Source organism: Bombyx mandarina, chromosome 20 (assembly GCF_030267445.1).
Source record: "Bombyx mandarina strain Sakado chromosome 20, ASM3026744v2".
Taxonomy (NCBI): domain Eukaryota; kingdom Metazoa; phylum Arthropoda; class Insecta; order Lepidoptera; family Bombycidae; genus Bombyx; species Bombyx mandarina.
The window spans coordinates 11,314,845-11,784,488 of record NC_143226.1 but is presented as its reverse complement, the minus strand read 5'-3'; the positions used below and the strand labels follow the sequence as shown (position 1 = coordinate 11,784,488).

At 38.4% G+C, this 469,644-nt stretch overlaps 13 protein-coding genes, 4 long non-coding RNA genes and 2 other non-coding genes across 28 annotated transcripts in view; 8 read left to right on the top strand and 11 right to left on the bottom strand.

Moving 5' to 3' along the window:
- Positions 1-4,770: 4,770 nt before the first annotated feature.
- LOC114242513 (uncharacterized) lies at positions 4,771-8,124 on the bottom strand. Its single transcript, XR_016324741.1, has 2 exons — positions 5,804-8,124; positions 4,771-4,872 (listed from the first exon to the last, which is right to left on the bottom strand). It is a non-coding gene; the product is annotated as an uncharacterized LOC114242513 (long non-coding RNA).
- A 5,494-nt stretch (positions 8,125-13,618) lies between these two features.
- Positions 13,619-18,277, top strand: LOC114242448 (low molecular mass lipoprotein 4). Its single transcript, XM_089736057.1, has 2 exons — positions 13,619-14,074; positions 17,039-18,277. The coding sequence occupies exon 2, from the start codon at positions 17,243-17,245 to the stop codon at positions 17,813-17,815; it is 573 nt and encodes a 190-aa protein (XP_089592183.1). The 5' UTR covers positions 13,619-14,074; positions 17,039-17,242; the 3' UTR covers positions 17,816-18,277.
- Positions 18,278-19,419: 1,142 nt separating this feature from the next.
- Positions 19,420-102,628, bottom strand: eya (eya transcriptional coactivator and phosphatase 2). Its single transcript, XM_089736056.1, has 15 exons — positions 102,306-102,628; positions 71,449-71,703; positions 59,136-59,179; positions 37,315-37,643; positions 35,440-35,551; positions 31,908-32,012; positions 31,264-31,417; positions 30,243-30,396; positions 28,384-28,486; positions 27,949-28,120; positions 27,122-27,211; positions 26,304-26,512; positions 24,861-24,983; positions 24,202-24,323; positions 19,420-23,599 (listed from the first exon to the last, which is right to left on the bottom strand). Exons 2-15 carry the CDS (start codon positions 71,521-71,523, stop codon positions 23,418-23,420), a joined length of 1,974 nt encoding a protein of 657 aa, XP_089592182.1. The 5' UTR covers positions 71,524-71,703; positions 102,306-102,628; the 3' UTR covers positions 19,420-23,417.
- A 329-nt stretch (positions 102,629-102,957) lies between these two features.
- LOC149500758 (uncharacterized) lies at positions 102,958-106,910 on the top strand. The gene is made up of 2 exons (XR_016324772.1): positions 102,958-103,365; positions 106,683-106,910. It is a non-coding gene; the product is annotated as an uncharacterized LOC149500758 (long non-coding RNA).
- LOC114242510 (ethanolaminephosphotransferase 1) lies at positions 104,963-116,790 on the bottom strand. Of its 4 annotated transcripts, XM_089735720.1 has the most exons (12): positions 116,595-116,790; positions 115,838-115,916; positions 113,723-113,802; positions 112,950-113,040; positions 111,710-111,778; positions 111,041-111,239; positions 110,457-110,613; positions 109,034-109,142; positions 108,193-108,350; positions 106,708-106,888; positions 105,898-106,074; positions 104,963-105,263 (listed from the first exon to the last, which is right to left on the bottom strand). In XM_089735720.1, exons 4-12 carry the CDS (start codon positions 113,013-113,015, stop codon positions 105,198-105,200), a joined length of 1,182 nt encoding a protein of 393 aa, XP_089591846.1. In that variant the 5' UTR covers positions 113,016-113,040; positions 113,723-113,802; positions 115,838-115,916; positions 116,595-116,790; the 3' UTR covers positions 104,963-105,197. The 4 variants fall into 4 exon arrangements, with proteins under 4 accessions (XP_089591846.1, XP_089591848.1, XP_089591847.1 ...); XM_089735722.1 differs by lacking the exon at positions 113,723-113,802; XM_089735721.1 differs by lacking the exon at positions 115,838-115,916.
- A 61,262-nt stretch (positions 116,791-178,052) lies between these two features.
- On the bottom strand, positions 178,053-180,590 carry LOC114242447 (microvitellogenin). 2 transcript variants are annotated; one of them, XM_089735776.1, is made up of 3 exons: positions 180,331-180,589; positions 179,698-179,866; positions 178,054-179,025 (listed from the first exon to the last, which is right to left on the bottom strand). In XM_089735776.1, the coding sequence occupies exon 3, from the start codon at positions 179,007-179,009 to the stop codon at positions 178,251-178,253; it is 759 nt and encodes a 252-aa protein (XP_089591902.1). In that variant the 5' UTR covers positions 179,010-179,025; positions 179,698-179,866; positions 180,331-180,589; the 3' UTR covers positions 178,054-178,250. The 2 variants fall into 2 exon arrangements, with proteins under 2 accessions (XP_028029387.2, XP_089591902.1); XM_028173586.2 differs by lacking the exon at positions 179,698-179,866 and having other exon boundaries at positions 178,053-179,025; positions 180,331-180,590.
- A 13,084-nt stretch (positions 180,591-193,674) lies between these two features.
- Positions 193,675-197,500, top strand: LOC114242506 (stress-associated endoplasmic reticulum protein 2). The gene is made up of 3 exons (XM_028173690.2): positions 193,675-193,935; positions 195,654-195,767; positions 196,674-197,500. The coding sequence occupies exons 2-3, from the start codon at positions 195,681-195,683 to the stop codon at positions 196,779-196,781; spliced, it is 195 nt and encodes a 64-aa protein (XP_028029491.1). The 5' UTR covers positions 193,675-193,935; positions 195,654-195,680; the 3' UTR covers positions 196,782-197,500.
- Positions 197,501-199,639: 2,139 nt separating this feature from the next.
- Positions 199,640-334,708, bottom strand: B4 (imaginal disc development protein B4). Of its 2 annotated transcripts, none has more exons than XM_028173691.2 (6): positions 334,429-334,708; positions 280,883-281,481; positions 224,053-224,190; positions 223,302-223,438; positions 202,823-203,048; positions 199,640-202,707 (listed from the first exon to the last, which is right to left on the bottom strand). In XM_028173691.2, exons 2-6 carry the CDS (start codon positions 281,451-281,453, stop codon positions 200,564-200,566), a joined length of 3,216 nt encoding a protein of 1,071 aa, XP_028029492.2. In that variant the 5' UTR covers positions 281,454-281,481; positions 334,429-334,708; the 3' UTR covers positions 199,640-200,563. The 2 variants fall into 2 exon arrangements, with proteins under 2 accessions (XP_028029492.2, XP_028029494.2); XM_028173693.2 differs by having other exon boundaries at positions 280,883-281,478.
- On the top strand, positions 208,584-208,673 carry LOC114242547 (U6atac minor spliceosomal RNA). Its single transcript, XR_003624652.1, has one exon. It is a non-coding gene; the product is annotated as a U6atac minor spliceosomal RNA (small nuclear RNA).
- On the bottom strand, positions 209,959-210,867 carry LOC114242508 (nucleoredoxin-like protein 2). The gene has a single exon (XM_028173694.2). The coding sequence runs from the start codon at positions 210,626-210,628 to the stop codon at positions 210,026-210,028; it is 603 nt and encodes a 200-aa protein (XP_028029495.2). The 5' UTR covers positions 210,629-210,867; the 3' UTR covers positions 209,959-210,025.
- Positions 334,709-340,202: 5,494 nt separating the features above from the next.
- LOC149500757 (uncharacterized) lies at positions 340,203-341,594 on the top strand. Its single transcript, XR_016324828.1, has 2 exons — positions 340,203-341,079; positions 341,184-341,594. It is a non-coding gene; the product is annotated as an uncharacterized LOC149500757 (long non-coding RNA).
- Positions 341,595-343,187, bottom strand: LOC149500756 (uncharacterized). Of its 2 annotated transcripts, none has more exons than XR_016324830.1 (2): positions 342,227-343,187; positions 341,595-341,869 (listed from the first exon to the last, which is right to left on the bottom strand). It is a non-coding gene; the product is annotated as an uncharacterized LOC149500756 (long non-coding RNA). The 2 variants fall into 2 exon arrangements; XR_016324829.1 differs by lacking the exon at positions 342,227-343,187 and adding an exon at positions 341,946-342,193.
- A 44-nt stretch (positions 343,188-343,231) lies between these two features.
- Positions 343,232-350,709, top strand: LOC114242532 (serine/threonine-protein phosphatase 2A regulatory subunit B'' subunit gamma). Its single transcript, XM_028173722.2, has 7 exons — positions 343,232-343,544; positions 343,925-344,273; positions 344,862-345,033; positions 345,830-346,018; positions 346,768-346,904; positions 347,565-347,778; positions 349,412-350,709. The coding sequence occupies exons 1-7, from the start codon at positions 343,397-343,399 to the stop codon at positions 349,637-349,639; spliced, it is 1,437 nt and encodes a 478-aa protein (XP_028029523.1). The 5' UTR covers positions 343,232-343,396; the 3' UTR covers positions 349,640-350,709.
- A 95-nt stretch (positions 350,710-350,804) lies between these two features.
- On the bottom strand, positions 350,805-384,379 carry LOC114242531 (5-oxoprolinase). 3 transcript variants are annotated; one of them, XM_089735956.1, is made up of 29 exons: positions 384,323-384,379; positions 382,654-382,823; positions 382,375-382,566; positions 381,391-381,682; positions 380,745-380,946; positions 379,690-379,787; positions 378,563-378,670; positions 377,916-378,068; positions 374,858-374,997; positions 373,741-373,808; positions 372,852-372,985; positions 372,254-372,405; positions 371,060-371,205; positions 369,797-369,938; positions 368,625-368,757; positions 368,024-368,168; positions 366,179-366,326; positions 365,340-365,452; positions 364,227-364,402; positions 363,224-363,321; positions 362,022-362,132; positions 361,805-361,938; positions 360,689-360,800; positions 359,471-359,602; positions 357,718-357,810; positions 357,143-357,278; positions 355,771-355,878; positions 354,853-354,950; positions 350,805-352,213 (listed from the first exon to the last, which is right to left on the bottom strand). In XM_089735956.1, the coding sequence occupies exons 2-29, from the start codon at positions 382,813-382,815 to the stop codon at positions 352,067-352,069; spliced, it is 3,873 nt and encodes a 1,290-aa protein (XP_089592082.1). In that variant the 5' UTR covers positions 382,816-382,823; positions 384,323-384,379; the 3' UTR covers positions 350,805-352,066. The 3 variants fall into 3 exon arrangements, with proteins under 3 accessions (XP_089592082.1, XP_089592081.1, XP_089592080.1); XM_089735955.1 differs by lacking the exon at positions 384,323-384,379 and adding an exon at positions 383,925-384,135; XM_089735954.1 differs by lacking the exon at positions 384,323-384,379 and adding an exon at positions 383,373-383,563.
- Positions 384,380-388,643: 4,264 nt separating this feature from the next.
- On the top strand, positions 388,644-399,733 carry Nsun2 (tRNA (cytosine(34)-C(5))-methyltransferase Nsun2). The gene is made up of 13 exons (XM_028173659.2): positions 388,644-388,867; positions 388,935-389,027; positions 389,454-389,668; positions 390,207-390,384; positions 390,469-390,553; positions 391,321-391,460; positions 391,905-392,038; positions 392,976-393,163; positions 394,039-394,183; positions 394,947-395,369; positions 396,059-396,225; positions 398,074-398,229; positions 399,529-399,733. The coding sequence occupies exons 1-13, from the start codon at positions 388,805-388,807 to the stop codon at positions 399,684-399,686; spliced, it is 2,145 nt and encodes a 714-aa protein (XP_028029460.2). The 5' UTR covers positions 388,644-388,804; the 3' UTR covers positions 399,687-399,733.
- Positions 399,734-400,348: 615 nt separating this feature from the next.
- Positions 400,349-436,439, bottom strand: LOC114242535 (centrosomal protein of 104 kDa). The gene is made up of 20 exons (XM_089736114.1): positions 436,161-436,439; positions 432,294-432,452; positions 430,774-430,909; positions 429,950-430,037; positions 428,567-428,750; positions 427,625-427,836; positions 426,939-427,124; positions 425,380-425,569; positions 424,639-424,726; positions 423,413-423,560; positions 421,813-422,039; positions 420,464-420,601; positions 419,152-419,283; positions 416,758-416,971; positions 415,373-415,768; positions 414,275-414,710; positions 413,373-413,460; positions 411,467-411,606; positions 410,392-410,487; positions 400,349-404,579 (listed from the first exon to the last, which is right to left on the bottom strand). The coding sequence occupies exons 1-20, from the start codon at positions 436,198-436,200 to the stop codon at positions 404,458-404,460; spliced, it is 3,420 nt and encodes a 1,139-aa protein (XP_089592240.1). The 5' UTR covers positions 436,201-436,439; the 3' UTR covers positions 400,349-404,457.
- Positions 418,953-419,024, top strand: TRNAC-GCA (transfer RNA cysteine (anticodon GCA)). The gene has a single exon. It is a non-coding gene; the product is annotated as a tRNA-Cys (tRNA).
- A 2,771-nt stretch (positions 436,440-439,210) lies between the features above and the next one.
- On the bottom strand, positions 439,211-461,665 carry LOC114242473 (venom serine protease). Of its 2 annotated transcripts, none has more exons than XM_089736113.1 (10): positions 461,553-461,665; positions 457,837-457,919; positions 455,380-455,520; positions 445,771-445,894; positions 444,609-444,715; positions 443,002-443,200; positions 442,515-442,578; positions 441,558-441,691; positions 440,234-440,385; positions 439,211-439,430 (listed from the first exon to the last, which is right to left on the bottom strand). In XM_089736113.1, exons 2-10 carry the CDS (start codon positions 457,915-457,917, stop codon positions 439,254-439,256), a joined length of 1,179 nt encoding a protein of 392 aa, XP_089592239.1. In that variant the 5' UTR covers positions 457,918-457,919; positions 461,553-461,665; the 3' UTR covers positions 439,211-439,253. The 2 variants fall into 2 exon arrangements, with proteins under 2 accessions (XP_089592239.1, XP_089592238.1); XM_089736112.1 differs by lacking the exon at positions 461,553-461,665 and adding an exon at positions 459,680-459,731.
- Positions 461,666-467,919: 6,254 nt separating this feature from the next.
- Positions 467,920-469,644, bottom strand: part of Cep89 (Centrosomal protein 89kDa) — a 13,204-nt gene continuing 11,479 nt past the window's right edge. Inside the window, exons 12-13 of the mRNA XM_089736120.1 lie at positions 469,559-469,644; positions 467,920-469,088 (exon numbers count right to left, since the gene is read on the bottom strand). The exon at positions 469,559-469,644 is cut by the window's right edge and continues 102 nt beyond it. Coding sequence (XP_089592246.1) covers positions 469,010-469,088; positions 469,559-469,644 — 165 coding nt within the window. The 3' untranslated portion in view covers positions 467,920-469,009. The remainder of the gene's footprint in view (positions 469,089-469,558) is intronic.

Below are 469,644 nucleotides of genomic sequence, written 5' to 3'. Positions count from 1 at the left end.
CTAAGATTTGATTATATTTCATTCATTGCTTAAGATTAATTTATATTTAATTGGGAGATGATCCGCGACAGATTTTTCCTGTAAGCTGTGAGACAATTAGAAAAAACATCTATTTCAATTAAAATTAGTTCAGCGCAATCGGCAACTCCGAAGGAGCATTGACGGAGACCGCGCTACCGTGGACATTATTGTTGTATATGAGTCGTCTATTATCAAAGGTGGCAATCTGTGCATTTGGACAAAAAAATGTTATTGATACAAAAATGTTATTGATAAATGTCAATACAGATTGATTTGAATATAATCGTCTCCTTCAAAGAATACGGTTCAAAACCTGCATTAAATAAAGGTTAATACTTAACCTGTTATTTATCTAAGATGTCGTTCAGAAGAGTTTTGTGACTGTCAATGGAATACAAAGTAAATAATTCGTTTTTCTGATTTACCAATAATTGTCCAAAAGTCACATTGCCGGCTTTGATAATAGTCGACTCCATATATAGTATTGTATTGTATAATATATAGATATAGATTTCATTATAACACTTCTTATTATGATTGTGAATCGTATGCAAACAGTCTACCTTTATGTATTTATTCTCCTCTATGACCTCTAGAATTGCACTCGGAAAACAGGAATAAAATGTTATCTCTTATTTTACGATTCAGATACCTAAATAACGCTATATTAATACGTGAAGCAAAAACTTTGTATCCCTTTTTACGAAAATTGCGCGGACGGAGGAGTATGAAATTTTCCACACTTATAGAGAATATAGAGAAGAAGTGCACAATGCTAATATTTTATTAAAATAATGCATAAAAGATACATTAAATCAATAAAGAAAACATTACACACACTACATACTATGTATTTGACGCACACACGCATGCATACTATTTATTGTCAATCTTTTGTTCTTGACGTCTGTTGTCAAATTGAGAATAGATTAAATATTGTTTGTCTTTGTTAATATTTTTTATAGTGTAGTCTTGGCGAAATTTGTGATTATAGAAGTATAAAATACAATCATAATAGTGTACAAACTTACAATTCCAATTAATTATAGTCGAATTTCAACTACTGCGGGACCTTTAGTAATATTAACAACACTTACACCGAATATCCGGCTCGTCATATTTTATCACACTAACCGTGAAATGCATTAAAATATATATTTTTTTAGATTGAGGATTTACTGGTGGCTCGGAGGCCTTTCCAGTGTTACCAGGACAGGTGGGAGAGCAAAGGCTCAGCCAGGAGTGGGATTTGCTAACTGCTACCCGAGCGCCTCCACTAACAAGGATACGACCCGCCGAACGAAAAGATGTTTCTAGAAACTAGTGGTCCCGCAGTAGTCGAAATTCGACTATAATTAATTGAAATTATAAGTTTCAACATTATTATGATCCTATTGTTACAGATTTCGTCAAGACTACACTATAGACAAATACTCGTAATATTAAAGATAAACAATACTCACCTATTCTCAATTTGACTACAGACTTTAAGCAATAACAAAAGTTTGACAATAAACAAAGAGTATATGTGTGTGTGTCATACGTGTGTGTGGTAGTGTGTGTAATGTTTTCTTTATTGATTTAATGTATCTTTTATGCATTATTTTAATAAAAATATTAGCATTGTGCACTTCTTATCTATATTCTCTATAAGTGTGGAAAATTTCATACCCCTCCGTCGGCACAATTTTCGTAAAAAGGGATACAAAGTTTTTGCTTCACGTATTAATATATAGATACACTTAATAGGTTTAATAAAAGTGCATTTTTAATATTATGTTGCATGTATGTAATGTGTGACTTTTAATAGGTTTTATTAAAAGTATATTTCCTGAAATTTCTGCGTGAACATAGAACACCGTGGGTTTGAGGTATATGGGTGATCGTTCAAAGGCACTCTATGTACCTACATATGTAGGCAAGTAAATAAGTACCTAATATGGAATAATACATAGGGAATACATACGAACTATCAACGTACAAAATACACAATCGAAGTCCAATCGTAGACTCACAATACTTATGTTTCAAAACGAGTCGTGATAACGAAATTGTCAACTAGACCAGGGGTGAGCAACATTTTTAATCAATGGGCCAATTTTAAATTTAATTTTTTTGGCCGGCCGGGCCGCACATATATTAACTACTAGCTGACCCGGCAGACTTCGTAGTGCCTCAATCGATAAATAAAAGACCTAAACTTTTGTCTAGAATAAACTTAAAATAAACAAAAGGAATCCGTCAGACGGGGGACACATCAAAGGGAAAACAAAATTGTTATTTTTATTTAATTCCGAGCATTTTCATTCATTTATCTACCTTTTAAACCTTCTCTGGACTTTCACAAATAATACAAGATCAAAATTAGCCAAATCGGTCCAGCCGTTCTCGAGTTTTAGCGAGACTAACGAACACCGATTTATTTTTATATATAGAGATTACGAAACTTTATTTCTTTATTAAAAAAAAAACAAGAAAAGAACAAAAAAACGAATTAATGGGAGAAAGTCGATAAAACAAATTCAATTTTATGAATGCTTGGCGGGCCGCGTGTTGCTTATCCTTGATCTAAGCTGTTGCCCTCTTCTAATTAGAGTAAAATAGAAGGAATTACTTTTTTTTTACGCTTTTTTCCTCAATCCATTCGCCGGCAGCCTAAGAAGCTATTCCAGCTACGTACAGATAGGTGAGTTCACGGGCTCAACCTGAGATAATTTGCTAATAATTAGCTATACAATTACCGCATGAAACATGACCAATTTTTTAAGTTATGATGGGATAGTAAGTTATTCTTCAAAGATGGATATATATCACCGCTGACTTATTTGTAACGGCTGCCCCACCCTTCAAACCGAAACGCATTACTGCTTCACGGCAGAAGCAGGTGAGGTACTGGTACCTACCCGTGCGGACTCACAAGAGGTCCTACCACCAATTTGATTCTATTTGCTTTAAACATTCGATTTCGAGTTGGTATGCACTAAGAAATGCAAAAGATTACGAAATGTACATTTAAAATTAGGTCAGTTAGCCGACTATACACAATATACGTGAGAATGTAGGCCCGAAATGGGCAGTGATGGCTTTGATGGCAGTGATGGCTTCATGGTCCGCAATGGGCCGTGAAGCAGTTATGCGTTTCGGTTTGAAGGATGGGGCAGCCGTTGTAACTATACTTGAGACCTTAGAACTTATATCTCAAGGTGGGTGGCGCATTTACGTTGTAGATGTCTATGGCCTCTTAACCACCTAAGCTCCTAACCACTTAGCACCAGGTGGGCTGTGAGCTCGTCCACCCATGTAAGCAATAAAAAAATGTAATATTGTAGTGAATAAATCAGAAACACTGGTAAACGGTATTAGTAGGCAGCGGCTTGGCTCTGCCCCTGGCATTGCTGAAGTCCATGGGCGACGGTAACCACTCACCATCACGTGGGCCGTATGCTCGTTTGCCTAGAGGGGCAAAAAAAAAGTGTAGGGAGCCCGATGTATTGTAATATTTATTTGGATTTTGTCGTTCCAACTCACAGATAACCCCTATCTGTTATTTGTGTTCCAACAGCATACATCGATCCAAGTTTTCAAATAATACAGTGTAGTGAAAAACAAAGTTACTATAAATTTTTTTTTTTTACCCCTTGTAGGCAGACGAGCATACGGCCCACCTGATGGTGAGTGGTTACCGTCGCCCATGGACTTCAGCAATGCCAGGGGCAGAGCCGAGCCGCTGCCTACAAAGACTTCAAATAAATGTGTATATAAAAAAACGAATCATGAATAAACTTCATTAAGGGGAAAATGTTTTGAATTTTTTTAAATAATCAACTGAAACTCCAGAGACATTGGCATGACACATTCGAGTGCATAATATAATACTTTGAGATCTGAAAAAAGCTTCCCCCCATATTTTAATTTATTAGAAAAGGTCACTTAAAGCTTACCAAGTAAAATTATATACTTGCTGAATGGTTTGAGATCGGTGAGTTTAGGACATCGCTGAAGCACTGCACTAATGCGTGAAATTGAATGATTTCAAGATATATTGTCATGCATAAGCACGGTTAAACATGAGCACGGTTCAAACTACTTTTGTGGTTTAATCTAGAGTTTATTGTTACTTTCACCATCATGACTACGGTTTTGTGATCATTAAAACTGAAGTATTCTAAACGTTGAAAATAAAACAATTGAAATATAAATTAATGATTAGATGGGTGGACGAGCTCACAGCCCAACTGGTGTTAAGTGGCTACTGGAGCCCATAGACATCTACGATGCAAATGCGCCACCCACCTTGAGATATAAGTTCTAAGATCTCAAGTATACTTACAGCGGCTGCCCCGCCCTTCAAACTGAAACGCATTACTGCTTCACGGCAGAAATAGGTAGGGCAGTGGTACCTACCCGTGCAGACTCACAAGAAGTCCTACCACCAGTAATATTAATTAATAAAAGATTAAGCCATAAAAGTAGTTTTAATTGTGTCTGTTGCTCTCAAAAACTAAGTAAAATACTATAAAGGTCAATACCAAATATTTAACTTTAATCTTGAACAATGTCTTATCATTGATATCTGTTAAACACCTAACCTAGAATATCCACTTTGTAAAAATGAGCATTCCGAGCAGTCTTTAAATCAAATTCAGGAACAGGAAATCCACGAAATTCTGCTAATTTTGGAATAAATATAATTACAAAACTGTATGCATGTACTTTGTGTGCATTTGTATATGTTTAATATTATTGTTATTTTTCTTTTTCTTATAAAGGAATGCACCTACCTTAGGACTCTCTAAACTACCCTCAGTAGACTGATACAGAATTCCTTAGGCATTAAGTCCGCCACTGTACCTTTGGGCACAAAGTTGAACAAATAAACAAGTGAGTCGACTATTATCAAAGCCGGCAATCTGACTTTTGGACAATGATTGGTAAATCAGAAAAACGAATTATTGACTTTATATTCCATTGGCAGTCACAAAACTCTTCGGAACGACATCTTAGATAAATAACAGGTTAACTATTAACCTTTATTTAATGCAGGTTTTGAACCGTATTCTTTGAAGGAGACGATTATATTCAAATAAATCTGTATTGACATATCAATAAAATTTTTTTGTCCAAATGCACAGATTGCCACCTTTGATAATAGACGACTCAAGTATACAAAAAAATAAAACCCATCGGGTAGATAGTACAAGATCAGTAAACATTATATCACAAATGCTGCCAATTAACTCATAATTGTTAACATCCACAATTACCATGATTTTAAACCTGAATGCTCAGTCCTGTGCTATGTGTATGCCTATTGTTGACAAGTTAAACTAAACTTAATGTTAATAGCATTTTAAAATTTTACTTCGGTCATGCAGTTTCTAACATACCCCGAGCATCTTCTCGAAAGTTGAAACATTCAAAAAATAACAAAATTTAACAAATAATATTATTTAATTACAAGAAAAAATATTGTAAATTATCTCTCCATGACCAATAATGTACCTACCCTAGACTTATTGGGTATTGTAGTTTACAATTACCTACAAATTTAAATTGTTATTATGAAAGAGAAGTGGAAAAAAATTGCATATTTATTTTATTTCATAATTTTTTTAGCTTCTTGTATCTTTGTAGGTATTTATTTTACTTTTAATAAAAAATACTTTGTTAAATTGTTTTTATTCACTAGAACTATTGATGCGTAATTTCTAAAATGCCGAGCTACTTTTACGAGCTTTTAAATTCCTTTTACACAATTTATTTACAAAAAGTGCGCACTCACCGTTTTGAGCTCTTGCATCCACGTCGTCCACAACACGAGGGATAAGTAATTCTGTCTGTTCTGTCTGTAAAGTCTGTATCATTATAATTATATATTTTTATAAGAGATTTTATGACCTGGTTACTGAGACCTTTAAGTCATGTCTTATTTTAATGTATATTCTTAATTTTATGAAAAATGATATTATGGAGTGAAATGAAATGAAAATGATTAATTTGAGACATTAATCAACTGGGATGAAATCAAATGAGATGATATGAGATGAAATCTAATCTCAGTAAAATGGTGGTCATTTACTAAGATTTTTTCAGTGGACTTTTTGGAGGATCCCGAGAAGTTACGTCCAGCGGCTTTATTTAATTTTGCCACATTTGTGCACTTTCACAGATATCAAACTGTTAATAAACCACCATTATTACACATTTAAACCCGAAGAAACACTAAATAGACAAAATAAAACAAATCACACAACTTCACTCCTCGCGTTCCCACCAAAAAGTCCATTATAATTATATGTCTGTAGAAGTACATAGGTACCTATGTACCTACTTAGAAATTAACTGTACTGTGTATTATTAAAATTGATGGTAGCAATGAACTGTTGCTTTTTTTAAAGAGTATTTTATGACCTGGTAGCTAAGACTTTTAAGTCGTATCTTATTTTAATTTATATTCTGATTTTGATGAAAAATGATAATATGGAGTGAAATGAAATGAAATGAAGATGATTATTTTGAAACATCAATCAACTGGGATGAAATGAAATGAAATGAAATGAGATGAGATGAAATGAGATGAAATGAGATGAGATGAGATGAAATGAAATGAAATGAGATGAGATGATATGGGATGAAATATAATCTCAGTAAAATGGTGGTCATTTACTGTTTCTTCAGTGGACTTTTTGGAGGATCCCGAGAAGTTACGTCCAGCGACTTTGTTTCATTTTCCCACATTTGTGCACTTTCACAGATATTAAATAGTTAATAAACCACCGTTATTACACATTTAAACTCGAAGAAACACTAAATAGACAAAATAAAACAAATAACACAACTTCACTCCTCGCGTTCCCGCCAAAAAGTCAAATGAACTGTTGTATTTTCCAACCTAGAGTTATCAGGTGTAAAAGGCTATTAGTTGTAAATTTCGAATTTTCTCACATTGTTTTTCTGCCAGGTTTTTATTTAATCAAAAACTCGATTTCTATTAACGTCAAAATCATTAACATGATCTACTGGTTTTGAACTTGACTCTCACACTATGTTCCAGCTAAAAAGTTTATTTCTATTCAAAATTCACTAAGTTTTGGATACAGTTTGTCTGAAATTTTAATATCTATTCAGCTATTTCAATTATGCATTCATCGCATTACAGTAACGACACATAATATACAGACCTGGGTTGCAATAAAAATAAATATCATTTTTTAATATTAGGTGATTGGTAGTCTTGAATATATAAAGTATGTTTCCACTCCCTGTCACATTAATTACACATTAATTGATTTTAAACACATTAGACACACACACAAATTAATATAAGTACGTTATTATATTTATATACATTAATAGACACATTAATTAATTAAAATGAAAAGTCTTTTTGGCGGACACGCGTGAAATGAAGTTGTTAAATTATTTTATTTTGTTACTTTAGTGTTTCTTCATTTTAAAACGTGTAATAACGTGTCATATGCTAAACGGATATGAAACCACCGTTAGGTTTCATATCCGTTTAGCATATTTGAAAATGCACTAATGTGGGAAAATGAAATAAAGCCGCTGGTTCTGTCTTCTTAGGTTCGAAAAAGTCCACTGAAGTCTCATTGAATAACTAACATTTTCATTTCATTTCATAAAATATTTTTTTATATATAAATATATATATAAAGGATAAGGCTGTGTGATATGACACCTTTGCCTTTTCAATTAAAAAAAAAAACAAAACTACTACTACTATTGAAAATAGCGGGAAAAACCGAAAGATTACGACAAAAAATCTCATCGTATTTACTATGTTAAAACGTATGTGTATTTAAGCGTATATGTACGTAGATGATAAACTGTCCTTGTACGAAATTACACTCAAATGCGTTCAGCCATTGTTGGGTGATATAGGAAATACTCAAACATATACTATTGAATTATTATTTTTTTTTTTTTTTTTTTTTTCGGTTTTGGCGCGTCGTAGTTAAAATTCAAAGTAGGTACCTACTTTTACGGCCTAATTTCGGTTTTTTTTTTTTTTTTTTTTTTTTTTTTTTTTTTTTTTTTTTTTTTTTTTTTTTTTTTTTTTTTTTTTTTTTTAAATGTCATTAAATTGTTTCCTACGCGTAGGAAACAATTTAATGACATTTAAAAAAATGGGCGGCTAGACCATGCCTTGAGCACATGAATCGCCCTTGAACTTCCTCTCCGCGCCGGGATCCGGCTCCCCTCTGGAGCGGAGGTCTCATTGCCACGGGTAATCCGCGGTCGTTCACCCGTATCTGTAACTAGTGACCCGTTCCGGCTCCGCTCGGGTCTTTAACAAAAATTTCAACGATATTTGACGTTGTTTTATTTTTTTAAATAAATTAACACTTCTTGCGGCATAACTACAACAATAGTTAGACATATGCTGTCGCGAAACTTTTTGTAAATAATAATGTGTTCTACAAAGTCTTAGTACATTATTTTATTGTATCATCAATAGTTTTCGCAGGGCACCCGGTGTAAAGAATGTTAGGTATTTTTTTTACACCTTAGGTTACATTATTGGAGCTTTAGTAAGTATCCCTAATTTTTTTCAAAAAAGATTATAGCCTATGTGACTCGGGAATAGTGTAGCTTCCAAACAGTGAAAGAATTTTTTTTTTTTTTTTTCAAACCGCTTCAGTAGTTTCGGAGCCTATTCAATAAACAAACAAATCTTTCCTCTTTATAATATTAGTATTTCATCGGGACATTGTGCTTGTCTCAGTTTTAAAAGAGTAAAACAAGTAGGTACCTATTCTTACCTACGTTTTTATGAGAAGGTGCGTCACTACTTGCTGTTTATATTGTTTTGAAACATCGGCTGTTTCGCAAGGTGATTTTAAATACAGTGTTCTCTCTCGGCTATCTGGTTTGAGTTTGTTATCTGTGACCTTGGTACATTGACATAATTGAAGATGAGTCAATAATATGATAAAGAGAAAGTTGTTGTGGTAGTCTTATCTTAATGATAAACATTACTGGGTTTACACTAGGGGGTAGTGCTCGATACGATAACGCGTAATAAGACGACATTAAACAAAAATAGAATATAAAATGGTATAGTATATGTCGGCGCAAATATGACTATTTACCTACTGATCATCAACTAATTACTCTGTGATAAGAAATTGATGTTAAACAGTCCCTTTTATTGTAATTTCAATACTTTAAAATCTTGTAAACACGCTCACGTGTTTAATACTTGTCAACACGCTGACGTGTAAAGTCCTATAAATACGGCCGTGCTGTCTAGCGTTTATTCCATTCCGACAGGAGCCCTCTTCTTCGATATAGCGAAGGCGTTCGACAAAGTCTGGCACAACGGTTTGATATTCAAACTGTATAACATGGGAGTGCCAGACAGACTCGTGCTCATCATACGAGACTACTTGTCGAACCGTTCGTTCCGATATCGAGTCGAGGGAACGCGTTCCCGGCCCCGTCACGTCTCAGCCGGAGTCCCGCAAGGCTCCGCCCTCTCCCCGTTACTATTCAGTTTGTATATCAACGATATACCCCGGTCTCCGGAGACCCATCTGGCGCTCTTCGCCGATGACACCGCCATCTACTACTCGTGTAGGAAGAAGGCGTTGCTTCATCGACGACTTCAGACCGCAGCTACCACCATGGGACAGTGGTTCCGGAAGTGGCGCATCGACATTAACCCCACGAAAAGCACAGCGGTGCTCTTCAAAAGGGGTCGCCCTCCGAACACCACGCTGAGCATCCCCCTCCCGACTAGGCGCGTCAATACCCCCGCCCCCGCCGTTCGCCCGATCACGATGTTCGACCAGCCCATACCGTGGGCCCCGAAGGTCAAATATTTAGGCGTCACCCTCGACAGTAGGATGACATTCCGCCCCCACATCAAGACGGTACGCGATCGTGCCGCCTTCATTCTAGGACGTCTCTACCCGATGATATGTAGGCGAAGTAAAATGTCCCTTAGAAATAAGGTGACACTCTACAAAACTTGCATACGCCCCGTCATGACCTATGCAAGTGTAGTGTTCGCTCACGCGGCCCGCATACACTTGAAATAATTCCAAATTATTCAATCCCGTTTTTGCAGGATAGCCGTCGGAGCCCCGTGGTTCGTCAGGAACGTCGACCTCCATGACGACCTGGACTTAGAGTCCATCAGTAAGTATCTGCAGTCGGCGTCCATGCGCCACTTCGATAAAGCGGCACGACACGAGAACCCTCTCATCGTGGCCGCCGGTAACTACATTCCCGATCCTGCGGACAGAATGGAAAGCAGTCGACGTCGCCCAAAACACGTCATCTCGGATCCACCCGATCCACTAACGGTGCTTTTAGGTAATTCAAGCACCGGTCACCGTTCTCGTCGAACCCGTCGCTTGCGACGAAGGGCTCGACGAGTAAATTAACTCTCAGACACAGCCCACTGAGTTTCTCGCCGGATCTTCTCAGTGGGTCGCGTTTCCGATCCGGTGGTAGATTCTGCGAAGCACGACTCTTGCTAGGGTTCGTGTTAGCAACATCGTCAGGTTTGAGCCCCGTGAGCTCACCTACTAAAGTTAGGGTTACGCTGATATAGCCTCTCAAGGCTCTCAGCTTAGGTAGGAAAAAAAAAAAAAAAAAAAAAGCGTTTATTCATTCGTGTCCGAGCCGTAGTACAGTACGGATCTCTCTGTAACGTTGTTATGCTTCTCGTGCAATATACGCAGTTCTCGTGAAGTTTTGTTTTGGAAGCCCAAACATGAGTCATCATCGAGAACTTGATGACCGTGACGTCAACAATGCTGACGTCACACTTTTTAAAAACATTCCTTCAGCGTTCCTCCTCCGTCATATATTATAGTACTATTACTATGATTACTGCCCTGGCGCTTATGAACCCGCAATGTCTCTTGATCTCCGACAATAACCGTCGACATTAATCCCGGCGCACCTATAGACACAGCTCACTGAGTTTCTCGCCGAATCTTCTCAGTGGGTCGCGTTTCTGATCCGGTGGTAGATTCTGCGAAGCACTGCTCTAGCTAGGGCCAGTGTTAGCAACACTTCCGGCTTGAGCCCCGTGAGCTCACCTACATGTTAGGGCGAAGCTGAAATAGCCTCTCAAGACTATCAGCATAGGTAGAAAAAAAAAACCCGGCGCTGCGCAACATCCTTAATACAATATAACATAAAATACAACTCCAATATAAATTGTGCAAACATTTTAGCGTAAATTTATAAAATTGTCGTATCATCATCGGTCCTTGAGGCGTGTGCAAATTTTCAAGTTAATTAGACGTCTTGAAGTCTATGAAATTAACGTTCAAATTTTTCAACGCATGCTTCCAGCATCCCTCAGTTAGTAGGCAACGGCGAGAGTAAATCAAAAAATTTTCATTACGTTTTTTATGTAAATTTTGTCATATGTTACAATAGATGTTACTATCAAATTTTTGAGTTCAAATGGCACCCCATTTAGTTACTATCATGTACGTACTGTATGTTTTCAAGCCTTACGCGACTTGAAGTTCGCCAAAAATTATATTGAGCATGGCGGCCATTTTACTTTGTATTGACTACTTCGGGCAATTGGGAATGGCATCAGGGGGGTAATTGGGAACATTTCTAATTACCCCTTGCGTTCTTAATTACCCGCAATGCCTCGAAATTATGTACATAAGACTGAAACAAAATACAAAATTGAAGATCTTGCATTTGAAGAAGGTTTTAGAAAATGAAAACGAAGAGGAGTTGTACTGCATAATGTGTAACGAAAAATTAGAGTCACCACCGACAGAGGATTGGATCATGTGCACCATGTACATTAACTCTTGAACACATGAAAAATGCACTGCCGGCGAGACTAGTCAAGGTTAATATGTGATATGTGCTGATCAAACAATTTGTAGCTATTATCGAGATTTAATTGTGTCCATCCTGTTTGTCCCGTACCGTTCCCATTTCCCCCGCGGGACGATCTCAATTACCCCATATTCTTCCTATTCGTACACTCTTGACAGAGTGGTCGTGGTCATGCATCAGTCGGATCCTGCGATACCGATGCTCTCGCGATGCTCTCGCGATGCAACGCCATGTGGCACGATGTTTCGCAGAGTGAGAGCAAACATTTATGTTGGAGTGAGTCACAGATTTTATGAGGTCGGTCCATCGTGTTGGAGATCGTCCGCGAGATCTTTTGATGTTGAGCTCTTTCAGGATCGAAATGTTGGTACGGTGCGCGGTCCACGGAATTCTGAGGAGACGTCTCCAACACCACATTTCCAGTGCGTCAATCTTACCACGGTCTTGCGTCCTCAGCGTCCACGTCTCAGCCCCATACAGAAAGATTGAAAAGACCAGGCATCTCATTAACCGAACTTTTGTGTTTTTGGTTATTCTGCGGTCTCTCCAAATCTTTGTTAGCCTCTCAACTGAGGATCTTGTCACGACGCAACGTCTTCGGATCTCATCTTCGCAGCCTCCAGCGTTGGTGATAGTGGAGCCTAGATATACATAGCTATTAACTACCTCGCATCCCGCTATATGTTGTACTTCCGGTTGGTTGATGTTAGCACGATCTACGATCATCATTTTGGTCTTATCACGATTGATCGCAAGTCCAAAATCCAACGCTGTAGTCTCCAGCCAGCGAAGAAGCACCTCGATTTCGTCTCTGGTTGATGCCAAGAGGGTAGTATCATCGGCGTATCTCAAGTTTGATATTTTCCGACCACCAAAGGATATTCCTTTATCCCAATCTTCAAGAACTATCCGCATTATATACTCTGTGTATATATTAAATAAAAAAGGAGATAGTATGCAGCCCTGCCTAACGCCTGCCTGTGTGCTGAAGCGTTCGGAGTCAATACTGTCAACACGAACAGCGGCCGTGCCATCTTCGTACAGACGTCTGATGGTGTGTACAAGATGTTGCGGTACACCCATTTCTGTCAGTACCAACCACAGCTTCCACCACTTGACGGTATCAAAAGCCTTTCGGAAATCCACGAAGCACACATACCTATGAGCTAATATTAAATTATCTGGCCTTTTCTACAATTTGCCGCATTACGAGTAGTTGCTCTCTTGTGCCTCGACCTTTTACAAAACCTGCTTGCTCGGGAGCGATCTCTCGGTACAAGTAACCTTGGAGCCTCGTGTTAATTATGTGCAGCATGACTTTACTGGCGTGGGATACGAGAGAAATTAGTCTGTAGTTATTGCACTTCTTCGTTGATCCCTTTTTGTGAAGTGGAATGAATATCGAATGTGACCAATCGCTCGGCCAAACTCCAGTGACCCAAATTCGACAACAAATGATGTGCAGTATATCCACTCCGATTTCCCCCATGGCTTTTATTGTATACCCCATATAGTATCGGGTAAAAAGGAACGCTATTGTTTTTTTTTATTTATTTAAAGTTTTAATAAAACGTTGATTTTGGAGATTTTTTTTGTTATCAATAAGTAGACAGATAAGCAAAGTTTACGTTTCAATAAAAGTTGATTGTGTTTATGACTTTTTTCTATTAGTTTTGAACATTTGAAGTTAAGTGTTCCCAATTCCCCCACTTTCCCCTATCACATTAATTAATCGGTAATTTTTATAATTATTTTTTATTTCTTATCAGAACATAACGTTCTTACGTGTTTTGACATTGAAAGGGAGGGCCGCGCGAAATAAATTGCGTGACACTTCCAATTAACCGATTAAAAATTGTTAATTGAAACAAAAATATACGATATTATTTGTACAAATTAATTTTCATATGGGTATAGAGAAGAGTATTACGACCACACAGCCAAATGATATAAATATAATATCTTACGTTAATAAACCTACACGTCTTATTACACACACCCTCTACAGGAAGCAAGCTAGCTTTAAAGATAATATGATCAATGTTACACAAATTTAGTTAACTTGACATCTGACTTATGATGATAATGAAAACGCGTGAGATGTTTTAAAATATATAATATTATTATATAAATAAATAATAATATATTCAACGATTTATTTTGATATTGGAAGACGTGCGGTCAACAGTCCGCAAGTCAAGTCGAGGTGAATATAATACTAATATAATACTTTGTAATTAATTTTTTCTATATCGCTCGTATGGAGCGACTATGACACAAACAACTGTAAATTTGCAAATTTTACACTACGCCAGTTTTCGTAATACTAATGAAGATTCTAAATATTTCTGACAGGTAATAATAATAATAATAATAATGTTTTTATTTCAAGTATCCATGACTCATATAAATTGTTAATAAAACTTGACCTATGTTAGTAGTTATATTTAGATCACAATGAATTACTGTGGTAACATCCCATGGGAGATGGCACCACAGCGACCCATGTATATACAGTCCAGCCTGCTTGCGATCATGCTCAGGATACTGTTGGAGCTGGCCCTCACTCTGTTTACCAGAGATGCACACCTCTTACGCATGGTAGCGTAAAAACAATCTATGTGCGCGTCTGCAAACATCCCTGATGCGCTACAAAAGCGGGGCAGCACCACCAGTAATGACTATCTCTATTATTTTACTTTTGTAGTTTGAAGTCTAGGCTTGAAATGAGACTAATTTAAAAAAAATATTATCAAACCATAATATCTAAGTGGAAAAAAAAATCATTGTGGTATAATTAAATCAATTTCACATTTTTTTAGCAATTGATTGATTCATAGAGGATAAGCATAATTATGTCACTGTCGCTCCGAATGAGCGATATGTAAAATAAAGTCGACTAGCGCCTATCCTGTCCTGGTGAAGCTGGAAGGACGCCACAGACGACAGTTTTCACACAAAAAAAAAAATGCTAACGTCACAATATATTTACTGGTGGTAGGACCTCTTGTGAGTCCGCACGGGTAGGTACCACCGCCCCGCCTATTTCTGCCGTGAAGCAGTAATGCGTTTCGGTTTGAAGGGTGGGGCAGCCGTTGTGACTATACTGAGACCTTAGAACTATATCTCAAGGTGTGTGGCGCATTTACGTTGTAGATGTCTATGGGCTCCAGTAACCACTTAACATCAGGTGGGCTGTGAGCTCGTCCACACAGCTAAGCAATAAATAAAAAAAATATATGATTTCGGCCATATTTTATTGTTTCATTATGAATAATGTGAAAAACCATAGATATGCACTAACCACTTATTAATATATCTGAGATGAAAAACTGTGACAAATATTTACGTACATACGTAGTCGGATTCGGTTTATGGATTGGGATTATTGCGGTTAAATCTTACTGTCTTCAATTATTTTCTGCTACAAACTGAATACCAATATGAAGTTTATGACAGGGAACGCTTGGAGCGCTACAATCTATAGGTCATCGATAAAATAAAAATATGATATGCAGGAATGTTCATTAAACAATGACGTAAAGGTAATAATAATTTATTAAATGGGAACAAATCACGCACGATCATGCGGCCTCAAATTAGGATTCACACTTATGTACACATATAAATACGTACGTCTTTCGATAAGCACCCAGATAAAGAGCAAAAAAACCGGTTTATCCCACGAATGTTTGCACGATGCGGGAATCGAACCCACGACCCTCGGCGTAACAGTCAGTGACGTTAACTTCTGCGTTTTTTTTTTTTTTTTTTTCAAAATTTTCCTCAAAATGATCTCTAGCATACGTACTCTACGTGCGTGGTTCTGACCACAGGAATGAATGTACTGTTACGTAGAAGACATGAACATTCTTAGAAAAATGCTCTACAGTCATGTTTTAGCTGCAGACTGCGTTAGTGCTGTAATCTTATACCTTTAAACGAGCAATTCTTGTAATTATATATATATAATCTGAATCTCGGAAACGGCTCCAACGATTTTTATAAAATTTAGTATACAGGGGATTTCGGGGGCGATAAATCAATCTAGTTACGACATTTTCAGAAAATGTTGTTTTATTCGTGTTTGCAATAATCAACTTTATCGATAATCAACTTTATGACTCTTCTCGACATCTGTTGGCGAATAATAATACTATTTTTCATAATTGAGAGCAACTAACTGCTTTAAAGACACAATAACACTAAAGCTATTTCAGCAGATGGCGTTGTTAAGCCACCCGAAGCCAATGAGTGTTTGGTTTAAGATTAGACCAAGAAAATGAATTGTTTATTTATATTATTTGTGTCTTTTTAACTCACGTGTTCACTTAAAAATGCCTATACGATCTTGAAATATTTCATCATTTTATCAATATGTAATTCGTATTTAAATATAATTTCTATAAAACAAAATTTATCAAAAAAAAATATCGTCTAGTAAGTACTAAAACTAAGACATCAGACTAGATATAATCGAAGGTGTGGTTATGGTGTGGTTTACTTGTTGTAGGATTTCTTGTGAGTCCACACTGGTAGGTACCGCCGCCCTATCTATTTCTGCGTGAACCAGTAATGAGTTTCGGTTTGAAGGGTGAGGTAGCCGTTGTATCTATACTGAGACCTTAGAACTTATATCTCAAGATGAGTGGCGGCGATTTACGTTGTAGATGTCTATGGGCTTCGGTAACCGCTTAACATCAGGTGGGCTGTGAGTTCGTCCACCTATCTAAGCAATAAAAAATAAATAAATAAAAATGTATTAGATACCGCTGCCAATGAATATCCTGGTCACGCAGGAGCCGGTCACTGTCGTCGCCATAGACACGTCCTTACGGATCCATCAGATCCAATAACCCTTGCATTAGACGCATTTGGCTCTAATACTAGGAGCAGGCTTAGGGACCCCGGTAACCGTAGTCGTCAAACTCGGGAAAGAGTTTGACGTGCAACCTAAGCTAGCATCAGCTCGTTGAGTTTCTGGCCGAACCTTCTCAGCGGGTCGCGATTCCGATCCGGTAGTAGATTCATTCGCGAAGCAGCTACTCTTGAGTTGTGATATATATACTAGAATGCAATTTTTTATTGATGATTACGTCACTTTTTGAAATATTACCTTCGATCTCGTTGAAAAGAGTTAAATCATTCGTAAAGGATACATTTATTTCAGGTGCGCAGGTATAATGCTTTCGACGGAGTGTCTAATTTTCTTGTTGTGCGCTGCGTCAGCATCGATTTCTCAAACTGACTGGGATCTCGAAGATAAAATTTACGTGGAAGTTTCCTCAGCAAGCTATGAGGAAGCCATGCCACAGCACAAGAGCTGGTCTCGAATAACAAAAGCACCGTAGTACGCGATGCAGTGAAATTATTAATGCACAACAAAGTTCGAAATTCAATGGAATTCGCTTACAAACTGTGGCAGTCCGGCAATACGGAGATTGTAAGAAAACAATTCCCGGTTGCGTTTGAGACAATTTTAGGCGGAGATTATGTGAACTTCATAGACTATGAATACGGGAAAGCTTTAAAGCTCGGCTACAAAACAGATCGGAATGACGAGAGAACAGCTTACGGCGATAAGTACGAGAGGATCAGTAACACAGTTGCGTGGAAACTATTGCCTTATTGGGAAGACGGTAGACTATTTTTCAAGATTCTTAATAAGGAATACAACCAATATTTGAAGCTGGATACAATTATAAATCACGCAGGGGACCACAAGGCGTCTGCTGGCAGTTCGCCTTCGGATGCCGCATACCACTGGTACCTTCACCCAGTTGATTTTTTGGACCAGACCTTGTTTTTTGTCTATAACAGGCAATACAGACAGGCCCTGAAGCTGAGTCGTCAGACCGGTCTGAGCAGAGATTACAATGTTTTCGGACACAATGGCGACGCCATTAACGACCTCGATATCCACGCTTGGTCTGTTTCGTCGTTGTGAATAAAATTTCGGTTAAAAAATCATCGGTTTTATTCGTTAAACCAAATCATCGAATGATCAAATCCGTTTCTTATTTCCCAATTTTTCAATTTGTTTAGGCAGCATTAGAAACTAGAAGGAAGTTATTATTGGAGTCGTACGGTAGTAGTTGAACGCCTTTTAATCCTTTCAGTGCTGAGATTATTTTCACATACTTTGCATAAGTTGCGCATGTTTTTGAAAAATCAAAGTACCTTATAAAGACTTTAATTTAAAAAAAAAATACAAACAATAATGCTTTTAATACTGTATAAACTATTATATGTATGTATGTATGTATTTGTAAATTAATATAAATTTCATTGCACCTACCATTATTCACTCTGCACTACCTTTGGTTGACTGGTAGAGAATGCCTTAGGCATTAAGTCCGCCAATGTAATTTTTACATGAAGTGTAATAAATAAATAAATGAAATAAAAATAATTTTATATAGTTATGTATTTATAAAGGTTATTATTAACTTGTTAAAAACGTTATAATAATATGTACATGCACGCGCGTCTGTACAGATCGTTACCTAATACCTATAATCACACTGTAAATAGTCGATATTCTGACGCTTCGCATTTTGTATGCGTTAATTGAGTCGATTTACCGACGGTCTGCGCTCAAGGGATTAAGCTTTCGTTCACTATCCGTGGGTACATAGGCTGATGCACACTGTCATGAGACTTTAACGATTCATGAGATAGTAACAACCACTTAACATATATATTATAAACGGCCGTCTGGTGTAGTGGTAAGTGACATGATCACTACACAAGGGGGTCGCGGGTTCGAATCCCGCCAAGGAAAGATATTTATATGATAATATAAATGTCTTTCCAGGGTTATGGATGTATATAAAAATATATGTATGTGTATAATAAAAATCTTACATTTATTTCCGTTATCTGGTACCTGTAACACAAGTTCTTTACGAACTTATCACGGGACCAGTTAACGTGGCGTGATTGTTAGTAAATATTTATATTTATTTATATTTATATTATACTTGTTTATTTTAACATATATTTGATAAACAAACGTTCAATCCTTCGTGAATTGTGGATTTTAATCCAAAACCTTTATGTAAGAAGTATTTTATAGAGAAATTTAGTTTTTTAAGAACAGGCACAGATGAGTCGTCTATTATCAAAGGTGGCAATCTGTGCATTTGGACAAAAAAATGTTATTGATATGTCAATACAGATTGATTTGAATATAATTGTCTCCTTCAAAGAATACGGTTCAAAACCTGCATTAAATAAAGGTTAATACTTAACCTGTTATTTATCTAAGATGTCGTTCAGAAGAGTTTTGTGACTGCCAATGGAATACAAAGTCAATAATTCGTTTTTCTGATTTACCAGTAATTGTCCAAAAGTCACATTGCCGGCTTTGATACTAGTCGACTCAGATCTTCGCCTGTCTTTTCATGTCAACAGCAAGAGTATTTCTGATGTCGATTTTTTAAAGTATTGTAAATCCAAAATTTAATACAATTAGTAGAGCATGTGAATCATTGTTCCTACTAAATACGCACTGGTACATATTCGTTCTTATAAAATGAAATAACAAAATCATTTTCAAATAATATATTTTATTTACATTATGAATTGTATCATAGTTTTTGAACTAGGAATATTTATAATAATATTATAAGCTACAATAATACTAAAAATTATATATATATATATATATTTATGTTCGTATTTACAATATTTTTCTAAGTTTAATTTATTTATTAATAATACCTATATTGCTAGTTTCATACAAAATTTGGATGATATTTCGATTGTAATTAAATAGCTTTTTTCTGTTGAAGGATTGAGTTCTCTTACAAATAAATTCAACTTATATCTGATTATGTTCAATATACTATGTATACATTTAAATGTTGTACAATGTTCTTATAAAATCAATGATAAAACAATTTAATTCATAATCATACGTAACATGTAGGCATGTAACAATGGCTTTGGAATTTTGATAATATCCACGTTACAATTTGCCGATCTGAGTGACCTTCAATTTATAAAGAATAATTCCTTAACGCGATCATCATACACATTTGACACAAAAGAGAATCGTACTAAATAAAATTTGAATAGTATACACATAAAGTAAATAAAATAAAAAAAAACACTTGTGCTAATTTAAAACTAGAATGAGATTTTTTTTATGTTTCTCTAAAATGTAACGTTGAAAATAATTGTAATAAAATAATTTGTTGTTTTTTAAAACAAAAATAGACTGCACGTACTAATGTAAAACTTACCAAGAGTATTTGAAAACGTTCTCGAAAAGGAAGATAAGAAAACACGTCCTATAGATCACGAGGTGAAAAAACCCTGAGTTTTTTTTTTAAATTAATTACATTACCCAATTGCATCACGACTACAGTTGATAGTAGCAAAATAATAATATATTCGATAAAAAGTGACGAATTCTGATGGCGCCTCTAAAATTATTTATTTATTTCATTTTTGCTTTGAATATGAGTGGTAGAAGAAAGGAGTACCATCTTGTATAAGGGACAAGTTGAAAAAGTGTCCTCCTTTAAATAGTGCAACTCATTGTTCGGAGACTCACCGAAATAGCGCTATTAGCGTAAGGAAGTGGAAATGATATGAATATACCAGTTTTAAACAGAGGGATATGTGCTGGATTCAAAAAAAAATGATATATTTTTCGTGACTTGTGTAGTTCAAAAATATGCAGTATTAAAATCTCAATTATGTATCTATTTTTACTAGAGGTCCCGCAGTAGTCGAAATTCGACTATAATTAATTGGAATTGTAAGTTTGTACACTATTATGATTTTATTTTCAACGCCAAGACTACAACACTTTAGAAAAATATTAATAAAGACAAACAATATTTAATCTATTCTCAATTTGACCACAGACGTCAAGAACAAAAGTTTGACAGTAAATAGTATGCATGCGTGTGTGCGTCAAATACATGGTATGTAGTGTGTGTAATGTTTTCTTTATTGATTTAATGTATATTTTATGCATTATTTAAAAAAAAAAATTAGCATTGTGCACTTCTTCTCTATATTCTCTATAAGTGTGGAAAATTTCATACTTCTCCGTCCGCGCAATTTTCGTAAAAAGGGATACAAAGTTTTTGCTTCACGTATTAATATATAGATTACTATTCACGTAGGAAATATTTCTTTCCTTCTTAGTTAAAACCCGCCTCAACAAGCTTATGGCGCTGTTTTTAAAATCCTTCCACATGCTACCGTGGCGCTACCTTCATTTTCTCTCTTTCTGCGAATACTTCGTAATACCCTAAAATGGTGCTCCTTATTTCCATCCTCCATAGTTTTCGAGAACGTTTTCCAAACACCCTGTATAGAGTTGTACCGTCCCTAGACTTTGTTACAAGCGGCTCATCAAACGCCCCAGTCTCACTTCTAAATCGCCCCTAGTCTTAAGACCTGACTTGATTCGTTTCCATTAAAATAACAGTAAATTGCATATTAAAAGATAATAAATTCTTAAATATTAGGAATGAATTTTCCTTATAAAATGTATCTACAGTTTTGTTCATGTAAAATATTTACAAAAAAAAATATGTTTTTTTTTTGTTTTTAGTTTTTTGAGCTGACTTTGAGCTTTAAAACTAAACATAAATATATGTATGTATCGAAAATTCGTTAAATGTTTAAATAATTATATTAAAATGTAGGTGCGAGTACGTCGTATAATATGTACTTATTTATCAAACTTTTAAATAAAAAAATAAAGGGTTAAACGAGATTTATATGTATTTAGGTTCGGTTGGTTCATAGTTGAGTTTCTACCAAGCAGTTGAGGTTTGAACCTCGTGTCTCAAAGCTAAATTCACATTGCGGTGTGTCGGGCGGGCTCGAGTGGGTCAATATGGAAGTCACAAAAAAGATTTGAGCATTTATAGTTAAATTTTCACGAAATATAACAGTTTTGTTGCTAATGATCTACCAGGACCGCATAAATAGCTTGGAGTTTGAATTGTTTCGTTGTTTCGTTTTAACCGTACTCAAAAAAGGTTAGTTAGTATTTAAACTTCGAATAAAATCGTTTGGGTACCAGGACTTCATAGCCACAAAGAGTTTTCATCTACAGGTAACCCTCTTATGTATAACACGGTATTTTACAACACGATTTCACTCTAACACGAAAAAAAATATCCCAAAACCCTTTTATAACACAATAAAAAGATTTTTGTTAAATTTATTTTGAAAATTACATTATGCACTATGAACTCACAATGCATGGGAATAACCTAAAATTTACAGCTTTTTTATGTATAGAGGTAAAAAAATACATTCATGCTTTCGGTATATGAACCATTGTACCATGGTTCACTTGCGGACTAAATAAAAATAAAAATGGTTGGTTCGAAGTAAGTATCAGTTGAATGGAATATTTTAAATGTATTCAACTGATAATTATTTTTAATAATGTATTTTTTATTTGATTTGTTTTGCTAATTTTAAGTATGTTTCAATGATGCTATGTACACATATTGACTTGTTGTTGTTCTCTGAAATAAAATAAATCATTCATTCATTTATAGTTGAGGTGTTTCATTCAAAGAAAAAATATTTTTTTTGTATTGGCTTCTAGTTTCATATCTAGTCTCATTTTTAAGAACGTATTTACCGTTTCATATGAGGGTTACCTGTATTTTAATGTTTCCTAGCAGATTTTATAGGATTTGGCGGGAACGCGATTAGCGAAGTTGTGTAAATTATTTTTATTTGTTAATTTAGAGTTTATTCAGATTTCAATGTGTAATAACGGTGGTTTATTAACTGTTTAGGATCTGTGGAAGTGCACGAATATAGGAAAATGAAACAAAGCCGTTGAACGGAGCTTCTCGATTTCTTCCAAAAACTCAAGTGAAAAAGTATCAGTAAATAACCACTACTATATCATTATCTAGTTTCATTTGATTTTCATTTGATTGATTAAAATCCCGAATTAAATCAATTTCATCACACTACGTTTCACTTAACAGAATATTAGATTTGGCTTAAAGGTCTCGGTTACCGGGTCATAAATTCTTCAAGAGAAAAAAAAAGGAGATTCAAAGTTTGCTACTTCTATAAATATGCTCAAAAACTGTTGCGAATACCAGGATAGCAATAGAATCGACACGTTGATACAATGTAATATAAAATGCGAACATTTGTGTACCGGGACTACATAAATCTTAAGAGTTGATAAATCTCTTAAGTTTTTTTTTTAAATCTTATTTTTAGACGCCAAATTTCGGACAACTATAATTGATTTGTTTCGAATTAAAAAAATGGTGCGCGTGCAACTTGATGCACGTGAAAGAAGTGGAACTTCTTTTGCGATGTGTATGTGGTTAATGTGGTTTTCTTCATTTTTCATCTTTAAATCAAATCCGTATCCTGTGCTTCCTAAATCGGGTATAACAACGCAAAACAAAGGACATTTCAATCGACAACACATAAAACACAATCATCTATGTACCAGGATTACATGAGCCGTAAGAGCTGACACGTTCCGTTGTTTTTCGTTGCGTGAAGGTGTCGGGTACCAGGGCAGCAGCAGATCATAAGAAGCCCATGTCGAGCGCGTTGTACAGCGCCGCGATGTCAGAGTGGCTGGACACCCTCCAGAAAGGGTAGTTCTTGGCCTTGGCGGCGGCCTCTTCGTCCTGGCCGTCCCCTATGACGACGTACGTGCAGCGCTCGCCGAAGCGCTGCTTAATTTTCTCGAAGCAAGTCTCCTTACCTGAGGCAGCAATGTACATCGTTAATTAAAATACAACCGCAATGTAAATCGCTAAATAAAAAGCAACAACCGACTACCCCCCACTTTTTTTTATTGCTTACATGGGTGGACGAGCTCATACCCCACTTGGTGTTAAGTGGTTACTGGAGCCCATAGACATCTACGACGTAAATGCGCCACCCACCTTGAGATATAAGTTCTAAGGTCTCAAGTACAGTTACAACGGCTGCTCCGCCCTTCAAACCGAAACGCATTACTTCATACTGAATCACGGCAGAAATAGGCAGGGTGGTGGTACCTACCCGTGCGGACTCGCATGAGATCCTACCACCAGTAATTACGCAAATTATAATTTCGCGGGTTTAATTTTCATTACACGACGTTATTCCTTCACCGTGCAAGTCAATTGTGAAAATTTGTTAAGTACATATTTCATTAGAAAAATTGGTACCCGCCTGCGGGATTTGAACACCGTTGCATCGCTCAACACGAATGCACTGGACGTCTTATCCTTTAGGCGACCACGACTTGTACCATTTACTACCAGATGGGTCCCGAGCCTGCCCATCTAGAGCAAACTAAAGAAAAAATACTAAACTAACCCGTTTTCGTGGCGGAGTATATATTTTCGATAGGAAACACGCCCCCTAAGCCGAAGAGCAGGACTTTCGCCAAAGCCGGGACGAGCTGAGTCGTCGTGACTAAAACATTCACGCAGTTCTCTCTGTAAAACAAAATTAAAATTATTAAAATAAAATTACATACATTAATACTCAACCGAAACCCATTTACTCAAATTACCCCAAGTTTTCTTTTTACTGGGTTTAAACTGTAATAAGCTCAGGGCTTAGTGGTGGTTATCATACCCGCTTATCATATCTATGGCTATGGCCCTACTATGGCCCTTTTAATAACTTTTTAGTAGGGCTAAAACTATTAGGCTTCGTGGCCAAAGTAAGCTAGATAGATCACAAGTTCGACCACTAGCAATCAATTTGAAAAAGACTTAAGAAATTCATTGATTAAAAAACTATAATTTAACCGCATTCATACAATGAATTAAATATACATATGTATATTCTTTTACATTCTCTTACTCTCTTATTCATACTTTGTATTATACTGTCAACAGATTCTGAGATATTTCTAAGTCTAACTTAGCAGGCAGCTGATTTCAAATCATACATTTAATCTTACTATCGGAACAGAATTTGCCCAAACTGGACCAATATGAATAGCGTAGAACAAGGTGAGGACGTACCGAGAATTAATCATGTTTAGACACTTGCAGGCTAATGTTAACCAGTTATCCGTGGCCTGTTCTAGTTCTGCTCTCAGTTGTAACCACTGTTCTCTCTTTGCTGGCCCTAGGAGCCCTCCAACACTGAAATATTAAATGTTTTAATCATAGACTGGTAAAAACTTTTAATGGTGGTAGGACATTTTGTGAGTCCGCGCGGGTAGGTACCACCACCCTGCCTATTTCTGCCGTGAAGCAGTAATGCGTTTCAGTTTGAAGGGTGGGGCAGCCGTTGTACTGTTAAAAGTGAGACCTTACAACTCATGTCTCGATGTGGATGGCGGTATTACGTTGTAGATGTCTATGGGCTCCAGTAATCACAGGTGGGCCATGAGTTCGTCCCCCCATCTAAGCAATAAAAAAAAATCTATAACTAAACATGGACACTTTCTGAGCACCGCAATGTGTGGATAACACGAATTTGTTGAAAGTACTCAGGTGCCAGCTGGCGATTCCGAGTGGGATTAGAACAAATCTTGAAAAGTCCTTACAAGTTTAGACTCAATACGGATAAAAGACACGCGAGTGCATACATGATGAACAAACGTACCAACTTTAATTTATATTGTATATGTTACTAGTGAAATCCAATCATGCTCCGCTGTGACAGTCACTTAACAAGATATTTATATTATTGATTAACAGATTTTGGCTGTTTTGTCTAAAACAGCTCCATCCCACCTCTTCTTGTGGGTGTTGTTATGGTGATTAACAGATTCTGGCTGTTTTATCTAAAACAGCTTCATCCCACCTATTTCTGTGGGTGTTATTATGGTGACTATAGGGTCACCTATGAAGCGACAGCAACATTCTCTGAGTATTACAAAATTATACCTGGTTCACCAACCTACATTACTGATGGTAGTGCATATTATAAACCCACACAGGTATTTACCACGCTCCTACCAATTTCCGTTTCGAAGCAGTTGTACTGGTTAAAACGATGGGTCAGCCGTTTATAACATTTTTTTTAAGGGATTTTATGACCTGGTTACTAATACCTTTAAGTCATGTCTTATTTTAATTTATATTCTTATTTTAATGAAAATGGATACGGTAATATGGGGTGAAATGAAATAAAATGAAGATGATTATTAATCAACTGAAATATAATCTCAGTAAAATGGTGGTAAGTTACTGAGATTTTTTCTGTGGACTTTTTGGAGGTTCCCGAGAAGTTACGTCCAGCGGCTTTGTTTCATTTTCCCGCATTTGTGCACTTTCACAGATATTAAACACTTAATAGACCACCGTTATTACACATTTAAACCTGAAGAAACACTAAATAGACAAAATAAAAGAAATCACACAACTTCACTCCTCGCGTTCCCGCCAAAAAGTCCATTCAGTAAAGCAGTGAAAGGGTCTAATTAGTTATTTTGATATCGTTCAACGAATACTGACCTATTCCTGTAATTATTGTAGGTGTCTTTGATCTTCCTGTACCGGAAGGCTAGTTTCCTCATCCAGTCGACTCCGCCTCGGACCCCAGGCGCACACAAAGCGCCTCCCGCCGCGCCCGCATGAAACCCATCCGTTGTGAAGTTGTACGCAGAGAGATCCTGGCCATTATCATCGGCTGATACTGCGTCTATGTGCTCCTGGTCGCAATCCTAAAGTTACAATGTTTATTATACATTGTTGTATATTATAGATTGTTGATAGGGTGTATTATAAGCCTGCATGAATTGGTACCGTGCTTTCGGCGCAAAGTCTTGGCCATCATGAGTACAAAGTGTAATATAATACATCTGAGACTCTGAGACTTTATGCCTAAAGATTTTTGCAACAATCACATTGTATGCCCTCATGTGGGTTATTGACCCTTTGCTAATTCCATTAAAAAATTGGTTTTCCCTTGCTCAGAGAGTATACTTTAATTCAGGGGCTCCCAAACATATTTTGTCTACTGCCCACTTTGAGAATAAATTATTTTTTAGCGCCCCCATTTTTCACCTACTATAAACCATTACAGCGAGAGCTCAGTCGGTGTCTAAGAGTCCTCTTAGATGAAATTACAAATCGCCTCCCAAGCCTCTACACAACGCCCCCATTTTTTTTGTGGGTCTCTTACCGCCCCTCTTTAGGCCTGCAGCACCCACAAGGGGGCGTCATCACCCACTTTGGGAAAGGCTGTTTTAATTGCTTGTTTTATTTTTGGTATTTCATTTTAATGAAATGAGTATATTTTATGTTGATATGTTATATTGACACAAACTTACCTCGACATCATTGAAAAAGAAATGTGTATCAGCCAAGCTGAATATCATTTCTTCCATCCTAAATCCTAATTGCACTATCTGTTGAGTATCCTGTAATTAGAGTTATCACACAATTTACAATCGAAAACTACTTCAGTACTTCAAGGTGAAATTGGATTTTACAATATCAATGGCTCGGACATGTAGTACGTATGGAGCAGGATCGGGCTGTGAAACGGGTGTACCGGAGGGACGCCGCCCCGTAGGGAGGCCCAAATACCGCTGGTGTGACGCTGTGGAAGGAAATTTACGGGAGCTCCAAGTGTCGGACTGGCAAGGTGTTGCGCAGCGCCAGGCTGAATGGCAAAGTTTATTGTCGGAGGCCAAGACCCACTTTGGGGTCATAGAGCCAGCTCGGTGGTAAATATGGGTCTCACGCAAATGTGTTGGTTTAATTTTAAATGAATTACATTTAAAAGATTAGCACCTGTGTTATAGCAATTCAGGCCTCTTTGTTAACTACTTTGTTTAACTACTTGTTAACTACTTTGAAATAATTTTTCTTATAGCAAATGTCAATGAAAACAAAAGCATGATGTTATAATTTAAAATCAATTTAATATACATAGACAATAGTAGAATAGACTTGAAATGGCAATACTCTATCACGTTTCACTAAATAACACATTCTTTGTCTTTTTTCTTTTAGACAGGTAATTCACCCCTAACATTCACGAATTATTTGTGTCAAGAAAATAGAGAAGAAAGACATATTTTCTATTATCAAGTAATTGCTTTAGCGCATATTTTACATATCTTCCAGAGAATAAATGATTTGTATAATGTACCTTATTGTACTTAGTAGCATAAGTTCCAGTGAGCAACGAATGGAATATAATTATAGTCTCGTCCAAATCCCATATGAAGACTCTGTCTGTGGCTGGCTCTGGGACGTGCTGGGCTGGCGATGATGAGGTGTTCCTGCGTCCTCGCCCACGAGACCTACTAGCTGTGCTTTCCCTGTTGCAAAAAGAACTGGATTTATACTTTTGATAACAACATTTTATGATGTAGATTTTTTTTAATTAGTACATGTGCTCTTTACTGAAATCCTGCTTCAAAGCTATCAAATATTCTACTTTTTAAACTGTTATAGATGGGTATGCGAAGCTCATTTTCCAATTTAGAATTGAACTCATTTCCACTTATGATCACTTTGTCAGTATTCTTGATAATTAAACACAGCTCTAAATAGAAATGAGAAATGGCTATAAAAAATTTACCCAGAATTCTCTCTACATCTTCTGCTGGCCGCGTGCACTTCAGCTTTAATCGGAGATAATGGACTCGTATCATTAATCGATGGCAACATTGATGATGGTGAATCTGTGAAAAATTTACTAAGATTTAAACAAAATTATTTTATAGCAGGAAATGTTCCAATTTATCAAAAATTAATATTGAACTAGTGGTCACCCGGTAGTCGGAATTCGACTATAATTAATTGAAATTATAAATAAGTTCGTACACTATTATGATTGTATTTTATATTTCTATAATCAAAAATTTTGCCAAGACTACACTATAGAAAAATATTAATAAAGACAAATAATATTTAATCTATTCTCAATTTGACCACAGACGTCAAGAACAAAAGTTTGACAATAAATAAATAGTATGTATGCGTGTGTGTGTGTCAAATACATGGTAGGTGTGTAATGTTTTCTTTATTGATTTAATGTATCTGTTATGCAATATTTTAAATAAATATTAACATTATGCACTTTTTCTCTATATTCTCTATAAGTGTGGAAAATTTCATACTTCTCCGTCCGCGCAATTTTCGTAAAAAGGGATACAAAGTTCTTGCTTCACGTATTAATATAAAGATAAAAATACAAAATGAACCCGCTGTCTTTACTGATATAAAGAAATATTAGCAAACTTCTGTTGAAAACAATTTGGAGTGGTCATTTAAGAACTCAAATGAACTATTTTACTCGTTGTCATAATGTTTACAATGGACTAAATGCATTATCAAGGTTATGTTTTCGTTGTGTATTTCATTACCATCTCCGCTCTCCGACTCGGGCCAGTAATCCGAATTATCATCTATGTTCTCGTAGTGATCACTCGAATCATCTTCAGTAAGTTTCCTACGCTTATTTGAGTTCATATTCATATTTTCCTTGTCCATTTCCGTAATTAAAGGAGTCAAGGAACTCCAATGTTGGAATGTTACGTAAACTTTGTAAATAAACTTAAAACACCGTAATATGGATGCAGCTACATATATGTATTATTTTTTTATAATATTAAATAAAAGTATCTGCTTATTTTGTTTTCTAAAAGTTTGATCAGATGTTTGAAATTTTTAGTTGACACTTGACAGTCGACATTTTAATAGAACTTGTGTAGGAACAAAAAGGAAAGCAAATGTTTGAATGCGTTTGTAATGAGTGTGAACGAGAGAAATGTAAAGCATTTTATTGCATTTGATTTTGTGCAGCATTGAGCTTCGGCTGTATCTCTGGAGTATAAGAGGCAAAGGAAACGTAACCACAAATATAAAATTTAAAATTCAATGTGATCATTTTCTGTTAATATCAATGTATTTCTTTTTTTCAGTTTTAGGCATTACATACTATTTTTTACGCTATAAATAACACCACGACATAATATTATTCCATCTTTATTCATCAATACACGTAATATTTTATTTGATGGATTGGTAGGATATCATGTGAGCTCGCACGGGTAGGCACCATCACCCTCTTTATTTCTGCCGCGATGCAATAATGCGCTCCCTTTTGAAGGGTGGGGAGCCGTTGTAGTGTAAAACTACAACTGAGAACTCGTGTCATAAATTATATTTACGTTTTCGATGTTTATAGACTCTGGTAAGCATTTAAGACCGAACACCCGTCAAAACAACAAAATAAAACCTAATATTAATAAAAACAGTTTTTTGATTTACAACACTCGAATTCCATGATAACATTATTTTTACATCCAATAATATTATATTTTAATATTACAATATTATATTTTACCCTTGGTTATGTACTTTTGAGTAGTACAGTTATGTACTTTTGAGTTAATTTTTTTTTTTTAATTTTTTATAAACCTTTTTTGTAATTACCTGACAATGCTCCTCCGAGATGGTATGAAGTGTGACCAGCGCTCCCACTACTGCTTGGCGAACTGACATAAGGCGAATAGCTGGGTGCTGCGTAATAGCCACTGTACTGAGCAACATTGTGTTCCGCGTAGCCGGCTGCATAATTACTATAATCCTGAAACAACAGTTAAATAAATATTAAATTATGGAAAATTAAATATATAAATAGCAAGCAGTACAATTAAGTACAGTAGTTAAGTTTATTTATCAGTTAATTTTCGTTTTTTAGCAGCTTTATTCGAACTTTAGTGTTGTCAAGAAAATGTTTTTGGAATTATTTATTTCTTATCTTTCGTCTTTACATGGATAAATTTCAAAAAATGAAACATAAAACGTATCACATCCAATGAATCTAAATGTAAAGGTTATAGTGATTGTGGTCGAATCTTTAAGCGAACATTAGTTAAACATAATATTCTCTTCCTTTTTTTAGTATGGCACACAATGTCATTGTCATTGTTACAATGTCAATGTCAAAATGTTATTGTTGCCAGTGTCGAGTTTATCAGTGAGTTTATCATCTTCGTTTAAAATCTTCAGAAATGTAATAAACATTCTGTCGTCATGGCCTAAAGGATAAGACGTCCGGTGGATTCGCATCTAGCGATGCAACGGTGTTCGAATCCCGCAGGCGGGTACCAATTTTTCTAATGAAATACATACTTAACAAATGTACACGATTGACTTCAAAGTTAAAGGAATAGCATCGGTACACCGGTAACCACTTACTTCAATTGGGCTGTGAGCTCGTTCACCCAACCAAGCAAAAAAATAATCTGTTACATACGACAACATCCAAGATGAATAAATTACATTTACCCAAATTTTGTATTCGATTTTCCAATTACGTTGTATCAATGAAAATACGTTAGATTATACCTCTTGTTATGTAGGTATTAAGTGGTTACCGGATAACTACTTAACATCAGGTGGGCCGTGAGCTCGGCCACCTTTATAAACAATAAAAAAAAACAATAGTTACTTGTTGTGTAGGAGTGAAGGTTTGCGATAGTCCTCCATTGTATGAAGAGTATGCGTACGGCGAGGGTTGAGTGCCGAATCCTGTGGCGGGCACACTTCCCACTCCACTCATCCCGTACGCACTGAGGTATGTAGGCGTCGCTTTGCATGACGATCTGCTCCAAGAAAATCTTATATTAGAGTGGAAACATATTCTGTAGAACGATATCTGCGGCCGACGGGTTTTTGGATGGAGACCGGGTACTGGCAAAGATAACAGACACCCGGTCAGGTATAGCGATTATTTACGAGGCACTGCTCTTGATAGGGCCAGTGTTAGCAACACCTCCGGTTTGAACCCCGAGAGCTCACCTACTCGCAAGGGTAACGCTGATATAACTTCTCAAGGCAATCAGCATAGGTAGGAGCAAAAAAAAGCGATTATACGCCAAGGATCACCGGCAAGAAATAAAGAAATTCGAATCCTGGGGTTCAATGGCGGATATTGAAAGGGAAAGTAGAAATTGGTAGAAGTAGTTGGTAGAAAATTTATGCGTAAATTGTATGAACATTGTAAATTACATCGCGCAATTTACGTTGCGTTTAAGACTTATTCTGGTGCAATTTCAGCTAACAGAATGATGTAAATTTTAGTATTATTCAAACCTGTTGTTCGTGTTGTGCGGTGGAGGATATGCAGCGTAAGGCTGGTTGTAAAGACCAGAGCTGACGTACGACGAAGCCGCGCTGCCGCTACCATACTGCTGCATACTACAAAAAAACAAGAAACCTTAGTTGTGTCCTTATGATACGTATTCCTTTGCCGTTTTAAAATTTTATGTCTAATATTTGAGTTTTAGTGGGAAATATTGACCTGAGGTAGGTGAGGAGTACCGCTGAGTTTTGTATACTTATTCGTTTGTCAATAATAATTATCTAAGACACGAAAATAATAATAAGTAAATATAATCCAGCTATAGTATTTTCTTCGGTTTTCATGAGTGGAGAATATAATTAAAACTAATTTTGCGGCTTACTCCCGCCTTTTTTATTGTCATTGTAGGTAGCTAGGTATTTCGAATACTATAGACGACTTTTGTATGGAAATATTTTAGGCTTCTAGGAACAACTTTCATCCCATAGCTCTAAGTCTCCGCCAACGCGATTTAAAGCTTAGTCCACGCAGACGAAGCTGCGAACGGAAAGCTAGACTATCTAAAGTTAATTTAATTTCGATAATCGGTAACAAAGAGTACAATGAAGAATTATTAAGATATGAAAAGATAATTGTTTTGTTTTTTTACTACGCATTCTAATGAAGACTGATAATTTTATCGTAAAACATTCGATTCGCTACGAAAATGATAAACCCGCACCTAATGGCTAATCTCTAGTGACGATAATACGAATGCTCGCAATGTTATATTGTGCAATGTTACATTCAATTCGAATGCTTCAAGCAGACGGTTTACTTTTTTTTTTCCTACCTAAGCTGGTAGCCTTGAGAGGCTATTCCAGCGTAACCTTAACTAGTAGGTGAGCTCACGGGGCTCAAACCTGACGACGTTGCTAACACGAACCCTAGCAAGAGCCGTGCTTCGCAGAATCTACCACCGGATCGGAAACGCGACCCACTGAGAAGATCCGGCGAGAAACTCAGTGGACTGTGTCTGTGGGTTAATTTACTCGTCGAGCCCTTCGTCGCAAGCGATGGGTTCGACGAGAACGGTGACCGGTGCTTGAAGTACCTAGAAGCACCGTTAGTGGATCGGGAGCATGCGAAATGACGTGTTTTGGGCGACGTCGACTGCTTTCTATTCTGTCCGCAGGATCGGGAATGTAGTTACCGGCGGCCACGATGAGAGGGTTCTCGTGTCGTGCCGCTTTATCGAAGTGGGACGATTGACTATGGCATTGTCGACGTCTATGAGCGACAGCAGTCACTCACCCCACTCGTCGGCTTAAAAAGTAAATAAAAAACCAAACAACGAAACTATTAAACAAAGTGAATTGTCAGAAAATTACGTTACGCAAACATTATATCCAATTAATTAATGATTACGCTCAACAGTCGACGTTGTAGAAACAGGGATGTAAGAAGGCAGCGAACTGTTCTTAGTATATTTAATACTCAAGACATTGATTCAGTTGAAAGAATAATCTACTGAAATATGTGTAGTTTAAAAAAACACACACACGCTTAAATAGCAAGCCTAACAATAATTATTTTCATCTTTTTTTACCCTGTTTGATACTGGCCAAGATATTAGAGAGAAGTTATAATATTATTGTGTCATCTTCGGTCCTTGATGCGTGTGAAATTTTTCAATTTAATCGGATTGCTTGAGGCCGGCGAAAATGGCGTTCAAAGATCTCGTACATACAAACAAACATGTATGCTTGTCGAATAAATAAAAGCTTTAAAAAGACAACAAATAGCATTACAGTTGCGTCATCTATGAAATCCGGCTGTTACATACTTCATCATCATCATCATCATCATCATCAGCCTTTATCTGCCCACTGCTGGACATAGGCCTTCCCCAATGCCTTCCACATAATGCGGTCCTCCGCCTTCCGCATCCAACGACTTCCCGCCGTGCGCACTAAGTCGTCAGTCCACCTGGTTGGAGGACGCCCCACGCTCCTTGTACCCATCCGTGGCCTCCATTCGAGGACTTTCCTCCCCCATATAAGTTACATACTTACTTACTCATAATAATATATTGTTTTAATTTCACTTGACATTAGAGATATGAAGTTATCATTACTTAAGTTAATTTGGAATTGTTAATGCTAGTATATAAAACCTACAAGTGGCAGGTACCTTACATGAGTTAAACAGAATGACCTCGAGGAGGAAGATAACAAATCAAATCTGCCTACTTCAATACTAAAAGTCGATCACGTCATCTCTGTCAGGATTGGAACGATTAAGAAGGAGAATATTAAAAACCTACACTCCACAATGGAGGATAAAGCGTAAACAAATGAACAAATTTAAGAAGAGCCATTTAAATTTGATTTTGAAGTTTTGAACGCCAGAAGCACGTGCAATACAAGGCATTGATATGGTATGCCTCTAGTATCTCAACATTTCATCAACATCAGAATGATAGGTGCGTAACTATAATGGCGGCGGTTACCATTTTTCTTTCGACGGGTCGTACGGGAGTACGAAAGCTATTTCTAATTTTTTACTGGTGGTTGGACCTCTTGTGAGTGCACGGGTAGGTACCACCGCCCTGCCTATTTCTGCCGTGAAGCAGTAAGGTTTGAAGGGGCAGCCGCTGTGACTATACTGAGACCTTAGAACTTATATCTCAAGGTGGGTAGCGCATTTACGTTGTAGATCTCTATGGGCTCCAGTAACCACTGAACGACAGGTGGGCTGTGAGCTCGTCTACTCATCTAAGCAATAAAAAAAGTGAGATTTCGCAGTTAATCAAAATTGAGTTTTCAGACAGAGGCCGTAAATTGAATAGCTAAGTTTTGAACTGTTTAATCTATTTCATTACGTCCACATACCGCACTGTAATACGGCCCTGGACACTACAGTAGTACGGCCTGTCTTATTTAAGACATTGTCCTTTTGAGGCTTCCGCCAAATCCACGGTTCGTTGACCCCGGTTAATGCGGCAGAAACAAACATCTGGCCTCAATCAAGATTAATTACTCATTTACTGAGATGATTGTACTATTAGAATTTACTATTGGAGCAATGAGCGATGTCTTCCGGTGTTGCAAAGAATAGGTAAAATGTAAATGTATGTAATCTTTGTATAATATATAGTTTTTATTTATTTATTTGTGCAAGTAAGTTAATGTAATGGATTTACAATTATTGAATGTAACTCACACCGTGGTTACAGGAGCCCATAGATATCACAGCACTATGCCACTACCAACCTAGGGACTTGATTTACGTCTTAATTGTAAAGTGAATATGCTTTTTGCGAGTTTGATTCTTGTTACTGGTTGTTGATTTTCAAATTATTACACACATAACGGATTGTTACGATAAAATAAATCAGCAACAAGCTATATTAGTAGAAATGTTGAGATTTGTCGTATTTTAGGAGGCAGCATGGGTTAAGTTAGTAATGCATCATATCCCACGTGTCTCCTAGACGCGGATAACTCGTAGGAGGTTCGGTCCAATGGCAGAAAATAAAATAAAAAAAGCAATGCATCATACCTATTGTAGTATTGGTACGGCAGCGCGGTCTGGTCGTATGGAAGCGTTTCCCCGTACAGCGCCACGTCTGCCTCGCAAAGCCCCGGACTCCGCACCTCGGTTTTTACGCCACCTGGCAAAAAGACCACAAGCTAGGTAAGAAAACAAAACAAATGAACGTAGACGGATAGAATATAGCTAAGTAAAATAAAGAACATTGATAGATTGTAGAACTTAGATATTAATGAAAAAAAACTTTTTTATTTTATCAGTCATTTCTTGTCTATAAGTTCTCTTTGTTTTTTTTTGTTTTTATTATTGATTAGGTGGGGTAATGAGCTCATGGCCCACCTGGAGTTAAGTGGTTACCAGAACCCATAGACACTTACGACGTAAATGCCACCACCTACCTCGAGACATAAGTTCTAAGTCTCAATTTTAACAGTACAACGGCTGCCCCATCCTTCAAACTGAAATGCGTTACCGCTTCATGGTAGAAATAGGCAGGCTGGTGGTACCTATCCGTGCGGACTCAAGATCCTATCACCTATCCTATCACCCTATCACCAGTAAAATGGTAATAATTGTCATTGTTTTTGATAACCGCACACATTGAGGCAAATCTCACTCCCTAAAACTGCTGCATTAATTCTAATTCCAGTCCTGATGTTCTTTTGAGCAAGGATTTTTTATTGCCTTTATAGGCAAACGGGCATACGGCCCACATGTTGGTGAGTGGCTATTGTCGCCCATGATCGTCATCAATGCAAGGAGCAGAGCCAAGCCGCTACCTACCGTACTTCAACTGACTTTGAGATTACCAGGCGACTTGTTTGGTGCGTTCTGTCGAGAGGTAGCAGTCTGGTTATTTGCTGGATTACTAGCCAGATTTGAGTGTGGTTTCAGAGCAATTGTTGGTAGATGTCAAGATTACGCTTTCAAAAGTATTTCATACGCTGTATACAGAGTACTATTTATTATAGATCATTCTTTATGATACAATTAGTACATGCTCATGAGGAATCTACTGTTTTATAAGGTTTAAGAGTACTTAATCTACTTCTGTGTAAAATTAAAGAAAATTTTATACACCTCTTAGAATATAAAAAGACAATACACTAGATAATGCTAAATGAACCTACAATTCAAGGCCCAAGATATGGATTTTCATCCTCCTAAGCGGCAGTGAGAAAACAAAATGAGTTTGTTGATTTCTACTTTGTAGAATGTTTAAGCTTAATCGACATGCGCAGTAGTCCAAGAAACTTCTAAAGAATCTTGCTGAACAAATGGAGGCCACCATCTCGTTTGATTTAAATCGCAGTCCGCCATCAGCTTCTCCATGAAATATATATTTAAGATATAGTATAACGTCTAGGCAATCCCTTTATTCCAGACTGCTCCACTGCGATGCAACGGTGTTCGAATCCTAGGCGGGTACCAATTTTTCTAATGAAATACGTACTCCACGATTGTTCACGATTGACTTCCACGGTGAAGGAATAACATCGTGTCATAAAAATCAAGCTCGCAAAATTATAATTTGCGTAATTACTGGTGGTAGGACCACTTGTGAGTCTACAAGGTAGGTACCACCGTCCTGCCTATTTCTGCCGTGAAGCAGTACCTCATGCGTTTCGGTTTGAAGGGCAGCCGTTGTAACTATACTGAGACCTTAGAAATTGTATCTCAAGGTGGGTGGCGCGCTTATGTTGTTGATGTATATGGGATCCAGTAAGCACTTAGCACCAGGTGGGCTGTGAGATCGTCCACCTATTTAAGCAATAAAAAAATAAAAAATTAACTTCATTAATTAATTAATTAATTAAAAAAATATTACATTTTTTTCTCAAATACTACCAGGCAAACAGAAATCGAAAGAGTAGCTTTACTCACCGGTGCTGTCGTCATTCATTAACCAGGCGACCGCGGAGGACGAGGAGGTGGCACACAGACCGCCCGATGACGTCAAAGGCAGCGCGAGACCGCCTAAAGTTGTAGTTGTTGCGCATCCGTTGACTATTCCGCAGCTATCGACTTCCGAAGTACCAGGCAAGCATAAGCTGTCGACGGTATTGGACGTGTTTGGTGTCGCCGTGGTTTGGAACAAAGTCGACGTTCCAGAGACTAAAAGCGCGGGTAGCGTAGCATCTTGCAGTAGAGATGGCGGGGAATTTGAAGTCGACTCAGACTCGCAAGGACTTGGATTGACTTCGCTTGATAATCTGAAAAGCAAAAGGTGGCATTTTGAGATCGTTTTTTTAAATCATAGTTATAATAAATTACTGGGTACATAATTATATACGTTAGCGTTGTCGCTCTAATAAAAATAATGGAAAGCAGTCGACGTCGCCCCAAGCATGTCATTTCGGATCCTCCCGATCCACTAACGGTGCTTTTATTTAGGTACCTCAAGCACCGGTCATCGTTCTAGTCGAACCCGTCGCTTGCGACGAAGGGCTCGACGAGTAAATTAACCCACAGACACAGTCCACTGAGTTTCTCGCCGGATCTTCTCAGTGGGTCGCGTTTCCGATCCGGTGGTAGATTCTGCAAAGCACGGGGTTCGTGCTAGGGTTCGTGTTAGCAACGTCATCATGTTTGAGCCCCGTGAGCTCACCTACTAGTTAAGGCGACGCTGATATAGCCTCTCAAGGCTATCAGCTTAGGTAGGAAAAAAAAAGTCTAATAAAAATCTATTTTTTATTTTGTAATATAGCCTGTAATACTAAAATAGCTTGTTCAATAATAACCCATTTCTTTAATTCATGTCGTTTTCGCTTTTCCCTCGTTCACAGCCAATTCAAACAATCAATAAGAAATCATTTAAATATTTACGGAGTTTAGCGCCCCCGCATCGCCTCCGAGCAAACACAACTTAAAATCGGATGTTAAAAATCCATTAAAGGGTTCGGCGTGTGTTTTATCAGCCGCCTCCTTTAAGGACAACCCGGAATGTCTTCATTTGTGAAACGGGAAACAATTAAATCGAATGTTCGAGAGGCAATCGCCTTTGAAATGTTTTGTTTTAAGTGCGTTACGGTTTTAAAATTTGTTTCAGAAGATTTTTATTCGAGTAGACCGCCTTTGTGATTGGTCAATCGCTATCTGATATCAGAAGCTCTCCGTGTGTGATTGAAATACGATTGCGTAAGGGGCGATCTTGATTTATTTATTTATTTCATGATCGACGTGTTTGGTACTTCGACGATTACCTATCTGGAAATTTAATTAATTTAATAATTAGTGCGGTTTTATTCTTCATAAAAACAAATACCTTCTCTGCTCGATAATGATGGTAGATAAAATATTTTTTAATATAGTATTTTATTTTATATTAAATATTTTATATTATATCTATTGTTCTAATGTTCCTATTGGATAAAACGGAACTCATATAAAATCATTTTATTGTCTTTCTATCTGACACAGACCATTTTTATCGTAGCAATAGGTATAGTCGGATTTTTAATTAGACGAAGCCAGCTGACAGTAGCTAATGTCACTTTGTAAAATAATGTTGCTATATTTAAAGTAATAGTGATGCGTTCAGTTCTCGTTCAATCACATAAATGAACAATGAGTGTGAAGAGTTAATCATTAATTTCAAACTATAAAAGAATATTATTTATATTTTACAATAAAATTGTATTAAAGTGATCCAATATAATAATATGTTACTAGTAGTATGTAACTACAAACAGTTTTTTTATTTTCATTACCTATGTACCTATAATTGTTATATTTTATACATCTATAGTTTCAACTATATGATGCATTGGAAATAGGACAGTCTTACAAGCTTCCTCGCAATGTTTTTCTTAATGTTTAAAACACTCGGTATTCAGTACAGGTAGATACCATAGGAACATAATGTTTCGTCGAAAACTCGTTGGTATGTACAAAGCACGGCTAAAATTCGAACCCCGTGCCCGATATCGGCAGTTCGGCACACTAACTATTCACTAGACAATCGAGGCAATTTCATTAATTCAGGAGTTTTTTCAATCGTTCACTTTGTCACAACACTATTTTTATTTCATCAAAAACTGACAACACAGTAAACGTCAGTTTACTTCGTCTAATAAAAAATCCGACTATAGATGTCAAAACTTGAAATTAGTACATAACATCTTAATTAAAAACTGTATTACCTGTATTATCTATATAATATATAGTAAACTGTATTATCTATATACTAATATTTGCGGCGAAATGGTTATAAGAGAAAGTCATGAAAGAAAAGAGAACTCCTTTGATCTATGACCATGAAATTTAACAAAAGCCAACGTGTTATTAAAAAAGTAAAAAAAATTAAGGAGAAATCCATAAATATAATATCTTTGTATATTTGATACGTAGAAAAAAGAGGTTTTTATGATTTGCAAACCTACACCTGGAAATAGCGCATCGAATATTAACATATAAAAACAAAATCGTGAAGAGAAATAATTATTATTGAAATCGATCGACTAAGTCAATCTGTTTGAATAGACGTAAAAACCATATATGTAAACAGATTGCGCCAATTAACTCGTAATGTTCAAACACAGTGACATCGTGTTTATTATAAATTAGTACCATTAAAATGAATCGACAAAACTGATTAACATGTGTCACTTTTAGGGCTGTTCATTAGGCTGAATGATTTTAATAACTGTGTTGCAAAACTTTTTAAAAATTTCATAAAATTAGTCTGTGCTATATTTTGTATTAGCTGTGTTGCGGACTTTTTGGCGGGAACGCGAGCAGTGAAGTTGTGTGATTTGTTTTATTTTGTCTATTTAGTGTTTCTTCGGGCTTAAATGTGTAATAATGGTGGTTTATTAACTGTTTAATATCTGTGAAAGTGCACAAATGTGGGAAAATGAAACAAAGCCGCTGGACGTAACTTCTCGGGATCCTCCAAAAAGTCCACTGAAAAAATCTTAGTAAATGACTACCATTTTACTAAGATTATATTTCATCCCATATCATCTCAATTCATTTCATTTAATTTCGTCCCAGTTGATTAGTGTCTCAAATTAATCATCATCATTTCATTTCACTCCATAATATCATTTTTCATAAAAATATGAATAATATTAATTAAAATAAGACATGACTTTTTTTTTTTTTATTGCTTAGATGGGTGGACGAGCTCACAGCCCACCTGATGTTAAGTGGTTACTGGAGCCCATAAACATCCACAACGTAAATGCGCCATCCACCTTGAGATACAAGTTCTAAGGTCTCAAGTATAGTAACGACGGCTGCCCCACCCTTCAAACCGAAACGCATTACTGCTTCACGGCAGAAATAGGCAGGGTGGTGGTACCCACCCGCGCGGACTCACAAGAGGTCCTACCACCAGTAAAGAAAAAAAAAGGTCTCAGTTACCAGGTTATAAAATCTCTTAAAAAAAAAGCTATTGCATAGCTTTTATCGCGGGCCTTGAGCGCGGTGACCGAATCATGAAATTCCGTAACGAAAAAAACCTAACGCTCCTCACTCCGCCTACCATGTAGCTCGCGTTCAACACATTCACACATTGCGCTTGTGTAGTGTTTGTGAATAAGCGCGTGGCGCGACGTCACACTGCACGCGCATCATGAAAAGTCTGCCCATCTCTCTCTCGCGCGGTCTAGCTTATGAGTTAGGGGACAGTTAATGTTTTGCTTTTATTAATGTTTAATATAGCGTGGTCTTGTTTTATTATTGTTTTAATATTAAATTATCATTGTCTAATTATAATTGCATAAGTTGATAAAAAATGCTATACAATAGCTTTACCGCGGCAGTTCCTGAGTGCCACACGTTTTTTTACTTTTTGCAAATAGTTTCGTAGCATTCATGAATGAAAACAAGATCTTGAAAATACGTGTATGTTTTATAAATTATTTCAGCAAATTAATACTTTCTTTAAACGAAATAAGTGTTCCCTAATAGACGAAATAAGTATTCCCTTTAATATTCTGTAATAGTCTAAAAATCCAGACCACAGATTATTTAATTAGTACAACTATGTTTTTTTTTAATGGTTAGCAACAAGTCAATTGGCCATAATAAGTAGGCCAGTGTCATAATTTAATTACTTTCATCGCACCAGCCCTGAACATCCACAAACACCCCACATTCCCGATTTATCAAACACATTACACATTGCACGTGTTACGATTAATATTATAAGTTCGTTATCACCGAGCATGCTTTCACGCCTCCCATTTTGTTTTATGTATGTACCTATTAAGCTGTGTGACAGAGCCGTTGACGAGTCAACTGTCACAGTTTTATCAAATACTAGCTGTACTCGTCCGCTTCGCTGGGCATTTAAAATTAACAATATTATTTATTGTTATTATTATTAAGGAGTCTAACACTCATATAAATATTAGTCTATCTATTAAGTACATGTATTTTCTACATGTACTTAATAGATAGACCAGATAGATAGATAATAGATGTACTTAATTAATAGATAGGATACCAAGTTTCAAGTCAATCGGATGGTTCAGTAGTTATAACGGAAAATCCGTAATAACCACTATTGATTTATTTAATAGTATAGATGTTATAGCTTTTTTTTTATTTATTACTACATACACATCGGGCTTATAATTAACATTTTAGTTTGGAAATAAATTCAAGATTTACTAATGATTTATACATAAATAATAACTTGGAAATCTCTTAACCTAAATATAAGCTTCTCAAACACGTTAAATTACGAACTCATGTCTCACAAAGGGAGGTATTCATGTGCTGTGAGCTTTTCCGAATAAATATTTCATTAATAAAATTCATAAAGATTACTTATCCTTTCTTCTTCTTTTTTTCCTACCTAAGCTGATAGCCTTGAGAGGATATTTCAGCGGCCCCTTAACTAGTAGGTGAGCTCACGGGGCTCAAACGTGACGACGTTGCTAACACGAACCCTAGCAAGAGCCGTGCTTCGCAGCATCTACCACCGGATCGGAAACGCGACCCACTGAGAAGATCCGGCGAGAAACTCAGTGGGCTGTGTCTGAGGGTTAATTTACTCGTCGAGCCCTTCGTCGCAAGCGACGGGTTCGACGAGGACGGTGACCGGTGCTTGAGGTACCTAAAAGCACCGTTAGTGGATCGGGAGGATCCGAAATGACGTGTTTGGGGTGACGTCGATTGCTTTCCATTCTTTCCGCAGGATCGGGAAATTACTTATCCATTATTGCGAGTTCAATATTGATATACATACAGGGTGTCCCAGAACTCAACGTCAAGCCGAAACGGGGAAACAGGATTGATTGTATCATGAGAAAAATCAGAAAAAAAAAAATATTCTATGCAGTTTGGAAATTATAGGCATTTAAGAAAAACCTAAAAATTTGGTCAAACTGTAACCATTTTTCGGTTAATTTTTATAACTTTTGCTCATTTAAACTTTGGAACCGTAACATTAAATAACAAGCGGTAGGCAGCGGCTTGGCTCTGCCCCTGGCATTGCTGAAGTCCATGGGCGACGGTAACCACTCACCTTCAGGTGGGCCATATGCTCGTCTGCCCACAAGGGCAATAAAAAAAAAACATTTCTAGATTCACAGTCAAAAATAATGACACAGCTGAAAACTTGTTTTCTAGAATTAAGACTATTTGTTAAACTATGAATCAAAAATTTTCGAAATTTGTCAACTTCGAAAGGCCATAAAAAAATGGGCTAAAGTGCCTTGGCAAGTGCCATTAAAAGTTCGCGCATTTAATCAGGGTTGTTCGTTTCGGTTTGACGTTGACTTTTAGGACACCCTGTATATACAAAAACATGATTGACCACGGAGTGTATTCACTCAGGAAAAAAGCTTAGTAACCTTAATTAAAGTAAGTTCTGGCTGTCGATGTGACAAAGCTATCATTGTTTTTTTTTGTCTCTTTCTTTAATCCACACGCATACTTCATTTTATTATAGTTTGATAAAACTAAGCAGTTCCATAACCAATACCATACAACACAAATAATTAAATTCACACATCGCACATTTCACTAGCGAATCTTTTATTTTACCACACATCCATTAAGATAAGTGCTTCCCAACCTTTTTTGTGCTATGCCCCACTGTAACATTTCTAAAATTTTGACGCCCCCTATACATAATTTTTAAAATAAATAAATTGATTTGTTCACATAAGAAACTTATATGATAAGTTTTAGGAAGAATTTGTGAATTTATGAATAAGAAGAAATTATGAAATTGTTATCAGAACACAGTAATTAATATTTCAAAACATATTATTATAATAAAAAACTGAAATTCAAATTCAAAACAATTTTAATAGAGATTTTATATATTAATTTAGTGCGATTGTCCTCCATAATTATCAAATTGCTCCCTTGTGGGGCGTATGCCCTTTGGGAAACACCGATCTAGATGAATCATAGAAACTTTGAAAAGATGTTAATTTAACACGCATTATGTACGAATGGCTTGGAGTTTTGAAGTTTGGTGTTATCCCCTGTAGTGTTATTACGGCTTAACCGTTCGTAACACAAAATATATTCGGTATGCTTTAACTAAACTACGCCATTAAAATTAATACTCGTAATGATTTAAATATTGGATCCATCCAAAAGCGAATGTCCATATTAAAATATTATTTATTGTTAATGTAAATTAATGTTAATTATTTTATATTATGACAACGCTAGAACATAGCACCTGTTTAATTGTTTTTTTTTTAAATATTTAACATATTAATAGATCAGATGTAAGTGTCAGTATGATGTCATAAGTTTTAAAATAGTTTTTTTTATGTGGATCGTAGTTCTGAGAATTAGTGGATGTTTAAATTTATTTAATTACAACTTGATCTCACTTAAACATATTCATATGCCAGTTTTCATATGCATTTTAAACTACATATTTATTTTCCTTTAAAACAATGTATACGAATGGAGCATACGACGTTAGTCTGAGCCAGTGGTCGTCAAATTTTTCAACAAAAAGAGCTAAATATAGTTTTTTTTTTGCTTAGATGAGTGGACGTGCTCACAGCCCACCTGGTGTTAAGTGGTTACTGGAGCCCATAAACATCTACGACGTAAATGCGCCACCCACCTTGAGTTATAAGTTCTAAGGTCTCAGTATAGTTACAACGGCTGCCCCACCCTTAAAACCGAAACGTATTACTGCTTCACGGCAGAAATAGGCGGGGTGGTGGTACCTACCCGCGCGGTTAATATCTTGTGGTTTATTGTTATTTGAATACAGCACAAGACAGATCTGAACGTGTCTGAACCCGGAATTCCTATGACACATTCCGACCATTCTGTCGACACGTGTTCAATACACAACTAAAATATTTCATTGTGAATGTGCTTTTTAACTGTATTTTTTTTTGTGTCACTCCTTAAATTTGCTCCTTAACTACGCTCGACCAGAATCTACTTGAGTTCATTTACCGTTTTAGGTTCATCCTATTCGTCGTAAACGTCTTGTGAGTCCGCATGGGTAGATACCACCACCGTTTTCCACCGTTTTCCACCATCGTTTTTAATTATCACTATATTGTTGCCGGCGTTACTAATAGTTTACAGTTTTCGTGGTCGCGAACGACTGAAGTGCGATAATAAAGAAACCCAAAATTAAACCGTAAATATCTTTTTAATTATGTCTACAACTCGTGAAAGCCAAAATAATCTCTCGCAAGCTGGATGCGTAATGCTAATGTATAATGATTAAATTATTTATTATTATGATGATATTAGCTGACTCGGCAGACTTCGTAGTGCCTCAATCGATAGTTAAAAGATCTAAGCTTTTGTATAAAATAAACTTAAAACAAACAAAAGGAATCCGTCCGACGGGGAACACATGAAAGGAAAAACAAAATTGTTATTTTTATTTAATTCCGAGGATTTTCGTATTTATCTACCGTTTAAACCTTCTCTGGACTTCCTGGACTGGAAATAATTCAAGATCAAAATTAGCCAAATCGGTCCAGCCGTTCTCGAGTTTTAGCGAGACAATTTTTTTTTATTTTTTTATTGCTTAGATGGATGGACGAGCTCACAGCCCACCTGATGTTAAGTGGTTACTGGAGCCCATAGACATCTACAACGTAAATGCGCCGCCCACCTCGAGATATAAGTTCTCAGGTCTCAGTATAGTTACGACGGCTACCCCACCCTTCGAACCGAAACGCATTACTGCTTCACGGCGGAAATAGGCGGGGTGGTGGTACCTACCCGTGCGAACTCCCAAGAGGTCCTACCACCAGTGATTACGCAAATTATAATTTTGCGGGTTTCATTTTTATTACACGATGTTATTCCTTCACCGTGGAAGTCAATCGTGAACATTTGTTGAGTACGTATTTCATTAGAAAAATTGGTACCCGCCTGCGGGATTCGAACACCGGTGCATCGCTTCATATATATGCACGACGTCTTATCCTTTAGGCCACGACGACTTCATAACTAACGAACAGCAATTCATTTTTATATAGGTATACCTGTGGGGCGTTATAGGTATGTGTTTGTATACCTACTGTGTGTCTGTTTTGTCTATACATTATTTTATAAATATGAATTTTATAAATAATAATTCTGTATTTCAAAGAGAACTGAACTGTATTTCACAGAACTCTCTACGTCAACATTGACAGACTAATTGATAATGCTTTAAGCATTAAGTCCGCCACTGTACTCCTGTGCCTAAAGTTGCATTAACAAAAAAAATTATAAAATAGTGCCATTTTTACGCATCAAAACATTGCTGAGATAGAACAATTTTGATTACTCCAAAACAATTTATATCTCATTTGTTTTTTAAGCGACCGTTGATCCAAATTTACACAAAATCTATACTACAAATCAACTTATCCACTAAACTGTATTGTGTAAGCGATAAATCGCCCTGTTTTGTATACATAGCTCTTGAGGTCTCGACAAAGGGCTTTTTGTACGGAGCGTGTCGTCGCACACGTTCTTGTCGAGAACTCTATGGCCCTATTGTTCGTATCTAGTGTCAATTTAGTATAAACGCGCCCTCTTAATCGCGGATGGAGTACCAATGGCGTATTATCGATACTGGGTAACTTTAACGCGTTGAACGTCAAACCAGAAAGCATGCTTAACTCAATAGTCCTTCGATCGCGTATTTTATACGTTTATAATTCTTATGTATTCTCTATTTATTATTCAGTATATTACATAATCGCTATTTACTTACCTACATATGATTATGTACATTAAGTGCCCATGAGAGTTCATCCATAAAGAAAGAAAGAAATCATTTATTCGCTAAGCATAGTGAAAATGAGTTGTTACATAAGTTAAAAGCAGCGTGTATGCTTTGTCATTATTTGACATGCGAATTTTAGTGCAGTGCAAGATATTATGATATTATATAATTTACCATTCATTCATCCATAATTTAACTAATAATTAAAAAATCCATTTATTTTATGAAGCCCACTGAGTATCTCGCCGGATCTTCTCAGTGGGCCGCGTTTCCGATCCGGTGGTAGATTCTACGAGGCACTGCTCTTGCTAGGGTTAGTGTTAGCAACGTTGTCTGGTTTGAGCCCAGTGAGCTCACCTACTTGTTAGGTTACGTTGACATAGCCTCTCAAGGCTATCAGATTAGGTAGGGGAAAAAAAGGTCAATAAGAGCGCGGAGATCAGCTGGTGTCCGGAAGCAAGGCGGTCGGACATTCTGACCGCGAAGAACCCTAGTGTCTGCTGTTTTGACATCACAGAAAAATAATGACCTATAGCTAATAGCTATTCCTGTAAATTACTATTTAGTATGGTCTTGACAATTTTTTTATATTAAAAAAAATAGATATCTATTTTGGACTATCCATACTTATTACTACTCACTTAAACTATTATGAAATATAAATAAATATTTTATATATATATGTATAATCGTAAAGTGAAAGTGCGTTGATTTGTCCTTCTTTCACGTCGAATCGTAGCGATAGATTGAAATGTTTTTTTTAACGTAGGTAATGGGTAATTAGGTCAGAATAATATAATATGTTACAGATTATCTTTTGTTCCGAAAAACATATTTTTTCACTTGAAACTACACCGACATCTTTCCTTGATCACGCAGATGAAGCCGCGGGTAAAAGCTAGTACTTGATATATTTGTTTTGCCCTGGGGCGTAGGCTGTCGGACAAGTGGTGTCCATAATAGCGATCAACGTGCTTAATAAATTTAACTTGTAGCCATGAAATTGATTAATCTTTACGGCAAATGATCTAAAGTAAAAGTGATCAGTCTTATCGGTAAAAAATATATACGCTAACAATGGTTAGTTGGGCATGAATATACGCAAAATCTATATATATATATGAATTGCTGTTCGTTAGTCTCGATACAACTCGAGAACGGCTGGACTGATTAGGCTAATTTTGGTCTTGAATTATTTATGGTTAAGTCTAGAGAAGGTTTAAAAGGTAGATAGATAAGAAAATGCTCAGAGTTAAATAAAAATAATAATTTTATTTTCCTTTTGATGTGTCCCCCGTCGGACGGATTCTTTTTGTTTGTTTTAAGTTTATTTTATACAAAAGTTTAGGTCTTTTATTTATCGATTAAGGCACTACGAAGTCTGCCGGGTCAGCTAGCTGTAGATAAATTAATATTTTATATCTTATAATTTTATCTTATATAATATCTTATAATTTAATGAAATTTGAATCATGGATTAGCAAGCGCGTTGATGTATACTTAAGAAACGAAAATGTTTTTTTTTTGTTTGAATGCTTATATATATTTCTAGTATTATATTAATAGCAATTTGGAAAAAAAAGTCGCAACGGATTTTATGCGCAAGATCTAATTCACGAACATTTCAAAAATTCAATCCGCCAACCGGAACATAAAACTAAAAATGTGAACAATCAACACCATATGGAATGTCATTAGGCGACTATAAAAAAAAACGTTTGATCTCTTTTGTCTTAGTTTTACGACATGCTACCGAGGCCAAAAGGCACCGGCCGTATAAAAACGAAAAAAAAAACGCATTCAATTAAAAAGTGACAATGCTGCCAACATAAAAACATTTTACAGTTGAAATTCCATTTCCAAATCGTTTGATATACGATAGTGTTGAGTCTCCAATGGCGGAAAAAAGTGACACTCGAAAAAGGCGCGAACGCTTATATAAATTATAAACATTTCTATTTTTCTGTACGGTTCATTTAAAATGTTGTTATTTTATTTATTTATTCTGAGTAGTAATTAATGTTTAGAGTATTTCAATAATTAACAGAAAAACTCTAAGTAGGATGTATCATAAAATTGATCAAGATGTCTTTTAGACGAGAACATCAGTTTGGCTTGATTGATCATTAAATTCTTCTGTTCGTTTTTCAGAAGCGTGTCCTGATAGTAAATCGACCGGTTGACCGTCAATGTCAATGTCAACACTCCATACATTACTTCAGGCCTCCAATGGGAATCACTCGTTACTACTTAAGCTATGTTTGGTGATTACTATACTCTATTCCAATTACGAAGTCTTTTTTTTTATTGCTTACATGTGTGGACGAGCTCACAGCCTACCTGGTGTTAAGTGGTTACTGGAGCCCATAGACATCTACAACGTAGACGCGCCACCCACCTTGAGATACAAGTTCTAAAGTCTCAGTATAGTTACAACGGGCGCCCCACCCTTGAAACCGAAACGCATTACTGCTTCACGGCAGAAATAGGCAGGGCGGTGGTACCTACCCGTGCGGACTCACAAGTGGTCCTACCACCAGTAATTACGCAAATTATAATTTTGCGGGTTTGATTTTTATTACGCGATGTTCTTCCTTCACGTGATGAAAATATCGTGAACATTTGTTAAGTACGTATTTCATTAGAAAAATTGGTACCCGCCTGCGGGATTCGAACACCGGTGTATTGCTTCAACACGAATGCACCGGACGTCTTATCCTTTAGGCCACGACAACTTCAAAAGTGTCTTTTGACACTTCTTAGAATGTAACTCTTCACGTTTCGCATAATTTCAAATATTAATCATTTTTTGTTGATGGTCGTAAATCATTATTTAAAAATACACAATCAATCTAAATCATTTCACAATTTATTCACACCCACGATAACTTAATAATAACATCTGTCAAATGGGACTTCGTATTTGGAATAGAGTATAATATAGTCTTTGAAGATTGCGGGTCTGCTTGAACTCAGCCTACTTAAGGCCCGCTACTACTTATAAATCACCCTTCCGTGCTTTCCACGACTAAGTTGTGCTTTTGTTTGGTTTCGATAGCGGGTAATAGGTAATAAGTGGTACCTTAAAATACGTAGCCAAAGCCTTGTTTGTACTTACAGATTGTTACAATATGTTTATTAATATCAAAATAATAATGCCCCGTGAGCGTCACGTCAAAGAGAAGCTGAAATAGCTTCTCAGGGCTATCAGCATAGGTAGGAAAAACAAACAAACAATAAAGTAGTTCTTTCTCAATCGTCATCTCATTCGTTTTATCACAGATTAACCCACCATCGATTTCATACGAAATTAATAACGCTACTCTTATCTGTGTAGTGGGAAAGTCACCTATACACGCAAAAACTCATTTAAATAACAATTACCGTTACATTACATATCTTAAAAAATGACATAAAGAAAATCGTGCACTTTTTTCGATAGACATTTATTTTAACAGCAGGATACTATTAAAAAAAAAACAAAGAGAATAACATAGTAACGGTGCTAATAAAAAACAACTAGTGGCACGCTATTCGACACTTGAAATCCGGCGTCTGTCAAATCAAAAAACTTAAAGCGTGTAACGAAACGGAATCACGTCAAAAAATGATTTATATTTCAAAATGGTGATGCCATTTGTGAAATTGTCAGATTTGACACAGATTATCTTTGGAAAATTACTTGGATTAAAACTAAGTAAGCAGTTTATTTTTCTTTTTTTTTGGTTTTTTAATAAATAGATCGTAATTATGATTATTTTTTCTAATAAATATTTTAATGAAAATACCGCCTTTTTGTGCACAGAGCAAATATAACGCGCAAATTTTTCGGCAAATCCATTCCGTATTGTTCTTTAGTAAATAAATCCTCACGATTAATATTTTAAATTGTAAGAGACGCAATTAAAAAGTATACAAAAAAATGTTTTTGACGCCACTACTTTTTATCTCATCCACAGAGCAACGTGAAAAACGCAAAAGAATGTCATGTTAAACATTAATTAACCTAACTAATTCCAGAGCATAGCGACGTCGCACAGTGGGTCGATACTATGATTTGAGTGACTTAGGGACCAACTTTGTTTTTTAACAAATTTTTTTACGTAGATAGATAGAGCTCGTTAATCTCAATAATAATTGTTTTGGGCAAAAATTACAAAAACTTTATAGTTTGGTCAGAAAAATGTGTTTTGTGATTTTTTTGTATGGAGCGGGTCACATTAAATTAAATTCCTGCTAAGTACCGTGAGGTCCCGCTTTGAAACTTTATTTTTCTCACACCTTGTCTAGTCTACTATCATTTGATGCTATGAACATGTGCATAAAGTTGCAACTCTGCCAAATAAATGGATCGAAAAAAATGAATAAATACATAGAATAAAAACCTTTATTTTTATTTTCGTAAGTGCTTTTAAGTTAAATTTGATATGGATTAGTAAGTAAAAGCACGCAACAATACCCATAATTACATAATACCTAACAAAAATACATTTAGTAGGTCTCTAATTAATCAATATCTCTAAGTATTATATATTTTGTTTCACCATTCGATCTTTAGATCAGAAGACAAAAGAAGATTGTGTAAAATATCCTCATTAGTCGACATTCTAGTTATCTTTCTAAAATAATAACTCTCTGTATATTTCCGAAAATCTTTATTGCGAGCTTCCGCTGCCTTTTCCGACAGTTTACCTATAGGAATGGCACGAAAGGCAAAGCTTTTTATTATTGTATATCACTGCCATGTGCCAACAATTTATGGATACTGGAAGGCATATAATACCAGGGATATAAATTAATATACAATTCTGCAGTATATCTACAAAACTCGGAAAAATTGGAAAGGTCCACGCGCTCTCCAGATGCAACTGTCTGAAGAATCACGTGAAACCTCTCTATTAAATCTTTACGTATTCCTGTTATGTGGGCTGTTCCTTCTGCATTCCTGAAAAATCTTCTGGCAGTATTGCCATCATTGGTTATCTATCCTACTTCTTGCTTGACAACATCTATAAGTAAACCGTATTCCTTTTTAAACGCTTAAGGTATATATCTTTCTGATTGATATTTTTTCTTAGTCATCGCCCCTTGCAACTCCATTTCTTGAAGTCCAAACGATTAGACGCAAACAAAAAAATGTCATTTAAAAAATAATCTCACAGGAAACTACATAGGATGAAAAAAATGTGAAGTAATAAAATTATATTTACCGATATGAAATAAGCACTCCATGCGTCTTATCCAGGCATGTAAAGATGGCATTCCATACTGGAATATTTCTTCATTATTTTTTCTTTGATAAGCAAGTCACTCCAAAAAAGTCTGACGGTTTTGCTTTGCAAATATCACAGACAGCAGAAAATGTTTCTGACAAAATGAGGTTATTTTGCCGTCTATCATCATCATGTGCAATTGATGCTTAACTTCAACTTGTTTGATTTTTAATGGCCGAAGTCTTTCTATTTCTTCTGTTATGCTAGCTTTTATAATTGCCACTGTTGACTGCGTTTCTTTTATAAATTTAAACATTATTGGACGGCAACAAAAAGTTGATGAGGGTAGGTCGTTTTCCTAAACAATTGTTCCATCAAATTTCTGAAGCCTTATAGGAACTAGACTGGCCAAGAAAAAAGATGAATCATCAAACTCTGTTTCAGTCTTTTGTTTATATTTACTTTGACCTGGGGTTCTATCAAAGCCTATTTGCTTATAAGCAGTAGCTCTCTTGCCGAGTCCAAATCCGAAGTAATCACATTTAAAAGCCTATATACCGCCAAGTTTAGTAATGCTTGCATTATATTAGCAGCTCCTTCTTCATTAATAATTACCTCGTCTTTCCCTGGATAACATTTGGTCTTTTCTTGCTTAATTTTATATTAAGAAGGGTATAAATCGGACCCATTTTCACTTGCTGCTTCTCTTGGATTTATATACTGCCACTTAATTTAAGTGAAACTAATAGTGCCTTATCGGGAGAATATGTACTACTTTTCACTTTACTTGTACTTAAACACTCCTTAACTTTTTCTAGATCTTCGGGGTGATTTGACAAATGGTTCATTATTTCTCCTACATCTTCATTTCCAGTGTTTCTCAAACTAGCAACTGTAGTAGCTTTCATTTCATCCGGGGATAACGGAAGCGATTGGTAAATTTGTTCAATGTGCCTGGATCCCAATTCTTCAAAAGGTTTTCGAGGTGTAAAAGTAGATGTTGAGGCTTCTGTAGTACATTAGAGCGTGGTACATTTTCAACATCTTCAGTATTAGAAATCTCGAGCCTTTCCTGTAGTGTTGATATCTTTAGGTATCATGCCTTCGGGCCAGTTTATTGCACATTCGAACCAATCACTTTTTTTTTCTTATAAACTGTACTAACATGCGACTACTTCGTTTCCAAATTGCACTTATATTTGAACAAAAGTGCGTACAGAAGTTTTGGGGCTCAACACTTTTCTCTTCGGTCACGTTCATTTGATTTTGTAGGAATTGAAAGTTTTTTATTATCAGACAGCGACTGTAGTTGCTCTCTTAAAATTATAAATAATCCTAAATTGTTAATAAAATTATCCATTATAACGGAAAAAAGAAGATCACGACGACAATCACAAGATGTTAGTAGTAGTACGAATAAACGAACACTAGTTAGTATATAATAAACATGGTCACTTTATACTTCCAGAGAGACACAAATGTTTACTATATTTTCTACTACCCAGTAATGGCTGCTTAACTAATTATCCTCAGTAACTAATGTTAACTATCCTGATAATTACAGAGATTGATTAATTAGAGACCTACTAAATGTATTTTTGTTAGGTATTATGTAATTATGGGTATTGTTGCGTGCTTTTACTTACTAATCCATATCAAATTTAACTTAAAAGCACTTACGAAAATAAAAATAAAGGTTTTTATTCTATGTATTTATTCATTTTTTTCGATCCATTTATTTGGCAGAGTTGCAACTTTATGCACATGCTCATAGCATCAAATGATAGTAGACTAGACAAGGTGTAAGAAAAATAAAGTTTCAAAGCGGGACCTCACGGTACTTAGCAGGAATTTCAGTTAATGTGACCCGCTCCATACAAAAAAATCACAAAACACATTTTTCTGACCAAACTATAAAGTTTTTGTAATTTTTGCCCAAAACAATTATTATTGAGATTAACGAGCTCTATCTATCTACGTAAAAAAAATTGTTGAAAAACGAAGTTGGTCCCTAAGTCACTCAAATCATAGTATCGACCCACTGTGCGTCGTGCCCGTAACAATTAATTTTACATTTTTTGTCTTCCCGAACGCGTTTAGGGAATGTGTGAAAAATGAAAACTTGCTTCATTTTTTTTTCTACCTATTTTTTTTTTAAAGCTGGTAATATTTTATGCGCCACATGTAGCAATATTAATATTATTAAATTGGCGCTAATAAAACAGTAAAATTTAGGTTTAGGGTTTATTAATAAATTGCAATAATGTATCCATACATTCAATATTATTAATAAATTCATAATTTTTTTAAAAGACCTTTAATGACATCTGCAAATACTCAACGTTTGCTTTTTTGTATTGCTATGTACCTAATACATTATTAATAAATGTGCCAAATTTTTCACAGTGCTAATTGCAATTCTTGCAGTAGGTAAATGACGCTGCCTACTACGAGTAATGGTTTCTGGCACATGTACCACCTGGCACATATTCCTACATTTATTCACCGGACTCATGTTTCTTAAATGTTGCCAACATTAATTAAAAAATTACTACTCTATTAAACACAGCACTTATATTAGACAAATTGATGCACAAAGATTCAACAGTTACCTACTTCGTATTCAAGAGTTACTTTATGACAAAATTAGAAAGAGACCCTATGGTTTCCCCGTGAGCTCACCTACTAGTTCGGTGAATCCAGTAGGTATGACCTCTCGAGGGCACTAGAATAGGCAGGACAATAAAAAGGAGTGAAGTGTGCTGAATTGAATTGTGGTCTATGATGCTGTTTTTAACACTAAACATACCGTAACGGGTCAAAGGACCCATTTTGAAATTTTGCATCGAAAATGCACGCATCATCTTATTGCTTTTGCACATTTGCCTTCATGACTTTTGTTTATGTTACCGGAAATGTATGAAATCAAGGAATTGTATACAAATCCTAGGAAATGTGTACAATTCCGATACTATTTAGGAAATGTATAAAATATTGTTTGAAAAACTATTTAATGCATAGATATCCTAGGAAATGTATAAATTTCCTCGGAATTGTATATAATTCCAATATCGTATTAGGAAATGTATAAAGTAAATGCTTTCTGTAATAAAACACGTTGTTAATAATATTTTTTTATTATAACACTTATTGAGACAATCGGGTAACAGTCATACCGTAAAATAATAATAATATATTCATATTATCTTACTAATTAAAACTTCTAAAATCAACTATCTATTAACTTTTAACGTATCACAAAATCAACTTATATTTATTCTTATTATATCAAATTTTCATTTGGCAAGTAATCAGTCTGATAATTAAGTAATTATAAATGTCAAAGTATAAAAGTAAATCTTTATATTATAATACTTTATCAGTCCATATAGCTATTTATTTTTGCAGGGTAAGCTCGAATGGCATTTGGAAGTACATAATACTTTATGATGTAGCACAGTTTTTTTTGCAAAAGCACTTCTTAAATCCCTGGCCGGTTCCAGTGGATTGCAAGTTGGCAACTGACCGTAGTGCAAGACTCGTCCCGCTGTCCCCGCGTACCCACCAATTTCTTAAATGTTTTACATTTCCGATTGCTATTTAGGAAATGTATAGATTTCCTAGGAAATGTGTAATGTGTAAGTATAATATAATTTATTTCACACATTTCCGTGCGATTTTAGGTATTACATACATTTCCTAGGAATTGTATACAATGACGGATTACATACATTTCCGTTAACATTTACATAAAACTAGAGGTAATATCCTTTTTTTTGTTTTTTTTTATTTTTTATTTTGAATAATACTTGTCGCATACCGTTATCTACCCGCTATGGTACAAATAGGTACCAGTAAGCGTTGGTATGATTAGCGTTAAAATCCTTCCATTTGCTACTGTGGCGCCACCTTAATTGATCCCCTGCCAGCGGACACTTTCTAATACACTAATGCCCGTATCTTTAGACGTTTCGTAAAATAGTCCTCCACTCTTAACTCATCCGATGATGCTCGAGAATTCCCTCCAAACTTACTCAAATTTGGTATTTTTAGTCGACCATTACAATATTCCTCAACTGTCCTCGAGTGAGGTAATAATGATGAAAATTTGATCAAGCTAGCATCAAACCCATAGAGTTCTGTAGTCTATGGTCATTGTTTAATGTCAAAGTCAAGCTGCCGCTGTCTGTTTGACACTAGATGAACTTGTTTGATGTTTTGGTTGCTGAGTTATTCGTAAATATGTGTGCGTGCGGTAAATCTGAAAGTGTATTATTTATTTTCTAACCTATCATTATTTTAGATTTCGGATCCGGCTTTGTATTTTTATTCGCCGCTTTTATGTGATTTTGGTTGCATCGTGTTGTTGAAGTGCTTTTCCACAACCACCAGTTTATTATTAAATAAATAAAACTTATAATCGCATTGACTTTATTTATCAGGTAGTAAGCAAAATATGACTCGTATGTAGGTAAATAAAATAAAGAGTTTCAAATGTCTAACTTCGAACTATTTACTTTATTAATAAATATTATTAAACTTAAATTATCAAAATATGCGCGAATCATGCACAGATCCAGGCCATTGCACAACAATATCATATATTTCCATTTGCGGTCCACATACTATTTGGACATCGATAGAAAACCAGCCTTGAGGAACGTTCAAGGTAGGTCGCGACGTACCTTAACTTGACAGTTCGGTCACTTCACTCCGGTTAGGAAATTTTTCCAAGGACGTTTAAGTGGAGTTTATTTTTACGACTAATCATACCAAAACGCGCGTTGGAGGTTGAGTCGAGTCGAGTTACGCTCGTGTGAACGACTAAAGATACGGGTGTCAGATTGTGCTCCTCACTTATACCCTCCATATTCCCGCAAAAGACTCGCGCTGCAAGATTTTGAATTCGCACGCATTTATATAACAACGAAAACATCTTGAACGAAATGTACACAAAAAAACACCTACAGAATGTTCAGTGAATGACATCGGATTAGGAGTCGGGACAGTGTAACACAACACCTATTGTGATGCACTTCCTTTGATCACAACCTGATGATTTGTTAAGCCGAAATAGGCGTGACGCCGTTTTAGGGATGTATCCGAGCTAAGTCTTCGCTTTGTTACAAGTAAAAACTTTGTGCCATTTCCGCCATATTATTTTTTTGTATCAAAATAGAGATTTAAGACAATTTAACGATTTTAAAAAAAATGTTTTTTTTTGTCACTCCAATACTAAGTTTTTTTTTATTGCCCTTGTTGACAGACGAGCATACGGCCCACCTGATGGTGAGTGCTTACTGTCGCCTATGGACTTTAGCAATGGCAGGGGCAGAGCCAAGCCGCTGCTAAGCTACGGTTTTACTGGACCGAAAAAAAATTTTCAGTCAATATTCCATCGAATTAAGGCATCGTCGTACAGTAAAGAATCCAGCCCCAGCCAATGCGGCAGATTAGGGATCTATATAACAGAAGTGTCAAGCTATACTGTCGCTTAGATATGCAATCTTCTGATCATCTATCCACCTATGACTTTTTTTTTTACCTATTGCCGTATAGGCAGACAAGCATACAGCCAACATGATGGTGAAAGGTTAACGTCGCTCAGGGGCATCAGCAATATCAGGGACAGAGCCAAACCGCTGCCTACCGTTTAATACTCTCCACAAGCCACGTTTGAAGAAGAACATGTCATAGCGCTCGGGAAACACCGTGGAGGGGAAGCTCATTGCAAAGCCGGATGGTACGTGGCAAAAAAGACCTCTGGAAACGCACTGTGGATGAACGCAGTGGCTCCGGGTAGTATGGATGGACTCTACTCCAGTGGCGGGCGGTGCAATGGTAAAAACGAAAAACGTCTCTCAAAACACACACTTAGCATTCCCCCTTCTTCCACGGGTGCTTCAAAGCTAACGTCAAAATAAACTCTCCGAGTACTAAAAACTTATACACACGTGGCAGCCCTTATTGTGATACTTTTATTAAGTAGCCCTTTGCACGGCAATTGTGTACCGACAATGCAGGGATTACACGGAAATTAAGGGCCAAGAGCATTGTGGATGGTGTCGAGAGCTCCGCGTTAACTCATATCGAGGATCAACAGTGGGTAACAGAACATCGGGAGATGTAATGCATGACCTGAAGTACATAAGCTATATTTTAATAAAAAGATGTGTGGTGTCGTGGGACACCGGATACTAACGAAGTTCCTTATTATAAAAATATTAATTTAAAGTTCTATTCGAGGTATAAAGAAAATAAAACTGGAGGTTTCGCAACAACCCACGGTCATTCGGTAACGTGCGAACTTATTGTGGTACACTTCATTCACGGTTGCTTGCATAAGAGTTAGTGTATTGCGCAAACGAACGCTCTGAGATCGTGGTCAATGAATGATAAAAAAATATGTTCGTTTTTGTACGTTATTACAAAGTTAAGTCGTACACTGTGTGCATTACTAATAAAAATCTTACGTTATGGACGTTTTTTCCCGGTTAGGGTACCCCTCCGTATCGTCTCATAAGGAACTTCGTTCCAAAGAACTTTTTTGTTTCAAACACAGTTTTTTTTAATGCAAAAGGATGTATTCCGTCTAACTGTGTGTAATAAAAAATATTGTAACTATTTGTCTACCAATCATAATAATGAACGATAAAAATGAATGTTTATTGCTTAAAAAAGTTAGCGGCGATTGTGAAATAGATTAAGAATGTGCCATCTAGAACAAACTAGACATTATATCGTGTTGAATTTCGCTTAAAAGTATTTTGTTCGCGGATTGACTACAACGATTCAACAAATCGGCTTGCATTAAAGAATTACGAATTACGATTTTTCATCGACTGCTTTGCTGATAAAAACAATTGTTTTTATTTTTATTGATTGATCTACGGCGTATAGGCGCCATCCACCTTGAGATAAAAGTTCTAAGGTCTCAGTATAGTTACAACGGCTGCCCCACCCTTCAAACCGAAACGCATTAGTGCTTCACGGCAGAAATAGACGGGGTGGTGGTACCTACCCGTGCGGACTCGCAAGAGGTCCTACCACCAGTAATACTAAATATTCTTTACATCGCGTGCCCTGCGAAAATTATTGATGATAGAACAAAAGAATGTGCTACGACTTTGTAGAACACGTTATTATTTACAAAAAGTGTCGCGACATGTTTAACTATTATAGTTATGCCGCATTAAGTGTTCTTTTATTTTAAAAAATAAAACAACGTCAAATATCGTTGAAATTTTTGTTAAAGACCCGAGCGGAGCCGGAGCGGGCCGCTTGTCCTCAATAATTTTATCAGAGAGACTTACCGATCTGAAACATCAGTGCCTGGATCGGGTCTTGGTCTTTTCGCCTGCAACAAAACGAATGTAACATTAAATATCGTAAACAATTTAAGGTCCTGTTTTTTATTTATAGATATAAATATTTCGATCAAAATCAATAGCTTCGCTCGAAATGTCAATTATGAAATAAAAATATTAATAAATGAAATATACTAACTGATACCTACCTACATATAGCGTTACATCAAAAATATAATCTTAGTGTTTCGAATGTGAGTAGCAACTTTTCTAATTTTTGGTGGATTAATAGGATTTAGGCTTTTGGCTAATTACTACCAAAATATAGTGCTGACGACGGTAAGCGTTTACTGGATCAGATATCTCTTTAATTTATATTTCGTCTATCAATGCCGCCACCCACTTTGAGATATAAGTTCTAAGGTCTCAAGTTTAGTTACAACGGCTGCCCACCCTTCAAACCGAAACACATTACTGCTTCACGGCAGAAATAGGCAGGGTGGTGGTACCTACCCGCGCGGACTCACAAGAAGTCCTACCACCAGATGCATGTTTAATTGCATGCTTAAAGAAGAGAATAACCATTGCATGTTTAAAGAAAGTAATGTACAGCTTAACATTATAAGAAACAAGCGTAAACATAACGCTTATAACGAAGTCAAATTAACGACACATTTCCCATAGAACTCTATTCACGTTTTATGCCTTGTTACGCGTAGTCACCATCAATCTCCGTTTAAAACAAAACGTCGACTTAAGCGGACCGGCGCGCAGAGGTCGAGTGACCGTCTTCCACTGCCATCAGACATTTTCATGATAAATCTCAAAATTACTTTAAATTATTTTAATTTCTTTACTTTCTCTTTTTCTTTGCTATCGTCTTCTAGGTTATTTAGTTAATATTTAAAGAGGTTTCATTTTAAAAAAAAAACGTGTTTAAAATAAAACAGTGTTAAAGTACACTCATATGAAAACATCTATTTCATTATAAAACACTTATGATACAGAGCTGTTTAAAATATGAAATGTAAAATTAAATAGTTTAGCAAACAGGCATCCGACTTTATGCCAATAATGTTATAAATTCATTAATGAATTTTCAGAATTCAAAATATCGTGTGACAAAAGATTCCTCTAATCTACTGAAGGGTAAAAGTTTGGAGCAACTAAGATGCACATGGAATATAATAATATGTTTGAAGAATATTTATTTCTCTAAAAATTTAAATGAGAAACAACATCTCAACAAACCAAGGTACTACTCAAACTACTCAAATCGTAAAAAACTTAAACATTCAACAACATACACAATGAATAGATTAGGATTCATACTTTTTTTATTGCCTTTGTAGGCAGACGAGCATACGGCCCACCTGATGGTGAGTAGTTACCGTCGTCCATGGACTTCAGGGGCAGAGCCAAGCCGCTGTCTACCGCTTTTATACATTGATGTTATACAGATATCAGTATAAGCATTTCTTAGAATCCCTCTATTAAATCGGTGCGATATTCTCAGCTCTGATAGCCTAAATCGACCTTTTTCTATAAGCACAATAATTCTTTATAAAAAGCGGGAGGAAGTCGAAGAACACTCCATTAAAAAAAATCGCGCAAATTATACTATAACTATTTTGTTTGGTATGTTGGTGTCTGCTTGCCTATTATGTAAGTTTTTTTTTCTACCTATGCTGATAGCCTTAAGAGGCTATTTCAGCTTCTCCTTGACGTGTAGCGTGACTTGAGCTCACGGGGCTCAAACCGGAGTGTTGCTAACACTGGCCCTAGCAAGAGCAGTGCTTCGCAGAATCTACCACCGGATCGGAAACGCGATCCACTGAGAAGATCCGGCGAGAAATTCAGTGGGCTGTCTGTAGGTTAATTCGCTCGTCGAGCCCTTCGTCGCAAGCGACGGGTTCGACGAGGACGGTGACCGGTGCTTGTGGTACCTAAAAGCACCGTTAATCGATCGGGAGGATCCGTAATGAAAAGTAGGTACCTACTATGTTTATAGAATCTAAAATATATTTATACATTAAGCTAAATATTGTAATTGTGCCTAGAATTGTGTTGTCGTATTAATGTTTAGATTTCCAGTGCGACCGGTCCATTGCCACCTGCATCCAACGAGACCCAGCGCTTTTTACTAGGTCGTCGGTCCATCTAGTAGGTGGCCGTCCCACACTGCGCTTGCCAGTACGTGGTCGCCACTCCAGGATATACCGGTCGCACTGGAAATCTATTGGAGAGGCCTATGTTCAGCAGTGGACGGCGATAGGCTGAAATGATGATGATGATGATGATTAATGTTTAACGTCTTCAAGCCATATTTAATCTAAATTAATTTTCAATAGCTTTGTTAGGGTTGTTTACCGAACTAATAATGTAAACAATTTATAAAACGGCTAATAATTATTTTGTGTTGTGTGAGGCATCCCAGGTCGCTCGGTAAACAACGACGTTAAACTTAACAACAAAAAAAAAACTCGAAAAATTCAAAATTTTTTTTTTAAGATTCAAGATATAATCCGTGTTATAAATAATAAAAGTTTTAAACGTCGCCTCGCCACGATCAAGATTGTGGTAACAACATTAATAAAATCGAATTTATTTAACAACTCTTTGGGGGCGCCACTGTGTCTGCGTTTGATATACGAATGTCTCAGATTGATTGGAAACGGTCATACGATTCTATACTTAAACAAACAGATATAAAGATCAATTTGGGTGTTGCCTGTTGAGTTTTTAATGCGTGCTGTCACATGAGATCTGTCAAATTGTTAAGCGTTTACGTGCTTGGCATTTTTATTTTTAACTAAGCGGGAATCGAAAATATTGTAGCAGTAATGATTCTGAGATACCATATTCTTATTATTATTTTTTAAGCTTGATTGGTTATGTATTATTTTAATAAGAACGTTGACCTTTGTTATGAAAAAAGAATCAGAAATGAATTTCGACTTTGACTGAAAACTATTTATGAGAAATTAAAATTTTTTACACAAAAAAAAATTAATATATCTCGCTTGAGTTGTGATCAAACCGACTTTTAAATTCAATAAAATTCAGTGAAGATTTTGAAAGATTCGGTAATTCGCATTACGATAGATTAGATTGTACTACCTTGGTATGACAAAAATAACGAATAGCAATAGATTGGTTTGGCTCTCAGAAGAATTATGCATAAATGTCCATAGACAGCGGCGGTAATTTTCGGCAGGCAGCGGCTTGGCTCTGCCCCTGGCATTGCTGAAGTCCATGGGCGACGGTAACCAGTCACCATCAGGTGGCCGTATGCTCGTCTGCCTATAAGGGCAATAAAAAAAAAGACAGCCTATTGAGATTCTCTCCGGATCTTCTCAGTGGGTCGCGATCCCGATCCGGTGGTAGATTCAGCTAAGCACTGCTCTTGCTAGGGCTAGTGTTAGCAAATTCTCTCAGGTTGAGCCGTTGAGCTCACCTACCCGACCGGACGTAGCTGAAATAGCCTCTTAGGCTACCAGCGAATAGGAAGGGAAATAAAACTAAATAAGTATAGAATCACAAAATTATTTCCAATGATTGAGATTTAATGACGGTTTTGTTACTATTTACAAATTTTTATACATATAACTTATTGAAGACTGTAATTAAGATATTCCGGCTGATATTTCCAGAGGTTTAATAGCTTGTCGATAATGAAAACAAAAACTGTATTTTTGTCTTTTTCGTAAAAATTAATCTAATAAATATCCACTACATGTATAGACAGAAGTTAAAATTAAAATTAGTTTTATAAGGAGTTTATCAATAACGAATGTAAAATTTAAGTTTTAAATTTAGTCATTTATAAATATCATAAAATATTTTTACCGACCAAAATTGAGACCCGGAAAATACTGCGTAAATCCAGAGCAAGACATCACAAGAACCTATGAAAAAGATAAAATCCGTCCATTTTTCAACTTTTTTTATGTATTGCTTAGATGGTTAGACGAAACTCACAGCCCACCTGGTGTTAAGTGGTTACCGGAGCTCATAGACATCTACAATGTAAATGCCGCTATCCACCTATGCGATATGAGTTCTAAGGTCTCAGTAAATCATTCACTGGTGGTAGGGATTCTTCTGAGCTTGTACATATAGGTACCACCGCCACGTCTATTTCTGCAGCAAAGTAGTATAATGCTTTTTTTTTTAAGGGATTTTATGACCTGGTACCTAAGACCTTTAAGTCGTGTCTTATTTTAATTTATATTCTTATTTTTATGAAAAATGATAATATGGATTGAAACTAAGATGATTAATTTGAGACATTAATCAACTGGGATGAAATTAAATGAAAATGATATGGGATGAAATATAATCTGAGTAATATGGTGGTCATTTACTGAAAATTTTTCAGTGGACTTTTTGAAGGATCCCGAGAAGTTACGCCCAGCGGCTTTGTTTCATTTTCCCACATTTGTGCACTTTGATACATATTAAACAGTTAATAAACCACCGTTATTACACATTTAAACCTGAAGAAACACTATAAGATAGACAAAATAAAACAAATCACACAACTTCACTCCTCGCGCTCCCGCCAAAAAGTCCTCATTAGTAATGCGTTCCGATTAGAAGGGCGGTACAGCTGTATAGAACGGAGCTTCGAACTTAATGTTTGCAATGCTGATGTCCATGGGCTCTTGTAATTTTTGAAACCAGACGGGCCGTGAGCTCGTTAAATTAGCAACAAAAAATTAATATGAAAATTATATTTCATAAGTAACCTAAGCTTAAAGTACCAGGCCGTCATAGGTCCAAGGAACGTCCCGTTTCGAGAAAGAATAAATCAGAGGGCGCATTCCATTCGAGGTGTGAGGCCGGTCGATCTCGAGATAGCGCGGGCTAATTTATACGTTTTACGCGGCGACAACGCGCCTGCACGTTTACTTTATCGTACAGGCTGTTTGTTTGTTCGCCTTTAGAGAGCTTTAATCGGAGTGGCGTGTTTAAATTAATTTTATTAGTAGCTCGGTGGACGGACGCATTCGGTCTGTTACTTTTTGTTTAGATTCGTTTACTGGTGGTAGGACCTCTTGTGAGTCCGCGCGGGTAGGTACCACCGCCCTGCCTATTTCTGTCGTGAAGCAATAATGCGTTTCGGTTTGAAGGGTGGGGCAGCCGTTGTAACTTTTTTTTTTTTTTTATTGACCTTGTAGGCAGACGAGCATACGGCCCACCTGATGGTGAGTGGTTACCGTCACCCATGGACTTCAGCAATGCCAGGGGCAGAGCCAAGCCGCTGCCTACAACTATTTTTTATTTTTTATTTTTTATTGCCCTTGTAGGCAGACGAGCATACGGCCCACCTGATGGTGAGTGGTTACCGTCGCCCATGGACTTCAGCAATGCCAGGGGCAGAGCCAAGCCGCTGCCTACAAAACTATACTGAGATCTTAAAACTTATATCTCAAGGTGGGTGGCGCATTTACGTTGTAGATGTCTATGGGCTCAAGTAACCACTTAACACCAGTTGGGCCGTGAGCTCGTCCAACCAGCTAAGCAATAAAAAAAAAAATTGTAATGGCGGACGTACGGAATTCAGTTTTTATGAAGCGATACAAACTAGATCAGGGGCTCCCAAACTTAATTTGTCTACTGCCCACTTTGAGAATAAATTATTTTTTAGCGCCCCCATTTTTCACCTACTATAAACCATTATAGCGAAAGCTCAGTTGGTGTCTAAGAGTCCCCCTAGATGAAATTACAAATCGCTTCCCAAGCCTCTACACAACGCCCCTATTTCTGAGTCTCTTATCGCCCCCCTTTAGGCCTGCAGCGCCCAAAATGAGGCGTTCTCGCCCACTTTGGGAAAGGCTGAACTTGATGAAAGAGTTAGCGGTCCACCTGGATGCCGTTGATATGAACAACGTAAATGCCGTCCCTCTTGAGAGATGATTTCTAAGCCTCAGTTCGACGGCTTCACCGGAGTGCCTCGCGAGAGAAGGCTGGATGGTAGTAGCTATCCGTGCTGGCTCACAGGACGTCTTGTCCTATAGTAATCACAACTGTATTGCCGCTTTGACATATGGGATATCACGGCTCTCCCCAGCTTTCAAACAAGGAGGAATAGCAGCTTCGCGCCATAAAAAAAGATGATACCTACCCGTGCGAGAAATATGTCGTTTTCGGTATACTCTTGCGTACCTACGCACATAATTTGTCAATACACATGTCGTGTATTAAATTTGAGACTTCTATAGTTGTACGGTATTTTTGGAGAAATAAATAATTGCTTCTGTAACTGAAATCAGTACGTACGCATTAAATTTGAGACTTATGTACATAATTATGTACTTGTAGGGCCTTTTTATTACTTGATTCCAGAAATCAAATTCATTCAATTTCGAATGAAGAACACGAAAGAAATCATTTTGACGCAACAAATATTTGACAGCCTAAAAGACAACAAAATGCGATTCGAAAAAAAAAAGGTTTTTTGAAGCTATACTTCTTTAGGCGCGTTATGAAAAATTGATGAGAATGAAATTTTACGATGCGCGCCCACCGTGACACAAAATTAACAGAATGAAGTTGCCCACTAAATCGCTCATTACAATACGACCGACGTAACTTGGCGAGTCTGAATATAGCCGCAGGTGAACTTTCCGAACCGTACCGAGAATTACCGAATTTATACGATGTCAAGAAAAGGGATGTCCAATATGCGTGTTTGAGGATGTTGTTTAATAATTTTTTTTTCAAATTGATTAAAATTTAAATAAAAAAAAAAAGAAATAAATTTAATAAAAATAAAGTATAACTTCTTACGCGCGTACATCAGTACACGCACCCTTTTTTTTCGTGTCACATAATTTGAAACACCCTGTTCTCTAAACAAGCATGGAGACAAAACGCTTCTTTATTTAAACGTAATCCGTTTATTGTTTTATCTCACTTTATATTTACGATCCGACCCGCAGCGTCCCGGTGACGGCGTCTCGCTCGCACACCGAGCGCAAAGAGACATTCAAAATGGTTCCGTCCCTTTTTCACGGCAAGGAAATAAATTATTAAATTTATTACCGGCAAGTTTTATCGTTGATAATACCGAGATATTGGTACAGTATTAATAAGGCACGAGAAGTATTTGAGTCATCGTGTGAAAACATGATTTTTTTAATTCACTTTTTTTTTAAGTGTGTATGGTCCTTTTGACTCTGCCTCAAAACAGCAGTGGTTTTCCATTTCTTAATACAAATGAGATTTTGACCCTTTGTATATAGATATACCCAGGTAAGTATTTGCTTTTCCCTGTACAACAATAAGAAATGCATCAATTTATTTTATAATCAACAAAGCAGTTTTAAAACGAAATTATTTTTCTCTTTTTTAAATCAAATGGATTTGCTTCTCTGCAACAATAAGCTTGCGTAATACAATTGCACCTGAAAGATTCACTTTATATAATTATAAAAGTTCATCTTGCCACACGCTAACCGAATCACGCAGTTCCAAAACTAATCTAGCTACCGCTCCCTAATTCCTAACTCTTGTTAATGCTAGTAAGATAAAAATCACTTTTAGTTGCAAAAGGCGTTGAGTCAGCAAGTTTTTAAACTATATATTTAACTTTAATTAGTCGTGGCCTCCTTCGTCCTTCAGCTTCGGTCAAAAAATAATCATAAGAAAAGAAGAATAAAAAAAAAATACAATAATTACAGCCTTTAAATAGTTTTAAAAACACTAGTGGTCCCACAGAAGTCGAAATTCAACTTTAATTAATTGAAATTTTATGTTTAAACATTATTATGGTTCTATTGCCAAATGCTATTGTACTTATATAATATAATCACAGATTTCGCCAAAACTACACTATACATAAATAATAATAAAGACAAACAATATTCATCTATTCTTTCTTAAATTTACCACAGATTTGAAACACTAACAAAAGTTTGAAAATTGACAATAAACAAAGAGTATGTTTTTAATGTTTTCTTTATTGATTTACCTTTTATGCATTCTTTTAAAAAATATTAGTATTGTGCACTTCTTCTCTATATTCTCTATAAGTGTGGAAAATTTCATACTCCTCCGTCCGCGCAATTTTCGCAAAAAGGGATACAAAGTTTTTGCTTCACGTATTAATATATAGATATTTAACTTTAATTAGCCGTGGCCTCCTTCGTCCTTCAGCTTCAGTCAAAAAATAATCATAAGTAAAAAGAAAAAAAAAACAATAATTACAGCCTCTAAATATATAGTTTCAAAAACATTACAATTCAGAGTTACAATGTGTGTCGATCCAATTCGTATTCAATCTTGTATCAGAGTGAGACATCTCGACCGATAAATCGCATCGCGTCGCCGTATCAAGCGGGACAAATTTGTTTTTATTGCTGGTATCACTGGGTGGCTTTATGTTCACGATGCTTTTGTTTCTTTTTTTTTTTTTTTGAAACGATTTGTTCGTGTTGCGCACTGGATGAATCGCCGGCCTATTAATGTTAAGGAATGTCATTTTCATTAGGCATTATGGTTTCGCGTTTCGTATTTTTATTTGAATTTTCAACGAAGAAAATATTATGTTTCTTATATTCCTGGAGTCCTGGAACAAATCACACATCATCGGCCAGCCCCAATCCCTTGTGTTACGGGTACCAAAGACTGATTTACATACTTATATACGTTTAAATATATACATATCGACGCTTGAAAGGCAAACGTGACTAAGCGACAATGCGTGAACTTTACAGTAGACTAATTTAAAGTTGAAATACTTGATAAAAATTCTATTTTAACGAATCTAGCTGTAGGATTGAAATGATTTTAATAGACCTGGAAATATATTTTTTTTGCGCATCGAATATGGTTCCTGCCTATCATTTATGTATAAAGCAGTTATTGTCGCTTAGTCACGTTTGCCTTTCAAGCGTCGATATATAGATAATAAATACCCGGACAAAAAGCAAATAAACCTGTTCATCACACAATGTTTGCCCGATGTGGGAATCGAACCTACGACCCTCGGCGTAACAGTCAGGGTCGCTAACTACTGCACTACCGAGTCAGTCAGTTAGAGACTAACTCATCGATTCTATGTTCGCCTGGTACTAAAATACCAAAAATCTTCATTGCCTACGTACTTGCCTTGGATAAAAATGAAACCCATGAAACCCGCAATAATTACTGGGGGTAGGACCTCTTGTGAGTCCGCACGGGTAGGTACCACCACCCTGCCTGTTTCTGCCGTGAAGCAGTAACGCGTTTCGGTTTGAAGGGCGGGGCAGCCGTTGTAGCTATACTTGAGATCTTAGATCTTATATCTACAGATGGGTGGCGCATATACGTTGTAAATGTCTAGCTCCAGTAATCACTTAACACCAGGTGGGTTGTGAGCTCGTCCACCCATCTAAGCAATAAAATAATAAAAAAATCGATGGTTGTTGTTATATCAAGTTCTCCGTTATAGTCATAACAATAATTATTATTAGTCTTTTAAACGCACCAGTGCCGCGTATCAAAACTATGCAATAGAACTCCTCAACGGTTATGTCCGCCTGGTATCGTGTAGCTAACGATCCACTGTCCTGCGATACTGGTATACCGCGCCACAATACATTACGAGACTTTAATGGCTGCTTTAACATTAGCTTATGAATGGGTAACGCGAGATTAAGGCATAGGGTTGGTATGCAAATGAAAAAAAATATAATTATTTTTCTTCTAAAAATTAAATATGGTCTTCGATAGTCTAAGCGCTACGAAAGAACACAAAACTGAAACCTGGCGTACCGTCAAATTCGTGATTAGAAATGAGATTGCGAAGATTGAAAAGTGAAATCTTTGAGTGTAAGAAAGAGATTTGCACCACGTTCAGTTCATTCTCTTGACGCTGGTGAGGATAATGACTACAATATACCTTATTTTTGGAGAGAGTCATTGTCTTTTATTAATGCCAATAACAATTACATATCACTGTTTGAGGGCATGTACATATATTTAGGTTTTAAATCCAAAAGACAAAGCATCGAACTAATGAACACATGCTTATGTCTCTTTCTTTTTTAAATTTTCAGTTTAGATTATGTACGTTTGAAGCGTGGAAGGATGCACGCTTATGAAACTTTGTGGGATCTATTAAAACCTCCACGAAGGCATAATTGAACTTCTTCACATACGACTTATTTTATGAAAAGAGGCAAATTTGAAAATGACAATTTAAACCAATCTTTTATTATTCATACTTATGCTGGTAGCCTTAAAGGGTTACGCCAGCGTTGCCTAACGAGTAGATGAGCTCACGGGGTTCTAACCTGGTGACGTTACTAACACTAGCCCTAGCAAGAGCAGTGCTTCGCAGAATCTACCACCGTATGAGAAACGCGACCTACTGAGAAGATCCGGCGAGAAACACAGTGGGCCCAATTTAAACCAATAAGCACCGCTTTGAAACAAGAGTGGGCGGAATCTTTAAACGTACCTTGCATTAACTCAGTAGTATTAAGGTGACAGCCCTACAACAACCACTGGGCTATTCACGTTTGTTGCACAAACAATAAAATTTAAACCAAAGATAAAGAATGTACTAATACATGATGATGATGATGATCGTCTGCGGTTGGTAACCGAGTTATCACTTATACGAATTAGGAGTCTTGTTACTGGCTTACATTCTAGGAAGACATGTTTTATAAGACGCAAAGTTATGTGATGAAGGGACGGTGAGCGAAAATAGCTTCGGATAGAAAGGGTAGCTGCTGGTGGATTATGTTTGTATTTTACTTTTAAAAAAAAAGGTGCAGAAAAAAACCTAGTAAGCGACTATAATTATGTTTGTGATGGTAACAAGCCCTGATGGTGAGTGGTGACCGCCGCTTATATACGTGAGTAATGTCAGAGGCCAGGCGAAGGTCTCCTTATCTGTTGCTTAAAAAGGAATTATCCATAGTGTTGATGAAAAACCGTGGAAGTTCCTTCCAAACTCAGGTTGGTACGTGAAAAAACACATCTCTTGAAATGAACTGCGCATTTCACATCTCATAAGTCTGGATCGGACGTATGCAAATGTAGTGAAGTGATTATAATAATACGCAATTCATTAATACGAAGGAACCACTTAGTCCCTTTGCATATGGTCTACTCAGGGAGCTATTTCAAACAAGTCTATAGTATTTGACCTTCCTAACGTAGAATATTAGCTAGCCCAAGTGAGTCATCGGGAGTTTCCAGCGTCTGTAAATGTAAGTGGAAATTCGTCTTTAACTCCCCCTTTGAATAAGAACAGCAATGAATTTCGTAGCGTTAATTAATGCGCCACTTGCAAAACCATTGTTCCAAGGTAGAGGCTACGGTTGGTAATCTTTGGGATAATGGTCTAGTTCCTGCTGTTGTAGCAGACACTTGCCGTCTTATAAATGAAAAGAGATAGCTAGGCCTGCAGTACCGGGAACTATCATTAATCTACAGAATAAACAGGAGCGGAGCGAGGATGGAGCTTTGTGGGTGCCCTAAGAGAGGTTGGGCGGGAGATGGAAAAGGTTACCTCGATCCGATACTGAAATTAACGATTCTACAAGACCTCTCCTGTGCATACTCATATCGTAATGTTGAAAATCAAATATTTATTCTTCGACTTAATAAACTGAAAAGATAAGATGGTGTTTTAAACAGCTTCAAAAAGGTTCATAGATATGCCGCCACGTTTTCAAAGATTCCTCTTTCTTCAATAGTAATAAACACGGTAACACAAAATCAAATAATCAATGCACACAATAATAAAACAATACATTACCTCAGCACTCATTAATTCTAAGAGCAAATAAGGATACATGCAATATGTAAGTGCAGTGGGTAGTGAGTTATTAAGCAAAAGCGGACGTGCGGGCCACAATAGTCGTGCTCCTACAAATTTGTGGGTAGATAGTTATATGTCACGATCCAGTCACACGTATAACCTCATGAACGCATTGAATCTGATCTCAAATATATCTGTAACTTGATTTCATTAACTACTTATAATACCATTAAATCGCGAATATCTCTCGATAAAGTCTTCTTAAATCTGATTGTTTTAATTTAATCTGTGAGTTACGACTGAAAATTTCATTCGTATATATGAAGGTTTATCAATATTTACAATTGCTTAGTGATTATATTAAACATAGTCTTGAATCGAATATAAAAATGAGATCCGATCGTGGTTGTGACCAGATTAAAGTCCTTTAAAAGGTCATTTATAAAAATAACTTTAAATCTCGCTGTTATATATTAGGTTTTATAACGTTTGTTTTATTTGTAAATTTGGTAATATCGTGTGACTGAATTGGCGACTATTACTAGTACATCTGACCTTCGGCTCGGCGTGGTCCAAGCTGCATCGCGGCGACGTGCCGCCGAGGTACCCACACGGCATCAGTGTCACCATGCTTTCGACAACATACCGCGAACTCACGCACAACACACGTCAATGTCACTGTGACAGTTCTATTGGCGGGAAACAGTTTGTATGCGTCATTGTTTTGCGTTTAGGGTTTCGTTTTCGATCGGCACTTATTGTTTGATATTTTTGTTTTTTTGTTGTTGACGTTATCCATGATTTTGTTACCTATAATAAACAGGTGTTTTAATAGAGTATATATATATTTTAACTAGCTGTGCCCACGATTTCATACGTATGAACTTGTATCATCTCAGAATGTATCGTTATATGTGGATTGTATTTTATTAATATTTACATTGATTGCTAGTTTATTTTGTCGACATATTTGAATAATACAAAAGAAAACAAGCCATATTGAGCTTTTCTTCATAAAGAAATCACACACTATGTATCACTCATTCACTCTATATTTAATTTTACATTCATTAAATATATATTAATTAATATTTAAATAATTTCAAAAATTGAACATAACTGAAAAAGATTTAGGGTAGTGTATCTTTGACGGAATCATTTCAAATTACGTTGTCATAATTTTCCAAAAAGCTTTTATTGATAAAATATAAAAAATAATACTCTATTATTGTTGACTTCTCCAAAAGTCATTTTTTTCGAAAAACTATACATTTCGATAACAATAGAACTTAATTAGTGAAACTATTTGTTCGTTCTATCTAATTACCAATAGGGTAGGTGCGATTTAAATGTCCACTAGTTGATAGGGACCGTCAGTGGCTTGGTTTGGTACAGCGACTTCAGAACAAATATAGGTGGTCAGTATTTTACGGGTAGTATCCCTTAACCCCGGTTAGGCTATTGTCTTGGTCTGTCGTGAACTTATAATAAAAAAAACTTAAATAAAATTTCCACTCCGTTAAAACTTTTAATCAAAGACAATGGGAGTTCAAGTTAAAAGCCAGTAAAAAAAAACGAAGGACGTACGGTCACATTACCGTGGCCTATTTCATACGTCATTCACACGTTCCGAAACGCCGAAACACATCGGAACCAATCATATCGCTTCGTCGGTGGCTAGTTATCGAAAGCTTGTTAGTCATCGCCCTACAGCGTACGAATAAAAAAAAACAAAAAAAAAAAACACACACACGGTCGGACCACACAAGTTGTCCCGTCAGATCACTGTTCGTCAACTGCCAAATTTGATTTGACATAATTGTACGAAGGTCCCAACGTTTTGATTGCGGCTTCTGTGTTTATTACGATTTGATGTTTAATTATTTTTCAATTATTCGTTTAGATTGTTAACGCCTTAAAGATATCTGGTGCCGTGTACTATAGTGCCCAATGATACTCTGGTTTAAAAAAAAAAAATAGTAGAGACGCCTTTTGTTTCCCTACCTATTTGCTGGCTTTACTGGTAGTAGGACCTTTTGTGAGTCCGCGCGGGTGGGTACCACCACCCTGCCTATTTCTGCCGTGAAGCAGTAATGCGTTTTGGTTTGAAGGGTGGAGCAGCCGTGGTAACTATACTTGAGACCTTAGAACTGATATCTCAAGGTGGGTGGCGCATTTACGTTGTGGATGTCTATGAGCTCCAGTAATCACTTAACACCAGGTGGGCTGTGAGCTCGTCCACCCATCTAAGCAATAAAAAAATAAAAAAAAGCCTAAGAGGCTATTCCAGTAACGTGCGGTCGGGTAGGTGAGCTCACGGGTTCAACCTGAGAGAATTTGCTAATACTAACCCTAGCAAGAGCAGTGCTTCGCTGAATCTACCATCGGATCGGAATCGTGACCCACTGAGAAGATCCGGCGAGAAATCTAGTAGGCTGTGTCCATGGATTAGTTCGCTCGTCAAACTCTTATCGAATATTTCAATATTCAAATTCTATTCGTATTATTAGAATATTGTGACAATAACAACTATAATTAATTTTCAAACACTGTTAATGTTTAGAAAAATAAACAAATGAATTGCTTCATAAGTCTGTGTCCTTTGCTTAATAAGCCAATATTTGGCATCGCATCCACGGGCATCTTAAAATAACTTTCTTATTAATTATTCATAAGTACCAGCATTTCAATTTCACAATCCCTGTTTTCAATATGGCGTATCTCTATGCTATGCTATATCGAGAAACAATCTATTTTGAATCTTCATTTCTTATTATTATTAGGTATTTTTTTAAAGAATCAATAGCAATATTTACATAGAAATTATTAAATAAATAAATAAAACACTAATGGCTGTTTATGGAGTTGTTGTTGCATAAATTAAAATTCCCGAGACGGTTGCGCGTTTATCATACACGCATTACTTAACTGATTTTATCGTATTATCGTACGAGAGGGAAATTAAAAAAATTCGGAACGCAGTGAAAACAATGATATCGATTTTTTTGAACACATCTGACAGTGACAGTTGATTATTTCTTGACATAAATGACAGCGCCCGGACCGTACTAATTTTTGGCGTACTTTTTGGCGGGAACGCGAGGAGCGAAATTGTGTGATTTGTTTCATTTCTTCAGGTTTAAATGCGTAATAACGGTGGCTTATTAACTGTTTAGTATCTGTGAAAGTGCACAAATGTGGGAAATAATGCAAAGCCGCTGGACGTAACTTCTCGGGATCCTCCAAAAAGTCCACTGAAAAAGTCCCAGTAAATGACCACCACCATTTTACCTCGAGATGTGGGTTCTAAAGTCTCCCTTTTTACAGTACAACGGCTGCCACACCCTTCAAACCGAAACGCATTGCTGCTCCACGGCAGAAATAGGCAGGGCGGTGGTACCTATCCGTGCGGACTCACAAGACGTGCTACCACCGGTAATTACGCAAATTATAATTTTGCGGGTTTTTATTTTTATTACACGATGTTATTCCTTCACTGTGGAAGTCAATCGTGAACATTTGATAAGTACGTATTTCATTAGATTCTCTCATTCTCATGGTATCAGTTTGGTTTAACATCGCTCGGTGTCTTAGCCATTAGGTAAGATGGCTGCTGAGTTCATCGAACCTAAAATGCGTATTAAATACATACATCTCTGGAACAGTGTGCTTAGTGCCAGTTTTTTAACGTGCTCGATAGCGAAAACGTTAACCGAATGCAATTGAAACAGCGCCCCTAGCGGCAAACGTTCCAACTCCATACAAATTAGATTTAACTTTTACGCTATCGAGAACGTTAAAAAACTCGCACTAAGCACACAGGCATACTTGTACAGCGAACCCATCATTCCTTCGAGCCTGAAGGATTGTATAACTGATGCGTGCAAAGGAAACTACGAATCGAAGATGTGTTTTCAACAGTAATTCCTACTAGTCATAATAGTTATTCCAAAATATCAGATCACACAGCAGATATTGGATTAAGGATACAACAGCGTAATAGTTACGAATAGCTTATCCTATGCAATTGACTTTGTGTTAGTTTTGTGCATAATCAATTTGAGTGGATTTGCAAAGTAATGCCCCTTATAACACGGTACTTTTATAACGCATTTTTATATTACTCGATTTCAGTCCCTCGTATAACACGGGTATTCCTCCGTATAACGCGGCGATTTCACACGTCGTACGTATTTCTGTACTATGAAATTTATAATGATTTGCACAGTTCATAATTAATTTCGCGTACCTACCTTTGCACATTGTGACAATTGTGTTGTTATAAAATTAAATTATCTAAATTAATTTATTAAATTTGTGTTCCTAGTCTTTGAATCGTAAAAAGATTAGTTAAAATGTATATATTATATTTATATTTAAATAACATTTGTACATAACCCGTTTTAAGAGGTCATACAAGCGCGTTATGCGAGAATACCCGTACAACGCGTTACCTTAAGGCGAAACTAATCTACCGTGTTATGGAGGAGATTACTGTACATAATAATCAATCTAAACAGCGCTACCTACATACCTATTCTATTTTTAATATTAAAAAATAGTAAAGAACACATTTGTTTTTTAAAATCACAGACGTCACAATGACGTGGACAGACAAAACGTCAAAACTACGTTCCATTCCACGCTACCGCATTAAAATACGTCGAGATTTAAATAAAACAAAAAAAGCACAATACGTCCAAGTGTTCCGTAACTAGCGGGGGGTTGAACAGTAGCGTGCGTCGCGCTGCGTGATACGAAACGCGAAGGGTGGCCATCATTTCATTTCATGTAATTACACAAATTCTGATTTGAATGTAATTAAAAGACGAATTTATTTTCTTATGATGTCTTTTGTTGAATTAAATCAAAGACATAAATTTAAAACAACGTTTTTTAGTGTATGTTATAAGTAGTGACTGACACGTCTTTCGTGATCCAATAAATGTTTTCTATCAACTACTTTACAGGAAATGTACTGGAAGAACCAAAAATTACTTTTTCTTATTTAATCTACTAACTAGAGCTCGGTACGCTTCGCTTCACCCAAAAAAACAAATTGTCGACATGAATATACGAAATTTCATATTGATTCGACCTACGGTTCAAAAGATAAAAAATCACTGCCCCCAGCGCCACCTATCCGGCACTAACGTAATTAAGTTCATCGGATTGTTCATGTAGGTTTTTATATTTGGCTAAAAGTTATTGAGTTTTAGGTGAGCATACGCATTAATTCTCTTTTATATACATACATATGTATATGGATTACGTAAATAATTGATAGATCTCATCACGACTGTTGTTATTGAGCCCATATCTATCACAACATGAATATCACTATCTACTTTCCGATATAAGGTTAAAATTTCAATGGTACACAGGCACAAGCGCGAGATTGCTTCGACAGAAGTCAGCAGGATGCTGGTATCCCCCACGTGGACTTACAATACCTATTTACCAGTAACATTTAATTCAACCTTAATATATAATTAACAAATAAACAGATACATTTCATGTAAATACGGAGAGAAAATGTAGCGCGCAAGATTTTAAGTTTTGTGTAAAACAAAATTATTTTCATTTACTCAAAAAATATAATAAAAGCGTGGTCAACACATCAGAGTCGTAGTGCGGCCTACCGCGACGTCAAATCGTTCCCGTAACCCGAAATTTTATTAATTCAATAAACAGTACACGTTCTAAGAAAACAGTTAGGTAAAGCAAACTAGACAACTATAGTTAATGACTATCCCGCCATCCTATTTCAAAGCATTCCGATCTGAAGGGTGGCGTAATCGTCGTACTTAAGACCCGGAATTTGAATATCGAGCTCATTGTCGATAACTAAAATTGCTGGCTTTCCCTTAAACGCAAAAATCTCCGCGTGTCTCTGTTCATCAAACAAAAAGTTTAATTGTCAAACAGCGCAGAATTTAATTTACTACTCACTTATTTTATCTGTGCCTAATTTATTTACAGACGTGTCGAGACTTTTTGGCGGGAACGCGAGGAGTGAAGTTGTATGATTTGTTTTATTTTGTCTATTTAGGTTTTCTTCAGATTTAAATGTGTAATAACGCTGGTTTATTAAACTGTTTAGTATTTGTGAAAGTGCACAAATGTGGGAAAATGAAACAAAGCCGCTGCACGAAGCTTCTCGGGATCCTTCAAAAAGTCCACTGAAAAAATCTCAGTAAATGACAACCATTTTACTGAGATTATATTTCATCCCATATCGTATCATCTCATTTAATTTCATCTCAGTTGACGCAACTTAATCATCTTAATTTCATTTTACTCCACATTATTATTGCTCGTAAAAATAAGAATATAAACTAAAATAAGACATGACCTAAAGGTCTTAGTTTCCAGGTCATAAAATCCCCTAAAAAAAAAATTATAGACGTGTCAAATTATTTTCCCGCTCTCGCTGTCGTTCCGTTCTACGTACAATAACGCAAATTAATATCAAATTAAAGAAGGCTTTATTGGATAGTTAAAGTTGAAATCGGTGACTGTTATTACATTAATTTAATGATTAGAACCTTCACGCTGCGATCCGCGTGGGGCTGAATCGGTAGCCGGACCGTAAATTTGGTTTGCGAGAAGAGATCGTAAAAATTCAAACGATAAAACAACTTTAATTGGGTTTCATTAATGTAAATTCGTCTTTTGGGTTATAAAAAAAGAGCTATGTTTTAGCATTTTTTATTGCTTAGATGCGTGGACGAGCTCACGGCCCACCTGGTGTTAAGTGGCAACCGAAGTCCGTGGACGTCATAGCGAGCGTGCCACCCACCTTGGACTACGAGTTCAAGTCAGAAGCGTTTTGTTTATCAGACCGGTATGAGATCAAGCTATGTAAATCAGAGGTCACCAATTAGTTTTGCTCGGGGTCCTATTTAAGAAATGACCATCGCAGTCCGTACAACATATTATAGAAAATTTACGAAATAAATGTAATTACGTAAATAAAAAGGGTATTTTTTTAAAAATCAGTGAGATAAATGACATTTTTTGTTGCAGACTATCTGTCCGAAGCTTGGACGAAAATTGGTGTAAGCTATTGATATTAAATCTTGGAGTTTTCAGTTCATCAGCAAAGTCGATATCGAAATTTATTCTGAAGTTCATCTTGGAAAGTCATCTTCACAAATATATTATTATGTTGACCGTCATTTGGTGACCTCTGACGTAAATTTTTCGTGGCAGAAATCGGAGTAATAAGAGAGCACACTGTAGGAACCCGTGAGAGCGAGTAGCAAACTCCAAATAAATTATAGTAATTTCTTCGGTTTTTCTGAGTCATAGACACAATTAAAACCACTTCACGGCTTAATCTTATTATGCGAATTAACCCATAGACATAGCCCACTGAGTTTCTCGCCGGATCTTCTCGGTGGGTCGCGTTTCCGATCCGGTGGTAGATTCTGCGAAGCACTGCTCTTGCTAGGGTCAGTGTTAGCAATACTCCGGTTGGAGCCCCTTGAGCTCACCTACACACGTTAGGGTGAAGCTGAAATAGCCTCTCAAGGCTATCAGCATAGGTAGGAAAAAAAACAAATATTATTTTAAATACAAAATTGTGACAATTAGGCTGTGCGTATGCATCTCACAAACTAACAAACATCAGTACACGGCAACGAATAGGCACCGAATTTAGAGACAATATATTGCGTATTTTTGCCAAAACATTACGAGCTTTACTGCTTTAGAATTACGATTTATTTTAATACGAATGCAAACTCCACGAACGACTAGATCATTTCGGAAACAAGTCTCGTAGATTGATTTATTGATATGCGAAATTCAACTTTAAATGTATGCAAAACGTTTTCGATAAATCATTAATAAAAATCGTTAATTGCCCATTAACATAGTTTATTTAATGCAATTTATAAACTAAAAGGCTTATTTTTATTATATTGTTAGCATTAAATAAAAACGAAGAAAACATTTTAAAAGAAGATATATCTTTTTTTTTATTTCGCCGAAACTACATACATTATAGATAAATAATATTAATCTATTCTCAATTTGACCACAGACTAAACAAAAACAAAAGTTTGACAATTGACAATAAACAAAGAGTATATTTATTTTATAATAATACGTATTAGTAATTAGTAATTAATATACGTAATATACGTAATAAAATAATATACGTATTAGTAATTAATATAATTTAACTGACACATTTAATTAACATTTTTTAGATTTTCTATTTATAAGTAGCTTTACCTAAATAATAATTATTTTTATTCATTTATTAGATATAATTAGATTAACATTTAACTTATATGTGTTGTGTCAATACAATTTAAAAAATATTAGCATTCACTGCACTCCTTCTCTATATTCTATATAAGCGTGGGAAATTTCATACTCCTCCGTCCGCGCAATTTAAGTAAAAATGGTACAAAATTTTTGCTTCACGCATTAATTTAGAGATGTATTATTGTTTATATTTACGACGTTTTCAACACTTTAAGCTTTTCCGTGATAAAGCATGACTAACGTACCTACTTTTCGTCGACATTTGAATATTGTGCTGATTTTAATACACGAATACAACAATCCTAGCCAACTACCGCGCCGTAAATTGAGTCTCAGAAACTTAGGAGCTGGTAGCAACGTTTATGACATGTACCCTTGTATGTTGCAAGGCGTATTGTGAGCCCACACACGTCATTACGGGTCCTCCTGATCCATTAACAGTGCTTTTAGGCACTACAAGCACCGGTCACCGTCCTCGTCGAACTCCTCACTTGCGACGAAGGGTTCGACGAGCGAATTAACCCATAGACACAGCCCACTGAATTTCTCGCCGGATCTTCTCAGTGGGTCGTGTTTCCGACGCAAGCTCACCTACACACGTCAGGGTGAAGCTGAAATAGCCTCTCAAGGCTATCAGCATAGGTAGGAAAAAAAAATGAAAAAAGTGAGCCCACACAATTAGTACACTCGACCTTCAATGACCTCACGCTCGATAATTTGCATTTATCAATAGTTTGAAATTTTTTCTCGATCCCTTGAGAAATACTCTAGATATCAAACAAAATCAATCTTAGTTGTTGGGTAATTTGAAGTTGAAAGAATAGTTTCTCGTGAACATACAACAGTTTGAAGTCCGGGCTTCGCTCCCGTCTGTAATTTGAAGTGTTTATCATGCTCCTGTATTTTGTTTGCATACGCGTTCAAAGCTCTCGAAATATACTAGACAGTGTTTTTTTTATGAACGTGGGATTACATGTGTCCCAGAGGCGTTTCCAGTTTCACCAGGATAGGTGGGCGAGCAAAGGATCAGCCAGGAGGGTTGGAATTTGCTAAGCTGCCCGAGCACCTCAAAAGGAGACCTAACAACTCAAGAGCAGCTGCTTCGCAAATTAATCTACTACCTCAGAGAAACTCAGCGGGCTGATGCATAGGTTAGGGGTGGACAGTGTACGGACATAGTCACAAAAGAGGTAACGCAAGAGCAAATTAATGAACCTCTTTTCAAAATGTTATTTATTTGTACATTTATTTCTGTGGAAATGTTTTAAAGAATAAATCACGATCATAATTATTTCGATCAAAAATTTCTCGCCTCCCTCTTTTCTATTAAAAACTCCAGTCATTTTGAGCTCTGGGTAATATTTTTTTGTTTATGGTGCGTTAAATTTCCGATTATCGATATTCTATCGTATCACATTCCCGCCTAATTTTGCCTCGACGAGAGGATCGCCGTTATCCAATCAAGACATCAGCCTAGGATCCGAAGCGATGGGCGGAGTGTAAGTGACGTTATGATTTCTATCTCCGCTAAAAAAACATTCGTATTAACCTAAAAAAAAAACAAATAAACAGAATTCAACAATTAGCTTATGCATGTACGATAAAATATTTAGCCGTAATAGTGGTGTCACAGTCGTCTCTTATATCGATAATTCCGTGATGTTTATGATCGAATTAAAACCAATACTCGGATGCGAGCGGAGATTACTATCGTTTTGTGTTAAATAAATGCTGCCGGAGTTGATCTTTGCATTCGTTCGATAGATAATGCTAATAGGGCTGTTTGAGTTAAAAATCTCCGTGATTATACATAATATTTTCTACAAAAAAATTAAATTATGTATTTCATTAAGCACAAGAGGTCCTACCACCATTATTACTGGTGGTAGGACCTCTTGTGAGTGCGCACGGGTAGGTACCAACACCCTGCCTATTTCTGCCGTGAAGCAGTAATGCGTTTCGGTTTGAAGGGTGGGGCAGCCGTTGTAACCATACTGAGACCTTAGAACCTATATCTCAAGGTGGGTGGCGCATTTACGTTGTAGATGTTTATGGGCTCCAGTAACCACTTAACACCATTGGGCTGTGAGCTCGTCCACCCATCTTAGCAATAAAAAAAGCATTGTTTTATAGTCTGATTTTATGGTCTCTTAATTTTTTTTTTATTGATTGTGTAATCAACAATTAATCACAAATAATTTACAGTCAGTTAATCAATGTCTTCTTAATCGACTATTAATTAATTATTTTACTTTTATCGTATAGCGCAGCCTTTCTCAAAGTGGGCGATAATGCCTCCTTGTGGGCGCTGCAGGCCTAAAGGAGGGTGGTAAGAGACCCCAGAAAAAAATGGGGCATCGTGTAGAGACTTCGGTGGCGATTTGTAATTTCATCTAGGAGGACTCTTAGACACTGACTGAGCTCTCGCTATAGCGATTTTTAAGTAGGTGAAAGAATGGGGGCAGTACAAAATAATTTATTCTCAAAGTGGGCAGTAGATGAAATAAGTTTGGTAGCCTCTGCTATAGCGGTATATGAACTCGAAGCACCTGATGTTGAAGTTATTAGTTAAAGTCGAGACTGTCCACCCTTCGAACAGAAATGCAAGACTTCTTCCCGGTAGAAATAGGCAGAGTCATAGAGCATACTCGTGCCTATTATAGCTATTTACTGCCAGCAGTGAAATCAAATAAATAGTTCAACAACATTCAATTTGCGGGCTTTTCATTCTATCACACGTTGTTTTTCCATAAAAGTTGATAATTAGGTTAAGTTTAGATTTCTATTTAAAAAAAAAGTACTTTTTCGATAGATAGGAATCGAACTACACCATCGCCATGGATAGATGCTTGTAACAAAGTAAAATAATAATTGACTAATCACTGAGAACGAATACAGAAATGTTTCGCAAAAATAATTCAAATATCTTTTTGAATATTCAAGTGACCCGTCGGACCGGTCGCGACAAAACGTTTTTTTTTTTTTTTCTTCAACAATATCAAAATATCTCGATTTTAGGCATAAATTAATTGATTAAAATCGTGAACTGGTCGTTCGCTATCCCTCGGCCGACGGAGAAGATGTTAATTAGAGAATTTCGAAAGCACTTATTGGTAAAATTGAGGACGTCGATGGTTATCTATTGTGTACGCAATCTAAATATCGATTAGAATCTCTCTTATAATTCGTTATTTGCGATGGTTAGGTGATATTTTGATAAGGCTGTCAGGCTTTTTTGTTTTTGAAGTTATACTTCTTTAGGCGCGTTATGAAAAATTGATGAGAGTGAAATTTTACGATGCGCGCCGCCTCTGTTCACTGTGTATTTATATTTATAATATTTATCGACATGCTTTGAGTTTCTACATTTAAAACACGTGTTTTCATTTTGTTTTCATTATACAAGTGCGAATTTTATATGTGCGTCTGAATTATAATCAGAAGTTTCTAATTAATATTAGAGAATATTTGTGAAAAAACTGTGCTCATCAACCTTCCTAAGTGCTCCAATACAATTGAGGTTAACTATCCGAATGTATTATTTAGTAATATAAATGACAAAATTATTATTTAATATAATTCATACTAAATATTATTAAATTATTAACGTTAAATATTTATTATTAGTTATTTAATATTAAAAAAAACAAGAAATAAATTTAATAAAAATAAAGTATAACTTCTTACGCGCGTACATAAGTACACGCACCCTTTTTTTTAAAGGACCTCATTAACTTTTTTCAATTTCGTTTTAGCAAACGAATTCATAGCTCGGCTGGGTTTTTCTTTATTGCCTTGACGGGTGAAATAATTCATGGACTATCGGAAGTGACCATCGGAGTGCATAGATATCACAACGAGTGCCACCACCCGATTTGAAATATGCTCGAAGTCTCACTTGGATTGTATGACAGCTGAACTTCAAACAAGAACGCAGATTGCCAGCAGCAAAAAAATGTTTGAATGAAGGTATCTATCTACTCTGTCATTAACAATTACCGAAAAACTACGTCTGCGAACACTCTGTAAATATGAGATATGATTTGAGCATTAAAAAAAAGTCGTGAGAAAATTTTTACAGTTCAAAATCAAAACCATGAGTCACTAACTACCGATTCAGTACAAAAACTAATCAGACACTGTCTGTCAAGCTGATCATGGTTGCGGTCAAATTATTTCCATTCAAATAGGCGTATTTTTTTAAACATGCCAGTTTAATTTCGGTTACCAAGGTCGCATAGCTGCCTAGGAAGTGTTTCGGAAACGTTTGACTATTCCTGGATGAGATAAAAATATGGCGCAACTTGATTTGAGCGCTTTATAAAACTTTGCAATTTATTCTTAATACGTATGTATAGCTAATGTTTATGGTAAATTAGCTGACTGGATAAATTTTAAAAGCGGATTTTACAAGGAAGCCATTTTTTTTTATTATAAACAAAATAATATTCTCTATGTAAGTACCAAGGCTGCATGACCACAATGGAGGTAAATAAGATGTCAAAGATATTTGAAATTGGAACATATTTTGTTTGTGGATTGTTGTGTTTGTGTTTGTACATCAGTAGTGTAGCGAATTCTGCAATTTTTTTTTTAATTCAAACCACCAGACAAAAGAATAAATAAATTAATTAATGCGGCATTACATCAACAACAAAAAAAACCTGTCGGAAACATATGTGCACCTGTGACATATTGTGACTCCGAGGTCACGAAATACGATTTTATTCGAAGAATATTTATGAATTGTGATTTAAATGTTCAGTGAACAGAACTAATGCGAATATTTTTAATGAATGAATTAAATAGACGAAGAAACGTTGCGTGTTTATTCAAGGAGTGATTGTTTTTTTTTTTCATTATTCTGCCCTCGGATAGGGTATATCATATGCTTCTTGGCTTTATATGCGGTCGGTCTTTTAGTCATGCTGTATAGAGATCTGGTACGAATCTTACGATCGGCCGCCAGCCAATGTCAACCAACTCTTTGGGTTAAATCTCTAGTATACATATATCCATTGCAACGTGCCATATAGTGGAGGACTTTTCTTTTTTAATTTTTCTTTATTTTCCCTCGTCCGTTTCTTTTGTCCATAAATTGCTTTTTATTGAAAACATTAACACTAAAATTTAGTTTTTTAAATTTCAAAATCTATCAATAGGCACCAATCACATTAGATTGGTTTTTCAGTAATTATTAAAAGTAAGTATATTTGAGGTTGTCAGTGCAAAAGTGGCCTAATGTTACCATAGTATGGAGATAATGAGATTCCAATTAACTTTTGCGCTGCGTCTTAGGCAAAATCAAATACGCGCAAAATAATGCTTACAAAGACATCTGTTATCTAGGGGTCAAAATAGGAATAAGCCGGTTTTGCTTTGAAATGTTTTAAATAAATTGCAATATAGATTATGTAAGCACGAATATGAAAAATTGTGGGTTAGATCACTTTTGCGCAGACCGCCACATTTATGAGAGCAAGTATTGAATTTTATTAGAACTATAGTTTTAAGCGCTTGCTTGTAGCTATGTGCATTACAGAGCCTGTTAAAAACTGGTTCCTATGACTATAATCACATTCGATAAATTCCTGATGTTTTGGTGCGGTTCCAATCGCCGTGCTGACGATTCTGAACGTGGTTAAATAATAAATAATAATAGCAAGAATTCAATGTGAATATTTATAATATAATTTATATTATTAGACTATATGTCCGCGGTGAATGTCTGAAGCATCTAAAACGTCACACTTTGGGAAGGAACATCGTAAAAGAGGACTAGGTATTAATAACATCGTGTAGTAAAAATTTAAGCAACAAAAATCCTAATTTGCGCAGTTATTCGTGGTAGGGCGTCTTAAGAGCTCGCTCGGGTAGGTACTGCCGCGTGGGACAGCGGTACAATTAAAGCTTTTGTAGTCCAGAGTCTCTTATAACTACTCTGCCTATTTAGCAAGACCGCAGAAACCTCATGACTTAATTTGTTAGCAGCCCAGTTAGAGTAGTCATTTGGTCACACCAGCGGCTAAGCGATCGATCGCGTGGTCTCTTTCCTTACACCAAAACCGCCTTACGAGAAGCTGAGGACTGGACGAGGTGGAATCAGCTTACGAGACAGGCCACGGTCAAGTTTCAACGACACGACCGTATAAAGAAAGCAACGAATAAAAAGAATTTATTAGCGTAATGGAAGTTTTATTTATTTATGTTATTGCTTAAATGGATGGACGAGCTCACAGCCCACCTGGTTAGGTGATTACTGGAGCCCATAGACATCTACAAAGTAAACGCCGACACCCACCTTGAGATATAAGTTCTAAGGTCTCAGTATAGTTACAACGTCTGCCCCACCGAAACGCATTAGTGCTTCGCGGGTTTGATTTTTATTACACGATGTTATTCCTTCACCGTGGAAGTCAATCGTGAACATTTGTTAAGTACGTATTTCATTAGAAAAATTGGTACCCGCCTGCGGGATTCGAACACCGTTGCATCGCTACATACGAATGCACCGGACGTCTTATCCTTTAGGCCACGACGAATTGAAAACGATTCGTGGCTTCTGTCGGCTCTTTCTAAATAAAACAGGATGGTAGCTGCGGAGATAGGCGGTGAAAACAATAGTACTGTGCCGGCCTATTCCGATAAGCTCCGCCCAAGTTCAGGCACGCCCCTACCAATTCATTCGAATTTAAATTCGGCTATCATCACTGCTATTTTTATCAACTTGTAGAGCGCATTCGTACATTTTTTTTATTGCTTAGATGGTTGGACGAGCTCACAGCCCACCTGCTGTTAATTGGTTACTAGAGCCCATAGACATCTACAAGGTAAATGCCGCCACCCACCTTTAGACATGAGTTGAAAGGTCTCACTTTTTTAACAGTACAACGGCTGCTCCGCCATTCAAATCGAAACGCATTACTGGTTCACGGCAGAAATAAGCAGGGTAATAAGTGTAGTTATTTAATGTATATTGTGAGTATAGAAGTCGTCGTGGCCTAAAAGATAATACGTTCGGTGCATTCGTGTTGAGTGATGCACCGGTGTTCGAATCTCGCAGGCGGGTACCAATTTTTCTAATGAAATACGTACTCAAAAAATGTTCACGATTGACTTCCACGGTGAAGGAATAACATCGTGTAATAAAAGTGAAACCCGCAAAATTATAATTTGCGTAATTACTGCTGGTAGGACCTGTTGTGAGTCTACGCGGGTAGGTACCACCGCCCTGCCTATTTCTGCCGTGAAGCAGTAATGCGTTTCGGTTTTAAGGGTGGGGCAGCCGTTGTAACTGTACTGAGACCTTACAACATATATCTCAACGTGGGTGGCGCATTTACGTTGTAGATGTCTATGGGCTCCAGTAACCACTTAACACCAGGTGGGCTGTGAGCTCGTCCACCCATTTAAGAAAAAAAAAGAGTTAAATTATTTCCTTAGATCAGTTTTCATTATCGTGTTGTTTTGTTCTATAGTTGTAAGGAGCATTGTGTACAAACTCAGCACATTTGTCCTCTTTAGTTGTGCGCACATGGCTTATGTTACAGTTTTTTTTTACTTATTGTTATTTATTGTGTATCTTTTAAGCTTGTAATGTGTATTGTGTGCCTAATAAATATAATCACTGAATAACATCGTGTTATTAAATTGGCAAAAAATCACGTACGGCAATCGTACGGGTAGTTACCACAATCCACCTACCTATTACTGTCGCGATACACTAAAGCTTTCCGCTTTCAAAGCTAAATACAACTTTTACATAATTGAAAATTCGACCTCATGTCTTAGGATGGGCACTCACATTCTCTTAAAATACAGCTTAACCTCAAGCACCGGTCACAGTCCTCGTCGAGCCCATCGCTTACGACGAAGGGCTCGACGAGTAAATTAACCCATAGACACAGCCTACTGAGTTTCTCGCCGGATCTTCTCAGCGGGTCGCGTTTCCGTGTTTCATCTTTCTGCGAAGCATTGCTCTTGCTGGGGTCAGTGTTAGAAAAACTCCGGTTTGAGCGCCGTGAGCTCACCTACACGTTAAGGAGAAGCTGAAATAGCCTTGAAAGGCTATCAGCATAGGTAGGAAAAAAAAAGACAGTTTAATAAAAAACATATAAGAAAATTGGGGAGAATGCTCCTTCTAACAAAATCCAATTAGAATATCTCATTTCTATTGGTTTGGGATAACGGTGTATCGTTGAAGTTGTACAGTGTGGTCACCTTAATATTTAATAATATCCCAACTTTAGAATTTAAGTGGCATAACTAAAAATTTTAAGAAAATGCGTTTTCTACCGGTTTATAAAATATATTTGTAAATAAAAAATTAAATTTATTTTTGATTAGAAAAGGACAAAATACACTTTCCGTCACTTTTTATCAATCGCTAACTTTAAAGTATGCGCTTTAAAGCTTAAGTCTAGACAAAGAAAACAGGCACTATTCTTAAATTACATTTTTGGCGTTTACTAAAAAAACAAATATTTTGGGTTAAGTCACTTCAGTTCTAAAGGTGCAGTATATCTTACCGCACTGTTGTTCGTTATTTTTAATAAACAAAGTGACGAAAAACCATTGGATTGTTTTTTTTTTTATTTTAAGATTTCAACATACAATACAGACTGTAAAGTGACTATAAAGAAACATCAGACTATAAAGTCAGTCATACCTGATCTAAAATTTCCTTTAGCTTAGAGAATCGTACGTGTAATGATGATATATATCTTTACATTATTGGAATTGTCTAATTAACTATTATATTTATATCAGTACCTAGCTGACCGCTGGGCTGGGTCGTGACTTCGATCCCCACATCGGGCAAACATTCGTGTGATAAACAGGCTTCTTGTCTGTGTGTTTAGTAACATGTATATATTTAGACGTAAATAAATATATATATCAATCAATCTCTGGTACTTATAGTATCAATAATCTTAGTTTAGGGCAAGATGAACGTGTTTCCACAGAGGGTACACGCCCCTATTTTCACCCGGCCAAAATAGACTAAGTTTATTCACTTACATGCTAATAAAACTTATCAATAATGTCAAAACATTTCCATTACTGTACGTAGTAACTTTTGAATTCCTCTGTTATTGGATTTACAAAGTTGCAGTCCTAGTGCTGAGTTGAAAATATTATGTAAATTGAATTTAAATATTTATTGCGAGAACATTTAAGTGATTTTTATTGGATGTCTAAAATCTTAAAATGGGTTCGGTAACATCTGTTTGTCTAAAATCTAGCAGGATTACTGTGTTGGCCATGAATGGTATTGTGATATCGGAAAATAACATTTGTGCACATTGACTTAAAATATATTATAGCTGTTTTTCTCAACATAATAGCTTCTTCAGTTTCTACAAAATTCGTAAAATAACAAAATGATATTATAAAATTGGTTCTTAAATATTATCTAGAATCATCGAGCGTAGTACGTTATATCTCGATGTCTAGAATTATGTTTTTTTATTTTTTTATTGCTTAGTTGCGTGGACGAGCTCACAGCCCACCTGGTGTTCAGTGGTTACTGGAGCCCATAGACATCTACAACGTAAATGCGCCACACACCTTGAGATGTAGTTTTAAGGTCTCAGTATAGTCACAACGGCTGCCCCACCCTTCAAACCGAAACTCATTACTGCTTCACGGCAGAAATAGGCGGGGCGGTGGTACCTACCCGTGCGGACTCACAAGAGGTCCTACCACCAGTAATTACGCAAATTATAATTTTGCGGGTTTGATATTTATTACACGATGTTATTCCTTCACCGTGAAAGTCAATCGTGAACATTTATTAGGTACGTATTTCATTATTTCATTAGAAAAATTGGTACCCGCCTGCGGGATTCGAACACCGATACATTTGAAACGTTTTTAATTATTTCTGCAAATTATAGAAATATATTCAGCCTATATTCCAATCTGCCTTATTCTCTACTAAAATAATAAAAAAGAACAAATCAATAGTTTTTTTAGATACAGAAATTACCTGTAGCCTAGTAATATTGGCGAGATCATACCAGGCGTCCATAACTTGTGAAGAATTATTATGTATACGAATGTTTACATACTTCAGTCCGTATCTAGCTTACGCTTGTGATTTATGCGCGCCTGGTGGTCCGAGAACGCCGTATATGATGATGTCACCATTTTGCAACGATAGTTTATTTGAAAAACAATTTTATTAAGTAGTTTTCAGTTACACAAAGCTCCGCCGACAGATTCAAGGTGTCATGTTTTGTTTATTTGGCTAAATTAATTTGTATTATAGAATAGATCGCATGACGTTAGGTAATTGAAATCTTTTCATTGTTTTCAATCACTGTGTTAAATGATTAGGTGTACGATTTATTACGATAAAATTTGCCTACCTATTTGCTGTAAGCCTAAGGGGCTATTCCGGCTATTCCAGGACTGGTAGGTGAGGTCGCGGGCTTAAACCTTAACCTGGGAGCAGTGCTTCGTAGAATCTACCACATGATTAGAATCGCGAAATGTGGTTGGACCTCTTGTGAGTCCCCACGGGTAGGTACCACCACCCTGCCTATTTCTGCCGTGAAGCAGTAAAGCGTTTCGGTTTGAAAGGCGGAGCAGCCGTTGTAACTATACTGAGACCTTAGAACTCATATCTCAAGGTGGGTGGCGCATTCACGTTGTTGATGTCTATGGGCTCCAGTAATCACTTAACACTAGGCGGGCTGTGAGCTTGTCTACCAATCTAAGCAATAAAATAAAAAAAATATGTAATTTTTTGTACGTTATTACAAAGTTAAGTCGTACACTGTGTGCATTACTAATAAAAATCTTACGTTACGGACGTTTTTTCCCGGTTAGGGTACCCCTCCGCATCGTCCCATAAGGAACTTCGTTCCAAAAATAAAAATGCTGAGAAGATCCATTGAGAAACTCAGTGAGCTGTGTCTATGGGATTAATTTGTGATACATAATAATATAACACAGTAACTCGACAGAACTTTTGTTTATTTTGACATGAAAATACGTAGATTCCATGTTCATTGTTGTTTGATAATGATATAAGTATGAATTCATCATCTGCCCAATTTCATTTTAATCCGAATTTAATCCGTGCTTCACAATAAATAATAGTTATAGATAATCTTAGGTATGCGTACAAAAAATTCTAGGGCCATATGATTCAGATGTGTTGATAAATGCGCGTTGAAAGGGACCCTGATTGTTATCGGGCAAGCGACCTCTTACACGTTTTTGGGTGCCTGGTACATTGTATGAATTTGTAATATTATTTTTCTTTTTCTAATAATGCTTACAAGCACTTTCAACTAATTTTTTAGGTGAATAAATAGGTAACAACATGAAAGGTCGCTGTGGTAATTGGATTAATAATACTTTTTTTTCCTACCTAAGCTTTGAGAGGCTATTTCAGCGTAACCTTAACTAGTAGGTGAGCTCACGGGGCTCAAGCCGGAGTGATGCTAACACTGACCCTAGCAAGAGCAGTGCTTCGCAGAATCTACTACCGGATCGGAAACGCGACCCACTGGGAAGATCCGGCGAGAAACTTAGTGGGCATTTAACCATTGAAAACTTTTAATTGTGAACAGTAGGTAAATTGCATGGTGAGTTTCTAAATGATACTATATGCACTTATGTACGGCGTGAAAAACGAAATTCTGAATTCCACAAACAAGCAACGGACAACGTATTAATTAAAATAACACCCCGGAATCCTTGGTTGAAAGAAACAAAACGAAATTGAAGGAATGACCATAGGGTCCAGAAACAGTCGCCACATGTGGCCACATATTAACCTAAAAGAAAACAAAACGGCCACCGTCCGTCCTTCTCTAATTACAGTAAATTGTATATTTACATCTCTGTTTCATAACGAAATCATTCTCGGAAACGGCAGGGACCGCGCACAATGCGGTTCTTGTGCGCACGGATCGTGAATAAAAAATAAATGAGTTTTGTATGAAGTGTATGCGCTAAACCGACGTTCCTTTAATTTCTAATGTGCCTGAATGACTTATTGACTGTAATAATGAATTAATGGTTCATGAAATTTGGAAGTCTATTGACCTTTTCAAGTAGGTTCGTATGGCGGCAAACAATTCAGGACGCCATTCAATAAATTTTAATATTGTATTTTTGTTCGTTAATTTATTTATTTAATTTGATCTTGATAGAAATATTCAATAAAACTTATTAAAATAATTGCCCAAATATAAAAAAAAAACTGCATTCAAGTCTTAAGACTTAGTTATATTTATTTAAAGTCAAAAAAGTATTTAAACGACTCGAGACGCCATTTCGAAAAAACTACATCAAGATGTCAATCTAAATTGTATTTAATTCAGCACGCTAGTTAAATTTTATTTTCTATACATAAAATCTTATTCTTCTTTTTCCGAGTCGTAGTCTTTATTTTTGAAGGTCTTGCCTAGCTTGAAGACATTTTTGAAGCTATGAACACTCATTCCAGAACTGTTCTCCACGTGTCTCTCTCTTCGAAAGTCTTGCTTCCCGTACAGCTATACTGACGAGTGGTGCTATGCAGCTCCAACCGACGAGGAGGAGTTCAACCACCACCAAAACTTTCATAAAATAAATGGATATACTTAATTCGATCTAAATCATTTTTTATTAACATGGTAATACGACTTCAAGGCACCCTGATAAGCTATTCCCGGAGTCCATAGAAACCGCAGTGAACTTAACCGCCCCCTCTGTGACGTCGGGATGACGCCATGACGCCATCAGCATATAACGAAGAGTTTGAAGGAAGCTACGTCACTGTTACTGGTGGCAGGACCTCTTATGAGTCCGCATGGGTAGGTACCACCGCCCTGCCTATTTCTGCCGTGAAGCAGTAATGCGTTTCGGTTTGAAGGGCGGGGCAGCCGTTGTTACTATACTGAGATCTTAGAACTCATATCTCAAAGTGGGTGGCGGCATTTACGTTGTAGATGTCTATAGGTTCCGGTAACCACTTAACACCAGGTGGGCTATGAGCTCGTACACCCATCTATACAATAAATAAATAAATAAATAAATAAACGTAACGGATATTCAGTGGCACTAGCCTGTCTAGGTTCGCAACATGTCTTACCAGTCCTTAGTTTACGAATTACAGGTCCTTATGCTTTAGCTAAGCAACTTTGAAATGAAAATTACGTGTGTCCAATTAAACTTAATAAAAAAATCTTAGATACCTGTTTTTTATTGCTTAGATTGGTGGATGAACTCACGGCCCACCCGATGTTAAGTGGTTATCGGCGTCCAGAAGTTTTTACAGTACAACGGCTGCCCCACCTTTCAAACCGAAACGCATTACTGCTTCACGGCATAAATAGTCGGGGTGGTGTTACCTAATTGTGCCAACTCACAAGACGTCCTACCACCAGTAATATCTTATTTATTATTCAATGTTAAAAATTAATTGTAATATATTGTAAGTTACATTTTACGTACCTACTCTGAAGATGTCAATAAGATAAGTTTAATAAGTCAGTATGTTTATAACTTTATGAGCATATCCGAATAATGTTCATAAACTTCAAAAATTTCATAATTAACTATAATACTTTTACGGCTTAATTTCGTTTTTTTTTTTAAAATCATCATATTATTTCTGACGTTTCGGATACTTTCCAGTTCTCTTATGGTCACACGGACGACTCTGTTGTTCAATCGTAAAAAAATATAATGACAATAAATGGAACTCAAGATTAAAAATCCTTTAAAGTAATTTTAATGAAGTCACTCACGCTCACGGAAATCAAAGAAAATATTTTTTATATTTCGATAACAAATAAATTTTAGACAAACAGATTTAATAGAACATCTCAGATTTTTTTTTGTGCAAGGAGTTGATATGCTTAGATTTACTTAAATATTATTAATATCTCGTTAGGCAGTGGTTTGGTTCTGCCCCTGGCATTGCTGAAGTCCATGGGCGACGGTAACCACTTACCATCAGGTGGGCCGTATGCTCATCTGCCTACACGGGCAATAAAAAAAAAAATATCAATATAGCACTTGAGTTATTTCTAATACAAACACACTATAAGTCTGTGATATTTCGAAATAAAATATATTTTTTATTACTGGTGTCCCGGAGGCCTATCCAGTTACATTAGAAGAGGTGGCTTGCTGATGTATGAGTTAAAGTGCACATCGAACCCTTTGCCGAGTTCGACCAGTACGGTTACCAGAGTCCCTAAGCCTGCTCCTAGTGTCAGACCTAAAGGGGACTTTTGGGCGGGAACGCGAGGAGTGAAGTTATGTGATTTGTTTTATTTTGTCTATGTAGTGTTTCTTCAGGTTTACATTTGTGATAATGGTGGTTTATTAACTGTTTAATATCTGTGAAAGTGCACAAATGTGGGAAAATGAAACAAAGCCGCTGGACGTAGCTTCTTGGGATCCTCCAAAAAGCCCACTGAAAAAATTTCAGTAAATGCCCACCATTTTATTGAGATTATATTTCATCCCATATCATCTCATCTAATTTCATTTAATTTCATCCCAGTTGATTTAATATCTCAAATTCATCATCTTCATTTTATTTCATTTCACTCCATATTATCATTATTCATAAAAATATGAATATAAATTAAAATAAGACATGACTTAAAGGTCTTAATTACCAGGTCACAAAATCCCCCAAAATGAGACACAGTCTGCAGCAAAAGTTGTTGGATCTAATGGATCTGTAAGGACGTGTCTTCGGCGCCGACGGTGACTGAATCTAAATGTTACTGACAAAGGCACCCTAAAACTTAATTGTTTTCATTCGCATATACATTATTTTGTGTTTAAACAAAAATAGACACGTTAAAATGAAACGGAAGAGCGACGTAAATCAAATACATTTTTAAACTTTTCTTTTAAACCGAGACAGTTAAAAGTGTATTCAAATATAAGTTTTTATTAAAAGTATTATTGTCGAATAAAAAAAGAATTTTTTTTTATAATAGCAACACTATAACGTTTCCGAAACGTCAATTCGTACAGGAATATAACTAAAATGTCAGCTGTAAAGAAGATATATTTCTGAACAGATTTCAGGATATATAAAATGTCTGGTGCTTTATGTTTTATTAAAATTTGATTTATTGTTTCGTTCAGTGTGCCATTTTATGATATTCTGTTGTTTTCTTTTTATTAGTCGTGCTGTTAGACGATCTATGCTATTGTAAGCTGCTACTTATCGCGTTTCATAATATATATTTTTTTCCATACCTATTCGCCGGTAGCCTAAGCCTAGATGAGCTCACGGGCTCAACTTGAGAGAATTTGCTATCGGAATCGCGACCCACTGAGAAGAATTGAGAAACTAGTAGGTTATAATATATCATTATCCATATAGCTGAGTTACATATAGCGTGCAAATGACGCTCAAAAGTCTGAATATATATCGTAAATAAGCTTTTCAGAGAATATTGTAATGAGCGCTCACATCGAACACTTGGTAATTAATATAAATGTAACCTCCATATGATTTATGACATAAGGAGGTTAATATGTTATACAGGTGACATAGAATTTGCTAACACTAGCCCTAGTAAGAATAGTGCTTAGTAGAATCTACCCCAGGATAGGAATCGCGACCCACTAAGAAGATCCGGCGAGAAAGTCAAGGCGAACCTCTCAAAAGAACCCTCTATCTCTCTTCGCTAACCTTGGCCGTTATCTGGGTTTCAACACAACTACAGTAATGAAAACTCAGTTATAAATTGAATTAAGTGTCACGATATAAAATATAAAACTGTTTTTTTTTTTTAAATAAAATATCTAGCAATAAAACGATCCACCTTCAGAAATATAACCAACGTTGTTTCCGTGGAAATAAAGTTATAAAGTGGATTGATATTTTCAGTTTTTTTTTAATGTCTTTTTAACGATTAGAAACTTAATAAAGCGTCGTCGAGCAAAAAATTAAATAAACTAATGTATTTTATATAAATTGCGGGTACAATCGTTTGTCGGTTTCCCGTTCGTTTAATTTTTAATAGTATATTTTTTAATTGAGCCAACTTAAAATACGTGATATATACGTATGCTAGCAAAGTTTTATTAATTTGTTTTAATTAAAGGCATTTAAATGGCTAAAATAGACCAGTTCGAAATCTATGTCTATGATGCATCACTCAGGAAATTACAAGAAATACGCCAACTTTTTTTTTGGTGTGGGACTTTTTTGTTTCTCTGGGACAAGCGGACGAGCTCAAGGGCTTAGCCAGGAGGAGAAGGTTTGCTACCCGAGCAACTTGGAGGAAGCCTATAAGCGCGGCTGCTTCGAGTATATCTGCCATTGGATCGGAATATCGACCCACAGAGAACACCGACAGTGACAGTCGGGATGCCGAATATTCCGCCGGGCCGAAACTAATTTTCCACTGCTTATAAAAATATACTCTAAAATAAAAATATATAAAATAAATATACTAATATTATAAAGAGGAAATCTTTGTTTGTTTGTATTGAATAGGCTCCGAAACTATTGAACCGATTTGAAAAATTCTTTCACTGTTTAGAAGCTACACTATTCCCGAGTAACATAGGTTATATATAATCTTTTTTGAAAAAAATTAGAAATCTATACTAATATATAAATCTACAGTGTTTTTTACGGATGTTCCGTTAGAGCTACTGAACCATGCATCCGATTTACTTGAAATTTGGTATCCATGTAGAAAATACATGTACTTAATGGATAGGCTAATATTTATATGAGTGTTGGACTCCCTACACCAGTTCCGGGGGCGTAGTATACTCATAAAATCAGTGAAACCACCAGAGCAACATTAAAATCTATAAGCTTGCAAAGAACCACAAAATTTTGAACTGATATTTAAGCAACTTCGATATTTTATAAACTATGATAGCATTTACTGCATCAGGTACTATATGAGAAGGGATTGCGCGTCACATTTTCTGTACACATTGATATTGTAAGCCCGTCTCGTCAATGCTCGGCGACTTGGCAAAACTCCGGACTACAAGGAACAAGAATAGCCGAATCCTGTACTCATATTATATAATACAAACAATACGACCAAATTGAATGTGCTAAACTATCGGAACGACGTTGTCAGTATTACTGGTGGTAGGACCTCTTGTGAGTCGGCACGGGTGATACCACCACCCTGCCTATTTCTGCCGTGAAGCAGTAATGCGTTTCGATTTGAAGGGATTTTTTTCCTACCTAACTGAGAGCCTTGAGAGGCCATTTCAGCGTAGCCTTAACTAGTAGGTGGGCTCACGGGGCTCAAACCTGACGACGTTGCTAACACGAACCCTAGCAAGAGCCGTGCTTCGCAGAATCTACCACCGGATCGGAAACGCGACCCACTGAGAAGATCCGGCGAGAAACTCAGTGGGCTGTGTCTGAGGGTTAATTTGAAGGGTGGGGCAGCCGTGTAACTATACTGAGAACTTAGAACTTATCTCAAGGCGGGTGGCGCATTTAGCAACACCAGATAGGCTGTGGGCTCGTCCACCCACTTAAGCAATAAAAAAAAAAAGGTATTTATTGACTAATGCAGCAAATGAAAACGCAATGCCTCGAGGAACTAAAAAAAATATTCACTTAAGACCGCTTTTAGCTTCTATCGAACGGTGCGCCTTGTTTCATTTTAAATACTTTTAAATCTGCATCGTTCTAATTCAAAAACGGCACGGTTGATTTAACTAAGCATTTCAGACGCAAAACCCTAAGCGTTTAAGCGATGCGATATTCCGTGGAGCAACTAACCGGACACGCGTCACCGAACAATTATTTAGGACGATTTTATTTTCCGAATTTTATTTTTTAGTGGCACGATCAAAATCTCTTGGACTGTAGTGAATATGCTTTTATTTTTCAACGAAGTCTGAGCTGAAAGTTCTAGAATGTTTTATAATTTCTTGTAATACCAAAAGGATGTTATCAAAACTAAATTATCCTGGTCATTGCCGATCACACTCCGATCAGGCTCGCGCAGCATCCCGCCACCGGCGACTCTTTTTTAATTTTTATTTATTGCAAATGGATTGAAGAGTTCACAGCCTACCTGGTGTAAAGTTACTGGAGTTACTGTTACTGGAGCCCATAGACATCAACAACGTAAATGAGCCACCCACCTTGAGATATAAGTTCTAAGGTCTCAATTATAGTTACAACGGCTGCCCCACCCTTCAAACCGAAACGCATTACTGCGTCACGGCAGAAATAGGCAGGGCGATGGTACCTATCCGTGCGGACTCACACGAGCTCCCTACCACCTGGTGACGTTGCTAACGCTAACCCTAGCAAGAGCAGTGCTTCGCAGAATCTACCACCGGATCGGAAACGCGACCCACTGAGAAGATTCGGCGAGAAACTCAGTGGGCTGTGTCTGTGGGTTAATTTATTCGCCGAGCCCTTTGTCGCAAGCGACGGTTTCGACAAGAACGATGACCGGTGCTTGAGGTACCTAAAAGCACCTTAGGCAATAGCTCCTTAGGCTACTAGCGAATTTGTAGGGAAAAAAGAATAAAAGTCTCGTTAACACTAAACCATAAATTCGCCTAACAAAACCAACAATAATCCACATTCCGTGAAGACAACTACATTATTAAGTAATAAACACAGATACTACAATAAAACCGAAACGGCAGCTGTTTATAAAATACGAAGTATTAAACCTAAAACTTTGGTACGTGTTTATTTTAAAACTAGTGTTGACATTTGTCGATTGACCGACGGCAGTTTTTAGTATAAATTCGAGTGCCATCGCATTTTTAGCAAACTTTGTAACTAGGATCGATTGGCGATTGCATGCAGCAGAGATGCGAATGGATAGAATACGGAATGAATATGTTAGAGGAAGTCTGAATGTGGCACCTGTGACAGAGAAGCTGAGAAGTGCGCGTTTGAGATGGTATGGACATGTGATGAGACGAAATGAAAATGAGGTTGGTAAGAGAATGTTAACTATGAATATGGAAGGATATAGAGGGAGAGGTAGACCTAAGGAGAAATTGATGGATTGAGTAAAAGACGATATGGGTAAGAAGGGAGTGAGCGAAGAAATGGTATATGATAGAAGAATATGGAAGGAGAAAACATGTTGCGCCGACCCCAGGTGACTGGGAGAATTAATACAATAATTAAAACAATTCATGTTTGAGCAGCATGTTTGTTTACCTAATCTATTTTTTTGTTACCTAACCTTATGTTTACCTAACCTAATCTATCTTAAGAAGGAGGGAGCCTGGAGATCAGTAATTCAGGTCTTTGAACCTAGTACAGACTTTAGCTCTTTCAAAGGGTTACAAAATAAATTATAAAGTTATATTCTATTTGTAATTGTACAGTATTATATTGTATAATAATACCTTTAACAGAGAAATAAATGTAATAAATTATTATTATTATTATTTACGTTAAGTTTTTATTCTCGAATTTCTATGAATTTCGGTAAATACTGAAAAGCCACGGGCCTACGCCAAGTGGAGTTCATTTTCAGTTTTAGTTTCATCTGATGTTTCGTCCTGCAAAAACATCCTAACAATCCAGCACGTATTTAAAATTGTGGCTTTTTGGAAAAAAATATATTTTTGAGTAAATCTAATAACTTGCTAAATCCAATAGCTTGTATTATTATTATTATTACAAAATCTGAGCTCGTTGAAGATCGCTGTTAAGAAATCGTTTAAGCAGGTTGCATCCGTGCTAGATGGAGCCACCGCGCTTATCGATAGGGCGTTTCTAGAAATCATTAACGCCACGTAGCATCCGGGTCATGAGCTCTATCTCATCTCGTCTAAAAACCAGATTCGTAGAATTCTGAGCAGGGAATGGTTTGACGATACTAGAATGATTACTGATAGATAAGATATTGTTTCTTCAAGTAATCCTTATTGTAATTACCGATTTATTCAAATTTACTGGTTTAAAGGACATATACTAGGACTAGGATATTTGACGTCTTCGGCCACATTGCCGAGTAGTGACAATCTCGAAGAATTGATAGTAACTGGCAAGATTGCAGGCAAAAGATCTCGTGGCCGCAATACAATGCGCTGGTCCGACCAAAACCGAATCACTCTGGATACCACAATCTGTGATGCCATACACGCTTTTTTACTGGTAGTAGGAGCCCTTGTGAGTCTGAATGGGTAGGTACCACCACCCTGCCTATTTCTGCCTCAGACCTCAGAACTCGTGTCTTGAGGTCGATGGCGGCATTTACATTGTAGATGTGTACGGACTCCGGTAACCACTTCGCATCAGGTGGGCAGTAAGCTCGTCCACGGGTCTATGCAATAAAAATATATACGCTGTACATTTTTCCGGAAATAAACAAATCTTCAGTTAACATGATTCTTCTCACGAGTGAAACTTCCGCATATTCGGTAAAAGCGGTGATCATTTAAAAGCCCCCGTGGAGGTTTGTTTGAGTAAAAAATAAATAAGTATATATTTTTGATTAAAATCTACGGATTACTGTTAAGATGGGCCCTCTGCCTCTGAGGCAAAAAATCCTGTAGATCATATCATGTGATAGATCACATCATAATATGGTAGATTTAATATGTAACTGATAATTTATGCCAGAATAAAAGAAAATAGAGAGATATCGTATTAGAGTGCGAATATGTTATGTTTTAGTTTTATTTTCAACCTAATTAGGTATTCTATTAGGAGCTCTCAGTTAATCTGTCTTCACCAAAAGCTCTATGGGTACTCTACATGGTATTGAGTGCTTATTGTTGCGCGTTTCCGATCCGGTGGTAGATTCTGCGAAGCACGGCTCTTGCTAGGGTTCATGTTAGCAACGTCGTCAGGTTTGAGCCCCGTGAGTTCACCTACTAGTTAAGGTTACGCTGAAATAGCCTCTCAAGACTATCATAAGCATAGATAGGAAACAAAAAAAAAAGTTGCCCATAGATATCTCACTGAGAAGTGTTTTTATTTTATTGCTTAGATGAGTGGACGAGCTCACAGCCCACCTAGTGTTAAGTGGTTACTGGAGCCCATAGACATCTACAACGTAAATGCGCCACCCACCTTGAGCTATGAGTTCTAAGGTCTCAATTATAGTTACAACGGCTGCCCCACCCTTTAAACCGAAACGCATTACTGCTTCACGGCAGAAATAGGCAGGGTGGTGGTACCTACCTGTGCGGACTCACAAGAGGTCCTACCACCAGTAATTACGCAAATTATAATTTTGCGGGTTTCACTTTTATTACACGATGTTATTCCTTCACCGTGGAAATCAATCGTGAACATTTGTTAAATACGTATTTCATTAGAAAAATTGGTACTCGCCTGCGGGATTCGAACACCGGTGCATCGCTCAACACGAATGCACCGGACGTCTTATCCGTTGGGCCACGACGACTTCATGTATGTTATTTACATACTCCGAAACGACCGGAACGATTTTTATGAAATTTTTAGGAAATCCTCAAAACGGCCTGCATTAAAATTTGCTCCTGTGAAACTATGTAGCGATCTGACTAAAGATCGGCTAGCAAAGCGGACCGAGTTTGACTAGTAACTTAACAATATTTATTCGTCAACAATATTATAAGTGCGTAGTCTCAATGCTTGGTCCTTGATTGCTTTATACAAAGGATATTAGGTGAGTGACAAACGCTACTTAGCCGACTTCAACGACTAAAGTTCTTGATTCACAAACACAAGTTCCGTACGTTTGTTAATCCCTAAAGATGACACAAGTTTTATCGTTATTATTTTTCGAATTACAATTGAGGACGTCAGCGCGGCCTAAGTGTACCATAGTTATCAAGGGCGGATCCAGCTTTGGCGCCAGGAGGGGGTCATATAGTCAAATTTAGATGCGTTCGTTCCCAGATGTTTGCAATTATACAAAGTTATTATATTATATTAAATTAATTAAATATTGAAGGTATGTAGTTACATAAAATCTGTATGGTGACAAAATACCTATATATAAATAAAATCATTATATACAATTAATGGTCCACCTAAATCCTGGAACCAGCTCAGGGGGTGGTCATGACCCCCATGACCCCCCCCCTGGATCCGCCATTGATAGTTATTATGGAGATAACGAGGTTTGAATTTACTTTTTTACATTGCTTCGTTGGCAAAAACAATACGCGCAAAAATAAGTTTTACAAAGCCATCTGTTATCTATAGGTGAAACTAGGAATAGGCCAATCTTACGTTTTTTTAATGCTTAGATGGGTGTACGATCTCACAGCCCACCTGGTGTTAAGTGATTACTGGAGCCCATAGACATCTACAACGTAAATGCGCCACCCACCTTGAGATATAAGTTCTAAGGTCTGAGTATAGTTACAACGGCTGCCCCGCCCTTCAAACCGAAACGCATTATTGCTTCACGGCAGAAATAGGCAGGGCGGTGGTACCTACCCGTGCGGACTCACAAGAGGTCCCACCACCAGTAACGTCAACGCTTATTATGTTTAAGATTAATTGCAATATACTCGTATAAGTAGGAATATGAAAAATTATGGGTTAGGTCACTTTTCCGTTGACGGCCTCAAATGTAAGTCGAATGAAATCGTCGGGCACACCTAGTATAATTTTTAGGATTAGCTTCATATCCGATATACGGGTGAATCTATTACTTATCTAGTACATTCTTCTATTATAATTATTAATTTGCAATAATTACTAAGCACTCGTTTTTTTGATAAATGAACTTATGTATAAAGTTCGAAACAATAATTTGATCCCGAGTTTTTTTTTTGCTTAACTTTGAATAAAACGACTACTTCAACTTATAAAATTTTACTTATATTGAATATAAGTTTCATTCTAAACATTTCCGCAATTACTAATAAAATAGTGACAGGTGTTTTGTTAAATTCTCTTTAGTGCCTACTTTGTATTAAAAAATCATCAGAGAAAATAAAAATTTATCGCCAAAAGTTTCTGTTTCCGCCTTAAGTTAAAAAAAATCCTCGCTTATTCGCCATTTAATAACTGAGCTGTATTTTCGAAATAAACGAATAATATTGGGACGTTTAATATTTTTTAACTGTAAAAAATCATTCAACGCATGCTTTTGTTTTATTCAATCATGCCATTTTTTAATTCCACACCACCACAGTTGATTAAGAAAGTAAAACTGTTATTTTTAACCAAACACGCAACTTACCGAAGTTTCATATATATTAAAAAAAAAACTCGATAAACACTAAAATAAAAATAAGAACGCACACACTAAAGATTTTGCACTGTTTTCCAAAAAAAAAAAGTCCACTTTTGACTTATTAATCACAATATTTATGCGGTAACTCGATATAGTTAGATGGCTTAATTACATATCTTCGTTACATTAAGAATTGAATTACAATAACGTCCAAGAAATTTTGTATTGTAATACACGCGGAGGAAATAAAAGAAAAAAATCGTGTTCTTAAACAATTGATGAGCTAACAAAGCGCTTCGCGGCCATCCGAAGCTGGACTGAAATTCTAAACCCCAGCTTGGGTGTCTGTGTCGAGCACCCCCCATTACTAAATTACGTTCCGGACATAAAACGTCACAACGATAAACAGTACAACAGCGAAAATAAACCTTAAACCAGCGGCACACATGCTACAATTGCTTATATCATGATTTCAAATGTGACGTTCCATCGAATTCTCCGTCGGCTACAAGGCTATGAGAACGTGTAATTTAAAGGCGTAGCTCCTATAACGGAGGCGAAATTATATTCGTCCTTTTCTATCTCATACAATCGCTGAAGGCGGTGTTCGCATGCGTTCGCCGCCGATGCTCACTTGCCTCGCTATAAAAGTATAATATTACGTATTATTTCGTGAATTAGATTGTGCCCGGTGTCATATTATATCCTTGCGATGTTCTTTTAACGTGACGGATTATGGAGCAAGTTGGTTTTTGCGAGTTTTATCTCATAATTTTATCTGAGGTGGCGTTAGGGATGCGATTCGCGAGGTTTTTGAATGTAACGTTGATAATTCGCGGGTGCATCGTAAGTTTTGTTATTCGTGATAGTAAGCAGTTAGTAAATGTTGCAAGTGTATATTTAGTAAGTAGAAATTTATTCAAGTGAATTAGAAATCGCCTTTGACTGGAGAGACGAAATAGTCCGGCTAAGTTTCCTCTGAAGCTGTTATAAAATAGAAAATATACGATAAAGGCCAGCCCACTGAGTTTCTCGCCGGATCTTCTCAGTGGGTCCCGATCCGGAGGTAGGTTTTGAGAAGCACTGATCTTGCTAGAGCTAGTGCTAACAGACTCTCTCAGGTTGAGCCCGTAAGCCAACCTACAAGTACGCGCGTAGCCGGCATAGCCCTCTAGGCTCCCAGCGAATAGACAAGGAAAAAAGGATAAAGGCCTAAATCGCGCTAGCAAGATTTTCAAAATACGCTTACACTGATAAAGACGAACAATGATATGAGAACACAATCTTTTGGTAGAAGTTCCGGAGAGGGGTGATGTAGAACCTAATAGCAATCATAGAACAAGATTTATGACGGATACCTGAAAATATATTTAGTGCGCTGCAACCATAATATGTCAAATATATTCTGTTCTCAAGTAGGTATGTCTACAAGACCATCTACTTAAAGACATTATCGTGCGACCAGTGGAAGTTCTTCGTGTATTATTTTTTCATAAACTTCCTAGAGAAGCAGTGATGGATTTAGTGATGAATCAAATGCAATTGGAAGTCGTCGTGGCCTAACGGATAAGACGTCCGGTGCATTCGTGTTGAGCAATGCACCGGTGTTCGAATATCAGGCGGGTACCAGTTTGTCTAATGAAATACGTACTCAACAAATGTTCACGATTGACTTCCACAATGAAGGAATAACATCGTGTAATAAAAATCAAAAACCCGCAAAATTATTATTTGCGTAATTACTGGCGATATGACCTCTTGTGAGTCCGCTATACTTGAGACCTTAGAACTTACATCTTAAGGTGGGTGGCGCATTTACGTTGTAGATGTCTATGGGCCAGTAGCCAATTAACATCAGGTGGGCTGTGAGCTCGTCCACCCATCTAAGCAATAAAAAAAAATCGTCAGATACGTTAGTTCAAGGTGAAATGCTGGTCTAACAACTTAAGTGCGGACTCTTTTGGGGTGGGCTGAGCCTTCTATCGCGCAGAAGCCGTAACTTTGATTAGATTTAGTGTTAGAGTGAGATGAGTACAAATCCAAGATGACCTATAAATCGGAATGCCCGCTGTGACCGTGGCAAGATTATCTTTTACTGATCGTAACTAGAGTTGTATTCTCTTTCCTTTAACGTTATTTCTTGAGTCGAAGACACAATTAAAATGTTCGTACAATATCTGAATATTGACGAGCAATTCACTTTGAGAAGGCAGCACGACATGAGAACCCTCTTGTCGTGGCCGCTGGAAATTACATACTCGATCCTGTAGACCGAATGGTAAACGATTTGTCGTCGCCCAAAACACGTCATTACGGATCCTCCCAATCCATTAACGGTGTTTTTAGGTACCTCAAGCACCGGTCATCGTCCTCGTCAAACCCGTCGCTTGCGACGAAGGGCTCGACGAGCGAACTAGCCCACAGACACAGCCCACTGAGTTTCTCGCCGGATCTTCTCAGTGGGTCGCGTTTCCGATCCGGTGGAATTTTTCTTTTTTTTTATTGCCTTTGTAGGCAGACGTTTATACGGCCCACCTGATGGTAAGTGGTCACCGTCGTTCATGGGCGTCAGCAATGCCAGGGGCAGAGCCAAGCCGCTGCATTCTGCGAGGTACTGCTCTTGCTAGGGTCAGTATTAGCAACACTCCGGTTTGAGCCCCGCGATCTCACCTACACGTTAAGGCGAAGATGACATAGCCTCTCAAGGTTATCAGCATAGGCGGGAAAAAAATAATCGGAAATTGTCAAACTGTAAGAAAAGACCGTTAAAATAATTGTAATTATTATATTTAAATTCTCCCCCTTTTTTTAACGCTAAATTGAAAAACTTCTTCACTTAGAAAAGTATTATACATAATATTATAATAACATAACAAAGTTGTGGTGAAGAAATTCCCGTTATTTCTGTTTCTCTTTAGGCACTAAAAAACAATCAATTTTGTAATATCCGCATATTTGTTTCACCTGTAATGACAAAAAAAATATTAATCAATGAAAAATAGTATAGATCAAAACATTCGTCGTAAGCACGAAGCAAGCTTCGAAGTTACATTGTGATGGAATAAATTCTGACGGATACAAAACGGCTCTACGTAGAGTGTGGTAGAATCGCCTAATGTTACCCTCACCAAAGAAGGACCTACGCTAGTAAAAGAACCGGGAATTGAAACCTGGAATTTGGGCATGTTACTAAAAAAAGAGGGACTGCTAATTAATAGCTTTTGGTAGCAGGCACTTGGGAAACAAAAATAATTTGATAAATAGTTTCATATTTGTGTTAGGTTTACTAACATAGATTATAAATAAGTTATGTACTGAAATAAAATATTAATAAATAAATAAATAAATAAATAACAAAACGTAAAAATATTGATCACCGCTCTCCCTACTTTTTCCGAGAAGCAGTAATGCGTTTTGGTTTGAAGAGTGGGGCTGCCGTTATACTGAGAAAAATGAGGCTAATAATAAAAGTAATGTCTCAAGGACGGTGACTGTAGTTAAGTTACGATACGCTGTCTATGTCTCTAACCACTTAACATCAGGTGGACCGTGAACTCATCCACCTATCTAAACAATAAACAGTTTGAAATATACTTACCACACATATCCCGTAATGCACATGTGCCAACACGCTAAATACGACAAGTGCGTACAGGATCGACAGTTCGTACTCTGGTTTGTACAATGACGTCACAACTCCGGTAAGCAAAGGCCAGAACATCCAATTGACAAGCTCGCAGCGTTGACTCGCCATTCCCGCTATCATTAGACGACTCTACAATAAAAAAAAATGTTTTTATTATACAATTAAATATTATAGATATTAATGAACGTCTTTTCAACGGGCTTTAAGATATTTTAGGAGGTGACGAAAAAGGGAAGAAATAAAAATAATTGCAAAACATAAAATACAGAAATACATTATCTAGGAAAATAAATTAACAGTGACGTACTTATCGATTGAAAAAAGGATATATAAGTATCATAAATAAATCTTACTGGTGGTAGGACCTCTGAGTCCGCGCGGGTAGGTACCAACACTCTGCCTATTTCTGCCGTGAAGCAGTAATGCGTTTCGGTTTGAAGGGTGGGGCAGCCTTGTAACTATACTTGAGACCTTAGAACTTATATCTCAAGGTGGGTGGCGCATTTACGTTGTAGATGTCTATGGACTCCAGTAACCACTTTTTTTTCTTTTTTTTTATTGCTTAGATGAGTGGACGAGCTCACAGCCCACCTGGTGTTAAGTGGTTATTGGAGCCCATAGACATCATTAACACCAGGTGGGCTGTGAGCTCGTCCACACATCTAAACAATAAATAAATAAATTGTTTTCGTGTACAAGATTTAGTAGTTTCTCTGTCGTTCTCTCTGATATTCCAGGAACATATTCTAAGAAGAAACTCACTGCAGTATTACTGAAGAGTGTCCCGAAGAGAAAAATGAAGGCTCTGGGGTCGCGTTCAATGATGTCGTTCTTGGATTTGACAGCCCAGAATACAAGGGCGGCTAAGATGAGGGTCATTGACCACACCGGGCGTAGGGCTTCCGTTAATGTCTCGACTTTCGCTCGGCGATTCTTTCTTGCTCTTAAATAAAATGTTCTTATTATTTACGTCATTCTCCGATGAGAACATGATCCTCCTTTTCTCCTTCAGTCGATGGCTCATTGCTGAGCATCGTGGTGTGCCCGCCTGTGACCTTTTTTTTCATGATTTATAACTTTTTCCATCATCCATCATCTCGTTTTTACCATCGCACCGCCCGCCACTGGAGTAGAGTTCATCCATACTACCTGGAGCCACTGCGGTCATCCACAGTGCGTTTTCAGAGGTCTTTTTTGCCACGTATCATCCGGCTATGGAATGAGCTCCCCTCCAGGGTGTTTCCCGAGCGCTATGACATGTCCTTCTTCAAACAAGGCTTGTGGAGAGTATTAAGCGGTAAGCAGCGGCTTGGCTCTGTCCCTGGCATTGCTGAAATCCACGGGCGACGGTAACCACTCACCGTAAGGTGGGCCGTATGTTCGTATGCCTAAAAGGGCAAAAAAAAATGTCGGTCTGGTAGTGTGGCACAGTGAGGAACTTGATATGTACTTAAAAATAGATAATACTAGCCTACTACTACTAACCCTCGCTTCGCTTCGGTAACTGTAATTTATTATTGATTTCTCCACTATTTAATGAATGTTATTATACATATTATAAACCTTCCTCTTCAATCACTCTATTTAAAAAAACCGCATCAAAATCCGTTGCGTAGTTTTAAAGATTTAAGCATACATAGGGATATAGGGACAGAGAAAGCGACTTTGTTTTATACTAGTGATATATAGGTACATTGCTTAATATACAACATGTTTTTATTTGTCCCATATTCGTTCCTGAACCATTCGCTTGTGATGAAACTTGGCACTAGTTGGCATTCCAGACAGCCTTCTATCATTATACCAGCATATTAAGGCAGGTGGCGCGGAAGTTTCATGAAATCGACATTTTTCATTCAAGTATACATATTATTATCGGTAGTATTCAGAACGAAAATAGTTAAATATATGATAGGTATTTACGTCGACTAATCTGAAGCTAGTGGCTTGGCTGTGCTCGTGGTATTGCTGACGTCCATAAGCGACGTTAACGACTCACCAACAAGCCGTATGCTCATCTGCCTCCAAAGGGAATCAAAGAGCCGCTATTTCTTAAAGTCTGTGGGTACATCACGCTTACAACTCGCCGGATCATCTCAGTGGGTCGCGTATCTGATCCGGTGGTGACCGGTGGGCCAGTGTTAGCAACACTCCGGCTTAAGCCCCGTGAGCTCACCTACACGTCAAGGAGAAGCTGAAATAGCCTCTCAAGGCTATCAGCATAGGTAGGAAAAAAAAAACACTTACAAGTAAACATTATATACAGCAACAGGAGCCGTTCCCAATAAGCCGACGACATGAATTAACACTTCGAAAAACAAAGCGAACGATACGTCTCCATACACGTGGAACTTAACTAGTCCAGGAGTGTACAGCCCTGCCACGATGAAGATCATTGAAGAAGTCTGAAATTGCAGCGTATTTTAGTGTGTAGTGAGTCTATTAATACGCTTTTATTAGCTTCAGACGTATGTATGTTTGTAACGGAATCTTTGAACATGATTTTCGCCCCCTTCATATGTCGGATTAACTCGAAATTTGGTATACTTATTAAGGACCGATGACATATCAATATTAAAAAAAAATATTGAAAAAAAAATTCAACTAAAAAATGAAAAATAAATAATAATAATAGTTTAAAAAAACTAACAAAATACGCTTTTATAGAAAATTCAACTAAAAAATAGAAAATAAATTTGATTTAAATATAGTGTAAGAAAAAATTATTTTATTGTAAAAAAGCGTGGGGTGCATGGTATCAGTAGTTATAAATATTTTATCATCAGAAACTACTTATCATGACGTGTAGACGCTGATAATGATTTAACTCTGGTTGGTCCGTCTACCAAATCTCCCGTAAAAACAAAAAGTCACTTGAAACATAAGAAAGAGTACGTTGGCTGGCTGTGACGTCATGAACCGGTAAATAAATAATTTCTTGGTACCATGAATTTCTCTGAGATTACAACTATTTTACTCTACAAGCCAAAACGCAAGATTTATAATAGGACTAGGAACCACTAACGTCCACCACAACCATTCGAAGTAGGGGGATAATTAAACGCGTTTCAATACAGGAAAGACTTACCCACATGCTGACGTCATAGCCCCAGGGTAAATACAATGTACCTGTGTTGTATTTCTCGCAGTGGCTCACGTAGAAGTTCAAAACTACGCTAATCACGACAAGGAAGCCCCTGGAATTGAAAGGGACGTTAATATGTGATGCTCTTCTGCTGATATTCTTTTGCTTCTTTTCCTTATCCGACATTACGAGGGGTCGTCGCTCGATTTTGCTGCGTAGGGATTTGGCGTGAGTTTTGCGACAGACCGTCTGTCTGACATCAACCTTCCTTGGGTGTTTTCTCCATATCAACGTTACAATACTGTATATCTGTATGTAACAGAATCTTTGAACATCATGTTCATAGACTTCAAGATGAAAAGACAATTGAAAATTTGCACCCGCAGCAAAGACCGAGCAATGGCTTCATAGCTTTGCTCTAATATCTTAACCAGTGTCAACAGGATAAAAAAAGAATTTAATTAATTGTTCGGTTTTCTATTTAATTTCGTGTTCTTTAATTTTTAAATTCATATATTATTTTTATTATTATCCATTTACATTACGGCTCGAATGAAGCATAGATGAAGACAAAAATATTCTTTGGGTGTCTTCACCATATCAACGTAACATTACTAGTTGACCCTTGAGACCCTAGAACTTATATCTCAAGGTGGGTGGCGCATTTACGTTGTAGATGTCTATGGGCTCCAGTAACCACTTAACACCAGGTGGGCTATGAGCTCGCCCACCCATATAAGCAATAAATAAATAAAAAATGTACAATGGTTTCAAGAATGACATCGAATCTACAAAATTTCCTCTCATACTGATGGCAGAGTGAACTGTGAGCTTGCACGGGTCATAGGTTCTGCTTGAGTTGTTAGGTCTCCTTTGGAGTCGCTTGGTTAGCTGTTAACAAATTCCACCCCTCTTGGCTGGGCCCTTGCTCGTCACCTACCCTGTTGAAACTAAAAAGGCCTCCAAGCCACTAGTAATCTTTCAATCATAAAAAACGTTCTGCTTTAAAGGGTGAACTTTGCTAAGCACAAGCATATGTCATTAGTTCATCATATTTAGCTAGATGATTTTATGTGGGCGGTACAGCGTGAAGATAGGTGCTAGCGGCGGCATTTCCAAGATCCAGAGCCGCGTGTCAGTTAAAAAACATCATCTATCATTTATTTATCTATAATACGTTACTAACAAGCTCTTTACGCTTAGATGCCATTAACGGCCGTCTGGTGTAGTGGTAAGTGACATGATCACTACACAAGGGGGTCGCGGTTCGAATCCCGCCAAGGGAAGATATCTGTATGATAAATATAAAATGTCTTTTCCAGGGTTATCGATGTATATTATATATATGTATGTCTATAATAAAAATCTTATATTTATTTCCGTTATCTGGTACCTGTAACACAAGTTCTTTATTTAAAATGTTTACCTGAAAATCGGGAGAGAGTAAATCGGGTCTCTACCGAAAATTGATATTATTGAGAACGGTATGAGGAACACGATGTAGGAATCTAAGCCGTGATCGAAGAGTTCTCCCAGCGGGCCTGACACGCCAAGCTTCCGAGCCTGCTTTCCGTCGATACCATCTAAAAACAATACGAAACCAAACAATGCTCTGGTAATAAATAGCCTAATTGTGGCATAGACTTCAAGGCTCAAGCGGGTGACAGAGTTGTGATTTATTTTATTTTATTACATAGATGGGTGGACGAGCTCACAGCCTACCTGATGTTTAGCGGTTACCGGTGCCCATAGACATCTATAACGTTAATGCCGCCACCCACCTTGAGACATGCGTTCTAAGGTCCCAGTATAGTTACAACGGCTACCCTACTCTTCAAATCGAAACGTATTAGTGTTTCGCGGCAGTAATAGGCAGGTCGGTGATACCTACCCGTGCGGACTCGCAACACGTCCTACTAATACATCCTACCATTAGTTAATTGATTGTCCATAAACTCCTGTAACCACTTACAGATGACCATGAGCTCTCCCTCCAACAATGAAACTCACCTAGATTGTAAGCCAAAAACAGCAAAACGCCGCATGCCATTAACGCCCAGTTCGGTATCCTGTATTCGTCTACGCCTTGCCTAAGTCTTTCCGCGCCATGGAAATCGTAGTCAAATATAGTCAACAGCAAAATCGCTATCACCATACAGACGAAACCAGCGAACGTTATTAAGTTCGGTGCTATCCATTTTGGGATAAACTAAAATAAAATAGTTAATATAATGTTATGTAATAATAATCGGATCCCACGTCCCAGCAATCAGTGTGCTTAGTGAGAGTTTTTTAACGTTCACGATAGCGTAAAAGTTAACTCAAACTTGTATGGAGTTGGAACGTTTGCCTACGTTTGCCGCTAAGGGCGCTGTTCCAACTCCATACAAATCAGAGTTAACTTTTACGCTATTGTGAACGTTAAAAAACTCGCACTAAGCGTGTGCGTGTCAAATAAATGGTAGTGTGTTTAATGTTTTTTTAATTGATTTAATGCATTATTCATGCATAATTTAAAAAAAAAAAAAAAAAAATTAGCATTCTGCACTCCTTCTCTATATTCTCCATACCTAAGTGTGAGAAATTTCATACTCCTCCGTGCGCGCAATTTTTGTAAAGAGGGGTACAAAGTTTTTGCTTCACGTATTAATATATAGATATCTTACATACTCTACGTACTCTAGTGATAAAGTTCCAACTCGGATGCATAACATAGTTGCTAAGCGGACTCGTGTCGACGGCGCTGTACTGAAAAGTAAATAAATAGTCAGATAAACGTTGATTAATGTGGTAAAAATAAATACGCAAATACTCTATGTATTTATTGTTCCGCGAGTAAACAAAATGAAACCATGTCTTTAATCGATTCGCCAAGACCGAGCCAATATTTAAATAACGCAGACAGGCAACTTTTCAAATGGAATATGCACTTAGCATATACTTTTGACTGACTTTTATAAGCCAAAAATTATAATGGCGTGTTGTCTTCTTCTTTCTCTCAACCTTATCCCACTAGGTGGGGTCGGCACAGCGAATTTTTCTATTCCATTCTCTTCTATCAGCCGTCATCTCAACACTCACTCCTCTCTCTCTCGTATCGTCATTCACACAATCCATCCATTCCTTCTTCGGTCGACCTCTTCCTTGCACTACCATTTCCATACATCTCCTAACAATATGCATCTCCTGTCTATGCATCACATGTCCATACCACGCAAACCGTGTTGTATAAATTAAATTTACTAAATTCCTTAAGGAATTTGCGTTATTACTAGAGGTGCCTATTGTGAAGCAGTCCGATGCTTCGGCTTTAAGGGCGATACATCTTTTTAATGTATTCTACGTCTCAAGATAATCTCTGGTGAGCATTTAACACGATATGGGTCGCGAATCACAAAGCAAAGGGTTAAAAAAACGAGGCTTCTTAAAATCAATCCGTTGATTGTATTATTTAAAAAAAAGACTATAAAGGACTTAGATCATTTTATGCATTTCAAAATTATTGTTTTTGATAGCATTTTTCGTGATTAATAACGTCTAATTATTAGTTTTTTAAACACGAAAATTTAACTACTAATAACTAATAGTTACTGTACTGTAAATAGTTACTGGTCGTAGGACGTCTTGTAAGTCCGCACAGATAAGTACCACCACCCTGCCTATTTCTGCCGTGAAGCAGTAATGCGTTTCGGTTTGAAGGGTGGGGCAGCCGATGTAACTATATTGAAACCTTTAGAACTTATATCTCAAGGTGAGTGGCGGAAGTTGTAGACATCTATGGGCTCTGGTAACTATTTAACACCAGGTGGGCCCTGAGCTCGTCCACCCATCAATGCAATAAAAAAAAAAAAAAAAAGTACTAATAATAGTTAGTCCAATGGGCCTTGCTAACAGCCATTTGATCTCATTCGATAGTCACCTTATATTTCTTAAATCCGTCTAAATGGTTTTGAGACAAATATTTATACTCGAAGAGTTTTTCCATGGTCGTTATACGTTTCCTTCAGATCCTGTGAACAATACAAATGATTTCACTAGTATATTCACAAATTTTCAACAAATTTTAATTAAACTACAAGCTTTTCATCAGTTAACCTATCATATTATACAATTATTGCTAAGTTATTTTATGTCTTTTTTTTATCGCTAGGTTGAGTGGATGAGCTCACGACCCTCCTGGTGGTAAGTGGTCACCGGAGCCCATAGGTATCTACAACGTAATGAGTTTTAAGATGCCCCACCCTTCAAAACGAAACGCATTACTGCTTCACGGCTGAAATAGGCAGGGCGGTGGTACCTACCCGTGCGGACTCACAAGACGTCCTACCACAAGTAGGAAGAACATTGCTTATAATTTTAAAATACGACTTTTTTATAACACGATATAAGGCAATAATTGTCTTCTTTCTTTCTTCTTCACTTGCATTGTCATTAAAGATTGGGCTGTTTTAAAAATTACAAGTCTCCAGTGCTTCGGGAAGTTCTTTATAATCAGAAATTTCCCTCCAACACAAAGTTCCGATGTCCTTTTGATTCCTTTAATGTGTTGTACTATAAAAATGAATTAGTACTAATGTCTCAAGGTGGGTGGCGGCGTTTATGTTCCTAATTCCTGGAACCGCTTAACACCAGATGGGCTGTGAGCTAGTCAACCAATCTAAGCAATAAAAAAGTAATCTCTCATCGTTATACCTTCAATAGAATTCGAGTACGTTTTATGTTTGTAACAAACTTTCTTGTGCAGCTGATTGAAAATTATGAATCTCTTAACTCTGAAACATAAAGAGCGTTTTTGTAAATTTCTGTCAAAGTCGAGCGCGTTCATTACTTGGCACTGCTTCAACCAGTCCCTTAATGACTGTGGCTCTTATTTCGCGTGTATTAAGGTATATATTTGATATATTTTTGCATAATAGCTGTATTAGTGGATGTTTGTGAACATTGGTTATAGAGCGCCACGTCCCCAAGTCATTATCTGGGGAAAATCTTTTAGATTAACGTGAAAATGTTAATAATAACGTTATTGTTGAATCCGCCGACTAATTTAATTTGTAATTTGGTAGATCTTATTCTGTTCATCTATATTTTGATATTAAGTCTTGCTATGTTATATTTATTCAGTGCTCTAAGTCGAGAGGCCGTAAGTTTCTTGCCGATTCAACTAAGTGACGACACGGTATCACAAATCAATTGTTAAATAATGTCTAAATGAGAGATACGGGCAAAGCCATACCTTTGGTAAAAAAAACTTTTAATTTTTATACGAAAGCCAGACATTCCTTTTGACAATAAAACAGATAATGCTTAAGGTGCAGTGTAACGAATGTGCTTCATGATAGGCAGCGACCTGGCTTTGACACTGACATTGTTAATGTCAGCGACTCGCCATCAGATGGACGGTCTGTGACTATATTTCAGAGTAGCGATAATATGCTTTTTGTTAAACAAAACTGTGTCTTTTGCCCTAAATATCACTAGAATTAAAAAAATTACAAAATTGGAACTATAGTTAGATTTAACGTATCAATGATATCGGATTTATCAAATGATTATAACACTTATCGTATTTCTAAATGAACTAAATTGGCATTTATGGGTGTGGTCTTGCGATGCATATTTTCATTAAAACTTCGGAGGTCCGAATCTGTTTCGTATATGGCAGCATTGCACTCAGATCATTGCAATTATTGCAATAAGATCGGTATAGCTGGAATAACCCCTTATGTTACTAGCGAATAGATTGGTAAAAAAGCATTGGACCAGCATGTTATTCAAATCGAAGCACTTATATACATAGCAGCAGAAATAGGAAGGGCTCCCTCAAGCACCGGTTACGTTATGTAGTACACATAAATTAGTTATAGATAAGCAACTCAAGCACTCAACAAAAATGTATACGGGCGTCGGCCACTAGATGGCTTCGCTTCGATTAGTTTCTCATTGCTCCTGTAGATGGCAGTAACATATTACCTATTAGCCTAATATATTTTATTTTTAATGAAGCATTTTGTAAATTTTCATAAACCACAAATTGTCTATAACAAATAAAGACTTGTATGATTTATTAGTTTTTCTTTCTGTGTTTAGTTATGCAGTAATTGAATGTCTTAATTTTAACAACATATAAGTTTAGGGGCATGCGCTACAAGATGTCGCTAGTTTCCATACAAACTAAATATTTGTCTTACTACCGACGATCGCGACCACATGTGACGTTCTTCCACAGTCACTGTGCTCGATCATGGGTGGCATGGGTGGCATGGTACAGACTACCACCAAGTGCTTCTCTTGCTATATCTGACCATCTGTCTGGTATTCTGCCCACGGCGCGCTTGCCGTCTATGCGACCCGCAATTATGAGCTTCTCTAATTCATGTCTGGGAGAACCGCGGGATGTGTCCGAAGTAGCTCATAACACGTTCCCGGCAGATGGAAGAGAGCCTTTTTCGGCTGTTAAGCTGCCTTAGAATGGACAAGTTAGTTCTCATGGCATTCCACGGTATTCGTAGCATCCTCCGCCACAACCACATTTCACATTTCACATTTCGTGCTCACATGCAGAGCATTTGAAATATATGAATTTGATAAATACCTATCAAAATTTTTTCATGTAATATATTAAAAAAAAAACTTATCTAAAAGTCATTCAAATTTAAAAATGTATGTGCTGATGTTTGTATTTCATGCACTCTTATCATTTATCCGGTTTTGATGTTATTGTGAACTCTCACAATAATTTTTTAATAACAATCTTTAAATAAGATACTACAGATCATTCTGTGTCAGCCACGTTATTGCTTTGCATACCTCTTTTTTTTATTGCTTAGATGGGTGGACGAGCTCACAGCCCACCTGGTGTTAAATGGTTACTGGAGCCCATGGACATCTACAACGTAAATGCGCCACATTGAGATATAAGTTCTAAGATCTCAGTATAGTTACAACGGCTGCCCCACCCTTCAAACCGAAACACGTTACTGCTTCACGGCAGAAATAGGCAGGCCGGTGGTACCTACCCGCGCGGACTCACAAGCGGTCCTACCACCAGTAATTACGCAAATTATAATTTTGCGGGTTTCACTTTTATTACACGATGTTATTCCTTTACCGTGGAAATCAATCGTGAACATTTGTTGAGTACGTAATTCATTAGAAAAATTGGTACCCGCCTAGGATTCGAACACAGGTGCATCGCTCAACACGAATGCACCGGACGTCTTATCTCTTAGGCCACGACAACTTTTAATACCTGCAAATGCGTCGTAAAGTCGTCTAGAATTATTCATTACTTGAGTTCGGTCACCGTCCTCGCCGAACCCGTCGCTTGCGACGAAGGGCTCGACGAGTAAATAAGCCCATAGACACAGCCCACGAGTTTCTCGCCGGATCTTCTCAGTGGGTCGCGTTTCCGATCCGGTGGTAGATTCTGCGAAGCACTGCTCTTGCTGGGGCCAGTGTTAGCAACTCTCCCGGTTTGAGCCCCGTGAGCTCACTGGTCAAGGAGAAGCTGAAATAGTCTCTCAAAGGTATCAGCATAGGTAGGAAAAAGAAAAAAAAAATTTACCTGACAAGACTCCAAAGTCAAAAGATGCTGATAATATTTCGAAATAAAAACAAATTATTTTCGTTCGTCACATTCGATTTGAACACTTCACTTTACGCTAATTAAACATTTTTCTGAATTTAAACATTACTGTTTTCTATCGAAATGATAATTTTATTTACAGAACACGCGCTCTCATAAAGAGTAGCTGCAACAACTGATTAGATTAAGCAAGGTTACTCATGAATTAATGAAGATACGTTTTTATCACCGATTAATATCATAGAATAAAAAATGCTAGAACGTTTCAATATAAAAATATATCTATATACGTGAAGCAAAAACTTTGTATCCCTTTTTACGAAAATTGCGCGAACGGAGGAGTATGAAATTTTTCACACTTATAGAGGATATAGAGAAGAAGTGCACAATGCTATATTTTTTTTTTAAATAACGCATAAAAGGTACATTAAATCAATAAAGAAAACATTACACACACTATATACCATGTATTTGACGCACACACGCATGCATACTATTTATTGTCAAACTTTTGTTCTTGACGTCTGTTGTCAAATTGAGAATAGATTAAATATTGTTTGTCTTTATTAATATTTTTCTATAGTGTAGTCTTGGCGTTTAAAATACAATCATAATAGTGTACAAACTTACAATTCCCATTAATTATAGTCGAATTTCGACTACTGCGGGACCTCTAGTAAACTTTAATCTTTAATCATTTGTTGTTCTATAACTGACTTGTTGTTGCTTGACATTGTATTAACATTTCTTCTTTTTGATACGAAATGACATTTTTAGACATTTTTATTAACATTTCAACAAATAGTACTATTTTTTTTTTAATTATTATTATTGTATTCCATTTTCGAGCCGATGAATTGCCAATGCTATGTACGCCATTGTTGTTACATGCATCAGGCTATTAATTAAATAGTTTAAATTTATTTTCAATGTTAGATGCTTGTGATGTGGCAGTACTTATATTTAAATAAATAAATAAATATAAAGCGCCATTAGCGTGGTATAGACATGTGATCCGTAGAGGGGAGATTCATGTGTGTGTTTGTTGAGTGCTTGAGTTTGCTAATCTATATCCAATTTATGTGTATTATCTATGAACAAAAAGTTTTGAATTAATTTTCAATTACCTTCGTTCCCATGCAGAGTTGTAGGTAAGAGACGTTTATCGTAAATGCTCCTTCTACATAAAGAGTGTTTATGATTTACTCTTTGTCAGAAACAGGTTCATACGTCTTACTTTTAATTATTCACGAAACTAAATTAATGAAAATAAATGAGTTTTTAAATATTCACTGACCACTAAATGCAGACGGGTACATTCAGGTTTTTTTTTGTAAATTTTATTGTTTAAATAGATGAAGAAACTCACGGCCGACCTGGTGTTGAGTAGTCACTGGAGCCCATAGACATTAACCACGTTAATGCCGCTTCCCATCTTGACACATCAGTTCTCAAGTCAAGTCGAACCATCAAACCGAAATGCATTACTGCTTCATGGCAGAAATAGGCCGAAATAGGCATACTATACATTCGGGACATTAACCCCAAGACTCATAGTGGGTGAAAGCATCCACGTTGATGCACATGATATCCATGGACTCAATAGGCAATTGATAGTTGATCGTTCATACATCGACGAAATAACAAAAAAACAGTAAGTACCTTGTTAAGCATTTGGCCTTTTGTCTGCCATGTTAGGGCTGTAATTAAAACACAGAAAAATATCATATATTAACAGTATTTGCAGCAGCGGATTACACACTCATGCTTCCAGAAATACATGAAGTCAGCGTCGGAACGGTACTTCGATAAGGCTATGCGTCATGATAATCGCCTTATCGTAGCCGCCGCTGACTACTCCCCGAATCCTGATCATGCAGGAGCCAGTCACCGTCGACGCCCTAGACACGTCCTTACGGATCCCTCAGATCCAATAACGTTTGCACTAGACGCCTTCAGCTCTAGGAGCAGGTTTAGGGACCTCGGTAACCGTACTCGTCGAACTCGACAAAGAGTTCGCCGTGCAACCTAACCCATGAATCAGCTCGCTGAGTTTCTCGCCGGATCTTCTCAGCGGGTCGCGATTCCGATCCGGTAGTAGATTCATTCGCGAAGCAGCTACTCTTGAGTTGTTAGGTCTCCTTCGGAGGCGCTCGGGTAGCTGTTAGCAAATCCCACCCCTCCTGGCTGAGCCTTTGCTCGCCCACCTGTCCTGGTGAAGCTGGAAAGGCCTCCGGGCCACCAGTAATCCATCAATCATAAAAAAAAAAAACACACACTCATGCTGCCATAAGTTTCGTGTAATTAATTGATCTTGTATTATCTCTCCCATCAAAACTCACGTATGGTTCATGGTCGGAAGCTATCTATAGATACTCGTAAACTCACGTATGGTTCATGGTCGGAAACTATCTATAGGAATTTATAATAATAACGCCATGTTACCTTCCCGTAATCGCATAGAACCAAGGAATTTGTGTTTGTTATCCCATCAGCTCCGAATTATGTTTTTTATTCGTTTTTTTTTATTATTGCATTGAGGTAACGGTTAATAGATCGGAAAGTGTATTTAAATTTACTTATTCCCTACTCGTTTTCTTTATATCCATTAATTCCTCTCCAAATACATGTACATATGTTTGTTTTTATTTAACGAAATCGATTTTAAAACGTCCGATTAAATTTAAAAAAGTAAACACGCATCAAGAGCCAATAACGATACAAAAAATTTATAATTTCGCTCTAATATTCTGACCTATTTTTAGTTCAATTTGCTATTTAAACATGTTTTTTTCTAGTTTTTAAAGCATGTATATTATAATATTTTCAATTTGCTAAATATACGTTCCCGATAATGCTATTACTCATTAAAAAAAATTCAAGGTTAACATTAACTGACTTCCACTTCAATTGTGGAGTGTCAATGTTAAAATAAATTATCTCGAAAAATTATAAAAATGAAAACAATTAGAATGTGACATTGAAAAATTAAATACGTGTTTGATATACCAAAACAGCTTAATTCAGTATTAAAATATTTAATGCCAAGCGACATAATTAATTTCAATAAATTTTGGATTAAGAAAATTATTGAAGTAATTTATTTAATTTGTCTTAATCGAATAACTGATGAATACGTGGTGTTTCAAGTTCCGATAATCGAAAACTCTTTACTGTGTAATCTGAGGCGAACTTGATTGAAGATTAGTCGTGCCCAAAGATGTTTGTAATATAAATTTGTCCACACCAAATTTTCATTTTAATTTCATTTTCCATTTAACCTCTTCAAGGACGATTTAAAGATTTTAAAGTCCAAAAAAGAAGTATCTAAGTATTCCTCATTGCGATATGCTCACTTTATATTGAAAACAGTTCAATAAGTAACAAAAAAAAACAAATGTAAAGACTTTTATTTAAAAACTAGCGACCCGCCCTCGCTTCGCTTCGGAAACTGTAATTTATTATTGAATTTCTCCACTATTTAATGGATGTTATTATACATATAAACCTTCCTCTTCAGTCACTCTATCTATAAAAAAAACCGCATCAAAATCCGTTGCCTGGTTTTAAAGATTTAAGCATACATAGGGACAGACAGATAAAGGAAGGAGAAAGCGAGTTTGTTTTATACTATGTAGTGATAGTGAAGTATATATCCACATATGTAGTAGCTATTTAGCGTAGACTTATTAAAATATTTAAATAATAAAAAAAAAGAACTAAATGGACATGTGTCAACATGTCTGATGAGGTTAAAGTCCTTTATATTTATGACCCTGCCACTGACGACAATGACAACGCCAGAAGCTAATTAATTGCTTTAATGATAAATAAGATGATTAAGAAATAATTAAAAACGGTTCATCGCCTAAAATGTCGTCACTGTTTTAACTAAAAGTACCAGGCAGACATAGCCAGATAGGAGATCGATACGACACCTGTGCGTTGCCGTGGCGACCATCGGGAGGGCGCCACCCGACACCGGCGCGTAATTTGAAATCCGAGACGAACCGATAATGTCTGCCGGTTGGCGCGCGTGCTCACTATTTCCGTACAAATTACACGAAATGCAGAGAGGGAGACTTTTCTTTATAATTGTTCATAATTTAAAAATATATATAAACCTCGGTTTCGTATTTATACTTAATCATCACGATCGAAGATGATTTATCGATTTGAAACCTTTTGATGTAGTGGAATTCTTAGGTTCCCTTTTTGTGGTGAGGCTATGTCCGGTACTGGACGTTTGTTGGCTGATAATAGAATAGAATAGAATAGAATAGAATAGAATAGAATAGAATAGAATAGAATAGAATAGAATAGAATAGAATAGAATAGAATAGAATAGAATAGAATAGAATAGAATAGAATAGAATAGAATAGAATAGAATAGAATAGAATAGAATAGAATAGAATAGAATAGAAAAAAAAAAAAAAAAAAAAAAAAAAAAAAAAAAAAAAAAAAAAAAAAAAATAGAATAGAATAGAATAGAATAGAATAGAATAGAATAGAATAGAATAGAATAGAATAGAATAGAATAGAATAGAATAGAATAGAATAGAATAGAATAGAATAGAATAGAATAGAATAGAATAGAATAGAATAGAATAGAATAGAATAGAATAGAATAGAATAGAATAGAATAGAATAGAATAGAATAGAATAGAAAAAAAAAAAAAAAAAAAAATAGAATAGAATAGAATAGAATAGAATAGAATAGAATAGAATAGAATAGAATAGAATAGAATAGAATAGAATAGAATAGAATAGAATAGAATAGAATAGAATAGAATAGAATAGAATAGAATAGAATAGAATAGAATAGAATAGAATAGAATAGAATAGAATAGAATAGAATAGAATAGAATAGAATAGAATAGAATAGAATAGAATAGAATAGAATAGAATAGAATAGAATAGAATAGAATAGAATAGAATAGAATAGAATAGAATAGAATAGAATAGAAATAGAATAGAATAGAATAGAATAGAATAGAATAGAATAGAATAGAATAGAATAGAATAGAATAGAATAGAATAGAATAGAATAGAATAGAATAGAATAGAATAGAATAGAATAGAATAGAAATAGAATAGAATAGAATAGAATAGAATAGAATAGAATAGAATAGAATAGAATAGAATAGAATAGAAATAGAATAGAATAGAATAGAATAGAATAGAATAGAATAGAATAGAATAGAATAGAATAGAATAGAATAGAATAGAATAGAATAGAATAGAATAGAATAGAATAGAATAGAATAGAATAGAATAGAATAGAATAGAATAGAATAGAATAGAATAGAATAGAATAGAATAGAATAGAATAGAATAGAATAGAATAGAATAGAATAGAATAGAATAGAATAGAATAGAATAGAATAGAATAGAATAGAATAGAATAGAATAGAATAGAATAGAATAGAATTTAGTGGAATTCATTTAAATATGTCTTTTTTGTGAACGTTTTAAATGCCAATGCGATTTAGCCGGTCATCGTTCTCGTCGAATCCGTCGCTTGCGACGAAGGACTCGACGAGTAAAAACCCTCAGACACAGCCTACTGAGTTTCTCGCCGGATCTTCTCAGTGGGTCGCGTTTCCGATCCGGCGGTAGATTCTGCGAAGCACTGCTCTTGCTAGGGTTCGTGTTAGCAACGTCGTCAGGTTTGAGCCCCGTGAGCTCAGTTACTAGTTAAGGTTACGCTGAAATAGCCTCTCAAGGCTCTCAGCTTAGGTAGGGAAAAAAAGCGATTTAGCAGAATTGCGTATTGCAAAAATTGTAGGTTGAATAATAGTTTAAAACACATTCAAGTGTCTTAAGTTAGTGTTTTTTTTATTACCCGTCGCTGGTAGCCAAAACAGCTATTACAGCTACGCTCTGACTGGTAGACTAGCTAACACGGCTCACCTGAGAGAATGTCCTAATACTGACTCTATAAAGAGCAATCTAGAAAATCCAATAAGATCAATAATAAATTACATGTTCCCGAATCGAAGTGAGGGCGGGTCTCTAGTTTAATTATACTATTTAAATTATTAATTGAAAAAGGTGATTAAAAGCTTTAAATATTGTTTTTTTTTTTTTTTTAGTATACACGCACAGAAAACGCAATTAAGTCTTTTATTGTTCAATCATTCTAGAATATGATCCATATTAATATAATATTCTTACTGGTGGTAGGACCTCTTGTGAGTCCGCGCGGGTAGGTACCACAGCCCTGCATATTTCTGCCGTGAATCAGTAATGCGTTTCGGTTTGAAGGGTAGGGCGGCCGTTGTAACTATACTGAGATCTTAGAGCTTATATCTCAAGGTGGGTGGCGCATTTACGTTGCAGATGTCTATGAGCTCCAGTAACCACTTAACACCAGGTGGGCTGTGAGCTCGTCCACCCATCAAAGAAATAAAAAAAAACTAATAAAAAAAATGTGTACCAACCACATCTTTAAGTTCCGTTTTAATTGCGAACATTTCAAAATGATCCACTGAGCATCTGTCACATGTCTCATACATCAAAACTGTACAATTAATTGTTATGAACACAACCGCATTCAATTAACACTTGCCACTTGCCAACCATTAGCGTACTACATGTTTGGATGCGGAATATTCTGTTCGATTTCATAATTACTTCCCGCGGGACCGGGGATCTGGCGACGGCGTAGATTTAATGAGCTTTTTGGTGGGTGACATGAGAATTTGAGCATTATTTAGCGTGATGTTTGAATTTAGGTTAACTTTTACATACTTTTTTTTTTTTTTTTCGGGCCTGGGGCCGAACCTCCTACGAGGTCCCCGCGCATAAAGGGCGCGCGGGGTATGTGAAACTCAACGATCTGCAGGTATTGAGAGCAGATCGCGGGCCCAAGGATTTTAGGGCCCACTCACTAAACGACTCCCCTGCACTCTTACACCCGACGTCCGATCTCCGTCCGGGGTCAGAACCCGGTCAGAGTAGGGGGGTTCCCGCAGTCAACACTACAACCAGACACGTGGCGCCACCCCGAGGACGCCCCACCGACGGGTCTTCGAGGCGATAGTCGACGACCAACGACGTCGGTCTCCACGGTACGGTGGCCCTACTAGGCCGCCCAGGCTATGCCGCTGGTGTTCCGGGATACCCCGCTGGGCCAGAACCAGCCTGCCGGGTCGGAACGCGATACATCGCCGACCGGGTTAACTTTTACATACTTACGTCAACCAAAAACAATAAAAATCCATGTAATGCTAACACAGAATGAAGCTATAATCAGTCTGCGGTAACTTTGAATATGCAACTCGACCCGTATGCTTTACATAAAAAGCAGTAATACTAAATAGATGTAGCTAGCTTAGAAAACATTCTAAGAAGGTAGGCAGAATGGCTGAAATTATATTCATTACAAAGATTCTGTACGGCCGTCTGGTGTAGTGGTAAGTGACATGGTCACTACACAAGGGGATCGCGGGTTCGAATCCCGCCAAGGGAAGATATTTGTATGATAAATATAAATGTCTTTTCCAGGGTTATGGATGTATATTAAATATATGTATGTGTATAATAAAAATCTTACATTTATTTCCGTTATCTGGTACCTGTAACACAAGTTCTTTACGAACTTATCATGGGACCAGTTAACGTGTAATAATAAGCCGATACCATTCTCACGGTATATATCCTGTACATCTTGACTCATTGATTTCTCGCTATGACTTAATAAGAGATTTAATGAAATTAATGTCAGATATGACGGATATTTATAAAGCATGTGTAATGTCTAGAGTGATGACTCCTAAGATAAGTTCTCAATATTAGAAGTTATTCTAACTACTACTACTACTATCCGTCCCTGTTCCCGTTATCTGGGGTCGGATCTCCTCACTCTACGGCGCCAGGCTAATCTGTCCTGGGTTGTCGGTTAAGGCAACTGGGCTTTCTTAAGGTCTCTTTCGATGTTTGACCACCAGGTCGATGGCGGGCGGCCTCTACGTTTCTTTTGTTCTGGCAGGCCCAAAGCGACCTTCACCACATGATCTTCGTCCCGTCTCATGATATGGCCATACCATCTAAGGCGATTTTCCGTCATTTTGTCTGTGATTGATGTGACTTTAAACTATAGAGATTCTAATGCTCAATAAAATTCTTGGCTTAGGCCCACTCGCAACAGTTTGGAAATACTAGAAGCCGCTAGTTACTGGTGGTAGGGTGTCTTATTCCGATTCCTACCGTGAAGGAGTAATGCGTTTAAGTTTCAAGGGTGTGACAGGCGTTGTACTGTAACAACGGAAGTGACGGAATTGACGTTGTAGATGTCTATGGGCTTCAGTAACCATTTAACACAAGGTGGGCCGTGAGCTTGTACATCCATTTAAGTCGTCGTGGCCTAGCGGACGTCCGGTGCATTCGTGTTGAGCGATGCACCGGTGTTCGAATCCCGCAGGCGGGTACCAATTTTTCTAATGAAATACGTACTCAGCAAATGTTCACGATTTACTTCCACGGTGAAGGAATAACATCGTGTAATAAAAATGAAACCCGCAAAATTATAATTTGCGTAATTACTGGTGGTAGGACCTCTTGTGAGTCCGCGGTGGACCGCGTGGGTACCACCGCCCTGCCTATTTCTACCTTCACGGTAATGCGTTTCGGTTTGAAGGGTGGGGCAGCCATTGTAACTATACTGAGACCTTAGGACTTGTATCTCAAGGTGGGTGGCGCATTTATGTTGTGGATGTCTATGGGCTCCAGTAACCACTTAACACCAGGTTGCAAGTTAGTCAACTAAATACAAAAATATTTTTCTTGGGTTTTCGCCAATCATAGCAGTAATTCACACTACTTTTACTGACTGAGTGACTCGTCTGCGACCACGGAGAGCTGTAAAGTGTTCAAAACGTTGGAAATAATGTAATAACGAAAAATGTGAGACTAAACCGTAAAATCAGTTAGAATTTTAATAATTTACTGTAAAAACAGCAACACAAAACGAACTATTTATATTAATAGAAACGCGAGATATTCTATACTATACTATTTGTATTGTATCCCGATTTGTATCCCGATATAGGAAGGATGACATGTTGGCTAAATTGCGGAGATTGAAGGAATTGAAATCTTCTGATATTGGATTCCCACATGATTCATCTAGGCTTTATTTTAATGACCACCTCACGAAAAATAATAAACTTTTGTTAAAAAACGTAAAAAATTTAGCTAAGGAAAAATTTTATAAATACGTGTGGGTACGTAATTGTACTATACTGGTGCGAAAAAACGATGTTAGTCCGCCAGTCGTGATTGCTTCCCAAGATGATTTAAAAAAAATTATATAGGTGTTTTCCTTATTATTATATTCATTGTTTTTAAAGCACATGCTATTTTTTGTAATGTAAAATATATCATAATTTTGTTTTTTTCTTTTCAAAAGTTGATGATCGGACTATTTCAGTTTTTTGAGAAACTTTTACATGTTTTTTTAACTATTTTAATAACATTATTATGTAAGGCTTGTTATGATATAGCAAAATACTTATTGTTTAGCATTGGAGAATTTTGTATATTGTTCGTTTGGAACTTTTACTCCTGGGATGGGTGTTTGATTAATGTTGAGATCTTTAATCTCGTATGTGTAGGTACTTATGTATTGACATGTCAATTATTATGCTGTGGTTTGAGCCGTGGACTATTAATACTGTTGGTTAATTATTTATATGATCTATTTTTTCTCTCTCTCTCTAATGGCTAATTTAAAGATTTTTTACCAGAACGTTCGTGGTTTACGTAGTAAAACTAATTTGTTTTATAGAAACATTATTTTATGTGATAATGATATAATATGTCTTAGTGAGACATGGTTAATGCCGGGTATTTATGACTCGGAGTTGTTTGATGAGCGTTTTGTTGTTTACCGTTGCGATCGGAACTATAACTCTCGAAATGATTCTTTGGGTGGCGGGGTACTTATTGCTGTGCGTAGAGGAATTACCGTTTTTAATTTAACCTGTCTCCCTTCCAACAGAAACCGATCAGCTGATATTATTTCGATAAAAATAAATATTAAGCACAATAACGTTAGTAAACTACTCCATCTTTACTGTTGCTATTTTCCTCAATGTTCCTCTCAGTTTGAAGATGAAATTGGTTTTTTGAGGATATTTCTGACACAATTATTACTAATCCCGGTGACGAATTTTTGTGCGTCGGCGATTTCAATATAAGGAATGCTTCTTGGGAGCTGATCGGTGTTGATGGACCTGCTAGACTCTTGAATGGTGATCGGTGGGACTCACTTGTCTTTGGTCTTTCTAATTTTTTAGCTTTTAATAGTTTTAAACAATTTAATTCGATTTCTAATATAAATAAAAGATGCTTAGATTTAGTAATAAGTAATTGTGCTTGTAAGGTTGTTCGTTCGTCCCTTCCTCTTGTATCTGAGGATGATCATCATCCAGCCTTAGATATTCAGATTGAGGGGTTAGACGTGAGACCCCTACGTTCTCCTGGCCGGTCCATATTGCTTTTCCATAAAAGTGACTACTCTATTATTAACGAGGAACTTTCGAAAATTGATTGGAAACAATCTTTTATGAATTTAGATGTCGACATGGCCGTGGGTAAGTTTCATGAAATCTTAGACAAGATTATTTCTGATAATGTGCCTGTGAAGGTCGTAAGAGGTAACTCCAATTTCCCTTACTGGTACTCCTCTGCTTTAATCAAGTTGATTAAAGAAAAAAGAAAATTTCACAGGAAATGGAAATGTTATGGTCGATTGGCCGACTATTCAAGTTTTTCTGTTCTTCGTGAAAGACAAAAAGCCTTAAAAATTTGCTGTTACAATGCACACATAACAAAGTGTGAGAATGATATCTTGAAGTGCAGTAAGCAATTTTGGAGATTTGTTAAATCCAAGAGGAGTGCTGGGGATTTTCCTAACGAATTGTTCTTAAATGATAGGTGCTCATCTGATGGTTCTGAAATATGTAATTTATTTAATGTTCATTTTGGTTCTGCCTTTTTAACTAACAATACACAGTCAGCATCATCGTTAAGTTATACCCCTGCTTCTTACAACCTTAACTGTGTAGATATTTCTTCATTTTTTATTTCGGTGGGTAAAGTCAAGCAATATTTAAAAAATCTTGATATTTCCAAGGGTGCTGGTCCGGATGGTATTCCGCCTGTTTTTTTGCGACAATGTTACGCTCAGCTGTGTTACCCTTTGCATCTTCTTTTTAATCACTCATTATCAACTGGTGTTATGCCCCGTATTTGGAAGCGGTCGTTCGTGGTGCCAGTCTTTAAGAGCGGTGATAAACATAACATAGCTAACTACAGACCAATTTCTAAAATTTGTGCCATCCCTAAGATGTTTGAACGTATAGTTTACGATTTTTTATTTCCATTGATTAGGCCTCATATTATAGAGCAACAACATGGTTTTATAAGCCATAGATCTACTGAGACAAACCTCTGTGAGTTTTTGGATTATGTATTGAGCTCCATGGAGGATGGTCATCAGGTTGATGTGGTGTACACGGATTATTCCAAAGCGTTCGATCGAATAAATTTTGACATTTTGATTGAGAAATTGCATGGACTTGGGGTCCACGGTGATTTGCCGCGATGGCTTGAGTCTTATGTTAGAGATCGCAGTCAGGCTGTGACTTTCAATGGTTTTTGTTCATCATTTGCACCTGTTCCCTCGGGAGTTCCCCAGGGCTCTCATCTCGGTCCTATGTTATTTAATATATATGTCAATGACGTTGCGAATGTTTTCAGGAAATCCAAATTCATTATGTACGCTGATGACAAAAAAGTATATAAAGTTATAAAGTCCTTAAACGACTGTTTGGAATTACAGGATGATTTGAACAACTTATTTGTTTACTGTCAAAATAACTTACTCACAGTGAATACTAATAAGTGTACTATTATAACATTCTCACGTGGAAGATCGAATATCTTGTATGACTATTCTATTAATGGTCAAACTTTGGTACGCACCACAGTTGTTCGTGATTTGGGTATTTATTTGGATTCCAGTTTGATTTTTGATTTTCATGTTAATGAAATAGTAAATAAGGCTTTTCGAATGTTAGGCTTCATACTTAGAGTTGGTAAAGACTTTAAAAGACCATCTACTTTGATTCTGTTGTACAACAGTTTTGTACGGTCTATATTGGAATATGGCTCCGTCACATGGAATCCCCAATATAATATTTATATTCAGCGACTAGAAAGAGTCCAAAAAAAGTTTTTTAAGCATCTTTTATACCATTGTCGTCGCTTTAACTCTCCAGAACCGACAGAATTTGTCTCTCTAGTCGATCGCAGGCTACTGAGGGATCAAATGTTTTTATATAAAATAATAAATAACGAGATTGATTCTAGCTATCTTCTTTCCAAAATTTCATTTAAATGTAGTCGTATTTCCGCGCGTTCTAAACAGACCTTCCACATGTCCACGGCTCGAACGAAATATGCTTCTAACTCTTTTGTCCGTAGATCTTGTAGGTTGTATGATGCTAAGTTCTCCAATGCTGATATCTTTTGCTTGTCACTTGTAGCATATAGAAAAGCTGTTTTGGAGTGTTTATAGGGTGATTTGGCCCGATAAGTATTGTAGTTTTATAGTGTGAGTTAATGTATAAAATGATATGTGCGTTTTGTGTTGCTTTTGTTTTTTTGTAATTTAAATTTCTAAATTTCTCTTCTTGTTCACTGTCTACTTATATGTGATTTTGATTGTGGAAACATATTTGGTTATTGTTTTAGCTATTTTTTTTTTAAATATTGTATGTTTTGTATTGTACTGTTTGTTTCCCAAATAAATAAATAAATAAATAAATAAAATACTATAGGTATATATACTAGTGGTCCCGCAGTAGTCGAAATTCGACTAATTATAATTAATTGAAATTTAAGTTTGAACATTAGTATGGCTCTATTTGTCAAGGACTTATACAATCACAAATTTCGCTAAGACTACGCTATAGACAAATAATATTAAAGACAAACAATATTAACTTATTCTCAATTTGACCACAGACTTTAAGCAATAACAAAAGTTGGTTAAAATCTGTGTGTATATGTTTTTTTAATGATTTAATGTATTACTTATGCAAAATTTAAAATAAAACTAGCATTCTGCACTCCTTATCTATATTCTCTATAGGTAAGTGTGGGAAATTTCATACTCCTTCGTCCGCGCAATTTTCGTAAAATTGGGTACAAAGTTTTTGCAAATCATTGTCATCTACATTAATCCATTCATTTTAGTTTTATTCATTTTAAGCATCTAGTTTTATGTTGCTAATACTGAATTCACTGTAAATCAAGTATAAAGTTTCATTAAATACATAAATTATTTACTCAGTTTCATTAAAGTTATTATTAAATAAACGAATAGGTAAAAAAAAACTCAGACGTATATCGTTACCGAAGGACAATAAACTGAGGCGACCCGTATATAATTCGCACTACAGACAGAATCCGTTTCTTTTAACCTATTTAAAAGGCAGTTAAATGCACAAGCGTGAGCTGATGCGTTTAATTTAGTACATTAGTTGGAATTTAAAAGCGTTTTGAGGACGTTTCCATTTGCAACGCACGTGATAGTCTGTCCCGTCGTCTAGCCTGCTCATCAAATGCGAGACTGATTAATTCGTCTAATGCTGTGGTGGAAGACACGGGAGGAGGAGATTTCGTAAGCGTTTCAATTTGAAATACGCAGTAAATGGTAATTTGTAAAGTGCAAGCGTATTGGAAATGCCTACGACGGTCTCAATACGCCTTAATTTTAAATACTTTATTATATCACGGTTGCGCGGTCTCCGTCAATGTTCCTTCGGAGTTGTCCGGTTGCGCTGAACTAATTTTAATTGAAATAGATGTTTTTTCGAATTGTCTCCACAACTTACAGGAAAAATCTGTCGCGGATCATCTCCCAATTAAATATAAATTAATCTTAAGCAATGAATGAAATGTAATCAAATGTTAGCTGTATATATATTTTTTTTTATGTTAATGCACTGTCGATTGCACCTATAATTGAGGTGACATCTGCCATGAACTTTTGTCAATTGTTCAATGTTTTGTATTGATGATCACTTTGTTGGTGCAACTTAATAAATAAATAAATAAATCTCTTTGAAAAGGCATTAAATATAATCATTATATACGAGTAGGTATATAATTCTACTGTACGTGTGTATGTCCTCCTAAACGGCTGGACCGATTTGAATGAATTTATTTGTATGCTTTTGGCTGGCACTCTGGATGGTTTAGATTCACAATTCAGCCCGGCAGATGGCACAGCAGTCTGTCTATCTAGGTTATAGGTTCAACCCGCTTTTCTAGTATCAAGTATGCTTTCAGCTTACCCGCTAATATCTATGTTAGTTAAATGAAAATATAAAATATAACAGACCGCTCCAGCTTCGCTTGGATCTTTAATAAAAATTTCAAAATAAAAAAATCATAATACACGCACATCAACCATTCTATTTGCGGCAGGTTTATATGAGTCGTCTATTATCAAAGGTGGCAATCTGTGCATTTGGACAAAAAAATGTTATTGATATGTCAATACAGATTGATTTGAATATAATCGTCTCCTTCAAAGAATACGGTTCAAAACCTGCATTAAATAAAGGTTAATACATAACCTGTTATTTATCTAAGATGTCGTTCAGAAGAGTTTTGTGACTGCCAATGGAATACAAAGTCAATAATTCGTTTTTCTGATTTACCAATAATTGTCCAAAAGTCACATTGCCGGCTTTGATAATAGTCGACTCATATATAGTACATTATTTATTCCATCATCAATAGTTTTCGCAGCGCACGCGATGTAAAGAATATTTTAGGTAATTTTTGTACACCTGGGGTTACATTATTGGAAGTTTAGTAAGGATCACTAATTTTTTTTTAAAAAAAATTTAGGCTATGTAACTTGGGGATAGTGTAGCTTCCAAACAGTGAAATTTTTTTCAAATGGGTCAGTAGTTTCGGAGCCTATTCAATACAAACAAACAAACAAATCTTTCCTCTTTATAATATTAGTATAGAAGTATAGATATAAAATATATGTACTATTTTGATTAGAAATAATATCGAGAACGCTTTCGTATTAATACGGTAGTGTTTGTTTTAGGCCAAACGTCATCCATTAGACTGTCGGACCGGATGCTCTCAGTCTCACACCTATTGACGCTTCCTCCTGTTCGCGTCTGCGCTCCTGGTACACGGACAACGCCATCACCACAAATCTATTGTGCTGTTTGCTCGCACCTCTTTGAATATTTTAAGTCTTAGAAATTATATGAGCGAATTCAACTTCCTGCCTATGTATATATTCCTAGTACACGTTTTAGTCTGTATTATAAAATATACTTAGAAATAAAATTGTAGTGTCTGTTTGTAATATAGAAATAAGCCCATTTTACTACTACACCAAAATAACATTTTTTACAATTTTTGTCTGTCTGTCTATCTGTCTGTTTGTTCCGGCTAATTTCTGGAACGGCTGGACAGATTTTGACGAGACTTTCACTGATAGGTAGCTGATGATATAAGGAGTAACTTAGGTTACTTTTTTTTAGACTAGCTTCGCCCCGCGTCACCTGCGGTACGACAATATAACCGCGGGTAGCATCGTGGGACTCAGCTATCAATAATAAAATTTAATGCTTCCGAAGCGAAGCGAGGGCGGGTCGCTAGTCTGTATTATAGTATATAATATATCCTTCGAATTCTATATTATATAAATTTTTCAAACAAAGCTAGATCACCTTACTTTATCGGCTTTATCGGTGTATAAAAAAATTGTATTTATGATAAACCAGTAACCGCCTAGCTTCACGTAGACAAACAAAAAAACAAACAAATAGCACCTCTGGGCACAGATAATATAATATGTAGCATTCGCATTAAACTTAAAACGTGTCAAAATAAATTTACATGCAAATTAGCTCCATCGTCTACGGTTCGAGAGCTATAAATTAATTTTTGCGTGTGCAGCTCGAATGTTTCAATTATATGCAATTAGCTGCATTCTAGCGTATGATGTCAGGCATTTAACGAGCCATAATGAATCTTTATATTGCGACATTTCATTAAAAAAATACTACCTCGCATTGTTTATTACGTATTTCGTTAAATTATTGTTCATAGCTTCATATTTTCGTCGGCCTAAGCGATTAGACATAATTAAAACTATGTTTAGGGTGTAAATTCGCATTTTTGTTATTGTCCTTATACTATTTTGGACATCTATACTTAGTCTGGCCATAAATACTGTTACAATTAAAAATAAACAAAATATTACATTTGAATTTGGAATCTGTCATTTTTATATGATTGCTCATTGAGTTATCTCATTTTGGCGCCAATACATTGTACAATATTTTGCGATATTAAAATGGAGTGGGGTGATAAAGAGAACCGAATCGCTGTGATTGCATTACACAAAGTAGGTATGGAGCCAAATGCAATTTTTAAAACTCTCCATACGCTTGGTATTAGTAAATGTTTGTGTACCGGGCTATTAATAGGTGCAATGAGACCTCCTGTGTTTGTGCCAGAAAAAGACCTGGGCGTCCACGTAGTGTTCATACGAAAAAGGTGGTCAAAGACAGACAAGAAGAAGAAAAGAATTCGAAGAAATCCTGTCCGAAAGCAAAAGATTTTATCTCGGGAGATGAAGATAGCACCTAGAACCATGTCACGTATTTTAAAAGATGACTTAGGACTTGCAGCCTATAAGAGACGTACTGGTCATTTCTTAACTGATAGTTTAAAAGAGAATAGGGTGGTAAAATCGAAACAACTACTGAAGCGATACGCACTGTGAGGTCATAGAAAAATTTTGTTTACGGATGAGAATTTTTTTACAATCGAGCAACATTTTAACAAACAAAATGACCGTATTTATGGTCAAAGCTCTAAGGAAGCTTCCCAATTAGTCGACAGAGTGCAACGTGGGCACTATCCGACCTCAGTGATGATTTGGTGAGGTATTAGCTATGAAAGAGTGACTGAGCCATACTTTTGTGAAAAAGGTATCAAAACATCGGCACAAGTGTATCAAGATACCATTCTTGAGAAGGTAGTGAAGCCCCTTAACAACACCATGTTCAATAATTAATCAACAATGGTCCTTCCAGCAAGACTCGGCGCCAGGCATAAAGTTCGGTCTACGCAGTCTTGGTTGGAAACGAACGTTTCGGACTTCATCAGAGCCGAAGACTGGCCGTCGTCTGGTCCCGATCTTAATCCGCTGGATTATGATTTATGGTCAGTTTTAGAGAGTACGGCTTGCTCTAAACGGCATGATAATTTGGAGTCCCTAAAACAATTCGTACGATTTTCCCATGGAAAGAGTGCGTGCTTCTATTGATAACTGGCCTCAACGTTTAAAGGACTGTATTGCAGCCAATGGAGACCACTTCGAATAAGCTTTTTAAACTTTAATTTGTTTTATATTTATGTATTAAACTAACACACTGTAAAAGTAATAAATGTTATTTGCAATAGAATTGTTTTTCCTTTGTCTCAGTATTTGTGGCAAGACTAGGTATATAAAAATGAATTGCTGTTCGTTAGTCTCGCTAAAACTCGAGAACGGCTGGACCGATTTGGCTAATTTTGATCTTGAATTATTTTTGGAAGTCCAGAGAAGGTTTAAAAGGTAGATAAATATAAAAATGCTCGGAATTAAATAAAGATAACTAGATTCCTTTTGTTTGTTTTAAGTTTATTTTATACAATAGTTTAGGTCTTTTATTTCTCGATTGAGGCACTACGAAGTCTGCCGGGTCAGCTAGTTTGGAATAATTTACAGTTTTCGTGGTCCGTGGAAAGTCGTTCATGAGTGAATTAATGTAGATTATATGTTATTTAAAGCTTGCGAAGACCGCAAAAAATACTTAGGTATCGCCTGTATTCATTTAATTTGCTTGTTTTGCGCTTCGTATACTTTAAGTGTACTTTTCAGCTGGAATGTAGTTAAAACTTAAAATAAATTCCTGTACATATAATTTGTCTTGAATGTCAAAAACAACTGAGAAGGAATCTTTTCAAAATACTTTTATGTTACGTTTCATTAAATCACAATAACGATTTTATTTTTTTATTAGTGGAAGTCGCTCTTTGCTCACCTATCTTTCATTTGATTATGAAACGATCGTTGCCAACATTCATTGGACTATCTGCCGTTGGGCTAATCTAAAGGATTCCTCACAATTTGATCAAAACCGATCCAGCTGTTTCGGGGTCTATAAGGAACTGGGAGTGCTCTGAGAAATTGTTTGAGGTGATCCCATCATCTCGTTTTTATTACCGCACCGCCCACCACTGGAGTAGAGTTCATTCATATTATTTGGAGTCACTGCGTTCATCCACAGTGCGTTTCCAGAGATATTTTTTTGCCACGTACCATCCGGCTGTAGAATGAACTCGCCTCCACGGTGTTTCCCGAGCGCTATGACATATCCTTCAAACGAAGCTTGTGGAGGGTACTTCACTGGTGGTAGGACGTCTTGTGAGTCCGCACGGGTAGGTACCACCACCCCACCTGTTTTTGCCGTGAAGCAGTAATGCGTTTCGGTTTGAAGAGCGAGGCAGCCGTTGTCCTGGTAAAACTGAGATGTTACAACTCATGTCTCGAGGTGGGTGGCAGAATTTGCGTTGTAGATGTCTATGGGCTCCAGTTACCACTTAGAACCAGGTGGGCCATGAGCTCGTTCAACCACCTAAGTTATAAAAAAAAACTTGACGGTCCATGGGCGACGATAACCGCTCACCATAAGGAGGGCCGTATCCACGTTTGCCTACAAGGGCAGTAAAAAAAACACACGCACACACACACCCACTTTAAATATACATACTCTAATTGTACAATACTATAATAATAATCTAAGCATCGTCTTTTTACTTCGATTCCTGAGATACCTGTGTCTGTATAGTACGTAGAAATACACCATATTATGTAGAAATACAAAGCCACACCTGAACATTATACATAATTTTCAAATACTGGCTTTTAAACATTCGAAATTGCATTATTACGTAACGGGGCGATAAATAATATTCTCCGATTGTTAAACGAACAACTCGGTAAGCAATAAAGTACTAATTACCGTTATTGTGTCTAAACACTAAAAATAACGCTGAAGCAAGGAGCCTGTATGAAACAGGGCTTTCAAACAATTGTTTTTTTTTATTAATTTTAGCCGATTTTTAAGTCGCTTTTAAATCATCACGGTGATGTCGTGGCCTAAGAGATAAGTTTTTTCCCTACCAAAGCTGATAGCCTTGAGAGGCTATTTCAGCATAACCTTAACTAGTAGGTGAGCTCACGGGGCTCAAGCCTGACGACGTTACTAACACGAGCCCTAGCAAGAGCCGAGCTTCGCAGAATCTACCACCGGATCGGAAACGCGACCCACTGAAAAGATTCGGCGAGAAACTCAGTGGGCTGTGTCTGTGGGTTAATTTACTCGTCGAGCCCTTCGTCGCGAGCGACGGGTTCGACGAGAACGATGACCAGTGCTTGAGGTACCTAAAAGCACCGTCAGTGGATCGGGAGGATCCGAAATGACGTGTTTTGGGCGACGTCGACTGCTTTCCATTCTGTCTGCAAGATCGGGAATGAAGAGACAAGACGGCCGGTGCATTCGTATTGAGAAATGCGACTGGGCTGATGTTCGAATCCCAAAGACAGGTAAAATACGTACTTAGCACAACTTCACGAATTACTTCCACGACGAAGGAATAACATCGTATAATACAAATGAAAACCGAAAATATTGTAGTTTCCATAATTACTAGTGGTAAGACGTCTTGTGAGTCGGCACGGGTAGAAAACACCACCCTGCCTATTTCCGCAGAGAAGCAGTAATGCGTTTCAGTTTGATAGGTAGCGCAGCCGTTGTATCTTAAAGTTGAGAATTAGAACTCATGTCTCAAGGTGGGTGGTGAAATTTACTTAACACCAGGCGGGTCGTGAGCTCGTCCACAAATTTAAGCGACAAAAAAATAAAGGCCATTAGCTTTTTAATAATATAATTAAATAGAACAGTGCAAGTGACAGCCCTAAAGTACAATGTCGGTAAATTACTCGTTAAATCAACAAATAAGCTTACAGACTAACAACAGTTAAACGTTTGTCTTTTTGTTCGGATTTTACCGGGGCTCTGTTAAGGACCGGTTCGTTCCTTTTTGATAATAAAATAGATTGATTGTTGGTTAAAGATGTTGCTAGTATAAAAGTGTTTTTATCCGTAATGGGATTGCAAGATATTTAATTAACATTTAAATAAAAAATAACGTTTTGATTGGCTCGGTGGCGCAGTAGTTAGCATGACTATTGCGCCGATGGTCGTGGGTTCTATTCCCACTTTGGGCAAACATTCGTGTGATGAACAGGTATGTTTGATTTGTTCAGGGTGCTTATTATCTATATATGTATACATTTAAAAGTACATGTTTGTCAGACTCTGGTACCCATAAAACAGAGAATCCTAATTTGGGGCCGGGTGACCGTGCATGATTTGTTCCCAATTCATTATTATAGTAATTAAAATAACGCAATCTGTAAAGTATTTTACTTTGCTTTATTATACATATACATATCTCTATATATAAAATTTAATTACCGTTCTTTAGTCTTGCTAAAACTCGAGAACGGCTGGACCGATTTGGCTAATTTTGGTCTTGAATTATTCGCGGAAGTCCAGGGAAGGTTTAAAAGGTGATAAAATATAAAAAAAGCTCGGAATTATATAAAAACAAACAATTTTGATTTTTTCTTTTGATGTGTCCCCTTGAAGTGTCTTTTATTTATCGATTGAGGCACTACGAAGTCTGCCGGGTCAGCTAGTTTAAAATATATAATTTATTTAATCAACCATTGTAGCCCTTAAGGGACACGATTGCTATAACAAGCGGTGTTTGTAAACACCATTTAATTTTTAGTCGATTGCTTAGCGACGTGACTTAATCGGCACTTGGACTGCATAAGCCCAAGGTTTGTTTCAGAGAATCACACATATAAATTAATGTTTTAGGAAATCATTACGTTTAATAACTTAGGGTTGCACTTACACCACTGAGAACTTATCGCAATTAGGTTAAACAAGTCAAGGTGATTTAAGACAAGTGCTGTTATATCTGTCTTGTTAGGTCATAGGAGATATACTCGTATTGTTTTCAAATTGTCTCAATGTTTATATATTTTTATCAATACTAATATTATAAAGAGGAAAGATTTGTTTGTTTGTTTGTATTGAACAGGCTCCGAAAGTACTGAACCGATTTGAAAAATTTTTTCACTGTTTAGAAGCTACACTATTCCCGAGTGACATAGGCTGTAAGTTTTTTTAAAAAAAAATTGGGATCTTTACTAAAACTCCAATAATGTAACAGGTGTAAAAAAATTGCCTAAAATACTTTACATCGCGTGCCCTGCAAAATATCGATGATAGAATAAAATAATGTACTACGGCTTTGTAGAGCACATTATTATTTCCAAAAAATGTCGCGACAGCATATGTCTAACTATTGTAGTTATGCCGCAATAAGTGTTCTTTTATTTAAAAAACAAAACAACGTCAAATATCGTTGAAATTTTTGTTAAAGACCCGAGCGGAGCTGGAGCGGGCCGCTAGTTAGTTATAAAGTGGTGAGTGCATAGAAATTGCAGTTTAAAAGATACAGAGTTAACTCACTGAATTTCTCGCCGGATCTTCTCAGGGAATCGCGATTCCGATCTAGTAGTAGATTCAGTGAAGCACTGGCCTCTGTTAGGGCCAATGTTAGCAATTCTCTTAGTTTGAGCCCGTAAACTCATTTACGGATCAGTGCGAAGTTGGAATAGCTACTAAAGCTAAAGAGGCTACCTACTTCCTACTTAATCTACTAAAGATTTAGTAGATTAAGTAGGAAACAATTTATATAAAGATTGCAATATGAAGTCGAAATATCAGTGATATTGCGTACCGAAAACCCCGCCTTTTAAATTGGATTGCCGCAGAAATAGGCCTACCATAGCTCGCAATATATTATTATTGTGACACTATTTTAGATTTCGGATGACAGACCATTCGAAGAATCCCTAACAAACTTATGACGAATATCACTCATTTGTCTCTATCGAAATTAGTAACAACTCCACGATATATTCTAATAGCTATTTTAGCGTCGGAAATATTCAAATAGTTATTTTGCCGTGCGCAACGTTCCGGAGCGGGCTCTGTAACCGGACGCCATCTTGCGACGCGTGACAGCGTTTTGACAGCTGTCAAACGGAACGGACATTCGAATTTAGAATATTTGAATAGTGTTCGAATAAAAGTATTTTGATTTTGTAATTATCGTTGATAATATGATATTCTATTTGTAATGTGTGTATGTAGTTTATTTGAAATCGACTACTGCTATGACATCCAACCTTATCTATATATATAAAAATGAAACCCGTTTTCCGTTGTCACGACATAACATGAAAACGGCTTGACCGATTTGGCTTATTTTTTTTTTGTAGTTTTCTAATACTCTGTACAAGGTTCTTACGGAAACAAATATTAAGAAAATCTCTCACAAATATTGAAAAATATACATTTAATTTTGCATATTTATTTGTGAACTATTATTCCACGCGGACGAAGTCGTGGGCAAAAGCTAGTTGGTCATAAAAATATTTGTGCAGCAATAATTTATTTTAAAGAATATAATCTAGCCTCGCCTCGCTACTAAATTTTTTTGTTGATTTTTTTCAATTGTTTGGACTATTGTGAACATTGCAAATAGATTTTTAATAGACACAGTTTTCAATTTACCCATTATTGTAACAGATACCTAAAGATCATGCGATAACATTAAAGTAACACTAAAAGGTGAGCATTCGTGAGCACTCAAAATATACTTCAATAGCTTCGGAAAGATCCGGTTTTGATCCCGCTATGAACTAACTTTAATAATATTGGATTTACATTAATATTTCTAATCTGTCTAGAACATTCTCTATCGTGAATAATCTTAGCGATTCGAACGCATTGAATACTAATTCCTAATTCAATTTCCACTTCCTTCGAACTAATTTGGCTTAAACCAAGAACCTGTCTATTTTAATTTAACACTATTCAGAGCGGGATTTTCAATATTGAAAGTGTAATGGCACTTAAGATATTTAGAAATTGGGTTTTTTTTCTTCTTTTAATTACCCTAGTAGGAAGACGGGCATACGGCCCACCTAATGGTGAGTTGGTTACCGTCACTCGTGGAGGTCAGCAATGCCAGGAGCAGAACCAACCAGAGCCGCTGCCTGCCGTTAACAACGTCTACCTATATGCTGTCTGCGTTAAATGTGTGATGATAGGTACGCGAAATGTTGGGCTAATTATTACTGTGGTCATCAAGAATGTATCATCTTAAGAATCCTCACCACTAGTCGCCGTCAATAATTTCACTTGTCGCCAAGCAAAGCAGTTGTATAGCTGGGGTGTATATTTATTATAAAAAATTATCTTGTTTTTATATCTTGTAATTATATTATAAAAAAGTTATCCTCTTACTAATCATGGTATAGATTTAATGATGTATGAACAACCAACAATGAATTTAAAATATAAGTAATTGAGGTAAATGTGGCGGTAGTCATCATCGACGCTAGTAGATATTTGACAGATGTTCACGTCATTACGGATCCTCCCGATCCATTAACGATGCTTTTAGGTACCTCAAGCATCGGTCACCGTTTCACCGCTCTCGCCGAACCCGTCGGTTGCAACGAAGGGCTCGACGAGTAAATTAACCCTCAGACACAGCCCACTGAGTTTCTCGCCGGATCTTCTCAGTGGGTCGCGACTCCCGTCCTGTGGTAGATTCTGTGGAGCACTGCTCTAGCTTGGGCTAGTGCTAGCAAATTCACGCAGGCTGAGCCCATCAGCTCACTTACCCGTCTGCACGTACCTGGAATAGCCCCTTAGGCTACCAGCAAATAGCTAGGAAAAGCAAAAAAAAGCCACATTTTACCATTCAAAGCGTTCGCACTTAAGGACATGTATGAATCCAACGCTTCTGATCCTGGCCCGTGTCTGAAGACGGCGTTAGCACAATTAATGCGAGTTACAATTTTATTACGAACGATAAGATCTTCGTGTGGCCCCTCGTATCGCCACCAGCGTGGTCTAAAGCGGGGCTCTAATTTATTCCCGGAACGGGAGGTGTGGGGTTACCGGGATAAAATTGAAATTACCGCTGACATATCGGTGGACGCCTCGCGGGATTTGTTCGCGCTATCCGAACATTGTATGTGACAACTATTTCAAAACGATTTACAAATTATTAGACACTTTATGTTTGAACTGAAAAATATGTGGAATGTTGATGTCTGACAACACTATTAACTTACGCATCAGCCCGCTGAGCTTCTCGCGGGATCTTCTCGGAAGGTCGCGATTCCGATCTGGTAGTAGGTTCATTCGCGATATTAGTGTTCTTTTTTTTTATTGCTTAGATGGGTGGACGAGCTCACGGCCCAACTGGCGTTAAGTGGAGTCCACAAACATCTACAATGTAAATGCGCCACCCACCTTGTGATATAATTTCTAAGGTCTCAGTATAGTTACAACGGCTGCCCCACCCTTTAAACCGAAACGCATTACTGCTTCACGGTAGAAACAGGTGGGGTGGTGGTACCTACCCGTGCGGACTCACAAGAGGTCCTACCACCAGTAACCTGCTCTTGAGTTAGGTCTACTTTAGAGGCACTCGGGCAACTGTTAGCTAATCTCACCCATCCTGGCTGAGCCTTTGCTCGCCCACCTGTCCTGGTGAAACTGGAAAGGCCTCCGGGCCACCAGTAATCATTCGATCATAAAAAAACAACACTATTGTATTAGATACGGCTTGGTTATTGTTAAGTGGCTACTTGAGCCCCGTGGGTGACGGGCGCAATCTGAATATCGCCAGCCACCTTGAAACATGGTATCGAAGTCTCAATTGTACCCTACGATATATCGGTTCTCCTATCCTTCTCAGGGCTATACGATAGGTACTTAGCAATGCTGGCTACCAAAAAACCATTGTAACAATCAGACATGGATGTGATTATCCAATAAAGAGTACTCGATTTTATTTATTATACACAATAGAACAAAACTTGAAATCTTGTTTCAGTGTAAATCGGATGCCGATTTAGTGTGACGCTGGCTCTCAAATGGGACAGGGGGCGTCGACTCGAACACTCAGCGTACGAATTAAATACAAAAAAAAACTCACATTCTAGTATTTTCTAGAATCCATGCTACATACAATGTTCTATTTCTATATTACCGCAGTCGACGGACACAGGCGCGAACTTTAGATGTTATCGCACCGGGGGCGGTGCACGTTATCGCTAATTCACTATACGAATCATTACGATGACATGTGTTCGGCTAATTGAGTGGAATAAATGCGTTAAAATCGAAACTACAATGTTGCAACGATAATGCCGAAGAGATCGTTATTTGTTATAAGCCAGGGTGTCAGGCTACGATAACAGCATTACGAGTTCTGTATTACAAATACCTTTAACTTGTTCCGACCACAATTTTCATGTTTACGGAATTCTAGATATATCTGAGTGTCCTAAACTCAAGAATCACGGGTAGACAAAATTGTAGTAAAAACCACTTGAATAATAACTTTGATAGCAGTATTTGCAAGTATCGGTCACCGTTCTCGTCCAATACGACGAGAGTTTGGCGTACAACCTAACATATGGACAAAGCCCACTGAGTTTCTCAGGGGACCTTCACAGTAAGTCGCGATGCTGATCGAGTGGTAAACCTCAGCGAAGCACTGCTCTTACTACAGCTAATGTTACTAGTTCCGTGCGCTGTTCAGTTAGCCCCTTAGGCTACCAATTAGATAGAGAAAAAGTATTTGGGAGTTGTAGAAGGAAAATCTAAATACAATGTTTCTCCGAAGTTATGATATTATCGTATTTATACCATTCAAACTCGAACATTTGGTTGATCGGCGACATAAATCTGCAAGTTGGTTGTACTCACAGGACTTTTATTATTATTAGTATTAGCCAGTTTTTTTTATTTTTTATTTCTTAGATAGGTGGACGAGCTCACAGCCCACCTGGTGTTAAGTGGATACTGGAGCCCATAGACATCTACAACGTAGACGCGCCACCCACCTTGAGATACAAGTTCTAAAGTCTCAGCATAGCTACAACGGCTGCCCCACCCTTCAAACCGAAACGCATCACTGCTTCACGGCAGAAATAGGCGGGGTGGTGGTACCTATCCGCGCGGACTCACAAGTGGTCCTACCACCACTAATTACGCAAATTATAATTTTGCGGGTTTGATTTTTATTACACGATGTTGTTCCTTCACCGTGGAAGTGAATCGTGAACATTTGTCGAGTACGTATTTCATTAGAAAAATTAGTACCCGCCTGCGGGATTCGAACACCGTTGCATCGCTTCAACACGAATGCACCGGACGTGCCGACGGCTTTAGGCCACAACTACTTCAAAATTTTCAATCGCACTGATAGAATACTTAAAGAAACTCCTTGTCAGTTGCCGATAGGTGCCAGCATTGGTATCAGCGACAATATCTTCCGATTCCCGCTTAAATCGGTGGACAATCCGCTAATCTGCGCATCGTAACCTCAAAAACACCCCTATTGTTTTGAAAAAACAACACATTATCGATAAACAAGCGCAACTGTCAATGATTCCGAATAATTTGATTAGGCAAACAATGTACGGTTCGCCCCTAACAACGCCTCGCGTCCCCTCGGGAGCCCAGCTCATTACACCGCTGATTCTCAACGCGCCCACGAGGGGCCATCGATATAAAATTACCAAAACCCATATAATTTAACGGGTTCGTTAATTTTAATAACCATAATAAAATTTATGTTGATTTAAATCTTAAAAGAAAATCGATTTGATTGCTGTCATTTGAACTGAAAGCTTTTTTTTAGTGGTTAGAGGAGCCCGTTGTCATCATTACAAGAATGCAATTTTGAGACGTGAGAAGTCGCAGATGTGCCTTTTACGGCTGTGTCGTCTTGACGTATACCTGGAGTTCATAGCGGCTTCGCGGCAGGAACAGGTAGGGCGGTGGTACCTACCTGTGCAATCTTACAATACCCTACCACCAGTAACTACCTAAATTATATATTTTTGAGTATTCTATGATAAACGTCTAATTTCCCTGGATTCCCTAAATTGATCGGGAACGCGCAGTATCTATATAGCAATAATAGAAATTTTTACCAAAAAACAAAAAAAAAATCAACAAACTCAAATGCGAATTTCACGCGTTGGAAGTACATTACTAAGTGATTTAATGAGAATCGCTGGGTCACATTGGATGCAGGTGACAACGGACCGACCGCACTGGAGATCAGTTGGAGAGGTCTATGTTCAGCAATGGACAGTGGACAAGCTGAGATGATGATGATGATTATGAAGATACATTCAAAAATCATACACAAGAAGCATTGGCTTTCGAAAAATAAAAGAATCAAAATCGGGCCACCCAGAAAAAAAATTGTAAAATGAAAAAAATACAGTCGATTTGAAAACTGCTTTCCTTTTCTGTAGCCGCTTAAAAATAACTATCAATGTTTAAGTTCGATGATAATACTGATGTTAATACATGAAAATATTTATTCAAGCGAACTCATTTAGTTAAATTATCAAATAAATAGAACAATTGAGGCCTATAAAATCAAAGGCAGCTAAACGCCTTAATGTCGTAAAATGGATTAACAATGGCGCTATCTTGTTTAATTAGTTGGACACGCTTTAGTGTTTTATGCAGCAGTTATGTATGTTATTACAAATGCAGCTAAATCTCTAACAAATTCAGTTCAAAAAATTTATATTTACTCTGTACTAAGTACTAATAAACGAAGTTTTATCATTTAAAATTCAGATTATTAGTAATATTCTCATTCTTTATAAATCTGCTTTAAAAGAAAGAATATCGTAGCTATACGAGCAAGTTATTTCAGCGTGTTGCTAACACTGGCTCTAGCAAGAGCAGTACTTCGATGGATCGGGAGGATCCGTAATGACGTGTTTAGGACCGATTTTTGTAGTTTACCTGAATATTTGATAGACTTGGATTTAGCTGCCTTTGATTTTATAGGCCTCAATTGTTCACCGGCGTCTGAATATATCTGCAATCGGACACTGCCCAGAGCGTTTGATAATATTATTTTGTGTCATCAAAACGTGATGTTTCGTGACGGTGCCATATACGTAAAAGTATCATTAGCGGGAGCGACTCTTTCATCTATATAATGTATAGAATTTATTCACTAGAAATCTTTAGAACTAATATCTGTTCGGTTTTTGTAAAGGAAAAAGCCGAGCTTCGCTTGATTGAAATAATAACATAATGATCACTGTTACAATGTTAGGTGTAGATAACCACTTTTTAGTTCAGATTTGTGGCTACCATTGGAACTCGATGCACTTACAATTTCGACAGTGCTCTCAGGTTGCTTCGAGAAAGCATTATTATTTAAACTTGTGGACACCAGATAGTCAAAGTTCAACAATAATTTATTTAAATTTCCACCACCACCCTGCCTAGTTCTGCCGTGAAGCAGTAATGCGTTTCTGTTTGAAGGGTAGGGCAGCCTTTATAACTATACTGAGACCTTAGAACTTATATCTCAAGGAGGGTGGCGCATTTACGTGGTAGATGTCTATGGGCTCCAGTAACAACTTAACACCAGGTGGGCTGTGAGCTCGTCCCACCCATCTAGGCAATAATTTTTTTTAAGAAAAGACAAAAAAAATATAAGCTTAAATATTATTAAGAGTCTATCGTCAATCACTATCATAGACCTTTATACTATCTAATTGCGCCAAGGTTACACTATAGATAAATAATATTGAAGACAAACAATATTAATCTATTCTCAATTTGACAATAGACTTTAAATAGGCAGGGTGTTGATATCTACCCGTGTGGACTCACAAGACGTCCTGTCACCAGTAATTACGCAAATTATATTACGGGCACTCCTGTCCTGGTGAAACTGGAAAGGCCTCCGGGCCACCAGTAATCCTTCAATCATAAAAAAAAAAAAAATTACGGGTTTGATTTGTATACCTACCTGTTTGCTGATTATTATCAATGTTAACAACAATTGTGTTTTAATGCTATAAAGTATATATACTCTCTGTCCCATATGTCTCGCAAAAGGTCAAAGAACCTTCCGTCCAATATACGAGAATATGGCGGACGTCGGTGTATATGACGGATGAGTTACCCCACTGTCGGAGTACATCAGACCGCAATGCGTCAAGGCAGGCGGGTGGAAGCAGAACCCTTACAAGGGCCACTCGACTGGGCAAACAAACATGCAGGATGTGGCGAGGGGTGACCGCTTTCCAAAGCACTACCTCAATATCTTCCAATATTAGATTCACTCATGTTGACAGTACGAAAAATAAATAAAAATCACACATTTTCCTAATTTGAATTTGGAATTATCTTCTTTAAAATTTAAACTTTTAATCATACCAAAACCAGCCGGATACAAATAGTTTAGCCAAAGAGATTTTATTTTATTACAAGTTCATACATGCGAAGGGACTTTTTCCCCAACTTATTATTTTTCCGCTGTTTGTAAAATTGCTGTAACATGTCATAGTGTGTTATAAGAGAATGCTGTACATTCCTGTAACTGATTTACGTACCAGTACTTAATTTTATATATGTTAATGTTAAGCTTGAATATTTTGTGTGTATTGCTGTTGGTGTGTCTAAATAAATAAATAAATATTAGATTATCGACCTTTAAAGCGTATTGACATTCATAGGATATCTTTAGCAATTACTGCGTATTATATTAACTAGCGACCCGCCCTCGCTTCGCTTCGGAAACATTAAAACACCCATGAAACCAAAAAAATAAAAAAAATAAAAAAAAAGTAGCCTATGTTCATCAGGGACAATGTCGGCTTCTAATGGAAAAATAATTTTTCAAATCGGTCCAGTAGTTTCGGAGCCTATTCGAAACAAACAAACAAACAAATCTTTCCTCTTTATAATATTAGTATAGAAGTATAGATAAGGAGATATTATGAAGCGTCGTGGCCTAAAAGATAAGACGCCCGGTGCATTCGTATTGAGCAATGCAAATGCACCGGTGTTCAAATCCCGCAGACAGGCACGATCTTTAATACGCTTTTATTAGCTTCAGATGTATGTATGTTAGTATGTAACGGAATCTTTTAACATGATTTTGACCCCCTTCAAAACGTCGGACTAACTCGAAATTTGGTATACTTATTAAGGACCGATGACAACTCAATATTAAAAAAAAAATTGTAAAAAAAATTGTTGAAAAAATTGAAATTCAACTAAAAAATGAAAAATAAATAATAGTTTAAAAAAACTAACAAAATAGGCTTTTATAGAAAGTCCAACTAAAAAATAGAAAATAAATTTTAATAAATTTGAATTAAAATAGTGTAAAAAAAAATGATTTTATTGTAAAAAGCGTGGGGTGCTTTTCAGGATATTAATTCTATTGATTCTATGCTTTAATTGGATTTTCTATAAAAGCGTATTTTGTTGTTTTTTTAAACTATTATTTTTTCTATAGGAATGCGTACTTAACTCATGCTTAGGAATTTCAAGATGAAGGGATAATCAATCGGGTATCCAAAAAATGGATACCACAAAAACATAATTTGCGTAATTACTGACAGTGGCGCGTCGTGTCAGCCCACCCGGGTAGGTACTTTATTCTGTCTTATTTCTGCTGCTAATCTATGCATGAATATTACGCATGGATTTTATAAAAAAAAAACTTTTATTCGCATGCAACAAGGAAATCGGTAATCTGGTCGTGGTGGGTTTAAATTAGTAACCGGCATAAAGTAAGCTATGACGCACTCGCCTACTTCGAAAAAAGATCAATGAATTTTGATTTCTGTCTTCAGCGCCCATGGAGAAAATCAAAGGTATGTATGGTCTTATTATTAACACTTATTATCCCTCAAACACAGTCCCACTAAGTTTCTAGTCGGATCTTCTCAGTGGATTGCGTTTCTAATCCGGCGGTAGATTCTGCAAAGCACTGCTTTTGCAAGGGTGGTAGCAACGTCACCAGGCTAGAGCCCCGTGAGTTCACATACTTGTTCGGTAAATCTAGTACTTTAAGTAAAACTTTTAAGACACCAGCTAAAAGGACAAGCTTTCAGCTTTCATCAAATACTTGGAAAGCAGCACAATTGATAACGAATTCATTCCCACGGTTGCGCTGACAGAGCATCTTGTAATATTGTATAATCATTACTATACCGTTTTTTTTTTCTCAAAGAATATTCAACTTGTATAGAGTGTCAATTTGCTCAAATTTTGGTCGACTGAGCTACCTACGATCCTTTGGCTTTTAGGCGGAATACGTGATATAAAATTGTGAGGATGATCACATCTACCGAAGTGGGCTTACAATATGTCCTACCACTAGTAAGTCATTGTAAAACTTAAAAATACTTATGTTGATTTTTAGACGAGCCCCTTAATTGTGTTTTGCGACAGTTGTGATGGGATATACATATTACGTAAATGAATACACAGCAAGTTAAAAAACCGTTTTTGGTGGAATAAATTAAAAAAATTGTGTACCGATTTAAAGGATACAACACCCGTTTTTATTTAGTACTTGTATTAGTACTACTAAAGCTTTAACCCTATGTACCAAGAAAGCGGTATCTATCTGTGTTTGGATGTTTATAGGATAGTTACTAACTTAAACTATGTTTCATTATAAGTTACCAATTTAGCTACTTATTTAGAACATAACATATAACATATCGGCTGACGTCATGGCCAGGCCCTAGGGGAAACAGAAAAAGAGGAAGACCTAGAAGCAGATGGGCTGACGATATCGAAGGGACGGCTGGTAAACTGTGGATGGAAAAGGCCACAGATAGAGAATATTGGGCATCTTTGGAGAAGGCCTTTACCATCAAACAGAGGGGTTCACGCTAATCTTAACCAAAAACAAATCAAAGTTAGTTAAATAAAAAATTAAAATGGTAATAATAATAGAAAAAAAATATGTATAATGTTACTTTTATTAAAAATGTTACTTTTTTATGGGTGAAATAAAAGGCTTTTTTATTTTTTATTTTATATAACATATACATATTTATTTATTTAGAACATATTTCGTTTGGGATTTTCGTAAATAGTTCAAAAACAATTATTTCTAACAAAGATCAAACGCATCTACTTTATTTAAATGCCAAATTCGCAAATCAATAGATTTAGAAACAGAGGAAACGAAAATCGAAATGTGATTTTTATTTATTGTCCTTCTAGGCAGTCGAGCCAAGTCGCCTAACTACCGCAATATCTTAGGTAATTAAAAACTTAACCCGACGGCTTATCTCGTCTTGTCTATTCTTTGTCCTGTTTATTTCGCTGTTCCATCACTGTCAAGGTTACGTGCGCTTTTAAAATAAGCGACGTAACAGCATAAATGTAACAAAACTATTGCAAAATACGGTAACGCCGACAAAGTTACTGTCGACGCGAATTTCCGAGAACCGCACAGGTGTTCATTACAAAGGAAAGCGCTAATCATAACATTATTACATATTTACCAAGCCTCTATTTAGTGCGAAGCAAATCTAGAATAAATATGCAACCTTTTTATTTATTCATAAGTAGAGAACACATTATTTGACATTTGTAAGAAAATGTAAAACTCATCGATAATCTGTTAATAAGTTGTTTAGGGCGCTCGTGGACAACAGCAATGCTCGGGACACAGCCAACCTGGTTGAAACAAACAGAAAATTTTCGCTTAAAAAACACTCTTTTGAGAGGAAGCAAATTTTTCTTTGTCTTAAACTACGTAATTAATAGCTGAAGTTATTTGATTCATGCACAATTAATAAATCCGGTGCCTGACAGTGGATTCGAACCACAGAATAGTCACTCGACATTAATACTAAGGGCTACACTACTCTTTAAGCCACTAAAATTTAAAAAGTCAATAGTACTCTATCTAGTACTAGATCTAACTTTAAATTTGTTTTTATTGGACCCTTCCAATCCGTTATCCAACTACTTAATAGCCATATTCTATACTTTTTTTTATTGCCCTTGCAGGCAGACGAGCATACGGCCCACCTGATGGTGAGTGGTTACCGTCGCCCATGGACTTCAGCAATGCCAGGGGCAGAGCCAAGCCGCATATACCTATCCAGCATCAGTGTAACCTTACTTTTTGTTATTTATTATGTACGTATAACCAACTTATCACTAAATATATCACGCGTCATAAAATAAAAGTAATTAGTAAATTATTCCAAACAAAACATAAAAATCTAGAATTTAAACCTACCTACCATTAATTTCATTTTCCATTCAATAAATAAAAAAACTAAATAATTATTTCAAAAAATATTAAAAAAACAACAGCATAATTGAAAATAATTAATATTATTTAACATTTGAGTACCAGGCAACTATAAACAAGTGGATGTAAAACGTCGCGTCGCGTCGAGCAGGCGCCGCTCGCGTCGACAAATTCAGCGCAGACCGCTGACTCAGATTCAAAGAAACACTCACCGCCTGATAATTTGTGCTCGCCTGGTACCGATAACCTCTTTCACCTTCGATTCACGATTTTTATTATTATATTCATTTTATTTAAAAATACTCTTTCATCTCAAAACTTTTAAGCCTTTTCAGCTAGCTTATACAAATAATAATTTTCAGCACAGAAAAAAAGTTGTCTGTGATCTTTTTAACGCTACGCTTTTTTTAATTATGCAAGGTTATATTGGAAAATAAATTCACACATTCGGTTCTTTGAATTTTTCAATACGAATTTTGACTTAAAATACGAACGTCACCATGAGAAGTCGTTACATTTTTTAATGAAACAAAGTAGGTAATATATACTTTTAGGCGTTAAAACATAAAAATTTCCTCAAACGACCTCCCCGCAGGCTGTTTCAATAAAGAAAATTATAATATTTTTATTATATCTTTCGAAGCAAGAGCCATTGACAACGCGAGTAACTTAATATCTCGGAAACCGGATAGCAGACAGTATGGCGCGGAGTTTAATTTTTTTTTAATTTTTTCTTTTTTTTTTGGCGATGGTAGAAAAAAACCAAAGGACTTTTATCTTAAGCGTGTCTATCTTTGTGTTTTTTTTTTGAACGTGTGTGATCCTGTACGTTTTGTATGTTGATCAATAAGAAGCGAAGCATGTACATTTATATGGTCTGTTTATTGTGTTAATCTGATGACTATGAACGCCTGAGGGCCCTCGGGTTTGCTTTCATTGTTTTATAATACTATTCATTACCTATTTAATATACATTACTGTTTTACAATTAGAAAAGAACAAATAAATTTTTTACTATAAAAAAATATATTTTGTGAAGCGGTAGGAAGAAATAAATAACGAACCAACAAACAGGGAATATATTACAGAAAATTAACTTAAAAAGAGCGTCTATTTTCGTCCGCTCATTAGACTAAGCGCAGTCCTTATTAGTGTAAAACGGAACGTGTTCGTGCCATTACGTGTAACGAAACGACATCGGGTGTCGGATGGCAAAATATTTTTCATGTCACCAAAGGGTTGGTTTTTGTCAAGTGTCGAAACTAAAATGGACGCAGCTTAAAATAAGAAATCTAAAATAGTTAAATGGTTAGTTTTTTGTAACATATTGACACTGAGGATTTGTGGACAAAATGAACAATTTTTTATTTATTTATTGCGTTGATGGGTGGACGAGCTCACGGCCCATCTAATGTTAAGTGGTTACTGGAGCCCATAGACATATACAACGCAAATGCCGCCACCCACCTCGAAATATGAGTTCTAGGTTCTAGGGTCTCAGTATAGTTTACAACGGCTGCCCCGCCCTTCAAACCAAAACGCATTACTGCTTCACGGCAGAAATAGGCAGGGTGGTGGTATCTACCCGTGCGGACTCACAAGTCCTACCACCAGTATCTATATCTAGATACCATCTATATTATATGTATTAATTTGACGAAAATACTTTGTAGCCCTTTTTACGAAAATTTCGCGGACGGAATTGTATGAAAGTTTCCACACTTATATCACCATCTATTTATATTATGTGTATTAGTACGTGAAGAAAAAACTTTGTACCCCTTTTTACGAAAATTGCGCGGACGGAGGAGTATGAAATTTTCCACACTTATAGTTTATATAGAGAAGCACTGCAGTGCAGTATACTTATTTTTTTTTAATTATGCATAAATAAAACATTAAATACGTATAATAAAAATATGTCACACACTACCATATATTTCACACACAAACTCTTTTGTTTATTGTTTAAAATCTGTGGTCAAATTGAGAATAGATTAATATTATTTGTCTTCAATATTACTTAATACTTATATAGTCAGGTCATAAGTATTGTCACACAGTAAAAACTTTTCTTTTAGAATGCTGGCCACAAAAAAGTTTATTGAATTCGAATTTCGAATTGTTCATGAAAATAAAAATGTATACTTTTAGAATTTTACTCATTTTTAAATATGGAGTGGACGCTTAAAGAAGACCGTATTGCAGTTATTGCGTTGCAACGTTGCAGTTACGCGCCAATTCAAATTTTTAACATACTGAAAAATTTTAATATAACCAAAAGATTCGATTATCGTACCATCAAACGATACAATGAAGACTCTAGTGTAGATGACAGGTCAAGAAGTGATCGCCCTCGGTCTGTTAGGACTCCAGCAGTGATAAAAGCTGTGAAGGCGCGAATTCAAAGAAATCCCAAACGTAAGCAGAAACTGTTGGCCCTTCAGATGGGGTTAAGCAGAACCACGGTGAAAAGGATGTTAAATGAAGACTTAGGGCTTCGGGCATATCGAAGAAAAACAAGACATCGTTTGAATGCTCGTCTAATGGACCTGAGACTGAAGAAATGCCGCGCTTTGTTGAAGCGGTACGCGGGAAAAAAATATCGGGAATATCTTTTTTCGGATGAAAAAATTTTTACCCTAGAAGAGAGCTACAACAAACAAAATGATAAGGTGTACGCACACAGTAGTGAAGAAGCGAGCAACCGTATTCCACGTGTCCAACGAGGTCATTTTCCATCCTCGCTCATGGTATGGTTGGGAGTTTCTTATTGGGGCTTAACAGAGGTACATTTTTGTGAGAAAGGTATAAAAACGAATGCAGTTGTGTATCAAAATTCAGTCCTGACGAACCTTGTGGAACCTGTTTCTCATACCATGTTCAATAACAGGCACTGGGTATTCCAACAAGATTCGGCGCCAGCTCATAGAGCGAAGAGCACACAAGACTGGCTGGCGGCGCGTGAAATCGACTTCATCCGGCACGAAGACTGGCCCTCCTCCAGTCCAGATTTGAATCCGTTAGATTACAAGATATGGCAACACTTGGAGGAAAAGGCGTGCTCAAAGCCTCATCCCAATTTGGAGTCACTCAAGACATCCTTGATTAAGGCAGCTGCCGATATTGACATTTACCTCGTTCGTGCTGCGATAGAGGACTGGCCGCGCAGAATGAAGGCCTGTATTCAAAATCACGGAGGTCATTTTGAATAAGCTTTAGTGTCATAAGAATCTATGTTTTGTTAAGTTCATTTTGGTATATGAATGGTTACATAATGAATAAACTTGTTTCAATTATTTTACATTAAACATGTGACAGAATTTATGACCTGACTAGGTAGTATAGCCTTGGCGATATTAGTTATTATAGAGGTCAATGATAGTCTTTGAATAGATCCATAATAATGTTCAAACTTATAAGTTAAATAAATTACATAGAGTCGTATTTCGACTACCGACTACCGACCACTAGTTAATAAAAATTCGCCATTCTGTACGAAAAACTCAAAACTGTGTTATATTGTATCTCAGACTTCAGTTTGAATCAGACCAACGTTGATTCGTGTTCCGTTAAGTTCATCTATTTAACTTCCAGCTTTGTGACTAATATGAGGTGGATGACGTACTCCCTCGGATTCACTCTTGGTGCTTTTAATCTCTTCAAGCACCAGTCACTGTCCTCGGCGAACCCATCGACTCCGTCAAAGAGTACGGCGTAAGAACTAGCCCATAGACACAACCCATTGAGTTTCTCGCCGGATCTTCCCAGTGGATTACGATTGCGATCCAGCAGTAAATTCAGCGAAGCATTGCTAAGGCTAATGCTAGCAATTTTCCGAGATTGAGCCCATCAGCTCACCTACCGGTCTGCGCGAAGTCGAAATAGGCATTTAGGCTACCAACGATTAGAAATAATTAGAAACCAACACAGTATAAATGCAAAATTAATTAAACTTTTCTCTGCCGCCTTTACTAAATAACAATACGGTAATAATTAACCAAACAATTCAAAGCGAAACATTGTAACCGCGTAAATAATACCATCCTCATAAGGGCTCTTTCCGCTTTTAACAAAAAAAAAAAAAAAACCGCCTTTCAAATATCTGTTTCGTTTGCCGCAACGAAAATATCGAGATTGACGTTTCCTTTAACAACCATAAGACGGACCAGCCTTCATCAGAGACACATGTAGAAAATAGGAATCAGCGACCGAAAACTATAGAGAATTTCTATGTGCATATTATGTATGTAATTCAATACTTTTGCAATGAAATCAACGAATATTGTGTAGAAAAACATTAAACGTACAAAAATGGCGGTCGCGCTCGCAATCTGCAACGCGCGGTTTTGGATTTCGTATTTCGAATAAATGTTTTTTATTACCTGTCAAAGTTTTTTTTTTTTTTTGTTTGAAATATGGACAGTCAATCGTAGAAAGGGTCAGCTTTTGTTATTTTTAGTGGGAAACGTCAAAATTTTTAAGTTTTGTTAACCCTTTGCTCTTGGTGACCCTATAGCGGTTTGATTTCATTGTAATATTCGAGTATGGGATTAATTCAATCATTGACGATTGTTAAATTTGACCCAAACTTTCGTTAATGGTAAGTTTTTTGCGTCACTTGATTTTAGCGATGGGAATACTTTAACGCTTTTATTAATAAATAAAAACGTTTTCCTATTTTCATAAATTACGTACAGAAAAGTACGCCTATTGAACATTGCATTGTTTAAAAAATGTATTTATTAGGGCTCTGATAAAAATAGTTTTCATTCAAACAAAATTATTTTAATCTAATTTCTTGCGTTTTGCAAGTTATTTATTTAAAAAAATTTATCTAGTAATCAAATAAAAATGTTTTTTTTTACAATACGCAGACAAGCTTACGGCCAAACTGAACTGGCCAGACGTTTGCCAAAACTGCCAGATATAAACAATCTGAATGCTACTTGCTAACTAGTCCTATGCTGCCTAGGTCTTAAAAAGTTATTATCCGACAGAATGCAGTATAACGTCGTGATTTCCATATACTCCGGTAACCACTTAGCGTCATTCAGACAACGACCTTATATGTCCTAAATAAATATAAAATCTAATTCCCTTGCGCCCAATGCGCGCGCATCCTTTGCAAGACGTACCGAAAAATATGAACTCTTTTCTCGGGAACGCGCCCAATAGAAGTGTCAAAACTTTATAACACTGTAAAACTATAGAATTCCGTTTTGTAAACGTTACATTTTAATGCTTATTTATAACGCGTCAGAGCAGCGTGGACAGTTTTCAATTAGTGGCCATTTACAACGAACGAGCCGGACACAGCTGACTCGTCTCCAACGCAGCGCTGTTTTACTTTACGTTTTGCCTTTCTAAATGTTAGGGTGTACATCTTAAAGACAGAATATTCAAAGTTATTCTGATTGATGATTTTCGCAGGATGCTGTATCTTGTATAAAGCAATGAAGGGCTACCATCATATTATGTTAAATGGGATTACATTTGACTGTATCATAGAAAATGCCTTTGCCAAAAACTGACTTACGGAAAATTCAGAATATTAGATGGCAATACCGAAAAAATAAAAATCAAAAGTGATTGATTAGTATATTTTTTTTACTATTACGGTATGGCAAACAAATGTCCGACAGTAGACACCTTAGGATATTTAGTAGGCATTTACTATTTACTCCTTTTTAAAATATCCTGTCCGTATTTTATTCACATTCTTGAGTGCAATAATTCGGTAGAGGGAATCATAAAGCACCAATGTCATCTTATTAAATCGATAAGAGAACCAATCTTAATAAAATACAACATATTATATATTAAATAACATTACATATAGTACATAAATACACAATCATAAAGCTTTGATTTTTTTTCCTTTTTTTAAATGTTTTTGTCATAATTTTCTTTCAATTCTGATCCCAAGACTTCATAGACTATTGATAGATAGATTTGAAAACGATAAACGGCTTCTAAAAGGTTAACAAAATCACTAATGAAATCCAAGAACGAACACCATAAATTGGTCACATTAGTCATTCATTAAATTAGTGATTACCAACAAATGTACACTTGCATTTGCGTTAACCGAATTTGAACCCTATGCTGGATGCTGAAGAGTTTTGCTTTTTAAGTTCTGTTATTCAAATTAGAAATAAACATGGCGGCTGCCAAGCGAGTGAGACGTCAATCATGTGTCAACTACGTCCTCGCATAGCATGCGCTCCTGGTACTGCCAAACATAATGCACTAGGATTTGTACATGTTTTTTCAACGTGTAGAATAGATAGATGTGTTTTCCTGTCTGTCTGTGAGTTTGACATCTTCATTTAAAACGCGTTAGGAAAGAATTTAGTTTGTGTTTTGATAAAATATCATTTTGTATCTAACTGTCATTAGAATGTTAGCATGCATGCATTGCATTATAGCAAGCCACATAAATGTATGAAAATTGTTTGCAAATCAGTACTCGCATATTAATTATCAAATTAATTAGCTTTGTAATACATATTGACATGTCCACAGATTCGGCGATGTTTTAAAATGGCGCGGCGTTGCCATTTCGTTCGATTACCAATTGTTGATTATATAATTGTTATCGCATTTGATACAGTTAACTTACAAGTTGCAATACTGACGAATTCATCCACGATAAAACAGAATTGAGGCCGTCAACGCAAAAGTGGCCTAAGTTTACTATAGTTAATATGGAGATAATGATTTTACTGAAAAAACTTAAATACTTTTTACTTAAAATTAATTTACTTTTACACTGCTTCGTTGTCAAAAACAATACGCACAAAAATAAGATTTTACAAAGCATGTGTTATCTAAGGGTGAAACAAGGGATAAGCCGGTTTTGCGTCAAAATTGATTATGTTTTAAATAAATTGAAGTCGTCGTGGCCTAACGGATAAGACGTCCGGTGCATTCATGTTGAGGGATGCACCGGTGTTCGAATTTTTGTGTGTACCAATTTTTCTAATGAAATACGTACTCAACAAATGTTCACGATTGATTTCCACGGTGAAGGAATAACATCGTGTAATAAAAATGAAACCCGCAAAATTATAATTTGCGTAATTACTGGTGGTAGGACCTCTTGTGAGTCCGCACGGGTAGGTACCACCACCCTGCCTATTTCTGCCGTGAAGCAGTAATGCGTTTCGGTTCGAAGGGTGGGGCAGCCGTTGTAACTATACTTGAGACCTTAGAACTTATATCTCAAGGTGGGTGGCGCATTTACGTTGTAGATGTCTATGGGTTCCAGTAACCACTTAGCACCAGGGGGACTGTGAGCTCGTCCACCCAACTAAGAAAAAAAATATTGCATTATTTAAACACGAATATGAAAAATTGTGGGCTAGGTCACTTTTGTGTTGACGGCCTCAATTATAATATATTATTATCCTCCGAGAAGTTCCATTCTTTATCATAAAACTATCAAACATTAATACGATTTATTAAAACACAATATTAAATCAATCTCCAACAAAGACTATAGAAACCGCATGTAGCCTAGAATACTATAGATACGTATTATATCAGCCTATAAATATGTGTTGGTACCCGTTGCGGTTTACCTCACACGCGCTCTCTCACGAATATTGTTTCATAGATAGTTAGTTAGCTTTTATATGTGGTTTTACGCGCTTACAATTAATTAAAAAATGGATTTAAAAAAAAAAAGGATTTGACGAAGACTTCAATGATAATGACAAATAATGTCAGTTTTAAAATCGTATTGTGGTAATAATTAATTAATTGTGGTAGTAAGGAATTATTCCTTTATCTGTCGCCATTTATCTTAATGTCTGTTTAAAATCGATCATTGTATTAATACGCGAATTAAATAAAGCACTGTATTATTTATATATCTGAGTTACATGCAGTATACGAATTACATGGTCGGTACAAAGAGGTATGTAACTAAAACAGTATGTGCATTTCTATGGTTATGACAATTTTGTGTATTCCTTGCATCGATCTATTATGGTAATAGATCGATGATTCCTTGACTGAAAAAGCTGAGAATAGCTGATAGATTAGTCAAACCACGCTCCGTTTTGCATGTATATATACATATAAATAAAATTGGACACCTAGTGCTACATACACCAAAATAACATTTTTTACAATTTTTGTCTGTCTGTCTGTTTGTCTGTCTGTCTGTTTGTTCCGGCTAGTCTCTGCAGCAGCTAGACCGATTTTGACGAGACTTTGACTGATAGGTAGCTGATGATATAAGGAGTAATTTAGGCAATTTTTTTAGTCTGGTTTCGCCCCGCGGCGTCACCCCCAGTACGACAATAACCCGGGATAACATCAAGGGACTAAACTACAGACTTTATAATAAAAATAATAATTGTACATAGCGTTAGTATGAATGTATTATTTAGCTGGGTGTGTTGAGATCCGCAGGCATGGGTAGACCGTCTGGTATATTTCGGCAACGAAGGAGCATTTCGGCTTAAAGGTTGAGACATCGTTTATAATGTAAATGAGATTTTCGCCTCATGTCTCAAGGAGGTTTTGAGTTTCCGATGTCCATGGACTCCGGTAACCAGCTAACATCAGATGCTCCCTGAACTCGTTGACTTAAGAACGGCAAGAAAAAAATATAAACGGGGTCCTTTTTTTTCTCAATGGTTGACAAGTTCTCGGGTAAAAATCACATGTACATGTACCTCGGGGCTTAAACAACACAAAAAAAAAACTAAATTTATTGAAAGTCAATAAAAACTTAAAAAAAAAAGGTTAAAGGTTAAGAAAATAAAATGTATTCTTAAGGTCAATTGAAAATAGTTGATCAAATTATATTATAGTATTGAGGGGAAAAAAATACAACAGTTTTTTTTTTCGTGGGTTTTGATAAACTGTTTTTTTTTTCTTCTTTACACTTTCCGGTAAAGGGTAAATGTCAAGAAATATTGCAATTTACAATGCCTTTTAATGTAGTTAATTGATAATATGAATTTCAAGTTCCCATTTTTTGTCCCAAATGTACCTGCGACCAGATTTTAACGCTTGCGTGGGAACTAAAGTTTTAATCTACAACCCCTCTGATTTCTTTATTGTCACAAATATCTACGTCATAACAAAGAATTTCGCTTTTAAAACATTTCATGTCAATAAGTGTCTATAGTTGAATTTACAGTCAAACTTAGTTGGGGAAGGCGAGGAGTGAAGTTGTGTGATTTGTTTTATTTTGTCTATTTAGTGTTTCTTAAGGTTTAAATGTGTAATAACGGTGGTTTATTAACTGTTTGATATGTGTGAAAGTGCACAAATGTGGGTAAATGAAACAAAGCCGCTGGACGTAACTTCTCGGGATCCTTCAAAAAGTCCACTAAAAAAACCTCAGTAAATTACCACCATTTTACTGAGATTATATTTCATGCCATATCATCTCATTTTATTTAACTTCATCCCAGATGATTAATGTCTCAAAACAATCATCTTCATTTCATTTCACTCCATATTATCATTTTTCATAAAAATAAGAATATAAATTAAAATAAGACATGACTTAAAGGCCTTAGTTACCAGGTCATAAAATCCCTTAAAAAAATCAAACTTAAATACTAGCTCATCGGTTATTTTAATGTTAATGTGACCTGAAACTCAGACTTCGTTTATCAAGAAAATGGCAGTACTAACGCTGCTGCATCCATAACAGTACCGTATATTAGGTCAGTTATGTATTTGTTTAATCATTTAAATCAATAATAAAACTATAGGCAAAGGAATTTATTCGAATATCATCTCATTGATTATTGAATTAACACTTTAATAACAATAAAATAAATGGAATCGCTTATGTAATAAGAGGGCAGAAATTATTAGGGAGTCCTAAACTCGGTGTCGATAAAGCTTTTTTCCTAAGCTTTTTGCATCCCCCGAAATGTTTGCAGAAGTCCCCCGTGAGTACCAGGGCGGCATAATGCGGAGGCGGTCGGAGTGGTGGATAAACACGAGGCGCCGTCGCGTCGCCAGACGTAGGTAGCACCTGCGCCATTTGCGGATGGGATTTTATTTACCGAGAATCGTATTTTGGCAGCGAGCATGTATGCACGTACTTAAAGTAGGTAGTTACTTACTTCAAACGACTTCTTGCTGATAAACCTTACTTTGTTTTACTCGTTGGTTTTAAATGAAGAATTGAGATGTAATTTTTATAAATAATCTAGCTGACTCGGCAGACTTCGTAGTGCCTCAATCTAAACTAAACTTTTGTATAAAATAAACCTAAAACAAACAAATGGACGGGGGACACGTCAAAGGATAAATAAAATTTTTATTTTTATTTAATTCCGAGCAATATATATAAAATATATTTATCTACCTTTTAAACCTTCCCTGGACTTCCACAAATAATTCAAGGCGAAAATAGCCAAATCGGTCCAGCCGTTCTCGAGTTTTAGCAAGACTAACGAACAGCAATTAATTTTTATATATAAGAGAAAAAGAAAATAATTTCAAAAAAATTAAGTTTGAGATAAAAATTAATTCGTAAGCTAATTTTAAGTATAAAAAGTATAGTGTCTGTCTCCATTAGTGTTGCTAGTTACATAGTACATGCGCCATTACTCCGAAATCATTCGAAATTTACAATCGATCGAACAACAAAATAGAAACGGCCGACCGAAAAATAAAAGCCATTAAACTGTTTGTTCTGTTAAAAGGGCGCAATGGAAACAAAAACAAACGAATAGATTTCCATTTAAATGAGTACCCGCAAACGAGGTTTTACATTACATTTTACATTTTACGGTCTTATACGGTAATGACGTTTTTATTCCCTACCTATGCTGATAGCCTTAAGAGGCTATATCAGCGTGTAGGTAAGCTCTTGGGGCTTAACCGGAAGTGTTGCTAACACTGACCCTAGCAAGAGCAGTGCTTCGCAGCATCTACCACCGGATTGGAAACGCGACCCATTGAGAAGATCCGGCGAGAAACTCAGTGGGCTGTATCTGTGAGTTAATTTACTCGTCGAGCCCTTCGACGGCTAAACGAGACGGGTTCTACGAGAACGATGACCGGTGCTTGAGGAATCTAAAAGCACCGTTAGTGGGTTGGAAGGATCCGAAATGACGTGTTTTGGGTGAAGTCGACTGCTTTCCGTTCTGTCCGCAGGATCGGGAATGTAGTTACCGGCGGCCACGATGAGATAGTTCTTGTGTCTTACCGCTTTATCGAATTGATGCCGACTTTAGATACTTACTGATGGACTCTAGGTCCAGGTCATCATGCAGGTCGATGTTCCTGACGAACCATGGGGCTCCGACGGATATCTTGCAAAAACGGGAACTTGGAGTGGTTTTAAGTTAGTGCGGGCCGCGTGAACGAACACTACACTTGCATAGATCATGACGGGGCGTATGCAAGTTTTGTAGAGTGTCACCTTATTTCTAAGGGGCAATTTACTTCGCTTGCAAATCATCAGATAGATTTCTTTGCAGCGGCGGCTGGAGACGGTTCACATTAACATACTCATTATCGTCACCAAATAAGCTTGCACGTGTTTTTTTTTTTAAATTAAATCAAAACAAGGAAACACGAGCCAAGAGGAACTCAAATTATTTAATAATGGCAACAAGGGTGAAATTCGAATTACGAATAATTAATTCCATTTGGAGGCGCGTGCCGCAAAATGGCCGCCGCGTAATTACGGGTCACATTATCGGCACACTCCGTTAAATTAACGTATGGATTACCATGTGATGTTTATTATTCCTGTAATGAGAATGAGCCTGGAAAATTCTAACATTATCCAAGTCTCTATAAGAGGATTTGTTGATAAATAAATAAAAAACGATAATACAAGCAAAACCTTTGATCTAAATCTAAAGTTTTTATTTTATTTTTATTTATGTGGACAGACGAGAACCTGATGGCGAGTGGTTACCGTCGTTCATAGACGTCAGCAATCCGAGCAGCACAGCCAAGCAGCTGCCTGCCGTAAAAACTTATAAATATTTAGATACCTATTATTTTTTAACTTTTATTGTTTTTTCCCTACCTATGCTGATAGCCTTGAGAGGCTATTTCAGCTTCTGCTTGACGTGTAGGTGAGCTCATGGGGCTCAAACCGGGAGTGTAGCTAACACTGACCCTAGCAAGAGCAGTGCTTCGTAGAATCTACCACCGGATCGGAATCCCGACCCACTAAGAAGTTAAAAACCTGGGTGTTATTGTAGATCGACATCTTTCGTGGAGTTCTCACGTTGCTGAGATTAGTAGGAAGGTGCACTTTGCCTTGCACTCGTTGAGATGTCTGCAGGGCTTCTTACCTCAGCATACAAAAATATCTCTCGTCCAAGCTCTCATTCTACCCATAATTGATTACGCCGATGCCTGCTACTTGGATGCCACTGAGGAGCTCTCAAACAAGCTTGAGAGGATGCAAAATCTATGTATCCGTTTTATATACAATCCCAGAAAATTCGATCATGTTTCTCATTTTCGCAAAGAACTTAAATGGCTCCCTATAATACGCCTTCGTAGGAATACTCGAATATTATGTCTCCTATTCAATATCCTACATAAGCCCACTTCTCCCTTATATTTACGTGAGCGATTCTCTTTCATTCGTTCTCCTGATGCTCCCTGCAGGTCCAACCAACGTTCTGTTTTGTTATTCCCTTCCCACAAAACCAATTTCTATTCTCACTCCTTTACTGTGCACGCGGTCAGACTGTGGAATTCGTTGCCGGCTGACATCCGAGTTTGCAAGTCTGTTTCTGTTTTTAAATACAAGGTCAAACTATTTTATCTCTCATCAACCGAATGATCATGGTTCTATACTCTTCGCATATACGAGTGTTACTGTGCTACTTATAATATTTGGTATGTGTATGTGCATTACTATAATTCTCATGTTGTATTTGTTATTTTAGTTATGTGTTATTTGTTCTACACACACTTATCACTTTTTATTATTATTCTCATTATCCTCTCGCAGGTCTGCTGGCAGAGATTTCTCAAAGAAATAAGCAGTGCCTTTGTACATAATTTTCCTATTACTCTGTACTGTGTCTTGTTTTCTGGGTGTACATAAAAAAAAAAAAAATAAAAAAAAAATAAGAAGATCCGGCGAGAAAAATCCTTTCATCGTTATAGTTTTAACAGAACTCGAGCATACTTCATAATCGCACTCCCTGATGTCTCAGAAACAGCAAACTTTTCGTGCAACTGTCCTAAAGCCATGCGACTCTCATGGCAAAAGAATAAAGTATATTATTATAGTTGCCAGTGTTTGTGGCCCGAGATCTCAACAAGTTACCACCAATCACCTTCGATCACTTGGATGTTTCCAAACTACTAAAAGATCTCGTGCTGGTCCAAGCTGAAATGAAGGCCATTAAATCGTCGTACGTGACTCAGGATGAAATGCAAGACTTGAGGACAAAGTGCGACATGATCTCAATGTCTTCGACAAACATAAATACAAAGAGAGGTGCTTTTTGTAATAAAATTGACATGGAGTTTACGTGTCAAGAAAGTAATTCTGGTTGCGAGGAGCAAGTATTAATAAAAAACTTAAGCTCAAATTCTACAAATACCGAAAATCTAATAGAAGGTAGTGGCATAAAACTTCGACGGTATGAATTGAACGGTAGTGACAACAACCTATCGCACCACAACGTAGCGAGTAAAGGTAACGGGAACGACGAGTCATTGCTATCGTCCGTCGATCAGCTGAGTGAAAGGATTATAGTGCCGTCACTGATCGCACCGAGTCAATCGTATGCTAACATTGTAGCAGTACAAAATAACGATGGATTCACTTTGGTACAATCGAAGAAAAAACGTAACAATAAGTTTAAAGGCAGTGTAGGTAGTGTAGTAGTAGAATCAAACGAGAAGTTTAGGTCCGCTGATCGAAAAACGCCTATGTTCATAACAAACGTAAACAAGGCAACATTAGAATCAGATATAACTGACTACATCTACAAGAAAACAGGAGAGAATGTGACCTTAGAACGTATCAACATCAAACGGCAATGTGAACACAATGCGTACAAGTTTATTGTGTCCCAAAGAAAGCTGCATATGTTTATGGATGATAAGTTATGGCCTGAGGGAATTATTTTCCGACGATTTGTACATTACAGACCGAAACGTAATAACGAGACGTCAGTACCCGGCACTCACAATATTAATAATAATGAATGATATTTATAAAATGGTTTCTTTTAATTGCAAGAATGTTAAGCGCTCTGTTCAAAATATCCGTGACTTGTGTAAACAATCGGATATCATAGCGCTTCAAGAAACTTGGTTATTGCCCGATGAAACCTCATTTCTTGATACTATTAGTCAAGAGTTTAGCTGCACTGGAGTATCAGCCGTGGATACGTCATCGGGTATTCTGCGAGGTAGGCCACACGGTGGGGTCGCCCTACTGTGGAGACGCAGTCTGTTCCAGGATGTAGTGATTGTTCAGTGTGATAACCCACGTATTTGTGCTATAAAAGTTATGTTAAAGGATAAATCCTTTTTAATGTTTAGTGTATACATGCCGACGGACATTGCGGCAAATCTTACGGATTTTACGGATATACTGAGTGTGGTGAGTGCCATTATTAAGAGCTGTCATATTGACCATGTTTTTATGTTGGGTGATTTTAATGCACATCCTTCCGAACAATTTTATGATGAGTTATCTGTATATTGTGATGAACAAAAATGGATATGTATAGATACTAAATTATTAGGAATACGATCTAACACGTATACTTTCTTAAGCGAGGCTCATATGTCAAAGAGGTGGCTTGATCATTGCGTGGTTACCGAAGCTGCTGTGAGCTTGGTTGAGAATGTATACGTGTTGTATGACGTGTTATGGTCCGATCACTATCCTTTGATAGTTGAATGTAGGTTAGATAAAATAACTGCAAAAAGACTTGATGTTTGTTTAAGTAAATCCAATAACGTTATTTGGGGTGAGAGAAGTCCTGATCAAATAGAATCTTATCAGAAAGAATGTAATAAAAGATTAAGATTAATTGACTTTCCTCATGAACTCAGTAAATGCTGTGATGGTGTGTGTACTGAAGTAAATCACATAGCAGTTATAGATAAATTGTATACAGATATTGTAAATGCCCTAAGTGCAGCTGCATTGGACGGTCGGGAGGGCGCTGTAAAACGTGCTAGAAGAGTGGTAGTGGGCTGGAATAAGCATGTTGCCGAGGCTCACAGGGAAGCTAGGCAAAAGTTTTTGTTGTGGGTAGGGTACGGTAAACCTACTTCTGGGTATGCGTATAATGATATGTGTGAATCTAGAAAAGTTTTCAAGTCTAGACTAAAGTGGTGCCAAGATCATGAGGACCAAATAAAAATGGATATTCTAGCCTCACACCATTCTAAAAGTGATTTTCGTGGCTTTTGGAAACACACAAATAAATTAAAGAATAGGCCGACAATACCTGTGAGCGTCGGTGGCGTGAGTGAACCAGAACAAATTGCCAACATGTTCAAAGAACGCTTCTTTGTAAAATCTACTTTAGGACTCGCTGGGTCGGTGCTTGATATTGAACACGGCAGGGAAATTGGAGTGGCATTTACGTCTAAGGATGTTAAAAAGACAATTAGGTCAATGTCACGTGGTAAGTCTCCGGGACATGACGGGCTCAGCATTGAGCACCTGCGTTATGCGGGCGTGCACATCTCTAGGGTTCTCTCAATGCTGTATAACATTTGTGTGGGTCATAGTTATTTGCCAAGGGAAATGATACGAACAATAGTTGTACCAATAGCTAAAAATAAGACTGGAGACCTTGCAGATAGCAGTAACTATAGGCCTATCTCACTAGCTACTGTTATATCCAAAGTGTTGGACAGCATGCTTAACTTTAAACTAAATAAATATGTAAATCTTCATGATAACCAATTCGGATTCCGTTCAGGTTTGTCGACAGAGAGTGCAATCTTAAGTCTTAAGCATGCTGTCAAATACTACACGCGGCGAGGAACACCTGTTTATGCCTGCTTTCTTGATCTGTCCAAGGCGTTTGATTTGGTTTCCTATGACCTCTTGTGGAAAAAGTTGGAAAATATTAAACTACCCACGGAAATAAATAACATTCTAAAGTTTTGGTATGGGAACCAGATCAACAATGTGCGATGGGCTGGGGCTTTGTCTCTTCCGTATAGGTTGGAGTGCGGGGTGAGACAAGGCGGGTTGAGTTCGCCTACGCTCTTCAACCTGTATATGAATGAGCTGATCGGCGAGCTCAGTAGGACCAGGATTGGTTGTTTCATAGACGGGGTGTCCGTAAACAACATCAGCTACGCAGACGATATGGTGCTGCTGAGCGCGTCTATCTGTGGCCTAAGGCAACTTGTTTCTTTGTGTGAGGGATACGCCAAATCACACGGTTTGGTGTACAACTGTAAAAAGTCGGAGATCATGGTCTTTGAGACCAGGGGTGGGACGCATGATAAAATACCTCCCGTAGTACTCAACGGAACGCCATTGACAAGAGTTTATAAATTTAAATATCTCGGCCATGTGTTGACCCCTGATCTCAAAGATGATGAAGATATTGAACGAGAGCGGAGAGCGTTGTCGGTTAGAGCAAACATGATAGCTCGCAGGTTTGCACGGTGTTCACTTAAAGTCAAGGTCACCCTCTTTAGGGCCTACTGTACTAACTTTTACACGTGCAGCTTGTGGGCTGGATATACTCAAAGATCGTACAATGCTCTCCGTGTTCAATACAATAACGCGTTTAGGGTGCTGGTGGTGCTGCCCCGCTTTTGTAGCGCATCAGGGATGTTTGCAGACGCGCACATAGATTGTTTTTACGCTACCATGCGTAAGAGGTGTGCATCTCTGGTAAACAGAGTGAGGGCCAGCTCCAACAGTATCCTGAGCATGATCGCAAGCAGGCTGGACTGTATATACATGGGTCGCTGTGGTGCCATCTCCCATGGGATGTTACCACAGTAATTCATTGTGATCTAAATATAACTAATAACATAGGTCAAGTTTTATTAACAATTTATATGAGTCATGGATACTTGAAATAAAAACATTATTATTATTATTATTATTATTATTGTGAGTTTTTGTTACAGTCGAGTGCGTTCGTAACTTGGCACTTTCACATCCAGCTCCTCGATGACTGTGGCTCTTATTTCGCGTATACTAAGGTATATTTTGATATGTTCTTGCACAATAGATGTATTTGTGGTAGTTTGTGAACGTAGGTTGAAGAGCGCCACGTGCCCAAGGCATTATCTGAGGAAAATCTTTTAGATTAATGCGAAAATGTTTATAATAACGTTTTTGTTACCGACTACAGTTTATGATGAGCTTGAAAGCGATTATGTTGATGGGGTATCATTATTTTAGGTTTACCATACGCTTTCTATGGGACTTACTGGTGTGAACTAGTAAATAGATTACCAGATAATTAATTTTTCGGAGTTTCCGAGTGAGGGAAGGAGAGCATTTTTATGAACTCTAGTAAAATTAATCTAGCCAGTGAGTTTTTCACTAGAACATCTCAGTGGGTCGTGATTTCGATCCGGTGGTAGATTCAGCAAAGCACTGCTCTTGCAATCGTCGGGACGGATCTCGGGGCAAACCCTCTGCCCGGGCTTTTAAAAAAGAAGTCGTCATGGTCTAAAGGATAAGACGTCCGGTGCATTCGTATCGACCAATGTACCGGTGTTCGAATCCCGCTGGCGGGTACCAATTTTTGTAATGAAATACGTACTCAACAAATGTTCACGATTGACTTTCACGGTGAAGGAATAACATCGTGCAATAAAAATCAAACCCGCAAAATTATAATTTGCGTAATTACTGGTGGTAGGACCTCTTGTGAGTCCGCACGGGTAGGTACCACCGCCCCGCCTATTTCTGCCGTGAAGCAGTAATGCGTTTCGGTTTGAAGGGTGGGGCAGCCGTTGTGACTATACTGAGACCTTAGAACTATATCTCAAGGTGTGTGGCGCATTTACGTTGTAGATGTCTATGGGCTCCAGTAACCACTTAACACCAGGTGGGCTGTGAGCTCATCCACACATCTAAGCAATAAAAAAAATAAAAAAACTCCCAGCCTGATGGGTGATGAGCTTGCTGGTGCAAATTAGAGCCTAAATTGGTATGATGTGGTGAAGGTGAAAATGAAGACCTTTTCTTCTTCTTCTTTCTTCCTTCTTCTGTCTTCGTCGTCTGGGCGGCCGCTTCTCTCCTCCCTTTTTTTTTCTGAACTCACTCTCTATTCAAAGTGAAGCCAGAATAGCTACTCGAGGCAGATATGTAGGTAAGCAGAAAAAATTGCTATTAAGAGTCGAGGTGATATTTTCCTCTACAACAAAAAATTTATTAAAAAACGATAAATCTCTATAAAATTTAATAATGATAATATAACAAAATATAAGTTATTTTCCGTTAAAATAACTTATTTTAACTTTTACTAGCGTTAGTTTGTCTCATAATTCTATACAAATTAAACCATACAGCAGAGGTTAGTGCTGTGGCTAAGAATCAATACTGTAGAATTATGTGAAACTCAGTGTGAACTATTATATTTCACAATAAAATAAACTATCGTCTTATCAATCTTATTCAATTGTAATTACAGCCTAAGCGCTCTGTGCGTCAAAATTGTAAATTAAAAATAAAAAGTACGAAGTACTCATCTTGATTTTTGTAACTTTACTATTATTAATTATTATTCATATTGAACTAGTTTTAAAAATGTCTGCGAGAAACAAGACATCCTACCGGTGAATGCGGAATTAATCGTTATTATTTCTTCACAATAAAAAGATTTACCGACGGTCCAACTGTTGTTGTTCGGAACTTGATTTTTTTTTTTTTTGGTCTGGAATCAATCGCCGGACTCCCACCCTCCACTGGGGATGGCGGGCGGGGCATGTCGGAGTTGAACCGACTAAAACCTCCTGTCGCTCAACAACCCACGTTCGAGCCTCTCATGAGACAGAACTCATGAAAAGGCAAAGGGGGGAGGGTGAAGCGCTTAGTGCGGAGCACATCTCTCCCATCACCCTCCCCCGGAACTTGAATCTAGGGGCATGCAAGTTTTTCTTGAAAATGTCATTAGCGAGGTTCAGCCTACTGTCAAACATTTTTGAGTTTTATAGCTATAACTATCGCCACAAAAGGCTTAATTTGTTCTTTGAAAACTAATTATAAATTGACTAACGTTGTATTTTATTTTGTGAATAACTTTTTTGTCTAAGTTTTAGTTACAGCGGAGAAATAAGAAGTCATGCGTTAATGTTTATAAAAAAAAAACCACCCAAATGTGAGAGAACCTTCATTTCATGTCGATTAAAAATCAAGTTTAAATAACAGAGTATCGTGAATATAACTGCCACATCTACTTATCTTCTCATAGTTCGTTCTATGAGAAACGAAACGCAAAAGTCTAGAAATTGTTATACACAGAAATATAGCCTGATTAATCTGACATAATTAATCTACTCTTTTTTTTATCACTCAAATGTAATCAAGTCTTATTTATATATTTTTATTCTAATAAGTGTAGATATTAAAACTTTTTTTACTTGGTGAAAAAGTATTATTCTGGATTACATATTTCTTAAAATTATTCATTGTATTTTTATACTTGTCTAATTTCAAGATGTAGTCAACTATTGCACTGTCGATCGCACCTATAATTGAGATGACATCTGTCGTGCACTTCTTATCAATTTGTCAATGTTTTGTATCGATGATCACTTTGTTAATGCAACTAAATAAATAAATCAATAAATAAATCCATTAAAACACTTCCTAACCTTTTTGCATGGCCGATGCACAAACCGTGCAGGCCAAGAAATGGGAGAAAAAAAAAACTAAATAGATGCTAGATTAGGGCAGTACTTAAATTTCGACGAACAAATTCCATCCGGGGCTTGACCACGAAAACTGTGAGGTATTCTTCGAAAAGGCGTAAAGGATATAAAGACAATATGAAAGCCGTAAAAAATGCAGTAAAATATATTTAGTGAACCAACCACCGGCTCACGAACGCGACACAAAAAAGAAACCTTATTCGGTGCGCAAATATTTGAAGCCTCCCGGTCGCTGTGCAAACTTCATTAAAGCCCCGACAAAACTTAATAAGCTTGCACACTGCTAATTAACCAAGAAGTCAAATATATTTTGTTATACACCGAACATGACGTCGACGTAATTTTAGCCACGCTCAATAAAAGAGAGTGCTTGTGATTCATTGCGTGTTTGCTTTGGGACTCAAAGAAAGGATCCTTTTACTGATGGTAGGACCTCTTGTCAGTCCGCACGCGTAGGTACCACCGCCCCGCCTATTTCTGCCGTGAAGCAGTAATGCGTTTCGGTTTGAAGGGTGGGACAGCCGTTGTAACTATACTGAGACCTTAGAACTTATATCTCAAGGTGTGTGGCGCATTTACGTTGTAGGTGTGTATGGGCTCCAGTATCCATTAACACCAGGTGTACTGTGAGCTCGTCCACACATCTAAGCAATAAAAAAGATTAAAAAAATCCTTCCATTTCGTGACATTGTTCGGTAGAGCCATAGTGCACACGTCTACTACAGGTCATCCAATCTTGATTTTGTAGGATATCCGTCGGAGCACCATGGTATGTGAGGAATGTAGATATTCACGAAGTCTTTGAATTAGAATCGATCGTAAGTATCCAAAGAAAGCGTCAGAATGCTACTTTGATAAAGTGGCGCGCGACGGTAACCCTCTTATCTTGGTCTCTGCTAACTACATATCCAACCCGTCCTACGGAGCAACGCAGAACTATCGTTGCCTAAAACATGTTTTGTCTGGTCTTCCGGATCTACTCTCGAAGCTTTAAGCTCTCCAAGTACCGTTCTCGTCAAACTCGTCGATTACGAGACGTGCAAACTACCCCTTAGAGAGATTCACGCAGGATCTTCTCAGCGGGTCGCGATTTCGATCCTAGTGTTAGTAACGCCTTCCATATTGAACCCTGTGAGCTCACTTACGAAACCTGGCATAGTTGTAATAGCCCTTCAACCTACCAACGATTACTTAGGGGGAAAAATAACCAATATCATCTGTATTAGTTTCCTGCGTGGTTTAAGGTCCCAACTCTTTAGGAAAAACAAAAATACAGTAATATAAGCAATATATCTATTGTAATGCGTCACGCGAGGCAGCGAATATCGTATGACTAGTAAAATGATACCTGAATGTTTCGCATCTTAACTACGTATGAGTCTACGCTGGTATGTATGTACTTTAAACACGTTTTCTAACATTAGTTTTATTTTGTTGAAGACGTCAATTGAAGAGCCCATTCTTGTCACGGAAGGCCCCGAGTAGCCATGAGGGATTAAGAGTCTCAATACAACATACGGAATGTAATTACGTAAAGACATACTGGATGGAAGTGATTTAGATTTTTCTCAAACGATTTTATTACTTCGTCACGGAAGCCTTTCATGAATAAGTAATGAAATACATAATTAAAATTACTTTTACGGTTTGATATTGAGTTTTTTTACTGTAATTATATATTACTAGAGGATGACCGAGCTTTGCTCGGTTTTTTTTTTTGATAAATTGTGTTTTTTAGATATTATATTTTAATACGAATTACTTATTTACATTATATTATATTATTTGTTAATTTCTTTCAATATATATATCTTTTTTTATGTTTAAGTTAATTATCGATAAAGTTGATTATTGGAAACACAAATAGAACAACATTTTCTGAAAATAAATCGTAGTACCTAACCCTGTACACAAAATTTTATGAAAATCGTTGGAGCCATTTCCGAGATTCAGATTATATAGGTAGGTATATATACTAGCGACCCGCCCTCGCTTCGCTTCGGAAACATTAAATTTTATTATTGAAGTTACTGCTTATATCATCAGCTACCTATTAATTAAAGTCTCGTCAAAATCGGTCCAGCCTGTGGTGTTAAGTGGTTACTGGAGCCCATAGACATCTACAACGTAAATGCGCCACCCACCTTGAGATATAAGTTCTAAGGTCTCAGTATGGTTACAACGGCTGCCTCTCCCTTCAAGTCGAAACGTATTACTGCTTCACGACAGAAATAGGCAGGGTGGTGGTACCTACCCGTGCGGACTCACAAGAGGTCTTACCACCAGTAAATACGCAAATTATAATTTTTCGGCTTTGATTTTTACTACACGATGCTATTCCTTCACCGTGGAAGTCGATCGTGAACATTTGCTAAGTACGTATTTCATTAGAAAGATTGGTACTTGCTAGCGGGATTCGAACACCGGTGCATCGCTAGGTACGAATGCATCCGACGTCTTATCTTTTAGCCCACGACGACCAAGTTTTATGGGATTCCTAAGAACAGACCTTTCATACAGTCAATATGAAGCTGTGGTTCCGTTGACGACCACAATGAACTGCTCTAACTCTAAATACGACGCGTTAAGCCTTCAAAACCCTTTCATTATCATCATTATCCTGCCCTTCTCCCAGTCACCTGGGGTCGGCGCAACATGTTTTCTCCTTCCATACTCTTCTATCATATACCATTTCTTCGCTCACTCCCCTCTTACCCATATCGGTAGGCATTAACGGTAGGCAGCGGCTTGGCTATGCCCCTGGCATTGCTGAAGTCCATGGGCGACGGTAACCACTCACCATCAGGTGGGCCGTATGATCATCTGCCTACAAGGGCAATAAAAAAAAATAAAAAAATCGTCTTTCACGCAATCCATCCATTTCTTCTTAGGTCTACCTCTTCCACTATATCCTTCCACATTCATAGTTAACATTCTCTTACCAACCTCATTTTCATTTCGTCTCATCACATGTCCATACCATCCCAAACGCGCACTTCTCAGCTTCTCTGTCACAGGTGCCACTTTCAGACTTCCTCTAACATATTAATTCCGTATTCTATCCATTCTCGTTACTCCACACATCCATTGTAACATTCGCGTCTCTGCCGCATGCAATCGCCTTTCCGTTTCATTAATGGGACATAAAAACAATAGTCAGCTACGTGTGCCCCATCAGTGAGTCGCAGACACAAACTCCATAGTGTCCCATTGTTTAATGCGTTAATCTGTTTGCTCTCGTGTTTGCGGTCCCCGGTTCGAGTCCCCGCTCAGTAAATATTTTGAATCGATTTTTTGTGTCTTTGTTTTCGGATGGCATCTGGGAGCGACTAAAATGCTGCTTTCAACTAAATCGGAATTGTACGTTTAAAGGTATTCCTTGATATTCGTGTAGACTACGAAAAATTGTTCACGATTGCTCATAGTTGACAGTATTTATTGGCGTGGCTGATGTATTTTATGTGAGGGAAAAATTGCTAAGAGTCATTGGTGATATGGAGGTACTATCGACAGCTCGCGAAATCCAACAATTATTTTAAAGCTATAAACCTTATGAACTTCAAGGAGTGCAGCGACATATAGTGGCTAACTCATCAAACTATCGACGAGCGAACTATCTCATAGACACAGTCCACTGAGTTTCTCGCCGGATCTTCTCAATGGGTCGCTATTACGACCCGATGGTAGATTCAGCGAAGCACCGCTCTTGCTAGCGCTAGTGTTAGCCAGTCCTTAGAGCCCCGTTAGCTCACCCAGTAAGCCGCTTGTACTTCGAACAGTCTAATAAGCTACCAAAGATTGGTGAGGGAAAAAAAAAGTGAACAACATTTTAGTGGATGCCTAATCTTCAAATACTCAAGTGAACGTTGCAACGAAAACCGATGGTGTTTGAAATAGGGACAGAACGAAATGTATTATTTTAAGTGGTAGTGAAGTATGAAGTGGTCATGGCCTAAAGGATAAGACGTCTGGCGCATTCGTGTTGAGCGACGCACCGGTGTTCGAATCCCGCAGGTGGGTACCGATTTTTCCAATGCAGTAATTTTTGCGAAGCAGTAATGCGTTTCGGTTTGAAGGGTGGGGCAGCCGTTGTAACTATACTGAGACCTTAGAACCGATATCTCAAGGTGGGTGGCGCATTTACGTCGTAGATGTCTATGGGCTCCAGTAACCACTTAACACCAGGTGGGCTGTTAGCTCGTCCACCTATCTAAGCAATAAAAAAAAAATTGACCGTTCGGCTCATTGTTTTACGTAGTTTTGTTCACGAATGAGGTTTTCGAATCAACCAGCGTCGTCGTTATGAAGACGAAGGTAGTTCCTTCGGATTTTTTTCGCTTTTATCGCATTCCTTTTGATTAATACTGTAAAGTAACTATTGATAATGCGTTCTATAGTTTCATCAGTTACTCGAGTCGTAGATATAGGTAATTACCACTCGATCGACCGATAGCCGTATTGACTTTTAACTATGGACGGTTTTCGTCCTGTGAGATTGACTCCTTTAACCGAATACATTTTTTTTTATTGCTTAGATGGGTGGACGAACTCACAACCCACCTGGTGTTAAGTGGTTACTGGAATCCATAGACATCTACAACGTAAATGCGCCACCCACCTTGAGATACAAGTTCTAAGGTCTCAGTATACCTAGTTACAACGGGTGCCCCACCCTTTAAACCGAAACGCATTACCACGGCAGAAATAGGCAGGGTGGTGGTACCGACCCGTGCGGACTCACAAGAGGTCCTACCACCAAGTAAAGTTAAGTTGTTGCTCTTTCAATTTTTTTCTACATTTAACCGATTTTGATGATTTTCATTACTTGAAAGATGCCTCTCGTGTTCTCTCATTATCAATTGTCATCGAGTTCTTTGTATTTATTTTTAAGTTGAATTTGACTGACAATGAATTTTTAATATGGCTTCGACCATATTGACGGTATTCTTAAGTTCATTTCTTTAATACGATTTTCTTTTTTATTAGAATTTCTTATTATGCTAGTAGCCGTGTGTGTACTCCTCCATATTATTGCATCGTGATTAAAAGCGCGCGAGAAACCAATCCTTCCTGAGTGGCAGCCACGACCGATCGATCAAGTGTTAAGACTACTTTAAGCAGTAATTCAAATTGCTTATTCAAGTTTAATATTTGCATTTCCTAATCTCTGACGTTTCAAGCATTTAACAAGTTTTATGGTCACGGACAACTATGGTTAGATTGGTTAAATAATTCAAACAAATTGCCAAAGCTCAAGATGCCATTACCTGCAAGCTTTGAACTACAATTTCAATGAATATCCATCGCACCGCCCGCCAGCGGAGTAGAGTTCATCCATACTACCTGACGCCACTGCGTTAATCCACAGTGCGTTTCCAGAGGTATTTTTTGCCACGTACTAAGCAACTTTGGAATGAGCTCCCCTCTACCATGTTTCCCGAGCGCTATGACATGTCCTTCTTCAAACGAGGCTTGTGGAGAGTATTAAGCTGTAGGCAGCGGCTTGGCTCTGCCCCTAGCATTGCTGAAGTCCATGGGCGACGATAACCACTCACCATTAGGTGGGCCGTATGCTCGTCTGCCTACAAAGGCAAATCAAAAATTTGAGTGTTTCAATGTAATTTTTGTTTTGTTTTATCGTCTAGTTTATAACAGTTTATAAAACCCCGGGAATGATAAGACAAAATAATTCCCTAAAGCAGGGGGAGGTGCTTCCTAAATGGTTTCCGTGTCGGCTTACGTTTAAGGTTTTTTTTTTTAACTTTTCTCCCCACCGAAGTGCGAGAAGCCGCATCAAATAAGCCTTAGAATACTTTATTTTGTAAACAAACTCTTTCTGTTTGGATATGGTTGTTTTCTTCCCACAGATTCATAGATTTTACCGTTAACACCTTCGCTCCGACGTTATTTCTACCAGTGCGTGACAGGTCTTTCTTGACCCACCAGCACTAGGGTAGATTAAAATGCTATAAGCTTGCGAAAACATACTTTATACGATTTATAGTATAATAGTTGTCGGTTTCGAACTCTGAACAAACATCTGAAATAATCGGTTCACTAATGACAGGGACGTGGTTTTCTTTATCCCCAGCCCACGAGCTGAAAGTATCGCGGCGGGCCGATGTGTGCCTCTGCAGTGAATGTGTTAATTGGTAAGCGAATTTCAACTCTTGTAATTAAACCTCGTTAATCTTCAGCGACGCAAGCTGAAAGTTTTATATTCGGTAGATCCTCATATCTTAGCTGAAATGAAAAGCTGTTCCGCAGTCTTCCATGAGGCATATTCCAGTTCATTTGTTCTGGTATGTTCTATAAGGAAAGCGTGGTGGAATGTTCGAGTTGATGTTATCACTCCATTTTAACGCAATACCTCTTTCAGCACATTTTTTTTTTAATTTTTTTCATAGCCTTTGTAGGCAGACTGTCACACGGCCCACCTGGTAGTGAGTGGTTACCGTAGCCCATGGACTTCAGCAATGCCAGGGGCAGAGCCAAGCCGCTGCCTACCAAATTGCATAATTAATTAATGAGCAGAGACCAGTTCTACTGCCCATTAATTAATATAAAACTATTGAGTTTATCCGCAGTGCGTTTCCAGGTATTATTCGCCATGTAAGTACTACTAGAGGATGACCGAGCTTTGCTCGTTTTTCTTCTTTTTTTATAAATTGTGTTTTTTAGAATTTATATTTCAATACGAATTACATATTGATATTAGACTAGTGGTCCCGCAGTAGTCGAAATTCGACTGTAATTAATTGAAATTATAAGTTTGAACATTATTATGGTTGTATTGTCAAGTATTTATTATACTTATATAATCACAGATTTCGCCAAGACTACACTATAGACAAATAATATTAATTTATTCTCAATTTGACTACAGACTATAAGCAATAAGAATAGGTTGACAATAACCAAATAGTATGCATGCGTGTGTGTGTCATATATAAATAAAACCGTTGGAATATTCGATAGTTCCATATACTCCAAACTGACTAATAACTTCCTAAAGTTTCAAGTTATCTTTCGTGATCATGATTATTTTTTTCCCTGCCTACGCTGATAGCCTTGAGAGACTATTTCAGCTTCTCCTTGACGTTTAGGTGAGCTCACGAGGCTCAAGCAGGGAGTGTTGCTAACACTGGCCCTAGCAAAAACAGTGCTTCGCAGAATCTACTACCGGATCGGAAACGCGACCCACTGAGAAGTTCCGGCGAGAATTCTATGGGTTAATTTATCCATCGAGCCCTTCGTCGCAAGCGACGGATTCGACGAGGACGGTGACCGATATTTGAGTAGGTACCTAAAAGCACCGTTAATGGATCGGGAGGATCCGTAACGACGTTTAAATAGTGATTAGCTTTGCAACTGGCTAATCTTTGGACTTAAACTCTATGGCCTATTTAAAAAAAAAAAACAAAAAAACATATAGTATTCGTCAAATTCTCCCGTGCCTGGCTTACACGTTTATTTCTCTACTAGCGACCCGCCCTCGCTTTGCTTCGGAAACATTAAAACAGACATGAAAAAAAAAAAAAAAAAAAAAAAAGTAGCCTATGTTCATCAGGGACAATGTCGGCTTCTAATGGAAAAAGAATTTTTCAAATCGGTCCAGTAGTTTCGGAGCCTATTCGAAACAAACAAACAAACAAATCTTTCCTCTTTATAATATTAGTATAGATTTACTTCCCTATCACTTGTCTTATTATCATCAAGTCAAATGTCATGAGTTTACATAATATATTATCGCCCGGAGTCACGGATAAGGTGACAGTGAACTGTTATTCGCTAATTATATTTATCGATTTGTAGAGCAAGTTTAGAGCAATATTTAGTGCTGTTTGTGATTACAATGTTGCTTCAGGGTCACCTCAAGCGATTATTAGTTGTTTATCAAAATCTGTGCTGGTATTATAACTTTAATTTATATATATGCGTTTCGCTGTAAACCATGGGTCAACCCTGATACAATATAACAGAGACTTCGACAACATGCTTCAAGATGCGTGGCAGCATCCACGTTCTGATGTCCATGGACTGCAGTAATAACTCAAAAGCACGTGACCCATGGACTCCTGGTGCCTAGCTCCTGGTACTGCGTTGTCTCACACTAGTTTCGTTAGAAACGTGCATCGACCGTGCAAGTCCGATATAAGCTACCCTTCTTGATGTTTGAAAAGCACTCTTATTTTAAACTGACGTTGAAAAACATCCCTCTGCGGTAGCCATCACATAAAAACATCATACAATATTGTATTTTTAACTTCATTCTGGGATAAAAACAAAAAGAAAATCTCAATTTAGACTGTTTGCGATTCGTTTAAATTTATTAAAACATTTCGCGACAGGTTTGGCACTAAACAAAATTATTGGGCTTAGTATTCAGTCATGTACCAGCCGAACTGCTCAGGGTTCCCGTGGAAATCGCCATTGTGTCCATACGCTACACGATCGTGTGCCCAGTCAAGCGCACGGCCTAACTTCAGAGGCTGGTTGAATTCTTTGTTGACGATGTAGTATAAGTTCCTACCTTGAATTCTCGCGGGTACCAAATACCACCGGTATCTGTTATCTGTGGGGCTGTCACCCCCATATGCTGTATGATCTCCCGCGCTGTCAGGACTGTAAGCTAATTTCAGGTATTGGTTGCGTTCGACGCCGAAGATATGGAAGTATAGGCTGTTGTTTTCCCAAAGAGGCGTAAATCTCCAAGCAATATTTCTCATGATGTATCCTGAGCCGTCCCCGTAAGCCATCCTGTCACCGCCTTCGTCAACTGTGCTGGCCAGCTTTAAAGCGAGATTGTCTTGTCTATTGAGCAATTTCATAAATTTTTCGTCGAGCATCCTTTCAACTTCCACGGGGAAGGATTCCCTGACAATCATAAATCCCCCATCACGATTGAGCCTATAGGCGAAATCGAATAAGTTCCTCACGTTGTTTTCGAAGAGTCCATCGATAGCTTCTTTGATGAGGTCGTCCCTGTACTCGCTCTCCAGTTGAAATGCGGTCTGGACAGCCCCACCATAGTTACCGGCGGTGACATCATCAATTAGGCTGGCAACGCGGTGATCGCTGTAGGCACAAACCATGGAGGCGAGGCCTAAGAATGCGAACGCAGCCCCGAAATGCATCTTGATAAGTGAAAACCTAGAGGTGAAACACTATTATTTGATGTAAATATGTAGTAGGTATTGTAAATATTTTTATATTAACGGTAAGACTAGAACTCGCATTGTATTTTGGACTACGTAAGGAAGTTACTCATCAAACGTGGTGTCAACGTCATACCGCAAATTTACTGGCCACAAATCTCGCATAGTGACTTATTCTAAATGATGATATCGTCTATATTGTATTGTATTAACATTTCTTCTTTTCTTCTTTTTGATATGACATAAAATTTTTAGAAATTTCTATTACTATTTCAACAAATAGTACTGTTTTTTTTTATTATTATTATTGTATTCCATTTTCGAGCCGATGAATTAATTACCAATGCTATGTACGCCATTGTTGTCACATGCATCAGGCCATAAATTAAATAGTTTAAATTTATTTTCAATGTTAGATGTTTGTGATGTGGCAGTACTTATTTAAATAAATAAACATATTTTGCAATCGCATACAAAGCTGCCGGGGCTAAATTAATCTTTTTTCTCGGGAATAATTATGTTGTTCCAGAAATCATTTCTATCATCTTACACACCTGAGACTTTGAGATCGAAACCATAACCAAGAGTGCGACATTCAAATGGCTTAAATTTGCCTTGCCAACCGCATTTCTAATATGACAAAATAGTTTTAAAAAGTATTATTTACCTTCTGTATTAGCTGGAATTCTTCCATTCAAGACTGTAATTAGATTAGATCATACGGGCGCTTATATACTCCCATCAAAATCGTATCTAGTAGAGGTCAAGTTATCTCTAACCAAAGAAGGCAGAGGTTCACGCAAACTACAAATGTACAGGGTGTGATCAAATCGGTCCTATAAATAATCAAAGATAAATAATAGTACTTGTAAATAGATTAAATATTGATAGTTCAGCTTAATAAGGCACCTGTATGGTTAGACAATAGACTGCTTACGGACTAAATATTATGTAGAACTTGTATTCCATGAAAAGATTGCCAGAGAATAATCTAGAATAATCACTGGCAAAGTTCCCATGTGACTGTGTAATTTTGTTGTTTATTGTAAAAAAACTAGTGTATGCTTAAGTCGATTTAAGATATTTGTCTCCATGCCAGAAACGAAGAGGCTTAAAAAGGGGTTAACATATTTGGAACATACCGGAATCATCCGGATGGTTGTAATTAACCACTCACGGATAGGCAAACTAATATTTCGCCAAAATACGAAATGTCCCTTTTGCATAATTTTAATAATGTCTTTAAGGTTAAGAAAATCGATCACAACACAAAAATCACACTATATACATATGTACATACTTGTATTTAAATAGCTCGAAGGACGCAGTGCCTATCACTAGCCAATGTCTCGTAAGGATCCGATAAGCATCAAGGTTATCCGATATTGTTAAAGAGAATAATACACTCTCTTCAGATACGCAATTATTTGGCGCCCTAACAAAGATGTCCGTATTGTAGTTTGCGTTTTGTTAATGCATTGTCCGTTGTCACATCTAAACTATTCAAATGTTTGAACGCTTTTTTTTTTATTAAACAAATTTGACAATGTATTTTTTCATTTGTATTTTAGTTGTTACTTGCTTGAAGTATTCTATAAAAAAGAGTCTATATAATATGCTTCAAAGATCATTAATGGCCTCTTGACTCATGTGGTTGACAACTTGCAGTCATTGCTTACTACAAAAATGATCAAGTTTACAAAATGCCTACCTCATTAAAAACTATTACTATAAATAAAAATAATAGTATAGCGATTCGTCTAACAATACTTTCAGGTATGTTCAATAATATCACATATATTTGATAGATCATTAAAATTTCTTTCATTTTTTTTCCCATACCTATGCTGATAGCCTGGAGAGACTATTTCGGCTTCTCATTGACGTCTAGGTGAGCTCACGGGGCTCAAACCGGGAGTGTTGCTAACACTGACCCTAGCAAGAGCAGTGCTTCGCAGAATCTACTAGCGGATCGGAAACGCGACCCGCTGAGAAGATCCGGCGAGAAACTCAATGGGCTATGTCTGTGGGTTAATTTGCTCGTCGAGCCCTTCGTCGCAAGCGACGGGTTCGACTAGGACGGTGACAGTTCTTTCATAATAACGTTACAAAACATGAAAAACGAAAGTATTACATTTGAAAGTCCCCAAAAAAAGGATAAATGTGTGACGACAATATATTATACATACATATCTTAAGTCGCTTTGGCGCCAACAATGACCGACGGCCATTCTTTTTTTGCGTTACGTTACTGCAATTATCGTATCGTGTAGTTGAGTGCACATCTTAACTTGAATCTTTGAAGGGTAAGTACCTACTGTAGAGCAATTATAGCGTACTTAAGTTACACTTTCACGTGTCATTATTACGCCCGATTTCAGCTGAAGTATGTGTGTAGAGAGTGATTCGGTCAATAATCTCAGTCGGACTATTATTATTTTATATATTAAATACGTGAAGCAAAAACTTGGTATCCCTTTTTACGAAAATTGCGCGGACGGAGGAGTATGAAATTTTGCACCTTATAGAGAATATAGAGAAGAAGTGCACAATGCTAATATTTTTTCAAAATAATGCATAACAGATACATTAAATCAATAAAGAAAACATTACACACACTACATTTAATGTATTTGACGCACACACGCATGCATTCCGTTCTAATTATTGTGAAACTTTTGTTTTTGACGTCTGTTGTCAAATTGAGAATAGATTAAATATTGTTTGTCTTTGTTAATATTTTTATAGTATAGTATTGGTGAAATTTGTGATCATAGAAGTATAAAATACAATCATAATAGTGTACAAACTTACAATTCCAATTAATTATAGTCGAATTTCGACTACTGCGGGACCTCTAGTTTTATTTATTGAGTATAAAAATTTTATAGATTAGCACAAAGCATTGCAATTAGCACGTACATTAAATGCTAACACAATTACAGGTACTGACTACGTGCATTGGTGTAACAAGCGAGTCGATTTTAAATACAGATTCGACTTGTTAGTTCTTATACGTTTTTTGTATAGACTTATTGTAGATAATTAATTAAACTATGATTAATTGAGACCAAAATGCGATTTTGTTTTTTTTCCTCGGATGGCATTATGATGATGATACAGGGCTACCAGAGCCCGTAGAAATCAACAAGGTAAAAACCGTTATTCCCTTAAGAGACATGACTTTTAAGTTTCAGTTTATACAGTACACCAGCTGCCTCATTCTTCAAACCGAAACGCATTACTGCTTCTGGGTAGGAATAAGTAGAGTGGTGGTGTATATCCGCTATATGCGAGCTCACGAGACGACCTACCATCAGTAATTTAACTGGTAAACTCCTAATCTAAGAGTTACAATGGTTTTCTTAATATTCGTTTTCAAAATGAGAATACAGATTACTTTCATTTCTATAAAAAATGCTTTGATGGCAATCTTTAATTTAAATAATAACAACATTGAATTTCACAATATCAATCCTGATACGTAGATACGTCCACAGCTCAGGAAACAATTTCTTCTAAAACAACACAATAAAATGAGCAATTGTTTTTTTCTTTTCTCTGTAAAAACAATTGTTTAAATTCATCGTACAAAGTAGAGCAGACAACCAGGAGAGCATAGCGAGCAGGAGCCGTCCTGTAACCTAACACTGTGCCTCCTGTCCCCTCACCCCGCGCGCCGCCCGCGCCCGCTCAATACACGACGAAGGCTCGCATTATACCATAAGCACCCAGCTAATTTTTCACGTATTACGACGGTAGAAATGTGTTATTCGCATTATATATTGATTTATTACACGAAATTGATTGCTTAAATGAAATTTTCGTCTCTCTTTGTAAGTGACATTCCCCAGCCTATTAGTATTAATTCTTTATTAACTTTAGTCTATTCTAGACATGTAAATATTCTGTAGAAATTTTTATCTGATAATAATATTTATCTTTACAGTAGTTAGTCTAACATAATATTATATTATATTTGTTTGTGCTGCTCTTAAAATCACAGATTCGCGTATGCAAAAACTGATCAAATTTATTTGGTGCTTAGTATTTTTTTTCTCTCTAAGCACCTGTCATTTTTGTACATACTTGGACATTGGAAAAATCAATGCCAAAGACCAGGAGCCAAATCCTTATTTAATAAAAAAAAATTTCGTCTACTTTCGCGCTTCGTAACATATTAAAAAATATTTACAAATGCATTCATTTTGCTTCTCACGAAGACGTTATATTACGTTTGCTTTTTGAAAATTAAAAGCTATTAAGTCGTTTATGTTCGTAATTATTATTTGAAATGTAAAACCTGTAAACAAAGCTAATTTTTAAGTCATAAATTTTCCAATTTATATAAACTACTAGCTGTACCCGTCCGCTTCGCTGGCCACTTAAAATTAACATTATTGTTTCTCACCCCCACAAAGATTCTCCTCATTAACGCCCCCGCAACTGGTGTAGGGAATCTAACACTCATATAAATATTAGCCTATCCATTAAGTACATGTATTTTCTACATGGATACTAAGTTTCAAGTCAATCGGATGCATGGTTCAGTAGTTATAACGGAACATCCGTAAAAACCACTGTAGATTTTTAAATTAGTATAGATAAGCATGTTGTTCTTCAACGGAGAATAAACGATGTAAAAAACAAAACAAAGCGATAAGCAATTAACACTATCTTTAATATTTTTAGTTAATAAAGTTTATGATGATAAACTTAGGGCATACCTACGTAATTATCAACATTGATATCAAACATCTGGAAATCGCAAATACACTGGACTACTAAAGCTATAAAAGCTCTATCTACGTAGCCCTATAGCTTCAATCTACATTGCATATAGACTAAATTTAATTTACATATAATGTTGTATAATAGAATGATGAAAGAAAAGAGGTCGACCGAAGAAGACATGGATGGAATGCGTGAATGACGATATGACAGAGAGAAGTGTGAGTGTTGAGCTGACGCCTGAAAGAAGAGAATGGAAGAGAAAAATTATTTGTGCCGACCCCACCTAGTAGAGATAAGGTAAAGAAAAAGAAGAGAGAAGTTGTTTATATAATAATGAAATAATTTACATGTAATTACTTAACTTAAAAACGTGCTTGAAACAAAAGTAATTGCAATTGAATTCATCACGTAAATGTGGTATTTATTTCAAAGATCTACTATCTTTTAAAAGTAAACAAAGTATATTCAACCCTGACCTTAAGCAAATAGCAAAATTAATAAAATTCAGTGTTGATGACAATTATCATGTCTATATTTGGTAATAATATATTTAATATTCACTAGTATCGTACCTAAAACTTAGATTAGCTTGTTTTTTTGGATCTTTACAGATCTAGGAAGAGTCCCTGTTTTTGTCCAACTTCTTTTTGGCCTAATAGTTAGAATTACGATACACCCATCAGTATAAATGCGAATCGGGTATGTTTTCATGTTTTCTCGAATGACTTACACACCAAGTAATACACATATTTTAACTTGTAACAAGACCCGATGACTTACTAGCGTTGCTAACAAAAATTATTACTTATTACAATATATACTGTCAAATTTCTTACGTAAAACGTTGCGTTCATCGCGAATAAGATGACTTAATACAAAAGAGGAAACAAACCAGATCGATTTTTACAAAACTAAAAAAAAATTTTTTATGATTTTATTATTGCGTTATTATTGCATGGTGCATTACAGAATGGAGCCGTCCAAACAAGGTGCAGATCCCGTCGGCCCCGTACAATCACTTACGCAATTGTTTAAACAATGCTTCAGTAATAAAATATCGTATTACGGCACAATTAAATGAGCATCCTGCGTTAGAATGCCAATATGCTACCATCGCCTCGGCGTATGGGGGCTGCATAATAGGGTACTTGCATAACTGTTTCGCACTGGAGCTCAAACATTTTAATTTTGTATTTTTGAAGTGAAACTTCCAATGCGACTTCTAACAAGGTTGCTTTTTTTCTTTCTTTTTTCCTACCTATGCTGATAGCCTTGAGAGGCTATTTCAGCTTCTCCTTGACGTATAGGTGAGCTCACGGACTCAACCTGAAAGAATTTGCTAACACTAGTCCTAGCAGAAACTTAGCAGAATCTACCATCGGATCCAAATCGTGACCTACTGAGAAGATCCGGCGAGAAACTCAGTGGGCTGTGTCTATAGGATCCGTGCAACAGCAACACAAAAGTTAACAGTTTCCCGGAGACTTCTATATCTATGTAATCCTGATCGTGTTCTAAATATTAAATTCATATATCTGTTTATTGTATGTATATATTTTCTATAATAATATATTGTCTTTAGTACACCACAACATACCTGCTATAATTTTATATTTTCCAGAATTTCTGTAAATTGAACGGTTGTCTGGAAGATAACGCTTTTAGCGATAAGATGACCTATTATTGTACAAATGTATCTGCTTTTTGACTGTTTTTATTAAATGTAAATTGTGTTTTGGTGTGCAATAAAATGTATTCTCTCTCATTCTCTCTCTCTAAGTTCATCGAATTTTTAATTTTAGTTGCATAAAATTAAAATTTGTAATCTAATTGAATTAAAATTAAAAATTTATAAAGAAAAAATTATATAGATAATTTATTTTTAATTTAGACCACCTCGGCCTAGTTCAATTTTAGGCGATTCTAGTCGATAGAAGAAAGAAGATCGAAGATCGGTCAAGCGTTATGGAAGCGCCAGTGTATTGAGTCCGCATGGGGCGGGTTGCGCCCTGCCAACGCCGTAAGCCATTTTGCTTTAGGGGTGTGTAATGAATTTTGATGATGTGGCTTATAAATTCATCGCAGCGGGAGCCGGTTCAACTGTATGAGACTTTATGATAACATCCATCGTATTTTGCTACTCTCAATTGCAAGTGTCCATTTTGGTAAATTAGTGTTGAATATTTTTGTGGCCCGCAATTTGGTCTTTTAGCCACTAATCTTCATTTAATACCTATTCTCAAACTTGTTGTGTGAAAAGTGATTTGAAATTCACTAAAGGCTCATGGAATTTTCTTGTGAACCCGAGAATTCAAGTTCAGCGTTACTGCTCATTTTCCCACCTAAAGTACAAATATGAAAAAATATAAAAAATGTGAAAAATAAACTCTGCACTAGCAAATTTCAAATGATTTTACTCGAAATTTAGTTACATTTACCTTCTTTTTTTCTTTCAAAAAAGTATCGCCTATCAAACCACAGATGATCTCACACATCGATAATTCACAATAAGCCACCATAAAATTGGATTCCGATAAATATACCGTGAGTCGGGCCGGTGTGTGGTCGAGCTTCTTGCATTACGTCAAACCTCTTCAGAACTCAGATCAGGCGGAATGAAAAAGCCGAGGTCTCGAAAAAAAAAAAAACAAAAAAATGGCGTTCGATTTTAATTTTTATCGTTTACAAAACAGATGCTTCTTGAATAAAAAGTTTTATTTTAAAATAAACTCGGTAAACACCCTATCACCGGCCGATAAAAATTAAATCAAGACCATGAGCTCTCTTACAATTTCCATTATCACATTTGTTTTACAATTACCCAATACTTCATTTTTCCCTGTCACAGACGCCTTTACCGACATTAGATCCGATATTTTATTTCAATCACTCGTGGAAAAAACAAAAAAAAAATAATTACAAATCAGCCGTTATGATCGGTTGCAGAAACTATAATACTAGTTAGTTGAAATATATTTTTTTCGTACCTATGGTGATAGCCTTGAGAGGTTATTTCAGCTTCTCCTTGACGTGCAGGTGATCTCATAGGGCTCAAGCCGGGAGTGTTTCTAACACTAACCCTAGCAAGAGCCGTGCTTCGCAGAATCTAGCACCGAATCGGAAACGCGACCTACTGAGAAGACCCGGCGAGAAACTCAGTGGGCTGTGTTTATAGGTTAATTCACGGCACGGCGACCGGTATTTGTGGTACCTAAAAGCACCGTTAATGGATAAGGACTATCTGTAATGACGTTGTATTTATTAGTAGCGAGCTGACAATGCGATTTTTTTAATGTTTCTTCGCCAAGGCAGATAAGTGAACTCAAGGTCTGAGCTAGGAGGGGAAAGTTTGCTCACAGCTGTTCTCAAAGAGGCCTAAATGCTTTTTTTTTTTTTTTTATTGCTTAGCTGTGTGGACGAGCTCACAGCCCACCTGATGTTAAGTGGTTACTTACTGGAGCCCATAGACATTTACAACGTAAATGCGCCACACACCTTGAGATATAGTTCTAAGGTCTCAGTATAGTCAGTATTATTTCGTGAGTTCAACTCTCACTGGATCGTAATTGCAACCTTATAACTGGCTTAAGTGTTTGCTTAAGTACACATCTGTAATGCGACATATTCTAAAAATTACATACTTTAGTGTCTCGGATTCTTTAAATTCCTAGATAAATACTACCTCCAATATTCAAGTAAAGTTTGTAGAGTATTTAATTTTGAAACAACAATATTTAAACGCCATTTTTTTTTCTTTTGGCGCCAAACCATTTCGCTTCATTGATAGCAGAGCGTAATCCGAAATTACATTTACCAAACCAAATGTTTGTGTAAAAACATTGGCATTGTTGCTTTTGTTTACGATACACGGTTTTTGAAAGGATTTCGTGTAATTTACAGAGACGCGTACGAGATAAACAATATTTGTTGTAGGTTTGATCATTTGCCGTCGGGCGCCATATTGTTATTTGCCTCGAAGGTATATTCTTATTTAACTGACTTATTTGTGATTATTTGATTTTGCCTTTTGCTATAACGAAACTAGTAGTAAATACATTTATTTTAAAAACCATCACGCTCAGATAGCAAATTGAGCTAATATTTTTTTAGCCTCTTGATTACTGGTTAAGATATTAGAACAAAATATTGCATTGTCATCGGTCGATGCGAGAGCAATTTTAAAAGTCAATCAAGCGTCTTGAAGACAGTGAAAATGACGTTAAAACACTCCGTTCTACACAACGAAGACATACCGAGATAAAATATAAAGAAAACTAGTTGCCCCGGCGAACTTTATACCGCCTTAGAGGCAATAAATAAGCAGACTTTTGATTTTACCAAGGTCAATTTTTTATTTGGATAATTAATGTAAATTTAAAAACAAGTATTTTAATGATTCTTTATTGGCCATGTATTTTTGTTGTTATTATTATTATCTTCAGTCCCTTCACTCGCAATGTCTCGAATCCTAGTTGCATTACGGCTTCGTCGGGAAAGATTTGATCGTATTGGTCGGGGCATGACTTTCTTAATGATAAATCATCTCGGCACAATAAGCTAATAGAAACTCGAAACAAACACATCAACCGGTCAAATTCAAAATTCTATTATAATTAACCATAGACCCACACTACGTTTAGCTGTCAGTTGCGTTTTGTTATTCCATATCAGTTGCATTTTGTTATACCACGTTTTATGTCACGTCCTACGGGAACGTGATAAAAATGTCCTTCTTCTGGTTCTAAGCTACCTCCCCACCAATTTTCATCCTAATCAGTTCAGCCGTTCTTGAATTATAAATGGTGTAACTAACACGACTTTCTTTTATATATATAGATGAATCGATTTAAAAGAAAGATTTCATAAGGCTAGTGAAAACGAAATCATTTACGCATCGTTCTTCAAAATAACAACAAGATAACATACAAAGCGCCGCCGCGCCGCGTTAAAAAGCTTTTATTTTCCTAAACTAACAAAAGATGAATACGATGAAACACGAACAAAAACATAAAATCGGAGATGTACCGATAAAATAAATCCATAAACTAATGAATCGGTACACTTTAGTTAGATTTTACGCATCTCTACTTATCTCTTAATCCCTGCGACAAACGCCGGAGACTACATCATTTTTGTTTCGCTATTACAATACTACATACGATATATTCCTATGAAATTTAATGGTGCAAATATTTTAACGCGCAGAAATATTCAAGAATTACATACAGCCTTTAGATTTCTATTTAATTAAATATAATTTTGACACGGGGAAGTATTGAAGAATTGCAGCTTTTGGTTTTCTATCTAATTAGACATAAAGATGTCCTATATGTTATATCGACATACGATAGACTGGAGTCTTTACGATGAAACTTTTAGGGAATCTTCAGATAAGTCTTATGGGTGATTGGGTGAAGTTTGATAGCGCTTGGATCTAAGTCCAATCAAAGGTCGACCAGCAAAGCGCAAAGTGTAAAGTAAAGTGAGTACTTGAATAATTGTACAGGTTTACATTATGGGATATTAATTACAGTTAGGTATAATGGCTTCTTGGCTGAAGTGACGATGAGGCGGTCATATCTGTTAGCTACCTAGCTGAGAGCCTTGAGAGGCTATATCAGCGTAACCTTAACTAGGAGGTGAGCTCACGGGGCTCAAACCTGACGACGTTGCTAACACGAACCCTAGCAAGGGCCGTGCTTTGCAGAATCTACTAGCGGATCGGAAACGCGACCCACTGAGAGGATCCGGCGAGAAACTCAGTGGGCTGTGTCTGAGGGTTTTACAGAACGGATTACTGTTGGAGTAGAGAACTTCCAGAGTGGAGACCGCGGACCGATAAACGTAGTGAAGAAAAAGTAACAAGGTAGAGCGCTGATAATATACGCAGGGTAGGCTGCGAATGGAGATAAGAGGCCCAGGGTTGTGGTCGCGTGACCTGTGTGCGCTTAGTGCGAGCTTTTTAACGTTCTCGATAGCGTAAAAGTTACCTGAAGCTTGTATACAACCGGTACAGTGCCCCTAGCGGCAAACATAGACAAAAGTTCCAAGTCCATACAAATTTGACTTGACTTTTACGCTATGGAAAACGTTAAAAAACTCGCACTAAGCACGCTGCAGACGTCCATCTACTAATGCCTTCAGCCCACAGACGCATGCTGCACATAGGTCTCCCCCAAGCCTCACCATAACGACCGGTACTGTCCTGACCGATTCCCGCGACCCTCAACAGGTTGCCAGTCCTCCTTGTGGGAGGCTTATCCACGCCACATCTTTTATGTCCAACATTGGACTACAAGAGGCTGTTGATGATAATAATACCTAATTGCTTCTTGAGAAAATATCAAAGCAGTACACTTAACCCTTGCATTAGACGCCTTTAGCTCTAACACTAGGGCCAGAGACCACGGTAACCGTACTCGTCGAACTCGGCAAAGTTGGCCGTGCAACCTAACCTAAGCATCATCCCGTTGAGTTTTTCGCCGGGTCTTCTCAGCGGGTCACGATTCAGATCCGGCAGTAGATTGATTCGCGAAGCAGCCTGTCTTGAGTTGTTAAGTCTCTTTTAGAAGCGCTCGGGTGGCTGTTAGCAAATCCCACCCCTCCTGACTGAGCCCTTGATCGCCCACCTGTCCTAGTAAGGCTGGATAGGCCTCCTGGCCACCAATAATCTCTCAAAAATAACAAAAATAATCCACTGCCAACTCATTCTGTCTATTTTCAAGTAATGCAACAAATAATTCATATGTATTTAATTAATTATATCAGAGGAAGCTGTATTACAGATACAATGGTTCGCTAGTTCATTTTTCATCCATGCAAACATTAAAATGACCACAAAAAAAACCGTCCGCGCGAACTCAACAAATACTGCATAATGTCATCCTAAAATAACATGACCAGTAAGAAGTGATGAAAAATACCACGAATTTGATTCTCGTCTAGACTATTGGTAATTGAAGGGTAGAATTTGTGAAATAAAATTACTTAGGTAGATATCTGAACCGCAAAACAATTACCAAATAGTTAATTAAGAAATAAATAAATGCTTTAGTTAGTAATTTATTCGATTTACTCAAGCTGTTTCTTGGCTCGGTCTTAGTCACATTAGTCACATAGACGGTAAGTCATACTTAACTATATGAATAAATCTCGATGTGGGTGGATGTTCCCTTTAGACTTCTAAACGGCTGGAGCGATTTCCATAAAATTTTCAGGGAATCTTCAAATTGATTTTGCGTGATTGATCGTATGAAGTTTCTTGACGATCGAAATCTAAATCAAATCAAAGACAATCTTTAGATATATCGAAAGGCGAAAGGTGAAATGCTATTTCACTTAAGCGAACTTTTTGCAACTTTACAGGAGAGCCATTTGCAGTTTAAAATTTGGAAATGATATCATAACAAAAAAAATCTTTAACTTAATTGAAGCTAAATTAAAAACATCGAATTGTTGATGCTAATATCAAATAAAACGGATCTGTAAATTGCAAAGACAAATGTCGCGTAGGTATTAAGCGAAATGTCACCCCTCGATATAAACGGCGTAAACAATCTTAAGGAAAACGGTGTGTGTGTGTGTTTACATTGTCCACTTTTCTATCACACAGATGCAGCCCACTGAGTGTCTATGGTACGCTGGTAGATTCTACGAAGCACTGCTCTTGCTAGGGATTTTTTTTTATTGCTTAGATGGGTGGACGAGCTCACAGCCCACCTGGTCTTAAGTGGTTACTGGAGCCCATAGACATCTACGACGTAAATGCGCCACCCACCTTGACATATAAGTTCTAAGGTCTCAAGTATAGTTACTAGTTAGTTATAGTTACTGGGTAGTTTTATTTTCTCAGATTCAGCCCGTGAGCTCACCTACCGATCCGCCCTTACTTCGATATAGCCCCTCAGGCTACCAGCGAATAGGTAGAGCACAAAAAACTCCGCTTTTATAATAAATGAAATTTAAAGAAAGCATCCCGATTACGGACGTCCTTGCCTTTGTAATAAATAAATAATAAAAAAAAGCGAACCGTTCGAGTTCTCGGGCGTTGACTTCGTAAAGGCGGTATCTATTTCGGCCAATCACGACCGAGACGTCACCCTCGCAGGACGACGGGGTGCCGTGATTGGTCGATTTATTGATAGGATATGGATGTCCTGTGAATCCTTCTATCGCCATCCTTCACTTATCGGATGGGCTTAAGTATAAACGGGTATGTTGAGAAGCAAATTTTGCTTCTTTGTTGTTGTTGTTCTACAAAGATATTGAAATAATTTTATTAAATGTTTGGAGACTAACTGATATACTAATGAATGTAGTATTTCTGATAAGCATACATAAGTAGGTATGTGTCAACATACCAAATAACAAAATTGAACATGCCACGCAGTACCTTAATTTAGGCACATCATTTTTTTAACTAAGCACTTTCCTTTTACACATTCTCATAACTTAATACTGAAACTTAATGTAGATAAAAAGATTTCATAATCAAAATTAAAACCTACATTACCGCCCAGCCTTACCTACGATACCTACAGTAAATTTATTACAGAATCGGAATTGTGAATATAAACCTATTCTGGAATCGATTTGGACGCACACCAAAAATTAATCAAAATCGGTCAAAATGCCGTTTTGCAGGATTCAGCCACATACATACATACTTAAAAACAAATTTATATAATATTTATTTAAAAGTATTATTTTGAAAAAGAACTTCAATGCAGCAATAGAACAAGCTTAGAAATCGCAGACATGTTTTTTTTTTTTGCGGCCAACAGACATTGCAATGTTAAGTACTGTTAAGAGATACGAAGCCGTAGTCTCAAATTCTACCGGACCCTGTCACAACTCTTCGCGGCAAAAATAAGCAAAATATTGATACCTAATTACAAGTGCGCACAACAACCCATATTAACAGTAATTTCGTTCTCTTGCATATGCAATAGGTACCTACAATAAAAAGATCGTTCTAGTGAATTCATATTTAGGGGACCCGTAGCATTGCGTTATCTAAAGTAGGTAGTAGATAAGTAAACTTTATAATAAAAAAATAATAAAAAATCTGTCATCAAATTCCATTGTTTTATTTAAGTTTTCCCTTAGGTGTTCGTATATCCCCCACTTTCCCCTACAGAGAGCTAAGGTTTCTACCGAGACTGCAGTCACCTCGTGTGAGCTAGAAGGTCTGTCCCGAAAAACCTGACCGCTTGCTTGTCAGATATGCTTAGTCGTCAAGAGATTCACTAGCTAAGCATTGTACAAGCGTGTTGCAAAAGCTAATGGTAGATTGCCATACTAAAAAAAGATGGAAAATGTGGCCAGGCAATCTCTTGGAGCCTCGCTTATTACCAATGACCCATGAGCTTTTAATTTACCATTGCATTTAAATAAACAGCTGTTTTGAGCCAGGCACCACACATTCAAATGTCAATAAAATAAAATTTTAACGGCTGGCAACAGTGATGGAGTAGTGCTAACAGTAAAAGCACATCATCGTTCATCATCAATCAATCACGAATTAATATTACTATAATTCTGATAGTAGGTATTGACTTGGTTTGACAACTATTTCTCCTTCTATTATATCGATCCAAGTATTTGACCTCTTGTTGAAGTAACAGCTAAAAGCATTACCTCTAAAATAAGGAAATTTTAATTAAATTTTAAGCTAATTAATTTCAATTACAGCATTGTAAGCTTAAAAAATTTTAAATTTAATAAACACACTAGATGGGGCATTCCAGCTAATGTGGTTTTGGTCAAGTGCCATCTCTCGCCCGTTAGCAGACATAAAAAGAAGCACGAAAATTTTGTATCAAATCAACATTGTAACTCCTAAATAAACTCTTGAATTAGTTCCTTGTATATTTGCTAGATGGCGCGCTTTTTTTTAGACAGCAAAAAATTGGGGACTGTATAGAGAAATTTATGGTAATAATAAATTTAGTAGATAAAATAAATAAAAACAAAAAAACTTAACTCTATTATAAAAAAAATTTTGCTCGTTAATTTTACCATAGCAACCCTTTATTGACGCGTGTCGCTATTCTGCGCAATGAACGAATACAAATGACGCGTTTGACACAACTGTCATTTACTTTTATCTACGTGTCAAGCGAAATTGCGCGTTGTGGCTCTTCGAGTCCTTTTAATTTAATAATAAACTGTAAGTACAATTGTTTTCGTGTTATTTATATTATGTATCTAAGCAGAAAAATCATAGCATTAAAGATTCACGGCAAAATTTTGAATCAAACAATCCGCGAAAAGGTACTTGGAATAGGTCGTCGACTCTGTTTTGTTTAAAAATATGTTTAAAAACGCTTAATTTCTTAGGAATACTCTTCATTCGCTTTCCAATTTTACTAGCAGCCAGTAAAGTCCATACTGGTTACAAAAAAGTAGGATAACTTGCACATTTTCAACGAATCTCTTGTAGAACTTTCTACAAAACGAGAAACAGCTGTGTCAATTTGTATTTACCTAAAAAAATCCTCATTTTGATCCAAACGTTATATTGCGTCGCTTTTTAATCTAGATATATTTAAATCATTAAGCGACTTATCACTCTAGATATAATCGATTGTGATACCCTATTTAGTGAAACGCATTAATAAATTGATATGACGTGTACAATGTTTTGATTGTTACAGTTGTAAAATTAAGAAACGCGATAAACCTATAAAATTTCTGACTATATAGTTTATTTATTAAAACAGAAATTGAAACTTTTGCCTTTACAAAAGAAACACAAAATAATGTTTTAAGTACAGTTTTGTTTACAAAAACAGATTCATAACCACTACTATTGATTACTAAATTACATTCTGCATTTTGAGCTTAGGTATCAACTATTTAGATATTTCTAAAGTTACTGCGAAACTAAAAATTGTTTTGTCTTGTTATCAATCATGATATTGTAAATTCCTTTAAACCTAGCTAGTGATTAAGATGGTTCATCTGTCTTCATCATGTTTTACTCCAAAAAACAAATATTTATTTTAAAAAAATTTAAGACAGTTTAAATGCTATATGCTATATAAATTTACTTGTGTTAGATTTTAGTTCAAACATGGTCACTAACCACTGCTTTAAGGCACTTAGTGAGAATGATGTAGTCCAGGTATGTAGATTCAATACCATTGAGACTTCATATCTCAAGGAGGACAGCGGCACTCACATTGTGCTCACAGACTGCAGCAATTGCTATCATATTCACCATGAGCTTACTGAACTTCCCCAATTATAGAGCACATGAATTTAACTTGATTTTATTTATTTCTATTTATTTGAAATATGATATTGACATACTTGAAATTCCATAAATAATCTAAACTTAAAAACAACATAATCGTATGTAACAAATTCTTAAAAAAACAGTCAAGCGCTAAAATTGGAGCAGTTACATTCAAATAAAACATTGCTACTACTATGTTGAGGCTCAGAATACAAAAAAAAAACTATCGAACATCTGTAAGTTTTTACTTTCAGAAATTATGTTTAATAAACTATGAAAGAATAGTGTAATGTTTCTATCAATATGAAAGCATAGATAAACAGGCAAATCTTCAAATATAATATATCATGGTAGTATAGGACATACAGATCATTCCAGAGAGCATAAAAGCAAATACACCGCAAATCACAAAACACAGATAATAGAGTTAATTATGAAATTTTACTATCATATGTGTTGTAGGTATATTGTCAAGATTTTACTGTCAGCATCTTTATTGAGTTAAGATACATAATGCAAAATAAATAAAAAATACAAAGATATCGAAGTAATGGATAATTCACACCATATGTACTTTTATACCCTCACATATTATACTTACTTTGTTTCTTACAAACATACATGTTGTATTTATTTTCTCATTACAGGACAAATATACTTTATAACAAAACAAAATGGCCCCTAAGCAGAGAATGCGTATCGCCAATGAGATCGCCAGTAAAAACATCACAATGAGGGGGAATGTACCCAAAACTACTAAGGTATATAATATATTATTGAATAATGAAAAACATTGTTGCTTTAAATAAAACATTCCACTAACTTGTCTCAAAAATATAACTTTATTGAAACTGTAAAATAATTCTCAACTTCAATAACCCACAGAATTTCTCACCAGGTATTCTCAGTGGGTTGTGGTTCTGATCTGGTTGTAGACTGTGACCGTGTTCTGTGAACGATTCCCGAGCTATGGCCGTTTATCATCATTCATCATTATTATTCTCCTGCCGTTCTCCCAGTGACTTGGGGTCGGTGCAACATGTTTTCTCTTTTCATACTCCTCTATCATATACCATTTCTTCGCTCACTCCTTTCTTACACATATCGTCTTTCACACAATCCATTAATTTCTTCTTAGGTCTACATATTCGTCTTCAAGTCATGGCCGTTTATATGAAATATTAACACTATAATAATTATGTTAAGTATAGTAAGTAGTCATCTAGGAGGTATTAGTTGCACTAGAGGTCTTAGGTAATATTATTAAGCCAGTCCTGTTTCCAATTTTTCATATAGAATCAATGCATGGAGATATCTAGCTAGCTATCTACCATATCCAACAGTAATCAGCTGGCTTGTGTTAGATATGTACCATTCAATTTGAATAATTCAAATCTATAGTTAACTATGCTGTAGCAATCCTACAAAAACTATTTTTATATTAAGATTAATTTGACAGACATTGTCCAGTAAACACAAATCTTAAACACAAAATTTCAGACTTTTTTTATAATATATTTTTTTTTGTGTTGTGGACTGAATTGTGACTCTAAACCATTGTCGAATCCCCATAAGAACACAAAACATAATCCAGCCGTTTAGGATTTCACTAACATACACAGAGACAAGAATTATATAAATTAAGGTCATGACTTTTTTTTTTACAGGAAAAAGAAGACCAATATCCTGTGGCACCCTGGCTCCTTGCTCTCTTCATCTTTGTAGTGTGTGGCTCTGCTGTGTTCCAGATAATCCAATCAATAAGACTAGCTTAAATCACGAAGACAACTGGAGAACTGCTATCGAAAACACAATAAAATAACAACACTATCCATCTAAAGTTAAGGCACAATTTACACCAGCATCTCTTCATCGACATGAGAGAGTGTTTTCGGAGGCGGCCATTAGTACCTTTAACTGTGCAATCGTGGCTTGATGTCTCTTTCACACTTACAGGGTTAAAACGGGACGCCGATATATAAGGTTATTAGGGACGTTGAGGAATCGGTTGTAGAATTTTCGATGAATTTTTGTCTCTTTTTCAATATAATTTTTAAAGACAACTCAAGCCACAAATTCCATTAAAATGTAATGAATAAAGTAATCGTTTTTTTTATTTGAATATTTTTTCTATTTTCTCACAATTATGTATGCGACTGAGTGAAGTTCATAGATGACCAGGGAAATCCAGTTCATAATCCCAAAATGTCAATGTTTCCATATATTCTTGTATAATGTAAAATAATTAATATTTAAGAGCATTTAATAGATGTCAAAAAAATTCATTCCTTTAATCGATTGTAGATTTGAAAAAAAAACGCACAATGTCCATAATCTATGGTCACTGGTGTATTTTAAATGATTATAATAATTATGTATTAGTATGAAATTATTCATTTTCACGTCACTAACGAAATAGTAGATCATATTTTGTTTTGTTTAATTTTAATAATGTAATTTATTTGAATGAAATACAGTATATTTGTCAAATTATCATGTTGTGTTGTTTATTTTTCTAATATAATGTCGATGATGTTAAAGGCGAATTCCAAGTGATTTCAAATAGTTAACCCAAGCCGTGAAAAAGGAGAGAATTTACGCACTCAATATTTAATAATTCGTTTATCAACCATTGTCGTCAATAGATTGTTAACAATAGTCACGTTTAGAACGGAGAAGAATTCATTTCTTTTTATTTTCTGCGTAACGAAATCTTTCAATGATTTTTCGGTAACATCAAAACGTCCGTTTTGCGCAAAGTAACACGTGTGTATAATAGAACCGATGAAAATACAATAACTTCATTACTTATTACTGATATCCTAATCAGGGTCGGCAATATAAAGAATCATTACTTTAATATATATACTATAGGACTCACAAGAGGTCCTACCACCAGTAACCTACTCCTAGTGTTAGAGCTAAAGGTGCCTAATGCAAGGGTTATCGGATCTGATGGATCCGTGAGGACGTGACCGCAATTAAATATTGAAGTCCAACACATTAATTTAAGGTCTTAGTAAAATAAAAACAAAATATTTTTTTCATTTATTTAATTCAATACATTTTTCCGAGAGCTTCTTCAGACTTAGAGCGAATTCGTTCCTTCACATACAATGTATTAAAATATAAGTATATTCACGTAAGTATTACATATTAATTTACAAATGACTTAAAAAAACTGTCATGTTTAATGTCATAATAGATATGTGATATGTGGTACTTACAAACTAATTTATATATACTGCAATTATTTTTAACAACAAACCGATCAAGCTCGCATATTTCACACAAATAAACCTACATTCTTTGTTGTTTTTTAAAAACCTCAAGGTATGCTTAGCAATAGTACAAACAGATTTTATTCATTAGGTGGTTCGGAACATTTAAATTTGAAAATAATGTGCATTTATTTGTTGATTCATACATAAGTAATACATTTTTTAATGCGTAAATACATACATAATAGTTTTTGTTGGGGTTTGTTAGGTACGTTTAGAAAAACAATTGACTATATAGACTTAATGATGAATCGTTTAAGGAGAATTAAGTAATTGTTATTTTTTGTTGTTTAAGTAGAATTATGTAATTCTTTATTAATTTTTGAACGCCATTTTAGTGATATTAGTATTAGCTATGCATTGTGTCGGGCGCCATCTTTTTTATTAAGTATTTTATTTCATTTTGTGTGTAATCAATATTGGGTCAGTATTATGTACTTTTTTCGTAAGTAGAAAAGGTACCCTTTCAATTCGCTTCACTACAATCTTATAAAATATTATCAATCCATTAGAGTTAAAAACTGGCCGTTACAATATGCAATTGTGCTGCTCAAAAGTAATATTTAGGTTAGGCGTGTGTGTGCCACCCGTAAAAAAAAACCTAATTTTTACGTACACATTTATTTCAACACCAAATTAAATGAGCTTATACCGGTTACTTAGACGGTCTATTTTTCAGTAAAATATTATAATTTAGTGCCATCGTTCTACGATTTTAAACTAACCGGAAGAATCCAGATTTCTTTTGAATATAAATATAATCTATGAACGGTAAACGCAGATAGCAAGCGAAGCACACGGATGTATGTTTATCGCCAGACAGTGTTTCTATATTCGGATTTTAAAATATATTTAATACAATTTTTTTTGACATCAGCAAAGGAGTTTTTTAAGGTTTACCTGATCTTAAAAGCTAAGTGCAGACATTTATGTTTGATTGAAGATAGAGATTCAGGTTGCATTAATAGACTGTCTACTATTCAAACCTAAGCCTATGCTCGCTGCATGATGGTAAGAAGATGATACGGACCCGTGCTGGGATAGGAGCGGTGGGGCTATCTAGTAAATAAGTGAGGATTCTATTACTAATGTATACTTTTAACTACTGACGTGTATGAACAACAGTAACCATTGAACCGTAGTTGAGCCATAGCCTTGTCTTCTTTCGAAAATAATTAAAATAATAATAATTTCTGTGACATGGCAAAATAACTGTTCCTTGGACAGCTTGAGGTCCACGGACTTCCACAGAATATCAAATCTTGCACGCAATGTACGCAAGTTACAAGAAAAACTTGTATTATATTGTACTATAAACATTGAACCAACCCTTTCCTTACAAAAAAATTATGAAACTGGTAGGTGTACATTTATTATTAAAATAGGCATATGTATACAAAATAGGAGCACCTTGCTTAGCACCGAGTTCGTGTGCTGTTTTTACGGTATTAAAAATTACAATTCTAATGTACTTAAAATTAATAGTAATTATTGAGGACAGCGCCATCTAGCGGTGATAGTGAATACATTGCTAAATTAAGGCGCTTGAAAATATTTGATCAAACAACTCTGTTTTACTACCGATATAATTGAGCACCTTTTAAGTTATGAGGTTGTTGATTAATAAAAATTTAAATTACTAAAAGGTAGAAACTGAATTCATTTTGCCCTATAAACCTTTAGTGCTTTGAATTTTGACAAAATTCTTATATATTCATATTTAATGATGCTTAATGTGTTGTGTATACAAATACATCGAAATTACCCTTGTTGGTCAGTTCTAAAAGTTTAGTTATTCGATTAACGTATCGAATTAAGACCACAGTTGAACACAGCACTGTTTTAAATTAAATTTGAAATATTTTCAAAGACGAGAACTAGTTACAACAGATCCGTCTCAGGTGATAATTTTGATGGACGCAAAATTGAATAACAAAATCCTCACCATCCACGGAACACTTATACAGAGTCTACAAAGCGCTCTGACGATACGAAAAGCTTAAGACCTTCACACACGACTTTCACAAAACCGTGGAGATGAACTTCATTAAAATAACACTGTCAAAAAAAAATTAAACACAAAACTCTACTCTATGACTTTTCACGTGATTCTGAATTGATACGACCCACTCATCTATAACTGATCTAATGAAACGAACACAAAACAAATACACGTAATATCACATTTCACACAGCTGATTTCATACTTCGTTAATTTTCAATGCTAAAACTAAATTTTTCAATCGTTTATTTTTTCTTTATCAGGTTTCCTTTTTCTATTTTAACGTATCATAAATGGCTTCGTTGGGATAATTGCCATTCAAATGTATACTATTACTAAAACTCAACGAATCTTTACTTAGAACTACTTCGGAATCGTCAATACTCTGACTTTCGTTTGTATATTCGTGAGATGTTATTTCTAAGCGAATAGCGTGGACCTTGCTAGCATCGTTCTCCCTCTCCCACGAATCTACTATGGATACAGCCGGCCTATCTTCTATATCACTGGATGTAACACTAGAATCGTCAAGTTCGAAGTCAGTTTTCTCTATAACGACCACTTCGATGTGCCTGAATGGATTTTCCTGGTTTTCGATCATCATCTGTCTCGCTCTTTCATCGTTTCTTGTGATCACTTCCTTTTTAACGTTACGTATAACGGGATCGTTGGCCAGCACGTCTATGTTCATGTCGTAGTCATTGTCCGTTTTGTTATGATTCGGTGGACATATTTCAGCGTATATATTATCAGATATACCGTCGGCTTCGATTGGTTCTTCATCGACGTCGACCGCGTCGGCTACTTGACCGTACGGCAGATCCTCTATCACAGGTAGCTTCCGTTTCTGTATGGACGATATGGATCTTCTAACTTTTGTTTGCGTTTCTGAAATATCGACTAGCACGTCTTCCTCCTCCGATTTCGGGGTCGGAGCCCGCGGTTTGTCTATTTTCTTTCTGAAGTTAAATCTCTCAGCGTCACTGCCGCGTTCAGTTTTCGTCGGCATGCTGTTGCTGTTACTGCCTTCTTTCTTATCGTTCGTTTTCTTAGGATGCAGTAAATTAGACGTGGACTTGCTCAGAACCTTCTTTGTCTTGACGTGGAACTCGGAGCAGAGTTTGTCGGTTATGAACGAGTGCTGCTTGTAGTTTATTTCGAATTCGCTATCGTTAAACAAAGAGCCGGCTCCGTACATATTGATGTCTTCGCAGCTGTGAATTTGATTGTATGATTCCGATTTCACGATAGCCTTTTCCGGTATCAAATCTGGCTGGATCCTCTGTCGCCTTTCCAAATTCGAGGAAGACTTCGTAGCCGATGATTTCTTTAGCATGTTTTCGTCGAGAGACTTCAGCTTTCTGCCCGAACTAGTGTCGCTTTCCATGGACCCGCAATAATTTATTTGGTCCACACTCAAGTTCTTTCTTCCGTGTTTCATATTCATTTCGTTGTTGTCATCTTCTGAACTATTAGGCATTCCGGTTTGAACCGAAACTGATTTTGTGAGCACCGGTTTCTTGTGATTTGAGCTACATTGACTAGTTCCCATTTCGGAGGACGACGTTGTTAAGCTTTTATATGAATGGCTATTCTCGGCCGTACTGTCGCTTTTTCTGGACGCACCGAACCTATCCTCTATCAACTTTGCCATGTCCTGGTACCGCTCAATAGAACTATGTTTCTCTCCCAGTCGATCGAATGGATCCCGTATTTCGGATGGTTTTTGATTCGCAGATACCTTATCGTCTGCAAGTTTCTCGGCGCTTTTCAGGAGTTTTAAATTTTTAAACCACTTGTTTTTCTTCTGTCCGGAATCTTCTCGAAAGACGTGCATTTTTTCGTTGGAGAAACCCTCTTGTTCTGTTTTATCGTCGCTCTTGTTATCTTTTACCTCGTCATCGCTATACATCTCGTAGTTCATGTGCTCGAGTTCGTTTTTACTTAAAAATATAATAGATCCTTCGGTTTCATCGGGTATGTCTTTTAGAACCTTTTCACTTTTACCGAACAGTCTGGAAGGATCGATCTTCAGGCCTTGCAGTGTGAATTTTCGTTCCTTTTCAAATTTGACCGGCTCCTGGTCTTCTTTCATGATGTCCTCAGCTGTCTTCGCTTTGCCGATGACGGACGAGTTCGCGTAGGAGATCTGCCTGATCCAGTTGTCAACGTTGTGTTGACAGAAGGTTAGAGCTTTTTGTAGGCGAGCGGAGAGGAACATTCGCTTCTCGTTTTCGAAGCCGAGCTGCGTGCGGCGGACTCTGATGTCGCCATTGAGAGGTAGTAGTCGCAATGCCTCTTTGGCGTGGTAACGTGGGTCGACTTGTTTACTAGGGCTCGACAGTATCGAACCGTATTCGGGAAGACTGCACATGACCAGTACTGGTTCAGTCACTGCCGCCCGCAGCAAGAGGTCTTCTGAAATGTAAATAAAAAAAACTATTAATTTTGATTCACAAAAATAGGGTACGTAATTGTTTTTAAAGGTTTTTCTCAACAATATCGCTAATTCAAAGCCAAAATAGATAAGTACCTCCGACATCGTGTGCCATCTCGATGGGCACCGTTCCCGCCAGCAATCGTACCCTGGTCGGCAGCCGCCACAGGCTCAACAGGTGCGGCAAACGATGCGCCTTCGTGCCAGCCTCGGGAGGTGGAGGAGACACTGGTACTTCGCCGTTCTCCCACTCTGCCGGAGTGAGCTCCTCGGGACAGACCTCATACAGTTCCCCTTTAGTATTGATCGGCACGAAGAGCTCCTGAAATATATAAATACTGGTGAGTCCACTGGTCTGGTGGCACTTAGGTATATAATTAAAGACACGAGCGGATGAGGGGGTTAAGTACCATTTAAGATTTTTGAGTTTTTACATTCAATGAAAGTGTTATATGCCAATAAGCTATACTAGACCTTAAAACTCCGGGTTTCGAAATTGTATGTGATAAACGAAGAAAAAGTACAGGTAACGAAAGGGTGTTGCCAGTTTTCTCAGAATTAACAAATTGTATCATTTCCTCTTCATCCACTCATGTCTTCAAAAAAAAACAAAGTATGTAGTAATAGTAAATATACAATCGTTAGCAGTAATGAGACCATATAAAAAAATGACTGTCACGAAATTTAGGACAATTGAAACCGTCAGCGCTAAAGTGGCCTAGCCCACAATTTTTCATATTCATTTATTTAAAACATAAATAAATTTTGATGCAAAACCGGCCTATTTAGATAATAGATGGATTTGTAAATATTATTTTTGCGCGTATTGTTTTTGCCTACAAAGCAGTGTAAAAGTAAATTCTTAAAAGCTTAAGCCAATTTTGCGCTGAAGGCCTTATTGTTGTTACCCCTTGAGGGGAGGTTCTGTTATAGTACGATCAACGTACGTCAGATGGAGTGCGTGAAGTTTCCAAATTCAAACACTCAAATCTAGGATTTCCCTCAGGCTTATAACTACTATTCATTTTGACGTTATTATAAAAAAATGTTTGTAAGATGCAAACAGAGGAACAGAATGGTCCTTCCTCTATGGCACGTCTCAATGGATATACTTGTGGAGATAGCACCCAAGGAGGATTGACGTCAGGCCGGCGGCCGGTCGTAAAACTCGTACCAAATATGGATATGGTAGGTTTACTGCATTCCTACATAGTGAGGCAGCATGATTAGAGAACCTGAAGTACCGACCATACATAATGTGGGATAAGGGCAAGAAAATGAAGAAGTAACTATGGCTCCGGTAAACATGAGACAAGAACAACAAGGCCCTGGATATCAGATTTTTTTCATTAATATTGTTACGTTGTACGTTTCATTAATTTGACGAAAGATGGCGTTGCTTAAGAGCAATCTTTCGTCAAATAGCAGAAACAAATATCAAAAGAACTCGTAAACTCGAGAACGCTCGAGAAGTACAACGCCATCTATCGTGAAATGGCGGAAACGCATATCGGAAATACTCGACTTGTCAGGAATGTTCTCGATAATTCTAGGGATGTCGGTTGGACTCTTAAAGCATTACAGGGATGTCACGAAGGCAGTTAGTAATCGGATCTACTCGAAGTGAAACAGCAAAGGGATCACCTGAAGCGAAGCGGAAGAAGTAAATTACGAATTTTAAAGTGCTCTGTAAGTGTTCTAATTGTTAAATAGAGTTTTAATTTGTACTTCGGTGGAAGTTCTATTTATCCCGAACCCCAGCGCGTAACAATATATTAATTCCCACTGGAAATCAAATCTGGACCCCTTCGTCCAGTAGCCAGACCGATCAACTCCACAAACCATGTGACGATCACACCAGCAAACGGCGCAGTCACTCAATCTCGCATCCAAAGGTAATGGCCATTAAATCCAAAATAATTCTGTCCGACACTCTTTATGTCACATTTTAATTCTGTGGCTGATTTTATTACGCCATTACAGTTAATCTCTCGAATTAACGATGACACACGTTCATAAACGCCGCGTTTATGGTCGAGTTCCGTATTCGCTGTTCATGTCTCTGGTATAGAATTATTCGCGTGATAAACTTAATGTAAGTTAGACGTTGCATTAGGCACCCGAGCTTTATACCCCAATATAAGATCTGATGGCTACGTGGGACAATTGTGTTCATTCGCAGTGCGTTTCCTGAAATTTATATGATGTCCCGACCGGCTCCATAATGATTTATTTATTTATTATTATTTTTTTATTGCTTAGATGTGTGAACAAGCTCACAACCCACCAGGTGTTAAGTGCCAGTAACCACTTAACACCAGGTGGGTTAAAACAATTAACACAGTATTTAGGTGATATTGGATAATTAATAGTCCAATAAATTGTATGAACCTATAATTAACTCCATCTGCTATTAATCGGGTATTATTAGTTATTGGCAGTATTTTTTAAAAGCTATCCTGTTAGGTTATTAACGCCATCTGTTATTCATGGGGAATAAATAATCGCAGATACTATTTTTAAAATTAACTCTACTAGATTTAAACCGGGCCATTAATGTAGTGAATAAAACCACCAATGCCTTATTATGGTTTATTTTCAAGCTCTGATTTGATTGTGCACAGTATTACAGAGCTCAAAGTTTCCAAGCAATTCTGTGGCTGGCCGTGTAAGCATTCCGCCTAATATTTGATCAGATGATAAAAATAAAAAGGTAAAGACAATAATTACAATACGTAACCTAACTAGTTATGAACATCAACCTACATAAAAACAGGGTATAAGGCAACCGTGACGCAATTCAAGCGTATCTAGATTCGAACACAGGTTTTATTACCTAATCGATTCTGTAAGGTGAGTCCATTGTCTCGATCAATAGAAAAAAAAAACACAAATGAATATTTATAATCTGTGTAGTGTTGCTTATTGTATTGTGGTATTATCTATGTTAATTGTCGTCGAAACAAGTAGAATCAGATTTTTTGTTGTGAAACTACAATCGTCGATCAAAGCAATGTTTTTTTTCTTTATGGCAATTGACTCCTTGCGATGTTTTTGTCAGTATCGAGTTCATGCAGTCTTTAATCAGTATTTAATACATAGAAATATTTGTTTACATTTATAGACATTCATGCAACTTTACAGATACTTAACAGTTAATAAGACAAGCGTTAACATTTGATCCAGAAGAAACAGTATGTTATCAAAATAAAACAATTGACATAGCCGCACATGGCATTCCCGCTTCAAAGTCATTTTTTTCTACCTAATCGCTCATAGCTCACCCTGACCCCGGCTTCAACCTGAGAGAATTGCTAACACTAGCAAGCATTTAGCAAGAATAATAAAGATGCGCTGAGAAACTCAGTGGATTTGCCATGGTCCACAACGACAGCGTTGACGTTGGTAGAATGTAACATTGTCTTGAGGCACAGATATCCATAGCAGATAAATACCAATTTATCTTTCCGATACTACCGAATGGGGCTCAATTTTTTTATCTAGGATTTTTTAAAGGTATACTTGTTCAGCAGCGTAGATCTGCCGCCGTTTGACCGAACTAAAAATACTAAAATCATCCACATAGACATTGACTTCGACCACAAAACGTACACGAACCCCTTGGTACAGAAACACCAACAATTAGACCAAAAAGGCAATTAAAAGTTATATTAGTTAACTAGCTTTCCACCCGGAGTGTCGCCCACTTAAACTACAATTTCGCGTATGAGCCCGTTAAGTAAGACGCAAGGTAGCCTCTATATTATTTTCCAAACTATTCAAATTATTTACATAGGTACCAAGTTTTGTCACAATCGATTTAGTGATCATAAAAACTTAAAAGAATGAAAGCTATTCGTAAAGTAAAATTCGTAAAGCTATCGTATTAACTAAGTATAATATATTCGTATTAATGTTATACTAACACCAGTTTAGTAATTTATGAATAAGGTTATTTTCGAATTTTAATATAGGTGTTGAATAATTGAACAAAATTTTATGCTGTTTCGGAGTTACTAAGATCTGTTCCATCGCTTGCTATTTCAAAACAGATGTATTAAAATGTGGTACTACACAATGATATTTATTGTTACGAAATTTAACGAATTATTTTAATAACTAATAAATAATAAACCCACGTTTGGCAACATTAATCGAACACACGTAAATTGTAACAGTGTGAATCGAAATTATGTAGGCACTTGATCAATCACAATGTCAAACGGCCCTCTATAAATCTGTCAAGATTTATTGACTGTCAAATTTATAGATTTTTAATCTGTGGACGTTAAAGTCATAAAACCAGTTTTTTAAATTGGCGATTTGCATATTTTACGATGACAATTCGATATGTTAATCATTGCTTTTGTAAAGTACACGCTTAGAGGAAATTGGGATTTATTTTATTGGTACTTGAAGTCCGCTTAGAATTAAGTGGTTACTGGCGTTCATTGACGTCACAGCGTGAATGTCACCTCCATGAGAGCTCGAAGTTTCTATGGTATAAAGGTCTCACTTTTTTTTTCTACCTATTTACCTACCTAGTAAGCTCGAGAGGTTATTCTAGATTCGCCGAGCTAGTAGGTGAGCTCATGGGGCTCAAACCTTACGATGTTGCTAACACTAACCCTGCCAAGAGCCGTGCTTCGCAGAATCTACCACCGGATTGGAAACGCGACCCACTGAGAAGATCCGGCGGAGAAGCTCAGTGGATTGTGTCTGTGGGTTAATTTACTCGTCGAGCCCTTCGTCGCAAGCGACGGGTTCGACGAGAACGATGACCGGTGCTTGGGGTACATAAAAGCACCGTTAAGGGATCCGAATGACGTGTTTAGGGCAACGTCGACTACTTTCCATTCGGTCCGCAGGATCGAGAAAGTAAGGGCTCAACCTTCAAACCGAACCTTTTATGTTGCTGAGGCTGGCAAAGCTGATCCTACTTAAAGCGTGTTGGCCTCACAAATCACCTTACGATAAATATATAAATAAGAACCGTTAAGTAAATGTTGCTACTTACTTTTATCCAATAGGGTTAACACTATTTTGAAAGTTGGTATTAACAAACAATTAGGTACGCTGATTTTGAAATGTGTATCAAAATATACACGCCAGATTCAAAACCGCCTTATTTTTTAATTATAATCGCAAAAGTGAAGTAATGTTAAATATTTCTCTCCTTTTTCTAGCATAGTGCAATCGGCTTCTTGTGATGTAATTGTTGCCTGCGTCAAGTTTATTTAATAATGATTATTTTTATTTACATGATAAACCTAAGTTTATTCAATAAATATGAGAAATGAAATGGATCGGTAACGAAATAAGTCAATAAATTGATCATTGATTTTGTAATCAATTTGGATGAAATTAAATTAAGTATCCCAATAAACTGGTGGAAATTCACTGAGACTAATAAATTTTTTGAAAGAAAGAAAAAGCCTCATCCGACATATTTGTTGTATATTCTCCCACATTTGTGCAATTTCACGAAAACTAAAAGGTTAATAAGTCATAATTATTACAAGTGTAAACCTGAAAAATACTACTTAAAAAAAATAAAAGCCCAACTCTTCGCGATTGATTTGCAGCTTAAATTTTTTTTAGTTTGCTCTCACGTCAACAGATGGCGCTCAAAATCTTAGTTTGATTTTACAAAGAATTATTATTCTATTTCCCAATCATTTTGATAAAAACAATTTTGTTAAATCAAAATATCTTTCGATAACGGCAATACTAACAAAACAATACTAAATATTCACATAATGTATTTAATATTAAAAATAAATACAAATCACATAAATCGCGCATGTAATTTTTTTTAAAAATTCCGTATATAAGTATTTAGCTCAACAATTCTTTCGTGTCTATTGAAAGGAGAGACGGTTAGCACTCCCCTTGACAAGGATGGAACACACAATTTGGTTAAGGCACTATTAACCAAACATTTTTTTTCATGTTTCTGTTGTAATAATTTCTCAGAGAACTCTACTCAAAAATAGTCCTTGCTGATTAGTGGTAGAACGGGAGGAATGGCTGGGGATTCCAAAGACGGTTCTAGAAATATGACCAAATGGCTTCTCAAAACTAATTAGGTAGCAGTAATATAGGCAACAAAAGGAAGAATAGGAAGGTGACCGGGAAGGTCGACAAGTAAAAAAAATTTTTCTTCATTTTTTTTTATTTCCTAGATGTGTGGACGACCTCACAGCCCACCTGGTGTTAAGTGGTTACTGGAGCCCATAGACATCTACAACGTAAATGCGCCACCCATCTTGAAATATAAGTTCTAAGGTCTCAAGTATAGTTACAACGGCTGCCCCACCGTTCAAACTGAAACGCATTACTGCTTCACGGCAGAAATAATCAGGGCGGTGATACCTACCCGCGCGGACTCACAAGAGGTCCTACCACCAGTAATAAGCTAATAAGATAAGATGGAGATAAAATATTCTATAGTCAACTTATAAAATTTTCGTACAACACTAGGTACATGAAATTAGTCATCATACCACTCTAGCTCTTAGGACTAGTGTGCTTAGTACCTACGAGTTTTGTAACGTTTTCGATAGCGTAAAAGTTAACTCAAATTTGAATGGAGTTGGGACGTTCGCCTACGTGTGCCGCTAAGGGCGCTGTTCCAACTGCATACATATTTCAGTTAACTTTTACGTTATCGAAAACGTTAAAAAAAATCGGACTAAGCACACAGAAGTGTCTTGACCTTGACCAACAGATTCTGATACAACAATTCGCCTTTATGCAAACTCAACTCGGTATTTTCCTAATTCCCTTGGTCAAATCCAATTATCGGCTATCGATACGACACGTCAATATTAATGTTAAAGAACTTTCTGATTGATGATAAACTTTTCAAATTAGGGTTCAGCTAGACAAGTGTTTGTTCAACTAATGGCAAACGTGATCCAATCAATACACATTTAATAAACTACTATTTAGGAAAACGGAGAGAAGTCTGTTTTAGTCTGTTTTTATCTTTTTTGTCTTTTTTGCCACGTACCATCCGGCTATGGAATGAGCTCCCCTCCACGATGTTTCCCGAACGCTATGACATGTCCTTTTTCAAACGAGGCTTGTGGAGAGTATTAAGCAGTAGGCAGCGGCTTGGCTCTGATCCTGGCATTGCTGAAGTCCATGGGCGACGGTAACCACTTACCATCAGGTGGGCCGTACGCTCGTCTGCCTACAAAGGTAATAAAAAAAATGGAAATGGCAAATGAAGTAAGAGTAGCGTCAATAAAAATAATTTTAATAGTCAATTTCTTCTACAAAAGTACTAGGACGTCATGTTTCTTTGGAGGTTGCTTCAGCAAAGTCGCTGAATTTTTTCTTGTACTGCGCGTGTGGCTTGAACGCGTTGTGGAAGCGCCACTCCGTCCCGTACATCGCTGCATCTTTGCTTACCCTCCTGTGATTTTTGGTCGGCCCGGATGTGGAAAGCCACGAGACGACAGCGTTTTTACCATATTCGACCAAATCAATTAAACCGTGCTTCGAAATAACGCTACCGTTCACATTAATTACCAAAACGTGTGGAATACATGTTATTTCGTATATGTACATGAGTGCCGGTACCAGGCTGTCAGAAAGCTTAAGAGTAAACCAGTTCGCCTGCTCCTCATAGCACGCCTTCATATCGTCTTCGGTTTCGTCCGTGGGCACATAAATCACTTCTAAAGGGAAATTACGGTGTTTCACGTTCTCGTAAATCTTATAGAAATTTTCTATAATTCCATCTTTATCTATCCCCTTAGCGGTGAATAGGAGGACGAGAATATCGGCGTTTTCCTCGATCCAATGCCAGGGTACGATTTCGTCTTTTTTGTTGTAAATTTTTGCATCTCTCAAGTAATTATACGGAGGACAAATTAGATGAGATTCGGACATTTTGTTTTTGTATTTGACATTAAACGAACTTCAAAATTGTATGTATGGAATTGTTTAAAAAAATTATTCGAATTCATAATTTTTGTAAATCTGATACAATTTACACAATATATCTTAAAATTAGAAGTTATTGATAAGTAGTTTTAAATTTTAAGTCAATTAACGGTAATGTTAAAATTCTGCTGCTGCAGCTAATTGAAGAAATGGCTTTACGACCATCTACATCTTTGCCTGTCTCCTAAAACGAAGGAACAGTTAAATAGCCTTATTTTCGTTAAAAAAAAATTATAGGATTTTATGACCTGGTTACTAAGACCTTTAGGTCATGTTTTATTTTAATTTTTAATCTTATTTTTATGAAAAATGATATGGAGTGAAATGAAATAAATATGAATAATTTGAGACATTAATCAACTGGCATGAAATTAAATGAAATGAGATGATGAGAGTGAGTGAGATGAGATGATATGGGATGAAATATAATCTCAGTAAAATGGTGGTCATATACTGAAATATTTCGTAAAATATGTACTATGGATCATAGATAATACCTACACATCGTTGGTAAAAGTAAACAGCACGCTATCTTTTTAAGAAAAAGTGTCACAACGATTCGCTATTAATCTGGGTGGGTGTCGCTGAAGCAAGTGGCTTAATTTAATAAATGGCGCCAACAATTATTATTATTATGATTTTTTTTTATTGCTTAGATTGTTGGACGAGCTCACAGCCCACCTGGTGTTAAGTGGTTACTGGAGCCCATAGACACCTACAACGTAAATGCGCCACCCACCTTGAGATATAAGTTCTAGGGTCTCAGTATAGTTACAACGGCTACCCCACTCTTCAAAACACAAGAGGTCCTACCACCAGTAAAAAGATCTACGATCTTTCAAAAGCTACTGTTCGACTTTCCGAGGGATGATTATGAAAATAAACTTGGATTAGAAAAACTTGTATATTCAATAAAAAATCAATAATCTACGAAAAACTGTCACTTATGACAAGGGTATCATGACAACGGATTTGCGTATTACAGCGCCCTTTAGTGACGGTTTTAGGAGTTAGCAAAAACAGGGCGAACATTTTGCAACAACTCCGGCCATCAAAGGGGATGGCCCATTTTAGGCCCAAAGCGGACAATAGATTATAGAAAAAATACTTATTGCATTAATTTTGTCATAAATAAATATGCATTTACTTTCTTGCAAATAAGCGCCACTACAGTTTACAATAAGTAGTTTAAAAAAAGTAACTCTATTGAAAAAACAAGGATTTTTATTTTTGCGGGAAAAATATTGCCAGCTTCAAATCCTTTTACGTATAAAGTAAATATTTTGAGTATATAAATAAAACATATAAATAAATCATTTTAAGTATTATCATTAATCAAACGATTTTAATGAATTTTATGCATATAAAATAACATCGAAGACATACCCATTGGACTTTAACTTGTAACTATACTTGAGACCTTAGAACTTATATCTCAAGGTGGGTGGCGCATTTACGTTGTAGATGTATGTGGGCTCCAGTAACCACTTAGCAACACCAGGGTGGCTGTGAGCTCGCCCACCCATCTAAGCAATAAAAAAAACTTTACTAGTATTGTTATTTAAATATGTACAACTAAAACAAAAACATAAAAAATAATGTGTACTCGTAAAAAAAAGATTAAGATATAAATCAATCGATTAAGATATAAAAAAAATTTAGATATAAATAAAATCGGTTATTTAAAAAAATAATCGATATATGAATTTCATGTAATTATTTTTCTTTATACTGACAACACTGAATTCAATCTGACTGACTGATACTTCGCTTGCTGCTTGTGGTGTTGTGCTTGCGTACAAAATGGATGTGTTTTGATTTTTCTTCGATTTATTTTACTTTTATCAATAACGTTTCATACTACGACTAAAAAACATTGTGTGAATTGTGGTTTTACCCTGACCGAGATTTAAAACCGTGTATATGCTCTCCTTTGCTATTTTTAGATGATACTAATTGTGTATGAAGATGAAGAAAATATAGATATTTAAAGAATTAAGTGTGTTTTTATACCCTATTGGATAAAAATACATTAGGAACATCTTAAACATTAAGAAAAGAAAAGTTCTTGAAGTATCTCACAATCCGACACTTATTTATATAGAAAATTAACCTCAAAACGAGTTTTTATTTTTATTATATTTTTTATAATAGTGGCGTCAATTTCAATATATTTTTTAGATATCCAATACATTTAAGAATTTGAATCAGTACATTTTTATAGTAATATTTGATGTCCATCTTGGGCCTAGCACACTATGGAGAGTGGGCAATCCCCTTTTACATGTACAATTAAGATCTCCATGAAACTGTAACATCTTAACCTAATAACAATCAATAAAGAACTGCTCAACATGAACTAAATATAAACTAACGCATTAAAGAAACCATAATAACGACTTTTTTTTTTTTTTTTTTTTTTCCCTACCTATGCTGATAGCCTTGAGAGGCTATTTCAGCGTACCCTAGCTTGTGTAGGTGAGCTCGCGGGGCTCGAACCGGAGAATTGCTAACACCGCTCTAGCAAGAGCAGTGCTTCGCAGAATCTACCACCGGATCGGAAGCGCGACCCACTGAGAAGATCCGGCGAGAAACTCAGTGGGCTGTGTCTGTGGGTTAAATAACGACAAAGTTTGAAGAAAATCACCAGAATGTTATATTGGGATGCGAAAGTAACGATTATAGCTATTAAACAAAAGGTACAATAACAAACGTTACATCGCGAACTGCATTCTGGCCAGGCTGGTTGGGCAAAAGGGCTTTATCTTCAGAGTCATCCAACGGTGTCAAACAAATATTCGATACGACAAATGATTGCTTGCACGCTTTATCTAACCTTGGTATACCTGTATCGACATGGGACATCTTGATTATATATCTCATCACAATAAAATTGGATAATGAATCCCAGAAACAATGGGAACAAAAACTAAGCGAACAGGCTGATCGATTGCCTACACTAAGCGAGTTCCAATCATTCCTGGAATCAAGATATCGAGCACTCGAGTTTTTAGAACCAAACCAAAAGAGAGAGTCTAGAGGCAAAGATGCAGTGGATAAACCGAAGGTGTTCAGCGTGACGACGTCTGTATCCTGCCCATTCTGTTCGGAAGATCACTTGCTTTATCAATGCAAGAAATTTGTACAAGAAGCAATCGAGAATCGCCGGGAGTTCATCCAGAAGAGAAAACTGTGTTTCAATTGCTTCGGAGCTAACCATTCGGTAACACAGTGCAAACGACGCACGGCTTGTCGGCGCTGTGGCCGACGTCATCACTCGCTGCTGCACCAGGAAGGCGGCACACACAATCCGGCTCGAAGGACCATGTTCGACTTTCCGAGGGATGATTATGAAAATAAACTTGGATTAGAAAAACTTGTATATTCAATAAAAATCAATAATCTACGGAAAACTGTCACTTATGACAAGGGTATCATGACAACGGATTTGCGTATTACAGCGCCCTTTAGTGACGGTTTTAGGAGTTAGCAAAAACAGGGCGAACAGCTACCATGTAAATAAGATCAAAATTAGTGCGTGCTTTTCTACTGCTTACTCATTGATGGCTTATCATTTAGACTCCAAACCTCAAAAATAGTACAGTGCATTTCTATACTAATACTAATAATATTATAAAGAGGAAAGATTTGTTTGTTTGTTTCGAATATGCTCCGAAACTACTGGACCGATTTGAAAAATTCTTTATCCATTAGAAGCCGACATTGTCCCTGATGAACATAGGCTACTTTTTTTATTTATTTTTTTATTTATTTTTTTTGGTTTCATGTGTGTTTTAATGTTTCCGAAGCGAAGCGAGGACGGGTCGCTAGTTCTTTTATAAATTCAAACAGTTTTTTCTTTGTTTAGCTGCTTTTCACTATTTTATTAATAACAATTTCTGGAAACGGACTTTCGGTCAAAAAAAATACACTACGAAAGGTGAGTTTGAAATTTGAAGTGTCTGTGATTCTTCTTCTTCTTCTTCTTAATATTGGCTCGGCACCATTCGTGCATTTGGCCAGTGTCATTGTGTCTGTGATTAGGTACGGTCGACTTTTGATTAGCGAGCGAGCGAGCGAATTTATGGACTTGAATTTATGGATTGATTAGTACCTACTATTTGTCTATACGTGAGTTTATTATTTTTGACAAAGACAAAATGCCAGACTTACGTTTTGCTACAACCGAAGCCACACGAAAATCGCGTTTAACTTTTTGTATTTTGTCCTAAGGTCTGACCACAGCACACTATAATTTAGGATCAAAATTGTTGATCGATACAGCGCACAGATAACATATTATTTTCGGATAACGAAAAAAAAAAAAACCAAATTGTGTTTCAAAATGAATAAGTACATTAGAACCGATTTCAATTGGTAAAGTCGGAAACACGGATATCCTGATTGTGCCCGGGAAGTCCAGGAAGTCCAATTTCATATCCCAATAAGGGAGGTTAACACATGTCTATATACGCCTACGTAATATTTCAATAACCATTTAACTTAATTGGGCCCGAATGTTGAGTTACACAAATAAATATCGATGACTAAATAAAACCAGATCAAAGAACTTCCTAAGACAGTTAATCCCACACATTCATTACGGATTTTTTTTAATATTTTTTTTTTCTCATTTCAAAGACAATAATGGTTTGTTTTATTGCGTCTTGAATATAAAATGAGTTTAGGCTGTACAGTGCTTGACATTGTTTGAACATTTGGAATACAAATTATGAAAACAATGCGTCTCTGTGTTATATTTGGTTGGATATCGTCACGTCTGCACTGTTTATTGATGGACGTGATGGAACTGCTTAATCTACAATGTCCTACATTTAAAACGACAATGAAACGACTTTTAGACGAGAATAATGAGAACATAAAACCTTATGTCATCAATTTATCGTGATTAAATAATTCGAAGTCAAACATACAGCCAGATCTCAAGTAATTAACAGCCAATGCTGTGTGCAATGAAACGCAAATGACAGCCGCTGTCAATAATGGTTTGGAACTAAAATGGCGGTAGATGCACAATATTTAAAATCAAATAATAACTGATTCGTTTGTGACCACAAATAAGTACTGATCAATTCGTGACGTCAGAATAATTAGCGAGATTAAACTGTGAAAAGTTTACACATAAAATGAAGGTGGATGCATTTATGTGTGTGCATATTGTGTTTCCTTTTTTGTAAACTATAATATATTTTTTCTTTGCTCTCTCTCTGCTCACGTGCGATGTTGATAGTGGAAACTTGTTTGGTTTTTGTTTAGATAGTTTAAATACATATAATAAATGTTTCTTTTGTACAGTTTGTTTCCTAAATAAATAAATGATTAAAAAGTATGGTTACGAAATGCGAAAAAAATAAATTAAAAATATAAATTGACATTTCGATTCGCCGGCCGGCTAAGATATTTTTTTTATTGCTTAGATGGGTGGCCGAGCTCACAGCCCACCTGGTGTTAGGTGGTTACTGGAGCCCATAGACATCTACAACGTAAATGCGCCACCCACCTTGAGATATAAGTTCTAAGGTCTCAAATATAGTTACAACGGCTGCCCCACCTTTCAAACCGAAAGGCAGGCAGGAGCTGCTTCACGGCAGAAATAGGCAGGATAGTGGTACCCACCCGCGCGGACTCACAAGAGGTCCTACCACCAGTAATTACGCAAATTATAATTTTGCGGGTTTCATTTTTATTACACGATGTTATTCCTTCACCGTGGAAGTCAATCGTGAACATTTGTTGAGTACGTATTTCAGTAGAAAAATTGGTACCCGCCTGCGGGATTCGAACACCGGTGCATCCCTCAACAACTCAACACGAATGCACCGGACGTCTTATCCATTAGGCCACACGATGTTGTTGTTCATCGTCACTTGAATATTGTCTGTACATTTTTTTATCTGGTTAAATTGTTACACACGCGCATAGATGTCACAACTGAACTGCCACGTTCAGACATAAGGTCTCAACTGTACTGTATAGAGGCTGTATGTTCAAAGTCCTCTGCTTCGCAGTAGAGATTGGTTAGTTTTTTTTTTATCTATATAGATGCCTAGGTAGCTGAGAATATAATGCGCCTCATAGTGAATGGTTACTTCAGCCTAAGCTAAGATCTAAAACTAGACTAAATTAAACTCAAGAGTGCTGGTAATCACAAGTGCGAGCTCACAGTCAACAAGTAAATTCGCAAAGCAAATTTTCAATTGATAATTGTGCATTACGTTGATTTACGTCAGAGTTCCCCAAACTTTTTTGTGTCGTAGACCCCTTGCCATGTTTTTCCGTGTTGGGTAGACCCCCTACTTACCTGGTATTGATTTCCTGTAAATTTCTAACTGTAGTAAAGTTTAGTGTTAAAAACTTAAAGTAAAAACACATGTTAATTTATACATTTATTAATTGAATTTAAATTAAAACTACTCAAAATAAAATTTTGTATCTGTTATGTAAAATATACGTAACATAAAATAAACTATAAATAAAATAACAAAAGCAATAAGTCTATATTTTTAGTGAGAAGGATGAACCTGATTCTTTAATAATAAATTATCAACATTTGGCGTCAATTTCGTAAGGGTTAATCTTAAATCTCCTCGGCTAATGATGTCTTGATATTATAAGATAGTATGATGTAAGTGAATAGGTACTATCAGTGTAATAATAATAATAATAATAATAAGTGTATGTGTTGAGATCCACTATCGTGGACCCCCAAATTTTTTTTCGCTGACGTACACCCCTTGAAGGTTGTCATAGACCTTTATGGATCGATATAGACCACTTTGGGAATCACTGATTTACGTGTTCGTTTGGATGCGTGTTTCCATAGAAAAATCGATACCAGCTAGAGGGATTTAAGCATCGCAAATATGACAGTACTTTCTTACGACAACCCGACAAGGCAACATTAGCCTCAAATTATTAAATTTATAACCTCAATGACAACCGGAAGCGCTTCAGGTAAACAGATATAATAATAGTTAATATTGTGAATTTATGTCTGAGAGCGTGAACTTTTCGCAATCACATCAATTTTATAATTCACGGATGTATTTTTTTTTTGACATATACTTGGTAATTGTATTATAGATATCAATGATATTATATGATATTACAGATATCAGATACTACAGTCATATCAGTTTTGTAATTCACGCATTTTTTTTTGGACAGCTACTTGGTATTTCGTAGCTAATTTCGTCACTGATAAGTAAGGCGTGAGCCTAAATATTGGCAACCTGCTTATTTCAGCCGGGAAGGAGTCACGTGTGCCCGTTTTAAGAAACCGCCTATTTAGGTACCCTGTATTTAGGGACAGTCGTTATATAGTATATTTGAGACTCAACCTCATGTCTTATGGTGGGTCATTTGAAACCAATATTTATTATTAAACAAGTCTGGCAACATTTTTTTTATTGCCCTTGTGGGCAGACGAGCTTACGGTCCACCGGATGGTGAGTGGTTACCGTCGCCCATGGACTTCAGCAATGCCAGGGGCAGAGCCATGCCGCTGCCTACCGTTGAGTACTCTCCACAAGCCTCGTTTGAAGAAGGACGAGTCATATCGCTCGTGAAACATCGTGGAGGGGAGCTCATTTCAAAGTTGGATAGTACGTGGCAAAAAAGATCTCTGGAAACGCACTGTGGATCAGCGCAGTGGCTCCAGGTAGTATGGATGAACTCTACTCCGTTGGTGGGCGGTGCGATGGTAAAAACAATATCAAAAATAAAGCTTAAGTAGCATTTCGTATGAAAATAAGGAGATGTTTCGAGTTTTATCAGGTAATTATGTCCCTAGACCATCGATATTGAAAATTTTTGTATATTGAATCTTCTCTTCTCTATATATATAAATAAATTGCTAATCGTTAGTCTCGCTAAAACTCGAGAACGGCTGGACCGATTTGGCTAATTTTGGTCTTGAATTATTCGTAGAAGGTGAGAAAATATAAAAAAGCTCGCAATTATATAAAAACAAACAATTTTGTTTTTCCTTTGATGTGTCCCCTTGAAGTGTCTTTTATCTATCGCTTGAGGCACTACGAAGTCTGCCGGGTCAGCTAGTTTAGAATATAAATGAAACTCAGTACCTAGGTAATTCATTTTAGACTTCTTTTACGACCAGTCTTTATTACCTTAGCGAGTCTATAATTTTAGTGTAGAAATGAATCCAAGCTAATTAATCTATATAATTTCCCAAAAATTTTCAAAAGCTTTCATTTCTTCAAACGATAGTGTTGGATTCAAAATTGAAAAAAAAAATGTCAACGTTTCAAAATCGTGACATCCCTATACTGGACCCATAGCAACAAGGTTCAACGGACGGCCCTTGCAATGCAGAATATTCTTATTTATATTACATGTGAAAAGAATCTTAATATCACTGAAATTAAGTTCCATTTTCGCTTGTATCAACTACAACATAAACGTGAATCTCATTATTTTTATAGCGAAATAATATCAGCTCTAACGCACAGTCTTAAAGACTGTAATCGGATAATAAAGTTTAAGGTTTTGCTATTCTTCACTACAGGACTTGGCAACTTTAAAATTACCTTCAGATTTTTCAACAACAATTTGAAAATGTTTTAGTTCTTGGCGCATGTAACTGCAAATGTAAGCTTGTCTAACTTTTGCATTCCATTCTGATACATTTCATCGAATTTCACCTGTAAAATAAAGGGATAAGGTCGATTTTAGCGCGTTTTAAATGTTAGCGTTTATCTTGGTGAAACTTTTAAAACTATGGGACGGCGAACAAAAATAGACAAAGAGAAAAAACGCGTAATGTTCTGTCGAGTGTTAAAGTTTTTTTACGTTTTTCGTTAACATTCTTTTAACTTACAGGGAGTAGGGAACAGGAAAGGAATATCCCCGAAACAAAAAAAAATATTTCAACATTACAAAATTAACAAAACTAGAGGTCCCGCAGTAGTCGAAATTCGACTATAATTAATTGGAATTGTATAATATCACAAATTTCGGGCTACACTATAAAAAATATTAATAAAGACAAACAATATTTAATCTATTCTCCATTTGACCACAGACGTCAAGAACAAAAGTTTGACAATAAATAGTATGCATGCGTGTGTGCGTCAAATACATGGTATGTAGTGTGTGTAATGTTTTCTTTATTGATTTAATGTATCTTTTATGCATTATTTTAAAAAAATATTAGCATTATGCACTTCTTCTCATATTCTCTAAAAGTATGTCCGCGCAATTTTCGTAAAAAGGGATACAAAGTTTTTGCTTCACGTATTAATATATAGATTTACTTCCAGTGCATGACAATCAACAAACGTTGGAAGCGAATTAACAGCTTCTGCAATTTACGGGGTCAAAAACAAAACATAGTTCTTATACATAGCAGTTTTTCTACTAAACTCGCAATTACAGTACAAAATTCGTCCAAGCATAACGTAGGTTAAAAAAAGCGCGCGAATTATTTTTTTTAATTCGCGATCCGCTCTGACCTTTCCTAGTTCGCCCTCACAGCTTACATAGGCATTGGAGTGATTTTGCGTTTTGTTAACTGCTAATTTAAAATAAAAAATAAATAAAAAATCCTTGTGGTCACTGTAATTTGCTGGTGGCTGATTACTTTTGCGCATCGCTGCAAATTACTCGCTTATTACGGTAATACAGTAAAATTTGCGATGTAATTAATGTAATTACGCTTCAGAGACGTGTGAAATTGGCTGATACCGAAACGACAACTTCATTCTGGAAGTTTTAAAAATAGCTTTAAATGTTTTAGGGGTGTATTTTATTTTTAAACGTACCGTCTGGTCGGCGCGTACAATGGACATCGGCAAAACGTCACGTGGCTCCGTTAAAACTTGTTCTTATCTCGAGAATGACTTTGATTCAAATCGATTTAGGTGTTTTCAAAATATAAAGTGAAAAGATAAGTGGAAAACAAATTAAATTGAAATAATGACATACTCTAATGTTTGATGATATAAACATGTAACAGAGAAAGCCGTATACTTCGAAATATTAACATTCGATCCAAAGTATAGCTTCAATCGAAAGGCAATACATAAAAGTGTCATTTAACAAGGCAATGGTTGTAACTTAGCACGTAATTCTCACCATTAGAGACTCAAGGAATATTTTATCGACATAGAAAACAGAAATTGAACAAAATGACAATTGAAGTTGTCGTGGCGTAACAGATAAGACGTCCGGTGCATTCGTGTTGAGCGATGCACCGGTGTTCGAATCTCAGGCGGGTACCAATTTTTCTAATGAAATACGTACTCAACAAATGTTCACGATTGACTTCCACGGTGAAGGAATAACATCGTGTAATAAAAATCAAACCCGCAAAATTATAATTTGCGTAATTACTGGTGGTAGGACCTCTTGTGAGTCCGCCCGGGTGGGTACCACCACCCTGCCTATTTCTGCCGTGAAGCAATAAAGCGTTTCGGTTTGAAGGGTGGGGCAGCCGTTGTAACTATACTTGAGACCTTAGAACTTTCTCAAGGTGGGTGGCGCATTTACGCTGTGGATGTCTATGGGCTCCAGTAACCATTTAACTACCAGGTGGGCTGTGAGCTCGTCCACCCATCTAGGCAATAAAAAATAATAATAATAATAAATAAGCACTCATTTTTGTGCAACCCTGTTTCCCTATGACGACATAGAGTATATAAATCAAACTGTGTACGCGTGTGTGTGTGTGTGCAAGCATAATCGCTCATCTATGATTAATAAGACTGTAAACTTTTATTACTGCAGACTCGGACTTTTTGTTTTGCAGCATTTTGTACGATACAAGCAGTGCACGTAGGCGATTCCGGTGATGATAAATCGATATTAGACCGGCAATAAAGCACTACGCGACCGCAGAATACGGCTCATCCCTAGTTCTAGGGCGTGGTCTCGAATATAGGAGGTGGCGATTCGTTTTGTTGATTACAAAATATAAATGAATCTTGTTAATTGTGTTGTGAGAGTCGGGTATTGAACTTTTAATTTGATTCACAATTAAAAGTATTGTTCTGACAAGCTTTGCTTTTTTATTTATTGTTTATATGTAGATAGACCAACGAATGCGCGCGCACACGATCCATTTTGTTTTTGAAGTGAATCTAAAGCTCTTGTTTTTTGGTAAACGACAAAAATGTAATTGAAGAATTGTAATCTTTCAGTTGTTTAATTAATCTATACTAATATTATAAAGCTGAAGAGTTTGTTTGAACGCGCTAATCTCAGGAACTACTGGTCCGATTTGAAAAATTATTTCAGTGTTAGATAGCCCATTTCTTGAGGAAGGCTGGCTATAGGCTATATAACATCACGCTAAGACCAATAGAAACGGAGCACCAATAATAATGTTTCAAAATAGGGGCTTAAATAGCTCCTTAACATTCTAAAATTCAAAAATATTTTCACTTTCTACGTAAATGAAGTGGGGAGTAAAATTTAACGTTATGCCAAAGTAACTATTCCACGCGGACGGAGTCGCAGGCAAAAGCTAGTTAATTAATAATTAATTAGCGCGCTTAATTTAAAAGAGATGGAGAGTGTACTTTGTCCTTTTCTAGACTAAAAGAGACTAAACTAATTTTATAAAATTACATGTTTATTAATCGCTCGAAGTATTACTTTCATTTTCTTAAAATTTTAAATTAAGTCACCTCAATTCTAAAGGTGACGTTTATATATATGTAGAATAGGGATCGTAGGGCATAAAATAAAACTTTCACTGTTCCAAAATCTTCTGTTATAATAATAATTTAAAAATTAAGTAACACTTTTATTACGCTTTGCTCATCTTTTAAGCGTCTTCGCCATCTTGCTATTTCTCTGTAATTCTGTCTGTCATTATCTTTTCCCTTTCTTTCCGTTTTCACTCGCTCACATCTTAACGTTCCATTCCACGCCCTTTTCATACGTTCCGTTCTTACCAATCCTGCATATATACGTATATTACAGGTCTGGTAGCATTGGCACCGCAACCCAGCGAGTAATAACCACGACGCAATACTTCCGCTTTGAGGGTAGACCAGTCTCTGTACCAAGGCACACACAGTCTATGGGCTGCGATAACGATTTGACATTGACACTTCGCTTGTTCATTATTAAAATGTGGGTAGTTTAAAAACTTAAAAAAAACACACTCACACACACGCTTAAACACCAAAAATGTGGGAAAATGAAACAAAGTCGTTGAGCGTAACTTCTCGGGATCCTCCAAAAAGTCCACTGAAAAAGTCTCAGTAAATGACCACCATTTGACTGAGATTATATTTCATCCCATATCATCTCATCTCATTTCATTTAATTTCATTCCATGTTTCATATTAATCAACCTTATGTCATTTCATATCATTTTTCATATAGGTATAAAAATATTACATAAAAGATTAGGCTGTACGGTATGATGCCTTTGTCTTTCCAGTTGGAAAAATAAAATTACTACTACTTAATCACCAAACACCAAATTATGTAATAAAATTTGGTGTCTCATCATTGGTCCTTGATGCGTGTGCATCTTGACGTCGGCGAGCTGTAGCTATACCAAGCTAATAAAAGCGTATTAAAAATCTAAGAATATGATAAATAAATGAAGGTAAGTAACACTCACATTGCCTTGTGGGTCGATGAGCTGTGCGTACTTGGGAGCTTTAGCCTTGCTTCCGTCAGCGAACACTCCGGCCAGCCGCAGAGGAGTGCCAGGTCTCGCGGCTGAGCGCTCGTATTGCGCCCCGATCCGGCCATTATCTGTCGACAATACGAAATGAATATTTATATAGAGAGCCACCATGGATTACCAGATGAACCGACGATATGGTGAAAATCGCTGGGTCACGTTTTTTTATTTTTTTATTGAGTAGATGGGTGGACGAGTTCACAGCCCACTTGGTGTTCAGTGGTTACTGAAGCCCATAGACAAATGCACCGCCCAGTTCTGAAGTCTCAAGTATAGTTACAACGGCTGCCTCACCCTTCAAACCGAAACGCGTTGCTGCTTCACGGCAGAAATAGGCAGGGGTGGTGGAATAATTATGCAATTTACAATTTAAAGCTTAGATGGTGATACTCTCCTATGTCTATATCGCATGGATCCCTACGCGTCAGTGCACTTGTAGATTTGTGGACGCGTTGTAAATGTCTATGGGCTCCAGTAACCACTTAACACCAGGTGGGCTGTGAGCTCGTCCACACATCTAAGCAATAAAAACGAATTAAAAAAACAAAGATTATTCAAAATATTTGAACTTACTAAAACTGCAAGTATATTTTAATCTAAGCTCCACTTAGCTGTACTCAAATAAATGGATTTGTTGGATAAATGCGATTTTATGGCTCTCACGTTGGTCGTTATTTGCACTGACCTGAGGCTGGCCGCGCTCTGTAGGCCGAAATGGCCCGCGGCGAGACCATGGCGAAGGCTCGCGCTCGCAGTAATGCAGCTATGGAGCCCCGAGGCGACGCTAGGGCACCGCCGCGACATCCACACGCTGAAAACCAACCTGCAATGAAAAAAATAGGTTTTTGTTTAGCTTTAGCCAGATGAAAATACCGTCCAGTTTGATGGTGAATGGCTCTCACGTCATTACGGATCCTCCCGATCCATTAACGGTGCTTTTAGGTACCATAAGCACACTGAGTTTCTCGCCGGATCTTCTCAGTGGGTCGCGTTTCCGATCCGGTGGTAGATTCTGCTAAGCACTACTCTTGCTAGGGTCGGTGTTAGCATCACTCCGGTTTGAGCCCCGTGAGCTCACCTACTAAGAACATGACTGGACTTATCTAGGAATTCATAAACATTCCCCCTCGTAAATAGGATAAACTTTGGAGATAAAATAAAGTAGATATATTGAAACTCAGTCATACTTTTCGTTGTTCATATTTATCACAAAATGAAAGCCATTTTATAAAGTTTGGTATTATTAATCTAGTATACTGATAAAGAGTAAATAATATCAGATTATCTAATGCTGATACTTTAACTATTTAAATACCAAACAACTTATTAAATAGTATGATGAAATAAAGAATAGATCATCTCGGGGAGCGGTGATTTGTTTTGGACCGAACTGGAATATCGTGAAAGTATCTTTTGACCACCATAATACCATTATTACGATAGTTTATTAAACTATAAAATCTATCATACTATATTTTATAATACAAACAGCAAAACTATAAAATCTTTCATACTATATTTTTACTATGTTTTAGACATTTAGTGGCAAAAGTACATAAACCTTGTACAGACTACAAAAAAGAAGGTAATCAATGTGAAACTTTTTTTTTTTTTTTTAAATAAGTCCCATCACCATCAAGGTACATTCGCGCATTTAATCCCATCAGTAATGGCTGAAGCACTTTAGTTAAATCGCTTTAATTCACGCAATGGCCGCCAACAAATCATGAGGTAACAGGACAATTGCCTTTGTTATTTTTATAGACGTTAAAATGAGACTATGTGTTACGCACTGGAGTTCTAAAACGCTGCAGTTCCCATTCAACTATCTGTACAAGTTAAAGTAAACGGTCCTCAAAATTACGGGTAATATCGGTAATTTGAACTAATGACATTAAAAAAATTACATTTGTAAAATCTATACTGATATACATATAAATCTACAGTGTTTTTTACGGATGTTCCGTTATAACTACTGAATCATGCATCCGACTAACTTGAAACTTGGTATCCATGTAGAAAATACATGTACCTAATGGATAGGCTAATATTTATATGAGTATTGGACTCCTTAATAATAATCAAACCCGCAAAATTATAATTTGCGTAATCACTGGTGGTAGGACCTCTTGGGAGTCCGCACGGCTAGGTCCCATCACCTCACCTATTTCCGCCGTGAAGCAGTAATGCGTTTCGATTCGAAGGGTGGGGTAGCCGTTGTAACTATAGTGAGACCTTAGAACTTATATCTCAAGGTGGGTGGCGCATTTACGTTGTAGATGTCTATGGGCTCCAGTAACCACTTAACACCAGGTGGGCTGTGAGCTCGTCCACCCATCAAGGCAATAAAAAAAAAATTATAAAAAAAAGACAAGAAATAATAATGTTAATTTTAAATGCCCAGCGAAGCGGGCGAGTACGGCTAGTTATCTTCTATATTGAATAATAAATATTTTTTGTATAATTCTCCTTTATACCCAATCTAACCTAAGTCGATTTGTCAAATTGTATTGTAAGTATTGGTTTGGTATTTATATAAGTTTGTTTGTTTGCAATGAAACAATGTTTGTATGTAACCTCGCTCTAATATCCTGATCAGGTTCAACAGGATAAATAAAAAGACGATATTAGTTCGGTTCGCGATTACATTGTGTTTTTTTTACATATATATTATTATATTTTATTTTAAGACCATTGACGGGATTAGCTAGTAGTTTTTAAATGGTTTTGCGCTGCACGATTCTAAAATGAATTGAAGCGGGCTTTAGTAGATCGTAGATGGTAGACGTCGTAGATGTCTCTGGGCTCTGTTAACCACTTAACACCAGGTGGACCGTGAGCTCGTCCATCCATCTAAGCAATAAATAAATAAAACACAGTTCTAAAATGAATAGAAACGGGCTTTGGTACGGGTATAAAAAATTTACAACAGCCAACATCCACTTCTAGGTGTGACGTCAATGTCCCAATTACATCGTATAACAGTTGTCTCATCATTCAAGCCGAAACCAATGTCTACTTCGTGGCCAAAATAAGCAGAATTACCTATTACCTGTAGCTTCAAGACGCCCTACCAAAAGCAAGCTTTGAAACTATTATTCAACTTCTTAAAGGCGCGTCGCTAAGCGCTCGTGCGAAGCAACTTAAGGGCTAACTTATGCTCTCTATGTAACCTTTAAAGGCAGGTTTTTAAGTTTTTTTCTTTTTATCATCCGATGGCCTGTCGTTCATAATAAAACGGAGAGCGAATAATTCAATTTCGTAATAGAATAAAAAAAACGCGGATAACTTGAAGACGGGTAGCGTTTCATGAATAAATCTATTCTCACTTTTTACGACTGAATGACAGCTTTTTTTTATTGCCTAGATGGGTGGACTAGCTCCCAGCCCACCTGGTGTTAAATGGTTACTGCGGCCCATAGACATCTACAACGTAAAAGCGCCACCCACCTTGAGATATAAGGTCTTAGCATAGTTACTACGGCTGCCCCACCCTTCAAACCGAAACGCATTACTGCTTCACGGCAGAAATAAGCAAGGTGGTGGTACCTACCCGGGCGGACTCACATGAGGTCCTACCACTTACCACCAATAAAAATTACAAATGATGACCAGTAAATTGATGATAATTGTTTTTATTGATTTCAATAGTTTCTAACTAGGTTAAGTTCAGATGTATACAGTAATTAAACATATGCGACTGCCTTATTTACTTATTGCCTTAGCTAGAACGAGTCCATGGACAACGTGAATGCCGCCGTCTATGTTTAGATCGGATATCGAAGTCTCAATTGTCACAGAGGGGAATGCATGTCTGCTACGCGGTAGAAATGGACCAGTGGAAACTATCCTTGTAAGCTCAGATTACGGCTTAATTTCAGCGAATGTAAGTTAAAGACTAGACGACGTAAAATTGTAAAATATTCATATTAAAAAAAATCTAATATTAAAAAAAAAAACAAAAATCATATTTAAAAAAAAAAAACATTCCCGCTGAGTTTCTTGCCAATTCTTCTTAGGACGGAGGCTAGTTCTTGTGAATTGGCGGTAGTTCTTTTGACGTTCAACAAGTACGTACTTTCATTTATGTTGAATAAAAATTTTTTGATTTGATTTGATTTGATGCTCGGTTTTTTTTTTTGATAACGCCATCTGGTTAATCGCCCTCAATTAAGAAAATAGTATTATTATTCGCCAATAGATGTCGGGAAAGTTGATTATTGAAAACACGAATAAAACAACATTTTCTGAAAATAAATCGTAGCTAGATCGATTTATCTCCCCCGAAATCCCCTGTATACTAAAATTTATAAAATCGTTGGAGCCGTTTCCGAGATTCAGATTATAACTAGTCAGGTCATAAGTATTGTCACACAGTAAAAACTTTTCTTTTAGAATGCTGGCCACAGAAAAGTTTATTGAATTCAAATTTCGAATTGTTCATGAAAATAAAAATGTATACTTTTAGAATTTTACTCATTTTTAAATATGGAGTGGAGGCTTAAAGAAGACCGTGTTGCAGTTATTGCGTTGCATCGTTGCGGTTACGCGCCAATTAAAATTTTTAACATACTGAAAAATTTGAATATAACCAAAAGATTCGTTTATCGTACCATCAAACGATACAATGAAGACTCTAGTGTAGATGACAGGTCAAGAAGTGATCGCCCTCGTCTGTTAGGACTCCAGCAGTGATAAAAGCTGTGAAGGCGCGAATTCAAAGAAATCCCAAACGTAAGCAGAAACTGTTGGCCCTTCAGATGGGGTTAAGCAGAACCACGGTGAAAAGGGTGTTAAATGAAGACTTAGGGCTTCGGGCATATCGAAGAAAAACAGAACATCGTTTGAATGCTCGTCTAATGGACCTGAGACTGAAGAGATGCCGCGCTTTGTTGAAGCGGTACGCGGGAAAAAAATATCGGGAAATTCTTTTTTCGGATGAAAAAATTTTTACCGTAGAAGAGAGCTACAACAAACAAAATGATAAGATGTACGCACACAGTAGTGACGAAGCGAGCAACCGTATTCCGCGTGTCCAACGAGGTCATTTTCCATCCTCGCTCGTGGTATGGTTGGGAGTTTCTTATTGGGGCTTAACAGAGGTACATTTTTTGAGAAAGGTGTAAAAACGAATGCAGTTGTGTATCAAAATACAGTCCTGACGAACCTTGTGGAACCTGTTTCTCATACCATGTTCAATAACAGGCACTGGGTATTCCAACAAGATTCAGCGCCAGCTCATAGAGCGAAGAGCACACAAGACTGGCTGGCGGCGCGTGAAATCGACTTCATCCGGCACGAAGACTGGCCCTCCTCCAGTCCAGATTTGAATCCGTTAGATTACAAGATATGGCAACACTTGGAGGAAAAGTCGTGCTCAAAGCCTCATCCCAATTTGGAGTCACTCAAGACATCCTTGATTAAGGCAGCCGCCGATATTGACATGGACCTCGTTCGTGCTGCGATAGACGACTGGCCGCGCAGATTGAAGGCCTGTATTCAAAATCACGGAGGTCATTTTGAATAAACTTTAGTGTCATAAGAATCTATGTTTTGTTAAGTTCATTTTGGTATATGAATGGTTACATAATGAATAAACTTGTTTGAATTATTTTACATTAAACATGTGACAGAATTTATGACCTGACTAGGTATATATATTAATATACAAGAATTGCTCGTTTAAAGGTATAAGATTTGATAGAACTGTCTGTGCTTTATTATTAATATGTACCTAAAATTTATTTCATAGCATCTGCCCACAGCAATGACACTGAATGACGACCACGACCGCTCTGATGAGAGCGATGCGACAACGATAAAGAAACAGATTTTTTTACGCTTTTAATTAAGTCGTTGTGTCGTGATGATTTCGTTCTATAAGGGAACGAGTACTCTCTACACCGAAAACGTGAACGAAATATCTCTCGTCATCTAATTTATAAAATAAATCAACTTTAATTTACTTTAATTTTATTACTGGTGGTAGGACCTCTTGGGAGTCCGCACGGGTACGTACCACCACCCCGCCTATTTCCGCCGTGAAGCAGTAATGCGTTTCGGTTCGAAGTGTGGGGCAGCCGTTGTAACTATACTGAGACCTTAGAACTTATATCTCGAGGTGGGTGGCGCATTTACGTTGTAGATGTCTATGGGCTCCAGTATCCACTTAACACCAGGTGGGCTGTAAGCTCGTCCAACCATCTAAGCAATAAAAAAAAATTAATATCACGTGGATGTACTAAAAATACAAAGATATTTAATAATAATGATAAACCATTTACGTAATCAAAACAAATTCTACGGTTTGTTCTCGCTATGAACTAATATGAACCGTCTGGATATTTTTTACGCTATGACATTTAATAAAATAAAAAAAAAATTAAGAATGAACTGTGACAGGTTTCGGTGGAACGTCGATGGGTTTGTGCACAAAAAATACAGGCCGCGGCCTTCGGACTACAAGGCCGGAGACGCGACGTGTCTGCTGAACTCCGAAGCTTATTGTGTGTGGGTAATAGTCTTTTTTTAACCGACTTCAAAAAAGGAGGAGGTTCTCGATTCGACTGTATGTTTTTTTTTTACGTTTGTTACCTCATAACTTTTGACTGGATGAATCGATTTTGATGATTCTTCTTTATTCTTGTTTTATTAGAAAGCTGACGCTTCTCGTGTGGTCCCATTTCAATTTAGTCCAGTTCTGATAATGGTATACATGAGAAAACCATATAAGTCTTAAATTTGCATCAAGTACGTGCGCGACAGGGTAATAAAAACAAAATTCAATATCTGTAACCTTCGTTTATCCTCTGTATCAAATTATAGTTTTGATACTTGTAAATAATTTGTATTGGCAACATTGTATTCACGTTCATAAGCACAACATTTTAAGTAATTTAAGTCCGTTAAAATAGCCAGCGCTAGATTAATAATATTGTAGCTTAATTGAAACTGTCTAAGTATCATAAATTTTAGTATAGTTACTAGCTGACCCGGCAGCCTTCATAGTGCCTCTATCAATAAATAATTGACCTAAAGTTTTGTATAAAATAAACTTACAACAATCAAAAGGAATCCCTCCGACGGAGGACACATCAAAGGAAAAACAAAATTGTTATTTTTATTAATTTCAAGCATTTTCATAGTTATCGACCTTTTAAGCCTTCTCTGGGCTTTCACAAATAATTCAAGACCAAAATTAGCCAAATCGGTCCAGCCGTTCTCGAGTTTTAGCGAGACTAACGAACAGCAATTCATTTTTATATATATAAAATATATATATGTATATATAGATAAGGCCAACTGAAATACAAATAATAATAATTCTTTACTGGTGGTAGGACCTCTTGTGAGTCCGCGCGGGTAGGTACCACCACCCCGCCTGTTTCTGACGTGAAGCAGTAATGCGTTTCGGTTTAAAGGCTGGGGAAGCCGTTGTAACTATACTTGAGACCTTAGAACTTACTCGTATATCTAAAGACGGGGGGCGCCTAAGCAATAAAAACAAAATTACAGTATCCGATGTTTTGAGTACCACACCTGGTCACCGATGGTCATTGGGTGTGTCTCAAAAATATCCGAACCCAAGTTAGGATTTTCCGTCCATTATTTCTGCTAGAATCAAGCTAGCGAGGCAACAAAAATACACCCAAACCTTGCTAACTAAATATCATTAGCGTTGATACTGGATACGTCAGGGAATAGAAAACGAAGTTCTGGTGCAGTAGTAAGGACGTGGCTCACGGGTGGTGGCCGCTTTATGCCTTTAGACGGCATGTTCTTCTAGTTACCAAGGCCATCAAAATGGTCAAGCTCTCTTTTTTTTTCCTATCTAAGCTGATAGCCTTGAGAGGCTATTTCAGAGTAGCCGTAACTAGTAGGTGAGCTCACGGGGCTCAAACCGGAGTGATGCTAACACTGGCCCTAGTAAGAGCAGTGCTTCGCAGAATCTACCACCGGATCGAAAACGCAACCCACGCGAGAAACTCAGTGGGCTGTGTCTATGGGTTAATTTGCTCGTCGAGCCCTTCGTCGCAAGCGACGGGTTCGACGAGGACGGTGACCGGTGCTTGTGGTACCTAAAAGCACCGCTAATGGATTGGGAGGATCCGTAATGACGTGTTTTGGGTGACGCCGACTGTTTACCATTCGGTCTACAGGATCGGGTATGATGCTCTCTAACGACTGGACAGATCAATGAGGCGATGATACCACTAGACAAAATATGTTTTTAATTAATTAAAATACATTTAGATTTTAATCGGGTGAGTTGTGTATAGTAGCGATGTATTAGCAGTCAGCGCGAGCTATCTAAACAACCTTGACAACGAAGCCACAGCAGAACATAGAGTGCTGTGAGTTGAATAGCAAATTGTCGCCGGTGCGCAGTACGGCACGCGAAACATCCGGCCGATTCCGGCTGGGGCGGACGTTGACCTGCTTTCCAACCGAATCAGCTGACAGGGTTGCAAGAAATAAACCAATGATTTGGTATTTTTTTGCTACCAATAAAAATATGGGAAAGGCGAAGGGTATTTTTCAAGCTTTTAATATATTAATAGTTAAAATTATTTTTACAGTTTACGGTTTTATCTCGTTTTTTTTTTACAGTCGTTATATAATTTCCGATGTTTCGAATACTTTATATACAACGCGAGATAACAACATTAAAATATTTTTTAACATGCATTCAAAGTACCTTTACTATTTTTTGGGTGCCGTATTTATTTTGTACATTTAAGAAAAACTCACGATTTAGTTTTATTACTGGTGTATGTACATTATTATAGACAATAGAGCACGAGACAGATATAAGCGTTAATATTATTATATTTAAAAAATATTGGTGTTCTTAATGCGAAAAGAGTATGAATTATTCTAAATTTTTTTAATGAGAAGCTACCAGCAGTAATGATCAATAAAACACACATTATTCAGAAAAAATGCTATTGAATATCTAGCAACCCTGTGTATTGCCAAAGCGATCATGCGATACTGAGCACGCGCTAACATCAACCCTTGTACAGATCTAGACTGTTTTCAGACATTGAACCCAGTTATACTATCTACAAAATTTATCTGTGGCTTGTCTGTGCGTACATTATGGCCTATGCCCTGTATTCACTCACACTCGCTTCTGAATTTATCAGTTTTCGACTTCAAACCCAAAAATATATCTAAAAAAATATGTCTTCAAAATTCTCCTTTAAGAGTATGTTTTTAATAGATAGATACTTAATGACAGGCAGCGGCTTACTTAGCTCTGCTCATGGCATTGCTGACGACCATGGGCGCTTCTAGCCCACTCCATCGGGTGGACCGTACAAGAGTAATAAAAAAAATAGTATTAGTAGCCGCTAATGGTTTCATGGAGAGTCTTTAGTTGTCGCAAGGCGTACAGTAGTAATATTCAGATACCGCTTCATTCCTTCCTATCGTGCTTAGTATTAAGACGATCGAAGAAGGTATGAGTTTTATTTCAATAATCATGAGTTGATAGGGCGACAAAATTTTTGATATGCCAAAATTTCAGTGACATTAAAAAAGTAAAGTCTCCTTTGAAAATGGGTTCAGATTAATATTTAAAATAAAAATATTGGATCACGATTAATAAAGTTTATTCTAACATTAAGGGCGGCGCGATAAACAGGCTTAGGGCGGCATCAAGCCTAAATCTGTCACTGAGTTGCCTTACCACTGGCACAAAGGACGATTAATTATATTTGATAGACTGTGTGCCTCTTTAAAGACATGCCGCCCACTGAATTTCTCGCCGGACCTTCTCAGTGAGTCGCGTTTCCGATCCGGTGGTAGATCCTGCGAAGCACGGCTCTTGCTAGGGTTAGTGCTAGTTAGCTAGTTAACGGCCGTCTGGTGTAGTGGTAAGTGACATGGTCACTACACAAGGGGGTCGCGGGTTCGAATCCCGCCAAGGGAAGATATTTGTATGATAAATATAAATGTCTTTTCCAGGGTTATGGATGTATATTAAATATATGTATGTGTATAATAAAAATCTTACATTTATTTCCGTTATCTGGTACCTGTAACACAAGTTCTTTACGAACTTATCACGGGACCAGTTAACGTGGCGTGATTGTTAGTGTTAGCAATGTCGTCAGGTCCGAGCCCCGTGAGCTCACCTACACGTCAAGGAGAAGCTGACATAGCCTCTCAAGGCTATCAGAATATGTAGGGGAAAAAGGACATGTCTGTGCACCCTCCATCCTGTCCTGGGGTACCTTTTCTGCGAAAATCTCTCCGTAAATTCAAAGGCTCCAAATAAAACTCTCGCAGCGTAACAATTCTAAATGATTACCGAAACATTTACACACATTCATCTGTATCGCAATACGTCGAGTGTTCTCATAAATTATAGCTCAGTACAGATACTTGTATTGTAGGGTTGTCAAGTCAATATTGAATATTAATTAAAAGTTCTCTTTTAATTTTTTAGGTCAGCGTTAATAATGTATGACCTATGTTAGTTACAAATTTTACTTAATTAAATACAGAAGAAAACGAATAAAATATGAGGGTTTTTATTTTTATTTTTTTTATTTTTTATTGCTTAAATTTGTGGACAAGCTCATGGTTCACCTGGCGTTAACTGGTTACCGGAGCCCATAGACATCTACAACGTAATTGCCGCCACCCACCTTGAGATATGAGTTCTAAGGTCTTAGTTACAGTACAACGGCTGCCCCGCTCTTCAAACCGAAACGCATTACTGCTTCACGGCAGAAATAGGCAGGGTGGTGGTACCTACCCGTTCAGACTCACAATATGTCCTGCCATCAGTAAAATTATCACATGGAATTATAGATATAAGTGGTATCTATAATGAGGGATTAGTATGATTCCACAAAAATATTGCATATATGTAGATTAGTAGACACACCTCCAGTTTGCTTATTTCAGTCGCGAGGTTTTTTTTCATTGCCTTTGTAGGCAGACGAGCATACGGCCCACCTGATGGTAAGTGGTTACCGTCGCCCATGGACTTCAGTAATGCCAGGAGCAGAGCCAAGCCGCTGCCTACAACAGGTAGCCCTGCATTTCGATACCAACTAAAAGTCAACCTCAGAACTCAATCGGTGACGTCACACACATGTGGTTTGTTATTTGTATTCTCGGGATATTATGCTCCGAACACATAAAAGTCAAACACACCAATTCCACAATATAGATATATAATGTGTACAATGTTATAGTATACAATATATAATATTATAAAGAGGAAAGATTTGTTTGTTTGTTTGTTTCGAATAGGCTCCGAAACTACTGGACCGATTTGAAAAATTATTTTTCCATTAGAAGCCGACATTGTCCCTGATGAACATAGGCTACTTTTTTTTTTTTTGGTTTCATGTGTGTTTTTATGTTTCCGAAGCGAAGCGAGGGCGGGTCGCTATATACAATAAAAAGAGTAAATAAAACTAGACACTACAAGATACCAATTGAAACTAAAATTACGTTTTTACAATCTATATATTAATACGTGAAGCAAAAACTTTGTATCCCTTTTTACGAAAATTGCGCGGACGGAGGAGTATGAAATTTTCCACACCTATAGAGAATATAGAGAAGAAGTGCACTATCATAATATTTTTTTAAAATAATGCATGAAAGATACATTAAATCTATAAAGAAAACATTACACACACTACCACGTATTTGACACACACACGCATATACTCTTTGTTTATTGCACTGAAGTATTGTCAAACTTTTGTTATTGCTTAAAGTCTGTAGTCAAATTGAAAATAGGTTAGTATTATTTATCTTTAATATTACGAATATTTGTCTATAGTATAGTCTTGGCGAAATTTGTAACAATAGGACCATAATAATGTTGAAACTTATAATTTTAATTAATTATATCGACTACTGCGGGACCACTAGTAAACTTAAATCGACGCGCGCGAATATCGTCGCATGACGTCACGGGACACCTGCGCGTTCGGGAACTCCGATCGCATCCGATGACGCCCGAGTGCGACCGAATGTTGCACGCTACCCACATTCACCAAGAGCTCTTCTAATCATTGACGGATTTTTATTTCAACACGCCCGCCAGCCCTACTCTCGGAGAACTACAATCACAACATGTGATCACCGATTATGTTCAATGATTTGTTAATCGTTCTGTTGCGGCTTGCGCCGTTCAATTATTAATTAGACATAATATTTCGTTTGTTAATAAATTGTTTCTGGTCTCCGTTGGCCTAGTGGCCGGCCGCTTTGACTATAACAGCGGTCCTCAATCTTTTTTAATCAGAGACGCGACGGATTCGCGACATAAAAACTGTTTGATCCTTGAATGTGGGCCTATTTATTATGTTATATACCGTTTATATATTAAAATTAGTTCTACAGTTGGCATATAGATAGATAGATACTCACCGCACATGTACACCAGAGATGTAATCCCCCGGGTTATCTTAAATATTAATCTTGCGACACACTTAACATGTCTGATACAGAAGTATGGTTGAGAATAGCTGGACTATTGTTTCGGCACAAGTCCGTAGATTTGTTAAACGTAGTAAGTGTAGGTGTAATTGTTCTTGACTCTGTTTAATGGTTCTGCCGTCATGACATAGAAGAAATCCATGCAGATACGATCCGGCAATTTCGCGCGGACTGAAAAAAGTAGATCGCAATTCTGATCTCTAAATGTATACGATTAAAATTGCTTTTAAGATTTAATTTGGCATTTTTTACTGTTACATGTAACTTTTCATTCATTGTTACATTTCAATGTCAACAGTGAAAATAGTTTTAATTATATGTACTAGAGGACCCGCGGTAGTCGAAATTCGACTATAATTAATTGGAATTGTACATTATTATGATTGTATTTTATACTTCTATAATCACAAATTTCGCCAAGACTACATTATAAAAAATATTAACAAAGACAAACAATATTTAATCTATTCTCAATTTGACAACAGACGTCAAGAACAAAAGTTTGACAATAAATAGTATGCATGCGTGTGTGCGTCAAATACATGGTATGTAGTGTGTGTAACGTTTTCTTTATTGATTTAATGTATTTTTTATGCATTATTTAAAAAAAATATTAGCATTGTCCACTTCTACTCTATATTCTCTATGAATGTGAAAATTTCATACTCCTCCGTCCGCGCAATTTTCGTAAAAAGGGATACAAAGTTTTTGCTTCACGTATTAATATTATTATATAGATTAAGTATACGACTCATTAGAACCGAAGAAAATATGCTGAAAAAAAAGTTAAATTGAAAATATGCAGTGTAAAAAAATATATATGTCGCATCCGGGTCAATAGTTCGGAATATTAACGATACACAAACGTCAAAGTGACAGAATGGCCGTGTCGTGGTTGACGACTTTTAGTAATATTAAGACAGTGGTTTTGATTATTATTTTAAATGATGAAATGTTGTTTTGATAAATATCACAAAATGAAGGGTAGACTCCGTAACGCCACAGTTATAAAATGGCGGTACGTGGACAGAGTCGTGGCATTCGTGTCAGACAGTCAGTCAGTCGGTCTGTCGGTATGTGCAACGAAACTGTCGGTTTATCCTGTCATTGTGAAAGTTGTGTGTGTTGAGTTTCACTAATTATTATTGAAAAGTTTTATTGACTAAACTGAGTTCAATCGAATACGAGTGATGACGAAACTACCGCTTAGCCATCCCTGGCGCTGCCGCCGACATCAGAAGTGAGATCAGGACTCTACTCTCACTGGCGTGACGTGTTTGAACATGTTCGAAGTACAGCAAAAAAAAACATGATGCAGATCAGAATACTAGTAGTGGTACGCCACAAGAGCGTGAATGCAGCATACGTAAGTCGTGTAATAACGTCTCTATTACCTCGAAGGAAGATCTGAGCCACGAAGAAATCGTCACATCTTACGTTCTGGCTCATGTTGCCCAGTTGACTCTCGATTTATCACATGGCATATACTAGCGGAAATACGACACGTAACAAGCTATTACAAGAAATTAAGGCAAGTGCAAGTCTCAAGTGAAACTTCGATCGCAATAATGGATCTGTCATGACGAGTGGGTAGTTCCGACTCGAATCGTTTTTTAAGCCAATGACTACTGCTAGAGTTACATGGCACTAGTGCAGTAAACCAGGACATGAGACTGTGAATTGTCGCTGAAATTTTAGAATCTACTAGATTCAATACCAATAACATTACACGTTCGATGACTTCGGGCTCCAGCAAGCAAGCAAACAAGAAAGCAAGCAAGTTTCCGTGGGGAAGAAAATGGACACATTTGAAGTCGTCGTGACCTGTAAGATAAGACGTCCGGTGCGTTCGTGTCTGGCGATGCGGCAGTGATCGGGTCCCGCTGGCGGATGTCAGTTTTTCCGGTGAAGTGCGTGCTTGTGCGTGCTTGACATGTGTTCGCGGTTGGCTTCCGCAGTATGGGAGTAACATCGTGTAGGAGAGGTGGAACCCGCAAAATTGTAGTTTGCGTGGTGGCTGGTAAGATTTGCTGTGGTAAAAAGTTTGCGTGGTGGTAAAATGTCTTGTGAGTCTGCACAGGTAACCGGAGGTGAGTCTTCCGCGGTCGCGGCCTACCCAGTCCGCGAGAACCAGGCAGATCGCCTCAACGGCACGGAGGCCGGCCGACGGGTCCGCCAAACGACGAGACCACGCCTCTAGCACGGACTGCCGAGATTGGAGCCCCCGCGCTCCGGCTACACTTGCGCTGCGGCGCGCTACCGGCGCCGCAGCGCGGCGACGTTCTCGTGGGTAAGGACGTGGCACCAGACGGGTGCTCCGTATAGTGCCATCGACCGCACGGGTACCATCACCCTGCCTATATCTGCCGTGGAGCAGTGGTGTATTTCGGTTTGAAGGGTGGGGCAGCGGTTGTAACTATACTGAGACCTTAGAACTTCTATCTCAAGGTGTGTGGTCCGTTTACGCTGTGGATGTCTATGGGTTCCAATAACCACTTAACACAAGGTGGGCTGTGAGCTCGTCCACACATTAAAACGAAGAGCGTAATCAAACGAAATTAGATACGAAGTTTAAAGGGCCGTTTAAAGTAGTTGAAGTATTGGATGGTGACCGTTACACATTGAAAGCTTTAAATTCAAAACGTACTTACAAATACCCACATGATAGGCTAAGAAAAATGCCAGCATGACACATACCAGTCGAGGTTGATGTAAATGATGATGATGAAGAGCAAGCTTAAATTGTGGTGTAAACTCGAGTAAGGATAGTCTATCGGCCGTATTGTGTTCGACCGTACCAGTAGCTATTACGTAGTCGTAGCCCGGTAGAAATCGGTGTCTCTTGAGGCAACTCAAGTAGTGCGCGGTGCGCGTTTGGCTCTGGCGGAGGTCGGGGTCTGTAAAGACCATCGTGTGTAGTCAGCGGGTGATGCACACGGGCGATCCACGCTGTGGATGCGCATCATGAGGGCAATTGCGATTGCTGGTCGGCTGGAGAGCCGTGGCGTTAGATATTTTTACTCGGAAGTTTTCTTTGATCTGAGTTCCTGTAAGCTATGCCTGATTTGTACAGAGTAAATTTGAAGTTTGATGAACGACTGTGGTACGTGCTCTGGCTGATGAATAGTGAACTTTGTATACCCTATTGTTTTATTTGGTTAAAATGGTATTAAAACAGTTTAAAGCTTTGATGACTTTAAATTTTCCGATAAGTCTTAAAGTGTAGTCAGGAGTGATCGAGCGGAACAAGTGTTCTCGTGGATGTTTTTGAACACTTGTAGTCACAGGGATGACTATCATTGAACACTTGTAGTCACAGGGATGACTATCATTGAACACTTGTAGTCACAGGGATGACTTAGTTACTGTGTACATGAATTGTACGGGGAGAACTTGCAGCAGTAGTAAATCACTTATTTTCGTTTGTGTAATCTTTCAATGCCGTTATAGAATTTGTGATGACACAAGACTTTTATGTTAGTAGAGTGGTCAGATATGGCCGAGCGTGAATGATACTGTGCGGTATTGGCTTTTGTTTCAGATTAACACACGAGGACGTGTGTAACACAGGATGGCCGTGTCGCATCCGGGTCAATAGTTCGGAATATTAACGATACACAAACGTCAAACGAGTGATGACGAAACTACCGCTTAGCCATCCCTGGCGCTGCCGCCGACATATATATTATTGTAAAAAAAGCGTGGGGTGCTTTTTAAGATATTATTGAAATAACAATACTTTTACTCATATCTGTCAGAAAAATATTTATAACTTATAACACCATGCACCCCACGCATTTTAAATTTAATTTTTAAAAAAAAAGAAAAGTATATACCACTGTACATTTACATATTAGTATAGATATATATATAACTTGCCATAATATTAGGCAGTCGTATTGTGTTGCAGTAATGTCGGACAGTACACGAACAAGTTAGACTATAAATAAAGATTATACAACAAGAGTCGCCCAGCGGCGGGTCAAAATTGTGATAATAATTTGCATGGACTCCTTTGCGGGGTGACCACGCTGCGCTTATACGGATTTATGTCTTTTGAAGCTATAATAAATTGTATTTAGATATTCTATTGATATTAGTTTTGTTTTGTTATTTCTATTTATTGGCTTTAATGGTTAACGAACCTCTGAAATATATTATATGTATGATGTATTATTTTATTCACGTCAATATAAAATTTAGTCTAGTAAAACTATAGCACAAATAGAGTTGCTCTTTAAAGAGAAACAACATTTAAAGCTATTGCTTCACCAGTTTTTATGTTTATTTATATTTCAATATTCAAAAATTATCACTAATGTCACCTGTATAACATATTAACCTCTTTTAAGATTTATGTCGTAAATCATATAGAGGTTACATACATTACAATTACTAGACGATGACCGAGCTTTACTCGGTTTTTTTTTTTGATATTTTATATGAAAAAGACACAAATAATATAAATAAACAATTCATTTTCTTGGTCTAACCTTAAACCAAGCACTTATTGGCTTCGGGTGGCTTAACAACGCCATCAGCTGAAATAGCTTAATAGTATTATTATTCACCAATAGATGTCGGGAAGAGTCAATCGATAAAGTTGAAAATTGAAAACACGATGAAAACAACATTTTCTGAAAATAATTCGTAGCTAGATCGATTTATCGCCCCCGAAATCCCCTGTAGGTATACAAAATTTTATGAAAATCGTTGGAGCCGTTTCAGAGATTCAGATTATATACATATATATTAATATACAAGAATTGCTCGTTTAAAGGTATAAGATATTATTGACTAAATTACAAATTTGCTTCGATTATTATCGTAACAGCTCGAAGGTACATCTTTACTAGCACTGGATCCAACTGGTGTTAACCGGTTACCGATCAACGAGCTGAGACATAACCATTCAAAACTCACTTGAAATTTACTACCTTTAACTACTACTTACTATTACTTTACTACTTACTAAGCTTTCCTATCAATATTATTCTGAATGCCTACCATTGTAGGTCAAATTCCAAAATGTGGTCACCGTAGGTATACCGATTGCCAACCGGGAAGTGAACTTATCAAAGCTTCAGAACAGTACATCAGAGCTTTCTCTGCATCTAGACCTATATGTAGGCAACTTTAAGCATTATGCCCATAGAAACAAAGGAGATATTCCATTGTATTGTGTTGGTTATTTGTGAGCGTTCTCTTGATAATGTTAGGACGTAATTCAGTTGATGCTACGCTATACTACTAGGCTGCACTAAAAGTATCGGGAATGGAATATTTCCACTGTTCCTGTCATATTAAAATATTTTTAATTGAAAACTCCTTGGTTTTAAAAATCGAATACCATTTATTTATTTAAAAAAAGATTCTCGGTCTTGTCACGAGGTTTTGTCAAACTTGTTTAGTCGTTGAGAAAATGGAATTGACTCGAAAATTCAAGAGCGATGATTTATTATGACTTTCGAAGTGGTTTAACACAAAAACAGTGTGTTGACCGGATGATTTCTGCATTTGGTGATGAAGCCCCATCCAAAACCACAATTTATCGCTGGTTTGCTGAGTTTCAACGTGAACGTGTCAAGCTCAGTGATGATCCCCGTCAAGGTCGTCCAAAAACTGCAGTCACCCGAGAAAACGTTGATGCTGTGCGTAAGCTTATTGAGGAAGATCGACATGTGACATACCGCGAAATTCAGGCAACTTTAGACATTGGCATGAGTCAAATACAAATAATCTTGCATGAACAATTAGGTGTAAAAAAGTTGTTTTCCTGATGGATACCGCATTCGCTCTGTGAAGAGCAAAAAGCGGCTCGCGTTACTTGGTGCGTCAGAACTCTCAAAATATTCCACGCAGGATCCTCAAATGCTGTATACAACATTGTATCAGGTGACGAATCCTGGATATACGCGTACGAACCCGAAACAAAAAACCAGTCACGAGTTTGGGTGTTCGAAAATGAGTTAAAGCCAACAAAAATTGTTCGTTCACGGAGTGTTGCAAAAAAAATGGTGGCCACGTTTGTCTCCAAAACCGGCCATGTTACGACTATTCCTCTTGAGGGACAAAGAACGGTTAATGCAGAATGGTATGCTAGCATTTGTTTTCCACAGATCGTTTCTGAACTCCGTAAAGAGAACTGCAACCGCCGCATCATCCTCCATCACGACAATGCGAGTTCTCACACCGCGCACAGAACAAAAGAGTTTTTAGAGTAAGAAAACATAGAATTATTAGAGCATCCGCCGTACAGCCCCGACCTAAGCCCTAATGATTTCTATACTTTCCCTAAAATAAATAATAAATTACGTGGACAGAGATTTTCATCACCTGAAGAAGCTGTGGACGCCTACAAAACGGCCATTTTGGAGACCCCAGCTTCCGAATGGAATGGTTGCTTCAATGATTGGTACCATCGTATGGAAAAGTGTGTCAAATTTCGCGGAGAATACTTCGAAAAGCATTAAATACATTTTTAAATAGTAATGTTGTGTCACTTCGTTAATTCCCGAAATTTTCAGTGCCGCCCTCGTATGTAACTAAGTCATTTGTGTGTGATTTTATCTGTCTATGTAATATTAAGGAGAAATTATCGATAAAAAGATCTAGTGTATCTATTAATTCTTTAGTTACAAGTCGAATGAGATTAACGTTGATCCCGATTTTCGTCAATTATACACTTACTATTTTCATTAAAACCAAATATAGAATATACGATCTTCATCATTTCAATTTATAACTCATAATCGCGTACGAACCGCACTGATTAATTTGTTAAGATAATCAGATCATAAGACGACTATTCACAATCTTTGAAACACTACTGAGAAACAAACGGTACAGTAGCAAATTTTATATGTTTGTAATAACTAAGGCACTAATCACTAATTCAGCTTCGACTTACAGTTAAAATAACTGGTATTTCAAGTAACAGAATGTTAAATTACCTTTTAATTTCATTAAGAGCTGTTTGGTGTTTCTAAAACACTTTAGCGTATAGTATAATTGTTTTCAAGAGCCGTATAAATAATTGAAGCTGCTTTTATGCCTTAATCTTTAGTCGTTCGTGTCCACGAGAACTATAATCATTCGAAAGGTTGGAGATAAAAAATGAATATAATGAAAGCGATATTAAATCGTAAAAGGGATTTTGATTACAAATGTACATAGTGTAACCATCCGGGCTTAGCTCGAATAGCTACTAAGGCCAACAGCGAATAGCTAGGGGAAAGACGAAATGTATCCATTTAGATTATAGCAAGGTTATATATTATTTTAACCAATACAAGGACTCGGGTGTTCGGAATGATTTAGCGGCTTAATAAAGAAAAAAACACAATGGCGCCACTAGTATCTTCACCCGTAGACATTTGTGTTCAAACGATAATTTGTCCATCAAACACAGTGAATCCATAAATTTAAAATTCCTCATCTGCATTTATAACAATTTAAGAGACTCAGTTATCGAGCATTTGGAAATTCTCTTTTATTTTCCCTACCTATTCGGTGATAGCTTAAGAGGCTATTTTAGCTACGCGCTGACGGATTAGGTGAGCTCACGAGATAAACCTGAAAGAATTTGCTAACACTAGTCCTAGCAAGAACAGTGCTTCGCAGAATCTACTGAGAAGACCCGGCGAGAATAAGAGATAAGGAAATTCTCAATCAAACTATTGTACTTTAGAAACTTGTTTTATTTATAGCTCAGCATATCTCGAAATGGATAACAAACACTAGCAGCTTCGCAACTCCAATACATTTGAAAGATAAGCAAGCTCACACACTGTCGTAATCTCGAACAGAAAAGACCGCATTTATCTGTGTTCTCGTACGTTTTCGAATATTTTTGTATATGATTTTTATTTTCTATACTCTTAGATAAGTTTTTATCTATATTATTCGCGTATATTATCCGTAGGAAAACTTTTTTTTCCTACCTATGCTGATAGCCTTGAGAGACTATTTCAGCTTCTCCTTGACGTGTATGTCACCACGTTCACTGGTGGTAGGACCTCTTGTGAGTCCGCGCGGGTAGGTACCACCGCCCTGCCTATTTTTGCCGTGAAGCAGTAATGCGTTTCGGTTTGAAAGGTGGGGCAGCCAAATATACTTGAGACCTTAGAACTTATATCTCAAGGTGGGTGGCGCATTTACGTCATAGATGTCTATGGGCCCCAGTAACCACTTAACACCAGGAGCTCGTCCACCCATCTAAAGCAATAAACAAAAAAACAGATTACTTGAATTACGTTGCAAATTTTATAACATTTCATCTAAATACAGACAGACCGGATTCTACTGTTTTATTGTGTGTGTTTTCATTTGTTTTTATTCCTTAATTCACTTTCACTTTAACTTGAGAGTTAAACTTGCAGATAAACTTTTCCTCGCCTTTTAGTATTCAGTAGCGGTATATAGGATTGTGTGTGTGAGACTGATTTTATGTTTCATTAACCCGCATGAAACTGTAATTTGAATGCGTACGTACTTTGAAGATAAATCTATACTTAAATAGGTTATTTATATAGTATACAGGCTCTCCAAATAACAACTCATAAAGGATAAGATGTCCGGTGCATTCGTATCTAGCGATGCAACGGTGTTCGAATCCCGCAGGCGAGTACCAATTTCTCTAATGAAATACATACTTAACAATTATTCGCAATTGACTTCCACGGTGAAGGAATAACATGGTGTTATAAAAATCAAACCCGCAAAATTATAATTTGTGTAATTACTGATGGTGGGACCTCTTGTGAGTCGGCACGGGTCCCACCACCCTGCCTATTTCTGCCGTGAAGCAGTAATACGTTTCGGTTTGAAAGGTGAGGCAGTCGTTGTAACTCTACTGAGACCTTAGAATGCATATCTCCTTCTTGTTGCCCTTATTCTGCATTATATGAGATCGATGTAGCATGTCCTCTTTCTCCGTTCTGGCTTGTCATACATCATCTCTGCTCTCACATTCTTCTCTCGCATATCCTCATTCACACAAGCCATCATACGCTCTTTCAAACTGCTATAGTTTCTAGATTCATAATGTCATAGCTAACATTAAAAAAATGGTACATAAAATCACTCACTCTACATTAAATAGTACAAAGCTGACTCCCTACTACCGTACCGGAAAGACGCATAAGATACCAGGACGGGTACCACTCAGACCGACCGGGTAAGCTCTTTAGCTCCAGTACTAGTAGCCACTAGGCTAACAAAACGACCAATATATTTGAAGTTTTCTCGAATATTCTCGAACCAAAATTTAAAACTAATTTTACACTTCCGCGACATCATATTCTTGACAATTACATTAATTTTTTTTAAATTTCATATCCATTACGCCACATGTACTCCGACGTACACTTGCACCAAGTAACACGAACGTTCAACTCCAATTAGCAAATACTTACACCGAGATGCATGCAATTAATTACGAGTTATGTTATTATATAAACGGTAGTGTACGCACGACTTCTCGTAATGTAACCACGTAGAATATATAAACGCAGAACGCGCCACTGTAATATTGTTCGGTAGCTCACTGAGATTTATGATAGTAAATAATAATCTATATCTATTTTTTTATTTTTTTATTGCTTACATGGGTGGATGAGCTCACAGCCCACCTGGTGTTAAGTGGTTACTGGAGCCCATAGACATCTACGACGTAAATGCGCCACCCACCTTGAGATATAAGTTGTAAGGTCTTAAGAATAGTTACCACGGCTGTCCCACCCTTCAAACCGAAACGCATTACTGCTTCACGGCTGAAATAGGCAGGGCGGTAGTACCAGCGCGGACTCACAAGAGGTCCTACCATCAGTACCATGTCTTCGAGTTCCAGTGGTAACACGAAAAACACAGCTAAAAAAGAGGGTAGACAGATTGGTCTGCTTCTAAGATCCTACCCGCATCTTCAACAACTGCTTGCAACGTACAACCTCGAAATACGAGGAACCCATGAAATGAGAAAATCCTGATAAGAATCAGTTAAGTTATTTTGCCTGTAATATATTTCATTGCTGTAGTTTTATTAATATTAACGGCTATGTGTATATTGTATGCATTCAAATATATAAAAGTATATATAAAATATGTATATACATTTATCAGGATCATGCAAATATATACTCTGATATATATCTCAGGTAATATGGAATATATTTAAGCATTTATACAAATTTAATGTGCTCTATCAATCGAAAAAATACACAGAGCGGTACGTTAATATTTGCTTTGATACCAAGAGTTTATCAAATGTTTGTTTAAAAATGTAAATATTGAAAAATTCTGTTTCCACTGATCTTCATATTTATTGATAACGCTATTGTAAATACTAGTTACCCAATAGTTGGTAATACAGATATTTTTCTGGTCGGTAAGACGGATGTCCACTCTGTTTTTTTTAATTCTCACTCTTTTTTTTTATTTTTTTATTGCTTAGATGGGTGGACGAGCTCACAGCCCACCTGGTGTTAAGTGGTTACTGGAGCCCATAGACATCCACAACGTAAATGCGCCACCCACCTTGAGATATAAGTTCTAAGGTCTCAGGTATAGTTACAACGGCTGCCCCACCTTTCAAACCGAAACGCATTACTGCTTCACGGCAGAAATAGGCAGGGTGGTGGTACCTACCCGTGCGGACTTACAAGAGGTCCTACCACCAGTAATTACGCAAATTATAATTTTGCGGGTTTAATTTTTATTACACGATGTTATTCCTTCACCGTGGAAATCAATCGTGAACATTTGTTGAGTACGTATTTATTTAGAAAAATTGGTACCCACCTGAGATTCGAACACCGGTACATCGCTCAACACGAATGCACCGGACGTCTTATCCGTTAGGCCACGACGACTTCACTCTATCTCCTTTTCATGAGAAATGTATTTTTTAACTATGGCAATTTGTTTCTTGTCATGTCATTAGTACCAGTGTCAAGATACATAATACCGTACATAATAATATTCTGCTTGCTAGATTTGTAGCGAAATGAGATGAATTTGAATTACTGAAACAATGAATTTAATCAAATATTTGAGACTAAATTAAATTAAATGATTGTGATTAAATGAGGCTGCAATAATGTCTCAGTAAAATGGTGGTTATTTACTTAGGTTTCAGTGGACGTTTTGGAAAACCCAAGAAATCACGCCCAATGGCTATATTTCATTTTCGCACACTGTATACTTCTAGAATTCCTAAACAGATGATAAACCACCCTTACTGTATACACATCTAAACAAGAAAAAACACTAAACTAACAAAATAAAACGATTGCACAACTTCGCTCTTCGCATTCCCGCCAAAACAGTAGGCAGCGGCTTGGCTCTGCCCCTGGCATTGCTGAAGTCCATGGGCGACGGTAACCACTCACCATCAGGTGGGCCGTATGCCCGTCTGCCTACAAAGGCAATAAAAAAAAAAAAAAAAAACTTTTTTTAATTTATATTCTTTTTTTTTAAAGGGATTTTATGACCTGGTAACTAAGACCTTTAGGTCAAGTCTTATTTTAATATAAATAATATGGAGTAAAATTAAATGAAATGAGATATGATGACATGAGATAAAATATAATCTCAGTAAAATGGTGGTCATTTACTGAGATTTTTTCAGTGGACTTTTTGAAGAATCCCGAGGAGTTACGTCCAGCGGCTTTGTTTCATTTTCCCACATTTGTGCACTTTCACAGATATTAAACAGTTAATAAACCCTCCTGTCGTGGTGAAACTGGAAAGGCCTCCGGGCCACCAGTAATCATTCAATCGTAAAAAAAAGTTAATAAACCACCGGTATTATACATTTAAACCTGAAGAAACACTAAATAGACCAAATAAAACAAATCACACAACTTCACTCCTCGCGTTCCTGCCAAAAAGTTTAATTTATATTCATTACAAAAGTATAGCTTATATAAAATTAATAGTTATTGGTGCGTAGCAAACTAGCCAATATGAATTACTTGAAAACTATTAAGTACTACTGCTATCGGCAGATATAACCTTAAACTTTGACATTTAACTTGAATATTGGATAACTCAATTTTAATGTAGGCAGAAATTTTAAGGAGCACGTTAGTATTTAAGCCCACGTTAATTAAAGAAACAAACATTTGCTTATTTTTTTCTCCGTTCATCCGTGTTACGAAATATGAGCATTGGATATAGCAGCACAACAGAATGTTGCAAGCCTCGCCCACGTCGTCCGCCATTGTTTATGGATATCGGATCGAAACGAAAATGAAATTTAATATTATTATTTTCTATGAAACAGGCTGCAATGAGGACTACAGAGTTAATAATGTAAATAATACATATTAACTTTTGTTTTTCATTTTATCGAGATCACAATAAATACCAGGTCATAGATTATCTTATGCAAATGGACAGCTTAACTGAATAGCTCGCTTGAAGAAGGCTGTGTTAACACTTGTTACCTAAAATCAATAATTATTATTCTATCTGTGCATGAGAACCAGCGTTGTATAAAGTTTATATAATTGTAAAAAAGTCCTTCCAAACGTGACCTGGGTATCATCTACGTAATCAAAATATGATTATTGTTGTGGACTCCGTAGGGTAAAATTAAATAATAATTACAAAGTGGCGCGGCATTCAGTATAAGTACAATTATAATTTAACATGTGATTTTCTAATGTTGAAAATGTTCACACATTCCATTTTGACAGGCTCTAGACAGCAAAACTGTAGGTCTCGTATTACTAACGCAAAAATAACTGCAATTTTCATATGTACGTAGTTATTTAATTTTAAAACCATACTTTAAATGTGTTTAAAGATAATAAATGGAATGGAATGTAAAAAGTAAACGAAAATAGACATCGGTTTTGAAAAGTAAAGTACCAGGCGCCCATAAGTGTACAGGAGCACGCAACACCATTAAGCAATTAACTGTGAGTGCATCTCTAGATACGTAGTGAAACGCTAACCTCGCTAATTACTGAGGCGACAGAGGTTAGTAGGTGCTATTGTTTGAGAATTGTTTAAAAATTAGGATCCGCTAATTTTGTCTACGCAACTTTTTATTTTGATCCCAAAAACGGTTAAATAAGTGTGTTAACATTTTGGGTACCTACTAAAAGAAAGATAATCGTCCATCTTAGCAAGGAAGGACGACGAGGCGCTTACAGTTTGAATTAGATTTTGCCGTAGCTCGATTTAGGATTCAATTATTTAATAATTACGCTACATTTAGTTATTTTTTAATGTAATTAAACCTACAAACACATAAATTGATCGACAAAGATGTCGATTAAAACAGGTTTTGAATTCGCACCAGTTTAACCACAACCATACCTTACTGCCCATTTATCTGACAATGCAGTCGCAAGATAGTCATTATTGAAAATAGGAACGTAAAAATGTATTTTGATGTCGATTTTAAATTACCCAAGCATAGGTTTCTATTGAAGGGTGAAATTCTAGCGTTTCCTAATAGAATGTCTTTTTAACAGTACATTTATAAGGCCCCATCGCACGAAAACATTAGGAATAACACAGCAAATTATCTCTGATATATATTTAAGTCGTTCACAGCGGTGCCGTGTTTGGTTCGTCGGCACAGTTAAATCCACATGTAGGCTTGTATGCGTGCATTTCCTTTGCTTTTTTTTTAAAACGTTTCGTAATGTCACTTTTACCGCCTCGTTTTGTTTGTACTCCAACGGAAATGGATATTTATATTAAAACTAGCTGACCCGGCAGACTTCGTAGTGCCTCAATCGATAAATAAAAGACCTAAGCTTTTGTATAAAATAAACTTAAAACAAACAAAAGGAATCCGTCCGATGGGGGACACATCAAAGGGAAAACAAAATTGTTATTTTTATTTAATTTCGAGCACTTTCATATTTATCTACATTTTAAACCTTCTCTGGACTTCCACAAATAATTCAAGACCAAAATTAGCCAAATCGGTCAAGCCGTTTTCATGTTATGTCGTGACAACGGAAAACGGGTTTCATTTTTATATATATAGATTAGGTTTTCAAAAGAATTTTTGACGTATTCCAAATTTATTTTTGTATTTCAAATAATTTTCCTGATTCACGAAAATCGTGTAAATAGTGGGTATATTCTGAAGTTGATGTCTGCTTCCGACATTTATTTCCTTAATTGTAATTTCAGTGTGACAATGATAATTAAAATCATAAAACAAAAAAATCTCCACTTTAGTGTCTAAATTTACCATTAACGAATAGTAATCACATAACTCGAATTTAGACATATTTTAATGAAGGATCTAAAATTATAAAAAATAACTTTTAAAAGCATTTATAAAATAGATTCCAAGATGTTCGACTGTAAAGTCGTCAAGTTCGATTTAGATGTATTGAATTGCTTTAGTAACTAGTTGTATGTCACTTTAGAAACACAAAGCAGATGTAAATAAATGAGAAAATAGGATTCTTTTTTTATTTACCAGGAAATTATGTAACTTTTATAAGTGTCGTATTAAATTAGGCCAGCAAATTAAATCAGTTATGAACTAACCGAACGCATGGAAAGTTCACATAATGGAAAGTGTTCGTACGCGTGTACCAGGAAAACATAACACGGCAGAGCGTTCACACGTTGATGTCTAATTGTGGCTTGGTTCCTAACGACGGTGAAACCACGGATGTCTCGCTTTTATCTACTCGTTTTTATGTTAGCCTGGTAGTTTTTTTTATCAGTCTAGTTGATAAACGCGACTTGAGATTTTTTTATATGCTTTTTGGAATTGCTCTTGGCATTATCGAATATATTTTTTATTCAATAAAATATTATAAAGGTCCTTGCGTTGTTCCCTCATTATTGAAAGTCGTGACTTCCATTCTCTCATGTACAACTGTTCTCCATCTGCTGCGATCCTTGGCTTCATAGAGGGAATTGTGGAGCTTAATGCCCAGACAAGAACAAATTTGGTCCGACCATCTTGTGGGACTGTGTGCTCTAGGACGATTGTGCTCTATATGGTAGTTGACATGAGATGACATATCACAGTTTTCTATTAAAATGGTGGCAATTTACGAAGACTTCAGTTGGGTTTTCGAAAGAACTCTAGAAGCAATGTCTGGTGACTTTGTTTCATTATCATTCTTTCATAAATGCTTAACGGTTAATAAGCCAACATTATTAATACGATTTGAGTCTTTAAGAATTACATTAAATTAGTAAAATAAAACAGCTCATACAACTTCGCCGGTCCCATTCCAAAGATTCCTCAAAAGAATTACCAGAATTAAAAGGGGTCTCAGAAATGTCATGAAAAGGTTTTCCTCAAAACTAGCAAGAGTCTTGGAGATTCAGCTTATAGACGGATAGTTACGGCAAGCAAACGCGCCAAATTATACGACGGCTTCATCAAAGGAGTTCACCGTCTCTCTAACACCAGCCCCCGAATGGGATTAAGCATTCGTGAATAGTCAAAGTACCAGCAGTTTATATAGGCACTATTAAAAATACATTATCAGAAGGCCCTCGGACCAGAAATGCGACTGGTATGGAAAGAATGTCTCACCCAGTGGACATAAAACACAAGGATATCTGACCACAATCCTAAGTATCGAATTTCGTCACTACACAACAATCTAATCTCGGGTTCGGTTTCAATGATAGCCAAGCCATTATTATTCTAATGCAATTGACAAAATTTCAACACCTACTCTGTAATTGTAATCTTCAGCTTTGAATCTCAATGTGAGCGTCAGCATTCAATCGTCAGGTTTGAGCCACGTGAGCTCACCTACTCGCTTAGTTACGCTGGCATAGCCTCTCAAGGATACCAGCTTAGGTAGGGTAAAAAAAACAGCATTCAACTTTGATGCAATGCGCCATTGCAGCGTGCAACTTTGCAATGCGCTAATCGTAAATACGTCCCTTGAATTCTTGAAAAAAAACTTCTTATCGATAGTGTAGTCGATGTGGCCTAAATTATAAGGTATATAATAATATAAGATGCTCTTAAGTGATGAGACAATGTCGATGTTCAAGCCCTCTAGCCAAGTATCATTATCTAATAGGCAATACGTTCACGAAATTAGTGTGTGATGTCATGATGAAAAAAAGATCAGAGCATAAAAAACAAACTCGCATACATAATTGTTTTTTAATTACCACAAAAAAAATATTGCTCTTGTACACACTTAACACTATTGTAAATAACATTATATTACTATTTTATCGATGACTAGCGACCCGACCTCGCTTCGCTTCGGAAACATTAAATTTTATTATTGATAGGCGAAGCCCGCCATGTTGCGCGCGGTACGACAATAACCGCGGGGCGAAACTAGTTTAAAAAAGTAGCCTAAGTTACTACTTTTATCATCAGCTACCTATTAGTGAAAGTCTTATCAAAGTCGGTCCAGCCGTTCCAAAGATTAGCCGGAACAACAGACAGACAAAAATTGTAAAAAATGTTATTTTGGTGTATGTACCGTATATATATATATTCATATGCATGTAGTAAAAAGCGGTTATTTCAATACTACAAACAGACACTCTAATTTTATTTATATGTATAGGTAATATGTGTTTAAGTTTATTTGTTTGATACTAGATTGTCGTAACAAGAGAACAGTGCACCTCAAAAATCACATTTAAAAAAAAAAAAAAACATTTGATTTACTAGATTATAAAATGATACGTAGTTTAGTTAAAAGTTTACGACACGATTCGGCGAGAAGCGACCATCACGCCTCGTCTCGCAACCGGTTTGTCAACATTCAAAAATAACTAGTTCATACTCAAATTAAAGGGCAGGACAGGCTTGTACCACTGATAACATTATAAATTAATGGATTCGGTCCGTCAAAGAATTCTTAGATGGAAACGGAATTGATAGATTCGAGCCTACGATTTTATTTACGAAATGAGTTATCAGAATAAGTTCGAGGGATGAAAGGGAATTGAAGCATCATTTATCTTTGTAATTAAAGGTCCGTTTTATTTGGATAAGTTATTTACTGGTGGTAGGACCTCTTGTGAGTCCGCACGGGTAGGTACCACCGCCCCGCTTATTTCTGCCGTGAGACAGTAATGCGATTCGGTTTGAAGGGTGAGGGCAGCCGTTGTAACTATACTGAGACCTTAGAACTTATATCTCAAGATGTGTGGCGCATTTACGTTGTAGATGTCTATGGGTTCTAGTAACCACTTAACATCAGGTAGGCTGTGAGCTCGTCCACACAAAAAGGAAAAAAATATATATTTGGTGTTAGCATCTCTTATTATCAGTATTTTTCATATTTTTTAATGTATAAAATGAAAAATATTCAAATTGTGTAAAATTAATTTATTTACTTTTTAAATTCAGTTGAATTATAATTTACATATTGGATAAACCTTAATTGGGTATTTAAAAATTTGAATGATACGACTTTTTTATGTTAATTATTTTTATTACTAATTATTCGGATAATGGAGCTCACGATCCACCTGATGCTGAGTGGTTTTCGGAGTCCAAAGACAATCACAACCTGAATTCCACTGACCTTGAATGGGACCCACACAGAGTTTGAGATTACGTAATAAAAAAAAAACGAATTTAATTTTTATTCGCGATATTATATCTTCGTTGTGGGCATAAGTTAAGTACGTATTTCCTTAAAAAATTGGTACCCGCCTGCCTGGATTTGTAAACTAGAATAGTCGCAACGTTCTAAAAGAGTACGAAATGAGTTTGCGAGATGAGTGGCCTAAGGACGTCTTGTGAGTCGGCACGGATAGGCACCACCACCCTGCCTATTTCTGCCGCCGAGCAGTAATGAGTTTTGGGTTTAAAGGGCGGGGCAAGCCTTTGTATTGTTAAAACTAAAACTTTAGAACTCTTGTCTCAAGATGGATGGTGGCTTTTATGTCGTAGATGTCTATGGACTTCAGTAACCACATAACACCAGATCGGCCGTAAGGCCGTCCACCCATCCATCCTTATGTAATAAAAAAGCAGCATTTCCACCCACTCGATGGAAGAACTTCCCACTATCGTATTCCTCAAATACCTTTCAATCCTTGACTTTCATTACCATTTATCAAAATCTCGTTGTAAAACAAAATCCGTGTAGTTCAGAACCATGAGGTCAATCTAATAAATATAATCGTAGAAATCACTGCGAAGGACCAAAATAAATAGATCTTTTCGGGGACCCCTACAAATCAGAAGATATGGCGATAAAGAACGAGTAGCGTTACACATAATTGCTAATAATAATTGCATATATTTACTCAAAACCATTTAAAGGCATATCAGGAATTTTCAAGATATTGTTTCAAGGAATGACACCAAGAAACTAAATGCAAACAAAGACAAATAAAAAGATTTTGTGAAAGGATAAGTTCGAGAAACTCTGCAGCTACACTTTTGGGCGAAACGATTCCTAAAATTTATCACAAGGCACATTGTTAACTACGCAACCGGATAAAACTAAATTCCGCAGATGGAAGGAGAGAGAATATACCTCCCCCCTAGATAGAAGATCACTGCTACTACCACAAGAAGGATATATTCTGCTTATTCTGGCTTTGGAGCATAATGGAGATATTTGTAACCTTGGGATGCTAACAACAGAACTAGGACTTTCGGTTTTCGATACCAATAATAATAATAGTGTACGCGTCAGTTTAAAAACTGCAATAACATTTGTTACATATAAAAACAAAACAAGTAAATCCCAAGGACTGGTCCTTTGATAATACCGGTTATGTAATTTAAGTTGCTTAAAGAGAATACCGTTAAACAAACAGTTTTAATACATGATTGCGTACAATAGAAATTCTACTATGATCGGTCGATGTTGTTCGAATGAAATGATCATTAGCCACGTAGACTGGTACTGGATGTGGCAATTATCGCGTCGAATATCTATCGTTTTTGAAGGTACTGGCCGGTTAGGTTATGATCGGTTTTTGGATCGATAATTATCAAAGCCAATGAATTTCAATCGCTTGGTTAATGGAGAAAAAATTATCATAATATATTAGTTTATTTAAGATCTCAAGGCGGGTCAAAGGGCTTCAACAGTATTTGGATGTCGCGATCTGTCTTGGGCTGCGCGGTTTTATTTCGGGCCAAGTCAGCCAGATTGTCTTCATTTCCACGTCCACAGAACGTCACCAGGTCTGCTTGGAACGGCTCTACGTTATACTCTACTCTACTCTAAGTTTACCATCGGGTGTCCACTCCAGGGCTTGCCTCGGAATAAGTGTAGACTCTCTCAGGAGTTTGTGGTATTTAAACAATAAGAAGGTGAAATTTTCTGAATGTTAATGTAAATTATACCAGTGAATAAAACTCGGCAGTTTTATCTTTTGTATGTAAAGATTGGAAGATACGTAAGGATTGCTACATTGGATAATAAAAGAAGTATGCGAGACGGTTGTACCAGCTCGTTCCGTGATTTTTTCAGAGCTGCTAGAGTAGCGCGAAGGGTCCTCGCCCACCAGAGATAAGGTTGCTTTTAGACAAGCATAATACGGCACAAGAATCATAAAATAGTGATTAAAAAGCAAAACACTACATTAACAAATTGTGTTGTTGAGAGAAAGTTAATGTCTTCGTCCAAAACAACATTATAAGTATAAACGAACTTCTTAAGACACGTAATGTTTGCCGCGGTCAAATATTTTATTCGCGATATTATACAATTCAAAATAAGTTTAATATTCGTCAAAACATGAAAACGTAAGTTTTCGGTTGAACAGGCCATATCCAGTTTCTGTAAATCTTCAAGATAAAAATCTTTGTGTAGTCATTTGATTCAATTGTCGTTGTTATCTCGATGGAGATGTAGCGGACGCGGGTTCGATGTCCGGACGGAGCACAATCTCAAATCGCGAACAGGAATTTGTGCTTTTCTTTGAATTCAGTTTTTTTGTTAGTAGCTTTATTATTGTGGTTTAGTTTTGTAAGCTTGGAAATAGTTGGCATTTTTGCTGCGGCTCTGAACTGTATTAGACATATTTTATATGTATCATTGATATATAGATAAATGTGTGATAAATATGTCACTGAAATGTAATGGAAGTCCTGTATTAAAAGACTGCTTTAAAAAACCTTAAAAATCATAGCTTTCTCGGTTTTAAAGTAATACGTAATACGGCAAAAAGATTTCAACATTCTCCCAAATGCAATTATTAAAAATATTTATTTATTTTTAGTTCAGTGCGAACATTAACATAATTATCGTATTTAACATTTATATAATATCCGTCTTTACAATGCGCTGTTTTATCTTAGTACTCAAATAACCTTCTTATTAATCTCCCGAGTGATGTTAAACGTGATACAAAGCCAACTAACTATACATTTGAATAAGAACTGGTCTAAAATTAAAATAGTAGACCGAAAAAAAAATACTCTGTGATCTGTGTAATCTGTGTGTATGTAGATCTGTGGTGTGACATTTATGTCAGATTGACAGCTGATTTACGTCAATAAAAAGGCGGCACGCAAAGAGTCACATCGAGAATTTACAATAAGATTCAGTGAAAGGAAGCTCAATTTATAATTAGATCTAAACTCATGGACGATAGAAACAGAGCCATTTTAGGCCATGGACATTTTAGTCATTTCTGAACTCTGAAATCTAAATAAGTTGCAATTATATAACAGCTGCAAAAACGCTTTGCCTTAGCAAATTATTTCTTAAAATACGCTAATTTGAAACGAAATAACCCAATTTCCTTTTTCACGATAAAAAATATTTAAATCGATATAATATTTAAATGAATTCCTTATAAATAAATTAGCATAACACATTTATGTTAATTCTGCATGCAAACTTACGAAACCGTACATTCGCTAGTTTTGTTATTGTTAAGCTACTAAGGCTATAACTATAGCCCTAATACTAAAATTGGCTAAAAGACTTGGCCGACTCATGGTGCAGTAGTTAACTTACTGTAGAGGAAGGGTCGTGGTTTCGATTCCCATATCGGACAAAGATTCTTTGTTGCTTGTTTTTTGTCATAATCTATATATATATAAATGAATTCCTGTTCGTTAGTCTCGCTAAAACTCGAGAACGGTTGGACCGATTTGGCTAATTTTGGTCTTGAATTATTTGTGGAAGTCCAGGGAAGGCTTAAAAGGTGAGAAAATATAAAAAAAAGCTCGGAACTACCTATATAAAAACAAACAATTTTGTTTTTTCTTTGATGTTTCCCCTTGATAAGTCTTTTATTTATCGATTGGGGCACTACGAAGTCTGCCGGGTCAGCTAGTTAAATATATTTATATGAATTCGATGATTTCATTTGTCGCAATTTTCACGATAAAACTCGGCGAAACTAAAAAACAAACAGATTCGTACAAAACTCACATAACAAACTAACTTGGAGGTGAATTAATCATAAGTTATTGTTGCAAACCATACACGGTTCGTTCTATCGTTTTCTTGATGTGCCTTTAAACTTTATTGTCAGAACTTAAATATCATTTTCGTGTAACAACAATCTTTGACATAATTCGTGCGTGGGTGAACTACATTATGATTACATCGTAGCTAAAACATAACGTCTTACTAAATGTTGTGGCTTATGTACAGGAATATAAGCTTTATCGTACGAATTATAAGTTCTAGATCGTTATATCAAACGTTATGCACGATGTTATACGTAACGCGCAAAGAAAAACTTTAAGGAACCAAATGCGTTTCTAATTATCGGTGCAAATTCGTGTTATTTTTTTCTTTTGTTCATCTTGCTTGTAATGCAAAAAGCTTAATGAAATATTTCGGGAACTTTGTAAAGAATAGTGGGTGATGATAAGGACGAGATCCCAAAAAAATTAATTGTTGTTATACATTGCGCTCTGGGCAAAAAACGTGATGGTGCTATCTGGCCAGTACCCACGACTTCAACCAGCTCTCTTCGTGTTTATTAAAATAAAACCTTCAAGTAATGGAAGGATTTAATCAAATCAAATCAATAAAACTGAGTGTACTTGTTCAAGTCGTATTCTTGCACACAGCACACTGCACAAGTTTCTCGCCGGATCTTCTCAGTGAGTCGTGATCCGATCCGATGGTAGATTCTGCGAAACACTCCTCTTGCTAGGGCTTGCGTTAGCAAATTCTCTCAGGTTGAGCCCGTGAGCTCACCTACGCGTCCGCACGTAGCTGAAATAATCTCTTAGGCTACCAACGAATATCTAGGAAAAAAAACTTAGGTAATATAAATTATATAAGTTACGTTTTTAAATTTTGAACCCACACTATCTCAGCTCGAAAAGTTAAGAAATTGACCTCTCCTCAGCTGCCTAACGACACGCGTCACTTATATCGTAGCACAAGAGACACAAGGTCTATTTTTGACTAATTTGGATAAGCGTAGCGGGCTTTAGCCGGGGACCGGTCGGCAATAAGATCGCGCTGAATATGGCTCCATCGTCGAATTTAGGCATATGTCTTACCTCGGTTAATATAGAGTCTAATTTTAAATTTCAATCATCATGCACCCTTCTTTAAATGTAGTTCGATTATGTAAAATCTAGGGATAAAAAATAGGTAAAAAATATAGGGATTTGTTTTATGATCCCATAGACACAACTGAGAAACTCTCTGATTTCAGTATACTTTTTAGAACAGTTTAGATGTATATTTTCAAGTCGTCATGGCCTAAAGGATAAGATGTCCGGTGCATTCGTATCTAGCGATGCAACGCTGTTCGAATCCCGCAGGCGGGTACCAATTTTGCTAATGAAAAATGTTCATGGTTGTCTTCCATGGTGCAGGAATAAATAACATCGTGTAATAAAAATCAAACCCACAAAATTATAATTTGCGTAATTACTGGTGGTAGAATCTCGCGTGAGTCCGCTCGGGTAGGTACCACTACCCTGCCTAGTTCTGCAGTGAAGCAGTAATACGTTTCGGTTTGAAGGATGAGGTAGCCGTTGCAACTATACTGATTCCTTAGAACTTATATCTCAAGGTGGGTGGCGCATTTACGTTGTAGATGTCTATAGGCTCCAATAACCACTTAACACCAGGTGGGCTATGAGCTCGTCCACCCATCCAAGCAAAAAAAGAGTCGGGAAGGACCTCCATTGCCTTTTGAGCCTGAAGAAGAACTAAATAAACAAAAAATACTTCTTCAACATCGCTACTTCGCTCCTCGCGTTCCCGCCAAAAAGTCACTTTCACTGTCACTTAATTATTGTTGTTTAGCTAAAACTATTTTGTTGATAATATTACATTCAACCCAAATAAATCTAAATACCTCCATCAAATATAGTGTCGCATTAGAGTTGCGAAAGCTGACGCTATTGTATGCTAATCGTTAGGTAATTGTTTTCTATCAGTTCGTTCGTTGCTAATTAGTTGTTGGACTATCAAAAGCTAAGAGGTTCTCTAGTTTTTAAATGGGTTATAGGCAAGGCAGAAAGGTAATCTCTGCGTAGAAGCCAAGTTCGTAAAGAAACAAATAAGATGATGGTTTGAGACAAAAGTCATGACGAGCGCTTGGAAAAAAACGAAAGGACCCAAAAGGAAAAATCGTAATAAACTACCCACACGCACACACACAAACTAAAATCAAGTAGTCTTTAATGTTGATTTTTTACTTATTGAGTTCTATTTTGACATTTTTAATATCTCCGACCCAAAATATTATAATTCTAGGTTGCTCATAGGCCGTCCTATTGTGGTGAGCATTCCCTACACTGACCGGGCTCTGACCCCAGGAGGAGATCGGGCGTCGGGTTTGTAAGTGCAAGTTGGAGTCATTCGGTCTGCTCACAACATCTGCAGAACGTCTAGTCCCATATACTCCGCGTGTCCTCTAGGCGTGGACACCTCGAAGGAGGTTCGGCCCCATGACCGAAAAAAAAAGTGTGGTGGCCATTGGAAAATCGTAATGATGCATTTTTAACCAACATAAAAAAATGGAGAAGCTGTGTACAGCTAAGGACGTTTGTCAAGTGATGATGATGCGAACCTGACGACATCTATCAGTGTATATGACACACTTCTTTGAGGGCATACATAGGGCAGACTGATAAGACACATTTCTTTTTTTTTTTTTTCTTTATTGCCTTTGTACGCAGACGAGCATACGGCCCACCTGATGGTGAGTGATTACCGTCGCCCATGGACTTCAGCAATGCCAGGGGCAGAGCCAAGCCGCTGCCTACCGCTTAATACTCTCCACAAGCCTAGTTTGAAGAAGGACATGTCATAGCGCTCGGGAAACACCGTGGAGGGGAGCCCATTCCATAGCCGGATGATACGTGGCAAGAAAGACCTCTGGAAACGCACTGTCGATGAACGCAGCGGTTCCAGATAATATGGATGAACTCTGCTCTGATGGCGGGAGGTGCGATGATAAGAAGGAGATGAGGGGATAATCTCAAACAATTCCTCAGATTAGAGTTAAGGAGCACATTGTGGATATCTCAGCATAACAGCGCCCCTAGCGGCAAACGTAGGCAAACGTTCCAACTGTATACAAATTTGAGTTAACTTTTACGCTATCGAAAACGTTAAAAAATACACTGTAATCGCTTGAAACCGCATAGGCAGTAAGCGCGTTCCACATAGCCCAAGTACAAATCAACAAATCTAATCTATTTGCTATAATTTATACGCGGATGTGTCTGTATAGTGCCTACGTTTGGAGCGGTCGAATTAATCCTTGCACGCCGTACAACAAAATCCACTCCAAGCGAGAGCTCTGCTCTGCTCGGCTAGATATGATAATGCTTGGCCCAAAAATCAGGTCGTGTTACCGAAGGCCCTGCGACGGAAGGCGTTATCGGCCCAAGTTCGTAGCTTACCGTTAGTCGCTGTCGATGGCACAACTGGGTCGCCGGGAAATAGCTAAACAACGGATGTGGCAATTTGGGTTGTTCATTAGATTATCTTGAAAAGTGTTGGTGTTTTAATTTCGAATGCTTGCGTAATCATTGATTAATTAATATAGTTAAGTGGTTTTCTATATTACAGACTGTCTGGTGTAGTGGTAAGTGAAATGTTCACTACACAAGGGGGTCGCGGGTTCGAATCCCGCCAAGGGAGGATATTTGTATGATAAATATAAAATGTCTTTTCCAGAGTTATGGATGTATATTAAATATATGTATGTGTATAATAAAAATATTGCATTTATTTCCGTTAACTGGTAATTATAACACAAGTTCTTTACGAACTTACCACGGGACCAGTTAACGTGGCGTGATTGTTAGTGAATATTTATTATTATTATTATTATTATTTGTGAATTTAGAAACTATGTAGGAATGAAATGTATGATTAAAGCCGTCGTGGCCTACTGGATAGGAGTCTCTACATTCATATCGGGCGATGCGAGTGTCTTGATATTCAAATCACGCAGGCAGGTAGCAATTTTTATAATGAAAAATGTCCTTAATAAACGTTCACGAATGACTTCCACGGTGAAGGAATAATACCGTATAATATAAAAACAAACTGGCAAAAACTATAATTTGTGTAATTACTGATGGTAAGGCGTCCTGTGAGCTCACATAGGTAAGTACCAGCACCCTGCCTATTTCTGCCGTGAAGCAGTAATCCGTAACGGTTTGAAAGCTGGGGCAATCATTGTACTGTAATAACTCAGACCTTAGAACTCATGTCTCAATCTGGGTGGTGGCATTTACGTTGTTATAGGGATATTCTGGTCGATCTTAAAGTTTATTAAATGTGGCTTGACACGCACAACATTTGCCAAAATAGTGTTGCTATGTCACTTAAGCATTAGAGGACTTTCGGATGTTGTAAAAAATTTTAAGCCACGGATCAAGTGAAGTTTGACGAACTACAGCGTAACACACAGTACGTATCTTGCTAATGCAACGCGCGATCATGTTGTTGATAATTGCATTTGTTTACTGTTTTACCTTTAGTGTTCCAGTTTACAGTTAGTCTGCTTTACCGAGCGCCAATTAAAATATTAAACACATAATCGCAGTCCGATATCTTAATAAAAGCATTAATGTTTATGCAGTGAGCGTCATTGCCACATCCGTTTATTCCTGCGTTGCCGTTCTGATTCTGAGATCGTCGCGGGATCCTAGGTCTGGTTTATCCGAAGCGATTTCGATGCTCGATCATTCGATTTTCATCCGATAAAAATATTCGTAAGAAAACGTGAATTTATCTATCAGGGAATATTGAAAAAAAACAAGGTTTTTTTTTTGCTGGGAAGTATTTATGATTGTATTTATATAATATGTATGGAATATTCGAAATGTTTCTAGAGACTGGTGGTAGGATCTCTTGTGAGTCCGCACGGGTGGGTGCCGCCGCCCTGCCTGTTTCTGCCGTGAAGCAGTGATGCGTTTCGGTTTGAAGGGCGGGGCAGCTGTTGTAGCTATACTTGAGACTTTAGAACTTATCTCAAGGTGGGTGGCGCATTTACGGTGTAGATGTCTATGGGCTCCAGTAACCACTTAACACCAGGTGGGCTGTGAGCTCGTCCACCCATCTAAGCAATAAAAAAAAAACACAAATCTAGATTCACTCTAAAATAGCCCATGTAATTAAATAAACTTCATTTAAATTGAGCTCTTATAAACATGCTTTTAAGAACTACAATTTAATACCCGAGCGCAAAGATCTGTCGTTTTAATACTAATGCATTGACTAACACAAAGGTTACGCAGAGAGTACGTTAGAATAGAAAGTGTTTTGTAATTAATTTGTAGTAATTAATCGTTACGCAGCGTAATCCCGTTTTAGTTCTAGCAAAAGAGAATTCAAAACAACGCGGTAAAAGATATTCGAATTCTCTACAAATCTAACTATCTATCTCTATATATAAAAATGAATTGTTGTTCGCTAGTCTCGCGAACGGCTGGACCGGTTTGGCTAATTTTGGTCTTGAATTATTTGTGGAAGTCCAGAGAAGGTTTAAAGGGTAGATAAATATGAAAATGCTCGGAATTAAATAAAAATAACAATTTTGTTTTTCGTTTGATGTGTCCCCCGTCGGATGGATTCCTTTTTTTTTTTGTTTTAAGTTTATTTTATACAAAAGTTTAGGTCTTTTACTTATCGATTGAGGCACTACGAAGTCTGCCGGGTCAGCTAGTACTTATATAAAAAAAATGCATGAAAACCCTTCTTATATGTACTTGCATAGCTTAAAACGAGATATTAGAATATCACGAGATTTACAACGGCGATTGATGTTTAATATATTGTATAGTTTAAAATTAGAACAAATCCTTAAATCATACTGCGGTTTGCTAATTGGCAAATATATAGCAAGCCGAAATGCGATTTGTTATTTGGTAATTTGATTCGTATATAATCTTATTCTTTTTCTTTTTTCTTTTATTCCGGTGATACTAGAGCACGGGCTCAATCTGAGAGATTTTACTAACACTAGCCTTAGTAAGAGCAGTGCTTCACAGAATCTACCATGAAATCGGAATCGCGATCCACTAAGAAGATCCGGCGAGAAACTCAGTGTGCTGTGCCTACGGGTTAGCTCGCCAATCGAACTTTTCGTCGCAATCGAAGAGTTCGACGAGAACGAGATGACGAGATTATTGTATAGTCATCGGTCGGCGAGTAAATTAACCCTCAGACACAGTCCACTGAGCTTCTCGCCGGATCTTCTCAGTGGATAGCGTTTCCGATCCGGTGGTAGATTCTGCTAAACACGGCTCTTGCTAGGGTTCGTGTTAGTAACGTCATCAGGTTTGAGCCCCGTGAGCTCACCTGCAAGCTCAGCGAATCTAGAATAACCCCACGAGGTTACTAGAGAAGGTAAGAAAAAAAAAGATACAATGGCAGTGAAAAACGCGAAATTAATATTTAAAAAGTAAATAATAAATATTTACTAACAATCACGTCACGTTAACTGGTCCCGTGATAAGTTCGTAAAGAACTTGTGTTACAGGTACCAGATAACGGAAATAAATGTAAGTTTTTATTATACACATACATATATTTAATATACATCCATAACCCTGGAAAAGACATTTATATTTATCATACAAATATCTTCCCTTGGCGGGATCCGAACCCGCGACCCCCTTGTGTAGTGACCATGTCACTTACCACTACACCAGACGGCCGTTTGTTTTAGAAAAGTTTTGTCTTGAAAACTTACTGATATTAAAAATGTCCACTTGTGGCCGCTGAATGTTTAAACATGCTGTTCTGAATTGTACCTACTGCTCCACATAAATAGACAAGCTTGCAGTCTACCTACTATTAACTATCTACTGAATTCCATGGGCGTCACAAAAACAAATTCTTCATAGATTGCATTCGACAAAGAATCACATAAAATAAACAAATAAATTGTAATTAGGCATTGAACGTTAATTGCACGATAATTATCAGCGGGAGTGAAACCGTTTCTTGAGGTCGTCACGGCCCCTGAGCATTACTATTTACATAATATGAGGTTGTTCTTGGATTAGTGAAGTAAATGAACGTAATCACTACGGGAGATATGAGAGTTTTTTAATCTTTTGTCCGTTATATGTATGAGAACCCCTCCCCTGAGGAAAATCAATGAAATCGCTATCTTCTACACTCGACATACATACGTACACCAAATATTGTTTCTATTAATACTATAGGTCTTTTAAATTATCAACAAAGGAAATGGCATCTACATCTCAGCTGATTTTTTCTTATTGCTTAGATGGGGGGACGAGCTCACAGCCCACCTGGTGTTAAGTGGTTACTGGAGCCCATAGACATCTACAACGTAAATGCGCCACCCACCTTGAGATAAGTTCTAAGGTCTCAAGTATAGTTACAACGGCTGCCCTACCCTTTAAACGCATTACTGCTTCACGGCAGAAATAGGCAGGGTGGTGGTACATACCCGTGCGGACTCACAAGAGGTCCTACCACCAGTGTAAAAATAGGATAGGAAGCAATTACAATTTTTTTTATGTAAAATGGTAGATGTGGTATATTATGGTGACGCGAAGGCCTTTCCAGTTTCAACCTATCCTATGCTAGGTTAGCGAGTACAGGCTGAGCCGGGAGGAATGGGATTCGCTAAGAGCTGCCCGTGCACCTCCGAAAGAGACTTAACAGATCAAGGGCAGCTGATTTACGAATGCATAGAATCTACTACCGGAACTACACACTATGACGTTATTTGATTATTGACTGTAAATTTTATGATCTCGCGCCACAGATAACCCCTGCGCAGATGACACCACCGTCTAGCCTTTCTACCACGACGCAATAATTCTTGGTTTTTTCCTACTACCTATCTGCCAGTAATCTCAAGGCTAGTCTGGCTTCACCTTGACTAGTGGGTGAGATCACGGGACTAAAAAAGTTTCCTCACACTAGCCCTAGCAAGAGCAGTGCTTCGCTGAATCTACCACCGGATCGTAATCGCGATCCACTGAGAAGGTCCGGCGAGAAACTCGGCACGTCGAACTCTTTAACGAGTACAAATAATACGGTTAGGCATAGTAATCGTATTATATGTGGCTCCTAGTGTAAGAGCTGCAGGCGTCTAATATTTGTGTTAATGGATAACATGGATCCGTAATGACGTACAATCCTCGCTAATTGATTTCAGCAGTAACAGAACGTAAAGTAAGAGAGATTAAACCGTAAATATAGTTCTAATTAAAGGCAAACCACTCACGCTCTGCACTGCTGAGTGTTTTTATGGAGAACACATATCACGGGTGCAGGCGACATTATGTCTAGTGATTTTGTTTTGCCACTAATATGCGAACGCTAAAAGCGTTACATAACGAAATAATGTAACCACAATTCATCGCTATTGTAGGACGATTTCATAATGTCCCGTAGAAAAACCATTGTGATGTTTACGTAATGCGTACGGAAAATTATCTTGAGTCATTAACGATTATTTTTTTGTGATTCGATGTTTTCGATTCTCTCATTTATTTGACAGAATATAGAGCTATAGAGATTGAATTATAGAGAATAATTATATTATATTAGAATTATATTATAAATAGAGTTATATTAGAGAATAATTATATAGAATTATAGATATTGTAAGATACCTAGATAATGTGCGTACGTTATATTTTTTCGCAATTAAACCTACTTAATCGATTTAATCTCGCGTTTTTTATATTACATTATTTCTGAGATTGTGAATACTTTACCGTTTTCATGATCGCGGACGACTGGAGATAAAACAGTAAAAGGAAATATTGACGTGACAACGTCTTATAATTCGATGGAGCCGGCTGCACGCACGAAAAAACATGACTCATGCGGCGTTACCTCGCTCTGAGGCGTTCCATTTAAGGCTTGAAGTGCAAGCGAGAGCGCGCAACGAGCAACAAAGAGGCACAATCGGCCTCCGCGTTCGGCAGCGTTCGACATCTGTCTCTCTCCTACTTGAGTGAGCGATGCATCCGCATGGACAGCTGTAATACATTTACATGTTTTCGTCCAATATTTATAGGTCCAATATATATTTATTAATAATTTCCATTTACCTCCTTCTCTATATCCATACAAAATATCTATCAAACAAATAAAATGAAAATTTTCTTTTAAAAAATGAAACCATTCCATCAGTAATTCCTAATGACGTTGTCACGTTCAACTATCGTCAGTAAACCTACTTTACAGACAACTGATTTTTTAATTAAGTCCGAGTCGCGCGAAAACCGTAGATAAGTAATACTATAACATGATTATGTACAAAATTAAATTGAACTAAACTTTACCTTAATATTTCGTCTTAGAGGCTGAAGCTTCAGTTCTGTACAACTGCACACCGTAACCACGTATATGACTAATAATAAACAAATGCACATCACATTAATACAAACACAATACAGTGCCCTGCCTACGTGACGCTTGTCAGTCGTTGTGTTTATGAACGACAGTGTACAGTTCCTGTGCGAAATAGTCGATGTGTGGTATTTATCGTCGTGTATTGTACTTCAAATGGATACTCAATCACGAGTTAGTTGGAGAAAAACTATTATTATGTTGATTCGAAAAATACTCCAATTATGCTAGGTAACTTTTCTAAAGCCTTCTAAAGGTTCGCCATGATTATTGGTCTTGCACAATCTGCAACCCTAACGGGTAAGTGAGCTCTCGGGGCTAAAACCTGGGAGCGTTGCTAGTGCTGGCCCCAGCAAGAGCAGTGCTTCGCAGGATCTACCACCGGATCGGAAACGCGCCCCACAGAGAAGATCCGGTGAGAAACTCTGTGGGATGTGTCTATAGGTTAGTTTACTCGTCGAACCATCGTCGTCGCTTGAGGTACCTAAAAGCACCGTAAGTGGATCGGGAGGATCCGAAATGACGTGCTTAGGGCGGCGATCGCCAATCCGCATGCCAAGCGTGGCCATTATGGACACAAACATAGCCAACAAACTACTTGTAAAAAGTAAAATTATCTAAGCTGTAACTTTTTTTATTCTAATGAGCTCTATAATTGGTCGTTATGCTGGTTATGTTTTGACATAAGGCTACCTACACATACGACATTACGCGACTAAATCGTAGACTTCGCACCGTTAACTTAATATCTCGTATTCGTAATGTGCTTACTTGTGTGTGTGATTAGTTGGACTGTTAGAATAATAGACACGTTTTAGGGACGTTGCGTCATAATAATAAACTTTAAATTTCGCGTACATAATAATTGTGTAGTATTTTGAAATGGTTTAAAAAAAATGCTAATGTAGACTTTATTTTTTTTTTATAATTTCTTATGCCTTGAACATAAATGCATATATCTTTACATTGCGAAGATTTCTTGCGAACAACCTCTTTATAACGAATTTTCAACTATCAAAAATAGTGTAAATACCTCTAATTAACGAATTTTGTCAACCCAAAACCTTTATATAACGTTCCCACCAATATTACCCTAAATCCCATAGTATGTGAATCAGTCTCGACAGGTTTGAGAATAAAATTGTTACTTAACTAATTGTTTTTAAATAGAAAATACATACTGTAATTTGATGATAGTTTACTATCATTAACTAAGCTGACCCGGCAGACTTCGAAGTGCCTCAATCGATAAATAAAAGACCTAAACATTTGTATAAAATAAACTTAAAACAAACAAAAGGAATCCCTGCCCGACTGGGGACACAACAAGGGAATAACAAAATGGTTATTTTTATTTAATTCCGAGCATTTTCATATTTATTTACCTTTTAAATCTTCTCTGGACTTCCACAAGTAATTGAAGAACAAAATTAGCCAAATCGGTCCAGCCGTTCTTGAGTTTTAGCGAGACTAACGAACAGCAATTCATTTTTATATACATATAGAGATTAGCAGAAGTTGTTCGCTATAACAAGATGACTACCTACTGTTGAAGTGAATAAAACTTTTTTTTTTACATCGTTATAACAAATGGTAGACCAACCTAACCTTAATGTAACACAGCTCAGCTTACCGAATTACTTGATATAATTATTATTTACTGGTTCCCTTCCGATTTGTTATAACGAGATTGCACTGTAATTAAGTTACCCATTAATTGCTGGGGTTTACGGATACCTGATCGAGGGTGGTAACAGACCGGGCTATCTCGAACTCAGGCGCCTCCAGAGAAGAAGAGGGAGAAGGAGAAATCCTAGGTTTTCTTCCTCCTCCTATTCCTCCGACGAGAATCGACACGTGTCTATGGAGTTTTAGTAATAAATTGTAACTATAATTGCCGTTGTAACTATACTTGAGAACTTAGAACTTATATCTCAAGGTGGGTGGTGCATTTACGTTGTAGATGTCTATGGGCTCCAGTAACCACTTAACACCAGGTGGGCTGTAAACTCGTCCACCCATCTAAGCAATTTAAAAAAAAAAAACAGCCCGAATCCTTGACTGACTTTCGCAAAGAAGGCCACAGTTCCGTAGGAGACATGGCTTTGATTCCGTCTTACGTAAGCAGCCTTGCAGTAACAACCGCGCTTCCGCTTCCTCCAAAAGTGTATTTTTGGAATATTTCTAAATTTGAATTTTATTATACGAGGTTTTTGGTTTTTTTTTAATTTTTACAGCTCCACCAGACAGTGTACACGAACGTGCTTATAGTCCGAACGTCTAGGCTCGACAAAACAATCGTTACATTCGATAATTACAACATAACTCTTAATACAATGCAAATTGAGTTGAATATGTTGTGTTACACGCGATGTTCTAAGTTTGTACGATAGGGCGGCGTGCGCATGCGTGATTGCGATCCTCCAAAGATACAAGCGAAGGAACGCCATTGTTCTGCCTACGAAAGGGAATGGCGGGAACCGAGTGATGGCCGTTTAGCATTTCTCTCACGGCCCGTGTTAATGTAAGGACGGTTCGTTCAGAACTAACAGATGCTTGTAACTAGGTATAGTCATACAAACACAAATATACATATATTGCATCTTTAGAATTGAAGTGGTTTTTGGAGACCTGCCTTTTTTTTTCTACCTATGTTGATAGCCTTGATAGGCTATTTTAGCTTCGCTCTAACATGTCAGTGAGCTCACGGGGCTAAAACTTGACGACGTTGCTAACACGAACCCTAGCAAGAGCCTTGCTTCGCAGAATCTACCACCGAGGCCTTCGTCGCAAGCGACGGGTTCGACGAGAACGATGACCGGTGCTTGAGGTACTTAAAAGCACCGTTACTGGATCGGGAGGATCCGAAAATACGCGTTTTGGGCGACGTCGACTGCTTTCCATTCGGTCCGCAGGGTCTTTTTGAAGTGAAACTTCTTAGGCGCATGAGGGTAAAATTTTTACAGAACGTCACGGTATGCAACGGAAGTGACATCAAACTACTATTGAAATTAAGTACTTGTCAAATGTCAGTAGTAGTAGTTGTTGTATTTTTCCAACTGGAAAGACAAATGTATCATACCATACAGCCTAATATTTTATATTTTTTTTGTGAAAAATGTTAATAGGAATTGAAATGAAATGAAAAGAATTTGGAACATTAATCAAATAGCATGAAATTAAATTAGTCAATTCAATTGGCAAAATATTAGTCATTTACAATTTAGAAATCTAAACATAATGTGACTGTCAACACTGAAGTTTGAGATTGACATTTAACAGACTTTTGGCGGGAACATATCTTCCTTTTTCCCTTCCTCTAAGTCTCGGAAATCTAAAGTTTTACATTTGTATAAATATAAGCAAGACTTTTAAATTAGTTCGCCAAAAAAGTTTCACTTCTGACATGTGTACTTTGTACGCACGCACTTTTTTTTATTGCCCTTGTAGGCAGACGAGCAAACCTGATGGTGTGTGGTTACCGTCGCCCATGGACTTCAGCAACGCCAGGGGCAGAGCCAAACCGCTGCCTACCGAGCCAAGCCGCTGCCTACCGCTACCTACCCACGCTACATCTTCATTATTCAAAACATTACGCAAATTTATTTCAGTGAAACGGAATGATATATTCCCGTGACGTTACCCTGTACTTCGCACTAATTGTATCATCAGTGTCGATTCCGAGTCACAAACGTACAGCGAATATTAATTACTTAATGGGAAACGTTACTGCTATCTTTTATTTATGTTGCTATGAATACGAAATCCTGTGGCTTGGCTGTATGTTGCGCGGTTAACAACGTCATGTTTGTCCATATACCCCTTTGCCTACGAATGCACAAAAAGTTAATTAACAAGCACCGATTTTTTTTAAACTAGTGGTCCCGCAGTAGTCGAAATTCGACTATAATTAATTGAAATTATAAGCTTAAACATTATTATAATTCTATTGTCAAAGTCTATTAAACTTCTATAATCACAGATTTCGCCAAGACTACACTATAGACAAATAATATTACAGATAAACAATATGAACCTATTCTCAATTTGACCATAGACTTTAATGAATAACAAAAGTTTGACAATAAACAAAGAGTATATATATATGTGCGTGTCAAATACACGGTAGTGTGTGTAATGGTTTTTTTATTGATTGATTGTATTATTAAAGCATCATTTAAAAAAATATTAACTTTCTGCACTCCTTCTCTGTATTTTATATAAGTGTGGGAAATTTCATACTCCTCTGTCCGCGCATTTTCGTAAAAAGGGGTACAAAGTTTTTGCTTCACCTATTAAATATATAAATGACAAGTAAGACCAAGCTATGAAAAACAAAAAAAAATCGATTTTATAATTCCGAAATGACATTCGCTGTCGGTCATACGTATTCTTTGATTATACGAATGATTCATCTACACGTCGCGTGCCTGTGCATAAGGTATGTGAGTTATTTAGTAATACGCACAGATTTAGGTACTTGCAACGTTGTGCCAGTAAAAATATTGAATCGATAGGCGTAATCATCGCGGTATCGGTATATCGATTACGTATTATCGATTTTTCGCCGTGCGGATCCGGCTAAGAATAGTTCCGCCCCCTTATCTTCCCAGGGGTGTCGTAAAAGGCGACAGGGGGATTTTAAGCGCAAACATCCAGCGACTTACCCGATTGGTAGCGGGCAATCTACCAACAAAAGCATTCCCAAGGAGGGTTGACGTCAGGCAGGCGGCCGGTCGTAAAACTTTGCCAAAACCTTCACAGCTATCAGAGGAAGTGTGAAAGTGGCCCCGGTAAACAACAAATTAAGGAGCAGACGGTTAGCGTGGTATGGACATGTGATGCGTAGAGAGAAGATGCATGTGACTAGGAGATGTATGGAAATGGTAGTGCAAGGTAGAGGGGGAAGAGGTCGACCGAAGAAGACATGGATGGAGTGTGTGAATGACGATATGAGAGAGAGAGGAGTGAGTGTTGAGATGACGGCTGATAGAAGAGAATCGAAGAGAAAAATTAGCTGTGCCGACCCCACATAGTGGGATAAGGTGGAGAAAAAAGAAGATTTTTTCTATTCGACAAACACGATTTGTGTTATTAGTTAATCTAATAAAAATATTAGCGGTAGAGAATTCAAAAGCTTATTTAGGGTTAGTTTAACGGCTACCCCACCGTTCAAACGGGAAACCTTCACTGCTTCGGGGCAAAGATGGGCATGATGGTTGTGCTTACCCGTGCAATACAAAAAGCCTTATAGCCATTAAGCGGTATGCTATTTTTTAACAGGCTTCTCTCTACGTTAAATTACAACACTAAAGCTTTTATGCGTGCATTTTGAAAGGTTTCTTCAAAGCCATATAGCTACGATAGTTAGCAAACGAATAATTTCCACCAATGAGTTCATATTGTTTATTCTAAAGAGAATTTACTACCATAGAGTTTGAGAAACGTGGTCTTATATAAAAAAAAATATTTTGACATTTTGGATAATAAGAAAAAGAATTTGAATTAAGAAAGAAGGAATTTTTTTAATTTTTTTTTTTAAATCTACAATTATGACGTTTAAACCTGCCCAACTAGTATTGAGTGGTTGCCACAGCCACATAGACAACGACAATATTGCCAATCACCTTCAAACAAGTATAAAAAAACGTCCTCAGAAGTTTAGTTCTATTCATGCCCGTATCTTTAGAGGTTTCGTAAAATAGTCCTCCACTCTTAACTCATCCGATGATGCTCAAACATTCCTCCCAAACTTACTCGAGTTTGGTATTTTTAGTCGACCATTACAATATTCCTCAACAGTCCTCGAGTGAGGTAGAGTCGTGTTATTGCGTCACCACGACAACATCAGTTTGGGGAAAATTTGATCAAGCTAGCATCAAACCCATAGAGTTCTGTAGTCTATGGTCATTGTTTAATGTCAAAGTCAAGCTGCCGCTGTCTGTTTGACACTAGAAGCATTGAATTTGTTTGATGTTTTTGTTGCTGAGTTATTGTGTATTATTTATTTTCTAACCCATTATTATTTTAAATTTCGGACCCGGCTTTGTATTTTTATTCGCCGCTTTTGTGTGATTTTGATTGCATCGTGTTGTTGAAGTACTTTTCCACAACCACCAGTTTATTATTATATAAATAAAACTTATAATCGCATTGACTTTATTTATCAGGTAGTAAGCAAAATATGACTCTTAGGTAGGTAAATAAAATAATGAGTTTCAAATGTCTAATCACGAGCCTAAACAAGATTCTAACCTCGAACTATTTACTTTATTAATAAATATTATCAAAATTAAATTATCAAAATATGCGCGAATCATGCACAGATCCAGGCCATTGCACAACAATATCATATATTTCCATTTGCGGTCCACATACTATTTAGACATTGATAGAAAACCAGCCTTGAGGAACGTTCAAGGTACGTCGCGACGTACCTTGACTTGACAGTTCGCCTACTTCACTCCGGTTAGGAATATTTTCCAAGGACGTTTGAGTGGAGTTTATTTTTACGACTAAGCATACCAAAACGAGCGTTGGAGGTTGAGTCGAGTCGAGTTAAGCTCGTGTAAACGACTAAAGATACGGGTGTCAGTGTCTGACAATCGAAATATCCTGTTCAAAATCACAAACAACACAACAAATGCATTTGCATACAACAAATAATATTATATTCGTTGTGTTTGCGTGAATTATTGCGTTTTAACTCAACGAATGTATGCACGAAACGATTATGCGAGCGAAGCCAACTCGCGTCAGGAATATAAAGTCGTTTATAATTATATATCATACATGACTACCGCTAAGGAAATACTCGATGATTCGGTATCAAAGAGCGACAACAAATAAAATAAAGTATGAGATTTGGTTTCACCGCCCGTAGACATAGCCCGCTGAATTACTGGTGGCAGGACCTCTTGTTAGTCCGCACGGGTAGGTGCCCATTTCAGCCGTGAAGCAGTCATGCGTTTCGGTTTGAAGGGTGGGACAGCCATTGTAACTATACTTGAGACCTTAAAACTTATATCTCAAGGTGGATGGCGCATTTACGTTGTAGATGTCTATGGGCTTAAGTAACCACTTAACACCAGGTGTGCCGTGAGCTCGTCCACCCAGCTAAGCAATAAAAACAAATAAAGATCAAACACAGCATCACACAAGCTTGAGATGAGTTAACTATACTTCTAAAAGAGCGCAACTAAGTTTCTCGCCGGATCTTCTCAGGGTCGCGATTTTGGTCCAGCGGTAGATTCTGCGAAGCACTGCCCTTGTTACGGTTAGTGTTAGCAAATTCTCTCAGGTCGAACTTGTGAGCTTATCTAAGCGTCCGCGCGAAGCTGAAATAGCTCCTTAAGCAGCAAATAGGTAGTTAGTAGGTTAGTAGTAGGTTATCACTGGTGGTAGGACCTCTTGGGAGTCCGCACGGGTAGGTACCACCACCCCGCCTATTTCCGCCGTGAAGCAGTAATGCGTTTCGGTTCGAAGGGTGGGGTAGCCGTTGTAACTATACTGAGATCTTAGAACTTATATCTCGAGGTGGGTGGCACATTTACTTTGTAGATGTCTATGGGCTCCAGTAACCACTTAACACCAGGTGGGCTGTGAGCTCGTCTATCCATCTAAGCAATTAATAAATAAAAATGTTAAAAATGTTATCTTTTAAAATCCAAAACTTTTCCGGATTCGAACTCTATCGACTGTTCGCTAATTCAAACTCGGCTAGGTCAAGACCGACCAAAAAACCAGTAAACATTTTTGTATCCTTTGTTTAATTGTGTACGTGAATAATTATTTTAACGATTATTGCGTGTGTACAAACATTATTATAACTTAATTTATTCGTAATTCTGTGTTTACTATTCGTTAGCCGACTTGGAAATAAAAGAGTACTAACATGAGACCTTCCGACGACCTTCCAAACGTAATTTTTTATACAGCATGATATCTGTGATATTGTTACGCGCTGGGGTTCGGGATAAATAAAATTCTACCGAATTACAAGTTAACACTGTATTTCAACACTTAGAACACTTAAAACACTTCACAAGCACTTCGCTTCTTCCGCTTCGCTTCAGGTGATCCGTTCGCTGTTTCGCTTCGAGTAATTCCGATTACTGAATGACTGCGTGCCGTCTATGCAAGCTTTTATAGCCGATACTAAATCCCTAGAATTATCGAGAACATTCCACACATTTCTAGTATTATGTTTCCGCTATCTTACAATAGATGGCGTTGTACTTCTCGAGCGTTCTAGGTGCTACTAGATCCTTCGATATTCGTTCGACTATTCGGCGATAGATGGCGTTACTCTTACCGGCGTAACAATATCTATGATATCTGTAGCCATATGTCCCGAGAGTATCCACCAGGCGCTGTACTTGACTTAATACAATGAAAGCCGTGAGCTCATTTGAATATCTGGACGACCAAAAAGGAAAAATATTCAATGAACGATTTTTATTTTTTCTGCACGGTCGGCTCTAATATTGCTTTGGACTTGTGTAAATCAAGAGTCCTTGTATGTACATGTATTTTATGTACAGCAGAATTAAGTTTTTCGCTAGACTTCTAGGCTGTAAGCCACGTATGTCCATAGCGCTTAAATATAAATTAGTAGTCCTTGACTGTGAATTTTGCTAAACATAAATATTTCAAAGTCTCGGAAACGTCGGAAATAATATAATGACGTTTACTGGTGGTAAGCTTTCTGTGAGCCCGCATGGGTAGGTTCTACTATTTCTGCTGTGAAGCAGTAGTGCGTTTCAATTTTAAGAGTGAGGCAGCCTTTGTATAAAGTGCTCAAACTCAGACTAGAACTACGGTAACCATTTAACATCAGGTGGGCCGGAAACTCGTCCTCCCATCTCAACTAAAAATAATAATAATAAACCCAAGATGAAACCGTAAAACCGTAACATTATAAAATTATTAGTTTAACAGAAAACGAACCAACATTACGATGGTACTGGTGGTAGGGCCTCTTGTGAGTCGGCACAGATGAGGTACCACCACCCCGCCTATTTCTGCCGTGAAGCAGTAATGCGTTTCGATTTGAAGGGCGGGGCAGCCGTTGTAACTATACTGAGACCTTACAACTTATATCTCAAGGTGGGGGGCACATTTACGTTGCAGATGTCTATGGGCTCCAGTAACCACTTAACACCAAGTGGAGTGTGAGCTCGTCCACCGATCTAAGCAATAAAAAAAATACATATTAATTTTCGACAATAACTACGGATCCCTAAAAGGCCTCTCCACGGCGACCTCGTATAGAACTATATAGTAACATCATTATTCTTGTAACAAAAGACACATGCAAAACAACTAAGGGTAAACATAATTGAATTGGCTTCCTTCTAACAATGCCTTGACGCGACCTCCCCGCGTGGGAGACCCGGCCTATTCAACTAAAGCCACATAGTACCGGAAAACGAGACCTTTGCCGTAGAGCTCATAAGCGCCCACGGCTATTTGGGTCTTAATACTAACTAGAGGTCCCGCAGTAGTTGAAATTCGACTATAATACACCCATCTAAGCTATAAAAAAAAAGTAATGAAATAATTTATTGTACGCTTTGTCAGACCGGTAATACAGACCTATTATACATGTTTTCTCACGTTGTCGCCTTGTTAACTAATCAATTTATTGTCAGGAGGCAAGAAGTGGCCATTGTCAATGGCTATGTCTGAAGTACAATGTAGGTTTTTGTAACCAGCGTGCTCCTCGTTAAGTAGAAATAGGATGCCTTTGGTAAAAAACACCTTAACCCGAATATACGAACGGCTAAGTAAGGCTTAAATAAAACAGGTATCAGACTACACATCGAAAGATGGACGACACCATTCTCTAGTAAGATTTTTATAACAAAAATGTTTTCATAATCAAATTTTACTCATATCAAATTTAGTGGTGGGCAGCGGCTTGGTTTTGCCCCTGGCATTGCCGGCGTCCATGAAAAACAATAACTCATCCCCATCAGGAGGCATCATGCAATAAAATATCATTAAAATATCATCATTACCCTGCCCTTCTCCCAGTCGCTTGGGGTCGGTGCAACATGTTTTCTCCTTCCATACTCCTATATCATATACCGTTCGCTCACTCCCTTACACATATCGTCTTTCACGCAATCCATAGGCAATACAGAAAACACAATTTGTCGTTCGACAAATTAGCTAAAAAATTGATTACTTTACTACAAGCCGTTCGGAGGCTCTGTTACGCCTCTCCCAAACTCATGATCAAACCAGCTCAATGGTCAGGTCATTCCCAAAAGCAAAGCCAGGTAGAAATTTTCGATGTTAAGTCGGTAGCACTAAAAAACATAGAATTTTTTTATTGATGCTCTTGCATGACACGTGCATTACGTACGCAAATAAAAATCAAGTGACGCGCCCTCTGTCATATAAGGTTATGGGAGCACGGGGTGCGACTGCTACCTTTGTGTTAAGTTGCCGATTCATGAGAGCCGATTAAGAAATCGTCCAGTGCTTATGCTTAGTAAACAGTATATTCCTCCGGTCACCATCCCCGCCGAACCCGTCGCTTGCGACGAAGGACTCGACGGGTAGATGAACCCATAGACACAGCCCACTGAGTTTCTCGCCGGATCTTCTCATTGGATCGTGTTTCCGATCTGGTGGTAGATTCTGCGAAGCGCTGCTCTCGCTAGGGGCAGTGTTAGCAACGCTCTCGGTTTGAGCCCCGTGAGCTCACCTACACGTCAAGGAGAAACTGAAATAGCCTCTCAAGGCTATCAGCATAGGAAGAAAAAAAAAGTATATTCCAGTTTGAAATAGGCCATCAGCTTATTCGCGTTCCTGGCTTATTTTATGAACCATTGTAAATATAAATTATAAGTTTACAGGTGAGGCTTATAAAATAGTGCTAAAGCTCTAAAGTCATAAACCAGGTATTTATGGATAAAGAGCAATCATTATTTACGGACACGAGTTAGGTAATTTAAAAATGACTGATCTCACAAGTTATAGACCTATAAAAAAATAGTTTATTGCATTAAGTATACAACACAGTACAGGATCCCTGGTACATTTTTCATCATTTATTACAAATATTTTTTCACGTTATTTAGATAATTATCTCGATAGGTTAACAAAGAAAAATTCGGTTAGTAATAAATTTTTAAAATTCGTGAAATTAACATATTTTATTCTTGCTACCCCCAGTAAGCTACCATTTACTAACGTTACTGTAAGGAAAAAAGTTGGGCGTCTAGTCAAAAGGAAGCTATTCACGAAAAATCAGCTTGTTAGTAATAAATGATGAAAAGTGTACCAGGGATCCTATACTAACATGCATGCCACTACTCATCTTGATACATGAAGTCTCTCCTTTCAATCCGGAAATAGGCTGGGTAATTACTGCATGGCTAGGTATCATCATCTGGCCTATTTTGAGAAGGCAGCCGTTGTGCAATACAATTGTGACCTCAACCACTTGCCTCAAAGTGGATGGCGATATTCACGATGTGAGGTGCATAAATTCCGATAGCCACTTTATACCAGGTGATGGCAAACTACCAAATACACGCTTGCGCCCAAATACGTTTGATCTGTCGATATCAAGAGTTCCGTACCCATCTAAAACTCGGTGGTGCAATAGCTAGGGCCACTGACTGCTGGGTGAGAGTCGTGGGGCTCATTCCCACATCGGACAAACGTTCGCGTGATGTACAGGTTGGCTTGCTCTTTACCTGGTTGTTGTAGTTTTCATAGTACAGCGAATCCTAATTCTGGATCAGATCACCAAGTGTGACTTAGTCCCGGTTTTATTTTCTTTTTTAACTATTATTCGTTGGTGGCTCACAGCCCTACTGACCAACAAGGTATCCCCGGTAGCGATAAGGTCGCGACCTCAGTCGTGAGTGTAATAGGACGTTGCACTCGTACGAATGAATATCACATGAGGCCCCAACGTATGTGACGATCTGAAGTACCGCTCGGCGATTTAGAATTCGTTTTGTGTACGACGGGACGGAGATTCGGATCTTTGTTAACGTCCGTCTGTTCCTATCGAAGCTTCCAGATTTTGTTTGGCTCTCGTTTTGGTCACAAGACGTGCATTGGATGCGCTCACCTCATGAGTAGACTTAAGGAAATTAAAGGCAGTGTACCCTAATCACTCTCTATGACCGAAGTTTTTCTCAAAGCTCATCTAGAGATACGAGACAATACTCAAGGAATATTGTCTCCTAGCTCAGACTAGCTCGCCTTTATTAAGTCCGTTGTAACAGTAATCTGCCGCGCGATCTTTTACCCTCAAACACTAATAATATAGACAATAAAAAAAAAACCGCAGATTAATCCGTAAAAGTAATTTTAATTAATTATATCATTATTATATTGATTCAAATTCATATACCTATACCATATATAGATATACCTATCGACAAGATACCTATTTTATTTTACCATAGAACCTACACATTACCATAAGTAATTACCCTCAAGCAGCAGACACCGTCCTCGTTGAACGCGTCCATTACGACGAAGAGTTCGAAGAGAAAAAAAAAATCAATCAAAATCAAATCCAATCATATCAAAAATCAAATCAATAAATATTACCTAATGAAATCGTTTTGGGAAATCGTGTGTAAAATTCACCCGCTTGGAACGACGTTCAAAAGAAGCTACGTCTCACAGATCATATCGAATCAGTTCGCTTCGATTAAAGAAAGTGTAGAATGCGAAGCGACCAGGAGAGAATTGTAATGTATTTAATTAAATATGCAATTTCGAAAAGGGCACATTTCTGAATATGTAAAATGTTCAGGAAATGAAAAAAAAAACTGATTATTTTCTAAAGCAGTATAAAATTTAAAATATTAACTTCTGAGATATATTTTAGTGTTAATTAGCAATTGAAAATTACTGGAATTATTATAAAATGGGTGTTGGTGAGCCTCAAAACTACATGCTTAAGAAAAAACGTATTTGACAAAATATGCGACATGTGCCCTTTTCGAAATTGCATATTATTATAGTTTTCGTAATACATTCAATTGTTTGCAAAAAGTTTCCCAGGTGGTCCGTAAGCATGACCACAGAGCAAAATATAAGAGCGAAATAGAACAGTAAATGTTTATCGTGTCTTATACATTTAACAAAACACTTTTCGGCTTTAGACATCATCGTCACTAGTCCAGAACACCGAGGAGTGAAGTTCATTCCAAAGCCAGTTGGTGCGTGACAGAAAAGATATCTGGAAACTATGGACGTATTGGTTCTCGGTGGAATGGTTGAAATCAGCTCCGGTAGCCGGCGATGCGATGGTAAAATTAAATGAAGACACAGGCACAACTTTTTAACGTATGCTCAACTAGTGAACTGTGTTGATAAAATCCCCCAAGCTTGGCCAAACATAGGCAGTCAAGAGACGTATTACATCATTATCAAAGAACGTTAATCGTATCCGATAGTTGAAACAAACAATTCAGTACCATATTCTCATTGTCTATTATTTATTGTTTGGCCAATGATACATGGGTAGCTACAGACACTATAATTGCCGTTTTAAACATTAATGGCGCATTGAAGTTAGCTGTTTGTTATAGTCAGTGCTCGTGACCTAATTTTAAGAATGATTTGCATTTGTGATACAAATAAAGATTCGAGCACTGAGTTTCTCGCCGGATCATCTCAGTGGGTCACGTTTTAGATCCGGTGGTAGAGTCACCGAAGCACTGCTCTTGCTAGGGTTAGTATTAGCAACGTCATCAGGTTTGATCCTCGTGAGCTCGCCTACTTGTTTGGGTTACGCTGACATAGCCTCTCAAGGCTATCCACTTAGGTAGGTGAAAAAAGGTGAGCTGATACGTGTTAGAGAATATAGTCTGTCCGAATTTTGTTTGCACGGTATAACTCGTCTTATATACTAAATTTTTTAGTGCGAACGAGAACAGTGATGATGCGTTAGTCTTGTACTATTTAGTTAATCAAGTTTTATTCAACCGCTTTATATTACTTATCCATTAAAAATATATGATCAGAAAATAGCACAATTGTGGGGAAATTGTTCGAAATCGCTGTACGTTCCTCCAATAAGTTCAAGTTTCATTAAAGTCTTAGTAACTTACCGGCATTTTACTAAAGGCTATCACTAACCATTTTAAGAACACAGAAGGTAGACTAAAAGGATGAGTAGCCGATGGCCGTGGCCAAATTAGATTACTTATATTTTTTAAAGAATACTAATATTAGATATTGGAACATTGTGAGCAGTTTACCTAAAGCTAGGGAGGGACAATTTGTGAAGTGAAATAATAAAATCGAACTCACCATCATAAGAATCCGGTATATACAACGGCTTCCCGACCAGCTTCCCTTTCTTCCCGGACAACGGTACCGCCTCCACTCTCCTGTGCGCCTCCAACACTCTATACAACAGCACTGGCCTATCCTCCCCTTCGAACTTTACAACACGAGGCAGAGAGAACTTATCAACAAAGTCTTTTAACGTCATCACTTCACTAGTATCGTCCTCCGGCTCCACGGAACCATTGCGTCTGCCGAGCAGAAAGTTATCAGACCACTCCGGGACCGGTCGCCTGTCGAGGAAGTCGGGTCTTCGCTCGCTGCTCCTCGGTTTGTACCTTGGAGGTCGATCGCGGCGAACCAGAGCTTCGTTAGCTTCAGCCAACCATCTCGTGACCAGCCGTTCTCTTTCAACGTCCAAGTATCGCGGCTTGGAAGCGTCGCAGGCGAATCGGGCTGCGTCGAAGCAGTACTGCGGGGGCGGGGGTCTAATCCTGGGCGGGAAGAAACGGGGGGGCACGTACGGGGGGTGCGGGACGTAGGCGGGCGGCGTCCTCGGCCCGGAGCCCTCGACTGACGCCGTTCTGAACATCATGTCAAGCCATTGATGGCACTCCCGCCTTCTGAAACAACAAAAAAAAAAAACTAAATAAAAATTTGATACTTTCATTCTCCGCGCTCATTTATTTTATCGATAAATAAAAATCGATACCTATTCCTTAATTTTATTACATTTTACCGATTCTCATGAAGCTTGGAACCATTACTGTTGGTACTCCAGAGAATGTTTCTCTCACTAATATCACGCAAAGGCTAGTCCACGAGTAGTTTCAAGAAATCGATTTTTTTTATTTCTTATAATATGGATGGACGAGCTCACAGCCCACCTGGTATTAAGTGGCTACCAAAGCCCATAGACATCTACAACGTAAATGCCGCCACCTACCTTGAGATATGAGTTCTGAGGTCTCATTACAACGGTAAGTTCTAAGGTCTCAGTATAGTCACAACGGCTGCCCCGCCCTTCAAACCGAAACGCATTACTGCTTCACGGCAGAAATAGGTAGGGTAGTGGTACGTACCCGTGCCGAATCACAAGGGGTCCTACTACCAGTAATTACGCAAATTATAATTTTGCGGGTTTGATCTTTATTACACGATGTTATTCCTCCACCGTGGAAGTCAATCGTGAACATTTGTTAAGTACGTGTTTCATTAGAAAAATTGGTACCCGCCTGCAGGATTCGAACCACGGAATAGATAAATAATAATTATTTATCTATTCCGTGATTCGAACACACCGGTGCATCGCTCAACACGAATGCACCGGACGTCTTATCCTTTAGGCCACGAAGACTTCATTTTTTACATATCGATTACTCATTCCCCATTATAATACATTCATTATGATAAGCAAATACCCTGTTAAAAACCTTTCTTATAATAAATACCAAATAGCTTGACTCAAAATGACACTATATTTGCTAACGTTTTTTATGACTAGCGACCCGCTCTCGCTTCGCTTCGGAAACATTAAATTTTATTATTAATAGCTCAGTCCCGCGATGTTACCCGCGGTTATTGTCGTACCGCGGGTGACGCCGCGGGGCGAAGCTACTCTAAAAAAAGTAGCCTAAGTTACTCCTTATATCATCAGCTACCTATCAGTGAAAGTCTCGTCAAAATCGGCCTAGCCGTTCCAGAGATTAGCCGGGACAAACAGACAGGCAGACAGACAGACAGACAAAAATTGTAAAAAATGTTATTTTGGTTTATGTACCGTATATAATAGTCGTATATGCCACATACTATAATGCGAAAAGACTTTTTCCCCAACCTATTATATTCATATGCATGTAGTAAAAAGCTGTTATTTCAATACTTATTACAAACAGACACTCCAATTTTATTTATATGTATAGATGATTATAATTTCGTGACAGGCTACTTACTACTTGTACTACCGCATCACGTTTCAGAGTCTTTAACAAGGAATGCGTCAATGGTTCCCTCGTCAAAGACCTCATTCACCCACAAAAGGGATAAATTATCTTTTCAATTAACCTCCATACAATAGTCGATCAGGATTTACGGGACCGTACGGAGTGTATACATACGTATGTGTGGACATTAAAACAGCGATTTTCCTTAGACGCACAGTCGATGACCTCGAAAAGCTAATTAGGTAATGTTTGAATGCAACTGCGAATAAATTCATAGATTTTGCAGTTGAACAAGCAGAGATTACTGGTGGTAGGACCTCTTGTGAGTCCGCACGGGTAGGTACCACCGCCCCGTCTATTTCTGCCGTGAAGCAGTAATGCGTTTCGGTTTGAAGGGCGGGGCAGCCGTTGTAACTATACTGAGACCTTAGAACTTATATCTCAAGGTGTGTGGCGCATTTACGTTGTATATGTCTATGGGCTCCAGTAACCACTTAACACCAGGTGGGCTGTGAGCTCGTCCACACATCTCAGAAAAAAAAAAAAATTTACAAGTGAATAACGCAGTACTATGAGTGACGTAGCTTGTATTCTATACAAAAGTATGGTTCTTCGTAACGGCGCAAAATCTTGTAAAGTTGAAATAATTATTCTATGGAAAAGCAAGTCGTGTTTTTACGCGAACTAGTGCTCCCCTAGTGGTCGAAATTCCACTATAATTAATTGAATTTTTAAATTTGAACATTATTATGGGTCTAATGTCAAAGACTTCTATAATCGAATATATTAAGTGTATAATCTATGCTTCTATAATCACAGATTTCGCCAAGACTGGACTATAGACAAATAATATTAAAGACAAACAATATTATCTTAACAATCTCAAGGTGGGTGGCGCATTTACGTTGTAGATGTCTATGGACTCCAGTAACCACTTAACACCAGGTGGGCTGTGAGCTCGTCCACTCATCTAAGCAATAAAAAAAAATAAAAAAAAATAACTATTCTCAATTTGACCACAGACTTTAAATAATAAATAAAAGAGTGTAGTAATTATAAGTGTGTTGTGTCAAATACACGGTAGTGTTTGTAATGTTTCTTTTATTGATTAAAAATGCATAATTTTAAGAAAATATTAACATTCTGCACTCCTTCTCTATATTCTTTATAAGTTTGGGAAATTTCATACTCCTCCGTCCGCGCAATTTTCGTAAAAAGGGGTACAAAGTTTTTTTTTCACGTATTAATATATAGATAGATTAACTCAAAAAGAACCCGCTCAATGGGTAACGTGAACCTATGGCTATCAAAACGTGAATGTCACAGTCGAAATCCAAACATAGATCAGAGTTTTAAATTACATTGGAATGCGGTTGTACCAGTGTTCGAACTTAAACTATACTTCAGTTCTCTTAGATGGAACCACACTGCGGTATCACGATTTTTTTTAATATTTTTTTTGCTTAAAAGCGTGGACGATCTCACAGCCCACCTGGTGTTAAGTGGTTACTGGATAGATATCTGCAACATAAATGCGCCACCCGCCTTGAGATATCAGTTCTAAGGTCTCAGTATAATTACAACGGCTGCCCCGCCCTTCAAACCGAAATGCATTACTGCTTCACGACAGAAATAGGCAGGGTGCTGGTACCTACCCGTGCGGATTCACTAGAGAATGTCTTAACCATTAAATCCTCCAATGTATTTAAACAAATGAAGCTTAATAAATAAATCAATAACTAAACATTTTATATGTATACCTATAAAAACTCAATGCCAAAACAATTAATCAGACAAAGTTCAATAATTTACACGCGAGTTCCAAACATACTAAAGCTTGTAACATCTCGAACAATTAACCAGCGCGAAACGTTTCCTACATTGTCTTCGAGTACAAAAGCATGTTAGCACGAAATGAACTATCATAACGATATTTTATCATATTCTGAACGTTCGCCGGTTTTATGGCCCCGTTCCCCTATATGAACTCCCGACCTCTCTAACGAGTACTTTACGATAAAATAAGCTCCACTCGTTATCTGTTTACAACGCAGTTTTACTGGCCCTTAATGACTGATTAGTTTTATGCACGTACATTAATGCTGTAAATCATATACAGGAAACTATTAGTTCGTCAATTTGAAAAAAAAAGAACACTTTTCCTTTAACTTTATTGAATTACAAGACATTTATTGATACTATTAGTCACGCAGTAGTCGAAATTGGACTATAATTAATTGAAATTTTATGTTTTTATTAAGCAATATTATGGTTCTATTGTCAAATTGTAATACTATTGTAATACTTCTTTAATTTAATCACAGATTACGCCAAAACTACAATATAGATAAATAATATTAACGACAAACAATATTCTATTCTCAATTTGACCACAGACTTTAAGTAATAACAAAAGTTTGACGTACCTATATTATTATGACGTGTTTTGTGTCAAATACATGGTTGTGTGTATAATGTTTGTTTTATTGATTTAATGTATTTTTATTCATAAAAAAAATTTGCAATCTGCACTCCCTATATTCTCTAAAAGTTTGAGAAATTTCATACTCCTCCGTCCCCGCGCAATGTTCGTAAAAAGGGGTACAAAGTTTTTGCTTCGCGTATTAACTAATCAAACCTGATCATCTGACCTCAAAGTAGAATTCTCTGTACTATTGGTACCAGAGAAAAACAGACATACTTTTAAATATAGACATTAAAGATCCCGACAAAAAGCAATCAAAACTGCTCAAATAGCCTCTCAAGGCTATATCAGCTTAGATAGGAAAAAAAATTATCCCCCGCCCTTCTTACTGTTCGCGGCAGAAGTAGATAAAATGGTGGTGATATGGAACCTATTCGTTACGGGCTTACAATACAGAATTATATCACAAAATTTCGCGGGTTTGATTTTTCCTACATAGTTACTATTCCTTCATCGTTTAAGTATTGTATTAACTTAGAAAAATAAGTACGTATTTAAATATGGGCGGAAGCCGACATTATTGGCAATAATTAACATGATTTATAATTAAGTTTGTTCTATTTATTTGTTATTAGTTATATATGAAGCTGTTATTCTACCATATTTAATATTTATCAGACACTGCTTTGATGTAAAAATGCTCAGGAGATATTTCACGTTAAATTTATCATTTAAAAACACAATGATTGTCAAAATACTCCAATACTAATAATTATAAATATTAATAATAAATTATGCTATAATTAACATTAATTACGTTAGTTTATATTAAATAAAATTAATTTTATGTAATAGTGTCCAGTCAGACCCATGTAAAAACATTAAAGTATTTTTTCTGAATTCTACATTTCATGAAATATTTCGCAATAATTCCATTTGTTGTATAAAAGATGTTGTAGTTGCTATAACCAACAAAAAATGGCTAATTGTGACAAATATGAAGACAATCCTTTTTGTAATATTCACGCAATTCCAACGTTTTATAGAATCGTGTTGTATTTTCGTTGTAATAGATCTCACGTGTTTAAAACCCTAGCGCAGTGATTCTCAACCACTGTTCCGCGGCACTTTTGTGTGCCGCCAAATTTCAAAAGTGTGACGCCAAATTTTGCGAATACATAATAATGTTAATATTATTAAATTATATCATTTTAACAGAAAAATATTTTAAACATAAATATATAATATATTTAAATCCACAAAAAATGTTTTATAGTATATTGTAGTTTATTTCCTATATTAATTTTTTTTGATAAACTATTTATGTGGTGTGTTGTAGTAAGTAAATAATTTTTATCTTTTTTTTTTTGTGTGCCGCCATATTTTGAAATCGTTAAATATGTGCCGCAACAAAAAAAAAGGTTGAGAATCACTGCCCTAGCGCATCGCCGATATAATATGTATGTATGTATATATATACCTGCGGGATTTCAACAAGGGTACAATATCAGTGGGCATCCATAATCCTAACGTTTAGATCAAGATGACTATAAAAATCTTGATATTGTATTTTTTTTTTTATTGAGTAAAGCTTTTTGTCTTGATATAGAAATTTTGGGGATTAACGTTACAGTCTGTGTTGAGCAATTAATGAAGTCATACTAAGTATCAGGGAATGGTTAAGACAACATTGAAGATGTTACAATATTCCAGCGGAAATCATTACAATGATATAACCTATAAAATATAAATATCGACGCACCCATTAGTTTATTATTCAAAACATATCACAATCTGATCTTTATAATCACAGAAATTAAGCCTAAGTTTCATCCCCAATACGTAATTTCGTTACAAAACAATAGATATATGTGTATCGTCGTGAGAAAATCTCTAAATAGACATTTGTCCTTTACCAGTGCTTGTTGTTTGGTGAGAAATAATATACATTTGTATTAAGACACTGAATCTAGGACAGTGATTCTCAACCACTGTTCCGCGGCACTATTGTGTGCCGCTAAATTTCAAAAGTGTGCCGCCAAATTTTGCGGATATATAATAATGTTAATATTATTAAATTATATCATTTTAAAAGAAAAATATTTTAAACACGAATATATATTTAAATCCACAAAAAAAATGTATAGTATATTTTAGTTTATTTCGTATATTAAAATTTTTTGATAAACTTGACAAACTTGCAGAGTGTGGTAGTAAGTAAATAATTTTTATCTTTTTTTTTTTGTGTGCCGCCAAATTTTGAAATCGTTAAATATGTGCCGCAACAAAAAAAAGGTTGAGAATCACTGATCTAGGATAAAGAGAGCCGGAAATTATGTGTTTGGAGCAAATTTTATTACATGTATCTTCCTTCGTCTTAGTGGATCACGATTGCGGTCCGGTGGTAAATTCACAGAGCCCTGCTCTTGCTAGAGCTAGTATTAGCAAACTCTTTGTACCTTAGCTCCTCGAAGTTCCGATTGCATCACCTTACAGTCCGGACGTGTTTTTGCGAGAAACTGTCGCTGCCGTCGCGATCTTGTGTCTTGAGTTTCGCTGCATTGTCGTTGTCGCATCGATCGCGGCATTGTTGCGAATTCTTGACGCACTATCGCTGGCGTCGCGACCTTGTGTCGTAAAAGCAACTCGAACTTGTCGATTGTGCATTCGTAACGACTTCACATTATCATCCACTCATATCATTTATTAAATTTATTTATTTATTCGGCGAGTAAAACAGTCTCTTTCGAGACTAACCCCCCCCTGAGATCACCGCTTGTTGTGGCATTCTCACAACCCAGGGGGGCCCCACCTTCACAAACTTCCACCCCAATCCTAGCCGACTGCCGTTTTCACGGCAAAGGCACTCCCCCCCCTTGGAGCTGGTAAAGCTCAGGGGGTGAACTCCTACTCAGGGGACTCGCCTTTCGGCGAGTGTGCCTTAAGTCCCGGGGACGCCCCCCCCCGGGCAAAAACGAAAAAAATGGAAGAAGAGCTCTTAGGGTTTCTCGGGTTACTTGCCGAGAAGTACCCGGTGCTATCCAACCTCACGGCCGAATTCGCGGCCTACAGGGCCGCCCGCGCGAGTCCCGCCCCGCCCGCGTCCCTCGCCGCGTCATTTCGAGCCGCGCAGTCAGGCCCCGCCCCCAAACCCAATTTGAGCGCACGTACGCACGTAGCGACTCACGAAGCGCCTAGCGCCAACGAAGCGCCTAACGCACCCGCGACGTCATTCTCGCCAATCTCATCCGTCGCGTCGTCCGTAATAATTAACTCAGGTTCAGACTCCGATACCGGATCGGAGATGGACTTCGAGTCCGCGACGAGCCCGCAGCCCGGAACCTCGGATGGGTTCCAAACGGTAAAACGCGGGAAAAAACGTACTCGCGCCGTGGAGTCCCGGAGCTCCACGACAAAACAAACAAAATCAGCGACTGCCTCCCGTCCGCAGGTAGTCGTGACACCGGAGTCGGACTCCGGCCGCCGCGCAACGCCACCGCCGCGTCCCAAGCCCGCACCCGCGCAAAAAACTGTCGCCCCGCCCCCGCTGATTCTCCAGGAGAAGTCAGCATGGAACCGCGTCTCCCAGGCCCTTCAGGCAAACAAAATAAATTATACCCATGCGCGTAACGTCGCGCACGGGATTCAAATAAAGGTCGCAACGCCGGGCGACCATAGGGCTCTATCCGCGTACCTCCGAAAGGAGAACATAGGTTTCCATACCTATGCTCTTCAGGAGGACCGCGAGCTCCGCGTAGTAATACGCGGAGTTCCGAAGGAACTCGACATAGAGTACGTAAGGGAGGATCTGACCGCTCAGTCCCTCCCGATAGTAAGTGTGCACCGGATGCACAACGGACGCGACAAAAAACCATATAACATGGTTCTAGTCGCTCTAGAACCAACCCCGGAGGCCAAGAAAAAGATCGCATGTCTCGCGACAGTATGTGGCCTATCCGGGGTTACCATTGAAGCCCCCCATAGACGTGGCACTCCCGGACAGTGCCACAGATGCCAACTATATGGCCACTCGGCTCGGAATTGCCACGCGCGCCCCCGCTGCGTGAAGTGTCTCGGCGATCACGCCACGGTAGATTGCTCGCGAGTTAGGGAAACCGCGACCGAACCTCCAAGCTGTGTCCTATGCCTTAAGCAAGGGCACCCCGCGAATTACCGTGGATGTCCTAGGGCTCCGCGAAAACGTCCGACCCACCCAGCCCCCCGTACCGTCGGCCCAAAGACTTCGGTGCCTTCAGCACCGAAACCCGCCTTCGTACCGGCTGCGGTTCCCACCGTCTCGGCGTGGAACAAACCGCTGCCGTATACGAGGTCGGGAACACAAACCGCACCCCAGCCCCCGCTCGCGACACGTCCCGCGCCGCAGCCCCTGCTCGCACCTCCCCCGCGCCCGCGTACCGTCCCCCGCAACCCTCAGCCGTCAACGACTTCACGCTCGTGCGCGACTTCGTCACGGCGGTCAACTTCGACCGTCTGCGATCGTTCGCAGACGCGATGCGAAGGGCGGTAAACCCCGAACAACGGCTCGCGGCCGCGTTCGAATACATGGACGTTTACGAGTCCGCGGCCCGTACTTTCTAAAATCACCGGTAATCAATGGCGCAAAACGCTAGAGAGAAACCATATTCCCTTACGTTAGCATTCTACAATGCTAACGGACTCGCGCGACAACGCGATCAAATTTACGAATTCCTCCGCGACAATCTTGTAGATATTCTGCTAGTGCAGGAGACCTGCCTGAAGCCCTCGCGTCGTGACCCGAAAGTCGCGAATTACGTCATGGTTAGGAATGACAGACTCACCGCCTCCAAAGGCGGGACTGCCATTTACTATAGGCGGGCCCTGCACGTTGTCCCTCTCGATACCCCCTCGCTCTCACATATCGAGGCGTCAGTGTGCCGTATCTCGCTGACGGGACACCAGCCGATCGTCATCGCATCCGTCTATCTCCCCCCGGACAAGCCCCTTCTGAGCAGTGACATCGAGTCACTGTTCGGCATGGGAGACTCCGTCATCCTGGCAGGCGATTTAAATTGCCACCACACTAGGTGGAACTGCCACAGTTCAAACATAAACGGTAGGCGTCTCGACGCGTTTATAGACGACCTTACCTTTGAAGTAGTCGGTCCCCCAACTCCAACATGTTATCCGTATAACATCGCGCTCCGTCCGAGCACTATAGACCTGGCACTGCTGAGGAACGTAACTCTGCGCTTGCGTTCCATCGAAGCAATGTCAGAGCTCGACTCAGACCACCGACCTGTCGTTATGCAGCTCGGTCGCCCCCACAACCCAGTCACAGCTACGAGGACCATGGTGGACTGGAAGAAGCTGGGCAAATGCTTAGCCGATGCCGCTCCACCAATCCTCCCCTGCGGCCCGGATTCAACTCCATCCCCCGAGGACAGTCGAATCCATAAACATCATCACGGATCACATCTCTTCCGCGATCATAAGATCCTCAAAAGAAGTCGATGTGGAGGATAGCTTCCACCGCATCAGACTGTCCCCGGAACTTAGGAACCTCCTAAGAGTTAGAAACGCGGCAATCCGGGCCTACGATCAACTTCCCACGCACTCAAACCGGATTCGGATGCGTCGTCTACAGCGGGATGTAAAATCTCGCCTAAGCGACGCCCGAAATGAGAATTGGGATAGTTACTTAGAAGGACTCGCGCCCTCTCATCAAGCATACTGGCGACTAGCAAGGACTCTCAAGTCCGAAACTACCGCTACTATGCCTCCTCTCGTACGCCCTTCAGGCCAACCACCGGCTTTCGATGACGATGACAAGGCAGAGTTGCTGGCCGATGCACTGCAAGAGCAGTGCACCACCAGCACTCAATACGCGGACCCCGAACACACCGAGGCAGTCGACAGGGAGGTCGAGCGCAGAGCTTCCCTGCCACCCTCGGACGCGTTACCCCCCATTACCTCTGACGAAGTTAGAGAAGTAATAGACAACCTTCAACCTAAGAAGGCACCCGGCTCCGACGGCATCCGCAACCGCGCGTTAAAACTCTTACCAGTCCAACTGATAACAATGTTGGCTACCATCTTAAATGCCGCTATGACGCACTGCATCTTTCCGGCGGTATGGAAAGAAGCAGACGTTATCGGTATACACAAGCCGGGCAAACCGAATAATGAAACCGCTAGTTACCGACCGATCAGTCTCCTCCCAGCGATAGGCAAAATTTACGAACGGCTCCTTCGGAAACGCCTCTGGGACTTCGTTACCGCGAATAAAATTCTAATAGACGAGCAGTTTGGATTCCGCGCCAAACACTCGTGCGTACAACAAGTGCACCGCCTCACGGAGCACATCTTAATAGGGCTAAATAGGCGTAAACAAATCCCGACCGGCGCCCTCTTCTTCGATGTAGCGAAGGCGTTCGACAAAGTCTGGCACAACGGTTTGATCTACAAACTGTACAACATGGGAGTGCCAGACAGACTCGTGCTCATCATACGAGACTTCTTGTCGAACCGTTCGTTTCGATATCGAGTAGAGGGAACTCGTTCTCGTCCCCGTCATCTGACTGCCGGAGTCCCGCAAGGCTCCGCACTCTCCCCGTTACTATTTAGTTTGTATATCAACGATATACCCCGGTCTCCGGAGACCCATCTAGCGCTCTTCGCCGATGACACGGCTATCTACTACTCGTGTAGGAAGATGTCGTTGCTTCATCGGCGACTCCAGACCGCAGTAACCACCATGGGACAGTGGTTCCGGAAGTGGCGAATAGACATTAACCCCACGAAAAGCACAGCGGTGCTATTCAAAAGGGGTCGCCCTCCGAATACCACTTCGAGCACCCCACTCCCCAATAGGCGCGTAAACACCTCCGCCGTTAGCCCCATCACTCTCTTTGACCAGCCCATACCGTGGGCCCCGAAGGTCAAATACCTAGGCGTCACCCTCGACAGAGGGATGACATTCCGTCCCCACGTAAAAACGGTACGCGATCGCGCCGCGTTTATACTAGGACGACTCTACCCAATGCTTTGTAGACGAAGCAAACTGTCCCTCCGTAACAAGGTAACCCTCTACAAAACTTGCATACGCCCCGTCATGACGTATGCAAGCGTAGTGTTCGCTCACGCGGCCCGCACCAACTTGAAACCCCTTCAGGTTATACAATCCCGATTCTGCAGGATAGCCGTCGGAGCACCATGGTTCCAGAGGAACGTGGACCTCCACGATGACCTGGAGCTCGACCCCGTCAGTAAGTATCTACAGTCGGCATCGCTGCGCCACTTTGAGAAGGCGGCACGACATGAGAACCCTCTTGTCGTGGCCGCCGGAAACTACACACCCGATCCTGTAGACCGTTTGGTAAACCGTCGACGTCGCCCAAAGCACGTCATCACGGATCCTCCTGATCCATTAACGGTGCTTTTAGGCAATACAAGCACCGGTCACCGTCCTCGCCGAACCCGTCGCTTGCGACGAAGGGCTCGACGAGCGAATTAACCCACAGACACAGCCCACTGAGTTTCTCGCCGGATCTTCTCAGTGGGTCGCGTTTCCGATCCGGTGGTAGATTCTGCGAAGCACTGCTCTTGCTAGGGCGGTGTTAGCAATTCTCCGGTTTGAGCCCCGCGAGCTCACCTACACAAGCTAGGGTACGCTGAAATAGCCTCTCAAGGCTATCAGCATAGGTAGGAAAAAAAAAAAAAAAAAAAAAAAAAGTACTGGCAAATAAGTAGGAGAAAAAAGAGAACATTTAGAATTTTGCTAGCAAATCCAGCCAAAGAGACCAGCATATTCTTAATACACATACGGTGTTGAAATATACTTTCATTTTTATATGTATAATCAAATTGATATTCTATAAATTTTGTGGTCTTTCTTAATCGCAGGAGTCATTTTTATATCCGTTTACTCTTACAACATTTAAAATTTACATTCAGAAAATTTAATTGTCTATACGGCTTTTTTTAATTTATTGCTTTTGTAGGCAGACGAGCATACGGCCTACCTGATGGTGAGTGGTTACGGTCATCCGTGGACGTTGGCAATACCAATGGCAGACCCACTCCATAAACCTCGTTTGAAGAAGGACATGTCGTAGCTTTGTTCAAAACCAATATTTCTTCAAGCCTATATTTTATTAGAATACAAATACCGTGGATTCAGCAATGCTAGCACGCCTCAAATCTTGACTATATTTCTTTAGGCTGTTAGAGCCAAAACTAATAAGTATATTTCTAACGGGAAGCAGTCTAGCTTTCCGGTTAGTAAGCTCTGATTAATGTCATCGTTGTAGCTTCCAACTGTTCCGGTAACCGCTTAAAAAGCAATAACACAACATTTCTCGTGTCTCTTACGAAACCTCACAGTATAACGTTAGTGGCAGTGCAAAGTCCGGGGACAGTTAAAGATAATGCAAAATTCCGATAAACTATACGAACGAGCATTTAGTAACTATTTTTGTGTTATTTAATTCATTTATATTTCAAAATAACTAATAGAAAGTAATGTTTACATTTTTATCCATTGTTAATACCAAGCGAAGCACGTGGTTTGTGGCTCATCGTTGTAAAATAGATGAAATATGATGATTGTATTTTTTTTTTTATTGCTTAGATTGTAGAGGAGCTCACAGTCCACCTGGTGTTAAGTGATTACCGGAACCCATAGACATCCACAACGTAAATGCGCCACCCATCTTGAGATGTAAGTTCTAAGGTCTCAATATAGTTACAACGGCTGCCCCACCCTTCAAGCCGAAACGCATTACTGCTTTACGGCAGAAATAGGCAGGGCGGTGGTACTTACCCGTGCGGACTCGCAAGAGGTCATACCACCAGTAATTACGCAAATTTTAATTTTGCGAGATTTTAGCCCCAAATGACGTCACATTATTACCTTATTATAACAGCGTTTTATATAGTCTGTAAAGGTGTTCTCTAGTAACCATTTTACACGAGGTGAACCGTATTTTGTCAAGTTTATGGGTCAAATTTTAGCATAAGAAATATCAGATTTCATATACCAGCACACAATAGCAAATTCCTGTGGCTAACGTGGCCATGTGTTCTAATACTGTATGAATACATTTGCTGTGATGTAAATCAGTGTTGCCACAGCATTAAGGTCGTGTTGCTTAAAAATAGAAAAAATGCTATGCCCAAGCGAGCATTATAATTTTAAGCACTTTTTTTGGAACGAAGTTCCTTATTGGACGATGCGGAGGGGTACCCTAACCGGGAAAAAACGTCCATAACGTAAGATTTTTATTAGTAATGCACACAGTGTACGACTTAGCTTTGTAATAAAGTACAAAAAATAACATATTTTTATTATATATTTTTTATAAATCATTGTGAATAAAATAAAGTTGATCACTTTGCAAAGTAGTTTTTTTTTATCAATAAAAAAATCATAATAAAAAATGTATACCCGAATAATTATTTTCTTTATACCTCGAATAGAACTATTTATTTTTTACTTCCATTATATCTTAAAATGCTGTATCTATCTATAATTTAATATATCTGTATCATCCTACCGAGAACAGATCGAAGGGGCGTGATATCGTCCAGCGGAAGCCTAGAGGTGACCTCAGCTTTGAGGGTTTACGACGCAAGGAGGAGGATATCTTAAAAACTCATTTTATTTTTTTATTGCTTAGATGGGTGGATGAGCTCACAGCCCACCTGGTGTTAAGTGGTTACTGGAGCTCATACTACGACGTAAATGCGCAACCACCTTGAGATATAAGTTCTAAGGTCTCAAGTATAGTTACAATGACTGCCCCACCCTTCAAACCGAAACGCATTACTGCTTCACGGCAGAAATAGGCGGGGTGGTGGTACCCACCCGCGCGGACTATCATTTCTAGATATCACTACACTATATTACCAGTAAAAGCCGTCGTACAAACCTACTCTGATAACCGGTACCAGTTCTCTCCAATCCGCAACAAAACAACTCATTATTTTCTCTAAATCTATTAACACGCACATAATTAAGAGTTTTCCATTAATACAGTACCAAAACTTTCTACTCGATCTAAATCAACACAATTCGTACAATAGTTATAATGAGTTCATTAAAATTATATAACCATACTAATACCTAAAATGATTTTATGCGATCACCGCTTCTTTGACAATCTCGATCGTGATTTGTAAATTACTAATTAGTTTTTATTGTATTCGATAAAAAAACGTACGCTACTAATAATTTGAAGGTAAAAAAACATGATGCGGTTTGATTTGGTCTGCGTAGATGAAACATAGGTCTTAAGGCTTCGTCAAACAGAACGCGTAATTAGCGCGCGTCAGAGCGCTACGCTATGACGCCGAGATGTGTTGTACTACTACGGTATCATACCATAGCGCTGGCGCTCTGTTTGACGGTATGATACCGTAGTAGTACAACATCCCTCCTGGCTGAGCCTTTGCTCGCCCACCTGTCCTGGTGAAACTGGAAAGGCCTCCGGGCCAACAGTAATCCTTCAATCAGAAAAAAAAAAAAAAAAAGTAGTACAACACGTCCCGGCGTCATAGCGCGGCGTTAGTTTTGCGCTCTGACGCGCGCTAAGTACGCGTTCTGTTTGACGAAGGCTTTAGTTTTAATTATGTGCGATATAGCCGACTAACCGCTGCACGTTCAAGTTAAGGGTTCGGCGAATGCTGTTGGAAAAGTTAACGGAATCGTCATGAACTTATTAAGATGAAGTTATTTGGGAAATTTATTAATATATTCCTTTTAATACCGTATAAACTATTATATGTATGTATGTGTGTATATATGTATGTATGTATATGTGATTTTGTATATATGTAGATATACTTTTTTTGTATGTATTCGTAGCCTAATATACCTAAATTTCATTGCACCTACCGCTATTTACACTGCACTACCTTATGTTGACTGGTAGAGAATGCATTAGGCATTAAGTCCGCCAGTGTAAATTTTACATGAAGTGTAATAAATAAATAAATAAATATATGTTCACACACACACACGCATAATGACCTTAAATGATAACACTTAATCATCTCTCAACACTAATCCGCAGCATCTGTTCACGACTTAACCTAACCTAATCTATCTTAAGAAGGAGGGAGCCTGGAGATCAGTAATACAGGTCTTTGAACCTAGTACAGACTTCAGCTCTTTCAAAGGCTTACAAAATAAATTATAAGGTTAATTTCAATTTGTATTTGTACTATACCTTTAAGGGAGAAATAAATAAATAATTATTATATTATTATTATTATATTATTATGTATGTAGGATTGGTAAGAACCGAACGTATGAAAAAAGGGTGAAACGGAGCGTTAAGATGTGAGTGAGAGAGAAAACGGAAAGAAAGGGAGAAGAGAATGACAGACAGAATGACAGAGAAAAGGAAGATGGCGAAGACGGTAAAAAAATGAGCGTAATAAATATGTTAATTAATTTTTAATTATTATTTTAACAGAAGATTTTGGAACAGTAGAAGTTTTATTTCATACGTTGTGATCCCTATTCTACATGTATTTATCGAATATACGGAGAAAATAGCCGGATAATATTTAAACGTATATCGAGGAGTAAAAAGGCTGTTTAGTTTAAGAACCATTTCACATAATACGTAAATATACATTTATCTTTGTAAATAAAGGTGCATTTTATTTGGTATTAGCTTCAACAGTTCGATGTTTTAATTGAACTTCAATTAAGTTTATTCCATTAAAATAGCTGAAGAAGTTTTTTTGTTATGATTTTTTTCCAAATTTTAAACCTTAAATGGCTCGCCTGTAAAGTTGCAAAACTGTCGCTTAAACCAAATAGTATTTCAACCCTCGTATAAAATTATACTAGCCGTACTCGCCCGCTTCGCTGGGCATTTAAAATTAATATTATTATTTATTGTCATTAATTATTAGGGAGTCCAACACTCATATAAATATTAGCCTATCCATTAAGTACATGTATTTTCTACATGGATACCAAGGTTCAAGTCAATCGGATGCATGGTGCAGTAGTTATAACGGAACATCCGTAAAAACCACTATAGATTTATATACATATTAGTATAGATTAGACTTACCGTCTACCTTACACTATGGGCCTTATCAGAAGGCTCAAGATCACCCAAAGATCAATGTAGAAAGCTCGGAGTTTCCCTGCGAGCCTAAATCCGGAATGAGGGGATTCATAGGAAAACCATAGTAACCAACTTAGTTCAAAGGGTTGCGACATTGAAGTGACAGAGAATAAGGCATATCGCTAGAAGAACAGACAGTCACTAGGGTTGACCCTGAGCTACTTACCGATTCTTCTGAAATTGCATCCGAATCAATGGTAAAGTTATAACGATTTGAAAGTGCCTTTAAATACCTATCCTATCTATTTATCTATCTAGAGGTATTTATCATGTTCTTTATGTCTACCTAGTTCTGACTATTCGAATAAAAGCATTTAGATTTTGTATCACTAGTCATAAGACGTATTCTAAGCCCACACTGGTAAACGGAGGTAAAGTTATTATATGTTCAGATTTGAAGGTCAAAATTCCCATGTCTGACTATAATCAGCTCCAAAAATCTCGATATTTAAGAACCAACGCTGGTAATCCGAGGTAATTTTTGCATATTTTTCTTTTCTCAATACAATACCATCAAGGGCCTCCTGACGCAACATTGTGGCCACATAACGCGCCTCTCATTATTTAATCGACTCAAGTTATATACTAAAAATAGCGACACATCTCCCGCAACTGGCTGATCGTCTTAAGGGACTGGTCCGGTCAGGTTTTTGCATCTACTAAAGCCGTATATCAAGTGTACACCTCATTATTTCATCCGATTAACTTCTATTATCTCTTTAGATATGATTTTGACGGTCGCATTAATAACTTGGTTTCGTAAAGTGCTTAGTAACCGTGACGTTGCAGCGGTAATTTCGAACTTAGAGCTATTGGTGTAGAGCAATTTTTTTCTTGAAGCGTGATCGATTTTTTTTTGCTTACAAACAGGTGGTCATTGGTCGTGGCTTGCTTTAAGTTTTATTAGGACAACGACACTTCGAATAAAAACTAGGATCAGTAGATGTTATTTAGATTAGAAATTTGTCTATAGATAAATAGCCTATTCATTTAGTTATAATTTTAAACGCTTCTAATGCAATGGATATTCTAGAGTTACGGAGAGTTATCTAGTGTTTTCTAAGAGTTGTAGATTTAATGTTTATAAATTGTCAAAGACAAAGCAGTGATGTTCCATTTGTACATATGTTTGTTGAAGGTTTTTTTAAGCTTTAGTTTTACCAATAAATTCGTTTTGCAATGAGTTGTGATTCCCTAATTTTAATAAAACATCAAAACAGAATATGTAATGCGTAAAATGAAAGATTAGCGAGTGAACATCGGCTAATTAACAATAAGTAATTCGTCAATATCAAATCAATGAATTGATGGTCGAATTGGCGTTGTGGTTGTAGCTCGGATTACTGTCTCATATGATCCGGATTCGAGTCGTTGTCAAAGTATTCGTTACTATTGATCTTTGATATTCTTGTCTCGTATAGTTCTCTGGTCTCATGAACGTTGAAAGCTTGTTTTTGAAGTCTACTTCTTTAGCGCCACTGCGATTTAGAAACATGATTAAACGAAATTAGTGGCTAGTTATCAATATTTGTAATTTCAATTGTGTTTTCAATAGCCAAGTTATGCACATTAATATGGTTTTGCTGAGTGCCCATATTATTTAGATTGCAATCCAGATTTTTTTTTTATTGCTTAGATGGGTGGACGAGCTCACAGCCCACCTGGTGTTAAGTGGTTCCTGGAGCCCATGGACATCTACAATGTAAATGCGCCACCCACCTTTAGATATAAGTTCTAAGGTCTCAGTATAGTTACAACAGCTACCCCACCCTTCAAACCGAAACGCATTACTGCTTCACGGCAGAAATAGGCGGGGTGGTGGTACCTACCCGTGCGGACTCACAAGAGGTCCTACCACCAGTGATTACGCAAATTATAATTTTAAGATTAGATCTAGGTACTACTTGTACGATTTAGCTAATATGTACTGTAATGATTGTAATTTGTTTTGTGCATCAATAAATTAAAGAAAAAAAAAGCTTTAAAAAGAGACAAATGTATACATCAACGGGAGTTCACTTGCGAGAGAATGAGACAGAATACTTCTAAAGACTTCGCTTCTAATGCGTGTGAACTGCGGACATGTTATTTTTTAACACGCTGTTATTAGCTTGACCTATGTATGATAACGGAATCTTTCAACGTCATTTCCCCCACCTGTCCTTGTGAAACTGGAAAGGCCTCAGAGCCACCAGTAAGCTCTCAATCATCAAAAAAACCTCATTTCTGCGAGCCTCAAGACGTCGGATTAACTGAAAAACTGGACACACTACAAGGTTTGATGACAATACAACGATTTTATTAGTTTAACCCACAACCTTAACAAGTGCCCCGAACGAAAATCAACCACTTATCTAAATTTCAGTTCCACTTTCTGGGAAAGCGTGTTTTTTTTTTTTAATGACGCTATGATGCAATGAGCTATAACTATCCGTTAGTAGGTACTTTAGCACCGCGGAGTTCTTTCTACGTATTTATTACATAAAGATGAGTACATAATGCCCCCTAAAGTCGAGTCCCAGATAAAACTATACAACAATCAAAAGATTCCGTAAAATAAAACGAGAAATTCTATTCATTGGAATCTTGCACGTGTTCGTTAATAGGAAACCGGTGAAATGACGCACAAAGAAATTCATCTAAGAATGGGTTTTAACTACGTGAGACTTGATATGATTTTTAAGGATCAGGTGCACTGGGAGTTTGAGAACAATTCACATCTATCGTTTCTCTCGTCATGAAGCGCAGCGCTTCCCAAATTTTTTTCGTTCCATCACCCGCTAATAAATCTTTTCATTTATGAGTGGAGTACACACTCCTAAAAACGAGTCTCGTTGCCCTTAAGGTCTGTGAGGTGGTCGGTTTCTAAAAAACAAATTATTAGTTGGAACGTTCATGTTAAGCTTCCTTTTTTGGACATATTATATAATGATAATGTTTATCTATGCATATTCGCCATTACCAATATAGACCTTGGGTACGCGTGCCGCAGTTTTGGAATCACTGATCTAGAGCAATAAGTTATTAAATTTTGAAAAGAATTAATATTATCACAGGTACGGATCCAAACATGGCGTAATAGATCGAAATTTTATACACACAGTATAAAGATTGTTTCATAATGATTAGTCGATGCAATAAATAAATATGGAAAATGATTTTCAGTATCGACAATTTTACTGGCGAAACTAGATTAAGAGGACGAGAATGTAGATCTCAAATCTCATAGAGTTAACTAGAAATGGTACCAAGAAACATTTAGACAGACACTTGAACGCAATCAATATTTTTGTTTCCCTACCTATTCGTTGGCAGCCTATGGAGCTATTTATTCCATTTACACACAGACGGGTAGGTGAGCTCACGGGCTCGACCTCAAGGAATTTGTTAACACTAGCCCTAGCAAGAGCAGTACGCAATCAATAAGTTGAAGTCATCGTGGCCTAAAAGATAAGACGTCCGGTGCATTCGTATCTAGCGATGCACCGGTGTTCGAATCCCGCAGGCGGGTACCATTTTTTCTAATGAAATACGTACTTAACAAATTTTCACGATTGCCTTCCACGATGAAGGAATAACATCGTGTAATAAAAAACCAAACCCGCAAAATTATAATTTGCGTAATTACGGGTGGTAGGACCTGTTGTGAGTTCGCACGGTAGGTACCACGGCTCTGCCTATTTCTGCCGTGAAGCAGTAATGCGCTTCGATTTGAAGGGCGGGGCAGCCGTTGTAACTATACTGAGACCTTAGAACTTATATCTCAAGGTGGGTGGCGCACTTACGTTGTAGATGTCTATGGGCTCCAGTAACCACTTAACACCAGGTGGGCTGTGAGCTCGTCCATCCAACTAAACGATACAAAAAAAAAAACCGGCAGTTGTAAACGAAAAAAATTATAATTTACGTTATTGTTGTTTTTGTAAAATATTTTTAAACAAGAAAAATGAAGAGGTAAATTCCATTAAAACGTTGCCACTGTATTAAATGAATATACGTAATGGTTATCCTTTGAGTACAATTAATGGTACCGACCTCATTTTCGATGTTTAAGCAGACGCACCGCCTCCACGATGTTGCCCGTTACGAAAATGTTATTCAACTCTTTATAGTGTTGCCAGTTATAACGACATTGAAATACAAATATTGCTGCATAAATAATTAACTTTATTAATGCAGCTTACTACCAGGCCTTAGTTTTAAAAGGGCCTTATAGGGATAGTTAAAATTAATTGAATAGCTATTCCCTATAGCATCAACCGTATGGATAATTTTCAGTAAAAGTAAATAACAGAATGCTTACACTGCGGTTCATTTTATTTCTAACTTCATTACCCAGATCTTTTTCTTCCATACTTTATATTTTATAATCTTAATAATAGGTATTTATTTATCTATGTAGTTGTCTTTTTCCAAAAATGACCATTTGAAACCTAATTTATGTATCATGGCTGGCAATTTAGAATTTAAATAGAAATGAATTTTATTTTAAAAATATGGAAATCTATTTTCTTATTCAGTCATTTGTTCATTGATAAAAGTTTTATTTTTATCAATATCTATGGACACGAGAAAAATACGAGTAATTATGAAATAGGAGTGTTCGCGTTAACGATGCCACAGGAACAGCTTGAAATACATTAAATTAATGACGTTTACCAAATGAGCACTGCAAACGAAGGCACGACACGTTGTGAATGCTTAAAATAAGGATATGTTTATGTCAACAACGACGAATTAAAGGCGATAGTGGAAGCTGACGATGCTAAGTCTATCGCTGAGTTAGCAACAGCTGTCAACGTTAGCATCCAAACAATGTTGGTCCATTTGCGTCAAATTGACAAGGTCAAAAACCTGATAAGTAAGGTGCCGCACGAACTGGACGATTGACAGGGCGACGAACGCGTTAAGTTATGCCTTGCATTGCTTAACCAGCACAGAAACGAAGGAACTTTGAAGCACACTGTCACTTGCGATGATAAAATGGATTATTTTTGATAATCGTAAGCGGTTTTTTTTTATTGCTTAGATGGGTGGACCAGCTCACAGCCCACCTGGTGTTAAGTAATTACTGGAGCCCATAGACATCTAATGATCTACAACGTAAATGCGACACTCACCTTGAGATATAAGTTCTAAGGTCTCAATATAGTTACAACGGCTGCCCCACCCTTCAAAGCGAAACGCATTACTGCTTCACGGCAGAAATAGGCAGGGTGGTGGTACCTACCCGCGCGGACTCACAAGAGGTCCTACCACCAGTTGGGTCCATTACCGATGAATTAACAAATATATGACGGCGTTAACGATATTTCTGTTATATAGCACGTGCAATCGGAGTGACTCACGCAAGCCAGGCGCGCCGGCCGTGTCGTTCCACTCGTAAACAACAGGTGCAACAGTAGTGACTCATAAATAAGCCAGCTGCGCCGGCCAATATAAATAGGCGGTACGTGCCTCGCAATGGACATTCGTTGGACTGCGTTTGCCTGGTGCACTTACTATATCCTTGTTACGTTGTGTGATTCAGTGACTGTTGTACGTACTGGTTAAGGTTGGACAAGTCTTAAAGTGAATTGTTAAGATAACATATTGTTGATTAAATCAGGAATCAAAAAGTGACTTCGTTTTACTTGGTGTTCAGCAAGATAATGTCTACCATCAAGCTTATATATATAAATAAAAAAACAAAATAAATAAATAAAATGCGCGTCGTAAAGAACAAGTTTATCACGCTGGGCTATTGACTCAGCAGTTTTGTGCGTTGTCCTCACGCAGCAATAGCATTTATGTTCGTTGGGCGTACAACAAACTTTTTCATTTTCCGTATCAAAGTTTTTCAATGCATTCCCGATGTTGCATATCAATACCTTGTCAACTAGCTGTTTGCCGTGGCTTCGCCCGCGTGTTTAAGGAAAGGTGTCAGTGCAGGAAAGTTAAGTTTATTCAGGATAAAAGGTAGCCTTTTCTCACTCACCTGACCTTAAAATATCACTTTAAAACATCATGCCAATCCATTGATTTGTTTCGACGTGAAAGCAAGACAAACAAACACATTTCCGCATTTTTAATATCAGTATGGATAACATGGCGGATATTTGTTATTTAGTCTGTTCGATGAATATATGAATATAAATGTATGAGTATATATGGTATGTTTAAGTGGTTATTACAAGTGGTTACAAGAAATGGTGCACAGCCTTAATACTGCATCCCAACGAGTTGGCCTCGGAATGTACTTGGATAAAACCAAGATAATGTTTAGCGGAAACGTCATTCCGAGACCAATCGATGTTGATGGTACACCTCTCGAAGTTGTTCAAGAGTATGTTTACCTGGGACAGACCCTACAACTAGGTAGAAGCAATTTTGAGAAGGAAGTGACCAGAAGGATTCAGTTGGGCTGGGCAGCGTTCGGGAAGCTTCGTCAGGTCTTTTCGTCGCCCATACCACAATGTCTGAAGACAAAGGTCTATAATCAGTGCGTCCTACCCGTGCTTACCTACGGAGCCGAAACGTGGACGCTGACTGTGCGACTAGTCCACCAACTAGAAGTTACTCGGCGAGCTATGGAGCGAGCTATGCTCGGTTTGTCATTGCGAGACCGAATACGCAATGAGGTCATTCGGGAAAAAACCAAAGTGATCGATATAGCTCGCAGAGTTAGTAAGCTGACGTGGCAGTGGGCTGGTCACATATGCCGCAGAACCGATAACCGTTGGGGTAGACGTGTTCTGGAGTGGAAACCGCAAACCGGCAAGCGTAGTGTAGGACGCCCTCCTGCTAAATGGAGCGACGACCTGCGCAAGGCAGCTAGCAGTAACTGGATGCGTGGAACCGAAGATCGGGTTCAGTGGCGAGCTTTGGGGGAGCCCTATGTCCAGCAGTTGGCGCAGGATGCTGAACAGCAAAGTACGCGAGTTCGAGGATCAGCGTAAAGCTGACCTTGATTACAAACGCGACCAGTTGAAGGCCCGCCCTCCTGCTGCCATATAATTGTAAGAACGGCGTGCTTACGTGCCCTCAATGCGCAAAGAGTTTTGCCGCGAAGATAGGCTATGTAAGCCATCTTCGAGCGCACGAGCGCCAAATCGACCGATAGGAGTCAAAGTGGTCGCCATGGCCGAAATCGGTCGGTTGAATCAATCATCATGTGCAGCAGTGGACATAGGGCAGGCAGCAGGCTGATGATGATGATGAAGTGGTTATTATTCTTTTATGATTGATATTAATTATTTATTTTTTTCATTTAAGCAATGCACCTATCAATAGACTCTCTACACCACCCTTGGTTGTCTGTTAGAGAACGCCTTAGACCCTAAGTCAGGCACTGTACTCTAATAATAATATATACGCGCTTAAAGTTGAATAAGTAAATAAATTTACCGTCACATTATGGGTTTATTAATATGTTAATACTACTGTAGATATTAAGCTATAAGCTACATATAAGTACGTCAAGTAATGTATTTTTTCCGTCATCCTACAAACTGATCGAATCGTTTTAAATAAGATCGACATGACTCACAAACTGGATAATATACTGGATAACATTGAAATCATAAGTTTTTGTGATATTGTGAGATGATATGGTTTATTATTATTATTATTTATTAATAGGTTTTATATTATACTTGAGCCTTAGAACTTATATCACAGGGTGGGTGGCGAATTTACGTTGTGGATGTCTATGGGCTCCAGTAACCACTTAACACCAGACGTGCTGTGAGCTCGTCCGCCCATCTAAGTAATAAATAAAAAAAAACATTTTTTTGTTATGTTCATCTCAGCACAACAAAGAACTTACATTAAAGATTCAGAAACGGTTTTCAACGGCAATAGTGCAGGCTCCAGTGTGAAATTACAAAGACAAATCAGAATATGAGCTCAGAAGTCGTATCGAATTTTACGTTGAAAACAGTAACCTTTTTTGGTTAAAAATAAATAAATTGATAATCATAAAATGTAACCTTGAAACCTTTACAACAATGCAATCCTTATCTCTCTCATGCTAATTAATAAGAAACTCAATCATAATTGTTTCATTAAAATTTAATAATGAATATTATCATTGTAAATTGTTATTTGGATTTCACGAATCACGTTTTTTGTTTTGTTTTGTTTTCTCGATTATTAATTTATTTTAAGATTTAGAGACTTTTGTATGGTTTTTTTACTGGTGGTGGTGGTAGTAGGAGAGACCGCGCGGGTAGATACCACCACCCTTACTATTTCTGCCGTGAAGCAGTAATGCGTTTCGGTTTGAAGGGTGGCGCAGCCGCTGTAACTACACTGAGACATTAGAACTTATATCTCAAGGTGGGTGGCGGCATTTACGTTGTACATGTCTATGGGCTCCAGTAAGCCCACAAATGCGATAAATATATATTTTTTTATGAATCAGCAGACGGATCATCCAATGGTTTCAGTAATCGTTCTAAATTAGATAGGACGTGGTTCTAAACTTGTCAAATATTAATGAAAGCCTTCCTGAAGGAATTCCCTGTTCCAACCAAGATAGCCGTGATACGTATTTAGTTTTTTATGACTTGGATTTTTGACAAGGTACCATAAAAATACGGACCGGGCGCGTATGTCGTAACAAAATGTAACTAGTCACGTCGAAATGAGGCTGGGAAACTACAATGTAAAATTAGAGAACAACCGGGTAAATTTAAAAAAGGCGCTGAATATCTTAGAATAAGATAGAGAAATAAAAAAGGACAAAAGAACTGTAAGCACGACTAAGTCACAAAAATAACTTATTTAAAGCTGATAAGAAAATGCAATCGATGTCCCCACATTTTACCACAGCAATAATTTTAGGTTATATTGACGAAATTTGTTGGACTACGTAAACATGTGAGGTCTTGTATATTACACTGTCACTAATTACTCTAGTCTTAAATATATTAGATTTCCTAACTCATCATACTTCAATCAGCTGCTTAATTCATATTATACCCTGTGCCTACGCTAGCGCCATTCTGGAGGATTTTTGAACTGTTATTTAGGGTTGAAAGTGGGACACTTTTTCAAGCTTTTCCCATATGATACGGTTCTCCTTACCTCTACCCTCCATACATCGAACAAAATTAGAGTTGAAACTACGGAGTATTGACCATACAGCCACAAAGTACATACCTCCTGTTAAGTAACTTCCAGCCAGTCTCATTTTGTTGACTGACCACATTGAGAGCTCACTTGTCGAATTAAGTGATTGCGCAAAAAAAGAAACAACTAGATTTCCCAAAACAAAACTGACCCGGAGTATTTCTTGTTTCATAATTCGATTGTTTTGTAATAATTAACAAAAACGTCATACGTGTTCTCACGGGCGTGGTATTGTAAAAAGAACCTTGGTTTTTACCAAGCAATTTTCGATATTAATCTAAAATTGTACACATAATTAGTTCTAAGGTTTTGTATGGGTCATTCTCAAATGAATTCTTTTGCTATTAAGGGACTATTGCAACGTCTTCTTATTGCTCTAGACCAGTGATTCCCAAACCTTTTTTTGGGTCCCGTGCCCCTTAAATAAGACTTTTCATTTATGACTCCAGTCCCCGGAAAACTACATATATACTCCGAAAATTATCTGGTTTCTCTCAAATCCAATCGGTTTCTCGATTTCCATTACAAAGTTGTTAGTTATAAGGTTCATTTTAAATTACATATTGTATGTCTATGTCTGCGTTTTAACATGGACAGTACATTACGAGTTTCACGAGAGCCTAGTACTTCCATTACGCAGAGCAGCACGAAATGTTTACAAGACCGATTTTAATAGCGTAAAACCAATGAATTAGAATGCGCGCAATCACAGTTCGCAAAACGACCTAATGCTAAGAGAATACGACTTAAAATCCTCCGCAAAGATATCGATCTATTACGCCTTTAGTCATACAAAAATACAAAACTAGTGGTGCTATTCTATTGTTCTTATTTTAAGGGTCTTAAGAATCAAATTTCTTTGCTTTTCACAGGTTTTTTTTTTAAGTCAATGCTTGCGTACGCGTTTTCGCTTTGAAACGACCTCACTTCAAAGACCTTGGTGTTGTACTTATGGTGTCTCGTGGTGCAGCTAACTACGTGGTTCATGGGGCCTGAAATGCAATTTAGATCAGCGAGATTCAAACGAAATATTATGGGTGCTATGAGCAATGTGTAACATCATTTAATTGAGAGAATCCACGATCAGTACTTAAAGAAATATAAGACAAAATTAAAACTTCTTTTATTTACGGTTTAATTTTGTGTGAGTATCTGTAATTTTTTTTTCTCAACCTATTTGCTGGTAGCAAATGAGGCTATTCAAGCTATACCCGGACGTGTAGATGAGCTCACGGGCTCAACCTGAGGAATTTGCTAACACTAGCCCTGGCATGAGCAATGCTTCACAGAATCTACCACCGCGTAGGATTTGCGACTCACTGAGAAGATACGGCGAGAAACTCAATGGCCTACTATCTGTAAGACACTAAAACAGTAGCCATGATTTTTGCTTAGAGTAGCAATTCCTAATCTATAGACCGCGTCCCATTAGGGTTGAAATTATTACTGATAATCGAGGAACGACATGAACAAAATAAACATAACTATAATACGTCATTTATATATATATATATATATATATATTATTGCTTATATGAGAGGACAAGCTCACAGCCCACCTGGTGTTAAGTGGTTACTGGAGCCCGTAGACATCTACAACGTAAATGCGCCACGCACCTTGAGATATAAGTTCTAAGGTCTCAGTATAGTTACAACGGCTGTGCCCCACCCTTCAAACCGAAACGCATTACTGCTTCACGGCTGAAATAGGCAGGGAGGTGGTACCTACGCGTGCGGACTCACAAGAGGTCCTACCACCAGTAATTACGTAAATTATAATTTTGCGGGTTTTATTTTTATTACACGAAGCTATTCCTTCGCCGTTGAAGTCAATCGTGAACATTTGTTGAGTACGTATTTCATTAGAAAAATTGATACCCGCCTGCGGGATTCGAACATCGTTGCATCGCTAGATACGAATGCACCGGACGTCTTATCTTTTAGGCCAAGACGACTTTAAGTAGCCAAGGATCCTCTGGTAGCAGATTGTTGATAGTCTGACTCGGATGCGAAGCTCGGAGATTGAAAATTTACAGCGATTGTGTAAAATACTAAGGGACGATAAAGTTTCTTTGTTTCGCACCTAGAGACCACCGTCTACATAATATTAGTTATTAATGATCATATGGACGCTTAGATCTCTTTAAACTGGCCAATGTTCCAATACGACAAAATTTCTAAAAACAGTGCTCTTATTAGCTACACTACAAACATCAAATTGAATTGTCGCTTAATACACGTACAGTCTGAAGGAAACTTTAACAACAATCCTGAAATTTTAACTAGTACTTTAACTGACATTTTGAAAAATGAATCAGTTACTCCAGTTTTCGATTTGTGCACTTTTTCAAATTAAAACGGTTAGTATTCTTTCAATTTTATTATTATATAATACATAAACCTGAAACAGAACTCTTGAGATTAAAATTAAAAAAAAAAACGCAAATTTACTTCATTTTCCCGCCAAAAGTCTATACAACCGAGAGCGCTTCTAGTGTTGGCAATTTACGTTCGAAAAATATAATTCCTATGTCGCATATGGATGTCACAGTTACCACGCTATTATGCAACGAGAATGCATCACAATGCTTCATTCAATAATTACGTAAGTCATACAAGATGTACACTTGAATTCCAAATGATGGCTGTGTTTTTGTAAGCGTTGGCAAAACATAACGATATTTTGAAAATGGTTTGTAGGTTCCAGGAGATATTTCAGTGTCAAGAGTTTTCATCATTTATTAGCAAGCATTTGTATAACATATTAAAGTCAAATTGAAAGAGCATTTCCCGTAGTTATTTCTTCTAAATTTTTACTACTCAGGCTCTTTTCACTATTCTACTGAAATAAATGTCTATAGATCTCCTAGTTACAAGTCATGTGAAATTAAACATTGCCTGCATTCATAATAAGTATTATAATACATATAAACGAATAAATTAAAAACACAATATACAAATTTTAATGATAACCAGACACACATTATGATCTTAATAAATTATAATAAAATATAAAAAATTATTGAGCCATGTCATGAATAAATAATTTACATTTTCCTTTGATAATTAATTACAAGGATGCATTAAGTATTGCACTCCACATTCTTCAGTAGATAAGACCTGTTCCAAAGGATCATGTTGCGATTCTAAAGTCATTTCTTGGAATTCAATATAACTACGATCATCATTTCCTCTTTTTTTATATAAATTAACCCTTCTCCGTTCGTCTGTATGTTATTAGGACAAGTCAAAATTGCTTACTCTAACGCAAATCGCCGATCTAAATCCTACTTTAGAAGGCAGAAGGTATGACTGTTTGTCTAACCAAACACTGCGGACATACCGTTGGATAATGCATTTGTCTCATAGATTATATATAGTATAAATTAGATTTTACGTTTAATTTTTTATTTTAAATACGCTCCACTCTCAATACCTCAGTCCACGTTTGGTATACATACACACAGCCGGAATGGCGCAAAATGATGCAGGAGAAAGTTATTAGAGGAGGCCACGACTCTCAGCACTGAGGATTAACGACGCAAGAAGAAGAAGAAGAATAGATTAGATTTTATACATCGAACTAACTGAAGTCTGGATAATTTCGTTGAAAACATTGATCCATAACTATTACTAACTATTATCTACGAATTTAAACTAACAGTGCTTGAATAGCTCAATGACATGAAAGATTGCTTCGTTGTACCCATCACGAATATTTCCGAAAAAAAAGCATATAGTTTATTTAGAAATTTTTAGAACTCCGTAGAAGCTCATTGAAAAAAGCTGCGATTATAGGATTGTAACGAACTTTTTGTAACAATTTTAAAAATAAGTTTAGAAAGGTTTGTTATCCGTGTAAATCTTAAGTCATTAGAAGAAGCATCTAATAGCGTTACACACCTGGTCGACACCCCTCTGCCGTGGGTGGACCCCACACAAAAGCGTCAGCATCTGTTACAACACGCGCAGATACAGACAATGCACATTCACAAATAGCACGTGCCCGATACGAGCATGTGTCCCAAACAGCTGGTTCTCACCGTGAAAGCTGATTGATGGAATTCGTAACATATTCCGTTTGAACAGCTTTTATACAGTTGAGACCACGACCACGTGTTTCAAAGTAAAATGTTGCCTATATACTTCGGCAGCCACTTATGCTTGAAAAGTTTCCTGATAATGAACACCCGTCCCTACCTAATCGTTGGTAGCCTAAGGGGATATTCGAACTTCGCGCGGACGGGTCAGTGAGCTCACGGGCTCAACCTGAGAGAATTGCTAACACTGACCCTAACAAGAGCAGTGCTTCACTGAATCTACTACTGGATCGGAATCGCGACCCACTGAGAAGATCCGGCGAGGAATTCAGTGGGCTGTGTCTACGAAGGAAATTTTAAGTTCAAAAGCCAAATGCAATGCTTCTTTTTTCACGAATTTCCTCAAATACAACTCCGCATTCGCCATTAAGCTATATTCGTTTTTTGCACGATGTAACCACACAATATTGATTTATGGAACCGTTATTTTAAAGCTACTGAAATCAGTGTCGGAATCATTAATGGCTCAATTTACTTTACTCTGGAATGAGACAACCGATAAATAACGAAAGAGTAATATTAAAATATATATTTAGAGTATTATAAACAGTCTCCTAGTTTAATTACTTAATTGAAGAACTATCTTATAATGGCCTAAAGGATAAGACGTCCGGTGCATTTGTATCGAGCGATGCAACTGTGTCTATGTTCAAATCCCGCAAGCAGGTACCAATATTTATAAAAATATAATCAATACAAATATCCACAAATTGTTACAACGAAGGGATGACGTAACACGGTGTAGAAATATAATTCCTCTTCTCAATCGTGTCACTCTTAACAGAATCGTCGTGATCGTCATGTAGTGTTGGAAGGGCAGACTTGATGCCTCTCACGATGTCCCGCCATCTCTCCATCCTTTTTTTGTCTTAAGAGGCTATTTCAGCATCGCCTTAACGTGTAAGTGAGCTCACGGGGCTCAAACCGGAGGCGTTGCTAACACTGGCCCTAGCAAGAGCAGTGCTTCGCAGAATCTACCTCCGGATCGGAAACACGAGTCACGACCCACTGAGAAGATCCGGCGAAACTCAGTGGGCTCTCCCTGACCGAAGCCATTCTACTGCATTCATTTAAGAGACCTCCCGCTGCAGTTTTAATTTGGTCGACCCACCACATTAAAGACCTCCCGCGTGGTCTTGTACCAGCAATCCTTCCCTGTACAACGAAAGAAATATAATAGCCGCCAACATTTAGAAAGCGTAATTATTTATGATGGGGTGCGTAAACCCGCAGTGGTAGATTTCCTCTTTGTTTCGGCTTCAATTCAATTTGAAAAGTGGGATACAGATAAGCCGTAAAGCTTAAATGCCTCGCGACAAAGATCGACAAACAATTTATGGTTCTCCCGGGTTCTGGTAACATCCGGGGTTAAAATAAACCATTATCTTATTACTACTATGAATACGTAAGTAGCTCTGTCGTGTTTTCACCTCCAAGCCACAGGACTGATTTTGATTTGAAATTCGGTATTCGGTAATATAGAGAAATTATATCGAGAAATTATATAAGTTACTTTTTATCCCACCTCCAAAGACCGCTCAAGCGATATAAAGTGAAAACACACAGACGGAAAGTGCACAATAAATCTTAACATTCATATTTAACAGAATATTTTAATATTAAAATGATGTACGCTAGCTAATTGTTCTCATAACAAATTAAGAATGCCGGTAAGTGACTGTAAGTATTGAATGTCGACCGGTGTCAAAGTTACAAAAAAACGTCATTTTTATGAATTTCAGATCAAGACATTGTTTTTTTTTGTGAATGAAATTTCAATCGATAGAAACCATTCAATAAATCGTCACGTGCGTTCGTAAAATGTGTCAAATTACTTAGAAATATTAACACGGTTTCTATTCAACCTATAATATATCCTATTTCACACACTTTACGCCTTAAATTCCGATAGGAGCACTTCAAAGTCAATGCAACGCGAACTTTGTAGTTTCACAACTATCGAATTTTACTTTGCTGTCATTGAAACTTAACCACAATGAAATAGAGTCTATTTTCGTTCGTGGAAATATCTTCAATCTCTGAGTTCAATGAACGAATGTTAAGCAAATAAATATTAGATGTTAGGTGTGAAAAAGTTGGTAACATAACATCAGCTAGAAGCTATACAAATTTGAACTTCATTTTTATTATAAGCCCTAGCGCATATTAGCCCAGTGCGTTAGAAGAGGATGAATAATTATTCAAATTTCGGGCAGATCGAGAGTTTAAGGGCTAATTCTCTGATATTACTCTTTTACGCTATTAGTGCACTGAGTTTCTCACCCATCTTCTCAGTGGATCGCGATTCCGATCCGGCAGTAGGTTTAGCTCTTTTTAGGCTTAGTGTTAGGAAACTTTCTCAGGCTGCTCATGTTATATCATGGCCTAAAGGTTAAGACGTCCGGTGCATTCGCACATAGCGATGCACCGATGTTCGAATCCCGCAGGCGGGTACCAATTTTTCCAATGAAAAACGTACTTAAGAAATGTTCACAATTGACTTCCACGGTGAAGGATAGCATCGTGTAATAAAAATCAAACCCGCAAAATTATAATTTGCGTAATTACTGATGGTAGGACCTCTTGTGAGTCTGCCCTGCCTATTTCTGCCGTGAAGCAGTAATGCGTTTCGGTTTGAAGGGTGTAGCAGCCGTTGTACTGTTAACAGTGAGACCTTACAATTCATGTCTCAAGGTGGGTGGCAGCATTTACGTTCTAGATGTCTATGCTCTCCGGTAACCACTTAACACCAGGTGGGCCGTAAGATAGTCCACCCAACTAAGCAAAAAAAAATTTTTTTTAAACAAATCAGTTAAGCTTAAGCTGTATCAGTTTGAAAGTGGAAAGGTAGCCTTATATTATATTGCAAAAGCTCGCTTAGGTTTACAATGTCCAACACGCGATCCCATCAAGGGACCACGCTAACGATCCGTGGTATAACACGACATGATTTTTCCAAGGGATTTTTTTACAAATTTAAGCGCGACGTTGTGTTGTGTTCACCTTACAGATAGAAGATTCGAGACGCATGAAAAACAACATTTGCTGTTAGTAATGCTTTTTTTAAGTCTTAGTTATCCTTAGTCTACTTTACTGGTGGTAGGACCTCTTGGGAGTCCGCACGGGTAGGTACCACCACCCCGCCTATTTCCGCCGTGAAGCAGTAATGCGTTTCGGTTCGAAGGGTGGGGTAGCCGTTGTATAGTAACCGGCAAACATCGTGAGCAAATGACCTTGACTGCGCAGAACCGAATTTTAGATCACTTTGGTGGTGAGGGTGAGGCGCGACGGCAGGGGAAATCGTATCGAACGCGTTATTGGTAGATCAGTCGAACCTTGCGTCCCGCACCGCGCCTTCGTTCCGCTTGCTCCCAAAAGTACGCTTGCGTACAGTGAAAAATCTATCGTTATTAATCGTTAAGTTATATTTTGTTATAATTGCTTGTTGACTTTGTTGCCATTGCTATTTGTTGAGTGTTTGTTGATTTTTTATAAAAAATACACTATGCCGCGACAAACTGGTGTAGTATTCAAAAGAAAGGGTAGAAAAATTGTGTACGACGTATATTGCTTCATTATAAAACAGAGGAAGAATGATATTATGGAAAAAGTAAAACGGACTTCGGAAGCAACAAAAACATCAGTGAGTACTGTTAGGTGCATTATTAACGAAGCTAAAGGCTCTGGCTTGCTCATCGTGCTTGGGACTCCGGGTAAGAAAAGATCAGGGAAGAAGAAAGTTACCGGAATGGATAGTTTCGTTCAATCTGTAATAAAAAGATGTAATCATAATAACTACATAACAAGCAGCGAAACTCCGTACCGTAGAAAGGCTTCGAAAATTTTAAAGAAGATATACATTTTAATGGCTCGGAATGAAGTTTAAGACGAATTATGAAAGAGCTAGGCTTCAGATGGAAAAAAAAAAACAGAAAATAATCGGAAGCTGGTAATTGAAAAAAGTAACATTCGATTACTACGAATCGAATATCTTCAAAAAATAATTAATTATAGACAAAAAAGAAGATCGAACCGACCGAGTCGTAAACTACACCGATGAGCCCTATGTCGACTTATCACGATGATGGCGACTCGGGTGATGAAAACAGTGATGATGATAATGGTCAAGATTATGATAACGAAAAAAAAATTACAAATACCAGCTTCGCTTCAACTGAACGAAGACCTGGCAACAGCTCTAGTTTTGACTTAATAGAAGGAATATCTATTTTACCCCAAGATTAAATTATTACAATTATTAACCTATATTTTTTGTTGATGTTCTAATAAATATATAAATAAATACATATGTTGATTTTAATAATTTAATTGCATTATGACGCAGAGTAAATAATGTTTTTGCACGTGAGTGTACCATGCGCAAACTTACCCCCACTACGTCAACAAATGCTCAAGAAGTTTGCCGGCTATTATAACTATACTGAGACCTTGGAACTTATATCTCGAGGTGGGTGGCGCATTTACGTTGTAGATGTCTATGGGCTCCAATAACCACTTAACACCAGGTGGGCTGTGAGCTCGTCCATCCATCTAAGCAATAAAAAAAAGACTTATAAAGTTATTGAAACCTATTTTTTTGTGTGCGTATTCGTGATGCTGCAATGTTTTTTTGAAAGGCGAATTCTGAAATTCCGCTTTATCATATGAGACGGTGTGTAGAAATTGAACTTACTTCACTTTGTGCTGATTTAGTCCTACTAATGGTCCCGCAGTAGTCGAAACTCGACTATAATTAATTGAAATTATAAGTTTGAACATTATTATGGTTCTATTGTCAAAGATTATCACATTTCTATACGAGTAACCACAGATTTCGCCAAGACAATATTATAGACAAATAATATTAAAGACAAACAATATTAATCTATTCTCAATTTGACCATAGACTTTTTTTTTTGGTACAGTTTTTCCTTGTTAGGAAAGGCAAGGGAATCTAAGCCCATACAGCCTTGTCTGCTCTATATATTCTCTGAAATAATTTTTCAAAAAAGCCGAAGCCAGGTCTTATATGATATATATTAATATATCCTGAAATAAAAATGTCATTAAGGCCGAAGCCAAGTCCTTTATTTGACCATAGAACACTTAATATTTGAACAGACTAACAAAAGTTTGACGATAAACAAAGAGTATATTATACATATACCTACTCGATATGTGTTGTGTCAAATACGTGGTAGGGTGTGTAATGTTTTTTTTTTTATTGACTTAATGTATTTTTTTGTGCATAAATAAAAAAAAAATAACATTCTGACCTCCATCTCTATATTCTCTATAAAGTGTGGGAAATATCATACTCGTCCGTCCGCGCAATTTTCGTAAAAAGGGGTACAAAGTATTCGTTTCACGTATTAATATATAGATTTCGTGGGCGAGGGTAGTGTTATAGTGGATGTAGAATCGGCATCCTATATCAGATTAATTTTTTTTTTTACAATAAATATGAGACATTAAATCGTAAAAGCAGTTTGAATTACGCTTAATGTTTCGTTGGACCTGACTACTTTGTATCTTTTATCTTTTTTCTACGGTTCTCCCTCTTCTTCTTTATTTAAAATGTTCAATACGTGCTAATCAAATTAGCTAGACACAGTCCACGGAATATCTCGCCGGATCTTCTCAGTGGGTCGCGATTCCGATCCAGTGGTAGATTTTGCGAAGCACTGCTCCTGCTAGGGCCAGTGTTAGCAAATTCTCTTAGGTTGAGCCCGTGAGCTCACCAACCCCTCCGCGAGAAACTGGAATTGCTCCTTAAACTACCATCAAATAGGTAGGGAAAAAAGGCTAGACTCAAGATGGATATTGTTCGGCGCAGTCTCGTTGCTAAGGAAACGCTTTCGAGTTTGAACAATAATGATGACGCAAAAAAATTAAATTCAAACAGTCTTATTAATGTGTTTGCGAACAAATAACAGGATGAAGGAAGGCATGACATCAGGTCACAAGAATTGAAAGCCCGAAACAACGTGATTAGCGTAACCCGTAACGATAGGTCGTGTTGTAAATACACCCAAGAGACTTCAATCCTGACCTCATGTCATGAGACCTCATGTCTCAAAGTCTCAAAGTGTCTTCACGTTGTAATGCACATAGTAGTAACCAGTTACAGGTGAGTCGTGAAATCATTGAAAACAATAAAAAAAATGTGATCAAAGAGAATCACTCGCACGATAATCAATGGGGTCAAGTTGACTTGCTAGTGCGTATGAACGGGCCCTTACTTTGGATTGTATTTGGAGTGTCATCGCGCTCAGAGAAAGTGCGTAATGTGGCTTCATCGTTATACATAACTTATTTCGTGTGAGGCCGGCCTACGCTATTACAGTGTGTGTTATTACATTGTACTTACGAACATTTTAAAAGCGCTTATGGCAGTTTTAAGTTCGTCTTTGACTATGGCGTTGTTGGATTGACAATGCGTGACTCACTAAAGAAATCTGTGCTTCAGTTATGTGGTGTTAAAACAGCATACATGACATTGAATGTTACTATTTATAGGTACATACAATTTGTTATTAAAAGTATCAAAAAGCACAAGTGATGATTATTATAAACAATTCTTTAATCTGAATTCGAAAAACGGAACGAAATTCGTAGCCTCTTTATCACCAATCACAAAAAAACTAAAAATACAGATTAAACAAATAATGTGTCAAAATGACAGTACGTCAAAGTGACACTACAATGTTTAAGAGCTTCGTATCGAATGCCTTGTGGATACCGTTGCGAGTGTTCAAACATGCCAGTCACCAGAACAGTTACAATGAACGGTGAGCCTTCAAAACTAATTGAAGCTACAACCTCATGCCTTAGGGTAGACGGCGAGAACGTTACAATATCTAGGAGTTCCAGTAGCAACGATATAGGCTATAGCAAAAAAAAAACCTTCGGCGCTGTCTCCAAACATTTTTCTCGTCTAAAGAGCTAACCAGATTCTCTGCTGACAAATACGAGTCGGTACGTCAAATAGATCTTCTTTTTTTCCACCTTTTCCCACTAGGTGGGATCGGCACAGCTAATTTTTCTCTTCCATTCTCTTCTATCAGCCGTCATCTCAACACTCACTCCTCCCTCTCTCAAATCGTCATTCACACACTCCATGTCTTCTTTGGTCGACCTCTTCCCTCTCCTTGCACTACCTCCCTCCCTCTTCCTTGCACTACCATTTCCATACATCTCCTAGTCACATGCATCTTCTCTCTACGCATCACATGTCCATACCACGCTAACCGTCCGCTCTTTAATTTGTTGATTACCGGGGCTACTTTTACACTTCCTAATACGTCAAAGAGATATTGGAAAAATCCAGCAATTTTAAAGAAGGCATGGCTTAAAAGAGGACTGGGGCACTCGTATCGAGCTATATGATTATGCCGATGTTTGAATCCCGCAAGCAACTACTAATTATACGAGCACTAATAATAAATATGTACTTATTTAGCTCTTGTTTACGAATGATAACCAGAATGTAAGACATCGTGTAATAAAAACGAAACCCCGTACAAAAATAGAATTTTCGTTATTATTATGAAATTAAGACACAGGCTTCAAAACTCAAGATAGGTGGCAGCACTTATGTGGTGATCTCAATAAATTCGGTAATCACTTCATATCAAGTGAACTTGTGACTAGCTCACAAGTTCATCTGTATAAGGTATAAAAACTAAGTCTTCAATCATAAAAATAAGTTTAAAATAAACACGCTGTATCTAAATTGTATTTGAATTCAAATAAATACCCACATAAATACCATTAAAATGCATTCAATTAAATGAGAGCTTTAAGCTCGCTCGCTTGAACTGAAATAAAAAAACGAAAGCACTAACAAGACAGGCTCATAGTATTTCTGCACACGCAAATAGAAACAGCTTTTATTTATTTATTTATTTTTCGTAGCGGCAACACTGATAGTTTTGCAGGGTTGCCATATATTTAAAATCAATTATTGTACTATGGAGAATCGTTTTGATGTATTTAATTTGTTTTATTTATTTACTTTAGTCTATATTTATGTTGGTTTCCATTTATCATGAATCCTACTAGAGCACATAATGCAGCTTGATTTCGTATTTAATGACTAATTTGTTAGTTTCTGTTTTCCAATGCCTGGACGTTTCTTTCGCCGAGAACATTTCAAGGTCAATACATTACGTGGCAGTGTAGTGGTTCTGCCTGTAGCATTGACATGTCATTAGCCTACAATGAATTTCATTTGGTTCATTGTCTCATAGGCCTTAGTATCAATCGTATAGAGATAAAGTACCATTGTAATGAGAATGAGTGTGAGCTAATTTAACCGGTACTGTCGTGTTCACTCCAGGTAAGCCATTGAAAAGTACAATTAAAAACAAAAGCGGTTTCGTAAACAAAAAAAATATATTTTGGCACTGAATTCCCAGGAACTAAATATAGTTTTGGAGCACCCGCGAAATAACTCTTTTAGTCCGTGACCACAAAGAATATGAAGTATATTAACAAAATTTAATAATAAAAAAATAATTAAATGAAAACACATTCAAATTCACCAATTACGTAAAATAATTCCGGAGTATACATAGACATCACAACACGAATCCCGTATACAACTTTGCGACAACATGTAGTCGAATTTTCATTTTTTTTTTTTTTTTTTTATTGCTTAGATGGGTGGACGAGCTCACAGCCCACCTGGTGTTAAGTGGTTACTGGAGCCCATAGACATCTACAACGTAAATGCGCCACCCACCTCGAGATATAAGTTCTAAGGTCTCAGTATAGTTACAACGGCTACCCCACCCTTCGAACCGAAACGCATTACTGCTTCACGGTGGAAATAGGCAGGGCGGTGGTACCTACCCGCGCGGACTCCCAAGAGGTCCTACCACCAGTGATTACGCAAATTATAATTTTGCGGGTTTGGTTTTTATTACACGATGTTATTCCTTCACCGTGGAAGTCAATCGTGAACATTTCTTGAGTACGTATTTCATTAGAAAAATTGGTACCCGCCAGCGGGATTCGAACACCGGTGCATCGCTACATACGAATGCACCGGACGTCTTATCCTTTAGGCCACGACGACTTCATAAAAAGTTTTCATAAAAAAGTACAGGTAGGAAGAAAATGTTTTGACTATAACACCCCTATCGCCAGTAGACATATTTAAAACTATAAGCTATTCAAATAATGTATCGAGCCAATGTACCAGACGCTTAAAATATTTCGATACCGCGATTTGAATAAAAACCGTAGCACGATCGCGTGCAGAATTTTTAATTTTCTCGCATACAATTTATTAGTTATTTCAACTGCTCGAAAATTTTTATTTACACTATCCAATTGATATTGAATTCTTAATGTCTGACACGTAAAGACTACAACACTGTAATGTTATTTGATTCTTGAGACGGCGCAGCCTGCCCTCCTTTTTCTGACGGAGACGCAGATATCTGCTCCGGATGATACTTCGTACCTTGAATACCCCGGCTACGTATTGGAGCACAACTTCCTGCGTAAAGCCGGGGTGTGTGTATTCGTCCGGGCTGATGTCTGTTGTCGCCGTCTACGAGGCCTCGAACAACGGGACCTGTCCCTCTTGTGGCTGCGCGTAGACCATGGGGGTTGTACCCGAGTCTACGCGTGCCTGTACAGGTCCCAGAGCAGTGATGCAGGTTCAGCTCTGATAGAGCATGTGCAAGAGGGGACTAACCGCGTGCTTGAGCAGTACCCATCTGCGGCGGTGGTGGTTCTTGGAGACTTTAACGCTCACCACCAAGAGTGGCTGGGGTCCAGAACCACTGACCTCCCGGGTCGGGCTGCCTACGATTTCGCCCTGGCCTACGGCCTCTCCCAGCTGGTGACACAGCCCACCCGTGTCCCAGATATTGAGGGGCACGAGCCTTCTCTGTTGGACCTTCTGCTGACCACCGATCCAGCCGGATACAGTGTGGTGGTCGACGCTCCGCTTGGATCGTCTGATCACTGCCTTATCCGTGCTGCCACACCACTCTCTCGTCCTAGTCGTCGAACGACGACCAGGTATCGAAGAGTTTGGTAGTATTTGTCAGCAGATTGGGATGGATTGCGTGAATTTTACGCATCCTACCCATGGGGGCGGTTCAGCTTTTCCTCTGCTGATCCTGACGTCTGTGCGGACCGTCTTAAAGACGTGGTGCTCCAGGGGATGGAATTGTTTATTCCCTCCTCTGAAGTGCCCGTTGGGGGTCGCAGCAGACCCTGGTATAACAATGCCAGCAGGGATGCTGCACACCTCAAGCGGTCCGCATACGTGGCATGGGATAATGCCAGGAGACGTCAGGACCCTAACATCTCAGAGGAAAGGCGGAAATATAACGCCGCTTCCAGGTCCTACAAGAAGGTCATTGCCAAGGCGAAGTCGGAGCACGTTGCTAGAGTTGGCGAGCGACTAAAGAGCTATCCCTCTGGGAGCCGTGCTTTTTGGTCGCTCGCCAAAGCCGCAGAAGGAAACTTTTGCAGGTCTAGTCTCCCACCACTGCGAAAGTCCGATGACAGTCTGGCCCATAGTGCGAAAGAGAAGGCTGACCTTCTGGTCAAACTCTTCGCCTCGAACTCGAACGTGGACGACGGGGGTGCCACACCACCGAACATCCCCCGGTGTGATAGTTCCCTGCCGGAGATCTGCTTTACACAGTGTGCAGTCAGGCGGGAACTCCGACTCCTGGACGTCCATAAGTCGAGTGGGCCAGACGGCATCCCCGCAGTGGTTCTGAAAACGTGCGCCCCTGAGCTGACGCCTGCGCTAACGCGTTTGTATCGCCTCTCTTATTGCGCTAACAGAGTTCCGTCTTCATGGAAGACCGCCCACGTCCACCCTATCCCCAAGAAGGGTGACCGGTCGGACCCATCGAGCTATAGGCCTATCGCGATAACTTCCTTGCTTTCCAAGGTGATGGAGCGAATAATAAATATACAACTCCTGAAGTATCTTGAAGATCGCCAGCTGATCAGTGACCGACAGTACGGTTTCCGTCACGGTCGCTCAGCTGGCGATCTTCTCGTATACCTTACTCACAGGTGGGCTGAAGCCTTGGAGAGCAAGGGCGAGGCTCTTGCTGTGAGCCTTGATATCGCGAAGGCCTTCGACAGGGTCTGGCATAGGGCACTTCTGTCGAAGCTACCATCTTACGGAATCCCCGAGGGTCTCTGCAAGTGGATCGCTAGCTTTTTGGATGGGCGGAGCATCACGGTCGTTGTAGACGGCGATTGCTCTGATACCATGACCATTAACGCTGGCGTTCCACAAGGTTCGGTGCTCTCCCCCACGCTTTTCATCCTGTATATCAATGACATGCTGTCTATTGATGGCATGCATTGCTATGCGGATGACAGCACGGGGGATGCGCGATATATCGGCCATCAGAGTCTCTCTCGGAGCGTGGTGCAGGAGAGACGATCAAAACTTGTGTCTGAAGTGGAGAACTCTCTGGGGCGAGTCTCCAAATGGGGTGAATTGGACTTGATTCAATTCAACCCGTTAAAGACACAAGTTTGCGCGTTCACTGCGAAGAAGGACCCCTTTGTCATGGCGCCACAATTCCAAGGAGTATCCCTGCAACCTTCCGAGAGTATTGGGATACTTGGGGTCGACATTTCGAGCGATGTCCAGTTTCGGAGTCATCTGGAAGGCAAAGCCAAGTTGGCGTCCAAAATGCTGGGAGTCCTCAACAGAGCGAAGCGGTACTTCACGCCTGGACAAAGGCTTTTGCTTTATAAAGCACAGTCCGGCCTCGCGTGGAGTACTGCTCCCATCTCTGGGCCGGGGCTCCCAAATACCAGCTTCTTCCATTTGACTCCATACAGAGGAGGGCCGTTCGGATTGTCGATAATCCCATTCTCACGGATCGTTTGGAGCCTCTGGCTCTGCGGAGGGACTTCGGTTCCCTCTGCATTTTGTACCGTATGTTCCATGGGGAGTGCTCTGAGGAATTGTTCGAGATGATACCGGCATCTCGTTTTTACCATCGCACCGCCCGCCATCGGAGTAGAGTTCATCCATACTACCTGGAGCCACTGCGGTCATCCACAGTGCGTTTCCAGAGGTCTTTTTTGCCACGTACCATCCGGCTATGGAATGAGCTCCCCTCCACGGTGTTTCCCGAGCGCTATGACATGTCCTTCTTCAAACGAGGCTTGTGGAGAGTATTAAACGGTAGGCAACGGCTTGGCTCTGCCCCTGGCATTGCTGAAGTCCATGGGCGACGGTAACCACTCACCATCAGGTGGGCCGTATGCTCGTCTGCCTACAAGGGCAATAAAATAAAAAATAAAAAATAAAAATGATTATATTGACTGAGTGTAAATTTTATGATCTCGCGCGGATGATACCACCACCGTCTTGCCTATTTCTACCGCGAAGCAATAATTCTGGGTTTTTTGCGACTACCTATCTGCCAGTAATCTCAAGGTTAGTCTGGCTTCACCTTGACTAGTGGGTGAGCTCACGGTACTAAAAGAGTTTACTAACATCAGCCCAAGCAAGAGTAGTGCTTCGCAGACTCTACCAACGAATCGGAACCACGATCCACTGAAAAGGTCCGGCGAGAAACTTAGTGGGCTGTGTCTGTGGGTGCGGTTCGAACTTCCTTCTTTGAGATTCCTGTGAGCTATACCATATCTTACTTCAAATTAGGTTTGCGAAGAGCACTCAGTGATAGGCAGATACTTGACTATGCCCCTAGCATTGCTAACGTTCCCGATCAATGATAACGACCACTACCAAATGGGCCATGTGCTTTTCTGTTTATAAAGGTAAACAAGCGGTAAGCAGCGGTATCCACGTTGTTGTGGTATCCACTTAAATGAACCGTCGAGCCGAACCATTAAGTACGATATTTTAAATTAGAATCTTGCAAGAGTAACTTCTGTTAATTAGACTAAAATCGTAATTAAATCGTTCAAAACACTACTTTCATGAAGAGTTTTTTTAAATCTAATCAAATCACCTGCTCCGAAAAATTTGCAATTTGCATTAAATACTACATCTGCTTTATTGTTAGGAAGGCTAAAAGGAAATAAATTTAAAATCGAATATAAACGATTTACGAGATAAAAGCTAATTTTAATCTCACATAGTTCTGTGTTAATGCAAATTTAGGTGAATATATCACTAATTTTTTGCAACATCTCGACATAAGATTTAAAATTAGAAATTATTTTAATACTCGAAAATAGTTTCTACAGTTTCTTAAAAAAATCTACACTTCTAAACTTTCGTGTTTTTTCTCCTACCTATTTACTGGTATTCCAGTAACACGTGGACGGGTAGGTGAGCATACGGCCTCAACCTGAGAGAATTTGCTAACAATAGCCCTAGCAATAGCAGTGCTTCACAGAATCTATCACCGGATCGGAATCGCGACCCATTGCGAATATCCAGTGAGGAGCTTAATGGATTATATCGCGCACCTTTCGAAGCCCCAAAAAAAAAAAAATGCACACGATTCGGTGCTTGACTTCATACAAACCTTCATTCGCAACGTTATTTAACTTAATATTTATAAGATTATGTCAGTAACGTCCTCCCACAAACTTCATTTACGTTCATAAAAAACTTCGCCCCCTGCCGATCCATAGAATCCTTTATACATATTCTCATAAACATTAGAAACAAAATCAGTTGAAGAAACTCATATCTCACTTAGTTTATTTAATCATCGACAAATATGTCGAAGAGGTGGTTGCCCCCGTGTCAGCGGTGACAAAAAAACCGGACTTTTACGTCTTTTTACGGTAATGACATAAATATTTATTCGAATCTGCTTAAGGTTGCCATACATCTGTCGTAGATATTCTACTAGTTTATGTGTTACCATATATTAAATATAATAATAATATTAAATACCACCGATTCGGCTCCTATGTCGATCAAAGGGAGGCACATCGAGCAGGTGGGAAGCTTCTGTTACCTGGGCAGCATTGTGGACGATAGGGGAGGCACCGAGGCAGACATTGCGGCTCGTATAAATAAAGCCAGAGCCGCGTTTAGTCAACTTAGGCCAGTGTGGAGTTCCTCAACCTTAACAAGACGAACAAAGGTGAGGATCTTCAACTCAAATGTAAAGTCTGTATTGCTGTACGGGAGCGAAACTTGGTTTGTTCGCAAGGACTTGATCAAAAAACTTCAAGTGTTTGTGAATAAGTGCCTGCGTCAGATTTTGAAAATCTTTTGGCCTGAGAAGATCACTAACAAAGAGCTGTGGAGGATCACTAAGCAGACACCAATGGAGAAGGAGATCCTTACGCGGAAGTGGCATTGGATTGGTCACACTCTGAGAAAGCCCGATACACACCTATCAAAGAGAGCACTGACCTGGAAAGTGTCTGGTAAAAGGAAGAGAGGCCGCCCCAGAACAACTTGGCGTCGCTCGGTGGAGCAGGAGCTAGGGGTCTTGGGCATGACGTGGAAGGAGCTAGAACAGACTGCCCAAGACCGATACAAATGGAAAAATTTGATTCGAGCCCTACACCCCAGCAGAGGGTAATAGGAAAGCATGATGATGATGATGATATATTAATCTAATTCGTTTTAAAACTATGAGGTATGACGTCAAAGTGACAATAGCATAGTTAAATTGTAATTAGAACGTTTTAAGCAACGCTTCCAAACTCTAGGGCTTTTAAGTACTATTTAGATACTATTGGCTTTTACCCACGGCTTTGCTCGTTTTTATGTAGAATAAAATTAATATTTCGAAATAGTACATAGTTGTGTTGGAGGAAATATTTTGTACAAAATTCATCATATTTGAATGGATGGAATAGTTAAGACTTGAACGATTACACAGAAAAAAAAATCGTATTTTTAATATAATAGTATTAAAGTAAGAGGTACAGAAAACGTAAAAAAAAATATATATTAAGCTCAGATTTCCTTTAAAACATTCACCCCGGTTGGGAATCAAATCTGGGTCTCTTGGTGCGAGAGCCACACAAAATCTAACATAACAGATTATGTTCCTTCGCTTCAAACAGATGACACATCTATAGAAATAAATTAAAAAAACACGCCATGCACAAATATACGCGACCAAAACATTCTTGTAAATATTTGCTAAATATGTCAACCCTGATTTTTTGAATCTGTTTTTTGATGGTAAACGAAATAAACGCGATTTTTCATTGCATCATAAATTCACAGATTGTTTAATATTTATTGTCTCTCTCTTTAAAATCAAAATTCTCTGTTGGATAACTCGTTCGATAATGATTTCGGCTCATAAATAAAAGAATCTGTAATTCTATTACCATTAATGCTTACTTCGGCTTTGTTTAATTTTGTGTCATATTCTTTATAGTGATTTATTATTATTTTACAATCTAATTTAATTACCTTAAGAACATAAATTTAACGTAGAAACATTATAATGATAAAAAATTATAAGTTTTAGCGAAACAATCGTAACAAATATTTGATGGGTCATCAGAAGAAATGCTAAGGTTTCATCTTGGTTATCTTCACATAGTGCAATTGAAAAGAATGCATTTCAAACTCTTAATAAAAAATGGAGACAATAAACTTCAATTTGCTCTGTAAACATGTATATCACATTATAATATAAGCCTATATATAGATCAGAATGTTAATATATGTCTATGTAACAGAAATTTGCATCGTAATTTTCATGATCTTCAAGACGCCTGATTAACTTGAAAATGTCCACATTTATCCAGAACCAATGACCGTAATCATCATATTAGTTTTTCCTAATATTCTGATGAGAATCAACAGGATTAAATAAATAAAATATCAGTTTCGCTACTTGCTTTAGAGTTCTTTTTATACTACTTAAATTTCTAAGCTGTCAATAGATTTAAATAGCAGCTAAAATAAAATTAGTTGCAAGAGTCGTACTGATTTAAACATTAAAATTTTTTTAAGAGAAAGTAAGAGAGAGAGAGAGAGAGAGAGAGAGAGAGAGAGAGAGAGAGAGAGAGAGATAATATACTTAACAACACACAAAAACAGAATTTAAAAAAAACAATCAGCAAGCAGATATATTTATCAATTCGCTTTCTTATTATTAAAAGCGATCTCTTCCAGACAACCGTTTACAGAACATTTACAGAAACTCTATATACATATCTGTTTAAAGAATGTATAAAAAATTTTTTTGACCTAGTAACACTCAGGATGTACGCCATTGCCATTAACATGAATACGTAATACAGTTATAATGATTTGCAACTTACAGGAAAATACGCAATACAATACGAATCGTAAAAGCATATGATGAAAGTTTGCTGGCGACCTCGAAGAGGCTGAAGCGATAAACACAGAAACGCCTCAATCACTAATCGCTAATGCGATTAGAAGTTAAATTCTGGGTCAAATTATACATTGTCTCACTCGTTTTGTCTAATGTATGATTCGGACGTGGATGTACCGATTTCGAAGATTTACTTCGCATTTTAATTTTATCAAGATCTGACCGGTAAGTAGCTCTTGAGTTATCATCCTTAATAATACATTTTTAACTTCTTCTACTTCAACTACATTTTTTGTTGTAAGAACTGAATTTATAAATAATATGTACAGTCTCTGGCGCCCATAGTACAGGGAATAATAATTTACTGGTGTTAGGACCTCCTGTGAGTCCGCACGGGTAGGTACCACCACCCCGCCTATTTCTGCCGTGAAGCAGTAATGCGTTTCAGTTTGAAGGGTGGGGCAGCCGTCGCAACTATACTAAGACCTTAGAACCCATATCTAAAGGTGGGTGGCAGTATTTACGTTGTAGATTTCTATGGGCTCCAGTAACCACTTAATATCAGGTGGGCTGTGAGCTCATCCACCCGTCTAAACAATAAAAAATAAAATTTGTTCATTTGGTAATTTTGCTACATCGAAATATATTCAGATCCATTGATTGAGGAAACCTTTAGAAACTTCTGGAATAAAAAACGCGGTTCGCTACTTTCGTTTCGTTCGTTACCATAATTAGACACTTGAAGAGTTTGGAATTTAATATAGTATTATTGTATATTATAATATATAGTATATATAATTTAAATATAGTATATTATAATTTATTCTTTTGTTGGCAATATTAATTGGATATGCAAAGCTATTTCAAACATACGCATTAATTTTACTTAATTAACACCCTAAACGAATTTAAATTTTGAAAAAAAAAAAAACGTTTTCATAATCTATTTAGGCTTATTTATTGCTGAGATGGATGGACGAGCTCACAGCCCACCTGATATTAAGTGGTTACTGGAGCCCATAGACATCTACAACGTAAATGCGCCACCCACCTCGAGATATAAGTTCTAAGGTCTCAGTATAGTTACAACGGCTACCCCACCCTTCGAACCGAAACGCATTACTGCTTCACGGCGGAATGTCAGAAAATTATATCTGATTCAAATATCGAAATTATTCCGGAAAGAACCTCCGCCAGTTTTTTTCTTTTTTCTTTTTTTCTCTCTCTCAAACACCAATCGCTTTATGGTTTCGTTTTTGTCGAAGAGTTGAGTAATAAAATGTACGTATCGCGAAATTCTTAAAACTAGAGGTCCCGCAGTAGTCGAAATTCGACTATACTTAATTGGAATTGTAAGTTTGTACACTATTATGATTGTATTTTATACTTCTATAATCACAACTTTCGCCAAGATTACACTATAAAAAATATTAACAAAAACAAACAATATTTAATCTATTCTCAATTTGACAACAGACGTCAAGACAAAAGTTTGACAATAAATAGTATGCATGCGTGTGTGCGTCAAATACATGGTACGTAGTGTGTGTAATGTTTCTTTATTGATTTAATGTATCTTTTATGCATTATTTAAAAAAAATATTAGCATTGTGCTCTCCTTCTCTATATTCTCTATAAGTGTGGAGAATTTCATACTCCTCCGTCCGCGCAATTTTCGTAAAAAGGGATACAAAGTTTTTGTTTCACGTATTAATATATAGATGTCGGTTGTTAAAAACGATAAAACTGTTTAGATTTCACGACTAATCGGATATAGTCTCGCTTCGCACACATTTAGGTTAGGAACGTCGTCCTTAACACGCGAGCGGTTTCCAGCAACGTGTTTTTTATTTTATAAGTCGTGATGAATAAATCGATAAGCGATGACGTCATCGCGTCTCGGATGTACGGAGACGGAAATTGGAATAAATGTAATATCAACAGAATCATAATTTTGTAATGTTGTGAGCAGAAATACGGTTAGTTAAGGGGAAGTTTTAGCTGAGGACCGAGAGACGAGAATGACTTGCATTTTTTATTTATTTTTGCCCCAGCAGGCAGAACGAGCACCGTTGCTCATGCACGTTAGCAATGCCAGGGGCAAAGCCAAGCCGCTGCCTACCGCTTAACCGGATTATGTTTGACTAGCTTTGCAAAAGTAGGATTGTACATCCGCCCAACGTTACCATCTTTATTATACCTGTCACGTAGCCGCTTTTTAAACAACAGTTTGACAGCGGCAGCGGTTTCAATCTGCTTTTAGCATCGCTGACGTCCATGGACGACAGTAACCACTTACAAGAGACAAGGACAAGAACAACAAGAATACGATTTCGGAAACCTCGGGAACTATTTGTGATACAGATACTGTTGATCCTTCAGGACGATTTGTAACCTAGACATCATTAACGTACAACAAAATGTGCACTTAAAGTTTCAAACAAGCCTATTTCATGCATAGTCGCATTATAAGAACCAGCTTGTCGTGGCCGCTGGGAATTACATATGCGATCCTGTAGACCGAATGGTAAATAGTCGACGTCGCCCAAAACACGTCATTACGGATCCTCCCGATCCCGTGCTTTTAGGTACCACAAGCACCGGTCACTGTCCTCGCCGAACCCGTCGCTTGCGACGAAGAGCTCGACAAGCGAATTAACCCATAGACACAGCCCACTGAGTTTCTCGCCGGATCTTCTCAGTGGGTCGCGTTTCTGATCCGGTGGTAGATTCTGCAAAGCACGGCTCTTGCTAGGGCCAGTGTTAGCAACACTCCGGCTTGAGCCCCGTGAGCTCACTTACACGTTAGGGTGAAGCTGATATAGCCTCTCAAGGCTATCAGCAAAGGTAGGAAAATTAGGCCATGCCCGAGTTTATTTATAATAAAACGAACATCTCGGCTTCTGTGTGCAACTTAAACAGCAATCACTGTTAAACAATATAAAGTAATTGCGCACAAGATTAAAACCTAACCGTAACACTTTAAGGCGCTTATTACAAGAAATCCATAGGATGTGACTTAAACACAAGAATAAATATCGTTATTTTATTAGTTAAGTCGAACGGAAACGTTATAAAATGCTAATTGATAACCTCGCCTCAGATTTGTTTTATTAAGTAATTATAAAACGTCCGGGAAACGTGAAAAATGCAGTGGAACTCCTTCATAAAGATATTATGCCCTTTATTGAATCCAACTCACGGAACACGGTTATGTGGTTAAAGAGGCTACTAAATATCGCAACGTATATTATATTATTATAACTTTATTTCCACTTAGCAATTGAAACATAAATCAGATTATAAATTAGGAATTTCTTGTTTTTCTTTGTTACTCGTATGTGGCCCCCTTTTTGGGTAAAAGCCTCCTCCATTCTTTTCCGCCTTTCCCTGTCCTTGGCCAAACGCATCCAGCTTGTTTCAGCGGTCCTTATTATATTGTTACGCGCTGGGGTTCGGGATAAATAAAAATTCTACCGAATTACAAATTAAAACCTTATTAGCACTTCACTTCACAAACACTTTAAAATTCTCAATTCGCTTCTTCCGCTGCGCTTCAAGTGATCCATTCGCTCTGTGACCGATAAACTTTATCCTAAATAACATTTCGTTCCATTGCTGCGCGATAGAAGTACAAACAGATTCGTGTCCGTGTGATGATGATGATGATTTAATTACTTGGAGGTAATTAATTTATTCTTAGCTCTTTTACAGCCTGCCTGGTTTCAAATACCAAACGCACCCCATCATATCGACCTTGACCATTGGCCTTGAAACTTCAGGTCATCATCTTCATCATCATCAAGTCTTGATATAACTTTTATTCCTAGCACTTCTGTTCTTATATTTAAATTATCATAATCTAGATTTAATCCCAAATTCTGCCATCCTTTTCCGCTCGTGGCCTTTAACTTCCGTTTTTAACTTGATTATAATCATGCTGGTACACGATTGTAATCCGACTGGCCATTAATCGGAATGAATCTTCTGGTGAACTAGTTTTGCCCTGGGGTCAAATGTGAAAGGATGTTGTTTTGAAATCAATATTCGATTTTTACACTTCACCGCGTGTTGTTACATGCGGTAAATAATAAAAATAGATTCGACAAAACCTGACTGTGAGCAAAAAAATGCGGTCATGGGAAGGTGGTAGGACGTCTTGTGAGTCCGCACGGGTAGGTACCACCACTCTGCCTATTTCTTCCGTGAAGCACTAATGCGTTTCGGTTTGAAGGGTAGAGCAGTCGTAACTATACTGAGACCTTCGAACTTATATCTCAAAGTGGGTGGCGCATTTACGTTGTAGATCCTATCCTGGTGAAGCTGGAAAGGCCTATGGGCCACCAGCAATCTTTCAATCATAAAAAAAAACGTTGTAGATGTCTATGGGCTCCGGTAACCACTTAACAACATGCGAGCTGTGAGATCACATCTAAGCAATGAAAAAAAAACTGTTAACGTTTACTATTTGTATTTCATGGCGAATACATCGCCTCGAGCAAAAATCGCTCAGTCATACATGTATAAATAAGGTATTCGCTTTTAAATCTGCTTATCTTCTTACATTAGGCTACTTCTTACAGAAATTATTATGAAAAATTCCATTGTGAGTTTTAAAAATTCATAATTGTATTGGACGTTCAAAATTTCATATATTTTATAATACTTACAAGGCATCGAAGTTACATTGTTTTATTTAAAACTAGCGACCCGCCCTCGCTTCGCTTCGGAAACATTAAAACACACATGAAACAAAAAAAAAAAAAAAAAAGTAGCCTATGTTCATCAGGGACAATGTCGGCTTCTAATGGAAAAAGAATTTTTCAAATCGGTCCAGTAGTTTCGGAGCCTATTCGAAACAAACAAACAAACAAATCTTTCCTCTTTATAATATTATTAGTAGAGATAAAATGTCAGATTTGTTTAATAGCGTGGTATGGACATGTGATGCGTAGAGAGAAGATGCATGTGACTAGGAGATGTATGGAAATGGTACTGCAAGGTAGAGGGGGAAGAGATCGACCGAAGATGACATGGATGGAGTGTGTGAATGACGATATGAGAGAGAGAGAGTGGAGTGAGTATTGAGATGACCGCTGATAGAAGAGAATGGAAGAGAAAAAATAGCTGTGCCGACCCCACCTAGTGGCATAAGGTGGAGAAACAGAAGATGAAGAGATTTGTTTAAAGTCAAGAACCAGGGACATAACGTTTTTTCGTTACGTGACGACTTTTATCCGCGAACTACTTGCCGAGGACTACACTCCAATACTACACCACAGTGGTTAATTCAATATTCATATTTGGCTTCGTTATAGTCATCAATAAATTCACATTCTATACGAGTGAGTACAGACTAGGATTGTCTCCGTAGATTAATAGGTACAGAGTGATCAAACGATTCTGTATTGGTTAGTTGTATTAAACTGATTACTAGTTAATGTTAGTAATCCTTTTTTTTCGAGAGTTTTTACCATACCATACCATTTTTTATAGCATAGCCAAGCCCTAATGTACCACAACCGCCCTTTTTAAAACTAAAGGAACTTATAAAAGCACCTAGGAAGCACCGTGCAGAAGAGTTTATTACCATACCAGACTTCACTCAAACACAATGCTACGACACGATTTCTAAAGCACAAAGTAACATCATCAAAACTTTACTTTGAATCCCAAAACGATTATCTTAGCTAGAAAAAACGATATCGCCAAAAAATGTCAATCATAAACGCGCCTAAATCGGTTCTTAGAAATACGAAACGCCCAGTATTCGTAGTCCAAATCGCGCTGACTCTTGAATTTTCCTAACGCGCATCCGCCTCGAACGAACCTCAGAGACGGAGAGTTGGCACGACGGAGATCGCAGATAGCCCGGACCGCGGACCGATTATATAAACCGATTTTGTCATACGAAACGAAAACAGAGGTTGTGTCATTAAACTGGTTCAATAGCAACTGGATTAGCGTTTCGTTGGCTCCGAATAACGGCGTCTTAACTTCTAAAGACCGTGCTTTCGAAGCTTTTCGGTGCAAAGTTTTTTTTTAGACGAGCAGCCTCCTTTAAGAGAACGAGCCCAGGGCAGATCTGTCCCTAGAGTCCATAGATATCACCGCTCGAATTCCACTACCCGCTTTGAGACATGCTTCAAACCAGAACGCATTATTGTTCGCGGCAGAAGTACAGGCAATATGGACAGAAGAGAAAAAAAAATAAAAAAAAAGGATGGATTGCGTGAAAGACGATATGTGTAAGAAGGAAGTGAGCGAAGAAATGGTATATGATAGAGGAGTATGGAAGAAGAAAACATTTTGCGCCAAACCCAGGTGTATGGTAGAAGGGAGAATGAATGATGATGATGAACAGAAGTGAGTTTAATAAATTGAATTTTCTTCTAGCAGACTAATTTAAACATATAAAGATTTGCACTATAGGCTGACGGTTATACGGCCCCACAGTTACAAAGTGGTCATCGTCGCGTGTAAGCTTCGATAAAGCCAGGGGCATAGCTTTCTTCTTTTTTTCCTACCTATGCTAATAGCCTTGAGAGGCTTTTTCAGCTTCCCCTTGACGTATAGGTGAGCTCACAGGGCTCAAACCGGGACTGTTACTAGCACTGGCCCTAGCAAGAGCAGTGCCTCGCAGAATCTACCACCGGATCGGAAACGCGACCCACTGAGAAGATCCGGCGAGAAACTCAGTGGGCTGTATCTGTGGATAAAGGAGCATAGGCAAACCCCTGCATACGTAACAAACTTATTAACTAAGGTACGCGCTTCTCATAATAAAATTAGTAGTAATATATAACTGCGAGTAAAACCTCTTTTAGGTAACCGTGAATAAAAACTAACGAGAAATCAATAACATCAATCAAAATTAAAAAGTCATTAAGTTAAAAACATGTTTAACATAAGAATTTCGATCGTAAAAACCCTTACACGAATAGTCAATTAGCAGAATTCTATTAAGTGTCTACACGAGATTCTATTGTCTCATTATTTATCTAAATATTGTATTTAGAAAGGGTAGTAAAATTTATTCAAATTTAAATTCGAATCAATAAAAACAATGAAACCTTGAAATAGTAACTTAGAGATTAGGAAAAGTTAAGCGTTTCTCATAAAATATCCATTCAATTTTTTTTTACGATTTTTTTTTTAACTTTATACCTACGTAGAGAGTAATAAATTAAAAATAACTTATTTGCTCTACGTTGCTCTACTTTTGCACTCAGCTGGTTGCAGCCTAGTTATTTAAGTTCAAGAACAACCTTTCTCAATGTGATTAGTTGCAGCCTTTCGAAGGTGCGTAATTGGTAGCTGGTACAACGCAGCCGCGAATAGTTCTAGTTAAGTAAACAATTTAATGCACTTCGAATGACAAATTTCCGTCGAGTCAGCGCACACGTCGCCCGACAAGGCCGATGAGATCGGCAAAACAAATTGCGAAACCATAGACAACATTACTTTACGGAACTTGCACAATTGTTGACAAACGATCGCCGGAGAATGCCAAGCGCCTTGTAAAAGCTCCCCTGACCCTCCCTCGGAGAACGACAACTCTGTAACCAGCTCATAGAAACACAGCCCTTTTCGATTCGGCCGCTTAACCTTACCTTTAGAGCATTCCGCTTTCGCGTTAATCCATGTGTAAAACAACACAGCGATGGTTTTAGGCGAACTCGCTTCGGACGCCAGATCGTATGGCACTAATGGTCAAACAAAAACACTGTTTCCAAACGCACGGCGATTGTTTTTTTTTATTATTATTATGAAATCAAACTCCGAGCACGTCACGTCCGCGCCCCGCAAAGGTTGACGCGTTACTGACGACTTGGCAATGCTGGGAGCCAGCCGTGGGACCGTCGGAACTGGCTGGGTCGGTCTGCGCCCGCGCACATTAGGCCGATAGCTGATGGCCGGTCCTGAGCTCCCGCATACTCGAATAAACAAAATTACGTAATAGCTTATACGCACGCAATGAAAATATTTACATATTATGGCATTAGAAATGGCACGGACACGAGTTATAAGCGCATCGTGACAGTTGATTGACTAATGGATCGTTCTGTGGAATTCTTGCTTCGTATTGGATACTTTTCGGTTGTAATGTCACAATTGTAGTCTGGCGATGCAGTCTTGGTCTATGGGTTAGAGGCTCTAAAATTTTTGTGCGACTATGCCGCGGCCAAAAAAATTGGCAAAAGTATTTCGAAAAAAAAAAAAAAAGTAAGACATGCGATATATTGATTTCGATGGATGAAAATAAACGATATCAGGAAGACGAATTTACATATTATGTTCGTGGTACATGCATCGTGTTACATAGATATGGAAACAGTGTAATTTTTTAATGTCGCCGTGACCTAAAAAATAAGACGTCCAGTATCCTCGCCCCACTGAGTTTCTCGCAGGATCTTCTCAGTGGGTCGCGATTCTGATCCGCTAGTAGATTCAGGGAAGCACTTGCTCTTGCTAGGACTAGTGTTAGCAATTCTCTCATGTTGAGCGCGTGAGCTAACCGGTCCGCGCGAAGTTGGGATAGTCCCTTAGGCTACCAACGATTAGGTAGGGAAACAGTCCTCACATGGAGTGCCTCCAGAGAGCTCAAAACAGTCTCCTGAGGATGCTCTCGTCGGCGCCTTGGTATACTCGAAATTCGGAAATCCACTAGTACCTGGAAATCCCAACCATATTGGATGAAGTTAAGCGATACTCAGCCAACTATAAGAACCAATTGACAGCTCACCCAAACCCAGTTTATTCTTGCAGCCAAATCCGATTAGAAGACTCAAGAGAACCGTCGTGCTACCCTACTAAGGAGAGACCGAGTATTGACTCTGCCCCTCTAAACCATAACCTCTCGCAACTCACCTGATTATAGTCTTGGCGACTGATCGCAGGTGTTAAAGTAGAAAAAAAAAAGGAACGCGACTTTGTCGCTCAGTTCAAATCTCGCAAGTATATGTATCTTCTATTGTTACCAAAGAAATACGCTCATAACACAAATTCGTGACCGACCTCCACCATGATGGGATCACATCGGACGATATTAATATAACAAAATTAAAAAAAAGATGTGTGGTGTCATGGGACACCGGACAGGAACGAATTTCCTTATTATAAAAATATTAATTTTAAGTTATATTCGAGGTATAAAGAAAATAATTATTCGGGTATACATTTTTTTATTAAAACTACATTATCAACTTCATTTTATTCACAATGATTTATCAAAAATATATATAAATAATATACAAAGAAACAGCTATTTATGTGAATAATAATAATGACCGTCAGCATGTAGACTATACATTAGACACTATAGCCATTAATTATACTAAGACTATACATAAATAATAAAAATCTTCTGCTGTTCGTTCCAACAAGGATTGCTGCCTGATTTTTTTAATTGCAAACAAAATCTTTGTACGCCGACCAAATGATTTCAATGCTGTTTTTTTGTGGCTCACCAAATTTTATAATTGCTAAACATTTCATTACTTCTCTATTATTATTGTGTGACATTCATATTATAATATAATACAGATGTTAGATGCGTTAGTAACTGTTGCACTCATTCCATAATTTCAACAGTCTAAGTTGGTCCCATAAAAATTGATAGATGGCAGTAGTATCTCTAAAAATAAAAAGTGTCGTGACAACTTTTCGTAAGAATTTTTTCCGTCTAGCCCCCTTTCACAACGCGCGATAAGGAACTTCGTTCCAATTATCGAGCACTAAATCCAGCCGGTTTGATTCTACAAATTGAGCTATTTCTTCGTTTTCGGAGCTATGTAAGCGAGGGTAGGCCACTCACCTCAGGTAGGCTATATGCTCGTCTGCCTATAAAGGTCTTAAAACATCTCTGTATGAGCAAGCTCTCTTACCCTATCACGAAATCATCGTTTGAGACCATCTTTGATTTTATTGCATACTAGCTGACCCGGCAGACTTTGTAGTGCCCCAATCGATAAATAAAAGGCCTAAACTTTTGTATAAAATAAATTTAAAACAAACAAAAGGAATCCCTGCCCGACTGGGGACATATCAAAGGATGACAAAGTTGTTATTTTTATTTAAATGCAAGCATTTTCATATTTACCTACCTTTTAAACCTTCTCTGGACTTCCACGAATAATTCAAGACCAAAATTAGCCAAATCGGTCCAGCCGTTCTCGAGTTTTAGCGACACTAACGAACAGCAATTCATTTTTATATAGATAGATAGATAGATAGATACCACTACCCGGTTGTGACGTCACGATACTTAAAAAAAAAAGTTTACGCAACGCTTTTTAATATAACGCTATCTACGCTAAGTTTTTATAACGTAACGCTCGAGCAACGTACTATAACTATGACAATGATGGATTAGGTTACAAAAGAGTTTAGAAGGTCATATGTACAGCAGTATGAAAATGGAATAGCCACCTTAATTGTTTGTGAAAACAAGACGGTTTTCGATTGGCTGTCTACTATAGCTATATCTATGTATTTTTTTAAATACAATTAGTATAGTGCTGCGATAGTTTTCTTTTTTCTAGCTATTTGCTGGTAGCTTAGGGGGCTATTCCGGTTACGCTATGGCTGCTAAGTCTGCCGCCGGATCGAAATCGCGACCCCTGGAGAAGTTCCGGCGAGCGAGAAACTCAGTGACAATCATTTGACAAACAAAAACACAGGTCGCGGCGTATTGCCTTAATCTATACCTTATAATATTATAAATGTAAAGTGTGTTTCTTTATCTTTCTTTCAAGTCGAAACGATACAACGGATCGACATTTCTTTTTAGAGACATGTTTACGTCAGTAGAGTACCTTTTCATCAACCATTGACAAAATCGTTAACATTTGGCCTAATAAGCAATATTTATCTTTGTAATTAAAGGTCCGTTTTATTTGGTATAAGCAACAGTTCGATGTTTTTAAGTTTTTTATTTTTTGATGCTTAGATGGATGGACGAGCTCACAGCCCACCTGGTGGTCACTGTGGTCACAAGTGGTCACTGGGGCCCATAGACATCTACAACGTAAACGTACCACCCACCTTGAGATATAAGTTCTAAGGTCTCAAGTATAGTTAAGTGAACTTCAATGAAGCTTACTTCATACAAATAGCTGAAGAAGTTTGTTTGTTTGTTTATTGCTTATTCCAAATTTTAAACTTTAAATTGCTCTCCTGTAAAGTTGTAGAAATATCGCTTAAACCAAAAAGCCCTTCACCACTCGATTTCTTTTTTTTTTTATTTCAACCTAAATCTTTTAAACGTACAATGCTTCTACAGAGTCGGCGCAGGAGCTTTTACGTGATAGGTAAACCAACAAACAAACGGAGCTTAACATTAAAATTAACATTATACCTACATTACATCGATGCTTCAATGGTACCAGTCAAAAAACACAAATGTTCCATTTTGTGACCTATTTTTTATTGCTATTGGACGAGCTAACAGCCCACCTGGTGGTAAATGTTTACTGGAACTGTCTCGGTATAGTTTCAACGGCCTCCCCACCCTTCAGACCGAAACGGCAGAAATGGGCAATGTGGTAGTACCTACGCGTGCGAACTCACAAGAGGTCCTACCACCAGTAATTACGCAAATTATAATTTTGCGAGCTTGATTTTTATTAGGCGATGTTATTCCTTCACCGTAGAAGTCAATCGTGAACATTTGTTAAGTACGTATGTATTTCATTAGAAAAATTGGTATCCGCCTGCGGGATTCGAACACCGGTGCATCGCTAGATACGAATGCACCGGACGTCTTATGCTTTAGGCCACGACGAACTATAACAAAATTAACTATAATGTTGAATTAAGCTGAATTATAATGATCTCTATTTATTAATCTATACTAATATTATTAAGCTGAAGAGTTTGTTTGTTTGAACGCGCTAATCTCAGGAACTACTGGTCCGATTTGAAAAATTGTTTCAGTGTTAGATAGCCCATTTATCGAGGAAGGCTATAGGCTATAACATCACGGTAAGACCAATATAAGTGGAGCACCAATAAAGAATGTTTCTAAATAGGGGTTTAAATGGCTCCTTAACATTCTATAATTCAAAAAGATTTTCACTTTCTATGTAAATGAAGGGGGGGGAGGTTAAAATTTTGCGTTATGCCAAAGTAACTATTCCACGCGGACAAAGCTAGTTTTATCAAGATATTGTTGATTGTTGTTAGAAATAAACGGATACATTTAAAAGTGTTGCTTAAAGAGAAATCCCTTCTCACATGTACGTACCCTATAGGGAAATCGTTCAGTAAATGTTCGCGGCAAAGAAAGCATTTTCATATCACTTGCACGATCTAGCAGAGATTTAACGTTACTAGAAGGAGCACTGTTTTTGTGTTAATATTTAATGAGCATAAATATATAATTTGCTCTAGACACAGCCCACTGAGTTTCTCGCCGGATCTTTTAGTGGGTCGCGATTCCGATCCGCTGGTAGACTCTGCAGAGCACTGCTCTTGCTAGGGCTAGTGTTAGCAAATTCTCTCAGGTTGAGCCCGTGAGCTCATTTACCAGTGCACGGGTAACTGCAATAGGCCCTTAACATACCAGCGAATAGATAGGGGGGAAAAGGTAATATTCTGTATTTAAATAGCAAGGTTCAGCTGATTTTATTCAAATTTTCAAGATTAAAAATATAATTCGAACAGTCAATGTCATGTCTCGTCTATTTTAAATTTTTATTCTTTGTTGTTGTAAATTAATGGTTTTCACTAGTTTTATGCGCTTTGTTGGTTACCGTCAACTACTTTGTAATTTGTGTGTTCGATTACGGGACTTGTTTATAATAATATTTAGATTTCATTTTCACTCAACGTGCATAAATTGAAAAGAGTTTCTGAAACATTCATGTGGTTTAAAAGATTTCAACGCGCGTTTTTAATTTTTGTGCTTCAGCGGACTCGATTTATTAGTTAACGCCATCTCTGGTAAAAATATGGAATTAATTGAAAGGTTTCTATTCTATTTCGTCGCGGTGCTATTCAAATTGACTGTAACGTGTAGGTCCACCTTTTTTTCCCTTTGTTTTATTTTCATTGTTCATATTTAAACAAATTTTATTATTTTATTGCTGGAAAATACGAGATCTATGAGTATGTTTTGTTTGCCTAGGTTTACTTTACCTGGTTTTTTGTTTTTACATGCTTCTGTTAATTTACTACATAAGTTTAATTATTTCTTGTATTAAAAATACGACCTCGATATCTTAAAAGTAAGTAGGTAGGCAGCGGCTTGGTTCTGCCCCTGGCATTGCTGAAGTCCATGGGCAACGGTAACCACTCACCATCAGGTGGGCCGTATGCTCGTCTGCCTACAAGGGCAATAAAAAAAAAAAATAAAAAAAAAAAAAAAAACCTACTAAAATGCTTTGTAACGGCCGTTTTCAATAACGTATCTGAGTTTTCGGATAGATAGCTATCTCCGAATATCAGCAAGAGCGTATCTATCCTTAGTTTGCGTTTCACAATCACGGATAAGTGCTATCTCTCTTTAACCAACAGTAGATAGCTTCTTCCCTCCGATTTATCCGAGCCTCTTGATACGTTTCGTTCTACTACAAATACGAAACAACATCAGGATCAAGACTTATTTTATTTTATTCTAAATTATAACTATAATTTAACCAGCATATTGTAGACTATCATAAACACATTTGTTTATAACAAAAAGTAATAAAAACATATGTAGATTTTTTTAAATTGGACGTATTGCTATTTTTATCCTAGTCGAAATTATGAAACGAAACGTTTTGACAGTCCGTTTGCCAATAAGCAGTGATCAGTTTCTTTTGTTTGTTTTTCTATTGTTTACCTACTATATTAGATGATGACTTACCTCCAAAACGCTTTAAAACTTTCGTTTATAATTCTAAGTGTGTTTATAATTAAAGAGCTACAGTGAAATAAAATGAATTCTGTAAGTATCTATGAACTACATTGATAATAATAATTTTACTTTGAAAACTTTGAGTTCAAGTTTAGAAAATATATCTTTTTCAGTCAAGAAAGGCAGCAGCCATGACAAAAGATGAGACGATGATTCTAGCAGAACATGTGGCGGCGAAAAAACATTTCAATAATAAGGCAACAAATGCCACAAACAATAATATGAAGGAGCAGGCTTGGCAAACCCTTGTAAATGATTTTAATTCGTCGATTCGTCGTTTCCCACGAACTCCATCGCAGCTTCGACTAAAATGGGAAAACTTAAAGAACGCTACGGCAACATAAGAAACAACCTTAGTAAGGTTAGTATAATTAGTTGATTGTTTGTCTCTAATAACACATTGATAAACATGATTTTTTCTTCAGGTTGCCGTAGTATTTGAAATAATTATGCTCTTTGTTACAGGCTGGAGGTGGTAAGGATTGCAGATGAAATTTTGGATAAAGCATGCACATTGTTGTAGGTCACATATAATATTTTTAACACTTTTACAGCCAAGCGGAAACAAGATGGAAGAAAAGAAATGCAAGGCTAGCATAGGGACAATGCATTAGCAGAATATCTAATAGCAAAAAAGAGACTTGACTTGGAAAATAAAGAAAAGGAGATTGTTGTAGCAAAAGTTAAGTTATATTTAGATAATTTAAAAAATTAAAAATTACTTAAAAGGAATATTAAATTTCATAAATTAAGTAGGCAATAATAATTTTATGTTAGATAGTTTTTTAAGTATATGTACAAATTCTAAATTAAATATCTTGCATGTACTAACTACCATGTAATTATCATTTTGGAAAATAAAAAATAGTCAAATTATCTTTGGAGTTTATTTTATAAATGATCTTTGGAAGCAATTATTTATAAGTACATAGTTGTATTTCAGATGTAAGTTTTGAAAAATTGTTACGAACAATTATATTATTTTCCTGTAATGTATCTGCGACTGAAATTTCTGATTCTAATTCTTCTAAATTCATACTTCTGACGATATTATGCAGCATGGCAGCTATAATAACAGCTTGCATATTTTCTAGTTTTAATCTACTTTTCAATGATATACAGGGAGTCTTCTTTTACAAACACCAATGCATCTGAAAATTATACATTATTCGCTTAAATTATTTTACAATACAGTATAACAAGCTCTTAACTAAAAAAAAAGATTACCTCTCTATAGTATTTCTTGTTTTAATATGTGATTCATTTTAAATCGTTCCGATTGAGTATGTGGGTTAATTAATCACGTTAAAAGATAGGGTTGTGGGGATAGCCTCTATCGGCAAGCAAATAGCAATTTCCAAGTCCACCTTGTTATCTGTTCTCTTGATATGTAGATAATTTATTATAATAGTGTCATATTAAATTCATATAAACACCTAAATATATAATATAAATAAATAAAAATATAATAATAATAATATAAATAAGGTAATATAAATAAGAAATACCTTTTCAATCGGAATGGTTAATCATAGTTGTATCATGAGTAGACCCAGGCCATCAAGCAACAACATTTTGAAACATCAATGATGCATTGCACACAAATTACACACTCAAAATACTCTTTTTCTATTTCTAAATTCCTCTCCTATATTTGAATCTGTAACACAAATATAAAATGTAGAGGTATCAGTGTGTAATAAGAATGAAGGTAAATAGCCTACCAGGTTATTGTATTAGTATATGAATGTCATTTAGGGCACCATGGGAATCCAGCAGTATTATAGAATTCCTGTTGAGTGTGATTTTGTAACACAACAAAAATTAGGTATAATTTTGCTATTGCTATAAACAAATATAAGTTGTAATAACGAGTACTTTTATGGTTAAAATTTATCTTACCTTTTTGACGTTACACTCAAATATGGTCTCATTAAATTAATCAATTCATTCACAACACCTTTGCTCAGAAATCTATAGTCAAACTCGTAATTATTGATCTTCGCCATGTAATTCAGACGATCTTTATTTTCCTAACCATATGATATCGGCCTCACTATCACTATCTGCATCACAATCCATTATCATTTGAAATAATTCCATATCACTATCATCACTGCTACAATATGCCAATATGAAGAGAAACAATTATTAAATTATAGCGATTTACTTTCGAAAGATAAACATGTAACCGGCCGATTTTGACAGATAAGCGAATGCCCATACTAGAGATAGCGCCGCCTACCGGAGAGTTACTTAAAACTCATATTGAAACGGAAGTAAGCACGATTTGTATGAGCGTTCTATCTTTAGCAGGCTATCCGTCCTCCCGACGATGGATAGATAAATCCGATAGGAACTGCTGCCCGTCGATAGGTTATTGGAACGTAAGTAAGGACAAAAATATAGATTTGTCTATCTTTAGTAACCGAAACTAGGGATAGATAGGTTATTGAAAACGGCCGTAAGTTTATTAGCTTACCTACGTATCCCAGAAATGTCAAATTCTTTTTAGTGTCAATGTCACCGTGACACCAGTATGTTTTGATTTAGTAGTAAACATTCAGTCAGGGATTTTAACAAAAAAAAAAAAATTGTGAGATTGTTTTTTCGCTATCACTATGAAATTATTGATTTTTTTTAAAAAGCACTAGTACACTAATTTCCAAAACTAAATCATGTCTGATAAAGAAAAAGAAGTGAAAAATAAGGGCAGTGGAACCGACATTAGTGCTCCTGGGGACGCCAAGCCTCCGAACGAACAGGACACCAAATTGAATAATATTTTGAAAAACAGACTCAAAAAATACATTAAAAAACTAGATGGTAAGACTAGTAGTCGACTTTGAAGCGAATATGTCTTATAAACATGTCTTCTTTTAATTATTTTATTTACTTAACTTTCTTTTAAACAATTGATTGATATAACTAGTAAATCATTATCATTTACAAAATAATCCAGTTAAAAAATGTCTATTCGGGATAACTTTTCAATGAAACTTAATAACATATTTGTAACTTCATAAACCACAAAAAGGTCATATGTTAAGTCACTAGAACCCATATGACACTATAATTTATTACTGTACCATATTATAATATATTTGCTGGACACAGAGTCATCATCACCTTGACAGAGACCCAGTCCAGCAATGGATGTCTGTGGGCTGATGATACATATTATATTAATTTATATTATCTAACAGACACTGGAACGAGCATAACAAAACAAGAAAGTGAAACAATTGAAGTGGAGACATTCAAGGAGCTTTATCAACCCAAATTGGACAATGATGAATCTTACAAAAGCATACCTAAATTTTACTACAAATTACCCCGTAATGATGATGTCCTAGCACAGAAGCTACGAGAAGAAACTCGAGCACAATTTCTGCAGAAGAAGAGCAAGGAGCTACTCGATAATGCTGAGTTGAAACATCTCTGGACCCTGTTAGAGAAGACCAACGGGAATTACAGCAGTTCCAACAATGATGAGTTGATCATAGACTATTTTCAATTTAAGAAGATCAGAGAAGAAGCTGGACCTAAATATAGGTAGTGTTGATTAACTTAATTACCCAATTTTGAATTGTTTGTCATGGCATAGTGACCACAGGTTAGACAGCCTGCAATGCTAGAGAATGCCAACTAGCAGTATCTAAATACTGTATCAAATGGCGGTAGTTCCACCAGGTTCTTTAAAGAATCTGCTGCAACTGAAATTCATCCAATCCATTTGAAACTGAGATGTGCCTTATTTACACATTAGTTTTCTGTTCAGACAAGAAACTAAAAGGGAATCTTCTCTGAGATTATTAATTTTTTATTTATTTATGAGAATGAAGAATTTCTTTTTAGTACTATTTATGTTAAACACTTTCGATGATAGTAAAAAAATCCAATGTCCAGATAAAGTTAGGAAAAAATATAAACAAAGGAAGCAAAAATTAAGCAAGAAAATTATTTGGCTTTAAATAATTTTAAAATTTTAATTGATTATTATGTGCCCAATATACTACAATATAAAAAGCTTGCTTTGAAAAATGAAATCTGATTTGGAATGTACTACAAATTTTTACTATTAATTCAGTTCAGTTATAAAAACTGATTAACCTGTAGCAATAGAATGTAATTTTTTTTCAGACCATATTTCACAGCAGAAGTTTTCGGACGTCTGCAAGCAGCCGAAGGAAGTGTTGGCAGGATTCGTGCTGTCTCTCTATTCAACTATGTTATGAGACGAGTGTGGCTGCAGCAGACGAGAATCGGACTATCTCTCTATGATGTTACGGGACAAGGTTATCTCACTGAGCAAGTTAGTATGATATATGAGTAGATAATATGATATATATACACCACTTTCAAAATAAACGGTCCATATATAGATTAATTCTGTTAATATGGAATTTGTTCATAAACACATTATATTAGTTTCTTTTTTTTATAATTATTTTTAGGTAGACAGACGGCCAGCTTGATCGGGAGTGGTTACAGGCACTCATACAGCAATACCACTGCTACAAGGCCACTGCCTACTGCAAATTGCTAATTCTGTTGAAATGGTGGTACTAGCATGTGGGATTTGAACACATGAACACTAGTATAGGTAAATTGTTATGTGAGTGTCACCAGGTGTTATGTGCTTCAGGCTACCACAACTAGTCTGGTTTCTGTTTAATATATGTACATTTCTGATTTCAAGGTTCTGGAGAAAATCTTACTTTTCTTTAGCTCTTTAAACTGTAATGCCATAACTTCAAATATACATTTTAAGCCGATATCTCTGTGATTGTTTGATGTTAGATCAGCACTAAACACTTCAAGACAGATGTCCTTCCTCTAATACTATAGAATTGAATAAAAAATAGCTTATTATTTTATAAAAGTATTTGTTTCAAATTCTTAGACCAAAGATCAAGTTAATAAAAACTGCTTAAAAACTTTTAAATACTTATATACAAGGGTAGTCATTGAATAACAAAAAATATGCAGTTAACGGATTATGACGTCACTGCATATCGATAGCGCGATATCTCTACTAAGCACACAGCTTATTCGTTCATATAGTTTCATCATTAACAAATACTATTACTTAATTACTTGTCGTTTAGGATTTGGAGAGTTACATAGCGGAGCTAGTGCCGTCTCTGGCAGCTCTGGACGGTCTGGACTCATCATTCACCTCGTTCTACGTATGCACAGCAGCGAGGAAGTTCCTTTTCTTCCTCGACCCACTACGGATCGGACGTGTAAGGATCAGCGACGTCCTATCCTGTTCTTTCTTAGATGATTTACTTGAGGTAAGAAAGGAATGCTTGTAGTTATTGTTTTTTTTTTTATTAGTCCTGTTCAGACGGTCGCTTGTCTTCAACAAATTAATTGGCTCGTGAGAGGTCACTGACCCCTTACGTCAGCTGATTCTTAACATAATTTTCAAATTCTAATATTTTTATTTATTATATTGGTATTCTGTGAATTCCAATAGTTTTGATTCTTCGTGACCCATCATACAGTGAGCCCTTCACTCAGACTTATTCGCCCAAACTTTTATTACGCTTCCTTCCTTTGTAAAAAATGATCAGGACCTCACGTTAACGCCGCCACTCATGTTGACACGCGATTGAAGTCTCTATTGTATTGTATGTTTGGCTAACGCACCTTTTTTTTTATTGCTTAGATGGGTGGACGAGCTCACAGCCCACCTGGTGTTAAGTGGTTACTGAAGCCCATAGACATCTACGACGTAAATGCGCCACCCACCTTGAGATATAAGTTCTAAGGTCTCAGTATAGTTACAACGGCACGAGTAATGGCACGACTCGACACGAATGCACCGGACGTCTTATCCTTTAGGCCACGACGACTATAGAAAAATTGGTACCCGCCATCGGGAAAATGTCTCAAGGTGGGTGGCGCATTTACTTTGTAGATGTCTATGGGCTCCAGTAACTACTTAACACTGGGTGGGCTGTGAGCTCGTCTACCCATCTAGGAAATAAATAAATAAAAACTGTCAGGTCCATCTCAAGAATCCTTTTTACGTTTCCAGCTCCGCGAAGAAGACCTACCGATGGAGTTGCAAGAGCAGAACTGGTTCAGTGCGGCCTCGGCACTGCGCGTCTACGGGCAGTACTTGAACTTGGACAGAGACCACAACGGGATGCTCAGTATAAACGAACTAGCCGGGTGAGTTGTGATGGGCTCGGGCACTTTTGGAGAGCTTATGAGAGGGAAGGAAAAATCCTAGGGGAAGATAATTCTGCAGAGCCATGAAGATCTTTCAAGGGCACGACTTTTAGCAATGAAGTGATGTGACTGAGAAGAAAAGAGGGATGGAAATATAATTGTGTATTTTTTGTTTTTTAATTTGTTACAATGGCTGCACCGCCCTTCAAATAGAAACGCATTACTGCTTCACGGCAGAAATAGGCAGGTTAGTGGTACCTACCCGCGCGGACTCACAAGAGGTCCTACCACCAGTAATTACGCAAATTATAATTTTGCGGGTTTGATTTTTATTACACGATGTTATTCCTTTACCGTGGAAGTCAATCGTGAACATTTGTTAAGTACGTATTTCATTAGAAAAATTGGTACCCGCCTGCGGGATTTGAATAACGTTGCATCGCTACATACGAATGCACCGGATGTCTTATCCTTTAGGCCACGATGACTTCTAAAAGTTCACGTACAGAAAACCTCAACAGAATTGAATTAATAGTTTTTTTCATGATAGGTACTCGAGCTAACAAAATATAAAGGTCTGACTACTTTTGTAGGGTAGTAGGAAAATACCAGGTGGGGGCGGTTTCGCGGCCATTACTGAATCCTGAATTTCCTTCGCAGCTACGGCTCCGGCACCCTGACCCAGGCCTTCCTTCAGCGCGTCTTCCAGCAGTGCCTCACGTACGACGGCGAGATGGACTACAAGACGTACCTGGACCTGGTCCTCGCCCTCGAGAACCGGAAGCAGCCCGCCGCGCTCGCCTATCTGTTCAGAGTGTTGGACATCAATTCCGTGGGCTACCTCGACGCTTTCACCTTGAATTATTTCTTTAAGGTAACTTATTTTAAAGTACAAATATATCGTTTTCTCGCATTAAAACTGTATAATTTCAAAACTTAGTAATTTTACAGGAGATTGTTTTAAAGGTTTAACATGTAATATCTATACATATAAATAAAATTGGAGTGTCTGTTTGTAATATTAAAATAACCCCTTTTTACTACATGCATATGAATATATATACAGTACACCAAAGTAACATTTTTTACAATTTTTGTCTGTCTGTCTGTCTGTTTGTTCCAGCTAATCTCTGGAACGGCTGGACCGATTTTGACGAGACTTTCACTGATAGGTAGCTGTTGATATAAGGAGTACCTTAGGCTACTTTTTTAAAGACTAGCTAAGTCCCGCGATGTTACCCGCGGTTATTGTCGTACCGCGGGTGACACCGCGGGGCGGAGCTATCAATATTAAAATTTAATGTTTCCGAAGCGAAGCGAGGGCGGGTCGCGAGTTTTTAATATTAATCATCTTTGCAACATTTTTATTTTTTTATTTTTTACCAGTTACATTATCCGTCTTTTAAAGTAAGATAAAATTATGTATTAATTTTGTTAATAGTAGTCAAAACATTGGTAAACAAAAAAACTAAAACTAAATTATGCTCTTTTGACAGTATTTATGAGAAAAATACTGGTGATACCAAATGGTTCCGCATATTAACTCAATTTCGAATATTTTAGGAAATTGTACACTTTTAATGCGAAAAGACGATACTATTAAGAATGAATTCAGGTATACTGGTTATGTGCAAATGTATATTGACTTGTTTTTAGTAGATTAAATTTTCTCATATCTTTCGGTATGGTGATACTTCGATACCCCTTAGCGGTGAAACCGTCTCGTGTGTAGTGACGGTGGGCAGCACGACGTATGACGTCATTGCTCTCAACTTCGTGCGTCTCCGTTCGATTTATATACAGCGTGTGATTTTTTGTACTTGTATACTTGGCATGCATTTTGTATATATTTAGGAATATATACGGTATATACAGGAATATGTATATATAAGATATACAGTGTGTGCCTTCCTATTTTATTAGTATACTTAACCCACTCACCTCTTGTATAAAAAACACTTAATATTTTTAATGGACCCTTGAGTGTTTAAGATAGGTCTATACAGTATTGGCCCAGTATGTTTTTATTGATGTCAGACAGAGGTCCACATGGCCCAGCTTGTGGTAAATGATGACCACCGCCCATAGACGTCAACAAAGCGAGAGGTACAGCCTCTGTACTGTAACGCATTAACTTAGCACCAGTTTGAAGAAAACGAGAGAACACCTTAATAGACTACTTTTTACTGGTGGGGTTTTTACTGGTGGTAGGAGCTCTTGTGAGTCCGCGCGGGTAGGTACCACCACCCTGCCTATTTCTACCGTGAAGCAGTAACGCGTTTCGGTTTGAAGGGTGAGGTAGCCGCTGTAACTTATATCTGAAGGTGGGTGGCGCATTTACGTCGTAGATGTCTATGGGCTCCAGTAACCGCTTCACACCAGGTGGGCTGTGAGCTCGTCCACCCATCTCAGAAATAAAAAAAAATCAGTTAACTCGCCTAACAAACTAAAAAAAAACATTCATACACTTGAGTTAAAAAAAATTGATATTTTACATCCATAAACAGGCGATACAAAAACAGATGATAGCCCACGGAGCCGAGCCTGTCAATTTTGATGACGTGAAAGACGAGATATTCGACATGATCCGACCTAAAGACCCGACCAAGATCACGCTCCAAGACCTGGTCAGGAGTGGTCACGGGCACACCGCAGTCTCCATACTGCTGGAGCTGCACGGCTTCTGGGCTTACGAGAACAGGGAGGCTCTGGCGGCCGCCGATCACAACACTTGACACTCGACCGAGGGCGGGAGGCTGGTCTTCGGGAATAAGGACTACAATAAGACTTAAAGTGATTGAAGAATTGTGGACGATGTCGTCGGTGACCACGAGTTACTGGTCACAATGAAACTGTCGTATAAAACTATCTATTCAATTGAATTTGCAATTTCGAAAAGGGGACATCTCTGAAAACGTTCAGGAAATGAAAAAAAAACTGATTACAGTCAAAATCTGTTATAACGACATCGAAGGGACTGCTCATATTCAGTCGTAAAAACCGGTGATGTTTAATGTGTATCACGCAAGTACAAACAAATCTATAGGGAATTATTGGAAAAATATATTTACATAATACGCGATTTTTCTTCAATATTAAATTGTTTTCTTTTTCTTTGCGACATTTTGAAAGTTTCACGAATAAATCCACAAAGTTTTGGTGCGTCTTGTGTATAGATAAGTAATAAACTAACTGAAGAGATATGAAGAAGCAGGCTTTGACTCTACCGCATGCACGTGTTGTGTTTCTAAGAATTAGAAAAAACCCTACACTAAACTAAGTGCTATTGTTTTCTTTCCTGATTTTAATAGCCATTGAAGACAAATGTGGATACCTATTCAAATTGTTTAAAATACAGCTTAGCCGGTCGTTCTAACAGATATAATTCTCCGAAATATTAGTTAAATGTGGTCGTTTTATCAGGTATGTCGTTATTAGCAATGTCGTATAAAGCAATGTTTTTAATAAGGCGGTCATATAGCATTCAGCCGGGACCTTTGTTCTAGGTTATTATAACCGGCATGTTGTTCTAAACGATGTCGCAGTAAACGGTTTTGACTGTATTTTCTAAAGCAGTGTATAATTTAAAATATTAACTTTTGAGATATATTTTAGTGTTAATTAGCAATTGAAAATTACTGGATTTATTTTATAAAATGGGTGTAGGTAAGCCTCAAAACTGCATGTACGATATGAAAAAACGTATTTGACAAAATATGCGACATGTGCCCTTTTCGAAATTGCATATTCAATTAATTTGTTAAGATATTGATTTGTTTGGATAAATTAAAGTATATGGTGCTAATAGAGCTTTCATTTAAAGGCTTAGTAAAAGTTTATTATCTGCTGTGAATCTTCACACAAAACTGCCAAGGGACGAAATCAAAATGAAACTCCAAATTCGATTAATATTTATTTATATATAAATCGTCAACAATGATTCAATAATTATAAAATACATATTAAAATGCATAATCAACATTCAACAATTAAACAAAAATAAAACATTTTCATTCGTCAAACATAGTAGATATTTGTACTTATAAATGATAAACGTTAACATATTTAAAAAATATAGTTTTGTTTTTTTTAGATTCTCCCCCGTGTCCTTATCCATCTTATGATCTTATTATAGACAGACTTTAAATATTTTCACTCGCAACAAAGAATGATGTTTAACATTTTCATTTTAAAATTTCCAAACGTTCTGAATACAAGTGATTTTATGGCGAAGATGAAATCCCAATGATGCTATTAATTATGTAAATTAATTAAAAAATATAATATATATTTCATAGGTCTTGAGGATTTTGGAAATTGTAAAAATGAAAATAATAAACGCAATAATAAATCAACAACTAACTTTGAATTGATTCTTTGTGTACAATTCTCTATCGAACTGGTCGGAAAAACTTTAACAGGAATACTAATAATTCATCGAACTTAGAATAATTTATTTTACATATATATATTCATAAGGTTCTTTTTTTATATAGATTTGATGATATAGCATAATATCGATGAGATATAAAGATGATTTTCTAATAGAAAAAGTTAAGGTGAGCCTTAACGTCATTGGCATAATGGTTATTATTGAAGAAAATATAAAACTCTAGTCTATATATATGTAAATATACTTGTAAGGCACTGTCTCCAAATACAGTAAAGTTGTATTAAATCAATATAAATTCCTCAATTAAAAATGAGAAATTAGTCCGAATGTGGATTTAGTCTGATGTACTGCGGGTCTCCACCCAGAACCAAATCGACCCTGGGGAGTTGAGTGTAGTCTCCAGATTGAGACATACAAGAATGTCCAAACATACATGAGTTAAGTCATTTGGACGAGAACAGCTTATTATGCGACTTGCAAATTTCTTGCAAATTTCTTGCAAATTTGGGCGAACCGGTAAATACACATCGGATACGATAAGAGTGGAACCTTAGGTAATTTCATGTCGAAACCAAAATACCTAGGCCCTTCAAACACGGGATACGAATACAAAACGTAGGATAGGACGAGTAGCATAAACAGAGGGATTAACCAAACAAGCTCCATGGTCGTAATGTTGGTCCAACATTTGCCAACCTCCAATAAGATAGGATATAATTTGAAGAGAATACAGAGTAATATTTCAACCAGACAGTACGCGTGGTCTACGTTAAACGGATTCCTGAGCACTCCTGTACTCATACACGCTGCCCCTCTCAATAAACGCGCTGTATTGTTTGTCTGTTTTTTCGTCACTCGAGCTTTCCGCCGGGGGACCATACCCCCCACCTCCGGGCGAATTCATTATGTATTTGTCCTGAAAAGTTTCAAAGTTCACATCCAGGTTTTGTACCAATATATGTAACGCAAGGAGACAATCTCGCAGTGCGGCTGATTTTAAGTGGTTACCGAAGCTCACTGCCCAGCTTGAGACATGAAATCTAAGTCTCTGGCATCTTAAAAAGACTGTCTTCTCCTTCAAACTAGAAAACTCGTATGCCGCAGATTTATTTATTTATTAGTCACACAATACACATTACAAGCTAAAAAAGAAAAGATACACAATAAATAACAACAAGTAAAAAAAAAATATGTGTGCAATTCACACGTGGTAGGAGTGAAACCTTCAAAAATTAAAATATAATTATCCTAAATGTCATTAGTAAATAATTGTAAATCATCTTTTGTAGTATGACGTAGCGCCCTCTGTGAATTGATATTTTAACTTCGCGTATAATGTGTTCTATCTCATTCTCTCGCCGGCCGAATCCTATACATTTATGTGTTTGTGTCTCTGTGGACTTATTTTTTCGTTTCATCGAGTTTCAAACCACGATTCTAAAGAAGTTTCACTTCAAAAATTGGCTTGTAACATAAGCCATTCGCGCACAACTAATCAGGACCAATGGGCTAAGTACACAATGTTCATTACAACTATGGGACAATGGCGACCACGATAACGAAAACCAATCTAACTTTTAATGTAAGGAAGTAACAATAAATCACAATCACAAAGGAAAGCACATTAAATATTAAACGATTACACTACCTAATCTACTATTAATGGACTATGGGCTTGATCATTTTTATAAATTGTAATTAGGCATTTATGTAATCGGTAACTTCGGATAATTGAAGTGAAACTTCTTTAGGCGCGTTGAGAGTTAAAGGAGAAACCCCATTTTGGGCCTAAGCGTTACACGAATGGGATATGTACCAAAAAATTCGTCTATTTTGCTTGATTAACCTATTAAAATCTTAGCTTCATTGACAATGGCCAAGTGTAGAAAATAAGTTGAATTCAATTTTTTGTTTTAAACAATCTTTGTAAACATCTGCAACACTTATTTCAATATACGTAACTAGCTCCACAAACGTGCGGATTAGAATTAGAACATCCATAAAATAGGATCGATTTAGTGGAAATCAAGTGTAAAAAATAATTAATACTCTTTTGCTTGAGGATAAATGACTGTTTTTATAGGTATTTTAATCAATGTAAATAGAGTATGGCCATCGAATCGTGACACAACTACTTACAATGGCGGCAATTCAAAATATCTACAACTGACAACATTAAAATATATAGCATGAAAGGGTAGTTTTGCATTTTTATATTAATGTGACTATGCCATAGAAAAACACAAATGTATCAAATCGTGTTATGTTATCTTTAATGTTGCCAACTGAAGATATTTTGGATTTTGCCGTAAAGCAGTAATGCGTTTTAGTTTGAAGGGCGGGGCAGCCGTTGTAACTATACTGAGACCTTAGAACTTATATCTCAAGGTGGGTGGCGCATTTACGTCGTACATGTCTATGAGCTCCAGTAAGCACTTAACATCAGGTGGGCTGTGAGCTCGTCGATGGGTATCTAAGCAATAAAAAATAAAAATAAAAAAGGCATGAAATAAAATGAAATGAAATGTGATGAGATAATATTATGGGAGCACGTAATGATTTATATTTTATATAAAAAAGTTATCATTTAAATATAGTTTTTCATATAAAAAAGTTTTCATTAAAATTAAAATAAGACTGACCTAAAGGTCTTAGTTACCAGGTCATAAAATCCCTTAAAAAAATCATTTCATGCGCAGCGCGTTTCGCATTACGTTGTTTTTAATTTTTGGCTCTCGTTCGTTTTCGTAAACAACCTAACGCGCGATTTCTCGTAACAGGTTCCATTTTTATTTTATAGCAACCTGTTGCTGCAACAGGTTTCGTAAAAAATTACTCATCTTTAGTAGGAAACAGCCTCAAAAATATCGTTTTTATTAAAATATCTCGAACAATAAACATAACCTAAAATGTAAACATTGTCTGATTTTACCAATTTGGCCATTGCTGGGAGGCCTGAAAATTGGGCTCATGAAACCTTCTTAGGTATTGTAACTTATGCCCAAATTCTAACACTGTAACGCCAGGCCCAAGTTTGTATGGATTTCGGGTTTGTCCTTTAACTAGCTACAAATTCGTTACGGCTAGAGAGAAAAGATACAGTTAAGGACGAGCGAGAGTGAGAAAATAGACAGAGCGTCTCGCGAACCACTCGACCGTGGAGGGAGGGAAAGGACAAAGCAAGCTAGGTCGTTTCTCTTATACACAGCATTCCCTGTTACAAGATCAATTTGATTTACTGGTGGTAAGACGTCTTGTGAGTCCAAACGTGTAGGTTCCTATTTCTGCCGTGAAGCAGTAATGCGTTTCGGTTTGAAGGGCGGGGTAGTCGTTGTAACTATCCTTGAGACCTTAGAACTCATATCTCAAGGTGGGTGGCGTATTTACGTTGTAGATGTCCATGGGCTTCGGTAACCACTTAACATCAGTTGAGCCGTGAGCTCTTTCACCCATCTAAGCAATAAAAAAAAACAGTTCGAGAGGACGCGGTGTCCTGTCGCCAGCACTTGGCGTTCGAGCTGGTCCCATCCACGTGATTTTCCTCTAAGGACTTACCCCTGGATAAGCGTCAACGGACGCCTTTCCACCGAGATTGATGATCCTGCCATCTGTCCGCTCTAGTAGGTTGAGTCCACGGGCCCCAGCCTCGCCGCCTTAAATACACCCATCAAAGTGCTTTAACAATCGTCATGCGCATTTGTAAAATAAAAAACGTTAGTTTGCCTCGTGGCAGAAAAAAAAAAATAGTTCAAACTTAAAACACGCTGATTTGCTTATTCGATTCGAGGATTTAATTCTACTAATAACATTGTCAATCAATAATGAACTTCACACACAGACAATTTATATCCTGGATTGACACCGCATACTTTTAGTATTACTAAAATTTATTATTATTATATTATTATATTATATTATACTATTATTATTATTATATATCTTTATTTCAGTCAAAAAGCTATACATTTTGTTAGTAAATGTTGCTCATAATCTATGTTAGTAACTTAAAAACTTAACATATAACTATTTATTAAAAAATATATTTACAATTTATTCTTTTCCAAATGCCTGCTGCAAAGGTTTTTAATTCAATTCAGTCGGTAACACGACGCGGTTACCGACTGATTTACAACAATATAATTATAATATATTACGTTTAGCTGTCAGTTGCGTTTTGTTATTCCGTATCAGTTGCGTTTTGTTATACCACGTTTTATGTCACGTCCCACGGGAATGTGATAAAAAGTATCCTATGTCCTTTTCCTGGTTCTAAGCTACCTACCCACCAATTTTTAACCAAATCAGTTCAGCCGTTCTTATGTTATAAATAGTGTAACTAACACGATTTTCTTTTTTAAATATAGATATTTTAGTTGGATTTTCTATAAAAGCGTATTTTGTTCGTTTTTTTTAAATATTATTTATTGTCGTATAGGATTCGTTGACACGAATGCCTTGTTGATGGCCACTCACCGCGGAGCCCGTAGGGGGGCAGAGCGCGGCGCTCGCTCAGCACAGAGAGACGCACGGCGCGCCTTAGCACCAGCTCGCGACGCACACCCTCGCCGCCCGCCCAACGCCCTGCCACACGGCATAGGCAGTAGTAGTAGTTTTATTTTTCCAAACGGAAAGGCAAGGTATTATACCATATAGCCAAATATGATACTATGAAATGAAAATTAAATGAAGTTGATTAATATGAAACGTGGCATGAAATGAAATGAGATCAGATGGGATGAAATATAATCTCAGTAAAATGGTGGTCGTTTACTGAGATTTTTTTCAGTGGACTTTTTGGAGGATCCCGAGAAGTTACGTCCAGCGGCTTTGTTTCATTTTCCCACATTTGTGCACTTTCACAGATATTAAACAGTTAATAAACCACCGTTATTACACATTTAAACCTGAAGAAACACTAAATACACACAAGAAAACAAATCACACAGCTTCACTCCTCGCGTTCCCGCCAAAAAGTCCACCGCATAACCATATTTCTTCTTCTTTATTTTTTGGCTCCGGCAGGGTTTGTGCATTAGCCAGCGTCAAGTAGTAAGACTTTCATAATTCGCCGTCACAATTATTCACTTACATGAAATTAAATGAAATGATATGAGATGAAACATAATCTCAGTAAAATAGTGGTCATATACTGAGACCTTTTGGAGGATCCCGAGAAGTAACGTTCAGCGGCTTTGTTTAATTTTCCCACATTTATGCACTTTCACAGATATTAAACAGTTAAACAAATAAACCAACGTTACTACACATTTAAACGGGAACGGAAGTTGGCAACACTATGCGAGCTGTCAATGTCAGTAAAGTGATGTACCAATATGGAAAATAGAGGTAAAGAGCACCATCTTGTTTAAGGGACAAATTGAAAAAGTGTCCGCCCGGAAAGAGTAAGTTAATGTTGAAGACTCACCGAAATAGCGCTGGTGGACATGATATGAATATAGCAGTTTTAGCACAGAGTGAAGTGGTAGTTTATGGCGTTGTTTTTAAAATCTTTCCACATGCTACAGTGGCGCCACCTTAATTTGCTGACTTTCAGTGGACACTTTTTAATACACTGAGGGGTCTTGGGCATGACGTGGGAGGAGCTAGAACAGACTGCCCAAGACCGATATAAATGGAAAAATTTGATTCGAGCCCTACACCCCAGCAGAGGGTAATAGGAAAGCATGATGATGATGAGATCACCATCTCCTTACTTCTACTCTCCTTAAGTATAAGTGTCATTTTGTAATTTAATCTCACTTTTGGACCAGACAAAATGCCACGGATGTGCTGCCAATATCATTAAAAGTCCTAAGATCGGTCGAATAGACTTTTAGTTGCATACCTCTACCGCCCGAGCCCGCTCTGAGGCTGAACCCAGTGACCAGCATGGGGTACCGACGCTCCACGATCTCGACGTCCGTGATGCGAGTGTTGGTCATGTGCGTGTGGACGCCGCCCTGCCCCGCCCACCCCGGTCCCTGGAGAGGGAGACAATGTTATCTATTTAACCTTGAGAGGCTATTTCAGCTTCAACCTAGCGTGTAGGTGAGCTCTCGGGACTCAAACCGGTGTGTTGCTAGCACTGGCCCTAGCAAGAACAGTGCTTCGCAGAATCTACCAAAGGATCGGAAACGCGACCCACTGAGAACATCAGGTGAGAAACTCAGTGGGTTCTGTCTCTGGGTATATAATTCCAAGAGACGCCTTGCCCTCAGACACAGCCCACTGAGTTTCTCAGTCAGGTTTGAGCCCCGTGAGCTCACCTATTAGTTAAGGTTACACTGAAATAGCCTCTCAAGGCTATCAGCTTAGGTATGAAAAAAAAAAATGCCTATTGCCTTCCAAAGTAATCGAGCACACGGCCCACTTGACGAGTAATAGTCGCTGTTAGTAAAACATTAAACATAAGTAACTCACAGCTCCGCTGCCACCCGCCACTGTCTCGTAGTACCCCCAGTCGGCCTCCCCCAGCGTCAGGTTGTTCATGCACCCTTGCGACGCCGCACACACCTGGTGACGTCACCACACGACTTTTAACCTACCATTACCCTACTATTTATTGCGAACTATTCAAAATAACAAATCTGTCGGCTCCCCCTCCGCCCGGGCTTGTATCTCCCTGCCTATCGAGGCAGGAGTGATGAGCTCCGGGTTTGTGAATAGCAGCAGACTTGGATTGTTCTTAGGTGGGACGTTGAAGATGATCTTCGCCTCTTTTCTTTTCTTCATCTTCTTTTTCTTTTCGGGGCGGCCGCTTCTCTCCTCCGTTCTTTTTTTTTTCAAAATAACAAATACTCGAACGAAAAAATATAAATGTATATTATGTCGCATCCGGACACGACAAACAAAGCGAAAGCGCGCCGCCTAGTGGACGCGAGCCGGAACTACTCGAAAAACATCGGCTAACTTCGGGCGGTGCCCTTCGGCAGAGTCGAGGGGTCATCGCTCTGGTTCAATCGCAGATTCGTTGCTTGAATTTCTTGCTTGCTGATTGTTTTTATTTTGCTTTGTTTCTCTAGTGTTTTAATTTATTTATATTGGTGAGTACCTTTAATTGGCTTTTCGTTTCTATTATTGTTATATTATTATACTATGTTGAGTTGGCTGTTATTTATTACAAGAAGAACCCTTGTAATAAATAAATAAATTATTTAGGAAGAATGCAGACGTCTCGGATTATCATATCGCTTCGTGCTGCACAATCTTTTTGCACGACTACCCGCCACTGTGTCAAGAAATAACGAAGATATCGACCCATTCATTTGCATACCTGTATATCGTAAAATAGTAATAAATTACGACAGTGAAAATTGGCGGTGGGAGTTGAATTTGTTCGGAACCCAAAAAAGTTTTAAGAAGAAAAAGTCGCGTGCTCACACTGCACCAGCTCCCTACCCGCGTAACGAGAAGGAAGCTGGTGCGGACGGTTCGGTAAGCAGCCATTTTGAAGGATAGGACGGTCACTCTCCAGGTTAGAGTCTGTTCCCGCAGCGCTGGCAACACCAGGTATGAGATCATATGTCTATAGCCTTCATCCAAAAAGTCCACAAAAGTCTGCGTAAATTCTAAACGTTTTACTGAGACGTTATTTCATTTCATCCCCATCGAAGTTACATTTTCAAATTAATCAACTACATTCCACTCCGATCCCATTTAAAAGATATATGTATATGTAATAATTCGATACTGGCAACAGGGGTATCGCAAGAGACTTATTGCCATACCAGCGGCGCGCTCCGGCTCCGCTCGGGTCTTTAACAAAAATTTCAACGATATTTGACGTTGTTTTATTTTTTTAAATTAAATAACGCTTATTGCGGCATAACTACAATAGTTAGACATATGCTGTCGCGACACTTTTTGTAAACAATAACGTGTTCTACAAAGTCGTAGTACGTTATTTTATTCTATCATCAATAGTTTTCGCAGAGTACGCGATGTAAATAATATTTTAGGTAAATTTTTTTCACCTTGGGTTACATTATTGGAGTTTTAGTAAGGATCCCAAATTTTTTTCAAAAAAGATTATAGCCTATGTCACACGGGAATAGTGTAGCTTTCAAACAGTGAAAGAATTTTTGAAATCGGTTCAGTAGTTTCGAATACAAACAAACAAACAAATCTTTCCTCTTTATAATATTAGTGTAGACTTAAAAAAATGTAGGTTCACCTGAAAAGCTTTAAGCACGACGTCGACGATGCGCTGCGAGGTGAGCACGTTGCCGCCCACCACGGCCGCCCCCTCCGAAGGGTCCAGGATGCAGCCCGGGGGTATCACCACGCTCACCGGAGTGAGGCAACCCTGGACAAGGGACATAACTCTTCATGATTTGGTCTAATTAATTTTTTTTATTGCACTTATTGACAGACGAGCATACGGCCCATCTGATGATAAATGGTTACTGTCACCCATGGACTGCAGCAATGCTAGGGGCCAATGCCAGAGGCAAGCCGAAATTTCGAAGTGAAAACTTGTTTAGCTCTGTTACGATTTTTTTTATTTTATTGCTTAGATCGGTGGACGAGCTCACAACCCACCTGGTGTTAAGTGGTTACTGGAGCCCATAGATATATCTACAACGTAAATGCGCCACCCACCTTGAGATATAAGTTCTAAGGTCTCAAGTATAGTTACATAACTCAATAATTTGATTTAAATAACTCAATACAGTTTAACCTATTTCTGCCGTGAAGCAGTAACGCGTTTCAGTTTGAAGGGCCGGGCAGCGGTTGTACTGTTAAAACTGAGACTTTACAACTCATGTCTCAAGATGCGTGACGGCATTTACGTTGTAGACGTCTATGGGCTCCAGTAACCACTTCACACTAAGTGGGACGTGAGCTCGTCCACCCACCTAAGCAATATAAAAAAAAAGTTTCAAAAGTACAAAAACGCGTTCCGTTCGTAGATATAATATAGTAGATAGTATGTAATATATAGTATAGTATGTAATATAGTAGTAGTAGTAATATAGTAGTAGTAGTAATATAGTAGTATGTAATATAGTAGTCTGTAGATATAATATAGCGGTTATTTACGCGACTCACACGCCATCTGTCGCACAGGAAGCAACACTGATTGTTGGCAGAACGTCTATAGCTACCGAAACCCCGGTTACCGTCCTCGTCGAACCCGTCGCTTGCGACGAAGGGCTCGACGAGTGAATTAACTCAATTAACCCTCAGGCACAGCCCACTGAGTTTCTCGCCGGATCTTCTCAGTAGGTCGTGTATCCGATCCGGTGGTAGATTCTGCGAAGCACTGCTCTTGCTAGGGCCAGTGTTAGCAACACCTCCGGTTTGAGCCCCTAGAGCTCAACTACACGGTAGGGTGAAGCTGAAATAGCTTCTCAAAACTATCAGCATACATAGGAAAAAAAAACCGAACCTGGTTGAGGGGGACGTCGTGGCCCACCATGCAGCGCAGACAATAGATGAGGGCCGACAGGGTGATCGCGCGGGGAGCGTTCAAGTTACCCCACACCTCAACCCCTGTGCCGCTGAAAACAAAACGAAGAAATTTATGAGGTTCGGTTCTCTGCCTGAAAAAAAAAGCCGTTGTACTTAAAGAACTAATATTTAAATCTCATTTGTTAAGATGGGTTGTTGAACTCCAACTAACACCACCGATTGGCCGTAAGCTCTTCCACCCAGCTACTGGTGGTAGGACCTCTTGTGAGTCTGCACGGGTAGGTACCATCGCCCTGCCTATTTCTGCCGTGAAGCAGTAATGCGTTTCGGTTTGAAGGGTGGGGCAGCTGTTGTAACTATACTGACCTTAGAACTTATATTTCAAGGTGGGCGGCGCATTTACGTCGTAGATGTCTATGGACTCCAGTAACCACTTAACACCAGGTGGGCTGTGAGCTCGTCCACCTGTCTAAGCAATAAAAAGAAGAAGCTAAGTTTAGGCTCTGCGTTGATCCCTTGTCGGTGACGGCTTCCCCCCGGTGAAGGTCAAGGGTCGACCTGAGGGGGTAGAGGCCGCGCGGCGCTCTAGTGCGCTGCCAAGGAGATTCGAAAGAGCAACCGGTTGCTGCGGTGTATCGCGTCCCGACCCGGCAAGCTGGTTCTTGTCCCCCGTCCCGTCTGGGCGGCCTGACGGGCTGCCGTACTAAGACGGCCGACGTTTCATAGCCTTCGATTCGCCTCGAAGGCTCCGTCGGCTGGGCGTCCTTGGGGTGAGCCGCGCTGTCTGGTTGTAGTGTTGACCGCGGTAACCCCCCTACCTCATCCGGGTCCTGATCTCGGAGGGGATCGGACGCATGGGTGAAGAGTGCAGGGGAGTCGTTTAGTGGGTGGGCCCTAAAATTCCTTTGGCTCTCGGTCTGCTCCCAACACCTTGCAGATCGTCGAGTCCCACATACCCCGCGCGCCCCCTAGGCGCGGGGACTTCGTAGAAGGTTCGGCGCCAGGCCAAAAAAAGAAAAAGAAAAAAAAGGCTCTGCGTTGATGGACCGCTCAGTCAGAACTGATGGTTCTATTAGGAACACAGAATACTCACGTGAAGTCACACAGGGCGCTCCCGGAGTCTTTATCGAGAGTCACGGTGAGGCTGATCGGCGTGCCGTTGTCCATGTACTCAACAGCCGACAGCATGGCCGAGCCCGTCTCCGCGATGGCGCTCCTCGCTATCTCCTGCTCGGAAGAAACGAACCAATTACTGGAGTGGCCACCTTCCTAGTCTAGTCCCCGGGACCAGGTAGACCAGGTGCACTGACCTTGAGCATGTCCCTCACGGCCAGCTCGGCGTTCTTCTGTATGTGCTCCATGTAAGCCTGTACCACTTCGAGGCCGTATTCCTCTATCAACTCCCCCACTAGCTGTATGCCCTGAAATGAATTTTCGTAATCTGAATTCAAAAGAAACGGAGGTGACTGAAAATCAGCGCTGTTCGATTTATCGATTTTGAACAGCATTAGCTGAGCCACCTCCTTTTGCTTTTTTTTTTTTGCTTTTTTGGATTTTATTTTATTTAGTGTAAAAGGCATGATAGGCAGCGGCTTGGCTCTGCCCCTGGCATTGCTGACGTCCATGAGCGACGATGACCACTTACCATCAGGTGGGCCGTATGATCGTCTGCCTACAAAGGCAAATAAAAAAAAAATGCAATACATGTTTTTTTAAACAAGAAAAAAAAATGATTGCCTAGATCGGTCGGAGATCACGGCTCACCTGTTGTTAAGAGGTTACCGGAACCTATAGACGTGTACAACGTAAATGCAGCCATCCATCTCGAGACATGAGTTCCAAGATCTCAGTTTTTACAGTACAACCTTTCGTGGATGAAGATTTCTTCTGAGGCCTTTTAAAACCTAAATGACAACGCACGCTGCGAGAGCTGACTGTGACCAAAACGATTTCGTTCATAGCACTAAAGACCATCGACACGGACACACACCAAAAAACACGCTTAATTAACAAACTATCAATAAAAAAAAATTAATGACATCCTTTAAAAATTCTCGTCAGGATATTAGAGCGAAATTATAAAATTATTAACGGTAATATTAATTAGTAACGGCCGTCTGGTGTAGTGGTAAGTGACATGGTCATCACACAACGGGGTCGCGGGTTCGAATCCCGCCAAGGGAGGATATTTGTATGATAAATATAAAATGTCTTTTCCAGGGTTATGGATGCATATTAAACATATGTGTGTGTATAATAAAAATCATATATTTATTTCCGTTATCTGGTACCTGTAACACAAGTTCTTTACGAACTTACACGGGACCAGTTAACGTGGCGGGATTGATAAAAAAAAATTGCCATCGGTACTTGATGCGTGTGCGAATTTTCAAATTAATGTAACTGCTTGAAATCGGTGAAAATTACGTTCAAAAATTTCGTTACATACAAACGTTACATACAAACATACGAAGCTAATGAATGCTTGTAACGTAATAAAAGTCTCACTCACCCTTTGATTGGCGGCGACCTGTGCCTTCAGATCGGAGAGGTTGTCAGCTAGATTCCTAGTCCCGGAACACCCGGGCTCCTTCCCGGGTTTCATCAGTTCTGCAGACGTCATTCCGAAATGAAATCGACTGCTGAATTACGAGCGCTTACCGCGGTACCAACGAAGTAATACGAGGGGTTTTGAAGGTGGCAGGGCGTTTTGACTTGATTAGTACCACCAGCCGTGCCTATTCCTGCTAATTTTTATTTTTTATTGCCCTTGTAGACAGACGAGCATACGGCCCACCTGATGGTGAGTGGTTACCGTCGCCCATGGACCTCAGCAATGCCAGGGGCAGAGCCAAACCGCTGCCTAAAAACTACCATAAATCGTCCATGCTTTCCAGTTTGAAGCGTACAGTTTAAAAAAGAAATGTGCGGTGTCATGGGACACCGGATAGGAACGAAGTTCCTTATTATAAAAATATTGATTTTAAGTTCTATTCGAAGTATAAAGAAAATAAAACTGGAGGTTTCGCAGCAACCCACGGTCATTCGGTAACGTGCGAACTTATTGTGGTACACTTCATTCACGGTTGTTTGCATCAGAGTTAGTGTATTGCGCAAACGAACGCTCTGAGATCGTGGTCAATGAATAATGAAAAATATGTTATTTTTTGTACGTTATTACAAAGTTAACTCGTACACTGTGTGCATTACTAATAAAAATCTTACGTTACGGACGTTTTTTCCCGATTAGGGTACGCCTCTGCTTCGTTCCAAAACCTAATATTTAAAAAAAAGACATGCCCGCTGAGTTTCTTGCCCGTTCTTCTCGGGACGGAGGCTAGTTTTTGTGAATTGGCGGTAGTTCTTTTTGACGTTCAACAAGTATGTACTATCATTTAATTTGATTTGATACTAGATTTCACAATACTATTAATGATCATTTGTCAACGCGGCGGAAGTCATGGGCTAAGATAATCAGCCGTCCGCTTATCTACAACTAGGGAATGATGGGTGACCTTCGACAAGCAGTTTCTCGTTGAAGGCGCCCTTGTCGACGAGCAGGAAGGACTTGAAGGCGGCGCCCTCCTGCGCGAGGCTCACAGAGTGCGGCGGCATGGAGCCCGGCGTGAGGCCGCCGATGTCGGCGTGGTGCCCGCGGGACGCCACGAAGAATATCGGATGAGGGTCGCTCCTGGGACGATTGCAGGCACACACACATATATTTTTTATTGCTCTCAGTATAGTCACCACGGCTGCCCACCCATCAAACCGAAACGCATTACTGCTTCACGGCAGAAATAGGCGGGGTAGTGGCACCTACCCGCGTGGACTCAGAAGAGGTCCTACCACCCGTAATTACGCAAATTAAAATTTTGCAGGTTTGATTTTTATTACACGACTAGCTGACCCGACAGACTTCGTAGTGCCTCAATCGATAAATAAAAGATCTAAACTTTTGTATAAAATAAACTTAAAACAAACAAAAGGAATCCGTCCGACGGGGGATACATCAAAGGAAAAACAAAATTGTTTGTTTTTATATAATTCCGAGCATTTGCATATTTATCTAACTTTTAAACCTTCTCTGGACTTCCACAAATAAGTCAAGACCAAAATTAGATAAATCGGTCAAGCCGTTCTCGAGTTTTAGCGAGACTAACGAACAGCAATTCATTTTTATATTTATAGTTATGGGTGGACGAGCTCACGGCCCATCTGGTGTGAGATGGTTACTGGAGCCCATAGACAGCACAACGACTGCTACAACTTTGTACAACGGCTGCCCACCTTTCAAACCGAAACGCATTACTGCTTCGCGGCAGAAATAGGCAAGGTTGTGATGCCTACTCGTGTTGATTCACAATACGTCCTACCATCAGTAAAGGTATCGTAATGAAAATTTGCAAAAACCATCTATTTTGGAGATAGGATGACGCAAGGAAGGCTGTGGTTCGGTTTTGGTAAACGATGGTCTTTAAAAGACTTCCTATGTAAACTATCCCACCTTCAGAAAGAATATTAAAAACGAAAACAACAAAAAAGTTACAACAGTTATTTCGACATCTTCACAGTAAAATAAGGCATCTTTAAGCACGGCGATTGAGAAGATTGCGTTTTAAGCGGCTCACCCGTGGAAGACCGGCGTTATGACTGTGAGGTCGGGCAGATGCGAACCTCCGGCTTTGGGATGGTTGGCCAGTAGCACGTCGCCGGGCCGCAGGGTATCGCCGCGTACTTTCATCTGTGAAGTATTTAGGACTAGTTCCTCTAAAGAGTCCCTTTTATTTCCCCACACGACAGAGCCGTGGAACAACCTTACCAGTTACCAGTACTGTGTTAAATCACATCACAGAATCATACCATAGAACCTTCCGTCATATCCCTCCCTTCCATTGTCAAAAGGCACAATATTCACGGATCACATTATCTAGAAAGTCTATGGAACAATTGCTGAAAGACCCAGGTCTTCCTATGAAATGACTCCGCGAACTGTATTCCTTTGTGGTGTTTTCATTGGCCAATCAATGCACACAATAAACCAGCAACGTTACACGTTCTGTAAGGCTCTAAAATCCTACTTTATATTTTGCATAGACGGCAGAGCTCACGACCCTGGATTTGTGAGTATCGGAGCTCAGATACATGACGACGTGGATAACCAGTCACGTTGAGACATGAGCTCCAAGTCTCAATTGCATAATATATCGGCTGTCACACCCTTCAAACGGAAATTGATCGCAAGCTGCTCCGCACCAGGGTCAAGGAACTAACCGTCAGAACTGACAAGATATCCTGCGCCTTGTCAAGTTTTTTTAATGTGGTAAACGAGCAGGCTTCTTGCCCACACGTAACAATTTTAAACACAGAATAAAAGTCTTAATATATTGGAATAAGGGTTATTGTACTCATGTCAAAATGCTTAGGTACGTCACGCGTCCTCCACAAGAGTTACCAAATCAGGTCCTACCTGATACTGAACCGCCTCCTGCATAGCGCCCAAATGTACGGGGATGTGAGGAGCGTTCGAGACCAGCCCACCGGTGGGACCGAACAGCGCGCACGAGAAGTCCAATCGCTCTTTGATGTTCACCGATATAGACGTCCTCTGTAGTACTCTAGAAGTAACATGGGGTTTTGGTACGACTTCTACGATAAAGAACCAACAACAGAATTTCATATGTTTAAGTACTAGTGGTAGGTCAGTCCGTGCGTTCCCCTAGACACAGCCCACTGAGTTTCTCGCCGGATCTTCTGAGCGGGTCGCGTTTCCGATCCGGTGGTAGATTCTGCGAAGTACTGCTCTTGCTAGGGCCAGTGTTAGCAACACATCCGGTTTGAGCCCAGTGAACTCAGATACACGTCAAGGAGAAGCCGAAATAGCCTCTCAAGGCTTTTCTTAAAATGTCAATTCAATGGAAGCTTCGACCTTCGATATCCTGAGACCTGCTAATCGCTTAACACCTTCTGTGCGATAGTCGGCTTATTTAACTCATTGAAAGCTTGAATTAAGAACCATCAGAATACTTCTAGAAGTTTAGTTTTTGATTGGGAAGAATAAGCAACGTGACATGAGATTAAAGTACTGATTAGACTAGTGTCGTCTGATCCCTTGGGCCCGATCCAGACAAGGATAGAATAGCGCGAAACATGGGATTTAGTAAATTTGGACTAAGACACATCCACTGCACCACCCTAGAAGGAGAATTTTGACATAAATAACGGTAAACCTCGGCAAAATAGTATCCATAGACACTATTTGAAATGTTTAAACTGCTTAACCACTGCAACATAAATACCAGTGTTGCAGGACCTAGGACACACAAGATATTTGACAAATGCTTGATTCTCGCTTACGACAATTTCAAGATAAGCTTGCATATATACAAGTTCCGAACAACAACATTCGGACCGTCGGTCTACCGAGCAAATATCACCCGCTCGGTGGAAGATCTTCCCTTTGTCGTATATATCCACAGTCCCCAGCATCAGAACCATGTAAACGGGTATACTTTTTACTTTTACCGTACAGCTTACAGTAATCTTCAACAGCTAGGTCAAACTAGAAATTAAAGTGCTATCCACGTGATCCTAATACCGGACGAACCGTTTGTAAAACAAATTTTTTTATTATTAATTAAATTATTGTATTGTCAACGGTCCTTGATACGTGTGCAATAATTTCAACTTCATTAGTCTTAAATTAATTAATTAAGTTGAAAAAGTACATTCAGGTGAGCTAATAAGAAGCGTGTTAAATATAGAAACTTTTTTCACTGTCCACAATACATTAAAACCTCTTTAAGATTTCTAATTTAAAAAAGTTAAAATCCCTCCACAATTTAGCATAGACTCCTTCCAGCGTCAATGATTCGGAACCATCATTTTGTACCTACTGGAAATTTTGGCGGCAACGCGAAGAGTGAAGTAATGTGATTTGTTTTATTTTGTTTATTTAGTGTTTGTTCAGGTTTAAATACGTAATAACGGGGTTTATTAACTGTTTAGTATCTGCGAAAGTGCACAAATGTGGGAAAATGAGACAAAGCAGCTGGACGTAGCTTCTCGAGATCCTCCAAAAAGTCCACTAAAAAAGTCTCAATAAATGACCACCATTTTACTAAGATTATATTTCATCCCATATCGTCTCATCTCATTTCATTTCATGCCATGTTTTATTTTAATCAACTTCACTTTATTTCACTTCATATTATCTTTTTTCATAATTTAAAATAAGAAGTGACCTTAGATACGTAGTCTTAGATACCAGGTCATAAAATCCCTTAAAAAAAACATATTTTCGCACTATCCTCACCTGCCCATCTGTTCAGCTATAGACATGAAACGATGCGAGAATATGCTGAGCTGTATGGAATCCAAAGCGGTTGTAACTTTCTTCGCTTGCCCAGATCCAATAGTGATTTTGACGTCTCCATACTTTGTTATTTCTGCTCGACAATCTGTCAAATTAAATAATTTCGTGGGTAGGTTTTAGTCCATTTTAAAGGTACGCGTCCATTGGCCGCGCCGAACGCACCGCACGCAACAGATTTTATTTTGCTTTGTATAATTTCACATAGTGCTGCTATAAATAAATATAAGCATAAAAAAAAAACAATTTAACTTTAATTTTTAAATAAACTACTACTAATTGAATATAAACTGTCTGATCAACTCATCTTTGTTTAATACTTCACTATAAAATTTTATTGCCTTTTGTTTATTTCACTTTTACACTAAACACAATATTGCAAATTACCCGAGCACAACAATGGCGGAGAATTTTATGTGCGTGAGAGCAGACGTAGACACTAACGCGCATGCGCACTTGTCAGTACCCAGGGAGGAAAAGTTACACTTTCTTCCCTGTACAGCGGGAGGAAAACCGAACTTTCAGAACGTTTCAATAAACTTACCAGGTTCGACAAGTATTGTCGACAAGCTATCCATTATAATAGCTGGTCCCGGGACCACTTGCTCCGCCAATAGCTTCTCCAATAAATATATTTTAGTATCCTGGTAGCCGCCTTCGAAGTACACCTTCACTGTCTGAAAACAGATCTCCATTGTGACTAGCGCTAGGAATATTAAGTATGTGCTTGTTAAAAGTATTGGTACGCCATCTATTGTACGTCAATGGTGCTGCACCGGAATCCTTCCCTTATTTTTCTGGGTCAAGGGCCGTACCTCTTACGAGTACGTGGGACTGGACGATGCGCAAATGTTGGGAACGGACTTCAAGGATAGTATTTACCCACTAAACGAATCCCCGGTACTCTCGTCCAAGGTCAGAACTACTCGGGGATAAAGGAATTACCGAGTGGAAACTTTCCCTGAAAATGCTAGAGGCGACTTTTTTTTTTTAAATTCAATGAAATATTAAATTTAAAATCTAATATGGAACATTATAAAAATATTAGGTAAGTGTCAGTTTTGACGAGCTTTCTGTCTGTACCACAAACTATATCGATATGTGCAGAGGATGCTATCTACAGTGGCTAGTAGATACACCTACAATCCACCACACAATATTATTATAATATATAATATATATAAAAGAAAGTCGTGTTAGTTACACTATTTATAACTCAAGAACGGCTGAACTGATTTGGCTGAAAATTGGTGAGGAGGTAGCTTAGAACCAGGAGAAGGACATAGGACATAGACTTTTTATCACGTTCTCATTGGGACGTGTCATAAAACGTGGTATAACAAAACGCAACTGATATGTAATAACAAAACGCAACTGACAGCTAAACGTAATATATTCTATGGTTATTTATAGTAGAATTTTGAAGTTGACCAGTTGATGTGTTTGAAACAAACCGTGTGGCGGAACAAAGTTCGCCGGGTCTACTAGTATATAATAATCAGTACTTCTAGTATTAGTTTCGTATCTAAAGATTAGATGGCACTACTGTATAAAATTAAAATGATTACGAATATTAGTCGAAACTTTGTCAGGAAAGTTTTGATATTGGTTTCTGCTCTTTGACGACAGATGGCGTTACTCGTACGAACATAATGTTAACAGGCAAGATGACAGTACTGAACTGCAAGTAGGGAGCCCGGCAGATATCGCGCTTACCTTCTCGGCGGGGGGCGGCGCGCCCTCCCCGCTGGGCACCCCCTCGTGTTCGTGCGCGGCGCTGAGTCCCACGCCCCGCACGCGGACGTCGTCCACCAGCACGTCTCGCTCAGACAACGTGAAACCGAACTCGTTTTTGTATCTGCAGTCATTTTAATAATAATAATAATATTGTAGGAGAACGATATTGCCCCGCTTAGCTTACTATGCCCGACACCGATCCCGAGAAATTACATCCAGCGGCTTTGTTTTATTTTCCCACATCTGTGCACTTTCACAGATACCAAACAGTTAATAAACCACCATTCTTACGCATTCAAACCTGAAGAAACACGAAATAGTCAAAAAAAACACACACACACACACACACACAACTTCACCCCTCGCGTTCCCGCCAAACAATCTAACAAACGCCTCAAATTAATATACAAAACATCAGTGCCGAAAAGTATCAAGTCTGTCAAATGTATCAAAAAAGTCAAGAGTCTATGCTCAGTTGAGCGCCTTTTGGTGCAAGGCATGATAGAGGGTACAAGACCGCGCGGCAAATCACTGTTACGATGAGCCGACAAAATAAAGGCAGCTCTAAACGGTCCCGTCAACGATCGAACAAGGACCGCGGTACGCGAGGAATGGCGACGTCTGGTGAAGCGCACCACCACCCAAAATTATGACCACGACCGCTCTGCCAAAAGTGAAAACGACTAAAGAGTTGTTGTAGTCCTAAGGTACCCCGCTGGTACATAGGACCCTCACAAGTTTTCTACACTTGACCCTGTCTTGCGCTGGCTTCTTGATATCACTTCAGGTCACATCCACAGTCCTCATCTCGCTCTCAACGGTGCGTAGTATGTACAGAGCGACCAGGTCTTCTCCTGTCAAGCAGTTGCCACTCAAACGCGAATGATGCTGCTTTGACTCCGCTGCGCTATAGAGTGTGTTCTATCCAACGTCATTTCCGATGGGCAATGTCTTGCGCAATGGGGGTTTGGTCACATTTAGTCCAGAGGTCTTTATTAGTGATAATGACTGGCCAGAACATGCGGAGTATCGAACTCAAGCACTAACACAAAGTCCAAAAAGGTCCTTGTACCGTTTGAATATTGTATTGTAATTTACTTTTCTAAGTTACATGATCATTTACATCACTATTATCTTTTTTTTTATCAATAAACTACCTACCTATTATTCTATGAACGGTCTTCCAACGTAGAAAGAGCTATATGGAATAATCATCAGAACCATATCAAAGCTCAAGCTCACCTGTTCACGAAGGCCGTATAGAAGTCCCCGTGGCTGCAGGCCGTGGCGGAGCCCCCGGGCAGGGGGGACACCATGAGCGCGCAGTCCGTCCCCGCGTACCGGAGATGTAAGTACGGCTCTAAAACTATCCGGGACGCTGGAATACTCTGGAACGAAATAAACTATTTTTTAATTTGAACTTGATTAAATTATATTATAATTTTATAATGAATTTGTAAAAAGGAGGGTAGGAAGGAAGAGGAAGAGGTATACCTAAGAAAAAAAAATGGATTGCGTGAAAGACGATATGTGTAAGAGGGGAGTGAGCGAAGAAATGCTAGATGATAGAGGAGTATTGAAGAAGAAAACATGTTGCGCCGACACGAGGTTTTTTTTTATTGCTTAGATGGATGGACTCACAACCCATCCTGGTGTTAAAGTGGTTACTGGAGCCCATAGACATCTACAACGTAAATGCGCCACCCACCTCTAGATATAAGTTCTAAGATCTCAGTATAGTTACAACGGCTACCCAACCCTTCGAACCGAAACGCATTGCTGCTTCACGGCGGAAACAGGCGGGGTGGTGGTACCTACCCGTGCGGACTCCCAAGAGGTCCTACCACCAGTGATTACGCAAATTATAATTTTGCGGGTTTGATTTTTATTACACGATGTTATTCCTTCACCGTGGAAGTCAATCGTGAACAATTGTTGAGTACGTATTTCATTAGAAAAATTGGTGCCCGCCTGCGGGATTCGAACACCGGTGCATCGCTACATACCGGACGTCTTAGGCCACAATGACTTCATGAGGTCACTGGGAGAAGGGCAGGAGAATAATGATATTAATGAATTCGTAAAAAGGGGACTGAGGGACTTTTTCCGAATACTCTCTTATGCCAATGATAACATTCCTCAGACTAACAAATAAACAGACATTTTATTTCCTATTTATTTTGTCTACTGCCCACTTTGAAAATAAATTCTTTTTTAGCGCCCCCATTTTTTCACCTACTTAAAAACTACTGTAGCTAGAGCTCAGTCGGTGTCTAAGAGTCCTCCTAGATGAAATTACAAATCACCTCCCAAGTCTCTACACAACGCCCCCTTTTTTTCTGGGTCTCTCTTACCGCCCTCCTTTAGGCTTACAGCGCCTCCAAGGGGTTGTTATCGCCCACTTTGGGAAAGGCTGTTATACACGAATAAACGCACCTGAGCCAACAGCTTATCCTTACAAACAGCAGATAGCACATCCAGCTTGCGGTCGAGCTGTTGGTAGTTCTCTGGGCTGTAGACGCACGCGCTGGGCTCCTGCGCCTCGTGCACTATGTGGGCCAGGGCCATGCCGTACGCCGACAGGATACCTGAGCATAGAAACATGTACCGCCGCCAGTGTAGAACGAGGTCTGAAACGCCCCGTGCGTATCAACTTGCGATGGACGAAGAAAGACATAGCTGTCGTAGAAAATGTCGTAAGCGAGATTCAGGCATCTGTCAAATATCTTGTGGTGTATGATGGCTACCCACCACAATAATATATAAAGACACGACCATTTTAAGGTATTATAGTTTTGTTCATTTAACCTTTTTACTACTTTTTTATGCGGGTAGGCGTCATTAAAAAAGACGCGGAAAAGTTCGTTTCGGTAATACATTTTTTATTATTCATAAAAAGAAGAAGAAGATTGATTTCTTAAGATCACTTTTGAGGGATAATTATTGTTTGTTTCTGTCTTATAGGCAAACATAGATAAGGACACGAGTCAGTTTAAAAAGAATGAAAGTTGAAGGGGAATACGTTTGTTCATACCTGCGTATTTATGTATGAGCACAGTGGAGATGCCCAGGCGCCGCGCCACGGAGCAGGCGTGCTGGCCGCCCGCGCCACCGAAGCACGCCAGCGCGTGCTGCGCCGCGTCGTGCCCGCGCGCCGTCGTCAGCGCCCTGTACGCGCCAGCCCCCGCCCCGTTAACGACATTGTGCACGGCAGCGCGGCCCCAACGAATACCGACTTTACTGTGTGGCGGGTAGCCCCGGTGACCCCGACGTGATACGCGCGCAGCAGTTTGGGATACTTAACGACGGAGGGAAGATCTTCCACCAAGCGGGTGGTATTTGCTCGGTAGACCGACGGTCCGAATGTTGTTGTTCGAAACTTGTATATATGCAAGCTTATCTTGAAAATGTCGTAAGCGAGATTAAGGCATCTGTCAATTATCTTGCGTTGTATGATGGCTACCCGCCACAGCTGTACATTGCGCTCAACGAACACTGACTTTGCTTTATATTGCGCTCAACGAATACGGACTTTGCGTTACAATGCGCTCAACGAATACTGACTTTACTTTACATTACGCTCAACGTATACTGACTTTGCTTTACATTGCGCTCAACGTATACTGACTTTGCTCTACATTGCGCTCAACGAATACTGACTTTGCTTTACATTACGCTCAACGTATACTGACTTTGCTTTACATTACACTCAACGAATACTGACTTTGCTTTACATTGCGCTCAACGAATACTGATTTTGGTTTGCATTGCGCTCAACGAATACTGACTTTGCTTTGCATTGCGCTCAACGAATACTGACTTTGCTTTACATTGCGCTCAACGAATACTGACTTTGCTTTGCATTGCGCTCAACGAATACTGACTTTGAAAATTGAATTAATCGTTTACTGAAAAAATCTCACCTAATAGGACGACACATGGCTTCGTTGGCAACATTGATAAAACCCATTGCTACTTCTTCTGTTGTCATCTGTTTAAAAAAAACGTTTCCAATGTCTTTATCAATACGTAATAATAGCGATCCGGTCAGTCACTTGCCAGAACTTCTCGTGCAGTTCTCGGAAGGTTTAGTGGGTTCTCAGAGGTTGGGAGGGTCTCTGAGGGTTTAGTAGGTTCTCGGAGGATCTAGGACGGTCTCGGAGGTTTGACGAAGTGACTGATGACGTCAGCGACTAACGCCACATTGTTTTTACAAATGATGCATCCGATAACAAGACTGGTGACAAATGATGACGACGCTGCTTTGTGTTTTGCGCGTCAATAGTCACTCGTATTTTCTTATGACCTTCTTAAATGATAACACCTAATGATCTCTCAACACTAGTCCGCAGCATCTGTTCACGACTTAACCTAACCTAATCTATCTTAAGAAGGAGGGAGCCTGGAGATCAGTAATACAGGTCTTTGAACCTAGTACAGACTTCAGCTCTTTCAAAAGCTTACAAAATAAATTATAAGGTTAATTTCCATTTGTATTTGTACTATAACTTTATTAAAAAAAAAGTATTTATATATAGTAGAACAGTGGCCATAACTTAGTGATGAATTCTCTTCAATACCGTCTTAAGCAATTATTTACATGCGTACATTTAAGAAAACAGTTGACTTCAACTAATCCTAAGCAGTGACGTTGCGCCGTCATATCGTCTTCTCGCATTAAAACTGTATAACCTCAAAACTAACTAATTTTACAGGAGTGTTTTAAAGGTTTAACATGTTATATTTTTAATATTAATCATCTTTGCAATTTTTTTTTTATCACATACCTTATCTGTCTTTTAAAGTAAGATAAAATTATGCATTAACTTTGTTAATAGTAGTCAAAACATAGGTAAATTTAAAAAAAACTAAAACTAAACTATATAGGCTCTTTTAACAGTATTTATGAGAAAAATACTGGTGATACCAAATATTTACGCATATTAACTCAGTTTCGAATATTTTTGGAAATTGTACACTTTTAATGCGAAAAGACGATATATTATGAGTAAAGCCTAAGAAAAAAAAAAAACTATTCACCTCGTTACCGCCATCTTGTTTCAAGAACGCATTAATATCTTCTGTCATTTTCTCGAAGGCCGTCACTGTCGCGGCTCGGTCCAGGGGCTCGTTCTCGTCGGGACCGAATATCTTCGGGAAGTATTCAGGCAGCAGACGACCTGGTGGAATGAGAAACTTTTTTAGGGTAATTTCAAATGTTTTTTTTTTACAAGGGGTCAAGGGCCATCTGATGTGTAGTGGCTACAGAAGCCAAAACGAAGTAACCACCGTCATCTACCTTAAGATATGAGTACTAAGTCTCAGATTTACAGTACAGCGCCCTACCACCACTTACTGCTAGCTACAGCTATGGAATCAGACTTTCAAACCCTATCTGAAGATATACGTAAAGTCAGGTGACAAATAGACGGGATAAACTACCATTGTAACATTGTTTAAAAGTTCAATTCAAGACTGTATAGTGTTATCTCGGAGTATACTGAAAACGCAATGTACAGCATAGTTGCTAGTACCGACATTAACTCCACGACGAATGTTACGATTATAGATATAAGACAGCCTTTATTAATAATCTAATTTAAGTTACATTTTTATTTATTTTAATAACTAAGTCACTAACGCGATATAAATAAATGAATAAAATAAAAAAGCCTTTTATTTCGTACAAGTGACATAAAAACAAAAATTAATGCAATGTGATCTATGCTTTTAATTAACTGATAAATAATATGTTTGTTGAATAATATTAGGTATTATTTCCCACTAGCAAGAAACCCTCCTCGGGTAAAGGCCTCCTCCAAGGATAGCCAATCTTCTCTAGATTGCGCAATTTTAACCCAGTTTATAGTTGCTACTTTTTTTATATCGTCTAGGATATGGTCTTCCCCTCTTTCTTTTTCCTAGTGGGCCCGTCCATATTGTTACCTTTTTTGTCCATCACTGGTTCTGAAGGCGTGCAACATGTCCAGCCCATTTCCATTGTAAAGTTAAGGCTTGAACTAGTACATCAGTTTGCTCATTGTGCTCTATCCTGCGTTTTTCATCATCCAGATTCATCCAAGTCGTTCCTGCCACTTTTTTGATGTCATCTTCCCATCTACTTTGTTGTCTGCCTCTATTTCGCTTTTCATATCTTGGACACCCTTCTGTTACGTATTAAATGTCCGGTCCATTTCCATTTCAATTGTTTTATTCGGTATTTTATATCTATGGTCTTTTTTTGTTTTCTTATTTTTGTTAACCGTATTTTATCTTTTAATTTCATATTTAACATACTTCTTTCCATGGTGTTGACAAATTTCTAAAGATTTATGTTCTTATTTGTCAATCCCCATGTTTGGCAGCCATATGTCATACTTGGAAGAATGCATCTATTAAATGTTTTCTTCATGACACCTTTTAATACCCAGTACCTTTTCCATCCTATATTTTCAATAGACGGATCTACTTATTATGGATTCCTTGTAAAGCAAGATCTTCCCATATTTTCTGATGTTTTAGCAAGTCAAATGCTTTATTATAATCTATAAACGCTAAATAATAGTTGTCGTTATATTCATTACATTTTTGGATTATTTGTTTTATAGTATGTATATGGTCGAAAGTAGAGAAGCCACTTCTGAACCCTGCCTGTTCTTTTGGCTGATTTTCGTCCAGAGTCTTTGTTGCTCGTTCTAGTACTATCTTGGAGAACATTTTATAAATATTAGACATAAGTGAAATGGGTCTTATAGTTCGAAATATCATCTGTTCTGCCTTTCTTATGAATTAAGATAATCGTCGATGTAGTCCATTGGTGAGGTATATGTACCGTTGTTCGAATATAGTTAAATAGGTCGGTTAGTGTATTGGAGATGGCATGGTACATTCCGATAAGAAGTTCATCAGAAATATTGTCTTCCCCCGGTGCTTCAGTTTTCTTTAGCGACTTCATCTATTAGTATGCTAGGCACCTGTACTTCTGAATTTTCTTCTTTTTCTTCTTTGCTTAAGGTAGGTATTATTGATTGGTCATCGTAGAGCTCTCGATAAAAATGGGTCGCGGTTTGGAGTATGTCAGTTCTTTCCGATTTATGTTTTTTGTCTTGTGATGTGTTACGTTATTTATCCAACTTGTATTTTCATGGAGTTCTTTTCATGTCCTCTTGAATTCTTTTATTACATACCACAGTGAAAACCAACGAATATAAACTGTGTATCACATAACAAAAACTTGGAAAGGAATATTGACGAGAACACAAAAAAAAAACTAAAAGAAAACACCTGACAACATCGATTGCATTGCGGTACAGATACCACTTTGAGCAAAGAGTATATAATCACTACGTTATAACTTTGAGGTTTCAATTGAGGGTAGATATAATTAAATATCAACTGACAACTAAATCAAACGCAGAATCTGTCAGCGACTTTGAAAAGTCAAAAACGTCAACGGCATTCAGTGGTGCCAACACAACGAACAAATTACGTTCCAATCTACACAAACCAAAACAGTTGTTTACATCAGGATGGCTTCGATCAAAATGTCAGAGGATATGACAAAACTATTCCAGATGATGAAATCGGAACTCGATAAACAAACTGCAACAATTACAGAGTGTAACCTATGTCTTTTTTTTATTGCTTAGATGGGTGGAAGAGCTCACAGCCCACCTGGTGTTAAGTGGTTACTGGAGCCCATAGACATCCACGACGCAAATGCGCCACCAACCTTGAGATATAAGTTTTATGGTTCCAAGTATAGTTACAACGGCTGCCCCACCCTTCAAACCGAAACGCATTACTGCTACACGGTAGAAATAGGCAGGGCGGTGGTACCTACCCGCGCGGACTCACAAGAGGTCCTACCGCCAGCAATTCCGCCAATTATAATTTTGCTGGTTTGATTTTTATTGCACGATGTTATTCCTTCACCGTGGAAGTCAATCGCGAACATTATCATAATCAAAACATGTCTATAATCATAGAACGACAACTTAAATATTATCTCATCAAACATTGGCCAAAAATACATTGCTGGCTAATAGATAGACGAAGGTAAAGTGTTCTGTGTATAAAATACTAAAAGTTCCACTACCTAACAACAGATTAGCGTCGGTGACGGCAAGCGGTCCGCCCTTCCGATAGCAAGCGGGGCCCGGCTCGGCGCCCGCGGACTCCGGCCCCGCCACGAACAGGCCCGACCGGAAGAACAACATGGACCCGCCGCCCGCTGCCACTGTGTTTATGTCTGAAACACAATACACCAGTCTAAGCCAAAAACAATGCACTTTAAAACCCGTTTTTGGATGATTTGACATGAACGCATAGTTAGTTCATTTGAGATTTTCAAATACATATAAATAATATCTCACATATGTAATTGGGAAATTGTCGCTTAATTATATCTTTTTCTTATTTTATTACGTGAATGAAAAGACTCACGGTGCACACGGTGTAAAGTGGTCGCCGGAGTCCATAGACAACACTACATGAACGCCACTGTGAGAGATGAGGTCTAGGTCCTAATTTTATGATGTAACAGTTGCCCCACTCTTTAAACCGGTACAAAATAATGGGCTAATTGGTGGTGGCTTACCAACCAACAATTAGGCGGTCAAAGTTCGCTGGTATGATACTCGAAGAACCCTTTGGTCCTAGTGGACCTTTCCCTTTGGACGAATTCTCTGGTGAATCCCTAAATCGCCATACGTCATCCACGGGGTGAGATAAGTGAGGCCTTACCTAGCTGTGGCGCTTGTATCGTCACGCCGGCCGTGGTGGCCTCGTGGACGTGCTCCAGGGAGCCCGCATACCGCGACACGTCCGTCGAGGTGCCGCCCATATCGAAACCTTCAAGGAAATTAAGCAGACGACGCACTGTGGTCAGTCGTTTCGTCTTGTGACCTGCAGAGGCGAGGCAGGTCGCGCACCACGCGATCCGGATTGGCATGACAGTAATATTACTTATACAGACAGACGATAGTACTAATGACACCTTTGATTATGGGACGGGAAAAAAAAGATTTTGATTTAAAAAAATGTCATATTTTTAAAACGTTTTATTACCATTATTTACGCTGCATCATGTCAGTACAGCTAAAAGAAACCTTAGTTTCATAAAAAAATATATTACTTTACAAAAAAAAAAACCAGCAATGAAACACAAAATCAAAACGAGCTGATGCTCGGATCAACGAACGCCCAGGCGCGGCTTTTCTTTTACAACTTTGTAGGTACAAAATGTTTGCGTTTTCGGAAGCGGTCTCCTAACACCCAGTTTATACTGTGGAGGTATACGACAAAGGGAAGATCTTCCGCTGAGTGGACGACATTGCTCGGTAGACCGACGGTTCAAATGTTGGTATTGGAATTTGTATATATGCAAGCTTAACTTGAAAATGTCGTAAGCGAGATTCAGGCATCTGTCAAATATCTTGTGTGTTATATGATGCTTACCCATCACAGAGACAATCGATTCTAGTGCCTGCAGCACTGGTATTTATATCGCAGTGGTTAAGCAGTTTTAACATTTCAAATACTGTCTATGGGTACTATTTTGCCGAGGTTTACCGTTATTTATGTTAAGGTCCTCCCTTCAAGGGTGGTGCAGTGGTCGTGTTTCAGTTGAAATGTACTAAATCCCATGTTTGTCAATCCCATGTCAAATAACATGTGTTTTGTGACAGCTACCCGCCACAACCCCATCGGCAGCAAGTTATTGAACAAGTGAGAGTGGCTGCTGCCATGAAAGCTGACAACCCGTAACCAAGCGATCGCCGAATAGGACTCTTTCTAATCCTCTAATGCATCTTTGGAAACTCAATGAGGGTGAGCCGCGGCGATGGTCAAAGATGTTTCCCCATACTCACCTATGACCGGCAGGCCGGTTTCTTTCTGGTACGAGGTCATAGCGTAACCAATCACGCCTCCAGCTGGCCCAGAGAGGATGGCGCGCGAGCCGTTGAATCTACAGAGTATGAAAAACTCATTACAGTATTATTTGCGCAATCTATACGTGACCTTCCCGGTGATATTGACTTAGTTTAAGCCGCCTCTGGGTGACGTCAGTCCTAAGCCTCAGTGCACATGTTGGACATTCCGGTCAATTCCTTCGATGAACCTACCTCCTAATATTGAGGATATTAAACAATAAAAAAAATGTATTGCCCTGTGTAACCTGTGTAACCAATCTTCAGATAGGTTTATTTGTTAACATGACATTCTTACTCAATAAGAATCAATTGCCAACTAGTTTGCTTTGAATAGGGTGGTGGAAAATGGAACTGGGTTTAACAATATAATTTTTTTGGTACAAATCAGTCAAAACCGACGACTAACCGTTGTGACTGTTGTGCATGAAAAAAAACTATTTGTAAACTACGGGTACGCCCTCTGTCACACGTTAATGGTACTACGCCTGAAATTAACTAAAACGCCAATAAATGTAACCTTCAAATCAATTAGATCGAGTATATGTAAACAATTACGAACAAACAATCGCTCATTTTATATATTTATAATTTTAACAGCTAAATCTCTCTCTAACCATTAACCCAGTGATTCTCAACCACTGTTACGCGGCACTTTTGTGTGCCGCCAAATTTCAAAAGTGTGCCGCCAAATTTTGCGGATATATAATAATGTTAATATTATTAAATTATATCATTTTAAAAGAAAAATATTTTAAACATGAATATATATTTAAATCCACAAAAAAAAATTATAGTATATTTTAGTTTATTTCGTATATTAAAATTTTTTGATAAACTATTTATGCAGAGTGTTGTAGTAAGTAAATAATTTTTATCTTTTTTTTTTGTGTGCCGCCAAATTTTGAAATCGTTAAATATGTGCCGCAACAAAAAAAGGTTGAGAATCACTGCATTAACTAATAAAGTTAGAAATTTAACAAAACTAAACTCACAAATTCATAGGAGTCAGTCCACCGTCAGATTGCATAAACAGCACGTTGGCGTCCTTCAGAGAATCCGTGAAGCCGTCCGAGAAACTCCTCACGTACTCCCGGATGTGAGGAGTCAGGTACGCGTCAGCTGAAGCCGTGAACCCTCGCGGCACCATGCGAACCATGGACGTCACAGCATGCGATAATGATACTTGAGTGAAACCTTAGTACCAGAATTAAACATACACTTTCGATCCATTATAGAATTTAAACATACCACACACAATGGTAGCTTTTATCAAAATCACTTTATTAAGGAGATACAGTTTGCGGGATTCCCCCAAATTAATAAGATTTTTAGTAGAAGTTTTTTATTTATTGATTATATGGTTGAACGAGCTCAACCGACTTGGTGTTAAGTGCTTATTGGAGCCCATAGACAACTACAACGTAAATGGCGCCACTCACCTTGAGATATAAGTTCTAAGGTCTCAGGTATAGTTACCACGACTGTCCCACCCTACAAACCGAAACGCATTGCTGCTTCACGGCAGAAATAGATAAGGTGGTGGTACCTACCCGTGCGGACTCACAAGAAGTCTTACTACCAGTAATCAAAATTTTGCCATGCCATGTAATTTGGAATAATCAAACGATGACTACTCACCTAAGCTTTCGGCTATCTTCCCCACTCTTATCTCGTGGTCGTGGTATGTGTAACTATGCGCTAAGACTACAGCAATACTCTCTATCCCCTTTTCTTTCAACGCCTGCAAGTCTACTCTGACTGCATCTTCGTCTATGTCTTTGATAACTAGCATCTTTTCACCGGTGGTTCCATACACTTCCTTCCAATTTTTCCCAACCTTGTCCAACTGACATCGGTCTTCTAGCGCTGGTATCACTCTACAATCTACCTCTACCACCTCTTTATACAAGACCTCTGGACGTTTGATGTTCTGGATAGAATTTTAATAGTTGATCGACTTATCTGTTTTACAGTCATAAAACCATGTCGATCGTTTGACCTAAGTGCTTATCAACCGACCTGATGCTAATTGATTAACCTAATATAGCTACCAAATTTCATCACGCAGCCTTAAACAAAAGGTCCTATCAACAATCTGAACCTACGAAGCATAGCACATGATTGCACTGCGGCAGAAATAGGCAAGATGGCGGTAGAGCTAAGCTGTCTCGTCGACATCCTTGATTGTATTAGCAACAAGCCTAAGACAAGTGTCAGCTTTCTTCAAAAACCGTTTACTATCATTATTACATGATAATATTATCATCAATGTAGATTCCAAGCTTAGTTTTAGTAGTTATTCATCAACCCGTCAAGAAGAACTGATCGCTCCGCTATCCTGAACTAAGAAAGCCTTGAAAGGTCATAATAATAACAATAATTATCTCCTACAAGTCACATACAGTCATCCGGCCCTGGGTTTCTCTGTATTATAGGAACCGAAGTCTGATATACATAATTTTATATGAATAAATTGATACATATATGGATAATAAACACCCAGACAAACAACACACAAACTATCAATGGAATATTTTCCTGATACAGGAACCGAGCCCACAACCTTGAGCCCAGTAACAAGGGGCACTAATTGCTGCACCATAGAATAAGTATCACAATTACCAGTTGAAATATATTCGGTCTCGCTTGGTTTCCGATGTAAAGTAAATCTTTGAAGCCCTTGTTAATGACCAGAGCCATTGCAGCTCCTTTCCTTTCCAGCAAAGAGTTTGTGGCAACTGTGGTACCCATTCGAATAGATTCTATTAAGGCAGAGTTGACTTTGCCATCTTTGTCTAATGCATTGCCAGTTACCTACAAAACAAAAAAAAACAAAAGATTGTCTATGACTGAATAATGATCATGGAACAAGTGAATGACCGATAATAAATCTTCTCTTACTTCTTGTAATATCCTTCTTATTGCTTCCCTGGGAGCATCAGAATAGTTTTGAGGATCAACAGACAACAGCTTCATGACACGCACCTTTCCATTAGGGCATCGTGCATACACATCCGTAAAAGTACCTCCACGGTCTATTGCGAACTGGAATCTTTTGCCCATTGTTTATGCTACAAAGAAGTTTTAAATAAGAGTATCTTTATTACACATTACATACACATACATACATGCAATTAATACCAATAAGATAATTATATCTGGTAATAAGGTAATAATATAAATATACCAATAAGGTAATAATATCGGATCTAATTAAAATATTTTTTGTTACTACTTCATTACAGTTATATCAGACTTAATCAAAAAAACTGCTTAATGTACTGTTTGCTATAGCAAAGTATTTAAAATTAAAGTTGTTTCATATTTATATTAATAACTTTATATGAATATATTGTTATGTAAGTCTTAATTTAAACATTACTGATAATAGATCAAGGCCGACCCTACAAAAGTAAAAGGTAGAAAGTATATATAACATAAATAATAACACATAATAAACTCTCCTTTTATAAAACTGGGCCTTAGATTAACAAGATGTAATGAAAAATAATGGAAAGACAATCTGAAGCGAGGAGATTAATGATTAATGAGAGTAGACTTAAATTCTTAAAATTTTAATACATCTTAATAGAAAATAATATTACAAATATATTTATTACCTTCAAATCTTTCTAATTTCTTGAAACTTCATCAACAGATACAGAGATACTATTGTGTATAGTTACAAGATAAACTACTTTAGTTACGAACAGACATTATCAAAGATCTAACTGAACATTCAATGAATTTATCATTTTACTAAATAAGAGTCAATAAACGTTAATACCTATGATCTGCCATCTTATAACAAAACTATATAAAAATAAACTTAATTGCAAGTACTTATCGACTGTAATTGCTTGACAAGTTCAAATATTTGATTGTTTGAAGCAACAATGCTCCTTATGGTTTTGTGGTAAAGCTCATAATATCATGCCTCTCACTAAAAAATGTGGAGTATTTATCAAGTATTTTTCCTTGGGCTTTTGTAAATATTACCTATCATAAATATTGTTATAATGTTTTTGTTAGCCCATTGATGTACCAGTACAACTGTTTTAAACCATTGACAATCTAGTAGACTCTAAGGAACATATTTTTACAAAACACTAAACTTGATTAGACAAAAATCTTGAATGTTTGAAAAATTCATACAAAATTAGGAAGATAACCTTAGATTGTAAAGATGATAACACAGTGATTACGCTTGTAGATTCCAGGCTTAACAAGATTCTAAGATCCGTGTTTTTCTCAAATATTCCATGATGTTTATTTAAAAAGTAGATATTTATTTACAAAAAAGCAGCAATGATTATAGGGTTTTCAAGTAATACGTTATCTTATGCATAGAAGTTTTCCATTGATAAAGCAATTAATAGACTTGTCGGGTGATGTTAAGTGGCCTCCGTACCATAGACACCTCAATGCGCAAAACTGGAGACATCAGATTCATAAGCATTAAGTGTATTGTCTATGCATGAGATCAAATTCTCAATTGTACCTATTTATTGACTCCCATTTCTAAAGTTACTGATAAGGTATACTTTAAATACTGATAAGTAATACCTACTTAACTCCAATTAATATGAATAACTTCTCATAGAACTTTATCTGCCTCTACTAAATTTTTTTAAGTGACTTATAACCTGGTAACTAAGACCTTTAGGTCATCTCTTATTATAATTTATATTCTTATTTTTATGAAAAATACTAATATGGAGTGAAATGAAATGAAATGAACTGAAGATAATTGATTTGAGACATTACTCAACTAGGATGAAATTAAATTAAATGAGATGGGATAAAATATAAACTCAGTAAAATAATGGTCATTTACTCAGATTTTTTTAATGGGCTTTTTGGAGGATCCCAAGAAGTTAAGTCCAGCGGCTTTGTTTCATTTTCCCACATTCGTGCACTTTCACAGATATTAGAAAGCTAATAAACCACCATTATAATGCATTTAAGCCTGAAGAAACACTAAATAGGTAGACAAAATAAAACAAATCACACAACTTCACTCCTCGCGTTCCCATCAACTGTGAAAGTGTACAAATGTGAAAAAATGAAACAAAGCCACTGGACATAACTTCTCGGGGTCCTCCAAAAAGTCCACCGAAAAAATCTCAGTAAATGAGCACCATTTTACTGAGATCATATTTCATGCCATATCATCTCATCTCATCTCATTTCATGCCGTGTTTGATATTAATTAACTTTTTTTCATTTCACTTCATTTATAAGATTTATTAAAATAAGACTTGACCTAAAGATTTTGGTTACCAGGTCATAAAATCCCCTAGAAAAAAAGAAAGGCGTTTTTTAATTTGTGATATATATAAAATAGAAAAAGCATTCTGTCAGTTGAAGCGACATTTCATACCATATTTCATACTAATCAACTTCATTTCATTTCACTTCATATTATCATTGTTCAAAATATATATTATATAAACAAGATTGGCTGTATGATATGACACTTAGGCCTTTCCAGTTGAAAAAATAAAACTACTACTACTGAATTAGCGATGACACGAATTGTATTTTTTCAATTCGAATCGATCGAATTAAAATTACTCTTGATTCGAATCGCAGCTCGAATTATTTCGAATTGTCACGTTCGGAGTCATCAAATCGTGCGATGAATTTGCGAAAGCTTTATAGTCAAATTCGTACTCGTCTGTCGAGTCATCCGCATGTCAAGCCGAGTTGGCGAGTTATAGGTCGTTTAAATTATTAATCGAGCGAGAGTTTATTTTGACAGTTCGGTTTAAATTACGAATGAGTCGAGACGAGACAAATTTCGAGTTAAAATCAGTGTGGTAGGTATTTGGTGATGGAAAAGAGTACTTATAGGTATATTGGCTTATAAACACGTAGGTAAGAACAATACTCTTTTATTATTATGATTAAAATCAGTACACTTAAATAACAAAAAGTAATAATAAAATCAAATACAAAATAAAATCAATGTTTTTAAAATAAAGCCTGAAGTTATTTCTAATTAGTAATTACCCGTTAAATCAACTTTGAATTAAATAAATACGGTTTATACATCTTCGGTAAAATCAGCATTATAGCCGTTTCTTGAACAATATGAATTTTTTTTTTTTTTTTTTTATTGCCCTTGTAGGCTGACGAGCATACGGCCCACCTGATGGTGAGTGGTTACCGTCGCCCATGGACTTCAGCAATGCCAGGGGCAGAGCCAAGCCGCTGCCTATCGCTTAATACTCTCCACAAGCCTCTTTTAAAGAAGGACATGTCATAGCGCTCGGGAAACACCGTGGAGGGGAGCTCATTCCATAGCCGGATGGTACGTGGCAGAAAAGACCTCTGGAAACGCACTGTCGATGACCGCAGTGGCTCCAGGTAGTATGGATGAACTCTACTCCGGTGGCGGGCGGTGCGATGGTAAAAACGAGATGCCGGTATCATCTCGAACAATTCCTCAGAGCACTCCCCATGGAACATTCGGTACAAAATACAGAGGGAACCGAAGTCCCTCCGCAGACCCAAAGGTTCCAAACGATCCGCGAGAATGGGATTATCGACGATTCGAACGGCCCTCCTCTGTATGGAGTCAAATGGAAGAAGCTGGTATTTGGGAGCCCCGGCCCAGAGATGGGAACAGTACTTCACGCGAGGCCGGACTTGTGCTTTATAAAGCAAAAGTCTTTGTCCAGGCGTGAAATACCGCTTCGCTCTGTTGAGGACTCCCAGCATTTTGGACGCCAACTTGGCTTTGCCTTCCAAATGACTCCGAAATTGGACATCACTCGAAATGTCGACCCCAAGTATCCCGATGCTCGCGGAAGGTTGCAGGGATACTCCTTGGAATTGCGGCGCCATGACAAAGGGGTCCTTCTTCGCAGTGAACGCGCAAACTTGTGTCTTCAACGGGTTGAATTGAACTAAGTTCGATTCACCCCACTCGGAGACTCGCCCCAGAGAGTTCTCCACTTCAGACACAAGTTTTGATCGTCTCTCTTGCACCACGCTCCGAGAAAGACTCTGATGGCCGATATATCGCGCATCCCCCGTGCTGTCATCCGCATAGCAATGCATGCCATCAATAGACAGCATGTCATTGATATACAGGATGAAAAGCGTGGGGGAGAGCACCGAACCTTGTGGAACGCCAGCATTAATGGTCATGGTATCAGAACAATCACCGTCTACAACGACCGTGATGCTCCGCCCATCCAGAAAGCTAGCGATCCACTTGCAGAGACCCTCGGGGATTCCGTAAGATGGTAGCTTCGACAGAAGCGCCTTATGCCAGACCCTGTCGAAGGCCTTCGCGATATCAAGGCTCACAGCAAGAGCCTCGCCCTTGCTCTCCAAGGCTTCAGCCCACCTGTGAGTAAGGTATACAAGAAGATCGCCAGCTGAACGACCGTGACGGAAACCGTACTGTCGGTCACTGATTAGCTGGCGATCTTCAAGATACTTCAGGAGTTGTGTGTTTATTATTCGCTCCATCACCTTGGAAAGCAAGGAAGTTATCGCGATAGGCCTATAGCTCGATGGGTCCGACCGGTCACCCTTCTTGGGGATAGGGTGGACGTGGGCGGTCTTCCATGAAGACGGAACCCTGTTAGTGCAATAAGAGAGGCGATACAAACGCGTTAGCGCAGGCGTCAGCTCAGGGGCGCACTTTTTCAGAACCACTGCGGGGATGCCGTCTGGCCCACTCGACTTATGGACGTCCAGGAGTCGGAGCTCCCGCCTGACTGCACACTGTGTGAAGCAGATATCCGGCAGGGAGCTATCACACCGGGGGATGTTCGGTGGTGTGGCACCCCCGTCGTCCACAGTCGAGTTCGAGGCGAAGAGTTTGACCAGAAGGTCAGCCTTCTCTTTCGCGCTGTGGGCCAGAGTGTCATCGGACTTGCGCAGTGGTGGGAGACTAGACCTGCAAAAGTTTCCTTCTGCAGCTTTGGCGAGCGACCAAAAAGCACGGCTCCCAGAGGGATAGCTCTTTAGTCGCTCACCAATTCTAGCAACGTGCTCCGACTTCGCCTTGGCAATTACCTTCTTTAGGAACGAAATCTTTTTTTATTGCTTAGATTGGTGGACGAGCTCACAGCCCACCTGGTGTTAAGTGGTTACTGGAGCCCATAGACATCTACAACGTAAATGCGCCACCCACCTTGAGATAGAAGTTCTAAGATCTCAGTATAGTTACAACGGCTGCCCTACCCTTCAGACCGAAACACATTACTGCTACACGGCAGAAATAAGCAGGACGGTGGTACTTATCTGCGCGGACTCACAAGATGTCCTACCACCAGTGATTACGCAAATTATAATTTTGCGGGTTTGATTTTTATTACACGATGTTATTCCTTCACCGTGTCAATCGTAAACATTTGTTAAGTACATATTTCATTAGGAAAATTGGTACCCGCCTGCGAGATTCGAACTCCGATGATCTACCTTCTTTGTGATGCTCTGTTACATCGTTTTTGATTGGAAAGGATTCCAGCCTTGGAAAAAAGCCCTTCCGATGGCACAAATGATGGGCGAATTGCAAATGTGATAGCCTAGTAAGTACATTAAACGAATCAAATTGTATCCAACCAACTCGTGATTATAACTGAATATACTGTGTATTTTCATATTTTCTCACTTGTAGAATTCATTCATACGATTCTTCGACTCCGTATTAGAGTGAGAGCGAAATAAAGAATGTCGAATCAAGCCGAGTCGACTGAGCGATGCGCCGCGCCAACGTGGCCTCCCGCGCTACGTGTACATACCTGCCTACGAGTATGACACGAGTTATCGAAATAATTCGGTTTCGGTCAAGAGCGACTCGAATGAACGAGTCAATAGTCTTATTCGAGTTATTCAAAATAAATTATTCGAATTACTCATCGCTATATTGAATCACTTTGTCCAATGTCAATGTCAAACTGAAAATGTGTTGATAAAATATGTATTATTGAGAATTTAGTTGCTTAAATAGGTACCTAGTACTTAGTTTTTGCTGAATTTAAACTAGTTTTGAGAATCCTATCACAAATATTCCTAGTTCTCAATTAAGATGGGTAGAAAAAATCGGAACGTCAACAAATTCGCGCAAAGGAAACGTGACCGCAAGGAGCAAGTAAATAAACAAAACTATGGGATAACCTATGAGATGTGTTTGATGTTTCAGTTTATTCACGTTTTAGGAGAAAAATCCACAAGAGAAACCGAACGGGGATAATCGAAAGGCTTATGAAGATATTGTCCGAGAAAATGCCGCATTTGAAGAATACTATAAGGTAAATATCTCTGTTATAATTACATTAAATCACGATGATCTAAAAGACTAGTCACCGGAAAATACTGATTGAACCCTCTACTGCTTCTCTCTTTTTAACTAATTTCATTCCAAATTTTTTTAACTGCTACTAAATTGATTGATTCATTGCATCTACCGCTATTCACTCTGCACTACTTTTGGTTAACTGGTAGAGAATGCCTTAGGCATTAAGTCCGCCATTGTAAATTTTACATGAAATATAATAAAGAAATAAATTAAATGTTATTCAAATTCAAACTGCCCGAAAAGGGCTTACATCCAAGCAGATAAATCGTTACTACTAAATTACACGAAATAAATAAAAAGGGAAAACATTTGGAATATAGAAGTGAAATGGTGTTTTCATTGGCCCATTTACATAATAAAATTTATAATTTATGTTAAGATGCAAAAGATCTGCCGAGAAGAGCAGTGGCCGGTCTTCATGCAAACTCTCAAAGAGAATCTACCTACGGCATTCCGTATCACAGGATCTAAGGGCGAGGCTGATGCTCTAATGAAGATTGTGAACAGTGATTACTTCTCACAGCTTCTGAATATAAAATTAAAAATTGATGGAAAAGATGAAGAGGAAGAAATTAAGCCAGTTAATTTGCCTTGGTATGTTTTATTTGTAATAATTAGTTCAGAAATATATTTTTATTTTTATTATTCAAATAGACCAGCTCATGGCCCTCCTGGAGGTATCCAGAGCCTATGGACATCAACAACATAAATTCCACCATTCATCTTGAGACATGAGCTGAAAGTCACAAAGAAATACATTACTGCTTCATGGCAAAGAAAAGCAGAGTGGTGGCACTACCCACTACTAGTAATTACAGTAATTACTAATTTGTGTAATTACACATATTATAATTTTCTTCAGTAAATTAATTATTCACTAAATATGTAAGTATTCATTATTCAATAAAAAAACAAGGTAAAGATGATGGAACCTTATATATTATACATATAGAGTTGCATCTATTTTATGTCTCTGAACTTTGAAATAAATTAAAGTTTTTCACTGATTAACAGATATTTTATTAAATTTGATATTAACTTGAAAACAAAACTATTTGATATGACAGTTTTTTGCCTTGATACTTTTTGAAATCAAGGTTATTATTGATGGAATAAATTTTATATACTTTAGGTACCCTGGAGGTTTTGCATGGCAATTACGGCTCACCCGTATGGATATCAGGCGTAACGAGGCATTGTATCGGCTTCATAACTTTCTTGTAGCAGAGACGGCAGCAGGAGGAGTCTCGAGACAAGAACAGGTGTCGATGATACCTCCCGTAGTATTAGATGTGAAACCTCACCATAAGGTACGGAAGGTTATAGAAAGTGCATAAGTAAATTTAAAGTAATTTCTTTTGAAATGTTTACCAAACTATACATTTTGTATGCAGGTGCTTGACATGTGTGCTGCTCCGGGCTCTAAGACCGCACAACTCATAGAATTCCTACATGCAGATGAAGATAAAATGCCTACAGGTTTGTTTAAAATATTTTCAAATTCAATTTTTCCATAACTGTCTTGTACTCAATTGCATTGAACTGTCTGCTATTTTATATAAATGTGAATTCATCCAGAGGATCTCACCTGTGAACTGCATGTGAAAAACCTGACTGTCGCTGAGTTTCAATAATACTTCACTCTAGTTACAACCCATTCCCGATCCTGCGGAAAGAATGGAAAGCAGTCGACGTCGCTCAAAACACGTCATCTCGGATCCTTCCGATCCACTAACGGTGCTTCTAGGTACTTCAAGCACCGGTCACCGTTCTTGTCGAACCCGTCGCTTGCGACGAAGCGCTCGACGAGTAAATTAACTCTCAGACATAGCCCACTGAGTTTCTCGCCGGATCTTCTCAGTGGGTCGCGTTTCCGATCCAGTGGTAGATTCTGCGAAACACGGCTCTTGCTAGGGTCCGTGTTAGCAACGTCGTCTGGTTTGAGCCCCGTGAGCTCACCTACTAGTTAAGGTTACGCTGGAATAGCCTCTCAAGGCTACCAGCTTAGGTAGGAAAAAAAGAAAAAAAATGAAAACTAAATCGAGACCGCCATAGAATTATGATAAGCTGTTTCTACCTGCCTCGAGTCTGATTGTAGTGTTGACCACAAGACCCCCCTTACTCTGACCGGGTTCTGACTCTGGGCAGAGATCGGACGTGGGGTGTAAGAGAGCAGGAGAGTCGTTTAATGCGACAAGCTTTCTACCTGCCTCATTTCGTCCATTGATACATTAATTATTCTTCAGGTTTTGTGATGGCAAATGATGTAGACAACAGCCGATGCTACATGTTGGTACATCAGGCCAAGCGCCTCAACTCACCCTGCATAGTGATCACGAACCACGACTCTGCTTTCATGCCTTCCATTGAAGTAACTGATGAACAGGTACGCGACCTCCGTTCTGAAACAATCACTTATCTTGACACGTAAGATTGAGTTGATTGAAATACTGACTTTTCACTGCTGCATTCTATCATTGGCAACACTGGTCAGAAATATTTGCCTCGAGACATGGCGGTGAGTGGACTGATCCAGTAGTGGTCCAACATGATCATAGATTATACACTTAATATATTTGAAACATGATGATGATAACTATGATAGTAGTATCTATGACTCTTAAATAAAACATACTTTTATTTAAACTACTGTAGTACCGTTTGTCGGTTAGTTAATGTTACCACGACAATAACTTTTCAAAAATCAATAACCGTTATAACACGAATCTTTAAATGGTTCATAAATCTATAAAACACATGGAGACAGATATAAGTAGACACTCAATACAAAAAAGTTTTTTTTTATATAATAAAGAATTTGCATTTTCAGGATCCAAGCAAAACAAAGCCCTTGAAGTTCGACCGGATATTGTGCGACGTACCGTGCTCCGGCGACGCGACACTACGCAAGAACCCGGATATTTGGCTCAAGTGGTCCACGGGCAACGGCAATAATTTACATGGGTTCGTTTATTTATATTATACATCTAACAAATGCTCATGTAATTTTAAGAGGTTGCAATTAATTGAATACCCCTAAAATAATTCAATTATGGATTAACACTACACATAAGGACTTAATACATTTAAAGTAAAAATTCATTTAAGCAGAAAAATCCAGTATAAATATTTGTGGCTGTGTGTGTGTAGACTTGGTTCTTCATAAGTTATTCAACTTTAATCATAACTTATTGGAACAGACATGTAAATTGTCCATCAAACTAACATAGGGTTTCCCATCCTAATGAATGAATGAATGAATGATTTATTTTATTTCAGACAAAAACAACAAGCCCATATGTGTACATAGTATCATTGAAACATACTTAAAATTACCTAAACCAATCAAATAAAAAAATACATTTATTAAAAACTAGCCGACCCGGCAAACTTCGTAACGCCTCAATCGATAAATAAAAGACCTAAACTTTTGTATAAAATAAACTTAAATCATACACACACATCAAAGAAAAAACAAAATTTATTTAATTCCGAGCATTTTCATATTCATCTATAATACCTTTTAAACTTTCTCTGGACTTCCACAAATAATTCAAGACCAAAATTAGCCGAATCGGTCCAGCCGTTCTTGAGTTTTAGCGAGACTAACGAATAGCAATTCATTTTTATTTATATAGATAATTATCAGTTGAATACCTTTAAAATATTCCATTCTTAACACTAGTCCGAAGCATCTGTTCACGACTTAACCTAACCTAATCTATCTTAAGAAGGAGGGAGCCTGTAGATCAGTAATACAGGCCTTTGACCCTAGTACAGACTTCAGCTCTTTCAAAGGCTTATAAAATAAATATTTGTACTATACCTTTAAGAGAGAAATAAAATTATTATTATTATTAAATTATTCTAATGATGTTAATTAATACGATACCTACCTCAGCGTGCAGTACCGGATACTGCGACGCGGCTGCACGCTGCTCGCGGCGGGGGGCCGGCTGGTGTACTCCACGTGCTCCTTCAACCCCCTGGAGAACGAGGCCGTGCTGCTGAGGCTGCTGCGGGAGGCCGGGGGCGCCGTGCACCTGTGTGACGTCACGCACATGCTGCCCGGACTCGAGTTCGCGAGAGGTCAGCTGTTCCCAACTTTTCTTTTTTTCTATTGCTTAGATCGAACGAGCTCACAGCCCACCTGATGTTAAGTGGTTACTGGAGCCCATAGACATCCTCAGTATAATTACAACGGCTGTCCCACCCTTCAAACCGAAACGCATTACTGTTTCACAGCAGAAATAGGCAGGGTGGTGGTATCTACCCGCGCGGACTCACAAGAGGTCCTACCACCAGTAATTGTGCAAATTAAAATTTGCGGGTTTGATTTTTATTACACGATGTTATTCCTTCACCGTGGAAGTCAATCGTGAACATTTGTTGAGTACGTATTTCATTAGAAAAATTGGTACCCGCCTGCGGGATTCGAACACGGGTGCATCGCTACATACGAATGCACCGGACGTCTTATCCTTTAGGCCACGACGACTTCTATTCGTATTGTTACGCCGGTACGAGTAACGCCATCTCTCGTCAAATAGCGGATATCATATCAAATACGACTCGCGAATGTTCCAGTTGTATTGTTGTGGAAAATTGTAGATATAGGCTATACATACAGCCCTAAAAGCGTGGCGTTAGCAATATAAAATACGTTTAATTCGAAGCAGAGCGCCGAGAGGATCTTCTGAAGGAAAATTAACTGCGATAGTTAAGGTCTATTTTAAGTGTAATAATTTTTTTTTTATTGCCCATATAGGCAGACGAGCGAACGACCCACCTGATGGTGAGTGGTTACCGTCGCCCATGAACTTCAGCAATGCCAGGGGCAGAGCCAGGCCGCTGCCTACCAAAATATTAAATAATTAAATAGAGTTTTAATTAATATTTCAATGACATAATAAAGCTTAGTTCCGTTCTCCCTTGGGACTTAAAGATGTTGTTGTCTCTCCCAGGCATGACCCACTGGCGCCCAGCCTCCAAGGACATGGTGTTCTACGACAAATACGAGGACGTACCAGAGAAGTGGCAGACCGTGGTCAGACCGCAGATGTTCCCACCCACCGCTGAAGAGATAGAGAAGTACCAATTAGAAAATTGGTATGTGCAATTATTTGATTCTTTTCTTGTGCAATCATTGAACATATTGACGCTTATAAGGCAAACGTGACTAAGCGACAATAACGGCTTTGTACATAAATTATAGGCAATAACCATATTCAATGAGCCAAAAAAAAATGTCTAGATCTTTTAAAATCATTTCAATCCTACAGCTAGATTCGTTAAAAAAGATTTTTTTTTCAGATATTTCAACTTCAATTACTGTAAAGTTCACGAATTGTCGCTTAGTCATGTTTGCCTTTCAAGCGTCGATATGTAATGTTTATTACTGACAAGCTATGCCATAACATTGTATAAGTTGTAATAGATTATTGTATATAAAATAAATGGTTTAATCAAAAAATTAAAACCGTCTCCAAAACCTACATCAGTTAAACTAACTAAAAAATCTGAAAAGAAATCATTGAATTTTTTTGATGAACAATATAAAATGTTGTTCCCGGATGCTGTGTAAGCATTTTCATGCTGAACTTAGTCACATATGGTCAATAGATCTGTCTAGTTTTAATTAAAAATAGATAATATTTTTATGCAACATTTACTCCAAAAATAAGACATTAGATATACCTAAAAAAAAAACGAAAGTAGAACACCTTTATTTTTAATTTGAAATCATCTACCTTTTTTTTTGATGAGAGAATCCGAAGTCGTACTCTGTTGGTGGTAAATTCGTCCTGCAATCCACAAGGACCACAAACGAACCTACAAAATTACACCTTTGTATATCGCTTCTGTCTTCCAGCATAAGGATCCTCCCCCACCAGCAGGACACAGGCGGATTTTTCGTGGCAGTCCTAGAGAAGACCGCCAGCCTGCCCTGGGAGAAGGAGGACGCTGAGCCGCAGTTAGAGCAGCCGCAGGAGGTCAAGAGTGCTCCGCCGCAGAAGCGCAGGAGGATGGGCGGCTACCGGGAGGACCCTTTCGTGTTCTTCGGGAACGATGAAGACGTTTTCCCCTCAATCAAATCGTACTACGACCTCAAAGACGACTTCGATCCTAAATGCCTGTTGACCAGATGTCACGTCGGCAAGAAGAAAAATATATACCTCGTGTCGCCGGCGGTGAAGGACGTGGTGCAGAGGAACGAACGGAATATAAAGATTATCAACACCGGCGTGAAGACCTTCGTGAGGTGTGATAACAAGAACATGACGTGTCCCTTCAGGTCAGTACTTTCAAATCGCGCGCGGCACAGTGAGGCCCGTGGACAGCAACGGGAATACCGCCCGTAATCTTAAGATGAGCTCATAATCTTGATTATAATGAGTATCGACGAAGGGCTCGACGAGTAAAATAACCCACAGACACAGCCCACTGAGTTTCTGGCCGGATCCTCTCAGTGGGTCGCGTTCCCGATCCGGTGGTAGATTCTGCGAAGCATGATTCTTGCTGAGGTTCGTGTTAGCAACATCGTCAGGTTTGAGCCCCGTAAGCTCACCTCTCCCGGTGACGCTGATATGGTCAGACCATGAGCTTAGGTAGAAAAAAAGACTGCCTCACAGGGATCTGCAGGAATACCTTAACACATTAACTGCCGTGTAGGTCACCGGCGCCCTAGGCGGCGCAGTGAAGTAATTAGAGTAATATTTATCTTCTTCTTGAAGATCTTATGAAGATACCGAGAATGAATCTATTTCTAATAGACTGAAACATACATAAAAAACAAAGGAAGGCAAAGTTCAACAATCCAGACGATTAATGTAGTGCTAATCGTGGTAGGCAGCAGCTTGGCTCTGCCCCTGGCATTGCTGAAGTCCATGGGCGACGGTAACCCCTCACCATCATATGGGCCGTATGCTCGTCTGCCTACAAAGGCAATAAAAATATATTTTAGAGACGTGTTTTTTTTTTTAGATTGTCCCAAGAAGGTCTTTTGAGCATAGCGCAGTACATCGGACCTAAACGAAGAATAGAGATACTCAAAGACGACTTGATACTTGTCCTGCAGTGCGACAATCCCAGCAACCCGCCCGATATCAAACTCTTCTCGGAGCACACGCAGAACCTGGTCAAAGATTTAGGTGAGCTCACCAATTCACCGGCCAATATCGAAACTCTCAAATTTCATTTGCTGAAAGGAGTTTAATCATACAGCCACAAACAGCCATATTATATTCGATTCTCGTTGATCATATACCTAGTCAGGTCATAAGTATTGTCACACAGTAAAAACTTTTCTTTTAGAATGCTGGCCACAAAAAAGTTTATTGAATTCAAATTTCGAATTGTTCATGAAAATAAAAATGTATACTTTTAGAATTTTACTCATTTTTAAATATGAAGTGGACGCTTAAAGAAGACCGTGTTGCAGTTATTGCGTTGCATCGTTGCGGTTACGCGCCAATTAAAATTTTTAACATACTGAAAAATTTGAATATAACCAAAAGATTCGTTTATCGTACCATCAAACGATACAATGAAGACTCTAGTGTAGATGACAGGTCAAGAAGTGGTCGCCCTCGGACTGTTAGGACTCCAGCAGTGATAAAAGCTGTGAAGGCGCGAATTCAAAGAAATCCCAAACGTATGCAGAAACTGTTGGCCCTTCAGATGGGGTTAAGCAGAACCACGGTGAAAAGGGTGTTAAATGAAGACTTAGAGCTTCGGGCATATCGAAGAAAAACAGGACATCGTTTGAATGCTCGTCTAATGGACCTGAGACTGAAGAGATGCCGCGCTTTGTTGAAGCGGTACGCGGGAAAAAAATATCGGGAAATTCTTTTTTCGGATGAAAAAATTTTTACCGTAGAAGAGAGCTACAACAAACAAAATGATAAGGTGTACGCACACAATAGTGAAGAAGCGAGCAACCGTATTCCGCGTGTCCAACGAGGTCATTTTCCATCCTCGCTCATGGTATGATTGGGAGTTTCTTATTGGGGTTTAACAGAGGTACATTTTTGTGAGAAAGGTGTAAAAACGAATGCAGTTGTGTATCAAAATGCAGTCCTGACGAACCTTGTGGAACCTGTTTCTCATACCATGTTCAATAACAGGCACTGGGTTTTCCAACAAGATTCGGCGCCAGCTCATAGAGCGAAGAGCACACAAGACTGGCTGGCGGCGCGTGAAATCGACTTCATCCGGCACGAAGACTGGCCCTCCTCCAGTCCATAATTGAATCCGTTAGATTACAAGATATGGCAACACTTGGAGGAAAAGGCGTGCTCAAAGCCTCATCCCAATTTGGAGTCACTCAAGACATCCTTGATTAAGACAGCCGCCGATATTGACATGGACCTCGTTCGTGCTGCGATAGACGACTGGCCGCGCAGATTGAAGGCCTGTATTCAAAATCACGGAGGTCATTTTGAATAAACTTTAGTGTCATAAGAATCTATGTTTTGTTAAGTTCATTTTGGTATATGAATGGTTACATAATGAATAAACTTGTTTCAATTATTTTACATTAAACATGTGACAGAATTTATGACCTGACTAGGTTATTATTGGTGGTGGGACCTTTTGCGAGTCCGCGCGAGTGGGTACCACCGATCTGCCTATTTCTGCCGTGAAGCAGTAACGCGTTTCGGTTTGAAGGGTGGGGCCACCGTCCATCCAACTAAGCAACCTTTAACCATATGGTAGGTAAGACGCCCGGTGCATTGGTATCAACTCACACGAATAGACCAGCATTCAAATTCAACATTGGACATTAATTTTTAGAGAAAGAGAGAGAGAAGAGAGAGAGAGAGAGAGAGAGAGAGTAATTATTATTGTTCACAAAAAAAGGGTGAGGCAGTCGTTGTACTGTAAAAACTGAGACCTCATATCTCAATATCAATATCTCTTGTAGATGTCTATGGGCTCCTGTAAGCACATAACACCAGGTAGACATAAGCAATAAAAAAAAAATTAAATATTCCCAGCCACAGGCAGCTGCGTGCTGGAGTACCGCGATCGGGAATCGAAGCTGGAACTGACTCTGGTGGGTTGGCGCGGCGTGCACTCGCTGCGCGCCTACACCGCCGCGCCGGACGCCGTGCACTACCTCCGGATACTCGGAGCCGATATCAGTAAATACGGTAAACGAGATGAGATACGCTGGCTGATTTCAAGAAAAAAAAGCAATATCTTCAAAACAACTTCCTCTTTTTAAGCTATTGCATAGCTTTGATCGCGGCGACCGAAGCAAGAAATTCCGTAACGAAAATAAAACCTAACACCCCCACTCCGCCTCCCATGTAGCTCGCGTTCAACACGTTTGTGAATAAGCGCGCGGCGTGACGTCGCACTGCATGCGTATCATGAAAAGTCTTCCCATCTCTCTCTCGCACGGTCTAGCTCATGAGTGTGAAGGAGACAGTTAATGTTTTGCTTCTGTTAATGTTTATAAATATAGCATGGTCTTAGTTTATAAATATAGCTTGTTTTAATATTAAATTATTAGTGTCTAATTATAATTACATAAGTTGATAAAAAAAGCTATGCAATAGCTTTACCGCGGCAGTCTCCGAGTGCCACACTTGTTTTTTTTATTGCCCTTGTAGCAGATGAACATAAGGCCCACGATGGTGAATGGTTACCGTCGCCCATGCACTTCAGCAATGCTAAGGGCAGAGCCAAGCCGCTGCCTACCGTTCCATTACCCTCAAAATATCGTCGTGATTGGCTTTATTGAAACAGACACTTTAACCTGTATTTTTATATACTATGTGTACGGCTCATGTGTCAGTTTTATTAGGACTTTTTGGCGGGAACGCGAGGAGTGAAGTTGTGTGACTTGTTTTATTTTATCTATTTAGTGTTTCTTCAGGTTTAAATATGTAATAACGGTGGTTTATTAACTGTTTAATATCTGTGAAAGTGCACAAATGTGGGAAAATGATGTGGGAAAATGAAACAAAGCCGCTGAACGTAACTTCTCGGGATACTCCAAAAAGTCCACTGAAAAAGTCTCAGTAAATGACCACCATTTTACTGAGATTATATTTCATACCATATCATCTCATCTTATCTCATTTCATTTCACTCCATATTATCATTTTTCATAAAAATACCCCATATCATATCATCTCATTTCATATAATTTCATGTCATATATTTTCATATTAATCAACTTCATTTCATTTCATAATATCATATTTCATAAAAAAAAATTTATAAAAGATTAGGCTGTATGGTATGTATGATACCTTTGCCTTTCCATTTGGAAAAATAAAACTACTACTATTCAACGCCTTGAAAAGCGATGACGTTTTCAAATAATCAGAAATCAATATTAAGAAATATACACACTGAATATTATTATTAGTATCTTAAATTTGTATATGTATATGTATTTTCTAAAACAAGAACACTTATTTTTGTTGTTTTTTTTGTAGACGTAAACAAATTCAAAGTGGTTGAAAACGCTGATGCCCAAACTTCAGAAACTACAGAAACTGATGCAATCCTCAATGAGAATGTACAGGAAGAAGTGGAAACTATCGAGGAACAGAAAAACACAGAGACGACAACTACAGGGTGTAGTGAATTATAAATAATTTTATGTTGTATTTTATTTGACGAATATATGTTGAAAATGTATAGCGATTTATTTCATTAACGTAAGCTCCGTCATCTTTTCTATCGCCATCTTTAGCCAACAAGCAATCGAACCCACAACCCTCCGTGCAACAGTCAGAGCCGCTAACTACTGCACCACAGAGTCAGTCAATAAGATATTGACGCTGTATACTCTATGGTGTTCAATTTTGTCCTGAGCACGTGTGCTAACGTTGACCATCACAAGTTAGCTTACGTCAATGCCATTTAAAAACAAACGGATAAAATTATTAGTTATTAGACATACTCGCCCACTTCGCTGGGCATTTAAAATTAACATTATTATTTATTGTCATTATTGTTAGGGAGTCCAACACTCATATAAATATTAGCCTATCCATTAATTACATGTATTTTCTACATGGATACCAAGTCTCAAGTCAATCGGATGCACGGTTCAGTAGTTATAACGGAACATCCGTAAAAGCCACTGTAGATTTATATATTAGTATATAGATTAGTATAGATTATTATAAAGTACTCCTCTCATCGCATAGGCCCATTATGAAATTCTTAGCTTACATTAAAAGCATTAGGCATGTTATCATAATCATGACTTCAGTTACAAAAAAAAATGCAGGTAGAAAGAAAAAAACATTCATTTGACAAATTCTTTATTTTCATAACATTCGCACTCGCAGCGATAACAATTGTTTAATTACAAAGCTTGGAATGTTTGAATCGTATCTTTATAGTCATAAGATCGGATATCGACTGACAATTAAACGGAATCTGTGTCAGCTTTTAAGTCGTTTTTATAGTATCTTCAAGTCTTATAATTTTTTTTTATTGCTTACATGGGTGCACGAGCTCACAGCCCACCTGATGTTAAGTGGTTACTGGAACCCATAGACATCTACAACGTAAATGCGCCACCTACCTTGAGGTATAAGTGCTAAGGTCTCAAGTATAGTTACAACGGCTGCTACGCCCTTCAAACCGAAACGCATTACTGCTTCACGACAGAAATAGGCAGGGTGGTGGTACCTACCCGCGCGGACTCTCAAGAGGTCCTACCACCATTAAAATGAAAACATCTGAAAATCTGGCGAAATCGTGCAATTTTAGCAACCTTTATGTTTACTGATAACGAATATACAACAAATTGTGACGTCAAAATATTTGATTTCGCCCAGAGTTTATTAATATTCGATCACATACCGACTTACACGACATTACCAGAATAATCGACTACCTTACGGCAGTGTTACCTTAGATTAAAGTAACAAAAACAAACTGCTTGTCCTTCAAAACGAAACATTGACACATAAAAAATGAACACTAGTTAAGCAATTACATAACTCAATATAAATTATTTATTGAAAAAAAATATAAATAGCTTTTACTTTGAATCAAAAATTCAATAAACAAAATCAAAAATTCTGATAATGAATGAAAGCTCACATGATCATTACCAGAAGACAAACAGGCTTAGCTCAGATTCCTTCCTGAAGTAACAACGCTTTAAAAGCAGAGCAGGGCTTTAAAAGAAATATAAAAACAATTTTTTTTTCTTAAATATGTGAATTACATACTTTTTCAAATACTTCATGCTTTAATGAATTACTTCACATTTTAACCATATTAGTACTTATGTGTAAGATGACAAGAAAATGTGATTTGTTGTTAAAATTTCAGATCTGTTTCTTGTTTTTACTCTTACCAGTGAATATATCCAACCCGTCGGATCATCAACTCGCCTCACACCCCATATTACTTCAGGAGAAATCTCAGAGTACAATCTCAGACTATGTTTGTAAACTCGATCGATCCATTTTGTTATACAAATATGTACTGTGATAAAATAAAAACTTTAATTGACTTTTTACGGAATGTTCAACTAGTCTGATATTTCATTTTATTTAATAACCACGCTTTTGCTACAACTACGTAGGTAATTGATTATTTAATTTTTTTACTAAAACCTTGACAACTATTTTTCATTTTACTATCAGTCAAAATTTATTAATACTATATTTAAATACGTTTTTCTTTATTGGCGTTCACTTATATGTTATTGCGAATGCAAAATAATTTCGGAATTAATATTAATGTCATGGCTCGGACATCACGGAATTTAATACAAAAATGTTCAGAATTTTCTCAGTATTTTTTCGTGATCTTTACGAGAGGAAACAGATGATCCAAGTTACCTTCTTTATTGAGCGCTTCAACAAAACTGACTCACAAGTCCATATTGAGCGATTTTCGTATTAAATATGTAGCAGTATCAAGTTTTGTTACTCGAAATATCCATTCAATGTCCTCAATTAATCTTGAGCTTAAATTAGAACGTTTATAACTTTAATGTAATCATTATACAAAAAAACGATTGTAGAAGCTTAAAAGTTCATCAAAAGTTCATCAGTCTAGTTGAAATAATTAGGAACTCTTAGATTTCATATCCTGTGCTTATAAATGAATTTCACACTAATCATATGTTGCAACAATATCAGTTTTTATGGACATAAACCGATTTTCATCTTTAGTAGATTTTAAGGAAACCTCCGCTTTCTGAAAGATTTTGAAAATCAAATACGTCCTTAGTTTAAATTTCGCACACACTTTTTGCACACTTATTGTCCTCAAAAGTTTTTAAGATTCCAAACCTGAATAGATGCAATGCTTGATTACTACCAAATAAAAAATACTATTGATTTCTTATAATTTTAGTCGTTTTTGTCCTATTTGTACAGAAATCAACTTCGTAACGTTTCGTACTATCACTATTTAACTTAAAATACTTTTGTATAACACATACCTACGAATAACACATAATTATATGGTAATAACAAATAAGCGAAAGGTATATTTAGATGACACGATCTTTAACTACAAGAATGATGATTACATATCGACGCTTGAAAGGCAAACGTGACTAAGCGACAATAACTGATTTGTACATAAATGTACCTCGTCGCTTAGTCATTTATGATAGGCAATAACCATATTCGATGCGCAATAAAAATATATTTCTAGGTGTATTAAAATCATTTCAATCGTACAGCTACTAGCTAGATTCTACTACAGTTAGATTCGTTAAAATAAATTTTGTTTTCAGGTATTTCAACTTTAAATTAGTCTACTGTAAAGTTCACGCATTGTCGCTTAGTCACGTTTGCCTATCAAGCGTCGATATGAAAACTAAGATTTACTACTATAGGTAAAATCTAAGATAAGAGACTAATGAATAGTTGATGAACTTCAAACGCTTGACTTAAAACGAACTAAATCCACAACATTTTCCTACAGCACACGAACTCAGTTTAACACAACAACTAACATTTTTAAAGACAATAACAAGTGAAATTTAAGTTCGAAGCAATTAAAAAGAAACTCAGCTAATCAGAGACGGAATATTAAATATGCGGACGGTACCAGTGGACTAAGAAGCTGTGCTTTAAAACTATGTCTATTAATATCTTAACTCTTTATTATGGCATTCAATTTGTTGCGAGATAATCCTATTTTCATGGGCACTTCCTAGAATTAGGTTAGTCTGTTAAGAGCAGCTTTAGGCTTAACACGCCCTCAAATTCGTATGAAGAGAGATTCAAATTATTTATTGGAACGAAGTTCCTTATCGCGCGTTGTGAAAGGGAGCTAGACGGAAAAAATTCTTACGAAAAGTTATCACGACACTTTTTAGATCCGTCATTCTGACCAATCAACGTGTAGGCGTTTATCGCGTGACATTGCTCGTATCCGATTGGTCCGCGTAATGAGTAAAGTTTCTCGAGATAGCGTTTCAACAATAGTAATTTAGTTCATAGTATTGTTTTTTCTTCTTCATAATGCAGTAATATATTATTACAACTTAAAAAAAAAATTACAATTCCTTCACTAATTAATCGAAAGGAACTTCGTTCCATCCGGGTGTCCCTTGACACCTCTGAAGTTTTGTAGTTCTAAATTTTATTAAGTACTAGACGCTGTCAGCTAAACAGTTGTTCAAAGTACCTTCCAAGTGGAACTCATGAGTTCTCTATCAGAAATAGACGAGGCAGCGACAAACCTCCGTGCGGGCTCACAGTTCGCCTTGCCACAGCGAATTACGGAAATTTATAATTTTTCTGGACTTGTTTTCTTATTACACGGTGTTATTTTATATATTTACGTAAATACTACACTACTGTAAAAATAATTTAACACTAAAAACTTTAACGAGATCAATTTGAATATTTCATTTATATTTAAAGTATTAATTATGGCTAATGTCGTTCAAATTATTAATCACTAAATAAAACTTAAATATTCACACAACTAACCGAACACAAACCAGCGCTTCTCTCTAAGACAGTGATTCTCAACCACTGTTCCGCGGCACTTTTGTGTGCCGCCAAATTTTGCGAATATATAATAATTTTAATATTATTAAATTATATCATTTTAAAAGAAAAATATTTTAAACATGAATATATATTTAAATCCACAAAAAAAATATTATAGTATATTTTAGTTTATTTCGTATATTAAAATTTTTTGATAAACTATTTATGCAGAGTGTTGTAGTAAGTAAATAATTTTTATCTTTTTTTTTGTGTGCCGCCAAATTTTGAAATCGTTAAATATGTGCCGCAACAAAAAAAAAGGTTGAGAATCACTGCTCTAAGAGAATACATCAACATAAAACGTATTGTATATTGACGATATAATTAAACTAAGCATTCGTATTGTAACTCTAAACAAATCGATGTAAAATGAATTTAAGAAGTGTTAGTCAATCGTGGATTCCTGGGACACTGCATAAGATGCCGTTGCCAGGGCAGATCCCGGGCCAGCACGTTCGTGAGGCAGTACGGGCATTTCCACTCGTCCATGCCAAGCGCTGTCGAGAAAAAATACTCTAACAATATCTCGACGTCAAAGCCAAAGGATTAGTGATGCCAGGTATTACGAATCGTTTGACATTTTATAAATTTTATTAAAGTCCAAAAAAAATGTTTTTATCGCTTAGATCGGTGGACGATCTCACAGCCCACCTGTTGTTAAGTGATTACTGGAGCCCATAGATATCTACGACGTAAATGCGCCACCCACCTTGAGATATAAGTTCTAAGATCTCAAGTATAGTTACAACGGCTGCCCTACCCTTCAAACCGAAACGCTTTACTGCTTCACGGCAGAAATAGGGAGGGCATTCCGATAGAGGCACCCGTCACGTGCGGACGTGCTCATCGACCACTCGATTGCCCGGCCTTTGTTCGCCCGGCTTTTGTTAGCCCGGCCATTGTTCGCGCGGCCTGTGTTCGTGGTACATCTGCCGACCAAGTGTTTTTCCTGGAAGTTTTTATTTGTTTTGTTTCCTTTTGTTATTTCTGTGTTCGTGGTACATCTGCCGACAAACTGTCTTCCTGGAAGTGTTTAATTTTTTTGTTTCTTTTTGTTATATCCGTTTTGTTGTGTTTTTTCTTTGTCCTGTAGTAATCGTGCCGCATCGCCACCTGTGTTCAATAGAACCGCTCAGGTCCGAGAAGTTGGGGCCTCGCCGCAAGGCGAGTGTTTTCTAAGACCCAGGGTAGCCCCACCTGGGCACGTAGCCATCATGGACGCTGTATTTGCGGAATTTCTCCGGCTTCGCTACCCAAAGCTCACTTCCGAGTTTCAGGCCTTCAAGGCCGATCACACCGCGAGCCCTCTCGTGGACTCCGCCAAGCTCGCTGCTCCTGCGTCGCCTGTACCTGCGTGCAAAGCTTCTGCATCGAGCACCGCAGCCTCCGTCGTGCCTGCCGTTCCCGCGTCGCCTATACTGGCGAGTAAAACTGCTGCGTCGTCCGCCGTGGTCACCGTTCCAGCAGCGCGATCATCCGCGGCCTCCGTCGCGCCCTCCAAAATACCTACTCGTAGGTCACCTGCGCCCGCCTCCTCGTCCTCCGACTCTGACTCGGAGATGGAGGTCGACCTCGCCCCCGCCTCATCGACGGATGGATTCACCCTGGTGCAAAAGGGTAAGAAGCGTGCCGCGGAGTCTCGAGCTCCCGCGGCCGCTAAAATTAGCAAAGCCGCGAACGCGTCACGCCCCCGCCCTCAGACTCCCGTTGCGCCTCCAGCCCGTGCCACTCCGTCGCCGCGTCCGGTGGCACAAAATAAAACCCAGACCCCTCCCCCGGTAATCCTTCAAGAGAAGGCAGCTTGGGAACGAGTTTCCCTGGCCCTTAAGGCCAAAAATATCAATTTCACGAATGCCCGTAACCTCGCGAACGGCATTCAAATTAAGGTTCGAACACCCGACGACCATAGGGCCCTCTCTTCTTACCTCCGTAAGGAGCGTATAAGTTTCCACACGTATACGCTCCAGGAGGAGCGCGAACTCCGTGTCGTTATACGTGGCATCCCTAAAGAGTTGGATGCCGAGCTCGTTAAGGCCGACCTTCTCGAACAAGGCCTACCGGTTAACTCCGTACACCGCATGCATACAGGCCGCGGGAGGGAGCCATATAATATGGTTCTCGTCGCCCTCCAGCCTACCCCCGAGGGTAAGCAAATATTCAACATCCGAACGGTCTGTAGCCTTTCCGGAATCGCAGTCGAAACCCCACACAAGAAAGGCACACCTAGCCAGTGCCATAACTGCCAATTATACGGGCATTCTTCCCGTAACTGTCACGCGCGCCCCCGATGCGTCAAGTGCTTAGGCGATCACGCCACGGCCCTATGCACTCGCGATCAAAAAACCGCGACGGAACCGCCTAGCTGCGTCCTGTGTCGAACACAGGGTCACCCCGCAAATTACCGCGGATGCCCCCGAGCCCCTAAAATAAATCGACGCGTCGCCCGCCAAAACCGCCTCCGAGCTTCCGGCCCAGACATCAAAGCCTCGGCACCCTCTGTGTCGCAGGCTAAGCCAGCGTTCGTTCCGGCGCCGGTGCCCAGTGTCTCGGCCTGGGCGAAACCGCTGCCGTACACGAATACGGCTACAACTCCCTCCTCCGCGATTCGTCCCGCCCCCGCAACTCGTCCTTCTCCCGCGACTTGCCCTCCGACCGCGTCCGACAATCTCGCTTTAGCGATCGACTTCTTTCAGTCGATCAACTTTGAGCGCGTTAACGCTTTGGGCGACGCCATTCGCGCTGCCTCCACTGCACAACACTTTATCGCCGTTGTGCAAGAATACGCCGACGTATACGCGTCATTAAATACGTACGTCCTCCCCTCACTCCGCCGGTAATCAATGGCGTATATAAGTAGAATAAAGCCCCTATCCGTAACGATAGGATTTTTTAACGCTTACGGTCTCGCAAATCAACGTGATCAGGTTTCTGACTTTTTGCGTGACCATCAAATTGATATATTTTTAGTGCAGGAGACCCTACTTAAGCCCGCGCGCCGTGACCCTAAAATCGCGAACTATAACATGGTCAGGAACGACAGGCTCTCTGCTCGTGGTGGTGGCACCGTCATTTACTATAGAAGAGCCTTGCATTGCGTCCCGCTCGATCCTCCCGCGCTCGCTAATATCGAAGCATCAGTGTGCCGAATCTCACTGACGGGACACGCGCCGATCGTTATCGCGTCCGTTTATCTTCCACCGGATAAGATCGTTCTAAGCAGTGATATCGAGGCGCTGCTCGGCATGGGAAGCTCTGTCATTCTGGCGGGCGACCTTAATTGTAAACACGTCAGGTGGAACTCGCACACCACAACCCCGAATGGCAGACGGCTTGACGCGTTAGTCGATGATCTCGCCTTCGATATCGTCGCTCCGCTAACCCCGACTCACTACCCGCTAAATATCGCGCATCGCCCGGATATACTCGACATAGCGTTATTAAAAAACGTAACTCTGCGCTTACACTCGATCGAAGTAGTTTCAGAGTTAGATTCAGACCATCGTGCCGTCGTTATGAAGCTCGGTCGCGCTCCCGATTCCGTTCCCGTCACGAGGACTGTGGTGGATTGGCACACGCTGGGCGTCAGCCTGGCTGAATCTGATCCACCATCGCTCCCGTTTAGCCCAGACTCTACCCCGTCTTCTCAGGATACCGCTGAAGCCATAGACATCTTAACGTCACACATCACCTCGACATTAGATAGGTCATCGAAACAAGTTGTAGCGGAGGACTTCCTTCACCGCTTCAAATTGTCCGACGATATTAGGGAGCTCCTAAGAGCTAAGAACGCCTCAATACGCGCCTACGACAGGTATCCTACCGCGGAAAATCGTATTCGAATGCGTGCCCTACAACGCGACGTAAAGTCTCGCATCGCCGAAGTCCGAGATGCCAGATGGTCTGATTTCTTAGAAGGACTCGCGCCCTCCCAAAGGTCTTACTACCGCTTAGCTCGTACTCTCAAATCGGATATGGTAGTAACTATGCCCCCCCTCGTAGGCCCCTCAGGCGGAGTCGCGGCGTTCGATGATGACGAAAAAGCAGAGCTGCTGGCCGATACATTGCAAACCCAGTGTACGCCCAGCACTCAATCCGTGGACCCTGTTCATGTAGAATTAGTAGACAGTGAGGTAGAACGCAGAGCCTCCTTGCCACCCTCGGATGCGTTACCACCCGTCACCCCGATGGAAGTTAAAGACTTGATCAAAGACCTACATCCTCGCAAGGCTCCCGGTTCCGATGGTATATCCAACCGCGTTATTAAACTTCTACCCGTCCAAATCATCGTGATGTTGGCATCTATTTTCAATGCCGCTATGGCGAACTGTATCTTTCCCACGGTGTGGAAAGAAGCGGACGTTATCGGCATACATAAACCCGGTAAACCAAAAAATCATCCGACGAGCTACCGCCCGATTAGCCTCCTCTAGGCAAACTGTATGAGCGTCTGCTCTACAAACGCCTCAGAGACTTCGTCTCATCCAAGGGCATTCTCATCGATGAACAATTCGGATTCCGTACAAATCACTCATGCGTTCAACAGGTGCACCGCCTCACGGAGCACATTCTTGTGGGGCTCAATCGACCGAAACCGTTATACACGGGAGCTCTCTTCTTCGACGTCGCAAAAGCGTTCGACAAAGTCTGGCACAACGGTTTGATTTTCAAACTATTCAACATGGGCGTGCCGGATAGTCTCGTGCTCATCATACGGGACTTCTTGTCGAACCGCTCTTTTCGATATCGAGTCGAGGGAACCCGCTCCTCCCCACGAACTCTCACAGCTGGAGTCCCGCAAGGCTCTGTCCTCTCACCCCTCCTATTTAGCTTATTCGTTAACGATATTCCCCGGTCGCCGTCGACCCATTTAGCTTTATTCGCCGACGACACGACTGTTTACTATTCCAGTAGAAACAAGTCCCTAATCGCGAAGAAGCTTCAGAGCGCAGCCCTAGCCCTAGGACAGTGGTTCCGAAAATGGCGCATAGACATCAACCCAGCGAAAAGTACTGCGGTGCTATTTCAGAGGGGAAGCTCCACACGGATTTCCTCCCGTATTAGGAGGAGGAATCTCACACCCCCGATTACTCTCTTTAGTCAATCCATACCCTGGGCCAGGAAGGTCAAGTACCTGGGCGTTACCCTGGATGCATCGATGACATTCCGCCCGCATATAAAATCAGTCCGTGACCGTGCCGCGTTTATTCTCGGTAGACTCTACCCCATGATCTGTAAGCGGAGTAAAATGTCCCTTCGGAACAAGGTGACACTTTACAAAACTTGCATAAGGCCCGTCATGACTTACGCGAGTGTGGTGTTCGCTCACGCGGCCCGCACACACATAGACACCCTTCAATCTCTACAATCCCGCTTTTGCAGGTTAGCCGTCGGAGCTCCGTGGTTCGTGAGGAACGTTGACCTACACGACGACTTGGGCCTCGAATCTATCCAGAAATACATGAAGTCAGCGTCGGAACGGTACTTCGATAAGGCTATGCGTCATGATAATCGCCTTATCGTAGCCGCCGCTGACTACTCCCCGAATCCTGATCATGCAGGAGCCAGTCACCGTCGACGCCCTAGACACGTCCTTACGGATCCCTCAGATCCAATAACGTTTGCACTAGACGCCTTCAGCTCTAGGAGCAGGCTTAGGGACCTCGGTAACCGTACTCGTCGAACTCGACAAAGAGTTCGCCGTGCAACCTAACCCATGAATCAGCTCGCTGAGTTTCTCGCCGGATCTTCTCAGCGGGTCGCGATTCCGATCCGGTAGTAGATTCATTCGCGAAGCAGCTACTCTTGAGTTGTTAGGTCTCCTTCGGAGGCGCTCGGGTAGCTGTTAGCAAATCCCACCCCTCCTGGCTGAGCCTTTGCTCGCCCACCTGTCCTGGTGAAACTGAAAAGGCCTCCGGGCCACCAGTAATCCTTCAATCATAAAAAAAAAAAAAAAATAGGGAGGGCGGTGGTACCTACCCGTGCGGACTCACAAGAGGTCCTACCGCCAGTAAGATTCAAGAATAAGCTAAACAATTACACAAACATGCGTGAATTGTTCTGGAATTAACCACAGTATTTCCTGAGCGGATACGTACTTATTCAAACGAAGCTTAGGAGAAGTCTAAAGTGAGCAGAGGCTAGCTGATATCCATGACCGACGACAACTACTCACCAGTAGATGACTTCTTATCCCTAGTGTCAATAAAAAACTTGATCTTTTTTTATTGCTAGGTGGAAGAGCTCACGCTCTATCCGGTCCCTGCCCCACCCATCTAAGCAATAAAAAAAAATTAACAAAAATCTACTTACGGTAACAATTAACATGATAGTCACTGTCTTCTACCCTCAACGCGGCGCCACATTTCTGACAAACCTTCCAGCTGCCCTCGCTGATTGTGCACTCCTCTGGAACAGTAAACAATTAAGTGAAGTGAGTGAAACAGGAGATCCCCTTCAAAAATAGCAAACCAAACTAACAACTATTCAAACCTAACAAATTAAATATTTCTTACATCCTCTTGACTCTAATCAGGATATTAGAGCGAAATTATAAAATCATTATATTATCATCGGGTCTTGATGCGTGTAATGACTTTCAAAGATTCCGTTACATAAAAACATGATGAATACGAATCTAATAAAAGCCTGTTGAAATGTGTCATTACATTAATGCCATTTTACTTAGAGATTAAGGAGCGGAGTCGAAAAAAGTGAAGGGGACTTAACTTTGGAGCTCCTAAGAAGTCATACAGTAACCTATATGTACAGTTATTTATATGGGTATATACCTGCCTAAGTTCCTCTACTCTTCCTAACATTTCGAGTACTGATGGTAGAGCATCAGTTCTGAACACTAACAGAATGACTACTTTTTTTTTTCTTCTAAATTTCTACGAGGCTATTTCAGCTTCTCCTTAACGTGTAGGTGAGCTCACGGGGCTCAAACCGGAGTGTTGCTAACACTGGTCCTAGCAAGAGCCGTGCTTCGTAGAATCTACCACCGGATCCGAAACGCCCATTGAGAAGATCAGCAAAAATATCAGTGGGCTGGCAGAGCTAGATGGTTGTTATGGCAATTGAAAATGCGACTTCACATCTTAAGCCTGGTGGAAATATTCACTGCAAGACGTCTGTAGGTGTGGCGGTAGACATCACAGAACACAAGATATTTGACCGATGCCTGAATCTCGCTTACAACATTTTCAAGATAAGCTCGCATATATACAAGTTCCGAACAACAACATTCGGACCTGGATTAAGTGTATAATCTATGCGTCGGTCTACCGAGCAATATCACCCGCTCGGTGGAAGATCTTCCCTTTGTCGTCTAAGCCTCTCCGAAGTAGGCTCTCGTCTGACTATCTAAGATTAAAAAATTGCTCACCCAACAAATGATTGTGTAGAGTCCTGGCCTCCAACGCGACTCTACAATGTGGGCAACGCGCTAGCACCACACAGCGCCTCCAGTAGTGGGACTCAAGGGCTTCTGCTCTCACTCTCCTTCCGCACCAAGTGCATGTGGTGCTAAAAACCAATATTTTTTTGTTTAGCTTAGCAGCCCACCTGGTGTTAAGTGGTTACTGGAGCCCATAGACGTCTACAACGTAAATGCGCCACCCACCTTGAGATATGAGTTCTAAGGTATCAAGTATAGTTACAACGGCTGGCCCACCCTTCAAACCGAAAACCAATACTGCTTCACGGCAGAAATAGGCAGGGTGATGGTACCTACCCGTGCGGACTCACAAGAGGTCCTACCTCCAGTAAATTTATCATTTCCCACCACCGCATCTAAAGTTACTAACAACAAAGCCAAATCTTTACCAAAAGTGGCCTCTCTTGTGTTTGTTATTCTTGCGTAGGCGGGAGATAACGCTCACAACCCAATCGATGTTGAAGACGTGAAATGGAAATCTCCAATGCAAAGAATAATCAAGCTGCTTTCAGACAGAGAGAGACTCTGATGGCCGATATATCGCGCATCCCCCGTGCTGTCATCCGCATAGCAATGCATGCCATCAATAGACAGCATGTCATTGATATACAGGATGAAAAGCGTGGGGGAGAGCACCGAGCCTTGTGGAACGCCAGCGTTAATGGTCATGGTATCAGAATTAGCCAATAATATATAGTACAGTACAGTGTGAACGTGTCCATACTAATTTTGGGGCGCGATATTATTGTGCTATGAGTTATATACTATATGCTATTATATCAAAGCGGCTCCATTATGCCACGCTTTAAACTGGAGCACATTACGGTTTTGCGGCAAAAGTAGGCTAATTTAGTAATGCTACCCGTGGGGACTCGCAAGACGACCACCAGTCACAAGTTCCGATATTTCTTAAAAGATTAGGCATAGCGTATTTCAGGAACTCAAACTATGGGGCTTCTATATTATATGTATCGAGTGTTGAGAGGCTATTTGGTTTAAGTGAAATCACGCTTAACACGCGACATTTATCTTTTTTATCAAAGATGCATTTTATTTGGTACTAGCTGACCCGGCAGACTTCGTAGTGCCTCAATCGATAAATAAAAGACCTAAACTTTTATATAGAATAAACTTAAAACAAACAAAAGGAATCCGTCCGACGGGGGACACGTCAAAGGGAAAACAAAATTGTTATTTTTATTTAATTCCGAGAATTTTCATATTTTTATACCTTTTAAACCTTCTCTGGACTTCCACAAATAATTCAAGACCAAAATTAGCCAAATCGGTCAAGCCGTTTTCATGTTATGTCGTGACAACGGAAAACGGGTTTCATTTTTATATATATAGATTAGCATCAACAGTTCGATATTTTTAATTGAACTTCAATTAAGTTGACTCCACTGAAACAGCTGAAGAAGAAGTTGTTTCGTTATGTTTTTGTTGGACGGTTAAATTTGAAGGGATTGGGTTCTTTAGGTGATGAGGGGCTATTTAAAAACACAACTGCTTCATTATTATTATATTGCAGATTGCTTGAACACTTTTACACCATTATACAATTATTATCTTTATATTTTTTATAAAACTATTTCATGTTTCTCTTGCCGTGTCTAGATGAGAAGTAATGACATTTTCTTACGAGAATACAATGATATGTTTTTTTAAACATTTAAAATATTTCTAATATTCGAAATCTAATCAAGTGTCAAGTGTTGCCTGCCATTACATTTAATATACAAACTCAAACAGTTTTCCTAGCTTTGAAACTTTAAATGGCTCCTCCTGTAAAGTTGCTTTATCCAAATAGCCTTCTACCCAAACCCATCAAGGATTAAAGTGACAGCATACTCACTGTAGACCAACACCATCCGGTACAGCGTCACACACGTCTCCGCCTTCATAACCCTCGTAATGATCACCGTGCACTTGTTGTCTTCTACCTGAATTAATCCACAAAAAAAAAATTAAAAACTTTCATTTATCGTAAGAATTTCAAAGCTACTTAAAGATTCCAGACGTACTTTAAACTAACAAATACTAGATTTAACTATCTTTGCTGTTTCTTCGCTATGATGTCCCTTTCTTCAATAATCGTAAGGCTTAAGATAAACAGTGAACTGGTTAAATCCTTACTGTTTCTTGCTTTCATAGGCAAAATCCATCATCAGGTGCACCACCAGATATCTGTCTTGGACAACTATAGATAATCTCCTTAGGTGTCCTAGGCATAATAAAAAGCATGAGGAGTAGTATGGTAGTTTTGGCCACGGGTACTGATGGTTCCTGTCATCTCTGCCATGAAGAAATTGCCTCGTGTTTCGAATGAAATTGGTATCTTAATTGTGCTTCATTTGGACTGCGGTATTTTTTACATATTTTTATTTATTGCTTAGATGAATGGACGAGCTCATAGCCCACCTGGTGTTAAGTGGTTACTGGAGCCCATAGACATCTACGACGTAAATGCACCACCCACCTTGAGACATCAGTTCTAAGTTATCAGTATAGTTACAACGGCTGTCCCACCCTTCAAACCGAAACGCATTAATTACTGCTTCACGGCAGAAATAGGCAGGGTAGAGGTATCGACCCATGCGGACTCACAAGAGGTCCTACCGCCAATAATTACGCAAATTATAATTTTGCGTGTTTGATTTTTATTACACGATTAAGTATTAGGCTTAAATTGGAATTTATCAAAATAGTCTACCTTAATAAGAGTGAATTAAGATATAAAATTGAATGGAAACTTACCTGGGCTATAATACCCACTCTCATCCATCTGACTACCCTCGTCCAAGTGCAGATTCCTAATTGCTCCAACCAGCTTTGGAGAATCCAGAACTTCTCTATAATAATCCGCTTTCACTTTTGGAGAGTCCAAACTTCGGCAATCCGAGTCACAGCGCAGTTCGTTCCTGGACATTTGGGGAGAGTCCGTGGGTAACGAATCCATGCTTCTCACATCATTCTTGGATGTTTTGGGAGATCCTAAGCTGGGCGAATCTCTGTAGTCCAAATGCAGCGGCTCGTAAACCGTGATGGGTCGCTCTTTAAGCTGAAGTTTGGACGGTTCGTGGTCGTAATGGATCATCGAGTGTCGATTCTCTGCGTTCCGATTGGTCCGACGGTAGACAACTTGACTTTGACTGTCCGTCGCGTTCAGACTTGAATTTTCTTGGAAATGCACCTTAAATATTAAGAGTTTGAACTGTATTTATTACTTCCATTATTTTTACTATGGTATTTTTTCTCGGAAATATAGTGTGATGCAGTATGAACTTGTGTTACCTTGCCAATCTATTGTATCTTCAAATACCTAATTACTATACTATACTAAGAGCACATCTGCAGAAATATAGTTACAACACTGACTAATAGACTGTTAAGGCTTCTTTCTTTTTGCCATAAATAAATCTTTAATTAATTAAGATTTAATTTATTCAATCTTTCTTTATTTATCTTGAAGTCGTCGTGGCCTAACGGATAAGACGTCCAGTGCATTCGTGTTGAGCGATGCACCGGTGTTCGAATCTCAGGCGGGTACCAATTTTTCTAATGAAATATGTACTCAACAAATGTTCACGATTGACTTCCACGGTGAAGGAATAACATCGTGTAATAAAAACGAAACCAGTAAAATTATAATTTACGTAATTACTGGTGGTAGGAGCTCTTGTGAGTCCGCGCGGGTGGGTACCACCACCCTGCCTATTTCTGCCATAAAGCATTAATGCGTTTCGGTTTGAAGGGCGGGGCAACCGTTGTAACTATACTTGAGACCTTAGAACTTACATCTCAAGGTGGGTGGCGCATTTACGTTGTAGATAAAAATAAAAAACTCATAGGTACCTTTTCGGCAACGGAGGCTGATGACCGCGGTGAGTGCTTCGGACTGACTGCGCTATCCAGCCTCAACTTATTATAGCCTGGAGAACTACAAGAGTCTTTGGACGTCAATCGACTGGGAGCGTATCTTTTCGTTGGTGACTTTTTAAGGCTGCTCCTTACTTTGTTGGTATAACTCCCGCTGACGCTAGATGGAGCTAGCGTACTGCCGCTAGCGTTGGACGCCATGGACTTGAGGCTGTACGAGGAAGTAGCTCCGATTGATGACGTCATTCCTAGGGAGTTGGTCATTCCGCTAGTTGCGCTTCGACTAGACGGAGTGATGCTCGTTGTATCTTCCTTGTCGATTGTTTGGTCCGTCAGTATTTGTTCCTCTGTCGGTGCTTGGTTTAGAATCCTCTGGAATGTTGTCGAAATTAGATCCCTTTTAATTAACGTTCCTAAATTTAGGAAGAGCGTCCAAGTATTGGGCTCTTGGCATACAAATAGTGAACTGCCAACAGACCGGCATACTTTTTCGGTAATTTAGATTTTACTATTTCTAATACATTTAAAACTGTATATAATAATATTCACAGTGGACGAACTGTGTGAAATGAATGAATGAAATAAATTAATCTAACTGGAATTACTGGTGGTAGGACGTCTTCTGAGTCCGCAGGGCCTACCCCTGCCTACTTCTGCCGTGAAGCAATAATGCTTTTCGGTTTGAAAGGTGGGGCAGCCGTTGTACTGTTAAAAATGAGACCTTTATGACTCATATCTCAAGGTGGATAGCGGCATTTACGTTGTAGATGTCTATGGGCTTCGGTAACCGCTTAATATCAGGTGGGCCGTGAGCTCGTCCACCGACCCAAGCAATAAAAAAAAGAGCTGTAGGCGTCTAATGCAAAGGTTATTGGATTTGATGGATCCGTAAGGACGTGAGGTTAGTTTAACATTCAATTCTTTGTTATCTTGATTTTGATAGCCAATCCTCAATTAAAGGAGTTAATCCGCGGCCATTGCGGAATCGGGTACCCACTAAAAACCTTCCAGCAATGTTGATGTCTCATAATTGAACTGGCAACATATTGTGGAAGCATCTGTGGTAATCTGCCGTGGTTTTTCGGGGCTGTTCCTCCCGATCCACACGGTGCTTTTAGGTTAGTTAGGCACAAACACTGAGTTTCTCGCCGGGTCTTCTCAGTGGGTCGCGTTTCCGATTCGGTGGTAGATTCTGCGAAGCACTGCTCTTGCTAGGGCCAGTGTTAGCAACACTCCCGGTTTGAGCCCTGTGAGCTCACCTACTCGCCCGGTTACGCTGACATAGCCTCTCAAGGCTATAAAAAAACGGCGCCAAAGCAGCTTGACCTCTTTCGACCAATTCATCCACGTAAATAGCTGACCTGCATATCAATCTTGTCGAACTGCTGGAACAGATGCCGGTAGATGAGGTTCCGCCGCGTGACGTTGTCGTCGGGCGGCAGTTGGGCGCGCACCAGCCGCGGGGAGCGCGTGTATGCGGCAAGCAGGATGCGCTCCGCCGCCGCGCGCACCGACCCCGCCGCGTGCTGCGCCCCCGCCGCGCCGCACTCCGCCACCCGCCGCACGGTCAGACCGCTGATTGACCAATTTTATTTATTATTTCTTAATACAAATCCATGAGTACCTGGAAACCCCAACCATCTTCGATGAAGTTAAACGATACTCAGCCAACTATAAGAACCATTTGACAGCTCACCCAAACCCGTTGTCCAGCTTACTCTTGGAGCCAAATCCGATTAGAAGACTCAAGAGAACCGACGTGCTACCCTACTAAGGCGAGACGGACTATTGGCTCTGCCCCTCCAAACCATAACCTCTCGCAACTCACCTGATTATAATCTTGGCGACTGATCGCAGGTGTTAGAGTAGAAAAAAAAAATCTTAGTGTATTAACTCTGCCATTGCCGGTCCCAAGCCCGGATGAGAACAGAGTAGGGTTGGCACCCAGTCAGTATGCCACCTACCTGGCCGTAAAAATATAATGCCGAGCAACGGGCGGCGGTCAATTAACCCGAACTAGGGCTTCACTAGCCCAAAGGAACTAAATCGCCTCTGAAATTCTGCTGTGGAAGGACGCGTAACCCACCACTAGAAATTTTCCCAAGAAAACCTTTACGTATGTATTCCGTAAAGGTCACAATCCTCAGCACTGAGGAACACGACGCACGTAGGAGTGCATACTAAAGCAGCCCATGGCTTATCTGGTGTGAAGCAACTCCTAAATACACATCCCAAATTGGACAGAAAAAAGGCTTTTCACCCTTAAAAACGGAATCTCGCAGCAAAAATAGGATGAATGGTGGTAATCATCCAGTTTATTTAGCGACTACAAAATGTCACCACACATCCCAAAGACTGAACTGGAAAGAATAAAGACTTTTCCACCCTTAAAAACGGAATCTCCCAGCAAAAATAGGCAGAATTGTGGTATTTATCTAGTGTAAAGCGACTACCAAATATCTCCACACACACCAAACACTCAACTGGAAAGAATAAAGGCCTTTGCACCCTTAAAAACGGAATCTTGCAGCAAAATTAGGCAGAATTGTGGTATTCATCCAGTGTAAAACGACCACCAAATATCTCCACACATCCCAAAGACTCACTGGAAAGAATAAAGGCTTTTCCTCCCTTAAAAACGGAATCTCGCGGCAAAAATAGACAGAATGGTGGTATTCATCTAGTGTAAAATGACTATCAAATGTCTCCGCACATCCCAAAGACTCAACTGGAAGGAATAAAGGTTTTTCTACCTTTAAAAAGGAATCACACATAAAAAATAGGCAGAATGGTGGTACCTACCCGCGTGAGCTTACAAAACATCCAGCACTAATAAATGCTTAGCATTTATACTCAGATAACTCTGCATATTTCCCGGCCAATCTTTTACGACATCCACGCGTAGAGTTGTAGCGGAAAAGAGCTGTGTTTTTCTAGGCCGACAACAAACAAACTCTAACCATTTCGAAGTTAATACTAATTGCCCTTCTAAACGCAGTAACGAGTAAATTAACCTATAGACACAGCCCACTGAGTTTCTCGACGGATTTTCTCAGTGGGTCGCGTTTTCGATCCGGTGGTAGATTCTGCGAAGCACGACTCTTGCTACGGTTAGCGTTAGCAACGTCGTCAGGTTTGAGCCCCGTGAGCTTCACCTATTAGTTCGGTGAATCTAGAATACCACCTCCACGAGGTTGCTAGAACACAAAGGACACAAAAAAAAAGCAAACGATTCCATTTTAAAATCTAATAAAGAATAAATACGCAGCTATATATGATTTGATTAGTGAGGGAATCTTTATCCAACACAACTGACCCCGGACGTAGCTTCGTTTGGGTGGGTGGGTCATTTATATCGTCATGTCTAAGCTGCGTTCACAAATCTAGCAAAATTATAAAAGCACAAATAACGTACACATATAAATAATGTGGTATCATTGTGTAGCTAATTTTATCTACCACCCACGTATTAGTAGATAACCTATAGATACTATATATGGAAACAGTTTGTGATGATAGCTAATTTTAATACCGTTATTTCCACTAGTGTTTGTGTGGGGATATAGCTCAGTGGTAGAGCAATCGACTGCAGATCGATAGGCCCCCGGTTCAAACCCGGGTGTCCCCTGTTTCGATTTAATCGGAAATATCCTTTTTCGCAAATTTATGAATGATTTTTCAAATCATTACATTATTTTTGTATTTAATATTGACATTATTGGATGGAAATAATTTAGTTTGCTTCATATACGTACCTATTCTTATCAGTGGATATGCCGTGGGTGAGTATGAGTTGTTCCAGCATCTGTAGACGGGAGAGGGCCAGTCGTGGATGCATAGAGGCCGCCACTGGACGGACTAACTGCTGAGGTATGATGTGGAGGGCTCTGAAAGTCTTTGTTAGTTAGTCTTGTCTTGTGCGTTTTTTTTATTGCTTAGATGGGCGGACGAGCTTACAACCCACCTGGTGTTAAGCGATTACTGGAGCTCATAGACATCTACAACGTAAATGCCGCCACCCACCTTGAGATATAAGTTCTAAGGTCTCAGTATAGTTACAACGGCTGCCTCGCCTTTCAAACCAACGCATTACTGCTTCACGGCAGGAATAGGCGGGGTGGTGGTACCTACCTGTGCGGACTCACAAGAGGTTCTACCACCAGTAAGAACTCTAAGAAGAAGAAGTCAACTTCTGTGTTATTTTACTTTGCTTATACGGCAAAAAAAACACGTTTTTCAAGAAGTCATTGTGGCCTAAGGGATAAGACGTCCAGTACATTCGTGTTTAACGATGCACCGGTGTTCGAATCCCGCAGGCGGGTACCAATTTTTCTAATGAAATACGTACTTAATTAACAAATGTTCACGATTGACTTTCACGGTGAAGGAATAACATCGTGTAATAAAAATGAAACCCGCACAATTATAATTTGCGTAATAAGTGGTGGTAGGACCTCTTGTGAGTCAGCGCGGGTAGGTACCACCGCCCTCCCTATTTCTGCCGTGAAGCAGTAATGCGTTTCGGTTTGAAGGATGGGGAAGCCGTTGTAACTATACTGAGATCTTAGAACTTATATCTCAAGGTGGGTGGCGCATTTACGTCGTAGATGTCTATGGGTTCCAGTAACAATTTAACACCAGGTGGGCTGTGCTCGTCCACCGATTTAAGCAATAAAAATAAAAAAAATATATTACGCATATTCCTTTTTTTGTACACTACTGTTATAATAAAAATATGTTTCATTTGAGTAATTTGATAAGTCCCTTAAGCATAACAGAAAGAATTACAAAAATCCATCTACATTTAAGGAAAGAATTAAGATTCCGTGTTCACTAAAACAAAAAAAAAACGGTAGGCAGCGGCTTGGCTCTGCCCCTGGCATTTCTGACCTCCATGAACCACGGTAACCACTTACAATCAGGTAGAGCCGTATGCTCGTCTGCCTATACTTCAAAACAAAAAAACAATCAATAAGGTACATTTTTTTTTTCAAAGAAACCTTTAGCAATTTGTACTAAATATGTGAAAAAATTATTTGGGCACTAAGAGTTGAAAATACCGAATACCTGACTTGCGGGCAGTCCGCCACCGTGAGGACGGTGTGCTGCGCGGTGGAGTGCACCCTGGGCGCCGGGTCCCCGCACGCGCGCAGCAGCTCCGGTAACAGCTTCTCCAGACACCGCCCCACCTCCGCCGAACATACCCTGGGACGACACGACGAAAAGATTCCTTATAATATACTATATTTAATGGTATATATTATATGTAAACGATATATATCTTGTATGTATGTATTTATTGTATGTATATATTTTCTATAATAGTGTATTGTCTATGGTACACCGCAACATACCTGCTATATTTCTATATTTTCCAGAATTTCTGTAAATTAAACGGTTGTCTGGAAGAGATCGCTTTTAGCGATAAGACCGCCTATTGTACAAATGTATCTGCTTTTTGATTGTTTTTTTAATGTAAATTGTGTTTTGGTGTGCAATATTATCTCTCTCTAAGTATATTTAATTTTTTTCGTGAGTTAAAATACATTAAATCCGCCGTTGTACCTTTGTGCATGAAGTTGAACAAATAAATTTTCGTTTGTTTGTTATTATATTTGTTGTTTGTACTACCTATAAAAATTTTGAAGACAGTAGATATACAACATTTTAAGCAAAAATTGCAAGTATTTTTATTAGATACTAGCTGACCCGGCAGACTTCGTAGTGCCTCAATCGATAAATAAAAGACCTAAACTTTTATATAGAATAAACTTAAAACAAACAAAAGGAATCCGTCCGACGGGGGACACGTCAAAGGGAAAACAAAATTGTTATTTTTATTTAATTCCGAGAATTTTCATATTTTTATACCTTTTAAGCCTTCTCTGGACTTCCACAAATAATTCAAGACCAAAATTAGTCAAATCGGTCAAGCCGTTTTCATGTTATGTCGTGACAACGAAAAACGGGTTTCATTTTTATATATATAGATGGCTTACTATAGTATGTCAGAATATTTAGACGATAACTTTAGATAACTTAGATAATAAAGTAGAATAGAATTCAATAATTATAATTTAAGTTTATTTTTATTTTTATGTAGATTATACTTACACCTAATATTTGTACGCTTTACTAGCAGGACATAGTGATACGTTTATTAATATTAACATATTAATCTTTGTTAACCTATGACCACAAATAAAATAAATAAATAAATAAATAATAAATAAATTTGTTTGTTTGTTTGTCTGTCTGTTTGTCTGTTTGTCTGTTTGTTTGTTTGTTTGTCTGTTTGTTTGTTTGTTTGTTCATTTATTTCTTTATTCAACTTGATGCACAAACACAGCATAAACTGTCAAGCTACAATATAAATAAATATGTAGCTGTATATTTCTATTTATGAGATGCCATACCTGTCCGGTACGAAATCCTTGAATAGAACTCTGACAACTTCATTGGCCTGACTGTACACGGAAAAGACTTTATCTCTCAAAGCTCTCTGCAGCAAGATGGCGGCCGCCCTCGCGGTTTTGTTCGGAGAAGTCTTGGAGCTTCCGTTCGACGGCGAAGCTAGTTCTGCTCTGAGACGATTCAGACCCTCCTCCTTGTCCAAGTAGTTCTTGGAGAAGAACTTCTCTACCTTGAATGTAGTAGTGAAATTTGAGCTTTTGTTCAATTTCAAAAGAGTAGTACAGATATTGTATAATCATGTCTTGAGTAACATTTAGTAAATACAATATAGTTATGTTTAATTTACAGTATAGACAAGGATACAGTCTATCTGATGGTGATTGGTCACCGTCGAAGGACATCTTTTTTTTTTTTTTTCCTACCTATGCTGATAGCCTTGAGAGGCTATTTCAGCTTCACCCTAACGTGAGTAGGTGAGCTCACGGGGCTCAAACCGGAGAGTTGCTAACACTGACCCTAGCAAGAGCAGTGCTTCGCAGAATCTACCACCGGATCGGAAACGCGACCCACTGAGAAGATCCGGCGAGAAACTCAGTGGGCTTAGATGGACATCAGTAATGCCAGAGTCATGGCCAAGCCACTACGCACTGCTACTATAGTGGCAATATTTTGATATTTTTTGGATACTATATGAGCAATGTAACTATGCTGATTTAGCAAATTAAGCGACTTAATGTTTAACCTTAATCTTAACATAACTGTATTGTACCTTTTTTAAACAAATAATTTATTCATATAAAGTCCCCAATTTTCGGTTTGAACTTTTTTTTTTCTTTATCTTCCTTTTTTTTTTTTTTTTCCTACCTAAGCTGATAGCCCTAGCGGCTATGTCAGCGTAACCCTAATTTTAGTAGGTGAGCTTACGGGGCTCAAACCTGACGATGTTGCTAACACGAACCCTAGCAAGAGCCGTGCTTCGCAGAATCTACCACTGGATCGGAAACGCGACCCACTGAGAAGATCCGGCGAGAAACTCAGTGGGCTGTGTCTGAGAGTTAATTTACTCGTCGAGCCCTTCGTCGCAAGCGACGGGTTCGACGAAAACGGTGACCGGTGCTTGAAGTACCTAAAAGCACCGTTAGTGGATCGGGAGGATCCGAGATGACGTGTTTTGGGCGACGTCGACTGCTTTCCATTCTGTCCGCAGGATCGGGAATGAATCTTGCAATCAGTCAGCTAGACTATGAGCAGATGTGTTGAGAGCTGTTAGGCGGTCAGAGCAAAATTTCCATCGAGACTGCGCCACTCTGTAAACCGTATCTATCAAGACTTAGGATTTGTCGCCTTTTAAGCCTATTTATTAGGTCCGGTGTGGTTAGTTGCGTGGCAAGCTGCGAGTGCGGTTTGAACAATAACAATATTTAGTAACAAAATTAGATCTATAAGCTATATCTTCCTATAATCTAACCCATTTAAGGCTCGATAAGCCTAAGCCTAACCTAACCTAACTACAGGAACAAACAGGACCTAGAATATATAGGAACATTGATTCTCTTAAATATCAAGATGAATTAAGTATACTGTGTACAGCTGTGGAATTACCAGAGGGTATCCGAATATAAGTATAGGCAGAGCTGCTTGCTTCCTCTCCCTCTCGTTGAGCTTGTGAGAGACACGAGACGGTAGAGGCGCGCTACTCCCGCTGCCCTCCTCCTCGCGAGCCTCCCGGAGGTACTCGTTGGTATGAGAACTGGAGGTTGCCACAATAGAATCTCTCATCACCGTCCTCCATATATAACCTTATTACCGGTAGACCGACGGTCCGAATGTTGTTGTTCGGAACTTGTATATATGCGAGCTTATCTTGAAATTGTCGTAAGCGTGATTCAGGCATATGTCAAATATGTTGTATGATAGCTACCGCCACAATTAGTATCGGGTCCCTAATAATCTGATCCACATTAATTCCTCATGAAATTTACGAGCGAAGATCGAGATTCCATTGCACTTACAAAGGATGTACGATGTAATCGTGGTGGTAGGACCTGGTGGTAGGACCTCTTGTGAGTCCGCGCGGGTGGGTACCACCACCCTGCCTATTTCTGCCGTGAAGCAGTAATGCGTTTCGGTTTGAAGGATGGGGCAGCCGTTGTTACTATATTTGAGACCTTAGAGCTTGTAAGTCAAGGTGGGTGGCGCATTTACATTGTGGATGTCTATGGGCTCCAGTAACCACTTAACACCAGGTGGGCTGTGAGCTCGTCCACCCCCCATCTAAGCAATAAAAATAAAATAAAAAAATCACATAAGATAAGCGATCCCGTCTTAAATTTTAAAACGGGCATGACTGAAAGAGCAGACGTGTTCCTTAAGAATATTCTTGAAATCAGATATCTTTTTTTTATTATTAAATAAAGGTAAACTCATGTGCTATAACGAAACCCTTTTTCAAATAAGGTTTGAAAATATTCCTAGAAGGTAAGCAACGGCTTGTAATTGCTCCGATTACCGGGACGATGTCCATGGGTGATCTAAAATTTACAAAATTGGTTGACGTCAGTCAATCGTGTTTGATATTTGAGCCCGAAACTCCTGCACGTAGCTCCTGCGACTCTATCCCGGAATAAATCTTAAAACCTAATTTATACCTATATTTATTTATAATATAATTTATTTATTTATCAATTATCAATTCAAAGTCAGGCTTACAGTTTGCACTAAAACGCCTAACTCGTTAATATAAAAAACATTATTAAAATTATTGAGTATTATTGTTATGCTAATGCTATGCTATATGTAGTCGGATAAGAGCATTAAGACGAACTTACTGCCTTAGGGCCGGCAGCAGACGTTCTTCGTAAGCATCGAAGGTAGATCTGGGGCCAGCACTCTTGTTTCTCCTCCTTACCAAGGTACCTGCGAGGGATAGGTTATTCAGGATGTTTCGAAAACAACTGGTCGCTATCGAATCAGATTTTACTGGTGGTAGAACCTCTTGTGAGTCCGCACGGGTAGGTCCCACCGCGCCTATTTCTGCCGTGAAGCAGTAATGTGTTTCGGTTTGAAGGGTGGGGCACCCGTTGTAACTATACTGAGACCTTAGAACTTATATCACAAGGTGGGTTCAGTGGTGGGGTCCAGTAACCACTTAACACCAGGTGGGCTGTGAACTCGTCCACCCATCTAAGCAATAAAAAAATAAAGTCCCATAAATTTCAGTTCTTGCACCCATTGAACAAAGACATTACTCCTTGGCGTCAAAAACAAGAGAATTGAGATAATTAATTACACGCACGCACTCACAATACGCCCGACCTATATTAAAATACTAGCGACCCGCCCTCGCTTCGCTTCGGAAACATTAAAACACACATGAAACCAAAAAAATTAAATTAAAAAATAAATTTAAAAAAGTAGCCTATGTTAATCAGGGACAATGTCGGCTTCTAATGGCAAAAGAATTTTTCAAATCGGTCCAGTAGTTACGGAGCCTATTCGAAACAAACAAACAAACAAATCTTTCCTCTTTATAATATTAGTATAGATTTTTGATTTTCGTATCTATTTACCGTTAGCTGCATTCGGGGTGACGCTCCTGCGTGGACTGTCAGTCGTTCTCGTCTCATCTTCCTCAATCTTTTGTTCGATTTTTTTCTGTTCTAATTTCTCTTCTTGTGCATTTTGGACGGCTTGTAAGTGCGGGATGGAGGAGTGCTGTGTACTTGGTACTTCTACGTCTTCTAGAAGATGTACTGGGGACTGCAAATTAGATAAGCTTAGAGATTCCAGACGGATGATCCTTTTTTTTATTGCTTAGATGGGTAGACGAGCTCACAGCTCACCTGGTGTTAAGTGGTTATTGAAGCCCATAGACATCTACAACATAAATGCGCCCCCGACCTTGTGATATAAGTTCTAAGGTCTCAGTATAATTACAACGGCTGCCCCGCCCTTCAAACCGAAACGCATTACTGCTTCACGACAGAAATAAGCGGGGCGGTGTTGCCTACCCGTGCAGACTCACAAGAGGTCCTACCACCAGTAAATCCTAACGATACTGTTTTTTTAAATTAATAAGCACAAATAACATTTTAATAGTCGTACCTGTCTATTTCTGCTATGGAAGAGTAATGCGTTTCGGTTTGAAGGGTGGAATAGCCGTTGTACTGTAAAAACTGTGACTGAAAACTCATGTCTCAAGGTGGGTGGCGGCATTTACGCTATAGATGTCTATGGGCTCCGGTAACCACTTAGCACACATTAGCATTTAAGTCACAAAAAATGCGAATATGTTCTGACTGGTCTATACCGTCCTCAACATTAACATACCAGTATGCATCCCAATTTTCCATATCTATCCCAATGTTCAGTAATGGTGCTTGGACATATTGCATACCCGCACATAGGGTAGTTACCACGTTCTCGCTTATGTGAGCTTTATAGCAACTATGCATCCCAGTTTGAAAGCAGGCAAACCATTCCAATGTCGTTCAAATATCATTTGAATAAGCTATATCAGTCAATGTCGTTGCTCATAGACCTCCGTAATACTGGTTGTTTAATTAGGCTCTTGTTAATCAATGACAGTTCTTTTTAATACGCTTTTATTAGCTTCAGACGTATGTATGTTTGTAACGGAATCTTTGAACATGATTTTGACCCCCTTCAAAATGTTGGATTAACTCGAAATTTGGTATACTTATTAAGGACCGATGATAATTCAATATTTTAAAAAAAATAGAAATTCAACTAAAAAATGAAAAATAAATAATAGTTTAAAAAAACCAACAAAATACGCTTTTATAGAAAATCCAACTAAAAAATAGAAAATAAATTTTAATAAATTTGAAGAAAAAATAGTGTAAGAAGCGTGGTGTGCATGGTATCAGTAGTTATAAATATTTTATGAACAGATATGAGTAGAAGGGCTATATTGATAATATCCTGAAAAGCACTCCACGCTTTTTTACAATAAAATCATTTTACCTTACACTATTTTTAAATCAAATTTATTAAAATTTATTTTCGATTTTTTAGTTGGATTTTCTATAAAAGCGTATTTTATTAGTTTTTTTAAACTATTCTTTATTTTTAAAGCTAACTCGGAGAAGACCTTCGTCAGAATTACCTTTTGAGCTTGTTCTATCTGGTCTTCGTCGTTGCCATTGATAAAATCAATCTCATCGGTTTCTTGATGTATCGGAGGAACCGGAGACGGTATATCCAGGCTTAGAGAGCCTGCAGCCACGGATGGGGAGAGGTGGTGCGAGAAATCGTACTCCTGAGGCATCGACGAGTCATTGCGGGGATCTACCTAGAATAGTGTATCTAAGATGTTTTAGTGGTCACAGACTCTTTGATATTCCACTTGGATGTTTTATTGTTAGTATCAATGAAAAACGAATATCCAATATAATAAAGGTACCGTATATTTTGTTGTTCTAGCTGAGCAAACAAGCTCATAACCAATTTGGTGTGAAGTGCCCAACATATTTTATTGGTATCATAACATGGATGGATAATTAATTATTAAATTAAGTTAATTTAGGTACCACCGCCCAGCATATTTCTGCTACTGAAGCAGTAATGCGTTTCGGTTTGAAAGGTGTGGCAGCCGTTGTAACTATACTTGAGACTTTAGAACTTATATCTCAAGGTGGGTGGCCCATTTACGTTGTAGATGTCTATGGACTCCAGTAATCACTTAACACCAGGTGGGCTGTAAGCTCGTCCACCTATATAAGCAATAAAAATAAAATAAAATAAATTATTAAATAGATTATCAATCAAAAGTCAAATTCAGTGAATTATTACCCCATCCTCTTCAAACAATCTGCAGAGCTGAGGATCTTCTTTCACTCCAGTTAGAGCATCAGCAATCCTGTCCCTCATCCGTCGAGCCAGCTCAAAGTCATCTCTGACAGCTGCGGTCCTCTTGCGCAGTCTCCAGCGACCGATTCGTATGCCGGCGGCTGCTAGGGCTGCGCCAGCGGACTTCAGCCGACGGGCGTATTCGAAACGTTCTTCTAAAATATACGTGTGTCAGATGTTATAAATTAGCCAATAGTTACAATACAATCGGTCGTTAGGATAGAACAAGTGCCGAGATATTGAAATATATAATTGAAAGATTCTTCTTCTTCTTCCTAGTCGTACACTCTTGACAGAGTGGTCGTGGGCGTGCATCAGTCGGATCCTGCCATATCCATACTCTCGCGATGCGACGCCATGTGACACGATGTTTCGCAGAGTGAGAGCAATAATTTATAATATATTTGGAAGATAGGTTATGTCTATTTTTTTCTGTTTGCTTCGGAATTACACCGAAATTCCTTCCCTACATCGATATTCATTGGTAAAGAAAAATGTACAATGCGCCGTGAACTTTTTATACCATCTAAGACACACGTAGCAAATATCGATCACCATATTACATCTATACTAATACATAAATCTACAGTGGTTTTTACGGATGTTCCGTTATAACTACTGAACCGTGCATCCGATTGACTTGAAACTACGTATCCATGTAAAAAATGCATGTACTTAATGGATAGGCTAATATTTATATGAGTGTTGGATTCCCTAAATATGACAATAAATAATAATATTAATTTTAAAGGCGCAGTGAAGCGGACGAGTACGGCTAGTTTATTTATATTTTTATTTCCCAATCTTACTTAATTAGCAGAAAATCTCTGCAATCACTAATTAACGAACTCAGATTTACCAAATCGTTTATGAATTCAAACTTACCTGTAACAGCCGTTTTCTTCTTCTCATCCAAACTCCTGATGAGATCAGCTATTTCATTGTCCACGTACATAACAAAGGCCAGATCGTCGTACGGTGAGTATAGAGTCTCGGTTTTGATTACCGTCTGAGCTTTCTCTGGGCACTCTACGATTTCGCCCAGAACATTCACAGCCATTAGCGCTATCTGCGTGTCAGAAATGTGAAAATATGAGCTCACAATCATGGATAGCACGCCCAAAAATTTTGAAACTTTTATGGATCTTTTTTTTTATTGCTTATATGGGTGGACAAACTCACAGCCCACCTGGTGTTAAATGGTTACTGGAGCCCATAGACATCTCCTTGAGATATGAGTTCTAAGGTCTCAGTATAGTTACAATGGCTGCCCCGCCCTTAAAACCGAAACGTATTACTGCTTCACGGCAGAAATAGGCAGCGTGGTGGTATCTACCCGTGCGGACTCACAGCAGGTCCTTCCACTAGTAATTACGCAAATTATAATTTTACAGGTTTGATTTTTATTACACGATGTTATTCCTTCACCGTGGAAGTCAAGATATGAATGCACCGGACGTCTTATCCTTTAGGCCACGACGACTACAAAACAATATAACGGCTTTCCCACTCTTCAACCCCAAGCTCATGAGTGCGCTATGACATAAATACAATGAAATAGATGCTAGAAATCTCGTGCATATTATTTAAACGTAATTTTCAACCGTTTCTAATTTGTTATACCGTGAAACATAAAGAATAGAATTTTGCTCTACGGTGTTTGCAATTGTACTGATTGCATTCTGTACTAGCATAGCGGACTGATGATTAACCTGGAAGATGTCAATCCAGTTCGTTCTCATTACGATTGTCTTAAGAGCTCATCATATCATTATCCTGTTCTTCTCCCAGTCATCTAGGGTCAGCGCAACATGTTTTCTCCTTCCATACTCTTTTATCATATACCATTTCTTCGCTCATTCACCTCTTAAATATATCGTCTTTCACGCAATCCATCCATTTTTTCTTACCTTTTCCTCTGTATCCTTCCACACTCATAATTAGCACTCTCTTTACAACCTCATTTTCATTTCGTCTCATCGCATGTTCATACCATCCCAAGCGCGCACTTCTCAACTTCTCTGTCACAGGTGTCACTTTCAGACTTCCTCTGACATATTCATTTCGTATTCTATCCAATATCCTTACTTCTACTTCTATCCATAATCGTTCCGTAATTGTCTTAAGAGCTATCTGCATAAAATCGTAGTTAACTATTGATGAGCGTTTCATTATTGTGCCTACGTAAACAATTAATCCTACGATCCACGACTAAGTCAACAGAGCGGTGATAAATATTATTATTATTATTTTTAAGGATCTCGATACCTGATCAGTCTCTTTAGCTGGGGGATGAGGTCCAGACAATTTAAGCTTCACGAATCTTGCTATCGTTGGCTCTGGAAGGGCCGCAGACCTGAAAACAAGACAAAAAATATTGTTTCATCAGTTTTTTAAGCTTCTTTTAACTCATCGTAACATTACGATGTAGTGTGAATGTCACCTCGAGGCATAACTAATCGAAATCTCAAATGTATTATAGACGTAATATTACTCGTAACAGATAGCCATGTCATAAATATGAAGATGGTATAATGTTAAAGACCAAAACGATGACATTTAAGATACTTATGTAGAGTTTATTTCGATAAAACCAGACAGAATTAGTACCAAAATAACTATTTACAACTCATTATTGAGAGCTCCACTGGCTTGGAAAACAAGAAAGCTGTGTGTCTTGTGTATTATTAGTTGTGTGGTAGGTAATTGACATGAATGCGTCGCTTTACGAAGACAATTCTTTTTCACAATGGTCAAGTAGCGATTAATATTTACCAAAAGCTATAAACATCTCTGACGTAAAGCGCTTTGGACTCACGTTTTTTATTGTCATTAAGGACGTGATCTGTCACCTCATAGGCATAGCCCACTGAGTTTCTCACCGAATCTTCTCAGTAGGTCGCGATTTTGATTCAGTTGTAGATTCGGTGAAGCACTGCTTTTGCTAGGACTAGTGTTGGCAAATTCTCTCAGTTTGAGCCTGTGAGCTCACCTACCCGTCTGCGCATAGCCTCTTAGGCTGGAATAGCTTCTAAGGCTACCAGCAAATAGGTAGGGGAAGTTAATGATATTTAATGGAAGATAATGCGTACCTGAGTTCTCTGGTCCTGGCCTGAGGTGCCGGTTTCGCGAGGGTCACCTTCCCGACGCTCGTGTAGGTCGCCCCGCATGGTGTTGCAGCTCCTTCGGAGACCAACCCTCCTGATACTAGCACTTCCACGCAAGCCGCTGTGAAGGTAGGGTTTTTACGCTGTGAACTATCTTCGCTATAGGCATCTGATCATAATGTTTATAAATCGATTGGTTCAAAATAGTAACATCTGCAAAATAGCATCAAATTATAACAGTAAATTAGATATACCGTTATTCTCAAATATGTACTTTAAAAGTATCTATAGACTTTGTGGCGGGTAGCCATCATACAACGCAAGATAATTGACAGATGCCTGAATCTCGCTTACACATTTTCAAGATAAGCTTGCATATATACATGTTCCGAACAACAACATTAGGACCGTCGGTCTACCGAGCAATATCACCCGCTCGGTGGAAGATCTTCCCTTTGTCGTATATTACTTCAGACTTAATTAAAACTAATTTTATGGTTAAAATCTCACGTTTTCATTAATTTTTGTTCCTGCCAATTATTCGAAATTCTATTAACTATATCTACTTACGATTCTCGAAAACTAAACAAAATACTGTAGTTTATACATTCACGTAGAAACAAACAAGACAATATCTAGGTATTCCAAGAGTGGTCACAATTACCCTGGGCAGTTTCTTAACAGTTTGTTTGTGACATTTCCATATAATTCGATCTTGGTCGCACATTCTCACATTTGTCTATCCAAAAGATTTACTGATATTACTGCGTCTCTAACGCGAACGTTAAAAGAGAATGAATAATCAGTAGACGCTTTGGTTGACTGCAAGATCTGTCTTTCAGCCTACGGACATCCACTGCTGGTCATAGGTCTCTTTCAGGTGCAAAGACCGGTCGTACGCTGCTTGCGTCCAAAGAATTTCCGCCACCTTCAACAGGTCATCGGTCTACCTAGTGGAAGGTTTACCTACGCTACTACTGCTAGATCTAATAAATGTTCACGTAGTTTTTTATTCCTACCTAAGCTGATGATCGAGAGAGACCATGTCAGCGTCACCGGGCCAGTAGGTGAGCTCACAGAGCTGAAACTTGACGATGTTGCTAACACGAACCCTATTAAGAACCGTGCTGCGCAGAATCTACCACGGGATCAGAAACGCGACCCACTGAGAAGATCCGGACAGAGACTCAATGGGCTGTGTCTGAGGGTTAATTTACTCGCCGAGCCCTTCGTCGTAGGAGACGGGTTCGACGAGAACGATGACCGGTGCTTAGAGTACCTAAAAGCACCGTTTGTGGATCGGGAGGATTCGAGATGACGTGTTTTGGGCGACGTGGACTGTTTACCATTCGGTCCGCAGGGTCGGCTATGTAGTTACCGTCGGCCACGATGAGAGGGTTCTCGTGTGATGCCTTAACGTAGTACATACGTGGCGGCGTGATAGACAATTAGCTGGTTGAAATATCACAAATACGCGTTTGCGATAATTAACCTCTACGACTTACGTATGAGCTGATGGTGTGCCAACAACTGTAATTTGTGCACGTTTGTGACACTGGTGAGCCGCAGTAGAAGCTCGTGGGGCGGAGGGCCATCGCTGCGCCAGCCCCGAGCCGCGGGACCTTGGGCATTCAGCTCGCAAGCCGGATAACAACTGTCTTCACCTGATTAATTCCAGTTAATGACTTTTAAAATACTGTTACGCGCTGGGGTTCGGGATAAATAAATATTCTACCGAAGTGCAAATTAAAACTATATTTAACACTTAAAACCCTTAACGAATACTTTAAAATTCTCAATTCACTTCTTCCGCTTCGCTTCAGCTGATCGGTTTACTGACTGACTTCGTGCCATCTCTGCAACGCTTTTATAGTCGATACGACATCCCTAGATTTATCGAGAACATTCTGGGCAAGTCGAGTAGCTTCGATGTGTGTTTCCGATGGCGCTGTACTTCTCGAACGTTCTCGATGTTACTAGTTCCTTTGATTTTCGTTTCTGCTAATCGGCAATAGATGGCGCTACTCTTACTGGCGTAACAATACTTATTTTTAGTACGTTTTGGCAGGCCATATGTCCCTTGTGGAAACCAGCATAGTCAGAGATCTACAACTATCTTCTATGCGCAGGTGTTAATTCATAGTTAATTTAAAAATAGTTTTCCGTTAGCCCGAGATTTTTAATATAGCTCAACATCGAATGGTGATAAATAGAAAAGCAGTGAAAGTATATTAGTTCGCTTGTAGATCTGCTCGCGAAATAGGGTTTAAAACAAAAGGCGGATGCATGCTTGGGTCATTTGTAAACCTCGACCACCCGTTAACGCCGCGAGTCTGGTTGTAGTGTTGAGCGCGGGAACCCCCTACTTTGACCGGGTTTTGACCCCGGCCCGAGATCGGACGTCGGGTCAGAGAGTCCAAGAGGTCATTTGTAAAAAATGTCAAGAACTATCGCTCGAAGACCATGTCTCACTTGCATTGGGGCAAGAGTTAAACATTTCGTATGGTTTAAACTCTAAACTCATAAACGATAGGATGCAAATGAGTATGAAATATGTACTAATCATATAAAACAGAACATAAAATATAACGTAAACTCAATATTAAAATATTGAGTGTATAGAATAAAAATAAAGTTAATAGTTTTGATCAAATATTTTATATGGCACGTAATCATTACGGGAAAGCTGAATCCATTTTCATGATTTTCTTCTAATAAAGGTATTGGTATGCTTTTATAAAAGGTATGCTTTTTTCTCCTACCTACGCCGAAAGTTCGGTTTTCCTCCCGCTGTACAGGGAAGAAAGTGTAACTTTTCCTCCCTGGGTACAAGTGCGCATGCGCGTTATTGTCTACGTCTGCTCTCACGCACCTAAAATTCTCCGCTATCGTTGTGCTCGGGTAATTTGCAATACTGTGTTTAGCGTGAAAGTGAAATAAAAAAAAGGCAATAAAATTTAATAGTGAAGTATTAAACAAAGATGAGTTCATCAGACAGTTCTTATTCAATTAGTAGTAGTTTATTTAAAAATAAAAAAACAGTTAAATTGTTTTTTTTATGAGTGCTCCACGGGTGCTAAGTTTTTTACAATGTCGAACTTTCGGCCTGGTAGGAGAAAAAATAGTATGTGCACCGCGGGAAAAAAGTAGGACATCTCATCCCGCGTGTTTTGAATTTTACACGCGAGATGACACACTATTTTTCCATATTGTGGAAAATATTCGATGCTTATGCTTAATTCGATGCTTTTTTCTCATATTGTCATAGTTTTAGGTTAACTCACTTATATAATATGTAGGAGCATATTATAACTCAAATAATTATGGTGTTATGTTGGTTATCTTTGAAATAATTAAATATGAATACACTCAGACTAGAACTCCAACAGCAGAGGTGGCTCAGTCATCAAAATCAGTAATTTTGTTGAATCATGAATAATAAATATTAAGAGTTATCGTAAATTATTTTTCGAAACGGGAAAAATACATGCCATGATCCCTTGATGAAGTTAAGAAGTACATAAGTAAAATAAATGTGTAAAAATAAAAACTTTTTAAAGTTATTAATTGTATTTTAATAAAAATAAAAATGGAAGTCTATTCACGTAGAACGCTCCGGTATTCGAAATATTCGTAATTATACCGTGATTAGTTTAATATCGGTCAGATACTGTACATACCAATAATGCCATAAATACCACTACATTATATAGTAATATTATTATAACTCAAACCTAGCTAGCTAAGGTCCTTTTTGGTTACAATACACACAGTCAAAAGAAATTAATTGGGAATATTCTTTCTTATCACTAATCGAATTTTTATTCGTTCATTTTGTATTGTAGGTTTTAAGTTCCGTGGTTTTAAGGCATCAATTTAAGAATTCCGTGCATTATCATATATTTCATAACCGAACAGAGTGAATTTATTATTCTTTGTAACCGAATTAACTTAATTTTTGGTATAGTGAAAACTTTTTCAACGGCTTTGTGATTTAAATTTCGATTTTTTTTCCTACCTATACTGAGCCTTGAGAGGCTATTTCAGCTTCTCCTTGTAGGTGAGCTCACAGGGCTCAAACCGGGAGTGTTGCTAATACTGGCCCAAGCAAGAGCAGTGCTTCGCAGAATCTACCACCGGATCAGAAGCACGACCCACTGTGAAGATCCGTGGAGAAACTCAGTGGGCTAGTTCTAATATTTGTTCCTCATATTTGTCATAATGCAGCGAGTCATTGAACTGCTGTCGCATTGGCCATACTGCGAGATGAATGTTGGAAATAGTTGGAAACGATTAAATCAAGCCCGTCTGGCATTCGGCCAATCTACGTATTTGGGAGTTACGGAATTTTCGTGACACAACAGGGAAACGGAGAGCTTTTAATTCTCAGAATTACAATTCCTACATTACCTACAAAGCTTAGCTGAAAGTAACTTAACAGTCTAGTATGTAGTAACATTTGAAAAAAAGTGCCTTTTTGTTTTAATAAGAAGAAAATACTGGAATACAGAACAGTGATGCTCCCGCGCTAGAAAATATGATTTCAATAGCAACTTAATCAGATTATTGATAAAATTTCTATCATTTGAGACTAAAATATTTATTTTTATTTATATTTAATATTTTAGATTTCTTAAAACCAAGCTTTGTTTGATCGTTCGGCGGTTGCCCTGCGTTAAACTACAAACAGTTATTGTAACTTTTTTCTTTTTTTTTCTTTTTTCTTTCATTCTTTATTAGAGCCATACACCTATTAAGTTAAGTCGGCTATAAACTACAATAGGTTGTATGTTTCTTGAACAATTTTTAGAACGAAACAAATTTAATTATTTAATTGACACCCCGCCAGACCCGTAGTGATTACTTGCTCAGTGGCCAGACCTTTCCAGGGAAATGCACATATACTGCCTATATACCTATTTTCACTGGTGGTAGGACCTCTTGGGAGTCCGCACGGGTAGGTACCACCACCCCGCCTATTTTCTGCCGTGAAGCAGTAATGCGTTTCGGCTTGAAGGGTGGGGCAGCCGTTGTAACTGTACTGAGACCTTAGAACTTTTATCTCGAGGTGGGTGGCGTATTTACGTTGTAGATGTCTATGGGCTCCAGTAACCACTTAGCACCAGGTGGGCTGTGAGCTCGTCCATCCATCTAAGCAATAAAAAAATAAAAAAATATATATATATCATAGACTGAAAAATACATTACTCAAAAATAGAAGTTACAACAATATACCTAGTTATTAATGAAACAAAAAACTAGGGAATGTATTTTGCACAGTGCAGTATGTATTTGCCCGGCATTTTTTATTATTGTTGTGTTTAATACATGCATTACATTACTTAAATAAATAATATAAATTAAATACTCACTTGTAGCATAGACAACGTGAAACGGAATGCGTTTAGGCATTTTATTTTATTTTAGACGTAGCCTCTAGTGCTATACATTTCCGGTGCAATTTAAAAAAAACACACACACACACACACCCATCAATTTTAAAATTCAGTTCAAAGTAAGATTGTTTTTATTTTATTAATATCACAATATTATTGCATCACAAGAACCCTGTATTTATAATTTTTAATTGATTACGATTAGATTGTTTGAGCACACACTGTACGACTGAAGAGTCTCCTGAACATCGCGCGAGTGGTAAAAGCGGGAAAAATCGATACTCGCACTTGAAGCTACGCTCAGGTTGTTGGGGTCAGAGCCATCTATTATATTTCGCTTTAATGAAAATGTCTGCTTTTCGTAACGTCATACTCATACATACATATAAATAAAATTGGAGTGTCTGTTTGTAATATTGAAATAAACACTTTTTACTACATGAATATATTATTATGTACGGTGGTGGTATTGATGGTAGGACCTCTTGTGAGTCCGCACGGGTAGGTACCACCACCCTGCCTATTTCTGCTGTGAAGCAGTAATGTGTTTCTTTTTGAAGGTTGGGGCAGCCGTTGTAACTTGTACTTGAGACCTTAGAACTTATATCTCAAGATGGGTAGCGCATTTACGTTATAGATGTCTATGGGCTCCAGTAACCACTTAGCACCAGGTGGGCTGTGGGCTCGTCCACCCATAGAGGCTATAAAAAAAATATTTTTTACAGTTTTCGTCTGTCTGTCTATCTGTTTGTTCCAGCTATTCTCTGGAACGGCTGGACTGATTTTGACGAGACTTTCACTGACAGGTAGCTGATGATTTATGGAGTAATTTAGGCTAGCTTTTTTAGACTAGCTTCGCCCTGCGGTGTCCCCTGCGGTACGACAATAACCGCGGGTAACATCGCGGGACTCAGCTATCAATAATAAAATGTAATGTTTCCGAAGCGAAGCGAGGGCGGGTCGCTAGTAGATAATAAATATACAAGACTTAATATTTAAGACGTAGCGTGGATAGGCAGATGAGTGCCTAGCCGTTACTTAAAAAAAAGGGTTTAATATTAATAATGGTCATCTTGAAGCAAAATATCAGAGTATAATTTTCATTAGAATTTCGATTTCTTTCTTTTTAAACCGAAACGTATTAATTATTGTAAGATATTATTATATGGTGTTAGCTTCCCTTCCTGGGATAATCAAGGTGTTATCGAGGTTGTCTATAAAGTTAATCTATATATTTATTAATACGTGAAGCAAAAACTTTGTATCCCTTTTTACGAAAATTGCGGGGACGGAGGAGTATGAAATTTTCCACACTTATAGAGAATATAGAGAAGAAGTGCACAATGCTAAATTTTTTTTTTAAATAATGCATAAATGATAAAGAAAACATTACACACACTACATACCTTGTATTTGACGCACACACGCATGCATACTATTTATTGTCAAACTTTTGTTCTTGACGTCTGTTGTCAAATTGAGAATACATTAAATATTGTTTGTCTTTGTTAATATTTTTATAGTGTAGTCTTGGCGAAATTGTGATTATAGAAGTATAAAATACAATCATAATAATGTACAAATTTACAATTCCAATTAATTATAGTCGAATTTCGACTACTGCGAGACCTCCAGTATAAGTAATAACGTCATATAATACATAATACATAAAGTTGTTCTTCTGTCTGACTTAATTATATTGTTTCATCAAGCTATACTTTTACTTAGGTTTCGTTAAGTTAAGCTCCTTTACATACAATAATTGGTTTCTATAGATTATTCGCGTCTGTCTGGACGTCTGTCGCGCATATTTTAACATTGCATTGTTGGACGAGTGATCGAAATCGGATCGTAATCACCAACGCCTCTTGGCTCGTAGGTCCTGATTTAGATTCATCATGTGAAAGTTTTTTCTTTTTTTTTATTGCCCTTGCAGGCAGACGAGCATACAGCCCTCACCTGATGGTGAGTGGTTACCGTCGCCCATAGACTTCAGCAATGCCAGGGGCAGAGCCAAGCCGCTGCCTACCGCTTAATACTCTCCACAAGCCTCTTGTATGTACGGCATTTTCTCTTTTGTTTTTTTTGTCTGTGATTTTGAAAATAATGTTTGTTTGTGCTGTATATTAAGATAATTCGTAAAACTAAATTAGTTAAATAGCTACAAACAAACAGACGAGAAAATGGCAGTTAACGGTTTTTGTTTTGCCTATTGATATTTAAAACATAATTACAGTATTAAGGTATGTGTAATTAGTGTTTGGCTTTGATAACTTATGTGGACAACGTTTTGATTAATTTATTGGCTATCGGGCAGAAAAGACGAAATGAGCGAAACCCACAGACATTTATATTAGCTTCCATAAGGCTTTCCAGCTACGCACAGTTTGAGCTCACGGGACTCAGCCTGAGAGAAACAGGTAGGCGTCTTAGTTGTGCCCCTGGCATCGCTGGCGTCCATAAGAGTCGGTAACCACTCACCGTCCGGTGGGCCATACGTTTGCCTGCTTACTAAGGCAATAACAAAAAACAATCAGTGGGTTTCCGTAATTAATAAATGAATAATAGCATTGACAAGAAGCCATTGTCGCTTTGACAAACCAACGAAACAAAACATAATTTTATTGTAAAAAAGCGAGGGGTGCTTCTCAAAATAACCCTTCTACTCATATCTGTTCATAAAATATTTATAACTACTGATACCATGCATCCCACGCTTTTTTTACAATAAAATAATTTTTTCTTACACTATTTTTAATTCAAATTTATTAAGATTTATTTTCTATTTTTAGTTGGATTTTGCATAAAAGCGTTTGTTTGTTAGTTTTTTTTAAACTATTATTTATTTTTTATTTTTAGTTGAATTAAAAAATATTCAATATTTTTTTTTATATTGAATTGTCATCGGTCCTTAGTAAGTATACCGAATTTCGAGTTAATCCGACGTTTTGAAGGAGATCAAAATCATGTTCAAAGATTCCGTTACAAACATAAATGCATACGTCTGAAGCTAATAAAAAAGCGTATTAAAGAGAGAAATGTTTAATTTCAAAATCTTTGGTCCATCGTTTATTTCCTGCAGAAGTTATATTGCGTGGACGCGACGATCCAGTCCAGTACTGCGGTGACTCTCATGTTGATGCCCGGACTGTTTGATGCGCAGAAACGACCGTAACTCACGATGCCCAGGTTGAAGAACAATCCGGTACTCGGGTCTGTATAGAGCAGAGGGCCACCGGAGTCGTCCTAAAGCAAAGAAAAGCAATTGATTTTTTTATAATACTAGCGACCCGCCCTCGCTTCGCTTCGGAAACTGTAATTTATTATTGATTTGTCCACTATTTAATGGATGTTATTATACATATAAACCTTCCTCTTCAATCACTCTATCTATTAAAAAAAACCGCAACAAAATCCGTTGCGTAGTTTTAAAGATTTAAGCATACATAGGGATATAGGGACAGAGAAAGCGACTTTGTTTTATACTATGTAGTGATTTCAATTTTGCTTTCGTGACTGAACCAACTAAAACTACATTTACAATTAGCATTGGGTTGACCGAGAATTTATTGGTTTGTAGATTAGTTCGTGTATTATTAATTATTTAATTCTTTATATCAGCGTAAACATCCAACGATAAAAATCCACTCGAATAAAAACCATACATATTTAGTTATGCATGCTCATTAAAATTACACAAAACGCTTAGTTAAAACACCGACATATCAAAATAGATTTATTTAAGAGTAACTAGTGCCGGTTATGATGTCATATCCCGCGGTTTGCTCCCAACATCTGCAGATTCTATCGTCAACTTCAACATACCTCACGTGTCCCCTAGGCCCTAGGCGAGGGGACCTCGTAGGGGGTCCCCAGCACGTAAAAAAGAGCATTAGGATTTCTGTATCGCAATAAGCTATTAATGCATCTGCAAATTTTCAATTTTATCTTGAAGCGAAAATAACGTTGAAAGATTTCGTTACATACATAAATATGCAAAAACTTAGAGACATTGGCTAATAAAAAGATTAATAAGTCAGAATACAAACTTGACACGCGTCCTTCCCAGGAGTGAATGTGCACATCTGTCTGTCCGTCAGTGTCGACTCGTAACTCTTACAGGTGCTCTGGCTGATGATGTCCAGGTCTACCTTACGGAGAACATTAGACGTTGGGCCTCCCGGGAATAACGTTCCCCAACCTACGGGCAATCACTCTCCAATACATACCAGAATAAACTATAAAAACAATAGTGCCAGTCAAATTCAAACCAGGATTAAGCTGCTATACCAGATATAAGTTTACTCCTCGTTTTGCTTATTGGGCCACGGATGGTTCAATATATTAGCTACTACTAGTTATTACTATAGGGGGTTAGGTATCGTGAGTTCAAGCTAGGCTACTAGGATAGAAAACGTCACGTTATTAGATCCGGTAGTAGATACGGCAAAGCACTTATTAGGACAGCTGATAACAAGCCCTGAGAGTACTGACATATAGTTAGGCATACAAAAATAGTAAGGCATATAATAAGCCCACACGGATAACTCGTGATTTACGTGCACTGACGACTCTTCATTCCTTACTTATGTCTCCTGAACCTCCTTCCTATCTAACTCCCTATTTTCAATATCTTCACTCCAGCCATGAGCGGGCCCTACGTTCTCTCCATAGCCTATTAATTCGTTGTCCCACACATAGTTCTAGTTATGTTCGTAACTCTTTCGTCGTGCAATCTGTTCTGCTATGGAATGCACTTCCTCTCGAGATCAGGACTATTACTAACCGTTGCACGTTTAAGTTAAGGGTTCGGCGAATGTTGTTGGAAAAGTTAGCGGAATCATCATGAACTTATTAAGATGAAGTTATTTGTTAAGGAAATTTATTAATATATTCCTTTTAATACTATATAACTATTATATGTATGTATGTATGTGTGTATGTATGTATTTATGTATGTATGTATGTATGTATGTATGTATATATTTATATATTATGTATGTATATACTTTTTGTAACTTAATATAAATTTCATTGCACCTACCACTATTTACTCTGCACTACCTTTGGTTGACTGGTAGAGAATGCCTTAGGCATTAAGTCCGCCAATGTAAATTTTACATGAAGTGTAATAAATAAATAAATAAATAACTACCACCACCTGCCTTGAATCAGTGATGCGTTCTCGTTTGTATGATGGGACAGCCGATATGTAATTGAGGTTTCGACTAAATATTTCAGGGTAGGATTCACGTTGCGACGTCTATTTACAAGGTAAACCGTGATCTCGTCCACACTTGGCCACTATAAAAGCTTGTTTGAAATAGGTATTATTTTCCGTGTAATAAATTTTGGTTTGTTTCCACTACTTACCAAGAATAGTCACTTTTAAACCAGTGAAATTGGTATTGACGAACTTGAACGGTAGACAAGCCGGTCCCACTATCTCGCTGAACGTTATTTCCTTTGTGGTTTCCACTATCGCCACGTCGTAGTCATAATTGGAACTGTCAAAACAATAATATCGCAGTTATCACTGGAATGAAGCAGAAGTGACATCGCTGCTACCGTCTCTGAGCCGAGGGTCTCAAGTACCAGCTATGAGGACGAGTACTATAAGGAATTGTACAAGATGATCTCTCCACCTCCTTTTCCCGCCGCCGAATCAGAGCTCATCCATACTATCTGGAACCACTGCGTTTAACGACATTACGTTTCCAAAGATCATTAAATAAAAAATATAAAAATATTTACCTACTAACAATCACGCCACGTTAACTGGTCTCGTACTTTATAAGTTCGTAAAGAACTTGTGTTACAGGTACCAGATAACGGAAATAAATGTAAGATTTTTATTATACACATACATATATTTAATATAGATCCATAACCCTGGAAAAGACATCTATATTTATCATACAAATATCTTCCCTTGGCGGGATTCGAAACCGCGACCCTCTTGTGTAGTGACCATGTCACTTACCACTACACCAAACGGCCGTTTCTCGCCAATTACCGTCCATTTGGAATGAACTCCCCTCCACGGTGTTACACGAGCACTGTGACATATCCTTCTTCAAACGAGGCTTATGGAAAGTACTCAGGGATAAATAGAGAGCTCGCTCTGCCCCTGAAATTACTGAAATTCATGAGTGACGGTAACCAATCACCACCAAGTGGTCCGTATGCTCATCTGGCTATAAAAGCGACGACAAAAGAATGGCGCGTAAATTCTACAATCAACTAACCAGAACCAATTGGTTGGGCTAATAGAAAAACAAAACGTGCAATCGAAGAAATAATTTAGGACTTGTTTGGATGTATACTCACGCAGTAAATAATGGATGTATAATAAAACTTTGTACTACGTAACCCTGAGCTGCCGATTCTGTGCCTAAAAACAAGATAGATTGGGTATTATAGGATCATTAGAACATGAATGGAATAAATAAAACAAAAAATAACTATAACAACACAGACAAACACATAAAAACAACAAAACAATCAAAGTAAGTAAGGGTAAGTTTTTGATAATCATTTTTATTTATTTATTGTGAACGTATTTTTTATTTACTATGAACGATAGATAAGGCATAAAGGAAAGTATGCAAGCAAGTGAAAATATGTAAATATCACGATTTGAACGACATACTCAATTTAAGGAGGATTTGGTCATGCGACTCGCAGAGAGAAAATACCAATGATAAATTTCAAATGGTAGTTTGTGTTTGGAGCGTTCATTAAATCGCGCTTCGATTAACAGAATAGTAGAATGTTGATGTTAAAAATAAAGAAGTGAAGTTATCAAAACACATACCGCTGGAAACATCGTGTTCTCCAACTATAACTCCTATGTTATCCGTTCTTTGGTTGGCAATACAATGGGCTGCGGTCAGTACATGCCTATTAGAGATCAAGGCGCCTCCGCATTTAATTTGCCTGATGCTGATATCAACTAATCCGACCATCATTCGGAATTCATTGATTTTCGCCTCTTCACCCCCCACAATGCGGGTCTAAAATAAGTGATTAATAAGTGATTAATTACCTAATTTCCTTTGCTTAATTTCATTCTACTTTTCAAACAAGAACGCATAGCTTCTCCTTGGCAGAATTACTGAGCCATATCTGTACAGCATTTGGAGAGAAGCATGCTGAATTTAATAAAATCAAACAGAGTACGAAACAAAATCATTAGAGGTCGCACTAAGATACAAAATGTTTCAACTAGAATTCGGAAACTAAAATGGCAATGGACAGGACCTACAGTAAGAGGCATCGAAAAATGGAACAAAAGTGTAGTGTTTTGGTATCCTAGAAATAGAAAAAGGAAACTAGGCAGACAGATTCGGAGGTGGGAAGACGAGGTAAAGACAGAAGCAGGAAAACTATGGACAAGGAAAGCTCTAAACCGAGTAGATTGGAAAGAAATGGAGGAGGCCTTTACCAAAGTTGGGCAAGCAGGCGAAGTTGTCAATGTCATCGACTCGGCAGAGTCGTTAATTTAAGTTTGTTATTTGTCCGGCGAGAAACTCAGTGGGCTGTGTATGAGGGTTAATTTACTCGTCGAGCCCTTCGTCGTAAGCAACGGGTTCGACGAGAACGATGACCGGTGCTTGAGGTACCTAAAAGCACCGTTCCCTGATTAAATAAGACCACTAGGCCATTATGATTTCTATGAATTGCAAGAAGCACTCTACTACCGAACCAAGAATACAACCCCCCTGGCTTAGTTAATAAGAAAATTTATGCCCTAAAAAGTGGCCAACGCGAATGGTCCTAAATTAGCATTCAGAAAATGAAAGGGATTATACGACTGAGGTGTCAGGTTTGAGCCCCGTGAGCTCGCCTACTATATAGTTAAGGTTACGCTGAAATAGTCTCTTGAGGCTCTCAGCTTAGGTTAAAAAAAATCGGTTGTCTGTAAAGTCGGTTTACTGACGATAGTTGAACGTGACAACGTCATAAAAAATACTGATGGAATGGTTTCATTTTTCAAAAGAAATTTTTAATTTTATTTGTTTGATAGATATTTTGTATGGACAATTGACACCACATTCATTTTTCACTGAACTTCATACTTGACGAAAACATGTATTATTGTTAGCAGCTGTCCACGCGGATGCATCGCTCACTCAAGTAGGAGAGAGACAGACGTCGAACGCTGCCGAACGCGGAGGCCGGAGGCGGAGGATTGTGCCTCTTTGTCGCTCGTTGCGCGCTCTCGCTTGCACTTCAAGCCTTAAATGGAACGCCTCAGAGCGAGGTAACGCCGCACGAGTCATGTTTTTGCGTGCGTGCAGCCGGCTCCATTGAATTATAAGACGTTGTCACGTAAAAAAAAAACCATTAGGGTAATTAATTAAAGGGACTATTATGCTTTAGGTTACGAGATTATAATATAATTTAATTTATAACGCGTACCTGTTTCCTTTCCCCGCATCTGCAAGGTGCTGGACTAGGAGCTGATGCCACCGCGTATACGCGACACCTGAAGTATCCGCCGGGACTTGAGTTTGAAGATATCAACCCTGTAATTAATACGAAATTATTGTATTATCTTCGCATTTTTGCGCATCATAAACACAATTAAATCAACTTTTACGGTTTATACTCTCGAATTTACTGTCGTTATATTATTTCCGAGGTTGATAATGTTCCTTTTTATTTATTTTTTATTGCTTTAAAGGGTGAACGAGCTCACAGTCGTGTTAAGTGGTTACCGGAGCCCATAGACATCTACAACGTAAATGCGCCACCCACCTTGAGATATAAGTTCTAAGGTCTCAGTATAGTTAAAAGTTGTAGTCCAAGCTGACACACCATCGGCCTATTAAGGCGGCCCAAAATTAAATGCTAAGATAATCGAATCAAGATATTTACAGAAAAGCCTAAGGTAATTAGTCACCGTCGTTCGTCAACCTCAGCGATGACAGCATTATACGGCTTTGACTGCGTGATGATGATGCTGAGATTCATTTGAGATATAAGGTAGGTCCTACTCCTTTGAGGAGTAACAAAATAATCGGCGCTTTAGAGCAGCGCGCCGTGAATTGTCTTACCCCAAGACGACTGACCCCCAGCGGTGGGCGGCTATTGTTGCCCACGATCACAAACGCTAAATACGTTCATAGAGCATCGATCAGAATCTCATCATAATTAACGCATCTGCCTTTTTTTTGCTTATATGGGGGGACGAAGTCACAGCCTACCTGGCGTTAAGTGGTTACCGGAGCCCATAGACAACTACAACCTAAATGCCGACACCAACCTTGAGACATGAGTTCTAAGGTCTCACTTACGGCTGCCCCACCCTTCAAACCGAAACGCACTACTTTTTTTTTCCTACCTAAGCTGATGGTCTTGAGAGACCATTTCAGCGTAGCCTTAAGGCTAGAGGCTCAAACCTGACGACGTTGCTAGCACTGGCCCTAGCAAGAGCAGTGCTTCGCAGAATCTACCGCCGGATCGGAAACGCGACCCAGGGAGAAGATCTAGTACCTATAGACAACCCTCCATTCTTAATACGTCGTTTTTCAGAAATTAATTATGGTTTACTTGTTAAATAAATAAAAAAACTCCTTACCCAAACTAAGTTTCTGGCCAACAGAAGTTGCAGATAAAGTTCCTCTCCCGCAGTAGACTTCGGCTCCACTCAATTGGGGGTCACCCGTCCTTGAGAGCAATAGTCGATCTATGCAAGAAGAACTCTGAAATCAAATGTATCAAATTACGAATTGTTTTATACTTAGGCATTTTTGAATATGTGGCACATGCATGTTGTAGTCAGTTCTGGATATTATGACGTTGCTCACGAAATTTTCACACATATCTTCCTGTGTAGACATCTTTCGTCGAGGTGAATCATTTCCACCACTTATTCGCGTCGTTAGCGGGGCTGAGGACCCGTAGAGCTAGGAACTGTCCAACGGTTAATTTTAACGGTTAATTTTTTTACTCCTTTGGTTACATTATTGGACTTTTAGTAAGGATCCCTAATTAAAAAAAAAAGAATATAGCCTATGTCACTCGGGGATAGTGTAGCTTCCAAACAGTCAAAGAATTTTGCAAATCGGTTCAGTCGGTTCGAAGCCTATTCAATACAAACAAACAAACAAATCTTTCCTCTTTATAATATAAGTATAGATTTCACCCGCTCGGTAGTGATAGCTCTATCTGCTCCTAGCATTGTCTACTCTGACAGTGCTGGCAATGGCTCGGAATGAATACGGAAACTCAATAGCATAAATTATCAAAATCATATGTAGAAGAGCAATTTTATTTCTAATAGAATTATTAATATTACTCTGGTCCTTTTGTTTGATATTGCTCTGTTTTGTCTTTTGTCTGATCGAGTCGAAAACGCGAACAATATCACTTTAATTTATTAAGTAGCTTTTTTAAAAGTATATATAATATTTTCATTAAACTACAGACAAAAATATGAGGAGAGTGTGAGTTAATACTTAATTTAACACATATGTGATGTATATCGGTTCAAAACGCCAAAGCGTACGAGAAATTTCCCAACTACTCCGCTCCTTTTCGTTGCCGTTAGCAAATTCGATTTTGATGGCGTTAGCTGCTATGTATACACAATAAAAAATACTGTCAATCAATAAAATTTGTTTTGATTACGCATTGAATTAGGAGGGAGAAAATGGGAGCAAATCTTTGACATTGCACAACACAATGTCAAAGATTTGCTCCCATTTTCTCTTTCTCTCAGTGTAATTTGAATAAAGCAAAGAAAACGACTCTCTAGCGATCCATTCTACTTAGTACAGGGCTATTGGGATTCAAAGAATTACATTAAAAGACCTTGAAATGGTCATATCGACCAAACGGCAAGTGTTAATTATCAACCAAAAAAAAAAACATGTGCATTATATTTCTAGACTCGTTATATTTACATTATGTTATGTTTTAATTAAAATGTATATCATTTAATATTGTAAATTCGAAACTGAATGAATCTATAGGTATATTAATACGTGAAGCAAAAACTTTGTATCCCTTTTTACGAAAATTGCGCGGACGAAGGAGTATGAAATTTTTCACACTTATAGAGAATATAGAGAAGAAGTGCACAATGCTAATATTTGTTTAAATAATGCATAAAAAATACTTTAAATCAAGAAAGAAAACATTACACACACTACATACCATGTATTTGACGCACACACGCATGCATACTATTTATTGTCTAACTTTTGTTCTTGACGTCTGTTGTCAAATTGAGAATAAATTAAATATTGTTTGTCTTTATTAATATTTTTTATAGTGTGGTCTTGGCGAAATTTGTGAATATAAAAGTATAAAATACAATCATAATAGTGTACAAACTTACAATTCCAATTAATTATAGTCGAATTTCGACTGCTGCGGGACCTCTAGTATTAAATATTTTACAAGTCAACGTTTTGTTTCTCACCTGTAGCCCTTTCTGTTGAGCTAGTATTTGTTGAGCACTATGGAGCTGTATCATTGAAACATTTGAATTATTTGCGTCAACTCACGCAATTTCAATTAACAATATATTACTGAAATTGGCGCACGAGCTCAAGGGCTACATGGTATTCCATGGTTACAGGAGCCGATAGACATATGAGACATATTATAAAGTGAATGCTGCCACCCAATTTGAGACATGAATGAGGTCTAAGCCTCGGTTTTATGGTACCACGGCTATCCCGCAACAAAACGTGATTCTACTTCGCAGCAGGTATAGGCAGGGTAATCTGGATAATTGTACTTACCCGGACGGGCTCTCAATACACACCCCATGAGTCATTACGCTTATTACAATTTTGGGTTTGATTTTTATTACACTATATTTACCATTAACATGGAAGGCACTCGTGAATCGTGAACAATTGTCATGTGTACGTATTTCATTAGAATGTACCGGGCGTCTTATCCTTTAGGACAGTTCATAAGCAGATTTCACAGTTTCTTACTCATACTTTTTAAATGCTTCGGCAAGCAGACTTATATATTGGAAACGCACTGGGTCGCGTTTCCGATCCGGTGGTAGATTCTGCGAAGCACTGCTCTTGCTAGGGCCAGTGTTAGCAACTCTCCGGTTTGAGCCCCGTGAGCTCAACTACATGTTAGGGCGAAGCTGACCCCACCGAACGTGGTCTCGCCTTGTCGCGGCGGTGGGGCTTAAGCGTGCACCCCGATACCGTGGAGCAGCGTTGTCTGCACAGGGGTGCCGCGAACAAAGAGGACTGCACACCGTGTTCCCGTTTTCCCACCTTTGCTGGACAAAGGGTGCGTGAAGCGGGAGATGGCTCCCTTCTGGAGCCCTCTTGAATGCTAGGCCATGTCCCCGGCAGCTCTTTGGCTGCTAAAGGGGAAGGCCCTCCAGAGGAGGGTACCGGTACGCCGGCGTGGCCACACCGTGGTCAGACGTGTGGGTCTGTCAGTAATGGTAGACCCCACGTGGATGAGAAGTGAACCGGAGGGCACTCCCTTCCGGTCGCTGGTTGCCATGTCCCCGGCTGGCTCTTGGCGGCTACAGGGGAAGGCCCCCCAAAGGGGGGTACCGGTTTACCGGCGTGGCTTCGAAGAAGCACACCGCAATCCCTACCGAGTAGGGGACGGGGGCTGCTGCCTAGCAGGAGCCGTGAGGATGCGAACCTCTATAAAAAATGCCCCAATCCCAAGTTTTTGACACCTGACGATGGGATGAATGGCTGGAGGGAGTCTAGTCCCAAGGGTTGTCCCATACCGTAATCCCCACTTGGTGGGGGGCGGGGGCCGCTGCCTAGTAGGGGTCGCGAGGATGCAAACCTCTATAAAAAATGCCCTAATCCTAAGCCTGTGACGTGCCCGGTGATGGGATGAGTGGCTGGAGGGTGTCCAGTCGTGAGGGCCGTCCCAGGGGACCGACCCCTGGTTAAATAATAAAGGAATAAATAAATGATGGCAGACTTAACGAAAAAATTACCCCAGGAGGGTACCACTCTAGGTGGAGAATCCCTCCGTGCTTCCACCTCGGTGGGAGCATGCTGCCCCACGTATTCTGGGGGGGCAAAGCATGCCACGATGAAGGGGGCTGTGCGACGGGCAGCGGAAAACCCGTCGAACCGAGGTGTGCCAGCGCTGGCTCGACGCGCTCTGCGCTCGTCAGCGACTGTGAGGCGGCTGGCCCGAAAGGGAAAGTTAGGCGGAAGAGAAAGTCGAGGGGACTTTCTTCCCGCGAAGGGGAGGGGCAAACGTCGTCCTCTGACACGGATGCCCCACCGGAGAAAGTGGTGGTAGTCTCCGATTCGGCCTCTGCCGCGGAGGAGATGCCGCCCCCTAAAGGGAGACCCGCTCGGGGGAAGGGCGCACCGTCACCGGCGCCGTCATCGGCGTCGATGTCTGTCGCCTCGCTGGACGGGCGGACGACAGAAGAGGAGGAGGGCGGTCTTCGGGACCCTGCCTTGGTCATAGGCAGGGCCATGAAGACCGTCAAGTCGTATGCGGCGACCAGTGCCAAAACCAAAGCTGCTGGCCGCAGGCTGCGGGAAGTCGTCTCGCGAGTCTCGAAGGTTCTGCCTTCGGTTGCTTCCGCCAATGACCAGGTGGTGCAGCTGATGGCGGAGAATTCGAGGCTCCGAGCACAGCTACAGGCGCAGCAGCGGCCCGATGGCAGGGTTGCTGCTACCAAGCGGGTAGCCGCCACGAGGTCGTCGCTCGCGTTGCCGCGTGCCGCTGGGTCGCGGACTCCTCCGGCATCTGTGCCGGCGGTGTCGCCGCTGGTCTCCGGGGTCCCTCGGGGTCCCTGTCCCTCAGCGGCGGCTGGCGACCCGTGGCCCGTGCTGCCACCATCGCGCGCGGTACAGCGGCGTTCGCGTCTCCCGTCGCCGCGGTCTAGGGAGGCGACGGCCGTCGAGCGGCAGCAGGGATCCGTGGGGCCACGGATCGTGGGCCTGCCGGAACCGAATTGCTACAGCCTGGACGAGATTATCGATCGCACCGTCCAGGCTGTAATGGAAAGGCTGGGTGGCGGGCTGGCGGCTCTCGAAGCGAAACGTATTGTCGCTAGTGACGCTGAACGGCCTGCGTCTACACATGCCGCGGTGTCGGGTGATGCAGTGACCCGCTCCACCCCCGTACAGGCTCCAGCCACTAGGGCTGGCCCGGGGCGAGACAGAGCCAAGCGGGGGGGCGGCGCTAACGCGAAGTGCACATCGCAAGCGCCTCAACCCCGTCCGCTGCCCCCGCCCCCGTCTAACATGGACGAGGGGTGGAATGTGGTGGCCCGGCGGGGTGCCAAGAGGGCCGTACCGACAGCTCCCCAAGTGGGCAAGCACCGGCCACTGCGGCGTCTCAGGCTGCTCCCCAACAGGGTCGAGCCCCTGTGGCCGCCAAGAAAAAGAAGACGAAGAAGAAGTCGTCGCGCGCGCCTCGTTCGGCGGCAGTGGTCTTAACGCTGCTGCCGGCCGCCGAGGCCAAGGGCGTGTCATACGGAGATGTAGTCTCCCGGGCGCGCGCGGCTATTGATCTAGACGAGATCGGGGCGGGGGAGGGCCTCCGCTGTAGGCTGACGGCCAATGGGGCCAAGCTACTAGAGTGTCCCGGTGCCGATAGTTCCGGCATCGCGGAGCGTCTGGTGGCGAAGCTCCGTACGGTTCTGCCTGAGGAGGAGGTTCGAGTGCACAGGCCGGTCAAAATGGCTGAATTGAGAGTGACCGGCCTGGACGACTGCACCACTAAGGATGAGGTGGCGGCGGCTATTGCCGCCCGGGGCAACTGCGCCCTGGAGAATATAACTGTAGGCGAGCTGCGCCTCGGTTATACCGGGGCTGGCTCTGTTTGGGTGCGTTGCCCGGTAGAGGCGGCCACCTCCTTGGCTGCTCCTCCGCCCGGGAGACCGTCGGGGGAACCGGGCAGGTTGCGCGTGGGCTGGATAGCGGCCCGCGTGCGCCTTCTCGAACCACGCGCCTGGCGGTGCCTCAGATGCTTCAGCACTGGGCACTGCCTCGCTAAATGCGCGAGTGCGGTTGACCGCAGCGGATTGTGCTTTCGCTGTGGTCAGCCGGGACACAAGGCGGCCGTGTGCTCGGCTGCGCCGGATTGCTTATTATGTGCGGCGGCCGGGCGCAAGGCTGACCACCGGGCCGGGGGCAAGGCCTGCCCTCCGGCCAGCAAGAATGCAGAACGAAATCGGCGCCGCCAAGCTAAGCGGCGTCAAAAGAAGCGGTTGGCCGGGGGAGCACCGGCCGGCACTTTGTCCCCCGCTGAGGCGTTCGCGCCCGATAGCGGGGGCAATGGAGTAGGGGAGGGAGCGATGGATGTGGTTCAGTCTTAATGGATCACACCTATCGCTTCCTGCAGGGAAACTTGAACCACTCCGCTGGGGCTCAGGACATGTTGCTCCAGACCATGGCGGAGTGGTCAATTGACGTGGCTGTGGTCGCCGAGCCATACTTCGTTCCCCCAGCGGATGACTGTTGGTTTGGGGACGTTGATGGCTTGGCGGCCATACATATCAGAAGAACCGCGATGGTCCCCCCCCTGGCGATGGTGACCAGGGGCCCCGGGATCGTCGCGGTACAGTTAGAAAATATCGTCGTGATCGGGGTGTACTTTTCTCCGAATCGGCCTACCGTCGAGTTCGAGCGGTTCCTGGACGGGCTAGAGGTGATCGCTCGTCACCTCGCTCCCCGTTCAGTGATACTGGCGGGGGACTTCAATGCGAAGTCTGTCGCTTGGGGTTCCCCATTCACGGACGCTCGTGGTAGGCTGCTGGAGGAGTGGGCGGTCGCGGTCGGTCTCTGTATCGTTAATAGGGGCTCGATCGCGACTTGCGTGCGGTGGACGGGCGAGTCTATCGTGGACTTGACGTTCGCGAGCTCGCCCGTCGCACGGCGCATCCTCGGCTGGAGAGTGGTGGTGGGGGCGGAATCGTTGTCCGATCACCGGTATATCCGGTACGATCTTTCTGCCCCTGCGCCGACGCCGGCTGCAGGTGCCCGCGGGGTTAACCCCCCGCAGAGTGCATCCCGGTCATTCCCTAGGTGGGCACTAAAGCTCCTGAACAGGGAGCTCCTGGTGGAGGCCTCTATGGTGGCGGCGTGGGCGCCCAAGCGCCCACAACCTGTCGATGTGGAAACCGAGGCCGAATGGTTCCGGGGCGCGATGCACCGCATATGTGATGCCTCGATGCCCCGGGTCGGCTCTCGGCACTCTGGACGGCGACAGTCGCCCTGGTGGTCGCCCGAAATTGCAAGACTGCGTGCGGTCTCCATTCGGGCGAGCCGCCGGTGCACTAGACACCGCCGTCGCCGCCGCCTGCGGCGCGACGAGCCCGTCGCGTTCGCGGAGGAGGAAGCTCGGCTGCACCGCGAATATCGCGCTGCGAAGGACGCCCTGCGGCTGGCCATCAGGCGGGCCAAGGAGCAGAACATGGAGAGACTCTTGGAGGCGCTCGAAGCGGATCCGTGGGGGAGCCCATACAAATTGGTACGCGGCAAGTTGCGCCCGTGGGCCCCCTCTATGACTGAGCGTCTCCAGCCCCAGCAGCTGCGGGACATCGTTTCGGCGTTGTTCCCGCAGGAGCGGGAGGGTTTTGTCCCTCCCGCTATGGGCGGGCCGTCTGACACCGTCGACGGCCAAGCTCCTGCTGAGGTGCCCCGTATTACCGAGGCAGAGCTCCGGGTGGCCGTTGTCAAGATGACTGCGAAAGACACGGCCCCCGGCCCGGACGGAGTCCACGGCCGGGTATTGGCCTTGGCCCTCGGTGCCCTGGGGGACCGGCTCCTTGAGCTATATAATGGCTGCTTGGAGTCGGGACGGTTTCCGTCGCTCTGGCGGACGGGTAGACTTGTGTTGTTGAGGAAGGAGGGGCGCCCGGTGGATACAGCCGCCGGGTATCGTCCTATCGTGCTGCTGGACGAGGCGGGAAAATTGCTGGAACGTATTCTGGCTGCCCGCATCGTTCGGCACCTGGTCGGGGTGGGGCCTGACCTGTCGGCGGAGCAGTACGGCTTCCGGGAGGACCGTTCGACCGTGGATGCAATTCTTCGCGTGCGGTCCCTCTCGGACGAGGCCGTTTCTCGGGGTGGGGTGGCGCTGGCGGTGTCTCTTGACATCGCCAACGCATTTAACACTCTGCCCTGGACCGTGATAGGGGGGCACTGGAGAGGCATGGAGTGCCCCTCTACCTCCGCCGGCTGGTTGGGTCCTATTTGGGGGCCAGGTCGGTCGTATGTACCGGGTACGGTGGGACCCTTCATCGTTTTCCGGTCGTGCGTGGTGTTCCACAGGGGTCGGTTCTCGGCCCCCTCTTGTGGAATATCGGGTACGACTGGGTGCTGAGGGGCGCCCTCCTCCCGGGCCTCCGCGTTATTTGTTACGCGGACGACACGTTGGTCGTGGCCCGGGGGGATGATTTTAGGGAGTCTGCCCGTCTCGCCACAGCGGGAGTGGCCCTCGTCGTCGGAAGGATAAGGAGGCTGGGTCTCGACGTGGCGCTCAGTAAATCCGAGGCTCTGTGGTTTCACGGGCCGCGGAGGGCGCCACCAGTTGACACCCACATCGTGGTTGGAGGCGTCCGGATAGGGGTCGGGGTGCAGTTGAAGTACCTCGGCCTCGTGTTGGACAGCCGGTGGGCTTTTCGTGCTCACTTTGCGGAGCTGGTCCCCCGATTGATGGGGACGGCCGGTTCTTTGAGCCGGCTGCTCCCGAATATTGGGGGACCGGATCAGGTTGTGCGCCGCCTCTACGCGGGGGTGGTGCGATCGATGGCCCTGTACGGTGCACCTGTGTGGGCTGAGCCGCGCAACCGGGCCACTATGGCTCGGTTCCTGCGCCGGCCGCAGCGCACCGTTGCCATCAGGGTCATTCGCGGATATCGCACCGTCTCCTTCGAGGCGGCGTGTGTTTTGGCGGGGACGCCGCCATGGGAGCTGGAGGCGGAGTCGCTCGCTGCCGACTATCGGTGGCGCAGCGAGCTTCGTGCTCGGGGCGTGGCGCGTCTCCCCGAAGGTGAGCTGCGGGCGCGGAAGGCCCATTCTCGGCGGTCCGTGCTCGAGTCGTGGTCGAGGCGATTGGCCAACCCCACGTGGGGGCTACGGACCGTCGAGGCGGTTTACCCGGTCTTTGATGACTGGGTGAATCGTGGCGAAGGACGTCTCACCTTTCGTCTGGTGCAGGTGCTGACCGGGCACGGATGCTTCGGGAAGTACCTGCGCCGGATAGGGGCTGAGCCGACGACGAGGTGTCACCATTGTGGACACGACCTGGACACGGCGGAGCATACGCTCGCTGTCTGCCCCGCTTGGGAGGTGCAGCGCCGTGTCCTGGTCGCAAAGATAGGACCTGACTTGTCGCTGCCTGGCGTCGTGGCGTCGATGCTTGGCAGCGATGAGTCATGGAAGGCTATGCTCGACTTCTGCGAGTGCACCATCTCGCAGAAGGAGGCGGCGGGGCGAGTGAGGGAAAGCTCTCCTCACTACGCAGAAACCCGCCGCCGCCGAGCAGGGGGTCGGGACCGGGGTCGTATCCGTGACCTGGCCCCCTAAGAGCTAGGGGTCCCACCCGTTTTGTGCGGGGAGGGACCCAGACGTGGGGTGGCGTGCTCTGCACGCTCACCCGCAATAGGAAGCCGGGTGATGGTAGACCGCGTTCCCCCGACCGCTCTGGGGGAAGGTGTAACGCGGCGCCATCAAAGCGGGCTCTCGGCCCGCTGAACGAGGGAACCGGTGGTCGTGTCGCTGGCGGCCACCGGTCCGGCGTCCGTGGGACGGTGGGATGGATGTAATGTGCTCTGCGTCAACCCTGTCCCGCCGTTTCAATAGCCCCGACTGGGCTCCGGCCCGGTCCGAGGTAGGGCGCCGGCTGTGAGCGGCAGGAGTTTTTAGTGAGGTTCAACTCCCACATACCCCACCTGCCGCGCGGGTGGGGATCCGGCGATTTTCTCCTGTGGAAAAAAAAAAAAAAAAAAAAAAAAAAAAAGGGCGAAGCTGAAATAGCCTCTCAAGGCTATCAGCATAGGTAGGAAAAAAATGTACATAAATAGCCGCCACAGGGCGAGCCAATCAACCTTAACCCTTTCATTGATTTAGTTTGAAACAAAAAATGAATTGCAGCAGAGATCCTTTCTAGTAAATTATATTTCTTGCTTCTTAACTGACACGTGACGCAATTTCAGAAAACAAAAAGTGTTTTAAAAAAAGATACCTGATATTCATTAACTTACTTGGGGTATGGATATTATGGGGCAATCTATTTGACAATTGTATCCAACGGGACATGTCGCTATCCATCTACATTGAATACCGGGACGGTAGTTGCCGGGGTAACCCGGACTGCTTATATCCACCGTAGTTCCGACGGCAATCTGAAAGCATATTGTGTTTGTGAGGGTTCTTACCTGAAAAAGCCATGAGGAACCGCGCCGATACGAACACCCTTCGCATCGAAGACATACTATTTTATTTTTATTGTGTTATATCTTCTATCTTCTATATAACTAGTCAGGTCATAAGTATTGTCACACAGCAAAAACTTTTCTTTTAGAATGCTGGCCACAAAAAAGTTTATTGAATTCGAATTTCGAATTGTTCATGAAAATAAAAATGTATACTTTTAGAATTTTACTCATTTTTAAATATGGAGTGGACGCTTAAAGAAGACCGTGTTGCAGTTATTGCGTTGCATCGTTGCGGTTACGCGCCAATTCAAATTTTTAACATACTGAAAAATTTTAATATAACCAAAAGATTCGTTTATCGTACCATCAAACGATACAATGAAGACTCTAGTGTAGATGACAGGTCAATAAGTGGTCGCCCTCGGTCTGTTAGGACTCCAGCAGTGATAAAAGCTGTGAAGGCGCGAATTCAAAGAAATCCCAAACGTAAGCAGAAACTGTTGGCCCTTCAGATGGGGTTAAGCAGAACCACGGTGAAAAGGGTGTTAAATGAAGACTTAGGGCTTCGGGCATATCGAAGAAAAACAGAACATCGTTTGAATGCTCGTCTAATGGACCTGAGACTGAAGACATGCCGCGCTTTGTTGAAGCGGTACGCGGGAAAAAAATATCAGGAAATTCTTTTTTCGGATGAAAAAATTTTTACCGTAGAAAAGAGCTACAACAAACAAAATGATAAGGTGTACGCACACAGTAGTGAAGAAGCGAGCAACCGTATTCCGCGTGTCCAACGAGGTCATTTTCCATCCTCGCTCATGGTATGGTTGGGAGTTTCTTATTGGGGCTTAACAGAGGTACATTTTTGTGAGAAAGGTGTAAAAACGAATGCAGTTGTGTATCAAAATACAGTCCTGACGAACCTTGTGGAACATGTTTCTCATACCATGTTCAATAACAGGCACTGGGTACCCCAACAAGATTCGGCGCCAGCTCATAGAGCGAAGAGCACACAAGACTGGCTGGCGGCGCGTGAAATCGACTTCATCCGGCACGAAGACTGGCCCTCCTCCAGTCCAGATTTGAATCCGTTAGATTACAAGATATGGCAACACTTGGAGGAAAAGGCGTGCTCAAAGCCTCATCCCAATTTGGAGTCACTCAAGACATCCTTGATTAAGGCAGCCACCGATATTGATATGGACCTCGTTCGTGCTGCGATAGACGACTGGCCGCGCAGATTGAAGGCCTGTATTCAAAATCAAGGAGGTCATTTTGAATAAACTTTGGTGTCATAAGAATCTATGTTTTGTTAAGTTCATTTTGGTATATGAATGGTTACTTAATGAATAAACTTGTTTCAATTATTTTACATTAAACATGTGACAGAATTTATGACCTGACTAGGTATGTATACCGCATGTGGTAAAAAGCGGTTATTTCAATATTACAAACGGACACTCCAATTTTATTTACATGTATAGATGACCGCAACAACTAGATGAGCCTCTATTTGTAGCTCGTTGACATGTAAACTAATTAAAAAGCTATCTTTTATTTGTGAAAACTAATTTAAATAACACTTATTTAGATGGAGGATCGTGATAAGATACGCAAGATAGCAAATAAAAAATAATCAATTGCTTAATTCATTATCATTTAAAGATTTTATCTTGTTTTTCTATAATTCTGAACAATCCCTTGTTTGGAACTTTAAAGAAAATGATCGAATTGTCTGAGGCTTTCACGGATAGCTAATTGAAATTCATTCTACCATAACTGGGGTAATAAGGATTATAGATTTACAATTCAAATGTGTTTTTGTTGTGATTGTTATGTGATGACCCTAAAACTCACTTGGTGGCATAGGGTCACCGTCGTTAAGAGATCTCAGCGATTCCGAGGCCCTGAAAAAGTTGTCACATATCGCTACTATTTTGAAGCGTAGTTTGCAGGACTTGCATTGAAGCCACCGCGAAACATCGATGTGGGAATTTCATATATAAGGACCAGTTTACTTAGTAAAACGGGTCTCTTGAAATGGTTATTCAAGGTATCGTGGTTGAATCATAGATATTTCTTTGATCACCATGGAACATATAGTAGGTACATAACGCAGAGAGAACCACAGTAAACCTTAACCATAGTGGCCTTTAGTAAACTTGGAGGCGCTGAGGGATCCACAAAATCAGGATCTTATCTTAAAATTCTTTCTGTATAGTTGTCATTTCTAAGCTAAATTTTCTGTTACATTGCTTTTTTCCATGATACAAAATAAATGCTCACATTTTGCGCAAAGTCGCATCCCGGGCTCTGTGATAACACGCCATTCAAGGCCAGTATAACCAATACGAGTTGAAGGCACATTTCTGAAACACAAATTAACATTCAATGACAGGGGATGTTAGCGTGCTGCTGATGTGGATGGTGGTGATAGGAGGTCCGAGGAAGAATCAGTTGTCTTACTGGTCCAACAACCCGACGGCAATAAGCAAGTTTCTCAATCGCCAGATTGTACTATGACTTCCAGACGAACTCTTGCAATGGTCAACGTTCCCGACGAACTCGTCGATGCGATGACGAGCTCGACGTGCAGCCTAGCCCATAGACATCCCACTGAGTTTCTCGCCTGATCTTTTCAGTGGGTTAGAATTCTAATCAGGTAGTAGATTGAACGTAGCTTTACTGATGGTAGGACCTCTTGTGAGTCCGCACGGGTAGGTACCACCACCCCGCCTATTTCTGCCGTGAAGCAGTAATGCATTTCGGTTTGGAGGGTGGGACAGCCGTTGTAACTATACTGAGACCTTAGAACTTATATCTCAAAGTGCGTGGCGCATATACGTTGTAGATGTCTATGGATCCAATAACCACTTAACATCAGATGGGCTGTGAGCTCGTCCACCCATATAAGCAATAAAAAAACGACCGGTTAGCAAGTCATCCTAGGCTGAGCACCGTGAGCTTACCTACCAGTACGCGCATAGTTGGTAGCGAAAAAAATGTACAATTTTATTAGACTTTTTAAAAATTAGCAAGCTGAAATTCCAGTATATGAAGCAAAAGGATTCTTTATTGAACAGCACGCTGCAATAGACAAGGACGGAAGGTCATGACGAAATTCACGGAAACACGATAGGCAGCCCGTTGGCAATCCACGATCAGGTCTATGTTGCACTTTTTTTTTTTTTTATTGCTTAGATGGGTGGACGAGCTCACAGCCCACCTGGTGTTTAGTGGTTACTGGAGCCCATAGACATCCACAACGTAAATGCGCCACCCACCTTGAGATATAAGTTCTAAGGTCTCAGTATAGTTACAACGGCTGCCTCACCCTTCAAACCGAAACGCATTACTGCTTCACGGCAGAAATAGGCGGAGTGGTGGTACCTACCCGCGCGGACTCACAAGTGGTCCTACCACCAGCATTTATACTATAATAACGATTAAATTCATACTATTTTTTAAAATTTTTATCACACCAATTATTTCTCTACATCTCTATTAATTTACTCTACAGCTTTCATGATCGCCGCTGAAATGTTTATATTGATTTTTTTATCTGTTATTAAATCTATAATTATTTATACAAATAATTTATTAAGGATTACGTTTGTTCGATTAAATATAATCACTTCGATTAAATATATGTAGATATTTCGGCGTCAAGTGAAGGTTCGAGAACTGTTTCTCAGAGAGTTAGGAGAGTCATTGAATTGATAATATTTGTTTATATATGTTTTTTTATGTATATATTTATGATATGTATATGTATATCTATATATTTATGTATATGTATTTATTTAAGTACGAGTATTTGTATCTATAAATATTATGTATGTTATATATACACATATGTTTAAGTAATATCACCTTCACACTACACCTACCAAGCTTCATCTCTGCACTCCCCTAAGGTAGACTGTTAGAGAATGCCTATGGCATTAAGTCCGCCTTTATACTTTCTAGTATAAGAAGTTATAAATAAATAAATAAGTTGAAGATCACAGCTAAAATTAAAAATGTAATAAAAAGAATCTGAGCAAAAAAGTAATCCAATTTTGTATTTCAATTTAAAAAAAATTATTCGGTTTACATATTTTTTTGTTTAAGAAGTAAAATGTTTTACCTGAACTTTTCAATCACACTTGTCAACTGAACGAATGTCTTTGTTAGCCATAATTTATTGACATCTTTACATTATATATATATTCAGGAAATTACAGGCTGTTCAGAATTGGTTAATTTCATATTTATTTCAGAAGTAAGTACCTATCTTTTAAATAATAGTCTGTAAGGAAGAATCTTTAGAACCTCTGATTAAATTTTGAAAAGAACGTAAACAACATTTTCATTTTTACCGTCCATCATTATCCTGCCCTTCTCCCAGTCACCTGGGGTCGGCGCGACATGTTTTCTCCTTCCATACTCTTCTATCATATACCATTTCTTCGCTCACTCCCCTCCTACCCATATCGTCTTTCACACAATCCATCCATTTCTTCTTAGGTCTACCTCTTCCTCTAAATCCTTCCACATTCATAGTTAACACTCTCTTAACAACCTCATTTTCATTTCGTCTCATCACATGTCCATACCATCCCTAACGTGCACTCCTCAGTTTCTCTGTCACAGGTGCCACTTTCATTTTCAGCGTCCATAAGACATTAATTAGTCGATGTTCCGATTGCATTACAAACCTGCATTACATGTTCAAAAAATCATAAAATTTTGACTTCTAGAATAAATTGGCAGCAAATATGGAAAGGCCGTAAATGTATGATCTGAATTTTTTACTATAAATGATCACTAAACTTACTGGGTGGGATGGTGATGACTGGATATAAATAAAAAATTTCTGAAAATACTGCATGTGATCAATTACACCCCAGATCCGACGCCTATTTAAGAAATGAACCTATGTTTATGTTCACCAAGAATTATGTGCGGGAACAATTTTCGTCTTTTCGATTTCTTTTAACAAGGTTGTGTTTAACGTCAGTAGAATATTTCGGTAAACTCATAAAGACATAAAGAGAAAAAGATGTGGTGTCGTGGGACTCCAGATAGGAACGAAGTTTCTTCAGCTAATGTAGAATCGACACAATTTGCAAAAAAAAAATGGTGCTCAATTTTATGTAGGTTTTCTTCATTTTTCTCTTAAATTTTGCTGATTAGTTTTTATTTAAGTATAGGAAAGTATTTAGGAAATTCAGTATTTTAAGAAATAATAAATTAAAATAAAAAAAATTCGTCATTCAAATTATCAATTAAAATAACAAAATATGTCTCTTTATTTTAGTTTGACAACATAAAATTACATAGAAATAGAAATAATTACAAAATAGAGAGAGAAGGGATGAGAGACCGAAAAAAAAGAAGGAGAAAGAGAAAGGTATTATACACTACTCGCTTGTGTATCATACGATAGTCGCGCCTGCGCACGTCTCATTTAACGGTTTTATTCCACGGACTTTTTCTTACGGTTTTACTATCACATTTTTCTCACTTCGGTCGCGCAGCAAAATCCCTATCTCCTCCAAGCTTGCCGTAAGGAACTTCGTTCCAAAAAAAAACTCATCTTTAAAGTTTCAAAATAGGTAATTACAAAAAAAATACTTATGAAATTTTAAGCAGCCTGTGTATTGAATTATTTATTATTCATTATGTGGGCACATCTGTACAAACATTGCGAAGACAAACGACAAAATGCCGAGCCGAATAACAATTAACAAATACATAAACTAAATTTCTTGACAACGTTGAATATTTCAAGCAATTTCTGATCGGTTCATAAAATTTTAATGACAATGAATGTTTTCATAAATTCTTTCGATCACTTGAATTTCTTATACGTATATATATATTACGTACTAGGTACGTACGTACATAAACAACGCAAAAACATCAGTTACAAAACAATTTCTTACATGATAATAGCATCACTAAGTACCTTTCACGGGATTTTGTAAATACTAATTAATTTGATTAGTAAAACTCACCTGTGAACTCGCTTTTTTTTGTCAATCTTAAAATTAACCGAAGTACAATTAACAATCTTCGATAAGCATGCCCATCGTAAGACACCACGACTTCATACGATCTGTGACCGGTATATAAAAGAAAATCGTGTCGGCTTCAGCCCTTGTTTCATACGACAGTAAAGATAACGATTATCACATAGTGTAAATAAATGTTAGTTGTAAAATTTGTGGAATGCGTCGCAACCAAGTTTTTTTATTTTTTTTATTGCCTAGATGTGTGGACGAGCTCGCAGCCCACCTGGTGTTAAGTGGTTACTGGAGCCCATAGACATCTACAACGGCTGCCCCACCCTTCAAACCGAAACGCATTACTGCTTCACGGCAGAAACAGGCGGGCGGTGGTACCTTTGGGTGGCTTAACGACAAAGGGAAGATCTCCCACCGAGCGGATGATATTGCTCGGTAGACCGACGGTCCAAATGTTGTTCTTCGGAACTTGTATATATGCGCTTTATCTTGAAATAGTCGTAAGCGAGATTCAGGCCTCTGTCAATTATCTTGCGTTGTATGATGACTACCCGCCACATCACTCCCCTCCGAGACCGGAGGTCGTGTTATTTTTAGTTAGCGTTGTCCGTGCTGAGATTAGCTTGCAAGGGCCAGTGCTGCTCGAAGCCTGCAGTGAGTCGAGGCTGAGCTTGAATGCTGCGTGCGTGTCGTGCGTAGTCCATGTGATGCAGAGCTGCCACGCCGGAGATGTGTGACCCCAAGCGTTGATGATCCGGTCGTGAGCTGCGATGAACTGTAGTGTCGAGATGAGACAGTGAAGTTGCGTGCCGTAGGACCAGGAAGCGCGGTGAGTCGGCTGCGATGGTCCTGTTGAGGCTGCGATGCTGGCTCGCTGTGGGACGACTGTCAATGACTTTCTTTTATCTGCGAGAATGCAGGGATTGTGGTAGCCGAAGTTCTTGATGCGCTGATGATGAAGTGTGAAGGCTGCAATTGTTCCGTCGCAGGTCACCAGTGTGGGGAGGCTTAAACGACAAAGGAAAGATCTTCCACCGAGCGGGTGATATTGCTCGGTAGACCGACGGTCCAAATGTTGTTGTTCGGAACTTGTATATATGCGCTTTATCTTGAAAATGTCGTAAGCGAGATTGTGCGCCGTGTGCTCGTTCGTCTGCCTACAAGAGGAATAAAATAAAAAAATGAAGTCAAGGAGATCCTTTATTCTAATATAATTGGTCTAAAACAGTTATCCTGAACTGTTAAATGTTCACATCAGCGGTCAATTCACCAGCTCATCTAAAATAATAAAAAGCACCTACAATAATACTAAGTACAACACATTATTAGAACGAACAAAACTATCTTACTGATGTGTTTATACTGTGCCACAGGTATGAAGGCTCCGAATAGATAAGCAAATCACTTCATATTAGGTTCACTGTTTTAATTACTGATAATATTATAGTTTTAATTTATTTTCCCGTTGAATTCACGTCCAAATTCAGATTCGAGTTTTCAATATCATCTTTTAATTTAAAAGTCAGTATTTAGGCGACAGTAATGTGATTAACATTTATTAATTAAAAGTTCAGACAGTTGTTCGTAACCACAATAACTATAAAATGGATAATAACTTAGAAATAGTAATGGACACCTCAATATGTGTGGTGGCATACTAATCCTGATGCCTGTGAGTTTCAGTAACAACTTAAAATCAGATGAACTGTAAGCTACAGCTGTAATTGAGAACAACTCAATAAACAAAAGTTAGCTTTGATAAATTCAAATTCCGTGAAACACCAATGTAAGCATTAGGTAGAAAATTTCATTACGGTATATACCTACAGCTTCTTTTAAAAATTCAACTCCTATAACATTATTCAGACTACAAAATTTTAACTAGGAATAGAATAATGGAAAATTCCATTAATTTTAATATTTATTGTTCTAGCGCAGAGATAATAAATCAACAGAGATTCAAATCAGTTTATCGTTGATAAAGAGATTGCAGATTAGATTAAAAATTTAATAATTATTCGCCTTATTGGTAAAAAGGATTACGGATCGTAACATCTGCAATAAAGCTTCCAGGTCTGCATCTGAGATGTGATCTATGTCAGTGACTACTAAAAGTATTTTATATTTGGAGATTGGACATGTAACAAGAATTACGTATTAATTATTTATTTTGTTATCCTTGTAGGTAGTCGAGCATACGGGCCACCAGATGGTGAGTGATTACTGTCGCTTGTGGACGTCGCCAATGCCAGGGGCAGAGACAAGCCTCTGCATACCGCTTTTTTACCTGGTGACGCTGACACCATGTCAGCGTCACCAGGCTAGTAGGTGAGCTCACGGGACTCAAACCTGACGTTGTTGCTAACACGGACCCTAGCAAGAGCCCTGCTTCGCAGAATCTACTACCCGATCGGAAACGCGACCCACTGAGAAGATCCGGCCAGAAACTCAGTGAGCTGTGTCTGTGAGTTAATTTACTCGTCGAGCCCTTTGTCGCAAGCGACGGGTTCGACGACCGGTGCTTGGGGTACCTAAAAGTCATCCCAGATGACGTGTTTTGGGCGACGTCGACTGTTTACCATTTGGTCCGCAGGATCGGCAATGTAGTTACCGGCGGCCACGATGAGAGGGTTCTCGTCTCGTGCCGCTTTATCGAAATGGAGCCTACCGCTGAGAACCTTTCGCAAGTTCTCGTTTCGTCAGAGATTTCGTGATGAGCGAATGGGTTTTTGATTTTTTAAATAATAAGTCGTTACGTAAGAAGTTGCCGTTTTCCAACACTGACAATTTGTAATATAATTTAAGCATAATATATGCCTGGCAACAAATTTTAAATTCATTTTAAATGAATTTGAAATTTATTTAAACAATATGGTATTATATTTTCAATTTCAGTCATTCGTTTATTGATTAGTGTTTGGTTTTCACGATATTTGTATCATTTTTCATCAATATAAAATATAACACGATATAAATATGACTAATTAATTATATGGAATACAAGTTCCGTCGCGTTATGCTGCATATACCACACAGTCGGTTCACAACATTAATGATTTGTACTGAGTGAACATTACAAATAAACGCATTACTCGATTATTGGTCTGAACGCTTCCGACATGGATATTTTAATAAAAAAATTAAACCCCGAAATCGCCTGAAAACTTCTACTTTTTCTACAGTTTAGACAACTTCTTGACAGGGAAAAAAATTTAACACCATAGATGTGTACAAAATGCCTTTGAATAGTTTTTTTTATTGCTTTGATGGGTGGACGAGCTTACAGCCCACCTGGTGTTAAGTGGTTACTGGAGCCCATAGACATCTACAACGTAAATGCGCCACCCACCTTGAGATATAAGTTCTAAGGTCTCAAGTATAGCTACAACGGCTGCCCCACCCTTCAAACCGAAACGCATTACTGCTTCACGGCAGAAATAGGCAGGGTGGTGGTACCTACCCGCGCGGACTCACAACAGTTCCTACACCAGTAATAGTTTTTTGGCTCCCGCACACCTGAATTCTTTGAGAAGGACATTGAAAAACTACCACTGCACTGGCAGAGATGCATCGATACTGTGGGTGCATATTTTGATTTTAAGAAATGAAATTTTTAAAAATAATGACTCTTATTTCCGTATAGTAATCGGTAACTTCATAGGTAATTTTTATTCAATAATGAAATTTATTTATTTTTAAATTCGAGAATAATAATTACTATTTCTTCTATAATTTAGGTAAAGGTCAGCGACCGGACCAATCCATGGTGAAACAGAAGGTCTATTGTTGAAATATAAATGTAAGATAATAAATTCAATACGCTAAGTTAAATGAAATACAAATAACGAATAATATAGTTTAAAAACGCTTTATTAACTATTTGTTTTTATTCTTATTCTGGCCACATTAGAGCATAATAAGAAAATTATTGTATTTTCATCGATACGTTGGTATTCATGTAAATCGGCCATTTTGAATTTGATGAAATTTCACCTCACAGACTTCCGTTACACACATCAGACAAATAAAAGCATGTTAAAAATTAAATCGGGTAATATTTTAACTGCTGTAGATCTGTTGGCGAGCTCATGGCTCATCTGATATAAAGCTGTAGCCGATGCTGCCACCCGTAAATAAATTATTTTTGTTCCTTTAGTTTTTGATTTTTGGTTTTTGTACGGTACTGTAGAGTTGCTGTAACACTTTTAAGAATGACATTTTGTGCTCTGACGGCGATAAAGCATGTTCCTACATTTATACCTCACGGTTGCGCTCAGCTTCCGACATGAATGTCTTTTTTATTACTAGTTGTCCCGCATTAGTCGAAATTCGACTATAATTAATTGAAAACATAAGTTTGAACATTATTAAGGTTCTATTGTCAAAGACTTATTATACTTTCTATAATCACAGATATCGCCAAGACTACACTACAGGCAAATAATATTAAAGATAAACAAAATTAAGCTATTCTCAATTTGACTACAGACTTTAAACAATAACAAAAGTTTGCCAATAAACAAAGAGTATACTTAGTCTGGCCATAAATACTGTTACAATTAAAAATAAACAAAATATTACATTTGAATTTGGAATCTGTCATTTTTATATGATTGCTCATTGAGTTTTCTCATTTTGGCGCCAATACATTGTACAATACTTTGCGATATTAAAATGGAGTGGGGTGATAAAGAGAACTGAATCGCTGTGATTGCATTATACAAAGTAGGTATGGAGCCATGTGCAATTTTTAATACTCTCCATACGCTTGGTATTAGTAAAATGTTTGTGTACCGGGCTATTAATAGGTGCAACGAGACCTCCTCTGTTTGTGACAGAAAAAGATCTGGCCGTCCACGTAGTGTTCGTACGAAAAAGGTGGTCAAAGCAGTAAGGGAAAGAATTCGAAGAAATCCTATCCGAAAGCAAAAGATTTTATCTCGGGAGATGAAGATAGCACCTAGAACCATGTCGTGTATTTTAAAAGTTTTAAAAGATGACTTAGGTCTTGCAGCCTATAAGAGACGTACTGGTCAGATCTTAACTGATTATTTAAAAGAGAATAGGGTGGTAAAATTGAAACAACTACTGAAGCGGTACGCAAAGGGAGGTCGTAGAAAAATTTTGTTTACGGATGAGAATTTTTTTACAATTGAGCAACATTTTAACAAACAAAATGACCGTATTTAGGTATATGGTATTTATGCTCAAAGCTCTAAGGAAGTTTCCCAATTAGTCGACAGAGTGCAACGTGGGCACTATCCGACTTCAGTGATGGTTTGGTGGGGTATGAGCTATGAAGGAGTGACTGAGCCATACTTTTGTGAAAAAGGTATCAAAACATCGGCACAAGTGTATCAAGATACCATTCTTGAGAAGGTAGTGAAGCCCCTTAACAACACCATGTTCAATAATCAAGAATGGTCCTTCCAGCAAGACTCGGCGCCAGGTCATAAAGCTCGGTCTACGCAGTCTTGGTAGGAAACGAACGTTTCGGACTTCATCAGAGCTGAAGACTGGCCGTCGTCTAGTCCCGATCTTAATCCTTAATGATTAAGTTTTTGTTGTTGATTTAATGTATTATTAATGCTTTTTTTATCAGGAATTGCGTATTTTTAGCGTTTATCGTGCAAGCAGCCCGTTCGATTTTAAATAGTTACCATATAGACAACGCGTGAATGACAAGGTCCACTAATATAATTCAGGTCAATATAATAATACCCTTCTAATGAGAACATGATATATGCGGTGCCATCTCAGTATCTGCGATATCAGAATAGAATGTTTTCATTGAGATTTTCAGCTGAATCTAGTGATTTTAACGCGGTACCATTTATGGCTCGCGATAACCGTGGCTCACATTCACGGCAGTAAAACGTTAAAGGAAAAATAAATAAATTTAGACGAAGGTCGTTTTGCGATGAGTCCAGGGTCAATGCGTAAGGTCCCGATAAAACACGCGTCTGCTGGTATTATAATAATAGAGTATATATAAGAATACAAATTCACCCTTGATACAATTCATTATATGAGAACAAGAGAATTTTGAAACATTCGACACTTAAGAAATAATAGTAAGTTCCATTTCCGCCGCGGACTTATGAGTTCTGGAATGAACGATCGGATAGTCGTTATATAGCAGAATAGAGAATTCCACTTTATGTCCTAAGGTGGTTTTTATTTTATTTTTTAGATGGGTGGACGAGCTCACAGCCCACCAGCTAGGTGTTAAGTGGTTACCGGAGCCCATAGACATCTACAAAGTAAATGCGCCACCCACCTTGAGATATAAGTTCTAAGGTCTCAGAAACATTCACGAGTCGAGATATAAGTAATGGAAAAAATAAAACCAATAATATGTAGGTAGTCGAATTTTTTTATTGTGATTTTTTATATTTAAATCAATTAATTACAGTTACAACGAAATTAATCGAGACATATATTTCAATTTTTTGTGTATTTTAAGGAATGTATTATAACGAACGAGTACACGATCAAATTGATGGCAAGTGGTAACCGTCGTTCGTGGACGTTGACAATGTCAATGGCAAAACTAGGCCGCTGCGTTGGTTTTGCTTCGACCATACGTAGGGAAAATATTACACGCTTAGACTGACTAGAACTTTTTTTGATGCGTACATTTAATAATTCGAAATAAAACTTAATTTACATTCAAAATTTATACAAACTTAACAATTGATTACAGTCAAATTATAATATAAAAAAAAACTGGAAACGAAGAAGCACGTTAAATATGTTTTTTGATAAATATATAAATTCATTAACAAAAAAAGACAACCGACAGAATAAAATTACAATATCATTAATATAGTTGAAATTAATTTTATAGGCATTATTAAGGTCCTTAACTTTTGAGGTTATCCTTAATTGAAAGGTAACCTCAAAAACCACTGGTCAGATCTTGATGAAACTTAAACGGTACTCAAAATAAAAGAATAATCATCTAATCTAATTGGTTCACCTGAAAAAAATACTAAAGTGACAAGCATAGAAGAAAAAAACCAGTCGAATCGATAATCTACTGTTTTTTTTTTAAGTCAGTTAAAAATGTACCCTTTTCACAGCCGAAGTAAAAATTACTAATTATGTCTGTGCTTTTTTACTGGACAGCAGATCAAAGTGTTAACGTTCTTGTTTTGCCAATGGTCCTTTGCATCGTTACTTGGACAGTATTGTGTACAAGGGTCATTACCACAGTCCCGCCTGACTCTGCCGCTTCGCAATCGTGCGTTCCGACTCGGGGATTGAGACAGCCGCTGTACTGTACCCTTGAGACATCGACCTCATCTCTCGAGGCCAAAACTTGTAACGTCAACGGTACATAGCAACTGTCGTTTGCCCGTTTGGACAATAAACAAATAAAACGCATTCGAATTCAACATTAATCTCTTGCTCCCTTCGCCATTTCCTCCGAGTCCTTTACAATACTATCCTTCGAACGGCGACTCGTCATCCGATGAATCTGAGACGACCCCCTGTAACCTCTGCGTGTTCGTTTGACTCAGCCTGCGCGAAGATAATTCAAGATGAATCAGCTAACGTTCTCCTGTGCTATGTTTGCTGGAGGCACAAATATGCCCATGTTTTTTGTTTTTGTTTCCTACCTATGCTGATAGCCTTGAGAAGCTATTTCAGCTTCGCCCTAACGTGTGTAGGTGAGCTCACGGGGCTCAAACCGGAGTGTTGCTAACACTGGCCCTAGCAAGAGCAGTGCTTCGCAGAATCTACCACCGGATCGGAAACGCGACCTACTGAGAAGATCCGGCGAGAAACTCAGTGGACTGTGTCTATGGGTTAGTTCTAGGAACGGGTTCTTCGGTTCTTATTGTCAGATTGTCTTATTGTCTTATTTTAGTTGTCATAAATTAATTAAGAAGCATTCACGGCATGTGCCCATGGGCTCCAGAAACATAGCACTACAAGAACCCTGCAAGAGAATACACAATGAGTAGTTCACTGCGAGAGCCGAAACCCACCTGACTTCCTCAACATCAGCCACTTTATCAATGAGGTTCCTTATGATATTCTCTTTGTGCTCGAGAGCCAGCGAGGCTCGCTCCAG

Excerpts from the sequence above, each read along its gene's own strand:
- LOC114242448 (XM_089736057.1), top strand. The coding sequence starts at position 17,243 with ATGCACAACAAAGTTCGAAATTCAATGGAATTCGCTTACAAACTGTGG.
- eya (XM_089736056.1), bottom strand. The coding sequence starts at position 71,523 with ATGGTGACACTGATGCCGTGTGGGTACCTCGGCGGCACGTCGCCGCGA. Across the intron at positions 28,121-28,383 it reads AGATGTAGAGAGAATTCTGG|GGAAAGCACAGCTAGTAGGT; the intron begins GTAAATTTTTTA and ends TTTTTGCAACAG. Across the intron at positions 24,984-26,303 it reads TACAATAATTACAGGAATAG|TGTTGGAGGGCTCCTAGGGC; the intron begins GTCAGTATTCGT and ends TTAATATTTCAG.
- LOC114242510 (XM_089735720.1), bottom strand. The coding sequence starts at position 113,015 with ATGGAAAAACTCTTCGAGTATAAATATTTGTCTCAAAACCATTTAGAC. Across the intron at positions 111,779-112,949 it reads ACGGATTTAAGAAATATAAG|TACAGCGCCGTCGACACGAG; the intron begins GTGACTATCGAA and ends TTTACTTTTCAG. Across the intron at positions 105,264-105,897 it reads TGCATTACGGGATATGTGTG|GTGAAACAAATATGCGGATA; the intron begins GTAAGTATATTT and ends TTGTCATTACAG.
- LOC114242447 (XM_028173586.2), bottom strand. The coding sequence starts at position 179,009 with ATGCATTTCGGGGCTGCGTTCGCATTCTTAGGCCTCGCCTCCATGGTT.
- LOC114242506 (XM_028173690.2), top strand. The coding sequence starts at position 195,681 with ATGGCCCCTAAGCAGAGAATGCGTATCGCCAATGAGATCGCCAGTAAA. Across the intron at positions 195,768-196,673 it reads ATGTACCCAAAACTACTAAG|GAAAAAGAAGACCAATATCC; the intron begins GTATATAATATA and ends TTTTTTTTACAG.
- LOC114242508 (XM_028173694.2), bottom strand. The coding sequence starts at position 210,628 with ATGTCCGAATCTCATCTAATTTGTCCTCCGTATAATTACTTGAGAGAT.
- B4 (XM_028173691.2), bottom strand. The coding sequence starts at position 281,453 with ATGATGTTCAGAACGGCGTCAGTCGAGGGCTCCGGGCCGAGGACGCCG. Across the intron at positions 223,439-224,052 it reads CAGAGCGCGGCCAGCCTCAG|ATAATGGCCGGATCGGGGCG; the intron begins GTCAGTGCAAAT and ends TATTGTCGACAG. Across the intron at positions 202,708-202,822 it reads GATGGCACACGATGTCGGAG|AAGACCTCTTGCTGCGGGCG; the intron begins GTACTTATCTAT and ends TTTACATTTCAG.
- LOC114242532 (XM_028173722.2), top strand. The coding sequence starts at position 343,397 with ATGTCTGATAAAGAAAAAGAAGTGAAAAATAAGGGCAGTGGAACCGAC. Across the intron at positions 343,545-343,924 it reads ATACATTAAAAAACTAGATG|ACACTGGAACGAGCATAACA; the intron begins GTAAGACTAGTA and ends ATTATCTAACAG. Across the intron at positions 347,779-349,411 it reads CCTTGAATTATTTCTTTAAG|GCGATACAAAAACAGATGAT; the intron begins GTAACTTATTTT and ends ATCCATAAACAG.
- LOC114242531 (XM_089735956.1), bottom strand. The coding sequence starts at position 382,815 with ATGGGCAAAAGATTCCAGTTCGCAATAGACCGTGGAGGTACTTTTACG. Across the intron at positions 374,998-377,915 it reads CGACGCTAATCTGTTGTTAG|GTCGTCTGCTGCCTGAATAC; the intron begins GTAGTGGAACTT and ends TCATTCCACCAG. Across the intron at positions 361,939-362,021 it reads CCGTGAGGGACATGCTCAAG|GAGATAGCGAGGAGCGCCAT; the intron begins GTCAGTGCACCT and ends TCTTCCGAGCAG.
- Nsun2 (XM_028173659.2), top strand. The coding sequence starts at position 388,805 with ATGGGTAGAAAAAATCGGAACGTCAACAAATTCGCGCAAAGGAAACGT. Across the intron at positions 389,028-389,453 it reads CATTTGAAGAATACTATAAG|ATGCAAAAGATCTGCCGAGA; the intron begins GTAAATATCTCT and ends ATTTATGTTAAG. Across the intron at positions 396,226-398,073 it reads GAACCTGGTCAAAGATTTAG|CCACAGGCAGCTGCGTGCTG; the intron begins GTGAGCTCACCA and ends AAATATTCCCAG.
- LOC114242535 (XM_089736114.1), bottom strand. The coding sequence starts at position 436,200 with ATGCCTAAACGCATTCCGTTTCACGTTGTCTATGCTACAA. Across the intron at positions 420,602-421,812 it reads AAGGATTTCGTACCGGACAG|GGTATGTTCGGCGGAGGTGG; the intron begins GTATGGCATCTC and ends GTGTCGTCCCAG. Across the intron at positions 419,284-420,463 it reads GCGGACTGCCCGCAAGTCAG|AGCCCTCCACATCATACCTC; the intron begins GTATTCGGTATT and ends AAAGACTTTCAG.
- LOC114242473 (XM_089736113.1), bottom strand. The coding sequence starts at position 457,917 with ATGTGCCTTCAACTCGTATTGGTTATACTGGCCTTGAATGGCGTGTTA. Across the intron at positions 441,692-442,514 it reads ATACATCCATTATTTACTGC|TTCCAATTATGACTACGACG; the intron begins GTGAGTATACAT and ends TTGTTTTGACAG. Across the intron at positions 439,431-440,233 it reads CTGGGAAGGACGCGTGTCAA|GACGACTCCGGTGGCCCTCT; the intron begins GTTTGTATTCTG and ends TCTTTGCTTTAG.